Genomic DNA, 576,716 nt, shown 5'->3' on the forward strand with positions numbered 1-576,716 from the left:
TTCTATTAGCTGCTGTATACATTTCTATTCCTTTACATAGTTATAATTTCTTTCTTAATGCTTTTAACACTTTCCACATTATTTTACAACTTTGGCCTTACGTAAAATTTTACATAAGACTAAGCTGGTAAAAAATTGTTACATTTATTGGCTACAATACAGCATACAGTCAGCAGCTACTTTTATTTTACAATTGCCACTGCCTACTCTTGCCCAAATGAACAAATACTTGTCAGAGTTCAACTTCTTCTTCTTTCTTGTTGACAGAACAAAGGACTTATCTGGAACTAAAGTACCATATAACACCTTAGCTAATATGCATAGTCTCTGTTATACTCCACATCTTCCAGGCTAGAACGTCTGCATCAGGAAAAGCTTCAAGGCCACCGTAGTCTGCATGGTTACCTCACACAACAGCAAGAGTCAACCATGTACTACCTCCAAACACAGCATAAACTTCACAGGTGAACTGCAGTCTCAGTCCTTGAAACACTTTTGGACCTACAATAAGCTGCTGCTAATTGAAATGCCTAGCGAGATCAGTGTCTATGGCTTTCAAAGCCTTGTACACAGGCACCATGCGCTGCCAACAGCAAAAATAACAACTTTGCCCCCCCTCCCCTCCCCCCGTCTGTGGTGAACCAAACGCGGCCCTCATTTTCAAACAAACAGAATCTGGATTCAACTGACAACACTATCTCATGCCATTACTGTCCCAGTGACATCAATCCATACTCCGTTGCTGCCTAGTATGTTTCTGCACATTTCGCAAAGGTAGACGGAGAAGTGGATGAGACACAAGTAATCCATGTCATAATAAACAACAACGGACTTTCACCTCTGATAGTGTACACTGTGTTCCATTGTTGCGTCAGACCTGAGAGGATGCAGATTTGTCCTGCAATGCCATTTGGATAAGGTGTCAATCTTCTCGGGTGGTGATCTGGATTGTGCAACCTGACCCATCTCATCATGTTATATGGTCTTCCATGAACTATTCTGCACACACCTGTTGCACTGCCAAAACACTTCGTCCCACAGGAGCAGAAATTTCCCCAATGGATGCATCACATTCTGTCATGCCAATAATGCACCCTCTTTCAAACTCACTGATTTGACGGTACAGTTCACACATACATCTTCAAGGCATCCTGCACATCTACTCATGTCATACTGATCCATTACCTTTGGTTTACAGTGACAATGAGAGTCACAGGCATGGTTTACCAGTAGGTGGTGTTTGCCACGATACTGATGTTGACCTAGACATGGTTCAAATATTTTATTTTATTTGTCTGTTCTTTTGGACATATCAATGTCTGATGCACATGAAACAGCCACCATGGACTAGGATTATGTGTGTGTGTGTTGTCTACTTTAGAAGAAGGTCTTTTTGGCTGAAAGCTCAGTCGTTTAGCAGTATTTTCGTTATGATGTCTACCATTCAACATCTCCACTATATGGTGAGTAGCAATATATCCTTTTCATAATTTTGTCAAACATATAAATTTCTTTTACATAGTACATATATACATTTTACACATAGCATGGAAAGACATGTAACTGTCAAATGATAAAAATTTCTACTGACTATAAAACAAATAACATAACTGATAAAAATTTGAGAACTCTCAGGTTTTCAAGTCTCCACCAGTGCAGTCCCCAACAATCAGTCTTTCCTTCTCATCCTGTCCGATAAGTCTCCCTTGACTCAGGGTTCTGGGTCACTTTTCCAAACTGTCTCCTTTTTCTTAAGCCTCTCCAGTTCTTTTACTTCACGCCTCTTCCTTCCCCTTCAACTCTTCAACCAGAAGAAGGAGCTGCTAACTCCAAAACCTTCCGCAAGTTAAACCTTACATCCAATTGTATCATGTTGTCAATTATCTGTTCAGTACCTTTATCATAGATTGCCAAGCAACACCTAAACTTTCCTTCAGTTATTTTTTTTTAAGTTTGCACCATAACATGTTACTAGCAGCAGTAACATCACACACACCTTTCCATATTCCACCTTGTAAGTTTGTGAAACATTACTGAGGCCAAAATTCTCCAAAAAAACCTACCACAGGCAAAGTCTTATTATTGTGAACCTTTGTTGATATTAAAAGTACAGTCATTAATTGCCTTAAACACATTTTCAATATACAGGTCTGCTTTTATTTTGCATTTATTTCTGATTATTCTTTCCATGATAAATTTGTAACTATAATCTGATGTTTCGCTGTAGTCCACTACTGGTAAGCTTATGAATGGTGCAGCTGTGTCAACACAAGTCTCCTATACAATGACAACACTCTTGTTTCTCTCAGTTAAGTCTTCCTCTTCAACAACAGGACTAACTTTACTACTGATTTTATTTACTATGCTATCTGAAGAACTTTTTACTTCTCTAAGTCAGTTGCTTATTGTTCACTATCTTTTGTATTTCATATTTCACTGTAGATTCAACCCCGCCCCATTCTAGATTCCATGTACTCTCATTTAGAGCCTAAATGTTCACTACTGAATTTCATTATGGATTCCAGTTCAGGTTCCAAAGAGTCATTATTGTATTTTATTTCAGGTTTCATGTTATATTCCATTTCCTCTAGTTTGTCTAAAATTATTCTCAACAAACGGTCCTGATCTGGTTTTCTTTCCACTTGTCAATGGTTTGAATCTTGTTTCCTATCTCATTACCCATTACCCATCCCCCCCCCCCCCCCCAAACCTCTTCCCCGCACTGTCTGGTCAACTATTTGCATTTATCTTTAAAGCACCACAAATTGCCTGTACTATTCATACATTATCTTAGTTCACATAAGTGTTTCACTGTAATAAAACCACACTTACTGTGACATTATGGAAATTCAAAGATGCAATAATGACAATATTATGAAGCAGGTAGATAGCTACTTACCAGATAAAGGAGATGCCAAGTCGCATACAGGCAAACAAAAAGACTACTATACATGAAGCTTTCATCCGAAAGGCCTTCTTCTACCACAGAAAACACATACATATTCATGCAAGACGACTTCTTTTTTACTTGGAAGCTACCTATAGTCATTAGTTTCTGCCACTGCTTCAACACTGGTGAAAATGCAACACAGCATTATTGCCAAATAAATGTGTAGTGTGTGTAGCCACTATTTTATGGGCTGATTATTTTCAATGTACAATGCCACCAATTCCCATGCTTTCAGCATTTCTTTTATTGTGCCAGAAGATTTCTGCTTTGGTGTTACCGCCTCCTCCTCCTCCTTCTCCTCCTCCTACTCCCTACCCCTACTCCTACCCCTACTCCTACCCCTACTCCTACCCCTACTCCTACCCCTACTCCTACTCCTACTCCTACTCTGAAGAACTCCCCTCCACAACTTCTGCTGTGAAATACACAACACCAAAGCTCTTCCATGGTTATTTCTTTGTTGTGATCTTCCATAAGTTCATCAATATCATTTTCATCCACTTCTAGTCCCAAGCTCTTACTCAAAGACACTCTCTCATTGACTGCAGGCTCCACAGGTACTGATTCAAATGCCTCAGAGTCATTTTTGACAACACACACTGGCGAAAGCTTCTTCCAATCAGAAGTAAGAGTTCTCTTGGTAACCTCTTACCATGCATTTTCCATCATCTTGATGCATGCAACAGTGCTGAAATGATATTTCCAAAACTCTCTGAGAGTGACACTGGTAGCTTCAGTCAACTCAAAGCAATGCTTGAAGAGTGCTTTAATATAGAGCTTCTTAAAGTTAGAAACAATCTGCACAGAAATTCGATCTTGATGAATTAAAATTCTTCAAGGAGGTGGTCTTGTAGCCCTGGAAAATGGGCATGAGCATTGTCCATAACAAGTAAGACATGGAGTGGCAGATTCATTGCAAGCACATATTTTTGGTAAAGCACTTGCCCGCAAAAGGCAAAGGTCCCGAGTTCGAGTCTCGGTCCGGCACACAGTTTTAATCTCCCAGGAAGTTTCATATCAGCACACACTCTGCTGCAGAGTGAAAATCTCACTCTGGAAACATCCCCAAGGCTGTGGCTAAGCCATGTCTTTGCAATATCCTTTCTTTCATCCACATCTACATGACTACTCTGCAATTCACATTTAAGTGCTTGGCAGAGGATTCATTGATCCACAATCATACTATCTCTCTACCATTCCACTCCCGAACAGCGCACGGAAAAAATGAACACCTAAACCTTTCTGTTCGAGCTTTGATTTCTCTTATTTTATTTTGATGATCATTCCTACCTATGTAGGTTGGGCTCAACAAAATATTTTCGCATTCGGAAGAGAAAGTTGGTGTTGAAATTTCGTAAATAGATCTCGCCGCGATGAAAAACGTCTTTGCTTTAATGACTTCCATCCCAACTCGCGTATCATATCTGCCACACTCTCTCCCCTATTACGTGACAATACAAAACAAGCTGCCCTTTTTTACACCCCTTCGATGTCCTCTGTCAATCCCGCCTGGTAAGGATCCCACACCGCGCAGCAATATTCTAACAGAGGACAAACGAGTGTAGTGTAAGCTGTCTCTTTAGTGGACTTGTTGCATCTTCTAAGTGTCCTGCCAACATTTGGCTCGCCTACCCCACAATATTATCTATGTGGTCTTTCCAACTGAAGTTGTTCATAATTTTAACACCCAGGTACTTAGTTGAATTGACAGCCTTGAGAATTGTACTATTTATCGAGTAATCGAATTCCAACGGATTTCTTTTGGAACTCATGTGGATCACCTCACACTTTTCGTTATTTAGCGTCAACTGCCACTTGCCACACCATACAGCAATCTTTTCTAAATTGCTTTGCAACTGATACTGGTCTTTGGATGACCTTACTAGACGGTAAATTACAGCGTCATCTGCGAACAACCTAAGAGAACTGCTCAGATTGTCACCCAGGTCATTTATATAGATCAGGAACAGCAGAGGTCCCAAGACGCTTCCCTGGGGAACACCTGATATCACTTCAGTTTTACTCGATGATTTGCCATCTATTACTACGAACTGCGATCTTCCTGACAGGAAATCATGAATCCAATCACACAACTGAGATGATACTCCATAGGCCCGCAGCTTGATTAGATGTCACTTGTGAGGAACGGTGTCAAAAGCTTTCTGGAAATCCAGAAATACGGAATCAACCTGAGATCCCCTGTCGATAGCGGCCATTACTTCATAAGCATAAAGAGCTAGCTGTGCTGCACAAGAACGATGTTTTCTGAAACCATGCTGATTACGTATCAATAGATCGTTCCCTTCGAGGTGATTCATAATGTTTGAATACAGTATATGCTCCAAAACCCTACTGCAAACCGATGTCAATTTTCAGGAATGCTAGTTCTGTAAGGTTCGCAGGAGAGCTTCTGTAAAGTTTGGAAGGTAGAAGACAAGGTACTGGCAGAAGTAAAGCTGTGAGGACATAGCATGAGTCATGCTTGGGTAGCTCAGTTGGTAGAGCACTTGCCCGCAAAAGGCAAAGGTCCCAAGTTCGAGTCTCGGTCCGGCACATAGTTTTAACCTGCCAGGAAGTTTCATATCTTCGCACACTTCGTTGCAGAGTGAAAATTTCATTCTGGAAATATTTTTTCACCGAAGGACCAAACACTTCATTGATCCAATCACGAAAAAGATCATGTGTCACCCAAGCCTTGTTGTTGGACTTCCAAATCATATTTAACCTGCTCTTCTGGACTTTACACTTCTTAAAGGCTCATAGAGTTTCTGAATGGTAAACAAGCAGTGGTTTAATTTTCAAGTCACCCCTTGCATTGGCACAGAACAGCAGTTTGAGAAAGTCTTTAATTGGCTTGAGACCATGCAATGCATTCTCCTTTGCTGTTATAAAGATACACTTCGGCATCTTTTTCCAGAACAGACCCATCTCATCACAATCAAAAACCTGTTGCGGCAGATAATCCGCAGAATCTATGTGCATCTTGAAATTGCTGATGAAGTTCTCTGCTGCCTTTGTGTTGGAGCTGGCTGCTTCACCATGCCTCACAGCACTGCAGATGCCAGTTCATCTCTTAAACTTCTCAAATCCCCTATGGCTTCCCTTAAACACTTCTTTGACTGTTGATGATCATGGCGTCTTCTTAACGAAGTCAGTGAAAATCATTCTTGCCTTCTCACAAATGATGTTCTAGATGATAGTGTTGCCTTGCAATCGCTTTTCATTTATCCAAATAATGAACAACCTTTGGATATTGTCCATAATACGAAACCATTGTTTAGATAATCTTGTCACTATCTTTGAAGCATCGATTTCCTTAATCTTGTCCTTATTCTTGAGGATAGTACAAATAGTTGATGTACACTGATTGTATGTGTGTGCCATATCAACAATGCTCACACCATGCTCATGTTTTTCAGTGATTTTACACTTCATTTCTGAGGTCATTAACCTTCTCTTACGGTTGTCTTCTTGCAGCTTTATCTTCGAGGACATTTCTATATAGGGTCTTAAAATTGGAACACAAGAGAACACTGTGTAAACATAAATTTAGAAAAATGCGTGATCACAAGCTTTACTAAGATGGTAGCAGAAAGAGTGCTAAACCCAGACCGCAGTATGTACTGAAAGCATTGTTCGTACGCCGTTGCTGACAATGAAAGGGGTTCATACTGTTGAACTTTTCTTCCACTGTGTGTGAACGGCTGATGACACTCCACTAAATCATCATCACTCATTATGCGAAACATCACTCATTAAGCAAGTTATTTTTTTACAATTATTATTATGAGAAAACCTTTCTCAGACGTTATGCCTGGTTAAAAATGGAAAGTGACGCAGACCTTGATCAAGCATGGCTTCCTTTTAACTGTACGGTATATGTTACATTGCATTTAGGAACTTTCAGCTAATTGAACATGTATCAATAATTACAGATTTCTGTAGTTGTATATATATGTTTGGATGTAGCTGTATTGCGTTGATGTACTGGTGGATACTGTGTGGAATGACTCCTGTAGTTGATAGTATAATTGCTACAATGTCAACTTCATCCTGATGCCACATGTCCTTGACTTTCTCAGCCAGTTTGATGTATTTTTCAATTTTTTCTCCTGTTTTCTTCTGTATATTTGTTGTATTGTGTATGGATATTTCGATTAGTTGTGTTAATTTCTTCTTTTTATTGGTGAGTATGATGTCAGGTTTGTTATGTGGTGTTGTTTTATCTGTTATAATGGTTCTGTTCCAGTATAATTTGTATTCATCATTCTCCAGTACATTTTGTGGTGCACATTTGTATGTAGGAACGTGTTGTTTTATTAGTTTACGTTGTATGGCAAGCTGTTGATGTATTATTTTTGCTACATTGTCATGTCTTCTGGGGTATTCTGTATTTGCTAGCATTGTACATCCGCTTGTGATATGGTCTACTGTTTCTATTTGTTGTTTTCAAAGTCTGCATTTATCTGCTGTGGTATTGGGATCTTTAATAATATGCTTGCTGTGATATCTGGTGTTTATTGTTGGATCCTGTATTGCAATCATGAATCCTTCCATCTCACTGTATATATTGCCTTTTCTTAGCCATGAGTTGGATGCGGCTTGATCGATGTGTGGCTGTGTTAGATGATACGGGTGCTTACCATGTAGTATTTTCTTTTTCCAATTTACTTTCTTCATATCTGTTGATGTTATGTGATCTAAAGGGTTGTAGAAGTGGTTATGAAATGCAATGGTGTAGCCGATGTATTTATATGAGTGATTGCTTTGTGTATTTTGCTAGTTTCTGCTCGTTCTATTAAGAATTTTCTTAAATTGTCTACCTGTCCATAATGTAGGTTTTTTATGTCGATAAATCCCCTTCCTCCTTCCTTTCTGCTTAATGTGAATCTTTCTGTTGCTGAATGTATGTGATGTATTCTATATTTGTGGCATTGTGATCGTGTACGTGTATTGAGTGCTTCGAGGTCTGTGTTACTCCATTTCACTACTCCAATTGAGTAGGTCAATATTGGTATAGCATAAGTATTTATAGCTTTTGTCTTGTTTCTTGCTGTCAATTCTGTTTTCAGTATTTTTGTTAGTCTTTGTCTATATTTTTCTTTTAGTTCTTCTTTAATATTTGTATTATCTATTCCTATTTTTTGTCTGTATCCTAGATATTTATAGGCATCTGTTTTTTTCCATCGCTTCTATACAGTCGCTGTGGTTATCCAATATGTAATCTTCTTGTTTAGTGTGTTTTCCCTTGACTATGCTATTTTTCTTACATTTGTCTGTTCCAAAAGCCATATTTATATCATTGCTGAATGCTTCTGTTATCTTTAGTAATTGGTTGAGTTGTTGATTTGTTGCTGCCAGTAGTTTTAGATCATCCATGTATAGCAAATGTGTGATTTTGTGTGGGTATGTTCCAGTAATATTATAGCCATAATTTGTATTATTTAGCATGTTGGATAGTGGGTTCAGAGCAAGGCAAAACCGGAAAGGACTTAATGAGTCTCCTTGGTATATTCCATGCTTAATCTGTATTGGCTGTGATGTGATATTATCTGAATTTGTTTGGATATTAAGTGTGGTTTTCCAATTTTTCATTACTATGTTTAGGAACTGTATCAATTTAGGATCTACTTTGTATATTTCCAATATCTGTAGTAACCATGAGTGGGGTACACTATCAAAAGCTTTTTGGTAATCAATGTATGCGTAGTGTAGTGACCTTTGTTTAGTTTCAGCTTGATATGTCACCTCTGTATCTATTATCAGTTGCTCTTTACATCCTCGTGCTCCTTTGCAACAGCCTTTTTGTTCTTCATTTATAATTTTGTTCTGTGTTGTATGTGTCATTAATTTCTGTGTAATGACTGAAGTTAATATTTTGTAGATTGTTGGTAGGCATGTTATGGGGCGATATTTTGCTGGGTTTGCTGTGTCTGCTTGATCTTTAGGTTTCAGATAAGTTATTCCATGTGTAAGTGTATCAGGGACTGTGTATGGGTCTGCAATGTAATTGTTAAATAATTTAGTTAGATGTGAATGTGTTGAGGTGAACTTCTTTAGCCATAAATTTGCTATTTTATCATTTCCAGGGGCTTTCCAATTGTGCGTAGAATTAATTGCTCGGGTGACTTCATGTTGCCAAATTATCACTTCAGGCATTTGTGGTATCATCTTGTATGAGTCTGTTTCTGCTTGTATCCACCGTGCATGTCTGTTATGTTGTACCGGGTTTGACCATACGTTGCTCCAGAAGTGTTCCAGTTCTGTTATATTTGGTGGATTGTCTATTTTAATGTGTGTGTTATCTATTGTCTGGTAAATTTTCTTTTGGTTTGTGTTATATTATCTGAATTTGTTTGGATATTAAGTGTGGTTTTCCAATTTTTCATTACTATGTTTAGGAACTGTATCAATTTAGGATCTACTTTGTATATTTCCAATATCTGTAGTAATTATTATTATTATTTTTATTTTTTTTTTATTTTTACAATTTTATATTACCAGATTAGGCATTCTTAATTTCAAATATTAAGCAGTCAAAGATTCTACCCTTCTTCACACAATTTTTTTTACCTACATGCAAACATAGACAAGATACTTTGCTCCAACTGGTTTCTGATACTGTATAAAAACTGTGGAATGTTTCCCACTGAATAGTATTTCAAACATCTGGTCTGTATGCTAAAGGATCCTGTGTGGTCCAGTGGAAGGATGTTTCAAAGCCACATGGATTGTATCATCTCTAAGCATCACATGTTCACTTCCCACTAGCGCCTTATGTACAAACATGCATTCTTCGCCATGAGGTTGTGGAGCTGGTGTGCGGACATGGGCAGTGTGTTGTTGTCCCACATTGCCAAATCCGTTAACTCCCTGTCATTAGGTGGTTGAACAGGGCCCATGAATTCCACTGACAGAGTGAGACTTTCATTGCATAAAATTTCTGCTAAGGATTCTTTTAATTCTACTTTGTAGAGCAATCAAATCCCTGGAAGCACATAAGGCACTTCTTCCGTCCACTGGTCATTGTGGCACATGAGTGCTTCTTTAAGGGTGTGATGCCAGCACTATGACACCATTGCTCTGGGGGTGGTAACCCATTGTCCTAAAGCATTGGGCACAACACAATTCAAAAAACGGTTGTGATTCTAATTGGCATTCTTGGTCTGTGTAGAAAAACCAAACCATGCTATCCACATTTGTAGAAATGCCTTAGCTTTACTTTCTGCTGCCACATCCACCATATCTACCTAATAGGTGCCTCAATCTGTTGCTGAGAGAATGTAACAATAGCCATTGGACCCAGGTAGTGGTCCCATGAGGTCAAGACATACCTGTTGCGAATGTCCTTTCAAATGTGTATCTGCAACATTTGGGGAACATGTGACATCTGACTTTGCTGAGCTGACAGCTTATACACATTTGTGTCCATGTTCTGCAGTCTGCTTCAATGTTAGACCAGAGAAAACGTTCTGAAACCAACTTGGTGGGTGGTCAGACTCCAGGTTGCAACATGTTACACAGACTGTCAAAAACTACTTTGCGGATTTTTTTTGGAACCGCTAGGCATAACCTGTGTTGGGAGGTATCATACCATAACTGTTCATCCATAGTGGGGAGTCTTGTCCATCTCGTTTTCACAAAAGTGCAATGATGTGTGGATTCTGCTGCTGTGCCTCAATCAGTTTTGTCATTGTCTATATTTACAACAATTGCACTAATATGTGAGAGGAAGTTGGCCACAATGTTGTTGGCTCCCTTGAGGTGCCATACATCTGATTTCAATTGTCCAATAAAGTCAAGGTGGCAGAAGAGAAGGGTACAGTCTCTTCCTGACTTGAGGATTGAGTGCACCTGACGCCAAAGATCTGTGAAAATTGTGAACCATCTTCCTCCAATGTCCTCACCAAAGTGTTTGCTTCACAGAGTGGCAACAACTCCCTGTCATACAGTGTCAGGACCATTTGCATTGTGACGATATGAGTTTCTGTAACCAGAACCGAAGTGGTTGTAGCTGACTAGCTATCATCTGATGTAAAACTGCACCAACGGCAGTTTTGTTGTCTTGTCTCTCCACAGGTGCTTGGCACTCTTTGAAAACTCATTGCTGCATCAGAGGGTTAAAGAGATACTGCTAGCATAAGCTGTTGCTACTTCCATCATAGTAATGATGCTGCTGCTGCAGGAGTGCAAGAATTCTATCAGCCATGTGGAATCTGTCTTCTCACATATCACATTCACATGAAATCACTGATGTCTGTATTTGTGGAGGCAGTTTACTTAACCATATAGTCCAAAGTGTGTCATCCAGCATGAGGATGCATCTATTAATTCACGTAAAAGCCTCCAAAACTGGGGAGACATTCTGCTGTCCTTTGTCACTAACTATTAAAGTGGAAACTTTCAAAGCACTTTTATGACATTGTGACTAGCCAGTATAGTCTCTGCAATAGCAAACCATGTCCATGTACGGTCCACTTGAAATAGAAGCAGTTTTGATAGAGAACGTCAGAGAAAATTCCTGGAAAATGTGTCCATAATGCAATAAGTCTTGTAATCTGATGGCTTTGCCATACAAAATCCCATTGATCACATGCACCACTAAAGAGAACCTGGAAATCTCGTGTAACCCAGCTATGAGGGTAATCCCAAAAGTAAGGTCTCCTATTTTTTTTATAAGTACATAGACCTGTTTATTTCTACAATGGTTTACATCAGTTTACAGCTTGAACATTTAGCTATTTTTCGAAATAATAACCATTTCTGTTGATGCAGTCTTGTAGACGCTGTGGCAGTTTTTGTATGTCCATGTCATACCAGCTCGCCTCCATGCTGTTCATAAAGTTATGAACCTCTTCTTTCACCTCGTCGTCAGAGCTGAATTGCTTTCCAACCAAATGTTCTTTTAACCTAGGGAACAGGTGAAAGTCACTGGGCACCAAGTCAGGACTATAGGGTGGGTGGGTGGGTGATTACGTTCCACTGAAACTGTTGCAGGAGAGCAACAGTTTGCCGAGTGATGTGTGGACGAGCGTTGTCATGGAGAATATGTACGCCCTTGCTCAACATTCCTCTTCTACGGTTCTGAATTGCCCGTTTGAGTTTCTTCAGAGTCTCACAGTACCTGTCAGCATTAACTGTGGTCCCAGCGATTCAGCTCCGATGACGAGTTGAAAGAAGAGGTTCATAACTTTCTGAACAGCATGGCAGCGAGTTGGTATGATATGGGCATACAAAAACTGCCACAGCATCTACAAAAATGCATCGACAGAAGTGGTGATTACGTCGAAAAATAGCTAAATGTTCAAGCTGTGAACTGATGTAAACCATTGTACAAATAAACAGGTCTATGAACTTATAAAAAAATAGGAGACCTTACTTTTGGGATTACCCTCGTAGCTGGGCTCCATATGGTTAGATAGTGGTTTGACTGCATTGTTTCCAGCGTGGAAGCAAAGACACATTTATGTGGGGCATTGTGATGCTGTGAACTTGTACAATAACCAGAACTGTCAATGTGAACACAGTCCTGTACCCTTTAAAAGGCCTGGTTTCAATTATGGTTTCCATTATGGTAGAATTAACAAACAATATGCAAGGTTGGGCATTTATAAACAGTGCGACTATTTGTGTGATAATAGAAAATGAGCTAGTGGCTGCTAAAAACAATAACAGTTATTTAGCTTTGGTCTCACTGAAGCTAAATTCTCCTTTGGCGGGTTGTCTTTGGCGGGTTGTCTATTGTGATGATCTTGCTTCCTACAAGGGGGATGGGTTGTAGTTTTCACAAATGTACAGTGAAATTTAATAATGAAGCAGGAGCTCTAGTTTCACTTCAGTTTCTTTAATGTATGTTGATTCTTTCATTTATTAACATCAGTCAAAACACTCTGCATAATTTCAATTTAAAACAGATACAGAAACCAATATTCAATGCAGTTCATCATGACTGGTTGCATCTCATTCCATTATAACTGCACAACACCAGGCTCCAACCAACTATGCTATCACACAACTACTACCAACTCACATCTGCTTGCTACACATAAAAATCAAAAACTGCAGTGATACATGAACTCTCAGTTCAGAGATACACTCATGTTCAGGAAAATCAGAACACCCTGAAAGACTAGATATAGAATGTTCATATTTGCAGGACATGTACATTAGTATGTTCTGCAGAAATGATGAATCTCGTTTCAACATGTTTCATGTTGCCTCGTATGCACAGGGTCTGCCAAGGGCCCTGATCACTTGTTTCATGCATGGTAGCATCAACACGCATAAGGTGCAAACAGCAAGCTGTGGTATAGCCATCCATGCTGCATTCACCGTGTTCCAAAGTTCAGCTGTGGCTGTTGGCCCTGGGTAACAGCGCTGCACCCGTCGTTTCACCATATCCCACACATTTTCGATTGGCGATAAGTCTGGTGATCTGGCAGGCCAGGGCGAAAGGCTGACATCCTGTGACATCAAGAAGGCATACATTCATGCAGCATGTTGTCATGTGTTGTCTTGCTGAAAAATGGCGTCTGGGGTGTTGTACAGAAAGATGGCTACAGGTTGTAGGGTGTCATTCATGTAGGTCACATTAGTCACCGTGCCCTGAACAAGCACCAATTTTGATTTATGTTTGTACCCAATGGCTCCCCACACCATAAGTCCTTGAGTTGGTGCTTTATGTCTTGTGCGAATTCAGTCACTCCGCTAACATTCCCCGTGCTGCAAACCATAATGTGGCTATAATTTTCTTACAAACAGAACCTCAATTCCGAAAACACTGTCTGATGCCATTCCTGCTCCCAGTGATAGCATTCCATACACCATTGCCATATAGCAGGTTTCTGCACATTCGTCAAAGATAGGTCAAGAAGTGGACAATGTGCACATAACCCACGCTGTAATAAAGGCCAATGGACTGTCACCCCTGTTGAGATCTGTCATCCAATGGCATTCAGATGAGGCATCAATCATCTCAGAGGGTGGTCTGGGTGGTGCGACATGACCTACCTTGTCATGTTCTATGACCTTCTGTGAACCATTCTGCACACACCCGTTGCAGTATCAAAACACGTTGTCCCACATGAACAGCAATTTCCTGGATCGAAGCATCACATTCTCTCATGCCAATAATGCACCCTCTTTCAAACTCAATAGTCCTGATCTCTTTGAGGGTGTCCACATCGAAACTGGTATCAGTGACCATGACGCTGTTGTGGCAACAATGATAACCAAAGTGCAAAGGACAACTAAAAACAAACAGAAAGATATATATGTTCAGTAAACTAGATACAAAATCATTAGAGTTGTATCTCAGTGGGGAACATGAAACTTTCAGCACAGGTCAGGACCATGTAGAGGAACTCGGGCTCAAGTTTAAAACTACATTTGACCACACAGTGGATAGATAAACGTCCAGTAAAACAGTTCATAATGGGATGGAACCTCCATGGTATACAGTCACTGTAAACAAACTTCTAAAGAAACAAATTACTGCACAATATGCGTAAAACAAAGTGTACAGCTATAGATAGAGAGATCCTGAATGAAATGCATTTGGCTATCAACAAAGCAATGGCTGGTGCCCTCAATGCCTACTTTGGGAGACTGTTGTCAGACATTTCACAAAACCAAAGAAATTTTGATCATATGTAAAGGCTGTTAGTGGCACCAAAGTTAGTGCCCAGTTCCTAGTGAATGAGACAGGAACTGAAATTGAGGATAGCAAAGCAAAAGCTGAAAAGCTCAATTCCATTTTCAAATGTTCTCTTACAAATGACAACCCAGGAGCATTACCCCAGTTTAATCCCCTTATCACTGAAAAGATGACTGAAATAAGTATTAGTACCAGTGGTGTTGAGAAACAGCTGAAGGTGTTAAAACTTATCAAAGCTCCAGGCCCCAATGGAATTCCTGTAAGATTCTATACTGAATTTGTGGCTGAGTTAGCCACTCTTCTATCTATAATCTATCATTGATCCCTTGAACAAAAAATTGTGCCCAGTTCTTGGATAAAAAATGCTGCAGAATGTGTGCAAAATGGTTCACAGAAGGCCGAAGAATACGACAAAATGGGTCAGGTCGCACCACCCAGAGATCAACACCTCATCCAAATGTCATTGCAGGACACATTTGCATCCTCCTCAGCTCTGGCGCAACAGTGGAAGAGTTTAACACATTAACACTTAGAAATAAGGGAAATACGGAAAACACCCTCACGTCACGGGTCAAAGCCGACACGTGGGATTGGACGCTTCTGTCGACCCGAAATATGTCTCATTTTATTGACCTAAGGTAAGAGTGCTGTCTGATTTTGCATTTTTATCTCTTTTTGTCTTCTGAAATTGGTTTCTGGGCAGTGCATCTATAGTAAATAAAACGTTTATTCAGCAAAAATGGGCGGTAAGAATACTGCATGAAGTAAATAGCCATGGTGGTATATCCCGTAGAAGGCTTTACAAGATGGTTAGAATTATTATACTCAGTAGCCAGCAAATTTATTCCTTTATTGTTTCTTGGATGACAGTAAACATCAGTTTTAGCTGAACCGTGATTTACACAATCTTGATACAAGACACTATTTTCATGTACATCTTGCCTCTTAGTCTAAGGTTCAGAATGGAATTACAGTATGTACTCTGATGGGAAAATATTAAACATGCTCCACTCCAACATTAAGTACGAAACTGGTAATCTCTACCACCTCAAAGGAAACTGAAGACCCAACTCATCAGCTGCTCTTTGTACAAATTACCTAAAGATCTAGACTGAAGAATTGTAAAGTTCTGTTAGCTACAATCCAAGCAGCAGTGCTCATAAACCGCCCGGATGGTAGTGTAAGCCTACTATAAATTGGACTCAATATTTACAGATACAGCTGCTCGAAATATTTTCACTGACAACTACAACTGTATCGAATATAAATATTACATTACCTATAACGGATAAATAGCAGCTGTTTTGTAAAACGGAGGCGGAAGCAAGTTTTTTTATTTATCAAGCAGTAGTTTTCTTTCTAGTTTACTTCATTAAATTTAGCCATCATATGCTTGACTTGTATTAAATGAGACGTAGTGGTATTTTAGTATTACTGCAGCAAACCTATTAAGTTTCTATGATTAGCTTGTCTTTTGCTAATGTTTACCGTAAGTCATTCCACACAACGAGGTTAGCTTCCACATTCGTTCTTGATGGAATCTACGGAAAACAACGAATGAATGAATGGATAAATATTTCCTCGATCAGTAGCGAAGTATTTGATGTAACAGTCCATTTATCTTTCTCCTTCTTTTCGCGTGCATCTAACTACGTCAATTGTCGTTGACATTGGAAATGAACATCGAGTAAAATAACTCGACATTCATGAAAAGACAGATAATATAAATATGAAGAAAATTAGAGAAAAATACGTAATGAATCTGATTCATCAGTTTATTAACATATAAATATTGCTCTAATTAAAAGCAATTATTTCTGATTAGCTGTCTATCCGACAAACCGTGAAGTAGGCAATTAAATAATCCCCAATACATTTGTCCGATAGGTCGCATATTGTCGATCATCGTGAAGGTGAGGCACGTTTTCGTTTGAGCAGCTCTGGAAAGTGGTATAGCCTTGTGTTAAGCTCTCTGACCTGCGGCTTTCAAACAGCGCTTGCGCAGAAGCCTGACGGCGTATTCCGGCTAGTTCAACTTCGATAGTTTGTGTATGTTGCAGCGATGTACTCGTGTTAGTCGTGTTTAATGCTTGAAACAGTAGCATGTTGTGTTAACTGTTTACAATGAACGAAAATGTGTTTTCGTAGTATTATATGGTAGTGACAGTGTGAATGCAGAATAATATGTGTGCGAAGACACTCGCGAAACTGAACGAAAAGCATCATTCGAATTTTGTGTAAAATGGGAGACGGTCAGAAAATAGAATTTGATTTATCTGGCGACACTGCTCCCAACAATGCTTTTAGAAGCTCGTTTGCTAGGTCATTTGCGACTGAGTACAGACGTCAGAGTAAGTCACTCGACTATGCGTATTTTGAAGCGATACCGGTAACTGAAGAAGATGAAGACAACTCTCCTTGCAGTGGACCCCGTAGTTTAACAACAGATTTAAATACGTCACAATGTAACTCCAACACAGAACAAAATAAAATTGACCTTTCTTTGCCCGTGTTCGGCTTTCATGACTCTCCATTTGTTAGGCAAGCATTCCCAACAAGAAGACACCAGCATCGTGAAGTCTTCAAGATGTGGAAGGAAAAACAGGTGAATATTGTCAATGTAGATTAATTCCTCTAGGCAATAAAGTAGGTACCAAAATATTTTGGAGTCATTGTTGTGTGTGTGGGTTGTAAAGAATGTACTGCGCGGTAAGTGGAAGGTTCTAATACCTAATCATCGTAAGAGTATTTGCGCCTGGGTATACTGTGTATTAGTTTAATACACAAGCATGTATACGGTAGCCGATAATCACGCGTCTAGTTTCCAACTTAAAAATGCTTGTAAGTTTCGTGGTAGTATGATTTGGGATTGCGTACTCTTCGGTGCTCTCATTGATTCTGTTGATATTGCGCACGCTTCGGTTCTCTCGTCGATTCTATTGCTATTGCGCGCTGCGTGTTATTTACAATAGAATAGCCCTAACAAGATTCATAAAAATGTTTTCTTTATTCTGTGTAGGACGCGCTGAAACTGGACAAGACCGAGGCTTCGAAAGATAACACAACGCAGGCAATTACGAGAGAAGCTGCGAATTCTTCCGAACAGGTCAGTATCGCTGTTTCTCTCGCATTGTCGTCTGCTGACAGCATGTTTACAATGCGTTAAACGTAGGACTAAGACGCCAGCTCACATTTAAACCGATGTAGTTACAGAGCTCGGCCGTAAATAATATTTTGGGCAGCGATGAGCATACTTTGTCTTTGAAATGACTGATAGGAATCGTACTGTTATCTGAATGAAGTTTTCTTAGGACTCCTACCTACAGTACTTGGTTTGCTGGCATAAAATTTGTCGAGTTCGTAGATCATTCTATGTATTCTGCGGTGATCAACTACGCACGAAACATCTGAATGGTAATGTTAAAGGTGACATCGCTCAGCTGTCAGATATTTTAGCTTACTCCACCAACGAACGCACTCTTTGTCGTATAAGCTCTCTTTCGCAGCCAGTGCAACACATTATGGGGACCACCGGCTACTCAGCTGTCATATTCTGCTATTTTACATAGGAGTGCCAATAACCTTAGGCCTATTGCTTTATATTTGCGTGAACGGAGCGAGTTACTGTTACCGGCTGCTCTGATTTCTCAGTGGAGAGTGAGATGTCACATGTTTTCGTATGTCGTGATTACGCTCCTTTGCATAACACTAGGCGTAGGCAGCGGCTACGCTGTTCGCAGTGGCAAATGATATCTGCATCCACATTCTGCATATAACTGTCAAGTGCATAGCAGAGAATACTTCCAATTGTACAACATGTCCGTGCTGCTTTTTTTTCCAGTTCTACTGAATTGTAAAGCACGGGATGTAGTAATGCTTTTGCCGCTGTTAGTAGCCTGTCCGATATTTCAAGAATGAATCGTTCACTTCCTAGAAGATTAAATCAGTGTGTTGGATCGGGGCTTGGATTTCGCGGGCAGTTCTCTCACCAACTGAGCTACATAGGCACGTCAATGAACCGTCCTCACAGCCTCACTTCTGTTACACTTCTCTACTTCCTAAACTCCATCCTGTAGGGGCTTGTACGACTAACTCTAGAAAGATGGGCTACTGTGATGAATTAGCTTAGCCAGCTACAGTAGAGTTCTTCAGTAAAGGCTGGGCTTCAGGTTCGAATTCTGCCCCGCCACGAAGTTTTAATCTGCTAAGAATCGGTTTTCAATTTTTCATCTGCTTTGTCTTCACGGTCCGGGCTCGAAATCTGGCCCGCCACAAAGTTTTAATTTGTTAGGAAAATTTTGCCTAGTTTGCTTCCTAGTCAGTCCGAGAAGAAATGATACGTGGCAGGTGCTGTTTATTCCAACATTCCTCTCTCAATATTATTTCTCGTGTACCATTCTGATTAGAAGGAAACAAGGTTTCCGCATTGTCCCCCTTTTCGTCAGACATTTCAATAAAGTTGAGTCAGGGTTTGTCAATTGTTGAGTCTAAGAAAATTTTCGAAGACGGCACCGCGTAGTGGTTTACACTGTCATATTTCGTTGCCAAGATACATTATCGTCCACATTATATTTCTGAATTAGAATATGAACCGTAAAACACAGCAGTGACAGCGCTGGTGGCTGGGGAGACCCGATGAAGGAAGGATAGATCTGTAATTAGCGAGTTCCGTAGTAAACAGCGGTGGAAACACGCTGAGCAGTTCTTGTCTCAGTCTTCACAAAAAGTGATGTATTTTGATATGGCTATCTCGAGCGCTGCTTGGAGAATTTGAGTCGTTCTTAACTATTCTTATCGTGTTGCGCAGAGTCGAATGCAGTTTCTGCTTTTCTGAGCGCGATTTGTGATTTTGATTGGAATGACGCGTCGGTGTAGTACAGAATCATCCTTTAGAGAGGAAACTTGTGATGCTTTCGTTCTTAGTAACTTGTCTCCATAGTGCCTGCAAGATAGCTCAATGTATTCGGCCAGGGAACTGGCCACCTGCAATAAATTTGGCCGTGGTGGTTCCGCAGCCTTGTGCGGCTGCGATGTATTCGGAGGTATCCAGTTCGAATGCTGATGTGGAAGAAATTTTGTACGTATGTGTTCGGCAGTAAGCAGATGAGCGATAACGTCCTACAGTTCCATACTTTGCACTTGTTTGCTAGGCTAAATACCAAGCCTCTCCGCAGTCTTTTATCTAGCGTGAGGGCGTGTAATACTGTTGTTGGTGATCCATCTGTCAGTTGTTTACTTCTAGGCGAGCCACCTCCTTGGTGCTATTAGGGAAATTGGTCATACGTCAGCTCCGTGTATGGAACGTGCCCATAGTCATCTCAAAACTGGAAACGTTGACTACGTTGTTTTTGACAATTCAGAGTATGCAGTAGTTTAATTTGTACCCTGGCACGAAGTTACATAGACAGGTTCCGAGATAAAACAAATTTCCACGTACACACCATACTGAAGGGAGAAAACGAGGATACCCAGAGGTAGTATGCCATAAGAATCTTTTTGGCAATACAGTAAGAACCGCCGTTGGTGCAAGTTTAAGATACTCGCAGTTCACTCCATATTAGTTACAATAATCACATACATTATGTACATTTTTCCATGTGTCATGGCATTATACTTCTGTGAAGAAAATTTTGACACCTGGTAAACCAATACCAAGCTTCTGAAGAAGACGGGTTGCTTGGGTAGCTCAGTCGGTAGAGCAATTGCCCGCGAAAGGCAAAGGTCCCGAGTTTGAGTCTCGGTCTGGCACACAGTTTTAATCTGCCAGCGAGTTTCATATCAGCGCACACTCCGCTGCAGAGTGAAAATCTCATTCTGGAGGTATACTGATATTTTTGACGCGCTAACCGCTCAAATGCTATCTACTCGAAACGCTTGCATCAGGCTGCGAGTTCTTCATTAATCAGACTATTTTAGCTACGGAGCTCATAATTTAGAATAATTTTTATTTTCTATATGCGAAATATCAGGCTGGGCTTCAGGATGTGAGAGGATACCAGTTCCGGCACTGACCTTGAAAAGTACGACAGTCTTGGTTGAAATCAACAACTTAATTTTGTTGTATTGCTGGGGCAGTAGTGTCCCTCTATAGAATTTTTTTTATTATGTACCGAAGTATGCCTACATTAACTGATTCGATAAATGGGGAAGACAGTAAAGTTGCAATATCTCAGTTCACGTAACACCATCATTCCCCCGCCGTTTTTTTTCTTTTTTTTTTTTTTAAGAAGAAAAAAAGCAAATGTGCCGAAAGACATTGCGTAATGTAGCTCATGTGTAGAGTTGTCGTTAGTAACATCCTTTCCATATCTGATAAATGTTTCTTTTTAAGTCACTAAAATCGCGAAGTAAATTCTGAAATGTACTGCGTAATAGTTATCTAGGATGACCGTTCCTAATTACGTACTTAAACCATATCCTGAAGTATGACATTTATCATGGAGGAGAGAAAGGGAGAACAGGAGACGAATGTCAGATTTCGTCTCCGTCAACGTAAGTATTACTTTATTGTTATCACCTGAGGACAGGTAAGGTGAAACTGTTTTCATAGCAGCGGAAATGTTGGGTTGTTTGGGGGAAGAGACCAAACTGCGAGGTCATCGGTCTCATCGGATTAGGAAAGGACAGGGAAGGAAGTCGGCCGTGCCCTTTCAAAGGAACCATCCCGGCGTTTGCCTGGAGCGATTTAGGGAACTCACGGAAAACCTAAATCAGGACGGCCGGACGCGGGATTGAACCGTCGTCCTCCCGAATGAGAGTCCAGTGTGCTTCGATGTTGAAGGGAAAAGTACGTTTTGTTTTAATAGGTACACGAGAAATGTAACCATGCTGGAGACGCTGCTTGTTCTTTAAAATACATAGCATTGCGAGTGAAATGACTTGGGGAAATGCCTCGGACACAATTCTGAGCTGCACGACAGTGCAGTCGTTGACGCAGTAAAATTTAGTCGTGGCAGCAGAAAGCAGCCGTAAAACGAAGTATGAATTGCTAGGTTTCTATTTTAAAAGGAACAACTTGGTTTGCAGATTAGGGAGGAAGAACGACAGAGTAGCGTAAATCAGTCGTTTCCCGTATGTCGAAAATTATTTTCGTAGTTTGGTTATTTGTTAATTATATATCGTTTCAGTAGTTACGAAGAAAAGTCGAAGTTTTGTCGGAGCTGTCTTCAGAGACTGTTTAATCTTTCAGTAACGCCTTTCACTACTCTAGAGCATACCGCATTGCCTCTGTCAATCAGATGGTAGGGTGCTACCGTCAACGACGTGTGCAGAGACTCTTGCCGTCACCGAGCCAGCTGGCTCTCGCATTTGGGAGAAGCAGTGTTCAAATCCCCGTCCTGATTTAGATTTTCTTAGGTCTCGGTAAATCGATAAAGGCGAATGCCGGGATGATTTCTTTGAAAAGAATAGGTCTTGAACCTTTCCCCATCTTCGCCATCTACCGGACTTTAAAGCTTAATCTTCCTCCCGTACTTCGCTTGCAATAACGATCCATTCTGAATGTGTTTTTCGATTGCTGTCATACTTGCGTAATTTCGTGATATTTCGACTCACAATCAGAGAATAAATTGGTGTTCCTAGTACATAGGTTAGTACAGGTCATTGGATGATGACATAGTTAGATTATTCCATATATTATGTGGTTTGGTTGCAAAGCCAGTTGTGACACGACGGTAATTCGAAGGTGTGAGCAACGCGGACCAACGTAATAAAAAAATTCCTTTGGTATTAACGTCATAACTGTAACTCATTTATGAGTTTGAAGATAAGGATATATTTAGCGCCCTTTGAAAAGGGAATTTTTATTTCACTTATGGGGTCTCATTGGAATGTCTGGAGATCTGGTCTTTCTTGCCGCTATACTACTGTCCTCAGTCACCAAAAAGATCTATGGAGTTTCAAACTGGCTTTCGATGTCTCAGCGTGTTCCTTATGTTGATCACAGTTCAAATATTTCGGAGCCCATTTCGCTGAAAGCTTGTGCATGTCTAGGATTGTGTTGATAATGAAACCATCACGCTCCTGGGAGACGTTCAGATCTCAGCTGTCATTTTTGTGGATATTCGTCAGTCCTGAAGAATCAGCTCATGGACAGCGTTCGATGTTGCAGTGTCCGTTGCAGTTTCAGGGTGATAATTGCGCGGCTCGTGTTCAGCAATGAAATGGCCAGTCATGAAACGAGGTTATCAGTTTTCTCAGGACTGTAGGAAGCATACTCTTCTCTGTTTGTAATATTTAAGTGTGAGTGTCGCTTGTAGATTTTCCCTGAAGAAACAAAAACTTCAATACGGCCTGTAACTCCAGTGACCAGAAACTTGACTGTGGCTCTTCCATCTCGGCTATTATTTGCAACAGAACAAATTTTATGAATATTGAACACTTAATGTTTACACAATTACATGTTAAGATTTCTAACTTTAAAATTAGACCTAATTTACTTTTTTATTTCAACCATAAGGCAAGAAAGCCAGGAACTTTTCAGCACCACTTTGTAGTCATCTTCCTCTTCTCTGACCTTCATCCTCCAGTACCAGGATACTTACGTCATTTACAAATGGTTCAAATGGCTCTGAGCACTATGGGACTCAACTGCTGAGGTCATTAGTCCCCTAGAACTTAGAACTAGTTAAACCTAACTAACCTAAGGACATCACAAACATCCATGCCCGAGGCAGGATTCGAACCTGCGACAGTAGCGGTCTTGCGGTTCCAGACTGCAGCGCCTTTAACCGCACGGCCACTTCGGCCGGCGTCATTTACACTGACTGCTCTAAAACCATTGGTGGGAAGGGAAATGCTTTTACAACTCCCTCCGACTATGAACAATATTCGTTGCCAGTAACATACTGTGTTACTATGGCGGAGCTGACAACCATTAGCAGAGCCCTACATTGAACAAGCCTTCCTTGACCGCACTCTCATTTGCAGTGACACAGTGAGCTGTTGATCCCTGTGTCCTGTGATATCTGCTATTCATGACCTTCCCTCTGACATTTGTGCTGCCTGCTTAGTTGTCTTCCTGTGGGTACCATGTCGTGTGGGTATCTCAAGGAATGAGCTGGCTGACCATTTAGCTGGAGAAGCGATTACTCGCCCTATATTCGCTGTGACGACGCCTGACCTATTAAGGGGAACCCTACAATTCTGCACCCGACAACGGAGGTCGAGAAATTCGCATCCTGTACTGTCGCAAAGTCGTCTGAGCCTTTGGTTTAGACGTTCCACTCTGCTCCAAACCAGAATACCGCGATCAACCCTGGGTACGATGCTACACACACACCTTAGCCTGGATCCTGCATGCGTTGCTAGTTGCCTTCACCAAATCACCCAGCAGCCGAAAGGAGCCGAGGTTAGCCTCAGAACTCGAGCGCCAGGTATCATTCGTGTCGACATATGCCACTACATACAGCCGGTTGCACCCAGTGCGCTCGATAGCCCCCGGCAGGGCCGCCTCCACATCACGGATGAGAACTCCCGGCAAAGATACCGAATGCACGCTGGAATTATTTTCCGCCTTTCCTGCTATCTCCCTGAGGGGCTCCATCACCCGCCTAACATTATAGTTCCCAATGAAAAGCATACCCACCCTCTGTACTTGGTCCGGACTGGGCAGGAAAATAGACTGCTGGCCCAACAGGAAAGACATCCAGTGCTGTCTCAGAGTTACCATCAACACTGGTAGCAGCTCCTACTTGTTGCTAAGACGCAGGGAGCCAGCCACACGGCCTGCTCCCTCTTTCGCCTTCTGCCCAGTGACTCGCGAACCCACCACTGTCTGCCACCTACTCTGGAGTGAGGTCGGACCGGTCAGATGTTGCGTATGCATTTCGGAAATGTTTTTGTTCGTTGACAGTCTATTAGTGTTACTGTAAGTACTTACATAGTGCTTCTGAAATTTTGGTTAATGGAACACTTGTAAGTGGTGCGAGGGAGAGCCACACTATATGAAATTAAAAGATGCTTAAGTGCAGCTGTGCGAGCGGTATGTCTTATTAAACATTTGAACAGGTCTGAGCATTAGCTAGAAGCTTGTCGACGGTAGCCAACACAGCTTCCAGCTGTTTACGGACCACAGCCAAGTCTCCTCGTGTGCGTTCACAAGCATAGTTCCTAGCCATATCGTACTGTGTATAAAATTGATATGTCTCAAATGGCGCTACTGAGTTTGAGATGTATACAAAATATACCGAAGGGGAATAAAGTAACACTAAAAATTACTGTGTAGGTCACGCGTGAAGGTTATAATGCACAGATAGTACTGGGAACAGAAAGCTGGTTGGAACCAGACGTCAATGACAACGAAATCCTAAGTTAAGATTGGAATGTTCATTGTAAGGATAGGTTAGTCACCAGTGGTGACTTTACACGTAATATTATCTCTTTCGAAGTTAAAAACTACAATAATGCTTCTAGTTGTTTCACAAATTCAAAATTACCAGACGGAGTTATGTACATCGTTATTACTGGTATGAACCTCCCATGAATTTCTATTTCTACGGCACAAACTTGAAATGCTAATAACTGCAAAATCTATAAATGCCATTGTTTTTCTGTTTATGTTTCTTCTTAACATAAATGACAATCCCGGATTCAATTTTACATTTCAGAGAGGTTTGTTCTCCCCAAATAACGTAGAGTTCTAACTGTACGCGACAATAGCGAAATTAATAATAATAATCTACATAGATACTCCGCAAGCCACCTTAAGGTGCGTGGTGGAGGGTACCCTGTACAACTACTTGTCATTTCCCCTCCTGTTCACTCGCAAATAGGGCGAGGGAAAAGCGATTGTCTGTACGCCCCCGTATGAGCCCTAATTTCTCGTGTCTTCGCGGCCTTTCCACGCGATGTATATTGCTGGCAGCAGAATAGTTCGGGAGTCAGCTTCAAATGCCGATTCTCTAAATTTCCATAAAAGTATTTCCTGACAAGGATGTCGCCTTCTCTCCAGGGATTCCCATTGGAGTTCCCGAAACATCTCCGTAACACTCGCGTTTTGTTCGAACATACCGGTAACAAACCTAGCAGCCCTCCTCTGAATTCCTTCGATGTCTTCCTTCAGTCCGACCTGGTTCGGATCCCAAACACTCGAGCAGTAAACACAACAAATTTTAGAGAAGAGGAATGATCCACAGGTAGGGAGCAATGTCGTCAAGCCGCGAGCGATTCATCAGACTGCGTGGGAATGCCCAGCGATGGATCTGTGGGCAGTTTCTGATATATATATATATATATATATATATATATATATATATATATATATATATATATATATATATATATATATATATATATATATATATATATATATACAGGATGGACCAAAGTCCGGAAACACCCTCATAAAATTCAAATGGAGTAGCAAACAAGGAAACAGAGTCCCTACACACGAGGAACGGGAAGGGGGAAACTTTATAGGCTGTGCCACCAGCATGGCGGCCATCTTGAAAGCCGCCATCTTGGATTCAACTCCAAAATTTCATATGGGAATGTGGTCATGTGACATATCAAACAGATAGAGAATTTCACCAGAAAAACAATGCCGTTCTTATTTTAAACATAGCTTTATTCATTCTCGGGTTATAGCCAGTTACATGTGGCAGCAGTGGGACACTAGGCAGCATGTGTGTTATGTGCCGAAGAGACATTATGCCGATGTTACACAGTCCCGAGAGACCACCAGCATTCATAGGAATGGCTCGATATGTTTTCCATTATGTTGGACTGTTAATGCTATCCTCTGAACCCATTCCTGATGAACTTCGACCAACACATCAGGCTGAATTTGACCACACGCATCAACAATGCGCTGCTTTAGATGATGCAAATCCCGTATTTTCACAGAATAAACCAGTGCTTTGACATGAACCCAAAGATAAAAATCCAAAGGAGTCAAATCTGGTGAACGTGGTGGCCACTCCACCTTTGAGGGAACTGCACATCCAGGTATGCTCGCACATTGTGCTCATAATGTGGTGGGTCTCCATCATGCTGGAAGAATTCCGGAAATGTCCCGTCCTCCGTTAACAACGAGGGAAACACTTCTTCATCCAATAACCTCAGACAACCGTTGGCTGTTAGCGTACCATCAATAAAAAGAAAGGTCCAACGACTTTGGTACCCCACACACCACACCAGACCATCACTTTTTATGTGTCGACCGTTTTGGAAGCATCAGTCCAGTGCGAATTTGTGTCGGACCAGTATCTGTGATTCTGCTTGTTCACTTCACCATTGATAAAGAAATTGGCTTCATCACTGAACAGCACCTGATAGGGGAAACGTGGGTTAACTGCAGCTGCTGTGTCACCCATTATGCGAACTGTACCCGACGCTCCGGGTCATCCTCGTTCAGGTGTTGGAGCAGCTGAATTTTGTACGGGTGCCATTTGTGCTGTGATAAAATTCGCAGTATGGAGGTACGGCTAACCCCACATTCTTGTGACAGGCGACGAGTACTCCGTTGCGGACTCTTGCTAAATGATGCCACCACGCTCACTGTTGTTGCTTCATCGGTGGCGGATTTTGGTCTTCCAGCCTTAGGTTTATCTGCGACAGAACCTGTTGCTCGGAATTTCGTCAAAAGCTTGGCAACTGTGCTGTGAGTGATGGGCTGTCTGGTTGAGCGATGACTGTTAAAATCTTCAGCAGTGACCTGTGTGCTTCTTTAACCTGATATTAAGATGGTTTCAATGCGTTCTTCGTGTGTTAAGGACATTTTGTAACCTGTAAATAAGGAAACAATGATTAAAACGTTAGCATGAGTAAATGATACCTAACAGTTAAACACATGTAACATATCAGGCATGGGATAGTCACTTTGCACCGTTTCAGACTCCATTTTATGACTTCTCAGTACGTAATACTCACGCTGCCGAGCATCCCACTGCTGTCGCAAGTAATTGGCTATAACCCGAGAATGAATAAAGCTATGCTTAAAATAACAACGGCATTGTTGTTCTGGTGAAATTCTCTATCTGTTTGATATGTCACATGACCACATTCCCATTTGAAATTTTGGAGTTGAATCCAAGATGGCCGCCATGCTGGTGGCATAAGCTATAAAGTTTCCCCCTTCCCGTTCCTCGTGTGTACGGACTCTGTTTCCTTGTTCGCTACTCCATTTGGATTTTATCAGGGTGTTTCCGGACTTTTGCACCACCATATATATTCCTGAAAGTTTGGCCGTACCTTTTTGTAACACCCTATATATATATATATATATATATATATATATACTTTCAGGAAACATTCCTCACACACAAAGAAAGAAAATATGTTATGTGGACATGTGTCCGGAAACGCTTACTTTCCATGTTAGAGCTCATTTTATTACTTCTCTTCAAATCACATTAATCATGGAATGGAAACACACAGCAACAGAACGTACCAGGACTTCAAACACTTCGTTACAGGAAATGTTCAAAATTCCTCCGTTAGCGAGGATACATGCATCCAGCCTCCGTCGCATCGAATCCCTGATGCGCTGATGCAGCCCTGGAGAATGGCGTATTGTATCACAGCCGTCCACAATACGAGCACGAAGAGTCTCTACATTTGGTACCGGGGTTGCGTAGACAAGAGCTTTCAAATGCCCCCATAAATGAAAGTCAAGAGGGTTGAGGTCAGGAGAGCGTGGAGGCCATGGAATTGGTCCGCCTCTACCAATCCATCGGTCACCGAATCTGTTGTTGATAAGCGTACGAACACCTCGACTGAAATGTGCAGGAGCTCCATCGTGCATGAACCACATGTTGTGTCGTACTTGTAAAGGCACATGTTCTAGCAGCACAGATGATTGAAGCGATTTCATAAATTCACTGTAGCTCCATTCATTGACATATGGTCACGACACACTACAGATACGTAGAAAAACTCATAAAGTTTTGTTCGGCTGAAGCCGCACTTCAGGTTTCTGCTGTCAGAGCGCTCGAGAGCGCAGTGAGACAAAATGGCGACAGGACCCGAGAAAGCGTATGTCGTGCTTGAAATGCACTTACATCAGTCTGTCATAACAGTGCAACGACACTTCAGGACGAAGTTCAACAAAGATCCACCAACTGCTAACTCCATTCGGCGATGGTATGCGCAGTTTAAAGCTTCTGGAAGCCTCTGTAAGGGGAAATCAACGGTTCGGCCTGCAGTGAGCGAAGAAACGGTTGAACGCGTGCGGACAAGTTTCACGCGTAGCCCGCGGAAAATTGGCTCATGCCAGAACTGGAGACCGACAGCGCCGACTTCATCTTTCAACAGGATGGTGCTCCACCGCACTTCCATCATGATGTTCGGCATTTCTTAAGCAGGAGATTGGAAAACCGATGTTAACCCCATGCGATTTCTTTCTGTGGGGTTATGTGAAAGATTCAGTGTTTAAACCTCCTCTACCAAGAAACGTGCCAGAACTGTGAGCTCGCATCAACGATGCTTTCGAACTCATTGATGGGGACATGCTGCGCCGAGTGTGGAAGGAACTTGATTATCGGCTTGATGTCTGCCGAATCACTAAAGGGGCACGTATCGAACATTTGTGAATGCCTAAAAAAACTTTTGAGTTTTTGTATGTGTGTGCAAAGCATTGTGAAAATATCTCAAATAATAAAGTTATTGTAGAGCTGTGAAATCGCTTCAATCATTTGTAGTAACCCTGTAAATATATTCAGCACTAACCACGAGCAGCAGCCATAACAACAGTACTTTACTATGTATACTTCTCTTAAATCATTCTGATCTACTTATGTTTTATGTTTTAAGCTTGGTGTTTTAGCCATTTATTTTTAATAATTGTTTTGTTTTTGTAATTTAACCCTTGTTCATGCGCCTCTCTTAACCTTCCGTCTAGCTCTGCGTCCTTCCGGTGCTCTAGTCTTGGGGGAGGGGGAGAGGTGTAGCGGTTTGCACGCCCTGTCGCATCTATTGTTAGTTTTCTTTGTAGAACTGCAGTTCCGTTAGAGCTGCCGGCGCCCCTGGATATTTAATGAAGCGGGACAGCTTCACTCGCGCATTCATGAGGCTCCCAGCGACGTCATTGTTAGCTGCGTGCTCCCTGAAATCGTGATGATCTCTGCCGCAGCAGAACAATCACTCTTTGTTCGCCGCAAACGTCTCCATCGTTTACAAAGGGTTTGTGCCTCACGTTGCTGTCTTCAGGATAGCTTATTTGGAGGCAGAACCTGTGCTAACTTTGCGTTTATCCGACGTCTGCTACAACAGCAATTGCACTCCGTAGGCCTACATTTGGATGGCAGTGTGATCTTAGCTCCTATTACCTCCCTAATCGTCTTCAGAACGTATATTATTGTTGATTTTTTTTCTTTTCTACCCAGCACCATGGTGACAGTGCTCGCTGATTACAAAGCTAGCGTAATAATTATGTAGCTACCGCCTCAAGGTGGACCAGGACAGGGGTTATTCATGTCTCAGTCGAATGAAAATCCTGAATACACCTGTACGGACAATCTAAAATGCAACCATCTTGTAAAATTCCGATAGCTCTAACTGTTGTGGCCAACCTGATACTGAGACAGAAACCAATTCATCTTAGATACCTAGAAGATCCCCATCATTCATTTTATTTCCATATGTAGACGCTGTTTTGGAAGTCCTATTAAACTACAGCATCATTCAGAGTAACACAAAAAATTAACAATCTGTAGGTCGGATAGTACAGACGATACCGCCCTCGTCACAGGAATGAAGCTGAAAAAGTAAGTAAAAATGAAAGAAAGAAATTAAATTGCCATTACTTCTCAGACATCTAAATGGGTAAGTTGTGTGGTGCAAATGTTTGTAGGTACATTTCGTCTTCATTTGATTTCGGCCATTTGGGGACAACGCAAAATAACTCATCGAATTACTTCTGCAACGTTTTGTTTTCATATTCGCTTTCCAATAGCATTTCGATCTTCCAGTATTTTTTTTCTTTTTCAGCTTTTTTTGTGAATACTAGACCGCAAATTGAAAAATCCCAAGTTCAATCCATAGCGGTCTCTTTTCGAATAAGTATCTCTTCTTTCGTTTCTGGTAATTTAAGACGAGAAATGCCCAGTTGCATAGTGGTTTGGAGTCCATATTATCCTGTAGGTTTGCCTATAATTTTCTGCGTAACTCTGTACTAAATATGGAGGAAGGCAAGTCCATACACCCTCCGATAGGACTTGCGAGACTAGAACTCCTGGAAGATAGGATCTTGCGGAGACATGGCTTAGCCGTAGCCTGGTAGCCTGGTGGATGTTTCCGGAATGAAATTTTCACTCTGCAGTAGTGTGCGCTGGCATGAATCTTCCTGGCAGATTCCTGTGGTGTACTGGGACTCGATTTTTCGTGGACAAATGCTCTACCGACTCAGCTACCTAAACAGACTCACGACAACTTTGAGATTCATTCTGTAAACATCTCCTATGTCTCCATCATGTCCTGTCTTTCAGGAGTACTAATCTCGCAAGTTTCGTAGGAGAACTTCTGTGAAGTCTGGAAGGAGACGAGGTACTGGCGGAAGTAAGGACGGGTCGCGAATCGTGCTTCGGTAACTCAGTCGGTAGAGCACTTGACCGTGAAAGGGGCAGGTTCCGATTTCGAGTCTCGGTCCGGCACACAGCTTTAATCCGTCAGGACGTTTCATTTCTGTCATGTCTGTTCATTCCTTGTACCCATAAGTTGCTATTTTCAGCCTGACAAGATTTATTTGGTAGGTCTACTGTTGTCTATCGTCATTGCGTTTGCCCTTTTTTCGGTGTCGCAAAGGAAATCGATGACGTAAATACACTGAAGTGCCTAGTATGTATTGAGAACACTTTTATGTTATCTGTAGTCATTTTGTATCAACTTCATTTCGCCCTCTTACACGTTTTAAATTTTTGCCTAATCCATTATTTTGTGCAGTTTCGTGTAAGTGTTGAAATCAAATTTTTTATCGCCATCTTATTGTTTATGCGTCTCCTACAATGGCAAGGAAAATTTTCTCTCCACAACGATATTTTTAGCGAAACTTTATCAGGTTAACTTGTGAAAGATCGGCTTGCCTAAGCAAGCATGTAATTCCCACTTGTACGACCCAGAAAATCTTTTTAAATTAAGATTAATAGCCGCTCCAGGCTCCCTAGACCGTCGCCCGTCCTTGAATAAACTTATTCTGCGAAAACATTTTCTATTTTCAAAGTTCCATGTTTTTGCACACGCCTGCGCGAAAACCGCATTGCTCTCGTAGCTGTACTTTTGTAGTTTTTATTGTTGATTGTTTTGCCGGATCTAATACTTGGAGATTCATTTTCATAGCATACTGAATGCATTGCAGAGTTCAAATTAATTCTTGGTTGAATGACATTTGCGTTTTAGCAATGGGATTTAGGTTAATTAATTCAGTGCCAAAGGAAACAACGAAAACATATTGAATTCACAGAGAAATTTTTGTTACAGAATAAAATGGAAGCGTTGTGTACATGGTTTCCAAAAAATGTCAAAAGTTGAGGTTTTATGTGAAATAAACATGTCACCGACTGGGAGGAGGAAGGGGAGTTCGGTATCGAGGAGGGACATATTTGACAAGGATAGATGGAGAAGTCTGTCACTGAACCAGGTGATGTGTTTTGGCCTTGGACGGGAGACGTAAATCACCTAAGTTTCCTCTGCGAGATCAGTCTCTAGCGTCCCTTAGTAGTGACAAAGAGCTCTTCAGAGAGATGTTCGAACTCGTCCTGCTTTACTGCCAACTTGTTTTGGTAGCGAGGTATCTTATCTTCTTCGAAAAGCCATCTACCAAGTTAAGGTATGCTAGCCCGAGCTTACTGCGAAACACTTAGTAGACTTGATTAATGACTGACTGAAACTACTGAATTAGTCGGTGGTGTGCCGTAAAGGAGACAGATTTAAACTTAGTTAACTCATCGTTATTTAGCCTTTTCTTTGGTCTTTCCAAGACAATATATGGATGATTCTGTCACCAGGGTAATGCCTGAATATTTCTTCAGGCTTTTTCAACGGGGTAGGGATTTCTTTATAGTCACCATACCAATCCACGTTTCTAGCATTTGTACACTTAGATAAAGCTTTTGACAATGTTGGCTGGAATACTGTCTTTCAAATTCTGAGGGCGGCAGGGGTAAAATATAGGGAGCGAAAGGCTATTGACAATTTGTACAGAAACCAGATGGGAGTTATAAGAGTCGAGGGACATGAAAGGGAAGCAGTGGTTGGGAAAGGAGTGATGCAGGGTTGTAGCCTCTCCCCGATTTTATTCAATCTGTATATTGAGCAAGCAGTGAAGGAAATGAAAAATTCGGAGTAGGTATTAAAATCCACTGAGAAGAAATAAAAACTTGAGGTTCGCTGATGAAATTGTAATTCTGTCGGGGACAGCAAAGGACTTGGAAGAGCAGTTGAACGGAATGGACAGTGTCTTGAAAGGAGGGTATAAGATGAACATCAACAAAAGCAAAACGAGGATAATGGAATGTAGTGGAATTAAGTCGGGTGAAGCTGAAGGTATTAGATTAGGAAATGAGACACTGAAAGTAGTAAATGAGTTTTGCTATTTGGGGAGCAAAATAACTTATGATGGTCGAAGTAGAGAGGATATAAAATGTAGACTGGCAAAGGCAAGGAGAGTGTTTCTGAAGAAGAGAAATTTGTTAACATCGAGTATAGATTTTAGTGTTAGGAAGTCGTCTCTGAAAGTATTTGTATGGAGTGTAGCCATGTATGGAAGTGAAACGTGGACGATAAATAGTTTGGACAAGAAGAGAATAGAAGCTTTCGAAATGTGGTGCTACAGAAGTATGCTGAAGATTAAATGGGTAGATCACACAACTAATGAGGAGGTATTGAATAGAATTGGGGAGAAGAGGAGCTTGTGGCACAACTTGACTAGAAGAAGGGATCGGTTGGTAGGACATGTTCTGAGACATCGAGGGATCACCAATTTAGTATTGGAGGCCAGCGTGGAGGGTAAAAATCGTAGAGGAAAACCAAAAGATGAATAACCTAAACAGATACAGAAGGATGTAAGTTGCAGTAGGTACTGGGAGATGAAGAAGCTTGCACAGGATAGAGTAGCATTGGGAGCTGCATCAAACCAGTCTCAGGACTGAAGACCACAACAACAACAACAACAACAACAACCAATCCACCCATTGCCGTCGAGGGGGTGTTAGACATTAACAACAACCACAGCATCAGAAACAATTGGGAGGACGAATTTCGTTGGATAATAGTTTTACTGTAAAGCGTATTTTAGTACGAGTGCTAACTATTCAATTTTGGTGTTCTAAAGGCAGTAAGGGAGATCCTGCCTACTATTGACCACAAACTGCCAAAACCTGAGTGACGCATACCCACCGTTTTCGTTTTTTCCTGACGCATTCTCGTTTCCGCCGGCGGCGTTGCCGAGGCGTGTCGTCGGATAAGGCTCTATCTGCCTGCGGGCAGGGGAGGGCACTTCCCGCAGTCGTCTGCCGGCGGCAGGTGGAGAATTGTTAACGAGCCGAGCCGCTGTCTCCGCCACGTGGGCTCTGCACGCACGGTGCGTCGTCGTCGTCGAGTGCGATTCGAGAGAAAAGCCATTGTTCCTGCCAGTTTTGTGTGGATGCTGCCCTTGTGATGTTATTGGAACAGTACGAAGCTGCGGGGAGTGGCAGAATAGACTTCTTAGATTTGAAGGATAACAAAACGCATCATCATTATTTAAGACTGATTATGCCTTTCAGCGTTCGGTCTGGAGCATAGTCCCCCTTATAAAATTCCTCCATGATCCCCTATTCAGTGCTAACATTGATGTTAGCCTATTACTTCAAAATCATTCTTAACCGAATCCAGGTACCTTCTCCTCGGTTTGCCCCGACTCCTCCTACCCTCTACTGCTGAACCCATTAGTCTCTTGGGTAACCTTCCTTCTCCCATGCGTGTAACACGCCCCCACCAGCTAAGCCTGTTCGCCCTGACTGCTACATCTATAGAGTTCATTCCCAGTTTTTCTTTGATTTCCTCATTGTGGACACCCTCCTGCCATTGTTCCCATCTACTAGTACCTGCAATCACCCTAGCTACTTTCATATCCGTAACCTCAACCTTGTTGATAAGGTAACCTGAATCCACCCAGCTTTCGCTCCCATACAACAAAGCTGGTCGAAAGATTGAACGGTGCACAGATAACTTAGTCTTGGTACTGACTTCCTTCTTGCAGAAGAGAGTAGATCGTAGCTGAGCGCTCACTGCATTAGCTTTGCTACACCTCGCTTCCAGTTCTTTCACTATGTTGCCATCCTGTGAGAATATGCATCCTAAGTACTTGAAACCGTCCACCTGTTCTAACTTTGTTCCTCCTATTTGGCGCTCAATCCGTTTATATCTCTTTCCCACTGACATTACTTTTGTTTTGGAGATGCTAATCTTCATACCATAGTCCTTACATTTCTGATCTAGCTCTGAAATATTACTTTGCAAACTTTCAATCGAATCTGCCATCACAACTAAGTCATCTGCATATGCGAGACTGCTTATTTTGTGTTCACATATCTTAATCTCACCCAGCCAGTTTATTGTTTTCAACATATGATACATAAACAATATGAACAACAGTGGAGACAGGTTGCAGCCTTGTCTTACGCCTAAAACTACTCTGAACCATGAACTCAATTTACCGTCAACTTTAACTGCTGCCTGACTGTAAAGACCTTTAATTGCTTGCAAAAGTTTGCCTCCTATTCCATAATCTCGTAGAACAGACAATAACTTCCTTCTAGGAACCCGGTCATATGCCTTTTCTAGATCTATAAAGCATAGATACAATTCCCTGTTCCACTCGCAACTCTTCTCCATTATTTGCCGTAAGCTAAAGATCTGGTCCTGACAACCTCTAAGAGGCCTAAACCCACTCTGATTTTCATCCAATTTGTCCTCAACTTAAACTCGCACTTCCTTTCAACAATACCCGAGAAGATTTTACCCACAACGCTGATTAAAGAGATATCTCTGTAGTTGTTACAATCTTTTCTGTTTCCATTTTTAAAGATTGGTGTGATTACTGCTTGATAAAACGCAACAAGAGCTAAAAAAACTTTTGGGCTAAGCACATGAACTCATTGGACAAAGAATTAACAATGATCACTACATTACTTTCACACTCGGCATATCACTGTGTAGTGTATGGCGGAGAGTACTTCGAACAAATGCAGTATGGTCCAAAATAGTATCCCCCACATACAAATTTTACTTTGCATTTCATTGGTTTGCGTTTTCTTTTAAGTAAAAATTGTACAGAACATAATACTACATCGTCTCGTCCTCTGCTTTTTACGATTTACATAAACGATCTGGTAGATGGTATTGACAGCGGCCTTAGACTGTTTGCCGTTGGTGTTGTAGTCTACAGGAAAGTAGTATCACACGAAAGTTGTGAACAAATCGTTGAAGATTTGCTGAAAATAAATGCGTGGTGTAATGACTGGCAGTTATCTCCCAATATTAGTAAGTGTAATCTACTGCGTATAACAAGGCGAAAATCCCCATTAATATATGAGTACAAAATAAATGATCAGTCTTTGGAAGCGGTAACCTCAGTCAAGTATCTGGGTGTGACTGTTCGAAATGATCTCAAATGGAATGATCAGATTACACAAGTAACGGGTAAGGCGAACTCTAGATTGCGGTTTATTGGTAGAATCCTGAAGATATGCAGTCCTTCAACAAAGGAAATGGCTTACAATACGTTAGTTCGTCCAGTCTTAGTGTATTGTTCGTTTGTATGGGTACCTTACCAGTTGGGTCTGATTCAAGAGATTGAGAAGGTCCAAAGAAGAGCGGCAAGATTCGTGATTGGTACATTTAGCCATCGCGAGAGCGTTACAAATCTCATAGAAAGTTTGAACTGGGACACACTTGCAGATAGACGACGCGCTAAACAGAAGGGGCTGCTCTCTAAATTCCGAAAACCAATCTTAACCGAGGATGTAGAGCATATATTATTACCACTAACTTTCAAATCGCGTAATGATCATCATTCAAAAATAAGAGCTCGTACTGAGGCGTTCAGACAGTCGTTTTTACCTCGCGCGATCCGCGAGTGTAACGGGGGGGGGGGGGGGGAATATGACTTTGGCGCGAATTGTGCCCTCCGCCACACACCGCTTGGTGGCTAGCGGAGTATATATGTAGATGTAGATCGTTTCGATCCAATTTCATCGTACCAGACGTGAACAATTTTCTCAATTAACGCCCTTCCACTGGTACAATAATATTTACATAGTTGTTTTAGACGTCCCACAAAGGCTCAAAGGAATTCATCTCTGGAGAATTTGGGTGGATCTGCATAGCACTCCTGGACAATGTTGACATGGAGACTGTTAGCACTGTCGTCTTGAAAAATGAATGGCCCAAGGTTTCCTTCACCGAAATGATGACTTAAAGTATTAGCTAATTTGTAAGGATATCACAGTATTTTAATCCTGTAATTGAAACTACGCAACTTTAATGCTGCGCACTCCTTTAGAACGTACTGCTCCCCACAGCATTGCACTTTGACTGAACTACTTCGTGTCAGTGACACAATTTTTCTTCAGCTCCTCTCCTGGCTCCATCCACAGTTTCAAACCACTGTCATTGACATACACATTAAACTTCTTCTCATCCGAAAAAAAATCACTCTTTCAATCCTCGGATGTTTGGTGTTGATGCACATCGCGATATGTTCTTATTTCTTGAACATGCTGCTTTTTTTTAGTTAGGCTTTCTTTGCAGGTGTTTTATTCGTACGGTTGAGGTAAGACAGGCGTCTTAACACTGTCTGATGGGAAGTTGAGATCACAAACTCCTGCTCAAACTTAAAAGCAATGTGCCTTGAACTCGGTTTTCTGTGTTGCTTTTCTATCATTTTCAATGCTGTGCTCAATCCGGGACAGCAGATTTACCTCCGATCACATTTGTACCTTAAACTTGACTTTAAAGTTTCAGCGTGTTTCTTTAATACAGTTTCCACAGTTTTGTGGTCAACTGATAATTTCCTAGCAACTTGCCTATTCGAGAGTGCTTCAGCTTTGAATCCCAAATTCATCCCTTGATCCCTTGGGGAAATGTCTTTTCTCTTTCCCATAATCTGTAAAGCCAAATATTTGTATAACTAACTGCGGAAACAGAAAGGTATTGTCATATATGCTGTCATAGCAAAACAAATAAATAAACTCTCTGAGTACTTAATGAATTTTTTTTACACAATTTTTCATGAATTCACACAGTTCACGTAGCAAACAGACACAAAAGTGGAGGGAAGACAAAGTAGAGAAACTTCCAGCTAGGTAAGTGCCATCTAGTACAAATCATTGTAACTGATATAGATTTCATTCATCGCCAAATCAAATAAAAATTGCCTTTTTATGTATATGTACCGTAATTGTTCAGCAATTACTCGAGCATTAGTTGGTATGGGATTTTTCTTACTATTCCATGTGCGTATTGAACGGGAGAAGAAAGGCTTTCTGTATACTTCTGTAAGCACCCTAATCTCTCCTGTATTATTCCCGTGATCGCTAAGCGAGCGAGATATACGACGGTGACAACATAATGGTCGCGCGCTTTTCTTCGAAAACAAGTTCTTAAAGTTCCCCAGTTGGGATCCGCGGAAACTGCTTCCTCTTCCAAGGATTCCTATTAAGTTCCCTGACCATTTCTCTCACACACTCGTGCGGGCTATACCGATCTGTTACGATCCCAGCAGCGCGTTTCTGAATTGAGATGCCTGTGTCACGTCTACTTGATAACGGCTCACATTGCTGAAATAGTATTCTAGAATTGGCCGCATTAGCATATCTTATCGGATTTGTTTTGCAGGTGCGTCGCACTTTCCCAGAATCCTTCCAACAAATCTTAGGCTTCCATTCCTCTTCGCTAATACTGGTTTTACTTGATGGTCCTATTTCATGTAGACTCTTGTGTTACACCTAAATATTTAACACGTTCTTACGACTTTCGTCATTAATCTTGAAATCAAATACTATTGAGTTACTTCTCTTAGCTGTAGGCGCTATCTTACATGTGTCCATATTTAAAGAGTTGCCACTCATTACATTAAATGAAAATATTGTAAAAATATTTCTACTATTTCTTACTGTCTTTCAACGACTACACTTTCCTGAACACAATAACGTCAGTGAGAAATGTTAGTGATACTGATCCTGTCTGATAAATCATTTGTTTATTGAAAATATTAGAGGTCCTTTTACTCTTCCTTGTGGGACAACGATGTTACTTCTGTTTCTGTACTGGGTGCTATTAGTCATATATTCCTCGAGCCAATTACGTATTCGCAAAGATACTCGTGTATCTTGGGCAGCAGCCGACCAGTAACACACTACCCCCTCCCAGTTCTTTAAAGAATCGAACTCCCGTGTATAAAACAGCTTCAGACTTCGGTTTACTTTACAGACGAGGTAATACACCAAATATTTGACGTTAAGCGTGTAAGGGAGAAAAAGTGTGTAGTAGGATTTTGAAATTACGTTTGAAGTCTGTCTGCAAGTAGCTAAGTGATCCCATTATCAAACAATGGACGAGTATAGTGCGGTTAACTTTTGCTCCATTTTAGCAAAAGCTGGATTTTTAAAAAATCTCAACATTTGACGTTATATCTCCCGAACCATGTCATACAATGATACCATTGTACAGGTATCTTCAGTACTACATGTGGACACTGTCTGAAAAATGCGTTGTGAATAGAATTAGTATTAAAGAATAAATAAATTGAAACATCATTCTGGTGTGGCAGCTCTACTGCATGAACAGCGAAAATATATTAAGTGATAAACTTTTTTCCTTTCATCGTTTTGTGGGTGGTGCCAGCGAGAAAAAGTTTCGTAAAAATTTGAAACTGTACGTAAAGTTCGTTGCGAGTCTTTAAGTAATCTTATTCTCAAATACTGGATGAATATAATGTGGGTATTTAGGGTGGTGAGCTGCGCTGCCTCCAGACGGAACACACTTAATAATTTCTCTCACTGTGTTGAACTTGTCAGATGAGGTTATATCTCCTGACAAGAAGATTATGTCAACAAATTAAATTTTTGAATTCAGCCATTATTTGTATGAAATATTGAAAATCAAATTTTTGTAGTCCCTGGAAATTGTTGGATAGACAACCAGCAACTGGTATGATTTCGTGTACTGTATCCTGGGATAGCCGAATTGTAGTGTAGATAATGCGGTACTGTGTCGAGCGTCTTTCAGAAATGTAGGAAGACGGACTTCCATCTGTTGTTTGTAATACGTGTGTGAATTAAGCAACATGCGATTCACACGAGTGTTTATTCCTGTAACCGTGCTGATACTTTTATGAAGCTTGTTTTCTCCGGGAATGTCATGATAATGTTAGAGATTAGAATATGCTCTAGGATCCTGCAACAGGATCAAAGCTAATAGATATTTCAAGGACTTGCTGGATTTAGGGAATAAAATAGAACGATCAGAAATCGCCTGTATCGTTAAACCTCACTGACGTAAGTCACAGGAACGAGACGGTGAGTGACTTCCGGTTAGCGAAAGGACATCTTGTGAAGGGCGCAACAGATTTCTTATGTGTATCGCCAGTCTAACATATGTGCCAGACCAGATTATTCGGGTCTACAAGGAAACCACGCCAGAAAAGCTGTTGAAAGAAAGTTTCGAAAAAACTGAAGGCGCTGTCCAGAATATACCACGTCATGCGGACATTAAGCGCCAAAGTTGTACAGTAGAGACCGATGGAGGTGGTGTAGTGATAGTCACTGGACTCGCATTCAACGATCATGCTACTAAAATTACGCAAATATTTACTACGTGGCTTTTGTGGATCGTGGAATGGGAATTCCAGTGTAATTATCACAGTAAGGAGCCAACCGTTTTTCATGCCCCCTCCCCTCTAATCTTTATAGACACATCAAAAAAAGTTTTGCATCACCCCGGTTCCCAGAACTCCTGAAGTAGATATTGACTGCGGATATTGTATCACAGACACAGTGCCTCTGACTGTTCAGAGATGTCACTAAACCCGTCCAAAGATGTAAACAACCATGCATGAGCAGTGCCTATTAGACGGAAGGGGTCCGACAACCGATCAGTTCCAGTCATTCCACCAGGAAGCTACACGCCTCGTGTTGTCTGTAGTTCAACCATGCCTAGACGGTCAATACCGCGGTTCGATCGTCCCAGGAAGGGCTCTCAACAACGGAAGTCTTGAGACGTCTCGCAGTGAACCAAAGCGATGTCCGGGCATGGAGGACATACAAGAGACAGGAAGTGTCGATGACATGTCTTGCTCAGGTCGCCCAAGGTCTACTACCGCAGTGGATGACCGCTACCTATGGATTGTGGCTCGGAAGAACCTGACAGCAACGCCACCATGTTGAATAATGCTTGTCGTGCAGCCACAGAACGTCGTGTTAGGACTCAGACTGTGCACAATTGGCTGTATGATGCGCAACTTCACTCCCGACGTCCATGGCGAGGTCCATCTTTGCAACCACGACACCATGCAGCGTGGTACAGATGGGACCAACAACATGCCGAAGGGACCGCTCAGGATTGAAATCACGTTCTGTTCATCGATGAGTGTCGCATATGCCTTCAATCAATCGCCGGAGTCGTGTCTGGAGGCAACCCGGTTAGGCTGAACGCCTTAGACACGCTGTCGAGCGAGTGCAGCAAGATGGAGCTTCCTTGCTGTTTTGGGGTGGCATTCTGTGAGGTCGACGTACGCCGCTGGTGGTTATGGAAGGCACCGTAACGGCTGTACGATACGTGAATGCCATCCTCCGACCGATAGTGCAACCATATCGGCAGCATAATGGCGAGGAATTCATCTTCATGGACGACAATTCGCGCCCACTTCGTGCACATTTTGAAAATGACTTCCTTCAGGATAATATCATCGCTAGACTAGAGTGGTCAGAATGTTCTCCAGACGTGTTACCTATCGAACATGCCTGGGATAGATTGAAAAGGGCTGTTTAGTGGACGACGTGACCCACCAAACACTCTGAGGGATCTACGCCGAATCGCCGTTGAGCAGTGGGACAGTCTGGACCACTAGTGCCTTGATGAACTTGGGGATAGTATGCCACGCCGAATACAGGCATGCATCAGTGCAAGGGAACATGCTACTTGGTATTAGAAGTACCGGTGTGTACAGCAATTTGGACCACCACCTCTGAAGCTCTCGCTGTTTCGTGATACCAAATGCAATGTGTGGTTTTCATGAGCAATAAACAGGGTGACAATGATGTTTATGTTGATCTCATTCAAATTTTCTGTACAGGTTCCGGACCTCTCGGAATCGAGGTAATGCAAAACTTTTTTTGATGTGGGTACATCCATTTAGAGATTGTGTTGCCTTTCTGATGACCTTGTCGTCGACGTGGGATTATATCCAAATCACCCTCTGTCTCCTATACCAAGAGACCCGTGGTCCCTCCTGGATAACGTGATCCCAGAAACGCTCGAACTGCACATAAATGAATGTAGGAAACTTTGTTTGCTGTATCTACATCTATACTCTGCAAAACTGTGAAGTGCATGCCAGAGGGGCGTTTCATATTACCTCTGTTAGGATTTTTCCCATTGTTACACGTATGCAGCGCCGGAAGACTGATCGGTGAAATGCCCCTGTGCTCGGTGTAACGAGTCTACTTCTGTCTTTACAGTCCGTACGGAAGTCGTACTTTCTTTCGTGGAATATGTGGCGTCTGTGTTTGTTAATTCAGACGTTTTCAGCATTTACCTTTGGTTCCGGCAGTAATCACACATACTCATCTTCTCTGTACACTTTCAATATCGCCCGTTACTTTCATTTGATGTAAGTCGCACTAGTGTTTGGTAAGCAATTTTCTTTGTACACTAACTGCATTTTCCCAGTATCGTATGAATGAGTCGAAGTCTACCACCTACTTTATCTACAGTTGGTCGTGTACGGTAACCCATTCCACATATTCCACAAAATTATAGGCCAGTTTCCTTAACATCGGATTGCTGCAGAATTCTAGAACATATTCAGAGTTCGAATATATAAATTACGTAGGGACTGAAAAGCTTACGTACACAAATCACCACGGTTTTAGAAAGCATCGCACGTGTGAAGCTCACCTTGACCTTTCCTCACTGCGAAACTATTTATGAAGGGTACCAGACAGATAACATATTTCTAGATTTCCAGAAAGCATTTGACACAGTTCCCCATTACAGGCTGTTAACGAAGGTACGAGCATGTGAAATAAGTTTACAGATACGGGAGTGGGCCAAAGACTTCTTCAACAGTTGAACGCAGCGTGTTGTCCTCAACGACGTGTGTTCATCAGAGACGGAGGGTATCGCGAGGAGTGCTGCAGGAAAGTGTTATAGGATCGCCGTTATTCTCTGTATATATAAATGACCTGAGACCAGGACATTTAGCAATCTACGTCTATTTGCCGATGATGCTGTGGTTTACGGTGAGGTGTCGAAGTTGAGAGACTGTAGAAGTAAACAAGATGATTTAGACAAAATTTCTAGGTTGTGTGATGAATGGCAACTAGCTGTAAATGTAGAAAAATGTACGTTAATGCAGATGAGGAGGAAAAACAAACCCATAATGTTAGAGTACAGCATTAGTTGTGTGCTGCTTGACACAGTCAGGTCGTTTAAATCTGTAGGCGTAACGTTGCAAAGCGATATGAAGTGGAAAGAACATGCGAGGATTGCGGTAGGGAAGGCGAATGGTGAGGACCACGAAGAAATTAGGGTTCATACGGAGTCGTATAGGGTGTCGTTTTTTCCTGGATCTGTTTGCGAGTGGAACAGGAAAGGAAACGACTAGCAGTAGTTCAGAGTACCCTCTGCCACGCGGAATGTGTGTGTAGATGTAGAAATTCCCATTGTTACTGATATTTGTATCAGTTGAACATCTAATTGATATTGTAGTGATAGGACACTAAGATTTTTTGCTTTTTGTGAAGTGCCCAATTATACATTTCAAGATATTTGAAGCAAGTTGCCAATCTGTGCAGCACTTGGAAACCATAAGAAGATGTGACTAGATATTTGTTCAGTTTTTTCAGGTAGTACGAGGCGTGTCTCTTTTAAATATGTACCGTTTTGAAATTTAAAAAAAGACGTGCTAAGATATCTCAATAATTTTATTTTTACATGAAAGCCTGTACCTTAATCTACTTTTCTACATAATTTCCGTCAGTATTGAGGCACCTGTCATAACGTTATACCAGTTTTTGAATGCCCTCCTCATAGAAGTCTGTCGCCTGACTTGTTAACCCGCCGGCCGCGGTCGCCGTGCGGTTCTAGGCGCTGCAGTCCGGAGCCGCGGGACTGCTACGGTCGCAGGTTCGAATCCTGCCTCGGGCATGGATGTGTGTGATGACCTTAGGTTAGTTAGGTTTAAGTAGTTCTAAGTTCTGGGGGACTGATCACCTAAGATGTTAAGTCCCATAGTGCTCAGAGCCATTTGAACCAATTTGAACTTGTTAACCACTGCATCGCCCCTGTGTTGACTTCGTCTTCGGCTTGAAGCCGCTGACCGCCCAGGTGTTTCTTCAAGTGCAGGAACAGATGATAGTCACATATCGGGGCTGTACGGAGGTTGATCTAGAGTTTCCCGTCGAAAAGATGTGATGAGATCTTTGATCTGATTCGCCACATGCGGACGTGCATTGTCTTGCAGCAAAACGGTGTCCTTGCTCAACTTCCATGGACTGTTGTTCTGATTCTGGTGTGACGTAGGCCACCCATGTTTTATCGACCATAACAATTTGGCTTAAGAAATCATCACCGTTGTTGTGGCTCCGCTCAAGGAAAGTCAATGCACTGTCTAAACATTTAGTTTTGTGCACATCCGTCAACATTTCCGGTACCCAACGTGCGCACATTTTTCGGTAATTCAAGTGCTCGGTCACAATGCCATACGAAACACTACGAGAAACATTACGAAAGTCATCCCGCAAGGAGGAAATCGTAAAGCGTCTTTTTTCTCTCACCTTATTGTCCACTTCCTGCACCAAACTTAAGTTAACGACCGAAGGACGCCCACTCCGTTGTTCATCAGGCACATTTGTGCGGCCATCTTTAAATGCTCTCACCCACTTTCTTACCATTCCATCACTCATAATGTTTTCTTCTTAAACTGCACAGATCTCACGATGAATATCGATCGCTTTTAGGCCTTTAGCACTAAGAAATCTTATAACCTGCCCGTACTTCGCAGTCGGCGGGACTCATGATTATCGGAGGCATCTTAAACAGTACACTACGTAAACAAGGAAGAATTAGACTGTAATGGCGTCGGTGCGTAGATTAAGGTACAGGCTTTCATGTAAAAATAAAATTGAGATATCTTAGCACGTCTTTTTCTTTTAATTTCAAAACGGTACTTACTTAAAAAACACGCCTCGTACTATACTACAGATAAATCATGTTCAAGAAATGGAAGGTAAGTGGTGATGTTGCATGCTTGCTAAAAAATATACATACAGCCTGAGCGGCAAGGGTCCCAACACTTTCCTGGGGCACGCTTCGAGCTACTTGTACATCTGTCGATGACTCTCCATCCAAGATAAGTGTGACCTCGACGCCAAGATGTGCTCACTGCAGTCGCAAACTTCGTTTGGTACCGCACATGCTCGTACTTTAGAACAGTTCCAGGGATAAAGAGTCAAACAATTGTCAGAAATCGAAAAAATACTGCAATTACATGACCACCCTGATCAATGATTTCAAGGGTGTCGTGGGAGAAATCCACAAGGTTGGTATCCATTGACCGAAGTTTCCGGCAGTCATGCTTGTCGGTGTGTTTGATGGTATTGTGCTCGAGATACGTCGTTATGTTGCAGAATTCGAACTTGCGTCCTGTTTATAAGACTTTGCCGTGTGCGGTATTATTAGGCTGTATTATTTGTTCGCGTCGAAATCACACGAGCAGTGGCTGGCACAGAGCCTGCGCCAGAGTGGGCAGGTTGTTGGCGGCGGAAATGCCGGAGAGGCGAGGCCAAGCGCCCCTGCTGGTGCGCCACGGCGTACCGCGCAGCATTTACGTCCGCGGCGAAATCCAGGCAGCGGCATCAGCACGCTGGTCCGGTTCCCGGCTGTGCTGCCATTGCCTGCCGCGCCCATTTGCAAGCTCTAGAGGAAGGCGGAGTTCAAATACTCAACTCAGAAGGCTACTACGATGAGTCAGTAAGATTGCAGTTACGTATTCACTCTCTATCGTTGGCAACGAAGGATAACTCGGACAAGTTTTTTAAGGCGACCTGCTCGTCAAAAACGACCAAAAATTTTAAAAATATTTCTGCTCTATAGAAAAATCATTTCAAGCCGATTACAAAAATGTATAGTTTATGGACGTTTTCATTTAGTATTTGTTTATAAATTCATGTTGAACGTAATGTTGCACAGAGAGCTCTTTGTCATTTTAAAGTGCCTCAGAATACGTGACGTATTCTTTTTCTTTCTTTATTCAGTTTTTAAACCGGGTTCATACAAGCAACAAAAGTGTCGCCACAGCTAGTGGCATACTGTAGTGGCAATCCATTGCATGAGTGGATGCCCAGTGTTTAGTGGCGCAACTTAAGTCCAGCTGGGTTGTACTTCGTTGTGCCACTTTCCTTCCACCACTGCTCCCTGGTGGCAGTATTTCGAAACACAAGCATTCTCTCGCAGTTACGGTAGAGTAATTGCTGCTACACTCCATTCGATTTCAGTATGCTTTCATTTTATTACTGAAAAAAGTGAAAACAATGGTCTACAAGTACATTTTCGCAGCTTCTGAAACTACAAGAACAGCAACTTATTTTTTGATTTTCTTTGTAGGTGTGTGTGTGTGTGTGTGTGTGTGTGTGTGTGTGTGTGTGTGTGTGAGATGGGGGGGAGGGGGGTGGCGGCGGCAGTATTTACAAACCAATGACATATTCCATAGCCTTAGAAGATTTTTGAATGAATAAATAAACTTAATATATGTAACCAAAAAAATGAGTCGTATAAACTCCATCATTTGTGGGATAGAGCATGGTATCACGTGTGGATTTATGCAGGAAGTCGCTCCCGTTTGTGATGTGGCAGTTGTTAAACAAAAAATTAATTATTTGAAATGCCTATGAAAACGAATACAGTAAGATTCTAAATTCGTGGAAGAGTGAGATGTCTGCAAGCTGTTCGATAGTTTGCTGTTGCAGGCGCATTTTCGTCTCTGAGTGTTATTTCTTTTATGCATGTGTTTGTGGCCCCTGATTTATCCCTTTGCAAAATCTGTTGTTCTAGCCAACATTTGGGGTTCTTCTTCCTTGTATATAACTCTTGTCACAGCTCTAATGCCACAACATGCACTGTAGCATTCATACCTGCCCATCTGGTTTCAATTGACACCACATTGAAAGTTGTGCAGCTATGTAGAATTTGTTGCGTCCTGCTTGGATGGTAGCTGATGGATCTACAGAAAGCCACAAGCTGTGGCGCCACATTAGTTGCGCATGTGAAACAGGCTTTAGATATTGATTGTAAACATTGGTGAATTCTAGGTGGCTCTCACTACGAGAACCTCAGTACAGGTGTATGTAGTAGGCTGTGGAGTAGCTGGACCAAAGATACTGTTTTATGTTTGTTTACTTCTTGCTGCTTTATTTCAGTGTGTGTGTTTACTGTGTTAGAAACGCCGACAATAAAGAAATTTAATACAAAATGGAAGTTTTTAGGCGACCAGTTCAAAGCAGTGTTGAATAGTACACACAGTTTGGGTCAACAATCATCTACAGAAATTGAATGTACAGGGATACAATACATTCATAAGCATTCCTTGCTGCTATGGAGGCAATAGAGCCTAATAAAGGAATCTGACAAATACAAACCTTATCATATCTCTCCATGGTCTGTCATAGAATCTCAAAGAAAGCTTCAATAGATGAATAGGGGAGCAGATACCTAAAACTGTTTGTCAGGCAGATGGTGTTGAAGATAGATGCAATGGATTTAGTAATAAACTTCCAATGACGGCACTCTGTACTACCTGGATTGAGAACACTGATGTAGACGCATAGAACTTCATTGTGTTGTAGCATAGGGAGTATCCATCAGTCTATAGATGATTTTTTTTTCTTCTGCTTATAAACCTAACACCATTGACTGTAACAGTATCTAAAACAGAACATTTCAATACTTCGTGAGATAAACTGTACATAACAAAAAAATTCTTGCCTTCACATAAAGCAAGAATCTTGCAGTCTCCCTTGCGGTATTGCTTTTCCAAATGGTAACAGAAAATTATGACTGCCTTATTAAATTAAAATTGTGAAGGATGCTTTTCTGTGGATATCTTTGAAATTAACAAGAATTTGCAATACACTTCATGAAATTCGTACTCACTCACCTCATACCCCTCTCAGTTATATAACTGGACCACATGCAATATTTAGAAATGTAGATTATTGGTTCCAAGTACTGTATTTGGCCTTAGACTAAGAAGTAAATGCCTTTCCACATTTTGATGTGTTTCCATTTAAGGAATACTTACGAAGTTCATTTGTAAATTTATTAGTTGTGGCATATTTGAGCAAGCGATGTCAAATTGCAGCAGGGGGCATCTGCATTCTTTTAGTCGTAGTTGCAGATATCATGGTATTAGCATTGGCATGTGCATGGGTCGTCGGCTGCGGATGCCCATTGTTCGGAGTGTTCGCTGCACTGTGTTTTCAGACATACTTGTACTCTGCGCAGCATTAGACAGATGTTAGTTCCGCCAAAAGTCGCACCTGTCCTGTTTTACCAGTCTGCCCAGTCTAAGACATCCGACATCTATAATGAGGGGTGGCCACCCAGCCCCATGACGTCGGGACAGGATCCACCTTGGTTTTGCCATGTGTTGAAGACACTCACCACATCACTCCTCAAACACCTTTTAATTTTTTTTTTGTGGGATCTTACATTTAAAACCTCTCTCACACCGGGCTGATTTAGCTTCACTGATCAGGATAGTAAAAACATGCGTATGTTAAGGGAATTTTCATTCACAAAGCAGCCTTATCACATTCACACAGTTCAATACTGTTCTATCCTGATTAAATTGAGCTTAACTTAAATTCCATAAGGCAGTGAAGCAATTTCGAAGTCTCGGTGCGACGAAAATTGTCAGTCGATCTCCTGGAAACATTTGTAATAATTATTAACTTTCGGTGATCACATGGGGAAGACCGGAGATCTGCTGGTAAGACCGTGTTAGCCTGTTTATTTGAAATCACTGGGTATCTTGAGCATACAAAACGGCAGGTTCGTCCAGTGTAAATCAGACGTTCCCCACTGATCCCGTGTAACACAGCGTAGTAAGCAGACACTGTCAATAATAATCAGTTAAATAATACGCGAACACACTTACTTTAGTTTAGTTCATGTATTAAATTCCTTCTCATACAGAATCTCATCAAGATGGCGACTAGCTCAACAATACATACATATACATCCTCCTTCTTTCACGACTAATCCGGCAAGAAGTTCCTTCATTCTTTTCATAAGAGAAAACATAGATAGCAGAGCAGCTATTCCATGGAGTAAATGGACGCTCCAAGGAATAATTGGGCTTGAAACTACTTTGCATTGATAATCGGTAAGATAAGAAGAGATATTTCGAGATATGTACTGAGTTATATAATTTATAAAATTTCTGAAAATATCGCGGAGAGACCGCTGCCAGAGACATTACAACCTGACAAGTCGTGCCATTTCCAGAATGCTCATGCTGGGCCCCTGCGCCATCACAATCTGCCCTTAGTCATACTCAGATAGACCACGGCTTCCCCATTCTACACGAGGACAGCATACTCACTCACACTGCATGCACTATCGACTAGCAGTCCTTCCTTCGCCAGTTGACGCATTTATCGACTGGATAGGTTTGTATCGATAGCAGTTCAGTGGTCAAATTGTTCTGGCTGAACAGTGTAGATTCCCAAACAGTGGCCCCCTTCACCCATTCACATGTGAGAAGGTTGTGGGGATGGCGATTGTACGGTGGTACAGAAAGACATGGCTGCAGGCGACCCTAGAGTCTACTCTATAGATCAGAGGTGGAGGCAAAGACAGAGGCTCTAGCTGAAAATGTGACTGGAGTTTGAGATGGAGCTGTTTGTGGTGGTGGGTCACTAGCACAGCCGCAATGTCAAACAGCTTGATATCTGCAGTGAATTACTAAGTCCTCTTTGGTCCATCCCTAATACCAGCCGAGCACGCGTGCCTAGACAAGAGCCCCACGTGTAGGCAGGCCTGTATGCAGGATGGTCATACTGCATGTGACACAGGAGTTGTAACAGGGTCTCGACACCTGCATCTGTGTAGGTTTTCCATTGGGCTGACCCTGTTGAAAGGGGCAGACCAATTATCACGAGGAATCTGCACAAGGCACTATTCGTCGATGCAAGACCTTCCACTTCTGAGTCTTGCAGGTGCAGACAATCCACGAAGCCTCCACCTTGGAGATGGGGTGAACAGGGTTGGTTGTCAGATTGTCGTGCGCTTGTGGTGACAGAAGGCCGTGAACTGAACCAATGTAAATTGGAATCTATTTTCAGACACCAGGGTGCAAGGGTCCCTCTCAGTAATATAAACATTCACAGTGGTTTGATACAGTCTTCTGTTAGTTAGTTAGTTTGTTTGTTTCTTTCTTTCTTTCTTTCACTGGTGCCATGTTCCGCGCTGACGCAGGGTCGGCATTGTTAGGAACGGATTTGGCAAGGTTAGTGGAAAGGGGTGGCCAGGTGCCCTTTCTGCCGCCATCTTTTTCCCCCTGGGACGGAATTAGTGTACCACTGTTGTCTGCGTCGAGTGTAAGTCATGGAAAAGTGCGAACGTGTTCAGGTGTCTGCAAGTCGTGTAACTGAGGCGGAATATGGGGACCAGCCCAGTATTCACCTATCGGGATGTGGTAAACCGCCTAAAAACCACATCCAGGCTGGCCGGCACACTAGCCCTCGTTGTTAATCCGCTGGGCAGATTCGATCATAGGCCGGCGCACCCACCCGAGTCCAGGAAGCAGTGCGTTCGCGTGCTCAGCTATCCTGGCAGGTTCTGTTTGTTTCTGTATTTAATGAATCTATTCATTTCAGCATACCTGATATGTGTAATGACCCCAATAGTCAGTTTAGCACACACTGCCAGAAACAGAAAAAGATAGGAAACCATCAAGGACTGTATTGTATCACCAGAGTAAAATAGGTATATACTAAGGGCTTGTAGTGTTAGTGATGTACTGTTTGCGACCATTGTCGATCATATGACACTCATGAGGCCTGTATATGCGCCCTCTGTTTTGACTCTGTTGAGTTTAGAGGTGAACTGTGTTCACAACATTTTATTATATGGTAGAAAAATGACACGCCGTCGAGTACATGTTCCTGTTGAACAACTTTTCACTTGAATACGACTGTATTGTGGGCATGGAGGAAGCTTAATTGACATATCAAAGGACTGCTTCATGTGTTGAGCTATGTGTACCTACTACAGTAGTACAAGTTTATATGCCAACTAGCTCTGCAGATGACGAAGAAATTGAAGAAATGTATGATGAAATAAAAGAAATTATTCAGATTGTGAAGGGAGACGAAAATTTAATAGTCATGGGTGACTGGAATTCGAGTGTAGGAAAAGGGAGAGAAGGAAACATAGTAGGTGAATATGGATTGGGGGACAGAAATGAAAGAGGAAGCCGCCTGGTAGAATTTTGCACAGAGCACAACATAATCATAACTAACACTTGGTTTAAGAATCATGAAAGAAGGTTGTATACATGGAAGAACCCTGGAGATACTAAAAGGTATCAGATAGATTATACAATGGTAAGACAGAGATTTAGGAACCAGGTTTTAAATTGTAAGACATTTCCAGGGGCAGATGTGGACTCTGACCACAATCTATTGGTTATGACTTGTAGATTAAAACTGAAGAAACTGCAAAAAGGTGGGAATTTAAGGAGATGGGACCTGGATAAACTGAAAGAACCAGAGATTGTACAGAGATTCAGGGAGAGCATAAGGGAGCAATTGACAGGAATGGGGGAAATAAATACAGTAGATGAAGAATGGGTAGCTTTGAGGGATGAAGTAGTGAAGGCAGCAGAGGATCAAGTAGGTAAAAAGACGAGGGCTAGTAGAAATCCTTGGGTAACAGAAGAAATATTGAATTTAATTGATGAAAGGAGAAAATATAAAAATGCAGTAAGTGAAACAGGCAAAAAGGAATACAAACGTCTCAAAAATGAGATCGTCAGGAAGTGCAAAATGGCTAAGCAGGGATGGCTAGAGGACAAATGTAAGGATGTAGAGGCCTATCTCACTAGGGGTAAGATAGATACCGCCTACAGGAAAATTAAAGAGACCTTTGGAGATAAGAGAACGACTTGTATGAATATCAAGAGCTCAGATGGAAACCCAGTTCTAAGCAAAGAAGGGAAAGCAGAAAGGTGGAAGGAGTATATAGAGGGTCTATACAAGGGAGATGTACTTGAGGACAATATTATGGAAATGGAAGAGGATGTAGATGAAGATGAAATGGGAGATATGATACTGCGTGAAGAGTTTGACAGAGCAATGAAAGACCTGCGTCGAAACAAGGCCCCCGGAGTAGACAATATTCCATTGGAACTACTGACGGCCGTGGGAGAGCCAGTCCTGACAAAACTCTACCATCTGGTGAGCAAGATGTATGAAACAGGCGAAATACCCTCAGACTTCAAGAAGAATATAATAATTCCAATCCCGAAGAAAGCAGGTGTTGACAGATGTGAAAATTACCGAACTATCAGTTTAATAAGTCACAGCTGCAAAATACTAACACGAATTCTTTACAGACGAATGGAAAAACTAGTAGAAGCCAACCTCGGGGAAGATCAGTTTGGATTCCGTAGAAACACTGGAACACGTGAGGCAATACTGACCTTACGACTTATCTTAGAAGAAAGATTAAGGAAAGGCAAACCTACGTTTCTAGCATTTGTAGACTTAGAGAAAGCTTTTGACAATGTTGACTGGAATACTCTCTTTCAAATTCTAAAGGTGGCAGGGGTAAAATACAGGGAGCGAAAGGCTATTTACAATTTGTACAGAAACCAGATGGCAGTTATAAGAGTCGAGGGACATGAAAGGGAAGCAGTGGTTGGGAAGGGAGTAAGACAGGGTTGTAGCCTCTCCCCGATGTTGTTCAATCTGTATATTGAGCAAGCAGTAAAGGAAACAAAAGAAAAATTCGGAGTAGGTATTAAAATTCAGGGAGAAGAAATAAAAACTTTGAGGTTCGCCGATGACATTGTAATTCTGTCAGAGACAGCAAAGGACTTGGAAGAGCAGTTGAATGGAATGGACAGTGTCTTGAAAGGAGGATATAAGATGAACATCAACAAAAGCAAAACAAGGATAATGGAATGTAGTGTAATTAAGTCGGGTGATGCTGAGGGAATTAGATTAGGAAATGAGGCACTTAAAGTAGTAAAGGAGTTTTGCTATTTGGGGAGCAAAATAACTGATGATGGTCGACGTAGAGAGGATATAAAATGTAGGCTGGCAATGGCAAGGAAAGCGTTTCTGAAGAAGAGAAATTTGTTAACATCCAGTATTGATTTAAGTGTCAGGAAGTCATTTCTGAAAGTATTCGTATGGAGTGTAGCCATGTATGGAAGTGAAACATGGACGATAAATAGTTTGGACAAGAAGAGAATAGAAGCTTTCGAAATGTGGTGCTACAGAAGAATGCTGAAGATTAGATGGGTAGATCACATAACTAATGAGGAAGTATTGAATAGGATTGGGGAGAAGAGAAGTTTGTGGCACAACTTGACCAGAAGAAGGGATCGGTTGGTAGGACATGTTCTGAGGCATCAAGGGATCACCAATTTAGTATTGGAGGGCAGCGTGGAGGGTAAAAATCGTAGAGGGAGACCAAGAGATGAATACACTAAGCAGATTCAGAAGGATGTAGGTTGCAGTAGGTACTGGGAGATGAAAAAGCTTGCACAGGATAGAGTAGCATGGAGAGCTGCATCAAACCAGTCTCAGGACTGAAGACCACAACAACAATGGTGCTCTGTTGTCTTCAGTGATGTGAGAAGATTCTGCTTGTATGTGAATGATGGAAGTACACACGTATGGTAAGGGGCCTGTTTTGGAGTGCATTCACCCACAACACACAGGTCACACCCGAGGCTCATGGTGTTCAGGGCATCAGTTAGAACTTTCGGTCACGTTTGGTGTCTGTCGAGTGTAAAGTAAACATTGCGCCCAGCATTGCACAGGTTGTTGTCCCCGCATGCTACTACCATTTGTTTGACAAGGTGATGTGATCTTTCAGCAGGACAATGCACGTCCACATGCGGCTACTGCCATGTAACGTGCTTTTCATGGTGTGAAACTGCCCTAGCCATCCAGATCAGAACTCTCGCCAGTTGTACACGAAGGGGAATTGATGAAGCATGAACTTACTGGTTCTCGAGAGGCTGTGAGAACCATTACCGAGTTAAAAGAGAAAGTGCGAGATCCGTGGGATAACCTGGCTTAGGATGTATGGTACACTTACATGAGAGAATGCACGCCTGCGTTGTCATATACAGGGTGAGTCACCTAACTTACCGCTGGATATATTTTGTAAACCACATCAAATACTGACGAATCGACTCCACAGACCGAACGTGAGCAGAGGGGCTAGTGTAATTGGTTAATACAAACCATAAAAAAATGCACGGAAGTATGTTTTTTAACACAAACCTACGTTTTTTTTTTAAATGGAACCCCGTTAGTTTTGTTAGCACATCTGAACATATAAACAAATACGTAATCAGTGTCATTTGTTGCATTGTAAAATGTTAATTACATCCGGAGATATTGTAACCTAAAGTTGACGCTTGAGTACCACTCCTCGGCTGTTCGATCGTGTGTATCGGAGAGCACCGAATTACGTAGGGATCCAAAGGGAACGGTGATGGACCTTAGGTACAGAAGAGACTGGAACAGCACATTACGTCCACATGCTAACACCTTTTTATTGGTCTTTCTCACTGACGCATATGTACATTACCGTGAGGGGTGAGGTACACGTTCGACGGGCGTTTCATAGGACGTGGAGGACGCATAAATTGGCCAGCCCGTTCTCCTGATCTTACACCTCTGGACTTCTTTCTGTGGGGTAAATTAAAGGAGAATGTGTACCGTGATGTGCCTACAACCCCAGAGGATATAAACAACATATTGTGGCAGCCTGCGGGGATATTAAACCAGATGTACTGCGGCGTGTACGACATTCATTACGCCAGAGATTGCAATTGTGTGCAGCAAATGATGGCCACCACATTGAACACCTATTGGCCTGACATGTCGGGACACACTCTATTCCACTCCGTAATTGAAAACGGAAACCACGTGTGTACGTGTACCTCACCCCTCATGGTAATGTACATGTGCGTCAGTGAAAAAGACCAATAAAAAAGTGTTAGCATGTGGACGTAATGTGCTGTTCCAGTCTCTTCTGTACCTAAGGTCCATCACCGTTCCCTCTAGATCCCTACGTAATTCGGTGCTCTCCGATACACACGATCGAACAGCGGAGAAGTGGTACTCAAGCGTCAACTTTAGGTTACAATATCTCCGGATGTAATTAACATTTTACAATGCAACAAATGACACTGATTACGTATTTGTTTATATGTTCAGATGTGCTAACAAAACTAACGGGGTTCCATTTTTAAAAAAAACGTAGGTTTGTGTTAAAAAACATACTTCCGTGCATTTTTTTATGGTTTGTATTAACCAATTACACTAGCCCCTCTCCTCCCGTTCGGTCTGTGGAATCGATTTGTCAGTATTTGATGTGGTTTACGAAATATATCCAGCGGTAACGTTATGTGACTCACCCTATATATATATATAGTCACCTAACGTTACCGCTGGATATATTTCGTAAACCACATCAAATACTGACAAATCGATTATATATATATATATATATATATATATATATATATATATATATGACAGAGAGAGAGAGAGAGAGAGAGGGGGGGGGGGCAATATTTATTTATGCGACTGTTTGGGCACCCTTTGCTGTGAGGTGTTTTTAATTTGATCATCATATACTCCTACAGTGGTGAACTACATGTCACTTCTGTTGTCAGTAATAGGACCTTGGTTGGTTGTTTTGGGGGAAGAGACCAAACTACGAGGTCATCGGTCTCATCGGATTAGGGAAGGACGGGGAAGGAATTCGGCCGTGCCCTTTCAAAGGAACCATCCCGGCATTTGCCTGGAGCGATATTGTTTTTCCGGAAATGCAGGTGGGCAAGTAACGGAGGAGGATGATTTCTGACCGGGTTGCTCAGGTAACTGCAACTGAACATCTAGTTTAGGTAGAGATCACTGTGTCGTGCTGATTTAATCTGTGGCACATGCGCATCTTACTCAGCAGTCAGCTTTGAATCGTCTGGTTTTGGCATGTTGGCGTATAATTTAGCGCTCTTGGACGTTGGTAGTTGGGCACTGAATCACTTTGAAGATGGCTATAAACTGCTGACATATCCCAAGAGGAAGTTGTGATATCACGCATGGATAGCCTAAACATCTAAAAATGTTGCAGTATTCTGTCCCTCTGGAAAACTAAAAGACTCGCAGGCCATACAGCAGTATGGGCGTGTGCCATGGGAGAGATCTCACAAGGGGACCACAGCTACTCGCAGTCACGTTTCGTACAAATTGATGGTGTACGCAGGGTTTGGTCATAAATGAAAGTGACGGAAGTGGGAAATCCAGACTGGCGAGAGTTCAGGAAAAAAACAAAAAAATTGGATCGGTTCGGGCGAGGCATGAGCCGTTTATGTTAGCACTCTTTCCAGGAAGCGGTTGGTGCAACGGGAAGAATAAGGACGGTAATACGAGGGTTGTGGGTTCGAATCCCTATGTGGGAACTTTATAGTTAAACCGAAAAAACGCGTAATATATTGTATGTATATTTTCTTAAAAGCCGTGAAAAGGGAAGGCAAAGGAAAATTCGATATTGCAAATAAATCTCCAAAAAAGGATTGTGCTCGCAGAGTCCACGAGGACTCTGCAAATAACTCTCCAACAAGAGACTGTAATTAATGCGTACAGGACTCCGTACGACGTTAGTTTCATACCGTATCTAGAGCAGTACTCGGAAGCTGCACGTGAACAGCAGGTTGCTGGTGCATAGGCCAGTGGGGCTAGAGCTGATTAGCTTTCGACCGAGTAACGTGAATTTTTCGAGAATATTGTTTTTCTGTTGAAACTTGAAAACAACAATGTATTTGTAAAAATGTGGCTTTTTAACGTGTGCAAGGTACGAGAAAATTACTGCTTCCCCTGCGTCTACGATGAGTGTCACTGCATCAAGAGTAAATCAACAGTAAAATCAGAAAAGTCTCCAATTTTGTATACAAAGTCCTTGTCAATTTCCAATTTTTCTTTGCCTTTGCTTTTCATGCCTTTTATGGAAATATTAATAACTACAGTATATTGAACATTAATTCCGTTTATTAGCTGTTTAAGTAACGTAAAAACTGAAAATACTTTCCACATAGGGACTAGAATCCACGATACACGGATTACTATTGTTGCAACCGCTGCCTGGAAACTTCGCAAACGTAAATATCTCATACCTCGCCTGCTCCGTGACAAAAATCCTACTTACTTCTAAACGCTTTGCTACCTGGAGCTTCCATTTCTGTCACTTTAATTTCTGGCCTAGCCGTTCATATATCATAAATTTGGATGAAATAGATTATGTCGAGTATGCGCGGTCCCTTTCACTGCAGGGTCGCAGAATTGTGATGGCGACGAGAATTAGGAAAGGCGAAAGAAACTGAGAGAGGCTAACAGGTACGAGGAGGAGGAGGGGCTGCAGCGACAGTTCAATAAGGCATATCTCTCGCTGGACCGGAGGCACTTGCCTCTTCTTAGTACACCACTGGCCATTAAAATTGCTGCACCAAGAAGAAATGCAGATGATAAACGGGTATTCATTGGACAAATATATTATACTTGAAGTGACATGTGACTACATTTTCAAGCAATATGGGTGCATAGATCCTGAGAAATCAGTACCCAGAACAACCACCTCTCGCCGTAATAACAGCCTTGATACACCTAGGCATTGATTCAAACAGAGCTTGGATGGCGTGTACAGGTACAGCTGCCCATGCAGATTCAACACGATACCACAGTTCATCAAGAGTAGTGACTGGCGTATTGTGACGAGCCAGTTGCTCGGCCACCATTGACCAGACGTTTTCAATTGGTGAGAGATCTGGAGAATGTGCTGGCCAGGGCAGCAGTCGAACATTTTCTGTATCCAGAAAGGCCCGTACAGGACCTGCAACATGCGGTCGTGCATTATCCTGCTGAAATGTAGGGTTTCGCAGGGATCGAATGAAGGGTAGAGCCACGGGTCGTAACACATCTGAAATGTAACGTCCACTGTTCAAAGTGCCGCCAGTGCGAACAAGAGGTGACAGATGTGTAACCAATGGCACCCCATGCCATCACGCCGGGTGATACGCCAGTATGGCGATGACGAATACACGCTTCCAATGTGCGTTCACCGCGATGTCGCCAAACACGGATGCGACCATCAGGATGGTTTAAACAGAACCTGGATTCAACTGAAAAAATAGCGTTTTGCCATTCGTGCACCCAGGTTCGTCGTTGAGTACACCATCGCAGGCGCTCCTGTCTGTGATGCAGCGTCAAGGGTAACTGCCGCCATGGTCTCCGAGCTAATAGTCCATGGTGCTGCAAACGTCGTCGAACTGTTCGTGCAGATGGTTGTTGTCTTGCAAACTTCCCCATCTGTTGACTCAGGAATCCAGACGTGGCTGCACGGTCCGTTACAGCCATGCGGATAAGATGCCTGCCATTTCGACTGCTAGCGATACGAGGCCGTTGGGATTCAGTAAGGCGTTCCGTATTACCCTCCTGAGCCAACCGAATCCATATTCTGCTAACATTCATTGGATCTCGACCAACGCGAGCAGCAATGTCGCGATACGATAAACCGCAATCGCGATAGGTTACAATCCGACCTTTATCAAAATCGGAAACGTGATGGTACACATTTCTCCTCCTTACACGAGGCATCACAACGTTTCACCAGGCAACACCGGTCAGCTGCTCTTTGTGTATGAGAAATCGGTTGTTCCTCATGTCAGCACGTTGTAGGTGTCGCCACCGGCGCCTACCTTGTGTGAATGATCTGAAAAGCTAATCATTTGCATATCACAGCATCTTCCTCTTGTCGGTTAAATTTCGCGTCTGTAGCATATCTTCGTGGTGTAGCAATTTTATTGGCCACTAGTGTAGATGAAGCAACTCTTCTTGTACCAAATGAACCAAGGAAATTACAGTTTAGAGAGTATGTCTCTCATTTGTTAATTTGTCACGTGTTCGCGTTGATAGGAAATGCAACAGTGAACAAAAGGAATAGTGTGACTGTTGCGAGCGATGTGATCGCGCTGTGTTTTTTCCATGCTCTGAATCAACACACAAAACAATAAGGTTTTGCAGGTTCGTGAAGATCTCAATCAACTAATAAACAGTCTAAGTGGCAGTGGGTGTTCAACAGAAAAGGGGTGTGTGTGTGTGTGTGTGTGTGTGTGTGTGTGTGTGTGTGGCGAAGGGGGGGGGGGAGTAATACCGTGAAGTTACTGTAGTGCTACCAGTTACTACGAACACACGATTTTTTGTTTTATTATTGCCCCTGTAGTATGGTTGTTGCTGAGCATACAAAAGACACAGTGATGGGCTCTCACGCTTGGTTTTCGATTTCGGCTGCCAAGACTCATGTCGTTCACTTCTGTCACTGTCATACCACCCATCCACGCTCAGAGCTTTACCTAGACAACCAGTTACTTCTTGTAGTTGAGACATATCGCTTTCTGGGACTAATCTTCGGTTCTTGGCTGAAGTGGCTTCACCACTTTCGCTAACTTAATTGCTTGTGACAGCTAAATACACTTCGCTGCCTCAGTAACACAAGCTGGGGAGCATATCTCTTTATACCTTTTTGTCTCTGTACAAAGCCCTGATTCAGTTCCGACTTGATTATGGGAGTCTTGCATATGGTTCAGCATCACCTTCAGTAGTGCGGATACTGGACCTCATTCATCATTGTGGGGTCCATCCAACTTGAGACAGGAGCCTTCTGAACTAGCCCGTGAAGAGCCTAGCAATCGAGGCTGGAGTTCCTCCATTACCTATCAGGCGCCAACATAAACTGCTGAATTGTGCTATACACTTTCGTAGCTTCCCTGAACATCCTAACTATCCTGTCCTTTTCCCTGGAAGGGAGCTCCACCTCCCACAGCAGGGACGCAGAACTGCATTTACAGTTGCTGCTGCACTCCAGTGTCTCCGTTCGGAACTGTAACTTCCTCCACTGCCGACTCCGGCCAGGAAGACATTTCATCTGCCTCATGGCTTGTGCCCTGACTTCAGATTTACCTCGAACTCTCCTTTTGTCTAAAAGATTCCGTTGACACCACGATTTTTCACTGCCTGTTGGTTACTGCAGACGATTGTTGGGATTGTGTTCATACTTCTCCAGCCGAACTGGTGACGAGACCCCGAGTCTTGACCCTCTCCAACCAGCGAGCCCAGAAGCACTTTGGCAGCTGATAGCACACTCTAGCAACATCGGATGCTAATTTTGTGTCTGGACGTGCAGAACGTAAAGCGGTATAATTTACAGAAGGGGAAGCCTAAATGACGGTGAGAGGAGAGGCGCCGCACATCATCAATTAGCGTAAGTGGCGAGCGCATGTAAATTACGGCCGGCGATCGGGCACGGCCTGCCGCCGGCTGGTTCGCCGCCCGCCCACCTGGCGGCACTTCCGGCGCGTAATTATCCCGCAAGGTCACTGGCCGGACAGCGGACAGGAAGACGCCGCCGGCTTTGTTCCCCGCGGCTGTCTCCGCACGCTCCAGTGGCCACGCCGCTGCCGCCAGACCCGGTCCACGCGAGGGTCCGAGGGGCGACACGCGTGCAGTGTAACTGGGCCCGTTTCTGCCAGCGGAGTGACCGGTGGAAGTCGGATGCCTTCGTGCCGGCACGGATTGTATCGGTCTGTCGTCGTCAGCTTCAGAGGAAACAACCAAAAAACCCATCCTCCCCCAATTCGTTAAAGAATCAAACACACATGTATGAAACAGCTTCAAACGTTACTTACTTCACAAAAGGGTTCGTGACGTATTCATGTGAGAAAAACTCCATAAAAGGTTTGAAACTACGCCTGAACTTCGTTGAAGTCACTCATTATCAAATAATGGATGTGTATAGTCCGGGTAATTTGTGTTCATTATAAGCGGAAGCTAGTTTTTCAGGCAACGCAATGTTTGGCATCTTTCCTGAACTACATGCCGTACACTTGTAAACTACTGGCCATTAAAATTGCTACACCAAGAAGAAATGTAGATGATAAACGGGTATTCATTGGACAAATGTATTATACTAGAACTGACGTGATTATATTTTCACGCAATTTGGGTGCATAGATACTGAGAAATCAGAACACAGAACAACCACCTCTGGCCGTAATAACGGCCTTGATACGCCTGGGCATTGAGTCAAACAGAGCCTGGATTGCGTGTACAGGTACAGCTGCCCATGCAGCTTCAACACGATACCACACTTCATCAAGAGTAGTGACTGGCGTATTGTGACGAGCCAGTTGCTCGGCCACCATTGACCAGACGTTTTCAATTGGTGAGAGATCTGGAGAATGTGCTGGCCAGGGCAGCAGTCGAACATTACTGTATCCAGAAAGGCCCGTACAGGACCTGCAACATGCGGTCGTGCATTATCCTGCTGAAATGTAGGGTTTCGCCAGGATCGAATGAAGGGTAGAGCCACGGGTCGTAACACATCTGAAATGTAACGTCCACTGTTCAAAGTGCCGTCAATGCAAGCAAGAGGTGACCGAGACGTGTAACCAATGGCACCACATACCATCAAGCCGGGTGATACCCCAGTATGGGGATGACGAATACACGCTTCCAATGTACGTTCACCGCGACGTCGCCAAACACGGATGCTACCATCATGATGCTGTAAACAGAACCTGTATTCATCCGAAAAAATGAGGTTTTGCCATTCAAGGTTCGTCGTTGAGTACACCATCGCAGGCGCTCCTGTCTGTGATGCAGCGTCAAGGGTAACCGCAGCCATGGTCTCCGAGCTGATAGTCCATGGTGCTGCAAACGTCGTCGAACTGTTCGTGCAGATGGTTGTTGTCTTGCAATCGTCCCCATCTGTTGAATCAGGGATGGAGACGTGGCTGCACGATCCGTTACAGCCATGCGGATAAGATGCCTGTAATCTCGACTGCTAGTGATACAAGGCCGTTGGGATCCAGCACGGCGTTCCGTGTTACCCTCCTGAACCCACCGAATCCATATTCTGCTAACAGTCATTGGATCTCGACCAACGCGAGCAGCAGTGTCGCGATACGATAAACCGCAATCGCTATAGGCTACAATCCGACCTTTATCAAAGTCGGAAAATCATGGTACGCACTTCTCCTCTTTACACGAGGCATTACAAGAACGTTTCACCAGGCAACGCCGGTTAACTGCTGTTTGTGTATGAGAAATCGGTTGGAAACTTGCCTCAAGACAGCACGTTTGTAGGTGTCGCCACCGGCGCCAACCTTGTGTGAATGCTCTGAAAAGCTAATCATTTGCATATCACAGCATCTTCTTCCTGTCGGTTAAATTTCGCGTCTGTAGCACGTCGTCTTCGTGGTGTAGCAATTTTAATGTCCAGTAGCGTATAATTTTGCAGCCATATTCAGTGGCATACGCTGATACTCTATGGAAAGTGTGTTGGGAATATAATTAGCTATAAATAAATAATAAATTAAAGCATCATGTTTGATGGCACTGACTGTATGAGCAGTGAAAATCTGAACCCGAACGGTGAAAAGGTAACCAGATATGTGCCTGACCTAGCATATGAGGTTTTGCCGCAGTTTTAGTGTAAGAAGACAAAATTACTGAAGACAACACAGTGTATAAAGTTTAACAAACCGTGTATGGCCAACAACGAAAAAGCTCATTTCTGGTAATGTCATGTATACATGTTGAAGAATTTTAAAGTATGACGTGGGTTGAAGCAAAATCTTTTGGTCCCCCAGGGGGCTCGTCATTCTTTGGTGGGTACATACTTGGCTACCTTGGAGCCCCAGCCTTTGCAGCACTTCTTCCTCTTTCTGTGCTGCGAATCTACTATCTCTTACCTTTGGCTTTCCGTCAGATGGTCCTTCTGATGCAGACCCTTTGTGGTCTTGGCTCTCAATTTTGGTTTCCTGTTTCACTCTTGGCGATATCTTCACTTTTCATTAACGATCGTGTAGTGTACATTATTAGGTTTGATCTTTTATCTTTTCCAAATTTTACAGAAGTGCGTGTCGTCCAGGGAAGGTCACCCACCGTGGTATATGCTCTCCTCTGTGCCCTTCCACCCTGACACACTTCCATCCTGTTGTTGTACATCCAAACCCCAGCATAGTATTCATCCTGTTATGGGGGTGTTGTAAAGTTCCCGCATGATGGTAGTCCCCTCACCATACAGGGATTGCACTTTCGTTACCTGTGCTGTACACTCTCCATGTACGCCATGGAGTATGTGCCCGTCATGACTGGGGCATGGGGACCCCTGGTAATGGATCACTGGCCAGGTAGCCACTGCTGTGGCTGGGTGTCGCCCATGGGAACAGCCCCTGTTCAGAGTGGGTGGCACAATGGCAGTTAGTTCATGAAGCAAATTCTCCCACTGATGGACATAAGGCCCATGTTCTCTCTACATGGAAAGGCCTTGTATGATGCCGACACATTCCCTTCCCTGGCCACACTGGGAGGAACGCAGGACTGACAACAATGAGAAAAGTTCTCCCCCCCGTTACCTGGTCTGCATCAGGACTGATGGGGACATCTTTTTGGTCACAAAGCCTTTATTGTGGACAAATACAGGGAAGCTGCAGCCATCTCTAAGATGAAGAGTGTTTCCCTCCTGATTAAAACTTCATCTCCTACCCATTCACAGGTACTGCTCTCTTGCTAAAAGTTGGGTGATATTCCTGTGACTGTGACTCCCCACAAGAGTCTCAATGTGGTCCAGGCCATCATCTTCCACTGTGAGCTTTTGAAATCAGATGATGAGCTGCAGGCCAACTTAGAGTAATGTGTTGTGCAGTTCATCTGTCGTGTCCGTATGGAACCGAGTTGCTACCAGGGCCTTCATCTTGGCTTTCAAGGGTGATATGTTGCCTGAGAAGATCGAGGTGATGGTCTACTTATAAACACTATGTTCCTCCTCCTATGAGATGCTCCAGGTGTATTTAGTTGGGACATATGTCTTCCTGTGGCACCACCACCCCTGCCTGCTGTGATTGTGGACATCCTCTGCACATGAATGTTCGTTGTGTCCCTCCCCCCAATCTGTGTAAACTGTGGTGAGCTGCATTCTCCCTGTTCGCCAGATTGCTCCATTTTTAAGTGTGAAAAGAAAATCCAAGAGAATAAGACTCTGGACAAGCCCACACATCAAGAGGCCAGAAAACAGGCGAGCATCTTAATCCCGTACAAATGACTCAATCTTATGCTACAGCCACAGAGTTGTTGCCTTCTCTGTCGATGGTGTTTTCCACTTTAGCGCTTTCTATATGAGCCCTCAGAGCTGCCCTCTAATACAGCCCCCCCCCCCCCCTCAGGCAGTTGGGGGCCCTTCTGGTCCTTCCACAGCACCCACTTTAGGAGCATTGATTCCCCACATGCTGGGGACACCTGTCCACATCCCCAAGCTGGAGGTACTGGTCCTCCTCTGGGTTCTCTAGCCGGGAAGAGGTCCCTTGGGACTCATCCTTCCAGGGTTCCTGCTGGTCCACAGCCAGAGGCCAACCAGTGGCTGAAGGAACCACAGACTGCTGTTACCATACTTCTCATTCTTCCTCTGTCCCTGTAACCAATAAAGGGATACCCTCTCAGTCCTTGTCTTCAAAGTAGGACAAGAAAGAGAAAAAGAAGCCTTGTGAAGGAAACTCTAGTGACAGCAAATGATCCTGGATCCTAACCTGCACTCCCTCCCCTCCCTGGTCACTTCACGCCCCCACAGTATTCAGACAGTATGATCCTCCAGTGGAATTGTAAAGGATTTTTTCACCACCTGGTTGACTTACAGCAGCTTTTAAGCACTTACCCTGCATTCTGTTCTGCCATCCAGGAAATGTGGTTTCCAGCAACTTGGACCCCTGCCCTTCATGGCTACCGAGGTTATTTTAAGAATCATACCAGCTATGAGATGACATGGAGTTTGTACATATGTACATCGATACACCATTGGAGGCTGTGGTTGCTTTGGTAAGGGCACACCAGGATTTTACCATCGGTGATGTTCATCTACCTCCTGATGATGTGATGTCACAGGATGTACTGTCTGCATTACTCTCTGTTGTCCCCCCCCCCCCCACCTTTCTTAGCCTTGAGTGACTTCAACACCTATAATATTTTGTGGGCTGGAACAATGATTATGCTGTGGTGAAGACATAGGAGCTCTACTGGCACAACTCGATCTCTGCCTCTTGAAATCTGGTGTCCCCACAAACCTCAGTGTGGCACACACAAGTTATTCAGCCATTGATCTCGCCTGCTGTCTTCTACCACCTATCCACTGCAGGGTCCATGATGATCTGTGTGGTAGTAACCACTTCCCGATCTTTCTGTCCCTTCCTCAGCATTGCTCCCTCTAACCCCGGCCAGGATGGGTTCTCCGTAATGCTGACTGGGATGGTTTCACCTCTGCTGTCGTCCTTAGCTCCCCACCACAAGGCAATATCGATGTGGCTGTTCAGCATACAATTGCAGCAAATCTTCCGGCAGCCAACCAAGCCATCCCCTCTTCCTCGGGATCCCTCCCCCCACCACGCTATTGGAAGACTGTACTGTGGTGGATCCCAGAGATCACTGTGGCCATTAGAGATAGCAGGTGGGCTCTCTAATACTGTACGGAGTATCCTTCACTGGAGCATCTCATCGACTTCAGACAGCTCTGTCTGTGTCCACAATTTCATGAAACGCCGAAAGCAAGAACCCAAGGAACAGTATGTTTCCACCATTGGCTCACATGCCTCTCCATCACAGGTATGGGCAAAGATCAGACAACTCTATGTCTTCCAGTCCCCTGCAGTTGTACCAAGTATTTCCTTAGATTGTGCCATTTACACCAATCCAGACACTGTCACCGAACATTTTGCTGAGCATTGTGGTTATGCATCTGTGTCTGAGAACTAACATCCTGCCTTTCAGCTCATCAAACAGTGGGAAGGGCGAATGCACTTGTGTTTTACTACCCACCAACTGGAGCCGTATAATGCTGTATTCAGTGAATACGAACTTTCTAGTGCCCTGATACAGCCCACGGCAAGACTACATCCACAACCAAATGCTGAAACGTCTCAATGGATTGCCTGCATCACATCCTTGACCTCTTTAATAAGATCTGGAACGAGGGTGAGTTCCCATCTTACTGGCGAGAAAGCGCGATAGTTCAGGTACTGAAACAATCTATGAAGCCCGTAGACATGGACAGTTATCGCCCAAACAGTCTTAAAAAAGACATTCTCTTTAAGTTGCTCGAATGCATGGTGAGCAAGCGGCTATGTTGGCTCCTTCAGTCTTGGGTCCTTCACGGCTGCATCTCAGGGTGATTTTCGCAAAGGGTGCTCCACTGCTGATAATTTGGTTCACCTGGAGCCCACCATCTGCACGGCCTTTGCACGTTGTCAGCATCTTATTTGCTGTCTTTTTCGACCTACAGAAGCCTCATGATGTAACAGGGCATCATCACGTCCTTATTTTGCAGGGGTGGTGTTTGAGGTTCACTGCCGATTCTTGTCAAGAGCTTCCTGTTGCACAGTACATTTCAGGTTCAAGTGCACATTTCACTCAGTCCCCCCCCCCCCTCCCCCTTCCCCTACCTGGTAACGTATTCCATGTCCGAACCTTCTGTAACAGCCTACAATGGGGCAAAGTGTCTAACTATTTCCGGAAATTTATAAATATGGAATCTGCCTGTTGCCCTTCATCGTAACAATATTGACATATGTATAAAAAAAATTGGAAGATTTTTAAGTCGTGAGGAGGACTGGAGCTTGCAGACTCTGAAGAGAACTCAGCTTCTGCTGCTGAGAGGTAGGTAGGTAGAGAGGTGGAGGGGGATGGGGGAGAGAGAGAGAGAGAGAGAGAGAGAGAGAGAGAGAGAGAGAGAGAGAGAGAGAGGGGGGGGGGTTAGGTAAATAATCCCTAAATAAAGGCCCTGCTACCGCGCAAACAATACAGACGTAGCGTAATCCAAACAGTAATATGAGGTGTTAATTACCAGCCAGCGTAGCGACAGGGCCGTGATGTCGGGAGCCGCCTCAGGATTTGGTAGCGGCGATACGGAGGCTCCGCCGTCCGTCAGCGCAGCGCTGCTGATGGTATCGGGTGGGCGTGAACGCCCCCTTGACCCTGATCCGACGCCCGCGGCAGGGCGACATTATCGACAGGTATCAGGGCGGCCGAGCCGGCTGCCAGCGCCTACTTGAGCAGGACGCGTCGAGTGACGCGAAGTGTACTGACACAAAGTATCCTCCGAATTGACAACTGGTTCATATGTACTTTCAGTCTTGCGCCTCTTTCATCTTCTTAACAAGTACTTATTTATTGTACGAGCTCAGTGTTGTCCTGTACAGTTGACTACAAAACCTACTATACTGAAAAAAAAAGGCTAGAATCACTATGGGACTTAACATCTGAGGTCGTCAGTCCCCTAGACTTACAAGGGAACCTCCCCATCGCACCCCCCTCAGATTTAGTTATACGTTGGCACAGTGGATAGGCCTTGAAAAACTGAACACAGATCAATCGAGAAAACAGGAAGAAGTTGTGTGGAACTACGGAAAAATAAGCCGAATAAACAGAGTAGTCCATGCGAAGATAGGCAACATCAAGTATAACATGAGCTCAAGAGCGCCGTGGTCCCGTGGTTAGCGTGAGCAGCTGCGGATCGAGAGGTCCTTGGTTCAAGTCTCCCCTCGACTGGAAAGATTTTCTTTATTTTCGCGAAGTTATGATCTGTCCATTCGTTCATTGACGTCTCTGTTCACTGTAATAAGTTTAGTGTCTGTGTTTTGCGACCGCATCGCAAAACAGTGCGATTAGTAGACGAAAGGACGTGCCTCTTCAGTGGGAACCGAAAACATTTGATCGCAAGGTCATAGGTCAACCGATTCCTCCACAGGAAAACACGTCTGATATATTCTATACGACACTGGTGACATCATGTGCGTCACATGACACGAATATGTTGTCGACCCACCTAACTTGTACACTTGGCGAATGGGTAAAAAGGGTCTTCTACGTTGCGCGATTTAGGTTTTCTTGTGGATGTGATAATTACTCCCAAAAATGTGATGAAAACATAAGAGTTTTTCACATTAACTGCAACAAATGAATCCAACAGTTCCACAGTCGCACGCTTTTCCCTGTGCTCTCTCAAAACATATGTTTTTAACGATTTCAATTTTTTCCGTGTGTAGACCGTCGAATCCTGCATATGTCCAAGCAAATCTGAACATGTCCTGGAATTTTGGAGAGCGAAGTTGATTATGTGTGAGTGCCTGAACTTTGATAATTGTCTGAAAGTAAAAAATTAAACTCCCTGCTTGAAGGAAGACTTGAACCAAGGACCTCTCGTTCCGCAGTAGCTCACGCTAACCACGGGACCATGGCACTCCTGAGCTCAGAGTATCCTTGATGTTGCCTATCTTGCGCATAGACTACTCAGTTTGTATATTTTGCTTATTTTTTTCATAGTTCCACACAATTTCTTCCTGTTTTCTCGATTGATCTGTGTTCAGTTTTTCGAGGCCTATCCACTGTGCCAACTTATAACTAAATCTGAGGGGGTGCGATGAGGAGGTTCCCTTGTTAGAACTACTTAAACCTAACCAACCTAAGGACATCACGCACATCCATGCCCAAGGCAGATTTCGAACCTGCGACCGTAGCAGCAGCGCGGTTCCGGATCGAAGCGCCTAGAACCACTCGTCCACAGCTGCCGGCTTATTATACTGAAATGACTCTTTGTACTCTAGGCGTTGCGGTTGCAACTACATCACAATTGCTTTAAAATTGCTCACCCGGCTCCTATCTTCCTTTGTGATATCAGTTATAATCGTGCAGCATTTTCTTAATTCATTTAGAACGGTTGTACATAACTATTGCTACAGTACGGAAGATTTCGTGCAATGTCAGACTCATCGGGTCTGATAGTGTACTTTTTCTCAAACTCAAAATAGCGTCTGTCATTTATGGCATCCATTACATTTTCTGGAATGAGTCTGCGAGGCATGTATTTCACATAGTCAATATCACTTTTTATCGGCTCCACGACACTTTTCTTAACGTGAAACAAAAGGTGCTAATGAAACTGTTTTTGTGTGCTTAACTGGCCAATATTTTCAGTCGCCAGATTAAAGAGGATTTGGCGAAGCGCTGGATGTTCGGGTCTGGTAGATCTTGTTAAACATAATTACTATATTTTCAAGTAAAGGCCCCTCGATAGATCAGTTACGATGCGCAGTACATAAGTACCCCAAGCTTCACTCTTAAAATGAACGACACTGTGAATCTTATATTGAGAAATTCACGAGGAGAGTTCTACGAAGGTGCAGCCTATTAAACAGATAAGCGTGATCATCCTAAAGAGCTGGTACCCTCCGTGATATGTAAAACATCACACTGAGGAACTTCACAAGTTGAAAGAATAGCTTCTAATACACAAGTTTGTTGCAGCAAGTTATCTTATTAAGTTCCTTCAGTCTATTTAAATTATAAACATCGTAACAATATGTCGAAGTAAAATAATTTCTACCGGCCGGGGTGGCCGAGCGGTTCTAGGCGCTACAGTCTGGAACCGCGCGACCGCTACGGTCGCAGGTTTGAATCCTGCCTCGGGCATGGATGTGTGTGATGTCCTCAGGTTAGTTAGGTTTAAGTAGTTCCAAGATCTAGGGGACTGATGACCTCAGATGTTAAGTCCCATAGTGCTCAGAGCCATTCTGAAAATTTCTTTATCTCTAAAAATGACGAATAGCCAAAAGCCCACACACGAAAGCTAGTAATTGACCACTTCTTTCTTTATGATTTGTCACGTACATGAATATTTCAAACAGTTAAAGGAACAGTAAATGTAAGCCTACGTTTGGGGTACTCGCTATAAATAAACCGTTAACGGGCGTGGAGAACTAATTCATCGTGGTCATTTATTGCTAACGCTGCTTTAGCTAGGAAATGACAGTATTGCTTTAGGTTTACCTACACAAACTGGAGGACTGTATAGACGACTCAACCTGTTAAGGACGGACTTAGTCAGACGCAGTGCCCTGCTGGGCAACTCTGCTCACCGCCCTAGACTGTGGAGAACCTGGTCAGAAAATGCCTCTAGCAGAAATATCCTATAATGCTCAGACTTAATAGATGCCTCATATTCAGCGCTCAGATGGTTACAACTACCTCCAGAAAATTAGTGATTTAATCTTCCAGATTACTCTGATCAGCCAGAATGTTACGACCAGCGACCCACTACTACATAAACCCATCCAGGCGATAGCAGTGTCACGTGACGAGGAATGACTGCTAATGAGACACACGCACGGTGCATGTAGTGTTGGTGAGCGTGCTGTCCGTGTGTAGAATGGGGAACACGCACAGACTATCTAAGTTTGACAGAGGGCAGATTCTGATGGCCCGGAGGCTCGGCACGAGCATTTTGGAAACTACACAATTTGTCGGGAGTTCGAGGAGTACTGTGGCGAGTGTCTTCAACACGTGGCGAAACCAGGGTGAAGCCGTGTCCAGAGGTCGTTGGAATGGGTGGCCACCCCTCACTACAGATGTCGGACATCGTAGTCTGGGAAGACTGGCAATACAGGTTTGGTGGCTAACTGTATCGCAACTATCATCAGACTTTAATGTTGGGCAGGTACGAGTGAGTCAACGCACAGTGCATTGTACACTCCTAACGATAGAGCTCCGCAGCCGCCGGCCCACGTATATGCCAGTGTTAACACAACATGGGCAACTACGACTGAAATGGACACGTGGCCATCATCACTGGACGTCAACGCAGTTACAGAGCGTTGCATGGTCTGATAAATCCCGGTAACTTCTTTGTCACGCCTGTGGGAAGACGCGAATCCGTCGTCTTCTAGCGGAACAGTTCTGCGGGACAAAGACAAGCTGGCGGCGGCTCCAGTATGCTCTGGGAAACATTCACATGGGCATCCACGGGTCCAATGGGGCGCGTGTAAGGCACCATGACGGCCAAGGAGTGTCGTACACTGTCTGCAGACTACGCACACCCCTTCATGACGATAATGATTCTGGATGCAGTGACATTTTTCCAAAAGATAAAGCGCCGTGTCAGAAGGCCAGGTGTGTGATGGGGTGGTTAGAGGAACACCGTGGCGAGTTCCAATTGATGTGCTTTCCGCCATTCCTCGCCATATCTGAACCCGAACGAATACATCTGGGATGTGATTGGATGTATCGTCAGAGCTCGTCACCCCCCTCCCAGGAATTTACTGGAATTAGGTGACTTGTGTGTGCAGATGTGGTGCCAACTCCCTCCAGTTACCTACCAAGGTCTCATTGCTTCCATGCCATGACGCGTGGCCGCTGTCATCCTTGCCGAAGATGGACATAACGTTATGGCAGATCAGTGTACAGGGTGGCGCACGAAATGTTACCATTTTGTTTTTGAATATAAACTTTATTGTCAATACAATCTGAAAGGAACATACACTACAATGAAGAGCCGTCCATGGAGATTTGTTCCAACTCAGCACATGCTCAATATGTCCACCATTTCGTTTCCTAACTTCCTTCAAACGAACACTGAAGTTAGTGATTACCCTACGGCACATGTCTTCCGTAATTTCACTGAAAGCTCGAAGAATAAGTCTTCTGAACTCCATTAAATCACGTGGACGTTTCGGGAAAATTTTTTCCTTTAGGTACCCCCAAAGAAAAAAGTCACATGGATTGAGGTCTGGACTATTGGGGAGATAAATTTGTCCGTCATTGAAGCGACCTGGAAACCTGAGTGAAATGATCCGCATGTCGAAACGCTCGTGTAAAAACTCCACAGTGTTTGCAGTATGTGGCCTTGCTCCATCTTGCATGAACCACTACGTGTTGAAGGGCAAGGCAGTAGCAAGAAGCTGTGGAATGAAGCTATTGCGAAGCATGCTCAAATAACGCTCGCTGTTCAGTTTCTTCAAAGAAAAAGGGTCCAATAAGTCCGTGATTGGAAACAACTGCCCACGCTGTAATCCTAGGAGCGTAATGTTGTCGTTCATGAAGCACTTGTGGGTTTTCAGTGGCCCAAAAGCGTACATTTTGTTTGTCAACCACACCGTCTAAATGAAAATGCGCCTCGTCTGAAAACCAAACGACGTTAAGAGTTTCTTCCCTATCCTCCGCCCGCTGAGCAAACAGTAGTCTCTGCTGCTTGTGTTCTTCAGTGAGCTTCTGTGCGCAGGTATGGGTGCTGTGTATGGGTACATATGGAGGTCACTTTTAAGAATGCATTGAACGGAGCGTCTGGATATTCCCAGTTGCAATGCTGCCTTTCTACACGATTAATACTGTTCCTTCCTGTACAAATTTATCGTACAACCTGTGGATGGTCTTCTTGCAAGGGACCCATCTTGTGTTAAACTGTTGACGAAAACGCCTCTGAGTCACAACAAGGCTTTTCGTTTCATGAAAAAGTAACACAATTGCCCATCGTTGCTGTGTCGTTAGTCTTCCATTGTCAGACATTGCTGCTTACTAGTCTCCTAGCGGCAGTATCATGAATTACACTTCATTTCGTAACTCATTTGTTTTTCCAAGCTCTGCTGGTACTGCTGTAGACATCCCAGAGGGATATCTAATGTGCGTCGTAAATTGTGAAAGAAACAATTGGTAACACATTTCTTGCGCCACCCTGTATATATCTTTATTTTTTAATTTCGCAAATACCTGCGGATAGATCACCTGCACAGCAAGAGTGGGGTGGGGGATTTTTTCAGAGTGCACTTCTTCTGACTGTGTTATTTACATGGTACGAGAGCGTTACAGAAATGCTTGGAAAGGTGTTTATAAGACTACCGATTATAATTTAGTTGTTCACGATCTTCAAAGAAGTTTTTAAGACTGCGCTCTTCACTCTCACGTGCCCATTATATTATAAGTTTAGGTTGAGGAGTCGATAATTTAAGTCCAGTCATTCCACCAAATGTCAGTGCTTGCAGCCAGTGTCTGCGGAACAGATGAGCTTGAATCGCGTTGTTATGATAACATTGGAGGAGCTGCGTAGATCATCTCCTCGCTGATGAGAATTCATCCCAGGTGGCGCAGATTTCGTGGTCGTGCGTTGCCATCGTTCCTAATTCGCTTACTATTCCAACGCTTTCAGACTTGTGTACCTGGTGTCGAGTTGGATCTAGCAGCAAAGTTACAGTTGGGAAGTCATCCGTCAAGCAGAGTGATCATTCGCACTCTTAACTCCTTCGTTCTCATCGATTTTGGTCTGATACCTCAGTTTCTCGATGAGGACATTAGAGTACTTATACATCTTTCAGAAATTTCCCATGTGTGCGCCTTACAGGTTCATTTCTGTCTAGGAGGATGCTATGGGGTGGAACTATGACCACATGTGATGTACTTCGAACAACTGACATGTCTGTACTACTTGAGCATTCCCGGTGCGTTTTGCATCGTAATGCCATTTTCACAGTAACGAGTCGATTAACATATGCTTATTCTTTTTTATCCTTCTTGTCATGCAATTTAATGTTAGCTATCAATGACTTCTCGTTCTACACTCCCGCAATGTGTTCTTGTAAGAATGCCTGTGCAGGTGTGAGGACACGTTGGCAATTACACAGCCGTAGCTACTGTAGGCTGCAAGTCACTACTCATTCCATGTCCCATGTTTTTAACTCATTATTAAAAGCGTTACTTAAGTAATAGCTGATGCAACAGGAAGATACTCTTCTAATTTAGCCTCCCTAAAACTAACAAAATCGTGTGAGATACTCTCACGAAGATGCAAATGAAATAACGAGAGACCACACAGGATGCCGTTATTGCTGCAAAAGTTCCCATAAGCACTTGAGTGAAGGCTCGCTCGTGAAAGTTAATTTGGCGAATTCACAAAGCTGTGTGGGGGACCAGTGTAAGCACGCTTTCATTTCCAAGATGCGTAATGTCTCTGCATTGTGCCTCTCGTTGCGCCAGGGAAGCCACGGTAGCGTCCAGGTCTGCGCAATGGTAGCCGACATCAAAACACTGCGCTGGGAAAAGTTGGCTCTGGCATCGGAGCTGAGTAATTCCTAGCAACGCGGCGGAGGACCTGCAACCTACTAGCACGAGGCTTCTATGGAAACTCTGTGGAACTGCCATTTGCTAAGTTAAGAGCTGAAACTGTCACATTTCTGGTCTGATTATCTAAAGGAGAAACAGACAACTCCGACTTTCTGCCGGAGTACAGAAGAGATAATTAAAAGAGTACCAAATCACTGATTTCATGAAATCTTAGGTCGGGGTCGTTTTTAGTGAGGCATGCTATTTACATAGCTGTCTGCATAAGTTAGGAGAGCTGCGGACTGAGGCAGGTGGCACAGAATCATGTCTCTGGAAAGAAACGTTGAGGAAGTGGTTTAACATCCCGTCCTCGTGGTCCATATCGTTAGAGACAGAGCACTAGCTCAGGATGACAAGGCAGTGGGAAGTGACGTTCTGTAAGACCAATTTTCGCATTCGCGTAGCCGTTAGGATTGTACAGACACCGAATAAAACTAAAATTAGGACGGCTCCTCCTTAAACAAGCCCCGTGTCATAAGCACTGCACCATCTTAGTTAGGGCGCAACTTTTAAGCGAAGTGTGTGCGACATCAGATTTTAAAACTTAGTACTCAGAAAACTTCCAGCATGCTGAAGTAATTGCAGGGCAGTAACTTCTGTGAACCAATACAACGGAAAAACAGGCAAAACTGCAGATTTCACTTTGTCATCAAGTGAATGGAAGTGAAATTTGCAACTTTGGCTGTTTTTCCTTTATATTGATATTAATGCTCAGAGTGTTGTGGTTGTGGTTGTGGTTGTGGTGGTGGTGGTTTGCACAACTTCTACAACCCACACCCATTTCAACCTGCTTTCGCCACCCAAGCCTTCGTCACACGCAACAATTTTTACCTCCCACTTTTCCCTCTATTGCCAAATTGACGATTCTGTGATGCCTCACAATATGTCATATCAACCGAACCCTCCTTTTAGTCAAGTTGTGCCGAAGACTTACTTGTTTCCTCGTGTCGATTTAGTACCTCCTCATCACTTGGCTGATCTGCACATTAAATCGTAAACATTCTTCTGTAGCACCACATTTCAAAAGCTTTGTTCCTCTTCTTCTGTCTGGACTGTTCATCGCCCATGTTTCTTTTCTGTACAGGGCTTTATTCCTGACAAATAACTTTCAGGAAATATTTCACATTTAAATTTATATTAGATATCAAAAAATTTCTCTTTCAGAAACTCTTGGACTGCTATTGATAGTACGCGTTTTACGACAATCCCTATTTCACCTATCGTCCACCTCCATAGCTGAGTCTCCATAGGTTGAGTCCAATTTCAACATACAATTATAGCTGGTGGTGACTTCAATTTATTCTCGATATATTGACGAAAAGACATGTTTAAATCGGGAGGTGCACATAAAACATCAACCGAAATAGTGCTAAATGCATTCTCTTAACATTATTTTGAGCAGTGAGTTCAGGAGCCTTTTTGAATAGTAAACGGTTGTGAAAATATACTTGACCTCTTTGCAACAAATAATCGTGAGCCAATAACGAGCATCAAACGGATGATGATGATGATGATGATGATGATGATGATGGTTTGATTTGTGGGACGCTCAGCTGCACTGTCATCAGTGCCCGTACAAAGTCCCAATTTTTTTCACAGTCCACTGTCACGAATGATGAGGATGATGATGATGAAATGATGACAACAGAAACACCCAGTCCCCGGGCAAAGAGAAATCTCCGGCCTAGCCTGGGATCGAACCTGGGACCCTGTGATCCAGATGTAGCAACGCTAGCCATTTTCATTTTGTTCGGTATTGTTCGTTGCGTTTGGTCTGGGCGGACGTCACAAGACATCCGTTAAAGTTGATCGTTGATTCCTTTACTTAGTCTTTTTTATTACAGAGGACGAGCAGCCCTCTGACCGAACACGCTGAGCTACCGTGCCGGCACCACTAGACCACGAGCTGCGCACAGCATCAAACGGATACAAGGATTAGTGAACACAAGGTTGTCGCGGTGATACTGAATACCGTAACTCCCAAATCCTCCAAAAATAAACGAAAAATACATCTGTTCAAAAAATCTGATAAAAATTCGCTTGGCGCTTTCCTGAGAGACAATCTCCACTTCTTCCAAATTAACAATGTAAGTGTATACCAGCTTCCGCGACAGCTATGGAAATACTGTCGATGACAGTGCGGCTAAAGCAGAGTTACTAAACACAGCCTTCCGAAATGCCTTCACCAGAGAAGATGAAGCAAATATTCCAGAATTCGAATCAAGAATAGCTGCCAACAAGAGTAACTTTTGAAGTAGATATCCTCGGAGTAGTAAAGACAGAGAGAGAGAGAGAGAGAGAGAGAGAGAGAGAGAGAGAGAGAGAGAGATTCCTCTCTATGTTCGCATCCACGCTCACATCTCCCCAGATAAAAGTGTCAGAGAGATTCATGAGGTGTGGTGTGTCTGGCAGGCTGAGCGCAGTGTGGGCGTGGAAGAGGAGTGCGGATAATGGCAGCGGAGTCCATTAGGTGGTCCCGCGCCGTCACAGTTCAGGAAGCCCGGCTTGTGCACACCTGCCGCCTGGCGTGCATCCTGCTCACGGGACGCTTACGGTCGCGGTGTCCGCGGGGAACGCGGAGAGCTGCGGAACACACGGCATAACGACAGAGGCTCTACTATTACACAGTAGCGATTCCATACTAACAGTCTTTAACGAAAGTCACTCTAATTCTGGTGTACAGAATATCGAATTTGTCTTTCTCCAATTTTCGATAAGGATGACTCGCTGCGCTAGTTGTCGGTCGATTGGGACGTGACTAAACTTGGCTCATGTCACTTCACGGAACTTAGTGCAACAGATTAATTTATTTAATACAAATGCCCCCTAGTAATATACACTACTGGCCATTACAATTGCTACACCACGAAGATAAAGTGCTACAGACGCGAAATTTAACCGACAGGAAGAAGATGCTGTGATATGCAAATGATTAGCTTTTCAGAGCATTCACACAAGGTTGGCGCCGGTGGCGACACCTACAACGTGCTGACATGAGGAAAGTTTCCCAACGATTTCTCATACACAAACAGCAGTTGACCGGGATTGCCTGGTGACACGTTGTTGTGATGCCTCGTGTACGGAGGAGAAATGCGTACTATCACGTTTCCGACTTTGATAAAGGTCGGATTGTAGCCTATCGCGATTGCGGTTTATCGTATCGCGAAACTGCTGCTCGCGTTGGTCGAGATCCAATGACTGTTAGCAGAATATGGAATCGTTGGGTTTAGGAGGGAAATACGGAAAGCCGTGCTGGATCCCAACGGCCTCGTATCACTAGCAGTCGAGATGACAGGCATCTTATCCGCATAGCTGTAACGGATCGTGCAGCCACGTCTCGATCCCTGAGTCAACAGATGGGGACGTTTGCACTGACAAACATCTGCACGAACAGTTCGACGACGTTTGAAACAGCATGGACTATCAGCTCGGAGACCATGGCTGTGGTTACCCTTGACGCTGCATCACAGACAGGAGCGCCTGCGATGGTGTACTCAACGACGAACCTGGGTGCACGAATGGCAAAACGTCATTTTTTCGGATGAATCCAGGTTCTGTTTACAGCATCATGATGGTCGCATCCGTGTTTGGCGACATCGCGGTGAACGCACATTGAAAGCGTGTATTCGTCATCCCCATACTGGCGTATCACCTGGCGTGATGGTATGGGCTGCCAGTGGTTACACGTCTCGGTCACCTCTTGTTCGCATTGACGGCACTTTGAACAGTGGAGGTTACATTTCAGATTTGTTACGACCCGTGGCTCTACCCTTCATTCGATCCTGGCGAAACCCTACATTTCAGCAGGATAATGCACGACCGCATGTTTCAGGTCCTGTAAGGGCCTTTTGGATACAGAAAATGTTCGACTGCTGCCCTGGCCAGCACATTCTCCAGATCTCTCACCAATTGAAAACGTCTGGTCAATGGTGGCCGAGCAACTGGCTCGTCACAATACGCCAGTCACTACTCTTGATGAAGTGTGGTATCGTGTTGAAGCTGCATGGGCAGCTGTACCTGTACACGCAATCCAGGCTCTGTTTGACTCAATGCCCAGGCGTATCAAGGCCATTATTACGGGCAGAGGTGGTTGTTCTGGGTACTGATTTCTCAGGATCTATGCACCCAAATTGCGTGAAAATGTAACACATGTCAGTTGTAGTATAATATATTTGTCCAATGAATACCCGTTTAACATCTGCATTTCTTCTTGGTGTATCAATTTTAATGATCAGTAGTGTATTTAATTAGTGGGAAGGAGGACGTCTGATTACCAAATGAAAGAAGATTCCGTATCTAATTTATTACAAATGGTGGTTAGAACACATATACAAGACTTTTAACCATGTAATCTGAAAATCAGAAAATAAAAGCACAGCTTTCAAATGATTATTGAACAGAGTTACACTTCAGTCTTGGCAAAGACCGAAAAAAAGGGCTTAGCGAGTTTATCTGCTCATAAACCATCTGTAAAGTTACAAACTCGAGTACTTGTCCAGTGATTTCGTAACTACGCCGACAGATTGGTTATTTAGTGCATGCATACCGCTTCAAGAAATAAGCTGATTGTGCGCTCAAAATCTTCATGAAATAACAATGTCCGAAATTATTGTTCAGTACTCACATCGCGGCTGTCGATAACTTCTGAGTCTCCTCACTCTTTTACGCAAGGCCACGTCATAACGTACTCTGCCCTTAGTGGAGCAGATCCGCTTCTAAGTATTGCCGGCGGAGAGTCAGTTGTAAGTTCTCCGTGAAGAAGTGTTCTAGTCGGTGGTCGGAGATGAAATGATTTCAGCGGACAGAGGAGTAATAGACGCTGTTTCGTTTTTCAAACCAACTCTCCCTTCCGTTTCTGAGTTTGCAATGTTAACCTGCGGAAGGACTCAGTTCTGAACAAGTCTTCCGGACGTCCCGACTCTATCTAGGCAACCCACTAGCTCCACCTTTTGGACTTCCTGCAAGCCGGTGCTAGGCTCCACCCCTCTGCTGAATTGTTACTGTTAACCAGTGAAGAATCTCTTTCTAAAATTGCGACTAACTGGCTGCACTGTTCCATGTCAACACCTGCGCCTCGTGGTTTCTCATCCTTTCTCAGGGGCTCGGCACCTCACACCACTTACTTCTGGGAAGGATGGTACAATTGGAAAATAAAGTTCCTTTGTGAAGCAGTTCAGCCTTACTCCGCCGCTCCACTAACCTCATAGTCATTCAAACTGAAGTGGTCTTCCACTACGTAATCTGACCTACTGGGAAGACACCGGGCTGTACTTAATGCGAAAATCACCATGGCGAATGCTGTAGGCCCTACCGCGGACGCTACGCGAAACTCTGGCTTATATATATATATATATATATATATATATATATATATATATATATATATACTCGGCGGCAACGGATCTTCCGGTACCTGCCCCAACGGCGGGCGCTCTTATATGCATATCGGGAGCTCGCCCAACTGCGGTAAACAAAGTCTTCAGGTGGGATTCTCTCCTCGTGAAACTTACCGAAGACCTACGTGCGACTACAGTGTATAGATACGGAAAATGAAGATGTTAATTGACATCTAATCTCCGAAATCACTTAATAACGCTTTCTGTAAACGTGAGCATAAATCAACTGTCTTCAGTCAAACTCAAACCAGATGAATCAAAGAACATTCTGCCAGTAAAAATGAGATGTGTCAGTCCAGAAATTGACTGCCACAATCACCCTACACGGTATCAACTTCATCATACCACATTACTAGTTCCTTCAGCACCTGAACGAAGTCGTGTAGTAGAAAGACACCTTGCGTTTGAAGGGATTGACGTTCGATTCCTTGTATGGTCATCCAGATTTATTCTCATTGGGTCGCTTAAAGGCACTCCCATTTCCTTGCCACATCCTTGTCCATTCCAAGCATGTGCATCGTCTTCTTCGACCCCTTCGTAGGCGGGGCATTAAACTCTGTCCATATGAAGATATTAGACCACTTAACGAATAGACATGTAATTGTATCTAGAATAATAATAATTATTTTAATAAACGTAACAAGAACAGTTGTCCTCGACGATAAAAATTTATTTCGCAAAATGCTATTATTGAAGCTTCTACATTAGAATATTCCTAGACTAAGCCGATTGTAAGATTTCAGATACCTTGTGGCAACTATTGCCTTACAGCAAGCTCTTCCTTGATTTCGCGGTGGGCTGTTTACTCTCACGACAGTGTGATGTCGCGTCTTTCGTGCTTGGTAACGGTGGAGTGGATAGTTAAATGAAACTGGACAGGCGAATCTGAAGAAATATTGGTACAGCTCGGATGGGTTTTCATTTAATGGCCTTCGGAATAGCCCCAGTAGTTAGTCTTCACGTAATTTATCAAGGTATACATGTATTGTAGCGACTTCACAGCGGTAAGGTAGAGGATGGGGGGCGGGATATTTTGATCATCCGTAAAAAGAAACTGCGTATTAAAAGTTGTTTTAAGAGTAGTGTCCTAACATTTTTCGTTCACCAGTATCAGGTCTGCAGCACGCTCTCTTAAGTACAATTTTTCGTCATAGTGTTGCAGTTGGAGTGTTCTCCATATTTTCCTAGAGATTAGCGTGATTTGCCGAGACGCTGTGCAGCTCGACGACGACGACTCAGGGAAAGTGGTTAGTGTTCCGTCCCAGCTACTGCCTAATAGCTAGTGTGAGTAGTCTTGCAGTCGTCCGCTTTTTTCACGCTTGTGAGTTTCAGAGAAAGTAAAGAGTTCTGCGTAAAAGTAGTCAAAGCGTTAAGTTTGTCGCGATAGAGCAGGGATAACAATAGGTTGCCGCAGTGGATTATATCCAGAGTTTGCACGATGATTTGTGTCTATTTGGTCGTCAGATGATATGCGCCAACCTGTTGACAAGATAGTAGTAGTTTCGTAGCATTCATTTCTTAAACAAGCTGTTCTCGTGAAGAGTATAGATATTTGCAGCGATAGTAGAGAACAAATGTGTCATTTGAGATAAGGAACCTTGATATGGAACGACTGAGTCGAAAGTTATAAGCGTAAAAGGAAAATATCAGATTTACTGTTAGTCTCCTGAGAGTTGTAAATATCAAGCTTAAAACGTTTTTATGATTATTTTATTTATCTTCACAACTTGAGCAAGATGCTACATCATTCACAATACTTCTGACGCCCCTCACCCCTTTCCCAGCAACTATGAGGACAGAACATCGTCATAGCCGTTAGAAAAATGGCAGCGTTGTTCGAACAATGTCATACGCAACGACAATTCTTGCCATATTTTCTTTAGTGTTGACAGGTGCTTCGTGCAAAAAAAAGTTTTCAAATGACCGCACGCGTAGTAGTTTCATTTGTCACATACGAGACACGACGTGGCCACAAAACAGGACCACATCTTCGTATCCTACTTTCAGGGAGCCTCTGACGCAAGTGTTCAGAAACAAGATGAGCGGAGTGAACTGGCGCTGCGTGTTGGAACTACTTATATAGTACTGAAGAGCCAAGGAAACTCTTACACCTGTCTAGTTTCGTATAGGACCCCGCGAGCACGCAGAAGCGACACAACACGACGTGGCATGGAATCGACTCATGTCTGAAGGAGTGCTGACTCTATGAATCCTGCAGGGCTGTCCATAGATACCTAAGAGTAAGAGGGGGTGGAGATCTTTTCTGAACAGCACTTTGCAAGGATCGCAGATAAGCTCAATAATGTTCATGTCTGGGGAATTCGGTGCCCAGGGGAAGTGTTCAAACTCAGAAGAGTGTTCCTGGATCCACTCTGTAGCAAAATGGTTCAAATGACTCTGAGCACTATGGGACTCAACTTCTGAGGTCATCAGTCCCCTAGAACTTAGAGCTACTTAAATCTAACTAACCTAAGGACATCACACACATCCTTGCCCGAGGCAGGATTCGAACCTGCGACCGTAGCGGCCGCGCGGTTCAGACTGAAGCGCCTAGAACCGCTCGGCCACCACGGCCGGCCACTCTGTAGCAATTTTGGGCGTGTGAGGTGTTGCATTGTTCTGCTGGAATTACCAAAGTCCATAGGAATGCACAATGCACATGAATGGATGCAGGTGATCAGCCGGGATGCTTACGCACGTGTCACCTGTCAGAGTCGTATCTAGACGTATCAGGGGTCTGATATCACTCCAACTGCACACGCCCCACACCATTGCAGGGCCTCCACCAGTTTGAACAGTCCCCTGTTGACATGCAGGGTCCATGGATTCATGAGATTGACTCCATACCCGTCCACGTCCATTCGCTCGATACAATTTTAAACGAGACTCGTCCGACCAGGCAAAATGTTTCCATTCATCAACAGTCCAATATTGGTGTTAACGGGCCCAGGCGAGGCGTAAAGCTTTGTGTCGTCCAGTCATCAAGGTACACGAGTGGGCCTTCGGCTCCGAAAGTCCATATCAGTGATGTCTCGTTAAATGGTTCCCACGCTGACACTTTTTGATGGCCCACCATTAAAATCTGCAGCAATTTGTGGAAGGGTTGCATTTCTGTCACGTTGAACGATTCTCTTCAGTCGTCGTTGGTCCCGTTCTTGCAGGATCTTTATCCGGCCGCAACGATGTCGGAGATTTGATGTTTTACCGGATTCCTGATATTCACAGATGGTCGTACGGGAAAATCCCCATTTCATCGCTACTTCGGAGATGCTGTGTCCCATCACTCGTGTGCAGACTATAACACCACGATGATAGTCACTTAAATCTTGATAACCTGCCATTGTAGCAGCAGTAACCGATCTAACAACTGTGCCAGACACTTGTTGTCTTATATAGGTGTTGTCGACCGCAGTGCAGTATTCTGCCTGTTTGTATCTCTTTGTATTTGAATACACGTGCCTGTAACAGTTTCTTTGGCGCTTAGTGTATGTGCACAAAGATAAAGTTCTCTGTCTTCCAAAAACGTGGGGAATACGCGTCTCAAATACACTACATTACATCCGGGTGCCATGCACACAAGTTCAATGCTTTCCTGTTTTGGTGGCTGTTCACAAGTGTCTGAGAAATCACAAAGGCCTGTAACATGACTTTGCGACTACTGGACGTTTTTTCTTTGACGAAACAAGCTTCAGCAGATAAAACGGCACACACTGGACAATAACGATGGACCACACAGCGCTGCAACACTCAAGCCAGTGGCCCAAGACGAGGTGAAGTGTGAAACTGTGAAGCTAGGAGGAGTTAAAAATGGCAATTTTTGGGAATATTAACGGTGTAGTCGCTGTCGGCGAAGAATTTTTTACACAGAAATAAGCGCCACGTCCATTTTACATGCTGCTGATAGTACGGATGGAAGTTTTGCGTGACATAGCGCGTAGTCCCACTCGTAAAAATAGGAGATTAGAGTTTAACGTCCCGTCGACAACGAAGTCATTAGAGGAGGAGCACCAGCTCAGATTAGGGAAGGAAATCGGCCGAGCCCTTTTTTAGAGAGACCATTCTGGCTTTTGACCTAACCGATTTAGCACGCCCACCCTCGGTCGCTCCCAGAATCCATACAATCATTCGAGATATGCGACGCTAGACAACTTACACGACACATTGTCAACAGACTTACTCAGAAAGGAACCTCTACCCTGCTACACCATTAATCGCCGTCTCGGTTTGACCCGCGAGTCTGGGCTAAAACGTTTGCTGCTCCTATTCTCTGCCCCGTAGCAGTCTCAAGTACTTCTTGACTCCCAGATACGACCTGCAGATTGGAAAATGTGCACTGCTATCAGTTGTTTCATAGTCTCCTTCAGCTGTCACGAAGCATCTTCTTTCAATAACACCCACCATGAGTGAAGTGGATAGCAGTTCAAACTTCAAAAGGCACACAAAACCCCTCCCGTAAGATATGCACAGAAAATAACGTACTTTGCTGGGTACAGTTAGATCCCGCCAAGTACGTCCATTCTATTCATAATCAAGTTCCAGTACTTGGTGCGAAACTCAGACTAATTATTTTCGCACGCATTAAGATGCAAAATTTTCCTATAAAATCGGAAGTGCCTAATCGGCGCTCAAGACCTGCGCACGGTAACTCCATTGCTTCTTGCACCATCGGACTAACTCCATCGATCACTGAGGATCTCTCTCCTTGAACGTCATATACGCCAAACACTACCACCACCACCACCGTCCCTACAGGTTCCTCAACCCTATTACACCCTAAAGGCTGCCAGCCGATTCCTCTATTTCGTGAGCTCCAAGCAGCTCCTTGACATTTTCGTAACATTACACCTTCCAGCCGAACAACCCCAGGAGCGGACAGCGGGCATTTCATATGCCATTTCTTAGTAGAACTTCTGGGAGATGCAACTTCCCACCAAGACTTTGGAAAAGCGTCTTTTCAGTAGGTGCTGGAGATGATGATTCCTTTGTTGGGCGCTCAACTGCTCGGTCATCAGCGCCCGTACAAAGTCCCAATTCTTACACATTCTTTCACAATTCAGTCTAGCCGCTGTCACGGATGATGATGATGATGATGATGATGATGATGATGATGATGATAACACAAACACCCAATCCCTGGGCAGAGAAAATCCCCAACCCGGCCGGGAATCGAACCCGGGACCCCGTGATCCAGAGGCAGCTACGCTAGCCACTAGACAGCGAGCTGCGGGCAAGTACTGGAGAAACACGTGTCTTCATGGGAGAGTTGTCAAACCTTAAGCCAGTTCAGTAGGCCAGCCACAACTGGAATTACAATAAGTCTGACCTATATTTCCTAGGATGAAGAAAAATATCACCCCCCCCCCCCCCTCTCCACCAAGCTACTAGAAACCGATTCTGGCGGCACGTGGGAACCAGAGTTAGGTTCTAGATGGGAAGAAGGGATTACAGCTTTTCTCTCGCCAGCCTCCCCTCCCCCCCCCCTCCATAAAATATAACTGCTGCTAGATTCCATGTGGCGCAGATACCTAGGATTTTAGTAACAGTGGATATGTCATATGTTTTAATGATATTATAATAATTTGTTGAAATCAGTGCATAGTACAGCGGTGTTCCTTCCTTGAGGTCGGGTTCATGACTCCCGTGAACATCGCTCCTCCTGCCGCCGTCTCCTGCCCCTCCAAGGCTAAACCTGCCTGGCGTTGAATAGTGAAGGAAGAGCCCTCAGGGTCGGCCAAGAATAGATTAAGTCACCATTAAATTTTTTACCTCATTGGAAAAAGGAAATTCCGCCACAAAAAATTACAGAGAGCTTCGTATTGCTGTAGAAATTAACTACCTGCTTAGTACCAGCAAAACATCATGCATAGAAGTGGAAAGAGGAACTCTTATTTGCTTACCTGTAGCAATTACTAATTTGGCACTTACTTGAGTGATCATTTAGCCGAATATCGTCTAAAAGCATTCCACGATAGCAGTGCGTAACTGATTATCTACATTTATTTATTTCTCGACGTAAACTTGGCGCGATGCAATGGCAATTTGCCTGTTCAGCCATAAAAAAAAGTGCGGACTCTATAACATGACAGTGGGCCCTGAGAGTAAACAAACGTGAATTTAAACTGCCCATAGGGAAAGGGGATCTTGGAGGGAACAGGCCCTGCCTTCCTCTCGCAGGGGTTGCAGTCTACACCCCTGATTTCAGCGCAATCTGAACTGCCACTTTGTTTTCGGGATCGCCGATTTCTTCTGGTGTCGTGAAAGTCGTAATCAAACTCTATGACACACTGGGATTAGTCTGTTCACTTATTTCAAAATAAGAAAATGAGCAACCTAAATGCGAAGCAAAGCGGAGTACACGAAGCATTTGGTAGGGGCTACAACGCGGTTGCTCTGCTTAGGCTGACAGGATCGTGTACGTGTTAGTTCAGGCCCGACCTCCTTACGCAGCCACAGTTCAAAACAACCGCTACTGTTCCTACTAGATCACGATATTACTGGACTTGGTCTCCCATGGCCGTCGTCGGAAACATGCGGTGACGTTACAGTAAACACGTTCAGTGATGACTAAGGAGAACAGATCTCATTGCGAACGATTCAAGTCAGTTGTGCATATACTATCAACTAGTTCAATGTGTCCTCGTGAAATATCACGTTAAAAACTAACGGTAAGCCGACCGAAGCACCCTCACTCCCAGGTGGAATAATATTGTGGTCGACTAATACGTTGAGGTAAAAACTGCCGTGTTGTTGTTGTTGTTGTTGTTGTTGGCAAACTCGCGCGCACACCGCCTGGGGCGCTCGTGGCGTTGTTTCCGGCGCCCGCTCGTGCTGTGCCGTGTGGCAAGGCTTCCGTTCGCGCTCTGCTGACCCGGCACCTAACTTTCACACGCTGGGAGACGAGGGGAGAGCGTGCAGCCGCCTCGCCGTTTCACCCCCGCACTGATGGATGAAATCATTTCGCTCTCTGCTGTACACACAGCGCAGCGAACGCAAAATCCTTGTGGTCGCTCACTTTACTCCACCAGACGATGACTAACAAAACGAGATCCACCTGATCATTTACTTCAAAACAAAAATTGACAGAAGCAGTAAATCTGTGACTCTTTTTGTCATCAGAGCATTGTTGCACTTCGTAACGCTGTGTTGTGGCTTTCCCGGAATCTAGGTACTCACGAAACACATTGGACGCGATGGGACGGGAAAGACTGAGTATCCGCATGACGTCTGAGACACTGCTTTATGCATCGGCTCCCCACGATCTGCTCGCTATCAGGGTCTCGAATGTTGTTAACGTAGAGCATTCTTGAGCTTCTTGAATTTGACTACACAGTTGGTCGATGCTCACACAAATTTTATTCATTGGCTCTTTAATTATTTTCAGTAGCTCATAATATTTTTGGTGATGGCTGCGTCAGAAAGAATGGGTGAGCATCTCCTGCTAGAGGACTTGAACGTTAACCGTTCACTCATGCCACATTCTGACACAGCCGTTACCCGAACCATTACGGGCTACTGATAGAGGTAGTCAAAGTACCCTCCGCCGCACACCGTCAGGTGGCTTGCGGAGTATGGATGTAGATGTAGAAATGACTGAAGCGTTCAAACTGATGTATTCAATAAACAAAATTTGTTTGAGCATTGATCACCATGCACTGACGCACATTGCTTGCAAAAATCGCACTATTTTCAGTGTAAAGTCATTCGTAATGTAAACACTCGCATATTTTAAGTCAGAAAATATCAGAATTGCGTTGTCACAGGGGAGATTTTTACCAAATAGCTTATAAACATAATAAGAAGAAACTCTTCCCCTAATACATACGACAGCGCTCCCGAGCACCTCCTAGCGGCTCCATCAGGAAACGAAAACCGGGAGTGTACAGTATGATAGATTAAGCAGGCTACCGCGAAAATCATACTTACATGTCTTTATTTTTCGGGAACCTGAAGAAAGATTTCGGATTGTTTTGCTGTTTGTAGTTACTACAGCCGTATATAGCATATATCCTCCCTTTTCCAACCATGTCGTAGTTCTATAATTAAATCAGCTGCTCACTCCCGGTTTTAGTTTCCAGCTGGAGCCGCTAAGACGTACCAGGAAGAGCTATCGCACGTTTTAGGGGGAGAGTTTCCACTATTTGTAAGTAATTTGGTAAAAATCTCCCCTTTGCCAACGCAATTCTGATATTTTCTGACTTAAAATATGCACGTGTTTACATTATGAAGGACTTTTCATAGAAAAGAGTGATTTTTTCAACAGTGTGCGTTAGTGCATGGTGATTAATGCTCAAATTAATTTTTTTTATTGGATACACCAGTTTGAACGCTTTTATCGTTTTCAGTAGCTCGTAATGCTTCTCGGCTGATGGCTTCGTCAGAACGTAGCACGAATGAAAATGTCAATGGTCAAGTCCTCTAGTAGGAGATGCTCACCTTATTATGTTATACTTTTTGACGCAGCCATCAGCCGATAAACTTCGTTGTCATCAAATGCGCTGGCCTATAGTCTTGCCTGTTTTGCTCTCGAATGTGTTTGCTGGCGAACAGTAAAAGATAATAATTCAGTCAGTGACATGCTGACGTTTCCATTAATCTTGTCGAGGAGAGTATTCTATCAAAGCATCTAAAAATGTGATCTGATGGAGCTGTGTGTGTACTGCTGTATGGCCTAAAGAAAGAGAAAGTACAGGTTGGCCAGAAAGCCTGTTTACGCAAGCTATGTTTGAGTGCAACTTTAATATTAATTACTTGGCCAAATCGTTCGTATGTGCAACACTATTAACCCGCAATGCTTGATAAGGCTAGAGCTGCCTGTCATCGTTCGTTAGTTCATTGATAATCATTGCCCGGAATGCTTGTAGGCCCAAGACCATTTTCACGTGGAGTTGCACTGTACTAATTTTAATTCTAAGCTATGCATCACGCTTTCTGGCCGCACTGTAGGATGAATGCGTCACCTATGCACTAGTTTCAGCACATGTTTCCCTTCTGGATTACAGACGTCCATGGCGAGGGCATCCAAAACACTTCCCAGGCGATAAGCTTTCTTGCCCCACGTGATCGAAATCTCACGGCTTGATGCTCCTTTCTGAACCATTCGTGGAACCTATCCTACTCCCGTGTCTTATTTTCGTTGTTGTGCTTCCGTTCATGGACCTGCACACTTGTCACTAAGCGCTGCTCGAAAATGAAGTATCTGCTATCTACGATTGTACTACAACACGGAAAGGCCAACAATGAGCTGACCAACGTACGGTTTTTATTCTTCCCCCCGGGCAGTCACGTAACAGTTACGCGGCAATAATGTAGGTGCATGCGTGGTGCACTGGTGTCATATCAGTGATTACGATGAGCATTCAAATCTCAAAACATCATACAATATAGACCTACCATAATATATGTTAACACTTGTTTAGTTCAGGTGTAAATGGACTGTCTGGCCATCCGTAGTACAATTATATTTTTCGAGGACATGCAGCTCTACTATATGATTTGATGATGACGGCTTCCTCCATGGGAAAATACTCCAAAGGTGAAGTAGTTTGCCATTTGGATCTTCGAAAGGGACTTACAAGGGGAGAATAATGTAAAAAAAAAAGACGTTCTGTGGATTGGTTAGAGTAGTTTTACAAAGAAATTGATAAGTATACTGTGAATCAGTAAATAGTTGTGGCAGGAACAGGATTTCTGGTCAGGAGAGAGGGTTGAGTGCGTGGAAGAAGCCTGGAGACGCTGCTGATTTCGGATAGATAATGTCGAGATATAGAAACCGAATTATAAACTGCATCAGTTTGTCGTTAGCAGTGGTGGACTCCGGCCATAATCTATTTGTTTTGAGCTGTGACTTAAAAATGTAGATACTACGGAAAGGTAGGAAAATAAGCCACTGGGAGCTGATTAAGTTGAGACAACCAGATGTTTGAAAGGGAGCATTAGACGACGACAGACTGAAACAGGCAGGTGAATTGATAGTGATGAGAGATAAAACACTGAGGACAGCAGAGCGACAAAATGTGTGAAATCTTATGGGACTTAACTTCTAAGGTCATCAGTCCTTTAGCTTACACACTACTTAACCTCCAGTATCCTAAGGACAAACACAGACACCCATGCCCGAGGAAGGACTCGAACCTCCGCCGGGACCAGCCGCACAGTTCATGACTGCAGCGCCTTAGACCGCTCGGCTAATCCCGCGCGGCGCAGAGCGACATCCATGCAAAAAGATAAACGTGTCCAATCACTTTGCGACTACCTGTCAAAAGCGCTGACCACTCAGAGACGTGCAGGGAGTGTGTCAGTGAGGTTATGGAAGGTACCGTCAGGGATGTGGAGTCGTGCCGAATCGAGTGCCGTGGTCAGCTGCGCTAGGTTTCTTGGTTGATGATCCATAGCGCGAACAGTCCTATCGAGCTGGTGAGTTTGGTTGCCATGGTAGTACGGTAAACTCATTCTCGTGCTCTTAGAACCACAGATGTGCGATACTTTCCATTGACTTAAGGTAGATACCATCGTGCCGAGGAAAAACAAACTGCATGTGTGGTTGGATACAGTCTCCAAGGATGGGTGCTTACTTGCGTTGATCCATTGTACCTTCCAGAATGACATCACTCAGGGAATGACACGAAAACGTTCCCCAGACCATAACGCCCACTCCCCCTGCATGGACTCTTCCGACAATTGTTGCAGGATCTTTGTACTCGGACATTTCATGCCGTACACGCCTACAGCCATCTAACCTACAGAACATGAAATAGGATTCATCTGAAAAGGAAACCTCTCACCACTCAATGGACGTCCAGCTGCGCTACAGACGAGCACATTTCAGCGTTCGTCACAGATGAATTGCAGTCAGCGTGGGTGCTTCAACCAAGCGTCCGCTGTAGAGGCGCATACGTAGCAACGTTCGTTGAGGAGACACACTTGGTAGCACCTTGGTTTAGCTGCCAGTTGCATATCTATTCACCCGTACACATTTCCGCAGCCGTCGTCCACTCATGCCATCTATGCTCGTGGTGCACCACACTTACCTTGGTACCAGTTTTGTATGGCCCGTTTTGCCTTGCACGGTGTGCTTCAACCACGACGGCACAGGAACAATCAACACACTTGGCTGTTTCGAAAATGCTTCCACCCTTAGCTGGAGACCAATGATTTGGACTTATGGACGTCAGATAAATCGTGCGCATTACGACAAAGACTGCGCTGTTGTCCGTGTCTCCTAGTGTGATTTGTATACCCTCCTCAGCTAGTGATGGTACCGTTTTCAGTGCCATGGTTATTCGACGTTGGCGTCGAACATACATGGTGGTCAAATTAATGTTGAAACTTCCTGGCAGATTAAAACTGTGTGCCGGACCGAGACACGAACTCTGGACCTTTGCTTTTCACGGGCAAGTGTTCTACCAACTGAGCTACCCAAGCACGACTCACGACCCGTCCTCACAGCTTTAAATCCGCCATTACCTCGTCTGGAAGGTAGGAGACGAGGTACTGGCGGAATTAGAGCTGTGAGGACGGGTCGTGAGTCGTGCTTGGGTATCTCAGTTGGTAGAACACTTGCCCGTGAAAAGCAAAGGTCCCTATTTCGAGTCTCGGTCCGGCACACAGTTTTAATCTGCCAGGAAGTTTCATATCAGCGCACACTCCGCTTCATAGTGAAAATTTCATTCTGGGCACATAAATGTTACTGGACCGTGAAAAACACTGCAAAAGAAATACAGAATGCTATAAAAACTTTCTTTTCTAGAAAGAATCAAAATGGTTGCAGGTGAAATATTTTAACTAATATGAACTTAAATGTTAGGGAGTGTTTTGTGATAGTATTTTGCTGAACTGCAACCATTGACGGAAGTAAAATGTGGGCGATAACCAAAATAGACAAGAAGAGAATAAAAGCTTTTGAAACGTTGGCTACAGAAGAGTGCTTAAGATTAGGTGTGTTGGTAGAGTAACAAACGAAGAGGTTCGGATTCGAATCGGGGCAGCATCAGCTTTATGGCACAAAGTTGGCTAAAATACGGGATAGGTTGACACTACACACATCTCCATCTACGTCTACATCTACGCGATTACTCTGCTATTCACAATACAGTGTCTGGCAGAGGCTTCAACGAACCACCTTCATGCTGTCTCTCTACCGTTCCACTCTCGAACGGCACGCGGGAAAAACGAGCACTTAGATTTTTCCGTGCGAGCCCTGATTTCTCTTATTTTATCGTAATGATCATTTCTCCCTATGTAGGTGGGTGCCAACAGAATGTGTACGCAATCGGAGGAGAAAACTGGTGATCGAAATTTCATGAGAAGATCCCGTCGCAGCGAAAAACGCCTTTGTTTTAATGATTGCCACTCCAATTCACGTATCATGTCTGTGACACTATACCCCCTATTTCGCGATAATACAAAATGAGCTGCCCTTCTTTGTACTTTTTCGATGTCATCCGTCAGTCTCACCTGATGCGGATCCAACACTGCACAGCAGTACTTCAGAATTGGGCGGGCAAGCGTAGTGTAAGCAGTCTCATTGGTAGACCTATTGCACTTTCTAAGTGTTCTGCCAATGAATCGCAGTCTTTGGTTTGCTCTACCCACAATATTATCTATGCGATCGTTCCAATTTAGGTTATTTGTAATAGTAATCCCTAATTATTTAGTTGAATTTACAGCCGTCATATTTGTGTGACTTATCGCGTAATCGAAATTTAGCTGATTACTTTTAGTACTCACGTGAATAAATTCGCACTTTTCTTTATTCAGGGTCAATTGCCACTTTACGCATCATACAGATATCTTATCTAAATCAGTTTACAAGTCGTTTTGATCATCTGATGACTTTACAAGACGGTAAATGACAGCATCATCTGCAAACAATCTAAGACGGCTACTCAGACTGTCTCCTATGCCGTTAATATAGATCAGGAACAATAGAGGGCCTATAACACTTCCTTGGAGAACGCCGGATATTACTTCTGTTTTACTCGATGACTTTCCGTCTATTACTACGAACTGTGACCTTTCTGACAGGACCTCACGAATCCAGTCGCACAACTGAGGCGATACTTCATAGGCACGCAGTTTGGTAGAAGACGCTTGAGAGGAACGGTGTCGAAAGCCTTCTGGAAATCTAAAAATATGGGATCAATTTGACATCCCCTGTCGATAGCACTTACTACTTCATGAGTATAAAGAGCTAGTTGTGTTTCACAAGAACGGTATTTTCTGAATCCGTGCTGACTATATGTCAATAAAACGTTTTCCTCGAGGTACTTCATAATGTTCGAGTACAGTATATGTTCTAAAACCCTACTTCAAATCGACGTTAGTGATATAGGTTAATTTGCTAATGATGGGTACCGGTACAGTAAAATTGGAGGGAGCTGAGGTTAAGTTGAAGCGTGAGATTGAGGTTGTACAGTTGTAAGCTGGTTCTTGTAGGTGTAAGTTGAATTAGCTTTGCAGAAATGGGGACACTTGTGCAGGAGCGATTAGCGTGGAGATCTGCAGCAAACCAGTCTTCGAACTGATGACTTCTAGAAGCACCACCTGTAATTTGCTGTCAGTAGCGACATGAAATAAGCTGCATCAGGCGCAGTTGACCTTGAGTGCGAAAGTGTGATACATCTTAAGATAATAAGTTGTAGAGTCGCTTGTTCATGACAGTATAGCGACAGAAAATTAGCATGCGAGATATTTATGGCGATTGCTGTTTGTAAATTAAACACAAAAGGAATTGGCCGAATACAGCATGCATGTTATCCCATATCTACTTTAGATTCACCATCAAAGATGTAATCCGTATCGGACGGTCAACGCTTTGTCACTGGTGGTACCAAGTTAGACAGGGACAAAAGTTAACGTTACTGGTTCTTGAACCCAGTTTCCAGGTGCGATTTGTGACAAATATTTCGGATACATCCTGAGATTTCTGCATTGTTTAATGAACAGTTTCTTCGGATAGCGACAGTGTTCTCGGAGGTGTGCCTTGTACGATTGGTGTGGAGTAGGCTATTTACTGGCAGAGTGACCACTGTTTCCTTTTTCTTTTCTAACTCTAGTACTCGGCACGCTACGCTACACTGCACAAGCGCTTGTCAACCTTTCGCACACTGCGGATACTTATTACACACTACGCAGAGGAAAGAAAACACGTGTGTACGTCTGTATACCAGTATGTTCTGCGAAAATACTTCGAAGTTAATAAACAAGCTTACATATTCTGAGTGTATCGTTGTAGTCCCTAAAACCCATTTTGAACTTTTGCTGCAGAACGTGTTTTTCGTTGGTCACTGTTTCAAAATTCAGAATAGTTTGATAGCATTTCAGAGGCAGTACCGCATTTTTAATGATGTATTGTATGCGTGCTTAATAATATGAGAAAAAGAGAGAGAGAGACATTCAGTAAATCTAATATCCAGATTTCTGCTCAAATTGTTAAAGTAAAAGCTGTAAAACTGTATCTGTATTGTATTGCCAATTACATTAGTGATAGAAAAACAAACTGTTTTATTTTTCAGGTAATATTGGACGTTGCGCCCTTGTCCGTTCATGGCTTCAAAATGAAACTATATGCTCTTTGGTAAGTTTTAGCGCTTATCGTTCTGCTTTTATATTTTTTTAATACGATTTCCCGTTACCATTTTCTATTGCAAGTATTTCCTGAGAAAAGCGACTACCTGGCGACCCATTAACAATTTAATCTAGAGCGATTCTCCTGTTCGTTTTAATTTTAAACTCTTGTTCTATCTAATTCGCAAACAAAAGACGATCGAGTGGAAAGAGTTGATAATTCAGTGGCTGTCTTCGATACTTAACGCACGATCTTAAGACTTCTCTGGAGTTTAAACTGCTCCTTTAATTAACACGGACTGATTTACTAACTAAAGCAACATTTCAAGGCCTATTTAGAAATGCTAATAAATTTTAATGGCGGGAGGAACGTGCTAAGTAATGGGAACATCTACAGGCTTGGAGATACGCCGTAGCATCCGAAACACGTTTTGAATTTAAAAGCAGATTTCAGAGGTAGCAATAATTTTCCTCCAGTAGCTGTTAAAGTGCGTTATTTATGTGGTACATGAAAATTTAATTTGCACAGAAAAATGTTGTTTTCTAAAATAAGACAGGGCCGAGATTCCTGGCTTTTGCTTAATGACTAGTTCTAACCGGGTCCTGGGCATTATGTCATGAATTAAAATAGGGGACTGTGCATCCTTAATTCTTACAACTGAAGAAAGGTGCAGCAAAGCTGATGTAGTCTTAAGTGAAAAGAAAAAGCTTGCAGGAGCCAAATAGCGTGACTATGGTGGATGTTGGATCTGGGTGATACGCTATGAAGATAGTGGGCGACCTACAGCGGGCGGCCAGTGATTGGCAGCGTTTTCTTGCTAAAGGAACTTTTCGACTAATTATTTTCTTACACACCTCATTAATGACTGAAGGTCCCGTCACTGTATCGAACTTAACTCATCACTCTGTCGCGTTCTCGACTGATTCAATCATTGAAATGTGGCAAAGGTTTGTCACCTCCTTTCTCGTTGAATATAACCTGTCATGGGGAATGAACGATCAAGTTTCGCAACAATTTGAACAGAAAGTGGCTCATTAAATATCCACTTGTCCTGTCCATTAATTCCTTGACTTTCTCCCACGTCTTGTTACGCTGTTTCATAAACATAGCATTCAGAATACAGCAAACCAGTCAGCAGCATCCATAATCAAGAAGTGTCTACAGAAACTGAACACATTGGCACGACTGAAACAAATTCTGCATCTGTTGGTACATTTATCTTGTTTCAAGTATCCACTGTCATTTAACATAATTGTTTTTTCCAATATGTACGACCCTGAGTGCTCCTCTCGTACTCTTGTCCTCAAATTTGGCTATTTGGAGCCGCTGCATTGTTTTGTGAAGTCCCTGTCGAACTTACCTTGCTTAGAGAATCCTAGGTGTGTAGAAAACTTTAAAATGTGTTGTTGAAAGAAGATCCTAAATTCAAATGCGCAGTGCAGCGGCAGCTTCTACATTTGAACGGGGGCGCATTGTGGGCGTGCGGGAAGCTGGATGGGCGTATCGAATGGTTGCTGCACATGTTAGGCATAATTTATTGGATGTGCTAGGCATAGTTTATCGGTTATGTTTCGCTGCTTTCAGCAATGGTCTGTGGAACATTTTCACATCTGTAGACGATGTTCTGGACGTCCGCGAAGTACATCTACATCCATACTCCGCAAGCCACCTGACGGTGTGTGGCGGAGGGTACCTTCAGTACCTCTATCGGTTCCCCCTTCTATTCCAGTCTCGTATTGTTCGTGGAAAGAAGGATTGTCGGTATGCCTCTGTGTGGGCTCTAATCTCTCTGATTTTATCCTCATGGTCTCTTCGCGAGATATAAGTAGGAGGGAGCAATATACTGCTTGACTCTTCGGTGAAGGTATGTTCTCGAAACTTTGACAAAAGCCCGTACCGAGCTACTGAGCGTCTCTCCTGCAGAGTCTTCCACTGGAGTTTATCTATCATCTCCGTAACGCTTTCGCGATTACTAAATGATCCTGTAACGAAGCGCGCTGCTCTCCGTTGGATCTTCTCTATGTCTTGTATCAACCCTATCTGGTACGGATCCCACACTGCTGAGCAGTATTCAAGCATGGGCGAACAAGCGTACTGTAACCTACTTCCTTTGTTTTCGGATTGCATTTCCTTAGGATTCTTCCAATGAATCTCAGTCTGGCATCTGCTTTACCGACAATCAACATTATATGATCATTCCATTTTAAATCACTCCTAATGCGTACTCCTAGATAATTTATGGTATTAACTGCTTCCAGTTGCTGACCTGCTATTTTGTAGCTAAATGATAAAGGATCTATCTTTCTGTGTATTCGCAGCAATTTACACTTGTCTACATTGAGATTCAGTTGCCATTCCCTGCACCATGCGTCAATTCGCTGCAGATCCTCCTGCATTTCAGTACAATTTTCCATTGTTACAACCTCTCGATACACCACAGCATCATCTGCAAAAAGCCTCAGTGAACTTCCGATGTCATCCACCAGGTCATTTATGTATATTGTGAATAGCAACGGTCCTATGACACTCCCCTGCGGCACACCTGAAATTACTCTTACTTCGGAAGACTTCTCTCTATTGAGAATGACATGCTGCGTCCTGTTATCTAGGAACTCCTCAATCCAATCACACAATTGGTCTGATAGTCCATATGCTCTTACTTTGTTCTTCAAACGACTGTGGGGAACTGTATCGAACGCCTTGCGGAAGTCAAGAAACACGGCATCTACCTGTGAACCCGTGTCTATGGCCCTCTGAGTCTCGTTGACGAATAGCGCGAGCTGGGTTTCACACGTTCGTCTTTTTCGAAACCCATGCTAATTCCTACAGACTAGATTTCTAGTCTCCAGAAAAGTCATTATACTCGAACACAATACGTGTTCCAAAATTCTACAACTGATCGACGTTAGAGATATAGGTCTATAGTTCTGCACATCTGTTCGACGTCCCTTCTTGAAAACGGGGATGACCTGTGCCCTTTTCCAATCCTTTGGAACGCTACGCTCTTCTAGAGACCTAAGGTACACCGCTGCAAGAAGGGGGGCAAGTTCCTTCGCGTACTCTGTGTAAAATTGAACTGGTATCCCATCAGGTCCAGAGGCCTTTCCTCTTTTGAGCGATTTTAATTGTTTCTCTATCCCTCTGTCGTCTATTTCGATATCTATCATTTTGTCATCTGTGCGACAATCTAGAGAAGGAACTACAGTGCAATCTTCCTCTGTGAAACAACTTTGGAAAAGACATTTAGTATTTCGGCCTTTAGCCTGTCATCATCTGTTTCAGAACCATTTTGGTCACAGGCGCACATCAAAGTCGACGCGTTGTGGGAACAGCTGTGACCGAACGATCATTATTCAGAAGAAACCTGGGCGCATGTTACACGTGATGTGTCACCAAGAATCTTCGGTGCCGGCCGGTGTGGCCGAGCGGGTCTAAGCGCTTCAGTCTGGAACCGCGCGACCACTACGGTCGCAAGTTCGAATCCTGCTTCGGGCATGCATGTGTGTGATGTCCTTAGGTTAGTTAGGTTTAAGTAGTTCTAACTTCTAGGGGACTGATGACCTCAGATGGTAAGTCCCATAGTGCTCAGGCCATTTGAATCTTCGGTAACCGCCTGCTTGGAAGAGGACTAACTTCACGTGTGATTCTCGCCAGGCTACCGCTTACATCGACGCCGACAAGCATGGCTGCTCAGGTGTCGTGAAAAAGTGGACTAGAGAGTAGAGTGCCGCTCATTGGTCGTCAGTGACGACAGTAGCTTCTGTCTGTATGTGTGTGATGGATGTACACGAGCGCGGCCTAGGCCTGGTGAAGGACCTGTTAGGAGTATTAGTATGGTTTGGATCTTTTAGCTAACTGTATGTTTTAAGAGCGTCGACTTCGACAAAGCGTTATAGACGGAACACGAACAAGAGTTAGTCCAGAAGAGGAAATGGGCGACTGATTTCGTCAAGGAATCATCTCGATGTTTTTTTGGTAACTGAGGGACGACGTAAAGGGACTTGAAAGACGCTTTTTCTGTGAAGAAACGTCCTTGTAACCGTGGCGACTTGCATTTAAACTATGTTGGCATTGGATCTTACGATTGCATAACCATACTACCACCACCACCACAAGGCAATATTCAAACAAAGTCAGAGAAATAAATATAGGGAACAATGAAACAATACTGCTTATTCCAAATGAACATAGACTTCTTTCACTTGAACCTGTGTCCCACAGTTTGCGCAGGGTCAGCACTGTTACAATCGGATTTGGCACGGTTAATTCGAAGGGGTGGCCGGATGCCCTTCCTGCCGCCACCCTGTACAACCCACCCTCCCCCCACCCTCCTGGGATGGAATCAGTGTACCCCAGCTGTCTGCGTCTAGTGTAAGTCGTGAAATGGTGCTAACGTGTTTCAAATATATGCGAGTCTGGACGTGGGGACCAGCCCAGTATTCACCTAGTCGGATGTGGAAAACCGCCTAAAACCCACATGCAGGCTGGTCGTCACACCGGCCCTCGCTGTTAATCCGCCAGGCTGATTCGATCCGAGGCTGGCGCGCCTACCCGAGTTTAGGAAGCAGCGCATTAGCGGTTTCGGCTAACCTGGCGGGTCCGAATCAACATAGACTATCACATGTTAAACAGTTAGCCATAGGTTTCATAGCAACTGACACTGAACACTGTTTGATCTGCTGATGGCAATAGCCGATAAGTCTTAACTAAATGAAAATATGTTAACCACTCTAGACAGCTTTATTCGAAACTCGCTTAGGGAATTTATTTTCTTTGTTAGTAAATTCCTGCTCGGTTAACAGTTCACTCGGAAGAATATCGAGTATTCCTACGATATTTAATAGTAACGAAATGTGTTTTTGAATACGTAAAAGATAGGAATGGCTGAGTCTTATGGAAGAGCAAAACTCCGTGCAAAAACCTGTGCCAACACAAATAATTGCTGGAGGAAGGAGGCATGGTTTCTCAGCCGCTTCGTAGAAATTTAACCTCTTGAAATTTGTTGCTAAAAGCCTAGCAGGCGTAACTGGGAAAGATACGCACAAGATCTGTCGTGTGTCCGTCGTGGTTAGCGCCCACCGCAGCCGCACAGTGCGGACGCTAATCACGACTGGCGTACATACCGAGAGGCTGCCCGACGGCTGACAGTTCCCGCCAAAATGCTGTGATGTGGAGCCCTTGCGCTGACTGGCTCGACAGCAAGTTATGTGTTACCAAATATAATAATTTTATACACCTGAAGATAGGATTTTTAACATCCAAAAAAGGTCGAGGTTTCAATAAATAACTAGTAAAACTGAAGCGGCTCTCTGTAAAATAACCAATCATAGGAAAGATATGCATAAAAACATTGCTTTGGGAGCGACAGAATAACATTAGTCCATACGCCACGTACCTAAAAGTAACTGTAGATCTCAGCGTACATACGTCCACTGTTTATGTATCCAATTGTTTATGAGGGAACAGTTTCTTTAACAAATATGCTTATAACACTGGGCAATTTGCTTCGAATTTAAAAGAAGATCTTGAACGGAAGAGCGAAACTAGAAAAGAATTGTAGCAACAGGGGACAAGAAAGAAAAATATATTACGGGTTCCTGTGTGCACTATGTTAAGATGGTTTTCTGGTCTAGAGGTTTCAAAAAAAATTTTTTTGTACATTTTGACAGCATAAAAGGATTTTCTTGAGAAATTGTTCCTTATACCTTAAAATCACGTTATTTTTTATGCTAGGGCGCACGCGCCCACTCTAGCCACCCTCAGCACTTGGACTGTTTGCGACTCCGATCGATATCTCTTTCTCTGTAATATTCTCGATCGAAGGAAATCTCGATGTCGGTGTTGTACTTGCTCACCAGATGTTGCAAGTATATGCTTTCGACGAATGCGAGATGAAAAAAGCTGTTATGACGACTCTCTATCACAGGAGTTCAACGAATGACAATCCACAGCACGATAACTCTTCTGAAAAGTGGTATAAAAGGAAGCAACCTGAGACGAACGGGACACAAGGTAGTTTTGATCGTAAGCCACCACTGATGATTGAAGTTACTGAAGCTACTGCTGATGTGTACTAATATCTGACTGACAATGAGGAGAAATGCCTCGGAGCCTATACGCAGAACAACGAAACACTGCGTTCATGAATTTGGACGTAAGCTGCAAAACACGAGTGTAAAAGCCGTGCGAATTGCTAACAGTAGGTCGTGCAACTTTTTAATGACAGATTTAAGGGTGTCCTGCGTAACATGAAAGCCATGAGAGTCGTTATCGGTACCATGGTTTGCCCATTCGCCACGAAGCGGCACGAGAAACGCTCATTCCACAGCAGCGTCGAGGCTATAATTGCGGCTGGAGACACTCGCGCTTTAGAAAATGAGATCTTTGAAAAAGAGGAAGGTTTGTTGTATGGCCCAGGAACAACAAATCAATGTTAAGTTTAAAATTTTTCAAGTGATGCACAAAAATTGAACTCTAAACTCTATATTCGTATTTCTCGTGACGACGTTTTTTAAACAGATTCGCTTGATTAAAAAAAATGCTTGATAAAAATGGACGCCATTTTGGCTTTAATAAAATAGACTTGCAATTTTGGCGGGAACTTGAGAAAACAGTAAATTTTTCATGTTGTTGTGGCCTTCAGTCCTGAGACTGGTTTGATGCAGCTCTCCATGCTACCCTATCCTGTGCAAGCTTCTTCATCTCCCAATACTTACTGCAACGTACATCCTTCTGAATCAGCTTAGTGTATTCATCTCTTGGTCTCCCTCTACGATTTTTACCCTCCACGCTGTCATCCAATGCTAAATTTGTGATCCTTGATGACTCAGAACAAGTCCTGCCAACTGGTCCCGTCTTCTAGTCAAGTTGTGCCACAAACTCCTCTTCTCCCCAGTTCTATTTAATACCTCCTCATTAATTCTATTTAATACCTCCTCATTAGTTATGTGATCTACCCATCTAATCTTCAGGATTCTTCTGTAGCACCACATTTCGAAAGCTTCTATTCTCTTCTTGTCCAAACTATTTACCGTCCATGTTTCACTTCCATACACACTCCATACAAATACTTTCAGAAACGACTTCCTGACACTTAAATCTACACTCGATGTTAACAAATTTCTCTTCTTCAGAAAAGCTTTCCTTGCCATTGCCAGTCTACATTTTATATCCTCTCTACTTCGACCATCATCAGTTATTTTGCTCCCCAAATAGCAAAACTCCTTTACTACTTTTAGTGTCTCATTTCCTAAGGTAATTCCCTCACCCGACTTAATTCGACTACATTCCATTATCCTTGTTTTGCTATTGTTGACGTTCATCTTATATTCTCCTTTCAAGACACTGTCCATTCCGTTCAGCTGCTCTTGCACGTCCTTTGCTGTCTCTGACAGAATTACAATGTCATCGGCGAACCTCAAAGTATTTATTTCTTCTCCATGGATTTTAATACCTACTCCGAATTTTTCTTTCGTTTCCTTTACCGCTTGCTCAATTTTTCTTTCGTTTCCTTTACCGCTTGCTCAATATACAGATTGAATAACATCGGGGAGAGGCTACAACCCTGTCTCACTCACTTCCCAACCACTGCTTCCCTTTCATGCCCCCCGACTCTTATAACTGCCATCTGGTTTCTGTACAAATTGTAAATAAAGAAAAAAATTTGAAAGAGTATTCCAGTCAACATTGTCAAAGGCTTTCTCTAAGTCTACAAATGCTAGAAACGTATTTTTGCCTTTCCTTAATCTTTCTTCTAAGATAAGTCGTATGGTCAGTATTGCCTTACGTGTTCCAATATTTCTACGGAATCCAAACTGATCTTCCTCGAGGTCGGCTTCTACCAGTTTTTCTATTCGTCTGTAAAGAATTCGCGTTAGTATTTTGCAGCTGTGACTTATTAAACTGATAGTACGGTAATTTTCACATCTGTCAACACCTGGTTTCTTTGGGATTGGAATTACTATATTCTTCTTGAAGTCTGAGGGTATTTCGCCTCTCTCATACATCTTGCTCACCAGTTGATAGAGAGTTTTGTCAGGACTGACTCTCCCAAGGCCGTCAGTACTATAGAATGTTGTCTACTCCCGGCGCCTTCTTTCGACTTAGGTCTTTCAGTGCTCTGTCAAACTCTTCACGCAGTATCATATCTTCCATTTCATCTTCACATACATCCTCTCCCATTTCCATAATATTGTCCTCAAGTACATCGCTCTTGTATAGACCCTCCATATACTCCTTCCACCTTTCTGCTTTCCCTTCTTTGCTTAGAACATTTTTCATAATATTCATTATTATTTACATTTCAAGGGAACAAAGTAGATGCCGTCATGTGGGCATAAAAGTGGGCCTCGCCATTTCACAACAGTGAGTTCTAGCTCCTGACGATGACGAAGGAGGTAGTCATCGAAAGCTTGGGATTTTATCCGAATTTGAGGCCGCCATTTGAAATGCAGTTCAGGAAATTTTAGTTAAGAGAATTAAAATCTGATAATTTACGTCTCTTTAGTTTTATTCTAGACCTATACTTCACCCTCAATCGCGCGAACCGTTTAGCTGCGCAATCCACGCGGAAGTACTTTGTCCGCCATCGGTTTTAAGATTTGTGTTTTTGTTCGTTAATAACGTTTTGTACGAAAAGTTTATTTTTTTGCAGAAGGAAGACGAGCATGACATAAAATAAGACTGTGAAACCTCCTTAACTTGAAATAAAAGCTTTGCCAGCTTTCGCACCACCCTTTGTTGCGGCGTAAAGTCAGGCGCCGGCACGCCGGGCGGGAACGTAGAGCAGAGAGGGCTGTGAAGAAGACGCCAGCCAATAGTATGCTGACCGACCACTCTTTAGGACGACAACGCGATAGGAGCAGCCTCTAGGCGAAGAGAACATAAGCGCTGCGCCGCCTGGCCGCACCCCAGCTGAAGACTGGTCGTTCTACGAGCTATTTAGCAGCGACTTAGGAACTGTATTGTTTCCCTTGTACGAGGGTCACTCCGAAAGAAATGCACACTATTTTTTTTAAATCCATCTTTTATTCTACCTGTTTGAAAGTTTTACAGAGTGTAGATACATCCTTTAGGAACAATATTTTCATTTCTCCACATAATTTCCATCTCTCTCAACTGCCTTACGCCACCTTGGAATCAGCACCTGTATACCCGCACGCTAAAATTCTGGACCAACCTGTAGAAGCCACTGTTTGGCAGCGTGCACAAGGGAGTCATCATCTTTAAACATTGTTCCACGGAGAGGGCCTTTCAGTTTCCCGAAGAGATGATAGTCACATGGAGCCAGCTCAGGACTGCTTCCATGGTTTTTTGACTGGCGTGTGGCCGTGCATTGTCGTGCAACAGCAAAACATCCTGCTTTTGCCGATGTGGTCGAACACGACTCAGTCGAGCTTGAAGTTTCTTCAGTGTCCTCATATGCATCAGAATTTATGGTGGTTCCACTTGGCATGATGTTCACAAGCAAGAGTCCTTCGGAATCGAAAAACACACTTTTCCAGCAGAAGGTGTGGTTTTGAATTTTTTTTTTTTCTTGGGTGAATTTGCATGATGCCACTCCATTGACTACCTCTTCGTCTCTGGTGAAAAATGACGGAGCCATGTTTCATCACCTGTCACAATTCTTCCAAGAAATTCATCTCCACCATTCTGGTACTGTTCCAAAAATTTGCTACATACCCTTTTCCTTGTTTCTTCGTGAGCCACTGTCATCATCCTGGGAACCCACCCGCCACAAACCTTTTTTAACGCCAACACTTTCAGTATTCTGCAAACACTTCCTTCCCCTATCCTAACGTAACGTGACAATTCGTTCACTGTGATGCGTCTGTCAGCAGTCACCAGTTCGTTAACTCTCTGCTCATCGTCCGGAATGTGTGCGGTACGAGGCCAGCCGCTGCGAGGATAATCCTCAATATTGCTGTGCGCGCTTTCATCACGTTAGCTGCTTGCCCATCGACTAACTGTACTGCGATCGACAGCAGCATCTCCATACACCTTTTTCAACCTCTTGTGGATGTTTCCCACTGTCTCGTTTTCACAGCACAGGAATTCTATGACAGCAAGTTGCTTCTGACGAACGTCAAGTGTAGCAGCCATCTTGAAGACTTGCTGTGACGGCGCCACTCACGGGAACAGGTTGAAAACAAGCGGGAAGGATGTATCTACACACTGTGAAACTTTAACACATGCAGAATGAAAACTGTATTTTTACAAAAATAGTGTGCATTACTTTTGGAGTGACCCTCGTATTAGGCATTGTCTATACTGACTAGATTTTCTTATTGTGTCTGTCGCCCGTTGCTTGCGACACATCATAGTAAATTCTCATAGTTAAGTATTGTTATTTATCTTACTGTGATAAAAATTCTTTAATACTATTTGCTAGAATTGTCTAGCGATCCGAGAAGCAGGTTTCCTAGGCACCCCATTTGCCGCATTTGACGAGTAGGTAGGACTCAACACTTCACAGTTCACACGCGTGCTCAGAGGGCGCTTCTGACGCTACACACCCCGTATCGTTCTGCTTGTACCAATCGTGCCCGTGAGAAAGTGTACTTCAGAGTGCAGCTGTATGTCTCGTAGCATTTGGGAGCTCTGTTCGCAATTCAGCAAGTAGTGGAGGCGTACCGCCCGCTGTTGCGCTGTGCTCCGTGGAACCGCGTGGCGAGACAACCGCGGAGGGAAAGTGCGCCTTTAACCGTGTCCTTAGGAACAGAGTTGGCTCTTTATCGTATGACGGGCTTGTGGTCGGCTGCCTGTTGGAGTCGGTTTGTGGCCACCGCCTCCTGCATGACCGACAACGATTTATCTCGCTTGTTTCTCCGCGCGGAGGACTCGCAGCTATTATGTGGTCATTCTTCGAAGACTATTTCGGATGTTAGATGAGTCACAACGATCACAAACTTCTGCCGAACATCTGAGTGTTTCCCATCAGATTTAGCAACCAGTGCGGTATACTTAGCAACACTTTGATCTTAAAATGGCTGACATCGAAATATGGGTCCAAGAAATAGAAAAGCAACTGAAATCACTCAACAGAAGAAAGTCCACTGGACCTGACGGGATACCAATTCGATTCTACACAGAGTACGCGAAAGAACTTGCCCCATTCTAACAGCCGTGTACAGCAAGTCTCTAGAGGAACGCAAGGTTCCAAATGATTGGAAAAGAACACAGGTAGTCCCAGTCTTCAAGAAGGGTCGTCGAACAGATGCGCAAAACTATAGACCTATATCTCTGACATCGTTCTATTGTAGAATTTTAGAACATGTTTTTTGCCCGCGCATCATGTCATTTCTGGAAACCCAGAATATACTCTGTAGGAATCAACATGGATTCCGAAAACAGCGATCGTGTGAGACCCAACTCGCTTTATTTGTTCATGAGACCCACAAAATATTAGACACAGGCTCCCAGGTAGATGCCATTTTCCTTGATTTCCGGAAGGCATTCGATACAGTTCCGCACTGTCGCCTGACAAAGTAAGAGCCTACGGAATATCAGACCAGCTGTGTGGCTGGATTGAAGAGTTTTTAGCAAACAGAACACAGCATGTTGTTCTCAATGGAGAGACATCTACAGACGTTAAAGTAACCTCTGGCGTGCCACAGGGGAGTGTTATGGGACCATTGCTTTTCACAATATATATAAATGACCTAGTAGATAGTGTCGGAAGTTCCATGCGGCTTTTCGCGGATGTTGCTGTAGTATACAGAGAAATTGCAGCATTAGAAAATTGTAGCGAAATGCAGGAAGATCTGCAGCGGATAGGCACTTGGTGCAGGGAGTGGCAACTGACCCTTAACATAGACAAATGTAATGTATTGCGAATACATAGAAAGAAGGATCCTTTATTGTATGATTATATGATAGCGGAACAAACACTGGTAGCAGTTACTTCTGTAAAATATCTGGGAGTATGCGTGCGGAACGATTTGAAGTGGAATGATCATATAAAATTAATTGTTGGTAAGGCGGGTACCAGGTTGAGATTCATTGGGAGAGTCCTTAGAAAATGTAGTCCATCAACAAAGGAGATGGCTTACAAAACACTCGTTCGACCTATACTTGAGTATTGCTCATCAGTGTGGGATCCGTACCAGATCGGGTTGACGGAGGAGATAGAGAAGATCCAAAGAAGAGCGGCGCGTTTCGTCACAGGGTTATTTGGTAACCGTGATAGCGTTACTGAGATGTTTAACAAACTCAAGTGGCAGACTCTGCAAGAGAGGCGCTCTGCATCGCGGTGTAGCTTGCTCGCCAGGTTTCGAGAGGGTGCGTTTCTGGATGAGGTATCGAATATATTGCTTCCCCCTACTTATACCTCCCGAGGAGATCACGAATGTAAAATTAGAGGGATTAGAGCGCGCACAGAGGCTTTCAGACAGTCGTTCTTCCCGCGAACCATACGCGACTGGAATAGGAAAGGGAGATAATGACAGTGGCACGTAAAGTGCCCTCCGCCACACACCGTTGGGTGGCTTGCGGAGTATAAATGTAGATGTACATGGAACGTCGGAGCCTTTCTTTTCGCACCAACGCTTCTGAACCCTACAACGCTCCATTCAGTGAGTGGGAATTTCAGAGTGCCCTTGCCGCTTGCCCTGATACCGCTCCCGGGCCAGATCGCATCCACTGTCAGATGCTGAAACACCTTTCAGTGGACTGCAAGCGACGCCTCCTCGACCTTTACAACCGTCTCTGGGTCGAGGGTGAGTTTCCGTCGCAATGGCGGGAAAGTATTGTCATCCCCATTTTGAAACCTGGAAAGAACCCTCTGGAGGTGGACAGCTACCGTCCCATTAGTCTCACCAACGTTCTTTGCAAGTTGCTTGAACGGATGGTGAGCCGGCGCTTAAATTGGGTGCTGGAGTCTCGGGGCCTTCTGGCTCCGTCTCAGGGTGGGTTCCGTAAAGGCCGCTCCGCCACCGACAATCTTGTGAGCCTTGAGTCGGCCATCTGTACAGCCTTTGCCCGCCGTCAGCACCTGGTCGCTGCCTTTTTCGACATGCGGAAGGCGTACGATACGACATGGCGTCATCACATCCTTTCTACGCTTCATGGATGGGGTCTTCGGGGCCCTCTGCCGATCTTTATCAGAATTTTTCTGTCGTATCGTACCTTCCGCGTGCAAGTCGCGGCCTCGTATAGTTCCTCCCTCGTCCAGGAGAACGGGGTACCCCAGGGCTCTGTCCTCAGTGTCTGCCTGTTTTTAATTGCAATAAACGGTCTCGCTGCGGCAGTAGGAAATTCTGTCTCCGCTTCCCTGTATGCTGACGACTTCTGTCTTTACTATAGTTCTATTAGCATTGCAGCAGTTGAACGTCAGCTACAGGGCGTAATCTGCAAGGCGCAGTCTTGGGCTGTAGCGCGTGGTTTTCAGTTTTCGGCTGCCAAGACCCGCGTTATGCATTTCTGCCGGCGCCGAACGGTCCATCCTGAGCCGCGGCTTTATCTTGCCGACGAACTTCTTGCTGTGGTGGAGACCCACAGGTTTTTGGGTGTCCTTTTTGATGCCCGGTTGACTTGGCTGCCTCATATCCGGCAGCTTAAACAAGCGTGTTGGCGGCATCTCAACGCCCTGCGTTGTTTGAGCCACACCCGCTGGGGCGCCGACCGATCTACCCTGTTGCGGCTCTACCAGGCGTTAATCCAGTCTCGCCTGGATTATGGGTGCCTAGCTTATGGCTCAGCATCCCCATCTGCGTTGCGGGTGCTGGACCCAATTCTCCACAGCAGGATACGCCTTGCCACTGGTGCTTTCCGCACCAGCCCTGTGGACAGCGTCCTAGTGGAGGCAGGTGTACCTCCACTGCGGTTCCGACGCCAACGTTTGCTGGCCGCTTATGCTGCCCATGTTTTTAGCTTGCCCGGGCATCCAAATTATCGTGTCCTGTTCCCGCAGTCAGTCGTCCATCTGCCAGACCGTCGGCCCCGGTCGGGTTGTCCGATCGCCGTACGCATCAAGGAGCTTCTCTGCGGGCTTGGGTTTTTCCCAGTTCCACCTCCTTTCCGGGCGCCTCTGCGTACACCCCCGTGGTGTGTTCCTCGCCCTTGCCTTCGGCTCGACTTGGCACAGGGCTCGAAGGACTCGGTCCCTCCAGAGGCCTTCCGCCGCCGCTTTTATTCCATCCTGGCCACGTATCAGGGCTCTGGAATTGTTTACACCGACGGAATATCAGACCAGCTGTGTGGCTGGATTGAAGAGTTTTTAGCAAACAGAACACAGCATGTTGTTCTCAATGGAGAGACATCTACAGACGTTAAAGTAACATCTGGCGTGCCACAGGGGAGTGTTATGGGCCCATTGCTTTTCACAATATATATAAATGACCTAGTAGATAGTGTAGGAAGTTTCATGCGGCTTTTCGCGGATGATACTGTAGTATACAGAGAAGTTGCAGCATTAGAAAATTGCAGCGAAATACAGGAAGATCTGCAGCGGATAGGCACTTGGTGCAGGGAGTGGCAACTGACCCTTAACATAGACAAATGTAATGTATTGCGAATACATAGAAAGAAGGATCCTTTATTGTGTGATTATATGATAGCGGAACAAACACTGGTAGCAGTTACTTCTGTAAAATATCTGGGAGTATGCGTGCGGAACGATTTGAAGTGGAATGATCATAGAAAATTAATTGTTGGTAAGGCGGGTGCCAGGTTGAGATTCATTAGGAGAGTCCTTAGAAAATGTAGTCCATCAACAAAGGAGGTGGCTTACAAAACACTCGTTCGACCTAGAGTTGAGAATTGCTCATCAGTGTGGTATCCGTACAAGGTCGGGTTGACAGATGAGATAGAGCAGATCCAAAGAAGAGCGGCGCGTTTTGTCACAGGGTTATTTGGTAAGCGTGATAGCGTTACAGAGATGTTTAGCAAACTCAAGTGGCAGACTCTGCAAGAGAGGCGCTCTGCATCGCAGTGTAGCTCGCTGTCCAGGTTTCGAGAGGGTGCGTTTATACCTCCCGAGGAGATCACGAATGTAAAATTAGATATTCGAGCGCGCACGGAGGCTTTCCGACAGTGTTATTCCCGCGAACCATACGCGACTGGAACAGGAAAGGGAGGTAAGGACAGTGGCACGTAAAGTGCCCTCCGCCACACACCGTTGGGTGGCTTGCGGAGTATAAATGTAGATGTAGATGTAATACATTCAGTGATCTCTTACCTCTTTCCATGAAACAGATAGAAGGCAGTTTCTTTCGAAGCACCAATTACCCTCCTGGATCCTGTAATTAACACTCCCCTACGTGTCTTTTTCCAGTTCTGTTTATATGAAGAGTACTTGCGCGTCGATTTTCATGGCGAATGTCTTCTGATGTAATTTTCTATTATACTGGCCATGAGCAACCTCAACGAGTGTTACATTCAGTAGCGTTGACAACAGCAGTGTCAGCTGTTTCAGCTCACGTGGTTAAACCAAATACTCCATATTCTGAAGTAAGAGATTAACATAGTCTCCCATCTTAAAGTTCTCTCAATTTATTTCATATACGAATTCTGCAGCCACCGTGATACACGGCTGCGTGCTATACTGCAATAAATGTTATCTCATAATAACTTTCTACATTACACTACTACACACGCTATGGTTTATAGGTACGGTAACCCGAAGACAGTGCTTATTTTTTTCATAGTTCCACACAACTTTTCTGTTTTCTCGATTGATCTGTGTTCAGTTTTTCAAGGCCTATCCACTGTGCCAACTTATAACTAAATCTGAGGGGGGTGCGATGGGGAGGTTCCCTTGTGAGAACAGAAGAAAAAGATAGGAGGCATTACTTTTCAGCACGCCTTCGTATAACGATAAAGATCACCCTATCACTTCGCGCCTCTGTGCATTGTGTTTGCGAGTTAGAAAACTCGCTTTGCTTTGACACCTTACTGTTCAAAATGAATACTGCCATTAAAAATGGCTGTAACTATTTAACGCATTGCGATGCGTCGAGAAGAATTACATGGACTGTGAAAGAGTTATTTTTCCATACTTCTAGGTGTTCCGAAGAGGGTGATTCAGGAGATTGCACACAAATTTTAGGAGCTGTTAGAAAATTTCTAAATACAGCTACTTCGAAATAGGAATTTACTGTCTTGGAAGTAATCCTGAGCCAGTGAAAGCTTTGGAATTTCAGGAACCGCAAGAACAATCAGCGCACACCATCAGCAAAGATAAAGTACTGTTTACCCAACAATGTTGTACATTACAGAAGGTGTTCAAAAGTGGCAACCATCACATTCAATACAGGCATTACATCTTCGTAGAAATATATGGCGCATTCTGCCAAATACAGGGCTATTACAAATGATTGAAGCGATTTCATAAATTCACTGTAGCTCCATTCATTGACATATGGTCGCGACACACTACAGATACGTAGAAAAACTCATAAAGTTTTGTTCGGCTGAAGCCGCACTTCAGGTTTCTGCCGTCAGAGCGCTCGAGAGCGCAGTGAGACAAAATGGCGACAGGAGCCGAGAAAGCGTATGTCGTGCTTGAAATGCACTCACATCAGTCAGTCATAACAGTGCAACGACACTTCAGAACGAAGTTCAACAAAGATCCACCAACTGCTAACTCCATTCGGCGATGGTATGCGCAGTTTAAAGCTTCTGGAATCTTGATGTCTCTGTAAGGGGAAATCAACGGGTCGGCCTGCAGTGAGCGAAGAAACGGTTGAACGCGTGCGGGCAAGTTTCACGCATAGCCCGCGGAAAATTGGCTCATGCCAGAACTGGAGACCGACAGCGCCGACTTCATCTTTCAACAGGATGGTGCTCCACCGCACTTCCATCATGATGTTCGGCATTTCTTAAACAGGAGATTGGAAAACCGATGGATCGGTCGTGGTGGAGATCATGATCAGCAGTTCATGTCATGGCCTCCACGCTCTCTCGACTTAACCTCATGCGATTTCTTTCTGTGGGGTTATGTGAAAGATTCAGTGTTTAAACCTCCTCTACCAAGAAACGTGCCAGAACTGCGAGCTCGCATCAACGATGCTTTCGAACTCATTGATGGGGAAATGCTGCGCCGAGTGTGGGAGGAACTTGATTATCGGCTTGATGTCTGCCGAATCACTAAAGGGGCACATATCGAACATTTGTGAATGCCTAAAAAAACTTTTTGAGTTTTTGTATGTGTGTGCAAAGCATTTTGAAAATATCTCAAATAATAAAGTTATTACAGAGCTGTGAAATCGCTTCAATCATTTGTAATAACCCTGTACATCGTGCATAGCACGAACCTGATCAGACGCTGCAGGTATACTAGTGAGCAGTGTTAGTTTGTCGGGAACTGGTGTCACATACACGAGGCTTATGATATGCCCCCCCCCCCACACACACAAATAACAACAACAAAAATCAATATCCATCACACCAAGAAAGTGAGGAGCCCAAGCAATTGCAGCTGCCCTTCAGATTTAACATCTGGGATATGTGGCATTACTTCCACAGGAACGTGTGCAGATGCTCCGTCTAGTTGTATCGTACCTTACGGACGCTAAAACACTACATTATCTTTAGTGAACTTGGGGCATACGTGCATTGAATATTCTTGTTGTTTTCGACAAGCCAGGGCTTTCAGCGGCTGAGGATTGCTTTCACGGTAGTGAGTTCCTGTTCCAAATTGGTTGCATTTAGACTCCTCTAACAGCTCCTTAAATTTGTGCGCAACCTCCTGAATCATCCTGTGGCTCCCTTCGTCACTCGGGCGTCATCTTAGCGGTAATTTATTTCATGCCAAACATCCTGAAGCAAATGTGGATTCACCGACGCTGTTGCATTAGAAATGCGAATTTTGAGTTTTGGAATTATTTTTGGCAAAGTAGTCTTATACACCGGGTGTTTCATAAAAACTACATAAAGAGGCATCCATATGTGTCGGTCCGGGGATCCAGGTATCCAAGAGCAGAACACATCGTGTTCATATCCAGTATCATCGATCCAGATATCCTGTTTGCGTTAACTACAGATTCCATCTGCGAGCGTTGTTGGCATCTGAAGGTGCTTAATTGTGTCGCTGATATGAAATCTTCTCTAGTTCGACGGTTGTTAAACTGTAACATGCAAAATGCCTCCGGCATGGTGTCCGTAATTTTCACTCATGGCACGGAACTTTTGATATGGAGCTTTCCACTTAACCATCTCCGCACATACCCCAGGTTTCGACACACTGGGCTTGCGAAACGATCAAAATTTTGAAATTTATTTTACATTGTTTGCAATTCTTATCGACGTAACCGTGTACGTGGACTAATTACAGTCGTTTCTAATTGGTATATTCATTTTAAATTGCTCGGTACAATTACTCAGCTCGCAGTAGTTTACCGGGAATAAACATGTCGACTGTTTATTACGGTACCTTGCTTAACAATGAACGGCGGAATCGTTTCCCCCCCCTCCCCCCCCAGGGGGTCCACAACTCTTTTATGAATACGTGCGTAGCGAACACGGGACCCCGAGCTAATGTGGCCCTCCTTCCTTTCCGGGCTGCATACCTTCTTTTTCCGCATTCTTCCCTATCCCCCATCTTGGCCCCGCCTCCCCTCCCCTCACCACTGGCTCTTTCCTTCCCATTCTCCCCCTCTGGGAGTATGGTTTGTGGCTACGTCCGGAGACGGACGCTCGTAAATGTAACACATTCTTCGCCTTCTCTGCTAGCATGTCTTCATCCTTCCTTTGTCCTTCTCTTTCCTTACCTCTTCTCTTTACCCTTTTCTCCGCTGCGGCGTTTGAGACCTCTCTTCTTTCCTTTCCCTTTCTTTTTTTTCCCCTTTCACTTTCTTCCTCCCTGTGCGTGTCTGAAGGCTGACCCACGCATTTTCATGCGTAGCTGGTGACAGGGTAACGCGTAATTCCCCGCCCCGGGTAGACAGGTAGGACACGTACGTACCCCCTGGTAACGGCCAGGCCCAGGGAGGGGTGATTACCCGAGCTGATACCTTCAGAAAGTGCCGATTGGTCCCTCCGTCCATTTCTCGGGAGGTGTGACCTGAGGTGTGAACAATCACCTAAGGCGGGAGTGCCCTCAGAGAGGGCCCCCACAAGGGAGGAGCCCGCCATCGGAGACGCCGGTAATCATGGGGGATTCTTCCGCAATGGTTTCCTCTTCTTTCACTATGTCTGCTCACAAGCGTAAGTTCACTGAGTCTCAGCCACAGACAGTTCTTCCATTGTTGCCACAGTTCCTTGTTGTTTCTCGGTCTGACGAAGGTCACGACTTCTCCACGGTCAACCCTTTCATTATTCAGAAAGGTGTCGACGCAATTGCAGGTCCTGTAAAGTCTTGTTCCAGATTACGGAATGGCACCCTGTTGTTAGAAACAGTCAGTGCCCTCCAGGCACAAAAATTGCTGCGTACCCTGTCCGGGTGGAAGTGCACCGCACTTTAAATTCCTCACGTGGAGTCGTTTGTACACGCTCCCTCGACGGATTGTCTGACGAGGAAATTAAACACTACCTGTCTGACCAGGGCGTAACGGCTGTTCATAGTTATGAAAAGGGTTGACACAAACATCGTTCCAACCCGTACTGTCTTCTTGACATTTGACAGAGTTCAGTTCCCATCGAAAATAGAAGCGGGCTATGAGATAATTTCCGTTCGCCCCTACATCCCAAACCCTACGCGTTGCTATTGGTGCCAGCGGTTCAATCACACCAGCCAGTCCTGTTCCAATCCGGCCAAATGTGTTACGTGTGGCAAGGATGCCCATGAGGGTGCTTGTCCACCTCCATCCCCTTGTTGCATCCAACTGTATGGGTGACCACGCTGCTTCCTCTCGAGATTGCCCCATTTTTAAAGACGAAAAGCTCATTCAGGAAATCAGAGTGAAGGAAAAGGTGTCGACCTTTGCTGCTCGAAAATTATTCGCCAGTGGAAAGCCCACTGTACCTCAGACAGGAAAATACAGCACTGTCCTTGCCTCTCCTCGGCCAACAAAGGAGGACTTGTGACCTTACCTGTAGTGCCACGGTCGTTAGATCGGCCAGTGCAAAGATCGCCCGTTCAACCACCCCACTTTCGCCTGCTCAATCTATGGCTCAACCTTCATCGGGTTCTGCTAAATCTCGATCCCAAAAGTCAGACACCCGGACTTCCAAAAAATAGCATACTCGTGAAGATTTTTTACGTACCCCAACTTCACAACCATCTGTTCCTCCTTCATCTAAACATCATGTTTCCAAGAAGGCTAATAAGAAACCCAGTTCCTCTCCTTCTCCGCCACGGCGTGTCTCATCTACAGCGCCATCTGGCGGTAACCGCCTTCGGCCGTCTTCTGTGTCGCCGAGGCGCACTGCTGGCGACCGATGAACCAGCCGATCGCTGGTGGCAGGAGCTGCTACTGAACAACCTATGGACCAGGATCTTCTGCCTTCGGCTGAGTGCCGTTCCACGCTGTAGGTCGCTGAGCTCTGAGCAGTCGGTGAGTTGATGGCAACCTTGGTCACATTCTTCCATTTTCTGTCCACCCCATGTCCATTATCCATTGGAATATCCGCGGAATTCGAGCCAATCGGGATGAAATGACGATCCTCTTACGATCCTACTAGCCGGTCATCTTCTGTCTTCAGGAAACAAAGCTGCGTCCCCACGACCGCTTTGTCTTCCCCCATTTTCAGTCAGTCCGATTTGATCTCCCCTCTGTTGAAGGCACTCCAGCAAATGGAGGACTCATGATTCTTCTCCATAATACTCTCCATTATCACCCAATCCCCTTAAACACTTCCTTCCAAGCAGTCGCTGTCTGTCTTTCCCTTTCTGGATACACCTTCTCTCTTTGTATTGTATACATTCCATCGTCCACATCAATGGCACAAGCTGATCTCCTTCATCTTCTTGGTCAGCTTCCACCCCCCTATTTGCTGGTTGGGGACTTAAATGCCCACCACCCGCTTTGGGGATCTCCACATCCTTGTCTGCGTGGCTCACTATTGCTAGACGTCTTCCATCAAGCGGATCTTGTTTGCCTCAACACTGGGGACCCTATTTTTTTTGTCTGCCTCCACGACAAATTTCTCTCATTTGGACCTATCGGTCGGTACTGTTCCGCTAGCTCGGCGCTTCGAATGGTTCGCCCTTGCTGATACACACTCGAGTGACCACTTTCCATGTGTTCTTCGATTACAGCCACAACTGCCATATATGCGCCCGAGACGCTGGAAGTTTGCCCAAGCCGATTGGACACTTTTTTCGTCTCTAGCTACATTCGATGACCGTCACTTTCCTAGCGTCGACGATGAGCTCACTCATATTACAGACGTTAGTCTTACAGCTGCGGAACGTTCAATACCTCGCACCTCCGAATTGCCCCGGCGCCCCCCAGTTCCTTGGTAGAACGAGGCATGCCGTGACGCAATACGTGAGCAGCGACGTGCTCTTCGCGTTTTCAGACACCATCCTACATTGGCCAACTGTATCCGCTATAAGCAGTTCCGTGCGCGGTGTCGTCGCGTCATCCGCGATAGCAAGAAGGCAAGCTGGGACTTCTTTACTAGCTCATTTAACACCTTCACTCCCTCCTCGGAAGTTTGGAGTCGGATTCGACGGTTCTCAGGCGCGCCTAGTTTCTCCCCGGTCTCTGGGCTCACTGTCACGCATGATACATTAGTGGACACCGTCGCAATTTCTAACTCATTGGATCAACACTTTGCTGAGATTTCGAGTTCTTCAAATTACCCGCCACCGTTTCTCCCGAAGAAACGTGCAGCGGAAGTGCGACCTCTTGCTTTCTCCTCTCAAAATCGCGAAAGCTACAATACTGTTTTCTCCATGCGGGAACTCCAACATGCACTCTCCTCTTCTCGCTCCTCCGCCCCAGGACCGGATGGTATCCACATCCAAACGTTGCTGCATTTATCATACCATAGTCTGCGTTACCTCCTTCGCCTTTATAATCGAATTTGGACCGACAGTGCTTTTACCAGACGATGGCGGGAAGCTATCGTCGTTCCTGTTCCGAAACGTGGAAAGGACAAACATCTACCCTCTAGCTATCGCCCCATTTCTCTCATGAGTAATGTATGTAAGGTTTTGGAGCGTATGGTGATTTGCCGTTTAGCTTGGTGGCTGGAGTCCCGCAGTCTTTTAACACCTGCCCAATGCGGTTTCCGAAAGCATCGTTCTGCAGTTGACCATCTTGTTGCTCTCTCCACTTATATCATGAACAATTTTCTCCGGAAACGCCGAACAGTAGCAATATTTTTGGATCTAGAGAGAGCATACGATACCTGTTGGAGGACAGGCATCCTCCGCACACTGTTCTCTTGGGGCTTTCGCGGTCGGTTGCCCCTTTTTCTTCGCGAATTTATGGCAGAGCGCACATTTAAAGTGCGGGTGAACACTACTCTCTCCCGTACTTTCTCCCAAGAAAACGTTGTACCCAGGGCTCCGTGCTAAGTGTTGTACTGTTTGCCATTCCCATAAATCCAATTATGGATTGTCTACTTCCTGATGTCTCGGGCTCCCTCTTTTTGGACGATTTTGCTATCTACTACAGCTCTCAACGGACCAGCCTTCTTGAACGACGTCTTCAAGGCTGTCTAGATCGTCTCCACTCTTCGAGCATCGAAACAGGCTTCCGCTTTTCTCCCAGTAAGACCGTTTGTGTTAATTTTTGGCGTCGTACGGAGTTTCTTCCACCTTCCTTACATCTAGGACCTGTCAACCTTCCGCTTTCGGACGTCGCTAAATTCTTGGGTCTCATGTTTGACAGAAAACTATGCTGGTCCTCCCACGTTTCCTATCTTTCGGCTCGCTGTCTGCGATCCCTCAACACCCTCGGTTTCCTGAATGGTACCTCCTGCGGAGCGGACCGAGTGGTCCTTCTCCTCCTCTACCGCGCCTTAGTGCGCTCGAAATTGGACTATGGAAGCATAGTTTACTCCTCTGCTCGGCCGTCTATTCTCGACTCTATCCACCACCGTGGATTACATTTAGTGTCTGGAGCTTTTCACACCAGCCCTGTGGAAAGCCTTTATGCTGAGACTGCTGAACCTCCGCTGTCCAATCGGCGAGCTGTCCTTCTAAGTCGTTATGCTAACCATTCGTCTTCCATGCCTGCTAATCCGGCCCATGACATTTTTTTCGACGCCTCCTTGGATTTAGGGTATGCAGGCCGCCCTTCCTCCCTACTACCACCGAGAGTCCGCTTCCGTCAACTGCTCCATTCTCTTTCCTTCCGCTTTCCTAAAACTTTCTTGACAACTTGGGGTACAGCACCGCCTTGGCTCCGTCCCCGGACCTGCCTGCTCCGTGACCTTTGTCAGTTTCCCAAGGATGGTACCCCTTCACTTGTTTATCGTCGGGCATTTTCTGCTCTATGTGCACAAATGAAGGAAGCCACATTTATTTACACTGACGGCTCAAAAACAGCGTTTAGTGTAGGGAGTGCCTATATTGTTGGCGACACCCCAAATCGATTTCGGCCTCCCGACCCGTGTTCGGTTTCTACTGCGGAGCTTTACGCTGTTCTCCAGGCTGTCCAATACATCCGTCGTCATCAGCGGATACAGTATGTTATCTGTTCAGATTCTCTCAGCTCTCTCCTGAGTATCCAAGCTCTCTACCCTGTCCACCCCCTGGTCCATATTCAGGACTGCCTCCACATGCTCCACTTGGGGGCGTCTCGGTGACGTTCCTCTGGATCCCAGGACACGTTGGTATCTGTGGTAATGAGGCGGCCGATATAGCGGCCAAGGCTGCAGTCTCTCTTCTTTGGCCAGCTATTCGCACGATTCCCTTCGCCGATCTACGGAGTGTTTTATGTCGTCATGTTGTTCTTTTATGGCATGCACATTGTTTGACACTTCCCCATAATAAATTGCGGGGCGTGAAAGCTTTTCCCTGTACTTGGACCTCTTCCTCCCGAACGCGTCGTCGGGAGGAGGTAATTTTAACTAGACTCCGGATAGGGCACTGTCTTTTTAGCCACCGACATCTTTTAAGCGGCGATCCTCCCCCATTTTGTCCCCACTGCTCTCAGCTGTGGACGGTAAGACACCTTTTACTTGAGTGCCCCTATTTTACTCCGTTACGCGCTCGTCTACAGCTGTCGCCTGAAATATCGTCCATTGTAGCAGATGACACGCGCTCAGCCGATCGCGTTCTCGAGTTTATTAGTGCCAGTGAGATGACGTCAGTCATTTGAAGCTCTTTTTGGGGACAACCAACCCCTTTCTGTAGTGGATTTTTAAGCCTTCCTTCTGCTTTTAGTTTCTCCAATTTTTTGAGTTTCGTTCCCATTGCTGCTGGTTCCCATTTTCGTTTTTTACCTTTTCATAAGTCACAGACAGGGCGCTAATGACCTTAGCAGTTTTGCGCCCAAAAACTAAAACAAAAAAAAACAAAAAATAAAAAGGAATCGTTTCCACTGGTTGCGTGTACGCTGCCGCAATTTCTCTGTTATTCACAGCTGACCCTAATACATACATCACGTGCAGTTTAGATCCTAGCATAGCGTTCAGTCTCTAAAAACATCTCGGAGCTGCAAATTTACATTTCTCTATGGTTAACTAGAATTCCTGTACACCGTAACAATCAAATTCCTGCGGGTAATATAAGTTCCACATTTTGCAGTAAGCTATCTTAATTTTTGCTGTTTGTTTGTACAGTTTGAAATCTCTGACAGTTACGGAAGACCATCTTCAGATATTGACATGGTATCGAATCACTGATTATAACAGATCAAACATACGTTTATTACTGGTGAATGCAGCTGAACGTAAAGACTCCCATTTGACAAGATGAACACCACACATTTCCTAGCGGTTTGAATATACAGGACATGATTAAAATAGTTCTTAAGAGTTCACTGACGTTACTTGCCAGCCATTTATACAAGTATTTCAGGACGAGATATAAAACAATACTACACCAATTTCTTACAGAACTTCGTTTCATTCGTTTTCTATGTTTGAAAGATGAGACAGTGTGTCATACCTTAATGTCGCCGTCATCGGGACTTAAAACACAAAGGAAAAAGGAAAAAAGTCTTACACCTTGTAAATGGAAGGTGTGTAGGACCTCTGTCGGAGTAAAACGGACACTCACGTATCCTCAGTGCCAGATTACGAGGGACATGCTGCGCAGTGTGTGGGAGGAACTTGATTATCGGCTTGATGTCCGCCCCTTTGCACATATCGAACATTTGTGAATGCCTAAAAAAACTTTTTGAGTTTTTGTATGTGTGTGCAAAGCATTTTGAAAATATCTCAAATAATAAAGTTATTATAGAGCTGTGAAATCGCTTCAATCATTTGTAATAACCTTGTACATCGTGCATAGCATGAACCTGATCAGACGCTGCAGGTATACTAGTGAGCAGTGTTAGTTTGTCGGGAACTGGTGTCACATACACGAGGCTTATGATATGCCCCTCCCCCCCCCCCCCCCACACACACACAAATAACAACAACAACAAAAATCAATATCCATCACATCAAGAAAGTGAGGAGCCCAAGCAATTGCAGCTGCCCTTCAGATTTAACATCTGGGATATGTGGCATTGAGTATGTCACGTACTTCCACAGGAACGTGTGCAGATGTTCTGTCTAGTTGTATCGTACCGTACGGACGCTAAAACACTACATTATCTTTAGTGAACTTGGGGCATACATGCATTGAATATTCTTGAAACTTCCTGGCAGATTAAAACTGTGTGCCCGACCGAGACTCGAACTCGGGACCTTTGCCTTTCGCGGGCAAGTGCTCTACCATCTGAGCTACCGAAGCACGACTCACGCCCGGTACTCACAGCTTTACTTCTGCCAGTACCTCGTCTCCTACCTTCCAAACTTTACAGAAGCTCTTCTGCGCGAATTTTGAGTTTTGGAATTATTTGTGGCAAAGTAGTCTTATACACCGGGTGTTTCACAAAAACTCCATAAAGAGGCATTCATATGTGTCGGGTCCGGGGATCCAGGTATCCAAGAGCAGAACACATCGTGTTCATATCCAGTATCATCGATCCAAATATCCTGTTTGCGTTAACTACAGATTCCATCTGCGAGCGTTGTTGGCATCTGAAGGTGCTTAATTGTGTCGCTGATATGAAATCTTCTCTAGTTCGACGGTTGTTAAACTGTAACATGCAAAATGCCTCCGGCATGGTGTCCGTAATTTTCACTCATGGCACGGAACTTTTGATATGGAGCTTTCCACTTAACCATCTCCGCACATACCCCAGGTTTCGACACACTGGGCTTGCGAAACGATCAAAATTTTGAAATTTATTTTACATTGTTTGCAATTCTTATCGACGTAACCGTGTACGTGGACTAATTACAGTCGTTTCTAATTGGTATATTCATTTTAAATTGCTCGGTACAATTACTCAGCTCGCAGTAGTTTACCGGGAATAAACATGTCGACTGTTTATTACGGTACCTTGCTTAACAATGAACGGCGGAATCGTTTCCCCCCCCTCCCCCCCCAGGGGGTCCACAACTCTTTTATGAATACGTGCGTAGCGAACACGGGACCCCGAGCTAATGTGGCCCTCCTTCCTTTCCGGGCTGCATACCTTCTTTTTCTGCATTCTTCCCTATCCCCCATCTTGGCCCCGCCTCCCCTCCCCTCACCACTGGCTCTTTCCTTCCCATTCTCCCCCTCTGGGAGTATGGTTTGTGGCTACGTCCGGAGACGGACGCTCGTAAATGTAACACATTCTTCGCCTTCTCTGCTAGCATGTCTTCATCCTTCCTTTGTCCTTCTCTTTCCTTACCTCTTCTCTTTACCCTTTTCTCCGCTGCGGCGTTTGAGACCTCTCTTCTTTCCTTTCCCTTTCTTTTTTTTCCCCTTTCACTTTCTTCCTCCCTGTGCGTGTCTGAAGGCTGACCCACGCATTTTCATGCGTAGCTGGTGACAGGGTAACGCGTAATTCCCCGCCCCGGGTAGACAGGTAGGACACGTACGTACCCCCTGGTAACGGCCAGGCCCAGGGAGGGGTGATTACCCGAGCTGATACCTTCAGAAAGTGCCGATTGGTCCCTCCGTCCATTTCTCGGGAGGTGTGACCTGAGGTGTGAACAATCACCTAAGGCGGGAGTGCCCTCAGAGAGGGCCCCCACAAGGGAGGAGCCCGCCATCGGAGACGCCGGTAATCATGGGGGATTCTTCCGCAATGGTTTCCTCTTCTTTCACTATGTCTGCTCACAAGCGTAAGTTCACTGAGTCTCAGCCACAGACAGTTCTTCCATTGTTGCCACAGTTCCTTGTTGTTTCTCGGTCTGACGAAGGTCACGACTTCTCCACGGTCAACCCTTTCATTATTCAGAAAGGTGTCGACGCAATTGCAGGTCCTGTAAAGTCTTGTTCCAGATTACGGAATGGCACCCTGTTGTTAGAAACAGTCAGTGCCCTCCAGGCACAAAAATTGCTGCGTACCCTGTCCGGGTGGAAGTGCACCGCACTTTAAATTCCTCACGTGGAGTCGTTTGTACACGCTCCCTCGACGGATTGTCTGACGAGGAAATTAAACACTACCTGTCTGACCAGGGCGTAACGGCTGTTCATAGTTATGAAAAGGGTTGACACAAACATCGTTCCAACCCGTACTGTCTTCTTGACATTTGACAGAGTTCAGTTCCCATCGAAAATAGAAGCGGGCTATGAGATAATTTCCGTTCGCCCCTACATCCCAAACCCTACGCGTTGCTATTGGTGCCAGCGGTTCAATCACACCAGCCAGTCCTGTTCCAATCCGGCCAAATGTGTTACGTGTGGCAAGGATGCCCATGAGGGTGCTTGTCCACCTCCATCCCCTTGTTGCATCCAACTGTATGGGTGACCACGCTGCTTCCTCTCGAGATTGCCCCATTTTTAAAGACGAAAAGCTCATTCAGGAAATCAGAGTGAAGGAAAAGGTGTCGACCTTTGCTGCTCGAAAATTATTCGCCAGTGGAAAGCCCACTGTACCTCAGACAGGAAAATACAGCACTGTCCTTGCCTCTCCTCGGCCAACAAAGGAGGACTTGTGACCTTACCTGTAGTGCCACGGTCGTTAGATCGGCCAGTGCAAAGATCGCCCGTTCAACCACCCCACTTTCGCCTGCTCAATCTATGGCTCAACCTTCATCGGGTTCTGCTAAATCTCGATCCCAAAAGTCAGACACCCGGACTTCCAAAAAATAGCATACTCGTGAAGATTTTTTACGTACCCCAACTTCACAACCATCTGTTCCTCCTTCATCTAAACATCATGTTTCCAAGAAGGCTAATAAGAAACCCAGTTCCTCTCCTTCTCCGCCACGGCGTGTCTCATCTACAGCGCCATCTGGCGGTAACCGCCTTCGGCCGTCTTCTGTGTCGCCGAGGCGCACTGCTGGCGACCGATGAACCAGCCGATCGCTGGTGGCAGGAGCTGCTACTGAACAACCTATGGACCAGGATCTTCTGCCTTCGGCTGAGTGCCGTTCCACGCTGTAGGTCGCTGAGCTCTGAGCAGTCGGTGAGTTGATGGCAACCTTGGTCACATTCTTCCATTTTCTGTCCACCCCATGTCCATTATCCATTGGAATATCCGCGGAATTCGAGCCAATCGGGATGAAATGACGATCCTCTTACGATCCTACTAGCCGGTCATCTTCTGTCTTCAGGAAACAAAGCTGCGTCCCCACGACCGCTTTGTCTTCCCCCATTTTCAGTCAGTCCGATTTGATCTCCCCTCTGTTGAAGGCACTCCAGCAAATGGAGGACTCATGATTCTTCTCCATAATACTCTCCATTATCACCCAATCCCCTTAAACACTTCCTTCCAAGCAGTCGCTGTCTGTCTTTCCCTTTCTGGATACACCTTCTCTCTTTGTATTGTATACATTCCATCGTCCACATCAATGGCACAAGCTGATCTCCTTCATCTTCTTGGTCAGCTTCCACCCCCCTATTTGCTGGTTGGGGACTTAAATGCCCACCACCCGCTTTGGGGATCTCCACATCCTTGTCTGCGTGGCTCACTATTGCTAGACGTCTTCCATCAAGCGGATCTTGTTTGCCTCAACACTGGGGACCCTATTTTTTTTGTCTGCCTCCACGACAAATTTCTCTCATTTGGACCTATCGGTCGGTACTGTTCCGCTAGCTCGGCGCTTCGAATGGTTCGCCCTTGCTGATACACACTCGAGTGACCACTTTCCATGTGTTCTTCGATTACAGCCACAACTGCCATATATGCGCCCGAGACGCTGGAAGTTTGCCCAAGCCGATTGGACACTTTTTTCGTCTCTAGCTACATTCGATGACCGTCACTTTCCTAGCGTCGACGATGAGCTCACTCATATTACAGACGTTAGTCTTACAGCTGCGGAACGTTCAATACCTCAAACCTCCGAATTGCCCCGGCGCCCACCAGTTTCTTGGTAGAACGAGGCATGCCGTGACGCAATACGTGAGCGGCGACGTGCTCTTCGCGTTTTCAGACACCATCCTACATTGGCCAACTGTATCCGCTATAAGCAGTTCCGTGCGCGGTGTCGTCGCGTCATCCGCGATAGCAAGAAGGCAAGCTGGGACTTCTTTACTAGCTCATTTAACACCTTCGCTCCCTCCTCGGAAGTTTGGAGTCGGATTCGACGGTTATCAGGCGCGCCTAGTTTCTCCCCGGTCTCTGGGCTCACTGTCATGCATGATACATTAGTGGACACCGTCGCAATTTCTAACTCATTGGATTAACACTTTGCTGAGATTTCGAGCTCTTCAAATTACCCGCCACCGTTTCTCCCGAAGAAACGTGCAGCGGAAGTGCGACCACTTGCTTTCTCCTCTCAAAATCGCGAAAGCTACAATACTGTTTTCTCCATGCGGGAACTCCAACATGCACTCTCCTCTTCTCGCTCCTCCGCCCCAGGACCGGATGGTATCCACATCCAAATGTTGCTGCATTTATCATACCATAGTCTGCGTTACCTCCTTCGCCTTTATAATCGAATTAGGACCGACAGTACTTTTCCCAGACGATGGCGGGAAGCTATCGTCGTTCCTGTTCCGAAACCTGGAAAGGACAAACATCTCCCCTCTAGCAGTCGCCCCATTTCTCTCACGAGTAGTGTATGTAAGGTTTTGGAGCGTATGGTGAATTGCCGTTTAGCTTGGTGGCTGGAGTCCCGCAGTCTTTTAACACCTGCCCAATGCGGTTTCCGAAAGCATCGTTCTGCAGTTGACCATCTTGTTGCTCTCTCCACTTATATCATGAACAATTTTCTCCGGAAACGCCGAACAGTAGCAATATTTTTTGATCTAGGGAGAGCATACGATACCTGTTGGAGGGCAGGCATCCTCCGCACACTGTTCTCTTGGGGCTTTCGCGGTCGGTTGCCCCTTTTTCTTCGCGAATTTATGGCTGAGCGCACATTTAAAGTGCGGGTGAACACTACTCTCTCCCGTACTTTCTCCCAAGAAAACGTTGTACCCAGGGCTCCGTGCTAAGTGTTGTACTGTTTGCCATTGCCATAAGTCCAATTATGGATTGTTTACTTCCTGATGTCTGGTGCTCCCTCTTTTTGGACGATTTTGCGATCTACTACAGCTCTCAACGGACCAGCCTTCTTGAACGACGTCTTCAAGGCTGTCTCGATCGCCTCCACTCTTGGAGCATCGAAACAAGCTTTCGCTTTCCTCCCAGTAAGACCGTTTGTGTTAATTTTTGGCGTCGTACGGAGTTTCTTCCACCTTCCTTACATCTAGGACCTGTCAACCTTCCGCTTTCGGACGTCGCTAAATTCTTGGGTCTTATGTTTGACAGAAAACTGTGCTGTTCCTCCCACGTTTCCTATCTTTCGGCTCGCTGTCTGCGATCCCTCAACACCCTCCGTTTCCTAAATGGTACCTCCTGGGGAGCGGACCGAGTGGTCCTTCTCCGCCTCTATCGCGCCTTAGTGCGCTCGAAATTGGACTATGGAAGCATAGTTTACTCCTCTGCTCGGCCGTCTATTCTTCGGCGTCTCGACTCTATCCACCACCGTGGATTACGTTTAGTGTCTGGAGCTTTTTACACCAGCCGTGTGGAAAGCCTTTATGCTGAGACTGCTGAACCTCCGCTGTCCAATCGGCGAGCTGTCCTTCTAAGTCGTTATGCTAACCATTCGTCTTCCATGCCTGCTAATCCGGCCCATGACATTTTTTTCGACGCCTCCTTGGATTTAAGGTATGCAGGCCGCCCTTCCTCCCTACTACCACCGAGAGTCCGCTTCCGTCAACTGCTCCATTCTCTTTCCTTCCGCTTTCCTAAAACTTTCTTGACAACTTGGGGTACAGCACCGCCTTGGCTCCGTCCCCGGACCTGCCTGCTCCGTGACCTTTGTCAGTTTCCCAAGGATGGTACCCCTTCACTTGTTTATCGTCGGGCATTTTCTGCTCTATGTGCACAAATGAAGGAAGCCACATTTATTTACACTGACGGCTCAAAAACAGGGTTTAGTGTAGGGAGTGCCTATATTGTTGGCGACACCCCAAATCGATTTCGGCTTCTCGACCAGTGTTCGGTTTATACTGCGGAGCTTTACGCTGTTCGCCAGGCTGTCCAATACATCCGTCGTCATCAGCGGATTCAGTATGTGATCTGTTCAGATTCTCTCAGCTCTCCCCTCAGTTTCAAGCTCTCTACCCTGTCCACCCCCCTGGTCCATACTCAGGACTGCCTCCACATACTCCACTTGGGGGGCGTCTCGGTGACGTTCCTCTGGATCCCAGGACACGTTGGTATCTGTGGTAATGAGGCGGCCGATATAGCGGCCAAGGCAGCAGTCTCTCTTCTTTGGCCAGCTATTCGCACGATTCCCTTCGCCGATCGACGGAGTGTTTTATGTCGTCATGTTGTTCTTTTATAGCATGCACATTGGTCGACACTTCCCCATAATAAATTGCGGGACGTGAAAGCTCTTCCCTGTACTTGGACCTCTTCCTCCCGAACGCGTCGTCGGGAGGAGGTAATTTTAATTGACTCCGGATAGGGCACTGTCTTTTTAGCCACCGACGTCTTTTAAGCGGCGATCCTCCCCCATTTTGTCCCCACTGCTCTCAGCTGTGGACGGTAAGACACCTTTTACTTGAGTGCCCCTATTTTACTCCGTTACGCGCCCGTCTACAGCTGTCGCCTGAAATATCGTCCATTTTAGCAGATGACACGCGCTCAGCCGATCGCGTTCTCGAGTTTATTAGTGCCAGTGAGATGACGTCAGTCATTTGAAGCTCTTTTTGGGGACAACCAACCCCTTTCTGTAGTGGATTTTTAAGCCTTCCTTCTGCTTTTAGTTTCTCCAATTTTTTGAGTTTCGTTCCCATTGCTGCTGGTTTCCATTTTCGTTTTTTACCTTTTCATAAGTCACAGACCGGGCGCTAATGACCTTAGCAGTTTTGCGCCCAAAAACCAAAACAAAAAAAAAAAAAATGAAAAGGAATCGTTTCCACTGGTTGTGTGTACGCTGCCGCAATTTCTCTGTTATTCACAGCTGACCCTAATACATATATCACGTGCAGTTTAGATCCTAGCATAGCGTTCAGTCTCTAAAAACATCTCGGAGCTGCAAATATACATTTCTCTATGATTAACTAGAATTCCTGTACACCGTAACAATCAAATTCCTGCGGGTAATATAAGTTCCACATTTTGCAGTAAGCTATCTTAATTTTTGCTGTTTGTTTGTACAGTTTGAAATCTCTGACAGTTACGTAAGACCATCTTCAGATATTGACATGGTATCGAATCACTGATTATAACAGATCAAACATACGTTTATTACTGGTGAATGCAGCTGAACGTAAATACTCCCATTTGACAAGATGAACACCACACATTTCCTAGCGGTTTGAATATACAGGACATGATTAAAATAGTTCTTAAGAGTTCACTGACGTTACTTGCCAGCCATTTATACAAGTATTTCAGGACGAGATATAAAACAATACTACACCAATTTCTTACAGAACTTCGTTTCATTCGTTTTCTATGTTTGAAAGATGAGACAGTGTGTCATACCTTAATGTCGCCGTCATCGGGACTTAAAATACAAAGAAAAAAGGAAAAAAAGTCTTACGCCTTGTAAATTGAAGGTGTGTAGGACCTCTGTCGGAGTAAAACGGACTCTCACGTATCCTCAGTGCCAGATTACGAGGCTTTTGCCGCTCAATAAAGACGACCAATCGCCCGGCAAATAACAGCAATGTTTCGACCGCAACAGGATTCCAGGCCGAAATTGAGTGATTAACTCGCGAAACGACACCCGTGACGGAATTCGTCGGTCGGGCCACGGAGACAGTACTCTGGAACAAGGCATACTTTTTCAGTAATGCGATATCCGTCTGAAATTCGTGGTTCGTGCAGATGAACACCTGAGGTTTTTGACTATCACCGTGTTTTTGTTTATGGGTCACGTTCGATGTCATTTTATAGGTTGGGACGTTGGTGTTTAAATCACTCCTACCTTAATGGCCCACTCCGTATTCTCCAAGAATGCTTTGACCGACCGAAGGGCAATGAAGAGTTTTAAAAGTTACAGGATCCTGAACTGACGATTTTGGTATGCGAAACCAATGGATGGAATTTGTTTTAGATGTTATGGAGTCTAGAGGAGCAACGGGTGAGAGACAGGTGTTTGTGAGCTACGTGTGTTTCTTGTGAACCTTTGGTTGCGGTACCTTGAACAGCAGCTACACAGCCTTGTGTGTTACTCCAAAGTGCAGTTAAAGTGCATAATTGGGTGTCTAAGATGCGGTATTACTCGTTACTGGAGTTTTCAAATATACATTTCAGTGCACAGCACACTAGGGTGTGGCACCCAGGAAGCCTACTGGTTGCACAAAGGAAAGTCTCACAATATGTCATCAGCATTGGAAGAAATTTATCTCCGTTGATAGAAACGTAAGAGGCACTTGAGTCCTTAAAGTGGCAGGGGCTGGCAAAGGTTCTCTACATAGAATAAATTTATGGAAAATGGTACTGGCTACTGTAAAAAATTCATCAATAAGCCTCAATAAACTTGTTCGTGAAATGAAATGCACACTTCGAACAAAACATTGCGGAGAGTTGTAATGGCGGGGCAATTATAGCCGTATCGTAGGGAGTTGTAGAAGCGATGAGGCCAACGTGAACCCAGAGTTCAGTCACAGTAGATTATTAGCGCAATGCCGGACTCATGCAGTTAGTGTCCTTCACGCATGGAGTTTCTGTCAATGGTGAAGGTCTTTCAAACTGCCTCGATAACCGTTTCTGGAATGATAAAAATCCATACGCCACGTTTATTTCAACTGCTGACAATGATTCACTCTTAGCTAGGGAATGGTGTTGTAAATCGTGTACGTTATTTGAGGTTCACCAGAAAAGAGTTGGCACAGTTTAGAGACAATATCTCGCTGTCGACAAGCGCGACAAGGTTGTGATTTAAAAAAAAAAAATGGAAATGAACGTTTGGCGTCATTGGCCGGGAGGCTCCTTGCGGGGCAGGTCCGGCCGCCTTGGTGCAGGTCTTATTACGTTCGACGCCACATTGGGCGACCTGAGCTCCGGATGGGGATGAAATGATGATGAAGACAGCATAACACCCAGTCCCTGAGCGGAGAAAATTCCAGCCGGGAATCGAACCCAGGCCCGTAGGACAGCAATCCCTCACGCTGACCACTCAGCCGTCGGGGTGGACTGTGATTTCAAAACAACCGTGGGATGTCCCACTTCGGTAGTAACTTAATATCAGTGGGATTGGGAGAGGAATTCCGCCTATGAGTACCTGAATAACAATGCACAAAATGGCTCAAATGGCTCTGAGTACTATGGGACTTAACTTCTGAGGTCATCAGTCCCCTAGAACTTAGAGCTACTTAAATCTAACTAATCTAAGGACATCACACACATCCATGCCCGAGGCAGGATTCGAACCTGCGATCGTAGCCGTCGCGCGGTTCCAGACTGTATCACCAGAACCGCTCAGCCACATCGGCCGGCAATAACAAATGCCCTCATTGTTTTTTTTTACTGTGAGTGTGATAGCGTAGTAGCCTGCCCCCGATGTTATTCGATCAGCTCATTGAACTAGCAGTAAAGGAAACGATGAAAAATTTGAAAATTAGAATTACAGTTCATGGAGAAAAAATAAAAACTTAGCGATTTGCTGATGACAAAGGAATTCACAGAGCAGCTGAACAGAATGTGTAGTGTATTGAAAACAGTGTATAATATATCAACAAAAGTAAAAAAAAAGTGTTATGGAATACAGTCGTTTTAAATCATATGATGCTGATGCAATTAGATTAGGAAATGAAACACGAAAAGTAATTATCTTCAGCTATCTGGGTAGCAAAGTAACTGACAAGTAGCAAAATAAAAATAAATATGAAACGCAGACTGCAATAGCAAGAATAGCATTTCTGAAAGAGAAGTTTGCACTGATCGTTCCGTTGGTTCTTTATCGAATATTTTATACATTACGAATAAAAGCACATAGGACAGAGGTGTAATATTGTACAATATTTATTATTTGATAGTGCAAACAGATTTTCAGCCATGACGAGGTACCTGATGATGGCGTAACAACCGAAAAATCGTTTGTAAAATAAAATTATTTTATATTGTAGAATATTACATCTGTGTCGTGTGGGTTTTCATTCACAAAGAGAGATTTAACAAAAAGAGTAATGCTAACATCAGAAAAAAACTGAGAGTGGAAACCTTAATTGAGCTGATTAAGGAATACAGCAACAAGTGGAAGGACCAAGTCGCAAGAATGGAAGACGGCAGAATACCCTAATTAACGACGAATTATAAGCCAGTGGGGAGAAGGTCTTTAGGAAGACCGAGAAAAGATGTAAAGATCAATAATTTCAACCAAGATGACGTGACATGCAAATGCCTAACACATGGAGGAGGAGGAGGAGGAGGAGGAGGGAGGAGGAGGGAGGAGGAAGAAGAAGAAGAAAGGTAGTGAATCGAATGAGGTAAAAAAGAAATTTGTCATGAATTCACTAAAAGACGGGATTGGTTGATATATGAATAGCGTCGGAAGCGCCACGAGACTGTTGGGGAGTGACTCCATTGTATATTGAGAAGTCACAACGCCATAAAACTGTACCGAAAGACTGGAGGAGCATATGGGTGGGCTATCAGACCACTTGTGTGATTGGATTGAAGAGTTCCTAGATAACGGAACGCAGCATGTCATTCTCAATGGAGAGAAGCCTTCCAAAGTAAGAGTTATTTCAGGTGTGCTGCAGGGGTGTCTCGTAGGATCGTTGCTATTCACAGTATACATAAATGACCTTGTGGATAACATCGAAGGTTCACTGAGGCTTTTTGCGGATGATGCTGTAGTATATCGAGAGGTTGTAACAATGGAAAATTGTACTCAAATGCAGGAGGATCTGAAGCGAATTGACGCATGGTGCAGGGAATGGCAATTGAATCTCAATGTAGACAAGTGTAATGTGCTGCGAATACATAAAAAGAAAGATCCTTTATCATTTAGCTACAATATAACAGGTCAGTAACTGGTAGCAGTTAATTTCATAAATTATCTGGGAGTAGGCATTAGGAGTGATTTTAAATGGAATGAGCATACAAAGTTGATCGTCGGTAAAGCAGATGCCAGACTGAGATTCATTGGAAGATTCCTAAGGAAATGCAATCCGAAAACAAAGGAAGTAGGTTACAGTACTCTTGTTCGCCCACTGCTTGAATATTGCTCACCAGTGTGGGATCCGTACCAGATAGGGTTGATAGAAGAGAGAGAGAAGATCCAACGGAGAGCAGCGCGCTTCGTTACAGGATCATTTAGTAATCGCGAAAGCGTTACGGAGATGATAGATAAACTCCAGTGGAAGACTCTGCAGGAGAGACGCTCAGTAGCTCAGTACGGGCTTTTGTTAAAGTTTCGAGAACATACCTTCACCGAAGAGTCAAGCAGTATATTGCTCCCTCCTACGTATATCTCGCGAAGAGACCATGATAAAATCGGAGAGATTAGAGCTCACACAGAGGCATACCAACAGTCCTTCTTTCCACGAACAATACGAGACTGGAAGAGAAGGGAGAAACGATAGAGGTACCCAAGGTACCCTCCGCCACACACCGTCAGGTAGCTTGCGGAGTACGGATGTAGATGTAGAAGACATGCTGGTGATTGACGATTGGTGCATGGATTGACAGCTGATCCGACATCTTGCGCCACACAGGCGAGGAAGACTGTTTACACGATTGGTGAGCTAACTCTTGGAACATTCACAAACGTAAAATATCTGAGTATCGTATGCGTCTGTAGTTACCTAAAATAGAACGAAAACATGAAACTAGTTCTAAGGAAAGATAATAACAGAATGAGAGATTCATCGGGAGAATTCTGAGGAAATACCATTACGCACGAAACAATAGCTTATAAAACCTTCGTTAAACCGATAGCAGAGGTGTGCTAATCAGTCTGGGACCTTCTTTCTTAATTTTTCCTCAACTGGTTCGTTCAGCAAAAGCGAGATTTTCACAGAGATGAATATGTTTTGTTCTTGTAATTCCAATGGCGTGCGTTTCAAGAGAAGTTGAGCAACACTTGTGAGGTAACGGGCGAGTTGCGACGCCCTACAAATATTATGTTTGGAGTTGGGGCGGCCGCACAGGACGCTCGTCAAAGCTGGGGCCCCGGCAGCAAACACGTGGTGACAAACGTTAGCCGGACGAGAGGGGTAGCCCCAGCGCGTGGTCCAGCCGCGTGGCTGCGAATTCCGCTGTGACGAGGACGGTGCTTTGTGTCGATGAAGGAGATCTCTATGCCGGGAGTGCCAAAGATGGCGGATTTTGTGAAACCATCATGGCAGACATTTCACAGTTCGTATAGAAATTAATAGTAGCCAGATGAATCATGATACCTCAAAAAGAAACATGTACATTACTATTATTTGCACGACGATTCTGATGGTGTAATCAGATTTTCAATATCTTTATTAGTTTGAAGTTTAGTATCTGACGGTAAATTATACAAGTAACACCCAGCAACGAATTTCCAAAATATAAACGCTTCATCCGATTTTGTCGATCGCCCTGTATTTAGAAAGCTATTAGTGTAAACCCAGATTGGTATGAATTACAGACATGTAACTTACATAGTACATGAGTTATTGGAGGTCAAAGTGGCCGGTTACTATCGATCGCGTCAGGCCATAAGTACTCCACAGTGACGCGAGAAAACGGTGGCTGCGTGCTTATAAATATATTGATTCGTCTATGTCTTTGTTAATATCCGATATATGCTATTCATGAAGAAGCTGGTCAATTACTTACTGTGTTTTAGAAAGCAGAGTGACATTAGGCTCCTGGCCTACCTTTTGCATCTTTTCTTTTGATATATGTTTATTTGATTTGTTTATGTATTTAGTAATGTGTGTTAGAGCGTGTTTATGGTCCAGCCGTAGGAATATTTATTTAATTTCAAGTATTTAAATGTAATTCCAGTATTTCGTATATATTTCATAATGTTGTGAATGTGCATTGGTTTGAAGACATGGCGCGAGCGCTCTAGCCAATCACAGCGCTCGTGAATGGGGAGACTGGATGGAAGTGGGAGAAGAGCATCGTTTCGAGAGAGGACACGGGGCAGTTCTGGACGGTACGGCACAGGACACGGGGGTGAGTGCTGGACGCGGACAGTACACCGCGACGGGCGCACAGTCGGCGGAAAGACTTGGACAGTGGAGCAGTTTGCGCGTGGTCGCAGAGGATAGAAATATTTCGTAGTACCGACATGAGCTCTTGTGTGATTTCCGTGGCTTCTGCAGTGAAGACGTAGAGTGCGTTTAGAAGTGAATATCTCGCGAGCTATGTTGTTCATAACTAATTACGTGCCGTAGGAACCTATTGTTTCCCTGTTATTCATCTTATATTTCATTTAATTGCTGCACCATTGACACTAATAAGTGTTTTGCAGAAATATACCGCATTCTCAAAAGTACTTCTACTATTCTACTCACCATTTAAAGTCGTTAACATTGAACCTGCAGATCTTATTTAATTGCAATCTTTCATTTATATATGTCTACAATACGTTCTGAATTCGCACTTGCCGAGTGATGGGAACCTTCGACAATTCGATTCATGTGTCTTTTCATATTGTAGACTCAGCAGTATTAGACTTGCAATGCGGCAACTACGTATCCCAGCCCCTAGACAACGAAACCAGCCAAAACGTTTAATATTGCAACTCTGAGTCGGAGGGTGCGTAGTTATTTGAAAGTCCGCACACTCTACGTCCTCCGTGATACGTCTGGAAGGACCGTAACGAAAATTACTGCTTATACCCAGGCTTATAGACAGCTGCTCGCAGACCATTTGCAAATGGAGTAGGAAAGGGAGAGATTATAGTAATGTTAAAGTACGCTCGACGATGCACAGTAAAGCGGCATGCCGAGTATTATAGCGACCCGTCGTGAGTGAGGCTACTGTGGTGTAAAGGTGGAGTGGCGTGCTGTGGAGATGGTGGTGCTGGCCAGGGATGGCTAGGAAAACTCAGCTGCAATATATCAGACATTTTATGTGGTCTCGAGCTACAGTGTTGAAGTGCTGCGATGGTCCCGGGTATTCCCTCCGCAGGCGCGTGCTCTACCAGCGGTGTCGCTGACGTCGGAAGGTTGCAGCAGCGGGATTGCCATCTCACGTCTGCGCCCTGCTCTGCTGAACACGCAAAGAGTACGCGAAGGAACTTGCCCCCCTTCTTTTAGCGGTGTACCTTAGGTCTCTAGAAGAGCGTAGCGTTCCAAAGGATTGGAAAAGGGCACAGGTCATCCCCGTTTTCAAGAAGGGACGTCGAACAGATGTGCAGAACTATAGACCTATATTTCTAACGTCGATCAGTTGTAGAATTTCGGAACACGTATTGTGTTTGAGTATAATGACTTTTCTGGAGACTAGAAATCTAGTCTGTAGGAATCAGCATGGGTTTCGAAAAAGACGGTCATGTGAAACCCAGCTCGCGCTATTCGTCCACGAGACTCAGAGGGCCATAGACACGGGTTCACAGGTAGATGCCGTGTTTCTTGACTTCCGCAAGGCGTTCGATACAGTTCCCCACAGTCGTTTGATGAACAAAGTAATAGCATATGGACTATCAGACCAATTGTGTGATTGGATTGAAGAGTTCCTAGATAACAGAACGTAGCATGTCATTCTCAATGGAGAGAAGTCTTCCGATGTAAGAGTGATTTAAGGTGTGTCGCAGGGGAGTGTAGTAGGACCGTTGCTATTCACAATATACATAAATGACCTTGTGGATGACATCGGAAGTTCACTGAGGCTTTTGCGGATGATGCTGTGATATGTCGAGAGGTTGTAACAATGGAAAATTGTACTCAAATGCAGGAGGATCTTCAACGAATTGACGCATGGTGCAGGGAATGGCAATTGAATCTCAATGTAGACAAGTGTAATGTGTTGCGAATACATAGAAAGAAAGACCCTTTATCATTTAGCTACAATATAGCAGGTCAACAACTGGCAGCAGTTAATTCCATAACTTATCTGGGAGTAGGCATTAGGAGTGATTTAAAATGGAATGATCATATAAAGTTGATCGTCGGTGAAGCAGATTCCAGACTGAGATTCATTGGAAGAATCCTAAGGAAATGCAATCCGAAAACAAAGTAAGTAGATTGCAGTACGCTTGTTCACCCACTGCTTGAATACTGCTCACTGGTGTGGGATCCGTACCAGGTAAGGTTGATAGAAGAGATAGAGAAGATCCAACGGAGAGCAGCGCGCTTCGTTACAGGATCATTTAGTAATCGCGGAAGCGTTACGGAGATGATAGATAAACTCCAGTGGAAGACTCAGCAGGAGAGACGCTCAGTAGCTCAGTACGAGCTTTTGTTGAAGTTTCTAGAACATACCTTCACCGAAGAGTCAAGCAGTATATTGCTCCCTGCTACGTATATTTTGCGAAGAGACAATGAGGATTAAATTAGAGCCCACACAGAGGCATACCGACAATTTTTCTTTCCACAAACGAGACTGGAAGAGAAGAGAGAAACGATACAGGTACTCAAAGTACCCCCCTCAACACACCGTCAGGTGGCTTGCAGAGTATGGATGTAGAACACTGTTTATCCCAGTCAACAGCGCGTGCCTGAGTTAGCACCGAGTGGTCCGCTAGATTCTCGTAGACACCCACTGCTACTCGTTTAGAAGCTCGCCTGATGTGGATGGATGGTGGCTATAGTGCCCTGGCTGCGAACCTCCGCCTTCCGTGGCAGCATTTAGACTGCTGCTGTGGAGCCTGGGGTGACTCGTCGGTCGTTCGTTCTACATCGGCAATTGTGGACTGGTCTGGTGGAGTTGGCTGCCCAGACCGCCATCGGCTGCTGGTTTGCCCGTAGTGTGATGCAGACTTACTTGGACCCAATGTCCCGGAGGGTGCTGCCAGAAAGCGCATAACTGCGCTAGAATCAAAGCGTATTTTTAGTGGTTAATAGCACACTTGTTGTGTGGATGCATTACTTCCAGGCATGTTGCAGATGAACACCTTTGTGTGTCAGTGATGTGGATATACTCTACGGGCTTCTTCGTTGTTACATGCCCTTTTTGCAATGTCACGATGATATCGCGGCCCAGCCTGGCTGATGGCTGCAATGAAGCTGCTTCTCCCCCAGCAACGTCCAAAATTTGCGATGGCGTTATAGTATGGATGCCTGTACCAAAATGACATCTGATATACAATATCAACCACATTGTGTGGAATGTCTGATTGACGTGACATTTTCGGTGTGTTTACCATCTTGGATAAAATGAAACACATGTCTATATCATTTGTCTGTCATTTTATGAATGTTTGGTTTTTGTAAATCTTTGTATTGTGACACAATAACTGGTCTTACAGCGTAATACGCAGTGCGCTGCGCTAGCTTGGGACACAAGAAAGTGAGCCAGACCAGGATCATGACCGTGGATGGCGCACCAGGCAGCCTGAGTGAGAATTTTAATGGGTTTCTGACAGTCATTTTGGCAAATTCTGGGCTAGTCTTTAATTACCGCATCAGAAAATAAGAGAAACGAACAGTTACAAGGCACTCACACACAGAACGTAGTTTAAACAGTGTACAGTCAGCTAACGCACTTAGTTTCCCTCGCTCAGGTAACTGGCGGCGGCGGCGGCGGCGGCGGCGACAGGAAGGGCACCTGGCAGTAGAGTTTAAGTTTGCCAAAACCTTGGGTACAGCAGGCCCCGTAAAGGACAGGATTAATGCGAAGTAAGATAAGGCTGTACTATGATATACTGCACTGGTGACCAAAATTAAAGCAACAAACGTTGCGTTTATTTTGCCTCAAAACAGTATAAACAGATCATAATAAAGTAGAAACAATGTAAAGAATACAGAATGTCATCATCTGCAACATGCGTGACCGTAGACGAAAACGTTCTTCGTTTGTTTCCATCTTGACTGATTTGCTCACACATTCTGACAACTGATTAATGTGCTGAGTATGGGGTATGACCATTTCTGGCACCAACACAGGCCTGACAACGACGGGACGTGCTGTGAATGATATCAGTCTCATCTTGAGGCAATAAAGCCCATTGGTCCTGCAGAGCTGTTCACAAGTTTTGGAGAGTTGTTGGTGGATGCCTGCGTGATTCAACCCGTCTCGCTAGTGCATCCCAGACATGCTCTATGTGATTCAAGTCTGGAGAGCGAGCAGGCCACTTCATGAATGCAGTATCTTCCGTTTCCAAAAAAACATCAACCACTAGTGTTCTGTGAGGTCGAGCATTATCGCCTATCAATACGAAGTCTGGGCCCACAGCACCTTGCAATAATAGCGCACGAGATCCGAAGATCTCACGGTACCTGACACCAGTTAAATCTTGCTGATTCACCCGTACAATTTCATGAAGAGATGTTAGAGAGGTCAACATGGTCAGCATAATCCCTGCCCACACCATTAAGGGATCCTCCTCCGATATCGGTCTCTTTCCACAATGTTTGAGTCCAGTGATCGTTTCCCACGTGCCCTCCAGATGCGAATCCTTTGACAGTCAATCTTCAGACCAAATTAGGACTCATCTGTGAAAAGAACATTGGCCCACCGTTCGACTGTCCAGGTGGCATGTTAACGGCTCCACTCTAGACGTTCCTTTCTGTGATGTCACGCCAGAGGCAAACACAGCAGGTCTCCAAAAATAAAGGCCTCTGTGCTTGAACCTTCTGTACACTGTTTGCCTCGATACCACGCGTCCAGGGGATGCTGTAAGGTCAGATACCAGTTGCAGTGCAATACTAAGGCGGTACCGTCATGCCCTTACAACCAAATAACGGTCTACTCTTTCTGATGTCACACGTGCTCGGGCCTGACCTGGTCTCCGGTCTCTCGGTCTCTCTAAACTGTCGCGTCATTCGAGAAACAACAGAACGATTCACATTAAGCCATCGGGCCACATCAGTCTACGACTCTCCTTCTTCCATTCTTCCTACGGCTCTCCATAGCAGGTCTCCTGGCGTCTTCTCTGTGTCATACTGTACCGTCTGTCACTGTGTACGCAGCGATTGTGCATGTGGGACTACCCTGCAAACACTGCCTCGCGTGATAGGTGCCCTGACGGCATTGCTGGCGTGGTTGCCCGTTGCTCGGAATGCCATCTTGCCTGCGATTGTAACGACATCTATTGACCGTTTTGTATTATTATATCGTGAATTAGACGCATGCTGGGGAAATAGCAGATTGTTGCTTTAATTTGGACACCAGTGAAGGTTGGAACAGCAAAATACCATGTAATTTCGAAGGAAAACTTATGAGGAATGATGCAGTAAAGAATGGGGTAGATAAGCAATCATAACACTGCAAGATTCTTTAAAAGTATTGACTCGATTTCACAACGCTGTCTTGTATATTATTGAAAACAGGAACTTGAAGAGATAAGATTTCATTTAGACGGAGGGACTACAGTATCGCCTGATTTGACGAGCATATATCTGTAATATGCACACACGTGCAACCTGCAGTGTTTTTTTCCTTCAAAATCAGAGTTTCTATTTACGTTTCACAAATCTTCAGTGCATCCTCCACTGGATGTACAACAAACAGGCAACCGGTTTTCAGACTTCCCATGCTTTCGCGAGCGTGACTAGAGTCATTGCTGTAACTATGCGGCGTCACAGTTCGCCCAGACTTATGTGAAGCTATCAAGTACATTCGTAAAATATTCCTAAGGACGGAAATTTATAACGAAGAAAAAGTTACTTAACTTGCAGTTGGCGTCAGCGTCTAGGCGTTCCCTCCAGTTCATAAGCTCAATGAAAATAAAAATTGGTCCTGGGTGTTATTTCAGAAATTACTGACGCGTTATTTTTCATTTTTACATATCTTCTTTTTATTTCCACTTCTTGCAATTTTCAGTAGAGGTAAAATCGCAATATCGAAAAACATTATGCGTGGTTCTACTGTTCTGTGCGCTTCATAGCGAAGAGTCTTGTGCACTCAACTTCAATACGACCGAAATACCAGTGACACTTTAGGCGCCAGATTTCCAGTCTACATCAAATACACATGATTTGTTCGCATCCTGAACATTCGACGGAAAATATTATGGAAATACGAAAAATATTTGCGGAAGTTAAAGAATATGTCAGATGTTTTTAAAAATACAGATTTTATCCAAGTCATAAACTCGTTATGGGTTGGTAAACTAATCTAAACGAAGTGACATTTCTCACAAGTGATGTTGCACTGGTTTTATAAAACAAAATTAAAAACAAGGTTTTATTTTATATATTGTACTGAGAGTTATAGGAAAACTAGTTTTCATAGGATAACTCTGTAGCGTTTAAAAATGTTGATAAATACTTGATTAACTTTAAGCTAGGCAGAGATTCGCCAGTGCTAAAACATTGTGTATGTTTCCAAAAATATGAATCATGTACTACATATCCGAAAATAGCTATAGCCATGGCTGATGATAGGTAGTATCGTAAGTTTCAGTAATCTGAGAAAGTTACGTAAGATCGTATTTCCTTACAGAGGGAAGGCACATAGGCGGAGCCTTTCACAAAGCCCCTTAAAAGAAGTCACTTACCACGAGATCAGCCGTGCAGTGCATGATCCGTACGCCCCTTATGGCGTAGCCATTGCTGAGCTCGGTGGTAAATGCAGGTTTCAGCGCGCCGTGTACTCGCTGTTGTGGAAAAAGACAGCTGAGGGAGCTAGCTGCTCCAAGGAGACCCCTACTGGCCGCCGTCAAATGACGTGACAACTTAAGCCTAACTAAAAGATGATCTGTTAGTTCCAGTGCCTAATTCATCCCACGTTTCTGTCTTCATCTGCGTAGAAGATATAGCCCTGTGAACCAGGACGAATCTTTTTTGAAATTCTCTGTATTATCCTAATAGTTTCTGTCCCCCCTTTTATTGTCCTTTACCATTTTCCCATAGCACTTACTTTCCTAACTTCTGTGTGGTAACAGTGCTCCTCGTGTAAATTGCAACGTGATGGCCGCATACCTGCCAAGGGGCTGCCCTGGGAGAAGAATAAAATCTGTGCGTTGATCGGTTCATTAATGGCCTTCCCTGTCTGAGGAAGGACGATGGCAGATGCCGGCTACTTCACTTTGGAGGAGCGCTTAGCAACAAGTGTAGGGGTCCATGAAAGAAATCACGGGCAGGCTACACGTGGTGGATAGGTTTAGTCAACAGTCCAGTTAGGAGCTGCCAAGCTGTCAGACTTGCATCGTGTGGGAGAAGAAAGCTCTTAGCCACGGAAGTGTTTTGGACGCCACCCACTCTGATCCTCCAACCCGAATGGAAACACGTGCTGAAGCTAGTGCGTTAGTGATGCGTTCACCCGTCAAATCTATCAGGGAGCGTGCTGCAGAACTTGGTATTAAAAGGAGCGCGATACACTCCACATGAATATGGACTTGAGCCTGCCAGGATTGCGGTTCGACCGTTAATGAACTGTCCGTCCCCGGTAGCTGAGTGGTCAGCGCGACAGAATGTCAATCCCAAGGGCCCGGGTTCGATTCCCGGCTGGGTCGGAGATTTTCTCCGCTCAGGGACTGGTTGTTGTTTTGTCCTAATCATCATCATTTCATTCCCATTGACGCGCAAGTCGCCGAAGTGGCGTCAAATCGAAAGACTTGCACCCGGCGAACGGTCTACCCGACGGGAGGCCTTAGCCAACGACATTATTATTATTATTAGTAATGAACTGGAAGATGACCTAAAGTTGAAAGTACTCTTCAGTTCCCAAGAATCCTACAAGCATTGTTAGTAGCCAATGGTATAGTAATGTACACAATACTGTGTTTCTCAACAAGCGCCAAGTCAGATATAGCTATCTCGCTGCTAATTTAGTGCTTTTGGCAAATAGGATGCCAGGGTAAGACCAAAGCACGGTTTAAGTATCTTTTCGCGTACTGCATAGCAGGATATGGAATGTTCAGACTACAAATGTATGTCACTATGTGACAGTAACACCCAAATCTAGTTATGATGTTCTCGTGTTCTGTCTAGATGACACAGACTTACACAAATATACAATTCTGTATTCCCTCTGAAACTATTCTCATTGGACATCCAAAAGAACAGTTGATTGTTACGTTAGATAAATAGTCATTATTATTGATTGAACTGTGAATATCCCAAATGTCTAAAGACGGGTATTTATCAGTTATTAATGTATTACCAGTAGAACTTTTATGGCATTCTACCTCTGTTTATCCTATGTTAAGTTTTGGTCTTCCTTAAGCGCTTCGTATGTCAAGAATTTGTTTTATGTTGGAATCTGTCCTTTGTTAAGCCTATACAACTTCGTACCAAGGTACGAATTTAAGTAAAGTACACCGGCAGGTGTGGCCGAGCGGTTCTAGGCGCTTCAGTCTGGAACCACGCGACCGCTACGGTCTCAGGTTCGAATCCTGCCTCGGGCATGAATGTGTGTGATGTCCTTAGGTTAGTTAGGTTTAAGTAGTTCTAAGTTCTAGGGGAATGATCACCTAAGATGTTAAGTCCCATAGTGCTCAGAGCCATTTTTGAACTAAAGTACACTCTACATTATCAAGATGAAGTTGTGTTGTCTTGTGATGGGTGTATGAGCGCGTCCCTGAAACTAGTGAATAATAATATTATTAATTAATAATGATGATAATAATAATAATAATAATAATAATAATAATAATAATAATAATAATAGTAAACATGACTTACACCGTTTGAGGCGTATTAAGCGGTGCAGCGATACTGGTGGTAGGTTTTTCATCAGATAGCTGTGTGATTAAAGTTACGTTGAAATAATTGCACTTGTAATGGGGCTTTCGGCCACCATATACATCACTTCCCGAAATAAAAAATGTTTACTCTTTTTCCAAGTGTCCCATTACCCATGCTCACATACGCGTAATAATCACGCGCCTCACTTCGTTAAGATCTTCATCACAAAGCTTGAGCGTTTGCTTGCAGCACGTTTAGAATGGAGGGAGTCACAACGTGGGAAGTCTTACTAGACGCTTTTACTGCCCTGTTACTCTCTCTCTTGCAATAGCTGTGTCGAAGCGGGTAGGTTTTCTGCAGAGGCATTGCGTGAGTGAGGTTGTAAAGTTACTCGTCGATCTAAACTGTCCATTGTTCTCTGCGACGTCTGTGCTATTAGTGACGCAATGCACCCAGATGAAGCGTCTGCTATGTGGGATCTGCATTAGACGCTTCCGTTGGTTCTCTAAGAGTATTTCTGTTGTTCTTATTTTCATGCCCCATTCATGTCTTAAACTCAGTTGAAATTACCAAAGTGAGTTTCTTTCCTCTGTGCCTTTTAATAGCGGGACATAGTTACTATCCATGATTTCGTTGTCAGACGTAAGGTGACTACGCCACATAGCTACGGGTGGTAACAGTACATACCGTCAGAAACTGGCCATTTTCGATGTCGGGTTTAGTTGCAGCTATGCATGTTATGCTACACGTATCATTCTCCTTGCTCTGATCGTGTATTTTTCTTTTTTGTTGCCTGTCTGTTGACCCTGCCTAGCTTTAGGTGGTACAACTACACTTTTTGTTTGAAAATCACTCCATGGGTACAACAAAGTGTTAGTTTCATTCTTACAATGTAGCCATCTGACAAATTCGTTTGAAATATAGTTTTTTAGGGAAAAATGGTCTGTATAAAGTCCGTTACACACTGAAGCGCCAAAGAAAATGGTATAGGCATGCGTATTCAAATACAGAGATAAGTAAACAGGCAGAAAATGGCGGTGCGGGCGGCAACGCCTATCTAAGACTAGTGTCTGGCAGTTGTTAGATCGCTTACTGCTGCTACAATGGCAGGTTATCTACATTTAAGAGTGTTTGAACGTGGTGTTATTGTCGGCGCACGAGCTATGGGACACAGCATCACCGAGGTAGCGATGAAGGGGGAATCTTCCCGTACGACTATTTCACGAATGTACCGTGAATATCAGGAATCCAGTAAAACATCAAATCTTCGACGTCGATGCGGTTGAAAAAAGATCTTGCAAGAATGGGACCAAAGTGAAGAGAATCGTTCAATGTGACAGAAGTGCAAACCTTCCGCAAATTGCTACAGATTTCAGTGGGGGCCATCAACAAGTGTCAGCGTGAGAACTATTCAAGGAGACATCATTGATATGGGTTTCGGAGCCGAAGGCCCACTCGTGTACCTTGATGACTGGACGACACAAAGCTTTACGCCTCGCCTGGGCCGTTAACACCAATATTGGACTGTTGATGATTGGAAACATGTTGCCTGATCGGACGAGTCTCGTTTCAAATTGTATCGAGAGGATGGACGTGTACGGGTATGGAGACAACCTCATGAATCCATGGACCCTGCATGTCAACAGGGGACTGTTCAAACTGGTGGAGGCCCTGCAATGGTGTGGGGCGTGTGCAGTTGGAGTGATACGAGAGCCTTGATACGTCTAGATACGACTCTGACAGGTGACACGTGCGTAAGCATCCCGGCTGATCATATGCATTGTGCATTCCTACGGCCTTGGGCAATTCCAGCAGGACAGTGCGACACCTCAAAGGCCGAGAATTGCTACAGAGTGGCTCCATGAACACTCTACTGAGTTTGAACACTTCCCATGGCCACCAAATTCCCCAGACACGAACGTTATTGAGCTTATCTGCGATGCCATGCAATGTGCTGTTCAGAAAAGATCTCCACCCCCTCTAACTCTTACGTATTTATGGACAGCCCTGCAGGATTCATAGTTTCAGCACTCCTTCAGACATGAGTCGATTCCATGCCACGTCGTGTTGTGCCACTTCTGCGTGCTCGCGGGGTACTGCACGAAATTTGACAGGGGTACCAGTTTCCTTGGTTCTTCCGTTTATATAGTTTGATGAGAGTTCAAAGTTGTGCAAAAAGAGTCAACTTGCTTTAAATGTTGAGAAATGTAAAATTGTGTACTTCATAACCTGTGATTAAAATGTCAGTGAATCACAGTTGGAATCAACATCTGCTACAAATAAATGGATATAAAAGTTTGAAGTGGAACACATACGTCGGTTGTAGGTATAGCAGGTGTCACACTTAGTGATTGGATACTAGGAAAACTCAAGTCTACAAGGGAGATTGCTTCGTCCTATTTGTATTCAACTAGTAAACTTTATCAACATTGTAGGACGGGTCGCATGAATGTTTGATAAGTGTCCTTGATGACTGCGCGACACAAAGCTTTATGCCTCGCCTGGGCCCGTCAACACCGACATTGGACTGTTGGTGACTGGACACATGTTGCCTGGTCGGACGAGTATCGTTTCAAATTGTATCGAGCGGATGGACGTGCATGGGTATGGAAACAACCTCATGAATCCATGGACCCTGCATGTCAGCGGGGGACTGTTCAAACTAGTGGAGGCTCTGTAATGGTTTGGGGTATGTGCAGCTGGAGTGATACGGGAGCCCTGATACGTCTAGATACGACTCTGACACGTGACATGTACTTAAGCATCATGGCTGATAACCTGCATCCATTCATGTCCTTTGTACGTTACTGCGATAGACTTGGCCATTTCCAGCAGAACAATGCGACACCCCACCCATCCAGCATTGCTACAGAGTGGTTCCAGAAACACTCTTCTGAATTTAAACACTTTCGCTGGGCACCAACCCCCCCCCCCCCCTCCCAAGACATGAACATTATTGAGCATATCTGTTATTCCTTGCAACGCGCTGTTCAAAAGAAATCAACACTCTCGTCCTCTTGCGGATACATGGACAGCCCTACAGGATTAGTGGTGTCAGTTCCCTCCAGCATTACTGCAGACATTAGTTGAGTCCATGGCACGTCGTGTTACGGCACTTCTGCGTTCTCGCGTGGGCCCTATACGATATTAGGCAAGTGTACAGGTGTACCAGTTTCTTTGGCTCTTCAGTGTATTTGGCAAGCTACTTATTTTTGTGGCAGCTGCTTTTTTATGATCTATTTTTCGTGCTAAGTGACCTTACTTACTGCGTTTTCAGACGGTAAGTAACTGCTTGTGAAGTCGCGCGCAGACTGGGCGAATGGGGTTCTGCTTTTCCACCGCCTAGAACTAGTAAACCCCCCTTTCCCACACCGATGAATCTTTAAAAAAAACTTCCATATAGATAACAGCTTCAAACAGACTGATTACTTTAGAAAGGAGTTAATGTGTTAAATAATCGATGTTATGCAAATAAAACCTTTATGGTTGAAGACGCAAAATCCTACTTACGTTGGGTTTGTTAGTTTCTGGTTTGTCTCCACAAACTACTGAAAAAGTCAAAACCAAAACTGTGTTGCGAATCGAATAGAGATAGTAGAAAAGAAATAATACGTCATAATATCATGCGTGATGCTGAAGTTTTAGAGCATGAACAGTGAAAATGTACTAAGGATTTTTTTGGGGGGTGGGGGGTGGGAGAGGGGGTTACCTCAGCGAGGAAAAGTTTCGGAAAGGCTTGAAATTATGTGAAAGGTTTGTTGTATTCTCAAATACTATACGAATATATTCTGGATAATTTTCACAATGTGAGTTGCACTGCCTCAAGATTTATACATAGTTTCTAACTGAAATACTTGTCTTACTGAGTTGAACCTTTAACGTAAAACCATACCTGTTAATGAATAGACTGTTACAGTATTTTAAATGTTTAAATTCAGCCGATAACTGTGTGGCATACTGAAAATTAATTTTTTACGAACTTCCAGCATGCTGGAATAGCTGTGGGTCAGCAATTTCTGTTAAATTTTTGTTGCCCCTGGAAGTAGTTAGATAGGCAACATGTGCAGTAATGTAGATATTAATCTGGTTGGAGGCGTCTGATCGAATGTACCTGCAATGAATTCATATTTTAATTTGATGTTTTCTCAAGCGTAATTGAACAAAATAAATCTCTCGATTGTAACTCCAGTTTGTGGTTTCATTTATATCTGTGCTCAGCAAGCCACGTGACGGTGTGTGGCTGAGGATACTTCGACTCAGAACCACACCAAAGCATAGTAATAGGGTGTAAAACGGAATTCGTGACTAAACTGAGGATTGTTTATTAGGAGGTAGTAGGATGTTACATAAACAGACGCAGAAAGTGCGTTGGGATCCTGTTAATGTAGTATATTAACGACATGATAAACAACATTAAAGGGAACTTCAGAGTTCTGCAGACGATGCTGTTGTTTATAATAAAGTACTGTCGGAGAAAATTTGTATAAAATCTAGTCAGATTTGATGAGAGTTTAAAGTTGTGCAAAAAGAGTCAATGTGCTTTAAATGTTCATAAATGTAAAATTGTGTACTTCATAACCTATGATTAAAATATCAATGAATCACACTTGGAATCAACATCTGCTACAGATAAACGGATGTAAGAGTTTATAGTGGAACACTCATGTACGTCGGTCGTAGGTACAGCAGGTGTCACACTTAGAGATTGGATACTAGGAAAACTCAAGTCTACAAGGGAGATTCCTTATCAGACATTCGTGCGACCCGTCCTACAACGTTGATAAAGTCTATTGAGTCAATACAAATAGGACGAACAGGATATATTGAACGCATACAAAGAAGGGGAGCACGAATTGTTATACATTTGACTCACTGGAGAGCGTCGAGAAAATACTGATGGACTTTAAGTGGCAGGAACTAAACAATGACGCGCAAGTCTGGTTACAAGAGTTTCGAGAACAAGTATTGTACGTCTACGTCTCTATCCCGGAGCTACTGTGAAGTGGTTTCTTGCATACTGCAGACCCTTGATCATACATGCCGGCAAAGTTTCCTGGTTACCCTGATCCAAGGAAGACTAAACTTTTGATCACTGAATGCTGGAAATTTAGAACATACGAATCGTGTCTGTCTGTGTCTACATATGTGAAGTCCATAGCAGAGGATACTTCATATTATACGACGTTTGTACGACCTAAGAGGGTATCATAACGTCCCATTCGCGCATGGAATAAGGGAAGAACGGGGGCTTAAATGCGCATGTGGACGCTATGATTAATCTTGTCTTCTCAGTCCCTACTTAGATGGTTGTAATGTATTCCTAGATTCCTCACCCAACGCTGGTACCCGAAACATTTTAAACAGGTTTTCGTGGCGTATGTATTCAAAGGTCTGCCAATTCAGAATGGAGCAATGTTGAAGAATCTGAGAATACGTCCTGCCCTTCTTTGTATGCGTAAAATGTCTCCAGGTATATTTGGTATGGGTCGTGAATGTGGACTAGTCATTGGATGTCACCTGAGTAACAAATACATCAGGGGCATTTCAGTCCTCATAAAGCTACCCGAGTGGACCGTTAGTGATGTGACTGTGAAGCGGAAATGCAAAGGCAACAGCTAAATGAGGACCGGGCAGACCTCGTGTACTGCAGGGTGGGAACGGTCGAGCATTGCGGAAGGTGATTATAAAAAAACTAATAATAATAATAATAATAATAATAATAATAATAATAATAATAATAATAAACCCCGTGGAGGCCCGGGAAAAGAATAGGCCTCCGGTATGTTCTGCCAGTCGTAAAAGGCGACGAAAAGAACAAACCACTAATAGGGCTAACCCCCCTTTTAGTGTGATTACTTGGTTCAGGACAGAACTAAAGAAGCCTCGGACAAGTGCCGTCATGGTCGGGGACGACGCTTGAACCCTATGCCCGCCCACAATGGTAACGACACTGCTAGCCAACTGGAAAATGATTTAAAACCAAATAGAGGTGTTTTGCAGGATATGCTTCCTGCAACCACCCTAGAAGGAAAACAAAGACAGAGGATGAGATGGTCAGATGGTTAACCGACACCTCATGTTCTGTTATTACCAAGCAACAAACCTAGGAACCAACACAACTGGATACAGATCACAAGTATACACAACATTTATTACCAGATACCCAGAATTAAAATTTTTAACAGAACAACGACTAGCTGATCAGATCCGTGTGATAATAAAAAATAACAGGATACCCCAGTCAGAATTAGAAAACATCAAACAACAAGTACAACAAATACTGGAACAAAATAATGTGCAATCAGTAGAAGAAGAAAATACAGTAATGGACTCAAACATCCCAGAGCAAACAAACAAAGACCAACACGTATCGATTAAACAATCAGAGGAAAATGAAATCTTAAGACAGCCACCAGAACAAGCACAAATAGAACACGAAGTGACACACATGTTAGATATAGAAGATAAATTTCAGCTGACATATATAGAATACAAAGACACAAATACAGACATTAGACCATTCTTGCATAGACCGCCAAATAACCCACAAGTCGAAACAACAATAAAGACTATCAACACAATCATACACAACAAAATAAATGAAAACACAACTATGGAAGAGTTACAACTACTGGTTTATATAGGAGCACTCACTACACTAAATATACACACTAGGCAGAGATCAGAACAAACCAACACACATAAGAAACCCACAAAACCAGCATGGCAACACAGGCTACAGATCAGAATAGAAAAACTGAGAAAAGACATCGGACAGCTAACACAATTTATAAGAAATGAAATATCAGACAAAAAACGAAAAAGGTTAGGTAAAATCTCACAACAAGAAGCAATAGAGCAATTACATGAAAAAAAGCAGAAATTGCAAGCATTGGCCAAACGACTTAGAAGATACAAAAAAAGTGAAAATAGAAGGAAACAAAACCAAACATTCAACACAAACCAAAAGAGATTTTACCAGACAATAGATAACACACACATTAAAATAGACAATCCACCAAACATAAGAGACATGGAACACTTCTGGAGCAACATATGGTCAAACCCGGTACAACATAACAGGCATGCACGGTGGATACAAGCAGAAACAGACACATACAAGATGATACCACAAATGCCTGAAGTGATAATTTTGCAACATGAAGTCACCCGAGCAATTAATTCTACACACAATTGGAAAGCCCCTGGAAATGATAAAATAGCAAATTACTGGCTAAAGAAGTTCACCTCAACGCATTCACATCTAACTAAATTATTTAACAGTTACATTGCAGACCCATACACAGTCCCTGATACGCTTACACAAGGAATAACTTATCTGAAACCTAAAGATCAAGCAGACACAGCAAACCCAGCTAAATATCGCCCCATAACATGCCTACCAACAATATACAAAATATTAACTTCAGTCATCACACAGAAATTAATGACACATACAACACAGAACAAAATTATAAATGAAGAACAAAAAGGCTGCTGCAAAGGAGCACGAGGATGTAAAGAGCAACTGATAATAGATACAGAGGTGACATATCAAGCTAAAACTAAACAAAGGTCCCTACACTACGCATACATTGATTACCAAAAAGCCTTTGATAGTGTACCCCACTCATGGTTACTACAGATATTGGAAATAAACAAAGTAGATCCTAAATTGATACAGTTTCTAAACATAGTAATGAAAAACTGGAAAACCACACTTAATATCCAAACAAATTCAGATAACATCACATCACAGCCAATACAGATTAAGCGTGGAATATACCAAGGAGACTCATTAAGTCCTTTCTGGTTCTGTCTTGCTCTGAACCCACTATCCAACATGCTAAATAATACAAATTATGGATACAATATTACTGGAACATACCCACACAAAATCACACATTTGCTATACATGGATGATCTAAAACTACTGGCAGCAACAAATCAACAACTCAACCAATTACTAAAGATAACAGAAGTATTCAGCAATGATATAAATATGGCTTTTGGAACAGACAAATGTAAGAAAAATAGCATAGTCAAGGGAAAACACACTAAACAAGAAGATTACATATTGGATAACCACAGCGACTGCATAGAAGCGATGGAAAAAACAGATACCTATAAATATCTAGGATACAGACAAAAAATAGGAATAGATTATACAAATATTAAAGAAGAACTAAAAGAAAAATATAGACAAAGACTAACAAAAATACTGAAAACAGAATTGACAGCAAGAAACAAGACAAAAGCTATAAATACTTATGCTATACCAGTATTGACCTACTCATTTGGAGTAGTGAAATGGAGTGACACAGACCTAGAAGCACTCAATACACTTACACGATCACAATGCCACAAATATAGAATACATCACATACATTCAGCAACAGAAAGATTCACATTAAGCAGAAAGGAAGGTGGAAGGGGATTTATAGATATAAAAAACCTACATTATGGACATGTAGACAATTTAAGAAAATTCTTTCTAGAATGAGCAGAAACTAGCAAAATACACAAAGCAATCACTCATATAAATACATCAGCTACACCATTGCAATTTCATAACCACTTCTACAACCCTTTAGATCACATAACATCAACAGATACAAAGAAAGTAAATTGGAAAAAGAAAACACTACATGGCAAGCACCCGTATCATCTAACACAGCCACACATAGATCAAGACGCATCCAACACATGGCTAAGAAAAGGCAATATATACAGTGAGACGGAAGGATTCATGATTGCAATACAGGATCAAACAATAAACACCAGATATTACAGCAAGCATATTATTAAAGATCCCAATACCACAACAGATAAATGCAGACTTTGCAAACAACAAATAGAAACAGTAGATCACACCACAAGTGGATGTACAATACTAGCAAATACAGAATACCCCAGAAGACATGACAATGTAGCAAAAATAATACATCAACAACTTGCCATAAAACATAAACTAATAAAACAACACGTTCCCACATACAAGTACACACCACAAAATGTACTGGAGAATGATGAATACAAATTATACTGGAACAGAACGATTATAACAGATAAAACAACACCACATAACAAACCTGACATCATACTCACCAATAAAAAGAAGAAATTAACACAACTAATTGAAATATCCATACCCAACACAACAAATATACAGAAGAAAACAGGAGAAAAAATTGAAAAATACATCCAACTGGCTGAGGAAATCAAGGACATGTGGCATCAGGATAAAGTCAACATTATACCAATTTTACTATCAACTACAGGAGTCATACCTCACAATATCCACCAGTACATCAATGCAATACAGCTACATCCAAACATATATATACAACTACAAAAATCTGTAATTATTGATACATGTTCAATTACCTGAAAATTCCTAAATGCAATATAACATATACCATACAGTTACAAGGAAGTCACGCTTGACCGAGGTCCGCGTCACGTTCCATTTTTAACCAGACTTAAGTCTGAGGAAAAAAAAGATGATAATAATAATAATAATAATAATAATAATAATAATAATAATAATAATAATAATAATAAACCCCGTGGAGGCCCGGGAAAAGAATAGGCCTCCAGTATGTTCTGCCAGTCGTAACAGGCGACGAAAAGAACAAACCACTAATAGGGCTAACCCCACTTTTAGTGTGATTAGTTGGTTCAGGACAGAACTAAAGAAGCCTCGGACAAGCGCCGTCATGGTCGGGGACGACGTTTGAACCCTATGCCCGCCCACAATGGTAACGACACTGCTAGCCAACTGGAAAATAATTTAAATCCAAATAGAGGTGTTTTGCAGGATATGCTTCCTGCAACCACCCTAGAAGGAAAACAAAGACAGAGGATGAGATGGTCAGATGGTTAACCGACACCTCATGTTCTGTTATTACCAAGCAACAAACCTAGGAACCAACACAACTGGATACAGATCACAAGTATACACAACATTTATTACCAGATACCCGGAATTAAAATTTTTAACAGAACAACGACTAGCTGATCAGATCCGTGTAATAATCAAAAATAACAGGATACCCCAGTCAGAATTAGAAAAGATCAAACATCAAGTACAACAAATACTGGAACAAAATAATGTGCAATCAGAAGAAGAAGAAAATACAGTAATGGACTCAAACATCCCAGAGCAAACAAACAAAGAACAACACGCATCAATTAAACAATCAGAGGAAAACGAAATCTTAAGACAGCCACCAGAACAAGCACAAATAGAACTCGAAGTAACACACATGTTAGATATAGAAGAAAAATTTCAGCTGACATATATATAGAATACAAAGACACAAATACAGACATTAGAACATTCTCGCATAGACCGCCAAATAACCCACAAGTCGAAACAACAATAATAACTATCAACACAATCATACACAACTATGGAAGAGTTACAACTACTGGTTCATATAGGAGCACTCACTACACTTAATATACACACTAGGCAGAGATCAGAACCAACCAACACACAGAAGAAACCCACAAAACCAGCATGGCAACACAGGCTACAGATCAGAATAGAAAAACTGAGAAAAGACATCGGACAGCTAACACAATTTATAAGAAATGAAATGTCAGAAAAAAACGAAAAAGGTTAGGTAAAATCTCACAACAAGAAGCGATAGAGCAATTAGATGAAAAGAAGCAGAAATTACAAGCATTGGCCAAACGACTTAGAAGATACAAAAAAAGTGAAAATAGAAGGAAACAAAACCAAACATTCAACACAAACCAAAAGAAATTTTACCAGACAATAGATAACACACACATTAAAATAGACAATCCACCAAAAATAACAGACATGGAACACTTCTGGAGCAACATATGGTCAAACACGGTACAACATAGCAGGCATTCACGGTGGATACAAGCAGATACAGAAACATACAAGATGATACCACAAATGCCTGAAGTGATAATTTTACAACATGAAGTCACCCAAACAATTAATTCTACTCACAATTGGAAAGCCCCTGGAAATGATAAAATAGCAAATTTCTGGCTAAAGTAGTTCACCTCAACACATTCACATCTAACTAAATTATTTAACAGTCACATTGCAGACCCATACACATTCCCTGATACACTTACACATGGAATAACTTATCTGAAACCTAAAGTTCTAGCAGACACAGCAAACCCAGCTAAATATCGCCTCCATAACATGCCTACCAACAATCTACAAAATATTAACTTCAGTCATCACACAGAAATTAATGACACATACAACACAGAACAAAATTATAAATGAAGAACAAAAAGGCTGCTGCAAAGGAGCACGAGGATGTAAAGAGCAACTGATAATAGATACAGAGGTGACATATCAAGCTGAAACTAAACAATGGTCACTACACTACGCATACATTGATTACCAAAAAGCTTTTGATAGTGTACCCCACTCATGGTTACTACAAATATTGGAAATATACGAAGTAGATCCTAAATTGATTCTGTTCTTAAACATAGTAATGAAAAATTGGAAAACCACACTTTCAGATAATATCACATCACAGCCAATATAAATTACGCGTGGAATATACCAAGGAGACTCATTAAGTCCTTTCTGGTTCTGCCTTGCTCTGAACCCACTATCCAAAATGCTAAATAATACAAATTATGGATACAGTATTACTGGAACATACCAACACAAAATCACACATTTGCTATACATGGATGATCTAAAACTACTGGCAGCAACAAATCAACAACTCAACCAATTATTAAAGATAACAGAAGTATTCAGCAATGATATAAATATGGCTTTTGGAACAGACAAATGTATGAAAAATAGCATAGTCAAGGGAAAACACACTAAACAAGACGATTACATATTGGATAACCACAGCGACTGCATAGAAGCGATGGAAAAAACAGATGCCTATAAATATCTAGGATACAGACAAAAAATAGGAATAGATTATACAAATATTAAAGAAGAACTAAAAGAAAAAATATAGACAAAGACTAACAAAAATACTGGATACAGAATTGACAGCAAGAAACAAGACAAAAGCTATAAATACTTATGCTATACCAATATTGACCTACTCATTTGGAGTAGTGAAATGGAGTAACACAGACCTAGAAGCACTCTATACACTTACACGATCACAATGCCACAAATATAGAATACATCACATACATTCAGCAACTGAAAGATTCATATTAAGCAGAACGGAAGGAGGAAGGGGGGGATTTATCGACATAAAAAAACCTACATTATGGACAGGTAGACAATTTAAGAAAATTATTTCTAGAACGAGCAGAAACTAGCAAAATACACAAAGCAATCACTCATATAAATACATCGGCTACACCACTGCAATTTCATAACCACTTCTACAACCCTTTAGATCACATAACATCAACAGATACAAAGAAAGTAAATTGGAAAAAGAAAACACTACATGGCAAGCACCCGTATCATCTAACACAGCCACACATCGATCAAGACGCATCCAACACATGGCTAAGAAAAGGCAATATATACAGTGAGACGGAAGGATTCATGATTGCAATACAGGATCAAACAATAAACACCAGATTTTACAGCAAGCAAAGCCACACCGGCCGGCTTATTTATGCAATTCCGTTTTTCTCCATTTCTAAATTCTGTTGGTTTGCCCGTTTTTCCGCGCATGCCTTCAATTCAAGCCTTATTGAAGGCGAGCAGTGGACATAGCCCGTATGTCAGCCAATAAGTTTCCGGATGCTTTTGATCAGTAAGTGCGCATCCCTGTGTACGCATCACAGTGCCTTACCCTTTCCTCATGATCTATACGCACTGATGCCGGCTTATTTGTCGGACAGTCTTGTACGAATAGAGATTCACTAAATTTAACTATCAGGGTAGCGCGAGAGGTGAGTTGTCTTTCTTCTAAAGATTTCCATGTAAGCATTTCCTTTATACTTTCATACGAGCTATAGTGAGGTGACAAGAATCTTGGGATAGCGATATGCACATACACAGGCGCTGGCATAGCTGTACTTTGTACTCAGGTGCTTCATGTGAAAAGGTTTCCGACTTGATTGGCCGCACGACTGCGTTAAATAACCGCAGAAATCAATGTTGGACGTACAACGAACGTATCCGTTACGATAGTACGATGAAATTTGGCGTTAATGGGCTAATGCAGCAGACGACCGACGCGAATGCCTTTGCTAACAGCACTATATCGCCTGCAGCGCCTCTTCCGGACTCTTGACCATATCGGTTGGACCCCTGACGACTGCAAAACTGTGGCCTGGTCAGATGGGTCCTCATTTTAGTTGGTGAGAGCTGAGGTTTTGAGTGTGGCGCAGACCCCACGAAGCCATGAATCCAGATTGTTAATAAGGCACTATGCAAGTTGGTAGTGGCTCCATAAGGGTATGGGCTGTGCTTACATGGAATGGACTGGGTTCTCTGGTCCAAATGGACGGATTGTTGACCATTTGCAGCTATTCGTGGACTTCATCTTCCCAAACGATGTAATTTTTATGGTTGAAAATGCGCCTTGTCACCGGGCCAAAATTGTTCGCGATCCGTTTGAAGAACATTCTGGACGATCAGAACGAATAATTTGGCCGCCCAGATAGCTCGACATGAGTGCCATCGAACATTTATGGGACGTAATCGAGAGGTCAGTTCGTGCACAAAATCCTTCACTGGCAACTCTTTCACAATTATGTCCGGCTGAAGAAGCTGCATGGCTCAATATTTCTGCAGGGGACTTCGAGGTTGACTCCATGCGACGTCGGGTCGCTGCAGTACGCCGGGCAAAAGGAGGTCCGACACGATATTACGAGGTGGTTGTTGTTGTTGTTGTGTTCTTCAGTCCTGAGACTGGTTTGATGCAGTTCTCCATGCTACCCTATCCTGTGCAAGCTTCTTCATCTCCCAGTACTTACTGCAACCTACATCCTTCTGAATCTGCTTAGTGCATTCATCTCTTGGTCTCCCTCTACGATTTTTACCCTCCACCCTGCCCTCCAATGCTAAATTTCTGATCCCTTGATGCCTCAGAACATGTCCTACCAACCGGTCCCTTCTTGCCAAGTTGTGCCACAAACTCCTCTTTCCCCCATTCTATTCAATACCACCTCATTAGTCATGTGATCTACCCATCTATTCTTCAGCATTCTTCTGTAGCACCGCGTTTCGATAGCTTCTATTCTCTTCTTGTCCAAACTATTTATCGTCCATGTTTCACTTCCGTACATGGCTACACTCCATACAAATACTTACAGAAACGACTTCCTCACACTTAAATCTATACTTAATGTTAACAAATTTCTCTTCTTCAGAAACGCTTTCCTTGCCATTGCCAGTCTACATTTTATATCTTCTCTACTTCTACCATCATCATTTATTTTGCTCTCCAAACAAATAGCAAAACTCTTTTACTACTTTCCCATTTCCTTATCTAATTCCCTCAGCATCACCCAACTTAATTCGACCACATTCCATTATCCTCGTTTTGCTTTTGTTGATGTTCATCTTATATCCTCCCTTCAAGACTCTGTCCATTCCGTTCAACTTCTCTTCCAAGTCCTTTGCTGTTTCTGACAGAATTACAATGTCATCGGCAAACTTCAAAGTTTTTATTTCTTCTCCATGGATTTTAATACCTACTCCGAATTTTTCTTTTGTTTCCTTTACTGCTTGCTCAGTATACAGATTGAATAACATCGGGGAGAGGCTACAACCCTGTCTTACTCCCTTCCCAACCACTGCTTCCCTTTCATGTTCCTCAACTCTTACAACTGCCATCTGGTTTCTGTACAAATTATAAATAGCCTTTCGCTCCCTGTATTTTACCCCTGCCACCTTCAGAATTTGAAAGAGAGTATTCCAGTCAGCATTGTTAAAAGCTTTTTCTAAGTCTACAAATGCTACAAACATAGGTTTGCCTTCCATAATCTTTCTTCTAAGATAAGTCGTAGGGTTAGTATTGCCTCACTTGTTCCAATGTTTCTACGGAATCCAAACTGATCTTCCCCGAGGTCGGCTTCTACCAGTTTGTCCATTCGTCTGTAAAGAATTCGCGTTAGTATTTTGCAGCCGTGACTTACTAAACTGATAGTTCGGTAATTTTCACATCTGTCAACACCTGCTTTATTTGGGATTGGAGTTGTTATATTCTTCTTGAAGTCTGAGGGTACTTCGCCTGTTTGATAGATCTTGCTCACCAGATGGTAGAGTTTTGTCAGGACGGGCTTTCCCAAGGCTGTCAGTAGTTCTAATGGAATGTTGTCTACTTCCGGGGCCTTGTTTCGACTCAGGTCTTTCAGTGCTCTGTCAAACTCTTCACGCAGTATCATATCCCCCATTTCATCTTCATCTACGTCCTCCTCCATTTCCATAATATTGTCCTCAAGTACATCGCCCTTGTATAGACCCTCTATATACTCCTTCCACCTCTCTGCTTTCCCTTCTTTGCTTACAACTGGGATTCCATCTGAGCTCTTGATATTCATACAAGTGGTTCTCTTTTCTCCAAAGATCTCTTTAATTTTCCTGTAGGCAGTATCTATCTTACCCCTAGAGATAAGCATCTACATCCTTACATTTGTCCTCTAGCCATCCCTGCTTAGCCATTTTTCACTTCCTGTCGATCTCATATTTGAGACGTTTCTATTCCTTTTTGCCTGCTTTATTTACTGCATTTTTGTATTGTCTCCTTTCATCAATTAAATTCCATATTTCTTCTGTTACCCAAGGATTTCTACTAGCCCTCGTCTTTTTACCTACTTGATCCTCTGCTGCCTTCACTATTTCATCTCTCAAAGCTACCCATTCTTCTACTGTATTTCTTTCCCCCTCTCTTGTCTATCGTTCCCTAATGCTCTCCCTGTAACTCTCTACAACCTCTGGTTCTGTCAGTTTATCCAGGTCCCATCTCCTTAAATTCCCACCATTTTGCAGTTTCTTCAGTTTTAATTTACAGTTCATAACCAATAGATTGTGGTCAGAGTCCACATCTGCCCCTGGAAATGTCTTAAAATTTAAAACTTGGTTCCTAAATCTAATTACGAGGTATCCCGTTACTTTTGTCACCTCAGTGTGTATCAACCTGCTACGGTCGTAGTAGCGCGTCTCTGAATTCGTTAGATGGTTACTGTCTTGGATGCTAGATGAGAACGCCAAATACTTTCTAAAAAATTTCAGGAATTAGCCATGCTAACAAGTTCTACACGATTCCATTTAAATAAACACTGCACGTCGCTGGTACCGTTCACCCAAATCGAAATCTATTCGCCTTCACTAATATTGGTTATGCGTCATCGTCAGGTTTCATACCGCTCCTTAGTGCTGCCGCCAACCACTTGCACGCTGAGAGGTGCTCTGGATGCAGTGAGATCGGCTGGCGTTTGCCGGGCTGAACGCGGCTCCGGGCTGTTGTGTCCCGGAGGAGCCCTCGCGTGACGTCCCGCGGTCGCCGCGCAGCAAAAACGGCGCCAGCCCCGGAGCGGAGACGCGCTCGCTAGCCGCCCCGGCAGTCGTTACCCCTTCCGGTCGCCGCTTCTCACGCTCAGCGCTTCCCACTTAATTGGATGTCCCATCTCAACGACTGCTCTGACAGCTGGCTTAAGAGCTCAGGGCACACGGAGTTCACAGAAGTTCGCGCAACAAGTTCCGCAAAGGCAACGTGAAAGTAAATCCCCATAGTGTCAGAAGTTCCCTGCGGCTTTTCGCGGATGATGCTGTAGTATACAGAGAAGTTGCAGCATTAGAAAATTGTTGCGAAATGCAGGAAAATCTGCAGCGGATACACTTGGTGCAGGGAGTGGCAACCGACCCTTAACATAGACAAATGTAATGTATTGCGAATACATAGAAAGAAGGATCCTTTATTGTATGATTATATGATAGCGGAACAAACACTGGTAGCAGTTACTTCTGTAAAATATCTGGGAGTATGCGTGCGGAACGATTTGAAGTGGAATGATCACATAAAATTAATTGTTGGTAAGGCGGGTACCAGGTTGAGATTCATTGGGAGAGTCCTTAGAAAATGCAGTCCATCAACAAAGGAGGTGGCTTACAAAACACTCGTTCGACCTATACTTGAGTATTGCTCATCAGTGTGGGATCCGTACCAGATCGGGTTGACGGGGGAGATAGAGAAGATCGAAAGAAGAGCGGCGCGTTTCGTCACAGGGTTATTTGGTAACCGTGATAGCGTTACGGAGATGTTTAGCAAACTCAAGTGGCAGACTCTGCAAGAGAGGCGCTCTGCATCTCGGTGTAGCTTGCTGTCCAGGTTACTAGAGGGTTCATTTCTGGATGAGGTATCGAATATATTGCTTCCCCCTACTTATACCTCCCGAGGAGATCACGAATGTAAAATTAGAGAGATTCGAGCGCGCACGGAGGCTTTCCGGCAGTCGTTCTTCCCGCGAACCATACGCGACTGGAACAGGAAAGGGAAGTAATGACAGTGGCACGTAAAGTGCCCTCCGCCACACACCGTTGGGTGGCTTGCGGAGTATAAATGTAGATGTAGTGCTCGTAAGCTGTTAACCTAAGTTAAGAAACTTGGTGCATCTCGTGCCGATTAAAATGGCGTGCTAAAAATGTCGGTACGAAAGTAGTAAGGGTGGATTACAGAATCAGAAAAAATGATTGGTATACAACAACTTGAATTTCAGCAGGAGGCGGGTCGGAATTTCAGTACTAGGGAAGCCTGCGAATGTTACCGACGTGGACAAATACTCGACTACTTGAGGGTCATACCGATTAGTGTCCTCTTCAGTTATGCGTGAGTGTATGTGTTCTTGGCAGTTGTAAGGTGCACGTAGCGAAAACAGTCAAAATGCATCTCAAAGCATTGGCAGTAAAAAGTTAGGCACATTATCGAGCAAACGCTGTCAGCAAACAAAGAACTTACGATCTGGAAGTAAGGGCACATGCCTGACACCCTTGTTTCATCTAATCGTTGCTGATTCTCTCTCGAGTTGGTTACACTCAGATTATCTGGTTCTAGTGCACTCTAGCGAGACATTATCAAACTTACCCTACCTTTACAGTGGACAGAGATGTCAGTTCCATGAACAAAAAACGCAAAACATTAATATTGAATGTTGATTGACTATGATCGCCCCCCCCCCCCCCCACCTAAACGCCTGCTACTGGTATTTTAAGGTCCAGCCTTAACATTAATTAGCACCTGTTCGAAACCATCACCGGATATCAATTGTTTTAAAAAAATGTATTATTATTTAAAATCGCGTACAAAATATTGGAAGCAGTATTTGGCCTGTAATGTGGCAACTACGTATCCCAGCCCCTAGACAACGAGACCAGCCAAAACCTTTAATATTGCAACGTTGAATCGGATGGTGCGTAGTTATTCGAAAGCCCGCAAGTATGATACTCGTCTAACGTTTAGTTTCACATGACTTACGAAAGGAGTAGAAAGGCGGGCATGTGGGAAGGCAGGAAGCACTACTACGGTGTCTCTCCTAAGAGTCATCAGGCGCGTGTTCTCTGTTATTCGGCAGATATTTGCAGTTTCGTTTCTGCGTCGTGTAGCTAGCGTCAGCCAAAAGTAGTACTGCTCACCACGCACAGTGTCGACGGAAAGTGTCGATTTTTTTCCCGCTACAAACAAAATTATTTTTAAAAGCGGAATTTTAGGTGGCCATTCGATAGAGCGGTCCCAGATTACTCTATTGCGATAATTGATTTACCGGGACGTTTTAACAGGTACAGTTAAACACGAGGAATGACGAGTACTCCAGCAGCGATAGCACTGCGCTGACCCTCACTGGCTGCAACTACCAAGCATGCAGCGCTACTGAGTCGCTACTGGGCTGCTGTCTGTTCTTCGTATTTTACTGTCCCTGTTGATACACAGTGATAAAACAAACATCGCATTGCTCTGAGACTGCTCTATGGAATGACTACGTAAAATCCCGGTTCAAAAATAAATTTATTTGTAACTGGAAACAAACCAACGCTTTCTGTCGACACAGTGTCACAGAAAAGACAGGATGAGCAGTATATGTTTGGGCTGACTCCAGCTACAAAATGCGAAAACGAAATTGCAAATATCTGTTGAAACATTAGAGAAAATGCTACTGACAACTCTCGTACATATATAACTTCTAAACCGTCAAAACTAATTATATATGTAAGTTTTGGCGGTTTCGGAGTTATATTTTATTTTTGTAGCAGACTTCAAGCTTAATAGTTGTTACGAATTAAATACTGTCGAGATTGCACAAAAAATGCGGTACACACAAAGCGCAATATTTCAGTTAGTTCAGTTGTTTTGGAGATCTGACGTCATAAGTTCCATGCTGTTTCCTGGACGGGAAGATTGCATCCATTGCGGAAGTTTATCGTAACTTTGGCCCTACTTGAAATTAAGAACAGTTATTTGACATGTGTACACAAACACACACACACACACACACACACACACACACACACACACACACGAGTTCCAGAATTTTTACATGAATTTTATAGGAAACAGAGACTTTAACGCTTTCTTCTATAGCTGCAGTGTGTGCAGGGCTGTGGTGTCTGCCTCAAAACATTACTTGTCGAACCAGCATCGCAACTTTCCGACCGCAAACGTCAGAGGTCAACTGTTGTAAATCATACTGTAGTGTGCGAACCTGCGTTCAGTTGTCTGTCTGCTGTCGTAATGCAGCAGCGCTGCTCAGTCACTCGCTGCTGAGGTACTGGTTCTTCTTCTGTTTACACGTCATCAAACCGGATGTCGCTTTAGACTCATTTCGGACCACTCGTATCACAAGAGCATGTGAATCCTACTTTAAAAAAATATTATGTTTGCAGTGACAAACAAACCGACGTTTCCCGTCGACAAAGGCTGCCGCTTGAACGTGTTAAACACTACTTATTTGGTGTGTCTTTCTACACATTGGAAAACCTGAGTTGCAAATCTCTCTCAAAGTACCAGAGACTATGAGCATAGCGATCGGTAGAAGAGACGAGTGGCGTAACTAGTGTGTGTGTGTGTGTGGAGGAGGGGTTACCTAAGTCGCTCCAGGCAAATGGCAGGGTGGTTAGTTTGACGAGAGCTGTAATCTTCCTTCCTTCCTATCTTTCTTTTTTGTGTAGCAACCAGGGCGCGTGCCCTGGGCACCATTACCGTGTGGGCGCAGTGTTATGATGGCCAAAGAAATATGAGGGAGGGCGGAAGAAAACAAGAATTACAGAATGTAATCGAGGGTACTAAAATCAGAATTGGACGGGAAATACGTAAAAACCATTCGGATTGCACTCTTGCGATCAACAGGGACTTGTTTCTCTTTCCCAGCCACCGGATTTTGTTTGTTCTTGATTGTTATGACCTTATTAGATCTGCAATGAACCAATGAAAAAAAATCACGTGGCTCTAAGCAATGTGACATACGATTTTGCGAAAACAAACACATACACAACGCGCGTGCGTGCGGAGACGGGGGGGGGGGGAGAGAGAGAGAGAGAGAGAGAGAGAGAGAGAGAGAGAGAGAGAGAGAGAGAGAGAGAGATAGTAAAAGCAAAGTATCCGATCCGAGCATCTATCAGCTGTTATTAATGTGGGATGTATCCAGCCTTTGCCTTACTGGCGGCTTAGTCTCCCTGGCGTCACTTTCAGTGAGGCTCCTGGATGCCTGAAGAGAAATGGCATGACCATTCTTGCCCAAGAGCTGAAAGCAGAGAAGGTAATGTTACTGGATGCTGCGGTCTGGAGCGAAGTTCCGTTCTAACTCATCTCAAAGGTATTCCCTTAAGCTTAGGTAGGTACTCTGAACAGGCCAGACCCTTTCAGGAACGTTATTGCCTCAAAAATGCTGCTGCATGTCAGGGTGTATTGTCGTTCTGATACAAACAATCCGAACCGTTCCTCAACTAATGCAGTACACAGTGCTGTAAAAAATGTGTTAATATCTCTCCATATTTAGCTTTTAGATAAGTGAAATAAGAGGATTGCGTGATAACCACGAAAAACACCCCCATACCCTAACACCACTTCGGCCGTAATTCACTGTAGGCGTTGCACATGACGACAGGAAAAGTTTTACATGCATCTGCCAAACCCAAACCCTTCCGTAGCATTGATAATGGGTATAGCGTGGGTCATCACTCAAAAGCAAGGGATTTCAGTCATACACGGTGCAGTAGCGTAGCTATCTACACCATTTCAAGTGTCGCTTAGCACCGGCCATAGAAATATCCGTCTTATGAAGAGCCGCTCGAGAACTGTACCGCGTTCTTTTTAACCCCTTACGCACATTCGCTGTGCTAGGTGGACTGCTGGTGGCACTCTGTAACTCGAGAGATTCCTTCCGCTGGTGTTATGTTATTTTACAACTGCCCTTCGCATTGGTCGCGGTTCCTGTACATCAGTGGCATGTTTCGTCTTGGTTTAGTTGTGGGTGTTCTTTCGCTTTTCACTTCACATACCCTTAAGCAACAATCGACTTGGAAATCTTTAGAAGAGTAGAAATGTCCCTGATGGATTTGTTACTCAGGTCACTTGCAGTGACTGTTCCACATTCGAGGTCTTTGAGCTCTCCTGACCGACCCAGCCTTCCGTTAACCGCTTCTCAATTGAAACTTCCTGGCAGGTTAAAACTGTATGCCCGACCAAGACTCGAACTCGGGACCTTTGCCTTTCGCGGGCAAGTGCTCTACCATCTGAGCTACTGAAGCACGACTCACGCCCGGTACTCACAGCTTTACTTCTGTCAGTACCTCGTCTCCTACCTTCCAAACTTTACAGAAGCTCTCCGGACATGCTTTACAGTGCTGTTCACAACATTTTTCCTCGACTACAGCTATTGTTGAGGAATGATGGTGGACATATTGAGCATTTCCTGTAAAGATCATCATCTTTGCTTTGTCTTACTTCGTTATGCTAATTATTGCTATTCTGATCAGATGAATCGTCATCTGTCGGACATTTTTTGAACGTTTGTATTTTTTGGTTCTAATAAAACCACATGTCATTCCAAGCATGTGTGTCAATTTGTACCTCTCTATCTACATTATTCCGTGATTTATTCAGTTTTCAAATTTATACTGACTTTTTGACCACCCGGTACTTCGTGGTATTATCCAAACGAAAATCCATATGTACGTGGTGGTATTATCCAGCCGAAAAGCATACGACTTACAGTAGTGTAATTATTAGTCTGAAAATGAAACTGATGCATTGTTGTTCAGTACAGTCCGCAGTCACCAATAGAAATATCTGCTCTTATACCATTACGAAACGTATAAACCACACGCCGTGCAGAGCAGGTCCCTTCATAGCAGCGAGAGGGGCAAAATTTGGTTGTGATAGGATCTTCAACCGAGCAAATTTTCAGGTTGTAACATCATCTTCGGCAAAACGTGAATGCCAGTACTTTTTGGTATGGCAGTCGTCGAAACTAGAGTATGAGGAAACGAGAGTTTAGATTTTAGTGGCGATGAATAAGCAGCGTTGCATGTCGGAGCGGGGACGCGTAGAGGGGAAGGATGGGCCGGAGCCGTGTGGATACAGGCGTGACGGTCGCGCCGGCGGTCCCGGCGAGGACGGGGGCAGTCTGCGGAACCAGTAGGCCCGCATTGTCCGCCGCTGCAATGAGCCGGCCGTTTCTTGCACCCTGCTCTCTCCTATCCTGTCCAGTCCCGCCCCGCTCTGCCGTTTACAACCTGACTGCGCTCGCCTGCCCGCTTTTGGTAACCTCAGTGCGCCACACTGTCGGGTAAAAACTTCCACTTGCGGCCTTGGCGGCTGTGGCCGTGCCTTACCCCGACGGCGGCGCGCCTTTGAGTTGAAACTTATTGTGACAAGTCCTCTGCGGCTGCTTCACCGCCGAGAAATACGTGCGCTGCGGCAGTCGGCATTTGCATCGAATGACTATTCTCGCATCTCGGCAGTCCAGACACGAATTCCTTCAGCTATTAATCATTTTGATTCGGATGTCGTCGTGAGTAGATCTTCATGGTGGCACGCTGTGATCTTTGAGCAGACGGCAGTTACCAAGTTAGCAACGCGGAACTCATCGAATTGTGTTAGCATCACCTGACCCCCTCCCCCCTCCGCTTGTGTCAAGTATCTAGAAATCAACCGAGATGGCAGTCCATCAGTTAGCAAGGGCATCACTGGATCCTCCCTATGTTTGCTAAAATGTTACCACGTTTATCACTAATTTTTTTCATAAAATCTGTCATTACACAGTGTGTTTTGAAGGCATCTAATTGCGAGGGTCCAGGTAGATGTAGTGCACCTGTCTTTATCTTAGTCAAGGATGTACAGGTTAATGCGGAATACAGATCACTGTGCGATATATTATTTATCTCGGTTCTGGAAAGCTAAAACTTGAAAGGGGGCTATAAATGTGGGGGTGGGCCAATTTCTTGCATTCTCACGTACTTGACTCCTAGCCGGCCGTAGTGGCCGAGCGGTTCTAGGCGCTAGAGTCTGGAACCGCGCGACCGCTACAGTCGCATGTTCGAATCCTGCCGTGGACATGGATGTGTGTGATGTCCTTAAGTTAGTGAGGTTTAAGTAGTTCCAAGTTCTAGGGGACTGATGACCTCAGCAGTCGAGTCCCATAGTGCTCAGAGCCATTTGAACCAACTTAAGGGGCTCCGGAACGCCCTATACTTGCAATGTTAAAATAACGCTTATAAATTACATCTTTCCTCACAAAGTATTTGAGGTAGGAAGTTGAACTTTTTACAGATTATTTATTGGAATATAGGCTACAACTTAACACAGGGATTTTACAAAATTTTAGTTCAGTTATTAAAGATGATTTTTTTTAATTGTAATGAAAATTCACAACATTTTTTTGCAATTTTTTATTTATATATTCAAAAATATACAGTTTTTTGGAAAAAGGCTGTGTTAAATTATGCAAAAGGTACTGTGTAACATTTACTGAAAGTTTGAAACAAATATGTTTGGAAGATCCTTAGAAAACATGTAATTAGTATGAGAAAATAAAAGTTTTGGGAATCGAGCGACAAAGATTGGATTAACTTTTTAGTGCATTCCAGGTCCATAGGATGGATTATCTTCATCCTCTGCAAACTCCTCCTCCAGCTTCCTCTTGTTCCTCCTCCTGTTTACTCTTGCTTGTATTTCTAGACTCTTTACAGCCCTGTCTGCAGCCCGAAGGCGTTCCTTATCTAAAGCAAGCATCGCTCGTACCATGTTAGAACCTATCTTCATTCCCATATTTCTAAATACCTTGCACCTTACAATGTTGCCATCATTGAAAGTCGCAACAGCATCATACACACCAAAGTGAAGTGTTTTTATTCCAACAAATACAGTCTTGGGGATTCTCGACCATATAACACTATTTACACTTTCATTGGGGTTTTGAGTTTTTCCGTGAATACGCTTTTTCAACAGTTCAGGTGCTGCTAAGTCTCTGAAAATAGGTTTTATCACCTCCATTATTGCATGAGGCAGACTATGCTTATGAGTGCACACTTCACCAGTTAGGAATCATTTGTTATATTTACACCAACTGTCTTCTTCTTTGGGACACAAGCTATGTTGGGGATTTTCATCGGTTGAAGAAGTATGAAAAAAGAAGAGCCCAAACAGCCTTCTTCATTTCGTCGACATTTTGTGTATTTTACCTAATAGCCATTCCATAATAGTTCTGTATTTTGTCAATTACACTGTCAGTTAACCTTCCCTTCCCATCCAACCCTTTACCATCACTGAATTTTTGTTTTTTGTACGAAGCTTTCAGTCGTCGAAGTCTTGTTCCCATTCGCTTCTGTACGTGTCCAATACACTCACATTTCTGCACTACAACATCATCACCAAAGGGCTTCAGTCCTTGAACATGTTTGAAACTTTTAGAATCATCGTCACCAAGCTAATTAACATATCGCACAGCGCCACAATGAGTCACGCCTATGTAGAACACATTTAAAAAAAAATTTAAAAATAGTTGTAGTCTTCGGAATTGAATAAATTATATAGCTATTAAAAGGTAATAGTCTGCAGATTCAGAAAACGCAAAAAAGTAAAAATTGAACTTTTCAAGATTTTGAGCCTTTCCGGAGCCCCTTAACTCCTAGCCTTCTGAAATACTACATTCAGCAATCATATCAACAGACCAAGCTTAAATAGAGGATTTCAATTTCAATTTTGAAACTTGGCTGTGATGACAGAAAAATTGGAAGCACTTTTATACTGAGGCAAAAACATTCAAAAAATATGGCCAGAGGTAGCAAACACATTGGAACTATTTATGTTGGGGGGTGGGGTGGGGTAGGGTGGGGGGGTTGGGGAAGGGGCCTCCAGGGTGAGTTGTCGTGAGTTGTTCATCATTAAATATCTTTTTTCATAAAATCTCTCATTATGCAGGCTGGTTTGAAGACGTGCAATAGCGATGGTCCACGTAGATGTAGTGCACAACCTATCCTAACTGGTCAGGCAGGTACTCGAGAATCTACAGGTTAACATGGAATATAGATCACTGTGACATGTATTATTTACCTCGTTTTCGGAAAAGTAGAGTCTGAAAGGGGCTATAAATGTGGAATGTGGGGATGGGGGAATTTCTGGGAATCTCATGTACTGAATTCCTAGCCACCTGAAATACCACATTCGGCAATCGGAATTATCAGACCAAGCTTAAATATAAGATTTTAAGTTGAATTTTGAATCTTGGCTGTGAACGCATAAAAATTGAAAGTCTTTCTATATTGGGGCAAAAACATTCAAAAGACATCGCCACAGCTTGCAAATATATTGGAGCTGTTTATGAGAGCGTAGGATGGACGGGAATGTCCAGGGCGAGAATTGTTAGACATGGATCTTAATTCGTTGTAGCAGAGTACCGAAACAAGAGCCACAGTTCTTGTAGCTTATGCAGCGTTGAAGTGCACGCAAAGAGATTGCGAAAAAGCAGGTCACTAATGTGTTCTGCAGAATAGTAAAGCAGTCTGTAGCCCAAAACAGCTTCGATAAGTACATGTTAATCTGACATCGGTCTGTTAGTTTCTATGAATAGTTTACCAAATGCTCCATATTTAGCAGTTACATACAACCACTCGCTCACAGAAAGATCCGTACCTAACACTGGAAAATTGCTCAAGTCACACCAATACCCAAAAAGGGAAGTAGGAATAATCCGCTGAATTACAGGCCTATATCACTAACGTAAATTTGCAGTAGGGCTTTAGAATATATACTGTATTCGAACATTATGAAGTACCTCGAAGAAAACGATTTATTGACACATAGTCAGCACGGTTCTTGTGAAACACAACTAGCTTTTTATACTCATGAAGTAATGAGTGCTATCGACAGGGGATGTCAAACTGATTCCATATTTTTGGATTTCCAGAAGGCTTCCGACACCGTTCCTCACAAGCGTCTAACCAAACTGCGTGCCTACGAAGTATCGCCTCAGTTGTGCGACTGGATTCGTGATTTCCTGTCAGAAAGGTCATAGTAATAGACGGAAAGTCATCGAGTAAAACAGAAGTAATATTCGGCGTTCCACAAGGAAGTGTTATAGGCCCTCTATTGTTCCTGATCTATATTAACGACATAGGAGACAGTCTGAGTAGCCGTCTTAGATAGTTTGCAGATGATGCTGTCATTTACCGTCTTGTAAAGTCATCATATGATCAAAACGACTTGCAAAATGATTTAGATAAGATATCTGTATGATGCGTAAAGTGGCAATTGACCCTGAATAAAGAAAAGTGCGAATTTATTCGCGTGAGTACTAAAAGAAATCAGCTAAATTTCGATTACGCGATAAGACACACAAATCTGAAGGCTATTAATTAAACTAAATACTTAGGGATTACAATTACAAATAACCTAAATTGGAACGATCACATAGATAATATTGTGGGTAGAGCAAACCAAAGACTGCGATTCATTGGCAGAACACTTAGAAGGTGCAACAGGTCTACTAAAGAGACTGCTTACACCACGCTTGTCCGCCCTATTCTGCAGTATTGCTGTGCGGTGTGGGATCCGCATCAGTTGGGACTGACGGATGACATCGAAAAAGTACAAAGAAGGGCAGCTCATTTTGTATTATCGCGAAATAGGGGAGATAGTGCCACAGACATGATACGTGAATTGGAGTGGCAGTCATTAAAACAAAGGCGTTTTTCGTTGCAACGGAATCTTCTCATGAAATTTCAATCACCAGTTTTCTCCTCCGATTGCGTCAACATTCAGTTGGCACCCACCTACATAGGGAGAAATGATCATCACGATTAAATAAGAGTATCAGGGCTCGCACAGAAAAAATTATGTGCTCGTTTTTCCCGCGTGCCGTTCGAGAGTGGAACGGTAGAGAGACAGCTTGAAGGTGGTTCATTGAAGCCTCTGCCGGGCACTGTATTGTGAATAGCAGAGTAATCACGTAGATGTAGAATGTATAGCCGTTATCCTGTCCTTCAGAACTACTTAGAATGTCGATCAGTACAACTCATGTGGTAAACTAAGATCGTTAAGTTTCCTTCCGTTGAAATGTTACGTAAGATGTATGGGTCGCGAACGTGTAGGATTTTTCTGTTCTTTAACACTTTTCTTCTACTAAGGTACACTTTGGCTTGCTTTAATTCCATTTTTTGTGTAAGATGCAATACACAGAATTCATCGGCGCTTTCAGTATTGTCTAAGACTGCTCCATCAGCCCCGTACGACCGCTTGCAAATCGACGGGACAGTCTACGTTGTTTTGCCATCCTCGTCTCACATGGGGTACAGTGCAAAGCTATATTGTGCTAGCTTAGTGAATCTCGTGCAAGACTGCTATTTCCCTTATACTACAGGACAGTTCATATTTTAATCTGTACTTAGTAGTGTAGTCATGTATGGAAGTGAGACATGGACTATAAATAGTTTAGACAAGAAGAGAATACAAGCTTTTGATATGTGGTGCTACAGAAGACTGCTGAAGATTAGGCGGGTGGATCACATAACTATTGAGGGGGTACTGAGAGAATTGAGGAGAAAAGAAATTTGTGACACAGCCTTACTAGAAGAAGAGACCGGTAGACAGGACTCATTCTGAGATACACGGGCTCACCAGGTTCGTATAGGAGGGAAGTGTTGGGGGTAAAAAACGTGGAGGGCGACAAAGAGAAGAGTACAGTAAGCAGATGCCGGGGGATGTAGGCTGCATTAGTTATTCGGAGATGAAGACGCTTGCACAGGACGGAGTAGCATGGAGAGCTGCATCAAACAGCCTTCGAACTGAAGACCACAATAACATAACGTGTTAATGGTTATTATTCAGAGATAATAGTTGCCAATTTGTACGAGATTGAAAAAACTGCTGATCACTTCTTTGTAGCAGTGGGTGTCTTCCGCCATTAACTGTACGCACGAGAACAAGGACACTTCCGTGATACAAGGGGACCCTCCATAGTGTAAATCACAGATTTTGATGCACTTCAAATATGTTGTAGAGGCACTTATCCTAAGTACCTGGCTATCCGGTTTTTTAGCGACGGACCTTGGGTTTTGAGAAAATCGATTTTGAAGTTCATTACGCTCTTTGTATATCCTTAACGTTACAAAGATTTCGAGGAAGTCAGCGTAGTGCAGTGGTAAAGATTCACGGCTACTGCGATGGAGGTACCGTGTTCGAATGCTGGTCGTGTACTTTTTTTCCAAAATCGACCGAATTTTTCAATTTTATTTCAAAGAATATCAATAAACAGTTTAAGGTCTGCGAAATTATAAAGATATATTCAGTTATTATTTTTTTCAAATATTCATTGCGTTTGTGGTTCGCATCATATTCTCGCAATTCATCTTCTTCGTTGAAATCTATCAACTCATCATCAATAATAATCTGTCTTTCGACCTAGAGATCCTGTATCGCCAATTGCAACGGAATTGACAGAGGTCATGCTAGGCGGTGTATTCGTTACGAGATTCAAATCGCGGAGTAGATTTTCGGCGTATTTAATGGCATTTGTGATTTCGCCTTTTGATTCTTCGTTCAACTCCTCTACTTGTGGATCTTCTTCTGGCTACACTGCTGCAGAAACACTTGGTTCTTCCATTTCACAGAATTTTTCTAACACACGCCACTAGAGACGGTTTGCGAGCCACTGACGCTGTAGTTAGATGAGAACGTAAAGGAATGCAACTCGCATCCTCATTGGCCTAGGAGCTGTGGTTCCCGTTACGGCTAACGCTATTCACGGGAGAGGGGAAGATAATGGGCGGAGATCGATTTCAGGTAATACAAGAAGTGACCGTTGTACGAACATTTGGAACTCCAACTGCGAACCACAAACAGAATGAATATTTGAGAAAATTAATAACTGAATACATCTTTATAATGTCGCACACCTTACACTGTTTGTTGATATTCTTTGAAATAAAACTGAAAAATTCGTTCGATTTTGAAGAAAAAAAAAGTAGACTAACAGGATTCGAACACGGAACCTCCAGCGCGGTAGCCGTGAACCTTTACCGCTGCGCTACGCTGACCAGCTCGAAAGTTTTGTAACGTTATGGGTATACAAAGCCCGCAACGAACTTCAAAATCGATTTTCTCAAAAACCAAGGCCCGTTGCTAAAAAATTGGATAGCCAGGTACTCAGGTTAAGTGCCACAAACATATTTGAAACGTATCAAAATCCGTGATTTACAGTATGGAGGGTCCCCTTGTCAGTGTGCGCTCTAGCATTTTAAAAATCTGCTTTCATCTGAGGCTGCAGTCTTCTATAGGTCGATCCCATCTTCTAGCTTCTCGGGGAAGATATTACCAACTGCAGTGCTTGGTTCAAAACACAAATTGACCGTGTATTCTACTTGCCTTCTTGCGATCCGCAGTAAAATTTTGTCCTGTGCTCTGCTTAAGTGTTAAATTTACACCCTTTAGATTTTTAACCATTTAATAATTTCATTATTCCCCCCCCCCCCCCCACTACTCTTTCCAGAACGTGCCTTTCGGGCTATGTTCGAATTTTAGAGTCGTCCATTTCTCCGTTCCTGTAACTCTCGTTTCTCCAGTCCGTTCTAACCATAAAACTAATCACCACTGGAAGCTAACAGAACAACTTAATCGATTCTCTGTTCTACACTGAGAGATAGTGTTTATATTACTGCCGGCCGGAGTGGCTGAGCTGTTCTAGGCGCCACAGTCTGGAGCCGCGCGACCGCTACGGTCGCAGGTTCGAATCCTGCCTCGGGCATGGATGTGTGTGATGTCCTTAGGTTAGTTAGGTTTAAATAGTTCTAAGTTCTAGGGGACTGATGACCTCAGAAGTTAAGTCCCATAGGGCTCACAGCCATTTTTTGTGTATATTACTGAACGGGTAACCTGGCGCATGGTGCACATTACTGATTGCATGTTGCCTATCTAAAGGTTTTCAGAGGCAACAAAAATTTGACTTGCAATATTTCGAATAATTGTTGACCGAATTTAAAGGGCTGTCATAATTAAGAGGTATAATCTTCTGTAAGAGGCTTAAGACAATATGACAAATATTAAAGTCAGAAACTGTTTATATTGCTTGCGAGGCAACGTAACTCACTGCACGCAAACACCCAGACTATATTCTTACAGTATTTGATATGAGAGCACTTGACGACTTCCAGAAAAACTTAACTTTCAAATCTTCACAAAACGTTTAATCGCTGACACCAACCACAAAATGATGGAGCAAAATTTATCGCTTATGATATTTTCGCTGAGGAAGACTTCAGTATCGGGGATGACTTCTTAGTTCATTGCTTCTTTAGTACTAACCCTATTCGCAACATGTGTTGGAGACAGTATCCACGTATACCACTGAAGATACCTTGCACAAGTATAAGATTGTACGACACGTAGGAGGAGATACAGAGATGCGTCGAAAAACTAGCTTTCGCCTAGAAAGCAGCGATTATTATCGAGACTATAGTAATCCAGCTTTTGATAACGAGAGCTCTTACTGACTTGCAGCACAGTTTAAACATAATCTGAAATTATTTCTGAACTTTTTCAGGCTTACTTGCTTACCATAAAAATTTAAGACATTTGTAAAGTAATAAGACGTTTGAAACGGCTTTTTTACATGGGAGTTTGGTCCTTCGGAGAATTGGGGGCGCTGGTTTCCTAATTGTTACTAAAAGATACCGCTTCTTGGCCGCTCTTCGGTTGTTTGTATGCGTTACAGCGACAACTATGCGGGCTGGTACTTAGTGGCCAAAACAGATCGCGCCCATTGGCGGTCGTGTGCAGGGCAGTGGAGCAGCGTGGAGCCTTCTTTCTGCTATGCAGGCGTCACGCGCTGACAGACCAGCCAGCGTGCCACGCTTGTGTATTGTTCCAATGCCGAGGCGTATCTCCACAGCGAGCCAATCTGACAATGGGATGAGTGTGTCCGCGCGGAAGCTGGCGCAACGCTTACGTGTGTGTGTGTGTGTGTGTGTGTGTGTGTGTGTGTGTGTGTAGGGGGGCGGGGAAGGGTGGGGATATGTTTCCATCAACTGCGTCGCCTGCCATTGGCCAACGACGCGGAAGCCGGCCTGCAGTCGGTTCGGCAGCGGAGCGCGTCGCAATTTCCTGGCCGAGATGAGCCGCGCCGAGTGCGTCGCCAGATTGCTGGACCACCTTTCTGGGCGGCGAGGTGGCCTATCGATCGCTCTGGAGGGCGCTTGCCGCCGCCTCCGGGCTGCCCTCGCTGCGACACACGCCGCCCGAGCAGCTGTAGCCGCAAGGCCGCCCTCGCACGGGACGCGTTTCTCGACTTGAAACACTCCAAAACTTGTTCGGCCCACGCTCAGAAAGAAGCTGATACATCGCGCTGAACGCACTCTTCGACTTCATTTGCGGCTGCATCGTTCCACAACTTGTAAGCAGCTCCCCAATTATTCACTTCCTGCGTATAATTCTCATTCTCTCCCCAACGTAGCGTCAGAAGTGCGCCAAGGAAGTGTGAGAGCAACGCTGTTCCTTTATGTACGTGACGGACACGGTGGGCAGCAGTCGGCGACTGTTTGCTGACGACACTGTGGCATGTGAGGTGTCGTCGTTGACTTACTGTGGGAGGATACAAATTTCCTGTTGGTGTGATTAATAGCAGCTTCCTTTAAATGGGGAAAATGTAACTTAATGCAGATGAATAGGAAAAACAACCCTACAGTATTCCAGTACAGCATTAGTAGTGTGTTTCTCGATAGTGTCGTTGAACGTTCGGGGGCGTAACGTGGTACAGCAATATGAAATGGTATGACGATGTGAGGATTGCAGTTGTTGTTGTGGTCTTCAGTCCTGAGACTGGTTTGATGCAGCTCTCCATGCTACTCTATCTTGTGCACGCTTCTTCATCTCCCAGTACCTACTGCAACCTACATCCTTCTGAATCTGCTTAGTGTATTCATCTCTTGGTCGCGCTCTACGATTTTTACCCTCCACGCTGCCCTCCAATACTAAATTGGTGATCCCTTGATGCCTCAGAACATGTCCTACCAACCAGTCCTTTCTTCTTGTCAAGTTGTGCCACAAACTTCTCCCCAATCCTATTCAATACCTCCTCATTAGTTATGTGATCTACCCATCTAATCTTCAGCATTCTTCTGTAGCACCACACTTCGAAAGCTTCTATTCTCTTCTTGTCTAAACTATTTATCGTCCGTGTTTCACGCCATACAAATACTTTCAGAAACGACTTCCTGACGCTTAAATCTATACTCGATGTAAACAAATTTCTCCTTCAGAAACGCTTTCCTTGCCATTGCCAGTCTACATTTTATATCCTCTCTACTTCGACCATCATCAATTATTTTGCTCCCCAAATAGCAAAACTCCTGTACTAATTTAAGCGTCTCATTTCCTAATCTAATTCCCTCAGCATCACCCGACTTAATTCGATTACATTCCATTATCCTCGTTTTGCTTTTGTTGATGTTCATCTTATATTCTCCTTTCAAGACACTCCATTCCGTTCAACTGCTCTTCCAAGTCCTTTGCTGTCTCTGACAGAATTACAATGTCATCGACGAACCTTAAAGTTTTTATTTGTTCTGCATGGGTTTTAATACCTACTCCGAATTTTTCTTTTATTTCCTTCACTGCTTGCTCAATATACAGATTGAATAACATCAGGGAGGGACCCTGTCTCACTCCCTTCCCAACCACTGCTTCCCTTTCATGACTCTCGACTCTTATAACCGTCATCTGGTTTCTGTACAAATTGTAAATAGCCTTTCGCTCCTTGTATTTTACCCCTGCAACCTTCAGAATTTGAAAGGGAGTATTCCAGTCAACATTGTCAAAAGCTTTCTCTAAGTCCACAAATGCTAGAAACGTAGGTTTGCCTTTTCTTAATCTAGCTTCTTAAATAAGTCGTAGGGTCAGTATTGCCTCACGTGTTCCCATATTTCTACGGAATCCAAACTGATCTTCCCCGAGGTCGGCTTCTACTAGTTTTTCCATTCCTCTGTAAAGAATTCGCGTTAGTATTTTGCAGCTGTGACTTATTAAACTGATAGTTCGGTAATTTTCACATCTGTCAACACCTGCTTTCTTTGGGATTGGAATTATTATATTCTTCTTTAAGTCTGAGGGTATTTCGCCTGTTTCATACGTCTTGCTCACCAGATGGTAGAGTTTTGTCAGGACTGGCTCTCCCAAGGCCGTCAGTAGTTCCAATGGAATGTTGTCTACTCCGGGGGCCTTGTTTCGACTCAGGTCTTTCAGTGCTCTGTCAAACTCTTCACGCAGTATCATATCTCCCATTTCATCTTCATCTACATCCTCTTCCATTTCCATAATATTGTCCTCAAGTACATCGACCTTGTATAGACCCTCTATGTATTCCTTCCACCTTTCTGCTTTCCCTTCTTTCCTTAGAACTGGGTTTCCATCTGAGCTCTTGATGTTCATACAAGTGGTTCTCTTATCTCCATTGGTCTCTTTAATTTTCCTGTAGGCAGTATCTATGTTACCCCTAGTGAGATAAGCCTCTATATCCTTACATTTGTCCTCTAGCCATCCCTGCTTAGCAATTTTGCACTTCCTGTCGATCTCATTTTTGAGACGTTTGTATTCCTTTTTGCCTGCTTCATTTACTGCATTTTTATATTTTCTCCTTTCATCAATTAAATTCAGTTTTTCTTCTGGCACCCAAGGATTTCTACTAGCCCTCGTCTTTTTACCTACTTGATCCTCTGCTGCCTTCACTACTTCATCCCTCAGAGCTACCCATTCATCTTCTACTGTATTTCTTTCCCCCATTCCTGTCAAGTGTTCCCTTATGCTCTCCCTGAATCCCTGTACAACCTCTGGTTTAGTCAGTTTATCCAGGTCCCATCTCCTTAAATTCCCACATTTTTGCAGTTTCTTCAGTTTTAATCTACAGTTCATAACCAATAGATTGTGGTCAGAGTCCACGTCTGCCCCTGGAAATGTCTTACAATTTAAAACCTGGTTCCTAAATCTCCGGCTTACCATTATATAATCTGATACCTTCTAGTATCTCCAGGATTCTACCATGTATACAACCTTCTTTTATGATTGCAGTAGGGAAGACGAATGGTCGACTTCGGTTTATTGGGAGAATTTTGAGTAAGTGGTGTTCGTCTGCGAAGGAGACAGCTTGTTGGAAGCTAGTGCAATCTGTTCTTGAGTACTGCTCGAGTGTTTGCGATGCGCATTACTTCATATTAAAAGAAGACATCGAAGCAAATTCAAAGGTGGGCTCCTAGATTTTGTACCAGTAGTTTCGACCAAACCGCAGGTGTTAACGGAGGTGCTTTGAGAACTGAGAAAATTTAGAGAACCGCAAGTTGAAGCTGACTGCAAAACGACTCTACTGCCGCCAATGTACATTCCACATAACAGCTACGAAGATAATACAAATTAATGCTCGTTTGGAAGCATATTGACAGTCGTCTTTCACCTTCGTCTGTTTGCGAGTGGAACAGGAAAGGAAATGACGTAGTCGTACGGCGTGTCCTCATCCACGCACCGTTGGTGGCTTGCGCAGTATGTGTATACAGGGTGTTACAAAAAGGTACGGCCAAACTTTCAGGAAACATTCCTCTCACACAAATAAAGAAAGATGTTATGTGGAGATGTGTCCATGTTAGAGCTCATTTTAGTTTCAACAGTATGTACTGTACTTCCTCGATTCACCACCATGATTTCATACGCGATACTCTACCTGTGCTGCTAGAACATGTGCCTTTACAAGTACCACACAACATGTGGTTCATGCACGATGGAGCTCCTGCACATTTCAGTCGAAGTGTTCGTACGCTTCTCAACAACAGATTCGGTGACCGATGGATTGGTAGAGGCGGACGAATTCCATGGCCCCCATGCTCTCCTGACCTCAACGCTCTTGACTTTCATTTATGGGGGCATTTGAAAGCTCTTGTCTACGCAACCCCGGTACCAAATGTAGAGACTCTTCGTGCTCGTATTGTGGACGGCTGTGATACAATACGCCATTCTCCAGGGCTACATCAGCGCATGCCATTCTCCAGGGCTGCATCAGCGCATCAGGGATTCTATGCGACAGAGGGTGGATGCATGTATCCTCGCTAACGGAGGACATTTTGAACATTTCCTGTAACAAAGTGTTCGAAGTCACGCTGGTACGTTCTGTTGCTGTGTGTTTCCATTCCATGATTAATGTGATTTGAAGAGAAGTTGTAACCTCCCCCTCACTTACCGACCTTAATGACAGTGAAAGATGAAACCGCGTGTACCTAATGGGAGTTTTGGAAAAGCAATCGTCACCGAAGTTAAGCTGTCGGTAAAGAGGGAGGAAAGGGTTACATCTAAATGAAAGGAAATGTGCTAATGAAACTGGTGGAAATTAATTTTGAAAAGGGGTAAAGTTAATAAGGAAAGTAAATGTGCAGCCGTTACGTTAACAATTAACTAGCGGTAATTAGGTATTTGAGATTTGGGGGAAATCACGGTCGCCAGTCCTAAGGACAATTACTATAGTAACTGAAAAAGAAAGGTTATTACACATATAATTAGCACTAGAAGCGTGTCAACTGAAGGTTGACACGTGTAGTGTGAAAACTGAAAGTTTGTCAGAAGTAATAAATTTCGCTACACCCTGACTTAATTTAGCAAAGAATTAATAAAACCGGAAAATCGAAAGTTAATTTAGTGACTGAAGTTAATAGTGAGCTTTCTTTCTGAAGCACATCGAAATTCAGTAAAATACGGTTAGTCTTGGACTACCTCAACAATCATTTCAAAAAACTACTTGAATCTACGCAATTTGGAAATAAGAGATTTAACTTTGAACTTGAATTAAATGATTCTGAACAATTAACAATAGTAAAATTTAGTACGTACCAAGCTGAGCTGCAGTCACAGGTAAGCTAAAATACGATAACAAAACTCGCACTCTTAATTTGTGCTTGTGTAATCTGAATATTGTAGCCAGCTAACTGAACTTTGAAATTAAAGCAGTGAAATAGAATTAGCTGTATTACTTTAGTGCTGGCGTTTAAATTTCAACGACACTCGGGTTCATTTCGGAAAAGGAAGGGACCCTGCTTGGTAATGCAATTGGGACAATGAGCAACAAAGGTTCATGCTAAGTTGCTGTTATTATAGTTACGAAAATGGTACAGTTTGAAAAGCTGAGGTCTGCCATACAGTTCTAAAACTTTACTTGCTTCCAGTCTTCCTTGATGGTTGATTGAAGGTTTGAAGCCGTCGATCGAGGAGGTGGCGACAGTCACTCATTGTCGGCCGTCGCTGTTGCAGAAGCTGGATGTTGGCGCGCCTTCTTCTCGACACGGTCACCAGACGAAACGGGCTCTTGATGTGCGCTAGTTAATGTTTCCCGTCCGCGACACCATGTCAGAAACTATCATCGCAAGTCGAGCGCAATTACATGCTGCCAAACCCCGAAAGCGCGGCAACTCGCGGGAGCGTCACACACACACCTGCTCCAGTCGCTACTCCCGCCAGACCCCTTCCCTCAGCCCGCGCTCCACGCGGCAGAGTTAACACTACCAAATATCCTACACACTTTGATTCTTCACACGACCTATCGACGTAATCGTTCGATAGCAGTTTTCCCTAGGCAAGACCCAGCGTAAAAATACAAATAATATTTACGAAACAAACCAATTATACATCGATATAAATGCATAAATATACAAATAGTAAAACAATTACAATATACAAAGAGACAGAAATGTCATATCTTGAGGTAACAAAGCAAGGAAAAAAATAGTACAATAGATGGAAATAGGAGGATATGCATTTCCGGCGTTACAAAGTAATAAAATGAGCTCTAACATGGAAAGTAAGCGTTTCCGGACACATGTCCACATAATATATTTTCTTTCTTTGTGTATGAGGAATGTTTCCTGAAAGTTGGGCCGTACCTTTTTGTAACACCTTGTAGATGCAGATGTAGAACGTGCGGCCTGCCTAGGAAGCGAGCAAACAAACTTTGACGGTAAAATCGTCAAACAGGAAACATGGACTGCGTTTGTTTTATCGGTTCAGCATCACTTCCAAGCAACATCTATCGCGAGCCGGCCGCGGTGGTCTAGCGGTTCTAGGCGCTCAGTCCGGAGCCGCGCGACTGCTACGGTCGCAGGTTCGAATCCTGCCTCGGGCATGGATGTGTGATGTCCTTAGGTTAGTTAGGTTTAAGTAGTTCTAAGTTCTAACCATAGATGTTAAGTCCCATAGTGCTCAGAGCCATCTATCGCGACAGTTAATTTCCCTAGAGACCCTTTGCCACTAACATACTAACAGCCGTACACGTAATACAAATCGTGCAGTAGACCTGTCACCAGCCTGAAGCTTGACACGAACACCACTGTGCGTTATTAGGCACCGTCTTATTGGTGGTGGTACGCTGTTGCCTGCTTCGTCCGTTGAACTGACTTACCGAGCTTACAGTTCAACGTGGAATACGAACCAACGTGAAGCTTAGCACTCTTCACAATAATAACCACTGCCAAAGGTGAAAGAAGTGACAAGTGACAGATAGAAATCCTAGGACTGACCAGGAATCGAACCCGTTGCTTTTGATGTGTAGTCAATTTTTTTCGCTTGTTTATTTTCTGTTTCTTAGTCGTTTTTCGTTAACGATTTCGAATTCTATCGATCAAAAGTATTGTCAGATTTTTGATTTTTTGCCCAGGCCCCTGACCGAACACTGAATTACTAGCATTGAGCCACCTCTACGCACCATATTAGACGACGAACGCGCCAGTCAGTGTTGCCTATTGCCAAGGGGTTCTCTCTCTCTCTACACACACACACACACACACACACACACACACACACACACACACACACACACATATATATATATATATATATATATATATATATATATATATATGGTAAACTGACTTAAGAACTGATACAGGTGTGACTAGGGCCTCCCGCCGGGTACACCGTTCCTCGGATGCAAGTCTTTCGATTTGACGCCACTTCGGTGACCTGCGCGTCGATGGGGATGAGATGATGATGATTAGGACAACACAACACCCTGTCCCTGAGCGGAGAAACTCTCCGACCCAGCCAGGACTCGAACCCGGGCCCTTAGGATTGACATTCTGTCGCGCTGACCACTCAGCTACCGGGGGCGGACACTGATACAGGTGAAAGCACATATCTCACAAGCGGCTGTTGTCAGCTGTATCTGGCGCGCAAACCACAAGTTTGTTTACAAAAATTCGCGCGCCTGAAATAACTATGCCATTTGTTGTCGAAGATGAGACGAGAAAATAGCGAGAAAGAATCTCGGCACGTTGATGAACGGTTTCCAGAACACACTTCAGAGAGCTGATCACGACTGGTCGCGCGGTTTGAGGCGCCGTGTGATGGATGCCGCGGCCGCTCCCGCCGGAGGTTCGAGTCCTCCCTCGGGCGTGTGTGTGTGTGTGTGTGTGTGTGTGTGTGTGTTGTTCTTAGCATAAGTTCGTTTAAATAGTGTGTAAGTCCAGGGACCGATGAGCTTAGCAGTTTGTTCCCTTTGAAATTAACACACGTTTGAACATTTTTTGATCACGACAGTGGCGGAGGAATCTGCCGTTTGTAGGTAAGGAAAAGGTGCCCCTTCCTCCGCCTCCCTCCCCACCACTCGATGACGTAGTTGACTGCAGACGCGCCGCACACAGACGTCAGCAAAGCAGCCGAAGGCTGACTCCACCACATTCTGCCGCCGATGTGAGAGAGGCGCAGCCCCTGGCAGCCTGCCTGCCTCATGGTCGCAGCAAACCACGACGTGAAGGACGCTGTTTAAACGATGGTACCCAGCATGGACGAATTGGAAGGTCGCAGGTTCGAATCCTATCTCGGCCATGGATGTGTGTGATGTCCTTAGGTTAGGTTTAAGTAGCTCTAAGTTCTAGGGGACAGATGACCTCAGATGGTAAGTCCCATAGTGCTCAGAGCCATTTGAATCATTTGAAGGCTCTCAGGAATAGGTCAACAGCGACAGAGACACGAGTCAGCCTGTAGTCCAAGCTCGAACATGCGACCCACCAGGGAGGTAGTCGCCAGTGGTAAATAATACCTAGCGGTAGAGCCAGTGGTGCGGGGGCGACAAATTGTCTGCATATTGTACGGAGCTCCGGCGGACACTTACAGCTACCAGACACAGAATCCATGGAATCTGATTGGATTATTCATCCGGTACTACAGTGGTGTTCGCCTCGAAATTAACAGCACATGTAGATGGTTCTGTTCGACATCATGTACACACCTCAATAAGGCTGCATTCAGAAAGCGTCGCTGACCATCTGAGAACATGTGGGAACATCTGAGAAAGAGGGTCTGATTTGGGACCCATTGATCAGTAGATCTCCAATAGTAGCACCCTTATCTCGGAAAGGGCAACAGACGGTAGTAGAAATGTCTTGCCGTTGGGTTGCGATGACTTCTTTTGTTCTTATTTCCTTGTTTCTTCAGTTCCGGTCTTCAAAAGTGTGCCAGTTCACTTCTGGTAAGAGTGATTTGTCAGGAATCTGCTTTGTAGAGTGATAGCATTTCCCTAGTATTCTACCAATAAACCAAACTCAGCCACGGTTTTAGCCATGACCGAGCCTATGTTGTCGTTCCATTCCATGTCCCTACAAACCCGGATGATTCTAAGAGTTAACGGAGTCCAGTTATAACTGAGTGACATTATAGTCATAAGATATTATGCATTTTTTCACGAAATGCACGGTGTTACATTTCTGAGCTTTACAGCAAGTTACAATTCTGTGCATCACTTTGAGATCCTCTCAAGATGCAGCTTCTTTCAGACATTACTTCAGTACAGACAACTGCCTCAGCTACAAAAAAAAAAAAAGTCTGAGGTTAGTATTGACATTGCCTGCAAGGTCATTAATGTACAACTTGAAAAGCAAGGGTCCAATCGCACTTCCTCGGAGCACACCTGAAGTTAGTTCTACGTCTGACAAAGACTCTTCATCCGAGATAACTTGCTGTATCCTCCCTGCCACGAAATTCTCAGTCAAGTCACAAATTTTGCTTGATGCCCCATACGATCGTTCTTTTGATAATAAGCGTAGGCATAGGTACTGAGTCAAATGCTTATTGGAACTAGAGAAATACTGCATTTGCCTGACTGCGTTGATCAGTGACTTTCAGTATGCCATGTGAGAAAAGTGCTAGTCAGGTTTCTTAGGATCGATGATTTGAAGACATCGTGAAGGAATATGGTATCTCTCAGTTCTACTGCCAATGTAGAAAGCGATTGTGCTTTTCATTGGCCACGTTCCTCTCCGAGCGTCTGATTCTACCTTTCTCTCTTGGGAATGTCTCGTAGTGTGAAAATTCATCTTCCAACGGATATGGGCGACAATGACATTAGTTCGTACTTAAGGCGTAATTTGTACCTACCGTGGCCTCTTCTCAAAGTGCACTCGCTAAGTGATAGCTTTACACCATTTAATTACTTTTAGCAAGAATCATTCATTATCTTACAAAATTTTATTTAATATCTTTGTGCAGTACTTAGTAGATTCGGGTGAAGTCGTTTGGAGGAAGGAGTTGTGAATGGAAAAAATATATTCTGTAGGACGTAAATTTTGTATTTGCTGACACTTATTCGGAAAGTGAGCGTACTGTTTAATCGTGAAATTTCCACGCAACAAGACACTTGTGAATTTAGCAAAGAACGAGAGATACCTGAGGAATGTATTCAACAGTTGGCATCAATGCACTCTCGTCAGCGAAAAAGATGAAACAGAAAACTGAAAATTTAAGTGATCTGCTTGTTCTCAGTTATTCCCTACAATGTGCATAATGTTCGTCATTTGGGAATTAAATGCACTTAGAACTGGCAAAATGTGTACACGACTGGAAAAAGCACACGTGAATCCTTTTAGAAGGGTAAAAGAATGGACACACACAATTACAAATGGTTCAAATGGCTCTGAGCACTATGGGACATAACTTCTGAGGTCATCAGTCCCCTAGAACTTAGAACTACTTAAACCTAATTAACCTAAGGACACCACACACATCGATACTCGAGGCAGGATTCGAACCTGCGACCGTAGCGGTCGCGCGGTTCCAGACTGTAGCGCCTAGAACCAAACGGTCACCACGGCCGGCACACACAATTACAGACCAATATCCTTAACTTCGATTTGCTGTAGAATTCTTGAAAACATTGTGAGTTATATGTTAATAAATTTCCTTGAAACAGAAAAGCTTCTGTCTGCAAGTCACCACGTATTTAGAAAGCACCGTTCGTGCGCAACTCAGCTTGCCCTTTCCGCACATGACATATTGCGAACTATGGGTAAAAGGCAGCAGGCAGGTTCCTTATTTCTAGATTTCCGGAAAGCGTGTGACACGGTGCCTTATTGCAGGCTGCTATGCCCCATTGCAGACTGTTAACGAATGTACAAGCATCTGGAATAGTGTCCCAGACAAGTGAGTGGCATGAAGACTTCTTAAGTAATACATACCAGTATTCTGTCATGTTGTCCATGACCGTGAGTGTTCATCAGAGGCCAATCGTATCATCAGGAGTGCCCCAGGGAAGTATGATAGGAGTGCTATTTTCTACATAGATAAATGATTTGGCGGTCAAGGTGGGCAGCAATCTGCGATTGTGTGCTGATGATGCTGTGATGTCCTGGAAGCTTGACATAGTCACGTCGTTTAAATATCTGAGCGTAAAGTTGCAGAGCGATATGAAATGGAACGAGCGTATAAGGACGGTAGCAGGGAAGGCGATGGTCGAAGTATGTTTATTGGGAAAATTGTAGGGAAGTGCAGATCTATAAAGGAAACAGCGTATAGAACATTAACAAAACCTATATTTGAGTGTTTCGTGCGCGCGTTTGTGGGTGGGACCCCTCAAGGTCGGATTAAAAAACATGTCCAAGCAATTCAGAGGTAAGCTGCTAGATTTGTTACCGCTAGGCGCGATCAGCAGGAGAGTATTACGGAGTTGGTTCGTGAACTCAAGTGGGAATCTCTGGAGAGAAGACGACACTTCTCGGAGAACAACATCGAGAAAATTTAGAGAAACAGCGTCTGAAGTTTACTGCTGACCGGTTCTACTGCCGCCAAGGTACATATCAAGCAAGGACCGCGCAGGTAAGAGAAATTAGGGCTCCTGCTGAGACATAAAGAAAGTCTTTCCTCCCTTTCTCTACTTGCGAGTGGAACAAGAAAGGAAATCGCTAGTAGTGCTACAAGGTAACCTCCGCCTTGCACCGAACGATGGCTTGCGAAGTGTGTGTGTAGATGTACGAGGTGCATTCAAGTTCTAAGGCTTCCGATTTTTTTCTAATTAACTACTCACCCGAAATCGATGAAACTGGCGTTACCTCTCGACGTAATTGCCCTGCAGACGTACACATTTTTCACAACGCTGACGCCATGATTCCATGGCAGCGGCGAAGGCTTCTTTAGGAGTCGGTTTTGACCACTGGAAAATCGCTGAGGCAATAGCAGCACGGCTGGTGAATGGGCGGCCACGGAGAGTGTCATTCATTGTTGGAAAAAGCCAAAAGTCACTAGGAGCCATGTCAGGTGAGTAGGGAGCATGAGGAATCACTTCAAAGTTGTTATCACGAAGAAACTGTTGCGTAACGTTAGCTCGATGTGCGTGTGCGTTGTCTTGGTGAAACAGCACACGCGCAGCCCTTCCCGGACGTTTTTGTTGCAGTGCAGGAAGGAATTTGTTCTTCAAAACATTTTCGTAGGATGCACCTGTTACCGTAGTGCCCTTTGGAACGCAATGGGTAAGGATTACGCCCTCGCTGTCCCAGAACATGGACACCATCATTTTTTCAGTACTGGCGGTTACCCGAAATTTTTTTGGTGTCGGTGAATGTGTGTGCTTCCATTGAGCTGACTGGCGCTTTGTTTCTGGATTGAAAAATGGCATCCACGTCTCATCCATTGTCACAACCGACGAAAAGAAAGTCCCATTCATGCTGTCGTTGCGTGTCAACATTGCTTGGCAACATGCCACACGGGCAGCCATGTGGTCGTCCATCAGCATTCGTGGCACCCACCTGGATGACACTTTTCGCATTTTCAGGTCGTCATGCAGGATTCTGTGCACAGAACCCACAGAAATGCCAACTCTGGAGGCGATCTGTTCAACAGTCATTCGGCGATCTCCCAAAACAATTCTCCCCCTTCCTCGATCATGTCGTCAGATCGGCTTGTGCGAGCCCGAGGTTGTTTCGGTTTGTTGTCACACGATGTTCTGCCTTCATTAAACTGTCGCACCCACGAACGCACTTTCGACACATCCATAACTCCATCACCACATGTCTCCTTCAACTGTCGATGAATTTCAATTGGTTTCACACCACGCACATTCAGAAAACGAATGATTGCACGCTGTTAAAGTAAGGAAAACGTCGCCATTTTAAGTATTTAAAACAGTTCTCATTCTCGCCGCTGGCGGTAAAATTCCATCTGCCGTACGGTGCTGCCATCTCTGGGACGTATTGACAATGAACGCGGCCTTATTTTAAAACAATGCGCATGTTTTTATCTCTTTCCGGTCCGGAGAAAAAAAATCGGAGGCCTTAGAACTTGAATGCACCTCGTAGATGCAGATGCATACTGTCGTGCGAAGTGAGCATCGCAGGCCTCTGCGATGATGTGGAAACGTGTTGACGCCTCCCTCTGGTCCTTCATAAGCTCAGTTTGCTTCCCCCACACCATAGCCTCGGATAGCTTCCGTAATCTGGAAATGGTTGCAAAGCTGCTGGCGTGTCCGCTTCGTTCGCGATACGGGTCTCTGCTCCACAGGCCGGCCCGGCGTACCTTCCGGAAGCTGAGTGAAAGCCTTTCATTCAGCTCGCCCGGGCTTCGGCTGAGTGATTTCCTGAACGGTTTTCTCGTAGAGTGCTGATGCAGCATGTTTGACAGACTCTGAAGGAACGCCCAGCTCACGTGAAAAAACATTTCGCCTGCTCTCGGTCAGGAATCATACTCGTTGACGGTCGGAGGCTGTGCCAAGGCATCCAGGCGCTTTTCGTGGAATATAGAAAAGAAGATTCTCTCGTGTTCGTACTGAGCCCGTGTTTTTAAAGAAGCAATAGAAATTCACAGCTCGACTAATGTGCTAGACAGGCACAGCACGGCATCGGACCAGCGCTGGTTATATGACAATCACCGCGATCACAAAGAAGAACTGTTTGTCGTACAACGGCTGAAGCTGCGGTGACGACATACACATTGACAAAGGCGAGGGTGGGCTCACTTCAGCGCGGACACACAGAAGCAGACGGCTGCCAAAACAGGGCGGTGGAGCGGCCGACGGCAACACACAGGACGTGCGGTTCTGGCGCTGCAGTCCGGAACCGCGGGACTGCTACGGTCGCAGGTTCGACTCCTGCCTCGGGCATGGGTGTGTGTGATGTCCTTAGGTTAGTTAGGTTTAAGTAGTTCTGAGTTCTAGGGGACTTATGACGTAAGATGTTGAGTCCCATAGTGCTCAGAGCCATTTGAACCATTTGAAGCCAACACACAGGATGACTGCCAGCCTCTGAGAGTGCGTCGAAGCTGTTGGTTCATTGCCAGACAGGTGCCCTAGCTGTCTTTCTCTCCACCGATCAGGATATCTGCGCTATTGGTCACGGAGTAGGAGGAGATACGTGTTTAACGTCCCGTAAACAAATCATTAGAGTCGGAGCACAAGCACGGATTAGGGAAATATGGGTAAGGAAATCGACCATACACTTTCAAAGGAACCATCCTGGCATTTGATTGAGGTGAGTCATGGAATCTGGAAGGCTGGACGCGGGTGTGAACCGTCGTTCTCACGAATGCGAGTCCAGTGTTATTGATCACCGAATTTAACGTGTTTACGCCTGCGCAGTTTCTTCTCAGATTGGCGTAAATTGGAGGCTTCGGTCACAGTCCCAGCCGTGTGTTCGCCGCACCTGAAGATATTGGTTAATTGCGCTGACGAAATATTATGGAAATTTCACGGTGACATCCGACGTCTCGCCCGAGAACCGTGTTTTTTTTTTTTTTTTTTTTTTTTTTTACAAGAGGATTTTAGGAAAAAGTTTACTCGTTTGTGAAGGATGACTCTATTCAGTGAAAGGCAGGAGCATATCAGCGAGGTTTGTGGTACATCGGACGTATTTTCCGTACGGTAACAGAATGATGTACGGAACATCGGCGTTATATCCACTGGGTAAATCTATTGTGACAGAGTGTTGTAGACTGAGAAGCCATGCTATGGACTTCATGAATAGCCGAACTTTGACATGTTTCATCCTTGCGGGTTTCACTTTCCAGGGAAAGCGAAGATCCAAGGACCTCGACCCAGTTGCAGATTGGCTCTCTATCGCTTCCAGTGGCAACAAAAATTGGTTTTCAGTATTTCGCGTGATTATGAGCTGAAATTAAAAATTTTAAATGCTGTCGTACTCTAATCGTTAAGGGGTATAATCTCAAAAATGTAACATACTAATATAAGTATTACAGTTAAATACATCGTGTCTTAAGGCAGCGTAACTCGTAGCACGCAAATACGCGGGCTTCATTGAAACATTAATGAGAGCACTTAATGATCTGCAACAAACTTTTAACACAATTTCAAAACTTTTCGAACCACGTATACCATACAATGCACCAGCAAAATTGTATCATTCTGCGACTCACAGTTCAGGACGAGGGTCACGACAAACAGAGGCAATGGAGCGTACGTCACAGCACATGACAGCAGGTCTTAAGAGAACCAGCAGCCTTCTACGACGGTGGGAGAGTAATAGTTTCAGACTAGCCTAATAATTCTTCACTGTGCATTTAAATGCATGCAAGTTCTCGCTAGCACACGACAAAATTAAGACCTTCAGTCGGGATCTTTTCAAGTAAATAATAATTTCCCGCTGGTCCTGCACGCAGCCGTGCGTCCCAGAGATGTGGCGGACAAGCATGCTAGTGTGATGTTCCAATTTCTTTGCACGGCCCGTATATCTCGTTGTTGCCGGTTCAGGAGATACGACGGCATTAAAAGTCATACGCGTGAAAATCTTGCTTTTGCTTAATATGGAACGCAAATTACCCAGACCACATGTATAAAGTGTTTCATAATGAGAGCACTTAGCACCTTCCAAGAAACTTTTAAACATAATAATTGCCCAAATGGTTCAAATGGCTCTGAGCACTATGGGACTTAACATCTGAGGTCATCAGTCCTCTAGAACTTAGGACTACTTAAACCTAACTAACTTAAGGACATCACACACATCCATGCCCGAGGCAGGATTCGGACCTGCGACCGTAGCGGTCGTGCGGTTTCACACTGAAGCGCCTAGAACCGCACGGCCACTACGGCCGGCGATAATTGCAATATAATTGGAAACCTATTCTAAGCTCTTTTTCGCTTATGTCCTTAAGGTCAGATATGTAACACATTAATTTATTTGTAAAGTAATCTGACGTTTGAAGCTGTTTTATACATGGGAGATCCATTTTTTAAAAGAATCGTAGGTTTATTAGTTGATATACGTTTGACCAATAATTTAATGCTGTTCATGGTTTGAAAATTTAAAAAAATGTGGAATCGGACACTAGAAGCAATTAGCTCTGATACACAACGGTACTGTCCCCCTATCGACCAGAGTTTGTGAAATTCCGTTCGTGACAAACGGATTACCGCAGCTTATGTATCTGCTGTCCATACGGAAGTCCTTCCACTATGATTTGTCGTGTACTCACACGCACTTGGCTTGCCTGTCGCTGCGTAAAGTGAACGGGGTGCGCTTTAACGTCAGTAGTCATAGCGCGCCGAACATGGTTTACAGCCTAAATATTACCAGTGGGTGCAGTCTTTTTACATTTGAAATCCTGTAATTTTATCTCACTTCTTCTGTTACAGTAGTACAGATCTGAAGTACAGATAGCGTACTTTACAAAGTTATAGTCGTGTTAAAGAGCAACTGTATACCTTTACAAAGTAACTGAATTTTTTTTTCCTATTCTGTGATTTGACTGTAGTTATCTAGATGACTTGTATGTTGTATAGGATGGCTTTAGATATTTTTTGTACTAATAAGTCTGCAAAATTACTGTGAAACTGTGGGAAAAAAATGAATCTGCTAGTGGAGATAGGTGATTGGTTACCTTATTTTGTTACGACACAATCAAAAAGTGTTTCAAAATTCGTTGATCGACATCCACGGTAAACTGTAGGTACTGTTACAGTTGGTTGAGTAAGTCAGCTCAAAAGTAGGAGGAAGCGAACGGCACCCCATTGTCAATAGAATCATGACTAGCAAAGCACTGTTGCGTTCAAACCGACTCTAGGGTCTATGACAGCTTATCGAACTTACAGAAGCAGTCAGTGGGTGACATGTAAAATTATTTCGAACAAAGAAATGGTCTTGTGCCTGTTTGTAAATTACACGAGCGGTGAAGTATGTAAAATCTGTCAAATGCCGTGAGTCAGGCCCCAGCTCTCAACTTATACATGTCTACAGAGCGGCAAGTTAAGTGTTTCTTTTCCTGTATTGTACTCGTGGTATCTTTCTTAAATTTCGTGCGTATTTTTCTGTTTAAGAGGTGTAAGATCGCATTTTGTCAGTGTAAATTCAGGCAGTCTGTAGCGCTGATTTCATTTCTTGTAAACAGCCAGCTACATAGTTCACTGAGGCATCAGCGTCCATAGGTAACACATCAGGAGGGTAGCAAGTTGCGTATCTAGAATTCTGTCTGCTTTTATACGTTACTTCTTCAGTTACTCTTCGTAGTGTGCAGCCGTGTGCCTACGCAGGAGGAGCTGGCCGCAGTTTATAAACAGCTGAGTGCGTTTCTGGCTACGATCAGTCGCCTTCATACTGCTATCTCGGGGTTTAGCGGTGGCGGAGAATCTGGCGCGTCGCACGGGACACCTCAGGTGTCGCCCACGGACTCTGCTACCGGGGCACCTCTTAGTGTTCACGACGCAATAGATGCGCCCTCACAGCAGAGTGAGTGGCCGGGGTGGTAATGCGTTCGCGTCGCGCAAGGTGGAGAGCCAGTATGGGGACCGGTCGTTTGGTTTCACCCATTCACCCTGTGAGTGGACGGGTGGCCACTGCCTTAGGCAGCGTATGACGAGTCACACGGGGGGGGGGGGGGGGGGTTACTAGTTATTGGGAGCTTCAAGGTTAGGCACGCTATGGAGCCAGATAACGTTCAGGGCCTGGGAAGAAAGCCAATGTACACTCGGTATCAGAGATACGGAGGCAGCCATGCCTGCGGATATCGAGCATGCAGGATGCAATCGCCTGCAAGTTGAAAATAAATCAGTCGCGGGGGTCTGGATGAATTCGCAATTCGGTTTTACAAGGAGTATTGTACGGCATTGCCACCCTTACGTAGCTTGTACTTATCACGAAGTCCCAAGCGACTGGAAAACAGCTGAGGTGATCCTGTATATAAGAAGAGCAAAAGAACAGACCCTGAAAACTACAGAGCAATATGCCTAACTTCGGTTTGCAGCAGAAACATTGAACACATTCTCAGTTCGAATATAATACATTTTCTTGAGATCGAGAATCTTGTGTCCACGAATTAGGGATTATAGAAAGCATCGCGTGTGCGAAACTGAGCTTGCCCTTTTCTCTCATGATATACTGCGGACTATGGATGAAGAGCAACAGGCAGATTCCATATTTCTAGATTTGCGGAAATCGTTTGAAACGGTGCCACTTTGCAGGATGTTGTCGAAGGTAAGAACGTATGGAAAAAGTTCACAGGTATGTGAGTGGCTCGAAAACTTCTTAAGTTCCAGAACCAAGTACGTTTCACGACGGTGAGTGTTCGTCAGAGACAAGGAGTGACCCAGAGAAGTGTGATAGTACTGTTGTTATTTTCTGTATACATAAATGATTTGGCGGACTGTGTTGGCAGCAGCAATCTGCTGTTGTTTGCTGATGATGATGCTGTGGTGTACGGTAAGGTGCCGAAGCTGAGTGATTGTAGGAGGATACAAGATGACTTAGACAAAGTTTGTAGTTGTTGGAGTGAATGGCAGCTAGCTCTAAATGTAGAAAAATGTAAGTTGATATGGATGAGTAGGAAAAGCAACCCCATAATATTCTAATACAGCATTAGTAGTGTCTTTGACAGAGTCATGTTGTAATGTTGCAAAGCGAAATGAAATGGAACGAGCATATGAGGTTGTGGTAGGGAAGGTGAATGATTTACTTCAATTGGGAGAATTTTAGGACAGTGTGGTTCTTCCTCAAAGGAGACCGCATATAGGGCGCTAGTGCGGCCTGTTCTCGAGTACTGCTAGACTGTTTGGGATCTACACCAGGTCGGATTAAAGAAGACATCCAAGCAATTCAGAGGCAGGCTGCTAGATTTGTTACCGGTAAGTTGGCACAACACGTAAGTTTTCCAGAGGTTCTTTGGGAACCCAAATGGGAATCCGTAGACGGAAGGCGACGTTCATTTTGAGGAACAATATTGTGAAACTATATGTAAATAGAAGGTGGAGGGGGGGGGGGGGGAAGAAAGGAAAGGGAGGGGATCACTGCTGTAAGCTACATCGGGACATTATACGGAGTCGTATGAAAATGTGTACCGGACCGGGATTCGAACCTGGGATCTCCTGCTTACTAGGTAGGTGCGTTAACGGCTGCGCCATCCGGGACACAGCGTTGCCGCAACTGCGCGGAGTATCTCGGCTCGCCTCACGGCCGATTGAGACTCCCATAGCCGGCCAGTGTGGCCGAGCGGCTCTTGGCGCTTCAGTCTGGAATCGCGCGACCCCTTCGGTCGCAGGTTCGAATCCTGCCTCGGGCATGGATGTGTGTGATGTCCTTAGGTTAGTTAGGTTTAAGTAGTTACAAGTTCTAGGGGACTGATGACCTCAGATGTTCAGTCCCATAGTGCTCAGAGTCAGACTCCCATCGAGCGCCACCTTTCCGAAGTCCCTGTCCATTTCCTCCATGTTCGCTACTCTGAAGTTCCCATAGGAGGTCGGACGTATTTGTACATCCGCACTGAAGGTGACGGATCACTTGCCCAGCTAGGCATATTAATTATATGAATGTGTGGTGTCATTTCGAACACTATGCATTCATATAACTATTGAGAAAATTTAGAGAACAGACATTTGAAGCCGACTTCTGGACGATTCCACTGCCGCCAACATACACTGCACATGAGGACCACGAAGATAAGAAACAAGAAATTAGGGCCCATAAGGAGGCATATAGACAGATGTTTTTACCCCCTCGCTGTATTTGCGAATAAAGCAGGAAAGGAGGAGGAGATAAGTGTTTAACGTCCCGTCGACAACGAGGTCATTAGAGACTGAGCACAAGCTCTGACTTGGGAAGGATAGGAGAAGGAAATCGGCCGTGCCCTTTGAAAGGAACCATCCCGGAATTTGCTTGAAACGATTTAGGGAAATCGCGGAAAACCTAAATCAGAATGGCCGGAGACGGGTGTGAATGGTCGTCCCCTCGAATGCGAGTCCAGTGTGCTAACCATTGCGCCACCTCACTCGGTCAAGCAGGAAAGGAAATGACTAGTCGTGGTCCGAGGTACACTCTGCCACGCACGGTACCTTGGATTGCAGAGTTTCTACGTAGCTGCAGTTACGGAAAAACCACGAGAAACCATAACTCCAATTGACGATCACTTCAGTATTCCCTGAAGCCCGACCGCCGTATGTCGCAACTCCCCCTCTGTGAACTGGGCCTCGGGCAGAGTGCACGCCCTAGAAGCGCGCCTGGTGCAACGAGACGGGCGATAGTGATGTGAGCGAAGTGTACACCAATTAGTTGGGGCTGGGGGCGCGTGGGCGCAGGCGGCAGGCGGGGGCTGACTTCCGCTTCCGGCGCTGCCGCCACCCCTCTGCTCTGCGGTGCGCAGGCACCGGGGAGCGCCATGTAGCTCCGTGTAGCTCCGGGATTTGATTAGTTAGCCGCGCGTCTTCATTTTCTCTCGTTCCTTACTTTTTTCCGTGCTTTGACTGAACACAACATTTAAATTTTTTGAGTGACTTAGTGTTGCTACAACTTAATTTTATTTTATTTTCGTATTATCGTACTGTTTAGCCCCTTAGGCCGCTTCCAAGTAGCCTATCAGTTAAAAATGTCTTTCGTAAAAATAGTATTAGATCTTCAGTCCATCATTTTCTGTTAAAGTTAAAAACTACAACTGAAGAGAACATAAGCTACGCTAGTTGTAGTATCTTACTGGAACGTTTCTTAGCTCTTTACATATGTAATGGTTAGTATTGCCCAATTAGCTGTTGTTGTGAAGAACATTGCGTGTTTAGTAAATCAATAACTATAAGAAATATGTTTGACAAGGCCGCGTGCAGACTCGTGATTGGGAGGTGTCTCTGTGCTAGGTTCCTATTTCTGCTAGGAGCGCAGGGTAAAAAGTATCTGTTTCATGCCGGACCACCTTCCTTTTGTATAGCATTTCGAACGTCTGTAGTACTGTAGCTCTGTTACAGTATATGAAGCTGGGGTTGAATAACGAACCCAGGCAAATTGTACAAATCAATAAATTTTTATAGCAAAAGATATCAACGTCTGAAAAAATGCTCAGCCAATGGAACAGTTTGTATGTCCACCGTTCGAATTTTTTGTGCAAATACGTGCCAAAAAACACATTTTTCTTAGAGGTATTTGAAGTGCGCCACACTTATACTTAAAACTTGTAGGACTTCGTTCAAACTTAACACTACGGTAGGTAAATGGATAAAGTCAAGACGAACTTTTATATCCAATAATCTTAATTCATTGTCTAGATACGATAGTTTAAAGTCTGCGTAAATCTATCACGTAAAATTCATTCTTAGGTGAACTGATTACAGCGTAACGGTTGAAAGTGATTCAGATAAATAAAAAATTCTTTCTAACGATAAAACTGAAAGCGCTTTCCAAAAACCTAGCTTAATTACTATTTTGCTTGCAAAAATCGTTTTTATGAGTATTTTTATGCGCCGCTTACATGTTTCAAACTTGTGCGAATCGGGTCAAATGTTGTAACAAAGTAGACAAATACATATATCAGTGATACACCTGTTCCTTTCTGAAATCTTCATCCTTTCCACGTTATAAGCGCCATTGTTCGAAAGACTGGTAGCATAAAATTTGGGACCCTCGAGGTAGCGGGATCGAATCCCGGTGAAACCACAAATTTTTTAGTCTTTCTGTAACCTTTCACCTATCAATGACGTAATGATTCTCCATGAATGACATGTGGCTGCGATTACACGTTAAAATGGTGATCCCCTTTCCCTGGTAGGGTTGCTGAGGTAGGTTACACACATGCAAGCCGCCTAAGTGGCGTTCACTTGAAAGACTAGCAGTAGGCCAAGTTATTACCAGAATGAAGAATGCTCTTATTATAGCACAAAAAATGCGAATATGTCCATGGCAGAGTTAGGGATCTAAAAGAAAGGAGCTAGCTTTCCGACTTATCTGGCAGTTTCAAAGACGTTTAAATCGAAACATGCTGCCATATTCACGCGTTTTTGCTATTCAACACTAGTTCCACAGCGCAGTGAGCTCTCGTATCTCAAAGATGTTGACACACCTGCAACTTGCAATTTATAAACTGAAGTCCCTGATCCTGTGCCCAAAATCCAGAAGATCCGTTAGCCATAGTAAACAATATATAATCATATGGTTGAAGAACATACATGTCATAGTTAAAAAAGTTTTTGTGGAGGGATAAAATGTTGGGGGTATGGGTCTCTTCCTTGGGGGAGGGGGAGTGGGGTGGAATGACATTATGATGTATTATGTATCATGTTATATTACTTGACATGGTGCACTATGTTATTACATGCCATTACATGACTTAGTGTAAAAAAAAAAAAAAAAAAAAAAAAACGCGAATGTGTCAAGATGTTTTGATGTAAATATCTCTGAAGTTGCCAAATACTGTAAGTCGAAAAACTAATTTCCTTCTTTTACGTCCCTAACTCTGCCCAGGACGTATTCGACTTTTGTGTGCTGTGATAAGAGCATTCTTCATTCTCGTAGTAATTTGGCCTGCTGTCAAGTCTTTCAAGTGGACGCCACCTCGGCGGCTTACGTTTCTCTAACCTACCTCAGCAATCCTACCAGGGGAAGGGGACCACCACTTTAACGTGGAAGCTTAACCACATTGAGAGACAGACTAAAATACTTCTGTGGTTTGATAAGGATTCTATCCCACTACCTCGAGTTTTCCAGGCACGCGCCTTACCATTACACACAAAACCTCACACTTAACGAAGCGATACAAACGTATCACATGTGTCTAATAGCGTGCATAGGAGCAGTCGCTAACTTTAATAGCATTTCATGTATAGTAATGTAGAATCTACTTGTTAACATAAAATAATAAAATGTTGTTTTACGTCTACATATTGAAACCGCAACATATCGGTTATGGTGCAGGGAACGTTGTTTGCCGTATCTCGGTGAGACCGTAAATCATCTGGATTATCGAAGATGTAGGTAGTCTAGAAATCCATGCAAAATTGTGACACTGGTTCGTTCATAATAATCTTGTACATTTTCTAGGCACTGGCCAGGTCTGTTTGGAACATATGAAGGGCTTATTTCAATAGTGGTACAAGTCCATTTTTGTTCATTGTGAGATACAGAGTCCTAAAGTTAAAGGAGTGCTGCAAAATCTGCAGTTGAGATACCAGAAATATTCAAGCATATGGCTTCTTGCTAGAGATGAACCTTTCTTCCTGTTTGTTTGGACCGTTAATGTCAGAAGCATTATAGACAGAAAGTGGAGGTAATGGACTTGCACCGCTATTGAAATAAGCCCTGCATATGCCACTCCATCTTCTTTTGACATCTGTGAAACGCCGAAAATATACGCTTTGAAGAGAATAGAAGCTTTCGAAATGTGGTGCTACAGAAGAATGCTGAATATTAGATGGGTAGATCACATAACTAATGAGGAGGTATTGAATAGAATTGAGGAGAAGAGGAGTTTGTGGCACAACTTGACAAGAAGAAGGGACTTGTTGGTGGGACATGTTCTGAGGCATCAAGGGATCACAAATTTAGCATTGGAGGACAGCGTAGAGGGTAAAAATCGTAGAGGGAGACCAAGAGATGAATACACTAAGCAGATTCAGAAGGATGTAGGCTGCAGTAGGTACTGGGAGATGAAGAAGCTTGCACAGGATAGAGTAGCATGTAGAGCTGCATCAAATCAGTCTCAGGACTGAAGACAACAACAACAACAACAACAACAAAGGCAGGAATTATACATTATCATCACATAAATTTGGAGTATATGTTTAAGAAGTTAAGTTTTTCACAGTAAAATAATAACTTCCTTTTGAGCCAGATCCGTACGTCGTTTACGTGCAGCACGATCACAAGGCAGTTTGCCAGCGCCAGAGCTTCATTAGCTGATCCATCATCGCTCTCGTTATCGTTGTGCTGTCAGCAAACTGCAGTAAATTCGTCCTCAGAAACTGTACTTTTTTTTTTTCTTTTCAGCCAATCATCTATGTCACTGACACCTATGTCCGATCATCCAAGAATGATTGCAAATGCTTGAACGAACTCTGACGGGTCTGCAGTGTCAGCAGTACAGATACTCAAGTAGATGTGATGGAAATCCACGGAGGCGAACCCGCCCAACTGGGATACAGACGGAAATGTCCCATTTTGTTGTGTTCGCGCAGTTCCTATTCGCTCATGTGTAGCGGGCTGCCTGCGTCGCAATACTTAGGGCGTGTACTGCATGTTGACTTTCGTAACTTAGGCACCAGCTATCTCGACGTTCTCCAGGGCAGTGGTCAACAGTACTAACCAGTGGAGTAACCTATTTGTGCAAACGAATTGTCTCCAGATGGCAGAGCGACTCTGATGGCACGTCGCTGTTGGTGGCTAGCTCTATACAGCAACGATGTGGGCAGAAAGTAGTTTGGTGGTTTTGGGATCCTGGGATCATATACAACGCGGTTTAGAATCCTCGTCCGGCACAAATTTCCACTGTCGTCGTACCATTATACAGCCGATGGTAGCCCATATTCCGAACTGCGAATACATGTCATGTATTTCATAACGCCTGTAGTCGCCGTAGGGCCTATTCCTTCGGACATGCACATATGTATTATTTAGTACAGATGAAATTCCAGAATATTGCGTAGAAGGCAACGGGGAAAACAGTTACCATGTAACAAAGCTCTCTAGCACAAATAGCCAAAATATATTTGCGGTGGTGCACCTCATTAGCAGAGCTTACCAGATGATGATAAATCTTAATAGAAAAAAGTAGCATCTTAGGTTACTCATAGCCATTGCTGTTACTTGGATAACGAATAACATTTCGCAATCAGGCACTTACTACTTGTTAACAATTTCACCCAACTTTGTATTTGCATCAAAAGGGGGTAAATTTGTGAGAGAGTGCTAGCTTATTTCTCGAGGTCATCTGTCATTCATTGTTCTACACTTCGCTCACTGAAGCTCTAGCTCTTCGTAGAAAAGCGGTATGTGAGTCCAAAATGATTAAATTTCTCACTAGTGTCGCTTAATTAGTCAAAACTTTAGCATTTTTCCTTACAGTCCTAAAGCTCCGTTACCCGATAGCCAACAGAAAAGGACTAGTTACCGTTTCTGGAATAATGTTCGGCAGTTCCTGTATGTAGGAGTGGTACACAACCGAATGAGTATTATTTCTGCTGTATAAATGCTTGAGGGGAGTGAGCGCTGGTCTGGAATCTCAGAATCCCTGCTCTTTCGATTTGGTACTTGCAGTTTGGATACCTCATAAGAAGTTGTCAGCTCCGTTGTTAGAGCAGGTAAGTCCGGCGGAAATATAAAATTTGCGTTGGTTTCGGCAGTCCGGTGCTCGTAAACGCCACTGTTTTTCGTTTCACGAGGCATTAATACATATGGACCTGACGCTTCTCCATTTGGAGAGGTAGTTTGCTAAGATATTGTTCGTAAAGACGAGGAATAATGAGACTTTCGGCTGAAAAACGGTACGTTATCAGCATCACTGTAGTTCCTAGGCACATATGATTCTGGTGCTTCAAGAACTTGTAAAAATCGCAACGAGTGGGCGATGGCATCTGAGTCAGGTAATATTTTGAGGTAAAACACACGTCGCTTAGTTTTGAATATTAGTTGAGAGCTTGCCTTCGGTAATCTGCGCTCGTTTTAATAAGAATTTTGCACCGATAGTGAGATGCGGACGCCGTATATGAGGCAGCTGCACCCGTGCTCTGAAAGCAGAAATTCACTTGGAATTCAGTCTGCAGTATGGTGCTTAAATGGTCGAGACTTCTTTTTAAATTACTTGTAAATAAAGTACCTTAATTCAGTACGAGTTCTATATTTCCAGTGGTACCAACCCGCAGGATGGTCCGCAGCTCGTGGTCGTGCGGTATCGTTCTCGCTTCCCGCGCCCGGGTTCCCGGGTTCGATTCCCGGCGGGGTCAGGGATTTTCTCTGCCTCGTGATGACTGGGTGTTGTGTGATGTCCTTAGGTTGGTTAGGTTTAAGTAGTTCTAAGTTGTAGGGGACTGATGACCTTAGATGTTAAGTCCCATAGTGCTCAGAGCCATTTGAACCCGCAGGATGGGAACTGCAGACGGGAGTCCGATTGCGGCATTCACGCGCGCAAGTGACCTTCACGTTGAAGAGAACTAAAAGAACCCGTTGAAGGCTCTACATCTTTTTATCCCACCGCCGCACCCGCTGTTCGATAAATTAAATTACCAGCCACATCAGTTTCATTTATTAGACCATTTCTCTTAGCTGTCGGCCTTGCTCAGAACTCTGATACTTCGTATTAGATGCTACCGCACGATTCTGGAGATGATCATTAGTAAAATACTGGCTACGTCGGGCGATGAGATAAAGATCACTACAGCGGTCACCTCGGCAGCTGCTTCCTTCCCTCGGAGTTAATAACTCAATCCGTAAATGCAATAGCTTCATTTTCCTGAAAATTGCGATGATATGGAGTCTAGTCTCTATGAAACTATTGATATGAAAATGGGGTTAAAGGTATGCATTAAAACTTAACGTACTTCGCGTATATTCAAGATATTATCAAATTAAATTATATTCTGTGGTGATACTCTTAAAGATTCGACAAAAGCGTCCCATAAATAACAATTATCCCTTAGACAATGTTTTAACGAATTGTCTGTTTTAACTATAATACTTTCTCCCGTGTAATTTGTATCAACTAATCCATTAGACTTCAGAAGGAGTAATGACATCCATAATAAAAATACCAGAAGAAGAAGAAGAAGAAGAAGAAGAAAACGACCTTCATAACTGGTCAATACAACTGACGTTAGTTGAGGAAAGGATGAGTAATGTTGATATGAAAAGTAAGGTAAAAAAGTTACTTTTGGACTACTTCTTCTATTCAATAGTAGAATTGTTAGGCAGGAACTTGCTGCTTGTTTAGTGCAAAAGTTTTACGTACTTATTTTGGTCGGTTATCTAAATATTTTCTGTTATATGAATACATATATAAATAGACAGCACGCAGTCATATGTTAATATCAGTTATGTCGTTCTTCCGTAAACTGACTCGTTCCACGTGTTTACGGTATATCGTGCAAAGTCTCCCATGGAACAAGCAGTTAGCTCCCCTTAATAGGTATTGTTGTTTGAATTGGAACTGGTGGAAAGTACCTGAATATCACATTCTGCACCATGTTGTGAGAGTGCGATACAGATCGTGAATGATTTTTACTGTTTTTTGATGGTTTCGTTGGATAAGAAATTGTGATCTAACGCTGTTAGAATAAAGAAGTAACAATTGTTTGAGTAGACCTATAGTGACTGGTCTCATACAGTAAGAGAACTATTGTGTGTCCATAATTTTTTTTAGTGAATATTGAATGCTATTAAATTTCGCCGACCGCTGCCGAAACAAAGTTTCCCGGTTATGTAAGATTTGTCAGGCTGTTACAGTTGCAAAGAGCCCCACCAGTGGCTAGCGCGAGAGATATAAATCTGTAACGTATCAACAATGATGGTTACGTCGAGTGCCATCTGAAATCTTGACACAGTTATTGTGTTGCCAGTAGCTTTCAGCCCCACAGTCATGCGCACTGCTGGAAAACAATATTGCGTAACTAGTATGGGTCATAATGCACGCATTTGACGTAGCAAGTATTCCCGCTGAACGGTCGTGTTCTGAGTTTGTGTTAGAAGCGTGCTGATGACTGCACAGTGCCTTCCCATTTCTGCAGGCATCTGCAGACTGAAACTTCAGTGTCACATACACTGCGTGACGCTGATCTGTGGAGAATTTAACTGTCGAGATATCTCGTCGCTGCTCTGTAGAACAATTTTATATACCGGGTGATCAAAAAGTCAGTATAAATTTGAAAACATAATAAACCACGGAATAATGTAGATAGAGAGGTAAAAATTGACACACATGCTTGGAATGTCCTGGGGTTTTATTAGAACCAGCATCTCTAGGGATGGTGAAAGACAACATCCGACGCCAATGCCTCACCATAACTCCGGACATGCTTTACAGTGCTGTTCACAACATTATTCCTCGACTACAGCTATTGTTGAGGAATGATGGTGGACATATTGAGCATTTCCTGTAAAGAACATCATCTTTGCTTCGTCTTACTTCGTTATGCTAATTATTGCTATTCTGATCAGATGAAGCGCCATCTGTCGGACATTTTTTGAACGTTTGTAGTTTTTTGGTTCTAACAAAACCCCATGTCATTCCAAGCATGTGTGTCAATTTGTACCTCTCTATCTACATTATTCCATGATTTATTCAGTTTTCAAGTTTATACTCGCAACATTATTCCTCAAATGGCTCTGAGCACTATGGGACTCAACTGCTGTGGTCATAAGTCCCCTAGAACTTAGAACTACTTAAACCTAACTAACCTAAGGACATCACACACAGACATGCCCGAGGCAGGATTCGAACCTGCGACCGTAGCAGTCGCACGGTTCCGGACTGCGCGCCTAGAACCGCGAGACCACCGCGGCCGGCCAACATTATTCCTAGACTACAGCTGTTGTTGAGGAATGATGGTGGACATATTGAACATTTCCAGTAAAGAACGTCATCTTTGCTTTGTCTTACTTCGTTATGCTAATTACTTTTGATGCTAATTAATACTTTTTGATCACCCGGTAGAATGAAACACGCTGAAGTTAGTATTCACTGTCAATTTACTTACGCAACGTACTTGTATAGTTAAAAAGAAAGGTCTGCCGTCGCCAGAGAGACAATTTGAATGAACTAACAGAACAAATGCTGACTAAATACTACCGCGTGGATTCACCGAAAAAGGCGAAAATTACAGACAGAATTATACGGTAAGACATTACACGTTGCGCTTACTATAATTACCGGTCATAAAAATGTCGCGTAAACTGAGCAGCATAGTTTCTCAGATTCTTAACTCTTCTTCCTAAAAACGTGCTTTTTCTATCTCTGGTTGACTAGTATTCTTCAAAATTTGTTTAGGTTGGCACAAAGAGATTTTCCTGTTATCACCAAGAATTTAGGCAAAGGCTTCTTGCCTTATTTCTGTATTAGCTTATCATTACTAGCTGAAACTATATTTCATTTTGGTTCGTTACAATGTCTGTGTTGATACAGTGTCTGTATCTTCACACTAAAATGTCCTTCAGACAGGAAGATAGATTTGCTTTAACGTCCCGTCGACATCGAGGTCATTAAGAGACAGCACAAGCTTGGATTGTGTAATAATGGGGAAGGAAATCAGCCGTCTCCTTACAAAGGGACCATCCTGGAATTTGCCTGGAGCGATTTAGGGAAATCAAAGTAAAACCTCAATCTGGATGGCCGGACGCGTCATCCTCCCGAATGAGAGTCCAGTGTGCTAGTCAACGCGCCACCTCGCTCGGTACGTAAACAAGAAGAGCTTCATCACAGATCCAAGAGAAGTGAAAATCTAGTTGACGAACAAAAGGTGAACGAAGCGAAAAATAGCATAAGGAGAGCAATGAGGGAAGCGTTCAGTGACTTTGAAAGTAAAATTCTGTCAAGCTATGTGAGTAAAAATGAGGTTTTGGTCTCCTGTAAAATCAATAAGCAGTTTGAAATCATCCAATCGTGCGTTAAGTTACCACAGTGGCACTCAAACAGAAGATAACAGAGAGAAGGCCGAAGTACTGAATTCGGTCTTCCGAAACTGTTTCAGCGCGGAAGATCGTTAACACCGTTAACACGGTCCCTCCTTTCGATCACCGAATGAATATCGAAATGGAGAATATTGAGATAACCGATGTCTGAACAGAGAAGCTGCTGCAGTCGCTTAGTAAAAAGGCGTAAGGACCAGATCAGATACGTATAAGTCTCGACAAATATTAGCGGAAGAACTTACCCCCTTCTAGTAGCAGTTTATCGCAGATAGCTAGAGCAGTGAACGGTACCTTTTTGAGTCGTCTGTCTTCTGGCTGTTTTGATGCGACCCGCCACGAGTTCATCTCTTGTGTAAACCTCTTCATCTCAGAGCAGCGCTTGCAACCTACTTCCTCAATTATTTACTGGATGTATTCCAATCTCTGTCCATTTTTTACCCTCTACAGCTCTGTCTAGTAGCATGGAACTTATTCCCTGGTGTCTTAACACATGTCTATCATCCTGTTCGGTTAGGTTAGGTTATTGTCAGTATTTTCCACAAATTCCTTCTCCGATTCTGCGCAGAATCGCCTCATTATTATCATTCCTTTCAACGTTAGTCTTTAGCACCACGTCTCAGATACTTACGTTCTCATCTGTTGTGGTGTTCCCACAGTCCATGTTTCACTACTATACAATGCTGTGTTCCAAACATACATTCTCAGAAATTTCTTCCTCAAATTAGAGCCTATGTTTGATACTAGCGGATTTGTGTTGGCCAGGAATGCCGTGTTTGCCAGTTCTAGTCTGCTTTTGATGTCCTCGTTACTCCGTCTGTTATGAGTTATTTTGCTGCCTAGGTAGCAGAATTCCTTAACTTCAGCAACTTCGTAACGCTTTCTCAGGTCGATATATCCTATGAATGTGTCTTGATTTTTCTTTAGTCTTACTTCGATTATCAACCGCAACGTGAGAACAGCCTCTCTTGTGCCTTTACCTTTCCTGAAGCCAACTTACCTTCACCTAACAAATCTTCAATATTATTTCCCTTTGTTCAGCATATTATTCTTGTCAGCAACTTCGATACATGAGCTGTTAAGCTGATTGTGCGATAATTCTCGCTCTTATCTCTTGTTATAATCGAAAGTGTGTGGATGATGTTCTTCCAAAAGTCTGAAGGTATATCTCCAGACTCTTACATTCTACACATCAACATGAATAGTGTTTCTGTTGCCATTTTCCCCAATGATTTTAGAAATTTCAATGGAATGTTATCAATCCCAAATACCTTACCTGATTTTAAGTGTTCCAAAGCTCTTTTAAATTCTAATACTGGATCTCCCGCCTCTTCTGTATCGACTCCTGTTTCTCCTTCCATCACATCAGAAATGTCTTCCCCAACATAGAGATCAAGGTACTCTTTTCACCTGTTCGCTCTCTCCTCTGCATTCAAAAGTGGAATTATCCGTGCACTCGTAATGTTACCACCCTTGCTTTTAATCACCCTGTTTTCATCTTCATGTATGCTGAGTGAGTCCTTCCGGCAATCATTCCTTTTTCAATTTCTTCACATTTTTCATCCGGCCATTTCGCGTTAGCTTCCGTGCACTTCCTATTTATTTCGTTCCTAAGCGACTTGTTTTTCCTGTATTCCTGAGTTTCCCTGAACATTTTTGTACTTTCTTCTTTTATCGATCAACAGAATTATTTCTTTTTTTACGTATAGTTCCTTCACAGTTACCTTCTTTGTACCTATGTTTTCTTTTCCAGCTTCTGTGAGTACCCGATTTAGAGATGTCCAGTTCTCTTCAACTGAACTGTCTACTGAATTATTCCTTATCGTTGTATCTATTGCCTCAGAGAACTTAAAGCGTATGTCCTCACTCCGTAGAACTTTTTTATTACACTTTATTGCATACTGATTTTGCTGACTAGTCTCTTAAACTTCAGCTTACTCTTTATCACTACTAATTTGTGGTCTGAGTCTGTATCTGCTCCTGGATACTCCTAACAATCTACTACCTGATCTCGGAATCTCTGTTTGACGGTGATGTAAACTAACTCTAATCGTCCCGTATCTCCCGACCTTTTCCAAGTATACTTCTTTCTCTTGTGAGTCTTGAACAGAGTATTTATTACAGAACTCAATTAGTCCTCATTTCTCATTCCTATTACCAAGATCATATTCTCTCGTAACCCTTTGTTCTGCTCCTTCCCGTACAACCACATTCCAATCCCCCATGACTATTAGATTTTCATCTCACTGTACGTACTGCATTACGCTTTCAGTGTCTTTATACACTTTCTCCAAATCTTCATCTTAAGCGTGCGACGTCGGCGTGTGTACCTGAACTATCGTTGGTGGTGTTGGTTTGCTGTCGATTCTGATAACAATCACCATATCACTGAACTGTTCACTCTATACCCTACCTTCCTATTCATAACGAATCCTACTCCCGTTATACCATTTTCTGCTGCTGCTGCTATTGCCCTATATACATCTCACCAGAAATCCTTGTCTTCTTTCCATTTCCTTTCACTGACGCCAAATGTATCTACATTGAGCCTTTGCATTTCCTTTTCCAGATTTCCTACCTTCCCTACCACGTTCAAGCTTCTGACATTCCACGTCCCGACCCATAGAACGTTATCCTTTTGTTGGTTATTCAATATTTTCGTCGTGGTCTCTTCCTCTTGGTAGTTCCTTCCCGGACATCGGAATGTTGGACTGTTCTCGAATCTTTCGCCAAAGGAGAGATCACACACGACACTTTCTGAACTAGAAGCCACGTGTCCTATGGTTATACAATATGTGTCGTTAACGCAGTGGTTTCCATTGCCTTCTGCATTCTCATGCCGTTTGATCGTAGCTGATTCTTCGGCCTTACAGGGGAAGTTACTCACCCCAACGGCACGAGAGTTCTGTGAACCTCTGTCTATTCCACCGCCCTCGTGGTCGTTGCTAGACTGAGGGTGACTTCTTATGCCGTAAGTCTACCGCCGCCAATGCTGATGATTTCTATTCGAAACTCAAGTGGTGGCTGGATTCTAACACGGGATCGAAGACGATTTCATTACTAATCAAAGGCGCTATGTCCCCTTTTTTATCTAACTTTATTCGTTACTGTACGTTGAATGTAGTCGTTGCGAACACCACACGACACCCGTTTATCGTTGATCCATTAGCTCAGTTTGTATTTTTTTTATTACCGAACACACTAAGCTACCGTACCGGTACGCCTAGCCCACGGGTTTCTGCATGCATGTTTGAAGGACATTGTATTGAGATGGTACAGACCCTGTATAAACACAGAGATTGTAGCCATCCTTTATCCATGCATCGGCGGTCTAAAATAACGATGTAATAAGTGTTTCCCTCTGCAGAAATCACGAAATTTGCGAGCGTAGGTGTTGTGGACTCCGTGACATGTGGAAGTTCGGATCGGTTCTGGAGGCGTGCTCGGGTTGCCGAACTAGTTGATGCGACCGCTCCCGATAAGCGGGAAATCCGGTTTCGAATCCCGGTCTGCCACAAAGTCTCATGTGTCGGAGACAGCTGAAGTCAATCTGGATTCCCAGAATGTGAATCAACTTCGTAATATTTAATTTTTATTGGCATGTGCAATACGCTATACATAGAAGCAATAGTTGTGTACTCACTGTATTTCTCTATGTAATTAGTGTATGAATTAGCTTACACAGGAAAATGACAATCGAGACGTGATTCCGGGAAAAACAGAATCAAATGCAAAAAAGAAAGTTGTACGAACTAAACAGATCACCACTACCAAAATTACGAAAGCGAGACACTGTTGTTGCCGTTTACACAGTCCGACCGGCGTGCTGCGTCTCTGTAAACAGTCTGCTTATAATATCGACCTAGTGTTATCTACTTCAGTAAGCTCACTTGTTAAATGTGTATTTGACAGACACACGTGCTGCGGGGTTTTTGCTGAGTCAGTGTTCATTTTGGGATCACAGAACAAACTCTGACTTCCCGATATGGTCCTCTGATTGGATTGTAGCACTTCCATAGCCGTAGAGGCGAAACGTCCCTCTCTCGCGGTGTCTCTGACGTGGTCCTGCAGAAGTCTTCATTGTTCCGCATGTACACTACTGCCCATTAAAACTGCTACACCAAGAAGAAATGCAGATTATGAACGGGTATTCATTGGACAAATATATTATACTAGAACCGACATGTGATTACATTTACACGCAATTTTGGTGCATAGATTCTGAGAAATCAGTACCCGGGACAACCACCTCTGGCCTTAATAACGGCCTTGATATGCCTGGGCATTGAGTCAAGCAGAGCTTGGATTGCGTGTACAGGTACAGCTGCCCATGCAGCTTCAACACGATACCACAGTTAAAGAGTAGTGACTGGCGTACTGTAACGAGCCAATTGCTCGGGCACCATTGACCAGACGTTTTCAGTTGGTGAGGGATCTGGAGAATGTGCTGGCCAGGGCAACAGTCGAACATTTACTGTATTCAGAAAGGCCCGTACAGGACCTGCAACATGCGGTCGTGCATTATTCTGCTGAAATGCAGGGTTTCGCAGGGATCGAATCAAGAGTAGAGCCACGGCAGGCATCGAATCAAGGGTAGAGCCACGGGTCGTAACACATCTGAAATGTAACGTCCACTGTTCAAAGTGCCGTCAATGCGAACAACAGGTGACAGAGACGTGTAACTAATGGCACCACATACCATCAAGCCGGTTGATACGCCAGTATGGCGATGACGAATACACGCTTCCAATTTGCGTTCACCGCGATCTCGCCAAACATGAATGCGACCATCATGATGCTGTAAACAGAACCGGGATTCATCCGAAATAATGACGTTTTGCCATTCGTGCACCCAGGTTCGTTGTTGAGTACACCCTCGCAGGCGCTCCTGTCTGTGATGCAGCATCAAGGGTAACCGCAGTCATGGTCTCCGAGCTGATAGTCCATGCTGTTGCAAACGTCGTCGGACTGTTCGTGCAGATGGTTGTTGTGTTGCAAACGTCCCCATCTGTTGACTCAGGGGTAGAGACGTGGCCGCACGATCCGTTACAGCCATGCGGATAAGATGCCTGTCCTCTCGACTGCTAGTGATACGAGGCCGTTGGGATCCAGCACGGCGTTCCGTACTACCCTCCTGAACCCACCGATTCCATATTCTGCTAACATTCATTGGATCTCGACCAACGCGAGCAGCAACGTCGTGATACGATGAACCGCAATCGTGATGGGTTACAATCCGAGCTTTATCAAAGTCGGACACGTGATGGTACGCATTTCTCCTCCTTACACGAGGCATCACAACAACGTTTCACCAGGCAACGCCGGTGAACTGCTGTTTGTGTATGAGAAATCGGTTGGAAACTCTCCTCATTTCAGCACGTTGTAGGGGTCGCCACCGGCGCCAACCTTGTGTGAATGCTCTGAAAAGCTAATCATTTGCATATCACAGCATTTCTTCCTGTAGGTTAAATGTCGCGTCTGTAGCACGTCCTCTTCGTGGTGTAGCAATTTTAATGACCAGTAGTGTATTATAAAGGGGTCGCGTTGGCCTGTGGTATTATTACAGCAGGTGTTGTGCTGACTGATGTCTTCGACCATGGCAGTGAAGGTGTCATCTCCACGTTACCCTGTCACTGCTTATGCCTTAACAGATAGAATTGCAGTTACTTACGAAATATACTATTCGCTACATGATCAATGTCAGACTATTTTTTGCTTTCCGACAGGTGCTTGCTGCGGCTCACCTGAGTGGCTCTATTGTGCTGGCATGTGGACGCGTCCTTGTTAAATGGTGTAGTATGTTCCGTCGCCTAGCGTTTTATTCAATGCTTATTCGCCCTACGGACATTATGGTTTTAAGTATGAAGGTGGAGCCTTCTGCTTTCTTCGCCGTGTTGTTTACCATATTTTAATGTTTATATGCACCTGCCGATGTGGCAGTAAGCCAGGACGCCGGTAGTGTCTTCATAAAACTGGTTCAAAATACAGCTGTTTCGGAGTTACTGTTATAAAAATGTGCTACCACAGCTGCGGATGCACCGACCACAGATACGTTTGTAACGGTTGTACCAGCTTACTGCCGTGTATGTTAAAATTATTTACTGGTCGTTATCATTCGACGTAAAACTTTTGGGTGATGACGCAGCCTCACACACTCGTGTGCAAAAACACTTCCAGACTGAATTGCCCTGGCGTAGCGGGAACGTGAGGAAGCAAAGCAAGTACACAGGGTGTCAAGTGTCTTCCGTCAGACTGAAACAGGTGATAGTGGGTCCACAACCGAATATATTGAGATGAGTAACCAATGGTCGGGAATGCTTGTTTATTGTGTTATAGACCTAATCAGGGTTCACCACATAACAACGTAGCTCATTGTAATTGTTCAAAGCAACGACTGCCAGTCTCATTGTATGCACTGTAACTACGCATGCAGGTCTGTCGCACTCTCGCAAAGATCCCGGGCGTGTGTTGCACACTGGAAGAGGCAGCAGGGACAGCGCACGTCTCTGACCACCATACATACAAACATACACTACTTAGTTCCACGTTAACTGGTTTTCCTGCGAGGTGTGCTGCCACAGTTCTTGGTGACTGTACCCATTGTTGTGCGCCAAAACATGTGATTTCGCACGACGGCGCACCAGCCAGTTTCGATGCTAATGTCCGCGAACACACAAACAACATGTACCCTCCGTTGGGTTGGGATGGGAGGTCATGTCACGTGACCAGCGCGATCGCCGGACTTTTTCCTCTGGGGCTACGGTGGGATGTTGCATGAGAACCTCTTACAAATGGATGAAGTTGCTCTTGCTAGGGTCCAAGCTGCCTGTCTCCTTGTACAACAGACTCCTAGGATCTTTGAGAGATGAGGCAGAACTTAAGGCGCCGTTGCCATGCATGAACTGAAACTGGTGGTCACGCAATAGTTACTATAAGCGACGTTGTTGTTGTGGGGTGTATGTTGTATATGTCCATAACACAGTAAATATGCATTTCCGACCATTGGTTCCAGGATCTCAACATAATTGGTTGTGTACCCAGAATGACTTCTTTACACAAAACATCCATGAAAGGAGATGTAAAATACAGAACAAAACAGTGCCGACGAATTAATTTCAAACAAACAAATAAAGTTAAAATCTTCTGGGTTATTAGGCCGCGTCATGTTTCTTCTAAAATTATCGACGTTTCGACCCCTCTGCTGGGACTTTCCTCAGGATATTCTGGTGTCCACTACTGCTAGAATAATGTCAGAGACGAGTGTCGCGTCCTGTTATAAAGGGGGAGTTTTCACGCGTTCGTGCTAGCGAAGTGATAGTATTGGTTAAAATTCATATGGCTACCATTGGTGGGCCATAGTCATAGGCTAATATTCCCGCTCTGATGCAGAAGAAGAAGCGTTGTTAGCTAATCTCCTGTGGATACCATTCGCGGCTCATAGTCAATGGATAAAAAGGCACTATTCCACACTTACGCTGGAGAAGGGTTATTGGTTGAAATTCCTGCTACCGCTTTGGTTGGCCGCGGTGTGTGAGCAGCATAAACAACGCGCTGCAAGTCACCTCGGCGGACAAAATTTTGGGTAAGCATTCCCCCTCTCTTGCTCTGTCCGTTTCGAATCTAGCCAATGATGACGACCAACCAATAGCGGTAGCAGGAATTTCAACCAATAACCCTTCTCCAGCGGAAGTGTGGAATAGTGCCTTTCTATCCACTGACGATGGGCCGCCTGTGGTATCCACAGGAGATTAGCTAACAGCGCCCCTTCTTATGCATCAGAGCGGGAGTATTAGCCTATGACTGTGGCCCACCAATGGTAGCCATATGAATTTTACACAATACTATCACTACTAAACAATATTATCACTATATTCCCCCCCCCCCCGTTAACCATACCCTTGCGTGCCTCAGCGATACAGATAGCTGTACCGTAGGTGCAACCACAAAGGAGGGGTATCTGTTGAGAGGCCAGACAAACGCGTGGTTCCTGAAGAGGGGCAGCAGCCTTTTCAGTAGTTGCAGGGGCAACAGTCTGGATGATTGACTGATCTGGTCTTGTAACACTAACCAAAACGGCCTTGCTGTGCTGGTACTGCGAACGGCTGAAAGCAAGGGGAAACTACGGCTGTAATTTTTCCCCAGGGCATGCAGCTTTACTGTATGATTAAATGATGATGGCGTGCTCTTGGGTAAAATATTCCGGAGGTAAAATAGTCCCCCATTCGGATCTCCGGGCGGGGACTACTCAGGAGGACGTCGTTATCAGGAGAAAGAAAACTGGCATTCTACGGATCGGAGCGTGGAATGTCGGATCCCTTAATCGTGCAGGTAGGTTAGAAAATTTAAAAAGGGAAATGGATAGGTTAAAGTTAGATACAGTGGGAATTAGTGAAGTTCGGTGGCAGGAGGAACAAGACTTTTGGTCAGGTGAATACAGGGTTATAAATACAAAATCAAATAGGGGTAATGCAGGAGTAGGTTTAATAATGAATAAAGCAATAGGAATGTGGGTAAGCTACTACAAACAGCATAGTGAACGCATTGTTGTGGCCAAGATAGACACGAAGCCCACGCCTACAACATTAGTACAAGTCTATGTGCCTACTAGCTCTGCAGATGACAAAGAAATTGAAGAAATGTATGATGAGATAAAAGAAATTATTCAGATTGTGAAGGGAGACGAAAATTTAATAGTCATGGGTGACTGGAATTCGATAGTAGAAAAAGGAAGAGAAGGAAACGTAGTAGGTGAATATGGATTGGGGTTAAGAAATGAAAGAGGAAGCTGCCTGGTGGAATTTTGCACAGAGCGTAAGTTAATCACAGCTAACACTTGGTTCAAGAATCATAAAAGAAGGTTGTATACATGGAAGAAACCTGGAGATACTAAAAGGTTTGAGATAGATTATATAATGGCAAGACAGAGATTTAGGAACTAGGTTTTAAATTTTAAGACACTTCCAGGGGCAGATGTGGACTCTGACCACAATCTATTGGTTATGGACTGTAGATTAAAACTAAAGAAACTTCAAGGAGGTGGGAATTTAAGAAGATGGGATCTGGATAAACTGAAAGAAAGAGAGGTTGTACAGGGTTTCAGTAAGAGCATAAGGGAGCAATTGACAATAATGGTGGAAAGAAATACAGTAGAAGAAGAATGGGTAGCTTTGAGGGATGAAGTAGTGAAGGCAGCAGAGGATCAAGTAGGTAAAAAGACGAGGGCTAGTAGAAATCCTTGGGTGCCAGAAGAAAAACTGAATTTAATTGACGAAAGGAGAAACATAAAAATGCAGTAAATGAAGCAGAAAAAAAGGAATGCATACGTCTCAAAAATGAGATCGACAGGAAGTGCAAAACGGCTAAGCAGGCATGGCTAGAGGACAAATGTAAGGATGTAGAGGCTTGTCTCACTAGGGGTAAGACAGATACTGCCTACAGGAAAATTAAAGAGACCTTTGGAGAAAAGAGAACCACTTGTATGAATATCAAGAGCTCAGATGGAAACCCAGTTCTAAGGAAAGAAGGGAAAGCCGAAAGGTGGAAGGTGTATATAGAGGGTCTATACAAGGGAGATGTACTTGAGGGCAATGTTATAGATATGGAAGGATGTAGATGAAGATGAAATGGGAGATATCATACTGCGTGAAGAGTTTGATAGAGCCCTGAAAGACCTAAGTCGAAACAAGGCCCCGGGAGTAGATAACATTCCCTTAGAACTACTGACAGCCTTGGGAGAGCTAGTCCTGACAAAACTCTACCATCTGGTGAGCAAAATGTATGAGACAGGCGAAATACCCTCAGACTTCAAGAAGGATATGATAATCCCAATCCCAAAGAAAGCAGATGTTGACAGATGTGAAAATTATCGATCTGTCAGTTAGTAAGTCACAGCTGCAAAATACTAACGCGAATTCTTTACAGACGAATGGAAAAACTGGTAGAAGCCGACCTCGGGGAAGATCAGTTTGGATTCCGTAGAAATATGGGAGCACGTGAGGCAATACTGCCTGTACGACTTATTTTAGAAGGTAGAATAAGAAAAGGCAAACCTACGTTTCTAGTATTTGTAGACTTAGAGAAAGCGTTTGACAATGTTGACTGGAATACTCTCTTTCAAATTCTGAAGGTGGCAGGTGTAAAATACAGGGAGGGAATGGCTATTTACAATTTGTACAGAAACCAGATGGCAGTTATAAGAGTCGAGGGACATGAAAGGGAAGCAGTGGTTGGGAAGGGAGTGAGACAGGGTTGTAGCCTCTCCCCGATGTTATTCAATCTGTATATTGAGCAAGCAGTAAAGGAAACAAAAGAAAAATTCGGAGTGGGTATTAAAATCCATGGAGAAGAAATAAAAACGTTGAGGTTCGCCGATGACATTGTAATTCTGTCAGAAACGGCAAAGGACTTGGAAGAGCAGTTGAACGGAATGGATAGTGTCTTGAAAGGAGGATATAAGATGAACATCAACAACAGCAAAACGGAGATACTGGAATGTAGTCGAATTAAGTCGGGTGCTGCAGAGCGAATTAGATTGGGAAATGAGAGACTTAAAGCAGTAAAGGAGTTTTGCTATTTGGGAGCAAAATAACTGATGATGGTCGAAGTAGAGAGGATATAAAATGTAGACTGGCAATAGCAAGGAAAGCGTTTCTGAAGCAGAGAAATTTGTTAACATAAAGTATAGATTTAAGTGTGAGGAAGTCGTTTCTGAAAGTATTTGTATGGAAGTGAAACATGGGCGATAAATAGTTTGGACAAGAAGAGAATAGAAGCTTTCGAAATGTGGTGCTACAGAAGAATGCTGAAGATTAGATGGGTAGATCACATAACTAATGAGGAGGTATTGAATAGGATTGGGGAGAAGAGAAGTTTGTGGCAGAACTTGACAAGAAGAAGGGACCGGTTGGTAGGACATGTTCTGAGGCATCAAGGGATCACAAATTTAGCATGGGAGGGCAGCGTGGAGGGTAAAAATCGTAGAGGGAGGCCAAGAGATGAATACACTAAGTAGATTCAGAAGGATGTAGGTTGCAGTAGGTATTGGGAGATGAAGCAGCTTGCGCGGGATAGAGTAGCATGGAGAGCTGCATCAAACCAGTCTCAGGACTGAAGACCACAACAACAACAACATCACTTCTCCAGCACGATCGCGTGAAAACTCCGCCTTTGATAAGAGGACGCGTCACTCGTCTCTGACAGTGTAATAGCAGTAGTGGACACCAGAAGATCCTGAGGAAGGTCCCAGCAGAGGGCTCGAAACGTCGATCATTTAGAAGAAACATGACGCGGCCTAATAACCCAGAAGATTTTAAATTCAGTCACAACGGCCACGAGAGCCTACAGACTTACATAAAACAAACAAATACATAGACGCAAGAAAACTGGAATGTAACTAAGATTATAACAAGAACCAGAATAAAATGCGAAACAACTCCAACGTAAACAAAACTGAATGTGAAAGAATTAGAGAAAAGCTAGACGCAAGAAAAGTTTTGCAACCCAATATGGTAAAAATAAACAAAAATAAAGGTAGGATAAGGAAGAATGCAAAATAAATAAAATAAAGCCTTCAGCCAGTGGCCCGATGGAGTTAAAAAATCTTTCAGCAGACCTCCCAATAAACCTACGAAGAGAAACCCCATTTTTTTAAAACTGGGAACCATTCTTGCGACGATATGGGCTGCAAAAGGGAAAATCCATTGATACGCGATTCTGACTGAGGACTGTTTGCTAGGGTCCACCGCATGGGAGTATCATCTCGGAAACGGCATAACGGGTCGGCTGTTCGTCTTCTACCGTCTGGAGCATCCATGAAAAGTCTTGAAAGAGGCGAAACCAGAAGTAGGTGACGAGGTTTCGGACGGGTCTCGTTACAGAAGGTGGAGGTCGGAGGCTTGCCTGCTCTGTAAAGCAGGATAGGAGGCCGGCGCCCTCTTGCAGATCTGCCCACAGAGTACAGCGCTGGCGCAGGGGCAACTTTTCTGAGCCCATTGTTCAGCGCACGTTGTTGAACATGGCGGCTCCGCTGAAGACGATCCCTACATGTTCCCCTGTTCACCCACCGACGTCGACAACTGCTATTGCAATGCGATTGGATTCAAGACTTTCTTGCAGATAGAACTCAACACGTCGCTCTTAACGGAACAAAATCGACAGATGTAAAGGTAATTTCCGGAGTATCACAGAAAGTGTGACAGGACCGTTGCTGTTTACAACATATATAAATGATCTAGTAGAGAGCGTCTGTGCTCTTTAAGGCTATTCGCAGATGATGCAGTTGTCTATAGCAAAGTAGCAACCCCAGAAGCTAGTAATAACATGCAGAACGACCTGCAGAGAACTGATGAATGGTGCATGTTCTGGCAGTTGACCCTGAACTTAAATAAATGTAACATACTACGCATACGTAGGAAGAGAAATCCACTACTGTATAGATACACTATAGATGACGAAACAGCTGGGGACAGCGGCTGTTGTAAAATATCTAGGCGTAACTATCCAGAGCGCTCTTAAGTGGAATGACCACATAAAACAGATAGTGGAAAAAGCAGATACCAAACTCAGATTCATCGGAAGAATTTTAAGGAAATGTAACTCAACCACGGAAGAAGTGGCTTATAAGGCGCTTGTTCGTACGATTCTTGAGTATTGTTCATCTGTCTGGGATCCCTATCAGGTAGGACTGATAGAGGAGACAGAGAAGATCCAACGCGGAGCGGTGCGTTTCGTCACGGGATCGTTTAGCTGGGGAGAGAGCATTATTTAGATGCTAAACAAACTCGACTGGCAGACGTTACAAGAGAGGCGTTGTGCATCACGGAGAGATTTACTATTGAAATTTCAGGAAGAGACGGACAACACATTACTTCCGCCCACATACATCTCGTGTGTTGACCAGGAGAAAATTCGAGAAATTAGAGCCAATATATAGGCTTACCGACAATATTCTTTGCACGCACTAATTCGCGAGTGGAACAGGGTTGGACGGATCAGATAGTGGTACCGAGAGTGCCCTCCACCACGCACCATTGGGTGGCTTGCGGAGTATGATGGAGACGAGATCATCGGGAATGGCCTGGAAACGTGTCGCCAGGGCGGATAAATCACGTTCCCTGTTAGACCACGCCGATGGTCGAGTTCATACGCCGTTATCCAGGTGAACGGCCGCTCCAAACGCACTGCGCCACTGACGCAGGCCGGCGGGGGCAGTATAGTTCATGGGAGACGTTCACCTATGCTTCAACAGCAAGTGTGGTAGTCTTCGAAGAACATGAACGGTGACATTATTGTAGGCCATTTGCATCTTTTCATCTTTGGTGTTTTCACCGACGGTGATGGCATCTTGGAGAAGAGTAATGGACCGCATTCCAAGGCCAGAAATGTGCCACAGTGGTTTTTGGAGGACGATAGTGAACTCGCATAGATGTCTTGGTCACCAAATTCGTCGTATGAGTCCGATGGAACGCATCTGATACGCTTTTAGGCGGTAGTCCGGCGCCCACAAACCATCTCCTCGAATAAACTGGAAGTGTGCGTACAAGGACGTGTCGTACGTATGGAACGCACAATCACTGCGATAATGCATTCCACAAATGGACCAACACGGTACTAAGCAACTGGTCGCAATGTTTCAGCTAATCAGTTTCTACCAGCTTCAGGAACATCAGGAAACCGCATGTATTTGTACATACATACTCTGCAAACCACCATACGCTGCGTGGAGAGGGTAACCTGTACCAGTAATAGTCGTTTCCTTTTTGTTCCACTCGCAGATAGAGCGAGGGAAAAACGACTATATGCCTCCACGTGAGCCCAGATTTCGCGTATCTTACCTTGTTGCTCCTTCCGCGAAATTTATGTTGGCGGTAGTAGAATCGTTTTGCGGTCATTTTCAAATACCGGTTCTTCGAAAAGAACGTCACCTTCCCTCCAGGGATTCCCGTTTGAGTTCCATCTCCTTAACACTTGCGTGTTGTTCGAACGCACCGGTAACAAATATAGCAACCCGCTTCCGAATTGCTGCTGTCTCTTCCTGTAAACCGACGAGATGCGGATCCGAAACACTCATAGATGCACTAGCGTCCTATATATGGTCTCCTACACAAAATGGTTCAAATGGCTCTGAGCACTATGGGACTCAACATCTTAGGTCATAAGTCCCCTAGAACTTAGAACTACTTAAACCTAACTAACCTAAGGACAACACACACACCCATGCCCGGGGCAGGATTCGAACCTGCGACCGTAGCAGTCCTGCGGTTCCGGACTGCAGCGTCAGAACCGCTAGACCACCGCGGCCGACGTCTCCTACACGAATGAACATATTCCTAAAATTCTCCCAATAAATCGAAGTCGATCATTCACCTTGCGTACCACAATCCTCACATTCTCATTCCATTTGATATGCGACGTGTGAGGAAACGGGCGAGTCGTCGCGCCCTGAAAGTATTCTAACAGGGGAACCTCCCCATCGCACCCCCCTTAGTTATAAGTTGGCACAGTGGATAGTCCTTGAAAAACTGATTACAGATCAATCGAGAAAACAGGAAGAACTTGTGTGAAACTATGAAAAAAATATACAAACTGAGTAGTCCATGTGCAAGATAGGCAACATCAAGGAACGTGCGCGCTCAGGAGAGCCGTGGTCCCGTGGTTAGCGTGAGCAACTGCGGAACGAGAGGTCCTTAATTCAAGTCTTCCCTCGAGTGAAAAGTTTAATTTTTTATTTTCAGACAATTATTATCTGTCCGTCCGTCCGATGCGAGCTAACTGCGTCGTAGTATGGGGACGCTACACCTAAACAAACATCGAAAGGTAGAAGAATCTTTTTACCCATTCGCCACGTGTACAAGTTAGGTGGGTCGACAACATATTCCCGTCATGTGACGCACATGCCGTCACCAGTGTCGCATAGAACATATCAGACGTGTTTTCCTGTGGAAGAATCGGTTGACCTACGATCTTGCGATCAAATGTTTTCGGTTCCCATTGAGAGGCACGTCCTTTCGTCTACTAATCGCACGGTTTTGCGGTGCGGTCGCAAAACACAGACACTAAACTTATTACAGTGAACAGAGACGTCAATGAACGAACGGACAGATCATAACTTTGCGAAAATAAAGAAAGTAAAATTTTCACTCGAGGGAAGACTTGAACCAAGGACCTGTCGTTCCGCAGCTGCTCACGATAACCACGGGACCACGGCTCTCCTGAGCTCATGCTCTCCTTGATGTTGGCTATCTTGCACATGGACTTCTCAGTTTGTATGCTTTGCTTATTTTTTTCGTAGTTCCACACAACTTGTTCCTGTTTTCTAGATTGATCTGTGTTCAGTTTTTCAAGGCCTATCCACTGTGCCAACTTATAACTAAATCTGAGGGGGGTGCGATGGGGAGGTTCCCTTGTAAGTTCGGCGGAGGCAGTGGCCGCACTGGCCGCTTGGCGGGTGCGGGGCGCTCCGCAGGCCGACCACGTGGTGCCAAACACTGGCTCGAGCAAGAGGGGTCCAGCGTCGCGTGGCCGGGAATTCCGTGTTGACACTGTGACGAGGACGGTGCTTTGTGTCGATGAAGGAGATTTCTATGCCGGGAGTGCCAAAGATGGCGGACTTTGTGAAACCTTAATGGCAGGCCGGCCGCGGTGGCCGTGCGGTTCTGGTGCTGCAGTCCGGAACCGCGGGACTGCTACGGTCGCAGGTTCGACTCCTGCCTCGGGCATGGGTGTGTGTGATGTCCTTAGGTTAGTTAGGTTTAAGTAGTTCTAAGTTCTAGGGGACTTACGACCTAAGATGTTGAGTCCCATAGTGCTCAGAGCCATTTGAACCATTTTGAACCTTAATGGCAGACATTTCACAGTTCGTATAGAAATTAACAGTAGCCAGATGAATCATGATACCTCAAAAAGAAACATGTAAATTACTATTATTTGCACGACCATTCTGATGGTGTAATCAGATTTTCAATATCTTTATTAGTTAAAAGTTTAGTATCTGACGGTAAATTATACAAGAAACACCCAGCAACGAATTTCCAAAATATAAACGCTTCATCCGATTTTGTCGATCGCCGTGTATTTAAAAAGCTATTAGTGTGAACCTAAATTGTTATGAATTACAGGCATGTAACTGAGTTATTGGAGGTCCAAGTTGCCGATTACTATCGATCGCGTCAGGCCATAAGTACTCCGCACTGACACGAAGAAACGGTAGCAACATGCTTATAAATATATTTATTCGTCTATGTCTTTGTTTTTATCCGAGATATACTATTAATGAAGAAATTGGTTAAATATTTACTGTGCTTTAGAAAGCACAGAGACGTTAGGCTACCTTCTATTTCTATTCCTTTGATATATGTTTACTTGATTTGTTTATGTATATGATGATGCGTGTCTGTGGTCCAGCCGTAGGAATATTTATTTAATTTCAAGTTATTTAAATGTAAATGCAGTATTTCGTATGTGTTTTAATATGTTTGTGAGTGTACGTTGACATGGAGAAGCACTCTAGCCAATCACAGCGCTCGTTACTAAGAGAGACGTATGGAGGCCGGGGTGGAGCATAGTTTCCGGAGAGGACACTCCGAGTTTTTTGAACAGGGCGGCGCGAGGGACGGTCGCACACGACGGGAAGTTCTGGACGGTACGGCACAAGACACAGGAGTCCGGGACGCGACGGCGCGGTGGACGCAGAGTCGCCGAAAGACTTGGAGTGGAGCAGTTTGCGCACGATCGCGAGAGATATAGTTCGGAGTGCTCACTTGAGTGCTTGTAAGCTTCTGCAGTGAAGACGAAGTACGCGTTTGGAAGTGAATATCTCGCGACCTATTTTGTTGTTCATAATTAATTACGTGAAGTAGGAATCCATTGTTTCCCTGTTATTCAACTTGCATTTTATTTAATTACTGGATCGACACAAATAAGTGTTTTGCAGAAATATGCCGCATTCTGAAAAGTACTTCTACTATCGTACTCGTCATTTAAACCCGTTAAGATAGTACCTGCAAATTTTAATTGCAATCTTTCATTTATAAATTTGTATGTTACATTCATAATTCGCAATGGCCGAGTGATAGAAACCTTCGTCAATTCGATTCATGTGTGTATCCTTATCGTATACTGTAGACTCTGCAGTATATGGCCTGTAATGCGGCAACTACGTATCCTAGCCCCTAGACAACGAAACCAGCCAAAACTTTTAATATTGCACCTCTTGAGTCTATAGGTGCGTAGTTTTGGGCCACCCTCATCACCTCACCTCGTTTCATTTAATTAATATTTGAAAGCCCGCAAACGTTACGCCCAGATATTTAAACGACGTGACAGTGTCAAATCAAGTCCGCCGCTCGTGGTCTCGCGGTAGCGTTCTCGCTTCCCGAGCACGGGGTCCCGGGTTCGATTCCCGGCGGGGTCAGGGATTTTCACCTGCCTCGAGATGACTGGGTGTTTGTGTTGTACTCATCATTTCATCATCATCCAGGAAAGTGGCGAAATTGGACTGAGCAAAAGATTGGGTAATTGTAAGGGCGCTGATAACCACGCAGTTGAGCGCCCCACAAACCAAACGTCATCATCAGTGTCAAATCAATACACTACTAATGCTGTATCCGAAGATTACGGGTTTTGCCGGCCGGTGTGGCCGAGCGGTTATAGGCACTTCAGTCTGGACCGCGCGACCGCTACCGTCCCCGGTTCGAATCCTGCCTCGGGTATGGATGTGTGTGATGTCCTTAGGTTAGTTAGGTTTAAGTAGTTCTAAGTTCTAGGGGACTGATGACCCATAGTGCTCAGAGCCATTTGAACCATTACGGGTTTTATTTTCCTACTCATCCGCATTGACTTACAATTATTATTATTATTATTATTATTATTATTATTATTATTATTATTTTACATTTAGCGCCACCTGCCGTTCATCATACCAACTAGAAATTTTGTCTGATTCATCCTGGACCGTCCTACAGTAGCTCAACTTCGACACCGTATCATACACTACAGCGTCATCAGCTAACAACCACAGGTTCATGCCACCCTGTCCGCCAGATCATTTGTGTGTACAGACAATAGTAATGGTCGTTTCACACTGCCCTGGGACACTCCTAACGATACTGTTGCTGAGGAAGATACCAGTAGACTGGGCAAAAGTTAGTTTGTGGAAGTAGTTGAAGAGCGATACGATGCCCCCTAATCAGCAGAAAGTTTTACGTTCCTCATTGCATTCTTTCTTTTGGATGTGGTCAGAAGGCCTTTGTAGAATTCGAAAAAGAATGAATGGGAACTAGTGCCGAGTGAGTGTTTTTTTTCTGACCCATGCTCGTAGGTAAAGCAGTGCTCGCTTCATAGAGTTGGCCGGATTCGATTCTAACCAAACACACAGCTTTTCACACTGTTAAACGCAACGAATACTCCTCCAAAGAATAAGTGATTTAATTTAAAGGCGTTAGTGCTTAGTGACTGAAGAACACGTACGAGATTGCTGCCTTTACCTTAAAAGTAACAGCAGACTTAGAATACGGATCACGCTTTTAAAGTGTAATCAGTGAAAACGAGAAAAACTAAAACTGTTTCCGTTTGAGAGAATAAAAGTAACGGAGTAGCACTGCCACCGGAACAGCGAATCGCAACCGAAACACTTAACCGGACTGGAGTAAAGGAATACTTTTATTCACATCTGTTCTTCACTGAAGCCGTGGCTCATCATTTTCTGCTACTGACGTATAGCTGTTTAATTTAGCGTTTGACACGTTTAAATTGTGTTTGGCAGGCTCCTAATTACCTGTAGTTAATGAACTATGTGATGTAATAACGCAGAAGGCGGACGATTGCTTGCTCCACGTGTTTTGCAACAGATGCGTAACGTGTTTTAGCGTATTATTGAGCAACTACAAAACTGAAAGAAAGGCTGAGCCAAAAAACCGTTTTTTCTTGTGCAGTAATCTGACGTCATTTAGCAACCTGACGTTAAAGGTCAGTGAGGCAAGAAGTACTCAGGCGTTTCGAGAAATCTCTACTTGAAGTAGTGGTTTTCGTTGTTGAATTAAAGTACTGAATTGCGTTTTTCAAGGCTAGTGAACCCGAAACGAATTTCGTTAAAGTGTGTGAAATTATTCGCAGAGATTATTACGGGAAATTGCCGACTATAGAGTCCGCTTCATTCGCACTTGCGAAATGATGGACACAAGCAGGTCGAGTGTCTATTAAGCGGAGCACGCCGAGATGGCAGGAGATCTGGCAGCTCGGCAACAGCATCGGTTACAGCGGGGGCGGTCGATGGACCGCAGCGGCCGAGGAGAAAGTCGCCTCCTGGTCTAACCTTTCCTGCCCTGCCACTGCTCTGTACAGATTTATACCTCAGAGGTTACAAAATTTCTCCATCGTTCTTCACACTCAAACTTTTCCTTTCAGCGAATGCTGGAACCTGTTGCTTGCAGAGCACACTGGGAAGTTAGATCGTGGTTGAGATCGACGGTGTATGATATCATAATGTGGAAACCAAGGTATCGATTAGCTGACGGGTGTATAATGGTAGCAGGTGGCGCATGGGCTAAACGTTGACTATTCTTTTGCGTAATGTTACTCAGTAATAGTTTACTACAAACATAAGATACTGTGAAGCGTTTGGTTTGTCAGAATACATATGAAAGCAAATAATATTTCGTTTCCCAGTAGAGTTGGAAGACTAAAAAGTGATACCGCTATGAAACATAAGCGAATTGGTGCCCTTTCAGTATTTATTTGTTGAAAAATTAGGAATTTATTGAAAAAGGTAGTTCATACACTTTTATAAAAATACGTCCAGGAATTTATGAAATAATGATTACTTTCTCTTTCTTTTTCTTCCTTATGATACGAATTTCTAATTTCTTTTTGTACGCGGCCTTTGCCGGCCCCGGTGGCCGTGCGGTTCTAGGCGCTCCAGTCCGGAGCCGCGCTGCTGCTACGGTCGCAGGTTCGAATCCTGCCTCGGGCATGGGTGTGTGTGATGCCCTTAGGTTAGTTAGGTTTAAGTAGTTCTAAGTTCTAGGGGACTGATGACCACAGCAGTTGAGTCCCATAGTGCTCAGAGCCATTTGAGCCATTTACGCGGCCTTTAGTCACGTGGAGTCTGTCAGAAATACTCTGTTTGTGGGAAATACTCTGTTGGAAAATGAAAAATGTACTACTGAAGATGTGACATAAAAACGTAGTTTCTGCATGAGACACCGTAAAGGACAGTAAAGATTATGGTACAAAGTGCTACGCTGTCGACGAAACCATGCAGCCCATAACGGTGTTGGACTTCATAAAACTCTGATCGTTATTTCGATTATCGCACTACATTAGTAAATACTGTAGACAAATTAGATAAACTTGCCACTCTTCGAATTTCAGCGATACACTATCGCGGATCCTTCAGCGTGTTGGTATCAGCTGTAAATACGTGCTGGTGGCGGTGCGTTTCACAAGATAATTGACGTGTAGCACAAGATCAGAAGAGCAGCGGTCGTTGATCGCCTAGCTACTTCTGCACAAATTAGGTCCATGTCGTACCACAGTTCAGGAGAAAAGTTAACTGTCGTAATGGAAGACGTGACTGGAGCTATGAATGGGATAAACGTATGTTCAGTCATTTGGCCTAGTTAGAACTGAACCATTTCGGACGTTCACGCCTACATGGAGTGGGTATCCAAAGATGCGTGGTCGGTATTCAGAGATATGATAGGAACGATCATTCGAAGCACAAAGGTCTAGTTAACATGGGCTCTCAAATGCATAGCTTAAGAGATATGAGCAATCTTTTAGGTGGAAGAGATGTGCATCACAGTATCGAAGCTGAACAAATGCTCATAACTGTTCGGTATGCTCTTACGAGGCACTATTTACTGGATAATTGTTTCTTGTCTTGGTCAATATTACCATCTCGCAAAATATGGGAAGCAGAGAGACTGCAGTGGAATACATTAGTTTCACAGTATCGGAGTCGTAGTAGTACTCATAGTTCTAAAGATCTGCAGTTCAGAGCCCTTGTTTACTAGACTTTCTTTTGCTTCGGATGATAGTTCCTCTCATATCCCTGAATATAGACCATTCCTCCTGAGCACCCGATATGTATTCCGCATGCTGCTTTTCGGTGCACAGAGGTAGGTACTTCGTACCAATATTGTCTATTTTCTGCCCTGTTAAATTCACGTGCTGAGACGGAGAAAAACTAGTCTGTATGCTTTAGAACGCGCCCTAGTCTCTCCTCTCTTATTCTCGCGGTCCCTTTCAGTGACGTGCCGTGGTGCCAGTATAAGAATCGCAGTCTTGATCGAATACTAAGCCCTCTAAATTAGCACAACTGTGTTTAGTGAGAACTACGCCGTTTTCCTTTCACGGATTCCCCGACCACTTGCTACGCTCCCATAAGGCCTATACTGACCCGTTTCCAGCGCATCAGTGCGTCTTTGAAGTCGTTCGATATATGCGATCATGCCCATTCGGTAAATCTGCAATTAGTTGCACTAGAGTCTCTTATTCCATTTCCTTCATAGATACGTTGCATTTTTCCAGAACTGTTTTACGGCTAATAACATTCGCTTCCGTAAGGTTGATTTTTGCGTGTTCGTCTTATTTCCTACCGCTTATTAGTACTATGTGGGAATACTTAAACGATACTGCTTTCTCAAGATGTTTACCGCTAATCTGGTTATCGGGCGCTGTCGGATTCTTTCTCCTTGTTACTAGTATTATCTTGCATTGATATACATTTTAAGATAGCTGCTATTCATGAGCCCAAATCGAAATTTCGTCCACATCGTACTACGTTTCGTTGTGATAGTTCGACGGTACTTCGCTGTAGACATTGCATCCTCATCGAACAATATGTTGTTCGTATCTGAAGCATAGTTTATCTGTACTGAAAACATTGGAGGTTGTGTTATGTCTCCTTGGAGAATCAAACCCGGAAACTTCACGACGCTAGCGATTAGACTACGGAGGCGACCGACGAGAGTAGTCTTGTTCAAAGCACTTCTCGCGTTATTAAGATTGGATTTCTCTGGTATTGATCAAATTCCGTAGCCAGGACGGTCATCAGACTTGTCCACTACCAAGAATGAATACAAGATGATGGGGCAGCTTCCGGCCTGGCCATCGTGAATGGAATTATAACCTGACAGATTACGACAATACGTGGCAATAAACTCACCGGACAAAATATTAATCCCCCCCCCCCCTTGCCCTTCGTCCCTATAAAACAGCACGTTGGTCGCTTTCGAGTGCTGTAGATGGGCAGCTACCAGGTGGTCATTTGACCTTCCACCGCTGACCCAAGTGATCAGTTGTTTGTATGTAAGATTAGTCGACGTGGAGTTATCGTATTACGACGTGCCCACGACCACACCGTGAGTAGTGCTACCCGATTTGTTGGTGTCTCAACGCGGACTGTCCAAAACAGTGGTCGTCAAACTGCTACCCGAACGAAGTATTCGTGTAGACGGCAGTTCTCAGCGGTATTTTACAATAATGTGCATCTAGCAGTTAACGGCAGAGTCCCAAAGCTTCAAATAACGTTAAGGACTTCTTAAGAATGTAGTTTTTTACTCAGTAACAAATAAGACTCGGAGACAATATTTTATAGTGTGCTTAATTTTCGTTGACGTTCGTAAATTCGGCCGTGAGCTAAGTAAAGTTGGCTACTTACCCAAGGGGTAGAGGGTTAAATAGTGCGGCTACTACAAAGTTAGAAAATGTGAGAGGAGGAATGCTTGATTGCTTGGCTTTCAGTACTGACACCTCACGGGTGTGCGCGACTCACACCGATCGGCTGCTGTAGTACAAATTTTTACACGTAAATAACATGAATTTGTGAACGCGCATTATAGAGACGGACCTCTTCAAATGCGGTGCTTATTTGCAGCAAGTAAACATTTGGTAAGCATTTGTGATCGTGTCTCATAATGCATTTAACTGTAAATAAAGTTACTGTTTTTAGTGAACTAATCGTCCGCTAACACAGACAGCCCAACAGCACTTCTTGAGATAGTTGAAGTGTAAAACCTTAGGGTGGCTGATAGTGGCAGCAATCTGAAACAGAGAGATCAGTCGACACGAAGTGTTGCGAATTGCGCCGACTTTTAACGACCGGTGCTTGGGGGTCTGCGGCCAACTTATTGTGCCCTTACTCTAGCTTACCTGTTCGGGTCTCCTAACATTGTAATTTATGTAGGTTACCAACCAAAAATACGATCGATATATATGCGAGACGAGGTGCAGTCCCACAATGTCAGTATTGGCTCTTAAGCAAAGAAGTTTGATGAGTACTGAATCTAAAGAATCTACAATAATTGATGTACCATTCCGACATCTCAATCATGGTCTCTGTGAACATTTTCAGGACTTGACTGTAGGAAACTAGGCCAGATAGCGAGACGCTTTGCTGAAGTTAATTTCTTAATAGGTGCTTTACATCATTCTGATCATATACGGTGTATAGTCTAAATAATATGTGAATAAAATTTCTGCTATGAATTGATGGTATTACTTCTCCATACCCCATGTCTGTTTGTGTGAGTCGTCATGATAAGCAGAATTAAACCAGGAGTAGGCTGTTAGCAATAACGGGAGAGTAGTGCGACAACTTGGCAAAGGCCAGAAAAAGTTTGTGTACATTGTTTCCTCCTCTTTGAAGGTGTTCCTTCATTTCGTTGCAAGTATTCGTATTCAACTACCCTTTTAATGATAGGTAGGAAACCGGCCGGAGTGGTCGTGCGGTTCTAGGCGCTACAGTCTGGAACCGAGCGACCGCTACGGTCGCAGGTTCGAATCCTGCCTCGGGCATGGCTGTGTGTGATGTCCTTAGGTTAGTTAGGTTTAATTAGTTCTAAGTCCTAGGCGACTGATGACCTCAGGAGTTAAGTCGCATAGTGCTCAGAGCCATTTGATAGGTAGGAATCCTTACTACTCACATAATTTTCAACCTCAAAGAGCTCATTTGTAACAGTATAGAGGAGGAAATCACATAAGTTCGCTACAGCGGCAAATACGCAATTCTGAGAATAAGTTATGGGAAAGAGTGCACAATAACACATCTGAAGCTACCTCTAGGAAACGTGAGTTATATTTACACTCCTGGAAATTGAAATAAGAACACCGTGAATTCATTGTCCCAGGAAGGGGAAACTTTATTGACACATTCCTGGGGTCAGATACATCACATGATCACACTGACAGAACCACAGGCACATAGACACAGGCAACAGAGCATGCACAATATCGGCACTAGTACAGTGTATATCCACCTTTCGCAGCAATGCAGGCTGCTATTCTCCCATGGAGACGATCGTAGAGATGCTGGATGTAGTCCTGTGGAACGGCTTGCCATGCCATTTCCACCTGGCGCCTCAGTTGGACCAGCGTTTGTGCTGGACGTGCAGACCGCGTGAGACGACGCTTCATCCAGTCCCAAACATGCTCAATGGGGGACAGATCCGGAGATCTTGCTGGCCAGGGTAGTTGACTTACACCTTCTAGAGCACGTTGGGTGGCACGGGATACATGCGGACGTGCATTGTCCTGTTGGAACAGCAAGTTCCCTTGCCGGTCTAGGAATGGTAGAACGATGGGTTCGATGACGGTTTGGATGTACCGTGCACTATTCAGTGTCCCCTCGACGATCACCAGTGGTGTACGGCCAGTATAGGAGATCGCTCCCCACACGATGATGCCGGGTGTTGGCCCTGTGTGCCTCGGTCGTATGCAGTCCTGATTGTGGCGCTCACCTGCACGGCGCCAAACACGCATACGACCATCATTGGCACCAAGGCAGAAGCGACTCTCATCGCTGAAGACGACACGTCTCCATTCGTCCCTCCATTCACGCCTGTCGCGACACCACTGGAGGCGGGCTGCACGATGTTGGGGCGTGAGCGTAAGACGGCCTAACGGTGTGCAGGACCGTAGCCCAGCTTCATGGAGACGGTTGCGAATGGTCCTCGCCGATACCCCAGGAGCAACAGTGTCCCTAATTTGCTGGGAAGTGGCGGTGCGGTCCCCTACGGCACTGCGTAGGATCCTACGGTCTTGGCGTGCATCCGTGCGTCGCTGCGGTCCGGTCCCAGGTCGACGGGCACGTGCACCTTCCGCCGACCACTGGCGGCAACATCGATGTACTGTGGAGACCTCACGCCCCACGTGTTGAGCAATTCGGCGGTACGTCCACCCGGCCTCCCGCATGCCCACTATACGCCCTCGCTCAAAGTCCGTCAACTGCACATACGGTTCACGTACACGCTGTCGCGGCATGCTACCAGTGTTAAAGACTGCGATGGAGCTCCGTATGCCACGGCAAACTGGCTGACACTGACGGCGGCGGTGCACAAATGCTGCGCAGCTAGCGCCATTCGACGGCCAACACCGCGGTTCCTGGTGTGTCCGCTGTGCCGTGCGTGTGATCATTGCTTGTACAGCCCTCTCGCAGTGTCCGGAGCAAGTATGGTGGGTCTGACACACCGGTGTCAATGTGTTCTTTTTTCCATTTCCAGGAGTGTATTTGTTGCAAGTGCATCCCAAAAAAAATTTCTTGAAATAGTAAATTTCTGTTCAGATTTCATTCTGCGTAAATAGTTGATGCTGTCAGAGCGCATACAGCAGTATCTCTTATGTACATAATTTAATTCTCTCTCTCTCTCTCTCTCTCTCTAGTTTGTTTGTTTATCTGCTTCTTGCTGTCTCCTCCCCCTCCACTCTTGTCCTGCTACTTCTTTCTGGGCTCTTCGACGGCAGGAAATTACTCTGAACATCCTCAACAAATTAAATGCCAGACTGCTTCCCAAATCCTCCAGGGCCTTCCAGCTCGGTCCCGGAAGACATCCCAATTGACGAGTCCCTAGTGATCAGACTGCACCTAGGGCGCTGTCTGCTTACGCATAGCTTCACGCATGGGGATTAGATGTACGAAGTAGTGTAGGTCCCATATTATAGAATGCCCTTTTCATACATAAATGGGAAAATATTAATTTAAATGGACCTCTTACCTCACTTACAGCGGATTCACCAGATTCCTCAATGTAGTCTTCTCTGTTTAATCTCTTATGAAAGAGATGTAAATTTTACGAAATTTCGTCCGCATATTTCAGTGAATGGCAGCTATTTTTAATTTCAATTCCATTCTTCTCAAACTACTTGAGTTAAAGCGCTGAAAAATTTGTGGGGTCCTAAATACCTTTATTGACATAATGTGCTCTTCTGTCCAACTGCAAGAAAAATTTAACGCGCTCGCGCGGTTTGTGTGTGTGTGGGGGGGGGGGGGGGGAGGGGGGTATTAGTTACCTGCGGTGCCTCTCGAATGCCCTTTGTGAACACTGTCTTTAGCCTAAGACCTGAGTTGTGTATGTTGTGGATCCGGGCTGAGCTGCACATTGCGGCGAGTGAGATGGCCCGGGGCCTCAGGGCCGGCTGGAGTGGGAGTGTCGCAATGCGACCGCCCAGCTTTCTCCTGACTCAGCCTCAGCCTCGGACAGCGATATGCACCGGCGCCGCCTCGTGCTGCGGTCTGCCAGCAGAGCCAGCGAGCTATTCCTGGAGTCCCGAGCCCAGCAGCTCTGCAACTCTCCCCCTCCCCCTCCTCCCCCTCCCTCCTCCCGTCTGGTCTTCTTCAAGGGCGCCGACAGTGTACTAAGTAACTTAGTGGCCGAGAGAACTGGATTCCTAATCACACGTTGTGTGCAAAAGACATTGGTCCGGGTTCGAGTACCGGTCAGCAACACACTTGCTGTTTGGCTGTTTGGCAGTGTGCTAAAGTAACTGGCACATGGGGAAGGTCATCTGTGCAAATGAAGTATCTGTCAGGGGGCAGTCTATTTTGCTTTCTCGTCGGTTCTCCAAGTGCTGAGTGAACGTCTGATTGGTTTCCATACATACAAAAATGACCTATTTTTTCCACGAATGATGTTCCGTCTCTAATAATCACGGGATCTACTGGTTGTCAAACATGTCTTTTAGTAAATCTGTAAGTTGCCCGGTCGTTCGATTATTTTATAAACTGTTCATTGGATCATCATCACTTTTAGCAGCTGCTTGGTGCCTTGTTGATTGTGAATCAGACAGTTTCTAGACATCTTTTCGGAATTCGTATTTCCGAGGTACACACAACAGTATAATCGCCATATGGCTATTTGACTGGCTTGCTGACGCGTCATCTCAGTCTACATCTACATCTACATCCATACTTTGCAAGCCACCTGACGGTGTGTGGCGGAGGGTACCTTGGAGTACCTCTATCGGTTCTCCCTTCTATTCCAGTCTCGTATTGTTTGTGGAAAAAAGGATTGTCGGTATGCCTCTGAGTGGGCTCTAATCTCTCTGATTTTATCCTCATGGTCTCTTCGCGAGATATACGTAGGAGGAAGCAATATACTGCTTGACTCTTCGGTGAAGGTATGTTCTCGAAACTTTGACAAAAGCCCGTACCGAGCTACTGAGCGGCTTTCCTGCAAAGTCTTCCACTGGAGTTTATCTATCATCTCCGTAACGCTTTCGCGATTACTAAATGATCCTGTAACGAAGCGCGCTGCTCTCCGTTGGATCTTCTCTATATCTTCTATCAACCCTATCTGGTACGGATCACACACTGCTGAGCAGTATTCAAGCAGCGGGCGAACAAGCGTACTGTAACCTACTTCCTTTGTTTTCGGATTGCATTTCCGTAGGATTCTTCCAATGATCGGCTTTACCGACGATCAACATTATATGATCATTCCATTTTAAATCACTCCTAATGCGTACTCCCAGATAATTTATGGTATTAACTGCTTCCAGTTGCTGACCTATTTTGTAGCTAAATGATAAAGGATCTATCTTTCTGTGTATTCGCAGCACATTACACTTGTCTACATTGAGATTCAATTGCCATTCCCTGCACCATGCGTCAATTCGCTGCAGATCCTCCTGCATTTCAGTACAATTTTCCATTGTTACAACCTCTCGATACACCACAGCATCATCTGCAAAAAGCCTCAGTGAACTTCCGATGTCATCCACCAGGTCATTTATGTATATTGTGAATCGCAACGGTCCTATGACACTCCCCTGCGGCACACCTGAAATCACTCTTACTTCGGAAGACTTCTCTCCATTGAGAATGACATGCTGCGTCCTGTTATCTAGGAACTCCTCAATCCAATCACACAATTGGTCTGATAGTCCATATGCTCTTACTTTGTTCATTAAACGACCGTGGGGAACTGTATCGATGCAACTCACTCGGTTAACTTCTTACGATGAAAAGGTATCTTGAAATTAAATAGTTTATGAATAACACTGGGTTTATTGTGTCTGTAGTGCATGTGAATGTCCCGACGTCGATCTGCAATCGACTCACGGTACATGCACACGCCCACTATTTACATTTTTACTTGAGTAATGTTAGCCATCGCCCCCTTACACTTCCGTTCGGTCGCCGTGAGGACAAATAAACTGTTGCTTATTGCACGTTCTCTCTCTCTCTCTCTCTCTCTCTCTCTCTCTCTCTCTCTCTCTCTCTCTCACACACACACACACACACACACACACACACACACACACACACACACACAATGTTCCCTGGCGTGTGCTGCTAAATCATTTAAGTTTGTGAATGTGATAATATACTCTGAATTTCTATAACTCTACACAGTAGCCCGTCAACATAATTAGCGCTACACATGACAAGTAGCCCGGCCGTTGGTACTTACTGCTACGCTTTGGGAAGCTGTTGCGGATCGCCAGTTAATACATAAATAATTCGTGCCTATATTTGCAGTAACGCTTGGCGATCTCGCAAGCTAACTGTCGATGCACATTATCTGCAAGCACCTAACCTCACCCTGCTTTTTAACAGAGGGGGCTTCCCCATGTCACCTGTGGTCCTAGGGTTCAGCAGAGATTGGTAATGGTAAGATTCGATACATCGTAGCGATACAGATATGCGGAAGTCTTTAAGCAATTTTTGCTTTATTATCGTTAGATTTTGTGCCTTCAATGTAATGTAGCACGTTAGTAATCTCTAGTTTGCATGATAACCATGTAACGTAGCACTACAGGGCTTTGCCACATTTTCTAACTGATGAGTGTGATAACATAAATGCAGCGCGCGCGCATACACACACACACACACACACACACACACACACACACACACACACACACCTGCTGCTTCGCACTCAAACAGCTCCTCAGATGGCATCACGAAGCCAAGTGCACCCCGATTTTCAGTCCTCCCACCGAGGAAAAATCCCTAGCAGTGTCGGGAATCGAACACGAGTCCTGAAAGTGGCGGTCACATACGCTGACTGCTCAGCTACAGCGGCAGACCCCAAATATACACTACTTAAGAACAAGCACCATAATATTAAGGTTAAATGCATTGAAGGGCGACGCTGTTTTCTGTGACTGTAAAACATGATATGGCTACCGTATCGAAATTGGTCTAACAACCACAAGGTTAAATAATTAAACCCACCAAAGGTGTGTGATAAATGTTTGTAAAACTTGCGTAATATGGCATGTAAGTTCCGAAAAGAATACTAAATAGTCATGGACCACATGCACTCTATAGGTAATTAAAAGATTGTATATATTAAGATTATGTGATTCGTTTATGAGCATAGTAACCGAAGATAACTTATAAAAGTGCAAATAAGAAAGAACATGAACCAAATCTTCGTGAAAGCTCTATCGTACCAGATGATCTAAAGATTTGTCATTCCGACCGTGGAACACACAGAATAAGCAAACAACGATAGTATGCAAAAATTCTGGAGTATTTCATATGTAGTCACACAGATGCCGACTAGTTGCAGGCAGTGATGAAACGAACGAGAAGGAAAGCCACAAAGCAGTACCTTTGTGGACGATAGTACTGACGATCTACAGTTCTCATGCCACAGTGTAAATAATTATAACACGGGATTTCCGTCTCTGAGTAGAGCGACCATTGTATAAAGGCGCAACAACCGATGAACAACTGCGTCCATTATAGATGGTAAATCGTCCTGCTTGTAACACACAGTGATATACCGATTCTGGGGAGTGGACGGACGGACGGAGGGTGGGAGAGAGAGAGAGAGAGAGAGAGAGAGAGAGAGAGAGAGAGAGAGAGAGAGATGCGAGGGGGCATGTCCTACTCTGTGCTCTCGCGTACGGACCATCCAGAAAGTCCATTCTCAGATAGAACCGGGAAGACAAAAACTAATGCAGACATTGAGCACTTCTAATTGCACCGAACAATCGTAACGCAAAATAAGATTGTAGGGTGTAGCTAAGGAAAATCTTTAATACTACAGGTGGCGTAAAACTTCGATGTGATTGAATATGCATTTTGCTTTCTTCGAATTCGGTGTCTCTGTCAAATACGTAGCATTGAGTCTTTTGTTTCCGGGCAGTGTGTGAGTATCGAGTCTGCAAGTGCTAAGTATACAGGTGATGTGGTAAGCGTGGTAAAATACCAAGAAAGAAAGCGTTTGTTTGGTAAACAGCTCGCCGTATTTCTCGACATAGTCACTTTTGAGGGATATAGACGTGGTCCAGCGAACGTCCAGCTTTTTCATCCCATCGGGAAAACAAGTTCTGTCAAAATCTGCAAAACATTCATAGACTGCAACTATTACTTCCCCATTTGATGAAAATTTCTTCACAGCAAACCAAGGTTTCAATTTAAAAAACAGGAAGAAATCACCTTGGGCTAAGTCTGTGGAATAGGGTGGATGAGGAACCAATTCACGCGCTCTCGCCATTGATATCGCTGATGTGTGGGATGGTGCATTATCCTGGTGAAAGAGCACTTTTTTGCGTGCTAATCTTGATCTTTTAGTCAACGCAAGTTTCAGATGATTCAACAACGAAGCATAATATGATCCAGTTATGATTTTGTCTTTCTCCAATTGAACTGTGAAGATTATTCTTTGTCAAAGTAAAAAAAAAAGAGAAAAAAAGAGAAAAGAACAGTGGTCATAGACTTACCTTCTTCAGTGCACTTTCACCAGGATTTTTGGCCGCCGTTTTGACTGTCCTGTGTAATGATAGATCCAGGTTTCGTCAGTAGTCACAAATCGGCGAAAAAATTCTTGCGGATTGCGCTTAAACGTCGCCAGTCATCGCGTTGAAATGTTTTTGCAGGATGTGCTTTTGGTCGACTATGAACAGTTGCGTCACCCGCCTTTCACACAACTTCTACATAGCCAATACTTCTTGCAGAATGTTATTCACTCGCTCATTTAAGATACCTAAAGTTTCAGCAATATTACGAAATGTTATACAGCTGCCTTGCATGAGCATATCACGGGTTTTGTCAGTGGTTTCCTTTGTGGTGATCTCAATTGGACGGCCGGGGCGAACTTCCTAATCGGTGATTGTCCGACCACTTTTTAATTCATTAATCCAAAATTAAAAGGTCTTCATTGATGGTGCAGAGTACGCGTGGACTTCATCCAGTTCTGTTTCGTGCGGCAATGAAAATGTTTAATAGCGGCACGAATCTCTGTTTTCTCCATTTTCAAACACAGTCGACAGATTGACCAATTCAGACTACTCTCAACAATGAACTGTATGCTGAACATTGTTAAAATTATTTATACTACGCTTGGATAATCAAGCTTACCAAGCATGAAGGCTCAATAAAGATGTTACATTCTTTCATACCTACAAAACCACCATCGCACAATATCAGTTCCTTAGTTTTCATTGGATCCTTTAGGGAGTGGTTTGTGGTTTCTTTTTGCACCTTGCAGAAAGGCATTGCGAAGGCTCACTTCTGGGACGCAGCAGACTTGCTTGGCAATGTGTGGCTTGCTGCGGCTGCAGATTCCTTCGGCGATGTCGCTGGGACCTCCAGCCCAACTAGGCGCTCGGATTGCTCGTGTCACGTTGCAACATCCCGTCTGTCCTACTAAACGAATAATGAAGCCACCAGCGGAGCAGTCTCCACTTAGGGAAAAAAGGGGAGGGTGTCAAAGTAATTTTCTGGAACCAATTTACTTCGCGGTTTACGGAGAATGCGAAGAAATTGAACATTGCAGACTGCCGACTTATCGGTTAACTAGAAGTTGTCTAATACGGAATCCAAACTCATATTTTTCTGCACCTAGGATGAAAATAACCAGTTTTTCTTCTTCTGAGATCTAAAATGTAATATTTGTTATAATTGTTTTGCATGTTATATTTTCTACTTTGGAAGCGGAGAATAAGTAGTGTCAGTATCATTTCTCCCGCTTCGTATTACATTCACGGATGGTGTGCATGAAGAATTTCCCGTACCCTTTCGTATTAGCCCAGATTTATCCTAGCGTATCATAAATTACTGTCGTGGGCATTACGTTGGGTATATACTTGAAGATTTGATATTGTTCTTCATCCACTTTGAAACGTGGGCTCCTGGAATCTTGTAGGTCTCCTCAGTGCGTAGTTCATTTATTGTAACGTCTCCCATCGCGCATAGTTGAAAATGTCAGCATCGCCCTTTCGCTAATTAAAGGAACCCGTGACGAATGTTGTCAAACACAGCCGATTTCGAATGTTCAAATGGTTCAAATAGCTCTGAGCACTATGGGACTTAACATCGGAGGTCATTAGTCCCCTAGAACTTAGAACTACTTAAACCTAACTAACCTAAGGACATGACACACATCCATGCCCGAAGCAGGATTCGAACCTGCGACCGTAGCGGTCACGCGGTTCCAGACTGAAGCGCCTATAACCGCACGGCCACACCGGCCGACTAACTTTCGAATGTAGAATCTTTTACGTTGTTAGGTCGCGTCATGATCCTCTTTTCTTTTAAACGATAGCCGCGAGGGGTTAGCCAAGCGGTCTAAAGCGCTGCACTCATGGACTGTGCGGCTGGTCCCGGCGGAGGTTCGAATCTTCCCTCGGGCATGTGTGTGTGTGTGTGTGTGTGTGTGTGTGTGTGTGTGTGTGTGTGTGTCCTTAGGATAATTTAGGTTAAGTAGTGCGTAAGCTTAGGGACTGATGACCTTAGCTGTTAAGTCCCATAAGATTTCACACACATTTTAAACGATAGACGTTTCAACCTTTCTGCTAGAATCTTCTTCACGATCTTCCGGTGTTCACGGTTAACTGTTCCTGCATATAAAGCGCGATTATGGTTTACAACATAATAAGCTTGTTCGAAAGGAGATGTTTATGTAACTTTAAAATGACAACGAATCCCTCTCTCTATTCGTTCCCGTATATATCTAAGGAAGAGACAGGGTCAAAAGTTGTTCACACAGCGTTTCGGAGTATGGTATGTAGAATCACTCTTATACCGTTACTGTTTCTCTTGTAGCGCAAATGTTACTGCGGAATTGCGCATGTAATCTATTGGATCAAAGACTCGTTTCGACTGTGAGAGACACATTATCTCTGACTCGTGATATAAAAATTTGGATTTAACATGGAACATTACGTGTACTATGGACTTACTTCTGATTTAGTAACTGGGGCGAGTAGGACTGCTGCGGAACTGTAATTAGCGGTCTTTGTTGTAAGCTGCAATTTTGAATATGTAATGTAATTTGGTTATTTACGATAATATTCATCTCAGACAAGAGGATGCTGTATCCTGAAATGTAGCTATGAAGATCATTCATAGAAAAATGTGATTTCATAAATGGAAAAGGTACGTTTAATTCTTTGGTTATTTTAACTTCTCACTCTCAACATTTTTTGGTGTGTCGTAAATCGTAGGAAACTTTGTATCCTGGGTATCTATAAAGCCTACACCATAGTAGTTTATGCTCTATTTTGAGAGATTAATTTCTGCACTTCCATGGAAGTTAATACACAACTCAGACACAGATTCCCATACTGCGGAGTGATTACGTCATAACGCCCAAGAGGGCCTCCCCACGGTTTACGATTGTGCCTCTGACTTTTTTAAGAATTTTCAGAGTCGACGATCGCCAGAATTCTGCAGAGCCACAGAAATGTTGTTCCAGGTGCTGACTGGCATCGAGAGGCAGACAAAGTACGATAATGCACTGTAACTGTCTAATCGTATTGTTTTAGAGACATGATAATTCAGATAGGAGTAAAATTTATAACTAGAAGTGTGGGAGATATTCGTGTTAAAACAGTTAAGTAGCTATTAATGATTTGGCTTATGTAGTAATGTATTGGAATGTGGCTCGGTTTAGAGTTTCGAGCGTCTTCAAACGCCGAAGAAAAATTTAATTAGTGTGTGTCATGATGTACAGACAGCGCTCCTGATAGCACTGAAGTCAAGTCATATCGCATGGAGGTGTTATGTAGCTGTTGTCTGATTGGGAAGCCTTTTCTTATTAAAAAACAATAGCACCTTACATTCGCGAAGACAGAGCACTGTGCGTTAAAGTGTACCTGTATCGAGCAGGGGTAATATAGTGTCGTATGTAGTTAGTTATGATGATGATTATTATTATTATTATTATTATTATTATTATTATTATCATCATTGACTTTTTTTTCTCAGACTTAAGTCTGGTTAAAAATGGAACGTGACGCGGACCTCGGTTAAGCGTGACTTCCTTGTAACTGTATGGTATATGTTATATTGCATTTAGGAACTTTCGGGTAATTGAACATGTATCAATAATTACAGATTTTTGTAGTTGTATATATATGTTTGGATGTAGCTGTATTGCATTGATGTACTGGTGAATATTGTGAGGTATGACTCCTGTAGTTGATAGTATAATTGGGATAATGTCGACTTTATCCTGATGCCACATGTCCTTGACTTCCTCAGCCAGTTGGATGTATTTTTCAATTTTTTCTCCTGTTTTCTTCTGTATATTTGTTGTGTTGGGTATGGATATTTCAATTAGTTGTGTTAATTTCTTCTTTTTATTGGTGAGTATGATGTCAGGTTTGTTATGTGGTGTTGTTTTATCTGTTATAATCATTCTGTTCCAGTATAATTTGTATTCATCATTCTCCAGTACATTTTGTGGTGTGTACTTGTATGTGGGAACGTGTTGTTTTATTAGTTTATGTTTTATGGCAAGTTGTTGATGTATTATTTTTGCTACATTGTCATGTCTTCTGGGGTACTCTGTATATGCTAGTATTGTACATCCGCTTGTGATGTGATCTACTGTTTCTATTTGTTGTTTGCAAAGTCTGCATTTATCTGTTGTGGTATTGGGATCTTTAATAATATGCTTGCTGTAATATCTGGTGTTTATTGTTTGATCCTGTATTGCGATCATGAATCCTTCCGTCTCACTGTATATATTGCCGTTTCTTAGCCATGTGTTGGAAGCGTCTTGATCGATGTGTGGCTGTGTTATTATTATTATTATTATTATTATTATTATGAAGATGAGTATGATGATGCCGCTGGCCCGGGCACCAGACATCTCGTTTTCCTTACTCAGGACAATCAAGACACAATATTTGTGCCAATAATCGATTGAAAGACAGCCCCCAAAGTCAGTTGCCATTGTCTGTAACTGGACGGAGTTCTTTTGGTTACTGGTAGAACACTAACCAATTAAAAGGTGAGCAGCAGCGTTTAAACAGTTCCTTCGTTATGTGGAATTGAAGATGTTGTTACATACGATGGTCTCTGTTAATTACACGATACATAGTACAGAGAACAGTATGGGAACGGAAACTCCTCCGTCAGACCAGAAAGGGAAAAAAGGTTATTGGAATCAAGATAATTTTTAAGAAAATATAATGAAAGGGTAACTGCGTAAGGAAGAGAGAGGCTCCTCGTGCCTTTAGGTTATAGGTGACGTCACGGACGTAACCGTGGTTACAGGAAATTTTTAGATCCATGGGTACGCCTTGGAACCGAATGAAACAAGGAAGCGATAAAGACAATGTACGCCCATTTGTTGTTCGCCTAGAACAAACTCTAGGAGGCCTATTGGCTCAAGAAACACATCGCCCGATAATCATGTTAGGTGTTCGATTTACACTCCTCTGATACGAGGGGACTTGCTTGTTCCTGTCATTGTGCCCACCTTGGACATCGTCCAGAGGCAAGTGCGCGTCCTGGAAGCTGCTCCTAGAGCAGGATGGAAAGTGTCTGGAAGTGTTGCTCATGTAAGTAGTAATTAAACGAAAGGATTTTCACAGGGTGCTTAAATGTCCATGAAAAGTCGTTACGAATTGGCGGTAGATCTCAAAATATACTCTTAAGACAAAACAGAACGACGCACCAAGAAAGAACTTTTGAATGGGACGGAAATCTGTAAATGTGATTTACATATACAGCCAAACGAATGATTAAAATTCCTGAAAAAGTGGATGATTTATTCAAGAGACAGAGCTTCACAAAGTTTTTTCATGTCCTCCTGAGAGATGTCCTGCCAAATTATGTCCAGTTAGCGCTTTAGATCCTCAAAATCCCGATCTGGTTGGAGGGCCTTGCCCATAATGCTCCAAACGTTCTCATTCGAGGAGAGATCCGGCGACCTTGCTGGCCAAGGTATGGATTGGCAAGCCGAATAACAGCTTTCTTAAGGCGCAGAGATGAACTAAGGCGTTACTGACACGCTCAATACGTGAAGCTCTTTCTCTAGAGTAAATTGCCCAGTTTTTCTGAAATTTTAATAATTTGCTTGTTTGTATATGTACATCTCACATACCGATTTCCGTCCCAATCGGATAATTGTGTGTGTGTGTGTGTGTGTGTGTGTGTGTGTGTGTGTGTGTGTGTGTGTGTTTGTTTGTTTTAAAAGCTGCGTTAAGACCCAGGGTATGCGGGTATTTCATGCCCTCGAGACCCAATTTGCTAGTACGGGATGTGTGATAAATGTCATGTGAGGCCCAGCATTACCGACCGACCGCCGTGTCATCCTCACCGACAGGCGTAATTGGATGTGGATGTGAAAGTGCGTGTAGTCAGCTCACCGCTCTTCTGGCCATTGTCAGTTTCGTGGACGGAGCCGCTACTTCTCAATCAAGCAGCTTCTCAAATGGCCTCAAAGAGCTGAGTGCGCCACGCTTGTCAAGAGCACTCTGTTGTCCCGGACGCTCATCCATCCAAGTGCTAGCCAAGCCGGAAAGTGCTTAATTTCAGTGATGTGACGGGAACCGGTGTTGTCATTGCGGCAAGTCCGTTGGCTCTGGTGAGAACCAGTTTCGCAAATTGTTCGGACATTACACAAACGTCCAATGTAGTTTATCATCTAATGGCACTTGAGCTCAGCTGTGTTCAATGAATGAATGTTTGAGTTTCAAAAAAGGCACCTTGGAATGATGCTGAATATCGACCCTCATGTTTAGAAACTAAATTATTTCAACCTTAAAAGTAGAGAAAACAGGTATATCGGATACTGAATGTTCACAGCCGCTCGTACTTGCAACGATGCAACAGCGGCGTTTAATAAAGTTGTAAAAAATTAATAACGTAATTCTAAACCGAATCGGAAACCGATATTTGCGTTTGGACCTTACGTAGGATGCTAGTTTCTCCAGGTTAGTCGTAGGGTGTGTGGGAAGCTTTATAGTAGGCTCGCTGTTAATTAAAATACGGTACTAACTGACTAAAAGAAGAAAGAAGGATAAATTAGACGCAGCCTGCCTGGAATGTGAAGGGTCCCATCATCATGTTCAATTTAAATGATGTACAGAAACAGAGCTTCACTAAATTTTGATCCCATGACAGGGATTTCGTTGGTGCTCTTCAGATTACGAATGAAGTATGTGTGTGTCTTACCGGATTACGTGGGATCCCGTGAGCCAAAGATGCTTGGTCATGGAATGAGTAAGTACATTGTTTTTAGAGTGCTCATTAGAAAATTTATAAACAAGAGAACCAAAGAATTGACAGATCACAATAAATAGAGAATATACGAGTAAATAACATATTAAACAAAAAATTAACACCTACTGTGACGGACTCTTTTACAGAATTGGAATACTGTGCCACAAGGAAGTTTTTCTACTAATACTTCAGTCTTTCAATTCTGCTGCGAGCCTATTGAAAATGATCTGCTTAATAGTGCACATTTTCTGTACAGCGCTTAAGGAAGTGTTGTCAAAGTGCAAATCGACTTTGTGTTGTATTTACTGAAGGAATAAGGCAATTTTGTCAACAATGCGTCACATGATGGAGTGTATGTACAAGGATTGCAAGGTTAGAATTCTGAGACACACGAATAACGACCTACACGAAGTCCGCAAACTGACACCGCAGATCTGTCTGCCCGCCCTTACTTATGGTGACTGCACAGAGATGTCCCAAAATGTGATACTATTGAAAGTAATAGTGAAAGTAAGCAAACCTTCGCTTATTGGTGTCACAGTGTAGATTATACGGAGGACAGCAGCATGCAGTTTCAGCAAAAGATCTTTAACGTGATAGTTAGTGCGAAATTTTTCTTCTGCCCTGTGGCCTAAGGATTAAAAATGGTTGACCTCACTGATTATTTTATCGTTTTGGAACAAGGAAATTTCACTTTCACAAGGTTCTGTGTTCGAAGCTGTATGCTTTGCATTTCGTTGTAGTTGAGCATTAATTTGGTCCCAAAATACCACGTTCTGTTGTTAACAAATATCCTATTACCTAATCGTTTAATTAAATGCCACGGCTTTTAAAATAACGCTTGTCATCTGCAGAGATAAATGTTTTGAATAATTCGTCACCTGTAGTGGTATGTCAGTGATATACACTGACAAAGAAATTGAAGCACCCAGAAGACATGGTACGGATGTCAGTGTAACTTAGTACGCGTACACATAATCGACTTATATGTAAACGATTAGAGCTGCAGCTATCTGTGACAGGTAGAACAGCCATCAAAGTCCATTAGTCTTGTTCATATTGAGCTTATCTGGTCTGGTACGGTACATATGGGGGCGTTATCAACATAAGATGTTGATTGATGACTGTAAAGGACACGGAGACGCCGCGTACTCCTGTGAGACAGCGTTATCAGGGCATGAGTGAGTTAGAAAGAGTCCTCATTGTGGGTCTACATTTCTCTGGCTGCTCGAATCTTTCTACATCAGTTTTTTCAGATGTGACAGTGGCTTGATGTTGGACTGCATGGCATACTCGTCTTCATGCTTTCGATGGAGCATTTCTTACCACTATCATGCAGGGGCGCCTTACTGTGCGCCAAGAACGTCGTAACCAGTTCACACCTGCGCCTATCATTCGAGAGCAAGTGATGGATTCCCAAGAACATCCTCTGTCACGCTGCACCATTGGTCGGAGATTAGCAGCAGCTATACTAGGGAATTGCCTTCCTATGCGTAGGGTGCTGTTCACACAACACAGTGGTGCCGTGATCGGGAAACATGGACTGCTGATGAGTGACGTCGCATTGTGTTAATTAGTGGTGCTGTACTACTCCTCTTGACGTCCGCCCCCGGTAGCTGAGTGGTCATGTGAACTCCATTTTCGATTATGCGATTCAGAACATGAAGAAACAAGAGACAATTTGATCTTTGAAAAACAAATACGATCAAATGACGAACATCACCATCTGGTTTAGACTTGGATTTTTTTCTAAAATGGCAAGGAACCTGTAATTAATTTTAATTTGTTTTATTACTTTTAAATGTCAGTTGAAAATTATGTACTACTGTGGAACGTTATGACATATATATATATATAAGTGGTCAGCGCGACAGACTGTCAATCCTAAGGGCCCGGGTTCGATTCCCGGCGGGGTCGGAGATTTTCTCCGCTCCGGGACTGGGTGTTGTGTTGTCCTAATCATCATCATTTCATCCTCATCGACGAGCAGGTCGCCGAAGTGGCGTCAACTCGAAAGACCTGCACCAGGCGAACGGTGTACCCGACGGGAGGCCCTAGCCACACGACATTTCATTACTCCTCTTGACCAACGTCGGAGTGTGCAGGGGCGACCTGTGGAGAGGTCCCCTTCTTCGAATGGTTTGGAGAGCCACAGCGGTGCTACTCCTGATGCCACAGTGTGAGGAGCCGTCAGATATGACTTCAATTTATTTTATTTATTTATTTATTTACACGTCAAGTTCCGTAGAACCAAATTGAGGAACAAACCCCCAAGGTCATGGAACTTGTCAGTACAAGAAATTACAACATAAAAGTAATAACAGATAAAAATAAATGTTCATGAACCCGAAAAAAGGCAGTCCATAAGTTTAAGTAAACGCAATCAACAATACAACAAGAATCAGCTTAATTTTTCAAGGAACTCCTCGACAGAATAGGAGGAGTGCCTCACGTGGAAACTCTTCAGTTTTGATTGGAAAGCGCGTGGATTACTGCTAAGATTTTTGAATTCGAGCGGTAGCTTATTGGAAATGGATGCAGCAGTACACTGCACACCTTTCTGCACAAGAGTTAAGGAAGTTCGATCCAAATGCAGATTTGATTTCTGCCGAGTATTACCCGAGTGAAAGCTGCTTATTCTTGGGAATAAGCTAATATTGTTAACAAGAAACGACATTAAGGAATATATATATTGAGAGGCCAATGTCAAAATACCCAGACTCGTGAACAGGCGTCGACAAGAGGTTCGTGAATTTAGACCACTTATTGCCCGAACCGCACGTTCCTGAGCCAAAAATATCCTTCTAGAATGGGAAGAGTTGCCCCAAAATACACTCCTGGAAATGGAAAAAAGAACACATTGACACCGGTGTGTCAGACCCACCATACTTGCTCCAGACACTGTGAGAGGGCTGTACAAGCAATGATCACACGCACGGCACAGCGGACACACCAGGAACCGCGGTGTTGGCCGTCGAATGGCGGTAGCTGCGCAGCATTTGTGCAACGCCGCCGTCAGTGTCAGCCAGTTTGCCGTGGCATACGGAGCTCCATCGCAATCTTTAACACTGGTAGCATGCCGCGACAGTGTGGACGTGAACCGTATGTGCAGTTGACGGACTTTGAGCGAGGGCGTATAGTGGGCATGCGGGAGGCCGGGTGGACGTACTGCCGAATTGCTCAACACGTGGGGCGTGAGGTCTCCACAGTACATCGATGTTGTCGCCAGTGGTCGGCGGAAGGTGCACGTGCCCGTCGACCTGGGACCGGACCGCAGCGACGCCCGGATGTACGCCAAGACCGTAGGATCCTACGCAGTGCCGTAGGGGACCGCACCGCCACTTCCCAGCAAATTAGGGACACTGTTGCTCCTGGGGTATCGGCGAGGACCATTCGCAACCGTCTCCATGAAGCTGGGCTACGGTCCCGCACACCGTTGGGCCGTCTTCCGCTCACGCCCCAACATCGTGCAGCTCGCCTCCAGTGGTGTAGCGACAGGCGTGAATGGAGGGACGAATGGAGACGTGTCGTCTTCAGCGATGAGAGTCGCTTCTGCCTTGGTGCCAATGATGGTCGTATGCGTGTTTGGCGCCGTGCAGGTGAGCGCCACAATCAGGACTGCATACGACCGAGGCACACAGGGCCAACACCCGGCATCATGGTGTGGGGAGCGATCTCCTACACTGGCCGTACACCACTGGAGATCGTCGAGGGGACACTGAATAGTGCACGGTACATCCAAACCGTCATCGAACCCATCGTTCTACCATTCCTAGACCGGCAAGGGAACTTGCTGTTCCAACAGGACAATGCACGTCCGCATGTATCCCGTGCCACCCAACGTGCTCTAGAAGGTGTAAGTCAACTACCCTGGCCAGCAAGATCTCCGGATCTGTCCCCCATTGAGCATGTTTGGGACTGGATGAAGCGTCGTCTCACGCGGTCTGCACGTCCAGCACGAACGCTGGTCCAACTGAGGCGCCAGGTGGAAATGGCATGGCAAGCCGTTCCACAGGACTACATCCAGCATCTCTACGATCGTCTCCATGGGAGAATAGCAGCCTGCATTGCTGCGAAAGGTGGATATACACTGTACTAGTGCCGACGTTGTGCATGCTCTGTTCCCGGTGTCTATGTGCCTGTAGTTCTGTCAGTGTGATCATGTGATGTATCTGACCCCAGGAATGTGTCAATAAAGTTTCCCCTTCCTGGGACAATGAATTCACGGTGTTCTTATTTCAATTTCCAGGAGTGTATAATGCAATACGACATAAGCTAATGAAAATAAGCAAGGTAGACTAATTTTCGTGTCGAACGATCACTCACTTCAGATACCGTTCGAATAGTAAAAATGGCAGCATTAAGTCTTTGAACAAGATCCTGAACATGGGCTTTCCACGATAGTTTACTATCTACCTGAACACTTAGAAATTTGAACTGTTAAAGTTTCACTAGTCATACGCCCATTATGTGAAATTAAAACGTCAGGTTTTATTGAATTGTTTGTTAGAAATTGTAAAAACTGGGTCGTACTGTGATTTAGCGATAGTTTATTTTCTAAAAGCCATGAACTTAAGCCATCAACTGCTCTATTTGAAACCGAAGGTAGTGTTGCACCAACATCCGTTACTACCAAGCTAGTGTCATCAGCAAACAGAAATGTTTTAGAGTTATTCCTAATACTAGAAGGCATATCATTATGTAAATAAGGAACAGGAGTGGCCCCCCACACTGATTCCTGGGGCACCCCCCACTCTTACCCGTACCCCTCTCAGATGCCACATCACAGCCATCCTCAACATTTTGAATAATGACCTTCTGCTGTTTGTTGCTGAAGTAAGAGGTGAACCAATTGTGAGTTACTCCCCGTGTGCAGTAATGGTCTAACTTCTGGAGCAATATTTTGTGATCAACACAATCAAACGCCTAAGTTAAAACAAAAAATATGCCGTAGCGTTCGAAACCTTTTGTTAAACCTATCCAGTACCTCCGAGAGAAAAGAGAAAATGGTATTTTCAGTGGTTAAACGACTTCTAAAGCCGAACTGTGCATTTGATACATTTCAACTCACGACTGGTTGTGACTGAAGGAACTGACCCCAATGTTACGTCATTGACACCTGTGTTCTCATATGTTCCCTCTCATGCAACAGTACTTAGGTGTTTGGGTTCCAATAGGAGAATGCTCGTGACAAGGGCACGTATCTCTGTGGCCTGTCTGCACGATGGTAAGGTAGTCTCGTGGTCACATAGTTGATGGATATGTCCCTGATAAAACATCTGTGGGAATAAATCCGACGTAAACTCCGTCCAAACTTCAGTATCCAGGTATGAAGGACCAGTCACAAAATTTGTAGACCAGCTTGCCTCAGGAGAAGACAAAATGTTTTTGTGACGCCATTCCCAACCGAATCAGAGCACGACATGCATCCAGGTCAGAAGAGATGTGCTAAGTACTGACAAGTTCTTTGTAAATTTCTTCGAATTTATCGTCACTGGAATAACATCGCATACTTTCTCGACCTAAAAAGTTTCATTTCCTGCTCCTCCACTTCTCATTGCATCATTTTCTTTCTTTTTTTTTTTCAGACATTGTGTGTCAAGAAAATCAACCGGGAACAGAACCCGTGGAGCACTCACTTCCTGTGACTACTGTCACATTTAAATCTGTTTCACGTCTGTTGACGCTGTAGGACAACCTTATGCTTCCTAATTTCCAAATTTGACGTGATCCATAATGTCTCAACTTGTGGAGAAGTGTTGCGTGGTCCACAGAATCAAATTCTTTTATTAATAATTGAAAATATATACCGTGTGCTTACAATTAAAGGACTGCCACTCGCGGAGGTCCAATGTGTGCTGTAATTATCGCTTGCCAGTGGAACTAAGTGGATATGCTAATGCGTTACTGCGGAACCAATTTACGCTGGAAAACAAAAAATAGTTCCAGTGTGGGCACTAGGTGGAAATCTGGTGCTGTAAGTTCAAGAAAGACGCGTAGAAATGTTTCCATACGTAATGCATAAGGATCGGGACTTGGGCAGAATAGGTCTTCTTTGAAGAAAATACGCCCAGTCTGGTGTACCGTGACATCTGCGCGTTATCGCGTTATGTGATTCTTGTTTAGGGAGAGCGCAACTGTGCGGAAACCACTGTTTTAATGCAAGATGGGCAACACCTCATGTCGCTTGCCCAGTAAATGATCTGCTTAATGCGCCCTTCCATGAACGCATAATCTCCAGAGGCTTTTTCGATGCATGGCCTGCAAGATGACCTGATCTGAACCCGTGTGACTCTTGGCGCAAGGAACGGTTTTACCACATGAATTGCTGCTCGCAACTATTGATCACGTCGATTTACGCACGCAGTGTCTCGTCGACTCCTCCGGTGCTCATATTGAACAAATTTTGTAAGCTGCGGTTATTAGTAAAATCAACATTATGCCTTTCTCATTTGTTTGGCCGTTTCTGCTGACGTCCTAATCTCTAACTATTACATATGGAAACATTTATAAGTACACTACTGGCCATTAAAATTGCTACACCACGAAGATGACGTGGTACAGACGCGAAATTTAACCTACAGGAAGAAATGCTGTGATATGCAAATGATTAGCTTTTCAGAGCATTCACACAAGGTTGGCGCCGGTGGCGACACCTACAATGTGCTGATATGAGGAAAGTTTCCAACCGATTTCTCATACACAAACAGCAGTTGACCGGCGTTGCCTGGCGAAACGTTGTTGTGGTACCTCCTGTAAGGAGGAGGAATGCGTACCATCACGTTTCCGACTTTGATAAAGGTCGGATTGTAGCCTATCGCGATTGCAGTTTATCGTATCGCGACATTGCTGCTCGCGTTGGTCGAGATCCAACGACTGTTAGCAGGATATGGGATCGGTGCGTTCAGGAGGGTAATACGGAACGCAGTGCTGGATCCCAACGGCCTCGTATCACTAGCAATCTAGATGACAGGCATCTTATCCGCATGGCTGTAGCGGATCGTGCAGCCACGTCTCGATCCTTGAGTCAGCAGATGGGGACGTTTGGAAGACGACAACCATCTGCACGAACAGTTCGACGACTTTTGCTGCAGCATGGACTATCAGCTCGGAGACCATGGCTGCGGTTACCCTTGACCCTGCATCACAGATAGGAGCGCCTGCGATGGTGTACTCAACGTCGAACCTGGGTGCACGAATGGCAAAACGTAATTTTTTCGGATGAATCCAGGTTCTGTTTACAGCATCATGATGGTCATATCCGTGTTTGGCGACATCGCTGTGAACGCACATTGGAAGCGTGTATTCGTCGTCGCCATACTGGCGTATCACCCGGCGTGATGGTATGGGGTGCCATTGGTTACACGTCTCTGTCACCTCTTGTTCGCATTGACGGCACTCTGAACAGTGGACGTTACATTTCAGAGGTGTTACGACCCGTGGCTCTACCCTTCATTCGATCCCTGCGAAACCCTACATTTCAGCAGGATAATGCACGACCGCATGTTACAGGTCCTGTACGGGCGTTTCTGGATACATAAAATGTTCGATTGCTGCCCTGGCCAGCACATTCTCCAGATCTCTCACCAATTGAAAACGTCTGGTCAATGGTGGCCGAGCAACTGGCTCGTCACGATACGCCGGCCACTACTCTTGATAATCTGTGGTATCGTGTAGAAGCTGCGTGCCAGCTGTACCTGTACACGCCATCCAAACTCTGTTTGACTCCATGCCCAGGCGTATCAAGGCCGTTATTACGGTCAGAGGTGGTTGTTCTGGGTACGATTTCTCAGGATCTATGCACCCAAATTGCGTGAAAATGTAATCACATGTCAGTTCTAGTGTAATATATTTGTCCAATGAATACTCGTTTATCATCTGTATTTCTTCTTGGTGTTGCAATTTTAATGGCCAGTAGTGTATCTTTCTTGCATTCTCAGTGGCAGATTTGCACCTAGGAGGTGTACAAATCCAGCACTAGTCGGTTCCGTATTAACGCATGAGAATGTCGGAAAGTATCGCTGGCATCCGTTAATTACGGCCCATACTGGACCTCTGTGGTGAGCTGCACTTTAATTACAACCACCCGGTACCACACAACGTCTACTATCTATTGTTCGGAAGCAGAACTGTACCGGGAGAAACCTCAGGCGGTTAGTGAGTATGTTAGCTGCTGTTGTAGTTAGAATTTTAATCTGGTACACGGGAATAAAAATTGCGGATATTCATTCCACTGAGTAGTTTCACTTACGTGAAGTATTTCACTTGCACGACTGCCGTTAATTGTTACGCACATATGTACAAGTAGAATTCTGTGAGGTACAAGCGACAACGTAAAGGTTCCGTAACTGGTAATACATGAGACCCGTTGAGCTTGTGAAACGAACTTGGCAGCAAAACCTTGTAGTTTGGCCACGTAGGAATTTCGCTGTAACGCCAGAGGGTTTGGAAATACGGCGGACGGCTTTAGAAGATATCCGGGAGCGCAGGAGTCGCCGGCTTTTGCGGCAGCTCGGCCCGGCCGCCCACGCCGCCGGCGCCGCGTGTTGACTCTGGAGATAAACGGACCGCAGCGGGAGGAGAACGGCTCCGCGTCCGCGCATTCCTCTTGCGCGCCGGCCGCGGGGAGGTGCTCCCTAATCGAACCGGTTCCGCAGTCGTGATTGGGCAGCTGCTTATTTCCAGTTCGGCGCGTATTGTTCGCCGTGCAGGAATGCGCGCCGCGGAGACATTCCATAACTCACGCACGCTGTCATCTCCGCCCCGTCGTTAATGCACGCCCGCTCGCCTGCTGGCCGCCCTGGACCCACAGAGCAGACGAGGTGCTGGAATCGCAGAGGCTGAAGACTGACCAAAAGACTGGAAATGGAGCCTTTTTGTCACAAGCAAACTTAGCGTACCTCGAGGTATTGTGATGCTGTCGCTGACGCTCATTGCACACGAGTGGGGTCGCCAAGTTTTTTCACCTCGAAAAAAATAAAAAATAAATAAATAAAAATAATACATAAATTTAAAAAAATAAAATAAAATCTTCTGACGTGGAACTTCGTGGATGTGTGAATCCATGTCTGCGTAATAACCGAACACATATTCCACAACAATGGATGACTTGCCGGAGACGTTGGTTGTAGACGTCTCCCTTTTGGCTTTTCAGGAAACGTCCCAACTCAAATATCACTTCTGTGTCTACATCATTACTCTGCAGTTCATACTTAACTTTGTGCAGTGTGTTCGTAGAATCACTTTCAGGCTAATTATCGACCGTTCCACTCTCGAATTGCACGTGGGAAAAAGTACCACCTAAATCCTCACGTGCGAGTTCTGATTTCTTTTGTTTTATTGCGATGGTCAATACTTCCTATTTAAGTCGCAGTCAACAAAATACAGAACTGGCCATTAAAATTGCTTCACCAGGAAGAAATGCAGATGATAAACGGGTATTCATTGGACAAATATATTATACTAGAACTCACATGTGATTACATTTTCACGCAATTTGGGTGCATAGATCCTGAGGAATCAGTACCCAGAACAAATACTTCTGGCCGTAATAACGGCCTTGATACGCCTGGGCATTCAGTCAGAGCGAGCTTGGGTGGCGTGTACAGGTACAGCTGCCCATGCAGCTTCAACACGATACCACAGTTTATCAAGAGTAGCGACTGGCGTATTGTGACGAACCAGTTGCTTGGCCACCATTGACCAGACGTTTTCATTTAGTGAGAGATCTGGAGAATGCGCTGGCCAGGGCAGCAGTAGAAAATTTTCTGTATCCAGAAAGGCCCGTACAGGACCTGCAACATGCGGTCGTGCATTATCCTGCTGAAATGTAGGGTTTCGCAGGGACCGAATGAAGGGTAGAGCCACGGGTCGTAACACATCTGAAATGTAACGTCCACTGTTCAAAGTGCCGTCAATGTGAACAAGAGGTGACACAGACGTGTAACCAATGGCACCCCATACCATCACGCCGGATGATACGCCAGTATGGCGATGACGAATACACGCTTCCAATGTGCGTTCACCGCGATGTCGCCAAACACTGATGCGACCATCATGATACTGTAAACAGAACCTGTATTCATCCGAAAAAATGACGTTTTGCCATTCGTGCACCCAGGTTCGACGTTGAGTACACCATCGCAGGCGCTCCTGTTTGTGAAGCACTGTCAAGGGTAATCGCAGCCATGGTCTCCGAGCTGATAGTCCATGCTGCCGCGAACGTCGTCGAACTGTTCGTGCAGATGGTTGTTGTGTTGCAAACGTTCCCATCTATTGACTCAGGGATCGAGACGTGGCTGCACGATCCGTTACAGCCATGCGAATAAGATGCCTGTCATCTCGACTGCTAGTGATACGAGGCCGTTGGGATCCAGCATGGCGTTCGGTATTACTCTTCTGAACCCACCGATTCCATATTCTGCTAACAGTCATTGGATCTCGACCAACGTGAGCAGCAGTGTTGAGATACGATAAACCGCAATCGCGATAGGCTACAATCCGAGCTAATCATTTACATATCACAGCATCTTCTTCTTGTCTGTTAAATTTCGCGTCTGTTGCACGTCATCTTCGTGGTGTAGCAATTTTAATGGCCAGTAGTGTATTTTAGCATTTGGAGGACAAAGTTCATCGAAATTTCGTTAAAGAATCTCGCCATAACGCAAAACTCCTTTCTTTTAATGATTGCCACCCCAACCCGCTTTTCATGTCCGTGAAACTATTGTTTCGCAATAATACAAAACGAGTTGCCGCTCTTCAAACTTCTTTGACGCCCTCCGTCAATTGTATGTGGTATGGACCTCATACGGCGCAGAGTACAGACAAGCCTGTTGTAGACAGTCTCTTTAGTATACTTGACTTCTGCCAATAAAACGCACTCTTCGGTTTCCGTTCTCCACAAAATTTTCTCATAATTGTGATCCGTAGGTTTTTGCTCATTCCACAACGTTTAAATTTATGCTATTTATCGTGCAAGTAAAGTGAAACAGAATTTTTGTTACTCATCTGGAGGATTTGATTATTTCTGTTGTCCAGGGACAACTCTCACGTCTTAAACCATGGAGGTGGAAAAAAATGGAAATGAAGTCCCATGCGTAGGGGAACGATGCGGGAGACCCGCACCGCCTTACTAGGCAAGGTGGTTTGCCGTTGCCTTCCTCCGACCGTAATGGGGATGAATGATGATGATGAAGACGACACAACAACACCAACTCATCTCGAGGCAGGAAAAATCCCTGACCCCGCCGGGAATCGAACCCGGGACCTCGGTAAGCGAGAACGCTACCGCGAGACCACGAGGGGCTGGAGGTATGTTGACGAATGGTGAAATAGTCACTTTGAAGCTAACAGCGATCCAAAGTTTGACAGTACATAAAACCCACAAGATCGCAAGTATTTGGGATCATAGACTGTTGTGGTTTTTACATTTATATATATATCATTTTGCAATTAGTTTCCATCTTTTGATGACTTGACTAAATGGTAAACGATAGCATCACTTGCAAACACATCTGAGGTGTACTTGTTTTTAGAAATTAGTCTCTCGTTATCCGAGGAAAGATGAAGAATTTACTGGTTGCCATGTCAGGAGAAAATGGGGGAAGGGTGGCGCAAAATTTGATGCCCCAAAGCAGCAGCCTGCATTTCTTCGCGACAACGCTTTACAGCTCATTTGTCACAGTACAGAAACATGTCTGTGGGCGGCTTCGTGCGACGTTTCGTCCTGTGTCTCCCGTAATGTCGTCAGTAGGTTTCGGTAGCATACATACGTGACAGTCTGCACTTAGGAACTCAGTATGTTAGTAATACACTCAGCGTCAAATTGCCCAATAACGGTTGTGTCTAAGACTTTTTTGGCGGTCATGAATCCACAAGTTTACACTTTTTTTTTACTTTTTTTCAGCTTTGTCTCAAATTCGTGGATAATGATAAGGCGGCTTTCGTCAAGTTGAAAATGTACTCCGAGATGTTGAAAACACTGATTCTTGACCGATTTACACTTTTTCCACTACCACTTCGATTGTCATGCGCCGTTCTTGATAACCAGGGCCATCATTTCTCTTGAGAATTGCAACGAATTGACGCATGGTGCAGGGAATGGCAATTGAATCTCAATGTAGACAAGTGTAATGTGCTGCGAATACACAGAAAGATAGATCCTTTATCATTTAGCTACAAAATAGGTCAGCAACTGGAAGCAGTTAATACCATAAATTATCTGGGAGTACGCATTAGGAGTGATTTAAAATGGAATGATCATATAATGTTGATCGTCGGTAAAGCAGATGCCAGACTGAGATTCATTGGAAGAATCCTAAGGAAATGCAATCCGAAAACAAAGGAAGTAGGTTACAGTACGCTTGTTCGCCCACTGCTTGAATACTGCTCAGCAGTGTGGGATCCGTACCAGATAGGGTTGATAGAAGAGAGAGAGAAGATCCAACGGAGAGCAGCGCGCTTCGTTACAGGATCATTCAGTAATCGCGAAAGCGTTACGGAGATGATAAACTCCAGTGGAAGACTCTGCAGGAGAGACGCTCAGTAGCTCGGTACGGGCTTTTGTCAAAGTTTCGAGAACATACCTTCACCGATGAGTCAAGCAGTATATTGCTCCCTCCTACGTATATCTCGCGAAGAGACCATGAGGATAAAATCAGAGAGATTAGAGCCCACACAGAGGCATACCGACAATCCTTCTTTCCACGAACAATACAAGACTGGAATAGAAGGGAGAACCGATAGAGGTACTCAAGGTACCCTCCGCCACACACCGTCAGGTGGCTTGCGGAGTATGGATGTAGATGTAGAGAGACCACCGCTTCTTCCCAGAGAGATGATCTCACGCTTCGTTGTTTGTCATTCACACTTGTTCAACCGCAATGGAAACTACTGTGTTATGTGACGGTCTATTGTTACTGTACACTTCCACTTGTTTATCATTAAATGCATATTTCGGCGTGGTTACCATCTGCAGGTTATGTAAAGTGGACTTGATATCCACATGACATTGTTTCAGTTGCTGTCCCGGTATTGTATAAGTTTGCTTCTTTGATGTTGTCGCTGTAATAGATGTTAAACTATTGCTCGAGAAGTTATTTGTGTAGTTAGCGAAGTATGAAAATATATTTCGTAATGCCGTTTCGTGACAGCTGTATTGGCCGTAGTAGTAAATAATCAATCAAAGCAGCGTCTTGGTCTCATAAAATAATATATAACTTTAACTTGGATTGCTGCGGCTTTTCGCGGATGATGCTGTAGTATACAGAGAAGTTGCAGCATTAGAAAATTGCAGCGAAGTGCAGGAAGATTTGCAGCGGACAGGCACTTGGTGCAGGGGGTGGGAACTGATACTTCACATAGACAAATGTAATATATTGCGAATACATAGAAAGAAGGATCCTTTATTGTATGATTACATGATAGCGGAACAAACACTGGTAGCAGTTACTTCTGTAAAATATCTGGGAGTATGCGTAAGGAACGATTTGAAGTGGAATGATCATATAAAATTAATTGTTGGTTAGGCGGGTGCCAGGTTGAGAATCATTGGGAGAGTCCTTAGAAAATGTAGTCCATCAACAAAGGAGGTGGCTTACAAAACACTCCTTAGACTTATACTTGAGTATTGCTCATCAGTGTGGGATCCGTACCAGGTCGGGTTGACAGAGGGTATAGAGAAAATCCAAAGAAGAGCGGCGCGATTCGTCACAAGGTTATTTGGTAAGCGTGATAGCGTTACGGAGATGTTTAGCAAACTCAAGTTGCAGACTCTGCAAGAGAGGCGCTCTGCATCACGGTGTAGCTTGCTGTCCAGGTTTCGAGAGGGTGCGTTTCTGGATGAGGTATGGAATATATTGCTTCCCCCTACTTACGCCTCCCGAGGAGATTACGAGTGTAAAATTAAGAGATTCGAGCGTGCAAGGAGGCTATCCGGCAGTCGTTCTTCCCGCGAACCATACGCGACTGGAACAGGAAAGGGAGGTGATGACAGTGGCACGTGAAGTGCCCTCCGCCACACACCGTTGGGTTGCTTGCGGAGTATAAATGTAGATGTAGATGTCACAGCCTTGTTGCCACTCAAGTACAGAAAAGGAATCAGCGCTAAATACTCTGTGGGCAGTGCTGTTTTCTTTTGATTCCAAAAACCTATTTTCCCTTTCTGGTCTGACGGAGGAGTTTCCGTTCCCATACTGTTCTCTGTACTATGTATCGTGTAATTAACAGAGACCATCGTATGTAACAACATCTTCAATTCCACCTAACGAAGGAACTGTTTAAATGCTGCTGTTCACCTTTTAATTGGTTAGTGTTCTACCAGTAACCAAAAGAACTCCGTCCAGTTACAGACAATGGCAACTGACTTTGGCGGCTCTTTTTCAATCGATTATTGGCACCCAGAAACTAACTTCAAATTAATTACGTTAATTTATTTTTTCGAAGCGATTATTAAGACCTTTTTAGCTACTCTTGTACATGCAGTAACAGTATGCTAACAACAAACGTGGAAGTGCCGTGAGGAGGAACAAACTGAGAACGGGAATCCATGTGCGGGAATATCCAGCGACGCTGTAGTGTGTGTAAATGGTAGGGGCCGGTGTGTGACACTAGATCACGATTTCAGCAGGTAATTCATGAACTGACGCACCCCATGGCCGTACTTCTCTCAACTGCTATGTTTACAAGCAAGACGACATGTAAAGTACGGACATCAAATGAAGAAAACTGATCTTCGCTGACGAGTCTGCATGCTAGCCCGGAAGAGTAGCTTGTGGATATGTGTTGTTTTGGTTTGCCATATAGCCAGTACTATATTTCTTTACCATCAGACCACTTCGCATAGAAGAAAGGTGGATGAAGGTTTAACGTCTCTTTGACAATGAGGTCAGTAGAGACTGAGCACACGCTCGAATTGTTTGAAGAATGGGTAAGGAAATCGACCGTGCCCCTTCAAAGGGACGATCCCGGCATTTTCCTGGACTGATAGAGGGAAATAACGGAAAACCTGGATGTCAGGTCGCGGATCTTAAGCGTCGCCTTCGGGAATTCGAGTCCCGTGTGCTAACCACTTGAGGACAACCTCGCTCCGTGCGCTCGTGTAGCGCAGTGCGTGGTGCGCTAGTTTGTGAGACACGGAGGTGAGCCAGGCCGGGATCGAGTACGCGCTATGGATTAATGAGTGTTGTTTTCAGGCATTTTTCAAACGCTCGTTTAGACGCTCCTTGGGTTGCACCCATTATGAGGAAAAGTTTACAGATAGTGTGTGCCGGTAGTGACAGCAGTTTTAAACGATACTTGTTTATACTTAAGAAACCTATTTGGTTCAAAATGGTTCAAATGGCTCTGAGCACTATGGGACTCAACATCTTAGGTCATAAGTCCCCTAGAACTTAGAACTACTTAAACCTAACTAACCTAAGGACATCACACACACCCATTCCCGAGGCAGGATTCGAACCTGCGACGGTAGCAGTCCCGCGGTTCCGGACTGCAGCGCCAGAACCGCTAGACCACCGCGGCCGGCACTTATTTGGAGAATGTCTTCTATTTGCAGTGTATGAGTGAAGTAAGGAAGCTTGTAATTTAATTCGTAGTGGATATATGTGTAGACTCATCAGTAAATTAGTTGTACGGCAGTGGATTTCTTTTCCTATCAATGCGCAATATGTTCATTTACTTACGTACAGGGTCATAGTAGCTGACCCTTTCTGGTCTTTGGGTAGGATGCCGCTAGAGATGATGTTGCTAGATACAGTATCGTCTATTTGCGTTTATCTGAATAGTGATATCCTCGTTTCTGAAAAAAACAGTAAAAATCATTTACGAAATATTACTGTATTGGAAACCAGTAGATAAGGCTCTAGACCAATTAATTATCTGCTGGAATTGAATTCAAACCTCCTGGAGGCGACTAGGTTTTTAAGAAAGTTGGCGGCGATTTATTTCCAGTAACGAAAAGCTATAGATATTAATGTCTATACGTAAAATCTGTTAGTTGCTTGAACAGCGAAACATTATAGGTATAGAAAAAGAAATAGTTTTTAACGAGCCACACTGTTCAGATTTCAACTGGGTTACATGTAACGAAAAGTGCGAGAGAGAGTTGCAATATTACCCCGAGCTAGGAATTTAGGAGTGGTTTTTGTTTTTTTTTATTTTTTTATGCATCTAGCCTGCATGCTGTAGTCGCATGGTGTTCTTTTTGAAATTTTTGCCATATAATTCCCTTTGTTCCCGATTCAGTTCGGTATTTCTCCATTACTGGCATCCTCCGCAGCGCCACATTTCTAAAGCTTCGCGTCTTTTTTTTTCTGTACTGAACTTTTTAGTATTACGTGAAGTTCATCTTCTCTTTGTCACACGCCGTTCTACTATATTGCAATTAGGCGTCCAAGATTTCCGAAACGTCTAGGTGAAAAGTAAAATTGAAGCTAAGGAAAATATTTCATATTTTGTGGATGTTCTCAGGAGTTCGAGCAACGTCCGTTACATTGCGCTGGTTGTATTTTAACGTAGTATTCGTGGGACGCGAACACGGCATGCGCCAGTTAGAACGGACGCCGCAAATGTGTGTCTCATTAGCCTCCTTGCACGCGATCCCAGTGGACGTGCCTCCGGAAGAATTTCTTCTCCCACGCAGACAACGAGAGCCTTAATTAATACGTTTTTACGGGGTACTATTACCTCTTCGCCAACAAATCTTTTTCGGTACGCGCGCGAATGTTTTGAGGATGCTTTTGTTTTCATGAGAACAGATACGCGCTTCCGGATTCCGTATTATAAAGCTTTCGTCATAGGTTTGCCGTGCGACCGGGGAATCTGGGAGTTTTCCCCAGCATCATTTTCGCATTCCGTAACATTGTGTATTTTCAGACAACACTGATTCGCACATATTTCCCCAGAGTAACAAATCTGTCATTCCTGTGTTCTTGGAAACGGGCGTTGGGAACAGATGTGGGTATCCCGGATTGCCATCGAGAATGCAGTGTAGTATGGAAGGTTTGCCGTTACGTTCCACCAAGATGTCGTAAAAATTGAGGTCGGTATCTGTGTCGCGTGGATGCCTGCGACGAAGGCTTCTACAGTGTAGTTCTTGTTGGGCTAGTCTAATATGGCGCGAGCGTGGAGTCTGTAGAGTCGCGTACTCGATTCCCTTTCACAGAACGGAATCTTTCAGTCTGTCTTTACGCTAGTCTCCACATCGCAGTATTTCGAATTGCACATTAAACTCTAGGTGCCAATTCCCTGATTAGATCAATGGAGTAGGTTGAGGCGGCGCCTGACCCTGAAGTAGAATGCAATTGAAGGAATTTGGGGGCAGGCCCTCTTGAGGGACTCCAGACCAGACATACCATACGAACTAATTTTCTGTTTTGGAGTAATCGACGGGAGAGACTGAAACCGGTACTGGCGCGTAACATTCTCCTCTCGAAGAGCATACAGCCAAGCTTAATGTCCTCATGAGACGAGCGGACCACCATCAACAGTGTCACTTCTCTTCAACTCCCCCAGACAATGGGAAGAGTTTTAGAATTTCGAATCGGGCCTTGGCACAAGGCTGGTGATACGGAACTGCACACCAATACCCGTCTTCCGCGTGAGGGCCAAACACGAGCGATGGAAAAATTTTTCCGCCACAAGACTTCGAACCGGCTACCTTCCAGTTTAGAGCCACTGCAGAGACAAGTGTTAGCGATCTCTGCTGCTTTCATTCGTACTTGGTTCACAGGTTTTTGGGTTTAGAGTCGAGTGTAAAGAGAAAACGATAACCAGACAGCATACCCAAAAACTCGTACACCATCAATTTTGCCGAGAACTCAACTATCGTATCCATCATTTGTACTTACCACCTTTTGGCACTTTACGTCGATTGTCCTAATAAAGCGGTCTTATCATCCAAGTGAATATATTTTTTTTGTCTCCAGAAACTACTGGAACGCGCATTTGAAAGGTAGTTTTAGCATTATCCGAAGTATGATACATCTACATCATACGCCTCAAGCTACCTAATGTTGTATGGCGGCGGTTACTTCCCGTACCAATAACTAACCCCCCCCCCCCCCCCCATTATTCTTCCATCCGCGAAGAGCACGTAAGAAGAATAGTTGTCGGTAAGCCTCTACATTAGCTCTAATGTCTTGAATTGTCTCGTCGTGGTCATTTCGCTAAATATAGGTAGAAGGCAGTAACATGATACTAACTCGTCTCGAAAAGTGCTGTCTTGAAATTTCTCCGTGATGCGAAACGCCTCTCTTATAACGTCTGATACTGGGGTTTGTTGAGCATCTCTGTAACGCTGTCGCGCCATTCTTGGTCGAACTCTGTCTTCAGCCACTCACCACTCACCACTCGCCTCTGCGCCCCCCCCCCCACCTCCCCATCCTTATCTGTGCTACCTGGTAAGGATCTCTGATTGACAAAAAACGCTCAAGAATCGCAAGAATCGATCGAACAAGCGCCTCGTAAGCCACTTCCTTCGTGGATGAGCTACATTTCTGTAATATTCTTCTTATGAATCTATCGGGTGTCTCTCTTTCGTACTGTTTGTTATATGTGGTGATTCTACTTAGGGTGGCCATGGATAGTTACTCCTAGATATTTTACAGTAGATGCTTTCTCCTCCTGTGTATGAGCTATATGTTCATTTATTTACGTATAGGGTCAAGGCCACTGTAGGTTCAAAAAAATGGTTCAAATGGCTCTGAGCACTATGGGACTTAATTTCAGAGGTCATCAGTCCCCTATAACTTAGAACTACTTAAACCTAACTAACCTAAGGACATCACACACATCCATGCCCGAGGCAGGATTCGAACCTGCGACCGTAGCAGTCGCGCCACTGTAGGTCATTCTGCGAATCGGTACTATCTTCTGGGATTGTTTCTTTCTTGTAGGTAACCGTACCATCTGCGAACGGTCTTAAAGAGCTTCTGAGGCTTTCTGCAAGATCATTTATGTACGTTGCAAACTGTAACGGTCCTCCCACTTCCATAACGCACTCCGGAAATTACCTTTACATCTGCCGATTTTGTTTCTTTAAGAGCGACTTGCTGAGTTCTGATGCAAGGAGGTCTTGCATCTAGTTGCAAATCTGCTCCGATAATCGGTAAGCTCGTACTAAACGGCAGTGCGGGACGGTGTCAGATGCCTTTCTGAAGTCAAGGAACACGGCGTCAACCTCAGCGCCGTTGTCTACAGCACTATGGATCCGAAAACGAACAGACCGAGCTGACTTTCTGTTTGGGAAATCCATATTGATTTTTAGAGAGATGATTTTCGTTCTCCAAAAGTCATAATTTTAGTGCACGAAATATGTTCCATAATTCACGATGTAGGCCTTATAATTATACACTTCCGTCTTACCACCATTCTTGAAAACTAGAATGACCTGTGTTTTTTAGTCACTAGGTACCTTTATCCGTGGTCTAGGGATAGCGTCTTTGATTAGTAATGAAAACATCCTCAATCCCAGGTTCGAATCCCGCCACCGCTTAAATTTTGGAAAATAATCAGCATCATACTGGTGATATACCATCAGACGTCCGGGAAAAAAAAAACACCTTCCACGCAATTCCGAAGATATCAAGAGCTGAGAAGTGCAAGAATTATCTCACAATCAGCTCATGCATCAAAGTTGAACGTCAACCTGCAGTATAAATCACCTGGCGACGGCTGTTTCCGATATGCTTTTAACTCCACAAAGACGCTCCGTTACAAATACACGGAAGTGTCCCGATGCAAATAGCGGGGACAATTTCCGCTCTTTCGTCTATGAACAAAAACGCAGCGCTGGAATGTGGCGAGGGGCGCGGCTGGAAGTAATGCTATAGGCGTTCAGCGAGCGTAAGCTGCAGACAATAGCATTCCATCTGTCCTTTGTCTGTTGCCGCGGCGCCAGGTAAATTACTGTACGGAACTGACCAGCGCGTACCCAAAGCCCGGCAGCGGGAGGAATTTCGAATACTCGATTAGTAGCAGCCAATCTGTCTCTAATGCCAACAACGTTACTACTAGAGAGCATCCTACACTATCATCATATTACAATAAAAACCAGCAGCTCAAGGAGGTAACATCACATTTTTCAGAGTTGCATTTTCCTTTATTTGTTCCGCTTTCGGAAAGAAAGACAATTGGTATAAGCTCGAATTCCTGTAATGTTCCCGTCATTGAGGTTGGACGAGGCGTGTGTTGAAGGAAGTACAGTAATTTACTTCTTCACCCATCTTGCAACGTCCAGACTAGTAATTTTTGTGACCGATTAGCGAAGTTGTGATCAAACAGTATCACATGTTTTCCCTAATTTACGATATTTACATTACATTTGACAGTGTAACTCAGCTGCCCGTTTGCGCCGAACGCTGATCAGCCGCATGTCTTCTTCCAGTTCAGATTCTGAAATAATGTCTGTACAGAGTCTGAGATTCATTCATTCATTCATTCAAGATTATTTTATTGGCAGTAGACCTTGCTTTTTTCGGAGTAATCATGTTAGGTTCCAGCATAGATGTCACCGATCTATCTCCTAGTGGTATATGGATAGTAGTGACCGCCGCCTATTTTCGACGTCAGTGTGCAATAACCACTCACGAACGGTAGGAGGCTGCACTAACAATGGGAAATCATCGGATAGCGATATGCACATATTCACAAGGCGGTAGTATCACGTACACAAGGAATAGGAGGGCAGTGCATTGGCGGAGCTACCATTTGTACTGTGGTGATTCATGTGAAAAGGTTTCCGACGTGATCACGGCCCCACGACGGGAATTAACAGACTTTGAAAGCGGAATGATAACTGGAGCTACATCAAGGGATATTCCATTTCGGAAATCATTTGGGAATTCAATATTCCGAGATCTACAGGTCAAGATTGTGCCGAGGATATCAAATTTCAGCCAATACTGTCGCCAAGGACAGAGCAGTGGCCGACGGCCTTCACTTCACGACTAGGTCCAGCGGCGTCTGGATAGAGTTGTCATTGCTAACAGAGAAGCAACACTGCGTGAAATAACCGCTCAAATCAATGTGGGATGTACAACGAACGCATTGGCAAGGACAGGGCGACAAAATTTGGAGTTAATGAGCTATGGCAGCAGATGACCGACGCGAGTGCCTTTGCTAATGGCACGACATGACCTGCAGCGGTTCTCATCGGCTCGTGACCATATCTGTTGGACCATAGACGACTGGAAACCATGGCCTGGTCAGAGGAGTCCCCATTTCAGTTGATAAGAACTGATGGTAGGGTGCGAGTGTGGCGCAGACTTCACGAAGCAGTAGACCCAAGTTATCAACAAGGCACTGTCCAAGCTGGCTCCATAATGCTGTTGACTGTCTTTACAGGGTGTTTCAAAAATAACCGGTATATTTGAAACGGCAATAAAAACTAAACGAGCAGCGATAGAAATACACCGTTTGTTGCAATATGCTTGGGACAACAGTACATTTTCAGGCAGACAAACTTTCGAAATTACAGTAGTTACAATTGTCAACAACAGATGGCGCTGCGGTCTGGGAAACTCTATAGTACGATATTTTCCACATATCCACCATGCGTAGCAATAATATGGCGTAGTCTCTGAATGAAATTACCCGAAACCTTTGACAACGTGTCTGACGGAATGGCTTCACATGCAGATGAGATGTACTGCTTCAGCTGTTCAATTGTTTCTGGATTCTGGCGGTACACCTGGTCTTTCAAGTGTCCCCACAGAAAGAAGTCACAGGGGTTCCTGTCTGGCGAATAGGGAGACCAATCCACGCCGCCTCCTGTATGTTTCGGATAGCCCAAAGCAATCACACGATCATCGAAATATTCATTCAGGAAATTAAAGACGTCGGCCGTGCGATGTGGCCGGGCACCATCTTGCATAAATCACGAGGTGTTCGCAGTGTCGTCTAAGGCAGTTTGTACCGCCACAAATTCACGAAGAATGTCCAGATAGCGTGATGCAGTAATCGTTTCGGATCTGAAAAATGGGCCAATGATTCCTTTGGAAGAAATGGCGGCCCAGACCAGTACTTTTTGAGGATGCAGGGACGATGGGACTGCAAATGGGGCTTTTCGGTTCCCCATATTCGCCAGTTCTGTTTATTGACGAAGCCGTCCAGGTAAAAATAAGCTTCGTCAGTAAACCAAATGCTGCCCACATGCATATCGCCGTCATCACTCCTGTGCACTATATCGTTAGCGAATGTCTCTCGTGCAGCAATGGTAGCGGCGCTGAGGGGTTGCTGCGTTTGAATTTTGTATGGATAGAGGTGTAAACTCTGGCGCATGAGACGATACTCGGACGTTGGCGTCATTTGGACCGCAGCTGCAACACGGCGAACGGAAACCCGAGGCCGCTGTTGGATCACCTGCTGCACTAGCTGCGCGTTGCCCTCTGTGGTTGCCGTATGCGGTCGCCCTACCTTTCCAGCACGTTCATCCGTCACGTTCCCAGTCCGTTGAAATTTTTCAAACAGATCCTTTATTGTATCGCTTTTCGGTCCTTTGGTTACATTAAACCTCCGCTGAAAACTTCGTCTTGTTGCAACAACACTGTGTTCTAGGCGGTGGAATTCCAACACCAGAAAGATCCTCTGTTCTAAGGAATAAACCATGTTGTCTACAGCACACTTGCACGTTGTGAACAGCACACGCTTACAGCAGAAAGACGACGTACAGAATGGCGCACCCACAGACTGCGTTGTCTTCTATCTCTTTCACATCACTTGCAGCGCCATCTGTTGTTGAAAATTGTAACTACTGTAATTTCGAAAGTTTGTCCGCCTGAAAATGTACTGTTGTCCCAAGCATATTGCAACAAACGGTGTATTTCTATCGCTGCTCGTTTAGTTTTTATTGCCGTTTCAAATATACCGGTCATTTTTGAAACACCCTGTATATGGAATGGGCTTGATCTTCTGGTCCACGTCAACCGATGATTGACTGGAGATGGCTATGTTTGGTTACTTTGAGACAACTTGCAGGCATTCACGTAGTTCTTGTTCCCAAAAAACGATGAAATTTTTATAGATGTCAGTGCGCCATTTCACCAGTCCACAGTATCCGCGATTGGTTTCAAGAATATTCTGGAACATTCGAGTGAATGATTTTGCTACCCAGATCGACCGACATGAATCCTATCGTACATTTATAAGACATAATCGAGATGTCAGTTCGCGCATGAAGTCATGCATCGGCAATTCTTTCGTAATTATGGACGGCTGTAGAAACAGCATCTTGGTCAGTATTTCCGGAGGGGATTCCCAGCGACTTGAATCCATGCCACGTCGAGTTGTTGCACTACGCCGGGCAAAAGGAGGTCCGACACGATATTAGGCGGTAACCCGTGACCTCAGTGTAAATAGCATGTCCCCGAGTGACGGCCAAAAGGCTTGATCATTCTCTTTCAGGCCAAGTGTAGAATCATTTCCGAAACGGCTAAGTTTGTGAGCTAGTCGCGCGCCGTCTGGGTTCAAGTACGAATACCGTTCACGGCAAATCGGCGCTATCCAAAACCGGCGCCGTAGGAACTGCGGTGGGCCACAGGCAGTAGAAGACAGGGGTGAACGTATACTGTATGTGTATAGGCGAAGACAGGTGCAGCTATTGCGCAGGTGACCGCCCATGTGAACAAAGTAGCTCGCAACAGTGTCTTCTCAACGAGCTTTCAGCTAATGTTTCTGCGTATGCGTCTCCATAGCAGGCGCTGGTTCATGCATCCTTGTTGACTGCTGATGGAAGTTTCACGCCACTACCGGACGTTGACGTCCACTGAGTGGCGACAGGTTGCCTTCTAGATGAATCCCGCTTTATGCTCCATCGGACAGGTGGCAGTTGTGTACGGCGTGTAATCTCAGAAAGCAAACACGCTGCAACAATCTTCGGAAGGCTCAGGCCGGAGAAAGGAGCGTTATGGTCTGGGGAAAGTCTTTTTAGGATTCCTTCGATGATCTTGTCATTCTGGAATGCACAATGGATGAACATAAATAAAGGGGACCGTGTCCACCACTACATGCAGTTTGTTCATTCTCAGCACGATAGCATGTACCACCAGGATGATGCAGTGTGTCACACAGCTCGCAGTGTGCGTGCGTCGTTCGAAGGGCACCAGGACGAATGTGCTGTACTGCCTGGTCACAAAATTGCCCAGATTCAGACCCATTCGGGCGTCTGTGGGACTACCAAGAGCGACCTGTTCGCGCCATAAATCCTCAACCGAGAATCCTGGCGCAGCTGACTACGGCTCAGAAGTCGGCATGGCTCGTCATCCCTGTCGGCATCTTCCAGAACCTGACTGTCTCCCTTCCTGCACATCTCTCAGCGGTCCGCTCTGCAAAAGGTGGTTTTTCAGGTTTTGACAGTCGATCACATTAATGCGATTGTCCAGTCACACTACTGACGACTCTTTAAAAAATACTTAATGAGGCATCCGGAATACAGCTCAAGACATACCGTGATAAGTATTTAATTTGCCAATCGGAAATTCGTATCTGTCTCATATTCATCCTTTCTCTCTGTCCAGTACTTACAATCAGTTCTACAAGGAAGTGTACGCCGTTATCTGTATGAAATCTACATCTACATTTATACTCCGTAAGCTACCCAATGGTGTGTGGCGGAGGGCACTTTACGTGCCGCTGTCATTACCCCCCTTTCCTGTTCCAGTCGCGTATGGTTCGCGGGAAGAACGAATCTCAACATGGCACCCATCTTACCAACAATTAATTTTATATGATCATTCCACTTCTAATCGTTCCGTACACATACTCCCAGATATTTTACAGAAGTAATTGCTACCAGTGTTTGTTCTGCTATCATATAATCAGACAATACAGGGCCCTTCTTTCTATGAATTCGCAATACATTACATTTGTCTATGTTAAGGGTCAGTTGCCACTCCCTGCACCAAGTGCCTATCCGCTGCAGATCTTCCTGCATTTCGCTGAAATTTTCTAATGCTGCAACTTCTCTGCATAGTACAGCATAATCCGCGAAAAGCCGCATGGAATTTCTGACACTATCTACTAGACACTATTGTAAATATGTTTACATGAAAATATATGTTATTACTAATTGCACAATTACCTAATAGTGAATCCAACCGCCGCCCTTATCGATTACAAAAAAAAAAATGGCTCTGAGCACTATGGGACTTAACATCTATGGTCATCAGTCCCCTAGAACTTAGAACTACTTAAACCTGACTAACCTAAGGACATCACACAACACCCAGTCATCACGAGGCAGAGTTATCGATTACAGCTTGGCACCTTCTTGGCTAGCGTTTCCCGAGATTTCCTGCTTGTTCTCACTGCAACGATCTCCATATCTTCCAGTTTTTACATGACAGCCGTTTCAAAGTATATATTGCCTTTTCTTTAAGGTTCATCTTAATATACGACCAAAGATTTCCGATCGGATTTGCATTGCAGGCCAATCCATCGTGGACATCCCATTGTCTGGTTTCCACGCTGTTTAGAGACGCCTGCGATGTTTCGAATTTTCATCCTCGTGAAGCACACAGTTTGCCACCTTCGAACCAAATAGCTTCCTAACGGACCTCAGAAGGCATGTTTGATGAATACTGCAGTGTTTTGCACTGCCTCGTGACTGTATTCTGAACTCATTTTAAACTGCAACCGACAAAACAAAACATTCAACTCTCACATTGTTTATCTTTACGCCGTGCAAAAGCGCACTGAGTGCAGATTCAAGACCACTACCAGAAACGTCACTGTGGACGGTACATTTAAAGTTATCGCGTACACATTCTTGTGGAACTGACTGTACGTACTACACAAATGCCTGAGGGACGTAACAGAAAAAAATGCTACAGCCGGGCGTTTTGTGGTTAAAAAAACACTAACATTAAGACTGTCACAAATTATTGATGCAGAAAAGAGGAACAGATTTATTGTGACAGTTTCATACTGCAGCTGACAGACAATGTCCAAGCACCGAACATGGCGCGTAGCACCACAGGAAGACATCGTACACTTCGGTGTAAGACATAATAGATTCCCTAAATACCGATTTCTGTGGTGCTAATATCCGTTAATGGTGCTTGTACTGACCCTGTTCCGGTATCCCTCCAGCACGCATATTTTGAGAAGGCGCACAGACCACTCACTTGTAGCTAAGAGTTTGTTACGTATGATGTCAATTGTGGTTTTCATTTCCGATCATTAGCTCCTGACCTGAAAGTATTCAGTTTATGATCCTCTATCACCAGAATAATTTTGCACAAAATATTTTAATTTTTATGATCGACAGTGTTTTGTACATCGCTTTTGTCTTCTATCGTCTGATTCTCCATATATCCTCAAATTTTCATTTGCATGTTACGTTTAAGATTTTCAGCGTTTTGTCATAAATATTATTCCAAAAGCAACTTCTAAGTGATACCAAACATACTATTAACATTTCACCTTTATATGTTCTCTTACTTGTGGCAAATTCATTCTTTATTTTCGCACAGAAAGTGAAACTTCTAGCTTTAATTATTAATACTCTGTGAAACACCCTTACGCCACGCACAGAGAATATCTTGTATAGTAAATATGCAGATGTAGCAACACTCAGAGTATCGATGTCACCATTCGACATGAGAATTACGCTCTTTGTCTCCTTTATTAATTAATATCGATTAATGGAGTACTGAACTACACTCCATAACTTCAGGATAAACGAAAGAAACGAACGTAAGAAACACTGAATCCGTTTAGGAACATAGTATGCACGATTCTATGCTAACATATCTAAAGCAGACTTTTAAAATATAACTAGCGTTTGTCAACAACGTTTTCTTTTCGTCGTATTCTTAGAGGTGGAAGAAACTTGTCCGGCGCTACTATTAAACTGCTTGCAAAAAATAGGTACTTCACATTTTTTCGAAGTATGTGTTAGCTGTGTTTGCATACGGCTGTACTACTGGATCGATACTGCACAGCGGAGACAGAGGAAGTGAGAGTAAACATTCATGCAGGGCTATAAACTGGTACCTATTTCTCTCTGGGTACCGGCCACGCCTCTTTGCCTGCCCTCTGCTCTTAATAAATTCTGCCAGCGATGATTTACGCCTCGGTGTGATAATTTACGTCTAGCCGTGACTGCAGCCGCTGCGACGGTGTGTGCTGCATAAACAGAGTTTCCGCAATGCAGAACTTAAGCTGACACTTAATATAAACAGTCCTGACATTCAAAATGTCGCAACCATCACGGTTGTATGAATCTGGTGTGCAACTGATGTTCATGACCTTTAACCGGTGGACGATATCTTGCAGTTCTTAATGTACTCAGCTGATTATCTAGCGAGTAGAATTATGACACAGAAAGAAATTACGGAGACATTATAAGGCAAACGTTAACGTTACCCGAGCAAAGTATTACAGGAAGTGGGCAGATACTTGTTAGAAATTTTTATTGCAGTACAGTAGCGCTGTAGAATTCATGAAGTTAAAGTGTTTAAGGCGTGTCATGGGTTGCGTTTGCGTCACAGGACATTAGGAACACCCATGTGAATTATCTTCAAGAAAATTTAGAGCCGCATTTGTTATTCGGAGCCTCACAGTGCTTTACTAGGAATGAATGTAGTGGCAGTGGTTTGCTCTCCACGCATTCTTTCCTGAAAATGCGGATATTTTAGAATTTACAGAAAGAGGGCGGCAGGGGTGTAGCTTTCAGTGCTATGCGTAACATGGATCACAGTATTCGGAAGTTAATTGTGTAAAATTCATGTTAGTGTGCTTCGGTGGGTTAGTGTGCTTCGGTGGCGATTTCTTCCTATATTCAGACAATTTTACATATGATAAATATGAATTCTGTGGAGAATACCGAGCAGTTATATTTTCACCGACTGCGATGTCGTATGGTTACATGTACCCTGATAATAAAGTGAATCTAGCTTAAGCAGAAAAACCGTCACTACTGTATTCCAGCGATAGCTACAGCTTTCGTAATTGGATTTTTTTCAGAATACGTGCTAGATTTTCATTTACTTAGGTACATCGATCAAGTTATATACAAGACGGTTACTAACAACATCCATTGTGCTTTATTTGACATAATTTCCATTTGGAAGTAGTATTTTTTATTGCTTCATTGTTCATTCATACGTTAGTATTTCTTGCATCTGAAGCAGTCCCTTTGAGAAAGAAGACACATCATCGTCCAGTTATAATTTTATTATTCTCCCTTTAATAGTTTACTCGAAAACGTGGGACTAGTTGAAGGTGGCATCGGATATAGCGTAAAGCTTACTGCATTGATTTACGAGAAAAAGCAGGGAGAAGAAGTCTTGATCCAACCCCGGATGAAATGTACAGTCTGGCCTAATGAACCTTTGATCTGGTCCAGTGTAGTATCTAGATAAGTGACAGGCAAGTTCCTCGACAATTCGCATGTGATCATGACATCATGACTTTGACTTGAATCGTACGGTAAATGTAATTTTGTGTGTGTGTGTGTGTGTGTGTGTGTGTGTGTGTGTGTGTGTGAGAGAGAGAGAGAGAGAGAGAGAGAGAGAGAGAGAGAGAGAGAGAGAGAGAGAGAGAATAGTGTCATGTATGAGGCTTTTAAATTCATGTTTTCTTCGCTTTTATGCCACCAGCTCGTTCGGTTAAATGTCATATTAAAACCTATGAGCACTTGCGTGAGAAAAAGTCGCTTCGCAAAATGGTTAGCTGTAGATCTCTGATAAACTGTTTTGGATACACTTATTACGATGTCATTGGAAGGCAGGAGTATGCCACCTACAACAAAACTACGGCTAGTGCACTACTTCTGAGTTCCAGTCGTCGAGTTCTTTATTTTATAGGCTTTCGATACGTCATCGAGGACTGCCTTTTTCGTAGTTATCGATGTCGTTTGGTTTATTTCACAGTGAACGACGTTTATAAGAGACCAGTGGTTTCTTGATTCTTTAATGGATGTAACTCCGATGTATAAAACAGCTTCGAACGCCAAATTACTTTACAAATGAGTTAGTGTGTTAAATATTTGACGTTAATCATCTAAGAGAGGAGTATTAAAAGGTTTGAAATTATGGTAAAAGTTCGTTGGGAATAAGTAACATCTGTCATTCTCAAATAATGGATGAACAAAGTTCGGGTATTTGCGTGCCGTCAGTTACTCATTTTCGATACACACTGTTAGTATCTGTAATACTTGTCTTATTGTGTTAAACTTTTAACATAAGAATATACCTCCTAATGAGTACATTATGACAGCATTCTGAATTCTTAAATATGGTCAATAAATCCACGAAAAACTGAAAATTTTTGTTGTTTCTAGACGCCATTAGATAAGCAACCAGCAGCTGGTATCGGGTTCCTAGATTGTCGCATAGTAATATAGATTCTCCAGTAGAGCGAAGAGAAAAATAGCTCCCAAACTTCGTCATAACAGCTGATGACTGACTAGCTGTTAATAGATCATAACATTCAGTTGCATTATGTTGACTGTCTTCAGGTTGCCAATGCTAGAAAGCATCTTACCTCTTTAAAGAACTCTTAGACATACATACAAAATGTATATAAATGTTAATGTCTACATGAGACAACCAGATCGCAGTACTAGGTTTCACTTTGTGCTAGTCTTTCAGAATACCCTTAAAAGAATGGAATGGACAGTTACCCACAGCATGTCTTATTGTGTCTCTCTCCGCACCAAAGTGCGGAAATCTCACAATAACCGCACTTTTTAAAGCCAGAGCAACATCTCACTTGTTCCGTTAAGATGCAGTTGAGTCTCAACCATTCGCGATGGTAGGTCGAACCCTCCAACCTCCTTCGTTGTGTTTTGAATTAGCTGACATAGTGCGGGAGGATTTTCTTTCCCACGTTCTAACCACTTATCAGTAGCATCGAAAACACCTCTAACCCAAAGATCGACCTAAAGTGGCTTGCGTGATTTCGGAGATGTAGCTGATAGAGTTTGGAAAGCGCTGTGTAGGACAGTGGCAGTAATGGTTAATGGTCCTCATGCCCTCATCAAGATGTGCATCTATCTTATTTTTGCATACACAATAGTAGACAGATATTGAATAGCTAGCTGAAAATACAAGTTAAATTGCTGTTATGCATTGCGCGCATGTATTTGCACCCGAATTGTTTCCGGGTATTTTGTAGAGGGGATTTACACGACTGGCCATTAAAATTGTTACACCACGATGATGACGTGCTACAGACGCGAAATTTAACCGACAGGAAGAAGATGATGTGATATGCAAATGATTACCTTTTCAGAGCATTCACAAAAGGTTAGCGCCGGTAGCGACACCTACAACGTGCTGCCATGAGGAATTTTTTCCAACCGGCTTCTCATACACAAACAGCAGTTGACCGGCGTTGCCTGGTGAAACGTTGTTATGCCCCGTGTAAGGAGGAGAAATGCGTACCATCACGTTTCCGACTTTTATCAAGGTCGGATTGTAGCCTATCGCGATTGCGGTTTATCATATCGCGACACTGCTGCTCGCGTTGGTCGAGATGCAATGACTGTTAGCAGAATATGGAATCGGTGGGTTCAGGAGGGTAATACGGAACGCCGTTCTGGATCCCAACGGCCTCGTATCACTAGCAGTCGAGATGACAGGCATCTTATCCACATGGCTGTAACGGGTCGTGCAGCCACGTCTCGATCCCTGAGTCAACAGATGGGGGCGTTCGGAAGACAACAACCATCTGCACGAACAGTTCGACGACGTTTGCAGCAGCATGGACTATCAGCTCGGTGACCGTGACTGCGGTTACCCTTGACGCTGCATCACACACAGGAGCGCCTGCGATGGTGTACTCAACGACGATCCTGGGTGCACGAATGGCAAAACGTCATTTTTTCGAATGAATACAGGTTCTGTTTACAACATCGTGATGGTCGCATCCGTGTTTGGCGCCATCGCGGTGAACGCACATTGGAAGCGTGTATCCGTCATCGCCGTACTAGCGTATCACTTGCATGATGGTATGGGGTGCCTTTGGTTACACGTCTTGGTCACCTATTGTTCGCGCTGACGGCATTTTGAACAGTGGACGTTACATTTCAGATGTGTTACGACCCGTGGCTCTACCCTTCATTCGATCCCTGCGAAACCCTACATTGCAGCAGGGTAATGCACGACTGCATGTTGCAGGTCCTGTACGGACCTTTCTGGATCGAGAAAATGTTCGATTGCTGCCCTGGAGAGCACATTCTTCAGATCTCTCATCAATTGAAAACGTCTGGTCAATGGCGGGCGAGCAACTGGCTCGTCACAATACGCCATTCACTACTCTTGATGAATTGTAGTATCGTGTTGAAGCTGCAGGGACAGCTGTACCTGTACACTCCATCCAAGCTCTGTTTGATTGAATGCTCAGGCGTATCAAGACCGTTATTACGGCCAGAGGTGGTTGTTCTGGTACTGATTTCTCTGGATCTATGTACCCAAATTGCGTGAAAATGTAATCACATGTCAGTTCTAGTATAATATATTTGTCCAATTAATACCCATTTATCAACTGCATTTCTTCTTGGTGTAGCAATTTTAATGGCCAGTAGTGTAGTTTTGCGCCGAGCGGCTTCGTCAGATTCCTGCAGTGCAACTTAAATGACGTTCTCCGATCGACGTTGACACGCAACTATTTAGGGAAGTAATTACGAGATCTTTGTTTTCATCAAATAGTATATGTAGCTTCTTGTGCGTCCTTTTACTTACTTTTGCAGATGGAACACTCCGACCCCTGTTGAACTTGGGTTTCACTAGAGTCTCCATTTGCAAAAAGTATTCATTCATATGACTGGTTCACCAAAGAGTGTTTTCTGACAGTGTTGCGTATCTTTGTTGTGACATGCGTATTATTTATTATAATTACCATTTGCGAAGCCGTCGATGTTGATGTGAGAAATACCCTTTATTAGCGGTTATCAAACCATCTCCTTCACCGCAAGTATTCAAATGCAATACAACCAGTACATTTGCAAATAGCCATAACAATCAATCGTAGGTAACATGTACAGACTTTTTTTTTTGTCATCAGAACCAGAACAACTTCTGGCGCTGCCGACAAGAAACTTTAGTCATAAGTTGTATAAATGTAACTTATGATTGCCGGGTTTGGTTGTTTGTTAGTGTACTGCTGTTCAACACGTAGAATGAAGACGACAGTTCGGTAACAGACTCTGCGCCCGAAATTTGTTAGTGCTGATAAAGCATGTTTCTCATTGCAGTATCTACGGCTTTGCAAATAGTAGTTTTAATAAAGCTAAATATGTTGCTGACCCCCCTTTTCGTACATCATGGTTCAAATGGCTCTGAGCACTATGGGACTTAACATCGGAGGTCATCAGCCCCCTAGAACTTAGAACTACTTAAACCTAACTAATCTAAGGACATCACACACATCCATGACCGAGGCAGGATTCGAACCTGCGACCGTACGGTCACGCGGTTCCAGACTGAAGCGCCTAGAACCCCTCGGCCACTCCGGCCGGCTCCTGCATCATGCTGGAGGTTCATAAGCATTGGATTTTATCATTAGTAACTGGTATGTAGTGGACATAAAAATCAAACAGAAAGGGAACCAGGACTGATCCTTCAGGCAGCCCATTGTTCAGGGTTCTCCAGCTACTAATACTTCTATTTAGAAGAAATGACAAACGTCTGTCAGACACAGTACATAAGGTCTTTCATACGAAAGATGCACTTACGCGACTGGACTACAATTTATGTCCCAGAAAATTACAGTGTGATTTTTCCTCAGAGTTAGCTCGAAAAATATTTATTATTTGCACTCGACTATTCAAAAGTCTTTAAAGGCGGTTGTAATACAGTTTTTAAAGTGGCCAAACTAATTGCATGAACTAGTCATACAAGCGAAGCACGTGTCTAGTCATCGTCGGGGTGACTAAGAATGAAGCCAACGTCAGAAGTGTAATGGGCACCGCCAGGGTACACAAAAGCCGAGATAACAAGGTATCGCCCGCAAACTGACTGGTTCGCCGTTACAGGGGTTGACGCCGCGAGTGAGTCGGCCACCCGTGACTACGATAGCGCCTATCGCAGCGCCGGGCCGGCCTGGCGTGTAATCTTCCCACGCTGTTATCCCCTTTTCTGCCTATTGTCAAAGCGCGCCGCGCTCAAACCTCGTTCCCAGCACTCTCTGCTGAGTCGTCCCCTATTCACACGGAGTCTCATCCTCCCCCGTCCTGCAAAGACTGCCTGCCACTCACCATCTGAAGAATCTGTCTTTCCAACTAAAAATTCATTTTAACCACCACTCACGGTTCAGTTTGTATCAAGCAGGGATATGAAGTTCTCTTGGTAGATAAAGTGATAAACAAAAAACCACTTTATGATAGAAATTAGAAAGAAATGTACAAAAGCATTTCTTTGGTGTATTTTAACGGTCGTCAGTACTTGATAGAGGGGACAAGAAACGAATGGAAATGAAGTCAGAAAACAATCCTAAAGAAAGTTGTAAAACAAAATTTTCTGTAGTTTACGTGGCCATTTCTAACAAATTTACTTAGCTGCGCCATATAATTGTTGAAGGTGTCTTGAAGCTTGTCTTGCCTCTTTACTTGGCCTCGTTCCTTCGATATCTTAATTTTTCTCTAATTCCATCTACATTTCTTTTCTCTGTGCTGTCATTTCTGCTTCTCTTTCAGTGTCTAATATCTTAACGCGCACTATTTTTTTTCTAGCGCCATCTTTTCAGTTCTTTTAATTGAACCAAAAACGTTTCTGATGCGTACGTGCGCTCTATCCGAATTACAATCTCGGCAAGGAAATCGTTTCTGAAGAAGAGAAATTTGTTAACATCGAGTATAGATTTTAGTGTCAGGAAGTCGTCTCTGTAAGTATTTGTATGGAATGTAGCCATGTATGGAAGTGAAACTTGGACGATAAATAGTTTGGACAAGAAGAGAATAGAAGCTTTCGAAATCTGGTGCTACAGAAGTATGCTGAAGATTAAATGGGTAGATCACACAACTAATGAGGAGGTATTGAATAGAATTGGGAAGAAGAGGAGCTTGTGGCACAACTTGGACTAGAAGAAGGAATCGGTTGGTAGGACATGTTGAGACATCGAGGGATCACCAATTTAGTATTGGAGGGCAGCGTGGAGGGTAAAAATCGCAGAGGGAGACCAAGGGATGAATACACTAAACAGATTCATATGGATGTAGGTTGCAGTAGGTACTGGGAGATGGAGAAGCTTGCACAGGATAGAGTAGCATGGAGAGCTGCATCAAACCAGTCTCAGGACTGAAGACCATAACAACCGTTTCGGACCTCCTGACCGGCATAGTGCAGCAACTCGACGTAGCGTCGACTCAAGTCATTGGAAGGCCCCTGCAGAAATATTAAGCCAAGATGCTACCTTTATAGCCCTCCATGATTTCGAAAGAGTTTCCGGTGCAGGATTTGGCGCACGAACTGGTCTCTCGACTATGTCCCATAAAAGTTCGACGGGGTTCATGTCGGACGACCTGGGTAGCCACATCATTCGCTCCAGTTGTCCAGAATGTTCTTCAAACCAACCACGGACATTTGTGGCCCGGTGACAAGCCGCATCGTCATCAATAAAAATTTCATCGTTCTTTGGGAATATGAAGTCCCTGTATGGCTGCAAATGAACTCCAAGTAGCCGAACATAACCATTTACAGTTAACAGTCGGTTCAGTCCATTCTATGTAAACATAGCAGCTATCCTCCACAGCGCCTTGTTGTCAATTTGGGTCCATAGCTCCATAGGACCTGCGCCACACTCTAACGCTGCCATCAGCTCTTACTAACTGAAATCGGGGCTCATCTGACAAGGCCACGGTTTACCAGTGGTCTAGGATCCAACCGATGTGGTCACAAGCCCAGGAGAGGCGCTGAGGCCATGGCTCATTAACGCCAAATCTTACCGCACTGTGCTAACGGATACGTTGATTTCTGCGGTTATTTCACGCAGTGTTGTTTGTCTTTTAGCACTGTCAACTCCATGAAAACACTTCTTCTCTAGGTCGTTAACTGAAAGTTGTTGGCCACTGCGTTGTCTGTAGTGAGACGTAATGTATGAAATTTGGTGTTCCTTGCACATTCTTGACACTGTGGATCTCGGAACATTGAATTCCTTAAAGATTTCCGAAATGGAATGCCCCAGGCATCTAGCTCCAACTGCTATTCCTAGTTCAGTCTGTTAATTCGCGTCGTGCGGCTGTAATCACGTCGGAAACTTTTCCACATGAATCAAGTAAGTACAAATGATAGCCCTGTCAATGCACTGCCCTGTTATACCTTATGTACGCGCTACTACCGTCATCCGTAAACATGCATATCGCTATCCCATGACTTTTGTCACCTCAGCGATTTCCGAACATTAATTTTTTTGTTCTAAAATAGTTTTAAAAAGGAATTGAAAACTCAATCGTTCGTAGCCTTGATCGTGTCAAAAATAATTGTTTTTCTTCCATAACGCCGTTTGATGTGTCTCAGGAATTTACAAACGTCAGTTTTTCCATACTCTGATAGCGTAGTTTTCTTAGTTACAACCTTACTTCCCTCAAAGAGCTATCTGTCGTCCTCTATTTTATGCTTTTTAAACTGGGTCCGCCCGGAATAAGGAAGAAGGTAGGCCATACATACCGGTACGGAAAGCAATGCGAGACAAACCTAGAAACGAGTGACTGGAACGAAAGAGGCCTGTGCGGATCGAAAACGGGTAACTTTTAGGGCCTAGACGAACCGCCGCAGAAGATTTTTTTTTTTTCGTGCTCTATGACTTCGTCTTCTGCAATAACAAATCAGTTTCGTGATTACCACATTTCTAGCCATTGGTATTTCGCCTTTGTATTCGATCCTGCCTGTTCTTTTCTCTATTCTGTGGCCACTTTACAAGATTAGGAGTGGTCTGTCGCTTTCTCTGTTTAATCTCAATTGCTTTTGTTATTATACCCGTGAATTGTAACTTGATGTTACTTTTCGTGTTCTGTAATGTTCCTTGTGGAAGTTATATTCGTACCTACTAGTTATTAGATTGTAAATGAACAGTGTGTACAGCATTATCTTCCAGAAAAGGGATAGCAGAAAGTGGTCTAGTGTAGAAATGTCAAAATGTATCTAGGATTGGGATTAAATTAAAACAAAATAACAGAAACTGTTGACGAATTTTGCTGAAAGTTTTACAGCAAAGTAGTCTTCCATTCTGTACTTGCAACCAGCCGTCGCCTGCTTCCATAGGTTTAAGCAATGCGTTTGTTGCAAAATGCGTCTTCTCAGTGGCAACAGAATAGAACAGCAAAGCACTTCTGCTTAGTTCGCCATTGAATTGAAAATGGCACTTATCTTCCTCCAGTATCTGTGACACGAATACATCACTCTGGGAGGACGTAGCATTGTGAGCGCTGTTTCCTCTTGCTGCAGGAATACGTCAAGGCTTTTTCGCCGAATGCTATTGTTTCTAATGACGGCTGAATGTAATCTTACAAAACGCTGAATGTGAAGAACGAGTTAGACAGAAATTGCTGCTCTTCTGTTAAATACTGGATGAAGTCTCTCTCTCTCTCTCTCTCTCTCTCTCTCTCTCTCTCGACTGCGCGCGCTCGCACACAAAACATATATCTGGTAGCTTGTTGTATTCCTGTCTTATGCCTAATATAAATAACACGTAAGGTACAATCATATTCTGCCTGTGTGAACAAGCATTTAATTTCAATATCTTACATCTACAGCACTACATTCACAAGCACTCTATCTGATGACGTATTTCACGGTACCGGTATTCCATATAGTGACATTTGTCACGTATTTAGGTTCTTGGCACCAAGTGCATGCGACTAAGTGTTTTTATAGTTGTAAATTGTAATTACAGTATATTTTATATAAAACTGGCTGAGTATCCGCTCTTCCCCGTGTATGTATATATTCCGATCTTCTATTAATCCATCCCCCCCCCCCCATCCCTTCTTCTGTGTCTGTTCATTTCCTCCTCTTTCCTTTCTTGTCTTTCTCCTTCCTCATTCTGTTCCTCCGCCCTCTGTTCTTTTCCTCCCTCTGTCCATCTCCCCCCTCTGTTCTTTTCCTCCCTCTGTCCATCTCCCTCCACCACCACCATCCCTCTCTCCCTCCCTCCCTCCATGTGATCAACCTCACTTCAGTAGGAGGCCGATGGTTCTTCGCCCCACTGTATTTCTTTCCAGACTGCAGCTAATAATGTGTATCAGATTTGGCTGAAATCGTTCCAGGGATTAAGGATGAGCTCTTTCACCCGTGGCTTTGCTCGCGTACGCACATGTCAGATATATTTCACATATCTTTATCATATTTCACCCGTGTTTGGCCACATATTTACGTGCACCTCTAGCGAATTTCGCCCTGAAGTTTCATTTTGACGCAGTTCAGTGTTTGACGTATCTCCTGAAATGTCTGTCGTACAGTGATAGGATTTTTGTAGGTATGTCCAGTGGTATATGTGAGTAATGTTCGCGAAATTTTTGTGTGAGTAGAGTTCGTAGTCAATAAGCAATGCATGATGTGGCAGTTTTACTACATGAACAGCGAAGATGTAGTGAGCAATAAACTTTCTTTCTTTCATCCTTTTGTGAAGGTTGGCAGCGAGAAAAATTTTCGTAACGGTTTGAAATTATGTGTAAACATTGTTGTAGGTCAGTAATTGATATCATTCTCAAATATTGGATGACTGAAGAGTATTGGCATGTCGTGGGCCACGCTGTTTTTCAACCCTGATCCCCGTCCCTTTCGTATCTAGGCGAGTCTTACACCACAGCGATTCTTTGGAGACAATTAGTGATATGTGTACCAAGTTTGGTCGAAATCGGTCCAGTGGCTTAGGAGATGTGGAATATACGTACATACATACCTCGATAAGTTCAAATGTTCAAATGTGTGTGAAATCTTATGGGACTTAACTGCTAAGGTCATCAGTCCATAAGCTTACACACTACTTAACCTAAATTATCCTAAAGACAAACACACACACCCATGCCCGAGGGAGGACTCGAACCTCCGCCGGGACACTTCGATAAGTCTACACGTCCATTTTTATAGTATACATAGATACAGCATTCAGAGTCAGTGCTGCCTGCAATTTCTAGTGGTCCAAATATTGCATATATATTTCCTGTTAGAAGTATTAGCTCCGTTGCATTAGGATATCAGTAGTTCCAGCTGATTTTTTTCGCAAGTCGTGCCATATTTGATATCGATACTTAATTTCGAGTAAACACCGCCTTGTTAGGTGAGATTTGGCCCCTTAGTAAATAAATGATGGCAGAAAACCACAATTTCGGTTCATAAAGAAGAAATCATAGAAGTATTGAGGACGTAGCACGAACTGTTGCTAATTGTTGAGCTGGCGACAAGCTACAGCGTTTTGAACTTATTGCTGTCAATTATGCGGCACACTACATTCAAATGATGCTGTAAAAAAATTCTAAGTCAGTGAGGCCAAGGTGGATTTATTCGCAGCAGGGAATCATTCCGATGCAGCGGTTTCACTCGATTCGGATATGGCTGATTGAGTAGCGATGGTGGATGAAATTACAATCGCAGAAGCCTGATCGGGTTGTGGAGAGGGGGAGTTGGCGCCGTATATTTCCTGATCGGTAAACTAGTTGTCAGGGCTGGATTAAATTCGAAACTTCGCTGCCAGGCAGTGGGGAGTGAGGTCGTTGAGCTCGGCGACCTCAGGGACAAATACGTTCTGTGTCGGTGATGGGTTCCAGCCTCCCGTCCGTCAGATTTTCCTACTCTCTCGATATCCTTACAACTGGAAACTGCATTGCGAGATAACATCTCACAGAAAGCCGACGTAGATCATGACAGTGTCTTGTGATAACAATGTTAGGGATGACTCATTGTTTATTTTGTCGGTAATAGACTTTCTGCTTTCAGGGGCCAATCGTTTCATCTTCAGTGACGTTAAGCCGAAATAGGAATGTGCTTTAGACTACAATGCAAGTATTTTGGTGTGATTAGTGTTCGTGACTTGAACCTCAGGGGCGTCAGCTGTTTTATTAATGGTACTCCATTTCTAAATTACACAGTTCACGGCAAGTTGAAAAAGAGAGTTAGAGAGAGGGTGATACGTGCGTATACAAACCCCTTCCCTTGAAAATTTTTCTCCTTCGGACTTCCTCTCTGTTACCACAGATGACGTGTCACTGATTTCACTTGTACTAAGACTGCAGTACACTCGAGGTGCCTATTGCTTCTATCGACCTTGAGTGGAATGCATAAGTTCTAATTAATGTCCACAAACCTGCAGTCTTGGTAGTTATACCCTGCACAGAAACGAGCACGTTGGTCATGAATCCGTTATCTTGGGGCTGTAATAAACTCTTAGCGAGGAACAAATATTTTAGAAATAATTAAATTATTAATTTTATTACCAGAACACCAGAAACTGCACAAGAACATTCATCTTCAGTCACAAATAATTTCCATTCCTCAACCACTTCGCCTGCCATTTAGGCACGATCCGAAGATCTCCGGAGTGCTTCGTCTGCCTTTTCGTTTAGCAGTTGTTTATTATTCTGTAGGTTATTAATACTTGCGAGGTAATGGAATGATCGCGTGCTATTTAGAGATGCCTTAATTTGAAACGCAAGTCTAATATTAATGCAGTGTATAATATTAATAACAGAAGATTATCATTTTGATAATGGCAGTAGCCAGTCGCGGAGAAGGACAACAATATAGACGGACTTTCTCACGATATCCGTACCAAACAAACCGCCTGTCATAGGTACCTCACACCACATTACGCCATCTTGCCACTGCTGCCTTCTCAGCTGCTTTAAGAAGCGCTTTTTGTACCTGAATATGATGGCTGCAAAGCCTGAAATACACTACTGGCCATTAAAATTGCTACACCAAGAAGAAATGCAGATGATAAATGGGTATTCATTGGACAAATATATTATACTATCACTGACATGTGATTACATTTTCACGCAATTTGGGTGCATAGATCCTGAGAAATCAGTACCCAGAACAACCACCTCTGGCCGTAATAACGGCCTTGATACGCCTGGGCATTGAGTCAAACAGAGCTTGGATGGCGTGTACAGATACAGTTGCCCATGCAGCTTCAATACGATACCACAGTTCATCAAGAGCAGTGAATGGCGTATTGTGACGAGCCATTTGCTCGGCCACCATTGACCAGACGTTTTCAGTTGGTGAGAGATCTGGGGAATATGCTCGCCAGGGCAGCAGTCGAACATTTTCTGTATCCAGAAAGGCCCGTACAGGACCTGCAACATGCGGTCGTGCATTATCCTGCTGAAATGTAGGGTTTCGCAGGGATCGAATTAAGGGTAGAGCCACGGGTCGTAACACATCTAAAATGTAACGTCCACTGTTCAAAGTGCCGTCAATGCGAACAAGAGGTGACCGAGACGTGTAACCACTGGCACCCCATACCATCACGCCGGGTGATACGCCAGTATGGCGATGACGAATACACGATTCCAGTGTGCGTTCACCGCGATGTCGCCAAACACTGATGCTACCATCATTATGCTGTAATCAGAACCTGGATTCATCCGAAAAATGAGGTTTTGCCATTCGTGCACCTAGGTTCGTCGCTGAGTAGGTTACATCATCGCAGGCGCTCCTGTCTGTGATGCAGCGTCAAGGGTAACGGCAACCATGGTGTCCGAGCTGATAGTCCATGCTGCTGCAAACGTCGTCGAACTGTTGGTGCAGATGGTTGTTGTCTTGCAAACGCCCCTGTCTGTTGACTCAGTGATCGAGACGTGGCTGCACGATCCGTTAAGCCATGCGCGTAAGATGCCTGTCATCTCGACTGCTAGTGATAAGAGTCCGTTGGGATCCTGCACTGCGTTCGGTATTACCCTCCTGAACCCACCGATTCCATATTCTGCTAATAGTCATTGAATATCGACCAACGCGAGCAGCAGTGATACGATAAGCCGCAGTAGCGGTAGGCTAAAATCCTACCTTTATCAAAGTCGGAAACGTGATGGTACGCATTTCTCCTCCGTACACGAGGCATCACAACAACGTTTCACCAGGCAACGCCGGTCAACTGCTGTTTGTGTATGAGAAATCGGTTAGAAACTTTCCTCATGTCAGCACGTTGTAGGTGTCGCCACCGGCGCCAACCTTGTGTGAATGCTCTGAAAAGCTAATCATTTGCATATCACAGCATCTTCTTCCTGTCGGTTAAATTTCGCGTCTGTTGCACGTCATCCTCGTGGTGTAGCAATTTTAATGGGCAGTAGTGTATTATTAATTTACTCTTCAGAAGTGCTTGAGGCCGCCGTCCAACTCATCCGAAGCACAGAAATACGAACGTAATAAAGAAAATAACCACATCGAAAATCAGTAAGGCTGCCATAAGTTTAGAATATTAGAGCTTTTCTCTCTCTCTCTCTCTCTCTCTCTCTCTCTCTCTCTCTCCACCTAGTATGAAGGGCCAAGCAGTCACTAATCGAAATTTCACGTCTGCCTATAGTTGGCTCATTTACTTCAGTGTTTCGTTTGAGCTGGACTGCCACAATCACGTCCGCAGATGAGATTATGAAATTTCGAGATTGATCATGTGAATGAACTACAATGAAGAAAGTAGCTGAGCGGCTTATCCAATAAAATCAGTAACCTTTATTATTAGAGACCACAGTTGATAAAAGGGCTCGACATTGCAGTGAGACTCTTCGTTTTACATCTCGTTTCACCAGTTGAGTCATCACTTCTTACTCTGATGTAGGAAGAGTGACACAACCGACTTATCACCTGTGGTGGACATCGACAAATTTGTACCCTGCACTTAGGTGTTATCTCGCTCCTTTTTAGGACGATTAAGATGTTTTCGATATTTAGCGTGGAACCGTTGAACTTCTGTACACCTAAAGATTATGTAAACTTGCAGTGGTAATCCTCATAACAAAAGCTGATAGTTCTGTGAGAATATCCGCGTTCCTGTTGGATGAAGGCTGCTGGGACACAGCGCGTGGCCTTGCGGTAGTGTAGCCTTGCATTGGCGATGGGATATCTGAGCGTGCTGCTGGATGTGTCTGAACTTATCTGGGACAGCTAGCTGCCTCTTCAGTTTCGTTGCCCGTGCGTCTGTAAAGCTAATCTATTTGCAAATTCCGCATTAGAGCGTTTTGAGCCGACGCTGATATCTCTATTCGCTATAAATGTCAATGGCTGTTGTCTTACAACAGTTTGATGTTGAAGCCAGCTCGAAATGGTTACAGACAGATGTATCCAGTCTAGATCATCTTGACTGTCTTGGTTCCCTCCTTTCATATTAGGCTAGAATCTACAGGGTGACAGTTATTGAACTATATGGAAATTACAGACTACGGCATGCACACACTATACTCAGCATGTAAACTTCACTCACTACAGATATTCGGATGTAGGTTATTACATGTTCGATATGCCTACCATCATGGGCGATTACGTGTCGCAGACAAATAGCGAAATTCTGCATGGCCCACTGAAGTGTCGGAACACCGGTGCTTCGATGACCACCTGAACGGCTGTTTTCAGCACAGCAGTGGTTTTGAGGTTATTGCGATATACCTTTCCTTTAATCCAGCCCCACAAAAAAGGCGTCGCAAATGTTAATATCCGTACAATATGGCGACCAATCGAGCCCCATGCCAGTGGCTTCTGGGTACCCCAGAGCCAGAATGCGGTCCCCCAAGTGTTCCTCCAGGACATCCTCCTTCGATGGGGCTCGAGCTGCGTCTTGCATGAACCACATCATGACGAAATCAGGGTTACTTCAGATAAGGGGGATGAAATCATCTTCCAAGACCTTCACGTACCAGTTGGTAGTCACCGTACCATGAAAGAATGTCGCACCGTTTGTTCTGTGACCTGACATTGGATATCACACACTCACCCGTTGAGGGCGAAGAGACCTCTCGATCGCGAAATGCGGATTCTCAGTCGCCCACATTACTCAGTTTCGCTTCCTGACCAACCCATCCAAATGACAATGGGCTTCGTCGCTAAACCAAACCATACATGCGCATACTTATTTCCATCACGCCCCGCGGCCAGCTGTGCAGTTTGAATGCCGTAACGCAAATCGTTCAGAAGTTATGACCATTTTATTTCATGTAGTTCAATAATTGTCACCCTGTAAATACCTTTTAGTGGTAGGACTTAACCACTTGTAAAATCCGTTATGGGTAGTGTCGTAAATTATTTTCTCGCTATCTTACAATCTTACTGTTGTGTTGTGAAAGAGTACATATATAATTGCATTTCAGGAACAGTGGCTGGCTTGATGCCGTAAACACAGATAGATGGTAGGAAACGAGAACATAAAAATGTTACACCTTTTGTGCCTGCAGTATTCCGTGTAAGGAACTGCAGTTGAGAAAATTTTATAGCACGACTCAGAATGCAGCTAGTGACTGTTTATTATATCGTTCAGGATGCAGCCGTTACACGATGTACAGCTGCATTCGTGGCGCGACAGATCGCGGGCACGCAAACAGGCGGGCATTCGCCCCCTCCCCCTCGTCCTCCCTCCCCCTCCTCCCCTCCCCCCACACTCACACTGGGAGAGAGAGAGAGAGAGAGAGAGAGAGAGAGAGAGAGAGAGAGAGAGAGAGAGAGAGAGAGAGAGAACAGGCGGACGGAGGGAGGTTACATTCAGACGGTTATTTGTGGAGGACCAGCAAATACCTTGCCCGTGAGACGAGCCACCAGAATTTAGGTGTTTTATCTGTTTTGTTTTGTATTGGAGGCAGTCATTCTCAGCTATCCAGAGCTGTGACTAACCGGTGGGAAAATATTTGCTCAGCCTGCCGCAGCATTACGGCAAACGGACAGAAAGCTCTTCTCCTTGCATGTATAACGGACAACGTTGCTTCTCCGGATTTGTGTGAGTATGAGCGGTCACCGAACCCTCCGTACCTCTCCAGATATTTCGAAAGCTTGTAGATCCTCTCGTCGACGAGCGAATTATCTAATTCCTAAAGTAAATATTTTAACTGAGATGCAGCGGTGGATTTCTGCCAGCATTTCAGCAAAGATAGAAACCTCTTCCCTCTTTGTATCTCGAGCAGCGGTGCAATATTGTCAGTTTTCGACCGAGATTGTCGTGTTCATCAGATTCTGACGTTAGACGAACTAGATGCTACGACACGAGAATTATTTTCTAACACGCGCTTTGTAAACCTACCTTACTTCTCGTCTGACGTTTCATATTCAGATATCTAAATGACATCTTACTCGAGGCCCGCGAGAAAGAGGCCGTGGAACATGGTAACAGCACCTGACACTTTAAGTCTTGCCAGCGTCCGTCTCCGGCGGGAAGCGAGTAATTATTTCGGACGAATTTAGTAACTCTTGATTGCGTGTTTAACTGCATTCAAGTTCTCGATAGCACATGACAAACGTAAGACCTTCAGGGGGTTCCTTTTCAATTAAATATTAATTTCCAGTGGCCCCTGCACGGAGTCGAGCGTTCACGCACTGTGGCGGACAAGCCACCTAGCGTGACGTCACAAGTTCGTTGCAGGGCCTGTATATCACGTTGGCCTCGATCTTACTGGATTGACGTTACGCGTGGGGAGTAAGGGGAGCGGAGGAGGATTGCTGCTGATTCTTACTGTCGGCAGCAAACTCTGTTTTACAGTAGCTGTTAAGAAACGTGCTGCATCATACTTCTACATATCAACAGTGATACTTTTGGTCACATACTGCCGGAGTTTCAAATATGTCTTTAAATCACACCAGTTACCACTCTTTAGATTGCAGTTGAACATATATGTTACCATGGTCGGTGTAGTCATTGGATCCAGACAGCCATCGAGTGGTCTATGACAGTGCTCTCTTATTCAAGAGCTCAGATCACCGGCTGACATATCTGATTTTATATTTCCCATGCGTCTCTGAAGAACTTGAGGCAATGAATTAACATGGACCAAATGAGCAAAGAGGCAATGCGTACTGACAAAATCAGTCACTATGAACTACTAGCATCATGTCTCACACACAGGTAGGGAAGAAGAATGAACCACATTATCGCAATAAGAGGACGACTCTATGCTCAGAAACACCCATGTACACCACTTAAGCACTGGTCTAAAGTGCTCCAGGATGTTCACAGTCTCTACAGCAAGGTTCAGTGGTAGAACCATCCGCACAGAAAACTGGCTGCACTATGTGACTGCTGCAATTAAGATGAAGAGACCCACTTGTTCGTCCAGTGTACAACCAGCAAAGATAAAACGGATGAGCTGCTGACAAACTTGGTGTACAGTCAACCTGTTAAAGTATTCAAATGTTTGTTCAGTAAGTGACAATCCCCTAGTTTATTATCGAAACACAAATGCTTATTTAATTGTTCTGATTAACATTCTATTGTGTAAGCGTGTAAGATTATTCACGATTTGATAAAGTATCATGTGTAATTATTATAATAGTGTTTTGTATGACGACTTACTGCCGGCCGGATTGGCCGAGCGGTTCTAGGCGCTTCAGTCTGGAACCGCGCGACCGCTACGGTCGCAGGTTCGAATCCTGCCTCGGACATGGATGTGGGTGATGTCCTTAGGTTAGTTAGGTTTAAGTAGTTCTAAGTCTAGGGGACTGACGACCTCAGATGTTACGTCCCATAGTGCTCAGAGCCATTTTGAGGACTTACTGTTAGCTATAGGCGTATTTACAGCTATTAAGACGCTACTCAAGAATTCACGACAATCAAAGTAATAAAAAATGTAATACATACATTTAAGCGTTAGCATCCCTTAGCGATATCCTTCTAATTTTCCATTCCGAACGACCTCACATTCGGAAGTAGGTTAACTACCTTTTCTTCTTCGACGGCACCTGTGTGGTGATCAGATCCAGCATTTGTTCCATGGTAAAGATAAAATGCTGTAACAGCATTTTTATTGAAATTATAGGAAATTTATTTCATTCGTTTTGTTTGTGTTTTAAAGCTTTGCTAATGTTGCTGTAGTTGTGTACTAGTATCATTATTAGGAGTAATAGTTTTTGATTTGAGGTTAGTCTCGTGATAACTCAGTGGTTGCGTAGTTTCCGGAAACACAGAGACACTCTCAACACACACGATCTGTCGTTGCGTAACGGTTGAGAAAAGTAGACGTTTTATGTGCGTTAAGCTCAGCTCGGTACGAGACGAGGGACATAAAGACGTATTCGAGAGCTACTTTCTTTTCTGAATTTCAGGCGGTTCTTTTGTAGCTGCACGCTGAAGACTATGGACTTAACTTCAAAATACGTTGGATTCTGTGTAACCATCCTGATGTCAGGAAAGAGTCTTGTTTCAAATAACATATCCGAAGCTGATCGTCAGAACAGCACTGGGTGCAAAAACAAGCTTAACCCAGTGGAAGCGATTTATCAAGAAACTCTTATTCTGGATACCGTAACCGAAGTAAATCATATAGCGTGCTTTCATGCAGCAGAAATTGCAACAGAAACGTTAAGCAAAGGCAAATGAGGTATATCATAAATAAGAAATTAGGAATGCTGTGTGTTTGGACTGTGGTTGTAATTTGTAAAGACGCTCAAAATTACTCATAGCAAATAATGTGTAGACGAACGAACGCGCGCGCTTGTGTGTGTGTGTGTGTGTGTGTGTGTGTGTGTGTGAGATCAACCAAAATGTTTTCCGTTAATTTAACAGCGCACGTCTACATGACTCATGCTTATTGACAAAACTTTCTCCTTTGTTATCCAATCGATACACTCCTGCGATTGCTTCCAAGGCTGTGTAAACATGTTGCGAGTCAGCGAGTCCAGCTTGAAATATATTTACACCAACTGAATAATCCTCCTTGACACTGTCTAAACTACATAAAAAATATGGGCCGTAAAAATGCTCCGTCAGAAATTTTTGTTGTTGACCATTCTCGCTCGAGTTAAGATTCGGCTACAGCTCACTATCATCTTGGACTACCATAGAGCCTATATATCTATGGAGTGACTTTCTACGCATAGCCAGCCGCTGTGGAAGAGCGATTCTAGGCGCTTCAGTCCGGAACCGCGCTGCTGCTACGGTCGCAGGTTCGAATCCTACCTCCGGCATGGATGTGTGTGATATTCTTAGGTTAGTTAGGTTTAATTAGGGGACTGATGACCTCAGATGTTAAGTCCCATCGTGCTTAGAGCCATTTGAAACATTTTCTACGCATATTATTACCATCAAACCGAGATAGTCGCGTGACGCTGCTTGTCTACAATTTGCGGCGGTAATAGCGAAACTTTATTACACGTATTCGCCTTGTTTTATGTACGTTTATGCACGTATGAGTTTCAGTAACAATTGTGGTGCAGTAAAGTCGTTGCTGCGGATGTAAAGAGAAGTATGTGAAAGGAAAATTTTTTGTAGGGACGTACAACAAACGTGCACTTGTCATACTGATAGGAGGCACTTCATATTTTGAACAATATCGAGACACAGTATTATGAAGTGTTGTTTTGTAGACATACTTTCTGCGATTTTGTGGCACAATAGACATATGTTTGCAAGTGTATTTGAGAAAACTGTCAGTCAGTGGATACGTATTGGTGCTACGTTCAAATGCAGATAAAATTTGTACGTGACCGTCTGATTAATTTCCTCCAATTTAAGCAGGTTCTCAAACCCTGGTGAATCTAATTGTAAGTATTTCTGCATTAGACACTTTACTAAACAGTGTCGCTGTAACGTAATTAATTAGAACAGATCCTGCAATACGAATCAGTGCAATAGAAAACTTCTTTTATTAGCCTACTCCAAAATTCTATTATTGACTTTGTATTTTCTATTTTTCGTGCATAATGTGTGGTTTTACTTTTCAGACAAGATTATGAAAAAATGTTATAGATATTGTACTTGTCTATAAAAAGAAGGGTGAAGGTAGAAAAATTGAAAATAATAATGGACAAGCAGGTGGTGCAAATCGCTTACCGTATTTACTATAACAGTTTCATAGTTCAAAATTCGTTGTTTTTTTCGTGTCACTTCGGCACCGTCTACAGTATCATTGTATTGTAATTAATTAGAACAGAGATTCGGAGATATGGATAAGCGCAATAGGAAACGAAAAAAAAGTTAGCTGCACTTCTTATCCTGTTGCGGAGGCGAACCTGAGTACGGCGAAAAAGCACAATACCACTGCTCTTTACATCTTTAACCCATCTTCATTTCCTTGTATCAAATTGATAAGATGTCTGTAAAACGCTTATACAAAGTTTCACGGAGCTTATGAAGGTGATCTACCTGTAGGAGCGAAGTAATGACACTCAAAGAATACGCTAAGAGCTATAGGGCTAAAATGCGCCGTCCCAGAATCACGTGACTTGAGTTGCAGGGTATGTTGCGGACCGAATTCTCGTTTTGCGCTTCGGAATGCTCACTCCATAGACATTTATACCTTATGTGAACTACTTACAGTTAGAGTAAATGCACAGTTCAAACAAGCGTTTTTTTTCTCGGGATGCTTTACGTTTGGCGTCAGTTTTATATGATTTTTTTTGTAATTTAGATATATCTTTTGGCGTTCTGATAAATAATTGTTCCGTATCTTTTGTAGATCCTTTAATTACGTGATTGGTTGTCTTGGCCATGTAATCTCTCTGATAAATACTTTGTTTCTTCATTTCCTTTGCGTTAACCTGAAACCGAGCGGGGTGGCGCAGTGGTTAGACACTGGATTCGCATTCGGGAGGACGACGGTTCAATCCCGCGTCCGGCCATCCTGATTTAGGTTTTCCGTGATTTCCCTAAATCACTCAACGCAAATGCCGGGATGGTTCCTCTGAAAGGACACGGCCGACTTCCTTCCCAATACTTCCCTAATCCGATGAGACCGATGACCACGCTGTCTGGTCTCCTTCCCCAAACCAACCAACCAACCAACCAACCAGCCATTAACCTGACAGTGATTCAGTCTGTGTACTGTATTCAGAGTGACGTTTGTGAGTGTTTGGGGAGAGGTAGGAATTTGCATGCATGCCTATTTTCACTGTTATGCGAGGCGAAAATGGGGAACCTGCATGCTTTGGTCTTTGACCTGTACAGAAGTGGACAACTGTCAAAAAAACCTTGTCCACTTTTGGACAGTATACCATATTAGGAACCTTTACTTCCGCAGTGTGACGATATAGTCTGGAACTAGTCTCGCAAGGTAGCGCACTGCACGTTAAGCTGTAAGACTCAGTCCAAAATTTCGACCATTCTTTTAAATATTATTCTTTTTGAATAAGAGGTGTCTTGATATGAATTTATTATGATAAAATATCATAATAGGAGAAACATTCTATGGAACGATGATACGTTTCGCACTAGCAGGCTACAACTTACTCAACCATACTGTTTGATTATTTTTCAACAGAATATTTTAACGTTAGTAAGTTATGCTGTCATTTACTACTCTTTCCTCGAATGTGTGTCTAACTTCCTGGTCATTTCTCTCTAGTAACATGTATTTTTCTTTTACAGGTATGTACCTTGGTGGACGTATCTTCACGGAACGGTGACCGTACCTCTAAGGTACGTCGAACTTCCATTCTTCAGACACATTGGTAGTATCTTCACGTAGTAACGGTGATGAAACCTACAAAATACAATTTTTCCGGAAGTGCGAAGAACAGCGTCTGGGAGAGTCAGAAAAGGGTAATTAATGAAGTAAAGATGGAGCATAGCATGAAATCTGTCAATAGTGGTCGACTGAAAAGTATTAGAAAAACTTTACCATACATATTTCAACAGCTTCTTTCGTTCAGTGTTAGAAGTGATGTATTTCTCGTGTGAAACATCCTACATCGATATTAAGGTTTTACAAAGGGCCACATCATGAAGCTATTGAGATGTGACATTACTATTGTTTTAAAATTTTCAATTTTTGTTGATGAAAAAAATAGCTGCTCAGTAGCTGGGAAAATTGTAAATTTGACGTGAAAAATTTCATAGCATGATTTTGACGATTTTCGAGAATGCCTAAATTAGCAACGATACCTCGAATTGCTTCATTGAACTTTTGGTGTTCTCCTTCGGAAATACTGTTTACGTTGGGTATGCAAAATTTCGACGTGGCTGTTCTTCCGTCGGTCACGAATTCTGCGAAGATTGGCCAAAATCAGTGGTTTCGAAAAAAGGGTACCGTGAGTTGTAGATGTCTATAGCCATACCGAAGACTGCAGCTCATTTGCTTTTTCTTGAACGTTTAGCTGTGAGAAAGTTCTGTTCCCAACGAATTCTACAGCTGCTGTCTGTTAGTGTAAAGAAATGCTCAAAAAATTAGACCGGGGAAAAACGAAATCGGTTTATATAATCAACATAGGGGACGAATCTTGGATACATTCGTACGAGCTGGAAAGTAAGCAGCAGTAAGCTGTTTGGTTGTTCCGATTTGAAGTGACACCAACGAAAGTGGTTCGTTCCAAGAAAATGGTTTCCAGTCCAAGCAAATATACAAGAAATGTCGCGAACATTGCTTTATAGCAGGAGTCACCAAACTAGGGCCCGCGATGTCAGTTAGTCCGACCCTCTGACGGAACTTCAGTTCTCTTGGTGAAACGTATGGATCACGAGACGACGTGGTAGAATTTTTTATTTAATATTATGTCTAGAGTACTAAGAGATCTTCAACGTGCGGAGATCTCCTGGGTGCTTTGTAACTTTGTTTACTATGTTCTGTTTTACGTTATTATATCTAGATGCTGTAAGTAAGTATGATTAGATCGGCTCTCGCCATTTTGTCAGTTATCTGGACCACTGTGAAAATAGTTAGGTGACCCTTACTTTAGAGCAGGGGTATCCAAAATACCGTTACGACCCGCGCGGAGCATCCGGCCCGCGAAGGGATTTAATCCGGCCCGCGCTCGAGCGAAAGATTTTTAAAGTAGCGCGTGATTCTTCCCGCTCGTTTAACTGTAAGAGAGAGACCGCTAGGAGCATTGCACCGCTCAAAGCGCGCCAGAATCGCCTTCCCTTGTTCGCTAATAACAAAGACGCCAGTAGGAGCGCTTTGTCTGCAGCTGACTGACTTCTTGGCTGTTTTTGCTGTGTTGTCATTTGAAGTTTTCTTTCATTCGAGTATGTTTGCAACATGTCTGTTGAAACTAAAAAGAGTAAAATGAATGCTGACTTTCGTATGTTCAGAAGAACGTGCGCCGCGAAGTATTTCGTTAAGGAGAAAAGACAACAATTAAACCAGTGTGTTAATAAACTGAATACAAAGTATTAATGTTCCACAACAATATTTTATATTTCGTTATGAATCGGCTTTCGGCTTCTTAAGCCATCGTCATTTAACTTATTACTGAACGGATAGTCCACACAGCTTCAGCGAGAATTCATAGCTGTACGAAGATGTGTGGCATCGATAAAAATACAAACATAATGTAGTACCGATAAAAATACAAACATAATGTAGTACCCAAAGAGACTATGGACAACAAATAAATCTTGTATTACAATGTATTCAAGTATTAAAACTACGTGGATTTATAAGCCAAAAATGTTCTAAAAGTGAGTAATGGACAGGCTACTATGCCATATGGAAAAAAAATGGTGAATGTGACCAACAGACCGAATAAAGGGAGGGGGAGAAAGAACCCTATGGAATGTGGGTGTGGAACAGTTATAACAAGCTTATTATCTGATGGTGACAGAAATAACTGGCTGCTACTTTCGTAAAGGTGAGTAATGGATCTTTGTTTGGTCATTTACGCTTCGTTCTCATTTAGATAAACAAAAAATTGGCAAGGTTAGGAAATTTTTTTGAGACAATGAAAAGACATAAAAAGGTTCAGTTTGGGAGCTATGATTGATCGCACTTTGTACTTTATTTTAGATTTTCAGTGCAAAAACAAAAAATGGCGCCCGTAATTATGGTTCGATCAAGGGCCTGCGTGTTCGAAGTACGGAGACTGCGTGCGGTGTAGCCCCTGAGGAGGTACCTGAAATCAAAAATGGATTGAATCAGCCGATACTACATTAAATTAACGTCAGCTTTTATCTAACAACGATTAAATACCGGTAAATTTAACGATATTATGCTAACTCGAACTTTGCGTTCAATTTTGGGGGATTTGTTTCACTCTTCATGGCCAAGAAGAATCACTGATTATAAGCCAATAACTTTGTTATGTGCCGACTCAACAATAATGACGCGCATAATAGGCGCAAAACAACAAGAGAGACTTCCAGAGATCATCTGGCCTGGCCAAACGTTTAGTTTTTCCAACAGTAAGATCATTGATGGTCTTTGCTCTCAGAGGACACGACCTGCTTCTCATGGATGTACCAAACCGGAACAATAGTATTAGTGAACATTGACCTAGAAAATGCCTTTGACAAAGTCAGTCACCAATATCGAAGGAAAGTGTTGCATCGCTAAAACTTCCCATAGGCCACAATAGATCTGTTACTACCAGACCGGAATCAAATGGTCCCCTGAATACAAATAAACGTCCAGTTCACGACGGAATTCTTAATTCAGCACTCAGTCCGGCAGGGATGCCTGTTATCCATGATGTTTTTATAATTTCCTCGGATACAGTTATCCGCTTCTTCACCAACCAAATCTCGGGAATAAATATAGATACACAAAGATTACGCGTTAATGCTTTTGCCGATAATAATTGTGATTCTTCAATTTCTCCAGGCGTATTTCATGGTGAAGTAAATCTCGGGTGAACATCCTGGTGTGAGTGTACAAAGGACACAATATTTCGGCAATCGACCTTGTTGCCATCATCAGGTGTGCTAATGTACACCAGCACACCTGATGATGGCAACCATATTGTGTCCTTTGTACACTCACACCAGGCTGTTCACCCAAGATTTATTTCGTCAATATAGTAACTGCGCTCGTGCAGCATCAAAACTTTCGGAAGATACACTGTGTGATCAAAAGTATCCGGATACCCCAAAAACATACGTTTTTCACATTAGGTGCATTGCGCTGCCACCTACTGCCAGGTACTCCATTTCAGCGACTCGGTAGTCATCAGACATCGTGAGAGAGCAAACGGGGCGCTCCGCGGAACTCACGGACTTCGAACGTGGTCAGGTGATTGGGTGTCACTTGTGTCATACGTCTGTACGCGAGATTTCCACACTCCTAAACATCCCTAGGTCCACTGTTTCCGATGTGACAGTGAAGTGGAAATGTGAAGGGACACGTACAGCACAAAAGCGTACAGGTGGATCTCGTCTGTTGACTGACAGATACCACAGACAGTTGAAGATGGTCGTAATGTGTAATAGGCAGACATCTATCCAGACCATCACACAGGAATTCCAAATTGCATCAGAATCCACTGCAAGTACTATGACAGTTAGGTGGGAGGTGAGAAAACTTGGATTCCATGGTCGAGCCGCTGCTCATAAGCAACACATCACGCCCGTAAAGGCCAAACGACGCCTCATATTGTGTAAGGAGCGTAAACATTGGACGATTTAACAGTGGAAAAACGTTGTGTGGAGTGACGAATCACGGTACACAATGTGGCGATACTATGGCAGGCTGTGAGTATAGCGAATGCCCGGTGAACGTCATCTGCCAGTATGCGTAGTGCCAACAGTAAAATTCGGAGGCGGTGGTGTTATGGTGTGGTCTTGTATTTTATGGAGGGGGCTTGCACCCCTTGTTGTTTTGCGTGGCACTATCACAGCACAGGTCTACATTGATGTTTTCAGCACCTTCTTGCTTCCCACTGTTGAAGGGAATTCGGGGATGGCGAGTCTATAACTGGATTCAAACAAAGGGAGAAAATTGTCAGAAACAACTGGAAAAAGGAAAAATTCGGCTCCTTTATACACTTCTGTAAAAATAAGATGTTTAAAGTAGGTAAACAGCAGACAATTACTTTTTAAAGGAAATCTCGAGTTTTTGTAGAAGTATAGCTTAGTTCCCTTTTTCAAATGCATTCAGAACTTAATGGTATGTGGCAATTTAATTCGTGGCATTTTAGAAGAATTAAGGAGCTAGTTTTGATTCGAGGGAAAATTAAAGTTTTTAGTTGGATTTAAAGAAAAAGAATTTAGCTACTGAAAAAGAATTGAATACAGCTGAAGGAAGCTAACCGATGGAGACATAGAGAACAAGGGAAAACAACTGAGGGTTGGATAAATTTTACACAAAAAAGGTTTTGAATCTTTATCGAAATGACTTCGATCATTATTTTAATTCAGTTGATTGGTTTAAACGTAATTTTTTGTTTCTATCCCCTTGTCACATAATTGTAATCACTATATGGACTTTGTAATTTGTTTAATTGTTTCTTTATACAGTCTTTTTCCAATTGGAATTTTTGTGAATATGAATTTAATTATATTGATGTGTTACAAATTTCGATCTGTCAGTTAAGAAACAAAAGATCAAATAATCTATTTATATTGACTGTGCAATGGTGTGAGATGTCCTTAGGTTAGTTAGGTTTAAGTAGTTCTAAGTTCTAGGGGACTGATGACCTCAGATGTTAAGTCCCATAGTGCTCAGAGGCATTTGAACCATTTTTTTGCAATGGTGTGAAAAATGTAATTTTCTTTACCAGGAGTGGAATTTTTTTTGCACGGCAATCGTCAAACAAACATTTAAAACATAACCTAAATACCTATTTCACTATGGACAAAATAACGGAGATGAAGATACAAATGGTTTATAAGTAGACGAAATTCAACGAAAGTGAGAAACAGATATGATGAACGCAGTGATGTGGACGAAAAAACAGGGTGATAAAAGAAATTAAATCGGAATTATTACAAAAAATTAATAAAGAAAACATGAACAAAGATTTGGTGTGGGAAAAGAATGACAGGAAGAAAAATGAGTGCAAGTGAAGTTTATATCATGATTAAAATTATTTGACAAAGGACTGGAAATAAACACATCAATTAACAAAACAAAAGTGATCAAGATCATTTCAGTAAAGATTTAAAAATAAAAAAAATACTCTACCTGACGAAATTTTTGCTATTTTTCGGTTATATACTTTTAAAATAAACCAGTCCCCGGTTTTAAATTATTTTTTAAATATGTTGTTAAACTGTGTCCCAGGGAGACAAACTAATAAGCTTAAGATAGAAGACTTCAATAGTGAAAGAAAAGAAAGAGAAAACTTGTTAGGCAAAGTCTCCCTACTACCTCCAGGACACGAAGCTAATATCCTATCCATTATACGACGCAACCAGTCTATGCAAGACGATTTTTTCAACGTTATTGAGAATCACACAAAATTTCTAAATTTTCGTCGATTATTCGTAAACGAGGGCTCAGCAGAATGAATATCAGCAGTGTGTGATACCTGGAATATTAACCCGTGTAGATGGTTTCAAAAAGTCGATACCACCCCTGAGGCCTTGTTAGTCATTCTGGTAGTTACATCTCTACCTGATCGACCTACATATAATTCGTCACACAGATTGCAGAAAATTCTATAAATTCCGCTCTGTTCTAAAGGTGCAATCTTATCTTTATTGTTGAACAGAAGTTGGGTAACAGTATTTAGTTTGCTGACAAGAACGTGTGAAGTCCTACCCACTATTCTTCATTGTGACATATCAGCTATCACAATGCATGTGAAACAGTTGATTGTATGGCTGAGAAAAACATCGAATTAATGTTGGTGAATAACGTAACCAGGCATAAATGCTTTATTTCAATGCCCTAACCTGTTTCTGGCGACTTTGCCCATCGTCACCTGGCTAATATTTCCAATTACGTGAATGTTTCGGTCAGCAGCATGTCGTCTGCACTTAACACTGCATAAGAATATTTAAATATTTAGAGCTACTTTATACGTTGTTTCATTAATGAAAAGGTGCTAATATACCTGCATTTCTTTAGATAAAAGTTGTAATAGTATTTGTTACCTTACGTTGAACAAATAGCCCCAGGAAGCTGTTGGATCGTGCGGTGTTTAAGGTACCAACACCATAGTGGAAAAATAAATGCTGCAGAAGTGGTTCCAGCAAGTGGACGAGAGCGTTAATTTTAAATGCGAATATTTCGAGAAACAACAAAATAATATATACCAAAAATGGATTTCCGTTTTTTAGAAAAACTGAAAAGTCACCCTTTTACGTCCTCGATTTCCGAATTTCAGACATTAACTGAAACGACTGCTTGTTTTACGCGCTGTTTCAGACGTAGTGCTAAGTGGGTTCAGTTATCTACGTTGGGTAACATCCCACAGTGAGCTAGTAGTCAATCTCTGCCTCGGTGACCGTGATTTAGTTTCCCGAATTTCCATGTTTGCCGAGGTGCGTCCTTCTACGACAGCATCCAACCTTGTCAATCGAGTCAATTCTGGTGTGGTGACTTCGAATGTAACCCACTTGGTATAACGCTGGTCCCATATTCGGATGGAGCAGCATTCGATAATTTGTCCGGCCACCCAGATTCTTCTTTAGACATCTTTATCGAATGAATGAGAACATGTCCACAAAAACAAATTTCGTTGATTACTGAAGTAAGGAAACAAATAATATCGAAAGATGGGATCTAACAGATAGAAAATATTTTAAGAGTAACATACGAAATTTAGAGGGAAAAAAATCAAGAGCTATATCAAAGAAAAAACAGAAGGAGAAAGAGGGAGCACTGAAGCGATAGGAAAGAACAAAAAAAGTGAGTTGTTTCGTGGCTCCGGTTTGTTAATACCAGACGCCGCTAGTGGTTTCCATGCTGGGAAAGGGTTCGAATCTGTCAATGTGGTGAAATTCTCGACTGCTGGTCCTTTCGAATTTTTATTACCTTCAGTCAAGTCTCAAAATGAGTGGTTTTGGATGTTGCATGTAATTGACAGGTTGTGGAAGCCATCAAACTGTACCTCTAGTGGTAGCAAAAATTGCCTCAAATATGAGCATTTTAGCTAAATGCAATATGTCGGAGTGGCTCACAAAAATACGAGTAAACCTGCATGTTGCGTACTCGTTCCGATGATGTCGTTGGCGGGCAAAGAGTTTGTTAGTAACTGAACGATGGAGGTTTCGCGCCTGTAAATACCCTAGTCGTTCGTGAAACTATAGCTATGTTGTGATATTTATGTCGCGTGATATTCCAGTGCACTGTAGCGAGACATCTATGTACTCAGCATTGGGTAGAATTGCCAATGCCAGAAACAACATATCTTTAATGTTATCAAAACATTAATATTAATGTGACAGTGGCGCATCGAAGCAGCGTGGAGGATCAGCCATTCTGTCGATTCGCCTACATTGTAAGCAGCGGAACGGGAAAATCATGTGGAGTTCTTCGCGACTCCCTTAGGAACAGCTAGCTGATTCTTGTAGAAGCTCACGAAAGCTGCACTCAGCAGAAGCCACAGCCCACATACTTCTGCTACATGGAGGCACAGCTTCAACACGTTCGGTGTCCCCCGCCCTGCAAGGCGTGGTAGCTGTTCCCTGTGTTACCACGTCTGGCGGGGCGGGGGCACCGAACGTGATAAGACTGGATACTACTCGTACCTGTTGGAAAAACATAACTTGATATCAACAGTTCACGTGAGCATCCATGGGTCCATTAGGTAGGTGATCATAATGTTCTTCCTGATGTATGTATGTATGTATGTATGTATTTATGTATGCATGTATATGTTCAATATCTCCTCCTAAACTACTGTATCAGTGGCACACACATCACCTGCTATCAGGAAAACAAGCCGTTTGGCGGTCTGAACCACCTACATCTCGGTGTGGGTGAGGGTACAAAAGCGTAACAAACTCCACGGAAATATCCAGATTATATTCATCCAGTATTTGAGAATGAGAGCACTTACCGACTTCCATCAAACGTAAAACACAATTTCAAACCCATTCTAAACTTTTCTCGCTTACATTTTTAATGTTAAATATGTAACGTACTAACTTTCAACCAGGTGTTTTTGGTACATTACTATTACTGTGGGAGTGATATTCCCCATTATCACCAGGGATCGGGATATGGATGAGGAGCGACGTAAAATTTTTAACGGCGACTTGTTGGTATTTGTTTCACGTATTCAGTTGCATTGGAACACTTATGAAAGTATGAAACGCAATTTCCCTGTTATTGTGCTTTTCAGTGTGTCAACCAGGTCGTCAGAATGGGCATCCTCTCTGGAGTCCTATGGTCTAAATCAGCAGAGAAATGTGTGTAACATACTCATATATTCAACATATCCTCCTAAGTCCGTGGATCGATAGCAGCCAAGCTTAATACACCTTATACACACTGTCTGGAAAGAAAAACCATGGAGATGAAAACCGCCAAACTCCTGTTGTGATGGGGATAGGGGTGGGGGTGACTACGGGGTGATGGACTGGGAGGGGGGGGATGAAAAGAGAGGGACAGGAGAAGGAGATGCACTAATAAATGGAAATAAGCGTATGGCGTCGTTGGCCGGGAGTCAGAGACGGGAGGTTCGGCCGTCAAGTGCAAATCTTATTGAGTGCGACGCCACATTGGGCGACTAGCGCGTCGACAATGGGGATGATATGATGATGATGACAGCACAGCACCCAGTCCCTGAAGGGTGAAAATCTCGGAGCCTGGTCCCCCGGGTGTGGCATTCCAGCGCGCTGACCATTCAGCTATCGGGGCGGACATGGGCTAACAGAAGATGAATACCCGGGCAACACCGGATTTTTTCTGAGCTAGTAATAAATAAAAATTGACGAAATCCTGAACAAGGGGACCCTGTACTAGATACGACAAATGATTATCTTAAACTGCAGCTATAAATACTGTATTCAAATACATGGTGTCGGCTGTCCGAGTGTACGAATGCTGGGGCGCGGTGTTAGCGTTGGGTGCTGCGAGAGACGCAGTGGTGTGCTTGTTGTGAAGTTGGCCAGCAGCGGCTGGACAAAGACAGGGAAGTGAAACAGGCGTCAGGTGCGTGGGGCCGCCGGAAGCGACGCCCGCAGTCTGGACCCAGACAGCCCGTCCTGTCGACTTAACTGTGGAACAGTGCTACGCTGCGTACACTGCGTATCTTGTAAGCGTGATTCACGCAGCCAGTAAACGGGTGGCCGCGATTCATCTGAAAAGAGTTAGGAAGAATTCCGTTAACAGCTGTGAAAACTGTTGTTTTATTAAACACAACTACACTACTGGCCATTGAAATTGCTACACCAAGAAGAAATGCAGATGATAAACGGATATTCATTGGACAGATATATTATGCTAGAACTGACATGTGATTACATTTTCACGCAACTGGGTGCTTAGATCCTGAGAAATCAGTACCCAGAACAACCACCTCTGGTCGTAATAACGGCCTTGATACGCCTGGGCATTGAGTCAAACAGAGCTTGGATGGCGTGTACAGGTACAGTTGCCCATGCAGCTTCAACACGATACCACAGTTCACCAAGAGTAGTGATCGGCGTATTGTGACGAACCAGTTGCTCGGTCACCATTGACCAAATGTTTTCAATTTGTGAGAGATCTGGAGAATGTGATGGCCAGGCAGCAATCGAACATTTTCTGTATCCAGAAAGGCCCGTACAGGGCCTGCAACATGGGGTCGTGCATTATCCTGTTGAAATGTAGGGCTTCGCAGGGATCGAATGAAGTGTAGTGCCACGGGTCGTAACACATCTGAAATGTAACGTCCGCTGTTCAAAGTGCCGTCAATGCGAACAAGAGGTGACAGAGACGTGTACCCAATGGCACCCCATACCGTGACGCCGGGTGATACGCCAGTATGGGATGACTAATACACGCTTCCAATGTGCGTTCACCGCGATGTCGCCAAACACGGATGCGACCATCATGATGCTGTAAACAGAACCTGTATTCATCCGAAAAATGACGTTTTGCCATTCGTGCACCTAGGTTCGTCGCTGAGTAGGCTACATCATCGCAGGCGCTCCTGTCTGTGATGCAGCGTCAAGGGTAACCGCAACCATGGTGTCCGAGCTGATAGTCCATGCTGCTGCAAACGTCGTCGAACTGTTCGTGCAGATGGTTGTTGTCTTGCAAACGTCCCCATCTGTTGACTCAGGGATCGATACGTGGCTGCACGATCCGTTACAGCGATGTGGGTAAGATGCCTGTCATCTCGACTGCTAGTGATAAGAGGCCGTTGGGATTCAGCACGGCATTCCGTATTACCCTCCTGAACCCACCGATTCCATATTCTGCTAACAGTCATTAGATCTCGACCAACGCGAGCAGCAATGTCGCGATATGATAAACCGCAATCGCGATAGGCTACACTCCGACCTTTATCAAAGTTGGAAACGTGATGGTACGCATTTCTCCTCCTTACACGAGGCATCACAACGTTTCAACAGGCAACGCCGGTCAACTGCTGTTTGTGTATGAGAAATCGGTTGGAAACTTTCCTCATATCAGCACGTTGTAGGCGTCGCCACAGGCGCCAACCTTGTGTGGATGCTCTGAAAAGCTGTTCATTTGCATATCGCAGCATCTTCTTTCTGTCGGTTAAATTTCGCGTCTGTAGCACGTCATCTTCGTGGTGTAGCAATTTTAATGGCCAATAGTGTAGTTTCGCGACCTAAAGCCGCATCATCAAGTGTAACCTACATGGTAAAATGTACAGTGAACCACATTTTGCAGATACTAAAATTAGTAAAGGTAGGTCTAAAATGCGCTCACAAGATTAAAAGATCCTAGGCATACCCATCCCTCCATATCAAAATTGACTATTCTGTGAATATTGTCAGTACTATGGCGAGCGAAAGGTAACGAAGACGTGCTCTATTCTTTAAAAATTTTCCTGAGTTTAAAAAGAAAATAAGTAAAATATTTTATTGTGAGCGGACGCTAAATGGGGTGGATTAACGCTAAAATATTGTCAGAGCTAACAAGATCAGTCGCGGCACTATGCAAATTACTATGTGGAATGTATCAGCTGACAGTGACGGAAGGGGAACTCGGTGCTGCGAGAAGTAAGATGGCCCCGCACGAATGAAATAAAGAGACAGCCGGATGGCGGAACGGAAGCTATACATGTGGACAGTGGGACGCCATTTACTCTGACAAGAGCGCTCTGTCCCCACTTTTACAAGCGAGAATAATACAGAATTTTGTTACATACTAATCCCTAATGGCATAAAAAATCAAAATTAGCCAGAATGCTATGGTGTTTTTATTCTAATTGGTTATTCAACGTGAACTGTGAATTTTCGTTTTTATATGTAAAAATTTCTACTTCCTCTGATATATTCAAAAAATGGCTTTTTTTTATGAAATATTTCCACAACCAACAGTTCAGACTGTTTGCGCACCGCCCAGAACTGGGTAGACCAGCTGGATCCGACTGGATACTCTGGTCGCCGACATCCAGGACCTAATGGTTGACCTCTGCAGCTCTGGAAAAACAGTGACCGTCATCTGGACACCGAGCCGCATAGGCATTCCGAGAAAGAAACTTGCCGACCGTCTGGCCGGCCGGTGTGGCCATGCGGTTCTAGGCGCTTCAGTCTGGAACCGCGTGACCGCTACGGTCGCAGGTTCGAATCCTGCCTCGGTAATGGATGTGTGTGATGTCCTTAGGTTAGTTAGGTTTAAGTAGTTCTAAGTAGTTCTAAGTTCTAGGGGACTGATGACCACAGATGTTAAGTCCCATAGCGCTCAGAGCCATTTGAATTTTTTGCCGACCGTCTAGCTAAAGACGCCACTTACAGGAGAACACTTGGACGATGGAATACCGGGCACAGACTTAAGATTACAACTTCGTCGCAATATTTTGAGTCTCTGGGAATTGTAAGGGCAGGCTACTACGACCCTAAACAAGTTCAGAGCAATTAAGGGGTCTACTAAGTTAGTGGGGTGTACATCTTTCCAGGCGTCTCGGAAAGATGCCGTTGTGTCGTGCCAATACGTATTGGCCACACGAGACTGACCTACGAGTTCATTCTTTGTCGGGAGGATCCTCATAACTACAACTGCGAGAGTGTACTGACAAAAGCGCATGTTCTAGTTCAGTGCGCCCTGCGGCCGATCTACTTGCCTACCAGATGCTTGCGGATAACGAGACAGCCACTGCCAATGTGTTGAATTTCGTGAGGGAAAGCCGATTTTACACTAAATTGTAATGTTCCTCCACTTTCAGTGTTGGGCGATGGTTGCGATGGGGGGGGGGGGGGGGGGGGATGAGGCTCCCCCTGCGACGGGTAACCCTCATGCGACCATAGGCTACTTTTGTCCCCCCTCACCTTCCTGTGCCTTTAGAACCTCTTGTGCACGATGCTGCCTGGATTATATAAAGTTTCTTTTACCTATCGCGTTACAACTACTGCCACGCCCTTTTTCAGTCTTTGACGTGCTTATATAGTTGGAGCCTCCAAGCCCACACTTTTTGCTTTTTTACCTTTCCGTGTTTCTCTCAGGAAATGGAGGGACTGACGACCCACAAGTTTAGTTTCTTTAAACACATAATCACAATCACCACCACACCACCACCATAACCATTTATGAAGTATTTTTAAATTTTCTGAAGGGCTGGTGATGTGCCCCTTTTCGCGTAAGTGCGCTGTTAAGGCAGATCGTGGGTAACTTAATGTGTTCCTCAAATCTTATTCCAAATGACCTACCAGTTTGCCCTTCATGTTTCTTAGAGAAATCATTGCGTGTAATGCAGTATACACACCCTACATTACATCTATTTACCACAGGTTTTCCCTTTTGCCTGAGTTTTCTGTCTAGATTCGGAAACGTAAAATAGCTGGAATAATGTTTTTAGGTTTCATACAGGTGCCAATTTTTTCGGATACTGTACCCAGATGAGGTATTCCACTAACGATGTTTTAACGTAGTGAGCATATTTCAGACAGTCCTTTATGGATTTTAATATCCGCAAAATGTGGTGACACTTTACTTCGTTACCTACCATGTTGATCTAACGATGCGGCTTTAGACCAAGAAACCGGTAATGTTTCAATAAACAACAATTTTGCCAGTTATTAACGGAATTGTACCCAATGTCATGTCTTTCCACAGCTGCGGATCCTCGGAATATAAAATAATTTCTCGTTATTTAAACAGTAACAGCAAAACGCTGTCGCGACTCGTTAGTCAGCCGCTAAAGCCTACAGTATATAGCACATCGACAGTCCCGGTAGAAATCGCTCCGTGAAGTAGTTTTTATAAATTTACGACCATGTTACATTCGACCGTCGGCCGCTCCATGTGCGACAGACCGCATGTTCGCTCAACGCTTTCGGTTTGTTTGTTTGTGTGTGTGTGTGTGTGTGTGTGTGTGTGTGTGTGTGTGTGTGTGTGTGTGTGTGTTGGGACTATTCGCCGCTGCGGCATTGAAGAGCCACCCTAAGCACGGCTGACCTCGAAAACCCGAGTTCTGTTGTGATTCCGGTACACTGTGACCCGTCGATCACCATTCATAGTAACTTGAACCCTCTGTGAGTGAAGAGTTCTGAGGAGCGTGGTAATGCATGACGCTCTCGATCATAGTTCTGTCACGGCTCGATTTCGGAAGGAGTCTCCAAAGAGAGGGTTAAAACCTGACGTCCTCGAGCCATAGGAAGTCTCGCCTCACTACCTTCTTTGGATTCTTGAGAGAGCATAGTCGTGTCTTCTAGCTGTTCTCGTATGGCACTCAGAAAAGCCTGTTTTCTACGAATTTTTGTTTGTAACCAAATCGAAATCAAAATGTAATGAGTAGGCCAAAAATTACAATGCATACTCAATAAATTAGTTTTTCCAAGCAAAGGATATAAATAAAATCTATCGAGCGAAGCAAGGCAATCGTTAAATTTGTAATAAACAATGCGAAATCAGGAAATCCATATATCCTAGCGAAGTAAACTAAGTGTTAGTTTGTATTCGTAAAGGTAAGATTGCGGCGTTTAATTCTGTCACGGACGCAAACTTCGGAAACATAATCGCCGTTTATTGGTTGTCTGGGATACTACGAAACTAACAGCCATCTATTGGTTCTTTAGTGTACTACATTATGATTATGAACCTGTAAGCTGAGAAGATGGTTGTAGATAAAACTTTAAATCATTATACTCCTATCTTTTTTGTTTGTTTTTTGATTTTGATAAAGTATCACCAATCACACGCTACCAATATACTGTATATGACGAGCAGCATTGAAGGTCATATGATCACACGGACTTATTTCGTGATCTGTACTACATACTGTTTTAATGTATAATATATCGGAACAGAATTTAGACTTTCAACAAGTCATATTACGTACGTAATGTTACGTGACGGAAAACGAAGCAGTATAAAAATGTCAGTAATTGACGAATAATCTAGGTCTTTCCAAATTCCGTAATTTTATCGTAGATAGCCGTTTTAGGTGCCAGCTCAGTCGTCATTCGTTTCTATGCACCCAGCAGTAACCTCCTACGTAGCAGATGGGTACTGTAGATTAAAGCTTTACTGGAAAAAGTGACTGATCGTTCCTTACTCTGCTTATAAGAAGTTGTCCCTGTGCCTTGCAAGAATGGGGTTTTGTAATGACGCATCAACCAATACAAATTTTATTTCTAGGACTGTTTTTAAATACTTGATATTTGGCGCATAAACAGTAGGTGAATTTCCACATGTGGCGTATAAGCAGGAGGTGGATTTCCCTACGCCAAAGAGCTGTATCTTCCCAGCGCCCTCCCAATGTTTTTAAAGAAGTTTGGGGCTGGTCCAAGGGTCAGAGGATGTTTCATGTCACTACAACAATTTTCTCAGAGTGTTGTGACGTAAGTAACAGTAGCGCGAGGTCTTGGCAAGAAGCAGCACGAAGTGGCACAGAAATTAGCAGAAGAGGGGACAGAACCAGAGCGAATGTTAATTCCCGCCGCCAAAGCCAATCACTTCTTAAACGCAGTCTTGATTTCCTTGAAGACCAAATGCTGAATACGCAACAGGCTTCCACTCAGGATAGACGGAAAGCATACAAATAGAGGCGATTGACTTAAAAGTTTTTGGAATTGCGACTTCATACATTCATTCGATGGGAGCTTTACTGCAGAACTGGTGAAAAACTAAAAAACTCTCCTGATGAACAAGATTGCCAGGTCACCTTAAAACAGGAAAGCTGGAACACTTGGCGTACAGTATCATATTTTGAGGTTGCTTAACTATCCAGATTTAGTGATGTGACAGTGTCAGGACACTCGGCTGCCTTCATGGAAAACTTCGATTCAAATCCTTCTCCAGACATTTTGTCCTAGGTTTAAGTTTTCTATGGTTTCCCTAAACCACGTGGAAGACAAAAGTTTGAATGATTCCTGTAGCATGTCAGACTTCGTCTCTGATGATCCCGTTGGTCATCAAGTAAGACTTACTTTCCTTACTCCGAAAGCGTGTAGTACGAATTATTTGTAACGTAAATTAAATAGCTTCCTGCAGAGGTCTGTTCAAAAAACCAGGCAGATTAACTAGTGCTTCTTAATGTCCTAATTCGTTAACTGAGACAGACACGTCATTTCTAGGAGTCAATACCAGCAGTAGAAACTACTCTCTGGGGAGGCTTACCACAACTCAAGAGACAAAGTGAAAAATAATAAAAATACACAAATGTCACTCAGTGATTTATATTTTTGGCAGATGAACCTGAAGATTCATTCGCACTGGCGTGAAACCTGTAGCTGCGAATAAAGTACCTTCACACAGCTATGCGGCTTTGGAAACACCTCATCATTCGTGACTTTCCTAATTCAGATTATTATTGAGTGTTATTTATTGTTATTAAGAAGCAATAAGAGCATTGTCTTAATGTAACTTAACTTTGACACAAATAGCCTATCAGTCACGAACGCAAATTTTAAATACCTTGCTAGTAGCCACAGCAGTTTAACAACTGATGGTCTACTTTATTTGATACTATCTTAATCGCGTGATATATGTAAATATGTATATGTAAATTAATTTGCCGTTAAGAAAATCGTCAAGGATTTATTTTTGGACAAGTTTCTATTTTCCATTGACTAACTTCTTTGCACATACACATGCAACCAACCAAAGTTACAGTCTCTGGCATATTTCGATGTATAAACGATTACAGTAATGAAGGCCATAATTCAGGAACACCTGAGATAACGGACCGAGTAAGGTGGTGGAGTAATCAGCACACTGGACGCGCTTTCGAGAGGATTGTGTTTCAAATATGCATTCGGCCATCCAGTTTTAGGTTCTCCGTAATTTCCCTAAATCGTTTCAGGCGCAGTGACTTTGAAAAGGCACAACTGATTTGCTTTCTTCTCTAGTGACGTAGTTGTCAACGGGGTGTTCAACACTAGGCTTGAAAACATTGAGAGTAGTTCAGGTCTTCGTTTTAGCCTCCAGACTCTACAGCTGGCTGCATCACAAGATTAGTCAGTGGATAAGAGGCAAATGAATGTACGAATAAACGAATAAATAAAGCACCAAGCTATTAGTGTTCTAGTACAGACTTTCCAACAGACAGAAATGGATAAACTAGAGCAAAAACTTCGGTTCAGTAGGTCATAAAGAATGACGGAACACACTGTGTTCATATGTACTAAAACAGCCTTACATTCTCCATTACCTCTTTCCTCACTTCCTTTTTCGCTTTCTCGTAATTTAGCAGTGCTGTATCTAGAAATAAAAAGTAGCTCTCACGCTGTCGGGAATAATGTATTGAGCGCGGACAAACAAAGGAACGATTGATTTGAACGATAGTTGAAACGTTGGTGAAAGCATTCGACAGGCTTCAATTGCCACAGCGAATTGCGTCGAGTTGTTACAGAGGAGTTCAGCGTCCTCTCGCGTAGCGGCGGGCATCTGGTTACGAAATGGCCATGAGCAGAGCAGCCCTGAGGTCGGCCGGTGAAAGGCATCAGACTGTTCGCGAACCATTGCGAGGTCACAGCCTAGGCCGCGGGCTTGATTTTAGGAGCATTCCGCTCTTCCCGCCATTAGGCGGTTCGCAGCACTGGTGGCCGTCCGTTCGACTGCATGGCGTTTGTTGAGTATTGTTACTGTGGGTGTGCGCGCACGCTACTACAAGCCCCGTTAAAATTCCAATAAAGCCGATATGAATTAGTTACTCCACTCTTCTCTTTTCTGCACAAGACCAGAAAAATGAGATAAATATGGTTGTTGTCGTCGTCGTCTTCAGTCCGGGTTGTTGTCGTCGTCGTCTTCAGTCCGGGTTGTTGTCGTCGTCGTCGTCTTCAGTCTGGGTTGTTGTCGTCGTCGTCGTCGTCGTCGTCGTCGTCTTCAGTCTGGGTTGTTGTCGTCGTCTTCAGTCCGAAGGTTGGTTAAATGCGACTCTCGACGCCAGTCTATCGGTGCAAGCTCGTCCGTTCCCGCCTAACTACTGCCACCTATATCCACTTTAATGTACTTATTTTGGACTGGCCTTGATGTGTGACTAATGTCTCAGTCCCTATCGCCAACTTCTTTCCATTACCAAATTCACCATCTCCCGATGATGCTTCAGAATGTGTCATATCAACAGATATTTTACTTCATCCAAGTTGTACCCCAAAATTTTCTCCACGATTAGTTTCTGTATCTTTTCATTAGCTACCCGATGTACGCCTCTGATCTTCTGCATTCTTCTGTAGCACGATCCATAAAAAGCTTCTATACCCTTCTTGTCTGAACTATTGAACGTCCACGGTTAATTTCCGTACAACGCTACACTGGAGACAAATACCATCAGAAAAAATGCATCGTACTTCTTATATTCGATGTTAACAAATTTCTTTTTTTCAGTCGGAAAACCTGAAAGTTATTTCTCCTCCCTTAACTTGTTGCTGTTGTTGTTATTGTGGTCTTCAGTCCAAAGACTGGTTTGATGCAGCCCTCCATGCTACTCTTATCCTGTGCCTCTTCATCTCCGAGTAATTACTGCAACCTACATCCTTCTGATTCTGCTTACTGTAATCATCGCTTGGTCTCCCTCTACGAATTTTAACACACCCCCCCCCCCCCCCCCGCTTCCCTCCAGTACTAAATTGGCGATTCCTTGATGCATCAGAATGTGTCCTACCAACCGATCCCTTCTTCCAGTCTAGTTGTGCCACAATTTTTTCTTCTCCTCATTCTATTCATTACCGCCTCATTAGTTCGTGAGCTACCCATCTAAATTTCAGCATTCTTCTGCAGCACCACATTTCAAAAGTTTCTTTTCTAAATTGTCTATCGTCGATTTTTCACTTCCGTACATGGCTACACTCCATACAAATACTTTCAGAAACGACTTCCTGACACTTAAATCTGTATTCGACGTTAACAAATTTATCTTCTTCAGAAACGCTTTTCTTGCCATTGCCAGTCTACATTTTATATCCTCCCAATTTCGAACACCATCGGTTATCTTACTTCCCAAATAGCAAAACTCATTTACTGCTTTAAGTGTGTCGTTTCCTAATGTAATTCCCTCTGCATCATCTGATTTAATACGATTACAGTTTCCCGAGTTGACAGTAGCACTCGATACTCGGTTGCACGCAGAATCTTGCAGTAATGAATTTCCCACATCTATAAGCAATATTCAAAACAGTCTAATAGAAGGATGACTTTTTCCCCGTCATAATCGTTTTGGTTGGAGAATAACGTGCAATAAACACTCACTTCATTATAGACGATAATTGTAAAATTTACACGGAACGCCCACATAGATTTGAGCTACCTATGGCTAGCATAAGTTAAAGCGGTAGGTCCAGGTTTCGAACATAGATGCAGCTCCAGGAAATTCGCGTCTGTTGGGCATGTTCTGATGGGGTGAAGTGGTTACAGGAGCAAGAATCTAAATCGCGTCCTAAATCACATCTGATGAATTGTGGGATGCTTCCTGCAACACGGCCACTGTCCATTTCTTTCCGCCGACTTTGCCCAGCTGATCCAGTATTCCGTCTCTGATGATCTCCCAACCCTTCAAACGTTCCTTCCCTAGCCTGCACCAGTCAGACGTGCCGAATGTACGCGTGGCAAGTGGCGCCTAGTAAATAAGTATAAAAGTGGTTAGCGATGAATCGTCCCCACTTTGAAAACTACGTATATTGTTGTGGTGATTAATTTGTAAAACACGTCCGCTTATTAGAAATCTGAACTTGAAAATTTTAATTTACGCAATGCATTTTCTGTTCTGTTATCATATCATTGTGATCATGATCAAGTATATTACCTCTAGATGAAATGAATGAAATGATTATATCAGTGGGGATGCAATTAGTGAACATGATGAACTTCTAGTGAAATGAATATGTAGTGACATTTTGTGCGAAAGGCAAAGTCCCTGGTTAGAGTCCGGAACACAGCTTTCATCTGCCAGAAAGTTTGAAAATAGCGCATACTCCACTGGAAAGTGAAGATTCATTCTGGATGTGTACCTCTTGCGCTACTGTTAGTGCATTGGAATGTGATTTAAACTGTTGAGTGTTGTTGGGTGGTATTGAAACAATAAATCTCAGTGAATAAAGCTTTCGGAACCTTCAAATAGTCAATTCAAGAGGCGTGAGTCTTGTTATTGTATGACGAGACAAAAATGGTTCAAATGGCTGTGAGCACTATGGGACTTAACATCTGAGGTCCACTAGACTTAGAACTACTTACACCTAACTAGTCTAAGGCAATACACTCATCCATGCCCGAGGCAGGATTCGAACCTGCGACCGTAGCAGCAGCGCGGTTACGGACTGACGCGCCCAGAACCGCTCGGCCACGGTGGCCGGCCTATGACGGGATATAATCGCCCATATATAAACAACGTAAAAAAAAAGGCCTTAAACGCTGTTGTTTCCATCGTAATCTCTTTCTTCTATTATTGTTTATCACAGAACTTACGGACGTATTTACATAGAACTGTGCAAGAAGAGACTAACTTCGTAAATGTATGTGACACTATTTTTTAGCATCTACCAGATTGGAGTCATAGTGATGAGTTTGTGGAAAAGAGCACGCGCTATACTATATACATTAAACAGCGCTAGTGATAGTACCGTTTATTCAACGAACATATTTCATAGATAAGTTCTTGTACCAATTACTGAGAAAGCAATCAGTATATACGTATCTAACCTTTCTCTTAAGCAATTTTCATCATTTCCGCAAATTACGCGAAATGCATAGTCAGATACTAGATCCCTCTCATTCTCTGATTGCCTAGTCAAAACAAAATCATATCTCAGTTTAATTTGTATATAAAGCATATAGTAGGAAAAATATGACGACACAGATAGAAACTTGAATTAAAGCACCGCCAATATGAAAGTACCGTCATTCACGAATGAATGTGAAACTGTGTGCTGCTCCTCGTGTAGAGATGCGTTCTGTTTGCCAGGCCTGCGCCCTTATCTCCAGTGCAGAGCGACACGACCCAGCACCACCGCCGAAGAGAGGGCTGGGGCGGGAGGGGGCGCTGGGAATCGCGATTAAGTTAGATGGTGGAAAAATTTTCTCTACGTTACCAGGGTTGGCGCAGGGGAGTGGGTGGTAGGGGAGGAGGGGGTGGACTAGCAGGACTGGGGGCAGGTCAGATGGCCTGTGGGTTCAGTAACAACAGCAGTGCTCACCAGTATGATGCTAGCTTGACTAGATATGTGTTAAGCAGCTCTTTCCTTCGGTTTCGCAACACCAGCCAATTTATCATGGACAAAGTGTGTCGATGTGTTGTAAAGTTGCAGTTTAAGGTGGTGCAAATGAATTTCCTTGAAATTATTTCTGATTCATACAAATTTGTCCGCATTCATACAATAGTTGAATACCATTCATCAGCTGCAGCGTCGCATTTTGCATCGCTTAAATAATTTCTCGAAACATTGACGTTACTACTCCACTCCAAACAGCGGAAGCAAGGATCCATCGCCGGCTCTAGGACTGGACTGGTGGGGTGGACGTGCCAGTATAGTAATATTATTCTTGACCAACTGATTATTATTATTATTATTATTATTATTATTATTATTATTATTATTACATTAATATGTGGTTTACAGTAAAATACCGTTCAACAACAGTCAATAGTTTCTGGATATTTTTCAGAAGATTTCCTTCCGATAGTGTCTCTTCTAATAAAGAACTTGATATATTCCTTGCTAAAAGTAATCAAATGTAATTCTACAGTCTTCCTCGAGCTACCACAGCCTGTTAGCAACTACAACATCAGTAAAAGTATCCCAAGGAACACTCCAGTTTAAAGCAGTTATTAAGCTGAAGCAGTTTTGTCTCAGTTTAACTCGCCCAAAGACATTACTCACTGGGCTAATGAATACGGTGGTGGAAGTTCGTCACAGATGCTGTTCATTAGAAACTCTCCCATTTGTACGACAGTCAGAAGAAAGACGATGTCAATCACTTGCTGTTGTCCTACTTTTTCTTTCAAACAGCAGAGCCGGTTACTTCAAAAATCTGTGAAATTGATGGTTCCGCTTCTAGGAAGCTACTCAAATGTATAATTTAAACACACTCTAATCCCAGATGTATTTTCTGCAATCTTTTACAACTTTTCTTGTATTTTTTTAATCTATAGTCGATACGGTGTGAAGGTTATTTTTCTATATGCATTGTGACTATACGCATACTGTAAAATAATCGTAAAACGTTGGTCGAACAGTTTATGTAGTGATTCATATTTCTTCCACTGACCACTTCAGTTGTTAATTTTTTGGGAGCCTTAGAAGTCGGACCAATAGACACGAATATTGCTGTATTCTGCCTCCGTACAAGCGAAAGAAGAAATCATGTTTTGGAAATGGTATTTGTTTGTTAGATTGTAGCAATGACAGAATAAATAACGAAGATAATTACTCAAACCATTTAGTATCTCCTACCCACATGATGAAATCGTAGAGGGTATCTCCTACCCACATGATGAAATCGTAGAAGATCGCCAGAAGAGTAATTAATTCTTATGCACAACCGACGTGCGATTACGGTTTGCCAAGATCAGTGGACAAGTACCATGCGAAGGGCTTTTATAGAGTGGAAACTCTAGTTGCCTAGTATCGAAACTGCCGAGCTTTAAAACAATTGTTAATTTTATCCGTAACGAATGTGAGTTGATACTGTAACACAGAAACTGTTTTGTGTGTTAAGCTCTTCAGTAAGCTTAAATATGCTATAGTACGTCTTGTTTGAAGAATACAAAAGAACAGTACTATTACTCAATAGAGTTTTCAGCTCAAAACTTCGAAGTTGTGAACATATTACGGTGCTCGGTCGAACGAATGCGTGTCCTTCGTTAACTGCTTCCGAAGGCATCTATTACACTTCACCTACGAATATAGTGGCCAAGCGGAGCTGCCTGTGCGTTGACGTGGCTAGGCGACTAGCTGCAAGCTTGACAAATGCTCACAATGAAGCACAACCATGCTTGGCAGTCTGTGCTCTAACCTTCTGCAAACATTGGAAGTGTCCAACCTGTGTGAGCTTTGATCGATGATCAGTAATGGAAGGCTGTACTAAGATAGCAACGTGCACGGACGATGTGTAGGCTTCGAAAAGCATCCAGTTGAAGGCAAATTTCGTAGTGACTCTGTCTGGCGGTATGAAGCAAATCAATCGTAAACTGTTGAGAACGTTTAGTGGAGAAAATGAAAGTATTCCTTGAAGAGCGTCAGATCTAAAGCCTACAACGATAAGGCAAAGGGGGATGACATTGCGTACAGCGAACTATTTAACAAAATACAAAGCATTTGAATCTGTCGACGATAAGAGTCAATATTGAAATAAAAGTCCTGTCACAACCAACAACAGGATGGAAAAAGATTGTAAGTTATACAGGGTGGGGCAAATAAGCGTCCCGGACTAGTGCATATGGTTGGACGCGAATGTATACATATAACCACACCCCTTGAAGCGCCCACCATTGGTACGCCCGCCATGTGATCTACACCGGTTCAGAGCGTAGTACGGACTGCGTCAGTGTGAGTGGAGCATTGCATTGGGGACGATGGTAATGACAGTGGAGCAGCGGATGTTCGTTGTGAAAAATTCCGTGACAACAAAATAGTGGAAACAGTGTGATCCCTTGTTTGCTGAGAAATTTAATGGTGCCAGTGCACCAGAAAAGAGTGCTTTTCACCGCTTAGCCCGAAAATGACGCCAGACTGATTTGTTATGAACATGTCAAAAAACATTCAGAAACGTGCCCGCACTCCAGTAAACGTGGCTGCAGTTCACCAGAAAATGTTCCAGAGTCCTGCATAATCAACCCAACCCTTGTCGCAAGAAACCAGCATATCACGTCGATCATGAGGACGAATACTCCACCTGGACCTGCAATCTGGTTGCGGCCCCAACTGGCCACCCAAGTCACCTGATCTGACAGTGTGCGATTGCTTTGTGTGGGGAGCCCTCAAGAGTAAGGTTTGGGAACAAGAAATCCATGAATGGCTGCAAGTGGTCTCCAAGTAGCAGAACATAACCATCTCCAGTCAATCGTCGGGTCAGTTATACGTCGAGTCGATGTTAGGATGTATCCCATGACCTTCAACCTCTGTGTATAATATGGCAGTGCTGTTATGTTTCTGCCCCGATTAATGTACAGGGTGGGGCAAATGTAAGTGCCCCGGAGAACAGAGTTTCAGGGGACAAAAAAAAAAAAAAAAAAGCCAGCGGAGGAAAGGAAACATGCTACTAAACAGACTGCAGCAGATGTTGAAAGTGACCATCATTCATCTTTTGGAATTTTTAGGCTCTGGTCAGCAAGTTGATGAGAGCTGATCGAAGCTGGACTGACTGCTGGAATTGCTGCAATCCCATCCGAAAAATTCTGTTGCAGTTCTTAAAGACTACGAGGGTTGCAATAGAATTTTTCGGATGAGATTACAGCAATTCCAGCAACCAAGCATATGGAAACGGTCGATAGGCAGCGGCTATACCGAAACAAGTACCCTCACAGACATCAACCATATCACACAACATTTCAAGCTCTTTTTGGGCGCATATGTGATCACGGGTCCTTTCAGAGAGACGGGGAGGCGGCGGACTGTGCGTACAGCAGATTTGGAGTACCAGTTCTACAGGATATTGAGACGAAACGTAGTACAAGCTCCAGGTAAGTGCCCCCGCCAGCATGATGTAAGCCAAAGGACGATTACGCGTATCCTGTATGACAACCGCTACTTTCCCTGTCACCCGCAATCCGACGGAGGCCACTTCGGACATCTGTTGTGACGTGCAGCTGTGTACTGTGTTCCGGGACGATCTGTTGTACATACACCGTCCATTTCTGGGCACATGTTCATAGGGACCTTCATTCCTCCATTTCCAGTCAGAAACAGTCCCTGGAGTTTGTTTTATTAATGTTCGCCCTGTATATCGAATAGCGCTTCGTGTGATTTCCTTCCCAAACCGATCATTAACTTGCACATATGACGCAGAAGCTGTCGATTTAGGCTGTTCTTTTCACCATCCTTACTATCATATTGTGTTCTGTTTACTATAGATTCCGTCGTCGACATCTTCTTTTGCTTTTAATGAGAGTATTGTTTCCCGTAAACCGTGATGTTATTGACAGCACAGCCGCCCGTCTTCTTTGCGTAATATCAGTTCTGAAAATAATTTTCCCTCTTCGTATTGGGAGGTAACTATTTGCCTTTTCCCAACAGTTGTTTCCTTCCCTTTGCGGCCTACTTTGCTGTTGCACGGCATTTACCGCGTATCAGAACCAACATGCACGACGTGCAGCATGCCTCTGAAGGCGTTCCTTGCTTCAAATGGTTCCTATTGTGTGAAGCCATCTGGTATAAAACTTCATTTACTTTTTGCAGGAGGCTAATTCAGTTAATCCTTTTGTATGTAAAGATCTACATCTACATTTATACTCCGCAAGCCACCCAACGGTGTGTGACGGAGGGCACTTTACGTGCCACTGTCATTACCTCCCTTTCCTGTTCCACTCGCGTATGGTTCGCGGGAAGAACGACTGCCGGAAAGCCTCCGTGTGCGCTCGAATCTCTCTAATTTTACATTCGTGATCTCCTCGAGAGGTACAAGTAGGTGGAAGCAATATATTCGATACCTCGTCCAGAAACGCACACTCTCGAAACCTGGACAGCAAGCTACACCCCGATGCAGAGCGCCTCTCTTGCAGAGTGTGCCACTTGAGTTTGCTAAACATCTCCGTAACCCTATCACGCTTACCAAATAACCCTGTGATGAAACGCGACGCTCTTCTTTGGATCTTCTCTATCTCCTCTGTCAACCCGAGCTGGTACGGATCCCAGATCCCACACTGATAAGCAATACTCAAGTATAGGTCGAACGAGTCTTTTGTAAGCCACCTCCTCTGTTGGTGGACTACATTTTCTAAGGACTCTCCCAATGAATCTCAACCTGACACCCGCCTTACCAACAATTAATTTTATATGATCATTTCACTTCAAATCGTTCCGTACGCATACTCCCAGATATTTTACGGAAGTAACTGCTACCAGTGTTCGTTCCGCTATCATATAATCATACAATAAAGGATCCTTCTTTCTATGTATTCGCAATACATTACATTTGTCTGTGTTAAGGGTCAGTTGCCACTCCCTGCACCAAGTGCCTATCCGCTGCAGATCTTCCTGCATTTCTCTGCAATTTTCTAATGCTGCAACGTCTCTGTATACTACAGCATCATCCGCGAAAAGGGTAGGAAGGGAGCCCCGTATTGTTAGTTTACTAAAGCTACTCTGGTCGTGATCTTAAGTTCTAATAAAGTTATTCTACTTGTCTTGTTCCAATGACTGTGTGTTACAACTGTACTGATTCATTTTAAAAAATTACCAGAATAAAATCATTATAATACAAACTAGAACTGCCGTCTCTTAACTTGGCACGAACAAAGTTCATGGCGAAATTCGCATTTTTCTATTGAATTCTGGACTTCCGCGATGACCCTTGTTCGGTCCGAACTCTTGACGGCTCGTTGCTGGGAGCTAGGACGTGTTCACTCTCCCTGTCTGGCCCCCCGCAAACCGGCCGGGTGGCGGCCTGCGAGCGCCTGTTCCAGCACCTCTTCCAGCTCGGCTCCAGCTGGCCAGGTGCGGCGCAGGTGGCCGGACACGGGCCGACTCGACTGGCCGTGCTTTGCCTCGCCTCGCTGCCCGCGCCGACAACGGGATCCCACAGCCCAGTTAACGGCCCGCCACGCCAAACTGCCACACCACTCACACTGCCATAAAGCGCCTCTCTGCCGCTTGTCTTCAGAGGAGGAAGGCACTCTGGCAAAGCTTTAGCAAGAGTGGCCGGAGGAATGTCGCTTTTAGCGTTAAATTACGCTACTGGCGAAGAGTCACTGGAACCATTACCCACCTCGCAATAGGTGGCAGTAACCGATCGAAATGAGCACATAATACAAGCTATAGGTAAAGCAGATGCGCGGCATAGATTCAGCGGAAGAATATTAAGGAAATGTGGTTAATCGGAGAAAGGAGCAAAGTATAAAGCACTTGACGTACCGCTTCTTGGGAATTACTCTCCGTCCAGGACCTTTACCAGATCCAATTAATAGAATACGCAGAGACGCTTCAAAAAAGTGCGGCATGTTTCGTGACGAGATTGTTTGTCAACTGCGAGAACGATACGGAAACGCTTAACTAACTCCACCGGCAAACGCAACAAGAGAGGCGTGATCCTATTCGGAAAAGGAAGGTTACAAAGTTTTGAGAGCGTACGTTCCGAGGAGGGTCAGGCAACACATTGCATCCTCACACACAGCTCTGCTGAAATCGTTCCACAGGGATAGTTTGAAAAAAATTACTATTCATACGCGGGGTGTATCGAAGGTCATTCTTCACGGGCACCGTTCGCGGATGAAACGGGGAAGGGTGAAATGAAGTACCGTCCACTACACACCGTAACGTGGCTTGCCTCGTACAGATGTAGATTTACCCAGCATGTCTTCTAAATGTTAGTTACCGTAAGCTAAGCAAAACATATAAAAGTAGCAACTCGGACCAAATGTTGTGCGCCGACAAAATCTAAGTATATAAAGAGTGAAATTATATAATAATGATTGTGAAGAAGATGACGAGAACGATCAACTGCAGCAGTCGTTATGTAACGACCACTGCAGGATAGCCAGCCGGTGTGGCCGAGCAGTTCTAGGCGCTTCAGTCTGTAACCGCGCGACCGCTACGGTTGCAGGTTCGAATCCTACCGCGGGCATGGATGTGTGTGATGTCCGTAGGTTAGTTAGGTTTAAGTATTTCTGAATTCTAGGGGACTGATGATGACCTCAGATGTTAAGTCGTATAGTGCTCAGAGCCATTTGAAGTGCAGGAGAAAGGCGTTTCCTAAAATTTTATTCCACAGCCATCCGTGTGGTTCTTGCTTGTCACTTACTTGTCTATCAAGGGAGATCGTCGTCTCAAGCGTTACTAGGACGTATTACTTGCTGGTGACAAACACGCTTTAAAAATCAATTTTGAACTGTTTCTCCGGCCGTTGTGGCCGAGCGGTTCTAGGCGCTTCAGTCCGGAACCGCGCTGCTGCTACGGTCGCAGGTTCGACTCCTGCCTCGGGCATGGATGTGTGTGATGTCCATAGGTTGGTTAGGTTTAAGTAGTTCTTAGTCTAGGGGACTGATGACCTCAGATCTTAAGTTCCATAGTGCTTATAGCCTTCTTTTTCTTTTCTTTTTCCTGTTTCCCAGGACAAGGTGACATTCGTGAAAGTGGCAGCCAGCTCACACATCAGTGCACCGACTGTCTGCCAAACGATTACGTATAATGTAATGTTTAAACAATGATAAGTTACCATATCGTATTATGAACTCGCTGCCATTTCATGTGTTGTAGAATACTGTCAACTGTTCCTGAAAACTGCAGTGTGTTCTAGATTGTCCCGGAGTTTTCGTTAACATTCCCGAATATTTTTGACCGTTTTGGAGTGTTCTGTAAAGGAACGGATAGGTGAGTGGCACAGCACTTTATTTCAGAACAGGCTAATGTCCAACACGTAAGTGGGTTTAAGAGCACTTACAGTTACTTGCCAGCGTGAAATTCGTTTTTTAAATGTTTTTCTAGCGCTGCTCTTGATTTTCCGAGTGATGTGGTATGTTCTTGGAAAACAAATGAAAAGAGTAAGCGAAGTTGGACTTTTCAGCTGGTTACAAGTAGAGAGAGACCGAAAATACAATACTGTGGTACACTACGTCGCGCGCTCCAAATTCAGAATGACAATAGCTATGAGATGTGCTCGGGACCGATAAACAGCGACTTTTATCATGGGAATTAGATCAGAGAACACCAAACTTTTTTTCATAGCGGGCTGGATGACTAACAAAATGACGTTCGCAGACCGCCTATAATTCTGTACAATACTAGCAAGCCAGAACGAAAGTTCTCGGAAAAAAGATAAAAAATTAAGTTCGGCATTCCGCGCTAATCATTGAGTGGCATGCAGTGCTCAAAAAGCGAGGATAACATAGATTTAGTTACTAAAAAAGCTATCAAAGAAGGCGGCGTTAGCAAAATGATACATCAAACTTAGTGTGCGCGTATCTGGATATCACAAACTAAACAGCTTAAAAAGTGGATGAGGTTTGTGAAACTCGCGCTTTGCCTTCAGGATATCATTGTTTGGTTTGGTATAGCTGGTATCTAATGGATAGAATTGGTTTCAAATGTTCATCAGTCAGCCTCGTTAGATGAGGTGAGTTCACATCATTTTTTGAAGATGTTTGCTGGCAGATATAAGTTGTTTCAAACACTGATGGCATAACAGTGGCTAATTTATTCAGTTTTGGAAACTCAGTATCAGGTAAGCTGTGCTAAAATTTTACAAATTTCCCTTCTCTGTGCTTCTCTTTCAACAAGTCATTTATTTTCAAGTCAATAAGCTCCAACTGTAGTTCAACTGCACGTCATCAGGGTTACAACCAAACGGTTTTTGGAACAGAAGAATGTCACCCTCAGTTTTGTCAAAACCTGGAAATCTGTCAAAAAAAGTGGCGAATAATTTTTCGGAAAATAAAGATTGACGTCACCGGGGATTCCAACACACTACTCTTTGAAGTAGTGGAAATGAGAAGTTTTCTCTTTCCAGTTGAACTTCAAAGAATGATAGCTTTCTCTGAAATATTTAAATGATTCTGCAGAGATAACGGACAAAGTTATCGTTTCCCTTAAGTTCAAAGTACAGTTCAGTCTTGCTGAATGTGATGTCGACGGAAAATGACAACTTTGACATCCCGGTAGGATCTGAAAACTGTGGGTCATCGCTCTTTCTCACGATGAAAACGTGTATTTAGTTTCAGAACTTCTAAGAACGAAATAGGAGCCACTTCACTGCTGTGAGATGAGGTGAGTTACAGGAAGAGTTTCTTCAAGAAAAGCCTGGAATTGTCGGTGATGGAGTGCATATCACCGTATACAGTTATCAGAAACGAGTGCTTTCAGTACACAAGAAATATCTACGGCTTCCGCACAGAATGCTAGCTGTGATATATGATGCAGTGTATGAGAAGAGCGCCCAAAACTTGCAACTCTTCCAGTTCAGTCCTGATGTTGAAGAGGCGGGGGTGGGGGGGGGGAGAAAGGAAAAGGGACTGACGGTATCGGCGGCGACGAGTGAAAATATGTGCAGGGCCAGGACCCGAACCTGGGATCTCCTGCTTACAAGGCAGTCGCGTTAACCAATGCGCCATCCAGACATAGTGTTTATCGCAAATGCGCCGACTACCTATGCTCGGTCCCCGGCCATGCCCTCTATGCTCGCTTATTTTAGGTTCCCGCTGGAGGTCGAACGTAAATGTGGACCCGTACTGAAAGTTGTGGATTCATTGCCCATTAGGCAAATCAATTATATGGGTGTGTGTTGTCTGTTCTTCCCGTTCTTTCGGACATGTCCCAAAAAATACGCACCGCACTTTCATATAACTGAATCATGATATGCTCTACCAGCCACTTCCTCACTATGGCGATGTTTGCTCCTCCATCAACTGTAACACCTCAAAGCTGATTCCATTAAAGTTTATAGTCTTGCAGAATTTTTTGCACCTCCCTGAAAATCTCTTTCCCAGTTGTTTCATTAATCCTGAAAACATGTACCAACTCTTCAGATATCTGCAAGTCCAAGCTGTCACCACGAACAGGAGGAGGTATCGACAGACTCGAGAGGCAGTAATATTCATTCAGCGCTAGAGATTACCGGGAGTAGTTCCTAGCATTCTCGCATGTCCGTAGCACTTTGTTCTCCCCAGTTTCCTGTGTTCCTTATAAAGTAACGTTCAAAATGGCAGCACTGCCGCTACACATTACGCAAATAGTTTTTTGGTCATTTGTTTCCACGAAGCAGTACTTCACTCTGCATTCTTCATTAAGAACGCTACATTCGGCGTCCGCAGTTTTTTTAATTAGTAGCCATAATGAAAGGTGAAGTAAAGGCTATCTGAAAATGAAACACACACTGAGTTACAAACATAATTAAAATCTTCGGTTGGCGGGAAATTAGCGAACATTATAATACATAAGAAAATCTAGATACAATAATTTAAAACTGGACAGAGATATTCCAGGCTCATAGCGGCCACAGGGCCTCCGCACGTGTCAAGCTCCTCTTGCATTCTAAACATAATATTTAAATTATAACGACGTATTTTTTATCAAGCTACTTAAAATACCGTCGGTGGGCCATACGAACCGACGACGCGGGCCGCGGCCCGCGGGCGTAGATGGGTGACCTCTGGATTAGATTAAAAGTACGGACTGACCTACGCTGACTATACCATAATATTTGGATTGGCCGTGAGCCTGTGCATTGTGTGCGTGTGTGCCCTGCAGCAGGCTGCGTCACCAGGAAACACGGCTGGCTGGCCGCCGCTGCTGCTGCGTCCCCCCTGCCTTTCCCCATCTCTTTCCCACGATACGCAGGCAGGTGCGAGCTTCGATAGCCAGCAGTCATTAGGGGGAATCCTTGCAGTGGCGCCTGCCTGCATGCTACTGCTGCATACACTCTCTCTCTCTCTCTCTCTCTCTCTCTGCGGTCGATTTCCGAACGGTGCAACTTCAATTTTTGTACGGATTAGTTTGCCGTCTCTTCACTGCTTAGTTTCATTCCAGATCGAAGCAAACGCGTTTCATGCCGTTGACATACAGTTTCTGCCGATGGCAATTGAGGTTTGCTTAGTTTTCCCAGAAAAGGATAAACAGAAAATGACCAGGTCTCGGGAGTAACGCCTGCAAGGAAATTCGCTTTCATCTCTGCGTCTTTAATTAAGGTGACCATCCGTCCCGTTTTCTTTTTTTTTTTTTTTTTTTTATTTTATTCGGGACAGTCTCGATTTTTGTGTGTCTGTCCCGAATTTTTTCAAAGGTAATTCGGGACACCTGTTTGCTGTTTGTCCCGAAATTAACAATCATGACCTAATTTGTCCCGAATTATACATTCATTTTACCAGTATCGGTATATTTTATTATTAGTTTTAATTATGGTGGGAAATTGTTTGACAAGAGGATAGGACAAATTGTCGAAACCGTTATCAAACTGTTTCTACTGTGCAAACACGTGTTGGCCGCAGCTCGAACAGCTAAATGGGCAGTCAGAGACCACGGCAACTGGGAAAAAGTCGCACTCGAACGCATTCGCGCGGTCGAACTCGAACAGAAGAAGGAAGAAATCTGCATATTTTCTGATAGCCATGGAAGAGGTGGACGAGGTTTTGTGGCAAACATGCAGACGAAATACAAAGTAACTCGAATAGACCAACAGTAATACACGCTCTCGTTGACTTTGGCGTCGCCAATGCAGTGTATGCTGGTCTCTAGAATACTACCATTTGTCATATCAGACTGAATTTTGTGTTACGTCGTGTTATGGTATATTACGTTTGATAACTTTAGTTGTTTTTCTTCGTCAGTAACAATACTTCTTCCCAAGAATGAGTTCAAAGAAGCGCAAGTGCTCCATCAATGAACAATTGCAGAAAGAATTTCCATTCATCAGTGACATTAGTTATTCGGACTCAAAAGGCTAAGTGAGGTGCAACACATCTGCTTCTAGTTTCTAAGTCACAGTGGACGTGGTGATATACAACAACATTTAAAAGTGACAAACATAAAAGAGCAGTCTCTGCAGCAGCGTCTAGTGCAACATTAAAGTCATTTTTTACATCAGAGAAACTTTGTGGTTAGGAGGAGAGATTAGTTCAGGGTGACCAAACGTCCCGGAAAACCGGGATTGGCCCGGTTTTCATCCCTGTGTTCCAGTGTCCCGAAAATTTGTTTTGGGACGCTCAAAAGTCCCAGAGTTCAGTTTTTAAATACACTTCGTGAAACTTTCTGAAATTTTTGGGATTTCGCTATATTAAAGGAAACAAAACACAAGAAATTAATATATTTTAGCTTATTTGTTTAAAACGTCCATTGTCCCATACTAGTAATCACAGTATCAGTATTGCTACACTCAGGCAATAATTTACTTTGAGTGGTACTTTGGACAACAAGTAGTAAGTTGTATTATTGTAACAAAGCTATGAAACCGACCGATTGTCGCGCCACTTACACACTCATTGTCAGAACGGTGTAGTAGTTGATGTTTAGTCAGACAAACTGTAATATTTTTTTTCATGTTAGTGGTATTATTGATGCAGTACTGTGAAACGCAATGCCGAAACGTGCCTGCAAGTTCAGTGACTGTTATTCCAAGGAATGGAATTTCATAAAGAAAGGTAGTTTTGATTACGAAGCAGAGCGTTCCGTATGTAACTTTTATTTGTATAAGTCATGGTGGACGTTCCGACATAGTTGATCACATCAGGTCAAAGAAACACATTAACAGATACAGTGCACCGAGCTGCAGTAAAACTCTACAAAATTATTTTGTGAATCATCAGTCAAGTGAAGAGACGAAAGTTCGAGCAGCCGAGCTTACACTAGCCTACCACATGGTAAAACATCACCAAACTTATAGACCTAGTGATTGTACTAATAAGCTTAACAGCATTATGTTTGATGATTCTTCCATTGCAAAAAAGTTTAGTTCAGCAAGAACTAAAGTGTCAGCCTTAGTGAAAGGAGTTATTGCTCCCCAGAGTGTAAAGGAAAGCCTTGAATACATCAAAAAGTCTTCTTTCTACGGGATACCCAGTGATGCCAGCAATCATAAGGCCATTAAAATATTTCAGTTTGTTGTTCAGTTTTTCGATATTAATCAGGGAATTTCGACCAAACTTCTGAAGGTGAGTTCCCTACCTAATGAAACATCTGACGAAATTTCAAGATTTTGTATGAATACTATCGAAATGTTTGATCTTGAGAAAAATAAATGTGTGGCATTTTGTGGAGACAACACCAACACAAACTTTGGTGGTTTAAAAAGACAAGGCAAATGCAATGTATTTACCAAATTAAAGGCAACATTGCATGAAAACATTGAAGGCATAGGGTGCCCTGCACATGTTTTACACAATAGCGTGCAGACATCTGCTAACAGTTTAAGCTGTGATGTTGAAACTATCGTCATGAAGGTATACTCACACTTTTACATATATACTGTTAGAACAGAGAGGCTTAAGGAGTTCTGTGATTATGTGGGAACTGAATATATGAATGTAATGTGTCACTCGAAAACTCGCTGGTTATCACTGTTTCCAGCAGTTGAAAGAGTAATCCCCCTGTTTGAACCGTTTAAAGATTTTTTCCTAAATGAAGACAAAGCCCCCAAAATATTGGTTCAGTTTTTCAGTAACCCTTTAAGTGAAGCCTACTTATGGTCCATTCAGTCAGCTTAGCACTTTGCAACATGGGATAAAGGAAATTGAGGGAAGCACAAAAAGTGTAATAGAGGTAAATGGTGTATTAAAAAGTACTCTGGAAACTGTTACTAAGAGGAGGGAACAGCAGATCATTTCTTTTAACGTTAAATCTCTCCTTAAAAGAGCAGAAGTATCAGAAGCAGCGGAAAGGAGTTTTAGAGAAGAAGTTAACAAATTCTATGACACTTGTCTAGAATATCTCAGCAAGTGGAGTGCCTGATATTTACCCTCATCGCTGGTGTTTGATTGGATGTTACTGAAGAGAGTGCCAAAATGGGAAAGTGTTGAAGAGACAGTTTCTTACTTGAAGAGTAAAGAGATTGAAATCGATGATTCCATTCTCTTTGATCAGTTCGGCATACTGACAAATTTTGTTGAAGAAAGTCTTCACAAGTGGAATGATGAAAAAAAAAAACACCATTGCAATGTCATGAGAAGTGTGTGAGTTTTTTAAAAGCTGTGACTGTCTTCAGCATTACTCTGAGTTGGTAATAATTGCAAGGTATTTATTTGCAATCCCAGCCCACAATGCCAATGTGGAAATAATATTTTCGTTCATGAATATCCAGTGGACTGATGAAAGAAACAGAATGGAGGTGGACTCTCTTCAAGCAATCCTGCAGATCCTGTACAACTACAAAGTGGATTGTGCCGAGTTTTATCACTGTGTCTCAAAGAACAAAGACATGATCAAGAAGTCTGGAGGCAGTGAAAAATACCCTTTTCTCCAAGGATAGTCAATTCCATCTAAAAGTGCTCAGTAATATTAAAGCTCATGTTAAAATTAATTGATTAAAAGTTGAATGGCTGTAAAATCTTAATACATTTCTTCATTACTGTATAAGTTTATTAGATGTCATTAATTATACAGATAGATTATATCAATCTTTTGCATCCTCTTATTAGTTATAATATTCGGGTTAACAAAATGTATCAACAAAACATTAATATTTAAAATTAAGAAACCTGGGTACATGTGGAATGAGGTGTCCATTGGCACCCGGGTGAATGTGTCCCGCATTTCACCGAAAATAATTTGGTCAACCTAGACTAGTTGCAACTGAGGGCGTTTTTGCGTATCATACAATTCAGCACAATCATAGTTTCAGATGTATGGACTGTATATCGAAGCTTCAAGAGACATTAGAGCCTAAATTTGCTTGTGCGCGTACAAAAACAGATGCAATAAGTGTGAATGTGTTAGCTCCTCATGATTTAGATATGTTGCCACGTGATTTAGAAAAAGTGACATTTAATTCACTTCTGACTTATGCATCTAATCACAAAGAGATTAAGGTCTTTCCTATCCTCGTCAGATATTTTGATTACAAAACTGTAAAAGTAAGATTATTACAATTAAAATCGTTGCCTGGGGAAACATCTACTATTGTGAGTGGCTATTTAACAGACTGCCTCAGAAAAAACAGCCTAGAAGAAAAAGTTGTTGGACTGTGTGCTGATAACACTAATTTCAATTTTGGAGGTGTTGAAAGAAAAGGTCAGAATAATGTTTTTACTAAACTACAAGTGGAACTCGGTCATAGACTGATAGGGGTTGGTTGTGCTGCTCATATACTGCATAATACTCTTCGAGCAGCCACTGATATTTTGCCTGTAGATATAGGAATGATAGTTTCCAAAATATTTCTGTATTTCAAATCATACACTGTGAGAGTTGAAACTCTGAAGGACTCTTGCAGCTTTGTTGAAACAGATTTTGCAATGATTTTGGGTTATGCTCAAACAAGATGGTTAGCACTGTTGCCTGCTGTTGAGCGAGTCATCAAAATGTTTAAACCACTAAAATAATACTTCCAATCTGAAAAAAAGTGTCCATTGTTACTTCAAAACTTCTTTCAAAACCCTTTGTCTGAGGTATGGCTATACTTTGTTCAGTCAGGCTTCATCACTTCATGAAGCAGTTAAAATTGAAGGACAGACAGTCACTATATTTGAAAGTGGCTGATTGTATTAGTAAGTTGAAAACTACATTGCAGTCCAAAATTGAAGACCAGTTCCTTCCCTTAAGAGTTAAAGCAATTCTTGAAACTCTTGAAACAGACAGAGGTTGGTCTGCTTCCAGGAGAGGTAAAGCGTTTTCATGGTGCTGTATTATTTTTCTATGAAACTGCTTTATCATACTTAAAAAAGGGGACTGGAGAAAGTTTCCAGAGTGCTACAATTGGGTTACCTTGAATCAAATACCTGTATGGGATGACATTGAAAGAACTTGTCTAGTTAGCGAAACTGTGCCATATGATCAGTCTGCAGAAAATGTAATGTATGATGAGTATGTCATTGTCAAACAGTTTGTAACCACTGAGAAAATCATTGAATGGACTGCTAACAACACTGTTCCAGGTCAAAGATGGGTTGAGATGATTTCTCATGTCAGCCAGAATCATGTGCCATTCTCAAATGTACTCAAGCTAGTGGAGTTTCTTTTCTGCCTTCCTGGCTCTAATGCTGCTACTGAAAGGTTACTTTGCCACATGAACAATATATGGACAAGTGACAAACACAGTTGGCTGTAGAAACCATGAAAGCAATGTTAGTAAGTAGAATAAATTATGATGAAACTTGTGTAGAGTTTTTTCATATGTTTTTGAAAAATACAGACTTGATGAAGAAAATTCACAGCACTGATAAAGACAGTTGCCCTGATCACACTCATTCATCTTAGAAGGTATTACTAAAATGTAAATGTGCTTTTCTTTGTAACAAATTTAATTGGTATTTTGTATTTATTACATTTAATTGAAACCTTCTTCTCATATAATAAATAAATAAATAAATAAATAAATATAGCCTGTTTGGCAAAATTTTTAGTGTGCCCTGGATTTGTGCCTAGGAAATATGTTGATGTCCCGAATTTGAGTCTAGAAAATATGGTCACCTTACTTTAATGTAATTAATTACAAGGGGTAGTCATAAAATCCATGCATATAAAAGTGGATGATGATATTTTGAAAGTCAATGACAAAGCAATCTACGTTGCTAATTACTGGGGAGGGAAGATATAATTGGTGCATCCGGACACGGAAGAAGAAGAATATAAAAGTGGATGTATGCATGTCTGTATGTATGTATGTGAGTATGTATATTCCACATCTCCTGAACCATTGGACCGATTTCAACCAAACTTACTGTCAGGTAACAATCTCTGTGGAGAGAGGAACAACCTACCTTTCATAGTCCAGAGGATATGATGTCATAAACAATGAGATGCGTTACAAACTATCACATTATGCATGACATTTAAATATATTACTTCTGTGCTACTAACACTGTTCGCAATAAATTTCGTAAACAGGATCCAGATATGGTGATAATACACCTACAGAATTGTACCATTGTATGACACCTAGATCAGGACATATGACGTCATAAACACCGAGATGCGTGAAAAACTGCCGCATAGTGCACGACGTTTAAGTTTATTGGTCTCTTGCTACTAACTCTGTTCGCAATATATTTTGCGCTCGGTATACCCACATGCCGATGAATGTACCTACAAAGTTATACAATTGTGTAACACAAAGATCAGGAGATTTGACGTCATAAACTCTGAGATGCGTGAAAAAGTACCACATCATGCATACAGTTTTAATACATTTGTTCCTTACTACTAAGACACTCCCACACTAAAGACAAAGAAGTCCCTGACGACTGGCAGCGCTTTTGGTAGCTTTCAACTGCAAAGCGCAAACGGCTGTTGACGGAAACAATAGCCTTCTATAAAATGGTACAATGTTTCTTAATTTAGATACTGTACTTTTCAAATGTGTTTACATGGAAATGAAATTTTTGGGGTGTTACACTACGAACACGCGTCACTTCTTGCTTTCATTTCTAATAGAAAATCGGAAAAATGAATACCCAGGCAGTGCCGGGTTTGTCAGCTAGTTGTAACTATAAATTCAAGTTGTTAATTATTTCATTTATTTCGGAGTAACAAGTACAGTTCTGGAACACACTGGACTCCACGCAAGACTGTACCGTAGCACGCCTTTACAACAACAACAACAAAAAAGAGAAGGGGCGTGGTCCATTCATAAAGCAGCTGTCGGACTAGTCTAGACGATTAAAGAAATGGAGATTAGCCTGACACTGCTGCAATATATCCGCTTCTGCCGAAAATCTTTATCAGTGGGCTGCACCTGTTCATTTTTGTTGCTCTAATGGCGTGGTATGGTACTCTTGCATGGAGTTCAGCATGTACCCGAACTGAGGCACGTACCTGGAGACACAAAAAAAAAATTACGTAACTCATTTTTTCGAGATAATTATTAAAACTTTAAGACAGCGGTTACGAAGCGTTGTCATAGAGCGTCTAGAACATCAATGACGCTAGTAAAACGCAAGTTTAGGTCTAGATACTTAGCTGTTTTGACACTTCAGAATTATTCTGCAAAGCTGATGTCAGTATTTCCCATATTTTACTGCCTTTGTACTATGAGCAAGAGGTAAAGGAAACATAGGGAAAATTTGGAGTAGGAATTAAAGTTCATGGAGGAGAAATAAAAACTTTGAGGTTTGCCGATGACATTGTAAATCTGACAGAGATAGTAAAAGACTTGGAAGAGCAGGTGAACGAAATTGACAGTGTCTTGAAACGAGGATGTAAGATCAACATCAATAAAAGTAAAACTTGTAGGAGAATTAAATCGGGTGATGCTGAGGGAATCACATTATGAAACGAAACATTTAGAGCAGTAGATGAGTTTTTCTATTTGGGCAGCAAAATAACTGATGACGACCGAAGGAGAGAGGATATAAAAACGCTGACTCACAATGGGAAGAAAAGCGTTCCTGAAGAAGAGAGAATACAGATCTAAGTGCTGGGAATTATTTTCCGGGAAGTATTTGTATCGGATGTAGCAGTGTATGAAAGTGAGACATGAATCAAACAGTTTGGACAGTAAGAGAATAGCACCTTTTGAAATGTTGTGCTGCAGAATACTGCTGAAGATTAGGTTGGTAGATCACGTAACTAGCGAGGAAGAAAAGAAATTTGTGGCACGACCTGTTTAAAAGAAGGGATCTAGTAATAGGACACATTCTGAGACTTCAAGGGATCACCATTTGTGTACTGGAAGAAGTGTCGGGAGAAAGATTGTAGAAGATGACAGAGATGAATACAGTAAGGAGATTCAGAAAGATGTAAGTTGCAGTTCGGAGATAAAGAGGCTTGCACAGGATGGAGTAGCATGGAGAGCTGCATCAAACCAGTCTTCAGACTGTAGACGACGACGACGACGACAATGATGATGTTGTTGTTGTTGCTCTTTATAATAAAGAAACTGACAATGGGAGATCGATGCGATTAGAACTAGTGGCTGAGAGATATTTATGTGAGACGGTTCTGAATGTTTTATCTGTAAATTGCTTTGAACAGCGAGGGAATTGAATCGTGGGGGCAACGTCGTAGATAATTTAGTAAAAGTTGCGAGGTCCAAAAACAGAAAAACCCGCGCTCGGCGGTATTCTACAATTACATATTTTTAAAGTAGTAAAATCTGTCTAAAATTGTATTTTTAAAAATTCATCAATGGGTACTTAACATAGTTTACTTGCAGACAGAATGCACTTAACAAGGATTAGCATTGACTTACTGCTATTTACATGCTGGGCGAGTTATCGAACCATTGGTGTGGAACTTCTGCAATGAGCATAGGAACCCCAAAAATTAGTCTTTAGATTCAGTACAATATAAAATTTTACTTCCGCCCTTCAACAGCACGAACGACAATGTTGAGGGTGGCCCTTAGAATTACTGCCCCGTAAATTCACGTAAACCATGTTAAGGGGCACAACCGTGTTTACTTGCGCACATAGTTCTTCACAGTTACCTGATTAGCAACAACTTTACAGGCGCTCTTACGTTCAGGAACATATTCTGGATCTTTATCTGATTGTGAGTCCTAGTTATCCACCAACTAGGATTGATACAAATCGTTCCTGAAAAGCAGTTTCCTGGCAAGAAAACCACATAGGTTACTACTGCGGGAACCATGTTTTTGCCACTTACCACTGTTCACATAATCATATCCTGATAAAATCGTTATGAGTGAGAGTCTGCCATTTCCAATTTAATCGTGGAACTGTCAACTAAGATGAGCAAAGCACATCACGTACCATAGTTTATACGCAATAACTCTGTTTCTCATCGACGGTCCTTTACCATTTTTTTTTTACAACACAGGTCTTAATTTTAAATCTGAATAGTCGTATCTGGCACTACCAAACCCACATCTCATCAACAAAGATTTTGCGTGGGATCTGTACTTCTGTCAAAACGCTTAAATACGTAACCGTATCTCCACTTTCTTGATGCACACTTGTAAAACTATTGGACACACCATTCTTGCTGTGTGCAACCACCTCTTGTTTCGGAATGCTCGACCTTCATTACATTACAGTGTTAATGCGCTAATAGTTGACTTCGGGGAACTATAGAAAAAAAAAAAACTTTCTGGCAGATTACAGTTGTGTGCTGGACCGAGACTCGAACTCGGGGCCTCTGCCTAATTCGCGCTGGTGCACCAACTGAGAAACCCCAGTACGCTTCACAATCCGTCCTCACAGCTTTACTTCTGCCATTTCATCTCGCACCTTCCAATCTCCACAGAAACTCTCCCGCGAAACTTTCTAGTCTAGCACTGCTGGTAGAAGAGAGTGCGGAGACAAGGCTTAGCTACAGCCTGGGGTATGTTTCCAGAGTGAAAATGTGATGATAGAAATATTTTCGAGACCACCTTTAATGAAACGTAATTTTTGTATAGTTGTCGTCCAATCTCAGAAATTCTCGGATCTGTCATCCGCAATACTCTTTATATGTCACTGGCTAAGTGAGGTGTCAAACTGCTACTTTTCGGTGAAAACTTAGGAGTTAAAACCTTAGTCACTCCCAGAGATTTTTTTTACTACTTCTTGCAGTTCTGGCTATGATTTATACTGTATGTCAAAGGTTTAGAGTTCCTCCACCGTTCAGAGTCCACGGCAGAATACACGTCCTACGACTTGATTCAATTTTCTCATGCCGAGGAACCGTAAGGAGCGATCTGTTTTACTTGGTAAAAACTTTCTAAAGCCAAGATCGCATAATTCTTTATTTACAAACAACCAGTGTACACAACTTTGCCTTGGCGTGAGATCCAATTCAAATTGAACACACTTATTTTTTTTTCTAAGACTTGAAGTTCAGAGCGAAGTCGGTCCGAACCGGTTGTTTGTAAATAAAGAAATATTTACGCCATCTTAGCTTTAGGAGGTTTATACCTCCTATAACTGGCTGAAGATGTATGCCGTTAGAAGGAAACTTGAAAAGAGAACGGCGTACTTGAAAAAGGCGACGAAAGCTTAGCTGAAAGTGGTAGATATTGTCGGCCGGTTGAGGTGCATACGCTTTTTTTCAGGATGGAATTGCATACTGGCGGCGGCGCCAAGGGGAACTGGTGACGAATGCTGACAAGGCGCGTCTCTGTGCACAATAGTCCGGCGCGGCGCACTTTCACAAATCAAGGAGAACCTGTGCGGGCGAGCGTGCTGCCTGGTTGGTCCTGCCCAGGGTCGCGAGTTCACATTCCGCGATATCTCTCTCTCTCTCTCTCTCTCTCTCTCTCTCTCTCTCTCTCTCTGCGCCTCCCTACGCGTGCGTGTGCGTGTGTTCGATACCAGTTACAACGCTGTTTCACTGGGGCTGCTTGACTGCGTAGCTCAACTTCTAAAACAGTGTACAGTCTTTCTGGCCATGATGCTCGCTCCATCACCCCCATCTGCAGTGCCATACTGGAGACCCCTTTCCCCGTTCGCCGTAATTATGTCTACATGTTGATTTGGTCCCCCTACCCTACGTGTTGACAATCGTGTACATAATTCTTATTACATCATACGAGCAATAGTGATTCGTAGGTTTATGTATTATTCTGACTCCGTAATGTTCGACTGTCAGTCGTTTTCGGGCTAGGGTTCCTAGTATCGTATTGATCTCCTCCGTCATCCATGTAACTTCACCTGATCGCGGAAAAACACAATAGAAGCACGACGGATAAAAAGTTAATCACCCACAGGGGACACCAGTGTAATGCCATACAATACTGCCCCTAGATCTGATAGTGATATCAATCCTACGAGGAAGAGTGGTTTAGGTAAGATATGCCGTAACCAGCTAAAATCACTCACAGATGATTACACTCCGTTCCGGACATGATTTTCAGAGCAAAAGAACATTCTCTGATAGAATTTCCAGTTTTGTATGAATAAAAAATTGGAAGGATGTTTTCTGACTAGGGACTTCCTTGTCACTACCTCCCTTTCCATAATGAGATTTTCACTCTGCAGCGGAATGTGCGCTGATATGAAACTTCCTGGCAGATTAAAACTGTGTGCCGGACCGAGACTCGAACTCGGTACCTTTGCCTTTCGCGGGCAAGTGATCTACCATCTGAGCTACCCAAGCACAACTCACACCCTGTCCTCACAGCTTTACTTCTGCCAGTGTCTCGTCTCCTACAGGTCCCGAGTTCCAGTCTCGGTCCGGCACACAGTTTTAATCTACCAGAAAGTTTCACTATCTCCCTTTCTTTGTGAGATGATCCTCGATGTGTTTTGTGTGGCACATCCGGCGCAGAGCAGACGCATAATTTCATTCATCTCGCTCAAACAGGCAAACTATTCTATGTACAGATATGGAACTGGTGTCAGTTTCTCTGGAAGAACTGTACTAAATTTCAATTTAGTTTTGTGTGTGGCAATAAATTATTAAGGCGATTACAGACGGTTTATGAAAGATACATTTTCTGACGACTTTACCGAATTTTAGACATATGGAAATCTTTCTGTTATTGAAGTTAGGTAAGCACATTATGCGAACTAAATCTTAAGAATACATCAGTTTCATCTACTCCGAACCGGAACTGTGTCAGAGTTTTTCTGTCATGAGATAATTTTAGTTAAATATGATGCATAGTGTTCCACTCGCACGTAAAGTACTTAACCACTATTCCGCGACGTTTCGTTACGAGAAACAAATAACTATTATGACTTTTGGGAAGGTATTCGCCAGCCAGATAATGTTTTTTTTGTTAACTCTGTGTAAACTTCTACAGTTCTTCACGTCGATATTTCTTCGGGCTATTCATACCTCATTTTGCCTTCCGAGCAACGTAAATTTTGTACATTTTTACTAAAAAAACCTCGGTAAAACTTAATCTCAACAGAACTTGCTCAGCACTAAGTATCCTGCAGAGATTACTTCAAAAAGCGAAGAATGTTGTCCACTTACGAGAACATTCTCTAGTATTATTCATACACAATTAGAGAATGTTCTTCGCATTAAGAACTTCCCCCATCCTTTTACTCAAACTGAGAACGTTCTCGGGTGATGTATATTTTTCGAGTCACTTTATATACGTGAAACCGAGAATGTTCTCCAAATTCCGATAGGAGATGTATGTGTGCATCCCAGAGTACAAAGCTGTTGTCATTATGAAAGATAGGAGTCTTCACAGGATACTCAGCATGAAGATTGGAACGGGCGACACTTGGTCGCCGAGACCCGTGTTCATTTAAACCTGACTGGGTGGGCCTACGTCATGGTATGAAAAACCACATCCGACCTGAACTATACCCTCCACACACTGCAGGTGAAACTTATGATTTGGCAGCCGGTGAACTTGACGCCTTGCACCTTTTGAAAAGAGGCAATATCGCGACTCGTCAGACCACATTACTGTAGTCGATTCTCTGCGAGAAGACGCCTGACAGTTGCAGTGGGCTGGGCGCAGCAGCTTCGCGCGCCTACTGCAGCCAATCACGTTATGCGATTTTTTAAACGTCTATATGTAGCCTCAGTATTGCCGGGGCTCCTACAGACGGTTATTGTTTTCGCCTGCAGCCGTTAGGGCTTCCTAGTTGAAAGCTGGCAACAGTGCTGCCAGCGGACAGAGTTCAACTTATACCGACTCGACTATAGTCTCCAGTCAGCTGCAGTCCAGTTTCTGTTTTGTTTGTCCCACTGAAGACGTGCACTTTTGGGTGCCACTGTGGGCAATGGCCGTTTCCGAGGCAACCTGTCCCCATCTCCATTGCACGCAGTTTCAATGTTCGGTAGGAAGCGGGTAGAGATGGAGCTACGTTCACTGACTGCATCAATTCCTGTAGGATTGGAAACGGATTGTCACTGACAAGGTGTGACTCTTATCCGGTTCCTGGTCGTTAGATGTTTTGATGACCGCTGTTCTTTTCCCGTGAAAAATAGCTACGAGCCTTACACAAGTTCTTGTGGACTCGTAAGACAATGTTGAAACACCAACAGATCGGACAACTTCACTCACGGTGTTGTCTTGAACACGTACAAAACACAACTGGACCATTCTCTCACGTTATCAGGTCCACCCATCGTAATGAGCTGATGCCATTCAACTGACGCGCAGAATCACACCACTTACAGCCACGAATTAATTCAGCCGGAGGTCACATGACTGTCGGATACGAATTGTAGACCATGTACAGCAATCCAAATCGATCACTGTGCTGCCCTTTTACGAGGGTAACTAGTACTTCGTCCTGTGCGCTTACGTGCCTGCCAAGCGCTTCTATTCTAAAATTGTCACACAACGTAGTGGGCAGAATGCAAACAACTTCGTGTTCAGGATAACCGCAGCTGTCAAAGTACATCTTGTTGAATTAAAACGGGGAACAGCTATGTGTAAGATCATTTATTTCAAACCACAACCAGTTTTGTAGCTTCAGCCAAATTTTCGGATGGGTATATAAATTGCGTACCCGCCGGGTTAGCCGAGAGCGCTAATGCGCTGCTTCCTGGACTCGGGTAAGCGCGCCGGCCCCGGATCGAATCCGCCCGGCGGATTAACGACACCAGTCTGGATGTCGTTTTTAGGTGGTTTTCCACATCCCCCTAGGTGAAAACCTGGCTGGTCCCCTCGTCCCGCCTCAGTTACACGGCTCGTAGGCATTTGAAACGCGTTCGCACTGTTTCACGGTTTACACTGGATGCAGACGGCTGGGGTACACTACTTCCATCCCGAGGGGAGCGGGGTGGCGACAGGAGGAGCATCCGGCCACCCCCTGAAACTAACATTGTCACTAGCCATAGTAACACCCCATACCCGGCAGTAGCTGGAGCGGGATCCGGATTCAACAACAACATATATAAATTACGTCATCTGAGACGCCAATGTGGGATAGTGGACAAACATCTCCATAAATCAATGCGCATTACTATTAGCGCTGTAAGATCAACCCAGATCTAAGTTATACAATACTACCTGAGGTGTGGAAAAAACCGAGCAGAGTGGTACAGTTGTAAGGCATTGAACACATTCGGGAAGACCGTGGTTCAAATCCATGACCGGCTGTCAGTAATTAGATTCTGCGCGATTTCCTTCAGTCGCTTAAGGAAAATGCCGGGATGGTTCCTTCTTAAACGACACGGACGATTACCTCCCCCAACCCGACCTGTGCTTTGTTTCTAACCACCTCGTCTTCGACTGGACGTTTAACCCTAATTTTCTTTCTCATCCGGAAAAATGCACTCGAAAGAGAAAAAACGAAAATCTTGTGCAATTAAGCGCTCGAAGATCTGCAGATTAACAGACTTTGATAAAATGCTAATCTCATCTCTCTCTCTCTCTCTCTCTCTCTCTCTCTCTCTCTCTCTCTCTCTCTCTCTCTCTCTCTCTCGTCCGTAGCGGTGTTTCGGCAAAAGTTGGACATGATGCCCCCCCCCCCCCGCTCTGTGACGCTGCTGGTTTGACGTACCATTTTCGGTGTGATCACAACTGTATAGAATAAGTTAGGGTGAAGCGAACACGAGATTGGCTGCCTAAGTAGGGAAAACTAACGTTGTCGAATTGCGATTGTGGTGCGAGGAAACTTAACGTCGTGGGATGCCCCAAAAGAGTGTGTGATGGTGTTTCAACAGATCTCATGGTGGCAAATGACATTTCTCTTGTTTCTAAATTTACGTGCAAACATTCAGATTATTAATTCGTACTTGTATTATGCACTTAAAATGTTGTCGCAATTTTATGCCTGTGTTCTTAACAATCGCGCTATAATCACCATATGAAAAACATCATATATACATTCTTCCATAAAAATATTATGATACACTACAACTGAGTCCCCACAAATGTATTGTTGCTTCATAAAATGCTCAGCTACGTTACTGGGAAATTTTCATTCCACATTTCAAAGATCACCACCTTTCTCTTGGCCAGTACTGAAACTGGTTTTCCTGGTACTGTCGCCAAACAATTCTTACAGAGGAAGAGAGAACCATCCAAATTAACACTTGGATTAAATTTGGACTTCCATAGCTTTTCCGCTTACAACACACGACCTGTGCCGCAAGCAGTAAGTAACCACTGTCTGGCCAGGGTTCCGGAAATAGGGAAAATTCGGGTAACGATCTGGTGGTACTGCAGACGGAAGACTAGCTGGAATTCGACATAAAGGGAGAAGAAACCGGCCGTGTCCTTTACAGAGAAAACATTCCAGCATTCGGCTTTATCAATGCAGCAAAACCGCAGGAGAAACAAATCTGTATGATGTAATGGAAATTGGAATCCTGCTCTTCTCGAGTGTGAATTGCCGGTTGAGTGTCGCAGCTTATCGATACTCCCGCAGCCGGAGCCTCGAAGATTCCTGCGGTCGCCGCGAGTGGCGCATTGAACATCGATACCAGGACGGTGTTACAAGCGGCGCTTTTCTGGGTTCTAGTTAAGATTACTTGTAGTTGCTAGCTGGTGCTGAATGTTACAGCGAGTTGTTGATAGCTTTACCGGCAAAGATTCGGACCTTTGCTTACAGCTAGCCACGACTGCCAGTTGTCAACAGTGTAGCATTTCTTCACCCACGAGCTGAGTGCAATACATTTATTTAAAGTGCTCTTGTGTCATGTAATCTTTTGCTTGCCTGTCCAGAATTCTAGGGCGACAGGTCCGACTTCCGCCCATCTTTCCTTAGTAGGGAGGAAGTAACATTCGACTCTTTGGAAGATAACGGTTACCAACCCGCAGCATAACAAGGGTGTTGACACAGAGATTGCTAATAGATTATGTTCCCTTAATCCAAGTGGCTCGATTTTCTCTAGTACACTTTAATAGTCGTGGACCTTACGTCTAGCGCGAACGAAGGTCCTCTAAGCTACCTCGGACACATGTTAGTATTCACGACCGTTAATGGTGTACTTCTGATTGTACAGCTGAATTGTTGCTTCCATTTCTGGTCAATGTTTCAACGACGACCCTGTCTTTTTCAGGTGCTGCGATTTGTGCTATTGTGAATACTCGCTGCCTGGACTCCAGTCAGACTGTCAGCTGTTGTTGGTCTCGTTATAGTTGATTGCGGGTTCAATTCCAGAGTCCCACTAGGTCCTGCGATGCTCTTTCCTTTTCCAGAGCCCCCTGAGATATTACATCAAACGCAGAATTCGTCGGCGTTTCCCAGCCCTGGATGCGATGGGCGACGAGATCTGAATGAACAGAGTGCCGGGCGCTCAAGCCTTGGTTAAAGGAAACCGTCCCTGCTTGTACTTCCTACATCTTCATTGCGATGGACTGTTTTAATTACGCTGTCCGAGTTTGCACCACGATACTAGTCTCATCCTACTTCGTTTCATGCTTATATCCGAGGCAGTGCTCAGCGACAGCTGCTTTGCTTTGTTTTAGTCGGGCATATCGCTGATGTTCCTGGCATCTCACTTCGACTATTCTGATAGTCTGCCCCATGTAAGACATACATTCGCATGGTACACGGTACACACCCAGCCTTCGCAGATTGGGAGTGTTTTTAATATTAAATAGAAGGCTTCTTATCTCTATTGACGGGAGTGAACTATACTGATTCTATGTTTTCGTAAGAGTCTACTGATCTTCCGAGTTACTGGACGAGCAAAAGATAAATAAGCGGTTCTTTACGTTTGTTTCTCTGTCTCAATCTTGACTAATTTCTCAGGCATTTTTGGTTTTGACTGGAACGGCCGCTCCGTTTGACTACCCGAACACCCATTTCTTTGGGACACTATCCGTAGGCGTTACAATGCTTCAGCAAGGCCCTCCTTATATGAAAGTGCTCGAGCTAAGTGGATCTTTAGCTACCTTCCCTGTCACTGCAACTATTGTCATCTGTCGTAAGAAAGAGCGCTGCAACTATTGTCATCTGTCGTAAGATAGAGCGTAGAAATGGGTGTGGATATACAGGTCTGTACTTCCCTAAAGAGGAGATTTCCTTGACTATTATTAATTTCCCTCATTTAGATAAACAAAAACGTTCAAATGTATGTGTGAAATCTTATGGGACTTAACTGCTAAGGTCATCAACCCCTAAGCTTACACACTACTTAACCTAAATTATCCTAAGGACAAACACAAAACCTCCGCCGGGACCTGTAAGTAAACGTTTCCTATCATAAAGGTATTGTGAATTCCTCAAAACCCCCCACCCCTTTCTAGTCCGCAATTTTGGAATACTGAGCGAGGATCCTCTTAAATCTTCAATCGCCATAGCCTATAATTTTCCTCAGTCCTGTGAATGAATGGCTAGGATGGAATCAAAGACGTTTAAATAAGTGTTTAACGATGGAAACTTCATATAACTAAGACTATGATGATAAAGTAACGATACTGCATGCCACAGATTGTAAATTTTTGTTGGCTGCCAAGAAGATAGTGCTGGCAAATTTCCCAGATAAACGAGCAGCAAGAGGAAAACTATAAGCATACGCGCAGTTGATTGTGAAACAGGTACGAGGTTGCAACGAACGTGGCGAAATGAAGAGAGCTGAAGGGAAGCAGGGGCTTGCAACAGATCGGCTTTGCGCCTTGTGTATGCTGTATAGGCAGCGCGCATAGCAGAGACGTGGTCCATGGTTGCCGACCGTCGTAGGCTGTAGACAGACCCTCCATTCATTCCTACTCTTGTAACATATCTTAAAAACATTAATAGAAACGATCAACATCTTTATCATTCGAAAATGATTTACACACATCCGTGCGATTACGCTCTGCTCGGAGATATCCGGTTCGGCTCCTGGTGGTGAAACAAAATTTTAGTGCTAGAATTTGGCAAGCAAGCAAGGAAAGAAATAGTAGCGTGCCGTTCCTGACTTTGTGCCATCCTGGATAAAATTCAAACCCCTCCGCAGTGGCTCGGGGAGTAGAATGAGAGTGTTGATGTGATTCGTCCGTACGGATGAGGACGCTAAAACGGATATATATATGACACAACTCTCATACTTAGCGAAGGAAAGGTGCCTTTGAGCGCCAAGGAAGAAATGTTTTCCAGTTGGGCATACGAATTTATTCCCCATCGTCTCCCAATCAACACTTTCATACGACATTACTTTTATACCTGGAGTGACCAACTGAATTACTGAAGGAATTAGATAATGCCTCAGCTCCGGTAGTCTTCAGAGCGGAGCACCTTCACACGCCTAAACGTCTAGTGAAAACCACCGACAGACGCTTTACTTTGGCAAAACTCGTTGCACATAGCCTCAAGTGTGCGCGTCCTCGAAGACATTTCTACAATCACATTGCTTTGTATTTCAAAACAAGGAGTACTTGGTCGAACTGGAACTATTGAGCTACGTGGTCAAGTTGTTATCCTCAGCCATTAGGACTATAATTTGATCCGTCGAGTAATATCCGATTCCTTTCAGGAAGTGCTAAATGATTCCAGCGCGAGCTCAAAACATTTTGGAAAAAAATTATCTTCACGAAGTGTCATTCGCACCGGGAAACAGTTTCATTAGATAAGCATTGTCAGGCAGAAAGCTTACAACTTGGAAAAGAGAGAGTTAGAATAACTGTTCTGTGGTAAGTTAGACGATCTGAGAACGGATAATTCAGCCTATTATTGCGTTACTCTGTGTACTGATTTCACGTGGGTATACTGGCGGGAAATATGGCCCTTACTGCTGTGAAGAAAACTGGGTTCCACCGGAAAAATAGAACACTTTCCCAGTTTTATAAAAATCGGAGAATGAAAATTAATATCGGAACTAAAATCAGAAAGCGAGTAAGTGTGTTCATTGTCAGCATCTGTTCAATATGCATACTGAAGAATTACTAGATCGCATGGAAGAAAAACAAGGCAAATTAAAGTCAGTAATGGAAAGAGAGTGCATAAGATTTGCTGACTATGTAGCGTTTGTTGCAGAGTCAGAAAAAGAAATGAACAAAATTTTGCAGGTGATGGCTATTGTACTAAAAAAAAGAAAAAAAATTGTAAGAAAATCTAAGACCGAGAGGCGTCGGCTACCAGAGCGTGGAACAACTAGCTAGCTGGAGATCGTTTTTTAACGAACGAACTTGGCGAGTGTTACTAGAAGATAAGAAGTTCCGTTTCACTCTCTCGAAAGTTTAAAGGGTGTAGTTCTTGTGTGTATCCTTGGCTTTTTTAACTTGTTACCCTGTGTTCTTTATAGAGTAGATGCTAGAAAGTACATGGAGACGCTGGGGCGAGTGATTGCGGTGCTCGTTTACCAATGCTGTGGTCGGTTTACTAGTAGGGAGTTGATTACCAGTAGTGTCTCGCTTGTCAGAGTGAGGCTGGATACCTTTATTTCGAATGAGTTATGGTGTAACCGAGCAGAGAATTAATCGAGGCCTTGCGGCAAACGTTATGCAGAGTCTGCGAAACGATACATCACGTGGTTTTTGTCGTGCACCCCACGCCGCCGAGAGTGCGTTGACTCGCCGCGGCCGCGCATGGGATTTCGTCAGATGCTACAGAATCTCCGTGGATGTGACGGGTGAGAACTGGGAAAAACGTATTGGCTGACTCATCTTCAGAAGTTAAGCTTTCGTAATTGAAATGATAAACATTTATTTACCCTACAACGCCTCTCTTGTAGCGTCTGCCACTTGGTTGAAAATCTCCATATTACGAAATGTGCCGCTCTTCGCTAGGTCTTTTCTGTCTCTTCTATTAACTCAAACTGGTAAGATTCCCAGACTGTCGAGAAATAGTCAAGAATCGAGCGATTTTGTAAGCCACTTCTTTCGTAGGTGAATTAAATTTCTGTGATAGTCTTACGTCACCTGCACGACATCTGTTTTTCATATAGTTTTTATTACGTGGTTATTATACTTTAGGCCAAAATGGTTCACATCTATGGTCATCAGTGCCCTAGAACTCAGAACTACTTAAACCTAACTAACCTAAGGACATCACACAACACCCAGTCATCACGAGGCAGAGAAAATCCCTGACCCCGCCGGGAATCGAACCCGGGCGCGGGATACTTTAGGCCATTTCGGACAGTTACTTCTGTTTTACAATGGTTATTGTGCTTTGCCGCAAATGCTGTAACAGTACTGGTTTTCTTTATTTATTTGCGTCAACTGCTAACCCCTTCGCCAATCGTTGATCCTCCGCATATTTCTGCTTTCCTCGAGATTCTTCTGGCGTTGCAGCCTTCTTATAGCCAACAGCGTCGTTTGCGAATAGCCTCGCAGAGCCTGCAACGATACCACTACATCGTTTAAATAAACAATATACTGTAACGGCTCTGTCACATATCATTGGGGTACTCCTGAAATTACATCTATCGATTCTGTCTAGCTAACAGCGACATATTGAGTGATGTCTGCAGGGGAGACCTGAATACAGTAACAAATCTGGTTTAATATTCGGTACCCTCGTATTTTGTCCAACAAACGACTGTGCGGGACGCTATCGATTGCCTTCCTGATGTACACACTGGCTCCGGTTGTGCCTCTTTGTGGCATGCACGTCGATGTACTGAGACTTGACTGAGAGTCGGATTCTGTGCGGTTCAAAACCGTTCTCTTTTACGCGGTTTCCGTAAATCGCTAGAGGCAAATGCCATATTGGTTAGCTAACTTCACCGCTGCCCCCCCCCCCCCCCCCCTTTCCTGTATCTACCGAGCGAGGCAGTGTGTCATCGCCATTATACACTAGTTTTTTACTCGTTTATTTTATTTGAATAGTTCGTTTCTCCCGATCTCGTAAGAAGACAGCTTCAGTGCAATAAATAGTGATATTAAAAAAACGCGAGTGGGATGGGTCTCCAAAAGCATTTCCCCGTTCGTCCACCGACGAAGTGGAAGCCCAGTTCAGCGATAGGTGATTAGTCGCAGCCTGATGAAGGACTAGGTAGCTAAAATGTGAGAACAAACGTTATCTACTACGCGGGAAAGGGTTACCGAATTATTGACTAAAGTCAGTAGCTATTTATAAAAGCGATCTCAAGAAAACAATATTTGCTTATTAACTATGCCACAGTAATATGCAATCATTATTATGTCGGTATTAACAAAAATAGTTGACGTTTACGATGTGAAGCAATTATTCCCGAACGTACACGAAAATGTAGGAGCGGTTATTCAAATTATTCAAAGTGTAAAATTTGCTCGGTCATAATTGCTCACTTCCGTGTATGGCCGAGCTGTGTATGATAGTAATGCACATCACAATGAGCAACGCTAGTAATAGGATACACTTCAGTGTCAACTCTCATAATATCTCTGAATGCGTGATCGGGAAATCATTTGTTTATATGCGGCACGTTGTCGCTAGTGTTTGAACTGTACGGTTGTATTGTATTGAACTGGGGACCTAGAAACGACGGAGAGGCTTCGTCCCCGCCGTAGCCCTCAGTGGTACACAATTCCACAGCAGGCTACAGCAGTCCACTCACCCCACCTCCGACCTACACCGAACCCAGGGTCATTGCGCGGTTCGGACCCCAGTGGACCCACTGGGGAACGTCTCACACCAGACGAGTGTAACCCCAAATGTTTGCGTGGTAGACTAATTATGGTGTACGCGTACGTGGAGACAGTGTTTTCACAGCAATCGCCGACACAGTGTAACTGAGGCGGAATAAGGGGAACCAGCTCGCATTCGCCGAGGCAGATGGAAATCCACCATAAAGACTATCCACAGTCTGGCTGGCGCACCGGACCTAGACACTAATGCGCCGAACGAATTCGTGACGGGGACCGGCACCCCTCCCCTCCCGGAAGGCAGTGCGTTAGACCGCACGACTAACCGGGCGGGCACTGTACGCTTACTCGCACAGGATGCGGTGCTTGATAAATGAAATCTTCCTTAGCCCAAACGTTACCAAGATCTGCCGGCTTGTTTTCACGCATAGCCTGGCCTGCAGAGGGAAACAGACTTGCGGCTGTTGGTAAGTGGCAAAAAAACTTTCGTGGAAGTGGCTAAGGATACGCAAACGATCGTCAATTCATCACATAAGTAAATATTGCACTATGTATTCCTCCTAGTTGGAGTCTTCTTCCTGCCGAAAGTAAATCTCTCTCGGTGCAGTACTGTCGCTTATGATTATTATGGAATGTCTGTGCCGCAGCCTTGCAGTTCGCACACAGCCTTACCGGCTGACGTATTTAACTTGCAGCTGCGCAGCCCACCCTGCCGCTGGGCTCCGTGCCAGGCAAGGATTAAGGCTACTGTTGCAGCATTAACGTATCGCAACATGTTCCCTGTGTATGTGATTCATAAAAACAATAAACAATAGCCGGCCGAAGTGGCCGCGCGGTTCTGGCGCTGCAGTCTGGAACCGCGGGACCGCTACGGTCGCAGGTTCGAATCCTGCCTCGGGCATGGGTGTGTGTGATGTCCTTAGGTTAGTTAGGTTTAACTAGTTCTAAGTTCTAGGGGACTAATGACCTCAGCAGTTGAGTCCCATAGTGCTCAGAGCCATTTGAACCAATAAACAATAGGCTATGACTTAAAGCTTCATTTAATACAATCTGTAAACTCTCTGAAACTATGTACGGTAAAACTCTGCGATACGCATCACAAGGGGCCAGACGAAAAGCGAAAGTTAGACAGAGCAGCAGAAAAACCTGTCGCAAACATATTTTGTCTGCGTGAAGTGTGGGTAATGTTAAAGCGTGCCGTCGAGATTTGACCGTATAAACAAGCCACAGAAGGCACGACTTAGTCAGTCTGGTAATCTCTAAATCCTTTCTATACCAGTATTCGAGGATACGGGTTCACAACCGGAGCTACCATCTGATTCATTGATATAGTGCGCATCAGCATTCATGAAGCCACCCAATCCCGACGCATGCACCGTGCGCCCCCCCCCCCCCCTCCCACACACACACACACACACACACACACACACACACAAAAACAACGTACCCGACTGCGCATTTCTCATTTTGGCGGGACTTGACAGTTTATCTACACTGCTTTATTTTCTGCACCTGTATACTCAGAAGCGCCTATAAACTCTGATATTATTTCTGGAAACTCCCATATCGATAGTGACACATTTTTTCTTGTAAAAGCTTCTGTAAGACACTAAACACGACCGGTTTCTGCTTCTTAATGGTTTTCCGTGCCAATAGAGCACAAAGCAACTCCATACATCTTCACAGCACATACTCGAGGCAAAACCACAGAGCACGAACGGATAGACACAGAAAGCTTGTTTCTAATGAGATCTGAAACAAGAACTACATAAGTTACACGTTGAATTCGATGTTTAAACGCGTTAGCATGTCCCATTTCGTCAGTCAAGCTAGAATAACAGCGAAATAACTAAAGGTAAGTAGGGGTATTTCAAGTGGTGTCAGAACTTGTGGTGTTGCTACTTTGCGCGTGCCGAACATTCGCTCGGCATTTGTTTGCTTACATTAGGGTCGAACGTAACGATAAACAAAGTACAGTTCAGTTTGAGTAGTAGCTCGCACGACGTAGTGAGCGGAGAAGAGCTATTATTTGGCTAGCAGGTTTAGCAAGCTGAAGCCCATGCAAGCTGCTAATGAGGTTTCGGCCACTTCCATTGTGTGACAGTTGAGGCACCAGCAGCAGTCGCTGAAGCCAGCCCCTCTTGCCTGTGTGGCGTCCCTTGCTGCTGAACCCTCGGCAATCAGTTGCGGCCAGAGCCCCAACGGCAGACCGCGTTGTCTCTGGACAGGCCATTAACACAGTTTGATTCGAATTCGTCATTACTGGTGGGCTTTTTACGGTCTGCTTTAATTTAAGTCATTCCCTGACTCTACATATACTCACTTCAACAAATTAATAACTTACACCTGATCGCCTCTACTGGTGCACTCGCTGCACACTCCTTATGAAGACTCAGATTCAGGCTGGACTTTCTCATGCGCCAAACCGAACGGCAGACGCCAAGTTGCTCCCATCTAGTCCCTGCCAGCGATGCTAACTCGCTGGAGCAAAAACAAAAAAAAAGATGCGTAAGGGTAGATTCCATCTGTCCAAGACAGTATCTATGTCTGTAATCTTACAGAGGCTATGATGAAAAATTCTGAGAGTGTCTACAGAGAAACTTTACAAGGAGAATGAAACCTGGTAATAGTCAAGGAAGGCAGGATTGGTTACGATTGTGGACGGGGCCGTAATCGGTTACTATTGGTTCCCTTTTGCAGTTACACACGGAAAGTGTAATTCCAGACTCAGCACTGAATAAAGATATCACACGTTATTAAAGAAAGAATAAACAACTGTGTAATTAATAGTGCTTTCAGTGCGTTACAATTTACCAAATGACCATAAAATACAGACACAGTAAATAATGTTTTAAAAACAAGCCAATGTGAACCCAATTAGAATTTTAAGACATGTAACCACAGTCACGGCTGAAGGCCTTTAACGCCAAGAACGGCAATTATAAAAAATTTTAACAAACATACTGTAAAACAGCAGTGCACTAGCAAGGTTAATTTAAAAAGACAGGCAACTGATCACCAAACGGCTGAGACAAAATGATGGGATTTTCTCTGCCTCGTGATGACTGGGTGTTGTGTGATGTCCTTAGGTTAGTTAGGTTTAAGTAGTTCTAAGTTCTAGGGGACTGATGACCATAGATGTCAAGTCCCATAGTGCTCAGAGCCATTTGAACCATTTGAACAAAGTGATGGTAAACGTGGTAGCACACGTGGTAACACCAAGAATGGCAATTATATAAAAAAAATCAAAACATACAATGAAACAGCAAATACAACAATAAAAAACAAGGACCAGTCACAGACGGTGCACCAGGAATCGACCTCTGAGTAGCTACGGCTAAAAACACTTTCGCGAGCGATGAGATAGGCAACCAAGAGTTGCATTTACTTCACAAGATGGTAACTCAGACTAGTGGCAGTCTAACGAATGACTAATGATAATCTTGCTGAGGCTACTTGATGTCCAATAGACCAAATGCAGAGATGTTAAAATACGCCAAAGCCGGAACCGGCGGCCTGGACTCCGTCTTCAGAATACTGTGCTCAGAGCGCCCGGAACGAGAAAGGAATCACTACCACCAGAGTAGAAGCATCGCCAACCAACCTACAATCAAGAAAGGTGTCAAAACTACACGCCTCACCAGACAGCAGCGGCAAGGCGAGGAAACGTACACTGCCGTTACAACACTAACCCTCAGGGCAGGTAACTGGGGCATTAGCGGCCACGAGGCAGGAAAAATACGGCTGGTTGAACTTAACAAATAGTAACAAACTGACCGCAATAAATAGTTATTAGAAGTCCAGGAAAGCTAATCAGATCCGCGTTCCCCAAGCACTCCACTCGCTGCTGTTCGCCCCGGAAACACTACGAGCAGCAACACGAACCCAAGTCACTGGAGAATCGTGAGATCTCACAATGGTGGAGGTTTCTCTACTTGAATCCAAATGCACTCAAAGCTTTCAGGATCCGGTTTACGACGAGGTCGTGCACTCTCGTGACCACAGGCCAACAATCCGGCAGTCTGTGCGCGCCGCCAGCGGTCCCGGCGTGTTCCCGGACTGCACGGACCTGGCTCCTCCTGAGTCCCCAGCCGAACTACCCACTCACACGACCTGCAAGAACAACGACGTTGCCCCAGAGATAGGGCCACAGTTACCACCTATCGATAACGCCGCTGCTTCCACTTAGCGGACAGGCAATGCTTGCGAAACCAAGTGACGCCGGCCGTGTGGCCGAGCGGTTCTAGGCGCTACAGTCTGGAACCGCGCGACCGCTACGGTCGCAGGCTCGAATCCTGCCTCGGGCATGGATGTGTGTGATGCCCTTAGGTTGGTTAGGTTTAAGTAGTTCTAAGTTCTAGGGGACTAATGACCTCAGATGTTGAGTCCCATAGTGCTCAGAGCCATTTGAACCATTTTTGAAACCAAGTGGCGCCAGTCAACACGAGACGAAGACAAACAACCGCAACGATGTCAACTAAACGATAAGGTCTGGCCTCCAACAGAGGACGGAAACCTACAAACAGCACCAACGCGAGCCGCAGCATGGCTCAGAGAACAGCTCGATTTTGATCTCGAAATTCTCTAACTTCGTTTCACGTCATACAGGAGCAGCTCTCGTACGAAGCTCGCTACATGAAAACAAACAACTTCCTGCCGCGTGTATCAGGGGGAAGATCGCAGTGTCCAGCTTTTTACACGTGGTGTCCCTCCTTCCGGCTGTTGTCCGCGTGTATACCGAACTCGCTCGCTCGGCGACGTGCTTTCTCGGGGAACAATGCTTCCCAGCCCGGCAGGGGCGGCGCGAGTTTCCCGCCGGCCCGGCATTTGCATTGGAAATCTGCGCGGAAAAACTGGCATTAGTTCTGCCAGCCACGGCTATCAGAGCTTGACGGTCGCCTATCCTCCCCTCCGCTGACCGCCTGGGCTCCCCGCAACTACGCGCTCGGGGCGAGCCTTGCTGCTATTAAGGGCACCCACCTTACCTCTGTGGGCAACAGTGGTTCTCGGTGCTCACTCACATGGCCATCAGTCCATTCTTAGGGCAACATCGTCGTAAGCCAAAGTAGCGCTTGCCTCGCCGCTTCACGATCTAGTACGCTAGTACGCGGCACAAGGTGGTTGGCATTACTAAGGAACCATTTTTCGTGTCTTATTACTGCACGACTCTTTAGCAGCCTTGAAATTTTTTGTTACGTAGAGATGAACTCCATCAAAACCGATCGATTCAGTGGCATCACCACTAGAAAATGTCGTGTGCGCGGTATAATTCGAAATGAATCTACCCACTTCGAAATCCGTCCGTTCCAGTGCATAAAATATTTCATCACCTCGTCTATCCCGAAATTGCCCAGAAATTCTGCAGTTTTTATCTGGTGGAGTCCAAGAACACGTCTGCAGTAAGCAAATCTCTCAGACTCTCAGTTTATAGGCGACGTATAGACTTTTCGCAGTTCGGCATCAGAAAACATTCATAAACTATTAAATCATGACAGATTTATTATTACTTTTATTTATTATTTAGTACGTATACATACGAACTTCACACTAGAAACTGCAGCAGCCCGTGTTTCGCATTTATTATTAGTATTATTATTGCGAAACTCAATGAATTATTAAAATGTTGCCTTCTTTTATGAACTGTTACCTGAACATCACTGAAAGCCAATACTGCACTATACTAAACCGCTCTAGCGACACCGATCATCTGATTCCACTTCTAGCTGAAGCCTCCGTCTTTACAGCGGAGCTGTTGACCATCATGGAGATCATTTACTATGGAATCAGGAGATTGATGCGAGGAAGAATGACATAGTCTATTTTCTATGGATGAATGGACATGATGCAGTGTGACCGTCATGTGACGTTCGTCATTCGTATGATGCTGGGACACAATGTTACCCTGCACTTTTACATCGAATAAACATTCTAGTTTCTGGAAGTTGTGATTAGGATAAGATCTGAAACACATAATATTGGCGTGCACAAAGTAAAAGCAAGCACAAGAAGTACTGTACAGAAAACTTGTTGCAATGGGTGCTACTCTACAGGTGCGATGTGTAAGGAGCACCGTTCGATATCGGAATATTAAGAGGCTATTAAACAGATTTTTAACTTTCTCTGCTTGACTCATGTAATGTCCTGGAGACAGCCTAGTTAGAATAATGCGTTGTACCTTTGTCAGTATTGAAACGACCCAATTGTAATTTATTATCATTTAGTTCACAAATACACTTTTGAAAGAATGAAATTTGCTTCGCGGCTGAAGGCCTCCAAACAAATGCTTTAGAATAAGTTCAATTTTGAAAAGACATGACACACAGTTAAATTTACGAATAAGATAAATCGTATACATATATGAGATCAGCATACGGAGCGGCTGAAGGCCGCCGGATTAAACCTTCAAAATTCCAATTTACTATGATGATTACTGAAGGCAGAAGGCCACAATGTTTTAAGATGCTAACTGGGCTGATGGCCCACAAGGTGCACAGAGAGAGATAAACAAACACAATAAGGTAGCTGAAGGCCGTAAACTTAAATTCTGCAAATTAAGGACATGTATGTTGCAACAATCGGTAAAACAATACATTAAGTTTAAAAATTTCCTTTTTGCAACACCAACGGCGGTAGGCCCACAATAAATTGTAAAATCTTTCAGAGGAAATTGCAATAACCTTTCTAGAACAGAAGGCGATAATGTTTGGACTTGAAGGAAACTCTGAGAACATGTTTCCAGGGCTAAAGGCCCACAACTACCCTTGCCAAATTAAAAATATAAAATACAGTTAAATTACAACAACATTAACACTGCCAAAAGGATAATTAAGAGAACGGCACTCAAGAGTCTCCAGTGGATCGGTCTTCCCTCGTTCACTTATGCGAGACAGGTGGTGAGTCCAACTACACTTAATTCGTGCGAACCTAACCAAGGGACAGTCACGGACCGACTGACCAACCGCTTGCTTGCCACGACGGAGAACACGAGAATTCAAGGCCCCCCAAAAAATTACAAGTATCACTATCCCCAAACAAACGCGTATGTGAACTGAGCTGCCAAACTACACACCATGCCGGGCAGCAACAACAGGTGAGGAAAAGGCACTGCCTAAAAACTACGTTAGCGGCCAGGGCAGGTAGCCAGAACACTAACGTCCACAAGGCAGAAAATTCCGCTGGCGCACTTGACTATGGATAATTTAATTTGATCAATTCCACCTGACTGCGGCTATCTCGAACACTTCATTCGTTGTTGCTGACAGGAAAACCACCTCCTCGCACGTTCCGACTGACTCCACGACAGATGGCAACCGGGATATATCGATACGCGCTACTAGCGCCGATGACGGTCAGGCAAAACAGCAACTCAGTAATTTGAATCAACGTGATGAGATGGAAATACGTTAAAACAGGGTGTAAAATACCAAACGGTGGGGCGGCGAGCCATGCACGGCTCACGTATTTTTAATATTTTTTTAATTTTTGTCAATAATTAAGAACTCTGTTTTGTATATGAAGACTAAAGTTATTGTGCCTTCGTGTCTTTTTAAATTAAGAACTTACCATTACAGGGAATATGTGTAGCAAAACTATGTTGAATAAGATATTCCATAAGAGACCATTGTAAGAATAGAATTTGTGGCTTATGTAATCTCGTTAGTGTATTGTACTACCCGCAAAGCTACACCACTTGCCACATTACTTTCAATTAAAGTTTTACATTAACTCTGTACAATTATAACTGTTGCTGGCTGTATGGTCAGCGTTGGCTAAATCTAAAATAAATAAATGAAAAGAAGGAAAAGAAACAGTGAAAAGAAAGTGATCTAGAGGGCGAAGAAAAGTAGAGGGTAACGGAAGAGTGAGATTGAGAAAGATAAGATACTATCTAACTACAAGTGTTAAACGCAATGGAAAAGAAGATACTAGTAATGGTAAAAAAGATGTTGAAATTAATGAGATAGTATAGTTAAGGCTAACCGGCCATTGACCTTCTTGTTCTGTGCTGGATGCACACACATTGCCCGAATTCTTTCGGGACTCGGTAAGATCGTCTGCTGCGAGTAATGAGTGTAATGGGCAGGGGCACTACGAATGTAGTGTGTGGACATTAAGTTGGGAGTATGGATCTCACAGGGAGCGTGCAAGGGGTAAATCCCTGCAGTCGCACTATCCTCTGTGCCCTCGGTGGCTCAGATGGACAGAGCGTCTGCCATGTAAGCAAGAGATCCCGGGTTCGAGTCCCCGTCGATGTATATCAACGCTTGTCGACAGCTTAGGGTTTTGACTTAATTATCAATTCATTAATGAGATAATGTTAGTCATAAGTAATGAAGTTTCATGACTGTTACTGTTCTGTCTACTCATCCAGCAGTCGGAGACAGTGACTCCGTATGGGGAGCGCTGTGTCACCTCGAGCACTCGGCATCGTACTGGGAAAACATGGCCATTTAATTCTGGCAGATGTTCGCACTGGTCTTCGTGGTTTTTGGCACGTAAGGCATCAAGGGATCACCAATTTAGTATTGGAGGGCAGCGTGAAGGGTAAAAATCGTAGGGGGAGACCAAGAGATGAATACACTAAGCAGATTCAGAAGGATGTAGGTTGCAGTAGGTACTGGGAGATGAAGATTGCACAGTATAGAGTAGCATGGAGAGCTGCATCAAACCAGTCTCAGGACTGAAGACCACAACAACAGGTCTAGCCAACCGGATGTGGATGTGCTCCTCTTGTTTATCTGGCACTGCAGACCATGACCTGGCATGCTGTCTTCCCATCTTCTGCTGGAGTAGCGCAGAAAGCGGGGACCGCTGCTACTCATCTGGAACGCCACGACAAACAGTTGCTTTGTAACGCAGGGAGTCTTTCCTTTCTCTCCGAGCCAGGTGGCGCAGGGGACCGCGATTCAAATCGGTAATCGCCCATCTCGGCTTAGATTATATGTCCTCCGAGGTTTGATGGTTACTTTATTCTCCTCTACTGTATCGGACAATTTAGACAACCTGCCTACTGTTACGCTCTCTATTTAGTACTTTGCAAGTTCTCTTAGCGAAATTTTAGAAGTGTAGTCAGGTGCTGCGATAGTTTCTGGTGAACATACGTAACGAGAGAGGCTTTTATGTCACATATCATGTTACGGTCTTGCGTTCTTGAAATTCCGAAGCTTCAGCATTCTTCGTAGCACCACATTTCAAAAGCTTCTGTTCTCCTCTTGTCTAAACCGTTTATCGTTCATCTTTCACTTCCATAAATGGCTACGCTACAGACAAATACTTTCAGTAAGGACATCCAGATACTTAAATCTATACTCGATGATAAAAAAAAAAATTCTTCACATACGCTTTTCTTGCCGTTGCCAGCCTACATTATATGACCTCCGTACTTCGAACATCGTCAGTTATTTTGCTTCCCTAATAGCAAAACTCATTCACTACTTTAAGTGCCTCATTTGCTAATCTAATTCTATCAGCATCACCTGATTTATTTCGACTACATTGTATTATTCTCGGTTTTTGCTTTTGTTGATTTTCATCTTTCATCCTCTCCTCAAGATAATGTCCATTCTGTTCAACTGCTCTTCCAAGTATTTTGCTGTCTCTGACTGAATTAAAATGTCATCGCAAACCTCAAAGTTTTTATTTCTTCTCTCTATACTTTAATTCCTGCTCGCTCAATATACAGATTAACATCGGGGATAGGCTACAACCCTGTCTCACCCCCTTCTCTACACTGCTTCCCTTTCGTGTCCCTCGACTGTTATTAACTACCACCTGGTTTCTGTACAAATTGTAAATAGCCTTTCGCTCCCTGTGTTTTAACCCTCCCACCTTTAGAATTTCAAAGAGTATTCCAGTCAACATTGTCAAAAGCTTTGTCTAAGTCTGCAAATGCTATAAACGTAGGTTTGCCTTTCCTTAACCTATCTTCTATGAGAAGTCGTAGGGTCAATTGCATCGTGTGTTCCTACATTTCTCCGGAATCCAAACCGATCTTCGCATATGTCGGCTACTACCAATTTTTCCATTCTTGTGTAAAGGATTCGTGTTAGTATTTTGCAGCTGTGACTTGTTAAACTGACAGTTCGGTAATTTTCACACATGTCAGCACCTGCTTCCTTTGGACTTGGGATTATTATATTCTTGAAGTCTGAGGGTATTTCGCCTGTATCATACATCTTGCCCCCCAGATGGAAGAGTTTTGTCATGGCCGGCTCTCCCAAGGCTATCAGTAGTCCTAACGGAATGTTATCTACTTCCAGGGCCTTGTTTCGACTTTAGTCTTCGAGTGCTTTGTTAAATTCTTCACGCAGTATCACATCTCCCTTCTCATCTTCCTGTAAGTTCTCTTCCGTTTCCATAACATTGCCAATGTAGATACCCTTTATATTCTCCTTCCGCCTTTCTGCTTTCCCTTCTTTGTTTAGAACTGGGTTTCCATCTGAGCTCTTTATATTCGTACAGGTGGTTCCCTTTTTCTCTAAAGGTCTCTAATGTTTCAGTAGGCAGTGTCTGTCTTACTCCTAGTGATATATGCTTCTACATTTGCCCTCGAGCCATTCCTGCTTAGCTGTTTTGCGCTTCCTGTCGATATCTATCTATCTATCTCTCTCTCTCTCTCTCTCTCTCTCTCCCTCTCCTAAATCATTTGTATTCCCTTTCCCGTGCTGCATTTATTGCATTTTTATATTTTCTCTTTTCATCGATTAAATTCAATATTGCATGTGTTACCCAAGGATTTCTACTAGCCCCGTCTTTTTACCTACTTGATCCTCTGCTGCCTTCAATATTTCATCTCTCAAAGCCGCCCATTCTTCTTCTACTACTTTTCCCCTGCTCTTGTCGGTCGTTCCCTAACGCTCCCTCTGAAATCCTCTACAATCTCTGGTACTTTCAGTTTATACAGATCCCATCTCCTTAGATTCCTGCCTCTTTGAAGTTTATCCAGTTTCAATCTGCAGTTCATAACCTAGAAATTGTGGTCAGAGTCCACATCTGCCCCTGTAAATGTCTTAAAATTTGAAATCTGGTTCTTAAATCTGTGCCTAAGCATTATACACTTCTGGAAATGGAAAAAAGAACACCATACTTGCTCCGGACACTGCGAGAGGGCTGTACAAGCAATGATCACACGCACGGCACAGCGGACACACCAGGAACCGCGGTGTTGGCCGTCGAATGGCGCTAGCTGCGCAGCATTTGTGCACCGCCGCCGTCAGTGTCAGCCAGTTTGCCGTGGCATACGGAGCTCCATCGCAGTCTTTAACACTGGTAGCATGTCGCGACAGCGTGGACGTGAACCGTATGTGCAGTTGACGGACTTTGAGCGAGGGCGTATAGTGGGCATGAGGGAGGCCGGGTGGACGTGCCGCCGAATTGCTCAACACGTGGGGCGTGAGGTCTCCACAGTACATCGATGTTGTCGCCAGTGGTCGGCGGAAGGTGCACGTGCCCGTCGACCTGGGACCGGACCGCAGCGACGCACGGATGCACGCCAAGACCGTAGGATCCTACGCAGTGCCGTAGGGGACCGCACCGCCACTTCCCAGCAAATTAGGGACACTGTTGCTCCTGGGGTATCGGCGAGGACCATTCGCAACCGTCTCCATGAAGCTGGGCTACGGTCCCGCACACCGTTAGGCCGTCTTCCGCTCACGCCCCAACATCGTGCAGCCCGCCTCCAGTGGTGTCGCGACAGGCGTGAATGGAGGGACGAATGGAGACGTGTCGTCTTCAGCGATGAGAGTCGCTTCTGCCTTGGTGCCAATGATGGTCGTATGCGTGTTTGGCGCCGTGCAGGTGAGCGCCACAATCAGGACTGCATACGACCGAGGCACACAGGGCCAACACCCGGCATCATGGTGTGGGGAGCGATCTCCTACACTGGCCGTACACCACTGGTGATCGTCGAGGGGACACTGAATAGTGCACGGTACATCCAAACCGTCATCGAACCCATCGTTCTACCATTCCTAGACCGCCAAGGGAACTTGTTGTTCCAACAGGACAATGCACGTCCGCATGTATCCCGTGCCACCCAACGTGCTCTAGAAGGTGTAAGTCAACTACCCTGGCCAGCAAGATCTCTGGATCTGTCCCCCATTGAGCATGTTTGGGACTGGATGAAGCGTCGTCTCACGCGGTCTGCACGTCCAGCACGAACGCTGGTCCAACTAAGGCGCCAGGTGGAAATGGCATGGCAAGCCGTTTCACAGGACTACATCCAGCATCTCTACGATCGTCTCCATGGGAGAATAGCAGCCTGCATTGCTGCGAAAGGTGGATATACACTGTACTAGTGCCGACATTGTGCATGCTCTGTTGCCTGTGTCTATGTGCCTGTGGTTCTGTCAGTGTGATCATGTGATGTATCTGACCCCAGGAATGTGTCAATAAAGTTTCCCCTTCCTGGGACAATGAATTCACGGTGTTCTTATTTCAATTTCCAGGAGTGTATTTCCTCTGCCAGTCAGATGTGGTACGGATCGTAGACAGAGGACCAATATTTAAGTATTGGTCGAACGACTGTTTTGTAAGCTAGAACCTTTGTTGATCGACTACATTTCCTGAGGATTCTTATAAGGAATCTGTCTGGCATCTGTCTTTCTCGAGATTAATTTTTTGTGGTCGTTCCAACTTCAGATTGCTCCGTACGTATATTCCTTGACATTTTATGGAAGTAACAGCTTCCAGTGACTGTTCTACAATTGTGTAATTATACAGTAAAGGGTCTTTCTGTCTACATTTTCGCAATACTTTACATCTGCTTATGTTAAGGTTCAAATGCCATTCCCTGCACCAAGTCTTCCTACACTTCACTATAATTTTCTAGCATTGCGACTTTACTATATACGACAGCTCATAGCGAAAAGCCTTGCGGAACTTCCGGCGATATATGTACGTGTGTGTGTGTGTGTGTGTGTGTGTGTGTGTGTGTGTGTGTGAAAAGTGATTTTGCTATAACACTTCCCTGGGGGACCCCCGAAGTTAGTTTTGCAACTGAGGACTCCGTTCAGAATGACGTGAAGTGTTCTGTTTGCTAGAAACTGTTTAGCTACGTTTTAAACCGTCTCTGTTCTATTATACAGGGTGTTACAAAATGGTACGGCCAAACCTTCAGGAAACATTCCTCACACACAAAGAAAGAAAATATGTTATATGGACATGTGTCCGGAAACGCTTACTTTCCATGTTAGAGCTCATTTTATTACTTCTCCTCAAATCACATTGATCATCGAATGGAAACAAACAGCAACAGAACGTAACAGCGTGACTTCAAACACTTTGTTACAGGAAATGCTCAAAATGTCCTCCGTCGCATGAAATCCCTGATGCGCTGATGCAGCCCTGGAGAATGGCGTATTGTATCACAGCCGTCCACAATACGAGCACGAAGAGAGTCTATATTTGGTACCGGGGTTGCGTAGACAAGAGCTTTCAAATGCCCCCATAAATGAAAGTCAAGAGGGTTGAGATCAGGAGAGCGTGGGGGCCATGGAATTGGTCCGCCTCTACCAATCCATAGGTAACCGAATCTGTTGTTGAGAAGCGTACGAACACTTCGACTGAAATGAGCAGGAGCTCCATCGTGCATGAACCACATGTGTCGTACTTGTAAAGGCACATGTTCTAGCAGCACAGGTAGAGTATCCCATATGAAATCATGATAACGTGCTCCATTGAGCGTAGGTGGAAGAACATGGGGCCCAATCGAGACATCACCAACAATGCCTGCCCAAACGTTCACAGAAAATCTGTGTTGATGACGTGATTGCACAATTGCTTGCGGATTCTCGTCAGCCCACTCATGTCGATTGTGAAAATTTACAATTTTATCACGTTGGAATGAAGCCTCATCCGTAAAGAGAATATTTGCACTGAAATGAGGATTGACACATTGTTGGATGAACCATTCGCAGAAGTGTACCCGTGGAGGCCAATCAGCTGCTGATAGTGCCTGCACACGCTGTACATGGTACGGAAACAACTGGTTCTCCCGTAGCACTCCCCATACAGTGACGTGGTCAGCGTTACCTTGTACAACAGGAACTTCTCTGACGCTGACATTAGGGTTATCGTCAACTGCACGAAGAATTGCCTCGTCCATTGCAGGTGTCCTCGTCGTTCTAGGTCTTCCCCAGTCGCGAGTCATAGGCTGGAATGTTCCGTGCTCCCTAAGACGCCGATCAATTGCTTCGAACATCTTCCTGTCGGGACACCTTCGTTCTGGAAATTTGTCTCGATACAAACGTACCGCGCCACGGCTATTGCCCCGTGCTAATCCATACATCAAATGGGCATCTGCCAACTCCGCATTTGTAAACATTGCACTGACTGCAAAACCACGTCCGTGATGAACTCTAACCTGTTGATGTTACGTACTGATGTGCTTGATGCTAGTACTGTAGAGCAATGAGTCGCATGTCAACACAAGCACCAAAGTCAACATTACCTTCCTTCAATTGGGCCAACTGGCGGTGAATCGAGGAAGTACAGTACATACTGACGAAACTAAAATGGCCTCTGACATGGAAATTAAGCGTTTCCGGACACATGTCCACATAACATATTTTCTTTATTTGTGTGTGAGGAATGTTTCCTGAAAGTTTGGCCGTACCTTTCTGTAACACCCTGTATGTCGTCTAATAGAAAAACCCAATTGTAAATGTCCTGCTGCAGCCGCTTGGTACTATTTCAGACAGTATTGGATAAAAATGCCCAGAAAACGTTCAAAAACCAGAACAAACAACTTGGGATCCTGTTGAGATGGCACCGGCCACATTGCCCCCTTAGTAAGGGAAAACTGGTAACTATGTAAGCTTTCAGGCTCTGAGCACTATGGGACTTGACATCTGAGGTCATCAGTCCCCTAGAACTTAGAATTACTTAAACCTAACTAACCTAAGGACATCACACACATCCATGCCCGAGGCAGGATTCGAACCTGCGACCGTAGCGGTCGCGCGGTTCCAGACTGAAGCGCCTAGAACCGCTCGGCCACACCGGCCGGCAAGCTTTCAGGAAAATGGATATTGTTCCCATGTATTTTATTATCACTTAAATATATACGATGTGATACCTTACATTAGGTAGTCTCTAATCTTTTAAGCAGCAAGCTTTTATCAATAATCATCGCTTGGTGAAAGTTCAAATTCCCTTTTAGTAGCCACTTCACCCCAGTCTCCCCTATTGCATAGTGATAGTCTAAATGGAGCGTTATTGGAGAATAAAGCTGATGTTTCACTGCTTCAGGAAACGCCAGACGTCATGGGAGAAGAACTAGATTATCGACTACGTTTTCAAGAGCTGCACCTATATAGATAGCCTTTCTTATCCTGCCTCCGCCTTATTCCAGCGGGGTTGTAGTTGCCCATTCTTCTTGTGAGCATTCGCTATTTCTCAACTCCCGTGACCTCGGCGTGGCTATGCTTATAAGCTGGCGAGCCGTGGCCGTTTACCTTCTGGCAGTAACATTCCATAAAAGAGGCGTACATGTGCCGATTGACGCAATGCGTTTCCTGCGTGAGAGATATACAGTAGCAGTATATGCTGCGTTAACTTCTCTAGAAGACAGAACTCGATGTAACGCTCGTGCGGCTGAATTCATACCTAGGAATTTAAGAAAGATACGAAAAGATACTAAGCAAATAAACCTCAGCCTCAAACACAGAAGGCGTGAAGTCTCTGTAGCCTACAACCCTCTCCGTGTTAATTGATTTGCCTAACATGGTAAGTTCCTGTACAGACTGGATGGAAGCAAAGAAGTGGTGACTCACGCAAAGCACAGCTATTTATTTACACATTTGCAGCACAGCAAACGCAAGTGTCTGCATGCCTGACCTCCCATGAAGCATTTACTGTGTCTTTTATCTTCGGAATTCTTGTCCGGTGAGATGCAAAGCCAGTATTTCTTTACAGTGTAAGTTAACATCGAAAGTATAATTCAAGAATGCACTTAAAACAATGGTTAATCGTTTGACATATTACTCAAAATCTGGTTAATCCGTCCAAGTGGTAGTTGATTAACAAAGTAAAAAATAATAGCTGATTACGGTTTACCATTTAATTATTTTCTTCTTGCTTGAAGGGGTACCAACAACGAAACAATCAGGAAATTCCATACATACGGATCGTACTAGAGCTTGGGTAGAAACTAATTCATCGCAGTTAGCCCCTTTTAATAACACACTTTCCTACTTTAGACTCGTTTTCCCGCATGAATTAAATTTTACGTGTTATACGAGGTGCATTCAAGTTCTAAGCCCTCTGATTTTTTTTCTCCGGCCTGGAAAGAGATAGAAACATTCGTATTGTTTTAAAATGAGGCCGCGTTCATTGTCAATATGTCCCAGAGATGGCAGCACCGTACGGCAGATGGAATTTTACCGCCAGCAGCGAGAATGAGAACTGTTTTAAATACTTAAAATGGCGACGTTTTCCTTACTTGAACAGCGTGCAATCATTCGTTTTCTGAATTTGCGTGGCGTGAAACCAATTGAAATTCATCGACAGTTGAAGGAGACATGTGGTGATGGAGTTATGGATGTGTCGAAAGTGCATTCGTGGGTGCGACATTTTAATGAAGGCAGAACATCGTGTGACAACAAACCGAAACAACATCGGGCTCGCACAAGCCGATCTGACGACATGATCGAGAAAGGGGAGAGAATTGTTTTGGGGGATCGCCGAAGACTGTTGAACAGATCGCCTCCAGAGTTAGCATTTCTGTGAGTTCTGTGCACACAATCCTGCATGACGACCTGAAAATGCGAAAAGTGTCATCCAGGTGGGTGCCACGAATGCTGACGGACGACCACATGGCTGCCCGTGTGGCATGTTGCCAAGCAATGTTGACGCGCAACGACAGCATGAATGGGACTTTCTTTTCGTCGGTTGTGACAATGGATGAGACGTGGATGCCATTTTTCAATCCAGAAACAAAGCGCCAGTCAGCTCAATGGAAGCACACAGATTCACCGCCACCAAAAAAATTTCGGGTAACCGCCAGTGCTGAAAAAATGATGGTGTCCATGTTCTGGGACAGCGAGGGCGTAATCCTTACCCATTGCGTTCCAAAGGGCACTACGGTAACAGGTGCATCCTACGAAAATGTCTTGAAGAACAAATTCCTTCCTGCACTGCAATAAAAACGTCCGGGAAGGGCTGCGTGCGTGCTGTTTCACCAAGACAACGCACCCGCACATCGAGCTAATGTTACGCAACAGTTTCTTCGTGATAACTTTGAAGTGATTCCTCATGCTCCCTACTCACCTGACCTGGCTCCTAGTGACTTTTGGCTTTTTCCAACGATGAAAGACACTCTCCGTGGCCGCACATTCACCAGCCGTGCTGCTATTGCCTCAGCGATTTTCCAGTGGTCAAAACAGACTCCTAAAGAAGCCTTCGCCGCTGCCATGGAATCATGGCGTCAGCGTTGTGAAAAATGTGTACGTCTGCAGGGCGATTACGTCGAGAAGTAACGCCAGTTTCATCGATGTCGGGTCAGTAGTCAATTAGAAAAAAAAAAAAAATCGGAGGCCTTAGAACTTGAATGCACCTCGTAAAACTCAATTCGGACTCATCGAAATACCGATAAAAGAACTCCTTCAAAAATGGAAGTACAGTTCGAAACTGAGTTGTTCCCTTACATTTGTGTAGAGAGGGAGAGGTAAGCGCATAGCTTCTTGTTGACCGTTAAGGACGAGAGAGACTGCAGTGACATTTCGCGTCGATGAACGATTGATTTTAAAGAAGATTCAGTGTTGGAGAAATAGTGTTCACATTGCATCGCATCTGTTACGGCATATGACTTTGACGAGGTAAGATCTTGGGACTGTCCGTTGGTCCACATAGAGAGCAAAAAACATTCCTTTTGGTAGTGCCCTGATAATCGATCCCACATGCGAAGTCGTACATGCTCTTGGATTTTCACTCACCAACATGTACAGGGTTTACTGGAAGCACTGCTTCATGGGTAGAACAGCCGTGAACATGGTCGAAAGCAAAGTCACCTACCTATGTGTAGCAGGACGGCATGTGGTAGATATATTAGCCTCCGTGCTGGACGACAACATGTGGTCAGTCATACTAGTCAGAATTTTCTTCCCGCACCAGAATACGGGCATTGTAGCCAAATGCGAGTATCGCTGCTGTCAGAAAATGAAGACAATCCTGATCGTAGCAGCACAGCTGAACAGATCCCCAGTGCAGTTCAGTAGTACGTGTTGCCTCTCCAATCTGTGGCTTTTGCACGCTATTCAGTCATCTCAACATGGCGTAAAGTGTAATTGCAATACGTGCGCGCAGCGGGGAAGTCGCCGGCTGCATAGGCAGTCTCCACAGCGACGCTGTTCGAACCTTCAGTCGCTGTCGTGAGAGAAAATACGTTGAAGATTAGTCTCGTTGTGGCCACCAGCTGATGACACCTACCCACAAATTATCGCTCATAGGTACCCACAGGAGAATACAACAAAGCTACGCAGTACCTTTCTGGAAGCAGTAGGCTATTTTCTTACGTTAAAAATACGGCTCTGTTATTGTGATTGATTATAACATTTAAATAGCATTTACGGCCAGTATTCTCACTAAATGTTATTTTCATGTAATTAAAAATAATTAAATATCAAGATTTGATCACGTGATCGAAAGCTCTACGTTATTGGTTGAGGCTGTGGTGACGTCACATGCTAGGAATAAGACGAAGCTGCTCTTGTGCTATAGGAGCGTCAGTCGATGTTACGAGGCTTTTACGTACATATACTGCAAACAGTTTAGCTATTTAGTGATGAAAAACGCAATTACAACCATTAACTGACAATAGAAAGGAATTTTGTGAACGCTGATAGAGGAAGCTTTGCGAAAGTTAACGCGTTTGTGCTCCACCCATTTCGAGCGGAGATATTGTGCTGCGTCAAAACGCATGGGTTACGTTCGCCCTTACTAGTGCTGAGCATCCTACACGGTAACTTAGTAATAACACCTGGTGTTTACTGTTAAGTATACGTTTACGATGTGTTAAGAGAAAAAAAATATGTTGTAGAAGAGCCGCGAACGTTGACGAAAAAAACAGGTGGTCAGCGCGCGCGACTTCAGCGATGCAACTACTCGCCTTCGCTGGGTCCAGAGAAGCTGCCTGAACGACGCGCAGTAGCCGGACGCTGTCGTAGAGAACAGACAGCAGCAACGAATACTTAATTAATTGTCAAAAGTTGGCGTGGCGCTGCGTGTTTGTTCCTTTTAAATAGTTCGTACGATATGACATAAAAAGTTAGTTAGTTCCCATGTAGACCTCTCACCGACTAAGTGCGTATATCGGTGTGCATCTAGGTCCGATAGTAGAACGACCCACTGCGTGGTGGAGTGAGGCACCGCAGCTGACGGTTAAGGCTTGGGAGAGGGAAAGGAGTTTTGATTGGTGGTACCAGTATTTTAATGTGGATACAGTTCGCGGAGGGAGCGTGGCTATTTAGTCTGTTAGGCCCCTGCTCATATACGTGGCTGTGACGGTTGTTTCCCCCCAACGCTGAGCAACGAAATGTACAGAGATTCGGTGGGATTTTCTGAATAGTCGCTGGCGATACTCTAGTTCTGGCGAATGTAGGTGCACGAGCTACCAATTGATTGTCGTCTTGTGGACAGTTTCAGTCGTAAAGTTTACTGTGGTAAATCGAGAGTGAGCCTGGTTAGAGAGAAGTAGATTTGTAGGTGCTGGATTGTTGGGAATCAGTGGAACCGATATCCTGTCCCTGTTGTACGATTAGTGGTCGAGACCCACCCAGAGGTAATTGGGTTGTTAGCCGTTTTATTGAAGTGGTGTGTGTGTGTGTGTGTGTGTGTGTGTGTGTGTGTGTGTGTGTGTGTCGAGAAAGTGTGGGGCGGTGGGTGGAATTATTGTTGTTATAAAATGTTTTGTTTTTCCCGGCCGATTAGCAACATATGTGGGGCGGTGGGTGGAATAATTGTTACGTAATGTTGTTCCTATTATTTGTGCTGTTGTTTGCCGTTGTCAACACTGGCTCTCTAACTACAATATTGGCAACCAGAAAGTGATTAGCAAAACGTGAAGCCTGTAATTAGAATTCCTAGTGCCCACTTCATTTCATCTGAGAAATACATTTATAGCTACAACTTATAGCTGTGAGGGATTAGGAGATTGTCTGGGATTCATAATTAAAAACCATTCCCTCTAAAATGTTCACTATATTCTGAAAGCCACAGACCAAAAAGAATCCACACAATCCAACTACCAGAGCAGTTCAGAGTCTAATGCGCTGATGGAACTATAACTGTTCAAATTAACTGTTTAAGTGAATGCTCGCCATAATTTGATGATAATGTTCATCAAACGCCACGCTAAATAATGGTAGAATGTCTGTCACACAGCGGCACGTGAAAATACGACATACGCAAACTGAAGATAGATCATTAAAGTCATCCCAGAATTAACACTTCACTCGAAAATGATTTAATGGTTACACGTATCCCGAGTAACTTATTACGGCATCCGAGGCTGTTTATAGCAATGATACCGACGCGACGCGACTCCCGGCACAGGTGCTGCGCTAATCAGTGTCTGGAGAGAACTGGGGCCTTTCCTCTCGCGCAGCGTTCTTATATATAAAGCCGCGTCTCCCGACTAGCCGCTGGGCTAGTAATGCACCACTTCAAGTTATCGAATGAATCATTGCTTCTTTTGCTGATGGCCGATGAAGCTCTCAATTTAAATGTGCAATCAGTACACAGGTAAGTAATCATAATAAAAGTCTGACGTGGCTAAGTCAAATATTTTGGGCGAGAGAATTAATTTAATTACACTACACGCAGTAGACGAGCTCTGAACTTGCCCTTTGGAGATACGCTATAGCTGTAGTTTTATAGTTATTCAGTTGAAACTTCTCACCTCTTTATGCTTATAGCGGATCTCCCTTCTACTTAAACATCCTAGCCTTATTTATTCGCCTACTTAATCTATCTTGCTTCCTTAATTTTTAAGACAAAAACCAGAAAATCATGAATTTCAACTAAAATTTTGATTTGTGAGATCCAGAATACTGTTTCTACTAAATTATTATGCAAAAGGAATCTAAATATAAATTTTTAAGTTTCTAGCTCTTTTCTGTTGCGCCAATGATTTTTACAGAAAAACATCCAAATTTCGAAAATGGTTAAAGTTATTGAACTGATATTCAACACACATTGATTTAGTATTACTCCTGACACGCTAGAAACATTTTCAGGTTATTTACTTGATTTTTAAAGTATTGCGCAACATTTATGACGTCAGAGCTAGTTACAGCTGACTAGGCTGGCACACAATGGAAAGACTGATGTGAATTTTATACTGCTTCCCTACAAGTCGTAGTGGAGCGCCTGGCGATTACTCGAAGTCTAGCTCGTACCGTAATTGCACTCTCAAGGAACAAATTGAAGACAGATCACCCTTAGGATAATTACTACTGCGGCAACCTCAACCACTGACTATCGCAGTCGGCTCGAATATCGAATAGTGAAAGACAGCAACCCTACTTTACACAACTTAGAGATCGAACGACGACACGATTACACTACTAATAGACACATTCAAACATTCTAATAAGACTTCTCTCTAATTTCAAGCAGTAATTACGAGATAGGCCAATTTAGATAACAACTCTCGTTATCAAAGCTACTGGTCGAATCCAAGCATCAAATCTCTTTAAATACATTACCTGTTTATATTATGTCGAGATAAATGCCCCAACTAGCTTGGAATTGTTCTCCCACACAACGAAATTCTCACAATGGAGTACATTATCTCTGGAAAAGACTTAACTTTTTAATTACATACAAAATTCCTATTCCACATACCGTCGTGTTATGACCAGTTTGTATTAAGACGCTTCCACCAATATCGATAAGAATTGAAATAGTTTATGCTACCACTAAATCTTTTCCCACTTAGCCCAGCGTTGTTATGTGAATAGTACGACGTCACGCACTTACAGATTTAATAATCTTTGTCCTTGGTATGATAGTTGATCTTTCCGTAATAAATTACGACAACTTCAATTCTACTTACGTTTACTTAGATACTCTTTACATCAATGAAATCGATTTAACTTTTTAGTATATCTACCCTCTGTAGGGATGTCGTTGTTCCACTCAATTTATGAACTTTTGATTCGGCAAACTTACAAATACCAGCGTATACTTGTTTTCTTTTCCCGTAACACACCACACACACACACACACACACACACACACACACACACACAAGATACTAATTACATACACGTAAGGTTTATGTTAACCCAAGAAAACTTGAATTTATTTTCTCCAGGTATTTCAATACAATTTCATTCACGTAAGTGAGCGAGTGCCATCAAAGACTACACCCCACAACACGGATATTCAGTAATAAAAAAAATTAAACAAAAACCCCAAGTGCCACAGCCACTTAAACCTAAGCTTAAGTGACAATTTTCACTAGGAGTTTAATTTCGTTGAATGACGCTATCCTTCGTTTTAACGGTAGGAGAGCATATCCTCGGAGGTAAGTTAATGTTAACTTCTCAGTGCAACATAGTTTTAATTACGTTAGTGACGACATGGTGGCAATTTGCCGGTACTGTGCAACAATATTTTACGCACGTTGTCACTCTCTGAAACATTAAAAAAGAACTTCTCAGGAGTTTTTTTGTGTAGATATATTTGTACAGTATGGTACTACATGACATTTATAATCCATTTTCCGAGACGTAAATTCCAAAACAAGGCATCACTGTGAATTATCAGTATGACAGTAGGAACAGCGAGTTAGCTAGTGACGTCACAGGCATCACATAACTCGAATGGAGCGTCTTAGCGGGCGTTCAAATTACTTAAATTTCATTTCTGGTTTTATAAAAGCATGTTAGGAACAAAAAATGGCATAATTAATCATTTAACACGCTTTCCAGAAAACAGTGAAATATCCTATACTCAGACCAGCTATGTCATTGTACTGAACAGTTTCTAGGGAACAACACGTCATGCCGGGTTCGATTCCCGGCGGGGTCAGGGATTTTCTCTGCCTCGTGATGACTGGGTGTTGTGTGATGTCCTTAGGTTAGTTAGGTTTAAGTAGTTCTAAGTTCTAGGGGACTGATGACCATAGATGTTAAGTCCCATAGTGCTCAGAACCATTTGAACACACATCATGCTAAACGGAGAGGCGTAAAACTGTCTGGCGTACTGTAAAAAAATGTTATACGACTATTAGTGTTCACAATTTACATATAAAATACCCAATGGATAAAGTTGGCTTTTCGCGGATGACACTGCTGTAAAGCCTACAGGGAAGTTGCAACGCTACAAAATGGTACAGAGATTCAGGAAAATATTTGCATCTACATCCTGCTCCGCAAGCCACCTTACGGTGTGTGGCGGAGGGTATTTGTGTATCGGTGTCACACTCTCCTCCACATTTTCTGTTCCAGTCGCATATATTTCTCGGAAAGCGCAACTGCTGGTAAGCCTGTGTATGGGCTCGAATCTCGATAATTTTATCTTCATAGTCTTTCCGAGAGATGTACATAGGAGGAAGCAATAATATTGTTTGACTCTGCTAGGAATGTACGCTTTCGGAACTGTAACAGGAGACCATAACGTAGTGGCAGGACACTTCATCTGCAGCGTCCGCCAGTGGAGTTGGCTGAGTATCTCCGTGTAAAGAAACGTGCCGCTCTTCTTCGAATCTTCTCCATGCCATCTATCAATTCTATCTAGTACGGATACCAAACTGTCTAGCATTATTCAAGTATTGGTCGGGCGCGTGCTTTGTATGCTAATTCCTTTGTTGATGGGTCATATTTCCTGAGGATTCCTTCATTGAATCTCTGTGTAGCATCTACGTTACTCGCGATTAATTTTATGTGGTCCTTTCATTTCAAATCGCTCCTTATGCGTACTCCTAGATACTTTATGCTAGTAACTGCTACCAATCACTGTTCTGCAATTTTGTAACCATACAATAATGGGCCTTTCTATGTATTCGCAATACGTTACATTAATGTCGAGGGTCAAGCGCCGATGTCCTGCAGGTTTCCCTGCATTTCGCTACAATTTTCTAGTGTTACGATTTCTCTGTATACAACAGCAATAACTGTATTCTAGTCGTGTGCTAAAGTCATGCGCACATAAGGTGGTGCGAGGACAGATTATTTTCAATGTATGACGTAACTACATTTCGTGACAGAAAAATTCTCTAACTGCTGAGAATTCTTCCGGGTTGTATGGCCATGGTGCATGGAACTCTTCAATCCCTGACGTTTCGTCCAAGGCTACGTTGGACATCTTCGGAGGTGCTCCTGGTTGTGCCGAGTCTTGCCGACTGACAAGTCGGACGTCGAAGAGCGGCCTAAATACCTTGGAAAGTGGGCGTGGGTAGGATTTCACGTGATAGCAGAGAGAAACCTTATCAAATGATAAAATATAACTATCGATCATAGTACGTCAAAGATGAAAACTTCTCATCGATTCTGTAGCGCCACTGCCCACATATCGCTGTGTTTCATGGCTTCTCCTTTTCTGTTAAAATTATCCCCATGTTTATATATTTCGATGGATGTCTTTGTTATGAGACAGACTGGTGGCAGCTTGAAACAAAGTCTTTCGGAAGGTTAGACATACTGAGATACTTGCATAAGGATTCCAATCATCATCCACAACAGAAAAAGTCTAGTGGACAGAGCTAAAAGGATTTGTACGCCGGAGTACCTGGACGCCTAGTTAAAACATCTAAAGCAGACTTTTGAGAAGAATGGGTACTCTAGTAAGGAATTCTGTAACTATCTAGAATAGCGGGCCTGATGAAGTGTTATATCGGAGAAACTGATAGCCTGTAAAATACGACGGTTGCCCAGAAAATAATGCACCGCAGTTTTTTCTTCAACAAATCATTATTGAACATAATGAGAATTACACACACGAAAGAATGGTGATTTATCTACACACCCTATTTTTCCATGTAATTCCATCCCGTTCTATGGCCTTCCTCCAGCGCGAAACACGGGAGTGTATGCCCTGTCGGTACCAATCCTTGTCTTGGCGGCGAAGTAAGTGCTTTATCGTGTGATCACCTCCTCATCGTTCGCAAAATGTCTTCCACGAATGGCATCCTTTAATGGCCCAAACAAGAGGAAGTCCGAGGGGGCTAGGTCAGGGTTGTCAGGTGTGACAGCCGTGGATGGTTACCCCGTGGAGCTCCGCCGAACCGCATTCTGATGACCTTACCCACCGCGCCTAGCGACTAACTGTTTGTGGACAGCAGATGCTCCATAGACTCTGCACAAGCGTTTGTGAATATTCCCCACAGACGCCTATAACGCACATCACCTACAGACACCATTTTGAAACAGTCCTGCAGCTACGCTATCTGTCAGAAGTAACGTAACGTTTCGCATTCGTAGCGTTGTTTTCGGGTGAGAAAAAAAAATGCGGTGCATTACTTTCTGGGCACCCTCGTAAATTGGAGAGGAACTTACAGCTGACGGCTCTTGATATTTATTACGCAGATATCGGCTGCTGTTCCGCAATCCAACACAGCAAGAATGGATGCACCTGAGTTACTTATTTTGTCTCCTCCGATGCCGAAGTAACACTGTTAGGTAATTTGCTCCTGTTTGGGTTGCCGTGGGGTAGGTATCAGTACGTCGTGCAAGACAGTACTCCCATTCACGAACAGCTTCAGACAATCTTAGTTAACGCGCGAAGAATGCGAGGGACTTCCCTGTGCGCTGTTGTAAGTATCTGGGATTCTGCGCAGGTGTAAGCGCGGTATGCACGCTGTTTCAGCCAGAAACTAGCTATGAATTGTTTATGGAGTATAGGCCGAGTCCGTCGGTGATCTCATTGTCTTGTAGGGTCCATTGGAGGACGACTCGACTGGTTGCTATGGCGAAAAGTGTACGTCACAATTTTCGCCACTCACTAGGACGTGAGTACAGAAAGGGTTTGCGCAGAGTGCGGATGGCAGGTTGGGACGGCTGTGGCCCTGAGCCGGGCCGTTGCGTCACGGGCGCGCTCGCCTATGCTAACGGCGGACGTTAATCACGGCCGGACCGTGGCGCTGCCACGGGCTTCCCACGCCGCTACCGTTAACCGCCTGCTACGCGCACCACGCTCTGTTTGAGGCCGCTCCCTGGGCCGCTGGTAACTCAGTCATTTCGCAGCGCTGCTGCTGCAGTAGTTCGCGGCCCATCCTACTGAAAGGCCTCCTAGCAAGTGATTCATCACATTCATTGATCTACTTTTTTGTGCATATATTTTACCTGACAAAGTTAGGGTTTTAAGGTCTACCTCTTCCGTATAACCAAACATCCTTATTTAGTATTTTGATGATGATGATGACGATAATGATGATGATGATATGGACGAAATAAATGATAAAAAAACAGACATTATGTCTGATGGGATAGCAGCAATCAGTGATTATACAATGTTATTTATCCGTCTTGATTGCAAAAATTTTTATTCATATGACCAGTTTCCGTTCATCCAGAACCATCTTCAGATCTGTAACGGTAATGATACTAATTTACTATTTCACGAATGCAATTTTTTTTCATCCTGTCTAATCAACATCAAATGTACCAGAACGTACCTGATATTTCGGTTACAGGAGTAACTCTTTCAAATACAGCAACTTGCCGCGACACATAAAATTGGTTGTCAGAATGCACGTCATTTATATTAATTATAACACTATTACCCACAGGTGGCGTCTGGTACATTTGTTACATTACATATGCACATACCGTATTCAGTAGATTTTTGTGATCAACTTTTGTCTCCAAAAGTACTTAATTAAAATCTGTAGATGTCAAGGTTAAAATCTACACTTATCAAAATTAAAAACACAGTGAAATTATCATTTTTATACCATCTAAAAAACAGGGCGATTTCTATACCTATGGCGCTGGTGTAGACTTGTTTTCCTCTACGGTCTGCTTCCGTGGTTCCCGCCATTTCGGTGTTATGCTGCGATTCGCTCAGTTGACTGATGTCCATCGCCGTGGGCAAGAGGGCCGCGCAGAAGGGCTCCGTCAACGACGCCAGGCGCTGCACGCATGTTCCAGCTTCTCCATCCCGCACCATCTCTCATCCCTCGGCCTGGACCTCCACACGCAACAGTTGTCATCTTAGTAAGTCGTCATAAATGCTAAAATAGGCGTTATGATTGAACTCGCTTTGCTCGTTGAGGATTAAATGCGGCTCTTTCTTTTTGTGGGTGTATGTCAATTTCTTCCAAAATGTTAAGAAACCGTCCCTTAAGAGTTCTATGCAGGATGTCTAAATTGTGTTCAGTGTTCGTGACTGAGTGCTTTGAGGCAGCCATATGCGCCCCAAAAGTTGTTTTGTTTTGAGAGTAGGTGTGCTCCCTGAATCTGGTCTCAAAGTTCCTGCCAGTCTGCCCTATATATTGTTTTTGCCAACCAATTTTATGTGACGCAGCATGTGAAAGTAGCTGGATTTGGACGGGTTACTCCGTAAATTAGTGTCATTATCGTTACAGATCTGAAGATGGTTCTGGATGAACGGAAACCGGTCATATGAATAAAAATTTTGCAATCAAGACGGATTATAAGTAAAATTGCAAAATAAAGAGCTTGGGGCGCAGCAAGTGGGGCAGCTCATAGCAGCAATTTTACTCCTTAAATAATATGATTACCTAATATAGACAGCTGTCATGGAGGCGAGCTCAGGATCTAAACACGGTTGTTCTTACTACAGAAATTTATTCGCCCAGATCACACAAAAACACACAATGGTTACCAGTTTCAGCGAAATTAAATTGCCATCTTCAGATCATTCGTACAGAAAAAATTTCTACATGGCCAATCCAGTTCGAGAACAGTTGACGAAATGGACTACCCCAGTAAAAATTTTTTTCTATCCAAGTGATCTGAAGGTGGCGATCTAAGTTCGGTGAAAATGGTAATCATTGTGTATTTTTATGTAATCTGGACGAATAAATTTCTGTAATAAATGCAACCGTGTTCTTTTCTTTTTCCCATTATACACCTAAAGCATACACCATATTAATTATAACAGCTACATTATTATTCGTGCAATATTTCACAAAACTTCCTTATTCACTGTGCAATTCATCGGTTACCGATGACAATAGTGTATGAGATTCATCTGGAAACATTTTATTTAAAGAAATATTCAAAATGAACTTAAGACCAAGTGCAATCAAATACGAGAGCGTGTTGAAAAGTAATGCCTTCGAATTCCTAATGTGAAAACTCTTAAAGATTTTTAAATAAAACAAACGTTTGTTTTCATGTCCAAATACACCAAAGCGCAAAAAAAAAAAATGGTGTAGGCACTCTATTCAAATAGAGATATGTAAACAGGCAGAATAAGGCGCTGCGATCATCAACGTCTATATAATACAGAAAGTGTCTGGCGCAGTTGTTAGATCGGTTACTGCTGCTACACTGGCAGGTTACCAAGATTTAAGCGAATTGAACGTTGTGTTACAGTCGGCGATCGAGCGATGGGACACAGCATCACCGAGTTAGCGATGAAGTGGAGATTTCCGCGTACGATCATTTCACGAGTGTACCGTGAATACCAGGAATCCTGTAAAACATCAAATATCCGACATCGCCGTGGTCGCCTATATAATGGCATTATAAACATTATCTCTCTTGGACGCCTATGTGCTACTTACAATTTTGTAAGGCCTGCACGTTATAGGCAATTATTAATATCACCATTGTTTGCCTTGATGTTGTAACCTGTATGTGTCCTAAGATCCGATGATGGCAGCTTTAGTTTCGCCGAAACCGGTAATCATGGAATAAAAAGAATTCGTGCGATCTTGGCTACCAGTTTATTGTTTTACAAGTATCTAGATCGATCCCACATGACCACAATGTGCTCCCTACAAAATACAATATTTTGTATTGTAATTACATCACATATTTTTGAAACGTTTTGAAGGTCAAAACGAATTAAAGGATCTCATTGTAGGTTGCACTTACATAGTTTATTGAAGTTTAAAATTACATTTTTAGGACTTCAGTACATTATTGTTCAGTATACTGTACTTTTTTTCGATGTTAGGTTATGAATTGCTCGTTCAAAAAACTCAGTAATCCTTGTTTGTTTCTTGTCACTCCACTCGTTTTCGAGCAGTAAGGTCCCCCGCCATAGTTTCATTAGGACGTCAGCTGGCGTTTTCTCAGTGCATTGTTCAACAAATCTGAGGGCAGCGTATAATAACAACAAAGCATGTACTGTCAGTTCTGTGTGATACTACTCCCAGTAGGTTTCTGAAAGATAAATTCGTAATATTAACTTACCTCAAGTGCTCGAAACCGTTGTCAGTAGTCACTCTGTCATCTATTTCGGGATCTGTGATCGGGTCAGCATTTAACTGCAACACTGTTCCTACAATTCCTGGCATCATAAGTTCTTGCGAATCGTTCACGACAACGCATTCATGTATTTCGCATCTGGGAATTTTTACCATACCTGTCAAGTCTTCAAAATTTTCTGATTCGACTTCTTCAAACGCATCGTATAGTTTTCTCCATCTCTTTCGAAGAGTTTCTGCTTTCACATTATCCCAGGCTTGCGCACATCAATAAATAAGGTGGTTCACATACGTTGCATTCAGCACAGTATTCATGTTTTTGTTTTGCCTGCCACTGTCTTGCAGGATGGTTCTCACACTGTAGTGCCGTTTAAAAGCTGCTGTGAAGGCCTGGTCCAGTGACTGATTTAGACTGGTAACTTTTCGGGGAAGAAAACGCACAATAATATTGTCATTTCTTAACTAACAAGGACGCGTAGATGTATTGCCAATTAATAAAATAGCTTTTTAAGCTGACCTTTTTCAGTTAAAGTGTGTTCAACTTTCGGTACGAACTGGTCACTGAACCGCTCGCAAAGAGTTCACAAGACATCTAAGAACTTTTTTGAGCCCTATACAAAACTGGTAAGTGCATTTTGGGCCACGTCCTCTAAGGTTCGAGGTTTTCCCGACTTCATTATACACAAAAGCAGACATTTCTTTTGAGGAAACTAAGGATTTTGCAGGCAGAATCTTGAAATAAACTCCAGTTTCATTGGCATTGTAAATTTGGTCCTTGGTGTAGCCTTGGTGTAATTTTCATATTCTGTTTTGAAAACATCAAGATAACTTCTTTCTATTTACATTCAACTGCTGAAAGCCGTATATGAGCCAGCCAAAGGCAGATCTTTATCTCTTGCTAAAGTCGGATGTTTTCCGTGTTTTTCTGCGAGGATTTTTCACAGCTTGCGCAAAAAATTTCGACTTTACCTATTCTGAAACACTCGCTCCGTAATTAGCAGCAACAGTTTTCAATAAACTTCCTTTGTCAACTTCATTCATAACAGGTAATTTATCACAACACCTTTCTCTTAGTCGCCATAGCAGAAAAACACACCAACGGAAAGAAACGACCACTCGAATGCGCTATTGTTGGCAGTGTAGCTTTGTTTAGACTGCCTCAAGGTCTGGCGTTCACCTTTGGTGCTAGTCGCAGTCCAGCACACTCTCGCTTCGAGTTAACTTCCGTGCAGTGCAGGTTTTTCTCAATTTTGTTTCTTTAGAATTTTCTAAAGCGTGCCGGATAACCCGTATTGCAGTTGATCCATGTTCGGTTAACCGGGATGTTACTATACAGAGAAAATAGCAGAAATAATGGCAAAGCGAAAATTTAAGATTGATCTTTAGACAGCCTACGAACAGGTTAGCTAAACAAATATTCCAGTATTTTTACAAGACAGTTAGTTAGGTGGTTTAATATTCCGTAGGCCATTGGCACGATAAATCGTAATGATGTGGAACTAGTCATTTTACATTCACATTGAAAATTAGTTTGGAAAATTGGCTACATGCTGAAAATTCATAAGCTCCTTTCCATTTGTTTTATTATTAAATACACAGGTGCAAGTTAGCAGTTCCTACTCACCACCCTTCACACGTTCTTCTCTGGAATAGGAGTTGTGAAGGAGAAACTTTTCCAGTTTGTTTTCAAATTTTACTTGGCTGTCAGTCACACTTTATATAATTGGGTAAGGTATCAGTAATTTTAGTTGCAGCATTATGCAACTCTTTTTTATGCTAACGACAGCCTTAATGTTGAGTAATGAATATCATTTTTACTTCTGGTATTGTAATTATGTACATCATAGTTCCTCTCGAACTGCAGAGGATTATTTACAACAAACTTCATGAGCCAGTAAATGTACTTTGAAGCAGTAGTCGAGACTGCCCAACTCTCTAAAACAGATGTCTACAAGATAATGGGTGAGGCCCACATATTACTATTTGAGCAATGACGACTTCCTTTCTGAAAGATGAAATGTCCCAAAACGTTACTTTATATGACGTCAATCAGTGAAAATATGGAAAACGTCAAGTTACTGATTTGTATCTCCCCAAAGCTTACAGTAATTCTAAGTGCAAATGTGGCTGAATCAATTTGTTTCGGGATTTCCAAATCCCAGTTTAAATTCTCGTCAATATACACTCCTGACAATGGAAAAAAGAACACATTGACACCGCTGTGTCAGACCCACCATACTTGCTCCGGACACTGCGAGAGGGCTGTACAAGCAATGATCACACGCACGGCACAGCGGACATACCAGGAACCGCGGTGTTGGCCGTCGAATGGCGCTAGCTGCGCAGCATTTGTGCACCGCCGCCGTCAGTGTCAGCCAGTTTGCCGTGGCATACGGAGCTCCATCGCAGTCTTTAACACTGGTAGCATGCCGCGACAGCGTGGACGTGAACCGTATGTGCAGTTGACGGACTTTGAGCGAGGGCGTATAGTGGGCATGCGGGAGGCCGGGTGGAGGTACCGCCGAATTGCTCAACACGTGGGGCGTGAGGTCTCCACAGTACATCGATGTTGTCGCCAGTGGTCGGCGGATGGTGCACGTGCCCGTCGACCTGGGACCGGACCGCAGCGACGCACGGATGCACGCCAAGACCGTAGGATCCTACGCAGTGCCGTAGGGGACCGCACCGCCACTTCCCAGCAAATTAGGGACACTGTTGCTCCTGGGGTATCGGCGAGGACCATTCGCAACCGTCTCCATGAAGCTGGGCTACGGTCCCGCACACCGTTAGGCCGTCTTCCGCTCACGCCCCAACATCGTGCAGCCCGCCTCCAGTGGTGTCGCGACAGGCGTGAATGGAGGGACGAATGGAGACGTGTCGTCTTCAGCGATGAGAGTCGCTTCTGCCTTGGTGCCAATGATGGTCGTATGCGTGTTTGGCGCCGTGCAGGTGAGCGCCACAATCAGGACTGCATACGACCGAGGCACACAGGGCCAACACCCGGCACCATGGTGTGGGGAGCGATCTCCTACACTGGCCGTACACCACTGGTGATCGTCGAGGGGACACTGAATAGTGCACGGTACATCCAAACCGTCATCGAACCCATCGTTCTACCATTCCTAGACCGGCAAGGGAACTTGCTGTTCCAACAGGACAATGCACGTCCGCATGTATCCCGTGCCACCCAACGTGCTCTAGAAGGTGTAAGTCAACTACCCTGGCCAGCAAGATCTCCGGATCTGTCCCCCATTGAGCATGTTTGGGACTGGATGAAGCGTCGTCTCACGCGGTCTGCACGTCCAGCACGAACGCTGGTCCAACTGAGGCGCCAGGTGGAAATGGCATGGCAAGCCGTTCCACAGGACTACATCCAGCATCTCTACGATCGTCTCCATGGGAGAATAGCAGCCTGCATTGCTGCGAAAGGTGGATATACACTGTACTAGTGCCGACATTGTGCATGCTCTGTTGCCTGTGTCTATGTGCCTGTGGTTCTGTCAGTGTGATCATGTGATGTATCTGATCCCAGGAATGTGTCAATAAAGTTTCCCCTTCCTGGGACAATGAATTCACGGTGTTCTTATTTCAATTTCCAGGAGTGTAGTCACCTAAGAATTTCGAAATTTTCACCGTGTATATTATTTCCTGAAAATGTGACACTTATTTTTAAAACTGACGGTGAGATTCGCAAAAAAATGTCGGTGATACTTTTAAGAACATTGTTTACCATTTCTTCTGCTGCTGTATGTACGCTTGGGTTAACTAGAACTCCAAAATGAACTAATTTTTCTTGTTGTATACTAGACAGAGGATCGTTTACATACAAAAGGCACTCAAATGAAAACCGAACGCCCACCGCAATGGGATCTTGGTTGCTTACAAAAGTAATCTCACACGCGTTAAGACGTTTGTCCCACTGAAAGACGAGACGATCAATTCGTTTCGTAGAATGGAGTCGACCGCAAACTATTCCACAACAGCACCCACTCTTGAACTTCCTCGTCCGATTGAAACTTATGTCCACGCATGTCTTTTTCCAGGTCGCCGAAGATGTAAAAATTACGCGGTGAAAGATCCGGGCTGTACGGAGGATGTTGCAGTGTTTCCCGTCCAAATCGCTGAAACATAGCCTTCATCAGGTAGGCTGTGTGGGGGCGGGCCATATCATGCAGCGGGATGATTCCGTAAGACAGCCTGAAGCGAAACGGCACAGCTAACATTGCAAATATCCCACATCTCTCCTGCCAAAGAAATCCAAAGCTGTTGACCCACCTTCCGGTAAAGTCATGACGACCTCATCCTATTTCAGGGGCCCTCTGCTTGTCGAGTTTCTCAAGCGTGGAACCACAGTCAATATGCAACGCTATGAAGATACTTTGCAGAAACTGCGATGCGACTTATTCAAAATGTCAAGGCACGTTGTCGGATGGAATCATTCTGTTGCACGGTAACGCCCGCACCCACCCTGCCAACCGGATGAAGGCCATGCTTCAGCGACATTCTGCGTGTAGCCCTGACCTTTCGCCTTGAGAATTTCACATCTCTGGTGACCTGAAGAAAGACTTGCGTGGAAGTCGGTTTCAGTCGGACGAGGAACTGCAGTAGTGGATGCAGTTGTGGATCTGTCAGTTGCCTACTTCCTTCTACGAAACAGAAATTTATCTTCTCGACTCCTAGTAAGATAAATGTCTTAACGCGTGTGGTGATTACTTCTGAAAGGGACCATTCGACAGTTGCTTTGTGGCTGGTGTTCGTTCTTCATTGGACTGCCCCACATACATTCTGAACAATAATGGACGTAAAATGGAGCCTTGGGAACCCCACAAGTGATCTATACCTAATCAGAATAATGTCACCGGACTGCATTGGTTGAATTGTCAAGTACAACTTTCTGCGTTGATTTGGTTGGATACGACATCCATTGGTTGGCTATCTCATCAATCCCATAAAATCTTCAACTGATCGAGGAGAAAAGAAATCTTTCTAAGATTAAAATTCTAAGTTTAGAAGGCGTTGTAAACTGAAGAAATAACAAAACTAAAACAACATTGACATAAGAAAGTAAAAGAAAACACAAGTAGGAGATGGAACAATACCAGAGAACACGAGTAGGAGATGGAAGAATACTAGGAAGGTAAAAAACAACAACGAAAGAAGACTAATGTAAGTTGTTAGTTTGGTTGATAAGAAGGCATAAATAACAACATAAACGAGTGTAATGATAACCTCGAAAAATGAGGCTGGGCCTATGAAATCTGCTGATGGTGTAATTCCTTTCTTTACATATTTAGCCTTCAGTGCACGACTTCTTTTTCCCAATGATGAATGACTTGGCCGAGATCTTGGTTGTTAGAGTCTGCAATATGGCTGTTCAGGAAACAAAAATGTTCAGATGTGTGTGAAATCTTATGGGACTGAACTGATGTCTTCAGTCCCTAAGCTTACACACTACTTAACCTAAATTATCCTAAGGACAAACAGAGACACCGATGCCCGAGGGAGGACTCGAACCGCCACCGGGACCAGCCGCACTGCAGCGGCTCAGACCGCTCGGCTAATCCTGCGCGGCTGTTCAGGAAACGTTCCACCTGGTCGTCATTCTCGAAATTCTACCATGCAGTAGTTTTTGCACCTCAGGGAAGTGGAAAACATCACTGGCCCCCATATCGGGTGAATACGGCGGGTGAGGCAAAATTTGAAATGCCGAACAAGCAGCACATCCGCTGTATGCTGCGCAAAATGAACTAGGGCGTCGTCGTGGAGCAGGAACGCCCCCTCGGACAGCTGGCAGCAACATGGTGTCTAGACAACCTGCCGTAATTTCGTCACATGGTAAGTTCTTCGTGTTTCTGTGACGGTGGTGAATCAAAGTTATTCCACTGCTTGCTGTGGCTCTGCGGTACACCCAGCACTCGTCCACGGTGTTAGGCGGCTAGAGAAGTCGACTGGACTGGCGTGATATAGCTGCAACATTTCCGCCACCGCCTCAGTTCGACAGGCGCTCTGAGTGCGATCAGCCGCGGATCGCAGTGGGTTTCGTCGTGTTCGAAGTATCGTTCAAATTATTGAGAACTGGTCTGTGATTGATTTTCCACTTTTTACGCGATCGCCTCTAGTGTGATTGGCCACCGGTCTTTAGAGCACCAGGGCCTCCTCTTTTGCGATTCATGGTGCTGCACACTACGAGTGTCTGCAGCGTGCCGAAGGGCGGTGCAATGTTTTCGTGCCCTTCCACCAGCTCAGCACGGGTGGTAGCAGCGTTGTTCCCATCCAAATGCGGAAAACTAATTACTGTACGATATTCCATCTTATCAACGAGCTACGCCATTTCGTTTTGCGACGCCCAGCGGCGTGCTACGGTTTTTTGACAACGGGGATTTCAGTGTGTAGAAGTGTACTTGCAAGCAAATAGAAAATTTATTTCATAACATTTTTTGTGATAATGAAACCTTCCACTGTTCTCTGTTGTTAAATTAATAAACATATATCTAACTGTAACGTCAATATTAGCATTGTAGCCAGATGCTTCTGTCGCATGGGAGAGGTAATACACTAACAACGTTAGCCGAACGGTCATTGAGGAGACACAATTGGCAGCCTATTGGTTCTGCTGGACGGTCAGTTGCTCAATAGTTGCGCGCCTGTTCGCCCGTACACTTCTGTGCAATCGTCATTCACCTTTGTCACATATGACCCCTGGTGCACCAAAGTTGCTTCGGAGCTTCTGTAGCGCCATTTTGCTATGCACGGCGGCACGGGAAAAGTTTACGAACTTATCCGTTTCGTAAATGCTTCCACCCTGGGCCCGAAAGCCGACGATCATATCGTTTTGGATGTCAGATAAATAGCTCCGTTTCTGCATTACGACGACGACTGCACTGTTATCTGCGTCTCCCCGACACAGTTTAATACCACCCCCCCCCTCCCCCACTGCTAGTGCTGCCATCTGTCGTGTGAGTGGTTACTGCACGTTCATGTCGAACATAAGAGTTGGTCACGTTAATGCGACTGGACTGTGTTTGTTGATAACGTTTGGCGCTCTGTGAGATTCTTCGCTGGCGATGTTAATGCGTGCCGGGTGTTCCGTAGTTGTCGGATGAAACTTGTACAGAGGATAGAAGATGGTCTTCATAAAAAAATTAACGTTTTTAATGCGGGGAAAAATTTAATCTCACAGTAGCAAGTCACTGTAAAATGTGGATGATTGCCAGTCTCAGGGGGCGCATAAAATTTTGCCATATCCTCTGAAAACCGTCGTACCTGTCGTCCAGTGAGACATGCCGATAGAGAAGCTTAACATGTACGTCACGAATAACAAGCTGAATTTAAAATAAGAATTCTTTCAACCACAAAAGTTGACACGCAACTCTAATGTAATTGTGTATATCAGCAGAAAAAATGGTTCAAATGGCTCTGAGCACTATGGGACTCAACATCTTAGGTCATAAGTCCCCTAGAACTTAGAACTACTTAAACCTAACTAACCTAAGGACATCACACACACCCATGCCCGAGGCAGGATTCGAACCTGCGACCGCAGCAGTCCCGCGGTATCAACAGAACACTAACGTTAATACGGGTAGTATCTCCTTCATATGATATGAAAGTAGTTACGAAAGTATTGTGCAAGCTTGAGTGATGTTGTTCCTCAGTAAAATTTCGGAAACTGGGAATATAGACGGGTATTTCCCTCTAAAACTCCAAATACGTTGTTGAAATGGCGGAAATAGATTAATTAGCGATAGCTAAATTGTAGAACAAAAGCAAACTGGTGCTTTTCATTTATGATAACTAAATTGCTTGTCATTCTGGAGGGTGCTCTGCATGATCAAATTACTATGTTAATCAGTGTAAAGGCAACTCTACAACAAGGAAATTCTTAGTACTTAATTTTCATAGAAAGCTGTGGACTGGCTGTCATTACGAAAGGTATACCAGTTGAAGTGGTTTAGTTCTGAATGCGAACGGGCAACGCGAACCGCTAAGGAACTTATATCACAACCTGTCCTCCTCGCGGTTCTTATACGGAAACCGTTGTCCTTATTCTAGTAACGTATTCAAGGCTGTTTGCTAGAGAGAGAGAGAGAGAGAGAGAGAGAGAGAGAGAGAGAAATAAAAAGTACTGCGTTTTGGGACCTATTTTATTAGTTCTTTCGCGCTGTATCGCAGTCAAAGTTCTTTTACACGCCCGCTGCTAGGATTCTCACTCTAAAGTCCACTAGTCACCTGTCACTGAATTTTACTGTTCGTGAGTCGCATTCTTGTCCTACGCAGTAGTCACGCCACTAACAAGATATCGTATCGGAGCTCTTCAATAACACTGCGTTTACTCCGTTTTAGGCCCTTCCTCCGCTTTTCTATTAAAGAAAATGGATGTAACTAAGTAAATAAAATTCTTGTGAAGGGGATGTTCCGTATAGTTCAAAGAGAACTGGATTTCAAAGAATGTTAAATTGATGGGCGATCTACTTACCATAAAATTCGCGCGAAGAGTAAGCAAAACTTACAGTAGCGTAGTATGAAGAACCAGGATCACGAAGGTCAGTCAGTTGTTCAGGACTGGGGAGTAAACTGTGCTATTTTGTGGATGTAATCCATGGCGATGTTTTGCCTCTACCTGACGCGGAGTAGTTCGTATGATCTTTTTCCAGAGGCTTCCACAGTATACCAATACATCTGTTAGCTAGAGCTCGTTGTGAACTGTGAAGAGTTTTCGCTCTGAATACACATGTCGCAAGTGTCAGAAGAGTTGGCTCTGTCTCGTAACATGACGTTCCACTCGAGGAATCCACTTGGCTCGTCACTCCGGAGCAAATAATGACCGACGCTCTTTAGAAGCTTCTGTGCGTCTTTTATCTGCCAAGTCATGTAGGCTTATGGGGATACAAACAGAGAATGCTAACAGTGTTTGACCTATCAACCGGCAGTCTGGTACAACAGCTGTTGATGGGTACTAAGGAGCAAATGTATTGATTTCAGCGTGATCAGCGATAAACATTTTTCCTGCCTGTCTTCAATACTTCCCAATTAAAACGAGGAAATAGCTTCGTTGCTGATGAATGTGGGACGGGCAACCGAATTGGAGTTTCAGAAACAACCATTTTGTTTTCATTAATAAGTATTGCTTACTTGGAGACTAAAAGTGTGGTCACTCAGTTGGAATCATGTAACAGGACCATCTGAGTCGGTTTGATGATCACAGCTGATGGTGTCACCTCATTTGTTGTCGAAGTTTCGAAAAAGTTGTAGGGGACACTTATGTTCATAGGACTTCCGTTGTGATCGATTTCGTACGAAAATAGAAGTAATAAGAAAAAAAATTGATAAATTCTATATGCGTCTGAGTTTCACAGAATTAACATCATTAAGCTGGGAAATGCTACAGTGCCTCTGAAAGCAGGCAGTGTGTTTCGTCTCTCGTATTAAGATGCAACAGAAAATTTTGGTCGCTGGTCGTAGTGGAATTTTACCGATAGTTCTGTGGGAGCGAAATTAAGCACAAAATACCCCTATCAGTAAAACTTCGCTGTGAACAGGAATGTTATATAAAAAAGCACCAGAGCAAAAAAGTCTTACGGCATTGTTGACATGAAGATAGATTTTAAAAATACTGTTTTTTCGAAAGTACCATATTCACATCGGAATAGGTCTGGCTCAGATTGTAACAGATTCACTGTTCGTGCCATAGACTCGTAGTGGGAAGATCACATTTGTAGTACGTCTCAAAAAAGCAAATACACAAAAAAGAACGGATGTACTGATTTTGCTTTCACAGATTCTAAGGCCGACCGGTGTGAAATAGCGGTTCTAGGCGCTTCGGTCTGGAACCGCGCGACCGCTACGGTCGCAGGTTCGAATCCTGCCTCGGGCATGGATGTGTGTGATGTCCTTAGTTTAGTTAGGTTTAAGTAGTTCTAAGTTCTAGGGGACTGATGACCTCAGATGTTAAGTCCCATAGTGCTCAGAGCCAGTTGAACAATTTTGAACAGATTCTAACAGAGCCGGTCATCAATGATATGTACATGTTTTGATTTACTGCAGTGCGTAAGAAAAGGCTACTGTAGCCATGTATTGTCAAAACCAGAATCAGGTTTTCAAGACTTACTTATACAAATTTTACTACAACAATCGAGCATTGCCTAAGTTAGCTGTTACATAGCATTCTACGTCTACATCATACTCCGCAGTCCATCTGACGGTGTATGGCGGTACAACGAACCGGTCCGCCTTTCCCTGTTCCACTCACGAATGGCACGTGGGAAGAATGATTCTTGGTAAGCATATGTGTTAGCTCTAATTTCCTTTCGTGATCATTCGGGAGATGTGTGTGGGAGCAAGTAATATGCTGTCCGACTCTTCCTGGAAAGTGCTGTACCAACATTTCAGTGGTAAATCTCTCTGTGATGCACAGTGCCTCTGTTGTAACGTTTGCCACTGGAGTGTGTGGAGCATCTCTGTAAAACTCTCGCGCAGACTAAACGATCCCGTGACGAAACGCGCAGCTCTTCGTTGGAACTTTCTCTCTCTCTTTGCCGAGCGAGGTGGCGCGGTGGTTAGCACACTGGACTCGCATTCGGGAGGACGACGGTTCAATCCCGTCTCCGGCCATCCTGATGTAGGTTTTCCGTGATTTTCCTAAATCGCTTCAGGCAAATGCCGGGATGGTTCCTTCGAAAGGGCACGGCCGATTTCCTTCCCTCACCCGAGCTTGCGCTCCGTCTCTGACCTCGTTGTCGACGGAACGTTAAACACCAATATCCTCCTCCTCCTCTCTCTCTCTCTTTTCCCTACCAGTCCTACCTGATAAAAGGCCACGTTCAAAGTTGGTCAAACGCGACGTGCTGCTGTATCCTCTACACACCTGAATTTTTAAGGGGGCATTTATGCTGCCATATTGCTGCACGCAAAGGCGCGCAGATGATGAAAGAAGCATGCATGACTTGGCCAGTAGCGTTTTTGACGCGCTGGATTGCGGCATGAGCTACTTCCGTTGGCGTTTTTTCTAGCCAGAGGTTGGGCAGCGGAAAAAGTAATCCGAAGGTCGTCGGTTCGAGGCCCTAAGCAGATACTTTTTTGTATTTTCAGTTTTTACATTACTTACATTGCAAATAAACAGAAATAATGCTCAGTTTATTGTATTTCTTAATGTTTTCATAAAAGGCACGAAAATGGAAGCAAATGGAAATTTGGCATTGCAAATTTCGAGGAAGGGATTGTAAGACGAACACGAAAACTTTGTATACAAAATTAGATACTTCTACAATATTATTTTACATTTTACATGTACCGTGGTGATATTCATCTTAAAAACAGGGAAGTGATAGTTTTCCTGGCATCTTGCACACGTTATAAATGCCGCATTTTTCCAATTACATGGTCATTTTGAAGTTTCTATAGAAAAACCAACTTAACTTTTCTCATCCCACAGTGCGGCAGCAAACACACTAACTCGTCGTTTCATCAGATATTGACAGCGCAATGTATTTTGGTGCAGTCTTCTCTAGAAGTGATTTCTTTTTCTCTCTCGACGAAATAGGAGCAGTTTTGAAGCTTTCTGATAAAATTATTTAGCTGACGATAAAAACAGACACTGCAGGGTTGCATTAACTGTGTGCATTTGGTAAAATCACTGCAAAACTGCACAATCGCAATCCTCCATCTTGAAAAATCTAGTCGTATGATTGTGGATTTGTTTGCCCTCCCCAACAGTGAGTTTACAGAAGAATTTTGTTCGCCTGTTCTTAAGATTTCATCACATCACGTACAATATGTTGACCGTTATCTCGGTTTATTTGTAGTGTAAGTAACGTAAATACAGAAAAAGATATTTTCAGCATAGGGACTCGATCCCACAACCCTCGGATTACCGTTCTACGGTACGCTGCTGGTAGAAGAGGGCCAAGTTCTTTGGCATACCCTATGTATGTACTTACGTAAGACTCTGTTTTTAATGAGACAATCCATCCCGTCACGTGGTCACACAGTTCAGTGGATAACAAGTGTTTTCTATCGTGGCGTGCACGGCCGTGATAGGAACCTATTCAGTGCACACTTCTTTCGTTATGGCTGATCTTGGGAATCAATCACAAAAGCAGGACAGGGCGAAATTCGTCGTCAAGAGGTAATGTAATTCTGTTTAATAACGCAATTCTGTTCAGTCGCACTTAGAGACTATTATGTGGATCACAGAATAGTGTTATATACCCTCAGTTCGTGAGTCATTGCGACGAGGTGTGGACTGTAATCCACGAAATCAGCGCAGCCTTGTATTCAAGAAGTGTGTGCGCCATTAAGTCTCTTCTCGTTACTGACCTACAGCCACTAAAAATTTCCTGTCGCCCAAATGCTACGTAACTAGTTAATGGTACAGCATTGCCTACAGTTGAATAGCGGAGACTAACCTTAAACTAGTTTTAAATAAATGTAAAGTATTGCTAATAAATAGGCGAAAAGGCCCGTTACTGTATGATCACCCGATTACCGAACAATCGGTGGAAGCATTCACATCCTTTAAATGTCAGTATGTGTGCTTAACCATTGAAAGTGGAACGACCGTATAAAACCAATCGTAGGAAGGGAGGACGTCAGACTAAGATTCAGTTGGAGAATAATCAGGAAATGTTGTCTGTCCACGAAGGAGGTAACTTACAAAATCCTCTTTCGACGGCTACCTGAATATCGCCTGTTAGTCTGGGAACCTCGTCAAACAGGGTTGATAAAAGGAAACACGCAATATCCTACGAAGATCAGGAATTTTCGTCACAGGATCGTTTAGTGAGTGCAATAGCGTTACGGAGACGTCCATCCAGTTTCAGTAGCAGAGTACAGTAGAGACGTTGGTCCTCTACATCATACTCCACAAGCCACCTACTGGTGTATGGCGGAGGGTACTTTCAGTACCACTGTCTGATTCCTCCAACCCGATATTTCAATAGTAAATCTCTCCGTGATGCACAACGCCTCTGTTGTAACGTCTGCCAGTGGAGTTTGTTTAGCATCTCTATTACGCTTTCTCGCGAGCTAAACGATCCCGTGACGAAACGCGCCATTCTTCGTTGGATCTTCTTTATCTCCTATATCAGTTCTGCCTGATATGGAGCCCAGATAGATTAACAATACTCAATAATCGGGCGTACAAGCAACTTATAACCCACTCCTTTCGTGGATGAGTTACATTTCCTCAAGATTCTTCCGATGAATCTTGAGTCTGGTGTCTGCTTTTCCCACTGTCTGTTTTATATGGTCATTCCGCGTAAGGTCGCTCTGGATAGTTACGCCTAGATATTTTACGGCAGACGCTGTCTCCAGCTGTTTGTCATCAATAGTGTCGCTGCATAGTAGTGGATTTCTTTTCCTATGAATGCTCAATATTTTACATTTGTTTACGTTCAAGATCAACTGCCAGAGCCTGCACCATTCATCCGTTCTCTGCTGGTCGTTCTGCAAATTCGTACTATCTTCTGTCGTTGCTACTTCAGTATAGACAACTGCATCATCTGCGAATAGCTTTAAAGAGCATCCGACGCTTTCCACTAGATCATTTATATTTATTGTAAACAGCAACGGTCCTATCGCTTCCCTGTGGTACTCCGGATGTTACCTTTACATCTGTCTGTCTAGTTCCGTTAAGAGCGACGTGTTGAGTTGTATCTGCAAGAGAGTCTTGAATCCAATCGCAGGTCTACTCCGATACACCGTAAGCTCGTATTTTTTTTTTTTTCATGAAACGGCAGTGCGGGACGGTGTATAATGCCTTACTGAAATCAAGGAACACGGCATCAGACTGAGCGCCGTTGTCCACAGAGCGAGCTGACTTCCACAGATCTGTTTTTGCAGAATCCATGTTGATTTTTATAGAGGAGATGTTCATTTTACAGAAACTTCATAATTCTTGAGCATAAAACATGTTCCAAAACTTCTCAATAGATTGACGTCAACGATATAGATCTGTAATTGTGTGGATCTGTCTTACGGCCTTTCTTAAAAACGGGAATGACTTGCGCTTTTTTCCAGTCGTTAGGTACCTTTCATTGTTCAAGCGATCCACAATAAATTACTGCTAGGAGGGGGGCAAGTTCTTTCGCATAATCTTTATAGAATCTTATAGGTATCTCATCTGGTCCTGAAGCCTTTTCGCTACTAAGCGATTGTAGCTGATTTTCAGATCCACGATCGGTTATCTCAATATCTGCCATTTCGATGTTCGTAGGACGTTTGAAAGGAGGGACAGTGTTATGGTCTTCCGCGGTGAAACAATTTCGGAAGACTGAATTCAGTATTTCGGCCTTCTCTCTATTATCTTCCGTTTCGGTGCTAGTGTGGTCGCTGAGGGAATGAATAGATGATTTTGACCCACTTACTGATTTTACTTGCGACCAAAATCTCTTAGCATTTTTACTCAGGTCGGTTGACGACGTCTTACTTTGTCATTGAACGCTTCTCTCATTGCTCTCCTTACGCTTATTTTCGCTTTGTTCAGTTTTTGTTTGTCAGCTAGGTTTTTTACTTATCTTGAATCTGAGATGAAGTGATCTTATTTTACGTAGCGCTTTTCAAACACAGCTATTAAACCATGGTGGATCTTTCCTATCCCTTAAAACATTACTTGGAGCAGACTTATGTAGGGCATATTGAACGATGCCTTTGATTTTTTCCCCATTTGTTCTCCGCATCTTCGTCCTCCGCTTCCTGCATGTAGTGCACGCCTGACCTATTAAAGGGAACCCTACAGTTCTGCACCCGATAGCGGAGGTCGAGATATTTGCATCCGATACCGTCGCAAAGTCGCCTGAGCCTCTGGTTAGGCCTTCCACTCTGCTCCAAACCTGAGGACTTCGATCAACCCTGGGTACGATGCTACAAATAGACAGCTTAGTCTGCATCCCGCGTGCGTTGGTAGTTGCCCTCACCAAATCAGCCAGCCGCCGAAAGGCGCCGAGGATGACCTCAGAACGAAAGCCTTTACCGTTAAAATCACGAGAGCGTATCCTCCTAGCGTAGTCAACCAATTCAGTGCTTCCTCTTACGTACATCTCGTGAAAAGACCATGAAGTTAACGTTAGAGAGATTCGAAGTCCTACGGAGGCCTGCTAATAATCTTTCTTTCTGCGCACCATTCGCCACAGGAACAGAAAAGCCAGGATGCGACAGTGGTACACAAAATATTCTTCGCCATACAGCATAGGGTGTCTTTCTGTGTACAGATGTAAATCAAAGTAATGTTACAAAAGAAAACCGCTTAGATTGCGCCCTGATACACATAGCCCAGGAATAAACTGAATCTGCTCGGTTGCAGTCTAGCAGCGGGCCCACGACGCCCCGCATATTACAGTGGAAGCAGAAAATTGCGTTCCGGAGTGCAGGAGACAATGACCCTGTGTGCCGCTAGCGGCCTCCATCCGCGAAACGGAGCCGGCAGGTACCGAAGACATCGAGACAACACGGGCGCCACAGCCGAGAGGCAGCTACCCACCTCGCCCGCACTACAACTGGGCAAATCTCCGCTGCTGCTGGGAAAGGTTTGCAGACCCTCACAGTTTGTGAGGCCACAGTCGAGGCTGCGAAGCTTCTGTTGTTACAAAATACACGTTTCGGGCCAAAAATTAGATGTAATAGAATGACGTCATTGTGAACGCTCGAATCACATCCTCCCCTCCAACCCCTTCCCCTGCCCCCCCTCCTCCCCCTCCCGGCGCGCCCCACAATACTATTCGCAGTACATTTGTGCGCCTGGAGTGAATGGATCTATTTCGGACTACTTCTGTCTCTGGTAATTTTGAGCGAAGATTGAAGAAATACTGAATCGTCTGAACAGTGCTACATACAGCGTCTTCTACCTCACCGGCAAATGTGTAAACTAGGACAGGACTTACAAAACTTACATTTTATTATTATGAGCCAAGTAACTTCTACCTAGTGCTCCATTACACTTACGCGACATAGATACGTGACAGCATTTCTGAGCATAGTCATAAAGTGTCTGTAAACTTGGTCGCGGAGCCATTAAAGAAGCGCTGTTTGAACGTCCTCGTTGTTAGAAACTGTAGTTCCTCTCGAATGTTCTCCCTCGAGTTCGCGGACATTATCCTTCGTGGTCGATGTCGATGACCTTCCTTTCGGAACAGCATTCCCCAGGTTTGCGCGGCCATGGTCAAGCTTTTACGGCTGGACACGACATTGCATTCAGCCCAGGTTGTTGTTGATGATGATGATGATGATGTCTTCAACCCGAAAACTATCCTGCGCAAACCTCTTCATCTCCGAGTAACTACTGCAACCTGCATCCTTCTGAATCTACTTAGTGTATTCATCTCTTGGTCTCCCTCTACGGTTTTTACTCCTCGCTTCCCTCCAGTACTACATTGGTGATCCCTTGAAGCCTCAGAACGTGTCCTATCAACCGATCCCTTCTTCTAGTCAAGTTGTGCCACAAATTCCCCTTCTCCCAAATTCTATTCAACACCTCATTAGTTACGTGATCTACCTATCTAATCTTCAGCATTCTTCTGTAGCACCACATTTCGAAAGCTTGTATTCTCTTCTTGTCCAAACTGTTTACTGTCCCTCTTTCCCTTCCATACGTGGCTACACTCCATACAAATATCTTCAGAAAAGACTTCTTGACTCTTCAACCTATACCCGATAATAAATTTCTCTTCTTCAGAAATGCGTTTCTTGTCATTGCCATTCTACATTTTATGTGCTCTCTGCTTTGACCGTCGTCAGTTATTTTGCTGCCCAAACAGCAAAACTCATCTAGTGCTTCGTGTCTGACTTTTGTATGTCAAGGTGACAAACCCCTTCTTAACTTTAATTTTCCTAAAATCATTATTGTTACCCGCGGATTTGTTTTTAATCTTGTTAAACATACGTGTAACATCATGTGTCCTGTATCCAATTGGGCGCGGCGGAAGAGGACTTGGCGTGGCGTTGTATACATTCTGACGTAGGGAAACCCTCGCCACCACCAATCAATACAAAGAAGAGGAAACGCACATTTTTGAAAGAATATCTACATTTTAATTATATTTTAAGTTTCTTTATAAAAATTTTTTTACATTAGTGTAAATTATTTCGGTTGATGGCCCACTCAAAAAATAAAAAAAATGTTTTATTAAAAAGTATATTCGCCATTAATATGTATGGTAAAAAAATAACATATGCACAATTCTTATAGGTAGGGGGCAATTTTTACTGTTTCCAATCAGGTTTCTCTAAAACTGCGATATAAGCTTTTAACAGATAAAAATTTACTTTAGTTATGACAGTGAACCGTTAGTTCTGTACTGAAAAGTTACTCTGTAACTGCAATATATGGTATGTTGGCATTTAAAATATCCCAAAATTTCTTGTAAACTACGATATTTCTATCAATAAATGTATCTCTCTTGTTAATTATATTTTTAACTTTGTCTTAACAGATTTGAGGATGGGCAGCTAGCCTGAAACCGGTCATTGAAAATAAAAAATAGCGATCAAAGACTGAAATGCCGTATTTTTATTTAAAGAAAGATCGCGGAAATGCCATTAAGACAATCATGTCTAGTTTTGATAAGGCGTTCTTTCACGTTTGACGTGTAGATATCAGCTTATCTGCGGTCCTAGTCTTCACTTCTTCGTAGCGTTCCTCATACAGGTAGACAAAGTTCTTCAAGGAAATACCTGTATTTCATCCTACTTTCTGTACCCTGACCTCTTTCCGTTCTGTTTGAGGTCACTGATTCCCTTGAGTTTTTCCAGTATCTCAAGATTAGCCCTAAATCGTGCAGGCAAGTACTCGTCACGTCACAACGACACCGTGTTGGCCGTGCGCCGTGCACTTCCACATGAAATTACTTTTCATTTTGCATATAGCCTAGGGACAGGAAACGAGCCAGAATTCGAGGGAATCTGCATACAAAGTCACTCTGATTCCATCTTTTGGCTGTCCTGTATATCAGATCGTATAATAATGAACGCCTTTAAAAGTGATTTGTATGTCTCGCCTCCCTAACTAAGCACTTTGGAGATCAGTAGCAGAAACTGTTTAGGATTTGCTTCTTTGTGCACCTCTGGAAATTTCTAAAATTTTAATAGATCTTGTCACCTGTGAACTGAAAAACTAATTATACATTATGCTTGCAAGTGTGAGAAAGACAATCGTCATATATATCACGTTAGCTACACGTACAAGAATATAAGGAACAGCCTCCGCGTACCTCACGATAGTGTATGGACTATCCGTATCGAAGCCAGGTTCCTGCTCCGGAAGACAGCTCGCGAGCACGAAGAGAAATTCGAACAGCTGTTAGAAGCAGAGGCCTCTGACTCGTTCAGTCAGTAAGAAGGTTTTAGCTTCGCTAGAAAGCTGTCATATTGTCAGGTCTTAACCAATCAGGTCGAATTCCGAAAGCGTGAGTCATCAATGTGCGCTGAAAGCACGTTTATTACGGATAGCTTCGCACAGATAGAACTACTTTCTGAACAGTGAGTGCTGTTAGTATACAAGCATCAAATATTCCAGAATATTCGTGAAAACACAAGGAACTGGGAGAATCTTCTAGAAAACAAATATAAGAACCGGCTACTCGCAACTACGCTAGCTGCTACTCTACATTGCATGCGCACAGCTCGCGCCAATATTGAACAGGGTAAGGAAGTAAGTTGGTCCATGTAGGAGAATTCACGTGCGGGGTCTATGAGATGAGCGCTACGTGACTCTCCACAAGCGCCACCCGTTAGACAGCTAGTGTAGTGAAACATTGTGGAATGAAAAAAGGCGGACACTGACTAGCGAAGGACAGTCCTTTAGCAGGGCGAAGATTCACTTAAAACTTCACAGTAATTACATATTTGATCTGAGGATGACGTGAAACAAAGGTCTAAATGGGTATCCAAACAAATGTAAGCAGTAACGTAGACGATGTCCATCTTTATTAATTACATTGAAAGTGGCGTGTGTTCGGAGACGTCATGTCTTCAGTTGTGTGATACATTGCGTGGACAGACATCTAATGGTCTCGCGAAGTTTCCCAATTGCAGCACTGCAATCGCTAGAGAAATTAGTGTAGTTCTATAGAACTTCCCGACCTTTCGTTACTTCTTTTCGAAATATAATTCGAAAAATCCTTGAGAGAGTAAAATGGGCTTCTGTGAAGGTGAACGACTAAATAAGTAAATAAAATAGATAATTTCAGCGTAATACACAGGCAGACGTGGCGCAGTGCAGTGGACTCGCATCGGGAGGACGGCAGTTCGCAGCCCCGTGTGACCGTCCACTTTTAGGTTGCCATTGGTTTCCTTAAGTTGCTTAACCACATATCGGGATGATTCTGTTGATAAGAACACACTGCCTATTTCCGTCCCGATTCTTCTACAATACGAGCTCGTGCTGTCTCACATGACCTCGTCTTCGGCGGACGTTCTATCCTAATATTCCTTCCTTCTGGGCTACCTACATATTCGTCCTATTAAGGGTTGAATTTAACAGCAGCTTTCAACTTTTTAACAAGTTTGTCACTATAGAAGTCGAATTCTTCCGTACGCCTCTGTTGTGTCTTTTGAGCACCCGTAGTCTCTCTCTCTCTCTCTCTCTCTCTCTCTCTCTCTCTAGTTCGTAGATGTGATTTCCTTTGATAAATAAATAAGGGTACCTGCATAGGCCAGCAGCAAGTCAGACACAGGACGGCGTGGAAAACAGAACAGACCAGGCGGGCGGCCTGGTTCCAGGTAATCTTATCCTCGCCCGGAGATACGCCGCGACCCCTAATGTTCCGTGAAACTGGAGCGCCCTGCAGGTATTGCCAGCGGGGAGCGATCTGTGACGGACTCGATAAACAGCTATCTAGGGCGGCGACCGGCGAGGCTCTGCGCCGCATGTCGGTCGAAGAGGGGGGGGGGGGGGGGGGGGGGGGGGGGGGATTAACTCGCGACTTAAACAGTGTGGAGAGGAATTCGTACCGCCGCTTAAACGTAGCTTTATTCATCATCTATCAGGCAGTCAGCACGTTACGTGATTTATTGACCTTGTGCGCAATAGCGTTACTTGATTCAACGAAAAAACTTCCTTTTTAGGTTAGAGGGTCTCAGGAAACCACAGAAAGGGCGTCCGTCTAAAAGGCGACAGGTAAAACACAGTAAGGTAGTTGTAGAAACGATCGCTATTATAGTTGTAAATTGTCTTAGCTGAACCAGAGCTCCAAGCCCTAATAGAAAGCACTGAAGCTCAAATAGTTATATGTACGGAAAGCTGAATAAAGCCGGAAATAAGTTCAGACGAATTTGTTTCAAACAACCTAACAGTGTTCAGAAAGGATAGATTAAATACAGTTGGTGGTGGAGTATTTATTACTGTCAGAAGTAGTTTACCTTCTGGTGAAATTGAAGTAGATAGTTCCTGCGAAATAGGTTGGGTAGAGGTTATACTTGACAACCGGACTAAACTATTAATTTTACGGTTTTACCGACCCCCCCCCCCCCCCCCGCCTCCGACTCAGCTCAGAAGATATAGTTGCTGAACAGTTCGAAGAAAACCTATCTCATCTCAAATAGGAAGCACACTCATACCGTTATATTCGGTGATGACTTCAGTCTACCCACGATATGCTGGAAAAATTATACGCTTAAAGCCGGCGACAGGCATAAAACGTCGTCTGAATGCTTTATCCAGAAAATTATTTGGAACAATTAGTTCATGAGCCCAATCGATGCGTAAATGGTTGCGAAAACATACTTGACCCCTTAGCAACAAATAATCCTGGACAAATAGTGAGTATCGTGACAAATACTGCGATTAGCGACCACAAGGAAGTAGCTGCTAGGCTGAATACTAGAACTCCTACAACAATCAAAATGAAATGCAAAGTACATCTATTTAAAAAAAGCTGATGAAAATGCTCTTTACGCCTTTTTAAGAGACAATCTCCACTCCTTCTGATCTGATCACGTAAGCGTAGAAAAGATATGGAATGATTTCAAAGATATAGTATCGACGGCAGTTGAGAGATACATATCACATAAATTAATAAGTGATGGTACTGATCCCCCGTGGTATACAAAACGGGTCAGATCGCTGTTGCAGAAGCAACGAAAAAAGCATGCCAAATTTAAAAGAACGCAAGATTGGCAAAGTTTTCAGGAGTTCGAAATCTAGCGCGCACTTCAAAGCGAGAGGCTTTTAATAATTTCCACAACAAAACCCTGTCTCGGAATCTGGTAGAAAACCCAAAGAGATTCTCGTGATACATAAAGCACACCAGTGACAAGACGCAATCAATACCTTCACTGCGCGATAACAACGGTGAAGTCACTGATGACAGTTCCACTAAAGTAGTTATTAAACACGGTTTCCCGAGACTCTTTCACCAAAGAAGACTAAGTAAATATTCTTGAATTCCAATCAATAACAACTGCCAAGACCATAAACATAGATGTAGATATCCTGGGTGTAGCAAAGCAACTGAAATCACTTAATGAAGGGAAGGTCTCTGGTCCAAATTGAATACCACTCAGGTTCCTTTCAGAGTATGCTGATAAAATAGCTCCATATTTACCAATTATATACAACCGCTCGCTCACAGAAAGTTCCGTGCCTGGAGACTAGAAAACTGCTCAAGTCACACCAATACCCAAAAAGGGAAATACGAGTAATCCGCTGAATTACAGGCCCATATCACTAACGTCGATTTGCAGTAGGGTTTTGGAAGATATGCTGTGTTCGAACATTATGAAGTACCTCGAAGAAAAAAATTTATTGGCACAAAGTCGGCACGAAATCAGAAAACTTGGCTCTTGTGAAACGCAACTAGCTCTTTATACTCATGAAGTAATGAGTGCTATCGACAGGGGATGTCATATTGATTCCATATTTTTAGATTTCCAGAAGGCTTTCGACACCGTTCCTCACAAGCGTCTTCTAACCAAACTGCGTGCCTATGGAATATCGCCTCAGTCGTGCGACTGGATTCGTGATTTCGTGTGAGAAAGGTCATAGTTCGTAATAATAGACGGAAAGTCATCGAGTAAAACAGAAGTAATATCCGGCGTTCCCCAAGGAAGTGTTATAGGCCCTCTGTTGTACCTGATCTATATTAACGACATAGGAGACAATCTGGGTTGCCGTCTCAGATTGTCTGTGGATGATGCTGTCATTTACAGTCTTGTAAAGTCATCAGATGACCAAAACAAATTGCAAAATGATTTAGATAAGATATCTATATGGTGCGAAAAGTGGCAATTGACATTGAATAAGGAAAAGTATGAAGTTATTCACATGAGTATTAAAAGAAATCCGCTAGATTTCGATTACGCGATAAGTCACACAAATCTTAAGGCGGTAAATTCAACTAAATACTTAGGGATTACAATTACAAATAACGTAAACTGGAACGATCACATAGATAATGTTGCGGGTAGAGCAAACCAAAGACTGCGATTCATTGGCAGAACACTTAGAAGGTGCAACAGGTTTACTAAAGAGACTGCGTACACCACCCTTGTCCGCCCTTTTCTGGAGTATTGCTGTGCAGTGTGCGATCCGCATCAGATGGGACTGACGGATGACATCGAAAAAGTTAAAAAAAGGCCGGCTCGTTTTGTACTATCGCGAAATAGGGGAGATAGTGCCACAGATATGAAACGTGAGTTGGAGTGGCATTCTTTAAAACAAAGGCGTTTTTCGTTGCGAGGGGATCTTCTCATGAAATTTCAATCACTAGTTATCTCCTCTGATTGCAAAAATATTTTTTTGGCACCCACCTACATAGGGAGAAATGATAATCACGATAAAATAAGATGAATCAGGGCTCGCTCAAAAAAATGTAAGTGCTCGTTTTTCCCGCGAGCCTTTCGACAGTGGGGGTAGAGAGACAGCTTGAAGGTGGTTCATTGAACCCTCTGCCAGACACTTTATTGTGAATAGCAGAGTAATCACGTAGATGTAGACTTAGAAAGAAACTCTCTCTTCTGTTAGCTGTAAACAGAGGGCGTTATATAAACTGTCTCTGAAAGTGATCTCACTATCGGCAAAAAAGGTGGTAAAGCTACTTAATGTGGAATAACGTGGTGACTACACATGTTTCACACTCTGTACTCGTACTTTTAAGTAAAAATAAGAGGGCTGTAACTTCGCTGTGCCTATATTCTTGGTCCGTCACTTTTAACACATAACCCTACAAGCGTTGAGAAAATATTTTACTCTTTGGACTGACAAGCGTTTTATAACTACATTCCATCATTCAAGAGAGTTCGAATCGTCGTTTAGCTAGGATAAGGCTCCCCTGGCTCAACGAAGGGTGCGGTGAGAATTTGAAGGGGTTGATATGAGGAGACAGCTGAAACGATTCATTGCAAAATCAATAGTTTTCTGGATCGCTAGTTCGTGACAGTCCCATGGTATTTTACCTGTAGTGTCGGGGTGAGAGTAGAAAGGAGTGAAATGTAAAGCACTATTCTGAAACCCTTGAAGTAATTATTTCTAGACTTGCTACACGCAAAACTTGCTGTGTGGAAAATGCTGGGGTTAAGACACGCCTAGCAAACGTAGGTGTTCGGGTGGACTTGCAAGTTAGTTATGGATTTAATTTTTTTCTTATTCCACATCAGACCGGAATAACTGGGAAATGGCTGTTTATGCGCTGGCACAGTACATTTTTCCTAGATAGTGGCAGGGAGATCCATTAATATAAATTTTGTTTACTCGCAATAAACGGCTTAAGTTTCATTTTTTTGGTATTTGCTCTCTTGGTATTGTCGTCGTACTGCTACTAGTAGGCTACAACAGTTACAGATTATGGTTACTCCGTGCTGGAAGCAGCGAGATGCTGCAGTGATCATATTATTGTTCAAATCCCACGCGAACATCATGGCACTCCCTCAATTTTCTCTGTCGTGTTGAAGATTGGATTCCAGGTCTAGAGCTGCAAAATCTTTAATATGGGGAACTAATTTTCCATGCATCAACTCGTATTCGAGAGGGCGGCGGTAGTAAATTCCGTCTGGTCATCCATGTTAGCTTCCCCCCACTTCCATAAATCTGTTGTGTCGAAAGCGTGGATCGTACCTGTGAAAGAGTACAGCTGATTTACTTACCAAATCGGAGCCTGTACTTCGTCACTAATGACCTTGTCGACGACGGAACGATAAATCCCATTGTTACTTCGTTTCTGCTTCGGCCTGTGTGGCCGCGTGGTTCTAGGCGCTTCAGTCTGGAACCGCGCGACTGCTACTGTCGCAGGTTCGAATCCTGTCTCGCGCATGGATGTATGTGATGTTCTTAGGTTTAAGTAGTTCTAAGTTCTAGGGGACTGATGACCTTAGATGTTAAGTCCCATAGCGCTCAGATCCATTTGAACTTCGTTTTTTCTTTCCTTCCTTTCAATCCGTGTTGCAGCTACTTCAGTTACTCATTTTATAACACGACCTGTTTCAAGAAGAAATTACCCAGATGGGACGGAAATCGATAGATGCAAAGTAAGACACACAAATGATTAAAATTTTTTAGGAAAATTGGATGATTTATTCATGAGCAGCAGCTTCACGAGTTGAGCAAGTCAATAATGCGTTGGTCCATCTTCAGCCTTTGATTTATATAGTTGTTGAATGTCCTCCTGAGAGATACCGTGCGAAATTTTCCAGTTGGCGCATTAGATCCTCGTAATCCCTAACTAGTTGTAGGGTTCTGCCCATAACGCTCCAGACTTTCTCAGTTGGGGAGAGCCAGCAACCTTGCTGGACAAGGTAGGATTTGGCAAGTACGAAGACATGCTGTAGAAACTCTTGCCGTGTGCGGAGGGGAATTATCTTGCTGAAATGTAAGCCCTGGATGGCCTGCCGTTAAAGGCAACAAAACAGGGCGTAGAATAACGACGTACTGCTGTGCTGTAAGGGGGCGCGAATGACAACCAAAAGGGCCAGACCACCATTCCTGTTGCCGTATGGCGGGCAACAGTCAAGATGGTGTCCAACCGCTGTCCACGGTGACTTCAGACACCTCTGCGGCCTGGAATCTTGGTAATTGGAGTAGAATTTTCTTCAGTGATGAGTCCCGCTTTGAACTGAGTCCAAATGACCAGTAAAGAAGCGTCTGGAGGCGCCCCAGATAGTGGTGGGACACCAACCTGACTTACCCGTCACACAGCCCGACTACCAGGGGTGATGGGGTGGAGTGCCATTTCATTTCATAGAAAGACCCCTTTGGTTGTAATCCGCGGAACCCTTGTAGCACAGCGGTACATCGACGATAGTCTTCGCACCGTTTAGTTGCCATTCATGGGAAGTCATCCTGGGATTACATTGTTGTTGTGGTCTTCAGTCCAGAGACTGGTTTGATGAGCTCTCCATGCTTCTCTATCCTGTGCAAGCTTCTTCATCTCCCAGTACTTACTGCAAACTACATCCTTCTGAATCTGTTTGGTGTATTCATCCCTTGGTCTCCCTCTATGATTTTTACCCTCCACGCTGCACTACAATACTAAATTGGTGATCCCTTGATGCCTCAGAATATGTCCTACCAACCGATCCCTTCTTCTAGTCAAGATTCGCGACAAATTTCTCTTCTCTCCAATTCTTTTCAGTACCTCCTCATTAGTAATGTGATCTACCCATCTAATCTTCAGCATTCTGGAATCAGCAAGATAATGCCCGCCCGCACACCACGAGAGTTTCTTACATTTTGTCTTCACCCTTGCCAAACCCTGCTTTGGCCAGCAAGATCGCCGGATCTCTCTCCGACAGAGAACGTTTGGAGCATTATGGGCAGCGTGCTCCAATCAGCTCAGGATTTTGATGATGTAACTTCCCAGTTGGGCAGAATTTAGCACGATGTTCCTCTGGAGGACTTCTAACAACTGTCTGTGCCACGCCGAATAACTGCTTGCATAAGGACCAGATGCTGACGAATGCATTATTGACTTGCTCAACATGTGAAGCTCCTCCTCGTGATTAATCTTCCAATTTTTCTGAAATTGTGATCATTTGTTTGTCTGTACGTATTCATCACATCTACCGATTTCCGTCCTATTCGTATAATTCCTTCGTGGTGCGTCGTCTTTTACATTCTGCCAAAGCAAAGGCTGCGCCCAGTCGTGGGCGAGTACGATTAAACATGTAATGCGGCGTGTACTTTAAAATGAAGTTTGATATTTCCAAACACGTCAAAACAAGTGACATATCTGTTAACAGCGAATATAACATCTCAATTTTCGATACTGATACTCGGTTTCTCTTATTTCCTTTACCACTCAAGGAGAATGATGGTATGACTGGTTAGACTTGGAGACAGCAGTCACTGACTGCAAGACGATGAACTCTTCCCTTACTTCTCATGTTCTTGTTTAAATGAGTAATCTATTCTAAGGTGAAGAGGGTGTCTCGTACGGGTAGAAATACGAACATTTGATGTAATCCGTGTTTTAACCTTCTTAAGATCTAACATTATTGTTCTAGATGCTAGTGTGAAATCTAAATGCTGTGTAAGTTGGGGGGATTCTTCTTGTTTGCCTCACCCTCAAGAGTCCAACATTAAAGCGTGCGATACCTTTCAACGTTTGACGATGCCTTTGAAACGGGGGTATAATCTGGTTCCCCCAGAAATATTTGTCGCTACGAAAGTTTCTTCTGGATTTACTGCTAAGTGGATGCGCTGCCTATGGTAGGTGCCTGTCTACAGACACATAGAAGTAAACATGGAACAAAAAGTGTCCGAAGAATTTAACTTAGCGTTGTCAGATCTATTACCCGTAACTGTGCTGTGCATGGCTGGTGAATGTCTCCACTCATATTTCAAGATCATGGGCCAAAGCTGGCACCTGCTTAAATAACCAGTCCAGCAACACTTTTCTTTTTGCGTATTGCTCTCGTAACAGTCACTACTGAACTAGGAGAACTGGCTCCAGAGAGATTGTGTTTTGTGTTAAGCGGTTCCCATAGACACAAAATGTTCAGATGTGTGTGTGTGTGTGTGTGTGTGTGTGTGTGTGTGTGTGTGTGTGTGTGTGTAGCTAAGGGTCAAAACTATGGAGGTCATCGGTCCCTAGACTTACACACTACTTCAGCTAACTAATGCTGAGAACAACACACACACACATGCCCAAGGGAGGACTCGAACCTCCGGCGGGAGAGGCCACGCAGTGTGTGACACGGGGCCTCAAATCACGCGGCCACTCCGCGCAGCCCCATCGACACAATTTAACAACAACATTGTTAGAAGAAGAGTGATATGCGTTCTTTTTTCAAGTGTACAGCGAACGCTAGCATTGTAGGCCCATCATTTCAACAGGATTTTGGAGCGAGACACCGACCAGTATTGAACGAGTCATTTATGCGTCACTTCCACTGTTCGCCTAACCTTACCGTGCATCATCTGGATACTATTCTGGTAAGTTGTCGTGAAGACGAAACCAGTGAGCAAATCTTGTAGCTGAGCCACTCGAGACGCCACATGATTTATTTTTTATTTGATTTATTGAACTGCCGATCTGAAAGACAGATAATTTACTGTGAAGTAAACGAGTAAGAATAAAGAAGTGCAAATTTTGAGTAAAGTGTTAAAAATATTGTCAGTGTAAGAGGTGACTGTGATGTTAGACGTGAGGCGAGATCTCATTCTGGTTTATTATTCGAAAATTGGACGCTGAAATGGGTATAAGAGTTGGTTTCAACTGCGTATCATTGGCTGTTTTGGATGGGGAGGGAGGGTGGGTCAGGTGGAGGAAGAGCAAGGAAGTCTCGTCGCCTCGTGGAGTGGACTCTGTACCAAGTGAAAGTTATCTAAGTAAATGAAAATATGGACTGAAGCACTCTGTTCCTGATTGTAAGCTCTGAGCTCTGATAGTAAATGAAGTGTCTCAATGAAACTTATACAGTTGTAATGTGAAGCAATTCAAACAAAAGGGAAGTCTTACATACTGTGAAAGTTAGCAATCTGACTGCAAGAATTGTGACAAGTATAAACTGTCTGAATAAAGAACTTTGACATGAAACTCACAGTATTTGGTTTTGCAAAATTGATCACAAAAACTGTGTCTGAATAACATAAGTTGGCCCTGACTGAATAAATAAAAAAAAATTAAAATATTTTCTCCTTACCTCTGTTGTGCGCAAATGTGGATAACACGTTGCATTACTGCTCTGTCTGCTACGCCGCTATGCTAAAGCTGCAAATTACTGTATCTACAGACACACTCTAGAGGTGCAATGAGTTCTCTGTTAATTGAAAATCGAACTGTTTTCCGAACACACTTGGTTGGATGATCCATTAAAAAAATTGTAAGAGAAAGGTCGGTAAGAAAATGAAATATCCAGATAAATGACAACACTAAGTTTTTTTGTATATTGTGAAAAAGTTCTCAAGGCAGATTTTGAATTTAACGAACTTCTTAACATCCAAAAACCACACTTTCCTATCTGTAAAATCTAGCAACTTTCAGTACAATAACCAAGTTAGTTAAGGGCGAACATCATTATTATCTTTACCTTATATTCCATTAGACTTTCTCCTTCACGAAAAAAATTCATTGATAAATTGAGATTATAAATCTCAGATGTAATGTTGCCATTGCTTCCTCACTCTAACACAGGTTAACATTGTCAGCTTCCTCACTCTGAACACAGCTAAACATAGTCTGCTTCAGTCTAATTAAAAAAAAAAAAACTTTTACTGACTCACTCTACCAAAGCTTAACATTGCGTCCTCGCGCAACTCAGCGATACTAGCTTAACATCTGCGATACAGCTTACAACATCGCTGCTCGCTCACAATCGATTCAGATACCAAAATTATATGTACATGACACGTATCACCAGGTAGCGTTGAACTCCGTACCTAAGCAGATGGAACACATTCAGTAAACGGACGCTGTAGCATACCGTGTAATCGAAACTGATTAATGGTATGATGGTGATTCAGCAAGTAAGGAAAAAAAGAGCTCTCGCGTGGATTAAATTCCATCTGTAGATAGAAGAGATGGTTAAAGGTTTCAGACGCCCCCGGTAGATAGAGGTAGTTTTGCCGTTGCGCTGGGTAATGGTTTTAAGATGGGAGCGTTGACGAGTACAGCGTCAGGATTAAAGTGCAAGTGTAATAAGAAAACGCCCTCTGCTGAAGTTCATCGCCACGAAAATAGCAGTGGTTCGGCTGCCTGGATTTTGAAAAGAGCCAAAACAGATGTGCGAGATGAGCAAAGTTCAGAGCGGCCAAGCACGTTCACCCCAGGTGTCAACGTGTGCCGCGTCTAAGGACAGATAGAAGACGATCGTCGGGTTCATGTGAGGCTCAGTGCACACAAACTCAAACAACTCCTTTGTTGCCGGCCGAAGTGGCCGAGCGGTTCTAGGCGCTACAGTCTGGAACCGCGCGACCGCTACGGTCGCAGGTTCGAATCCTGCCTCGGGCATGGATGTGTGTGATGTCCTTAGGTTAGTTATGTTTAAGTAGTTCTAAGTTCTAGGCGACTGATGACCACAGCAGTTAAGTCCCATAGTGCTCAGAGCCATTTGAACCATCTTCTTTGTTAGTACGGTGAATATCTTACTCAACACAATCGACTACCGTAAGGTGCGTTCCCACAAAGCGCTGTGGCAACTGTCAGATGAGAATAAAGCAAAGCGAATGCGGCATCGGGCAAAGGATGTTAGTTTCCTGTACCGTGTCGTCACATGGGACGAAAGCGAGGCCTACGAGAAAGACAGGCCGCGGCGCGTACGTCACGAAGGTAGTCCTGCGCTCCCTCACTCAACTCAGCAGGCAAACTTCGTTTCTACACCTGTTAACTCTTAATTAGGCGTGTCCGTACAAACGAAAACTGAATCTTCTACTGGAATCCGCTATTATGGAATCTTACTGTTATTAGTTCTATAATGATGGGAAGTCCATGAGCCTATTTATAATTTGCTACGGCTGTACTGGCGTACAATAAAATAAAATCGTGCTAAAATGATTATCAGTTGCATAAGGCACCACTTCCAGCATGTAATGAGTACTGTTAAGCAGAAGAGACTAAATGTTATAAACACGCTGTGATACCATTTATATCGAGTATTGATCTTAAATTTTGCTGTAGTACTGTTAATTAGTAAGACTTCCTAATAGCAGATTCAAGTGGAAGATGCAATTCTCGTTAGTACTTACACGCCCAGCTGCTAGTTAACAGGTTTAGAAACGCATTTTGCATGCTGAGTTGAGCTGAGCGAGCGAGTTCAGGACTACCTTCGTGACGTCGGCAACGCGGCCTGTCATTCTCGTGGGTCTCGAACGAAGAACAGATACGTAATTTGACACCTGATACAAAGAAAGCATTATGGAACCACCTCTAACAAGGATTTCAAAATAAAGGTATCAGCGAAGAAAGTTACGACCATTCTTTTTGAGCACGCAGGATATGTTGTTGATTGATTTTCGCACCGTTGAGAGGCTGTGTGTGTGTGTGGGGGGGCTGTTTCAGAAGAAACGACCGACATAGTTTCAAAATGAGGGGGTATTGCGCGACAACGTCCGACCGCATACGGCCTCGGTTACGGATGATTTGGCCCGGCGTTTTTGATGGAATGTATTGAAATACTTTCTATACAGCCCAGATCTCGTAGATAGTTATTTTCATCTCTTAGGACACTTAAAGAAGCACCTGGGGAAGTGGACCTTAAGTACTATCTGTTTCGGACAGATTGATTTACCGATGAAACAAATGCTTAGACAACTATGCTGATTGTATGGAAAAGTAATTTGTACCAGTACCTTACTCTTAGATTTCCTGAATCATCCTTCTGCAGAGGAGTGGTTACCATACTTCCTGAACCACCCTCGTACTAATTGCCATAAGTCACGTATCAGCAAACTGAAACTGAACGTTTATCAGTGGATACTACTGTAGAGAGCACAGTTTGGCTGCTAGGGTTGGCAGTGACAGAACAAAACACCAGCAGCTAGAAATTACATTTAAATTCGGAATTACGAATTGAAAACACCAAGGAAAAATCCGCGTACTGTACAGGATACTGAAAACTGCCATCGTATCACAAAATATAAATTCTTCCAATCAGTAGGGAACTGCACCACGTCATGTAAGTGTCCGTCTGTTTTGTTTAGTCTTCGACATGACTTCACGATGTGACAAATTTCATCAAAATAGATAAACACTGAGGCGGCGGATGAGCCGTTTACGGTGAACGTGTTTCCGTGGTCCGCCGGAAAACATCGCGTACAAGATTAGATGCAACAAGAACGAGGCTGACGCTGTAGATCTGTATCCATGCCAAGCGTGCTTAACCACAACAGGATCGGCCTGACTCGCCAATGAGGCTGCCCTGTGGACGCCAGCCCCGGGTGCCATCTTCTTCCTCTTGTCATTACGATACAACGCAAGTTCAAAATTGAAAGCGTCCACTTAGGCTTCAGCTGTGCAACCTAATGAATGACGCTCTTCAATATAGTGAGACGAGAGTCTGACAGCGTTAAAACTAGTTTAGGATCTATGGAAATAAGTTAATAGTGTTATCTACGCTGCGAGATGTTGGCCTAATAACATTTGACAAATATTTACGCAGAGTGTCGCAAGTAGCTGTAACAGCAGCTCAACTGTTAACAAGCACTTCAGGGGGAAAAAAGAGTCGTGTGAAGTTAGCACCCTTTTTTTCAGAAATGTATATTTTTTTCAGAGTTCTTGATAGATATGCCATAGTTCTAGAGTTCTTTGTACAAAATTTCAATAGTTCTGCAGAATTTAGCAAAGAAAACAACAATACTCGAAAAAATTTTCGTATCGAAAACATTCTTTGTCAATTTCCGCAAAATGTAAATCAGTACGACACTTCTGAGAACAGTTCTGAATAGAGCTCCAAGAGTTCTATCGAAAATCCCAGTAACATTTTTTTGTGCAGCTAATAGTTTACGAGATAATTGCAATTTAAGGAGAAAATCTTTCCACTTGCTGTGAAGTTGGCACCTTTTTTTTCAGAAATGTATATTTTTTTCAGAGTTCTTGATAGATATGTAATAGTTCTAGAGTTCTTTGTACAAAATTTCAATAGTTCTGCAGAATTTAGCGAAGAAAACAACAATACTCGAAAAAATTTTCGTATCGAAAACATTCTTTGTCAATTTCCGCAAAATGTAAATAAGTACGACACTTCTGAGCACAGTTCTGAATAGAGCTCCAAGAGTTCTATCGAAAATCCCAGTAACATTTATTTGTGCTGCTAATAGTTTACGAGATAATTGCAATTTAAGGAGAAAATCTTTTCACTTACTGTGAAGTTGGCACCCTTTTTTTCAGAAATGTATATTTTTTTCAGAGTTCTTGACAGATATGCCATAGTTCTAGAGTTCTTTGTACAAAATTTCAATAGTTCTGCAGAATTTAGCGAAGAAAACAACAATATTCGAAAACATTTTCGTATCGAAAACATTCATTGTCAATTTTCGCAAAAATTAAACTCGTACAACAGTTCTGAGGACGGTTCTGAACAGAAACCCAAGAGCTCTATCGAAAATCCCAATAACATTTTTCTATGGCTATAATAGTTTATGAGATAAATTGATTTAATGTGGGACACACTTTCTCTACAGAAAATATAAATATATTCGTACAACAGTTCTGATGACAGTTCTGGACGCCACGTGAAGAGTTCTATCGAAAATCCTGGTAGTATTTTTTTGTGCAGGTAATAGTTTAAGAGGAAATTGCAACATAATTAAGAACTCTATAAGAGCTCCCACTGTGAAGCTGGCACCCTTTTTTTGCAGAAATATATATTATTCTCAGAGTTCTTGATAGATAAGCCAAAGTTCTAGAGTTCTTTGTACAAAATTTCATTAGTTCTGCAGAATTTAGCGAAGAAAACAAAAATGTATAACATAGCTGATTCAGGAGCCCTTTCCTTCTGGTATAATTTCTACTGTTGCCACAATAAAACACTTGTGCATAGATTCCAACCGTATTGATCATTACAAACATATAACCAGTGACCAACGGCGCAATTATAGACAATAGGCTTTGACAAGCTGCCTTTACGAGTAGACAAATTCATTTTTCAACATTTGAAGTGGCTGCATGAGGAAACAAAACTGTTAGCGCTACTTATGATGGAAAAAGAAGATTCAAAGCAAACTGTGAAGCACAAACCAACTGAAGCATCATTGCCTTACCATGAAGAAGAAAACTGGAGAGGAAAAAATTAGAAGCTGAAGATAACAAACCCCAAAAGCAATCATATACTCGATAATTCTCAGAGCACACTGAACAATACCTTACGAAGTGAGACCCAACACGAAGATGGCAATGAGACAGAGTTAGACAAAATTTTAATAGTTTAGAATACAGATTTTCTCCTACTTCGAGCTCACTTATTATGAATGCGGAGAACAACAGTCAAGAGTGATAGCGTGTGTTTTCAGCGCTCTTCAGATAATAATTTACTGCCCAATTTGGACTCCAAAGAGATATTTCATTCCACAAAAGACTATCATGAATCATACTTCACCAGGGATGTCACTGAAATTTCATCCTGTGGTTCGAAAACAGAAGAAAACAGAGAGACCTGTAACAATAAAAAGGAGGAGAGTGCAATGCTGAAAAAGCTTCAAAATGAAATCATTGTCACATCGAGCATACAAGCTAAGAGCAAGAAAAAACTACTTAGATGGTTGCCCAAACTGTAATTCGACTAAGAAATTCATAGATATTAATTTGCCACTTTTCCTAAATGGGTCCTCAAGCAAATTCAAATCTGCTACCTACAACTTGAAGGGAACGTGCCGTTTCGATTCTTTCATGACCTTATTCATGCAAGCAATATCACTCAGTGATGATTTCAAAAGTAAAATTCAAATGGTGGGCCATCCATTTTTGGATCTGGCTTTGGATGTTTTGGACAAAAATATTATAAACTCCCAGCATTTTAAGCAGAGATTTGATATTTTATATGTGATACCGTTCCTAAAAAAAGGAGTAATCTCTCGAAAAATATTGTCTCTGAATGCAGGAATTATACGACAAAATATTAAAAGAAATCCCGATTTGCAACAAAAATACATCGTGTCTGACATGCCTAAATTCACGCTATGTGAAACGACATTATACTTCCGTTGATACGCATGTTCTTTTCAGACTAGGTTATAATTTCATGCAAGAGGCTGTAGATGCAACAAATGGAGTTCTAAAGACTATTTAAAATGCAAGAAATGTAAAGGAGGAGCAGTCGAAGAAAAGAAATTCGGATGCTACTTGATGATGGATACTAGTATAACAATTTGTCAACTAACTGAAGATCAGTTTCCTCCGAATCAAAGGAAGAAATGTGTTTTGCAAACGATCACGAAAGAAATCGTAGTCAACAATCAAGAGTACACTCTCGTTGGAGCCATTCATTCTAATATCTCCATCAAACACTACACGGCATATGTCTTTGATGGAACCTACTGGAAGCAGTACGATGACGTGTATAAAGATGTACAGAAAGTTTCAAAAGAAACGATAATTTCTCCGCACCTGTTCATGTATGTCATGACAGGAAAATTTTCAAATGGCAGCTACAAGACCGACAAGATGAAACAAGTAGTTCCTACATAGGAACTTTGCTTTATAAGGTAAGCAATTGCTAAAAGTTGGTATCTAAATATTACAAATACAGCTCTTATGTTAATTCTTAGTATCTTTGTTTCTGGTATCACAGCCTCGTGTTTTGGTTACTAGAATAAGAGCATTTTATGCCCTAAATTTCACGTATATATTTTTTGTACTTATTTTTCTTAGTTGTTTCACACCTCATAAATTCTATACTTATTTATTACTGAATTCCCTACATATGTATTTCCTTCTAGGTTTTAGTGTATTCTGAAGAAGAGCTGTTAACGGGATCTGTACATCACAGCCTGTAGTTTTTTACTGGTACTTTGAAATTTAATAATGCAAGACTGTCAATAGATTCAGGAATGAAACTTTTATCAAAGAATTGGTATATTGTGAGCTCCAGGTGAAAAAAATTGTAAATCTGTGGAATACACTGTGCAGTGAATATTGATGTTTTCTTACATACTGAAATACACGTAAATGTTATTTTAGGTTCAATGTACTTAACGCTATTCCAAATAAAAGATAAAAAACAAATTTTATTCTTTGAATTATTACATTGTTGAAACAGCAAACCAGTAATATTTACGTTTCATGTTTTGATTATTTTTAAAAAAATGTATTTTAAGAGTAAATTTTTTCTCCTAATGATTTAAGAACATAATATGAGATACTGCAGCGTAAAATACTTAATCCATTGTTGAATAATGTGGTTCAGTGTGTAGGCAAGCACTATATTATTATTCATCCATAGCTTTGTTTATGTAGCTTTAATAGTGGATGAGATACCGGTAACAGTATCTCGGTATGCAAACACGTTGACTACAGAAAACTGAAACTAAAGATTTGTATGTCATTCTCTTCTCAATGACGACATTGCAAACCATTCCTGCTCCATAAACTTGTTGATACCTTTCGTGTCCTTTTCAATTTCTTTATTTTTACTTCTTTTCTTTGTTATTCTGGCCTCCTTTTCATGCTTTCAGCAGCTTTTTTCAGTTTATGTAACATGTTGCCTGTCCGCCCATACCAGCACAATGTTCATATTGTTCCTAGTTTTGATGCCTGTTCTGCTCATTGTTTTTAATCTTTACTGCACCAGGGCGGCCAGAGTGGCCCAGCCGTTCTAGGCGCTACAGTCTGGAACCGCACGACCGCTTCGGTCGCAGGTTCGAATCCTGCCTCTGGCATGGATGAGTGTGATGTCCTTAGGTTAGTTAGGTTTACGTAGTTCTAAGTTCTAGGGGACTGATTACCTCAGAAAGTAAGTCCCATAGCACTCAGAGCCATTTGAACCATTTTTACTCCACCATTAAAACAAATTGCTACTGTTGAAACGCATTCTGATTTTGTTTTGTGGCATGTAAACATTTTTCCTGCACATACGACAGTCGACAGGTTCTTCAAAGATATTACATAAACGAGGTTCTACGGAAACTGCGGCGCCCAAATTAAACAAAATGACATTTAAGCATCAGCATGACGAGGTACTGTACATGAAGTGTATATTTTTAGAATCAGGAAGAACCAGAAGAATTTTATTACGTAAAACTGTAATTGTTTTGAGCTCTCATGTCATCCAGGACCCACTAACAGCTAAAAATATGCCCAGGACCCTCATGGATGAAAGTTAGGTGGCAACATCACCAGACGCTAGGATACATAAAAACATGTGCTGAGTGTAACGAATAAATTTGAAATTGCTATCGTTAATATTGTTGCAAACATTTGTTCTAGTTGGAAAGGAAGTGTGGAAGTTTGATGAGTTACACTACAGTGAGAGTCAAAAGTCTTTTCAATGTATAGAAATGTAAGTATATTTAAATGAATATATTGTACAAACGAACTAAGTAATTCAGTACATGACTGACAGAGGCGTTATTATGTTGAAGGAATAAAGTATTAACGTTACTAAGGAGTTCGAAATTTGTAAACAAGAACCTCGTTTATTTGGTCCTCACTAATCCGGATTTCCGGTTTATCCTGATTCATATTTCGTGTGCCTTGGTATTTTTCTCTTTTTTTCTTATAAAACGAAGATATGTAGTAGGTGAGGTACATAGGCTGCTTATCACTAGGCCGCTAATTTAGTCTAGTACTGAGTGATAAAGGAGCTCAGAGTGTTTGAATGACATTGTTTCTCAAGTATTGTACATTAATATAGCGGTGTATTGGTGTCCATCAAGTAAGTTGCATAGTAACCACGCCAACCGCACTCCACCAGAGCTCATTGTACCTCTGGTGCGCTTCTCGACATGTGTGACACCACCTGGTTAGTGGCGTGTGTGAATGTATCTGCCCTCTCAGCCATCTGTTTTGCACTGACGAGTCTTCTCTCTTTGAATCATCTAAGCGTGCACATCCCACGCTTCCACCTACAGTTACTACAGTCAGTCTTAAGAAGGTGTACCGGCATTTGTACAGTGCTGAACGTTTAGACTTTTTGTATTTAGTAGAATATATATCCGGATTTTCGGTTATCCGGATTACTTCCGGTCCCACGTAGTCCGGATAAAAGAGCTTCTTGTGTACCGCACTGCACATTGTAACATTGTTTATGTCTCACATAATTCCAAAATAAAAGTGAGAATTTACGATCCGTCCTCATAGCTGTACTTCTAGCAGTACCTCATGTCCTGCTTTCCCAATTTCGCAGAAGTTGTCCTACGAAAATTGCAGAAGTAGCACTCCTGGAAGAAAGGATATTGTGACGATGTTCCTTCGGCACAGCCTGGGGTTAGAGACCCGGCCCGGCACACAGTGTTTATCTGCCAGTAAGTTTCACACCGGCGCACATCCACTGCAGAGTGAACACACAATCTATTTCGTAATCTGTTGGCACCATAAAAATGTTATGAGGGTTTTTAAAAGAACTCTTTCGGTGCTATCCAGAACTGTCAGCAAAAGGGTTGTGCCAATTTATTATAATGTAGACCAAGTGGATCTCTCGTAAATGATATTATCTCAATAATTGTTATCCCCACAAAAAAAGTTATTACAGTTTTCGGTTGAACTCTTAGGGTCCTATTAAGAAATGCCATCAGACCTTTTTTGCGAATTTATTACTTTTACATGACAAAAGTGAGTCTCACATTAATTATCTCATATAATGTCATCGTCACGAAAAATGTTATTATAGTTTTTGGTAGAACTCTGTGGGTGCTATTTAGAACTGGCATCAGAACTATTCTACGAATTTTGTTTTCGTAGAGAAAGTGAGTATCAGATTAAAACAATTATCGTATAAACTATTATCGCCACAAAATTGTTTTTATCATTTTCAATACAACTCTTCGGGTGCTATCGAGAACTGCCAATAGAACTGTTATACAAATTTATTTTTTCCAAACTGACAAATAATTTTTTACTATACCAAAATTTTGCCCAGTTATTGTTTCCTACCCGAAATTCTGCAGAACTATTCGTGTTTTGAGCAGGGAAATCTAGAACTATTGCATACATATAAAGAACTATGAAAAAAATGTATATTTCTCGTAAAAGGGGTGCCAACTTCACGGGAAATGCTCATAAGCATTCCTTATTAATTGCAGTTACTATGTAAACAATTACTTGCACAGAATATGTTACCAGTATTTTCGATAGAGCTCTTACATTGCTATCCAGAGCTGTCATCAGAACATACGAATAGACATAAATTTTTTTAGAGTAAGTGAGCCCCACAATTAATCAATTATCTTACAAACTATTATAACCACAAAAAATGTTGTTATGATTATCGATAGAAGTCTTGGGGTGTTATCCAGAACTGTTCATCAAAACTGTTGCACGAATTAATTTTTTTCTGTGGATACAGTAGGTCTTCCATCAAAACAGTTACCGTATAAACTATCATCGCCACAAAGAGATGTTATTAGGATTTTCGATAGAGCTCTTGGTGTTCTGTTCAGAACTGTTGTACGAATTTATTTTTTTCGAAAATTGACAAAGAATGTTTTCGATACGAAAATTTTTTCGAATTTTGTTGTTTTCTTCGCAAAATTCTGCAGGACTATTCAAATTTTGTACAAAGAACTCTAGAACTATGGCCTTTCTATCAAGAACTCTGAAAAAATGTACATTTCTGAAAAAAAGGGTACCAAATTCACAGTAAGTGAAGAGGTTTCCTCCTTAAATTGCAATTATCTCGTAACCTATTAGCTGCACAAAAAACTGTTATTAGGATATTCTGTAGAACTATTGGGGTTCTGTTCAGAACTGTCCTCAGAACTGTTGTACGAATTTACTTTTCGCGAAAATTAACAAATAATGATTGCTATACGAAAATTTTTTCGAGTATTGTTGTTTTCTTCGTTAAATTCTGCAGAACTATTGAAATTTTGTACAAAGAACTCTAGAACTATAGCATATTTATCAAGAACTCTGAAAAAAATATACATTTCTGAAAAAAAGGGTGCCAACTTCACAGTATGTGAAAAGACTTTCTCCTTAAATTGCAATTATCTCGCAAACTATTAGCTGCACAAAAAAATGTTATTTGTATTTTCGATAGAACTATTGGGGCTCTGTTGAGAACTGTCCTCAGAACTGTTGTACGAATTTACGTTTTGCAAAAATCGACAAAAAATCGTTTCGATACCACAATTTTTACGAGTACTGTTGTTTTCTTCGCTAAATTCTGCAGAACTATTGAAATTTTGTACAAAGAACTCTAGAACTTTGGCTTATCTATCAAGAACTCTGAGAATAATATATATTTCTGCAAAAAAGGGTGCCAGCTTCACAGTGGGAGCTCTTATAGAGTTCTTAATTATGTTGCAATTTCCTCTTAAACTATTACCTGCACAAAAAAATACTACCAGGATTTTCGATAGAACTCTTCACGTGGCGTCCAGAACTGTCATCAGAACTGTTGTACGAATATATTTATATTTTCTGTAGAGAAAGTGTGTCCCACATTAAATCAATTTATCTCATAAACTATTATAGCCATAGAAAAATGTTATTGGGATTTTCGATAGAGCTCTTGGGTTTCTGTTCAGAACCGTCCTCAGAACTGTTGTACGAGTTTAATTTTTGCGAAAATTGACAATGAATGTTTTCGATACGAAAATGTTTTCGAATATTGTTGTTTTCTTCGCTAAATTCTGCAGAACTATTGAAATTTTGTACAAAGAACTCTAGAACTATGGCATATCTGTCAAGAACTCTGAAAAAAATATACATTTCTGAAAAAAAGGGTGCCAACTTCACAGTAAGTGAAAAGATTTTCTCCTTAAATTGCAATTATCTCGTAAACTATTAGCAGCACAAATAAATGTTACTGGGATTTTCGATAGAACTCTTGGAGCTCTATTCAGAACTGTGCTCAGAAGTGTCGTACGTATTTACATTTTGCGGAAATTGACAAAGAATGTTTTCGATACGAAAATTTTTTCGAGTATTGTTGTTTTCTTCGCTAAATTCTGCAGAACTATTGAAATTTTGTACAAAGAACTCTAGAACTATTACATATCTATCAAGAACTCTGAAAAAAATATACATTTCTGAAAAAAAGGGTGCTAACTTCACACGACTGGAAAAAAGGCCCCGTTCGAAGGTTCCGTAAAACTTAATTGCGTATATAAACAGTTCACCCAGACAGGGAATCAAGAATCTTGACACTTTTTGCCTGCTATTGACACTGATATTGGCAAGATATCGGTTCGACGAAATCAGAGTATTTCGGGGGGAAAGTTTTAATTTTTAAGATAACAAGTGACAAAAAAAATATCTTTGAGTGATGTAATTACAAAGTAATTTTTTCATTTAATTTCAGTGTTAAATCTTTCTTCTGATCAAATTTCATGATTCATGGGTGAACTGGAAGTACCCTATAGGTTTTGATGAGTGGGGTTTCGAGTATCAAAATATGACATAAATGGCTGCATCTTTCGATTTCAGCGACTTGGAGGCTTTAATTTTTTACACCGCCAACGGACCGTAGACTTTAGTAAGTGGCTTAATTTTCAACGTAATTCGTCTACCCATTCCTGAGGAAAAGGGGTTTTAACAGTCGGACGGACTCGGACAACAAAGTTGTCCTTTAAACGTTCCGTCTTTGACGATGAGGCACCGAACCCGCAAAACAAATAATGTTCACCCTTCAGTTTCACGCCATAGGTGCATATCTCATACCTTAAAGCATGCAAATAACAAAAGTTCTGCTCAACTTCCAGATGAAATAGTCCGCTTACAGATTTACATCTACGGCGCGCTGTCATCCCCCCCATGTCTCCGCCCCTTTCCTTTTCCTACTCTATTAATGATATATGGAAAGAAAGACTGTCGTTAAACCTCTGAATAGCTCCAATTTCTCTGATTCTGTCATCGTGCCATTTAGCGGCACACCACCGAGCGAGGTGGCGCAGTGGTTAGACACTGGACTCGCATTCGGGAGGACGACGGTTCAATCCCGCGTCCGGCCATCCTGATTTAGGTTTTCCGTGATTTCCCTAAATCGCTCCAGGCAAATGCCGGGATGGTTCCTTTCAAAGGGCAAGGCCGACTTCCTTCCCCATTCTTCCCTAATCCGATGAGACTGATGACCTCGCTGTCTTAGCGACACGTCTGCCGGAGGAAATTCAAATGGTTTAAATGGCTCTGAGCACAAAGACGGCGGCATCAACCTGACCGCCTTTGTCTACTGCGCTCTGGGCTGCATGGACCGATAGAACGAGCTCCGTTTTGCGATATCTCTGTTTAAGGAATTCATATTCATTTTTATAGAACAGATTTTCGTTCTCCAAAAACGTCATAAGGCTTTAGCACAAATCATGTTGCATTTACGGGGCTTCTGAACTTGCCTTCGTAGGAAACACCACCTAGATCAGCGATTCCCAACCTTTCTGAGACCATTACACCAGAGTGCAACCAGATATTAGTGAGTAAGCCCCATAACTTCACCCACGATTGTCAACATTACCGCCTAACTTTAGAATGAAAAAGAATTTTCTGTGAACACTTCCATTTTATAAAATGATAGAAGACAAATTATATTTAGTTTTTATGTGCTTTATTAAACTAAGAATTAATGGTCAAGTGAGACAATTGTTGCTGCTGAGTCCGAAGAACATCTTCTGAAGAGTGATGAACCAATTTTCAGTGCGTCACGAGTGTTAGCCGTAACTCCTTCTCAGAAAAGAAAGCAAACTATCAACGTTGACAACTGACATTTGTTACAAAACATGCTTTCTCTGCACCACTCCCCGTCCTAGCGACACTTGCTTGATTCACTCTCTGCACTCTCATTTAAAATCAACCAAAGTAAAATGTGTGTACTATACTTAGGCCTGCTGTTCGTACGTCAGTTGATAGCGACTCCGGCAGAAACTGGAAGACGTTAAGCCGCCGTTCTTTGTGCCTCATTACTGCATTTGTTATTGTTATTATTATTATTATTATTATTATTATTATTATTATAGTGTAGGTCCTACAACAGCTTAGTAGCCTTTACGTAGTTACTGTTGTGTTGTGCGGTCTATTGGTTCGTTTATTTCTAGGAGGGGAATAAAGAAGCAGTTTATTTTGTATTATGGGAACTACCTACAAGTCTGACAACGTATTTTCATTAGTTACCTGAGAATATGTGATCTATTCGTCTCCATTTTACTGTCATAGATGAAAGGCACAGAGTGTGTATGTAACGGGTGGTCTGTGCGGGGAAGATGTTGTTCATAATTTCGTTTCACAAGCTGTAATGTATGCCACATTATGTCACACTTTAATGCTAGTATTTGAAATAAAAACGAAATTATTGGCAACTTACGTAATCAGTATTACAGTCTAACTAAATACTGATAATATTGATTTTAAAAATAATTTAATGTCATGACCGGAATGCAGTTCAACCCTATTGTTTCTACTCCTCAGAAAATTACATTTTACCCTAAGGGGGGGGGTAATTACCCCCAGGTTGGGAACCACTGACCCAGTCAATGTAAATGTAGTATTTACTTTACGTGTCTGTGAAAGAAAATCTAAACTCCCTCCTTCCTAAACTCTGCAGATTTAATAGCCTTGTTATTGCACAAAAATAGAACTTTCGCTTTGCAAGCAGACTCCATCCTTCGTCACATGAGATGTTCAGTCGTCTGCGTTGCTCCACATTGACGCTGTTCACCTGAAGAGTTGCCTAACTTAACAATATTTACTTTACATTTTGCGTCTTCTGTTTGTAATCTGTTTAGTGCCCCCATGTATACTGTAGTTGCTTCTACAGTGTGATTTCCTCTTTCGGGTGCAGGTTTGTATTTTACAGTGAATTCAAAAATGGTTCAAATGACTCTGAGCACTATGGGACTTAACATCTGAGGTCATCAGTCCCCTAGAACTTAGAACTACTTAAACCTAACTAACGGAAGGACGGCACACACATCCATGCCCGAGGCAGGATTCGAACCCGCGACCCTAGCGGTCGCGCGGTTCCAGACTGAAGCGCCTAGAACCGCTCGGTCAAAAGGCCGGCGGTGCTTACACATTAAGTTCAAAAATGGCTCTGAGCACTATGGGACTCAACTTCTGAGGTCATTAGTCCCCTAGAACTTAGAACTAGTTAAACCTAACTAACCTAAGGACATCACACACATCCATGCCCGAGGCAGGATTCGAACCTGCGACCGTAGCGGTCTCGCGGTTCCAGACTGCAGCGCCTAGAACCGCACGACCACTTCGGCTGGCTTACACATTAAGTACTGTGAGTCAGTAATTTTTTTTCTTCTCTATTTCACTCGCTACTTTCTTTCTGATATTTTGTGGGGCTGTGACTGCAAGTAAATAAATTTTTGGGACCGATGTAGGCCTTAAACATCCGACGGCAATCCCGGCAGTCTCATCTAAGGCGACGTCTACTCGTTTGGAGTGACAAGGCGCCTCTCATATTGGTGCCGCATATTCTCCGGTTGCAAAACAGTCCCATTGCTGATGATCGAAGAACTTCAGCCTGCGCTCCCCATGTCGATGCATCGGTTTACGAATAATATTGTTTCTAGCTTGTACTTGTACCTTAAGCTCAATGCAGTTCTTTTTTAAAAGACACCGTACGGTCTAGTGGGACTCCCAAGTATTTTTTGTTTGTGGAAGTGGCGCAACTGTGGGTAACAGGTACGTAAAGTGCAGATACTTTCCGAAGAACATCTGTGTGAATGCTTGATTGGTTAACAAGTCACAAATTATCTCCTCCATTCACAAACTCCTATATCGAATAAGGTTTGCATGTACTTACATCTTCTATATATAATGACACTGTACATGACGTAAATCTTTATAGAATAGTTAACCTAATTGACTTTTAAATAACTCGTAGTGAATAACTGTGTGTTTGCTTATATTTACGTTTAAATTGTTGGTGTTGTTGGCTGGTTGATTTAGGGGAGGGAACCAAACAGCGAGGTCATCGGTCCCATCGGATTAGGGGGAACCACTTTCAAAGGAACTGTCCCAGTATTTACTTGAAGCGAAATGAAAATCACGCAAAAGCTAAATCTGGATGGTCGGACGCGGGTTTGAACCGTCGTCCTTCGGAATCCGAGTCCAGTGTGCTAACCACTGCGCCACATCGCTCGGTCTAGTGTTCTGTTCGGACAAAAACCTATTCACAACAGTTGATTTTTATTAACACCTTAGATTTAGATCATTTTTGTTCTACCCCATAAATATTCGTTACTAGGTTTGTTTTTTTAAGCGGAGAGGTTCGATGTTACGCAGCTTCTGTTTTCTACACCTGCTGAGTTGGATGTAAAACGTGCTGCATAAAGATACCATGTCTAGGCGTTGAAACCTAGAAAAACGGAAATATGGCACGGGAACGCCCGTAGATACAGGCCAGACAAGCGCCGCAGCCTACATTTGACGGCAGAAATGGGAAGGTAGCACACTGTATGCTATAAGCTGCGGTGACGTATGCCACACGTGGGTCGCGATCCCATTGCCACCTGCGCAGGGCAGACTTTGTAAAGACATTTGACTCGCGCAGCCGTCTGAATATTCATGACCAGACGAATAAAGATTTCTTTTATGACTGGCCCCGGCCGTTCAAGGACTCGTCCATCCCACGGCTCAGAGGTGTCGCGTTGTACGAGGTGGTAGCTCGCACGGTGGCCCCCCTTCATCTCGCTTGCAGCTTCTGTCCCTAGTTCCGTGTACTCTGCTTCCCCTTATACATAATCAGACACATTACCATCATTTTAAACTCTGAGCGAAGATGTCTGATTTCACTTGGAATAACACTGACATTACCTTCTCGTATGTTTCGGAATTCAGCAGTACTACGGTTGCATATCAGGAATTCGGTCTCCAGTTCACTCTCATGCAAGCCAGTATTGAAGAGTTACTTTTCCCCAATACCTTCATATTCTCTTCTGAGACCTCAGCGTAAAATCTTGTGACTTGCATTATTTTAAGTATGTACTTGATACAGGGAGTGGATAACAATCTGAAAACACCACAAGAACAAAACACACTGCCATGCCTAATCCGGTGTAGGGAGCACGTTGGCATAAAAAAACTTCCAAACGTTTCGGAATGGATAATACCGGTCCTGCAAGGTTTTTAAGAAAATCTTATATCATTCTTTATGCAAAATCGTGGCAAGTTTGGGTATCGGTGGTGCAGATAATCTGAAGCACGACTCACACACTAAGAAGTTTCACCGCATGCAAGATCACAAGCAGTCTGCACTGGAACGTAATGGCGCGGTTTTTTCACCACAACAAGGAAATTTCGTCAGTTGGGTAAACAAATAGCGAAAGCTAATGTAAAATGTATCTTAACGTGAACTGGCCGTCTGAAGATAAACCTGTCGATTCGAAACCGGTAACGGCGCTATTTAAATAAGTAAACGGCATTGTAAAAAGTGGGTGGTTGCTGTTATCGAAGTCATTTAGCTTAGACATAATGCACTCACGACTACACAGAACATCATTTTGACCAAGATTTATACTCGCAACGTGTAGAGGACATTTCACAGGTACCGTTCACGGTCAAATACGACAGTACCGCCAGCGGGTTTGGCCATCATCTGTGTTTATTTTCTAGCATGCATTTCTCGCGGGTTTTCCATATTTTTTGTCTAACCCATATGTTTGTTTTCGTTTATGTAGGTTATAGATGCTACGGTCGCAGGTTCGAATCCTGCCTCGGGCATGGATGTGTGTGATGTCCTTAGGTTGGTGATTGCCTGAGCTGATACCTTCTGACCATGCCGATTGGTCCCTCCGTCTGTTTCTCGGGAGGTGTGACCTGAGGTGTAAACATTCACCTAAGGCGGGAGTGCCCTCTGGAGAGGGTCCCCACAAGGAAGGAGCGCGCCATCGGAGACGCTGGCAATCATGGGGGATTCCTCCGCAATGGATTTCACTCCATCTCTCTCGACTTCTGCCCAAAAACGGAAACATGACCAGCCAACAGTGACAAAAGTCCTACCGCCTGCCCCACAGTTCCTCGTCGTTTCTCGATCTGAGGACGGAAAGGATTTTTCCTCTGTCAACCCTTTCGTTATCCAGAAGGGCGTAGATGTCATAGCCGGATCTGTCAAATCTTGTACCAAGTTGCGTAACGGTACCTTATTACTAGAAACTGAGAGCGCCTTTCAGGCACAAAAACTGCTTAAGGGCCACACTCCTGTAATCGTTCCCTGTCCGGGTGGAGGCTCACCGAACTTTGAATTCGTCTCGTGGTGTGGTCTATACTAGATCCCTCGACGGATTGACTGACGAGGAGATTCAATCTTTCCTCGCTGAGCAGGGCGTGACGGCTGTCCATAGGGTCATGAAAAAGGTCAACAATGACCTTGTACCGACCCGGACACTTTTCTTGACCTTTGATAGTGTTAAGGCGGGCTACGAGGTTATTTCTGTTCGCCCCTATGTCCCGACACCTACGCGCTGCTACCAGTGTCAGCGTTTCAATCACACTCGACAGTCTTGTTCCAATGCAGCTAAATGTGTCACTTGTGGCAGGGATGCCCATGAGGGTGACTGTCCACCTCCGTCTCCTCGTTGTGTGAACTGTCAGGGTGGCCATGCCGCATCCTCCCGCGACTGTCCTGTCTATAAGGAAGAACGCTGTATCCAAGAAATTCGGGTCAAAGAGAAAGTGTCCACCTCGGCTGCTCGCAAGCTATTGGCTAGTAGGAAGCCCACGCTGCTCCCAGCGGGGAAATACAGTACTGTCCTCGCCTCTCCTCGGACTACCAGGGAGGTGGAAACCCAGACATGCGATCTGACCTTCAGCACCACGGTCGTCCGTTCGGCCAGTGCTAAGATCGCGCGGTCGACGTCTCCTCTTCCTCCCATCACCCCACAGACACCAGCCCCTTCATCAGCTTCTGCTAAGACGAAGACCCCGAAGTCAGATGCACGGGCCTTCAAGAAGGAACCGTCGCGTGCAGACTTCCTGTGTACCTCGACCTCCCAGCCTTCGACCGGTACTTCCACCAAACGACCTTCCAAGAAGGCTCATAGGAAGCACAGTTCTCCTTCTCCGCCACGGCGCATTTCTTCTCCTGCGCCACCCAGCGGTTGCCGCCCCAGGCCGTCATCCGTTTCGCCTGGCCGCACCGCTGGTAGCCGAACATCTGGCCGTTCACCGGCGGCGGAAGCTTCCCCTTCCGGCCATCTTCCCGAGATGGCCGATGAACCTATAGACCCAATGGACGATGACTGTCCGCCTACTGATAGCGGCGGCAGTGCTCGCTCGAAGCCAGGCCCTCAGCGGCCTTCGAGGTGACCCCTTCTTTCATCTTCCTTTTCTTCTTACGATGGCACTTATTCACTGGAATATTCGCAGCATTCGCTCCAACCGAGAGGACTTGAAGTTGCTGCTCCGCTTGCACCGTCCGCTCGTCGTAGCCCTCCAGGAAACGAAGCTACGCCCATGCGACCAAATTGCCTTGGCACACTACACCTCTGTGCATTTTGACCTACCCCCTGTGGTAGGTATCCCGGCTCATGGAGGGGTTATGTTGCTGGTCCGGGATGATATTTACTACGTTCCCATCCCGTTGCACACCGGCCTGCAGGCAGTTGCCATCCGCACTACTCTCCCCACTTTTACATTTTCCATTTGTACCGTTTACACTCCATCGTCGTCTGCCGTTACCAGGGCAGACATGATGCAACTTATTGCTCTGCTACCTGCACCATTTTTGTTCACTGGAGACTTCAATGCCCACCATCCCCTTTGGGGCTCTCCAGCATCCTGCCCGAGGGGCTCCCTGTTAGCAGACCTTTTCAACCAGCTCAATCTTGTCTGCCTCAATACTGGCGCCCCTAATTTTGTTTCGGACACATCTCACACCTATTCCCATTTAGACCTCTCTATATGTACTCCCCAACTTGCACGCCGGTTTGAGTGGTATGCACTTTCTGATACATATTCGAGCGACCACTTCCCGTGTGTTATCCATCTCCTGCAGCATACCCCCTCTCCGTGCTCATCTAGTTGGACCATCTCCAAAGCAGACTGGGGGCTCTTCTCTTCCAGGGCGACCTTTCAGGATCAAACCTTCACAAGCTGCGATCGTCAGGTCGCACACCTCACGGAAGTCATTCTCACTGCTGCTGAATATTCCATCCCTCACCCTACTTCTTCTCCACGTCGCGTACCGGTCCCCTGGTGGACCGCAGCATGTAGAGACGCTTTACGTGCTCGTCGACGTGCTTTACGCACCTTTAAATGCCACCCTACAGTGGCGAATTGTATCAATTATAAACGATTACGTGCACAGTGTCGTCGTATTATTAAAGAAAGCAAGAAAGCCAGCTGGGCTGCTTTCACAAGCACCTTCAACAGTTTTACTCCTTCTTCTGTTGTCTGGGGTAGCCTGCGCCGGCTATCTGGCACTAAGGTCCACTCACCAGTTTCTGGCTTGAAGGTCGCAAATGACGTCCTTGTGGCCCCTGAGGCTGTCTCCAATGCCTTCGGCTTCTTTTTCGCAGAGGTTTCGAGCTCCGCTCATTACCACCCTGCCTTCCTCCCCCGCAAACAGGCAGAGGAGGCTAGGCCACCTAACTTCCGCTCCTCGAATCGTGAAAGTTATAATGCCCCATTCACCATGCGGGAACTCGAAAACGCACTTGGCCGATCACGGTCCTCCGCTCCAGGGCCTGATTCTATTCATATTCATCTACATCTACATCTACATCCATACTCCGCAAGCCACCTGACGGTGTGTGGCGGAGGGTACCTTCAGTACCTCTATCGGTTCTCCCTTCTATTCCAGTCTCGTATTGTTCGTGGAAAGAAGGATTGTCGGTATGCCTCTGTGTGGGCTCTAATCTCTCTGATTTTATCCTCATGGTCTCTTCGCGAGATATACGTAGGAGGGAGCAATATACTGCTTGACTCTTCGGTGAAGGTATGTTCTCGAAACTTTGACAAAAGCCCGTACCGAGCTACTGAGCGTCTCTCCTGCAGAGTCTTCCACTGGAGTTTATCTGTCATCTCCGTAACGCTTTCGCGATTACTAAATGATCCTGTAACGAAGCGCGCTGCTCTCCGTTGGATCTTCTCTATCTCTTCTGTCAACCCTGTCTGGTACGGATCCCACACTGCTGAGCAGTATTCAAGCAGTGGACGAACAAGCGTACTGTAACCTACTTCCTTTGTTTTCGGATTGCATTTCCTTAGGATTCTTCCAATGAATCTCAGTCTGGCATCTGCTTTACCGACAATCAACATTATATGATCATTCCATTTTAAATCACTCCTAATGCGTACTCCCAGATAATTTATGGTATTAACTGCTTCCAGTTGCTGACCTGCTATTTTGTAGCTAAATGATAAGGGATCTTTCCTTCTGTGTATTCGCAGCACATTACACTTGTCTACATTGAGATTCAGTTGCCATTCCCTGCACCATGCGTCAATTCGCTGCAGATCCTCATGCATTTCAGTACAATTTTCCATTGTTACAACCTCTCGATACACCACAGCATCATCTGCAAAAAGCCTCAGTGAACTTCCGATGTCATCCACCAGGTCATTTATGTATATTGTGAATAGCAACGGTCCTATGACACTCCCCTGCGGCACACCTGAAATTACTCTTACTTCGGAAGACTTCTCTCCATTGAGAATGACATGCTGCGTCCTGTTATCTAGGAACTCCTTAATCCAATCACACAATTGGTCTGATAGTCCATATGCTCTTACTTTGTTCAATAAACGACTGTGGGGAACTGTATCGAACGCCTTGCGGAAGTCAAGAAACACGACATCTACCTGTGAACCCGTGTCTATGGCCCTCTGAGTCTCGTGGACGAATAGCGCGAGCTGGGTTTCACATGACCGTCTTTTTCGAAACCCATGCTGATTCCTACAGAGTAGATTTCTAGTCTCCAGAAAAGTCATTATACTCGAACACAATACGTGTTCCAAAATTCTACAACTGATCGACGTTATTGATATAGGTCTATAGTTCTGCACATCTGTTCGACGTCCCTTCTTGAAAACGGGGATGACCTGTGCCCTTTTCCAATCCTTTGAAACGCTACGCTCTTCTAGAGACCTACGGTACACCGCTGCAAGAAGGGGGGCAAGTTCCTTCGCGTACTCTGTGTAAAATTGAACTGGTATCCCATCAGGTCCAGAGGCCTTTCCTCTTTTGAGCGATTTTAATTGTTTCTCTATCCCTCTGTCGTCTATTTCGATATCTACCATTTTGTCATCTGTGCGACAATCTAGAGAAGGAACTACAGTGCAATCTTCCTCTGTGAAACAACTTTGGAAAAAGACATTTAGTATTTCGGCCTTTAGTCTGTCATCCTGTTTCAGTACCATTTTGGTCACATAGTGTCTGGACATTTTGTTTTGATCCACCTACCGCTTTGACATAAGACCAAAATTTCTTAGGATTTTCTGCCAAGTCAGTACATAGAACTTTACTTTCGAATTCATTGAACGCCTCTCGCATAGCTCTCTTCACACTACATTTCGCTTCGCGTAATTTTTGTTTGTCTGCAAGGCTTTGGCTATGTTTATGTTTGCTGTGAAGTTCCCTTTGCTTCCGGAGCAGTTTTCTAACTCGGTTGTTGAACCACGGTGGCTCTTTTCCATCTCTTACGATCTTGCTTGGCACATACTCATGTAACGCATATTGTACGATGGTTTTGAACTTTGTCCACTGATCCTCAACACTATCAGTACTTGCGACAAAGCTTTTGTGTTGAGCCAACAGGTACTCTGAAATCTGCTTTTTGTCACTTTTTCTAAACAGAAAAATCTTCCTACCCTTTTTAATATTCCTATTTACGGCTGAAATCATGGATGCCGTAACAGCTTTATGATCGCTGATTCCCTGTTCTGCGTTAACTTTTTCAAATAGTTCGGGTCTGTTTGTCACCAGAAGGTCTAATATGTTATCGCCACGAGTCGGTTCTCTGTTTAACTGCTGAAGGTAGTTTTCAGATAAAGCACTTAAAAAAATTCACTGGATTCTTTGTCCCTGCCACCCGTTATGAACGTCTGAGTCTCCCAGTCTATATCCGGCAAATTAAAATCTCCACCCAGAACTATAACATGGTGGGGAAATCTACTTGAAATATTTTCCAAATTATCCTTCAGGTGCTCAGCCACAACAGCTGCTGAGCCAGGGGGCCTATAGAGACATCCAATTACCATGTCTGAGCCTGCTTTAACCGCGACCTTCACCCAAATCATTTCACATTTCGGATCTCCGTCAATTTCCTTCGATACTATTGCACTTCTTACCGCTATAAACACGCCTCCCCCTTCACTGTTCAGCCTGTCTCTGCGGTATACATTCCAATCTGAGTTTAGGATTTCGTTACTGTTTACGTCTGGTTTCAGCCAACTTTCTGTCCCTAGTACTATAAGGGCGTTGTGATCGTTTATTAATGAGAGCAGTTCTGGGACCTTTCTATAGACGCTCCTGCAGTTTACTATTAGCACATTAATATTGTTATTCCCTGTTGCATTTTGCCTACTCCTATCTTGCCGCGTCCCAGGAGGCGTCCTGTCAGGCCTAGGGAGGGGATTCTCTAACCTAAAAAACCCCCATGTGCACTCCACACGTACTCCGCTACCCTTGTAGCCGCTTCCGGCGTGTAGTGCACGCCTGACCTATTCAGGGGGACCCTACATTTCTCCACCCGATAGCGGAGGTCGAGAAATTTGCACCCCAGATCTCCGCAGATCTCCGTCTGAGCCTCTGGTTTAAGCCTTCCACTCGGCTCCAAACCAGAGGACCGCGATCGGTTCTGGGAACGATACTACAAATAGTTAGCTCTGATTCCACCCCGCGAGCGAGGCTTTCCGCCTTCACCAATTCCGCCAACCGCCTGTACGAACTGAGGATGACCTCTGAACCCAGACGGCAGGAGTCATTGGTGCCGACATGAGCAACAATTTGCAGTCGGGTGCACCAAGTGCTCTCTATCGCCGCCGGTAGGGCCTCCTCCACATCTCGGATGAGACCCCCCGGCAAGCAGACAGAGTGAACACTGGCCTTCTTCCCCGACCTTCTCGCTATTTCCCTAAGGGGCTCCATCACCCGCCTAACGTTGGAGCTCCCAATAACTAATAATGCTGAAGAACCTTTCTCCTGCGGGTAAAGGTTTCCTTCTTCGTACTTACAATCGCATCTGGGTTGAGGGACATGTTCCTGCATGCTGGCGCGAGTCTATTGTCCCGATTCCTAAGCCGGGGAAGGACAAGCACTTGCCTTCCAGTTATCGACCCATCTCGCTTACCAGCTGTGTCTGTAAAGTGATGGAGCGAATGGTTAACTCTCGATTGGTTTGGCTGCTCGAGTCTCGACGCCTACTTACCAATGTACAATGTGGATTTCGTAGGCGCCGCTCTGCTGTTGACGATCTGGTTACCTTGTCGACCTTCATTATGAATAACTTCTTGCGGAAGCGCCCGACCGCGGCTGTGTTCTTTGATTTGGAGAAGGCTTACGACACCTGTTGGAGGGCGGGCATTCTCCGCACCATGCATACATGGGGCCTTCGCGGTCGCCTCCCTCTTTTTATTCGTTCCTTTTTAATGGATCGACAGTTCAGGGTACGTGTGGGTTCTGTCCTGTCAGACACCTTTCGCCAGGAGAATGGGGTGCCACAGGGCTCAGTTTTGAGCGTCGCTCTCTTCGCCATAGCGATCAATCCAATAATGGATTGCCTCCCAGCTGATGTATCAGGCTCCCTTTTCGTGGACGATTTTACCATCTATTGCAGCGCACAGCGTACGTGTTTCCTGGAGCGCTGTCTTCAGCGTTCTCTTGACCGTCTTTACTCCTGGAGTGTCGCCAATGGCTTCGGTTTTTCTGCCGAGAAGACGGTCTGTATTAACTTCTGGCGCTACAAAGAGTTTCTCCCACCGTCCTTACGACTCGGTCCCGTTGCTCTCCCATTCGTGGAGACAACAAAATTTTTAGGTCTTACATTTGACAGGAAACTTAGTTGGTCTCCACATGTCATATTTGGCTGCTCGTTGTACCCGTTCTCTAAGTGTCCTCCGTGTTCTCAGTGGTATGTCGTGGGGAGCGGATCGAACCGTCCTACTTCGCCTATATCGGTCGATCGTCCGCTCCAAGCTGGATTATGGGAGCTTCGTATACTCCTCTGCACGGCCATCCATCTTACGCCGCCTCAACTCCATACAACATGGGGGTTTACGACTTGCGATCGGCGCGTTTTATACTAGTCCCGTCGAGAGTCTTCATGCTGACGCTGGTGAGTTGCCACTCACCTACCGGCGCGATATACTGCTTTGTCGGTATGCCTGTCGGCTACTGGCAATGCCCGACCACCCGTCTTATCGTTCCTTTTTTGATGACTCTCTCGACCGTCAATACGGGTTGTATGTCTCTGCCCTGCTACCCCCTGGAGTTCGCTTTCGTCGCCTCCTTCAACACCTTAATTTTTCACTCCCTGCAACCTTTCGAGTGGGCGAGAGCCACACGCCACCTTGGCTCCAGGCTCAGGTTCGCGTCCACCTTGACCTCTGCTCGCTCCCGAAGGAGGCTACCCCCGGTTCAGTCTACCACTCCGGTTTTGTCGAACTTCGTTCGAAGTTCATTAATATGACCTTCATTTATACAGATGGCTCTAAGACCAATGACGGGGTCGGGTGTTCTTTTATTGTCGGGGCACAAAGTTTCAAATACCGGCTCCATGGCCATTGTTCGGTCTTCACAGCTGAGCTCTTTGCCCTCTACCAGGCTGTTCTTTACATCTGCCGCCACCGACATTCTGCATATGTCATCTGCTCCGATTCCCTGAGCGCTATCCAGAGCCTCAGTGATCCGTACCCGGTTCACCCTTTCGTACACCGGATCCAACGCTCTCTTCAGCAGCTGGTGGACGTCGGTTCTCCGGTTAGCTTTATGTGGGTTCCTGGCCATGTCGGTATCCCTGGGAACGAAGCTGCAGATGCCGCGGCCAAGGCTGCGGTCCTCCAGCCTCGGACAGCTTCTTGTTGTGTCCCTTCGTCCGATTTTAGCAGGGTCATTTGTCGGCGCATTTTATCGCTGTGGCATGCCGATTGGGCTGCACTTACAGACAACAAGCTTCGGGCCTTGAAACCTCTTCCCGTGGCTTGGACGTCCTCCTCACGCCCTTCTCGGCGGGAGGAGGTAGTTTTGGCCCGGTTACGAATTGGACAATGCCGGTTCAGCCATCGCCATCTGCTGACGGCTGCGCCGGCACCGTTCTGTCCATGTGGGCAATTGCTGACGGTCCGCCACATTTTAACGTCCTGTCCGGATTTTAACACACTGCGTCTTGATCTTGGCCTGCCATGTACTCTAGAAGCCATTTTAGCGGATGACCCACGAGCAGCTGCTCGCGTTCTTCATTTTATCAATTTGACAACCCTCTCTACGGACGTTTGATTATGCTGTTTTCTTTTTTTAATCCTATGCCTCAGTCTGTCTTTTATCGTGTTTTCCGTTTCGTTGCTGTTTTAAACTTGTGACTCGCGGTGCATTCCTAACGTAGTCTGGGCGCTAATGACCGTTGAAGTTGTGCACCCTAAAACCACAAAAAAAAGTCCTTAAGTTAGTTAGTTTTAAGTAGTTCTAAGTTCTAGGGGACTGATGACCTCAGATGTTAAGTCCCATAGTGCTCAGAGCCATTTGAACCAATTTTGTAGGTTATAGAGTTACCTATTTGCAAACTCGCAAATGGAGGCGTACTGAAGATCTGACGTCGCAAATATTAAGCCTAGCTTACACGACGACATTGGCTTGCGCCACTCGTTGCGCAGAATGAGTTGCACGCAAATGTTTTCATATTTGACTGTAGACACGGCGAAACCAGAACACTTCAGTTTCGTCGTTTTTGTGGTTCCTGAGTCGAGTCTGAAATGCAAGTTTTGGCAGCTGCACGTCGCACTAGTTGTTGCGTGGAATCGCTGCATAAGAAAAAAAAATAGTAATAATAATAAGAAGAAACGTGTTTCGATTCGTGACTGGGTGAAGAAAAGACGTCAGCTTGGTTGCTCAGCACCCTTGCAGAAATAATTTGTAACGGAAGGCCCAAGAAGTTCTTTTATCTTATAATGTCACCAGAACTGTTACCGTTTCCTCTAAATAGAGTTAATTATGCGATAAGGAATAAAGATATTGTAATTTATGAATCACTGTCGCCAGAACTGAAATTACGTATCACATTGAATCCATTACAATCGAGAACACTCGGCGTGCTATAAGATGCAGTTTTAGTTGGTGATGACGCTTTTTCATTAACACCAATAATCATTAACAGTAATAATTATTAAAATAAACTGCAGTAATTATTCGAAGCAGGCCGCATTAAGAAGAGAATAGTTTGCAAACTACTCTCTTGAAGATAGAATTGTAGTGGCAATATTTCAAAATTCAAACATTTGTGAATGGGGAGCACTGCTGCGACGTTTTAAATAGAATTGTAGTGGCAATATTTCAAAATTCAAACATTTGTGAATGGGGAGCACTGCTGCGACGTTTTAAATAGATAATTATTGAATGAGGAATGTAGCTTCTTGATTTGTGTAGCCTTCCCTCCTGTCGAGAATATTCCTTAAAAAAAAAAACACGGCCAACTCGAATGATGGAATTTTAGTCTTGTAGACGAAAGCATTTCCACAGCTAGAATTACATTTGCTTGTATTTTTCTTTATTCAGTTCTATATGTGCTCCTAATTCAATAAATTTTGCCCTGCAGCTAGATGTTATCAAACTATCTATGTCCTAATCGGACGTGACTGTCTCAGGAGCAGCAATGTGTTGCTTATTTTTGTAATCAGCATCACTGAAATCCCACTAACACCTATGCAAAGCATAGATATCCAAAAGCGAACGTTATTCTCCGTTCCCCACTTCATATTTCAGTGTGTCTACACTCAACGAACACACACAACCTCAAAACTCGTGCAACTAGTGTCGCCAAAGATGGAACACGCCAAAACTTTAGTTTCACCGACGAGTTGCGCAAACGCGCGGCTCGCATGCGCAGTGGACGGTAGCGCAGTTGCTGCAACCTAGTGTCGACGTGTAAACTAGGCTTTACAATGTATAGATACAAGACCTCCAACTAAGATCCTATTTGTCGCAGGAGTGCGTATCCTGATATACTGTGTTATTGACAGCTTATCTAGCTTTCAGCACGACTTAGGCGATCGCTGTCTTATTATTCGTAACTTAGTAAATATTTTTTTCACAAGGAACAATCTGACTTACTTGCCCATTTAAGTTTTGTTCCTTAGTTTCATGCTGTTACCAATATTTTTGTGTGTGTTTCAGGACACACCAAACAAGATGTCCAACAGGAAGCTACAGTCGCCTAGGGCTGTGGCTGAAGCTGTTGACGTGAACGTGTTGCAGTCGAAGGTCGAGACGCTGTCTTGGCAGCTTCGTCAGGTGAGTGTGTGCAACATATACCACACCTACTGTTCTGCTCCGCGACTTGCAGATAGGTAACACCTACAGTTTCAGCAACATTGACTTATTAGGGTTTCTGTTACAATCGCATTTTGGGCTTGGGATGGCAGTTCATTTACACACGAAGTATAACTTGTTAATAAAAGCTGTAACGAATATCCTTGATTTTTTGTTAGAATTTAGGACCAAAATGAAAATAAAGGAGTTGCCACTCAAATGACAGTTGAAAATTTGTGGCAGGACAAAGACGCCAACCTGATTTTTCTACCCTGCTGCATATTCTCAGTTTTCGTCTTAGATGCGTATGACTAAGCTTCTTCAGTAAGTAATGGGGCCCACAGTAAATCTTTGATTTCGTGAAACATGAATGCGAGTAATCAACTACTCTTAGACTTTAATCCGGTACAAGATGAGACATTAAATTGTGATCCTCCTTCCGTCCTCCTTTCTTTATCAAACCAGGTAATCTAACATCATAGAAAAAAACCTAAACACCTCTACGTTTGCTTTAAGAGTAGGCCTACTATGGGAACCACCGCGCGGAGTGGCCGCGCGATTTGAGGCGCCATGTCACGGTTTACGCTGCCCCTCCCGCCGGAGGTTAGAGTCCTCCCTCGAGACATGGGTGTGTGTGTTGTTCTTAGCGTGTTAGGATAACCTAGCTTAAGTAGTATGTAACTCTAGGGACCGACGACCTCGGCAGTTTAGTCCATTAGTAATTCACACACATTTAAACATTTTACTATGGGAACTACTGTCTTGTCGGAAACAGAGTTCTGATCTTTTACATACAAATGAAGAATTAAGAAGAAAATTGTGATGTGCACTAGAACTAAGTCGGAAAACAGATTCATATAAATACTTCAGAATGACGTTAGAAATTAAGAACCGTTACAATATTGCCAAGCAAAGGATTTCTTGCTCAAACATCTTTATAAACTGACTTACAGTGGCTTAGTACCCAGCACACAAGCTCTTTGGCACTCTGTGTGTCCCACCTGGTGAGGTTGCCGGTCCAGTCTGCCTCCTGTGCCAAGACTGTAGCCTGATAGTTGCGCTAAATGAAATGTTTCACACTGGCTGCAATGTATATTACTGTCGTCTGACAGAAATGCACGCTAATTTCCTTCTGCAATCTCTGCTGCACTCCCAAAAATTCATTTCACTGATAACCTTTCTCCAACCCTGTGAGGCTACCATGCCTTCTATCTGAACTGTACTGGTCCTGAGAGAGCAACAGGGGGGAGGGAGGTGTCGTATATACACAATTTTTCATCAATCTTCTGCCTTACTTGATGCGACCTGCCACAAATTCCTCTCCTGTGCCAACTTCACCATCTCACAGTAACACTTTCAACCTACATCCTCAATTATTTGCTGTATGTATTCCAATCTCTGCCTTCCTCTGCAGTTTTTGTCCTCTACAGCTGCCTCTAGTACCCTGAAACTCATTCTCTGATGCGTTGTCTCCTATCATCTTGTCCCTTCTCCATGTCCGTGTTTCCCACATATTCCTTTCCTCTCTGATTCTGTGCAGAACCTCCTTATTCCTTCTCAGTCCGCCTAATTCTCAACATTCGCCTGCAGCACCACATGTCAAATACTTCGATTCCCTTCTGTTCCGGTTTTCCCCGCAGTCAATGTTTCACTACCATACAATAGTGTACGCCAAACGTACATTCTCAGAAATTTCTTCCTCAGTTTAAGGCCTATATTTGATACTAACATTGATTTCTCTTGGCCAGGAATGCCCTTTTTGCCAGTGCTAGTTTGCTATTGATGTCCTACTTGCTCTGCCCGTCACTGGTTTTTTGTTGCCTAGTTAGTAGAATTCCTTAACTTCATCTACTTCATGGCCATCATATTTCTAGCTGTTCTCGTTTCTGCCACTTCTCATAACTATAGTCTTTCTTCGATTTACTCTCCGTCCCTATTCTGTACTCATTAGATTAATTCCATTCAGCATATTTTGTAATTTTCCATTCAGCGTATCTTGTAATATTTCTTCACTTTCACTCGGGATAGCAATGTCACCAGCGAAGCGTATCATTGATATCCTTTCACCTTGAATTTTAATTCCACTCCTGAACCTTCATTTTATTTCTGTCATTGCTTCTTCGATGTACAGTTTGAATAATAGAGGGGAAAGACTACATCCCAGCCTTTACACCCTTTTTAATCGGAGCTCTTCATTGTTGGCTGTCCACGCATTCTGTTCCCTCTTGGGTCAGATGTTATGTCGCCAGACTCATACATTCTACACACCAACGTGAATAGTTGTGTTGCTGCCACTTCCCCCAATGATTTTAGAAATTCTGATGGAATGTTATCTACCCCTTCTGCCTCATTTGATCTTAAGTCTTCCAAAACTCATTTAAATTCTGATTCTAATACTGGATCCTGTATCTCTTCTAAATGGACTCCTGTTTTTCTTCTACTGCGTCAGACAAGTCTTTCTTCTCATAGAGGCCTTCTATCTACTCTCTCGACCTGTCCGCTCTCTCCACTGCAGTTAACAGTGGAATTCCTGTTGCACCCTTTATATTACCACCCTTGGTTTTAATGTGACCGAAAGCTGTTTAGACTTTCCTCTATGGAGTCTATCCTTCCAACAATACATGGTTATTACAAATGATTGAAGCGATTTCACAGCTCTACAATAACTTTATTATTTGAGATATTTTCACAATGCTTTGCACACACATACAAAAACTCAGTTTTTTTAGGCATTCACAAATGTTCGATATGGGCCCCTTTAGTGATTCGGCAGACATCAAGCTGATAATCAAGTTCCTCCCACACTCGGCGCAGCATGTCCCCATCGTTGATGCGAGCTAGCAGTTCTGGCACGTTTAAACACTGAATCTTTCACATAACCCCACAGAAAGAAATCGCATGGGGTTAAGTTGGGAGAGCGTGGAGACCATGACATGAATTGCTGATTATGATCTCCACCACGACCGATCCATCGGTTTTCCAATCTCCTGTTTAAGAAATGCCGAACATCATGATGGAAGTGCGGTGGGGCACCATCCTGTTGAAAGATGAAGTCGGCGCTGTCGGTCTCCAGTTCTGGCATGAGCCAATTTTCTGCGGGCTACGCGTGAAACTTGCCCGCACGTGTTCAACCGTTTCTTCGCTCACAGCAGGCCGACCCGTTGATTTCCCCTTCAAGAGGCATCCAGAAGCTTTAAACTGCGCATACCATCGCCGAATGGAGTTTTAGCAGTTAGTGGATCTTTGTTGAACTTCGTCCTGAAGTGTCGTTGCACTGTTATGACTGACTGATGTGAGTGCATTTCAAGCACGACATACGCTTTCTCGGCTCCTGTCGCCATTTTGTCTCACTGCGCTCTCGAGCGCTCTGGCGGCAGAAACCTGAAGTGCAGCTTCAGCCGAACAAAACTTTGAGTTTTTCTACGTATCTGTAGTGTGTAGTGACCATATGTCAATGAATGGAGCTACAGTGAATTTATGAAATCGCTTCAATCATTTGTAATAGCCCTGTATTTTCTTTATCGATTGCTTCACATTTTTCGTGGAGCCAATTTCGTTTTAGCTTCCCTGCACACCTTATTTATTTCATTCCTCACCGAATTGTATTTCTGTACTCCTGAGTTTCTCGGGACATTTTTGTACTTCGTCCTTTCATTGATCAACTGAACTATTTCTTGTTACCCATGGTTTCATCGCAGTTACTTCTTCGTACCTCCGTTTTCCTTTCCAACTTCTGTGATGGCCCTTTATAGAGATGTCCACTCCTCTTCAACTGTACTGCCTACTGAGCTGTTCCTTATTGCTGTATCTATGGTCTTAGAGAACTTAAAGCATTGCTTGTTATCACTTAGTACTTTCCATATCCCACTTCTTTGCGTATTGATTCTTCCTGATTAATGTCTTAAACTTCAGTCTACTCTTCATCACTACTACATTGTGATCTGAGTCTGTATCTGCTCCAGGGTACGCCTTACAATCCAATATCTGATTTCGAAATATCTGTCTGACCACAATGTAATTTAACTGAAATCTTCCCGTATCACCCGGCCCTTTCCAAGTATACCTCCTCTGCTTGTGATTCTTGAACAGAGTATTCGCTATCACTAGCTGAAATTTGTTACAGAACTCAATTAGTCTTTCTCTCTCTCATTCCTTGTCCCAAGCCCATATTCGTCAGTAACCTTTTCTTCTACTCCTTCCCCTACAGTTGCATTCCAGGCCCCCCCATGGCTATTAAATTTTCATCTCCCTTTTACGTACTGTGTTACCCTTTCAGTATCCTCATATACTTTCTCTTTCTCTATCTCTTCATCTTCAACTTGCGACGTCAGCATGTGTACCTGAACTACTGTTGTTGGTGTTGGTTTGCTGTCAATTCTGATAAGAACAACCCTATCACTGAACTGTTCACAGTAACACACGCCTTGCTCTACCTTCCTGTTCATGACGAATGCAGTTATACCATTTTCTGCTGCTGTTGATATTACCCTATACTCATCTTATCAGAAATCCTTATCTTCTTTCCATTTAACTTCTCTGACCCCTACTATAACTAGATTGAGCCTTTGCATTTTCCATTTCAGATTTTCTAGTTTCCTTACCACGTTCAAACTTCTGACATTCCACTACCTGACTCGTAGAACGTTATCCTTCTGTTGATTGTTCAGTCTCTCATGGTCACCTCCCTCTTGGCAGTCCCCTGCCAGAGATCTGAATGAGGGCTGTTCTGGAATCTTTTTGCCAATGGAGAGATCATCATGAAACTTTGTCAATCACAGACCGCATGTCCTGTGGAAACATTTTGTGTCTCTTTAATGCAGTGACTTCCATTGCCTTCTGCATCTTCATGATAACTGCTGATTAGTCCACCTTTAAGGGCAGTTTCCCACCCCAAGGACAAGAGAGTGCCCTGAACCTCTGTCTGCTCCTCCCCCCTCTTTGTGAAGATCTTTGACGGAATGAGGATGGCCTCTTATGCTGGAAGTCTTCAGCCACCAATGCTGATCATTAATCGAAATTGATACAGTGATGTGTTTCGAACATGGGACCAAAGACGCTTTAACTACTAATCAAAGACGCCTCCCCCTAGACCAAGGGTGTGGGTTGTACACTCCTGGAAATTGAAATAAGAACACCGTGAATTCATTGTCCCAGGAAGGGGAAACTTTATTGACACATTCCTGGGGTCAGATACATCACATGATCACACTGACAGAACCACAGGCACATAGACACAGGCAACAGAGCATGCACAATGTCGGCACTAGTACAGTGTATATCCACCTTTCGCAGCAATGCAGGCTGCTATTCTCCCATGGAGACGATCGTAGAGATGCTGGATGTAGTCCTGTGGAACGGCTTGCTATGCCATTTCCACCTGGCGCCTCAGTTGGACCAGCGTTCGTGCTGGACGTGCAGACCACGTGAGACGACGCTTCATCCAGTCCCAAACATGCTCAATGGGGGACAGATCCGGAGATCTTGCTGGCCAGGGTAGTTGACTTACACCTTCTAGAGCACGTTGGGTGGCACTGGATACATGCGGACGTGCATTGTCCTGTTGGAGCAGCAAGTTCCCCTGACGGTCTAGGAATGGTAGAACGATGGGTTCGATGACGGTTTGGATGTACCGTGCACTATTCAGTGTCCCCTCGACGATCACCAGTGGTGTACGGCCAGTGTAGGAGATCGCTCCCCACACCATGATGCCGGGTGTTGGCCCTGTGTGCCTCGGTCGTATGCAGTCCTGATTGTGGCGCTCACCTGCACGGCGCCAAACACGCATACGACCATCATTGGCACCAAGGCAGAAGCGACTCTCATCGCTGAAGAGGACACGTCTCCATTCGTACCTCCATTCACGCCTGTCGCGACACCACGGGAGGCGGGCTGCACGATGTTGGGGCGTGAGCGGAAGACGGCCTAACGGTGTGCGGGACCGTAGCCCAGCTTCATGGAGACGGTTGCGAATGGTCCTCGCCGATACCCCAGGAGCAACAGTGTCCCTAATTTGCTGGGAAGTGGCGGTGCGGTCCCCTACGGCACTGCGTAGGATCCTACGGTCTTGGCGTGCATCCGTGCGTCGCTGCGGTCCGGTCCCAGGTCGACGGGCACGTGCACCTTCCGCCGACCACTGGCGACAACATCGATGTACTGTGGAGACCTCACGCCCCACGTGTTGAGCAATTCGGCGGTACGTCCACCCGGCCTCCCGCATGCCCACTATACGCCCTCGCTCAAAGTCCGTCAACTGCACATACGGTTCACGTCCACGCTGTCGCGGCATGCTACCAGTGTTAAAGACTGCGATGGAGTTCCGTATGCCACGGCAAACTGGCTGACACTGACGGCGGCGGTGCACAAATGCTGCGCAGCTAGCGCCATTCGACGGCCAACACCGCGGTTCCTGGTGTGTCCGCTGTGCCGTGCGTGTGATCATTGCTTGTACAGCCCTCTCGCAGTGTCCGGAGCAAGTATGGTGGGTCTGACACACCGGTGTCAATGTGTTCTTTTTTCCATTTCCAGGAGTGTATATTGGTACTAAGAGGAAAACACTGACCTCTGTGTGAACCTCATTGGAAACAACTCTCACCCGCCTCCTCCCCGTTTTCTGCTATTTGAGGATTTTAATGAGGGTACAAGGATGTCTGGTAGGGCCTCTTCAACTTTTCTAGTCCTGTCTTACTCAGTTGCATGTAATATTACGGTATATTGATGATTTTTACTTTATGGACCGTCTGACAGCAACTGAATGAAACACAATTGTAGTACCTTATGCATTTCGCCTTTATTTTCTGCAAGGCATCTTCAGTGGCCTGGAATGTGTACATATGTTTGCTATTTAACTTACATTTTGGTCACTGTACCTACAGGTTATAAATAGTTCTGGTCGTTGGTAATTCCTATTAAGTAATAATATTTTGAACAGCCCTTGCAGGCTGTGTGGATGATTTCCTACATATTACGCTCCTGTTGCATTTTTGGTGTTGTTCTTCTTATAAATGCCAATTTTTTTTCCCCCCACAATTCACGGAACTATGAACTGAACACTTGTTTCGATGAAATGTTTTGATTTGTGTTGTCGACTGTCAGATGTTATTGCTAAAGATCGAATGTTACTGTCAAACTTTCGAGTGTAATTATTGCGGATGTTATTGCAAAAGATCAAATGTTATTGCCAAACTTTCGAGTGTAATTGTTGAAGTATCTGTGGAGCGCGCGCGTGATTTTTGTGTGTGTGTGTGTGTGTGTGTGTGTGTGTGTGTGTGTGTGTGTGTGTGTGTGTGTTTTTATAGGATGGTGGTTGTGGTGTTTAAAATGTTCTGCAAATGTGGAATGCTTTGTTTCGTACTTCCAACACTAGATAAGTTCTTTGTATCGTGTTTCAAAATTCCTGCATGTCATGCCTACGTATACTGCATCACAACTTTGACATTTCAAGTTTATATATTCCTGATTGTTGGAGTTTGTCCCTGTTGGTAGCTGGTTGGCTTAGGTGTGATTGGATGGTTTTCCTAGACTTGTATGCTATTTGGAAGCCCTGTCTCTTTTTGCAACTCTGTGTGTTAGTTTATGTGTGTAGGTCATGGTGTACAATCTGTTTCTTTCCTGTATGGTGTTGTCATTGTGTGTGTGTTGAATGTGTTCGTAAGTTTTCAGCTTGTGAGTTCTCTTGTACTCTAGAAATGTTGTGTTTGTTTTGTATTTGTGTTTTTATTTTTTGGTTGAGCCTGTGTACTATGTGTGTGTCATGCTTGGTTCCTAGCTGTGTGTATGATTGTACTCATTTCTTTTTCATATTTTCTTTTGTTGAGTGGGATTCTGTGTAATCTATCTAACATATGTACTATTGCTGCAAGTTTCTGCCTGTGAGGATGGTTAGACATGGAATTTATTATTGTGTCTGTGGCTGTTGGTTTTCTAAAGATGTTGGTTGTATGTTTGCGGTTTTCTTTTTTTTATTGTAATGTCAAGAAAATTTAATTGATTTTCTGTTTCAAGTGTGAAGTTTTTGTTCTGATGAGCTTTGTTGACTTCCGAATGGACTTTATCTATTTTTTCACTTGACTCATCTACCAGACAAATAATGTCATCCACATATCTGTACCAATATGTCATTCTGAAACTTCCATTAGCGGATATCTTTTCAAATATACGATTTTCTAGATGACTGATGAAAATGTTCGCTAATGTTCCTGATATGGGGGATACCATGGGAAGTCCATCACTTTGTAGATAATCTTTATTTTCAATCTGAATATAGTTTTGTTCAGTTGTCAGTCTGAGCATATTTGTTATTTCTTTTATTGCTTTTGTGGTGAGTTTGCTGTGGGATGAGAGATTTTGTTCTATGATTTCTATTGTTTCTGTGATAGGGATTGAGGTGTACATATTTTCTATGTCAAATGAAATCAGTGATGCAGTGTGTGGTACCTGTATGTTCTGTATGTGTTGTGTTAGGTTTCCTGTGTTTATCACTGTTCTGTTGTTTTCTACTTTATAGAGTTTTGTAACTAACTTTTGGAGGTATTTGGCGCTTGGCGGTTTTTCTGTCTTATGTAGTACTTGTGTTTGTCTGTGAGTGTGTGCTCAATGTTTAAGGCGCTGCAGTCATGGACTGTGCGGCTGGCCCCGCGGAAGTTCGAGTCCTCCCTCGGGCGTGCGTGTGTGTGTGTGTGTGTGTGTGTGTGTGTGTGTGTGTGTGTGTGTTAAGTCCCGTAAGATTTCACACACATTTGAACATTTCAACGTTTTGTTCAATGTTTTTCAGTGTTCATTTCACGTTTGCCTGGAATAGTGTAGTTGGATCTCACTTCAGTTTTTGTATGGCATTTGTCTTTATGTATTTTTTGGTTTTCGTGATGTATCGCTCTTTATCCATGAGTACTGTTAAATTTCCCTTGTCTGCTCTTGTTATTAATATATTATTGTTTGTTACCTTTTCTTTAAACCTTTTCATAGTGGCTGCTTCTGTTTGGTTGTTTTTATTATGTGCCTGCTGTGTTGGAGCATCATTTTTTTTTTCCTTCCCTTCTTCAAATACAGGTTTAATTTCATTTAGTTCTGCTTTTGATTTCGACTTCTGTGCCACTGGAAAAAAAGCCACACGCATCTGTGCCACTGGAAAAAAAAGCCACACGCATACACAAACAGATCACAGATACTTCAGTAATTACACTCGAAAGTTTGGAAATAACATTCGATCTTTAACAATAACAGTCGACAATACAAACCAAAACATTGCATCAAAACAATTGTTCAGTCCATAGTGTTCTGAAATGTGGGGCAAAAACCGCAAATTGGCATTTATAAGAAGAATAACAACACCAAAAATGCAACAGGAGCGTAATATGTAGGAAATCGTCCTTGCAACCTGTAAGGGCTGTTCAAAATATTACTACTTAATAGAAAATATCAACCACCAGATCTCATTAGGTACAGTGACCAAATTGCAAATTAAATAGCAAACATCTGTACATATTCCAGGCCACTGAAGATGCCTTGCAGAAAATAAAGACGATATGCGTATCGCAGTAAAATTGTGTTTCATTCAGTTGCTGTCAGATGGCCCATAAAGTAAAAATTATCAATGTACCGTAATGTGTCTGGTAGGGGCTTTCTTTTTGGCCAGATTTCCTCCGATATTGACTACGGTCACCTCATTGATGGTACTCCTAATTAGTGCCACCCACTACACCTTTTTAGCTGTTGACATTGTGATCTCTTCCTTCAGTCTCTTGGCTTCATTACAGTAAACTCCACTCGATGACCTTTGTGACATAGACCACTTTCTGGTAATCCCGGTCCTCTAAAAGGGCCAACTGGCAATTGCATTGTTTTGCCATTAACTTCGTCCCACTCCATCAGATTGCATGGACAATGTTGTGGGAGATGTCTCTAACATGATCATCTGCGCCCCCCTTCACTTGTGGTCGCTACCATGGTGGACCAGAGACAGTGCAACAGTGATACAGGACCATCGAAGGGTCCTGCAATGTCTCGAGCAACATTGACGACACATCACCCTCATCAACTTTTAGTAGCTTTGTGCAAATGCTTGCTATCTAATTAAATGCAGTCAGAATGAATGCTGGATATGCGGTCTTGCCCACTCTTCACTAATAGCGTGTCTACAGGGTGCAGCGTTCTCGGAATGCTGTACGAGGTGCATTCAAGTTCTAAGGCCTCCGATTTTTTTTCTAATTAACTACTCACCCGAAATCGATGAAACTGGCGTTACTTCTCGACGTAATCGCCCTGCAGACGTACACATTTTTCACAACGCTGACGCCATGATTCCATGGCAGCGGCGAAGGCTTCTTTAGGAGTCTATTTTGACCACTGGAAAATCGCTGAGGCAATAGCAGCACGGCTGGTGAATGTGCGGCCACGGAGAGTGTCTTTCATTGTTGGAAAAAGCCAAAAGTCACTAGGAGCCAGGTCAGGTGAGTAGGGAGCATGAGGAATCACTTCAAAGTTATCACGAAGAAACTGTTGCGTAACGTTAGCTCGATGTGTGGGTGCGTTGTCTTGGTGAAACAGCACACGCGCAGCCCTTCCTGGACGTTTTTGTTGCAGTGCAGGAAGGAATTTGTTCTTAAAAACATTTTCGTAGCATGCACCTGTTACCGTAGTGCCCTTTGGAACGCAATGGGTAAGGATTACGCCCTCGCTGTCCCAGAACTATGGACACCATCATTTTTTCAGCACTGGCGATTATCCGAAATTTTTTTGGTGGCGGTGAATCTGTGTGCTTCCATTGAGCTGACTGGCGCTTTGTTTCTGGATTGAAAAATGGCATCCACGTCTCATCCATTGTCACAACCGACGAAAAGAAAGTTCCATTCGTGCTGTCGTTGCGCGTCAACATTGCTTGGCAACATCCCACAGGGGCAGCCGTGTGGTTGTCCGTCAGCATTCGTGGCACCCATCTGGATGACACTTTTCGCATTTTCAGGTCGTCATGCAGGATTGTGTGCACAGAACCCACAGAAATGCCAACTCTGGAGGCGATCTGTTCAAAAGTCATTCGTCAATCCCCCAAAACAATTCTCTCCACTTTCTCGATCGTGTCAGACCGGCTTGTGCAAGCCCGAGGTTGTTTCGGTTTGTTGTCACACGATGTTCTGCCTTCATTAAACTGTCGAACCCACGAACGCACTTTCGACATACCCATAACTCCATCACCACATGTCTCCTTCAACTGTCGATGAATTTCAATCGGTTTCACACCACGCAAATTCAGAAAACGAATGATTGCACGCTGCTGTTCAAGTAAGGAGAACGTCGCCATTTTAAGTATTTAAAACAGTTCTCATTCTCGGCGCTGGCGGTAAAAATCCATCTGCCTTACGGTGCTGCCATCTCTGGGATGTATTGACAATGAACGCGGCCTCATTTTAAAACAATGCGCATGTTTCTATCTCTTTCCAGTCCGGAGAAAAAAAATCTGAGGCCTTAGAACGTGAATGCACCTCGTACAACAATTTCAAACAAATGACATTAGTAGTTTTATTTCCAGAAAAGCAAATTGACAGTACTTAACTTTACTATAACAAATGTCGCTAGCGAGTGAGGACATGAAAACAGTACAGTTCTTGGTATTAACAGAGTCCAAGGAAACACTTGATACGGACAGTGTAGCACTGATCCCATTGCAGACTTGGGTTGATCATGTGCAGCTGAGGCTAGCAGGAGCTGTGTTTATATGCAGCTGATGTAGGTGGTGCGGTCTGATTCTGCGCACCATTGGCGCACGTTTCTTCTTTGCCTTTTCTGGTCTTTCGTTTTGTTTCTTCGTTCCAGCGTTTGTGGTTACTCCAGAACACTGGGATCACTGTCTCCTGCTTTGGGATGTAGTCTATCCATCCTAGGTGTGAGCCAAGGATGGTGGCGTTTCTACCTATGCGTCATTTCTTGCTTAGCATCTCGGGACCTACTTTGCTACAGTGACAGCATTCTCTTCTTACCTTGCTATCTTTAGAATGCACAAAAGACAAGTTGAAGACACCCGTTATCATTTACCTCAGTGACCCTGAATTATATAGATGAACCTTTTATCGACTGGAAACTGGTTCAGGCTCTAGACTCGTCACCTGACATGACCCCAGACCGTGATTCAATTCATAATGAGGTGATGCAACATCTGAATGCTAGTCACAGAGCCGGCCGGGGTGGCCGAGCGGTTATAGGCGCTGCAGTCTGGAACCGCGCGACCGCTACGGTCGCATATTCGAATCCTGCCTCGGGCATGGATGTGTGTGATGTCCTTAGGTTAGTTAGGTTTAAGTAGTTCTAAGTTCTAGGGGACTGATGACCTTAGAAGTTAAGTCCCATAGTGCTCAGGGCCAGTATGCTACTCACAGACTCAACCTAATCAAGGTGTTCAGCTGTATTTGCCTAGAGAGGTTTTTTTTCCCACTATGGTGGCAGGGGGGGGATGGGGGGGGGGGTTGTTATTGCCATAATTCCAATCCTCAAACCTGAAAAAGAAAATGCAGTATCCATAAACAGCCACCAACCGATTAGCCTCATTATTATGTTCTGCAAGCAGCTTGAAAGGATGGTAATCCAATGATTATGCTGAGTTCGTAAATCATAGAACGTTGTCCCTTTATCACTGTGGTGTTTGGGAGGAACAACCCACAGCCAATCATTTGGTTAGTTTGGAAACAGTAGTTTGACAGGTTTCTCCTAAATGCTAAGATCTCATTGTAGTTCTTGTTTGGCCAATATAAGATATGCACCACTGCTTGGCACCATTACATTTTACTTATCCTCCATGACGGGGGCTTCTAAGACTTCCTACCAATTTGTATTCATCAGTTTTTCCGCTCTCATTTTTATGGGTTATTTCACACGTCACTCAGCTCCCCGTTGGTCCAAAAGAATGATGTCTCATAGGCCTCCATGCTATATCTTGCTCTTCCTTTATTGCCATCAATGGGCTTGTGACCCCTGTCAAACCAGTGGTTTCCCCTCCCCCCCCCCCCCCATCTCCCCTCCCCTGAGTTGTATATTGATGAATTTTCATTTGGCATAGTTTCCAATCTGTAGCAGCCCTTGTCTTAAGTTTATCTCCAGTGGGCCATCCAAAGAACATCCATTTTGATTCTTTCACATGGTTTCCAGTTCTCTCCCATGAAGAAACAGGTTGTGCATTTCTTCCATTGTGTCACAGCTCATCCAGACTCACAACTCTACTGGTGTACCAAGCATTGGATGCCTCAATGTTTGGAACTCCTCTTCAGTAAAAAGGTTACATGGCTGCCCACTATTCCTCAGCTTAAGACTAAATGCATGCAAAAGCTTAACACTCTGCTTCTTCACCCACACATCTTTTGGGTGTGAGTTGCGCTACTCCACTCAGTATTTTCCAAGCCCTGATCTCATACCAGTTGGGTTGCGATTGCCAGGTTTATGGCTCAGTGGTACCTTCACATCGTCATGGAGTAAGACTGGCCAGTGGTACCTTCTGGACAAATTGTGTAGGTAGTCTCCTTGCTGAAGTGGGGATCTTATCTTTTTTATCTTACAGTGACAACTCTTGCATTCTTACACAATCATATGACAATTTCCAAATAATCCAACTTGTTGAAGTCTCTTTGCGTATAGGTGTGTTGACTCCTGGCACTCTCCTTTCTTGGTGGTGGTGGTGATGGTGGTGGTTCACAATTTGAATGCATATCGTGATCCTCTACTGGGACCTCCGCGTAGCCCAATTAGAATTTGCTCCCCATTATTCCATTCCTGTGCACTCTTTCATTATTAGTACCTGGACCACATATTAGGACCAATATATTTCAAGGACTTGAAGTTTTATATGCCTGCACAAGTTTTTGACAAATAAAAAGCATAAAACAAGTACTCCTTGTATATTATTCTATCCAAAAGCACTCTTCCTCTCATGTCATCACGCAAAACAATTTGACATTGGTTATTAGGTAATTTTACAATTTACTTGCATTTCTCAAACCACAATGATTATAAACCAAATGTGTCTTACACTAAATGCAATTACTTCATCTCGTGGTAACAAATATGATGGCCTAGGGTCATCTTACAGCTGTTCACTCTTTTTTATATATGCTTGACATTATAAAGTTAGGTAGTGATCTAGATTACTCGAGAAACAGAAGTACAAATTCAAACAGCCAAGATCGCCATTGTACAGCACTTATTGTGGTGACCGGTTTCAGCAAGTTAAATTGCCATCATCAGATCTGTAAAGCATAGATCAATGTATTAAAGCACAATGGAATCAGATGTAAAGGGGCTTAATAAAATTTTACATAAACATGGTGGAATGTAACATATATTGTGCAATACATTTCACTGAATCTTGATCAACTGCTTCTTATACTGTGTATCATAGAACCATACTTCACGAACACGAGAACAACAATATATCAGCAAGTCAAGCATGAAATAAGTATTACATAAAACAACTTATGTATTGCACTGATTATATGAAATTATGTTTGTCCAGTAACAGAATGAAGACTGAGACTCTCAAGTAAATGTCCAAGATGTTTACTTGATACTCTGTCTTAATTCTGAAAATGTACTAACATTAGCTCAGTGCAATATGTACAGTGTTTCATGTAATAGTAATTTTATGCTTGACTTGCTGATATATGATTGTTCTCGTGTTCATGAAGTATTATTCTTTGATATGACATGATATAATGTGCATTTGATAAAGATACAGTGAAACAACTCCAGAAGGCATGTCATATTACGTGATATATTCCATGTTTATGTAAAACTGTGTTATGCTACAATCGTATTATACCCCTTCATATCTGATCCCAGTGTGCTTGAAAGAGTTGATCTATGCTTTACAGCTCTGATGATGGCAATGTAATTTACTGAGACTGTTCATAACAATCAGTGTTGTACAATTGCAATCTTGGCTGTTTGAAGCTGTACTTCTGTTTCTACATAATTATTTTTTTTATTAGTCATTCTTGCATCTAATGCTACTTGGATAATCTTTATCACAAAATTGTACTCACATTCATCTACATCATCTACACCGATGCTCTGCAAACCATACTTAAGTGCCTGGCAAAGGGTTCATAGAGTCACCTTCACAATAATTCTCTATTATTCCAGTCTCCAACAGCACATAGAAAAAACTGACACCTGTATCTTTCAGACTTCCCTTATTTTATTACAATCATCATTTCTCCCTACTCAGTGTCAACAAAATATTTTCATATTTGGAGGAGAAAATTGGTGACTGAAATTTCATCAGAAGTTTCAGCTGCAGTGAAAAGGCCTTTGTTTTAATGATGTCCATCCAAAACCCTATATCACGTCAGTGACAGTCTCTCCCTATTTCTCTATTTCTGTGCTCTTCTTTGAACTTTCTTGATGTACTCTTTTAATCGGACTCCACAGCACCCAGCAGTAGTCTAAAGAGGACGGACAAGTGTAGTGTAGGCAGTCTCTTTAGTATATCTGTTGCATCTTCTAAGTGTTCTGCCAATAAAATGGAGTCTTTGATTCACACTCCCCACAACATTTTCTGTGTGTTCTTTCCAATTTAAGTTGTTTGTTATTGTAATTCGTAGGTATTTAGTTGAATTTATGGTATTTAGAATTGACTGATTTATAATGTAACTGGAGTTTGGATAAAATCTTTCAAAGCATTTACAAACACATGAAATATTAACCAAAAGCAATTGTGTCTAAAAATTTGTTGCTTGGTCCACACAAAGTGACTTTCAGCGAGAACTGCTTAAGAATAAAAGGTCAGAATACACATTCATTCCCACAATTGTTCCATTAAATGATAATGGGCAAAGTGAGGCTCAACTGGAGATAAGGGTTAACAACATCTGTGTGATATATCTGGTACCAAGTGATTAACAGGTGAGGATTAAAAATAAGGCACTTAACATTTGACACTTCCTGAATAGCAGCAAATAAATTTCCATTTCCAAGTTCATTTAACTAAAGAAGAAAAACATTATGTAGCAGTATGCTTCTTAATGCATAATGAAAGTGTGACCTTGTTATATATTATTAAATTATTATTATCATTAACACATGTTATTAATCGTATTTGGTTATCTGCAGGCAGAACAGAGTCGCCAGATGTACAAGCAAGTTATGGATCAAGTAGCAAAATTCTTAAAACGTGCTCATATTAGTCTGGATGCTATACAGAATAAAATGGATAGCAACATGACATGCAGGTTAGTTACTTTGTACATTTAGAATTAGAAATTCTTATATTCCACTATCAATAAAACTGTGCTATTAATGCTGTTTGGTATCATTGACCTAAAGCTTTCTCAGTCATTTTTACTTTTTGTATGCTACTGTAATACAGTATGTGCTGTCTAGAATAAATTATTGCATGAGATAAAATATTTACAATGACTCAGCTGAAATATTCCAGTATGCATTTAGATATGCATTGTTACGAAACTTTATGGTGTGTTTGCCTATTGGCCTGAATTTTTATATGGGCATCTCAAACATGGATATGATGTGGATTGAAATGTTGTAACATACACATTGCTAATAAATGAAAGGCACCAGTTTGCTTTTGTTCTAAAATATTACTTTTATTGTTAACCTATTTTCAGCTTACAAGGCCATCTTCATACATTTACTGAATACATAAGGAACTGTAGTGACATTGATAACTGTCTCTTCTTTTAATTGTTTTGTGTATCCCTCTCCATGTTTCATACCTCCTGATGTAGTGTTGTCTAGTACTAATTTTATTTTATTAGTTTGTTTATTAATAGGAACTGTTATGTAGGCATGCTATTCCTATTTTGTGTTAAAGGTTTTCCTGTCTACTCCATTGTTATTTATGTACTGTTCAATTTTTACTTTTTCATTGCATTACCACCACACTGGCAAAGATGTTGCTTACTGTATGTTTCTACTTCAGTCTAGACATTTTACTTCTCTTCCAATGTTGTTTGCAAACATTGTAACTTCTTTGGTGATAATACTCAGTAGATGTCTGAAGATGGACTTGTAAGCCGAAAACCAGTTAACAGGAAAAGTAATATTGTAGAACAAAAGCAAACTGGTGCTTTCCATTTATTATAATGTTGTTCTACCAAGAACCGACGGAAGATTCTGTTAACATGATACACATTTCTGTATTTATGGGCCTGAATACTGGTGCTTAAATCACTGTCAGTGTTGCAAAATTTTAACAATGAATGAGCATTTCCAGCAGAAATGACAGAAGTTTGGAAACTTTTATTCAAGTATACCTGCCTGACTAGACAGTTGTGGGCATGTTTCACCTAGTGACAAGAAAAAATAATTCTGTTTTCTGTTAGCCAATACTGACTATTGATATGTCATTTACTTGCTATGCCAAATATGTTATTCTGTTTCTTGCATGCTTTTTTTTTAGGTAAAGTTGTGTATCATACCTGCTCCTGAGGAATCATAGATGTGATTACTTAATAGGTAATACTAGTCAAGTTTGTAAAACACAAACAAAATTTAAAAAGTGGAAAACTTGTCATATGTCAATGTTGGTGGAAATTGCTTCACCCAGAATGAGTAACTCAAATTGGTGAAAACTTGGAAGCTGTCTAGAACAGTGAACCAGTAGAAAGCAATTAATATTGCAGGAATGTAATGTAAACTTAGGTTTGAAACTGCTCTCTTTGGTGTGACCAGAAATTTTAGTGTTGTGCCAGGCTTAGACAGGGAAAAGCTTTCAACTGAAAAGGAGACCTGGAATTAAATACCTGTGTGCCATATCAATGCCACAGAGTGCAATATCATTGTAAGAGACAAATCGAGGAGGGAGGGGGGGGGGGGGGTTGGGGCTACAGGAACCCCCTTCCCTTCACCCAAGAACTACACCTGATTCTTAATCTTAAGGAAAAAAAATCTTTGCAATGTAGCTTTTAGACTTGACAGTCTCGGAAATGTTCTTGTGGTTCTAGTTGATATTATAATAGATGAGTTTTGATACAGTATGGTGATAAAAAATTTCTATGAGATAAATGATATTTAGCCATCTTCAGGCACTACTATTAAGCAAATAAGTAATGCCGGTCATTGGCTTGTGTACCACAGGGTTCATTAAGTAACTAGGTGCCGTGGACTGCTATTTGTCAGGAGAACATATTACAAATACATAGTCACCACTGTCAGCACACGTTCAGAATATACACTCCAGACGAATAGCAGTCCATGGCATCTAGTTATTGTATGAAACCATAATACGTGATACATGAGCCAATGACAGGAGGTACTAATTTGGTTAATAGTAGGACCTGAATATAATTCAGCTGTAGCATTGAAACTAGTTGTCTGAATAATAAATACTTTGATAATATGGCTGTGATGTTCCTATGTCATACAGCACACTGAAGACATTCATACGCATATTGTGAACCTTGCTTTGTTATGACTATCACTGTATTTTATTTATGACAAAGGTTGTTCTCAGATTGTCTTCATTCAGTGTCATTAATGACAATAATTCCAAAGAATCTTACGAATGGTGGTTTGCTCAAACTTCATTTCATTTGTATTTGTGTCCTCCTGTTCATAATCTTTCCTCATTCACACTGTGAGCCATCAAGTTGCAACATTTTCTCTTCTCACAAATAGTTTTTCCTCACCTTATTCTTTGAATTCTTCCATATAATCAATCTACAGTGATTCTCTACTCTGTTCTTCATAACTGCTGGAAAGCAGAAATAATATTGAAGATGATAATGTGGAGAATTATAATGTACTTATTACAGTGCATCTAAAAAGGCTTTTCAAGAATTTCCTTCAAAAAAGTGGGAAGGGGGGGCAGGGGCAGATTTAGGTAGGTGGCCATTCATTTTTCACTCTAGTACAGTACCAGTGCCAACACTAGGAATGTTTTAAATATATTGCAGACATTCCTCTCCAAAATGTATTTTATGTTTGAATACACAACATATTTTTATAAATAATTATGAAGCATTTGGCCAAAAGCTTAATGTGCAACAACCATTTCATTTTGACTGACAATTCAGCATGTCATCTTTATGATGAGTAGCGATCTATCCTTCCGTAATTACTGATATTCCAGTGTGGGCTTTCAGAGTATTTATAAATTATTTTTAAGTAAAGAACATATACAATAACTGAATTTGACATATTTGTCTTAGGCAAACTTGCTTTGTAGTTGTTTGCTACTTATCAAAGCACTATTGCACAAAAATTCAGTCCCTGACAATAATCAGTAAACTAACTTTAGAACAAATACCAGTGCCTGAGATTTGCATGATGATGCAGTAAGGTTAAATTATTTCAGCTAAAGCAAAAGTCATGTAAATTTTACCAAGAGTACTCAATTAGGAATTGTCCTGTTGTACCTCATAGACTGACAGTTTCTATATGCCACTGTCTATTCAACTGTCCATTGTTTAAAAAATGTGAGTAAGTACTAGATGACTGCTGCACGGGTGTGAATTCTGTCACATAAAACAAGGCTCATGAAATTCTCATTTCTTATTCATTATTTAGTTTCATTTTCTAAGTAATAGGATGTATTAAATTGGTTTTAGTTAGCGATTTGCCCAGGTTCTCCCTGCTTGTAAAATTTAAAAACCTGGAGCAAAGTAAAAGACAGAAATAATGATAAATCTTTATTTATACTACTACTACCACAACTACTACTACTATTTTTTAGAGTGGTACACAGTTCTCAACAAAGAGAGAAGCAAATCAATTAATTGAGCAGATTCCTTCATTTTCTTCCAGAGGTTGTGCTCTGAAATATGAATACTATCCTTTCAGTATATTCTGTGGACTTACCTAAAAATTTGCATTGTAACTGACAATGCAGTGTATGCATATAAATCACCATTCTCTGTTGCAGGGTTCCACGCTCGAGAAGTGTTCACACTGTCAATGCCTCTCCTGTGAGGCATAGTCAGAGTTCAGACTTCCCACGCACCAAGAGCATTGCACAAATTGAAGGATCGCAGACTACTAACAGTGCCTTCAAAGATTTCACTTGGTATGAAAATAACACTTTTTTGTTTCTTCAAGTAACTACTTTCTCAGAAATAAAGGTTAACTTTTGTAGTTGCATACAGTGTGTCCCATTTCCTAACAGATTTAAATTTACTGAAAAGTGGGTACAGATTAAACTGATTAAAATTGAGCAATCAGTGAAATGCGTAAAGTATAAGATGGTGTAAGTATTTCTGTGACTGCTCCTTCTAGTGAAGGATGCTCACTGAAATGAAGTCTCATTCTAAGAAAATTATAGAAACAGTATCTTAATCAGTTCTGAATGTGAAGGGATAGCTATTCTGTGGAATACGGGAAGACTCACTCTGGAACATAGACGTGAGACACGAAAGCAAAGTTTTTCCTTTTTTAAGTAGTTGTCTAACGCTCTTGTGCAAGCAGTATGCTTTTTAAATTTTTTAAAATATAAATCTTGTTGAACCTGACCTAATCCATATGAGTTGGCATATTTAAGAAATAATTCTGATATAAAGGAGAATATTAAAAAATAATTATGGTCTGTTAAATATAGATGCATTGCTGTGGAGAACTTTGGTAGATTAATGCTATTTACACTTTCAGTGTGTAACTTGAGTCATGACATAAAAGGAAAAAGTTATTCAGTTTTCTAATTGAAGAACTTTATCCTTTTACACTGTGATTCAAGTTACACACTGCAAGTGTAAATTGCAGTAGTCTACAGTAGTTCACTGCATTAGTGTATCTACTGAAAATATATCATGTTAAAAGTAGTTTCACAGTAATGGAAGTGAAGATATTCAGTTTACATACCGGCAATAAATTTCTAGGATTTTGTAAGTTGAAGAGTAAGCAATAGTACCAGAAGCAGAGAGAAAGTCAAAATTGCAGTTTTTAGAGTGGTGGCATTTGAGAAACTGCCAGTGGTATCTTGACTGTCTTTCTGATTTAGACTCCAGTCAGAATTAAAGTGGTTGATGGTAGGGGCACACATTTCATGAAAGTGCCATGTGTAGTTGGACTGTGGACACTGATCAAAGCATCTTATCAGACATCACTGAGGAACACTTCAGACAGTTTTATTGTTTGAGCAAGTGCTAGTCATATAAGCACTGACTTTGTTCCAGTACTGTAATTGTACCAACCAGAAGTTATATTTGATCCTGTGCTGGCTTTAATATTGTGACAGACAATAAAGATAGCAACTACACACATCACATCTGACAAATGAGTTTACTTCACATTGTATGAGAGACCATAAAGTCACCATCTTTTGAGTATAAATAGTACAGTTTTTCTGTGAAATTCAAGAGTACTTGTCAGTTAAATTTAGCAGCACTTGTTTCAGTTACCATACTTTTAAATATTTTGTTTCAGTGATTAAACTCCATTTTATAACTTGGCATAATTTAATGTAGACTATCACTATACTTTTATGCTAGTTTATTTTCTGATAAAACATCAATTTCCTGTCAGTTATTTTCCAGAAGTGGAAATGATGCAATGTGTAACTTTGTAACACTGTCTTTTGGACTTCTGTTGCAGGAGGCGGACAAGGAAAGTTAACGACAATGCTGACGAGGTCACTCCAGCAAAGTTGGCAGAAGAAGCATTCAGATTACTTCGTATTGTCCAATCCCTAATGAATACAAATGAACCTGATCTTGCCCAATCCCTGAATGGCTCATTGCCAGGAAGCCAAAGAAGCAGCCTCACTGCATCAGATGAACTTTCGGCTTCTTTTCATAAGAGGCTTAATGTAGGTGAAGTTCCTAAGTACCCTGCACCAAGAAACTGTAGCTCCTTTCTGCACAGTGCCAGTGTAGATGATAGAAACTCACCTGATGTGTCCTCTATTCATTCTATTTCTTCCAAAATGACAGATGGGGCAGATTTTGAAGGCGGATGTTTAACTAGTGGACTTGAAGCAGGATTTGCTGGAAGTATTGCTAGTACTAAAGATACAACTACATGCAGCAACATTAGTATTTCAAAGAAACATTGCAATGGTTGTAGTAATCATATAACAGAGGCAAGCTCAGTTTCATATGAATTAGTCAATCAAGTGAAACCACAAGCTCATCAGCTTAGTGAAGATGAAAGTGGCTTTTCATCAATGAATTCTTTTCAAGATGTTGGTCTACCAATGATGCCTCCATCAAAATTGGAGGGAAGTTTTCAAGAAGTTGGACTTCCTGTTGTTGAAGAGACAGAAATTATCCATAAACACAGACGATGGAGTTCCAGCCCAGTGCAGTCAGCTTACTCAGCTCAAAGTGTGACATTCCCTTCTGAAACATTTCATGTTTTGTGGGTGTGAACTGATTATTTCAAGACAAAACAGCAGCAGTGTTCTCACAATTTCCTCATATCAGTAACAAGAAAGGCTATACTTTCCAGAAGACAGCAGATGTGGTAAACTGTACTATTACACACAACATGTTTCAAAAGTGTAGTATGAATTATGCAGCTACCACCATTGTTTCTTAAAGAAATTATAGTATTTATTCTGTCTTTGCTTAGTTTGACAAGGGGTATTGAACTGTATGAAGTAATCTTTCGAAATCACTGTGCGTCAGTGACAGTTGTGTTTTTTATTGTTTTTCTTATAAATACTTGAAACTCAGTGTATGCAGGTTTTATTATATATTACATTTTTAAGTGTCTTTCTGTAACAAAATGTAAATTGCATTTGCAGTAAAACAAAAATGAACAGTACTGTATTGATGCTTATGAACATGAATACAGATACTGTGTAGGGAATAATTACACTATTAGTGATAATTTTGATTTACATTCTGCATTATGTTTTGTATTTGTGCAAATGATTTATGTTGTAAATGTATTGAAATAACACCTTAAACTGTTTGTTTGGATATGATCTGCATTGTTCATCTGTTTTCACTTTATAAAATCATATTGCCTGCATATATATAATTTAACTTTCAAAATTTTGTGCGAACCTTAAAAAACACACATTTTCTGCCTGGGAGATAACTAAATTACTGTTGCTCATGAGTCAAACAAAAAAATATTGAACTTCAAACAACAATAGTAGTAGCTAGACTGAGGCAGATGCATGGTGTCACATTTGCAAGGCTCTTCAAATCACTTGACATTGTATGAGCATTTGAAATGTTTAACAAATATAAATTCAGTTGCCGAGTCCACTCTCCTTTCCTAATAATTCCACTGTTAAGATGTTACAAAACTTTAAAATACACAGACAGCTACAGTATGTAACTTGTTTAACATATACGTAATTCAAAAAGGTGTCAAGTTTTTGATTTGCCACATAGAAATACAGGTGACTGAATTGAAAGCTAGAAAACTGTAAAGGAACGCAAATTTATGAGAAAATAAATGAAACAGTGCTTGAAGATTAGATGTATGATATTTTTAAACAGAAAACATCACATCACCCTTTTGGATCAGGTGTGCTACATTTTCATACTGCAGAGTGTTTTATATTGCAATCATCACGTCCATAAAGAAACAGACGAGTATGTGCAGTCATTTGATGTGTAGCATTTTTTGTGTGCATGTTTTTGCACCATGATTTTGTTTCTAAATTCATATTTGGTAGGTTCTCTAAATTAAACAAGATTTGTTAATTACTGTCTAGGTTTTCTCCAGAAGTCTATGTCTTCCCTTGTCTGTGTCTATTGTAAAAAAAGTGCATTATGTTTAATACCAGACTGATCTTACACAGAAAGAAATTGACGTATTTCAGCAACAAAATATTGTTTTAGAGTTCTGTTACTAATTTCCCAATAAATGCTCATCGTGCATTGTGTAGCCCACACTTACGGTGTTACACTTAAGTGAAGTAAAGAGACAGCTTCTCTCTGCTTTGAAACACATGTTAATGTCTTTATTCTTGAATAGGCAGTAACTTTAAAAAGATGAAGTGCTTCTATTAAGTTGTGTATGAAACAAGGTCGAATTCATCTATCTTTCTTTTTTATTTGTCCAATTTCCGCTAGGTATATATTTTGTTAGTGTGTGTATCTGCACCATAGCAACATTAAAACTCTTGTTTCCTGGTAAACTCCATTGTAAAATACTAAAAGTGCAAAAAAATTAAGTATTTAGAGATGGCAAAGACAGTCACACATTCTCAATAGAAGTGATAGAATGTCCTGGTAAGCAGTTCTGCCAGAATCAGACTTTGGAATTATCAGGTTGTTTCCAGTGTGGTATGGTGCAGAATTTCTCAGTGTTATTCATTATGATACATGTGTTAAATGAAGTTCTCAGAACACATTTGAGATTACTGATACATTTGTATATATTACAAATTATTTCGTTGTAATATTTTTTTTATCGTTGTTTCTATTTCCCCCGACCTTTCTCTTGATCAGCTTCAGGATGTTTCCCAATGCTGTTGTTGTTGTTACTACTACTACTACTACTACTACTACTACTACTACTACTACTCAATGCTGAAACGCCCATCTCCTCTGTATTTCTTGGCTCTGCCATATGCCAAAACTTGCCTAACTTGGAAACTTCCCCAATGTTCGTAAAGTTTTCTGACTTTCTTGTTTCAATAGATTCCTTAACTACATTCTCCCAAAATTTTGGAGTCTACAGTGTTGATCTTCTTGCAGGAATTAACAATAGATTATGTATTAGACTTTTTGTCACATATCTTGGTGGTATATCTTTGACTTCCCAACTGTTCAGATGGTCTCTCACATTTAGGACATGCCACACACACATGGGATACAGCTTTTGTCTTAAACAGGAAACAGTTAACAAGCTGTACTATGAAAAAGAGTCAATTTCTCAGAAAATGCTTGAAAGTTAGGGAGGAATGAAATGGATCTGCAGTTGGAATGTAATTTGGTTTAGCTTCTTCTTCTTCTTCTTCCTCCTCCTTCTTCTTCTTCTTCTTCTTCTTCTTCTTCTTTTTTTTTTTTTTCCCCACACACGGGTATAACTACTGCATCCTGAGGTCTGTGGTGAAGTATGAACTTCCATAGAATCTTATTATTTGGCTTTCATTTCCTCTAATGTTAATTTTACATTGAAGGATATAACTCAGATTCAAGTTTTCCTTTAAATAGCATTTGATTACAATAAACTCCTGATGATTTTTAAAATGCTCTTCAAATTAGTTCCCAGATTTTCATAATCAGAAACCACTTGTTTCCTCCACATGTTTTCTTTAGTTTTTTCATGCCCTCCAGGTAAAAGCTTTCTGCTATTCCTGGATGGCATTTTTTGTGAGTAAGTTGTGTAAACTATTAACCACTTTGAGGACATGTATTGATGCTCAAATGCTTCAAGCTACCTATTGGTATTTTATTATTTACCAGTATGTAGTAAAATACTCTGGAAATTCTTCACAGGCTAAGCCAGCAAAATTTATATAGTCTATAAAAATGTGCTTTCAGTGATATTGTAGAAAAGGGAAGGGAAGTCCTAGAATCTTGATTTAAAAAAAATGTAATCATTGCAGTCTACTGGAAATTAGATCAGGCTGTGTATCTGTCTGTATGGACAAACAGTGATTTACAGTGCACGACGAAAGAATGTGATGTTTGGGATTTTATACTGGTGCTGCATATGATTTCATTTACTTTTGCTTACTTTGTTTGTTTTGTGTGTTTATCGTATGGACCATTTAATTAATATGATAATTACCGTATTTACTCGAATCTAAGCTGCACTCGAATCTGAGCCGCACCTGAAAAATGAGACTCGAAATAAAGGAAAAAAAAATTTCCCAAATCTAAGCCGCACCTGAAATTTGAGACTCGAAATTCAAGGGGGGAGAAAAGTTTTAGGCCACACCTCCAAATCGAAACAAAGTTGGTCCATTGTAATATGAGACACAATTTAGGTCGAATGAATGACGATACAGCTACAGTAGTTTGATTCGAGTCTTAAGCTTAGCAGTTAAGCTTTACCACGTAGCCATTGCTATGCGTCAGGCGCTCCATCCGTATTTATACTGGTACCCTTCCTTTTTCACGTGCTTTGTCTGGTTTGAATCGATTGCTTATTTTGCTTTGATCTGATAAGTGCCGTTTTCTTTGTTATAGGTTAAGTTGAAAATGCATTACTGCACTGTGTCATGCATTGTTTGTCGCATTCTGATAGTGCGTGTCTACAGCCTGCCGCGGCTCGTGGCATGGCTTGCTTTTGTGCGCGCTACCGCCGCGTACAATTAAAAAAAAAAAAGAGAGGAATCGTCTCATTAGCGAAACAATGGCAAGAGACTGCTATTTGTTGTTACTTACACTGCTGCTTTCTTTGATAATGATCAAGAAGAATCAAATAATAGACTGCGTATGATAGAACATGTTCTGAACGAGAGTTAGGCGAAAATTTTTCTCCGTTTGAAAATCTTTGCGGCCGCTTCTTTATTACATCAAATTCTGCACAGAAATTAGAGTCATCTTAGATTTAAAAATCTAGTCACTTGCCGTGCTTCATTTCTGACTGTATCACTATTAGGCATAAGCATAATACGAATATAAACATGACACGATACGTATATTCTTCAGCGTTTGCTGTTGTCTCACTCTAGTTTCGTAGTTTATTAGGCAGACAGGATTTAAATGAGATAGCAGCAAACACGAAAGAGTACATGGCAAAATGTTTATATTCGTATTATTCTTATGGTGAAGAGAATACTGTATGTGATTCAAATTTCATCAGGTTCCTATTAGCAAACATCTCTTCTCACAGATAGGAAAAAATTCAGAACGTAGAGTTGGCCATATTGACAAACATCCCAGTCTTGCCTGTCAGATTTTCGTAGTACACTGAAATTGTGCTACATTCGAAGATTAACAATACGGAATTTGTATTTACTTCGTTGGATAATGTATGAAAATGCAGTGGTCGCACCTCGCGGCGGAGAAAAAAAGCTCGTCTTCCACTTTTTTTTTAAATTTATTTACTGACGCAGAGGTTTTGGCGCCAGTATTTATCTTTGTGCCTACAAAGCCTGCCTGCGTAGCACTACATATATTCGACGGCAGAAGTTAGTTGTGGCAGCACGTACCAACATTTTTCATAACTTCCGCTTGCTTTGCACTTGATTCTAAGCCGCAGGCGGTTTTTTGGATTACGAAAACCGGAAAAAAAAGTGCGGCTTAGATTCGAGTAAATACGGTAAGTGTTCAAAGTTCCTTTTGTCTTTTTTCTTCCTTTAATTTATCTCAAACTGGTATTAACTAACCATTTATACTGGAGATATATTTTACAGCTAATGTAAAACATAAATACTATTGCCTGAATGTGTTTTTATGGAAAGAGAGGACTATTGACTTTATAGTTGTGGTGTGTGCATATTTTATGCAAAGAATTTTCTGCTTGTACAATTATTTAATTTTTCTAATTAAGTTCTTGGAAGCAGTTGTTTCACTGCCATCATTATTTTACATACATTGTCTATGAAAAATTGTTGAATTACTTTTTTTAGCCTCTGTTCGACTGCAAATTCCTTTTTTTAGCCTCTGTTCGACTGCAAATATAATTTCATTGTTTTTACAATATTGTGTGTGACGAATTTGATTAATATTTTGTGGGTTGCTGTAAATATTGCTGTAAAGACATTTTAAGGTTCCTTCACTGTGTCAATGTGTTTGTATCAATGTGTGTGTGCACAACAAATAATAAAAATAAAATAACTGAAAGTATTGAAATGGATGGAGACTTGTTTATTACCTGTTCTGGAAAATGAGAGACAGTAAATAATGCTAATCAGTTATTTGCTCTGTTGGCCTTCACAGTGTTACTTCTAGCAATGCTATTTGAGGGATTTATATAATTACATTTCAACAGAAATTTACCAACAGTGCTGAAAAAAGTTTATAAACACAGAAAACAAGCACCTTTCTCCTTTAATTTTACAGTTAGCATTCAGTACACTATACAACCATACTCACTGTACAACATATCATGAAACAAAATCAAGAAACAATAATTTATAGAATGTACATAGAATATGTACTATATATACCATTAATATTACAAAATTTTCTCTTTAGTTCACATTTTGGCATTACACGTGCACTTAAAAACCAAAACATTATGACCACTACCCATCGCAATACTGGATACCACGTGGTGGCACTGCGGTCGTGTGACACAGTAATAGAAATATGTAAGCATAGTAGACATAGACGGGGATCATCTTATCAAAGATCTGTACTGCAAATTGGGAACTCCATAAAGATAATCAACTTTGACAGAGGGAAGGTTATTATTACACAGAGTCTGTGAACAAGTATCTCGAAAACAGTGAATTACTCAAATGTTCATTTGCTACTGTAATGAGCATCTATGGAAAGAGGTAGGAGGAGAGTGAAATTATTCCTAGGCACTAAATGGTTGGACATCCATGACTCTTCACAGAACGTGGGGCTGGGAGCCTTGTCTACTCTGTAAAGTATGGCATCTCTGGTAAAATAGCACAATGATGGTGCATGCATGAGTGTTTCAGAGCACACTGTTTATCTTGCATAGTTGAACATGGAGCTCCAAAGCAGACCACACCTGTCTGTTTGCATGTTGACCCAACAATTATTACAACTGCAGTGGGCATGGACCAGTGGGATTCACCTGTTGATCAATGGAAACGTGTCTGCTCTTCAGGTTTATCACATTTTTGCTACACTAGATCAATAGTTGTCTCCACAACTGACATCATCAAGGTGAATGGTGTATTGAAACGTACCGCATGCCATTTACACAGGCTGGTGGCGGCAGTATTATGCTATGGGAAACATTCTCCTGCATTTGCATGGGACCTGTGGTACTAATAGAAGACACGTCGACAGCTGTGGACTACCTGCATCCCTTCATGCTCGATGTCTTCCCTAACTATGATGTCATCTTTCAGCAGTATCATTGTGTATGTCTTAGAGCCAGAAACATAATACAGTAGTTTGAGGAACATTATAGTTAACTTAGGTTGCTCTCCCGATGACGAAATTTGCCTGATGTAAATCTCATGGAACCCATCTGGTTCGCTATCGGGCACCATCGCCGCGTACACAAATCAGCGGCCTGTTATTTGTGTGAATTACATGACCTAGGCATAGACAACGCATGTTGCATACCTCCGTAAACCCAACAACAAAGTGTCAGATACCTGATATGCAGAATGAGTGCTGTATTTCATTCCAAACATGGATAAGACGCTATTAAGCAGCTGGTCATAATATTTTGGTTTATCTGTGTATTTAGTGCATTGGGCAACATATTGAGAATATGAAACGGCTCCAAGCTAAGTGGGCATGCTATGATAAACTTGTATATGCATGTATAAAAAATTAAAACTGTCATCAGTCTGAAGACTGGTTTGAAAACCATGGCGCTTTATTAGGCATGGTGCTGTTGGGTGTGGTACGCTGTTGCTTTCCTCTGCCCATGGAACTGTATTACCCACCCAGTTGTGTTGGGACTGACAGTTTAATGTGGACTCTGAAAATGGTACTGTACAGTATTTTTCGAATGGACAACCTACTAGACTAAAAGAGTTGTGGGGTGGTGGTTAGGGAGGGGCGTAGTTGGAGAGTAGACCTACGCATAAATACAGTAAACAAGTTCAAATTGATGTAGGCTGCAGTAGTTATTCAGTGACAAAGAGGCTTTTCCAGGATTAAAGCCATATATAGACTGAAGACCACATCAAAACCAAGCACTAGGAAATTGATTTCATCTGTTGATGGATTAGTCTTTGTATTTGGAGCATAGGAAGAATATGAAGTTTGTCTTCAGTAGAATGTTACAGGATTTAAGTTATCCTCTTACTTCTGTACATTTAATATGAAAAAAGAAAGTTGCCACATTCGTTAGAAACTGTCTTAATTTCAAGAATATTGATGTTAATAAATTTTGGTTAGAGCAGTACTTAGAAGCTTGTGCAACAGAAGTAGTATTTCATCCTTTATAATAGTAAGCATATACAGAGCACCTTCAGGAAACTTTAACCTCTTCATAAAAAGTCTGGAAGCTGCATTGCCCATATCACAGCAAAAAAACAAGGAAATAGTGGTTGCTGGTGATTTTAATGTGGATTTATTGAAAAGCTCTGTCAGTGAACAGTTACAATCAGTAACACTGTCATTCAATTTTATTTCTGCTGTGAACTTTGCAACTAGGATATGTAATTGCTCTGAGACTGCTATTGATAACTTCTTGATGGACAAATCAAAGGAAAAAAAATGTCAAATCACAAAACCAATAGCAAATCATGACATGCAGAATCTTATGTTAGATGTTGAAACTTGGCAGGATATATAATCTATTAAATCTGAGTACAGGAGGGTAATAAATTGGTCAAAAATTGAGAATTTTGGAAGTTGCTCAGACATGAACCAGATAGATGTCTACAACACTTCTGACACAAATGGAAAACGTACAGCATTTCTTAATAAAATTATTTCCTCATTTGAAAATTGTATTCCGCTAAAGGTAACTAAAATCAAACAGGTCTAAAAATAAATCACATGTTACACATTGAATACAGACACGGTGAGGGACAGAAAGAAACTGTGTCTACTGTTGAGGAACAGCTCTAATTGTATTGTGCTGTATCGTATGAGGGCCATGGTTTTTTTAGAATCTCTGATAGGCTATAAATAAAATATAAGTTTGTAGAAAACATTTATTTTATTACCAAAAGTTTTGCACACTTATGGTTACTTTTCAACATAATCACTGAAAAGATTGAGACATTTATTGTACCTGTGGACAAGCTTTACAATACCCTCTTCAAAAAATGTTGCTGCCAATGATATCAAATGGGCATTGATGTTGTTTTGAAGATCTTCGTTGGTTTGAAAGTGCCGCCCTCCGAGCCACGTCTTCAGTTCAGAGAAAAGGTGAAAGAGCGCAGGGTGCCAGGTAAGGACTGTATGGCAGATGATCAAAAATGTCCCATTAAAATTGTTCAAGGAGCCATTGGGTTGTGCCAGCAGTGTGTGGACAAGCACTGTCATGGATCAACACAATTCCTGGAGCCAGAATTCCTCTTTGTTTGTTTTGAATGGCTCTCCACAAACGTCATAAAGTTCCACTATAGGAAGCTGCATTGATAGTGGTTCCAGGATGTCTAAACTCTACAAGCAACACACCTTTCTGGTTAAAAAACACGGTAGCCATAACCTTTCTTTTGTTAAATGTTTGTTTGAATTTTTTTGTGATTTTGGATACATCCATTGTGATTGTCATTTTGTTTCCAGTGTGTCATATTGGATGCTAGTTTCAATTCCAGTAAAAATTGATTTCAAAAAGGTCTCTCCTTCATCATTATAACAGTCAAGGAAATTCAAAGCTGATGCCATTCAGTGACTTTTGTGGGTCTTCGTCATTATTTTTGGAACCCAATGAGCACAAAGTTCTTTTGCAGCCTAAATCTACTTGTACGTGATTACTCTGCTGTCCACAATAAAGTGCCTGGCAGAGGGTTCAATGAACCACCTTCAAGCTGTCTCTCTAGCATTCCACTCTTGAACGGCGCACAGGAAAACTGAGCACTAAAATTTTTCTGTGCGAGCCCTGATTACTCTTATTTTATCATGATGATCATTTGTAGGTGGGTGCCAACAAGATGTTTTTGCAATCTGAGGTGAAAACTGGTGATTGAAATTTCGTGAGAAGATGGCGTCTCAATGAAAAAGCCTTTGTTTTAACGATTGCCATTCCAGTTCACGTATCATGTCTGTGACACTATCTCCCCTACTTCGCGATAATACAAAACAAGCTGCCCTTCTCTGTACTTTTTAATTTCATCTGTCAGTCCCATCTGATGTGGATCCCACACTGCACAGCAATACTCCAGAATAAGACGGACAAGCATGGTGTAAGCAGTCTCTTTAGCAGACCTGTTGCACCTTCTAAGTGTTCTGCCAATGAATCTCAGTCTTTGGTTGGCTCCACCAAGCTTTCAAAATGTGGTACTATAGAAGAATGCTGAAGATTAGATGGGTAGAACACACAACTAATGAGGTGGTACTGAATAGGATTGGGGAGAAGAGGAGTTTTTGGCACAACTTGACTAGAAGAAGGGATCGGTTGGTAGGACATGTTCTGAGGCATCAAGGGATCACCAATTTAGTATTGGAGGGCAGTGTGGAGGGTAAAAATCATAGAGGGAGACCAAGAGATGAATACACTAAACAGATTCAGAAGGAGAGCTGCATCAAACCAGTCTCAGGACTGAAGACCACAACAACAACACAACAACAACAACAACAACAACAACAACCCACAACATTATCTATGTGATCATTCCAATTTAGGGTATTTGTAATTGTAATTCCAAATATTTAGTTGAATTTACAACCTTCAGGTTTGTGTGTCTTATCGCGTAATCAAAATTTAGTGGATTTCTTTTAGTACTCATGTAGATAACTTCACACTTTTCTTTATTAAGGGTCAATTTCCACCTTTTGCACCATACAGGTATCTTATCTAAATCATTTTGCAATTCTTTTTGGTCATCTGATGACTACAAGATGGTGAATGACACCATCATCTGCAAACTATCTAATAGGGCTACTCAGATTGTCTCCTATGTTGTGAATATAGATCAGGAACAATAGAGGGCCTATAACACTTCCTTGGGGAATACCGGATATTATTTCTGTTTTACTCAATCACTTTCCGTCTATTACTATGAACTGTGACCTTTCTGATAGGAAATCACAAATCCAGTCACACAACTGCGATGATATTCCATAGGCACGCAGTTTGGTTAGAAGACGCTTGTGAGGAATGGTTTCGAAAGCGTTCTGGAAATCTAAAAATATGGAATCAATTTGATATCCCCTGTCGATAGCACTCATTACTTCATAGGTGTGTTTCACAAGAACGATATTTTCTGAATCTGTGCTGACTACGTGTCAATAAATCGTTTTCTTTGAGGTACTTCATAATGTTCCAATACAGTATATGTTCTAAAACCCTACTGCAAATTGACATTAGTGAGATGAACCTGTAGTTCAGCGGAATACTCCTACTTCCCTTTTTGTGTATTGGTGTGACTTGAGCAATTTTCCAGTCATAAGATACGGATCTTTCTGTGAGCGAGCGGTTGTATACAATTGCTAAATATGGAGCTGTTGTATCAGCAGACTCTGAAAGGAACCCGACTGGTATATGATCTGGTCCAGAAGCCTTGCTTTTATTAAGTGATTTAAGCCGCTTTGCGACGCCAAGGATATCTACTTCTATGTTTCTCATCTTGACAGTTCCTGACTGGAATTCAGGAATATTTACTTAGTCATCTTTGGCGAAGGAGTTTCAGAAAATCGTGTTTAATAACTCTGCTTTAGTGTCACTGCCATCAATGACTTCACTATTGTTATCACACAGTGAAGGTATTGATTGCATATTGCTTTATGTATGACCAGAATCTCTTTGGGTTTTCTCCCAGAGTTCGAGACAATGTTTCATTGTGGAAATTATCGAAAGCATTTCGCACTGAAGCACATGGTTTATTTCGAACTTATGCAAAACTTTGACAGTCTTGGGGATTTTGAGCTCTTTTAAATTTGGCATGCTTTTTTCACTGCTTCTGCAACAGTGATCTGTGTGCCATGGAGGATCACTACCATCACTTATTAATTTATGTGGTATATATCTCTCAATTGCTGTCGATACTATCTCTTTGAAATCATTCCACAACGTTTCTACGCTTATATTATCAGATTAGAAGGAGTGCAGACTGTGTCTTAAAAAGGTGTCAAGAGCATTTTTATCAGCTTTTTTTAAATAGATGTACTTTGCATTTCTTTTTGATGGTTGTAGGAGGTATAGTATTCAGCCTAGCAGCTACTGCCTCGTGGTCGCTAATCCCAGTATTTGTTATGATACTCCCTATTTGTCCAGGATTATTTGTTGCTAAGACATCAAGTATACTTTCACAACCATTTATGCTTCGAGTGGGCTCATTAACTAATTGTTCAAAATAATTTTCTGACAAAGCATTCAGTACAGTGTTTGATGACTTATGGCTTCTCCCAGCTTTAAGCGTATAAATTTTCCAGCATATTGTGGGTAGATTGAAGTCATAACCAACTATAATTATATGAGTGGGGTACCTATTTGATATGAGACCCAAGTTTTCTTTGAACTGTTCAGCAACTGTATCTTCTGAGTCGGGGATCACTAAAACAATCCAATTAATAGTTTAGTCCGATTGTCAAGATAACCTCTACCCAACCTATTTCACAGGAACTATCTACTTCAATTTCAGTACAAGGCAAACTACTTCTGACAGCAACCAACTGTATTTAATCTATCCTTTCTGAACACTGTTAGATTGTTTGAAAAAAATTTCTGCTGAGCTTATTTCCGGCTTTAGCCAGCTTTCTGTACCTATAACTATTTGAGCTTCAGTGCTTTCTATTAGGGCTTGGAGCTCTGGTTCTTTCCCAACACAGCTACGACAATTTACAACTACAATACCGATTGTTTCTACAACTAACTTGCTGTGTTTTACCTGCCCCCTATTAGACAAGTGCCCTTTCTGTGGTTCCCTGAGACCCTCTAACCTAAAAAACCGCCCAGTCTCTTCCACTCAGCCACCACTACACGTGTAGCCACTTCCTGTGTGAAGTGTAAATGTTCAGTAATGATAGAGTGCATGACAGATCTTGAAACTTGCGGAATTTCCATAGACAGAGCAGTTATGGCGAACCTACGATTTTCTCTAACCATTCTGTCAACTCGTTCAGTAAGGTCGAACAGACTTGCGTCCTTGACCCCCTTCATCATGCATGTCATTTCGGCCATCTTTAAACTTTCGGCACAACACCATCAGTTATGAAGTTATCACCGTACACTCGGATCATTCTCTGATGAATTTCTGCTGCACTATTCCCTTCTGCTTGCAGAAACTGAATTACACTTCATAATTTAGACTTGGCGGGAGCAACAAGGATGGCAGCCATGTTTACGTGGCTGTAGTGCAACGCAGACTGATGCCTTGAGGTTGGAAATGGCGGAGTGCGAGAGGTGCACAGTAGTCTACAGTGCATGTCCACTTTCTGGTGCTCCTGTAGCTTCTATACTAAGTGATCAGAGGTTTGGGGAAAAAAAGGCCCTTGCATGCTTATTGATCCATTGAATCATTCCATGTACAGAAGTGTAAAACCAGAGACAAGTGACACACATGATGTGAGAACATGTATATACATAATATTAAGTAATGGAAATTCCAGACAGGCACAGTTAAAATTCTGGCCTGAGATATTGGTGTTGGCAGTCGTGTGCATGAGACGTGCTTTCCTGTGTGTATGAATAGTGTCTCTCTCTTTTACTGACAGAGGCTGTGGCCAAAAGCTTTATGTAAGTGTCTTTTTAACTGTGCTGTCAGCAAGTTAACATGTCTTCTTTATGGCAAGTAGCAATCTGTCTTTTCATACATTACTGTTATACATAATGTTGTTTTTTATAATGAACATCACACTGAAGATAAATTATGTATGTATTCATAACAATACAACAATAAGTCCAATTAATAATAATGCTGATGATGATCAAACAATGAAGGTTCATTAAAGGACAAGAGGCTATATCTAACAAAATAGTTTATTTTTGAAAGATAATCAAAATGCATAATTTAAGTAAAAGTAAAATGTCAGTCATTAGCTGCACATGGGAACCTTCATTTGGTTTACTTTACCAATTCGAAATGTTTAAAATGTCATCTTCAGAAATAAAATATCTCAAGTCATCTGTAAGCCAACATGGAAATGAACTGGATGGTATCCTTTGCTGCAGAATCCATTGAAACACATTGATAACGCCAAAAGATTCGGTATGTGTGATAAGTGGCAAACAATTAACTGTCAAATTTCACATTGTACATCATATGTGTGACAAAAGCCAGCCACCAAACTGATCATCTGTTACTGTCTGTCCCCATAGCAGTGTCATTTTGCTCCATAGTTGTGCTCAATATATAAAGCACAAGTTGGTGGTGTTTGTGAGTATGACAACATGCTTTCAACTGCTGCCAGCTGAAACATTCACTCTCTCTCTCTCTCTCTCTCTCTCTCACACACACACACACACACACACACACACACACACACACACACACACACACAGAGAGAGAGAGAGAGAGAGAGAGAGAGAGAGAGAGAGAGAGAGAGAGAGAGAGATTATTTATTAAATAGTCTAATACAAGTTGTTATGAGTAAAGGAGTTAGACTATTAAGTGATAATCCATCCATATGAAGCAAAAATTTGTATCCTGTGAGTAAGTGTGAGTACAGTATGTGATATGAGTACTATAATATAAGATTAAGGGGTACCAATAGATTTGTTTTGTCCAACCCGAGTTTGCTACATTTCAACAGAAATGTTTTGAAGGGTATGTGGTGACACTGACCTGACCTGTATGGAATCTCTGTGATGAAACAGATAGGAAGGACTTTGACAAACAGTGAAGAAGCAGTGCATAGTAGGCGATGCCATTGTATGGGCATTGGGCGTCTCTGAGGTAGTTTACGCTCATAAAGTGTTATACAGCTTACTGTACTGTGTATTTCTGGCAGTATCCTACTGAAATGTAGTTCGATATTTCCAGCATCTGCCACAGAACGTGCAACCATTTGGCATTCATGAAAATCTGGTCCAGACTATCATGTTGCAAAAATGTGGCCATCACACACCAATTCGTCCACAGTGCCGATTTCTGTTGACAACAGCTTAAGGACTGCAGTGCAGGAGGAGCAGTGTGTCAGTGGGGTAATCATGTGATTAACAACTGAATACAGTGTTCAACAGTGTGCCATTTCTGTTGATAACACTGGCCTTGTCACACCTCAACAATGCCCACCTGGACTGAACCTGTTGTTAGACTTTGAGGACACCACCACATCCAGTTCTGCCTCTGTTCAGCAATGGCCGCGAACTATGTACGATTCTCTCTTAGCATCTTCTGTGTCCTCTGCGCTGTGCATTAGATTTTAGTGACTGCCATCTGTTCCTCCACAACAAGTTGTGTCCTGCTCAGATCCAGCAGCCATGTTGCCTAACATGTCAATTGTTGTGAGCATTCAACGACCTTTCTCATCACAATGGTCGACACATATTTAAAACTAGCACCATTCAGTGCTGTGGTTAGCGACCATGGAGCATATTCTTGAGTATCTCAGGTTTTCCGACAATGCCAGCAAGTATGTGCACATCCTGTGCTACCTAGCGACACAAGCCGAAATCATCAGAGACATTGAGGCTCCCAGGTAGATGCTATTTTCCTTGACTTCCGGTAGGCGTTCGATACACTTCCGCACTGTCGCATGATAAACAAAGTAAGAGCCTACGGAATATCAGACCAGCTGTGTGGCTGGATTGAAGAATTTTTAGCAAACAGAACACAGCATGTTGTTATCAATGGGGAGACGTCTACAGACGTTAAAGTAACCTCTGGCGTGCCACAGGGGAGTGTTATGGGACCATTACTTTTCACAATATATATATATATGACCTAGTAGATAGTGTCGGAAGTTCCATGCGGCTTTTCGCGGATGATGCTGTAGTATACAGAGAAGTTGCAGCATTAGAAAATTGTAGCGAAATGCAGGAAGATCTGCAGCGGATAGGCACTTGGTGCAGGGAGAGGCAACTGACCCTTAACATAGACAAATGTAATGTATTGCGAATACATAGAAAGAAGGATCCTTTATTGTATGATTACATGATAGCGGAACAAACACTGGTAGCAGTTACTTCTGTAAAATATCTGGGAGTATGCGTGCGGAACGATTTGAAGTGGAATGATCATATAAAATTAATTGTTGGTAAGGCGGGTGCCAGGTTGAGATTCATTGGGAGAGTCCTTAGAAAATGTAGTCCATCAACAAAGGAGGTGGCTTGCAAAACACTCGTTCGACCTATACTTGAGTATTGCTCATCAGTGTGGGATCCGCACCAGATCGGGTTGACGGAGGAGATAGAGAAGATCCAAAGAAGAGCGGCGCGTTTCGTCACAGGGTTATTTGGTAACCGTGATAGCGTTACGGAGATGTTTAACAAACTCAAGTGGCAGACTCTGCAAGAGAGGCGCTCTGCATCGCGGTGTAGCTTGCTCGCCAGGTTTCGAGAGGGTGCGTTTCTGGATGAGGTATGGAATATATTGCTTCCCCCTACTTATACCTCCCGAGGAGATCACGAATGTAAAATTAGAGAGATTCGAGCGCGCACGGAGGCTTTCAGACAGTCGTTCTTCCCGCGAACCATACGCGAGTGGAACAGAAAAGGGAGGTAATGACAGTGGCACGTAAAGTGCCCTCCGCCACATACCGTTGGGTGGCTTGCGGAGTATAAATGTAGATGTAGATTATTTTGTCCCTGCCACATAGGAACAATTATGGTTCAGTGAAAGCCACTCTGTTACAGAGACATTCACGCATTAGAGAACAGCAGCTTTAGGAGACCATGTACAATCAACAACTCCAGGAGGACACAGTCTGCAACTTTGCCCCAGACTTCACTCAGTCATTGATCTATCTCTTATGCCAGACACGACACTGTAGACCCACTGGACAGTGAAGTTGTTCACTGACCAACAACAACTCGCTATTATCTCCAACGATTCAGCCCACTTAGATGATCAATTTGTACTGGCAGATTGCATGCCTTCAGTGATCCACCACTTCTGCAGGATTAATAAGTACTAGGATACAACACTTAGTTCCGCTGGAAGTACTCCTGAGCCCACCACAACCACTCACAAATAGGACGTCATACAAGGGGGGGGGGGGGGACCCAAAAGAAACCGGATTGTTGTCATAAAAAATTTATTGATGAACCTTTTTACAAAATTACTTCAGTCACCTTCAAAATACTCTCCATTACATGCGATGCACTTGTCAAGTCTCTTTTCCCACTGTTGGAAGCATGTTTGGAACTCTTCAAGTTTGATATTGTCCAGTGCCCTTTGCGAAGATGTTTTTACCGCATCCACATCCTCATAACGCTCCCCCTTTCAGCGTTTTTTTCATTCGTGGAAACAGGAAAAAGTCGCACAGGGCTAGGTCCGGCGAATACGGAGCGTGGGGAAGGACAGACCACCTCTGAGATGCCAAATAGTGGGTCACTCGTAATGTCGTGTGCACTGGAGCGCTGTGTTGCTATGATGCAGAAACCAGTCACCTGATCGCCAAAGTTCCGGGCGTTTCCTCCTCACATCCTCTCGCAGACGCCTTAAAACATCCAAGTAAAAGTGCTGGTTAACAGTCTGGTCAGGGGGTACGAATTCCCGATGCACAATTCCACGAACATCAAAAAAGACAATGATCATCGTCTTCACATTTTCGGTCTGGGAGAGTTGGGATCCTCCACTGACTTGACGCTTGCTTGGTTTCTGGGTCATACCCATAACACCAACTCTCATCCCCTGTAATGACTTTGTTCAAGAAGTTTGGATCACGTGCAATCTCTGTTTTCAAGTCCTGACACACATTCATGCGGAGGGTTTTTTGCTCCTGTGTGAGAAGACGCGGAACAAATTTAGTAGCAACACGTCTCATGTGTAAATCCTCACTCAAATTCCGCTGGCACGAGCTCCAACTGATTCCTGTCTCTGCTGAAATTTGGTCGATCGTTTGGCGACGATCCTCGTTGATCTTTTGGCGGACCTTTTCAATGTTATCCTCATTTCGAGTTGTTGAAGGGCGTCCAGAACGAGCTTGGTCTTCAACACACATCTCACCACGTTTAAAGCGCCCAAACCACTCGAAAATCTGTGTGCGGCTCATAGCATCCTCCTGGAAAGCTTCCGAAAGCATTTGGTGTGTCTCCGTTGCAGTTTTTTTTTTTAAGCAGGAAACAAAATTTCACACACGCTCTTGGTCCTTTTAAAGTTGCCATAACGACTTCGCAGAGGTAACTCGCCAACAGTCAGATAAGCACACCACCGCACTTGCACGTTCAGCTCTACATTGACGCCGTCTGCACAGCTGTTTCATGAAGGTCTCTACTAACACCATCTAGCGTGAGAACCCTGCACTACGTCTACGAGTGGCAGCGCCCTCGGAGTCCGGTTTCTTTTGGGTCCCCCCTCGTATACCATGACGGTTGGCAATGTACTATGGCTTGGTTACCAAGTCCACACTGCTTCCTGATCGATGACGTGCTGGTTTCACAGTCAATTCAGCAGAAATGCCCTAAAGTGCTGTAGCCCTGCAATTAGCCAAATACTGCCAGAGGTTCGATATACACCACTGGCCATTAAAATTGCTACACCAAGAAGAAATGCAGATGATAAACAGGTATTCATTGGACAAATATATTATACTAGAACTGACATGTGATTACATTTTCACGCAATTTGGGTGCATAGATCCTGAGAAATCAGTACCCAGAACAACCATCTCTGGCCGTAATAATGGCCTTGATACGCCTGGGTATTGAGTCAAACAGAGCTTGGATAGCGTGTACAGTTACAGCTGCCCATACAGCTTCAACATGATACCACAGTTCATCAAGAATACTGACTGGCGTATTGTGGCAAGCCAGTTGCTCGGCCACCATTGACCAGACGTTTTCAGTTGGTGAGAGATCTGGAGAATGTGCTGGCCAGGGCAGCAGTCGAACATTTTCTGTACCCAGAAAGGTTCGTACAGGACCTGCAACATGCAATTGTGCATTATCCTGCTGAAATGTAGGGTTTCGCAGGGATCGAATGAAGGATAGAGCCACGGGTCGTAACACATCTGAAATGTAACGTCCACTGTTCAAAGTGCCGTCAATGCGAACAAGAGGTGACCGAGAGGTGTAATCAATGGCACCCCATACCATCACGCCGGGTGATACGCCAGTATGGCGATGACGAATACACGCTTCCAATGTGCGTTCACCGCAATGTCGCCAAACACGGATGCGACCATCATGATGCTGTAAACCGAACCTGGATTCATCCGAAAAAATGACGCTTCGCCATTCGTGCACCCAGGTTCGTCGTTGAGTACATCTCGCAGGCGCTCCTGTTTGTGATGCAGCCTCAAGGGTAACCGCAGCCATGGTCTCCGAGCTGTTAGTCCAAGCTGCTGCAAACGTCGTCGAACTGTTCGTGCACATGGTGGTTGTCTTGCAAACGTCCCCATCTGTTGACTCAGGGATCGAGACGTGGCTGCACGATCCGTTACAGCCATGCGGGTAAGATGCCTGTCATCTCGACTGCTAGTGATACGAGGCCGCTGGAATCCAGCATGGTGTTCCGTATTACCCTCCTGAATCCACTGATTCCATATTTTGCTAACAGTCATTGGATCTCGACCAACGCGAGCAGCAATGTCGCGATACGACAAACCACAACCGCGATACTCCCATAAGGGGAAGAAGGGAAGGGAAGAGACGGTGGTGAGGGGCGGGGGGAAGAATGGGGGATGGGGAAGGATGTGGAAAAGGAAAGTATGCAGCCCGGAAAGGAAAGAGAGCCGCGCTAGCTGAGGGTCCCGTGCTCGCCACGCACTTATCCACAAAAAAGAGTTGTGGATCCCCTGGGGGAGGGGGAGAATTACGTTCGATTTGGAGGCCCATGTCTGGATTGCTGCAAAGCTCTCCGATGCTCAGGTTGTTCATCTGTTCCTTTGCCATGTTTGTGAAATCATATTGTATGGATATAGCACTGACTTGTGAAAGACAGTCTGCAATAATTTTGTCTGGGCCATGTACATGTCTGATGTCTGTGGTATACTGCAAGATAACGGCTGGCATCCATGACAGGTTTCTTATCTCACCTACTAGTGGCTTGTGATACAGCAACTTGTCAGATCTCAGTATCTTCACGGAAGTACTGGACGGTGGAATAGAATGCAAGAAGCTCCTGACTGAATGCAGACCACTTGGCCTGGAGGGTGACAGTTTCTTGGGGAAAAAATCAGAGCAGCTGACATTCACCATGGAGCACCTGTTGCATAACTGCCCCAATAGCAGAACTGGGAGTCAGTTGGGCATCAGGACTGGGGTGTGCCAAGGTGGCAGCATTTGCTAAGTGCCACTTCATGTATCAAAATGCTCCACCATCTCTAAAGTCCAATGAATTTTCTTCTTGCCCAGTCTGTCAGTGCCTGCCGAAGCATTCTTGAGAGGTGTCTGCAGCTCAGCCACAGAAGACAGGTGGTGGCAAATGAAATTTTGAGTCCTTATGAAGCAATGTAGATTGTGATACATTTGTACATTTGGGAGGGGGGGAGGAGTTGCTCACCACGGAGATGCACTCTGCTGTCAGCTTGCTCCAGAAACACTCAGCCTGTGAGCTAGGAATGTGACTCTAGTTGATGCACCTGTGATCTGGATTCATTAATAACCATACCACTGTCTTGGAGTGTGGATAAAACTAGTTCCAGATGCCTCGAATGTTCATGGTGGTTTTAGAGAAAATCAGAATGTCACCTACATATGTATCACTGAAGGGAAAAAGGAAAATACAATGATCGATGAACCGCTGCCACATGTGAGCAGCGTTCTTGAGACTATAAAACATTTGGAAGTATTCGAACAGTCTGAACAGCATGGTGATCATTGTTTTCCGTATATCATCTGGATGCACTACGAATTGAAAGTAAGCTCCTTTGCAGTCAATAACACCAAACACTGTCGTACTGGTGACAGCATGCATGAAGTCTTGGATATAAGTTATCGTGTACAGTTGTATAGTTCATCATCCAATAGTTACAGCAGATCCTGATCAAATCATCTTTCTTGGGCACAAGTTGAATGTCAGACGCCCAAGGGATGTCAGAAGGATGTACAGTCCCTGCTTGCAACAGTTCATTAATAGCCAACTTAGATGACTGTAAATCTGAGGGACACATGTACTAATGTTTGTAGTAAAGTGGTGGGCCATGGTGGGCCATTTGTGGTCGTGATACCATACATTGTCCCAGCCCAAATTGCACAAGCATGCACATAGACTCAGGAAGTGGTAAAGTTGATGATACAGTTTAGTAATGCTGCAAGCCCCACTGTATTGACCTTTAGGAGACGTTTGACATACAGAGGTCGTAGCTGGCATGGAGAGAAACATGCAGTGTGTGAGCCACAGATAGCCAGGGGCAGAGGTGGTGTGGGGCGGAATCTGGTACACTGCCTGTCATTTCCAGTTGTAGACGCTGCACTGCATGGAGTGGTTCTCAGACCAGTTACAGATCAATAGTTACATCATCAATGGAGTGCCTTAAGTTAGGTCCTCCTCCTCAGTGCAAAGTCACTAGGATTGATAGCGATAGTCAATGCAGTATTGATGTGTAGTCAGTATATCATCAATTAGATGACACACTCTCATAAAGTGTATTGAAATATGTGTCATTGACATGGTGCTGTTCGAGCAGAGTAAGAAGGCTGTGTCGATAACTGTCTCAGTGATGTGCGTGATATAAAACGTACAAGTGCACTGCACTAGTCTCACGGACCATAATTTCTGAGTTATTTCCTGAATGGAGACGTAAGGTGAGTTTGGCACGACATCGAAATGCTGAGTCCTGACAGGGAGGTGATGTATGATCCCATCTCTATCAAGAAGTATTGATTCATCGAGAGGTCCGATACAAATAGGTGCCTCTGTATGTCTAATACAAATAGATGTCCCTGCATGGGGTCCCTGTGCAGCGTATGAAAGCCACAGATGCCTTGTCTCTTCTGTGTGGGCCGGTGAACTTAACACTACTGGCCATTAAAATTGCTACAGCACGAAGATGACGTGCTACAGACGCGAAATTTAACCAACAGGAAGAAGATGCTGTGATATGCAAATGATTAGCTTTTCAGAGTATTCACACAAGGTTGGCGCGGGTGGCGAAACCTACAACGTGCTGACATTAGGAAAGTTTTCAACCGATTTCTCATACACAAACAGCAGTTGACCGGTGTTGCCTGGTGAAACGTTGTTGTGATGCCTCGTCTAAGGAGGAGAAATGCGTACCATCACGTTTCCTCTACGTCTACAATTTCTGCTCACGAGCAAAAGTTAGATGAGTGACATTCTTCCATCAGTGCCACAGTTCCTTGTTTCTTGGTCGTACGAAGGTCTAGACTCCTCCACAGTCAACCCATTCATTATGCAGAAAGGTGTCGACGCAATTGCAGGTCCTGTAAAGTCTTGTTCCAGATTACGAAATGGCACCTTGTTGTTAGAACCAGTCAGTGCCCTCCAGGCACAAAAATTGCTGCGAACTCCACTGCTACACACCTTCCCTGTCCGGGTGGAAGCACACCGCAGTTTAAATTCATGACGCGGGGTGGGTTGTACACGCTTACTCGACGGATTGTCCAACGAGGAAATTCAAAACTACCTGTCTGACCAGGGCGTAACGGCTGTACATCGAGTCATGAAAAGGGTTGACAAGGACTTGGTACCAATCCGTACTATGTTCTTGACATTTGACAGAGTTCAACTTCCATCGAACATAAAAGCGGGCTATGAGATAATTTCAGTTTGCTCTTACATCCCCAACGCTACGCGTTGCACGTTGCTATAGGTGTCAGCGGTTTAATCATACCAGCCAGTCGTGTTCCAATCCGGCCAAATGCGTTACTTGTGGCGAGGATGCCCATGAGGGTGCTTGTCTACCTCCATCCCCTCATTGCATCAACTGTCTGGGTGACCACGCTGCTTCCTCTAGAAATTGTCCAATTTTCAAAGATGAACGGCTTATTCAGGAAATCAGAGTGAAGGAAAAGGTGTCTACATTTTATGCTCGTAAGTTATTCGCCAGCCGAAAGCCCACTGTGCCTCCAGCAGGTAAATATAGCACTGTTCTTGCATCTCCAAGGCCTGCTAAGGAGGCAGCCACGCAGGCTTGTGATCTCACCTTCAGTGCCACGGTCGTCAGATCGGCCAGCGCAAAGATCTCCCGTTCAACCTCCCCACTATCACCTGCTTACTCTATGGCTCACCCTTCATCGGCTTCTGATAAATCACGAGCCCCAAAATCACACACCCGGGCTTCCAAAAAAGAGCCTACTCGCGAAGATTTTTTTACGTACCCCGACTTCACAACCATCGATTCCTCCCTCATCTCAGCGTCCTGTTTCTAAGAAGGCTCATAAAAAACCAAGTTCCTCTCCTTCTCCGCCACGGCATGTCTCATCTACAGCGCCACCTGGCGGTAACCGCCCTCGGCCGTCTTCCGTGTCGCCAAGGCGCACTGCTGGCGGCTGATCAACCGGCCGATCGCTGGTGGCAGGAGCTGCCTCCGAACCACGTATGGATCAGGATCTTCTGCCTTTGGCTGAATGCCATTCCACACTGTTGGCCACCGGCTCTCAGCAGTTGCTGAGTTGAGAGCAACCGTGGTAAGATTCTTCCCTTTTCTGTCCACCCTATGTCCATTATCCAATGGCATATCCCTGGCATTAGAGCCAATCGGGTTGAATTGTCGATCCTCTTACGATCTTACTCGTCGGTCATCTTCTGTCTTCAGGAAACAAAGCTGCGTCCCCACGATCGCTTTGTTTTCCCTCATTTCCAGTCAGTCTGGTTTGCTCTCCCCTCTGTTGATGGCACTTCAGCACATGTGGGACTCATGATTCTTCTCCATGATACTGTCCAGTATCACCCAATCGCCTTAAACAGTTCCTTCCAAGCTGTTGCTGTCCGTCTTTCCCTTTCTGGATTCACCTTCTCTATTTGTACCGTATACACTCCATCGTCCACACCGATGGCAAGAGCCGATGTCTGTCATCTCCTTGGTCAGCTCCCGCCCCCCTATTTGCTTGGTTGGGGACTTCAATATCCACCACCTGCTTCGGGGATCTCCCCGTCCTTGTCCGCGATGCTCTCTATTGATTGACATCTTCCACCAAGAGGATCTTGTTTGCCTCAACACTGGGGAACCTACAATTTTGTCTGCCTCCACGACTAATTTCTCTCATTTGGACCTTTCGGTCGGTATTGTTCCGCTAGCTCGGCGCTTTGAATGGTTCGCTCTTGCTGATACACACTCAAGTGACCATTTTCCATGTGTCCTTCGATTGCAGCCACAACTGCCATCTATGCGCCCGAGACGCTGGAAATTTGCCCAAGCCGACTAGACACTGTTTTCATCTTTAGCGACATTCGATGACCGTCACTTTCCTAGCGTAAAGCTCCGCAGTAAAAACCGAACACTGGTCGGGAAGCCGAAAGCTATTAGGGATGTCGTCAACAATATAGGCACTCCAAACAACAAATGATATTTTTGAACCGTCAGTGTAAATAAATGTGGCATCCTTCATTTGTGCGCATAGAGCAGCAAATGCCCAACGATAAACGAAAGAAGGGGTACCATCGTTGGGAAGCTGACAAAAGTCACGGAGCAGCAGGTCCGGGGGCAGAGACAAGGTGGTGCTGTATACCCAGTTGTCAAGAAAATTTTAGGAAAGGGGAAGGAAAGAGAACGTAGCAGTTGACAGAAGCGGACTCCCAGTGGAAAAGTGAGGAAGGGTGGCCTGCATACCCTAAATCAAAGGAGGCGTCGAAAAAAAGGCGAACCTGGAGCATGAGACTGGCAGTACGACACGCGGCTCTTGAGTGAAGAATGCGTGATAGCTTCGTCAAGTAACGTAAAAAAAAAAATACGGAATGTAACAGGGTTATGGAAAGGGGACATTATGGATTTTCGACTGTGACGTTTCAAAGGAATCGTTCCTATGCTCCTGGAATACAAAACCCGAATGTTTATCCGTTGATGTGAATTCCGCTACTTCCAGTTGTGGTTCTAGTAGATCAACTGCTGACTCACCTGTCTTATTAACTTTACAAAGATATACAAGGTGTTACAAAAAGTTACGACCAAACTTTCAGGAAACATTCCTCACACACAAAGAAAGAAAATATGCTATGTGGACATGTGTCCGGAAACGCTTACTTTCTATGTTAGAGCTCATTTTATTACTTCTCTTCAAATCACATTAATCATGGAATGGAAACACACAGCAACAGAACGTACCAGCGTGACTTCAAACACTTTGTTACAGGAAATGTTCAAAATGTCCTCCATTAGCGAGGATACATGCATCCACCCTCCGTCGCATGGAAACCCTGATGCGCTGATGCAGCCCTGGAGAATGGCGTATTGTATCACAGCCGTCCACAATACGAGCACGAAGAGTCTCTACATTTGGTACCGGGGTTGCGTAGACAAGAGCTTTCAAATGGCCCCATAAATGAAAGTCAAGAGGGTTGATGTCAGGAGAGCGTGGAGGCCGTGGAATTGGTCCGCCTCTACCACCGAATCTGTTGTTGAGAAGCGTACGAACACTTCGACTGAAATGTGCAGTAGCTCCATCGTACATGAACCACATGTTGTGTCGTACTTGTAAAGGCACATGATCTAGCAGCACAGGTAGAGTATCCCGTATGAAATCATGATAACGTGCTCCATTGAGCGTAGGTGGAAGAACATGGGGCCCAATCGAGACATCACCAACAATGCCTGCCCAAACGTTCACAGAAAATCTGTGTTGATGACGTGATTGCACAATTGCGTGCGGATTCTCGTCAGCCCACTCATGTTGATTGTGAAAATTTACAATTTGATCACGTTGGAATGAAGCCTCATCCGTAAAGAGAACATTTGCACTGAAATGAGGATTGACACATTGTTGGATGAACCATTCGCAGAAGTGTACCCGTGGAGGCCTATCAGCTGCTGATAGTTCCTGCACACGCTGTACATGGTACGGAAACAACTGGTTCTCCCGTAGCACTCTCCATACAGTGACGTGGTCAACGTTACCTTGTACAGCAGCAACTTCTCTGACGCTGACATTAGGATTATCGTCAACTGCACGAAGAATTGCCTCTTCCATTGCAGGTGTCCTCGTCGTTCTAGGTCTTCCCCAGTCGCGAGTCAGAGGCTGGAATGTTCCGTGCTCCCTAAGACGCCGATCAATTGCTTCGAACGTCTTCCTGTCGGGACACCTTCGTTCTGGAAATCTGTCACGATACAAACGTACCGCGCCACGGCTATTGCCCCGTGCTAATCTATACATCAAATGGGCGTCTGCCAACTCCGCATTTGTAAACATTGCACTGACTGCAAAACCACGTTCGTGATGAACACTAACCTGTTGATGCTACGTACTGATGTGCTTGATGCTAGTACTGTAGAGCAATGACTCGCATGTCAACACAAGCACCGAAGTCAACATTCCCTTCCTTCAATTGGGCCAACTGGCGGTGAATCGAGGAAGTACAGTACATACTGACGAAACTAAAATGAGCTGTAACATGGAAATTAAGCGTTTCCGGACACATGTCCACATAACATCTTTTCTTTATTTGTGTATGAGGAATGTTTCCTGAAAGTTTGGCCATACCTTTTTGTACCACCCTGTATATGGTGGGCTTGCCGCCACTGAAGTTATTGTTAAATATGACGCACATAATGGTAAAATTCTGGAGAATGCATGAGAAGGTTAATACGTGAAGTCTGGGAAGGCGATATGGTGAACATAAAATGTACGTTTAAATGGAAAATTTAAAGATTATTCATCGATGTAATATACACTGAAGCGCCAAAGAAACTGGGATAGGCATGCGTATTCAAATACAGTGATATGTAAACAGGCAGAATGCGGCGCTGCAGTCGGCAACGCCTATATAAAACAAGTGTCTGGCGCAGTTGTTAGATCGGTTACTGCTGCTACAATGCAGGTTATCAGGATTTAAGTGAGTTTTAATATGGTGTTACAGTCGGCGCACGAGCGATGGGCACAGCATCTCCGAGGTAGCGATGAAGTGGCGATTTTCCCGTACGACAATTTCACGAGTATACCGTGAATATCAGGAATAGGATAAACATCAAATCTCCGACAGCTCTGTGGCCGGAAAAGGACCGTGCAAAAACAGGACCAACGACTACTGAAGAGAATGGTTCAACGTAACAGAAGTGCAAATTGCAGCAGATTTCAATGCTGGGCCACCAGCAAGTGTCAGCGTGCAAACCATTCAACGAAACATCATCGATGTGGGCTTTCGGAGCCGAAGGTCAACTCGTGTACCATGATATCTTCACGCCTCACCTGGGCCCGTCAACAGCGACATCGGACTGTTGATGACTGGAAACACGTTGCCTGGTGGGACGAGTCTCGTATCAGATTGTATCGAGTGGATGGACGTCTACGGGTATGGAGACAAACTCATGAATCCGTGGACCCTGCATGTCAGTAGGGGACTCTTCAAGCTGGTGGAGGCCCTGTAATGGTGTGGGGCGTGTGGAGTTGGAGTGATGTGGGACCCCTGGTACGTCTAGAGGCGACTCTGACGGGTGACACGAACGTAAGCATCATGTCTGATCATCTGCATCCATTCATGTCGATTGTGCATTCCGACGGACATGGGCAATTCCATCAGGACAATGCTACACCCGACACGTCCAGAATTGCTACAGAGTGGCTCCAGGGACACTCTACTGAGTTGAAATACTTCCGCTGGTCACAAAACTCCTCAGACATGAACATTATTGAGATATTTGGGATACTTTGCAGCGTGCTATTCAGAAGAGATCTCCACCCTCTCGTACTCTTACGGATTTATGGACAGCTCTGCAGAACCCATGGTGTCAATTTCCACCAGTACTACTTCAGACATTAGTTGAGTCCATACCACGTCGTGTTGTTCCATTTCTGCGTGCTCGCGGGGCCCTACACGATATTAGGCTCGTATACCAGTTTCTTTGGCTCTTTAGTGTAGCTTTCCTTGCTTGAAAGTCAGTGGCTTAGAGTATAATATTGTCGCTTGTAGAGGTAATAGTCACAGACAATGAGCGACGCAATGACGTGCGGAGTCGTTTCTACAGAAACCACTCATGGCATTGTCGTATAGCTATAAAAGAAGAAGCGCTGGATATTTGACACTACAGCGTCGCTGGCACGGAGCTGGAAGCACGGCTCACGCTACAAGGAAGTCGAAGTGGTGGACGCACACCCAAACATGAGGAAACAGCTGCTGCTACAAGTGGCCATCCAGTCGACACACAGACGAGAGAACACTTTGTGTTGCAACCAAGTGGCTGTTCTGTCCACACACTGAAGAGAACTGCTGGTGCTATAACCAAGTGGCATCCAGTCGATACGTGGACGAGAGAACACCTCATTCTACAACCAAGTAGCTGTTCCGTCTGCAAATAGTAGAGAGAACAGCTCGTGCTACGACCCAGTGGCATTCCATCCACACATCGAAGAGAAAATAACTCATGCTAAAAGTGGCCATAATATCAGAACGTAGATAAGAGACCAGCTGGCGGTACAACCGAGCCAAGTGGCCGTCGTGTCGACAAAGAAGAGACAGAAGCCCAGGCTCCCTGAGAATATGTGCTGCGGCGTCACAGTGAGTGTTCGTCGCGGACGAGGCCTCTGTGGAGTTCCAGGGGGCGCTACCGTTGCTGATGGAGGGTACGCAGCAGCTGCAGTAATCAGAATGTTAGCATGTATTATATCAAGAATTATATGCTATAATCATCTTATGGTGCAGTTCTTCTTGTTGTCTCCGTGCTTGCTAAGAAAATGGGATGAGAAGTTCCGCCTTATGCAAGACACCTTTTAACTTTTGTTTCACCCATACATGTTTCAGCACTTTTGTGCTATCATCAGTGCGTTCTATTTTTATTTTTAACTGTAAGTTTGTTGTTAACATATTAACATTTGCGTCGTTTACAACATTATGTAAAAGTTGCATTTACAACTTAATTGGCGAAAAGTAACATACCTTACATTATGTTATTGTCCTCTTGTTTTGGTAGCTGTTATGCTACACAATATACAACACGTCATCTGCAAACAGCAAAACGTAATTCATTTTCTATTTGTTATGTATTTACGAACGGAAATAAGACTGTATCACGTTTTCTTTCTGTAAACTTACAGTTTTGAAGTTGTGGTACGTTTTCCTGTTTTGTTGGCGAAGTAAATAGGCTTACTTCTTTGCCTGTGTTCGCGTGGCAATGCAGTTTTTCGATTACTCAAAACATAGGCGGAGTTTTCGCTGCCATTACGTGTAGTTGTGGCTGTGTGGCGTTCATTTGTTTCGTAGCGTGTTCTGCTGGGTGAGGCGCGCGAGTTTGAATTGTATTTGGTGTTAGTGGTGTGTGGTTTATGTGGGTTTGCGTGTGTGTGATGAGTACTGGGGCAGAGAGAGAGAGAGAGAGAGACAGAGAGAGAGAGAGAGTGAGTGTGAGTGTGAGTGTGTGTGAGAGAGAGAGAGAGAGAGAGAGAGAGAGAGAGAGAGAGAGAGACTGAAAGAAAGAAAGAAAGAAAGAAAGAAAAGAAAGAGGATTTGTGTGTGTGTTTTCTACTTGTATAGTTCTATTGTGGCGAAGAGAGTTTTGTTGCACAGTGATGTGTATTCATTGAGTACTTTCTTTCCTTGGGCTATTGATTTTTGGATGTGGTAGTTTTCTTCTATAGTTAATTTTTTGGTATAGGCTGCTGCTAGTTTTTAGGATGTGAAGGTCAGTTGCAATAAAACTAGCTACTACTACTAACTGACTGCAATTTAAATTTATTCGACACTTTGTGAGTGGACTAAAGCTAAGAACTGAATCTTGAGTTTTCTAGTAACTGTCGTATTACGAGTGTATACAAGGGATGTATGCCGGAGACTGCACAGCAATGGAGTTTCACACATTAGTCCAAAATAGGTCAAAAGCAGTCTTTGCCACTTGGCTACCAGAAGACTGCAGAAACTGACCGACTGATAAACTATCATCTAAAGTAGCTGCTTCAGGACGCGCCACGCCACATCGCAGCTCTCTTCCGCGACACACTCCGTACTGGGAGCTCTCAAAAGGCATGGCTAAATGCCGAGATAGTGGTCATTCTATGGCAGGGCTATCCAAGGGTTGTCTAATGCTTACTCTACCGTCGCTGGTCTCTAAAATATACGAGAGACTGCTGCGGCAGTGCGGCCAAGCCAGCATGCAGTACACAAGAGTCACTCATAAAGTATTAATTAGCAACTCGAAGAAGTAAAGTAATTGCTTTTGGGTTTATTGGTAGGTACACAGTCCCCGCTCCTCTGCATCACAGTAAGCTACGAAAGGAATCAAAGCAAAATGAGACAGCCCATCTTTACTTCATTAAACCTTTCCTTCCATTTACTTTTTTAGGTGATCTGTACATTTAATTTGGTTACCTCGTTACGATTCCATTACTTCCTTTACGCAACACATTTCGATTATCGAGTCTGCAGATGAGGCCATCGGTTATTGTCTGAAAGTGATGATTCTCTGACAATACGAATTCTTGTAGAAATGGCCATATGTAAGTGGAGCCCAGCACTACTGAGCATCAGTTCGGGTTTCGGCAGCGGTATTCCATGTTATCTGAACTTCGCAGCTGGTGGACGATGCAGTGGACGCAGTGGGACTCTGTGACTTCTTACGAGTCCTCTTCCAGCACTTCTTCCTTGTTTTTGACAGCGTCTGCGTCGCCTGTGTAACACGTCTGCCTCATTGGAAGAACATTTTTCGTGAGAAGAACATTTTTCCAGTATGGCACCTCGATCAGTGCTGGCATGTATGCCGATGGCCTCGTTGCGCCATATTTTACGGTTCAATCCCGCGTCCGGCCATCCTGATTTAGGTTTTCCGTGATTTCCCTAAATCGCTCCAGGCAAATGCCGGGATGGTTCCTTTCAAAGGGCACGGCCGACTTCCTTCCCCGCCCTTCCCTAATCCGATGACACCGATGACCTCGCTGTCTGGTCTCCTTCCCCAAAACAACCAACCAACCAACCATATTTTAACTGAATGTTGTCTGCGTATTGACTTGAGGTCATTGAAAGTTTTGCCTGCAGCCTGCATTATAAGTTATGGTCGGCACTTGGAGAGCAGATTTTAATGACTGACTTGCCCCTTTCCGTTTTCTGTATTAGTAGTCAGCCAGTCACCTGTATCTGAGGAAAGATATTTAGTAGTTTATCCAAATAATCACTTCACGAACTACTATAATCAAGACTACCATAATTTTATTTAAGCCTGAGCATCCATGTTTTAGCATGTGAACGTAATGATTCATATTTTTATGTTTGTTTCGACAAACCCATTACATAACATTTTAATTAACTAAAAGGAATACTTGTATGCGTTTTAGGCTTACTTATCCAATATACACACATCAAAAAAAGTTTTGCATCACTCCGGTTCCCAGAAATCCTGAAGATAGACGTTGACTGTGGATATTGTACCATAGACACAGTTCCTTTGACTGTTCAGAGATGTCACTAAACCCGTCCAAAGATGTAAACAACCATGCGTGAGCAGCGCCGATTAGACGGAGGGGTCCGACAGCCGATCAGGTCTAATCATTCCACCAGGAAGGAGGTACACGTCTCGTGTTGCCTATAGTTCAACCATGCCTAGACGGTCAATACCGCGGCTCTATCGCGTCCGCATTGTTACTTTGTTCCAGGAACGACTCTCAACAAGGGAAGTGTCCAGGCGTCTCGGAGTGAAACAAAGCGATGCTGTTCGGACATGGAGGAGATACAGAGATATAGGAACTGTCGATGACACGCCTCGCTCAGGCCGCCCAAAGGCTACTACTGCAGTGGATGACCGCTACCTACGGATTATGGCTCGGAGGAACCCTGAAAGCAACGCCACCATGTTGCATAATGCTTTCCGTGCAGCCACAGGACGTCGTGTTACGACTCAAACTGTGCGCAATAGCTGCATGATGCGCAACTTCACTCCCGACGTCCATGGCGAGCTCCATCTTTGCAACCACGACACCATGCAGCGCGATACAAATGGGCCCAACAACATGCCGAATGGACCGCTCAGGATTGGCATCACGTTCTGTTCACCGATAAATGTCTCATATGCCTTCAACCAGACATTCGTCGGAGACGTGTTTGGAGGCAACTCGGTCAGGCTGAACGCCTTAGACACACTGTCCACCGAGTGCAGCAGGGTGGAGGCGCTCTGCTGTTTCGGGTACTGTAAGTGAATGCCATCCTCCGACCGACAGTGCAACCATATCGGCAGCGTGTTGGCGAGGCATTCGTCTTCAAGGGCGACAATTCGCGCCCTCATCGTGTACATCTTGTGAATGACTTCCTTCAGGATAACGACATCGCTCGACTAGAGCGGCCAGCATGTTCTCCAGACATAAACCCTATCGAACATGCCTGGGATAGATTGAAAAGGGCTGTTTATGGACGACGTGACCCACCAACCACTCTGAGGGATCTACGTCGAATCACCGTTGAGGAGTGGGACAATCTGGACCAACAGTGCCTTGATGAACTTGTGGATATTATGCCACGACGAATAAAGGCATGCATCAATGCAAGAGGACGTTCTTCTGGGTATTAGAGGTACCGGCGTGTATAGCAACCTGGACCACCACCTGTGAAGGTCTCGCCGTATGGTAGTACAACATGCAATGTGTGGTTTTCATGAGCAATAAAAAGGGCGGAAATGATGTTTATGTTGATCTCTATTCCAATTTTCTATACAGGTTTCGGAACTCTCGGAACCGAGGTGATGCAAAACTTTTTTTGATGTGTGTATTTTTTAACCTAATAGATTGGTGAACGAACCCGTGTTGGTACTTCTCACATGGAGAGTATGCCAATCGCGCGCTTCCACACACTGACATTACCACACATTGTCAAAAAACGACTTATTCATTTCCATGGTACTCTACCACAGCAGATTTATTTGTAAGGAAATGACTCTTCAATCACTACGTAACACAGACACATTTACATTTAGCAATATAAGATGGTGAATCGTGTCAACCGACGCCGTTTGTTGCTAACCCCAACATCAGAGTTACCAGACGATCTCGATGTCTCCTGTTTAAGTCATTGCTTGTGTCGATATTGGAGTTCGCCACCATGTTCCATGGTGTGATAGTACGCAGCGGATTCATGCAACCAGAACGGTGCTCTACTATTGGCACATCACCTGACATTGTGTCGCAGCGTAGCTACAACTCCATAGTAATGGAGCACCTTCACAATACTTCACGACTCTTATACCAGAAGTCACGGAACTGAGGGATCCATACAGTTGGATACAACATCGGCTGTAGCGCCACCCCCAAACGGGCAACCCTGTTTTATGTGACAATCAGTAGCTCATGATTGGTTGAGCTTAAGTAACATAACAAAAGTCAAGCAATGTTATACTGTACAAACGACCGAGTAAATAATATGAAAGGAAAAATGAGGGCATGCTCAAGAAGACCCTGTAACGATTGTAGGGCCTTTGCGTGTATATTCCGTGTCAGCATTTTCTCGTCATGTATGTCTCCGATATGTACAATGGGCAACTCTCTCTCTCTCTCTCTCTCTCTCTCTCCCTCCCCCCCCCCCCTCTCTCTCTCTCTCTCTCCCTCTCGCCCCCCCCCCTCTCTCTCTCTCACACACACACACACACAAGATTATGCAAAACGTGTAGTTACACAGACGGATGTGCTGCCTAAATACAAGTGTCATTATCCTGGGACGCCTTCCGAACTTCTCACTCTACTTCCAGACCGCATGGAAAGGCGTGCGGCGCTCTTACATGATACTGAAGAGGTAGATGGTCGCTCTAAAGGTGTGTACATAGTTGCCATTACTTGTCGTATTTTTCCGCTACTGGGTTGCTGTAGTACGTCTTCCCGTAGCATCGTAGAAATGGTAGAACTGTGTTCTAACACAGAATAAGAATGTACTGCAAAGGTTTTTCTGTGCAGTATTTTTAAGCTATCGGTCCGCCCCCGGTAGCTGAGTGGTCAGCGCGACAGACGGTTAATCCTAGGGGCCCGGGTTCGATTCCCGGCTGGGTCATAGATTTTCTCCGCTCAGGGACTGGGTGTTGTGTTGTCCCAACCATCATCATTTCATCCCCATTGACGCGCAAGTCGCCGAAGTGGTGTCAAATCGAAAGACTTGCACCAGGCGAGCGGTCTACCCGACGGGAGGCCCTCGTCATACACCATTATTATCATCAAACAAGTCTCATACAGCGTATAAAACGGATCAACTGCCAGCACACAGATATCGTTTTCTTATGACTACATCTACCATTGACTGGGTATGATTTCCGCTAAGAACTTGATTTCACATTTTGCAGAGCTTCATATAGAGCGCATGCCCTTACGGCATTGTGGTATCCCGAGTGTATAGCCGCACCGTGATTTTAACAGTTGCCTTCATTCCACGTCTCTACGTTTAAGGTCCGAACATTGCTACTGCTCTGTGTATCTTGCGACAACTTTAAGTCACTTGGCTTGTGCAATAAATAGTTTGTTCCAGAAGATAATCCAATTATCTTTCTCGATTTTTGTTATACCTTACTCTTTGTCATAAATGACATTTTTGTCCACACAATGAAACATATAAAACATTACAAAATTTTGTACATGGCTGCTCGTTCAGAGACCGTGAATAGTTACAATTGAAAGAAAAACAGCCCTCGGTCACTATCTTTAACGAATTAATCGGGTTTCAACACTGCTAGGAGTGTCTTCCTCAGAATTTAAATCAAAGAATGGTCTATATTTTATAACATGGTCACAGAATTATGACTAAAAACGTATGATAAAGTGTAAGTACGGAATCATCGTGAAAGACTGGCAGTACTTATGTGCCATTTATAGAATAGTAAATATGCCAAAAGGGCATTAGTCACAAAGATATTTAAGATAAAGAAAACTGTGACGGCGAGCCACTTAGGGGTGCTCGTTACTTGCATGGTACAGGTTGCAAAACGGAAGACACTAGCTAGCAACGTTGAAACCCGGTTAATTCGTTAAAAATAGTGACCGAGGGCTGTTTTTCTTTCAGTTGTATATAAAACATTCGTCATATTTCATGTGTTACATACACTGGTGTCCAAAATTAAAGAAACCGATGGAAATTTTCCAAGGTTGAGTTTATTTTTCTTCAAAACAGTATCAACGAGTGATAGTAAAGTAGAAGCAATGCAAAGAATACAAACGTAGACAACTGCAGCATGCATAACGTTAGACAAAAATGTTCTTCGTTTCTTCCAACTTAACGGATTTTCACACACATTCCGATAACTGGTTAATGTGCTCAGTGTGAGGTGTTGACCACCTTTGGCAACAATGCAGACCTGGCAACGACGGGGCATGCTGTGACTGATGTCATCAATCTCATATCGAGGGAATAACGCCCATTTTTCATGCAGAGCCGCTCCAAGTCTTGGGGAGTGGTTGGTGGATGCTGACGTGATGCAAGCCGTCTCTTTAGTGCACCTCAGACATGCTCTATGGGATTCAAATCGGGAGAGCGTGTAGGCTATGCCAAGTGAGCAATATCTTCCGTTTCCAGAAAAATATTAACCACTCGTAGCCTATGAGGTCGAGCTTTATCGTCCATCAGTACGAAGTCTGGGCCCACAGCAGCTCGCAACAACCGCAAATGAGGTCCCAATATCTCGTCACGGTACCTGACATCAGTTAAGGGGCTCCGAAAAGGCTCAAAAATCATGAAAAGTTCAATTTTTACTTTTTTGCGTTTTCTGAATCTGCAGACTATTACCTTTTAATAGATATATAATTTATTCAATTCCGAAGACTACAACTATTTTTAAATTTTTTTTGAAATGTGTTCTACATGGGCGTGACCCACTGTGGCGCTGTTAAACTGCTGTCAAATGGTGTTATTATTAACGTCCGTGTTCATCAGGTACATTTAAGTGATGTCAGATTAAGTATGTGTTGTGGCTAACCTGTGATGGTTCAGTATATATCGCTGGTGTGATTGTCGATTGTTTCATGTTTATTTACTCTGTCGTTATCTCGAAAATATTCGTAATTAATTCTGTTTCTTGAGTCTCTGTTTTGTTGAAGTATAATAATGAGTGAAAGTAAAGTTATTAGAAATCCTCTGAAGGCTTTTAAGAAAAGGTGAAATGTTGGAAAGCCAAAGGTATGTGTTATTACTGTAAATAATAACATTCTAACATGGTACGAGCGATGCTTGCTTTAGACAAGGAACGCCTTCGGGCTGCAGACAGGGCTGTAAAGAATCTAGAAATACAAGCAAGAGTAAACAAGAGGAGGAACAAGAGGAAGCTGGAGGAGGAGTTTGCAGAGGATGAAGATAATCCATCCTATGGACCTGGAATGCACTAAAAAGTTAATCCAATCTTTGTCGCCCGATTCCCAAAACTTTTATTTTCTCATACTAATTACATGTTTTCTAAGGATCTTCCAAACATATTTGTTTCAAACTTTCAGTAAATGTTACACAGTACCTTCTGCATAATTTAACACAGCCTTTTTCCAAAAAACTGTATATTTTTGAATATATAAATAAAAAATTGCAAAAAAATGTTGTGAATTTTCATTACAATTGAAAAAAAAAATCATCTTTAATAACTGAACTAAAATTTTGTAAAATCCCTGTGTTAAGTTGTAGCCCATATTCCAACTTCCTACCTCAAATACTTTGTGAGGAAAGATGTAATTTGTAAGCGTTATTTTAACATTGCAAGTATAGGGCGTTCCGAAGCCCCTTAAACCTTGCCGTTTCATGCGTAGAATTTCATGAAGAGGTGTTCGAATGGTCAACATAATAATTACCCACACTATTAGGGATCCTCCTCGAAACTGCTCTCTTTCCACAATATTTGGGCCCCGAAATCGTGTTCCATGTTCCCTCCAGATGCGAATCCATCGAGAATCACTCTCCAGACCATATCAGGACTCAGCTGTGAAAAGAACATTGGCCCACTCTTTGACCACCCAGGTGGCACGTTGACGACTCCACTCTAGACGTTTCCTTTTGTGAAGATGCGTCAGAGGTACACACGCAGCAGCTCTCCGACAGTAAAGACCAGTCTGCCGAAGCCTTCTGTACACTCTTTGCATTAGTACTACACGTCCATTGGATGATTGGCCGGCCGCGGTGGTCTCGCGGTTCTAGGCGCTCAGTCCGGAGCCGCGCAACTGCTACGGTCGCAGGTTCGAATCCTGCCTCGGGCATGGATGTGTGTGATGTCCTTAGGTTAGTTAGGTTTAAGTAGTTCTAAGTTCTAGGGGACTGATGACCACAGATGTTAAGTCCCATAGTGCTCAGAGCCATTTGAACCATTGGATGATTCGAGGTCAGATGCCAGTTGCCGTGCAGTACTAAGGCGGTACTGTTGTGCCCTTACAGCCAATTAAGGGTCTTCTCTTTCTTTTGTCAGACGTGTTCGACCCTGCCTTGGTCTTCGAGATACAGTTTCGGCCTCTATAAACTGTCGCCACATGCGATAAACAACAGAACGATTCACGTTAAGCCATCGGGCCCCATGAGTTTCCGACTCTCCTACTTCTATTCTTCCTATCGCCCTCCACTGCAGAGAGTCTGGTAGGCGTCTTGTCTCTGCCAGATTGCACCGTCTGTGACTATGTACACAGCGATTGTGGATGTGAGACTTGCCGGCAAACATTACTCTGTTTCACAGATGCCCTGACGTCAGCATTGGTTTGGTTGTCCGTGGACCAAAATTCCATTTTCCGTGCAGATCACGAACCTACGGACATCCGATGACAGTTTGTATGACTATATCGTGAATTATACACAGGGTGGAAAAACAGCGGTTTGTTGCTTCATTTTTGGACATCAATGTATTTTGCACACGACTGCGAGATATCCCTGACACTGTACGTTCCTAGTATAAATATTGGTAACAGCTAATAAAAGAAGATGGAGTCTCTTTAGGAATCTCAATCAATTCTCACGAGTGCCTATGTGAAAAAAAAACATAGTCTTTAAAAATCGCCTTACAGGTTGCACTTATCCCAAATTGTGTATTACAGAAATTTCAAGACATTGTCGGCGCTGAGTGATGAAATACATATTAAGGAAACGTTCTATCCTCGTCATATACACTCCTGGAAATGGAAAACAGAACACATTGACACCGGTGTGTCAGACCCACCATACTTGCTCCGGACACTGCGAGAGGGCTGTACAAGCAATGATCACACGCACGGCACAGCGGACACACCAGGAACCGCGGTGTTGGCCGTCGAATGGCGCTAGCTGCGCAGCATTTGTGCACCGCCGCCGTCAGTGTCAGCCAGTTTGCCGTGGCATACGGAGCTCCATCGCAGTCTTTAACACTGGTAGCATGCCGCGACAGCGTGGACGTGAACCGTATGTGCAGTTGACGGACTTTGAGCGAGGGCGTATAGTGGGCATGCGGGAGGCCGGGTGGACGTACCGCCGAATTGCTCAACACGTGGGGCGTGAGGTCTCCACAGTACATCGATGTTGTCGCCAGTGGTCGGCGGAAGGTGCACGTGCCCGTCGACCTGGGACCGGACCGCAGCGACGCACGGATGCACGCCAAGACTGTAGGATCCTACGCAGTGCCGTAGGGGACCGCACCGCCACTTCCCAGCAAATTAGGGACACTGTCGCTCCTGGGGTATCGGCGAGGACCATTCGCAACCGTCTCCATGAAGCTGGGCTACGGTCCCGCACACCGTTAGGCCGTCTTCCGCTCACGCCCCAACATCGTGCAGCCCGCCTCCAGTGGTGTCGCGACAGGCGTGAATGGAGGGACGAATGGAGACGTGTCGTCTTCAGCGATGAGAGTCGCTTCTGCCTTGGTGCCAATGATGGTCGTATGTGTGTTTGGCGCCGTGCAGGTGAGCGCCACAATCAGGACTGCATACGACCGAGGCACACAGGGCCAACACCCGGCATCATGGTGTGGGGAGCGATCTCCTACACTGGCCGTACACCACTGGTGATCGTCGAGGGGACACTGAATAATGCACGGTACATCCAAACTGTCATCGAACCCATCGTTCTACCATTCCTAGACCGGCAAGGGAACTTGCTGTTCCAACAGGACAATGCACGTCCGCAAGTATCCCGTGCCACCCAACGTGCTCTAGAATGTGTAAGTCAACTACCCTGGCCAGCAAGATCTCCGGATCTGTCCCCCATTGAGCATGTTTGGGACTGGATGAAGCGTCGTCTCACGCGGTCTGCACGTCCAGCACGAACGCTGGTCTAACTGAGGCGCCAGGTGGAAATGGCATGGCAAGCCGTTCCACAGGACTACATCCAGCATCTCTACGATCGTCTCCATGGGAGAATAGCAGCCTGCATTGCTGCGAAAGGTGGATATACACTGTACTAGTGCCGACATTGTGCATGCTCTGTTGCCTGTGTCTATGTGCCTGTGGTTCTGTCAGTGTGATCATGTGATGTATCTGACCCCAGGAATGTGTCAATAAAGTTTCCCCTTCCTGGGACAATGAATTCACGGTGTTCTTATTTCAATTTCCAGGAGTGTATGAATGGTTTTAGTAGAGAAATATTTTTTAACTAGTATTACAAAAACGGCCGTCTGAAACAAGCGTCGCTGCCGACGCTGCGATTCAAAAACAAAAAGACGCACTTGTTGCAGTTCATTTCGCGAATCTGTCGTTTTCCCACGCTATGAAAGCACGACCACCGACTTTTCGACGAGACATCTTGCGGTTCAGTTTGCGAAACCAGTATGATGTGAGGAGACGTATGATGAAGGTGTGAACCTTGTTTTTAGTGGAGATGGCTGAACTGTTATGTTAAGTGCATTTGTATCCACGATGCGAAGATTTCAGAATTCTCTAAAGTCTTATTACAAGGATAAAATTGCATCCTTTGTAGTCTAATTTTACGCGGCCTATTTGGACGATTTATTTGTCGATGTACAATGTTCCACTAACGCGAGCATACGCATTCTGAACGATGTGGTATAATAATAGTGAACGTTGGGAAACCTGAATGCACGGTGATTGTTCCATAAGTAATACTAATATTTCTTGAAACATACTCGCTCTTCTTTTCTTTCAACTGCATTAACCACATCTAGTTGGAATCCAGTGCGCTTTCTATTACCACTGCCCAAATATCATGCGTTTTTCTTCACAAAAGGAGACGTCGTTGAGTCATTCAATGGGATGATATTTTTATACAATAATTTTTACGCTAAGCCTGTGTGAGTTCCGTGCCGAATACAAAATCTTCAAAAATCGCAGGCCGGCCGGGAACGTATTCACAGATTCCTTTGCAGTCCTGGGAAGTCTGACTGTCGCTCGTTTTGGTACAGAGAAGGGACTGTTAATGCCCCAATAGACAGAAATCTAAATGGGTTTTGCCGTGATCATGCTGAACATGGAGCTAATCTGTCCATACTTACCCACTTGCAGTTCAATTATTCATTTATCAGTTGCTACAGATGTCCTTTACCGTAGAAACAACTGCAGACCATGATTCATGATTCTTATCATCATCACTATCATCGTTACAACCCGAATATAAATTTGTAGCGCTGCAAAACCCAGAATCACATTAGATTACTAAACTACTTAAAAAGAAAAAAACGAAAAGAAAGTGATGCAGAGTAGGAGAAAGGACAGAAAAGGACAGAGATCCGGAATAACAGAGAAACTTGAAACATAATGAAAAGAGATTTGCAGTAATGATAAGAAAAATATAACGAAGTTGGTAAGATAACGTTAGTCATCGGTAGTAAAAGTTCTTAGTGCTGCTGCTGTTTTGTGTACACATGATGAAGGGCAATTCGCCAATAACCGTCGTTAGCTGCCTATCCGGAATGCTGTAATGCCCACGGCACTCGCCGTCGGAGTCTGAAAACGTGGTCTCCGTTATGGTGGAAGATGTTCATACTGTTTCTCGTGTTTTTGTTTTAAGTAATGCATTACACAAATGCTGAAAGTATTTGTATGGAGTGTAGCCATGTATGGAAGTGGAACATGTACGATAAACAGTTTGACAAGAAGAGAAGAGAAACTTTTGAAATGTGGTGCTACAGAAGAATGCTGAAGATTAGTCGGTAGATCACGTAACTAATGAAGAGGTATTGAATAGAATTGGGGCGAAGAGGAGCTTGTGGCACAACTTGACTAGAAGAAGGGATCGGTTGGTAGGACATGTTCTGAGGCATTAAGGGATCACCAATTTACTACTGGAGGGCAGCATGGAGGGTAAAAACGTAGAGGGAGACCAAGAGATGAATACACTAAGTGTAAGCAGTGTCTTCCTCAGAATTTAAATCAAAGAATGGTCTATATTTTATAACATGGTCACAGAATTATGACTAAAAACGTATGATAGAGTGTAAGTACGGAATCATCGTGAAAGACTGGCAGTACTTATGTGTCATTTATAGAATAGTAAATATGCCAAAAGGGCATTAGTCACAAAGATATTTAAGATAAAGAAAACTGTGATGGCGAGCCACGGTCCAACCGATATGATCAGGAACCCTGGAGAAGCTATTAGCAAAGGCACCCGTTGGACCCTGGTCGACTGGAAAACCGTAGCGTTGTCAGATGAGTCCCGATTTCAGTCGGTAAGAGCTGATGGTTGGGTTCGAGTGTGGTGCAGACCCTACGGAGTCATGGACCCAAGTTGTCAACAAGGCACGGTGCAAATCTAACATTACAGCACTTACACCTTACGAAGACACACGGTTAATTTTAAATAGTACAGATTCAACATATTGTGAATGTGTGAAAATCACACATTGTCCAGTTAGAATAAAGACAATAAGCTGGCTTGCAAGAGCCAAAAACGGAATGCGTAATACACAAAGAAATAAATGATTACGAAATTTGGGGGTAAAAACATTACTGAAATACAGGGTGTTTCCAAAATGACCGGTATATTTGAAACGGTAATAAAAACTAAACGAGCAGCGATAGAAATACACCGTTTGTTGCAATATGCTTGGGACAACAGTACATTTTCAGGCAGACAAACTTTCGAAATTACAGTAGTTACAATCGTCAACAACAGATGGCGCTGCGGTCTGGGATACTCTATAGTACGATATTTTCCACATATCCACCATGCGTAGCAATAATATGGCGTAGTCTCTGAATGAAATTACCCGAAACCTTTGACAACGTGTCTGGCGGAATGGCTTCACATGCAGATGAGATGTACTGCTTCAGCTGTTCAATTGTTTCTGGATTCTGGCGGTACACCTGGTCTTTCAAGTGTCCCCACAGAAAGAAGTCACAGGGGTTCATGTCTGGCGAATAGGGAGGCCAATCCACGCCGCCTCCTGTATGTTTCGGATAGCCCAAAGCAATCACACGATCATCGAAATATTCATTCAGGAAATTAAAGACGTCGGCCGTGCGATGTGGCCGGGCACCATCTTGCATAAACCACGAGGTGTTCGCAGTGTCGTCTAAGGCAGTTTGTACCGCCACAAATTCACGAAGAATGTCCAGATAGCGTGATGCAGTAATCGTTTCGGATCTGAAAAATGGGCCAATGATTCCTTTGGAAGAAATGGCGGCCCAGACCAGTACTTTTTGAGGATGCAGGGACGATGGGACTGCAACATGGGGCTTTTCGGTTCCCCATATGCGCCAGTTCTGTTTATTGACAAAGCCGTCCAGGTAAAAATAAGCTTCGTCAGTAAACCAAATGCTGCCCACATGCATATCGCAGTCATCAGTCCTGTGCACTATATCGTTAGCGAATGTCTCTCGTGCAGCAATGGTAGCGGCGCTGAGGGGTTGCCGCGTTTGAATTTTGTATGGATAGAGGTGTAAACTCTGGCGCATGAGACGATACGTGGATGTTGGCGTCATTTGGACCGCAGCTGCAACACGGCGAACGGAAACCCGAGGCCGCTGTTGGATCACCTGCTGCACTAGCTGCGCGTTGCCCTCTGTGGTTGCCGTACGCGGTCGCCCTATCTTTCCAGCACGTTCATCCGTCACGTTCCCAGTCCATTGAAATTTTTCAAACAGATCCTTTATTGTATCGCTTTTCGGTCCTCTGGTTACATTAAACCTCCGTTGAAAACTTCGTCTTGTTGCAACAATACTGTGTTCTAGGCGGTGGAATTTCTTCATCAGAAAAATCCTCTGTTCTAAGGAATAAACCATGTTGTCCACAGCACACTTGCACGTTGTGAACAGCACACGCTTACAGCAGAAAGACGACGTACAGAATGGCGCACCCACAGACTGCGTTGTCTTCTATATCTTTCACATCACTTGCAGCGCCATCTGTTGTTGAAAATTGTAAGTACTGTCATTTCGGAAGTTTGTCCGCCTGAAAATGTACTGTTGTCCCAAGCATATTGCAACAAACGGTGTATTTCTATCGCTGCTCGTTTAGTTTTTATTGCCGTTTCAAATATACCGGTCATTTTTGAAACACTCTGTACGTTAAGAAATAAGGCAATGTATGGTTTATAAAATATGTAAACGACTAAAATATAAAACAGGTTTTACATATGTAAAGTAATATATCTTTATTTCTACTACAAAGTATGACAAACAAAAACAACAGCACAAGTTTAAGTGCTACAGAGATAAGATACAGTGAAAATATGCCATGCACAAGACTTTTAGAGTTTTTGGCACTTGAGGCTGTCATCATACGGATGAGACTGAGATCTTGTCCGATACCCTGCACTGCACACGCTGTTGACGCGACACACTGCCTTCCATTCAGGATCTCAGAAGTCGAGTCTCGTGGTACATTCTGGAAACATCATTTACTTCGTGTCCAACGCTGATGTTAGTCATCTTTCCTTCTCTCCGTCTCTTCTGTGCTTGATCTACAGTGGTGTTAGACACTAACGATCTTCGAGTGCTCTTCCACATTTGCAATGGCTTATGTCGCGCTTACATTAACCTGCGATCTTGCAATGTTACTCATTTACATACGTTGCGTAGAGAAATGTATTCCTGAAATTCCATTACCTTTCATTAATTATACTTGTTGTTACAATTTTTTTCCTTCAGTGTATGAGTTAGATTCTTCCAAATACCTCTTCTTCAGAAACGCTTTTCTTAATAATGCTTCTGCGTTTGTCAGTTATGTTACTATCCAAATAGCAAAACTCTCCTACTACTTTTAGTGTCTCATTACCTAAACTAATTCGCTTACTGTTACCTTGCTTTATTAGGCTAAATTCCGTTACTCTTGTTTGATTTTGTTGATGTCCATGTTGTAACTTGTTTCTAAAGCACACTCCACCCTACTGAATGATCTGTCAAGTCATTTGCCTTATCTACACCAAGTCATCAGCAAACCTGAAAGTTCTTAATTCTTCTCCCTGAACTTTAATTCCCTTTAAAATGTCTCTTTGCTTTCCTTTATCGCTTGTTCAGTGTATAAACTGAATGACATTGGTGATAGACTGAAACCACGATCACTCACTTCCGAGCTTCTGCTTCCCTTTCATGTCTTCCGACGATTATAACTCCAGTCTTCATTTTGCACAAGTTACAGATGATCTCTCGCTCACTGTGTTTATTCCTGCCATCTTTGGAAATTCAAAGAGTGGGACGAGTCAAAATCATCAAAAAGGTTTATCCAAATCTAAAACCCTATAAATGTAAGTCTGTTTTGTTGAATTTACTTTGTAACATAATTCTTATTGTAGCATCTTCCTCGAAGTCGTGTTAGTATTTTGCGACCATGACTTCTTAAACTTGTTATCAAGATTATTCACGCCTATGAGTAACTACATTATTTTGAGTTGTATTATTGCATTCTTCTTGAAGTATGAAGTTATTTTGCCCTTTAAATAGCTTGGATACCACCCGGAAAATTTTAGGCGTGATTAGTTCTCCCAAGGATCTTAATAATTCAGAGGTTAAGTCATTTACTCCATGTGCCATGTTTCCCATAAGGTGTCTCAGTGCTCCGGTAAGCTCCTTTCGAAGTATCACATGCACCATGGCACATTATATCTTGTTTATTAAACAGATATATGGCGAAACCAAAGCGGAGAATAGTTCCTACACACTTCCCAGTTTAAAGCACCATTCTGGAGAGTAATGTGGTATCAGTGCAGTTGAGATTAGCGGTTGCACATTAGTGTCTCAACTCGAGTTTGTTGTCTAGAATAACACGCAGTGTACGGAATATTTTGAGTGTCTGATACACTGGTCAGTTCTCATAGTTTTGCAGCTGTGCAGGTTTAACTTGAAACTTCTTTATTTAAATGTGTGTGTCTGTACTTAAATTGCTGAATGACTGAGAAGGTGAAACTTCTACGTTATTTGATTCTGAAACAGCTGAGTAAAACTGAACGTACTGAGCCTACTTTCCGTTTACTTTTTCGTATCATATCAACACTGACCCACAATATTCTAGCGCAACGCAATGTGACTGCCCCAAAAAAAATTACAACCTGACTTCAAATAATTAATACAAAAGAGTGGCCCTAAATAAGAAGCAATCCTGACAATAACCTATACATTTTATTAATAACTTACCTCACAAAAATCTCCATTACGCCAACTACTGCAATACAGCGAGCGTCAATACTGCCAGCTAAATAAAAGATTCTAACTATTAAAGCCACTAACTACTAATAGGCATGTGGTTAGCAAAGGAAAGATTTCGTTGCAAACCAAATGTATTTTTTACCTTAATAATGCGACATCCAGTTCAAACACGAATATAAATCGTCATTGACATCCGGTACCAAAATATATAATCATGAATAATTTTCAATCTCCAAGTCGGGTAATTCCAGATCGTTAGCCTACGCTAACACTTCAGACCTCTACCCTCCTTCAATGCTAACTTCTCACATTTAACATGCATCACTGCTGGCTGTTCACCTCCAACTGCCGAATAGTACTTCCATCACTGCTGGCGACTAACTTCCAACTGCCCAACACTACTGGCGATTAACTTCCAACAACGAGTCCAAACAGCCAAAGAGTCTCTTACAAAGAAAGCGCAGTCAGAGATCCAATGCAAAGCGCTTCACAGCGCTGCCAACACAGAAGCAGCCCACTTACAAAGTAAAGTGTTAAATAGCTATTCATCATTTACAGCTTAGATCAGCACGTTCTTCTTTTGAGTACTTTTTTTGACTTCCGGAAGGCGTTCGATACAGTTCCGCACTGTCGCCTGATAAATAAAGTAAGAGCCTACGGAATATCAGACCAGCTGTGTGGCTGGATTGAAGAGTTTTTAGCAAACAGAACACAGCATGTTGTTATCAATGGAGAGACGTCTACAGACGTTAAAGTAACCTCTAGCGTGCCACAGGGGAGTGTTATGGGACCATTGCTTTTCACAATATATATAAATGACCTAGTAGATAGTGTCCGAAGTTCCATGCGGCTTTTCGCGGATGATGCTGTAGTATACAGAGAAGTTGCAGCATTAGAAAATTGTAGCGAAATGCAGGAAGATCTGCAGCGGACAGGCACTTGGTGCAGGGAGTGGCAACTGACCCTTAACATAGACAAATGTAATGTATTGCGAATACATAGAAAGAAGGATCCTTTATTGTATGATTATATGATAGCGGAACAAACACTGGTAGCAGTTACTTCTGTAAAATATCTGGGAGTATGCGTGCGGAACGATTTGAAGTGGAATGGTCATATAAAATTTATTGTTGGTAAGGCGGGTACCAGGTTGAGATTCATTAGGAGAGTCCTTAGAAAATATAGTCCATCAACAAAGGAGGTGGCTTACAAAACACTCGTTCGACCTATACTTGAGTATTGCGCACCAGTGTGGGATCCGTACCAGATCGGGTTGACGGAGGAGATAGAGAAGATCCAAAGAAGAGCGGCGCGTTTCGTCACAGGGTTATTTGGTAACCGTTATAGCGTTACGGAGATGTTTAACAAACTCAAGTGGCAGACTCTGCAAAAGAGGCGCTCTGCATCGCGGTGTAGCTTGCTCGCCAGGTTTCGAGAGGGTGCGTTTCTGGATGAGGTATCGAATATATTGCTTCCCCCTACTTATACCTCCCGAGGAGATCACGAATGTAAAATTAGAGAGATTAGAGCGCGCACGGAGGCTTTCAGACAGTCGTTCTTCCCGCGAACCATACGCGACTGGAACAGGAAAGGGAGGTAATGACAGTGGCACGTAAAGTGCCCTCCGCCACACAACGTTGGGTGGCTTGCGGAGTATAAATGTAGATGTAGATGTACCTGTTGTTACCCGATACTTTAACATTTATTCACTTTGTTTAGTAGCTTTTATCTCATGCTACGTAATAGCCGTTAGCAACCGGTATTGTGAACCACGCAGAAAGACCATGGCCCTCTAAGCTACAGGAATAATTACTACACACTGAGGTGACAAAAGTCACGGGACACCTCCCAATGTCGTGTCGGACCTCCTTTTGTCCGGCGCAGTGCAGCAGCTCGACGTGGCGTGCACCCCACAAGTCGTTGAAAGCCCCCGACTCCACGCTGCCTCTGTAGCCGTTCATAATTGCGAAAGCGTTGCCGACGCAGGATTTTGCGCGAGAAAATGGCCTTAGATTATGTCCTAGAAATATTCGATAGGATTGATGTTGTAACGGAACATATTAAAGGCTTTACTGTACCGAAGTATGCGATACCCTCCAAATTCAACCAGTTTAACGAGTATTTATGACTATAGAAAAGTTATTGTGTATGTTAACGATGATTGCATAACATGTCTGCATAAACAGTCAACCCGTTAAATTATACTGAGTAACTGACCCACACAAAAGTTTATATCACTTGATCACTGATACAGCAAATGTCATCATGTAAAAACACTAAGTTCATCTTAAATAATTAATATGAAATACGAAAAATAGTGGCCAAATTAAGTATTTTGGATCTCCTTAAATAAAAATCACCCAGTGAAACCTATTTGTTCAATAGGAGCGGTTTCACTCAGTATTCACGAAATAAATCCTATTTTAGACGAAAACCAATGTAATTCTTAACAATTCATGTTATTTACTTATTTATGCAAATTAGAGAAGTCAATTGACAAACTTCTAAAAAAACGGCCTTTTTGTAACAAAGAATTATTCTGTCAAGCCAATAAATCTGTCTGTCATTTTAATAACATGTTAAATTATGTCACTCGATGCAAATTAATAACTTTTCTGCACAAATTATGATAACAAATGTACATGTGACTTATAAACTATATCTCTTTTTAGTAGTTCTTTGACAATGTTATAAATACGAGCAGCAAGAAGGGTCGAGAGGCAGTCGGAATGTCACTTTGGTAAAGTGTGTTTGTGTGTTATTGTTTGAGGTGGATAAACAATGCAAAGAACATGTAAAGGAAGTGCTACTTCGTGTTGTGTTATGGTCTTTGGTGGACAGTGGAATTAAGATGGCCACCAGAGTAATAAATATTTGAAGTTTACATATTTGTTGGTTTCGCTCGTTCTTTATCATCAAAAGCACATAAAAAGCACGGGACCTCATGTTTTTAACCCTAGACAACCAGATTTAGAGCCAGCATCAGCATCGAGACACAGCAGCGATCCAGCAAGTAGCAGCGATTACCACAACACAATGCATTTTAATGGCGCCAACCTAACATCAAGTGCTAACAAGCTCCGTAAATGGGAGTGAAATAGTGCGATTATAGCAATTAGCAATATCTACGACTAGGCGACCATGACAATGTCCAGCGATCTGGGTGGCAAAATCATTCGCATGAACTATACAGAATCTTCTTCAAACCAATCACGAACAAATATGGCCCGATGATATGGCGCATTTTCATTTATAAAAATTCCCTCGTTGTTTACGAACATGAATTTCATGAATGACTGTAAATGCTCTGCAACTAACCGAACATAAACATTTCCAGTCAATGATCTGTTTAGTTGGATCAGAGGAACCAATTCATTCCATGTAAACACAGCCCACACCATTATGGAGCCTCCAGCAGCTTGCACCGTGGCTTTTTGACAACTTGGGTCCATGACACCGTAGGGTCTGCACCACACTCGAACCCTACCATCAGCTCTGAAATCGGGACTCATCTGATCACGCCACGGTTTTCCAGTCGGTCAGGGTCCAACCGATATGATCAGGAACCCTGGAGAAGCTATTAGCAAAGGCACTGAGTCGGTCGTCTGCTGCCATAAGCCGTTAACGCCAAATTTCGACACACTTTCCTGACGGATACGTTCATCGTTCGTCCTAAACTGAATTCTGCGGTTATTTGGCAGTGTTGCTTGTCTGTTAGCGCTGACAACTCTACGCAAATGCCGCTGCTCACAGTAGTTAAGTGACGGCCGTCGGCCACTGCGTTGTCCGCGGTGAGAGGCAATGCCCGAAATGTGATATTCTCGGCACACTATTGACACTGTGGATCCCGGAATACTGAATTCCTCAACGATTTACGAAAATGCCCTTTACATCTAGCTCCAACTCTCATCCCGCGTTCGAAGTCTGTTAACTGCAGCCGGCCGAAGTGGCCGTGCGGTTAAAGGCGCTGCAGTCTGGAACCGCAAGACCACTACGGTCGCAGGTTCGAATCCTGCCTCGGGCATGGATGTTTGTGATGTGCTTAGGTTAGTTAGGTTTAACTAGTTCTAAGTTCTAGGGGACTAATGACCTCAGCAGTTGAGTCCCATAGTGCTCAGAGCCATTTATTTTGTTAATTGCAATCGTGCGACCAAAATCACGTCGGAAAGCTTTACACATGGATCACCTGTGTACAAATGACAGTTCCGCCAATGGACTGCCTTTTGTACCTTGTGTACGCGATACTATCGTCATCTGTATATGGGCATATCGCTATCCCATGTCTTTCGTCACCTCAATGTAATTACGAGGGGCGTTTGAAAAGTTCGTGCAAAGTGCGAGAGATGGCACCACCGGTGCGTATCGAGGTCATGTTTAGTTAGTAGCATCTTTGCAAAGAACGCACAACAAGTTTCAGCCATATTGGTCAATTTCTTTGTGTTTGGCATTCGTGTGAATCAAGGAAGTCGAGTGATTGTCAAAAGATGGACGATAAAGAATTTCGTGTGGTAATTAAACATTACTTTATGAAAGGCAAAACGCCTCAGGAGACTAACGAGAAGCTTGATAAACATTACGGTGACTCTGCACCTTCGATTAGAACAGTTTATAAGTGGTTTCAAAATTTTCGGAGTGGCCATATAGGCACAAGTAATGCTGAACGTTCTGGACGCCCTGTGGAGGTTACGACTCCAGAAATCATTGATAAAATCCATGATATGGTGATGGATGACAGATGAGTTAAGGTGCGTGAGATTGCTAGTGCTGTGGGCATCTCGAATGAACGGGTACATAATATTTTGCATAAACATTTTGACATGAGAAAGCTATCCGTAAGATGGGTTCCGCGATTGCTCACACTTGAAGTGAAGTGTGAAGTGTTGCAAGGATGGTTTGCAGCTGTTGAGGAAGAATCTGCAGAACATTAAGCATAGTTTCGTCACTGTGGATGAAACGTGGATACATTACTATACTCCTGAGACCAAACAAAACTCTAAACAATGGGTTACGAAGGGAGAATCTGCACCAAACAAGGCGAAGACCATTCCTTCGGCCAGAAAGGTTATGGTGACTGTCTTTTGGAATTCGCAAGGGATAATCTTCATCGACTATCTGGAAAAGGGTAAAGCTATTACAGGTGCATATTATTCATCATTACTGGAGCGTTTGAAAACCGAGCTGCAAGAAAAACACAGGCGATTGAACCGCACAAAAGTCCTTTTCCATCACGACAATGCACCAGCACACACCTCAGCAGTTGTGGTCGCAAAATTATTGGAAATAGGATTCACATCCCCCCTATTCTCCAGCCTTGGCTCCTTCGTTCCCCAATTTAAAGGAAATGGCTGGCGGGACAAAGAGTTTATTCAAGCTATTTTGCAGACTTGGACAATTCTTATTATTCGTAAGGGATCAACAAATTAGAACGGCGTTGGACGATGTGTGTAAGTCTAAAAGAAGACTATGTCGAAAAATAAAAAAGGTTTATCCCAAACACGTAAGTAGTTTTTATTTTTGCGCGGACTTTTCAAATGTCCCTCGTAGATGCGTTTTAATGAGTTGTTAAGGTTACTGTTACTCATATTGTTTCCATTATTTAACGGCAGAATGTGTGTACGCTTGACTGTTGGTTCTTCTGGATAACATCCTACACTGAAGTTGTACTTTTCACTCTCAATCTGTGACTAAAACGAACATATTTGTTTTCACAGCTGCTGGTGTTTGACTGTAATTAATTTAAACTGTTGAACAGTCGTTGTTATCATATCGCTGGTCGTAATTAAAACACTGTTACTTGGCACGTGCTAATAAACTTTACAGGTTTGTATTTATAACTGAAATCGGTAGATGTGATTTACATGTACAGACATACAAATGATCACAGTTTCAGAAAAATTGGATTCTTTATTCAAGGAAAGGCGCTTCAAAAATTGGGCAAGTCGGTAATGCGTTGGTCCATCTCTGACCCTTACGCAAGCAGTTATGCAGCGTGGCACTGATTGGTAGAATTGTTGGATGTTCTCCTGCGGGATATTGTATACAGTTCTGTCCGATTGACGCCTCAGATCGTCAAAATCCCGAACTGGTTGGAGGGCACTGCTCATAATGCTTGAATAGTTCTAAACTGGGGAGTAATCCGGCGATCTTGTTCGCCGAGATAGCGTTTGACAAGCACTCTCACTGTGTGCGGGCTGGCTTTATCTTACTGAAGTGCAAGTCCAGAATGGTTTACCACGAGGGGCAACGAAACGGGGCGTAGAATATCGTCGACGTACCGCTGTGCTGTAAGAGTGCCGCCAGTGGCAATCAAAGTGGTCCTGCTATGAAATTCAATGGCACCGTAGACTGTCTGTCCTGGTTGTCAGTCCGTTTGAATGCCGAGTCAGGTTGGAACCCCACCGATGTCCGGGGCGTCTCCAGACACATCTTCACCGGTCATCGGCGCTCAGTTCGAAGCGTGACTCACCACTGAAGACAGTTCTACTCCAGGCCGAAGGTGCATTTTTCGTCGACATATTAGGAAGTTATTGAGAAAGCAGAGAATTTTGCACAGTCGTTTTAAACGTAGTCACTGCCCCGCTGACAAACAAATTAAGCGAAATGAAAGCCGCTGTCAGAAGGACAATGAGAGACTCTTTTAACGAATTTGAAAGCAATATTTTATCTGCAGATTCTAAAAATAACTCCAAAAAATTTTGGTCGTACGTAAAATCTATGAACGTTACAACTAATTCAATACCTTCTCTTGCTGACAGTACGGGTAATGTAACTGATGATGATAAACAGAAAGCCGAAATTCTAAACCTAGCTCTCAAAAACCCGTTTACGCTAGAGGACTGCAGCACCATTCCCCCATTCAATTATCGAACAAACGAAAGGATGGCTGACATAGTGTTTAGTGTATCTGGGATTGTAAAACAGTTAATAACCCTAGACGCCAGAAAGGCATCTGTCCCAGACGCTATCCCCGTAAGATTTTATGTTGAGTATGCTACAAATATAGCACCAATCTTATTCGTCATCTATCAGAGATAATTGGAACGACGGAAAGTTCCACGGGACTGGAAGAAGGGCCAGGTCATAGAAATCCATAAATAGGGTAGAAAATCGGATCCACATAATTACCGGCCAATTTCACTGACATCGATTTGTTGTAAGATCATGGAACATATTTTGTGTTCAGACATAATGACCTTTCTAAACGCTGATCAAGAACGGTTTTAGAAAACAGCGCTCATGCGAGACACAGTTGGCCCTCTTTGTGCATGATATACAACAGGTTCTAGATACCGGCTCCCAGATTGATGCCATATTTCTCGACTTTCGAAAGGCGTTCGACTCAGTTCCGCACTGTCGCTTGCTCCAAAAAGTGCGCGCTTACGGTCTATCCACTGACATATGAGGTTGGATAGAAAGTTTTCTAACAGACAGGGATCAGTATGTCGTCCTGAATGGGGTAACTTCAACAGAAACAAGAGTAACTTCAGGTGTGCCCCAGGGCAGCGTAATAGGTCCTCTGCTTTTTACGATTTACATAAACGATCTGGTTGATGGTACTGACAGTGGCCTTAGACTGCTTGCCGATGATGCTGTAGTCTACAGGAAAGTAGTATCACACGAAAGTTCTGAACAAATCAATGAGGATTTGCAGAAATTAGATGCGTGTCGTAATGACTGTCAGTTATCTCTCAATATTATTAAGTGTAACCTACTGCGTATAACAAGGTGAAAATCCCCATTAATGTATGAGTACAAAATAAATGATCAGTCTTTGGAAACGGTAACATCAGCCAAGCATCTGGGTGTGACAATTCGAAATGATCTCAAATGGAATGATCAGATTACACAAGTAACGGGTAAGGCGAACTCTAGATGGCGGTTTATTGATAGAATCCTGAAGCGATGCAGTCCTTCATCAAAGGAAATAGCTTACAAGACGTTAGTTCGTCCAGTCTTAGAGTATTGTTCGTCTGTATGGGACCCTTACCAGTTGGGTCTGATTCAAGAAATTGAGAAGGTCCAAAGAAGAGCGGCAAGACTCATAACTGGTACATTTAGCCATCGCGAGAGCGTTACAAATCTCATAGAAAGCTTGAAGTGGGACACACTTGCACACAGACGACGCGCTAAACAGAAGCGGCTGCTCACTAAATTCCGAAATCCAATCTTCACCGAGGATGTAGAGCATATATTATTACCACCAACTTCCAAATCGCATAATGATCATCATTCAAAGATAAGGGAAATAAGAGCTCGTACTGAGGCGTTCAGACAGTCGTTTTCTCCTCGTGCGATCCGCGAATGGAACAGAGGGGGAGGGGGGGGGATATGATTTGGTGCGAATTGTGCCCTCCGCCACACACCGCTTGGTGGCCAGTGGAGTGTACATGTAGATGTAGATTATCAATCAATGTATGACCAATTTGCGTGGTGCGCCCTTTTTTTGGTCTTAGAGTGTATTTCAATATTTTTCGTTGGATGCGTCTGTTGTTGATATATTGGTGTAATTGTAAAAATCATACAGGCGCTGATTATTTACTAAACAAATAAATAATTGTTTGGTATTGGTGCGGTGAATTGACTAACTGATAAACGTTTTTTCTTCTTCGTACAGTAAGAGGAAAAAGTATTCACACTTTTGAATATAACTTTTATTACATTTTTTTTGATACACGGATTATTAGTAATTCGTCGCTAACGATAATTTGCGTAGATATTGTCCGACGGCGAACTACAGGATCGCTGGTAGCGCAATGTGCTGTCTCAGAAAAAGTGATTACATGAAGAATATATGGATTCATATGCCTGACTGTAGAGATACGACCACTGTTATCTAATAATAGAAATTTTAGTTACGGGTGGTAAAGCCTATACCGTGGCAAACAGTCGCTTTCTCTCTCCTACATAGTTGAGCAACCGAGGCACGATACTCTGTTAAGGCTGTTATGGACCTTACATTGCAGTATCCTTTTTGCGATTAAGTTATCCAATGTATTCAATCACAGTATCTGATCGGGGATGCAAATCGACTAGCTTTGGCGATCTATCTATGCTTCTATGTCTGGTGCAGAAATATTCAAAAATTTATTGTCAAATGAGCAGATATTACTCCTGTGGGTAACGGTCTGCATATATTTCAGAAATACCAGCGAAGTGTGTCAACAGCAAGAATCAGAATTTGATGGGATGGAAGTCAGTTATTACTCAACCCATTTACAAATCCAGTTGTTTATGTGAAAATGAGTTGGAAGTTGAGTATGCTTTTCATAAATCCGCGTAGTCGAAATTATTTGGTCAGTGGTCTCTATCGTTAATGAGTCTTTGTTTGTCGTTCTGCTTTTTTATTAGTTAGTTGCTTATTCCACATTGCAGGTGCACTCCATACGATTCCGTAAATGATTAAGTTATACACTACGGGCAATTATTCATAAGGGGGAAGACGCTGTAGTTCGAGGGAAGCGACGAAACTTGTTGAGCATCACCTCCTCAATGCCAGGTTGGTTGGTTGGTTGGTTGGTTGGGGAAGGAGACCAGACAGCGTGGTCATCGGTCTCAGTGCCAGGTACACATCCCTGCCGTCTCTAGTTTTCCTTGAAGAGAGCATTGTCGATACACCTGAAAAAAGAGAGCACACATATTAAGTATGAATGTTCATAAATGTAAATCTGTTTGCTCAATGTTAAGTTACAATTCTGAAACTTTCTTCTTCGGATGGGAAGTTACTGAAGAAGAGGTGAAAATTGCAATTAAAGGACTGAGAACCAACAAAGCCCCAGGGGAGGACGGAATAACATCAGAATGAATCAAGGAGGGAGGTGAGAGCTTACACTGAAAGATGTATAAACTGATCCAGTTATATGTAAGAAGGAGACACTGCCAGAAGAATGGAAATTGGCTATAATATGCCCAATACACAAGAAGGGAATCAAAATGGAATGAGGTAACTACAGAGGAATCAGCTTGTTGAATTTAACGTATAAGGTGCTGTCCATCATCACCCTCAGACAGTTACAACCATTCATAGAGAACACCATACAGGGGTACCAAGCTGGCTTTCGACCAAACCGATCGACAATAGATCACATTTTCAGACTAAGACAATTGTTTGAAAAACATTGGGAATATGAGAAAGATGTCTACAGCCTGTTCGTCGATTTTCAAAGTGCATATGACAGCATCCACAGGAATAGCCTATACAATGCAATGCGGAACTTCAGAATCCCCGAGAAGGTAGTGAGAATGGTGCAAGCTTGTATGGTAGGGTCAAAGGCAGCAGCCACATCAGAAACATTCGAGATTGAGACAGGCCTCAGACAAGGGGATGCTCTCTCATGTGTTCTGTTCGATGTCATCTTAGAGAAAGCAATAAAAAAGTGCAGGCAACAGGAGTGGGCTGGAGTAGAGATGGACGGTAACTTCAGTTGTCTCGCATATGCAGATGACATGGTACTATTAAGTGAATCAAAGCACGAGTTGAAAGAAATGTACCAGAAAATGGACAATAATGCACAGAAGGTAGGGCTCAAAGTGAATCGAGACAAAACAGAGTTCATGCACTTAGGAGGAAGACAAGAGCAGGTAGACTTCCTTGAGATAGATGGCAAGAGGTTCAAGAGAGTAGACCAGTTCAAATACTTGGGATCTTGGTTTACCACGGACAACAACATAAAAATGGACATCAAGGAAAGATTAGCAGTGGGAACGAAATGCATGCATTCCCTCAGAGAGACGCTTGGCTCTAAATCGATCTCAGTCAACACTAAGATGAAAATCTGCAACACAGTAATGTACGGTTCAGAAACATGGAGCGTGACTAATCGATAAAGGGAAAGACTCTTAATATTTGAAAGAAGAGTAATGAGGCAGATATGGGGACCAGTTTTAGATAACGGAGAATGGAGGAGGAGGAAAAGCGAGGAAATCTACCTTCTGATGCGACAACCAACTATCCTACAGAAGATAAAGAGCAAAAGAATACAATGGGTGGGCCGTGTAGCCCGTATGACAGGCGAAGATGGCACTAGCGGGGAAACCAAACATCAAGCGCCCCATTGGACGACCAAGGCAGCGCCGGATGGACGACCTGGCGAAGGACCTAGCAGCCCTGGGAAGTGAAGACACCTGGAGGAACCGGGCACAAAACAGGAAGGAATGGAGGCAGTTTCTGGAAGCGGCGCGTGGTCTGCAGGGCCTGTGATCGCTGAATATCTATCTATTCCTCTTCGTAACTCACGACATTTTCTATATCTTGTTTGAGGCAATGGAAACTTCCCAAATTGTCTAACATTATGTTTTTACTCAATACTGTAATCACAGAAATGTCATTCCAAACCCTCTCAACCCGTGAGGTTTCATTTCGTTTCTTCCTCGTAGTCTGGGTGCTTCACTATTTTGGTCAAACAGTGTATCTGCACACAGCCTTATGCTCTGCATTTGTTTGCACGTAAGTTACATTAACACGTGCACAAGAATTCTGCACTACACCAAGAGCTGACATTCCCAATTTCCTATTCCACATTATGAATGTTCATGCAGTAACGCTACTGTAGGGGCCATATTAGTTGTTGGTACAATTTTTTAATGTGAAGGATATAGAGCCTGTCGACTCATCCCCAGAATAACAATGCATTTATTGTACATAAAGAACCATTGCCATTTGTAGGAAAACTGCCAGAAAGTCCTACTCTCACGTAAACAAAGCGAACAAGCGTTGTCCCTGGGCGGAAAAGTGCGTGGACAGTACTTCGATTCTCATAAAATTTTCATAAGTCATTCAAAATAGTTGGCAGCGTTTGTCAATTTGCGTACCGGAATTTCGAAAGTTGCTGTTACTGGAAAAGAGGGAGGAAAGCTGATGGTTCCGAAAGGCTGCAATTAAAACGATGATAGTAATGTCTGTTACGCGTTTATTTTGCGTAAAACTCTTTTTTTGCCATTTTAGCAGAAAAAAAGTTGCTGCACAAATGAAGGTCTGAATCCTTCATTCCTCATTCACTCACAGAATTATCAACCAGAATTATTGTAGGGAATACATGCAGTGTTTACATAAATTTACTACTTTCGTTATTACTGCTCTTTGGAATTCTTGGCTTGTTCGTTATCTGGTGTAATGGGACACCCTTTTCTAACATAACCTTTTTTGTAGAACTATCCAATTCCAGGATTAATCGCGAATCTGGTATAGGTGAACATTCTCAGGCGCGCGGGATTAGCCGAGCGGTCTTAAGGCGCTGCAGTCATGGACTGTGCGGCTGGTCCCGGCAGAGGTCCGAGTCCTCCCTCGGGCATGGGTGTGCGTGTTTGTCCTCAGGATAATTTAGCTTAAGTAGTGTGTAAGCTTAGGGACTGATGACCTTAGCAGTTAAGTCCCATAAGATTTCACACACATTTGAACATTCTCAGCTGTTTCACTGAAAGAATTTCATTTGATTTTGTATGCGATGTATCATATTTCAGACTAAAACGTATAAAAGAAATCAATTTGTTACACTCTGTATGCACAGTTAAAATTACTCTTCTTTTAGAACTGTTTGAAATTACGAAATATCTGGCATACTTAAAATTCCTATTATTAATTGCACAATATAATGATAATTATTAAATTTATTTCTGGATTCATTTATAAAATAATCTTATATCTTGGTGATGATTCTTCTTTTGTCAAGAAAGTGTGTAACCTGTTTTGCTTTATAAGCTCGTTGGAACATTGTGAGTACCGCAGAATGTAGGAATAGTGAGCATGCCTCTGATGGATCAAACGTGTTTTTGATCGTGTCACAAATAATGTAATTTGTGGTGTGATAGAGCTGCAAATTGTAAAGACGATGTGATATAGAAGAATGGGATAAAATAAAAGAAAATCATAGCAACAAGTTAATAATTCATCAGTTACTTAGTCATCAGGAACCCAAAATGTTAAATCAAAATTTCAGACCCAAGAATGTACCCCTAGACGCAAGAACTGGAACCAACAACAAGAAGAGAAAATAAAGATAAGTAAAAAGATTTTTGTATATCTTACGCCTCCTGAAGCATTTGAAACTAATAAAGACACTAAGAGAAATTTAATAGTGATGTGTGGGAGAGTAAGATTACAGTGGGGGGAGAGCAGGGAAAGCCATGATGGTCAGTTCACTGGAGTATGTACGAAGCCACCTCCTCTCATGTAACCAAAGAAAGATGACATGTCTCATTGTCCTGTTGAAACATGGCGTCCCCATCAGTGTGCTCTGACGTCCCAAAAGGATGCAGATGGTCCACAGGAATGTATATTTACCGTTCACCGGTAGCCGGAGGATGGTGTCTGATTGTGACCATAACTGAGTCACCTCTTGCCTGGTCACAACCTCGCTGACACGCAGGATCCATTGCTTGTTGAGGTATACGCCGACGCCGACAATGAAAGACACTCTCCGTGGCCGCACATTCACCAGCCGTGCTGCTATTGCCTCAGCGATTTTCCAGTGGTCAAAACAGACTCCTAAAGAAGCCTTTGCCGCTGCCATGGAATCATGGCGTCAGCGATGTGAAAAATGTGTTCGTCTGCAGGGCGATTACGTCGAGAAGTAACGCCAGTTTCATCGATTTCGGGTGAGTAGTTAATTAGAAAAGAAATCGGAGGCCTTAGAACTTAAATGCACCTCGTACATGTCGCCATCATCAAGTGCACTGACGGACTGAGCTCCTGTGAACGTGCCGGTACGGAGATCCGTACGCTGTGGCTGTTGGGGGGGAACTAGGTTCGGTCACAGACGCACGTGACTGAGGGTTGTACCCTCTGCTGGGGACGAAGTTCTAGCGCTACTAGGGCGCTTCGCCTTCTTATATGGTGTGTTGATGATATGGGATACCATGATGGTTGTGGTCATTTCTTGACTATTGTGCTGTGTTTTTTTTTTATTATTACTATTTTTTTTATATTAAAGGTTGAAAGGATAGTCAGAGCGTTAGTAGAAGAAATGGGAAAACGAACGGCCCAATTGACTGGCCAGCGTGATTTTTAAGTGAAACAAGACAGGGCAGTAGAAGGGACAGTAGAAGTGTGAGGAAAATGAACGGCCCATTGGCTAGCCGGGAATTACGGTTAAATGGCAGATTAAAGGAGAGGCGGTGGAACAGTAAGAGTTAAGTGAAAGCTAAATGCCATTATCCTGGCCTCTTCTTCTTCTTGGCGGCGTCTTGATGGTGGTGGCAAACAATCTTGAGGTGGTGGAGTGGGGGGTGGGGAGAGAAAGAAGTCAGAGAGTGACAGATGAAGAAGTGGAAAAAGGAAGGGCCTGTCATGATTAGGCCGGCATTGGGGACGGTGTGGGTGAGAAGGGGGTGGCGTGCTGGGGGAGGGGGGTGAATGACATGACATGGTGGGGAGATGATCGATGATGTGAGAGTAGTTGTCATGAGATGAGGTGGCTAGTGTATGCGAAGTCATGGGGGGCGGAATAGAAGGTCAGGCCATCGAGTGGTGGCTAGTCGATGGACATGGGTGCCCAGGGAAAGGATTAAGGGATTAGGAGAGTGACGGGTTTGTTGGTAAAAGGAAGTGACTGCAGAAAGGATGCGGGTACGAAGGAGTGGCACCTCGGCCAGGATGTGGAGCTTTTGGGTAGGGAAGTCGAAGTTGAGGTGGAGGGCACGCCGAAGAGCCCGGTTCTGGATGGTTTGGAGTCAGCGGAGGTGGGTGGGGGCAGCATTGCCCCACACCACCACCGCGTATTCAAGGATGGGGCAAACAAGGGAAGTGTACAATCTAACAGCAAGGTGTGTAGGGAGTGAAGATGTTGGATTGATGAGAGGGTAGAGCAGGCCTTACGACGCACGTCATCGATGTGGGGGCGCCAGGAGAGGCACTGATCCAGGGTAACACCCAAGTACTTTGCAGTCCGAGTCCAGGGGACTGGGGTACCAAGGACCATCACCTGAGGGAGCCGAATGGGAATATGGCGTCGGCGGATGATAAGGGCTTGGGTTTTGGAGGGATTAAATGCCAGACGCCAGGTCCTAGCCCAATCGGTTAGGGAATCTGTAGCCCCCTGGAGCCGCTGTTGGAGACCTGCCACACTCCGAGAACGAGAGAAGAGTGCAGTATCGTCTGCATAGAGAGCTAAATGTACCCTCGGTGCCGAGGGCAGATCGGCTGTAAAGAGGGAGTAGAGTAGCGGTCCAAGTACGCTGCCTTGTGGTACTCCTGCCCTGATGCGTCGTCGTGTAGATTTCCCGTCAGGGATCCTAAAGTGGAAGGTGCGACCTTCCAGGTATGTGGCTATCAGCCGTACATGGGACACTGGAAAGCCGAGGGAAAATAATTTGTATAGCAGCCCTTCGTGCCAGACCGAGTCAAACGCCCTGGACACGTCGAGGAGTGTGGCCCCAAAGTACTCCCTACGTTCCATGGCGTCCAGTGCCTCTTCTACAAGGCGCAGGAGTTGGTGAGTGGTTGCGTGTCCCTGCCTGAAGCCAAACTGCTCATCAGGGAGGACTCGTTCTCGGGCAATCTGGGTGAGCAGTCGTTTAAGGTACAGCCTCTCGAACACCTTGGAGATGGCAGGCAAGAGGCTGATGGGACAGTAGCTGGCAGGGGAAAGAAGATCCTTCCCAGCCTTGGGGATGGCGACCACTTCAGCATGTTTCCAGGCAGTGGGATATTGCCTGGTTGTGAGGATGTTGAAGGTGGCTGTCAGGATGGGAATAGAAGCTGGGGGTAGCTGTTTGAGGAGTGCGTTCGTCAGCTTATCGGGGCCACCAGCTTTCTTGGATTTGAGGTACCGCAATTGCAGTTCAACCTCTTCTTCATTGACGGGGCTGATTTCATCCTCAGGGTCCTGGACGGCAAGGAGTTGGGGGAGGCGTGCCGTTACCAGGCGGATATGGTCGGGGTCAACAGGGGGCATCGACCGGGGTGAAGTTGTGCGCGTAGACATCAGCCAAGGCATTAGCCTTGGCGTCTGGTTCGGACACAAAGTCATTGCCGACCTGGAGGGGGGGGGAAATCCGTTGCTCTCGTCTCAGAAGCCTTTTTGTGAGCCGCCAAGCAGACGGGTCACTCAGGTCAATGGCAGAGATTTTGATCTCCCATGCCCGATTGCGGTGGTCTTGCACCGCAGCCTTGATTTGGCGCTGTAGTCTATTGATGAGGCATTTGGTTGCCGGGTTCCGAGTGAGCTGCCATTCTCGGATGGCCAGTTTTTCTCTGTGATGAGAGCAAGGATGTGGGGGGGGGGCGGGGAGTGGACGCAGATGGTCTGGGGGTTGATGTGGATGGTGAGGGGTCACTGCCGCTGCAGCATCTAGGGCGATGGTGGTGAGGTGTATGAGGGTGCGATCTGCGTCCGTTTGTTCGGCAGCAGGGATAGTGGGTAGGGCTGCTTCGACCCGTCACTGGTAGGACTGCCAGTCAATACCACGGATGTTCAGGCCTTCAGTCGGCGTGGTCGTGATTCCAACGAGATCGATGGGACAGATGACCGGCCGGTGGTCAGAGGCTAGAGCGATGCGGGTGGCTGCAGTGATGGCGTGGTTTCTCCATTGTCACGCTAACGTGATCGAGGAGTGTGAGGGTTGGGAGGCGGCGGTCCTGTGGCGTGTCAGGGGCGGAGACGAACAAGAGTGGGGTGGGGCGACAGGTTCGAGGGGAAATGATTCTGGATATAACTGTAGGAGTGATGTTCAATGACGTGAGGGCCTTCCTCAGGTCATCATCAGAGTACTCCATGGGAAGCCCTCTGACGACGACCCGAAGGTGGCGGGTCTTTTTAGGGGGGGGTGGAGAAACCTATATTGAGCTTGCTGAGGATGACAAGGGTCTTAGAGAGGTAAGTGGGGGACTGGACAAACAGGCGGTAATTATCATTGCCTGACCATTTTATACGGAAGGGGTATTCGGTGTGAGCAATGAGAATATCTTTGAGCCCTTTGTAGGGCCCCTTGTGTTGTATGTAGATGGGTGGGGGGGCAGGGGGGTGGCTGAGGGTGGGGGGGGGGTATTTGATTGTGGGCACCAAAAGTGGGAATCACACGGGCAGCTACATGGACTGCCCAAAAATCAAGTCGTTCAGGGCAAATCAGAAACGATTTGCAGGGCCATCGGCGGCACCATCAATGGCGGCAAATGTGTTGCTGACGGGCACATACGTAACTGACGTGGTGAATTGACGGCGGGGTGCCGTTTTACGCGGCACCTGGAAGCCTTCCGTGTCAACAATGGCTTTCTTCTTTTTAGACTGCCCGCGTTCAGCAGGCTGAGTGGCCTCAGAGTCGGAGGAGGAGGCTAACTGCCGCTTCCAACGCTCAGCGACCGGGCGCCGATGGTCGTCATCAAACTCCATCACGCTCCCGTCATCGCTGTCGTCGGCTGCGGCAGTCATGTTGGGATAGAGGAGGGCCTGCAGCCGAACACTGTCGACCTGCTGGCCCCCCTCCTCTGCGGCGTCACGGAGGGCATTTAATTGCTCTTGCAGCCCCTCATGTATATCAGCGTCGACGCAAAGTCTTCTTCAGGTGCCGGAAGCGGTTGCGGGACGCAGACGGGGTCCTGTATATCCGGCATGTCAAGGGCAGGTCTGAAGGGGGGGGGGGAAGGGGGGAGCGAGACCTAGAGCGCGGCGCACGCGGGCTTGTCCCACGTGAAGGGGGCCGTGATGCGCAAAGTTCCCTATTCCTGGGCCTAGGTGCAGCCTCATTGATGGCTGCATCAATGAAGCTGCGACCGGGAGTAGCAGGGGAGGGGCAGATGACGGTGGATGTGATGGTTGTGGTGGTGATGGTGGAGGTGCATATGATGGGCATCGGCAACGCAACTGCGTCACCGGTTGCAGCTGGCTTCGTCCGTTTAGCAGATCCAATCACGTCCGTTGCCGTGTGCGTGGTCGTCGTAGGTGGGGGGCCGGATGGGGCCGCCGACGGAGCAAGCTCCGCCGGACAGCGATCCGCCACACCCGTCGTATCGGAGCGCACGTCCTTCTCCCGCGGCATCCCAGCTCGCGATGGGTTCGGTCGCGGCGGCGGCCGATTTAAATACCCTCCGCCCGCGGCGCACTCCCTCCGCCGTCCGCGCCCCGTGCGACGGCGTCTGAGATGACGTCGGTGTGATGGCTCTGTCCGCCGTGGTCGTCACAACTATACTTTCGCTCGATTTACTCTTGATTAACCCAATCGCTGGTTCCCAAGCCTTGCTAAGATTATAGCCACAGTCACGGTTTACGAGGTCGTCATCGGTGCGAATTTTGATGGCCTCTCTAACAACGCTGTCCCAGTATCTCGACGTCTGTACCAGAATCCTCGTGCGTTCATACTCCATAGCGTGATTTTCCGACAAACAATGTTCAGCTACCGCCGACTTGTTCGGATACATCAGTCGAGTGTGCCTCTGATGTTCACGGCATCGATCCTCGACGGTACGCATCGTCTGACCAATATACGACTTGCCACATTGACACGGAATCTGGTACACGCCGGCCTTCCTCAAACCGAGGTCATCTTTGGTGCACTGTAGACCGGCAGTACACCCGTGGATATTTTGATAACCCTTTATGTTTTTCCACTTTCCAGTTCTTTAGGTGTCAGAGTACTTTTCTCTAAAATTTATCTTTGTCGTTCACTGAGATGCCGAATGATATCTGTTGAAGGTTAACTGACATACGTCTATTTTGCTGAATTTATTTGAAGTTTTCTAGAGTGTTTGTAATCTTACTTTTCAAAAAATGGTTCAAATGGCTCTGAGAACTATGGGACTTAACTTCTGAGGTCATCAGTCCCCTAGAACTCAGAAGTAGTTAAACCTAACTAACCTAAGGACATCACACACACCCATGGCCGAGGCAGGATTCGAACCTGCGACCGTAGCGACTAGAAGCGCTCGGTAACTCCGGCCGGCCCTTACTTTTCGATGTCACACGAATCATCACGAGTATGTGCGTTCATTTCATACATCCGTAGAAATTGTCTGTTATTCCAGTAACTGAAGAAAAAGTGTTCAGCACTCGCCACGTTCTTTTCGAGACAGAGACAGCTGATTCAGATGTATTTGGTGTATTTTTAATATAAAAGCCGCAATGCAGCACTCGTCCCCAAGCACACTGGTGTCGTGGCATCCAACCAGCCCACGAAGGTGGAAATAGATTTTAACCTCCTGGATAGCATAGATTACATCCTAACCTAACCTATCCTAAACTCCTTGATCCCTCCAAATGTTTACGAAGAGGATCGACACACAAACTGTCGGTCGATGTTATGGAGCGGCCTGTGTCGTTTCCGTCTGCCAACGGTTGTCTGTGCCCCTCTGAACGCGACCTTAGGGACACGAGTCTATTGTCGACTGGTGAAGCCTACCCTGTGGTTTTGTGTCAGCACCGTCTCGGTATGAATGTACTTGGCACCCCACACCGAAAATCGTGCCGATATGACTCGCAGCAGATAGACCCGTATGTCTCTGTGGAGGCGAAAAGAAGAAAGGAATCAACGTTACGGTTTTACGTTCAGTCGACATCAAGGTCATTAGAGACGGAGCACAAGCTGGCATTGTTTCAAGGATGGTGAAGGAAATCGGCTGTGCCCTTTCAAAGGACCCGGCATTTGTCTGATGCGATTTAGGGAAATCACGGAAAATCTAAATCTGGGCGTCCAGACGCGGATTTGATCCGTTCCCACCAGAAAGCCAGTTCAGTGTGCTGGCCACTGGGGCGGAGCCGGTGTGACCCGAATTCTTGTTTAATCTTCGATATGGTATCATGAATCATGCGCCCTGCACCACTTATCATTCGACTTCAGAGTCAATTAACTCGAGACGTACTGCCGTGTTGACTACACACCTGCCTGTAACAGAATGCTCAGATACCGTGATTAAAGTCGCAGCATGTGACAGCAGCTTTCGGGCGCCGTAAGGAGCACTTCTTCAAATGGGACAACATTTCTCATGACGTTTGTCAACTGAGTTTAAGTAAGTTGTTCCATCGAACAATCGTCATGGGCGTCGTCAGTTGTCCCACAACGTGTTTGGCTTCGTAGCTCGGTCGTTTCTTGTCTGTGGCTCCATACCTTAATCCTAGATTATTAAGCCCTCGTAAAATACTCTTGCAGTTGCTACCAATACGCGATTCCCGCCAATCTGTTATCGTAAGTAGAGGGTGTAAAACGGTACAGTTTGTACTTATTTTGTATGTGACATTCCACTGGACCTTGTAGTTGTAATTAAATAGTGCATAAACTGTAAATTATGACCTCCTGGAATAAAATATGGAGGAGTAACATTTACGATGGTTTAGTAACAATGTAACGTTTTCCCTCTTTAGTGTTCTACGCTTAAACTGTGTAATCGCCAAAGAAACATTTCATACGATTTGTCGAGTCACACGCAAACACAATAACTCTGATAATATCTGTATTATAATGAAATGCTGCTAGTAATGATCTTATAGTGTAATCCACAATTTGTTTCTGCAGTCGACAAAATTTGCATTAGAATTGACTTACTTTATTTTTTTGCAGTTAATTTTATTATAATTCCGTAATTGTATGTTGGCCCAAAATCCTACTGTTTGCAGTGCGAGATTATATACCAGAAATAATGTCGTAGAAAAAGTAAATATATGTTAAATTTTCAGCAGTCTTATGAAGAGCATTTCCGTCTATTACCAAGTGTGTCCTGTTTAGTGGTGCTTCATAGTGCTAAGGTAATTAACTTATAATTGTAAAGCTTTACAAGTCGCCTTTTTTAACTCAGTAAAGAAGAAAGAAGTCTCATTCACGGCCTGGCCTTTGGTTCTAGGATGTATCCACTGTCTCCTTTTATCTCTCTGAACACCAGAAAGCAGCCAACTCCATTTCATCTATTTTAACTGTAACTACGAAATGTACTGAATTATAAGTCACTGTGAGTGGTGTTGAAGAGGAATCATATGTCTGTAACCAAATACTTTTGTACAGAAGCAATCTATAGGAACAAAGCAACACCAGATAACTAGCACAATGCAGGTGTGCCGATGGAGCATGTGTGCTGGCGTAAGCTGTCACCAGCACACCGGTCGGCAAAGATGTAGCGCGAAGTTCGATAGTGGGCGACCGATCAAGCGCGCCTATCACGAGAGAGGCCAGAGACACACCGACAAGCAACACGCCGCCAACGCCCTCCCGACAGCAAGTATTTAGATTGCCTTCGGTGACCGGAGGGCCTCACTAACTCAGTCACTAACTTGCATTCCAGCTGGCGTATGTCAGTTCACATCAGCGGCTGGGAGAGTGTATAGCACCAGATCGAGACCAGCAGCGAGATTAAAGTTGGTAATAGTAAGATTACCGATACTTACTGGGCTTGTGACACAACACATGAACTCTGTTCAAGATAAGTAGCTTTCAGTTCATGTAAATAAAGAACCGTATTAATCCACGTGTGCATTTGTGTTGTAGAAAGAGAATACCGGTCACCCATAACAACATCCTCTCTCTTGCTCGCTTGGTACAAGACTCTACAGCGGCGTCAAGGATACTACAGCATGGATTATTGGTTCAGGGGTTGGCAGTTGACACTGAACGTAAGTAAATGTAGGGTACTTCAAAGAAACAGGTAAAAAAAACCACTACTGATTGGTTGCACTTTTTGCGACAAAGCCCTGGAAACAGTAACTATCATAAAATACCTGGCAGTAACCGCCCGGAGCGACCCAAAATGTAATCAGTATATAGGATAGGTGGGAGTAAAGCCCTGTGAGGGGCCATCGATTCAGGAGTTGGTCACCAGGTGGCAGCTTCGTCTTATTGTAACTCACGCTGTTCCATAAAAGTTCGTCCCGAACGGTCGCTCCAGAGGTGTGAAACTGAGGTAATTCTGTTTTCTACTGCTTACACGTAACTTGTCTAATATCTTACTTGAACACAAAATGGGAAGATCCCTGCAGATGTTTTGGGGTAAATGCTCGCAGCTCCAACAATGTGATGACATATTTTCAATGATAATTTTTGCATAAGATGACATTCGGTCCACATTACGTGAGATTCTCCTGCTTGAAGATATAATTCCGCTGTCTAAAGTAAAGACTTAGGGGAAACTTTCTGGCAAAGCATCTAATTTGTGCTTCTAACATTGAATGGAAAAAGAATGCAAGGGGAAAGAGAAAACTTGCTACTTAGAAGGAAAGGTGTGCCAAAGAAAAAAAAAAGTGTGTTATAGAAACGAGACGACGTAAGCTAGGTTTCATTACATAAAAGCCAAAAACAGAAAAGGATGCAAACAGATCAAATAACCAGCTGATTATTCTTCAGATTCAGACCTCTCACATTAGATACAGGTGTGGACTTACTAACTGGCGAATAACTATCCGAAGAAGAAGAAAAAGAAGAAGAAGAACAAGAACAAGAGCCTGGGACTTCAAAAGAGAATCAGAGGACCTAACAAAGTACATTCTTAATTACTGGGTGAGCAGACAGCTTTGCCTCGGTAACTGAACTCTTTCAGATTACCATACTAATCTTCCTTTCATGGAGAAGAAAGTATAATTTTTGTACAAGAATTTTTGAGCATGATTTTCACATTTACGAAACATTTCAGTTGAATAATATGTCGGGTAACTTGGCTAAAATACAACAATAATACAAAGAGTTATTTCAAGTGTTTTTATTGTGCAGTCAGCCTTTGTTATCCATGTTTATTTCAAGTAGCGTAAAGACCCCATTTTGTGGAGTAAAACCCTCCAGTTTTTCTTTAAGCTACATTGTAAATTTCTCTGTTGTTAATAATCAGATAGAGCTGGAAATTGGATGGGTTATAGGTAAAACCAAACCAATGGCTTCAATTTGAAATCGCCAGGAAATCTACCCACCGTTGACTACAATATTAGAAAAACTGAAAATTACGGGGATTTACCCCAGCCTACCCTATAATAAATTATAAGAAAAGCAGATGAAAGAATGAGGCTAACTGGAGGAATTTTATGGAAAAGTAACTCATCGATGAAAGAAATAATTCACTTAACACTTGTACTACATATTCTTGAGTACTGCCCTTCAATCTGGAACCATTACCATCCTGGATTAATAGAAGGGATACAGAAGATCCGACAAAAGTGGCACTATTCGTCACGGAATCGTTTAGCAGGCGCGAGAGTGTTATTGGGGTTGCTCAACAAACTCTAGTGGTAGACGCTGTAAGAGAGGGCTTATGCGTCACGAAAAGTTTACGAGAGGGTACGTTCGAAGAAGAGTGAGGCAGTATACTACTACTTCCCACATTATCATTGTTGATCTTGTGGTCTTCAGTCTGGAGTCTGGTTTGATGCAACTCTTCATGCTAGTCTATCCTGTGCAAGCCTCTTCATCTCTGCATAACTATCGCAACCTAAATACATTTGAATTTGCTTACAGTATTCAAGTATTGGTCTCCCTCTACAACGTTTACTCCCTCACTTCCATCCAGTACCAATTTAGCTGCTCCTCGATGCGTCAGGATGTTTATCAACCGATGCCTTCTTTTAATCAAGTTGTCTCATAAATTTCTTTTTCCCCAATTCGAGAGTCACCATCTCGTTTTTTATTCGATCTACCCATCAAATCTTCACCATTCGTCTACAGCACCATACTTCAGAAGCTTCAATTCTCTTCTTAGCTGAATCGCCTGTCGTCCACTTTCCACTTCCATACTCCCAAGACGAATAAGTTCAGAAAAGACTTCTTAACACTTAAATTTATATTAGAAGTTAAGAATTGCTATTGCCGGTCTGCATTTTATGCTTCTCTACTTCGGCATCATTAGTTATTTTGCTGTTTAAATAGCAAAACTCATCTGCTACTTGTGCAGCCTTTGTTTCTCCTCTAGCTATTCCTGCTTACTCATTTTGCACTTTCTGGCAATCTAATGTTTTACATGCATGCATTCCCTTCACCTGCTTCATTTGCTGCATTTTTTATTTTCTGCTTTTTGCTTTTAAGTTCAATATCTCCCTAGTTATTCAACGATTTCTACTAGACTTTGGTTTTCTAAATTCCTTTTTTACCTGTGTGATTCTCTGTTGTGTTCCATATTTCATCTCTCGAAGCTACCCACTCGTTTTGTGTTGTATTCTTATCCCCCTTTCAGTCCAAAGTTGCCTAAGTTCCCTGTAAACCTTTCAACAACTTCCGGCTCCTTTAATTTATCCAGGCACCTATACTTCATTTCCTACTTTTCTCCGGTTTCTTCAGCGTTAGTCTGCAGTTCGTAACAATTACATTAATGGCACAATTCACATCTACCGGTGGAAATGCTTTACAGTTAAAAAATTGGTTTCGAAGTCTTTTCCTCGCCATTATATAATCAATATGAAGCCTTCATGTATCTCCAGATTCCTTTCACGTATTCAGCCTGATTTCGTCATTCTTAAACCACTTATTAGAGATGATTAAAATATGTTAAATGCTAAATTCTACCAGATGGCTTCCTCTTCCGTTCCTTTTCCCCATTCTGTCTTCAACTGCTACTTTTATCTTCTTTTCCTTCTCCAGCTATCTAATTCCAGTCATCCATCACATAGTTAAATTTTCATCTTCTTTAAGCATCTGAATAATTTCCTTTGTCTCATCATACACTCTTTCAACCTCTTCGTCATGTGCAGAGCTAGTTGGCATACAACCGTCTTCTTGTGCGGTGGGTGTTGGCTTCTATTCTGTCTTGCCTATGAAAATGTATTCACTATTTTGTTGACAGCAGCTTGCCCACATTACCTCCACTTGATGTTATGTTGATAATCCTGTACTGACATGACCAGAAGTCCTATTCTTTCTGCCACCATACGTCACTAATCCACAAATTCTCACTATATTTTACTTCAGGCTATCCATTCCCATTTTTAAAATCTCCTATCGACGGTACGAGGTTAAGAGATCCAACACTCCACGATCTGACAAGTAGAATACCATTCTTGGTTTTCTTGATGCCAACACCGTCCTACGTAGTCTCTGCCCGGAGATCCAAATGGGGGATTATTTTACCCATTGGATATTTTGTCCAGGAGGATTCCATCGTCATTTAACCATACAGTAGAGCAGCACGCCCTTTGAAAAATTGCTGCCGTAGTTTCTACTTGCTTTCAGCCATTAGCAGTACCAACACAGCAAGAGCATGTTGGCTGGTGTTAAAAGGCAAATCAGCCATCATAGATACTATTGCCCATGCCACTACTGAAAAGACTGCTACGCCTCTACAGGAACTACACCTTTTCCTAGCCTTTCCACAAATACCGGGTGGTTATACACTCCTGGAAATTGAAATAAGAACACCGTGAATTCATTGTCCCAGGAAGGGGAAACTTTATTGACACATTCCTGGGGTCAGATACATCACATGATCACACTGACAGAACCACAGGCACATAGACACAGGCAACAGAGCATGCACAATGTCGGCACTAGTACAGTGTATATCCACCTTTCGCAGCAATGCAGGCTGCTATTCTCCCATGGAGACGATCGTAGAGATGCTGGATGTAGTCCTGTGGAACGGCTTGCCATGCCATTTCTACCTGGCGCCTCAGTTGGACCAGCGTTCGTGCTGGACGTGCAGACCGCGTGAGACGACGCTTCATCCAGTCCCAAACATGCTCAATGGGGGACAGATCCGGAGATCTTGCTGGCCAGGGTAGTTGACTTACACCTTCTAGAGCACGTTGGGTGGCACGGGATACATGCGGACGTGCATTGTCCAGTTGGAACAGCAAGTTCCCTTGCCGGTCTAGGAATGGTAGAACGATGGGTTCGATGACGGTTTGGATGTACCGTGCACTATTCAGTGTCCCCTCGACGATCACCAGTGGTGTACGGCCAGTGTAGGAGATCGCTCCCCACACCATGATGCCGGGTGTTGGCCCTGTGTGCCTCGGTCGTATGCAGTCCTGATTGTGGCGCTCACCTGCACGGCGCCAAACAAGCATACGACCATCATTGGCACCAAGGCAGAAGCGACTCGCATCGCTGAAGACGACACGTCTCCATTCGTCCCTCCATTCACGCCTGTCGCGACACCACTGGAGGCGGGCTGCACGATGTTGGGGCGTGAGCGGAAGACGGCCTAACGGTGTGCGGGACCGTAGCCCAGCTTCATGGAGACGGTTGCGAATGGTCCTCGCCGATACCCCAGGAGCAACAGTGTCCCTAATTTGCTGGGAAGTGGCGGTGCGGTCCCCTACGGCACTGCGTAGGATCCTACGGTCTTGGCGTGCATCCGTGCGTCGCTGCGGACCGGTCCCAGGTCGACGGGCACGTGCACCTTCCGCCGACCACTGGCGACAACATCGATGTCCTGTGGAGACCTCACGCCCCACGTGTTGAGCAATTCGGCGGTACGTCCACCCAGCCTCCCGCATGCCCACTATACCCCCTCGCTCAAAGTCCGTCAACTGCACATACGGTTCACGTCCACGCTGTCGCGGCATGCTACCAGTGTTAAAGACTGCGATGGAGCTCCGTATGCCACGGCAAACTGGCTGACACTGACGGCGGCGGTGCACAAATGCTGCGCAGCTAGCGCCATTCGACGGCCAACACCGCGGTTCCTGGTGTGTCCGCTGTGCCGTGCGTGTGATCATTGCTTGTACAGCCCTCTCGCAGTGTCCGGAGCAAGTATGGTGGGTCTGACACACCGGTGTCAATGTGTTCTTTTTTCCATTTCCAGGAGTGTAATTAAACTGCAGCAACTCGCAGAAGGCCCAGTATGGACTGTAATTATCGTATGGCAGCGAATCTTGGCAGATATTGCGTTGATGTTGCGTTTGATGCGCAACAGATTTACGCTAGTAAAAAGGTAGTTTCAATTATGGCCACCAAGTGCAAATCTGGTGCTGTAAATTCAAGATAGACGTACAGACACATTTCCTTATGTAATGGATCAGGAACGAGACTTCGGCAGAAAGGGTCAAGCGAGAGAGAAAGACATAACATTGAATTTATTATTAACTGCCGCTTACACAATTTGTTCAATATGGGCACCGGAGACTTTACGAGTTGCTGCATTCGTAAAACGACGTGTTCAACAGTTGGTCGCAGCATTTCCGCTGGAATCTGAGCAATGTGTTTCCGTATACTGGACTTCAGGTCAGGTAAAGACCGAACGTGTCCCTGGTAAACGTGTTCTTTTAAATATCGTCAGAGCACAAAAGTCACTCGATTCAGATGAGGTGATCTTGAAAGTCATGCAGCAGGAAAAACTCTGGAGATAACACGTTCGTGGAAGATTGTACAATCCTGAGAATGGAAAAAAGAACACATTGACACCGGTGTGTCAGACCCACCATACTTGCTCCGGACACTGCGAGAGGGCTGTACAAGCAATGATCACACGCACGGCACAGCGGACACACCAGGAACCGCGGTGTTGGCCGTCGAATGGCGCTAGCTGCGCAGCATTTGTGCACCGCCGCCGTCAGTGACAGCCAGTTTGCCGTGGCATACGGAGCTCCATCGCAGTCTTCAACACTGGTAGCATGCCGCGACAGCGTGGACGTGAACCGTATGTGCAGTTGACGGACTTTGGGCGAGGGCGTATAGTGGGCATGCGGGAGGGCGGGTGGACGTACCGCCGAATTGCTCAACACGTGGGGCGTGAGGTCTCCACAGTACATCGATGTTGTCGCCAGTGGTCGGCGGAAGGTGCACGTGCCCGTCGACCTGGGACCGGACCGCAGCGACGCACGGATGCACGCCAAGACCGTAGGATCCTACGCAGTGCCGTAGGGGACCGCACCGCCACTTCCCAGCAAATTAGGGACACTGTTGCTCCCGGGGTATCGGCGAGGACCATTCGCAACCGTCTCCATGAAGCTGGGCTACGGTCCCGCACACCGTTAGGCCGTCTTCCGCTCACGCCCCAACATCGTGCAGCCCGCCTCCAGTGGTGTCGCGACAGGCGTGAATGGAGGGACGAATGGAGACGTGTCGTCTTCAGCGATCAGAGTCGCTTCTGCCTTGGTGCCAATGATGGTCGTATGCGTGTTTGGCGCCGTGCAGGTGAGCGCCACAATCAGGACTGCATACGACCGAGGCATACAGGGCCAACACCCGGCATCATGGTGTGGGGAGCGATCTCCTACACTGGCCGTACACCACTGGTGATCGTCGAGGGGACACTGAATAGTGCACGGTACATCCAAACCGTCATCGAACCCATCGTTCTACCATTCCTAGACCGGCAAGGGAACTTGCTGTTCCAACAGGACAATGCACGTCCGCATGTATCCCGTGCCACCCAACGTGCTCTAGAAGGTGTAAGTCAACTACCCTGGCCAGCAAGATCTCCGGATCTGTCCCCCATTGAGCATGTTTGGGACTGGATGAAGCGTCGTCTCACGCGGTCTGCACGTCCAGCACGAACGCTGGTCCAACTGAGGCGCCAGGTGGAAATGGCATGGCAAGCCGTTCGACAGGACTACATCCAGCATCTCTACGATCGTCTCCATGGGAGAATAGCAGCCTGCATTGCTGCGAAAGGTGGATATACACTGTACTAGTGCCGACATTGTGCATGCTCTGTTGCCTGTGTCTATGTGCCTGTGGTTCTGTCAGTGTGATCATGTGATGTATCTGACCCCAGGAATGTGTCAATGAAGTTTCCCCTTCCTGGGACAATGAATTCACAGTGTTCTTATTTCAATTTCCAGGAGTGTATTAAGCAGATCTTTCACTTGGCGAGCTACATGAGGTGTTATCCCACCCTGTATGAAAACAGAAGTTTTCACACAGTTGCGCAGGAATCACGTGCTGTACAAGTAGATCTCGATTAAGTGCCGACATCATGGTATTCCTGACAGGTCCTCTGTGTGTATATTCTCTTCAAAGAAAAACGGATCGGGAATAAAGGTGCTTATGAATCCACACCACACAGTCACACACAGCAAGTGCAATGGCACAACAATTGGTTTAACAGTGCCTCAAATTCGGCTTTTTGTCTATTCACTGTACCCTGTAGTGTAAAATCTGCCACGTCACTCCACTGATTTTTGTCTGGCCACATGCCATCAACTTTGATACGTGCTGGAAACAGAAGACCCAAACTCAGAACGTTGCTGCATATTATGTGGCTTCAATTGCCGCATCTTCTGGTTCTTGAAGGGGTATCAGTGTAAAATCGACCGAAAAACCTTCCGTACTATTGACCGCTAGATTAACAATTCTCGTAACACTGCACACGCATCCAGAACACGTGATTCATGGCCAGTTAGAGCATCAGCAGTCTCGTCAATAACTTCCATCGGGGTAGGACGCCTTCCTCTTCCGGTTGCCACACCAAGCTCACCCGTTTTTTTTCGAATTTCATTATCATCTTCTTTAAACCATTTAATGAAATTGGGTCTCTCGCCAGACCTTGCAGTCGGCGATACTCTCTCAATGCAACATTTTAACTGCTACACTTCAAATAACAGTTTCATTAACAGTGCACGGTCTCTTTTCTTGACAGCCGTACTTTCGCTCACGTTGTTGTTGTGGTCTTCAGTCCTGAGACTGGTTTGATGCAGCTCTCCATGCTACTCTATCCTGTGCAAGCTTCTTCATCTCCCAGTACCTATTGCAACCTACATCCTTCTGAATCTGTTTAGTGTATTCATCTCTTGGTCTCCCTCTACGATTTTTACCCTCCACGCTGACCTCCAATGCTAACTTTGTGATCCATTGATGCCTCAGAACATGTCCTACCAACCGGTCCCTTCTTCTTGTCAATCTGTGCCACAAACCCCTCTTTTCCCCAATTCTATTCAATACCTCATTATTAATTATGTGATCTACCCATCTAACCTTCAGCATTCTTCTGTAGCCCCACATTTCGAAAGCTTCTATTCTCTTCTTGTCCAAACTATTTATCGTCCATGTTTCACTTTCATATATGGCTACACTCCATACACATACTTTCAGAAACGACTTCCTGACACTTAAATCAATACTCGATGTTAACAAATTTCTCTTCTTCAGAAACGCTTTCCATGCCATTGCCAGTCTACATTTTATATCCTCTCTACTTCGACCATCATCAGTTATTTTGCTCCCAAATAGCAAAACTCCTCTACTACTTCAAGTGTCTCATTTCCTAATCTAATTCCCTCAGCATCATCCGACTTAATTCGACTACATTCCATTATCCTCGTTTTGCGTTTGTTGACGTTCATCTTATATCCTCCTTTCAAGACACTGCTCTTGCAAGTCCTTTGCTGTCTCTGACAGAATTACAATGTCATCGGTGAAGCTCAAAGTTTTTACTTCTTCTCCATGAATTTTAATACCTACTCCGAATTTTTCTTTTGTTTCCTTTACTGCTTGCTGAATATACAGATTGAATAAAATTGGGGAGAGGCTACAACCCTGCCTCACTCCCTTCCCAACCACTGCTTCCCTTTCATGCCCCTCGACTCTTATAACTGCCATCTAGTTTCTGTACAAATTGTAAATAGCGTTTCGCTCCCTGTATTTTACCCCTGCCACCTTTAGAATGGCTCATGTTATGGCTTGTCAAATGACAGCATGGATGTCATACCATCATACAAAAAGTGTACAGCGTTACATTTGTACCTCGTGGCCACTACTGGAACTAATTATTTTTTCCAGCGTAAATCGGTTCTGCATTAACACATTACAATATCTGCCAAAGTTCGCTGCCATACGATAATTACACACCACACTGGATCTCCGTGGTTAGCAACACCTGGTAGATCTCTGCTGCGGTTGCACCTACCTTTGTGGTTGAGATACGCAAACCACCTCACCCCGGCGCAGCCCATCTTTCATTGCGGGGTCCTCCTATACAGGGTGGTCCATTGATCGCGACCGGGGCAAATATCTCACGAAACAAGCGTCAAACGAAAAAGTACAAAGAACGAAACTCGTCTAGCTTGAAGGGGGAAACCAGATTACGCTATGGTTGGCCCGCTAGATGGCGCTGCCATAGGTCAAACGGATATCAACTGCGATTTTTTTATAAATAGGAACACCCATTTTTATTACATATTCGTGTAGTACGTAAAGAAATATGAATGTTTTAGTTGGACCACTTTTTTCACTTTGTGATAGATGGCACTGTAATAGTCACAAACATATGGCTCACAATTTTAAACGTACAATTGGTAGCAGGTAGGTTTTCTAAATTAAAATACAGAACGTAGGTACATTTGAACATTTTATTTCGGTTGTTTCAATGTGATACATGTACCTCTGTGAACTTATTATTTCTGAGAACGCATGCTGTTACAGCGTGATTACCTGTAAATACCACATTAATGCAATAAACGCTCAAAATGATGTCCGTCAACCTCGGTGCATGTGGCAATACGTGTAACGACATTCCTCTCAACAGCGAGTAGTTCGCCTTCCGTAATGTTCGCACATGCATTGACAATGCGCTCACGCATGTTGTCAGGCGTTGTCGGTGGATCACGACAGAAAATATCTTTCAACTTTCCCCACAGAAAGAAATCCGGGGACGTCAGATCCGGTGAACGTGCGGGCCATGACGACCAATCCACCTGTCATGAAATATGCTTTTCATACCGCTTCAACCGCACGTGAGCTATGTGCCGGACATCCATCATGTTGGAAGTACATCGCCTTCTGTGATGCAGTGAAAGATCTTGTGGTAACATCGGTAGAACATTACGTAGGAAATCAGCATACATTGCACCATTTAGATCGCCATCGATAAAATGGGAGCCAATTATCCTTCCTCCCATATTGCCGCACAATACATTAACTCGCCAAGGTCGCTGATGTTCCTCTCGTCGCAGCCATCGTGGATTTTCCGTTGCCCAGTAGTGCATATTATGCCGGTTTACGTTATTGGTGTTGGTGAATGACGCTTCGTCGCTAAATAGAACGCGTGCAAAAAATCTGTCATCGTCCCGTAATTTCTCTTGTGTCCAGTGGCAGAACTGTACACGACGTTCAAAGTCGTCGCCATGCAATTCCTGGCGCATAGAAATATGGTACGGGTGCAATCGATGTTGATGTAGCATTCTCAGCGCCGACGTTTTTGAGATTCCCGATTCTCGCGCAGTTTGTCTGCTACTGATGTGCGGAGTAGCCGCGACAGCAGCTAAAGCACCTACTTGGGCATCATCATTTGTTGCAGGTCTTGGTTGACGTTTCACACGTGACTGAACACTTTCTGTCTCCTTAAATAACGTAACTATCCGGCAAACGGTCCGGACACTTGGATGATGTCGTCCAGGATACCGAGCAGCATATATAGCACACGCCCGTTGGGCAGTTTGATCACAATAGCGATACATCAACACTATATCGACCTTTTCCACAATTGGTAAACGTTCCATTTTAACACGAGTAATGTGTCACGAAGCAAATACCGTCCGCACTGGCGGAATGTTGCGTGATATCACGTACTTATACGTTTGCGACTATTACAGCGCCATCTATCACAAAGCGAAAAAAGTGGTCCAACTAAAACATTCATATTTCTAAACGTACTACACGAATATGTAATAAAAATGGGGGTTCCTATTTTAAAAAACGCAGTTGATATCCGTTTGCCCTATGGCAACGCCATCTAGCGGACCAAACATAGCGCCATCTGGTTACCCCCTTCAAGCTAGACGAGTTTCGTTCTTTGTAGTTTTTTCGTTTGTTGCTTATTTCGTGAGATGTTTGGCCCGGTCACTATCAATGGACCACCCTGTATACCGGGTGATCAAAAAGTCAGTATAAATTTGAAAACTGAATACATCACGGAATAATGTAGATAGAGAGGTACAAATTGACACACATCCTTGGAATGACATGGGGTTTTATTAGAACCAAAAAATACAAACGTTCAAAAAATGTCTGACAGATGGCGCTTCATCTGATCAGAATAGCAGTAGTTAGCATAACAAAGTAAGGCAAAGCAAAGATGATGTTCTTTACAGGAAATGCTCAATATGCTCACCATAATTCCTCAACAATAGCTGTAGTCGAGGAATAATGTTGTGAACAGCACTGTAAAGCATGTCCGGAGTTATGGTGAGGCATTGGCGTCGGATGTTGTCTTCCAGCATCCCTAGAGATGTCGGTCGATCACGATACACTTGCGACTTCAGGTAACCCCAGAGCCAATAATCGCACGGACTGAGGTCAGGGGACCTGGGAAGCCAAGCATAACGAAAGTGGCGGCTAAGCACACGATCATCACCAAACGACACGCGCAAGAGATCTTTCACGCGTCTAGCAATACTTCTGTTTTTGGTTCTAATAAAACTCCATGTCATTCCAAGCATGTGTGTCAATTTTTACCTCTCTATCTACATTATTCCGTGGTTTATTCAGTTTTCAAATTTATACTGACTTTTTGATCACCCGGTATGTCTCGCGAAATGATCATGATGAGAAAATTGGTGAAACTGTAGGTGATAAGGATGTTTGTCGAGGGTCTTTCTAAATAGGAAACACTTGCAAATGGAACGGGGATGGGGTGGAAGTGGTAGTGGCGTCAGAAGTACTCTCCACCACGCAACAGAAGTTGGCTTTCAGAATACAGACACAGATGCAAACTGTACTCGCGTGAAAGTGTCCTTGACGCAGCCTTCAAATCCTCCACCATCTCAGTGCCAGGCAATGAAGGGTCCCTCGTCTGGCAGAAGAAGAGTACAGCTTCGGCTGTGCGTGGTGCCGGAAGTAGCAGCGGAAGCTGGTCAGTACTCACTCGTCGCTGGTGTCGCTCCAGATCTGGCCGTGCTCGCACTTGTACAGGATGGGCCTGAGGTGTCCGCCCGTGTTGACGCAGACGTAGTAGATGTGCTTGTTCTCCGGAATGGCGCCGTTCTGGCCCACCGTCTCGCAGGCCGGCACCGGGCCCTCGGTGCAGACGCGGTCCAGCTGCGTCAGGCTGCGCACACAACACGCACACTGTTACTGAGGAGTGGGGCCACCACACTGAAAAATCTGAGCGAGGGGTGGAAATTCTAGGTCATCAGGGAACTGACCTCCACATCTCCTTATATTGACACAGAAAAGAAACTGATGGCATCTCATTACAAGATTAACGGTGACCATGTTGAGCATGTCACATGATACACTGCTGGCCATTACAATTGCTACACCACGAAGATGACGTGCTACAGACGCGAAAGTTAACCGACACGAAGAAGATGCTGTGATATGCAAATGATTAGCTTTTCAGAGTATTCACACAAAGTTGGCACCGGTGGCGACACCTACAACGTGCTGATATGAGGGAAGTTTCCAACCGATTTCTCATACACAAACGGCAGTTGACCGGCATTGCCTGGTGAAACGTTGTTGTGGTGCCTCATGTAAGGAGGAGAAATGCGTACCATTACGTTTCCGACTTTCATAAAGGTCGGATTGTGGCCTATCGCGATTGTGGTTATCGTATCGCGACATTGCTGCTCGCGTTGGTCGAGATCCAACGACTGTTAGCAGAATATGGAATCGGTGCGTTCAAGAGGGTTATACGGAACGCCGTGCTGGATCCCAACGGCCTCGTATCACTAGCAGCCGAGATGACAGGCATCTTATCCACATGGCTGTAACGCATCGTGCGGCCACGTCTCGATCCCTGAGTAAACAGATGGGGACGTTTGCAAGACAACAACCATCTGCAAGAACAGTTCGACGACGTTTGCAGCAGCATGGACTATCAGCTCGGAGACCGTGGCTGCTGTTACCCTTGAGCTGCATCACAGACAGGAGCGCCTGCGATGGTGTACTCAACGACGAACCTGGGTGCACCAATGGCAAAACGTCATTTTTTCGGATGAATCCAGGTTCTCTTTACAGCATCATGATGGAAGCATCCGTGTTTGGCGACGTCGCGGTGAACGTACATTGGAAGCGTGTATTCGTCATCGCCATATTGGCGTATCACCCGGCGTGATGGTATGGGGTGCCATTGGTTACACGTCATCCCTGTGAAACCCTACATTTCAGCAGGATAATGCAAGACCGCATGTTACGGGTCCTGTGCGGCCCTTTCTGGATACAGAAAATGTTCGACTGCTGCCCTGGCCAGACATTCTCCAGATCTCTCACCAATCGAAAACGTCTGGTCAATGGTGGCTGAGCAACTGGCTCGTCACAATACGCCAGTCACTACTCTTGATGAACTGTGGTATCGCGTTGAAGCTGCATAGGCAGCTGTACCTGTACACGCCATCCAAGCTCTGTTTGACTCAATGCCCAGGCGTATCAAGCCCATTATTACGGCCAGAGGTGGTTGTTCTAGGTACTGATTTCTCAGGATCTATGCACCGAAATTGCGCAAAATGTAATCACATGTCAGTTATAGTATAATATATTTGTCCAATGAATACCCGTTTATCATCTGCATTTCTTCTTGGTGTAGCAATTTTAATGGCCAGTAGTGTATTTAGGGCTAGTACTAAGAAGCGATATGAAGTGGGACGGTTACATAAAATGAGTGCTGGGGAAGGCGAGTGGAAGACTTAGGTTCAATGGAATAGTTTTGTGAAAATTCAGAGCATCTGTAAAGGAAATTCTACACAAGATGTTAGTGTGAGCATTTCTTTTTTTTTACAGTGTTTGGAGTATTTAAGAAGCAGGCTTGACAGATATGCAAAGAAATTCAGAGTCGCGCTGCTGGGATTACAACAGGTTGGCTAAAAATATTTGAAATAACAAAAATGTATCTGCATTGTACAAATAGAATGCTGTATTTTTTTCTTCTGATAATTTCTGGGTATGCAGCCGGATCCCGGCGACATTCTGCCACGATATTACGGCCCAGAGACGTCCGGCCATCATCAGGTGAGTACACAGCCACTGAAGAGCCCAGGTGCAGTCGCGGTATTTATGCCGAATCTCGCGCATGCGAAATGTACTGGCATCCTACAGCGCATGCGTCAGTTGTTGACATGCGCGGCACAGCCGAGTTGTACGTGCTGCCCTCGGTGGTGAAAGTAAAAAGATCATCTAGTCATTGAGTATTGAATGACGCTGTCGATTCCGCTGTGACTGTATAATTTTAATAACAGGATTTCAATTTTTATCCAGCTGAAAGCCGTTGTCACGATTTATAAGATTATCGGCAAGACGTATTTCCACTGATTCTTTGTATTAGAGAATCCCAAAATCGGGAAACCGGAGCTAAAGTTTTTGTTCCATTGTATTCCATTGAATGTCCCAAAGAAATACAGTGCTCTGCTACTGCCGATTTTGACGGTTGCCGCAGACGGGTGTATCTTTCATGTTCTGTACATCGTTCATGGACAGTTCTTGTCGTCTGGCCAATATATGTAGAGCCACATTCACAGGGAATTTTGTAGACGCCTGTTTTCTTCAGTTGTAAATCGCCTTTAACGGATCCAACCAGGGCCCGGTTCTTTGCTGGTGGACGGAAGATAACCTTGATTTTATTTTTCTTCAGTAATCTGCCTATTTTCGACGACACAATCCCGGCGTACGGAAGGAACGCAGTTGATTTATAGCTGTCATCAGCGTCCTCAGTGCGTTGCTTCTTGTTTTGACAGTTGCGCATGGCCTTCCTTATTTGGCGTGAAGTGTAGCCATTCTCTTTAAAAACCTTCCTTCTCCAAATGTTCTAATTCTGCGTGGATGTTTTCATCATACGATATTACATGCGCTCGATGTATTAAGGTACTGAGAACACCGGCTGTTTGTGCTGGGTGATGGCGGCTTGACGGCTGTGTGAGTCGGTTTCCTGTACACAGAATGTCCTAATGACCCATCATTTTTACGGCGTACTAGCACGTCTAGAAATGGTAAAGTGCCATCTTTTTCAATCTCTAACGTGAATTTGATGTTCTCATGTAATGAGTTTCAGTGATGAAGGAATTTCTCCAGTTCCTGTCTGCCATGAGACCATACAACAAAAGTATCATCCACGTACCGCCATAAGACCATAGGCTTTAAAACAGCAGACTCAAGTGCTTTCTCCTCAAAATCCTCCATAAAAAGATTAGCTCCCACAGCGGACAAAGGGCTCTCATGGCGATGTCGTCTGTTTGTTCAAAGAATTCATCATTGAATAAAAAGTACGTTGAGGAGAGTATATGTTCAAACAAGGCCGTCAGTTCTGCACTGAATAAGTTACCAATAATATGTAACGATTCCATTAAAGGCACTTTGGTAAAAAGTGAGACCACATCAAAGTTCACTATTTCAGAAGTCACACATGCTGTATTTTTACAGGTTATCATATGCTACGAAATATATGTGCTGAGCGAAATGCAATGTCATAACACTATCATTAAACAAATGCAACAAAGCAGATAAACTACAGTGTCTGCCAAAGTCTGATATATATTAGCTAAGTGCCCGGCATTGCTTGCCTATATATTATTTACTCCTGTCTTCTATTAGTCCATCTTTTCTTTCCCCTATGATCTGCGGAATGTGTTGCAAGGAAGTGATAAATTAAAACGACATACATGATGCAGCAGTTTCTTACACATCTCAGAGTTTATGACCTCACATCTCGTATCATAGGATGATATATTTTTCTAGGTGCATTCAGTGGCATATGTGGACACTTCCACGAAACGTGATATGATTAGAGTTAATAATAAAGAAATGATAAATTAAAACGTCATACATAAGCGACAGTTTTTCACACATCTCTGTACTACGTATCGCTAAATAATTCATTTTTTAGATACATTCAGCGGCTGGTGTGGATAAATGCCGCGAAAAGTCTTGGAATAGAGTTAGTAGCAACGAAGTAATAAATCCAAACGTCTTGCTTGATGCGGCAATTTTTCACGCATTTCAGCAGTTGTGACATCATATCTCCTGAAATATGCGTCGTACAATGACAGCATTTTATGATACAATTATTGGTACATGCGAATACTTTCTGTGAAATGTGTCGCGAACACAGTTAGTTCTAAAGAAGTAATAAGTTAAAACGTCGTGCTTCATGCGGCAGTTTTACTGCATGAACAGTGAAAACGTAGTAAACGATACACTTTTTTTCGTCATTTTGTGGAGGACATCATGGATAAAAAGTTCTGTAAAAGGTTTGAAATTATGTTAAAATTTTGTTACAAGTCTTTAAGTGCTCTCTTTCTCAAATAATAAATGACTGGAGTATGGGTATTCGGGCATTGTGGGCTACACTACTTTTTCACTCCCACGCCACCCCTTCGATGTGTAAGTGGTTCTTATCTTCCCAGCGATGATTCTCGGACAGTAATATGTGTACCAACTTTGGCTGAAATCGGTTTAGTGGTTTAGGAGTAGATGTGGGACATACATACATATACAGGGTTATTACAAATGATTGAAGCGATTTCACAGCTCTACAATAACATTATTATTTGAGATATTTTCACAATGCTTTGCACACACATACATGTTTTCTAAAATGATTTTCAAATGAAATTTTACGTGCCCATTCGACAGAGTGGTCAAGATTAGTTTTGTGCGATATTTGTTTTATCGGTATCTATTAATAAGGACAGTAAAACACGGAGAACAAACAGCAGTCCAACAACGACTCAGTAGCCCTGCGTGCTTGGTAGTTGCAGTTTATTGCTGGCCAGAGCAGTGCTGTCGCTGCTGACGTACTGATGATTATTCTTCGTGTTTTACTGGCCCTGTTAATACAGGGTTATTACAAATGATTGAAGCGATTTCACAGCTCTACAATAACTTTATTATTTGAGATATTTTCACAATGCTTTGCATACAGATACAAAAACTCAAAAAGTTTTTTTAGGCATTCACAAATGTTCGATATGTGCCCCTTTAGTGATTCGGCAGACATCAAGCCGATTATCAAGTTCCTCCCACATTCGGCGCAGTATGTCCCCATCATGAGTTCGAAAGCATCGTTGATTCGAGCTCGCAGTTCTGGCACGTTTCTTGGTACAGGAGGTTTAAACACTGAATCTTTCACATAACCCCACAGAAAGAAATCGCATGGGGTTAAGTCGGGAGAGCGTAGAGACCATGACATGAATTGTTGATCATGATCTCCACCACGGCCGATTCATCGGTTTTCCAATCTCCTGTTTAAGAAATGCTTCTGCTTTAGCCTTTTCCGTAAGATTTTCCAAACCGTCGGCTGTGGTACGTTTAGCTCCCTGCTTGCTTTATTCGTCGACTTCCGCGCGCTAAGCGTGAAACTTGCCCGCACGCGTTCAACCGTTTCTTCGCTCACTGCAGGCCGACCCGTTGATTTCCCCTTACAGAGGCATCCAAAAGCTTTAAACTGCGCATACCATCGCCGAATGGAGTTAGCAATTGGTGGATCTTTGTTGAACTTCGTCCTGAAGTGTAGTTGCACTGTTATGGTTGACTGATGTGAGTGCATTTCAAGCACGACATACGCTTTCTCGGCTCCTGTCGCCGTTTTGTCTCACTGCGCTCTCGAGCGCTCTGGCAGCAGAAACCTGAAGCGCGGCTTCAGCAGAACAAAACTTTATGAGTTTATCTACGTATCTGTAGTGTGTCGTGACCATATGTCAATGAATGGAGCTACAGTGAATTTATGAAATCGCTTCAATCATTTGTAATAGCCCTGTATATATATGTAAACACATCTATTTTTATGGTAAGTGCTTGTCTGATCTATGATGTCAATGGCCTATAATAATAATCAACAAAAATATATCAAAGTAATAAGACACATGCTACGAAAATGTCTCGTCTGTTCTTATTACTCTGTTTAAACTAATGAGTCTGGCTATGTGTACACGGCCTCTAACATTCTCTTGTGATCGTACATTGCATACTGTAAAACTACTAAAGGTTCCAACTTATCACCTCCTTCCACAGATCAATAGCATAAAAAAGAAATTTTCTAAGGAATCAACATAGGCATATGTATATACATTCTACACAGTGTCAAAATATACCATTATCATTTAACAGCTCCAAATAAGTAATTCAGCTGCATTGTCTGTCCCAGTTTAATAACAACCCAAAGTCACATTCCGCAACACAAATAAGATCGTCTATGTACAAACTATCTTAGATCGTCTAATGCTATAGCACTGCATTTCGAACACCACATATAATTCATTGCATTTATTAACTTGTAAAAATACAGTACTGCATTCTTACAACACACATACACTTTCGTTGTTTCCAATTTTTTGAGACAAGTTGTACAATACGACTAAAAACTTCGACATAATCTTTACCGTGTAAATTTGTAAGTTTTGTTTCGTTAGTATTAATTACGTATGTATGCTACAAACTGTTTGAATCGTTTTTATAGGTATTATTCAGCGACCATACAACATAATTTGTTTACTGGTGAACAGACAGTAATGTATAGCCTCGTGCAGACAATCATTAGTCGAATTATGAGCATTACTGACATCTGTGATATGCAGATAGTTCGACTAAATCAGTAACCATTACAGCTCGTGTGGCTCATGTATAGGAATGACGATGCCTGTGACAAAGCTGGGAAGGATAACATGGCACAGCGTGAAAAGTTCTTAAAAAAATGGTTCAAATGGCTCTGAGCACTATGGGACTTAACATCTATGGTCATCAGTCCCCGATAACTTAGAACTACTTAAACCTAACTACCCTAAGGACAGCACACAACACCCAGTCATCACGAGGCAGAGAAAATCCCTGACCCCGCCGGGAATCGAACCCGGGAACCCGGGCGTGGGAAGCGAGAACGCTACCGCACGACCACGAGCTGCGGACAAAAGTTCTTGAAACATGCTGGTCCATCTTGGGGCCATTAATATCTAGAAGGTATGACAGAATTGTAGAGGCAGACCATCCATACTGGGGGATTTGTCATTTGCATCCTTGTTGAGGTAGCCTTCACTTCGTCCCTGGTGATCAGTTCCATCAATTGGGTATTCTCTCCATTGGTATGGTGAGAGTGATGTAAGACAACACCTGATCAGTTGGTGTTGTGTTGGCAATCCCAGCACCATAGATGTTTTGGTAGTGGTCGGTGATGGCTGAGACTATTTCAGATTATTGGGTGAGAGTCTGTGCCTGTAACATGAGGAGTTTGGTTATTAGCTGTCATCGTCGACATCGGTCGTCTATCGCGATGTGATGCGTAGTAGGTTCCTCGTGGTCCAGTGAGTCTTGTAGACATGTTTTCACGAAGACCCCCCATAGAGGACGGCGGGCCATCGTTACTATGCGCCCCTTTATCTGCTGCCGCTCCTCTGGAATGTCAGGTCGGGCCCTTCAGTGACTACGTCCTGGAGGATGGCACAGTGGTAGTTAGTTGTGTATAGGCGCCATTTCGCCTGTTCCTTCCGGTATCGCATCAGGGTTTGCCGTAAGAAGGCTTCACACACTGTAACCACCTCTCTGTAGTCGTTCTGTAAGTGGGTAATCACCGTTTTTAAGTTGTGCAAGTCTCTGTTATGCGTCGTTGATATTCCGCCTCCTGGAGATGTGTGATGTTCATTTTCCATAGAGTTTGACTACGCCAGACTGGTTGTTGTGATTTGAGTGGAATCGTGCAGATGTATGCATTGTGGTCTGAGAAAACCAGCGACCACAGTTCAGCGTCTTGGACATCAGATGCTAGCTCCCAGGAGATGTAAATTCTATCAAGTCGACTTTCCGAATGTCTTGAGGCCACAGGCATTGCCACACTTCTCTTCCCATGCATCACTGAGCCGGTAGTCTCAGACAATCATGCACAGTTCTTAAGAGGTGTTAAAGTAAGGCGCCTGATCTTTCTGTTGCAAGAGACAGCCGATGTCGCGCCTGATTTTTCTGTTGCAAGACACAGTTGAAGTCGCCTCCAAATATGCATCTAGCATAACGCGCTAAGGGTGACAGAGCAATGTCTTTGGAGTAGAATGTGACTCTCTCCTGTTGGTGGGTGGATCTAGGTGGGGATAGATGTTGATAGTATATGACTTCATAGTGGAGAAGGCCGCGTCTATTGCTGTTGGGAGAATGGAGAGATCCATAACAGGAATTACTTAACAAACGTATGCAGTCACCCCTGCCAAGTCGGTCACCAGCAGAGGTGTAATGTATATATCTTGCAATGTGAGGTAGAACAGCCAGTTGTGCTTCCTGTAGGAGTGCAATGTCAACGTCGGATGCCAAGATCACGCCTCATAACGTAGATAATTTTGGGGTCGAACTGATGTGGATGTTACTGGTTGTTGCAATCCTGTATGATTGGCAGCGCAGCAAGGCGAGGTTTGGTATAATGTTGTAGGTAATTGAGGGCAAACAATGAGGTCATACAAAATCCCGTCTATCCTCCAAGGTTGTAGCCTAAGTATGTTTAGGTTGTGGCCGCCGGAGGCGCCAACGCCAATAGAGTTGGTCGAATCGCCTGCTTCAGTGTTGTAGGATTTTGACTGATGAAGAAGTGTCCAAAGGGATGGATGCATCCTCTGGTTCGATAGTCCTCTGACTTGTTGTAGGGGTTGATGTCTGTTCATTCACAGGAGTTGGGATTACATTAGTGACCTCGACTTCAGTGGACTCATGGTCATCATCCATAGGAACTGCAACCGAGGTGTCACTGGTAGGTGAGGCGTCCAGACTGAAGACAATGTGACGTCTGTGTTTATGGCGCTTGGGTGACCGCTGCTTCTATGACTGGCCTTCCACTTCGGTAGACAGGAGCGTTTCATATTGCTTCAGCACAGAGGCTGTCACTGGTACCATCATTGATATAAACTTCAAGTCGTCTAAGGGATGGCTCAAATGGCTCTGAGCACTATGGGACTTAACATCTGAGGTCATCAGTCCCCTAGAACTTAGAACTACTTGAACCTAACTAACGTAAGCGCATCACACACATCCATGCCCCAGGCAGGATTCGAACCTGCGACCGTGGCGGTCGCGCAGTTCCAGACTGAAGCGCCTAGAACCGCTCGGCCACAACAGCCGGCGTCTAAGGGATGATCGGCATTTACAAGTGGTGGTGCCGTTGGTGTCGACATGGCTGTTTCTTACTGTGGAGGCTGTGCAACAGTAGTATTGGTGGCGTCCGATAAGGGCTCCAATATAGGCGGTGGTGCGAAGTTGCAGGAGCAACGAGAGCCTTAGAGTTGCAGACAGGGACGGATGTCCGTTGTGTGAAGCGATGCTGGAGACATTCTGATCGAAGATACCCTTTCTTGGTGCATATTGAACAAGTCTGTGATTGACTGCTGTCGCATGGGAGCCGCATATCTGGAGGTAGGATGGCACATAACGACGGAGGTCTATGATTATCTAGTGGACGCCATTGAGGACCGGATATGTTCCAAATTGTGCCCACCGTTCGGCTACATTAGCCATGAACGGTGCCTTAAGGACGTCCATGACGTTGGCTGCCAGGAGTTCGAAAGGCAGTTCAAAGACCCGAATTGTTCAAATGGTTCAAATGGCTCTAAGCACTATGGGACTTAACATTTGAGGTCATCAGTCTCCTAGACTTAGAACTACTTAAACCTAACTATCCTAAGGACATCATACATATCCATGCCCGAGGCAGGATTCGAACCTGCGACCGTAGCAGCAGCGCGGCTCTGGACTGAAGTGCCTAGAACCGCTCGGTCACAGCGGCTGGCCCCGAATTGTTCGCATGCCTAATCCTGCGTGATCGATTGTCACCAGCCCTACGTTAGCCCCCTGATGTGTGTTCGGAGGGATCTTATCACAAGACGTGTCATTGGTGACTTTAACATGCACTATACTGCATGTTAAAATCACCAATGACGCGTCTTGTGATAAGATCCTTCCGAACACACAGCAGGGGGCTAACGTAGGTGCGGTGACAGTCGATCACGCTGGATTAGGCATGTGAACAATTCGGGTCTTGATAAGTGGATGCTCACTACGTCATTTTCCAGGATATTGGCTACATCACGAAGGAAGAGCTCTACCTCAAGGGCCTTTAGTCCTGCATAGTTACTGCAGAACGTGAAACAGAGTGTTGATTTACGGAATCTGTTCACCATTGCTCTGGAGTATGAGACGGCAAGCAAGTAATGACCACATAAGGTAAACAAAAGTAGCAGTGTTCTCCGCTGGTGGAGATATGGGACGACCACACTGCTCAGCTGCTAAAGCCAGACTGTGCTACTCAGCTATGGAGGCGGACGACATCCAATGAACAGTCCACATCTGAAGTCACTAAGCTCTCCTGATTGATCTATACTGCTATTACTGCTTCACTACAGCCGACACAGTAGTCCAGTACTCTCTGCCTCCTTTTGCATTGGCAGGTCCGCCTCTCGTGACATCTAGCGGTCAACTCTGATTACGTGTGGGAGTCCAGATACTGTGAAAGGTGGCTACACTGAGTCACAGCGCCAGAGATTGCGCCAAAGATTATTATTCCGCCGCCTCCACTGGGGCAGTAGTAATTCAGAGGTTGCCGTGGGCCGTACTTGTTGAGAGGATGTCTAGAGCAGTACTAGATCAGAGGATGTCGTGTGCAGTTGTTGTTCTGTTGGGCGAGACAGTAGATGCTGTTCGGTTGGTGTAATGTATAGATGGAAGATGTCGCAATGATCACAGTGTATTTTTCGTCAATATATATGGAGGTAAGAAAAAAAAATTATTTCACATTTCCTTAATGACAATGCCTCTTGGTCACAGGTTCAGTCAACAAAGCATCTGACTCGTGTTCATGTATTAGACTTGTAATTCTGGTTTCTATGTGCAATTATAGTATTTGTGGTTTTTCAATTAGTTCACTGTAAATGGTGTTTAAAATTTCTTGTCGTATTGAGGAAGAACCGTGCCAGATACATGTACGTTGAATCACACTACCACACACAGAACAGTTACACTTGTGCTTTGTTGTTTCGCAGCTTTTATAGTTGCAGGGGACTTAATTAATCAATTGTGTTAACGGAAATTTCCCTTCATTCTTTATTGTTATTTTATGCAGTCAGATTGCGTACTAATACTAGTCAGGGCCAACCGGTTACGAGACTTCGTAACCGGACACACACCTACTAAAATTATTGCGTAATAATTAAGCCCCCATGCAACTTTTGATCAGTTAATCTAGATTTCGTCCAAATGAATAAGTCCTGAACTTAGGGAAAGGGGATTACATCGTAAAATAAGTACTTGTCTAATTAAGAAACACATTCAGTTAATAGCAGGCCTGCATGCACACTCACCTGCAGTCAGTGGTGAGAGGGTCGTACGCCCAGCCCCCAGTGCAGCTGCCAGTGAGGAAGGGAGGCCGGTTGACGTCGAGGCAGAGGTGGTAGACGGTGCAGTTGTACGGGTCTGGGAGGTATCCGGTGGCGTGGCACGTGAAGCCGCTGTCCAGCGTGTGGCAGTCAGACTGTGACGGGGCAACGCACGTCATGTTGGACGCGCTACACCTGGTGCCACTGCTGCAGATCTCCACAGGCATGGTCGTGAAGCCGTCCGTGCCGCTCGAGCCATCTCCCAGGCACACCGACACCTGCGGGTCACGACCACACCGGTAAAGTGTCCTTCACATACAGGGTGAGTCACCTAACGTTACCGCTGGATATAATTCGTAAACCACATCGAATACTGACGAATCGATTCCACAGACCGAACGTGAGGAGAGGGGCTAGTGTAATTGGTTAATAAAAACCATAAAAAAATGCACGGAAGTATGTTTTTTAACACAAACCAACGTTTTTTTAAATGGAACCCCGTTAGTTTTGTTAGCACATCTGAACATACAAACAAATACGTAATCAGTGCCGTTTGTTGCATTGTAAAATGTTAATTACATCCGGAGATATTGTAACCTAAAGTTGACGCTTCAGTACCACTCCTCCGCTGTTCGATCGTGTGTATCGGAAAGCACCGAATTACGTAGGGATCCAAAGGGAACGGTGATGGACCTTAGGTACAGAAGAGACTGGAACAGCACATTACGTCCACATGCTAACACCTTTATACTGGTCTTTTTCACTGACGCACATGTACATTACCATGAGGGGTGAGGTACACGTACACACGTGGTTTCCGTTTTCAATTACGGAGTGGAATAGAGTGTGTCCCGACATGTCAGGCCAATAGATGTTCAATGTGGTGGCCAGCATTTGCTGCACACAATTGCAATCTCTGGCGTAATGAATGTCGTACACGCCGCAGTACATCTGGTGTAATGTCGCCGCAGGCTGCCACAATACGTTGTTTCATATCCTCTGGGGTTGTAGGCACATCACGGTACACATTCTCCTTTAACGGACCCCACAGAAAGAAGTCCAGAGGTGTACGATCAGGAGAACGGGCTGGCCAATTTATGCGTCCTCCACGTCCTATGAAACGACCGTCGAATGTGTACCTCACCCCTCATGGTAATGTACATGTGCGTCAGTGAAAAAGACCAGTATAAAGGTGTTAGCATGTGGACGTAATGTGCTGTTCCAGTCTCTTCTGTACTTAAGGTCCATCACCGTTCTCTTTGGATCCCTACGTAATTCGGTGCTCTCCGATACACACGATCAAACAGCGGAGGAGTGGTACTGAAGCGTCAACTTTAGGTTACAATATCTCCGGATGTAATTAACATTTTACAATGCAACAAACGGCACTGATTACGTATTTGTTTATATGTCCAGATGTGCTAACAAAACTAACGGGTAATTACTATTAAAAACAGTCTTGATCACGATTTATTTAACAAGGTGACCGGTTTCGACCACTACTGTGGTCATCTTCAGACCTACAAGATGTATACAAAGCACTAATTAGAGAGCTACATGCATTAATGAAAATACATAAAGTCATAAGGCTATAAAGCTATAAAACGTTATAGCCTTATAACTTTATGTATTTTCATTAATGCATGTAGCTCTCTAATTAGTGCTTTGTATACATCTTGTAGGTCTGAAGATGACCACAGTAGTGGTCGAAACCGGTCACCTTGTTAAATAAATCGTGATCAAGACTGTTTTTAATAGTAATTATTTACAAGACATTGATCACTGCTGTTCCCGTAATGCATTCAAAAGTAAAACTAACGGGGTTCCATTTAAAAAAACGTAAGTTTGTATTAAAAAACATACTTCCGTACATTTTTTAATGGTTTTTATTAACCAATTACACTAGCCCCTCTCCTCACGTACGGTCTGTGGAATCGATTCGTCAGTATTTGATGTGGTTTACGAAATATATCCAGCGGTAACGTTAGGTGACTCACCCTGTATACTCCGCAAACAACCTTACAAGTAGCATCTGACGAAGATCGCTGGTAAAAAAAAAGCACTCCGTCTTCAGGCCATATGTGGCCCATCGGGACCATCCGACCGCCGTGTCATCCTCAGGAGAGGATGCCGATCGGAGGGGCGAGTGGGCAGCACACCGCTCTCCCGGTCGTTAAGACGGTTTTATTTGACCGCAGCCGCTACTATTCGGTAGAGTAGCTCCTCAGTTGGCATCAAGAGGCTGAGTGCACCCAGAAAAATGGCAACAGCGCATGGCGGCCTAGATGGTCACCCATCTAAGTGCCGGCCACGCCCGACAGCGCTTAACTTCGGTGATCTCACGAGAACCGCTGTATCCACGGCGGCAAGGCCGTTGCCAAGATCGCTGCTAAAGTGAGGACATAACTTGTGCGGCACCTCTTAGGATCCATAGCAAGTACGCATCATGCAGCTGAAGTTGGACACGTCTATTCGGTGGCGGAATGCTGCGCTCCTATATGGATTCATAGCTCCAATACGAACAAGCTTGATATTGTTCTAAACGACACTATGCGAACTATCAGCGGCACAATAAAATCCACCCCTACTGCATGGCTGCTCTCCTTGAGTCATATACCAACACCGGAGTCACAGCATAAAAATCCTATTATTAGAGAGTACCACAAGATTAAGTGGGGTAGGACGTCAAACGGGCCGACTTGGAGCAGGAGAGGCATCACAGGACATTTTAATTTCCAGTGTCTATACTTTGACAAATAAATTCATAAAACTTTGTCAGCATGACCAGGAAGGATTCAGAATTCACACTCATAGCAGTGGAAGTTCGAAAACATAACGAAATAATTTTCTCTACATGTGAAATTTCATCGTTTTTTTCACTTACTAATGGCAGCATTTGTCGCTGTAGGTACACTTTTCTTCATAAGTAAGAGAGATTCTTCGATGAATTTTGCACAGCATACAAACCATACTTACTGGTGTATGAAACTATAGAATTTTCCACATCTATTAAGAACTGTAGTAAAAATTAAGGTAATTAACTATAAAATTTGTGTTTTTTCTAAACATGAAGTTTAAAATATAACAGCTCATTCGTTTTTCGATAAATTAAATAAATTCTAGAGTTTCATACACCTGTAGGTATGGTATGTATGCTGTGCAAAATTCATCGAAGAATCTGTCTAACTTATGAAGAAAAGTGTACCTATAGCAACAAAGGCAGCCATAAGTAAGTGAAAAAATGATGAAATTTCACATGTAAAGAAAATTATTTTGTTATGTTTTCGAACTTCCACTGAAATGAGTGTGAATCCTGAATCCTTCCTGGTGATGCTGACAAAGTTTTATGACTTTATTTGTAAAAGTGTAGACACTGGAAATTAAAATGTCCTGTGATGCCTCTCCCGCTCCAAGTCGGGCCCGTCTGACGTCCGACCCCCCTTAACTTGCAACCACTCATACACAACGACATAGTTGGGTGGAAGAACATTGAAGTCAAGGAGACCAGCCCTAGACACTGTTAAAGAACCGACGAACTGAAAAATCAGTGACAAAGTTTCAACATGACAGAGAAGGCAGGAAAAAAAAAACAAGCAACTGTACATATAGTGGAAGATTGATTGTCCAAACTGAGCCTCACCCACATAAGAGCACACACGACAAATAACTGATTCACAGCTGATTTCAGTGCTCATTTGTGCGCAGCCAGTATCTTAAGAAACCCATGAAATCGGACAGAAAGACGCAGATTTTAAAATTATAAATATGCAGTAATTTCATGGTTCCTAAGAGTGTACTGAGAAAAGGCAAATTTGGTATTTATGGAGTCTTGTTGAATTAGAGGAGATTGTAATAATATGAAACGTCAGCGTATTTGCAGACTGCTAATGGTATCTGGAAGCAGATTCAGTTATTGCTACATTAATGTTCTGTTTCTTCCAGCAGAGGCCGCAGAGAGCAGTATGAGATTCAAATAACTTACAGGTTTTCTGCCGGGTGACGTCGTCGAACACCGCTGATGTTTCGACAGGAGCACACCCTGTCATTCTTAAGGTACGCATTTGTGCCTGGAGAATGACAGGGTGTGCTCCTGTCGAAACATCAGCGGTGTTCGACGACGCCACCCGGCAGAAAACCCGTAAGTTATTTGAACATTCAGTTCGCCGGGAAAAGTTAAGGTCTCACACAGTATGAGATTGTTTCCGGCCGTCAGTAGACGCGTTTTGTTTCGCGAGGTTAGATTCAAATACTGTCTGCTAGCTTTATTTACAAATTAGCATACTGTTTCTACATTATGATCTAATTACAAACTTAAATCTACAGATGATAATTACAGGTACTCGAAACTCTTTATCAAAGTCTAACTTCATTGGTTAGTTTCGAAAATGGCATTGGTGGAAATATGAAACACGCTTTTCAATGTTACAACCACTCTTCTGTTTTGTAGGTGTCACCACGCCAAGAAGCAGGTTATGGTCTGAAGTAAGGGGAATGCGACAGAAATGGCGCCATGGAGATTTCATACAATAATGGCTGTCAGGGACAAAATCAAGACTCTAAAGGAAGCAGCAAATGGTTTCAATACATCAAAAGCTTTAGAAAGCTGACTAGAAAGAATATAGACGTAAAAAGTGCATCACGTGAAGAATTAGGTAGAGAATCTGTTCTTCGCCAAGAAATTATAAAGGACTTTGTTGGTTATTGCCTATTGATGAAAAATAAGTTTTGTGGATTCACTCATAACGACGTAAGATCAGCGGCATATCAACTGGCAGTAATAAATGGAATCTGCAATCCATTCAGTGACCACATGGCCGGAAGGCTTTCAGTACAAAAGCGTGAAGGAACATCGTGTGCTCCAGCTGTCGGCTTTACACGAGAAGGTGTCATTAAATGTTTTGTACTTCTGGAAATCGAATGCAATAAAACGGTTCTTCAACGTTGACGGGTCTGGTCTTAGCGTAGTGAAAAAAAAAATTCCACCTGTAATTGTCAATAAGGGAAGAAAACAGATAGAAGCCCTTACTGCTGGAAGGAGCGAGAGTCCAGCGACGATCATCACGTGCATGAGTGCAGGTAGCAGCTTAGTGCATCCGCACGCACCAGTTTGACAGACAGACTAATGAAAGCTGCGTCTCCTGGAGCTATTGGAAAATGTCGTATATCAGACTGGGTACAGTCTTATCTGTTCACTAAATTGTTAACCCACTTCACTGAACCTACAAAACCTACAGCTGAATCCCCAGCCTTGCTCATATTGGGCAGACATTATTCTCATATCAGAAATATAAAGGTCCTAATAAAACGAAAAGGTAAACATGTAACCATCCTCTGCTTGTGACATGGATTTCAGCCCCTGAAGAAGACTTCCCGGGTTTCCCAAAAGACATATTGAAGTGAAGGAATAAGACAGGCACCACGAACAGGCGGTATGGACAACGCCTCGGGTCTTTAGGATGTGGGCAGACGAATGGCGCACTCTGTACCCAACAAGCTGCGGCGTGTAAAGGAGACCACGACCGTGTGGGGTTCCTCCATGCGGGCCTCTCCCAGGGATTCCGTTATTCTCTGTAGGCTCCGCATTGGTCACTCTTATCTGACGCATGGTCATCTGCTGCGTCGAGAGGACCCCCCTCATTGTCGCTGTGGTGCAACCATGACGGTGGCCCATCTGTTGTTGGAATGTCCTCTTTTAACCGCTCTCAGGCGTGCATTTAATCTCCAGGGTGATTTATCATCTCTTTTAGGTGACAATGTCTCTCTGGCAGATCGGGTTTTAAGTTTGATTCGCGCAAGCGGCTTCTATAGGTCCATTTAATTTTATTACATCTTTTGTGCTGTATCTTTTACTTTGTTTTGTGTTGTAATTCGACTCCACCCTAATCTTTTAGGCTGGACGTTTTAACGTGTTGCAGAGTGGCTGGCTCATCCTATTATTTTCGTGATCAGCCAGCCACAGTCCTCTGCTGTGCAGTTTTAATTCCTTCTGCCTTTGTTCTCTATGTAGTTTTGTTGCTGTGCTCCGTTTTCCGTGTTGTCTTACCATTGACCATGGGGCTTTTCTTGCCCCGGAATTTTTATTTTAGTGCTTCGCCTGACTGGTGGATGGTTCCACTGTGCTCTGTGTTTTTATGAAGCAAGGGACCGATGACCTTTGCAGTTTGGTCCCTTTAATCTTTAAACCAACCAACCAACCAACCTCTGATATTGGGGAGAAGTTCGGAAAGACATACATCAGTGTCCAGAGAGGTGCAGTAGCGGTCAGTGGACTGATATGGCCCGGCATATATTCACTAATCAGAGGTGTTTTCACGGAAGCTGATTTCATTGCAGCTGAAGACGAAGAAGAACAGGTTGCTGACAGTGTTGAAGTACTCTGTAAAGATGAAGATGATGACCTACAAACTTCTGGAAGGGAAACCGTTGGCGATTCCAGGAAAGGCAATAGGGGGCGAGCGGAAGAGCAGACATCAGATCCATCAACAACTGAAGCCGATATCAAGCCACAAAACATCTCTTCATTCCCAAGTGCAAAAAAAGAAGTCGGAAAGCACTTTCGGCTACTGTCCTACCAGTCTACCCTATAGAAATGCGTTAAAGTGTTCCACAGTCAAGAAGCAAAGTGAACAGAATTTACAGCAGAAGAAGACATCAATACAGATGGCACAAAAACGATCACCAAGTGAAATGAAGATGAAAGTTCTAGCGAGGTAGAGGAAATAGAAAGGCTATCTTCTGGCAGTTCAACTCGGTCGGAACCTGTAGGGGAAAAGTTCCTGAAAACGATGATCCAGACTGCCTGATTTGTGGCGGGGCATTTAAAGAGTCAAAATCTGGAGAACTTAAGAGTTCACCGTGCCATGTGTCAGGAAAGGATATGTTGTGCAGTGGTCGTAAGAATGAAGTATTCATTTGCGGCTTTTGTTAATGAAAAACTGTTAATTGTGAATTGTAATTGTGGTTTGTAGCTCATAAAAATAACCTTACTACAAATTTACATTACAATTTGTGATTTACTGCTAGGCGAGGTCAAAATATAGCCTAATAATTTCATTAATAAAAATATTAACTTGCAATGTTAGTTTCATATTACCACCCCGCCTCAAAATGGTCATAATTTATAGCAAGTTAAAAAATCTACTGTAATTATTGAACATATTCATTTTTCATGAAAATTATTATTGATCCTTTATCATAGATATATAAAGTAACACAGTGACATGTATGTTGCAACTTCCAAAGTTTAAATTTAGTATTTTGCTTTAAACGAAAAAGTATTTGGTATTACCTCCACTACGCCCCCTCATTTCGTGCGAGCGTTACTTTCAAAAAGTAAGTTACACGCGTCTTCCAAAGTTAAGGTCATAGCGCAAATAGAATGTGCATTGTCAGAAAAAAAAACACGTTCTGCGTTTCCTGCAACGCCCTCCTGTTGCAGTACGGATGGCAGGTCCAACACAGCGTACAACTGAAATGGCGCAGCTTATGGAAAGGTAGTCCAAAGTCGAAGTACTCGGGACAACACGATTCTTGTGGGCAAAAGCCTAATAATGAAAATCACAGTGACATTAAGGCAAGAAATTGGATCAAGCGGAATGTCGCATCCAACCATAGTGTAATGTTGCCAACAATTTGACCAAGGCCGCACAGACGTTGGTGATGCTGATGACGCAGAAAGGTCACAGACGACACAATCTGGGAACTGATTCACAGCAATTACAGATTTTTCAACAATGATTACGTTCACACACAGCGGTACCTAAATGTCCAAGGAGCGGATTTCTATCGTCGAAAAACTCAAGCATTTGTAAAATGTTCCGATCAATCTTTTTTACGGAGACTTGGTGGCTGAGTTGAAAAATAGTGTCATGTTTCTGTGTCACTACGAAGTGCAGTGTAGCAGTCAATAAAAGTTACTTGGCCTGCCAAAGTAACGCTTAACTTACTTTTTGAAGTACCTTCGTAACATCGCTCACAAACGAAAATAAATAATGGGACAACAAGAAGATAAAAAACTAATCAAATTTTTGTTGTAGATGTGTATTATATAAAGCATTCACTCTGCCAGTAATAGAAACGAATATCGATATTAGTTATTTTAGAAGGAGCACTGTTTCAGTAAGGTACTCAATTCTTAATTGCCATAGCTCGCAAGAGAAAATGTACACTAAGATTTTCAATATGGTAACAAGAAACCAGTTATATATCGCATCACAGCTGGCTCTTACCTTGGAACAATTGTCAGTGCAGATGATCTGACCAGGTTCACTGCAGCCAGCGTCTCGGATTTGCTGCAGACGTTGTTTCAGTGAAGAGGCCTCCGTCAGTACTGCCTGAAACATACATCACAACTGTTGTCGAGGAATCGAAGGACTTCGAGACATTTCAGTATCAAGCTTTTGAGGAGCATACCTGCATCATCCGGCACCGAATACGTGTATTTTACAGAGCGCATGAATCAGAAAATAAACGGATTGAGCGATTTCCTCTTATGAAGGTGCACTGAATAGCAGCAGACGCACGAAGTTAAATGTACTAGGCAAGAGCTTTGATACCTGCAGCTGAGTTCAACATTGATGTTCCTCGGTGAACCGCAATCAGTATCTACATCTACATTTACATCTACATCTGCACCTACATGGATACTCCGCAAATCACTCTTAAGTGCATGGCAGAGGGTTCATCGAACCACCTTCACAATCATTTTCTATTATTCCACTCTCGAACATTGCGCGAAAAAACGAACACCTGTATCTTTCCGTGCGACCTCTGATTTCCCTTGTTTTATTATGATGATCGTTTCTCCCAATGTAAGTCGGCGTCAACAAAATATTTTCGCAATCGGAGGAGATACTTGGTGACTAAAACTTCGTGAGAAGATTCCGCCATAACGGGAAACGCCTTTGTTTTACTTATGTCCACTCCATATCCTGTGTCATATCTGTGACACTCTCTCCCCTACTTCTCGATCACAAAAAACGAGCTGATGTTCTTTCAACTTACGCCGTTAATCCTATCTGGTAAGCATCCCACGCCGTGCAGCAGTAGTCCAAAAGATGACGGATAAAGGTAGTGTAGACAGTCTCTTTAGTAGCTCTGTTGCATCTCCTGTTTTGCCAATAAATCGCAGTCTTTGGTTCGCTTTCCCCACATTTTCTATGCACTCTTTCCTATTTATGTTGTTCGCAATCGTAATTCTCAAGTATTTATTTGAATTTACGGCCTTTAGGTTTAATTGATTTATCGTGTAACCGAAGTTTATCAGATTATTTTATCACTCATGTGGATGATCTCACACTTTTCATTATTTAGGGTCAACTGCCAATTCTGATCAGACTGATATCTTATCTAAATCGTTTTGTAATTTGTTTTGATCTTTTGATGACTTTAGTAGACGATAAACGACAACATCATCTGGAAAAAAGATAAGACGGCTGTTGAGATTGTCTTCTAAGTCATTTATATAGGCAAGGAGCAGCAGAGGGCCTATAATAATAGCCTGTGGAACGCCAGAAATCACTTCTGTTTTACCCGGCGTCGCCCCGCCAATTACTACGAACTGTGACCTCTCTGACAGGAAATCACGAATCCAGTCGCATAACTGAGACGATGTTCCATAAGCACGCAATCTGACTACAAGTCGCTTGTGAGATACAGTGTCAAAAGCCTTCTGGAAATCTAGAAATACGGAATCAATTTGAAATCCGATGACAATAGCATCCAACACTTCGTGTGGATAAAGAGCTAGTTGCGTTTCACAAGAACGACGTTTTCCGAATCCGTGTTGACGGTCTGTTAGTAGACTGTTGTTTTCGAGGTAGTTCATAATGTTCGAACATATGTTTCAAAATCCTCATGCGTATCGACGTTAATGATATGGGCCTGTAATTTAGTGTATTACTCCTATTGCGTTTCTTATCAGAAGTAATTCTGCAAACAGTTACTGCGGCTTGCTCATCCAATTTTGTAACTCAGCAAGCAGCTACTCTCCCTTGAGTTGCCCGCTTAATACTCTCTTTATCCCTACATTCTGAAGTTTGAAAAATTTGCACCTCACATCATACTCTCAGTTCTATTGAGTAAAATAGTGTAACTGTGTAGATGAATGGGGCGTGAAAAGGGCAGACAGAACCTGAAAATTTAGATAAATATGCATGTTATACCTCTCTTTAAATTTTACTCTTTTTAACCGTATTCATTTCGAAGAGTCCCAGAAGGGGTTTTGATACCCACGATGTTTATCTTCCTAATTCTCCACACGCACATTCAAAAAGAAATTCTGTAGAACGTCCCTGCTAAGAATACGTATTGCGTTTTTTAGGAGCAACAAATAAATATGTTACGCAACATTCACAAAACGTCTCCCACGCCATAAGATGTCGTCAGCGTTCTAGCCTAATCGAGAATGTGTAGACAGGATGTTTCAGAGGAAAGTCCGCAAGATCTCGGAAATTTCAATGCGGTGTCACACACTTGAAGGTGGAAAGCAGTTTGCTAGCCGCTGCTGGATCGGCGTAACACTGGGCTTCGTGAAACGCACTATACAAGTTGGAGTCCCGTATGTAGCTGTGGGCTTTAATTGTGTAGATACTCTATATGCATCATAATGCTCGGTGAAATGGTTAGTTTCTAATTTAATGTGACGTGCATCTTCTGAAATCAGAGTGTACTTGAAATGTGTGACTGAAACGTCCAAACGGAACCACAAGCCGTACGTATAAGATGTTAAAGGTCGTGTTTCCTTAAGCGACGAATACAGCCTCAACTTGACAACAACTTGGCTCGGTGCACTCATTATAAACAACTTGGCATTCACGGTAGAATCAATTGTGCCTTAGCGGAGCCATCCGACAGACAGCAGCTAAGGAATTTTTTATCACTGGATCAGAATTCCTTCACTCTGATGGCTTCTAAAGACATCCGGCCTACGAAACAGAGAGGGCTGCGTAACTAGTAACAGCAGTTGTATATGAAAAGGGTTTGATAGTCTCGTTTTATGAGGGACGACAAGAATTGCATGTCCTGACCCTCACGCTCTCCAACGGCACCTGAATCATGTAGTGAAATGGTAGAACAAATGTAGAATTCCATTTAATCCACAGCAAAGCCAAGCCAGCACTCAATGATACCATTACCCTTATTTCGCCTGCCCATTTTCAGCCAACCCATTCCTCTTACTAACGTGGTTAAGTACTTAAGACTACGGAATCTAATCTGGAATACACACCATCTAAGCATCCAGGAGAGAGAACGAAACCGACCAAAACCACTAACAGTCTTACCTACCCTTATCTTCACCTATAAATTCCTCATTGTATCATCTTCATTAATGACCATGTTGCCTGGACCTCCTCCCCTCCTAAAGTTAACAGATTTCAAGAAATACATTCTAAGGAAAAAAAAGACAGGCACACAGACACACACACACACACACACACACACACACACACACAGAGAGAGAGAGAGAGAGAGAGAGAGACGCACCACGACGGAATTACACTAATGGAACGGAAATCGATAGATGTGAAATACATGTACAGGCAGACAAATGATTACAATTTCAGAAAAATAATGGACGATGTGTTCAACAGAAATAAGTTCACAAATGTCCGCCCCTGTAGCTGAGTGGTCAGCGCGACAGAATGTCAATCCTAAGGGCCCGGGTTCGATTCCCGGCTGGTTCGGAGATTTTCTCGGCTCAAGGACTGGGTGTTGTCTCATCCTAATCATCATCATTTCATCCCCATCGACGCGCAAGTCACCGAAGTGGCGTCAAATCGAAAGACTTGCACCCGGCGAACGGTCTACCCGAAGGGAGGCCCTAGTCACACGACTTTTTTTAATTCAGTTCACAAATTGAGCGTGTGAATAACACGTTGGACCTCTGGCCCTTTCGCAAGCAGTTATTCGACTTGGCACTGCTTGACAGAGTTGTTGCATGTCCTCCTGAGGGATACCGTGCTAGATTCTGTACAACTGGCGTGTTACATTGTCAGAATCTCGAGCTGGTTGTTGCGCCCTGCCCGTAATGCTCTAAAAGTTCTCATCTGGGAAGTTGGAGAGAGTTCCGGGGACTTTACTGGCACAATGTAGGGTTTGCTAAGCACGAAGACAAGCAGTAGAAACTCTCGTCGTGTGCAGGCTGGCATTGTCTTGCTGAAATGTGAGCCTAGGATGGTTTGCCACGAAGGGCAACAAAACGGGGCGTAGAATATCGCCAGAGCACCACTGTGCTGTAAGCGTGCCTTCAGATGACAACAAAAGGGGTCCTACTGTGAAAAGAACTGGCACCCCAGACCATAAATCCTGGTTGTCGGGCCGTATGGCGGCCTACAGTCAAGTTGATATCGCGTCTCCAGACACGTCTTTGCTGATCATGTAAGTAGGCTGTTTATGTTTTCTTATTGGCAACGTTACGTAGCGCTCTGTATGAAAATCACTGGCTGTGCTGTGTGCAGTCTGTGGCTAGTTTGCATTGTTGTCTGCCATTGTAGTGTTGGGCAGCGGCAGCTGGATGTGAACAGCGCGTAGCGTTGCGCAGTTGGAGGTGAGCCGCCAGCAGTGGTGGATGTGGGGAGAGAGATGGCGGAGTTTTGAAATTTGTTAGACTGGATGTCATGAACTGATATATATATATTATGACTATTAAGGTAAATACATTGTTTGTTCTATATTAAAATCTTTCATTTGCTAACTATGCCTATCAGTAGTTAGTCCCTTCAGTAGTTTGAATCTTTTATTTAGCTGGCAGTAGTGGCGCTCGCTGTATTGCAGTAGTTCCAGTAACGAAGATTTTTGTGAGGTAAGTGATTTGTGAAAGGTATAGGTTAATGTTAGTCAGGGCCATTCTTTTGTAGGGATTATTGGAAGTCAGATTGCGTTGCGCTAAAAATATTGTGTGTCAGGTTAAGCACAGTCATGTATAAATGTTCGAAGCGGACGTTTCATATGTCGACCCTTAGCCAAGGATACCTTACTGGAATCTTCTGATTTTTTCCTTGTAGTCTGTGTAATTAGTGTAGCTTTTGTTTATCGCTAGCGCGTAATTGTAGAGAAAATCTCCTTTGTAGTTGCAGTTTTTCATTGTTGTACAGTAAAACAGTTGTGGCATGCATGTAGATTTGCACCAAGTATTTAGCAGCTGCAATTAACTAGATATTATTTTCAGTGCTATGTTAATGTGTTCTCTTATTTTTGCTCTTCAAATTGTGCTTTTCTGTGTTATCGTGTGAAATATTGTCACAATAATGGCGTGTGAAAAACGTAACACTAGGCTCCAAAGTAAACTGAGAAATAATAGTGACGACGAGCGTAGCTTATCAGCATCACTGTGTAGTGAATTAACAGACATTCCAAGTAGTAATTTGGTAACTGTGCATAGGGAAATGGAGCGGGCGGCAAATAATGGTGTAGACAGTGAAACAGGTTGTGAACAGGGAAGCATTATCGATCGATCGGTCGGCAACAGCTCGCCTCAGGAATCCGAAATGACAGGACACAATTTTACAAATACTGTACATTCAGGTTTTGCGTCCTCATCGTTTTCTCAAATAAGTCAAGACACATTTTCAGCTTGTCAAAATGTGAATGTTGCCGGTGCAAATGCACTGCCGAAAAGCGTAGAGGAACAGATTCCAGACACTAATGCATTGTTATTACAGCTAATGCAACAAATGGAACAAAATCAGAGACAAACACAGCAACAGTTAGACACAATGGAACAAAATCAGAGACAAACACAACAGCAGGGGACGTTTCACAGTCAATTTGATATCGTATCTCCAGACACGTCTTTGCTGATCATTAGGGCTCAAATTTTAGTCCAGTCAATGAGATTCCAGGTCGAAGGCGTGTCTCGAGACTCTCTGGATAGCGATGGGATATCAACCTGGTTGTCGCTCGCCACAGAGCCCAAAAAAACAGGTATTCTGGTCTGGAATGCCATTTTTCATGTCAGAACTCCTTTCCTTGTCATCCGCATCATCCTTACATCACAATGGTACGTAGACGATATTCGACGCCTTGTTCTGTTGCCCTTCGTGGCAAGCCATCCTGGGTTTACAGTTCAGCAAGATAATGCCCACCCACACGGCGAGAGTTTTACGGCTTGGCTTCGTAGTTGTCAAACTCTGCCGATCAATGCCAAGAGGAATAACTTCTTGCCGCGCGGGATTAGCCGAGCGGTCTGAGGCGCTGCAGTCATAAACTGTGCGGCTGGTCCCGGCGGAGGTTCGAGTCCTCCATCGTGCATGGGTGTGTGTGTTTGTCCTCAGGATAATTTAGGTTAAGTAGTGTGTAAGCTTAGGAACTGATGACCATAGCAGTTAAGTCCCATAAGATTTCACACTCAACCGAACATTTTTTTGAATAACTTCTTGTATAAGAGCCAGAGGTGGACAAACGCGTTACTAACTTGCTCAAATTGTGAAGCTGTTATCGTTTGTTTGTCTGTACATGCCAATTTATGTCCCATTCGAATAATTCCTTTTTGGTGCGTCTTTTTTTTTTAATTTTATTTTTAATAAAGCGTTTCCCCAACATATAACGTTCGACAGATGCCTTTGCCGTAATTTCAATGACGAAGAAAATAAAACGTACAAAATGTTTTAATAGAGGCATAGTCATTTGTTTATATCAATCCGCGCGGGTAGCCGTGCGTGTAAAAGCGCCAGTTCCGGGACGGGGAGGTACTTGGCTGGTACCCAAGTCTCGCCATGCTTCAAAATTCCAAGCCATTTAGGGAAACGTTCGCACTCTTTCACTTGGATGTCATAACCGACGCAGACAGCTGGGGTGGGGGTGGGGGGTGGGGGGAGGGAGAGAGAGAGAGAGAGAGAGAGAGAGAGAGAGAGAGAGAGAGAGAGAGAAATGATGGCGGTCACCCCTTTTAAGTCTACTGTTCTGTTCAATTTTACCATACAAATCTACTGTTCGGGTCAATATGACCAGACATAAAATGCTGAAAAAACTTGAACTCACACGTATTTTTCGTACATTTGTAAGTCATCGACAGTGTTGTATTACTGTACGTTGTTAATGATCATAGCGATAATAATAATAGTAATAATAGTAATAATAATAACAATAATAACAATATTCATGCATCTAAAACAACACAAATAGGTGGGCAAACTAAAATCAAAGAAATAGAGAAACAAGAAAGGAAAATTCTCAGGAAAATTTTTGGCCCGATACAAGAGCAAGGAATCTGGAAGAAGAGACCAACATCAGAATTATATAAATACACAGACAAGATTACGGATACAATAAGGAAAAAAAGAATGCAGTTCTACGGACATATCCACAGGACGAATGAAAACAGAATTTCAAAGCGAATTCTTAAAGTCATCAAGTCAGGCAGGGGAAAAACAAAATGGATGAAAGAAGTTGAAGAGACAAGCACACATAACAGTAAACGATGCAGAAAATAGAACTGAATTCAGGAACATCATGAAAAAACATAAATTTGACACCACAACACAGAAGAGACCAGGATGCAAATGGACAGCGGAGCGAAAGAAACAACACAGTGAACACATGAAGAAAATTTGGGCTCAGAAAAAACATAAACAATCATCATAAAGGAATTCAAGTTCAAACGCTCTCTTAAATGGGAATAATCGAAAATAATAATAATAATAATAACAATATTACACAAAACTTCACTAAAATTATTCAATAAGTAATTCAATTCAGTTCAATAAGTAATGCAACACTTTTTTTTCTGAAACAGGGGTTGTTTTATTCAGCATTGAAATACACCAGGTTAATCCCCAATCTTTTAGCTACACAACACTATTTTTCAACGTAATCTCCATTCAATGCTACGGCCTTACGCCACCTTGAAATGAGGGCCTGTATGCCTGCACGGTACCATTCCACTGGTCGATGTCGGAGCCAACGTCGTACTGCATCAATAACTTCTTCATCATCCGCGTAGTGCGTCCCACGGATTGCGTCCTTCATTGGGCCAAACATATGGAAATCCGACGGTGCGAGATCGGGACTGTAGGGTGCATGAGGAAGAACAGTCCACTGAAGTTTTGTGAGCTCCTCTCGGGTGCGAAGGCTTGTGTGAGGTCTTGCGTTGTCATGAAGGAGAAGTTCGTTCTGATTTTTGTGCCTACGAACACGCTGAAGTCGTTTCTTCAATTTCTGAAGAGTAGCACAATAAACTTCAGAGCTGATCGTTTGACCAGGGGGAAGGACATCGAACAGAATAACCCCTTCAGTGTCCCAGAAGACTGTAACCATGACTTTACTGGCTGAGGGTATGGCTTTAAACTTTTTCTTGGTAGGGGAGTGGGTGTGGCGCCACTCCATCGATTGCCGTTTTGTTTCAGGTTCGAAGTGATGAACCCATGTTTCATCGCCTGTAACAATCTTTGACAAGAAATTGTCACCCTCAGCCACATGACGAGCAAGCAATTCCGCACAGATGGTTCTCCTTTGCTCTTTATGGTGTTCGGTTAGACAACGATGGACCCAGCGGGAACAAACCTTTGAATATCCCAACTGGTGAACAATTGTGACAGCACTACCAACAGAGATGTCAAGTTGAGCACTGAGTTGTTTGATGGTGATCCGTCGATCATCTCGAATGAGTGTGTTCGCACGCTCCGCCATTGCAGGAGTCACAGCTGTGCACGGCCGGCCCGCACGCGCGAGATCAGACAGTCTTGCTTGACCTTGCGGCGATGATGACACATGCATTGCCCAATGACTCACCGTGCTTTTGTCCACTGCCAGATCACCGTAGACATTTTGCAAGCGCCTATGAATATCTGAGATGCCCTGGTTTTCCGCCAAAAGAAACTCGATCACTGCCCGTTGTTTGCAACGCACATCCGTTACAGACGCCATTTTAACAGCTCCGTACAGCGCTGCCACCTGTCGGAAGTCAATGAAACTATACGAGACGAAGCGGGAATGTTTGAAAATATTCCACAAGAAATTTCAGGTTTTTTCAACCAAAATTGGCCGAGAAAAAAAATGTGTTGCATTACTTATTGAACTGCCCTCGTAGGTATATTAGGAACAACAGACATTTCCACTGTGGTATCGATAGCTACGATGCCACGGAGCAGGTACAAGTTCTCAGGTTGGCACTACGACACCGACACCGACGACAGCGCCCTCTAGTCCGCGCTGGGCAGCTCTACGAGCGCCGCTCCGGATTCAGCCTATTTTGATCTCGAGTAGACGACCAGGCAACATTGTTTCTGTTTCATAGCGGGCGAGCCGCTACAGATTATGCCTGTGTTAGCTTTGATACATCCGGCTTCGCACCTACTTACTCATCTTTACCAAAAGTTACGTATATGTCATTGACTAATATTCTCTATCAAATGTTCTTTTACGTTAAAAGCAGGACCGAGATTTTTACCTCACCTGCTCCTACTCGATTCCTACATTCGGCCTACCCTTCGGTTTACAGGAGCAGACCCACTAAAAAGTCATTCTCAACAACCGTCTGTCGTCGGCCCATATCACTTTCTTTCCTTCTTACTCACTGCAATTTGGGCAGAAGTAGGTGACGTGTGTTTAGCATACATGTGTATTACACTTTCCATACAACATGTTTGGGTTTCCTGTCGTTGCTTGAAGTACAGAACTTACAGCGTGCACGTTTAGTAGAGTTTCTTGTTGTTACTGGTTTAGCTACACCTGCCACTCCTTCAGGGTCTTAGATGTTCCTGACCATTCAAAGAATCTTCTCTTCTTGGAAAATGCTTCCTTGACGCAATGTGCTCTGCAATCAGTAATTTTCCGAGTTCCTCCAAAAATATTCTCCTTCTAGTCAATTTTATTACATTTCAGTTAGTGTCGATCGAAGTCCACAAGATATGCATTATAACCAGCAACATCAAGAATATTGTAGTAAACTATCATGGGCCATCAACTGACTTTTCGTTTGCGTGTCTATGTACCCGACAGCTGATCGAATGTGTCTAGAGTCCCTTTGGTTGAATTATAATCTACAATCATTTTTGGTTTCTTATTAGCCCTGTCACTTATTTCCCCGCCATGGTGGGGAGTGCTCGTTAGTACGACATTCTTATTTCTCTTAGGAATGTAATTGAGCACCGTTGTGTCATTTTTGAAGTAAAATGAAGAGCTGTGAACCTCCTTGTTGGTCCTATTTTGTGGAAGCTCTGGCTTATTTTTAGGTATGGTTCCTAACATTGTCAGTTTCCATTTCAGGAGCAGCTGTCCCAAATTGTATACGAAAAAAACTCACGTGTTATATTCTAACCTCGCAAATTAGAAGTAAGATCAGCAACTACTTTCATTTCCTGATTTTTTTTCTGGTGCTGCTCCAATGTCCTTTCCTGTACAAATTTGGGCTTTCAGTACATACGAAGATTTGCTGTCACACAGAGTCCATATCTTGATCCCATATTTTGACAGATTGCTTGGAATGTGCTGCTTAAACGGACAGCGGCCTCTAAATGTTACCAGTTGCTCGTCGACGATCATATTTTCCCCTGGATTATACTGTTTAGGAAGGACTTCTAACCACTTCTCCCAGTCACTGCGAATTGCGGCGAGTTTATCAGTACGTCGTCTTTCCTCTCTTGTGGATTTCTTATCAAATCGCAAGTCGCGCGACATTTTACAGAATGTTTCTAGGGATATGGTTGATCGAAATATGTTCCGCCCAGTATCCTTGTCCAACAAACTTTTTGTAGGTTCCCTATATGAGCGACGTACACCCACAAGGAATAGGAGTTCTAAGTACGCGTGAAAAAGAGAATCACCGTTGTTCGCCATTGTTTACCATATATTCGTTGCCCTCAATATTTCAGGTCTTTGTTATTTCATTCTGAAGTGCTGTAAAAAATAATACTTCAAATGAATATTTTACATCACTTATTTTGCTTCTTGCATACCTAGTGATTCCTGGGTGACGTTCGAAGCAGGTAGGCGGCAGTGTTGTGTTGGTAATTGCAACTGCCATTCTGTGTTCCCGTTTTTAGAAACAGGAGTCTGTACACTACTTTGAACAGGCTGTGGACTGTCTTCAGTGCCGTCAGAACAATCGCTTTCAGATGCAATACTGACATGATCTTCGAACTCGGAATGTGATCTTTCGTCTGTTGAGCTATTTATAAATTCTTCCAACTCAGCGTAAGTCAGTGATGTAATGACCATGACGTGACAATTAAGAACGATTACAAAAGATAGAGAACACAAACTGAGCAGAAACAATCGATAATTCGAACAGTTGAGAAGTCGTAACGACAAGTCCATTGTTGTAATGCAGAGCCTTTGATGACTTGTTGAATGTTGAAAGTAAGTACGAACAATGAAAGCAATTTCTACTACAAAATATGAGACAACCAGAAAGTACCTGACTTTAGACTATTCGTATTAATGTTGGGTCGCACTGACCTGGATATTACTTATGTAACTCTCAAGGCTTCTGACCCGATGAGTTACAATATTTTAAAACTTTTCCAACCACATACTGTCCTTCCATTTTCAGACAAAATGCCAAATTTGGTAAAGTTATTTTCATATAAGAAACGAAATTTATAACCAATTCGGGTCATTAAGCAACCCATGCCAAATCCATAAATAACCATGCCGATCCCGCATATATGTGGGACAAAGCCACAAGAAAAAGAAAAAGGACAACCTAGTCATTTTTTTACTGTTTTTTTGGGGGGGGGGTAGGGGGAGAGGGTCATGATCTATTGGACCAGCGCCTGCTCATATCCGTCACCAACCCTTCTTCCCCCCCCCCCCCCCCCCTCATTTTCTTCATTTTCTAGAACCGGAGCTGCAATCAATCCACACACCCCAACCGATTGAGCAGCGAGGTGTTCGATTGTGATCCGTCGATCACCTCTAGCGAGAAAGTCCGCGCTTTCAACATTGCAGGTGTCACATCTGTGTGCGACCAGCCGGCACGAGGGAGATTGGACAGATTTGCGCGATGGTGACAGATGCCTCGCCCAGCGGCTCACCGTGCTTTTGTTCAATTCCAGGTCTCCGTAGACTTTCTTCGAGCACCTATGAACATCTGCGATGCTCAAGTTTTCCACCAAAAGAAACTCAGTGGCTGAAACGCACTACCGTTATAGACGCCGTTTTGGAGGCTGCGTGTAGCGTGGCCACCTGTCGGAACTTATGAAACTACAGGCGCTGCAGCAGGAATATTCAACGACGTCCCACATCAAATTCCGCATTTTTTTCAATCGAAATTGGCCGAGAAACAAAATGTGTTGCATTACTTATTGAACGTCCCTCGTACTTTGCGCCCACAATCACAATATGCCTAGTTTAATCCGTATGACTTTTTTAACGTATGGGAATTTTTTAAAAATCTGTTTACGATTAAGGAAAGACTTTCGCTCCGGCTTTGTAAATTCAGTTTCATAAAACAAATACAGGCACGTTTACCTTAATTTACATAACTATCTTAGGCACTGGGCTGATTTAATTGTTAACGAAAATCATTTTGTATTTAAAAAAATTATATTAATGCTTGATGTCTTATTACACCTCCCTTGGCTGTGACCTAACTCAATTCGTTTGGTTTCGCAATTCACTTTCGCGTTTCTATTTTTGGCCTGACGCTTATTTCAATCTGTTAACAGCTCGCTTGAGGGGTTATATCTCTGTTGACGCCTTAGTTTCATTTGTCTTCAAAAGATGAGGGAGGAGGCATCTGAATGAGACTAGTATAACTATCGGTTAGCACCATATTTACAAGGAAATATCACCCACTCGACCTCGTATTTCTTGGAGAAAAAAGCCGTACATACAAGTTATCAGCCCCAGAATCGACCCTGCTCGAAAATTTGGGCCATCATTATGATATACCGGTATACAGTTACCACCTTCGGAAAGTACAGCTTTTAAAAACGCGCTCATCGTTTGTCTGTCACTCGTTCTGCCCCACTGTTCCCACTTACGGCCCGAGCAGGAAGTACTGTGCAGTCGCGTCGGTAAGAGCTTTGCAATTATAATGTCAGTGAACTCGCAAGCGGTAGTTCTGGACTGGGTCTCCAGGAGCGGTACACTGTGACGGCGAAATTGCAATGTTTGAACGTCAAAGAACAACAGCTTCTGAAGAGCGTGACTGGTAACCATCATTATAAGTGGCTATTCGACTAACGCAAGTACAGGGCAAACGAAAGCCTAAGGGGCTTATTTCTTGCTATTACTCATAGCTTAGAGCTGCACTGCAGAAACAATAGACAGCTTCACGACGCAAGACGTGCTAGATATAGAGCAAAATAGTAGACTGACGTTAACCGCTTACTTACTGGAGGATGACGATGACGAGAATGAGGTTGTCCTTTCAGCACAGTCACATTCGTCGACCAGTGCCGTTGGTACAACGTGACAGGAATGAGAAAAGGAGAAAGTAAGTGATGATGAAGCGTGTTTTCGAGATGTAATATCGTTCCATATCGCTTTGCCCCCAATCTATGACAAAGGAGTATATGAAACGAGGTTTCGCCTTTTGGAAAAGTGAAAAGAAGGGGAATCTGTTGTAACCTCTCCCTCACTTATCGACCTTAATGACAGTGAAAAATTAAACCGCGTGTACCTAATGGAAATTTGGGAAAAGCAATCGTCACCGAAGTTAAAGTCGGTAAAGAGGGAGGAAAGGGTTACATCTAAATGAAAGGAAAAATGCAAATGAAACTGGTGGAAATTAATTTTGAAAAGGGGTAAAGTTAATAAAGAAAGTAAATGTGCGGCCGTTACGTTAACAACTAACTAGCGGTAATTAGATATTTGAGATTTGGGGGGAAATTACGGTCGCCAGTCCTAAGGACAATTACTATTGTAACTGAAAAAGAAAGGTTATTACACATATAATTAGCACTAGAAGCATGGCAACTGAAGGTTGACACGTATAGTGTGAAAACTGAAAGTTTGTCAGAAGTAATAAATTTCGCTACACTCTGACTTAATTTAGCAAAAGAATTAATAAAACAGGAAAATCGAAAGTTAATTTAGTGACTGAAGTTAATAGTGAGCTTTCTTTCTGAAGCACATCGAAATTCAGTAAAATACGGTTAGTCTTGGACTACCTCAACAATCATTTCAAAAGCTACTTGAATCTACGCAATTTAGAAATAAGAGATTTAACTTTGAACTTGAATTAAATGATTCTGAACAATTAACAAAAGTAAAATTTAGTACGTACCACGCTGAGCTGCAGTCACAGGTAAGCTAAAATACGGTAACAAAACTCGCACTATTAATTTGTGCTTGTGTAATCTAAATATTGTAGCCAGCTATGAATACCTTAACTGAACTTTGAAATTAAAGCAGTGAAATAGAATGATGCTGGCGTTTGAATTTCAACGACACTAGCGTTCATTCCAGAAAAACGAAGGGACCCTGCTTGGTAATGCAATTGGGACAATGAGCAACAAAGGTTCATGCTACGTTGCTGTAATTTAGTTATGAAAATGGAACAGTTTGAAAAGCTGAGGTCTGCCATACAGTTCTAAAACCTTACGTGCTTCCAGTCTTCCTTGTTGGTTGATTGAAGGTTTGAAGCCGTCGATCGAGGAGGTGGCGACAGTCACTCATTGTCGGCCGTCGCTGTTGCAGAAGCTGGATGTTGGCGCGCCTTCTTCTCGACACGGTCACCAGGCGAAACGGGCTCTTGATGTGCGCCAGCTAATGCTTCCCGTCCGCGACACCGTGTCAGAAACTATCATAGCAAGTCGAGCGCAATTACATGCTGCCCAACCCCGAAAGCGCGGCAACTGGCGGGAGCGTCACACGACACACCTGCTCCACTGCACCACCCCAGCCAGACTCCCCCTCTGCCCGCGCTCCACGCGACAGAGTTAACACTACCAAAGATCCTAAACACTTTGGTTCTCCAAACGACCTATCGATGTATTCGTTCGATAGCATAGTTTTCCCTAGGCCAGACCCAGCGTATAAATACAAATAATATTCACAAAACAAACCAACATAAATGCATAAATGTATATATACAAACAGTAAAACAATTACAATATATAAAGAGACAGAAATGTCATATCTTCAGGTGACAAAATAAGGAAAAAAATTATAGTACAACAGATGGAAACAGGAGGATATGCATTTCCGGCGTTACACTGTCTTTCAGGACCGTCAGGAGGAACATTTGTAACACTTTCATGCCGATGTGCTCTTTGACCATTTATTATTGTATATATACTTGCTTTTATCTTTAAGTAAATTTGTATGTACACGATGTATGAATTAAGTTGTTTCTTTTGCTGCATAATCAATTATGTATATTATATAAATATCTCTGAGGGAATGTTAGGGAAACGTTAGGTTTTTGTCAACGAATAAGTATCGTTGGAATAGCGGCGTCTCTGGACGCGGGAGGATGTTACGTCAGAGCGCGCGCTACACGGAGAGAGAACTCTGGTGTGAGACTTGGTGGAGTGCGGACGCATGGATGGTGCGCACTGTACTGGAGGAGTGATTGTTTAGCGGCACGTGGCAAGTGATGAGCGTGGGCGGTGGAAATATTGGCTGCAGCAACATCAAGAACCCGCCACGCCAATATCATTGCCAATAACTCCCGTGCTCGCTAATTATCATGGAAAGGAGCCAGCAGCAGTATCGTCGTCAGCAACTTCGTCACGGCGAGAATGGACTGAAGTAAGATTGCTGCATCACAGCTTATTGTCAACTAGTTTTGTAACGGCGCTACTCAGCTTTGTGGTGTTTTGAGAGTGAATAATTATCATAGTTTAATCAAAAATGTTACCCGTGACTCTCCTAAAATCATTCACCAAGTAGGTTCCTGTCCTGTCCTATTGCTACAATAATCCGAGTACCGTTTATGAAAATATGAAAATTGCAGTGCCAGTTAATTTTGCTTATGAACTAAATGATTCAGTTAGATTAAAGATTTGAACTTAAAGCATTCAGTAATTTCAGTCTCACTAACTTTAAATTTGAACTTTAATCTGAGGCGATCTAATTGTTGCAAATAGTAAATCAACTAATCAAATTAAAATGATACCTGGCACTATGAACAAAAGCATTAACTAGAATCAATGAGTGAGTGCAAATATCAGTGATTATTGGCATTTGTTGTTAGTAAAGTTCTGGTTAACATTTTGACCTGCAGTCGTGCTAAAGTATAATAATTACCTTTTGATACAGTAATTACCAATTTCTACTTCACTGTTCAGAAGTCAATAGAGTTTCTTTTATTTTTTGCCATTTCCCAAAGTTCATTTGAAAATAGTAGACGTTACTGTGAGGTAGCGCCATAGTCAAATGGTTCAAATGGCTATGAGCACTATGGTACTTATCTTCTGAGGTCATCAGTCCCCTAGAACTTAGAACTATTTAAACCTATCAAACCTAAGGACATCACACACATCCATGCCCGAGGCAGGATTCGAACCTTCGACCGTAGCGGTCGCGCGGTTCCTGACTGTAGTGCCTAGAACCGCTCGGCCACGCCAGCCGGCAGCGCCATTGTCACTTACAACAGTAAGTAACCATTAATCTAAGTGTTACCTTGTATGTTTTCAAAATTTCAGCTCTATTAGGTAATGATACTTCGAGTGCAAACTATTTTATTTCTCGCTTTATTACGTAAATATTTCAATTGTTTTTGCTAACGTGCGTGCAGCCCTCTGTTGCTGCGCGTGTCGAGTAATTCTTGACATTGACTGTTCGGCTCATTAATTCAACACCTACCGAACAGTAATTTTGCCCAATTGGGCTGGCGACCGTATTTATTTAGCTATAATTATTTCAGTAACTCTTTATTATTTTGCTCCAATCCACGTGGTATCCCTTCTCGTTGGTACTGTACGTGAATGATAGCACAAACCTTTCGAACAACCATAACTAAATTTTACAGTAATTAAGTAGGCGGATAAGTGTCCTAGAAGGCATCTTGATGTTAACCTCCCCCTCATTTATCTACTTTATATTGAATCTTCAGAACGATAGCCTTTTCAAAATTTTATTACAATTGTTTGGGCACATGATTACACGGTCATATATTTCTAACATTGTCGATAGAAGGGAAGGGGGACGTTACACATTGAATTGTTTAAAAAAAAAGAGACCTGTACATCTGGAGCAGATACCTTGAAAACCAGGATACACATCAACAAAAGCTTTCCAAGATCAACGCGATATGTCAACACACATTTAATAACAAGATGAAGATCCACGACTGTAATGCACAGCATTGGGGCGTTCAAGCCGCAATGGAGGTTGGTCTAAGAAAGTTTAAAACGTCTGCTGCGTGGGTGCACGCTTTCAAGAAGAAATGTGGTATTGTGAAAAATAATTCACGTTAGTACAGTTAAAAAATCTGGGTAATGAGACAGCAACACTTTCTGCATGTGAAGAGTATGTCGCTAACACTAGAGCTATTAAGGAAGCGGTCAGTAGACAGAATGTGTGCAATATGGATCAGAATAGATAGAAATGGATAGAAATAACGTCCGGTCGATTTCTTGCCAAAAAAGGAAAGGAAGATATCGACATAGTCGAGCAGCCCATCCAGTAATACGACGCATAGCTACACAATAATGCTAGTGCTGTCTGCAGAAGGACATTTGCAGTAGTATCTGTTTGTAGTTTTAAAAGAGCCATCTGGAACCTTTGGGCCGCGAATCAAAGTTTGTCTTAATGCGGACGGTAATTTAGCTGTCGCCTCATCTTCTGGAAAAGTCAACGAGGCACATTTACTAAAGCGGCGATAGAAGGTGTTTTCTGAAATCGTACAAGATGACAGCAGAATTGTTTCAATCGTGGATTCATTTTCCGGCCGCAAAGCTCGTGAACGCATGAAAAGAACGGAGGAGAAGACAGAGTAGTTTCTGTATTGACGATACCACCAGGTGGAACAAGATCATGTCAGCCGCAGTATCTATTTGGCTATCGCATTCAGGGGTTCTTTCCGCTGGGTTATCGTCTCGACACGACTTCTGGGCTTAGATAAGATTTCAGCCAGCATAACAACGTCCTTCAAATGCAGTCTCTTCTTTACAGGCAGTTACGTGGACCAGTATTTCGACAAATCTTTCAGAATATTTGGTGTCATAGCGGCTACATCAGGGACCGGCCAGACGCCTTTGAACATTTACTGAATACTGTACTGACGCTACTAACATGCTTTGTTCATTGTCAACGTGCGCGGTTATCAACATATAGTTGGTGGCAGAGATCAGTTTCTTTAGAACATTTTCTGTGCTGCGATCCACAAATGCAATGTAAATGAATGAAACGAATGAGCTTGTCATTAAAGGAGTAACGTAGCGCTATTTATTAACTTTGGTGTTGTACCTTATTTTCTTTGGATTGTGAAGCTGACAGTATTAAAGTGAAGTACATCTGTTGGAGTTGCAGTGTTCTTTAACAGGAAGGCATTGGCTTTCACTTCGCTCTACTGTACTTCGCGTTCGGGCATTAAGTGTGTGCGGTGAGACGGAGCTAGTGACAAACAAAATGGTTCAAATGGCTCTTAGCACTATGGGACTCAACTGCTGAGTTCATCAGTCCCCTAGAACTTAGAACTACTTAAACCTAACTAACCCAAGGACATTACACACATCCATGCCCGAGGCAGGATTCGAACCTGCGACCGTAGCGGTCGCGCGGTTCCAGACTGTAGCGCCTAGAAGCGCTCGGCCACCTCGGTCGGCTAGTGACAAACAAGCGACGAAAGTGCGCGTTTATAGGCTATAGTTTCAGAAGGTCATAACTGTGTTCTGTCGGGAAAATGGCCAAAATTTTCGCTCCGGATCGATTGCTAGGGTTGGTAAATTGCACGTGCGTTCTTTGCTCCTGAAAATACGAGATCGAGTTGGTGATGTTTCCTTGTTAGGACGAAACAAACGCTGCCGTGAACGGTGAGAACAGTTTGTTAACATAATGCATAAAAATGTCAAAGGTTAGTGAAAGGTCACTTGATGAAAAACTTTGTACTCGGGTACATTATTAATCTTAAAATATTGCCCTTTGCCTCCACAAACTACAGAAAGAGCGTCTTGCAGTGTATTATTGTATCTGCCTCTCGACAATAAAGTCTGGTTGCTCTCTAAATAGAGAGGCTAAGCAACAGCCAGCGATAGTTTGAGAAACGATATAGCGCATTCATTACCTTCGACGAGACCCATTTGCTATAATGTGAAGTCAAAGAAGGGACTAAAATATTTTGCTCTTAAAATTTTAAAAAGGGTTTAAAAGAGTAATCGGCCGTTCTATTGATGGTGCTCTCTACTGGAGAATAGAATTCAGAGGGAACCAAGCAACAGCAGTGCGCATAGCAATACTGAGCAGAATGTATAGGAAATGTGACAAATTAATCTCATAATGCTGCATCCAAATTTTGCTTACCGAATATACGAGTAACGCCACTATAATATAATAAATCCGCTCCATGTTGCGCTACACACAGGATGCTGCTAACGGACAGTAATCTCTCCACAGCTGTTTGGTACAAAGCTTATCAACATATATCCCACAGTCTTATCTCTCAGCGAAGTCGTTTATCGCGTGGGAAGAACCGATACAAAGTTGAGAACAAACATCGAATACATTTTATTGCGCATACATAAAGAGATTACACAAGAAACACTCCATGGCCCAGCAGCCAGCTCCGTTGATGATGATGATGATGATGATGATGATGATTATGACGACGGTCATTATCATAATGGTGATGTGGTCTTTAATTCGAAGACTGGTTTGATGCGGCTTTCCACGCTTCTCTATCCTGGGCAAGTCTCTTCATCTTTGTAATACTACTACGTCCTTCATCCTCTTGAACCTGTTTATCTGTAGTCAACTCTACAATTAACCCCCCCCCCCCCGCTCTCTCTCTCTCTCTCTCTCTCTCTCTCTCTCTCTCTCTCTCTCTCTCCCTCCTTCCCTTTTATGCATGACCAAACTGCCGATTTCTTGATGCGTCGGAATGTGTTCTATCAAGGATCCCTTCTTTTCGTTATGTTGGGCCTCAAATTTCTTTATTCTCCCCGATTACGTTCAGACCCTTCTCATCAGCCAGTCTGTCTAATGTTCAACACTTTCCCGTATCACCGTATTTCATATGTGTTTATCACCTGTCTGTACCGATTATCTTCGACATTTCGCTTTCGTGCAATGCTGTATTCCAGGCAAACGTTTTCAGAAAAAGAGTGCGTAATAATTAAATTTATATTCCACATTAACAAATTTTTCTTTATCTTAAACTCTTCTCCTGCTGCGTTTTGTATCCTCTCTACTTCGGCCTTCCCCACTTACGCTGCTCCCGAAGTAGCAAAACAAATTTATTACTTTTAGTACATCATTTCCTAATCTAATTCCCTCAGCATCACTTGATTTAATTTCATTATCCTTGTTTTACTTTTGTTGATGTTCATCTTGTAATCGCATTTCGGAACACACACATTCCGCACAACGGCTCTTCGAAGTCTGTTGCCGCGTCTGACGGAATTATTGTACAAGCTGTATGTCGCAAGAGTTGTCAGACGCATTTTCTCTGGTGTTTCAGCAGATATTTGCAATTCCGTTTTTGCATTTTGTAGCTGGAGTCAACCCAGACAAATAGCGCTCATCACGTCTTTTATGCGACACACTGTCGACGGAAAGTATCGGTTTGTTTCCTGTTTCAAACTTTTTATATATATATAGAATAAAAGTCCGCTTCAGTCCCCAGTAATTTTCTTAATTTATTCCTCAACCGGTTTCGAAGCTTAAAGCTTCATCTTTAGGTGCCACGAACTGTGAAGAAGAGGAGGGGCTACTAATGTACAAGTTCAAATCCGTGTGAAATCTTATGGGACTTAACTGCTAAGGTCTTCAGTCCCTAAGCTTACAAACTACTTAACCTAAATTATCCTAAGGACAAACACACACACACACCTATGCCCGAGAGAGGACTCGAACCTCCGCCGGGACCAGCCGCACAGTCCATGACTGCAGCGCCTAAGACCGCTCGGCTAATCCCGCGCGGCAGTGTACAAGTACTATGGAACTGACATACCACAACGAAAGCTATAGTTATGGAAAGTAGTGTACTGGCATAATTATGGAAACATAAATGAAACTTCCTGGCAGATTAAAACTGTGTGCCGGACCGATACTCGAACTCGAGACATTTGCCTTTCGCGGGCAAATGCTCTACCATCTGAGTTATCCAAGCACGACTCACGACCCATCTCCACAGCTTCAGTTCTGCCAGTACCTCGTCTCGTACTTTCCAAACTACACAGAAGCTCTCCTGTGAACCTTGCAGAACTAGCACTCCTGGAAGAAAGGATAAAAAAACCGTAACATTGGGCAGAAATGAACTCAATAATAATGTAAATAAATAAGTAACGCAACTAATGCGTAGGACCCGCAACCACAGCGCCCAACTGGACAACACGACACGGAAGTGACAAGTGCAGATGGCCCAGAATCCGGATGACCGTGGTGGCGGAAGCGACTTACGTAGGACTCAGTCTATATCTACATCTACTTTTCTGGAGGCTAGAAATCTACTCTGTAGGAATCAGCATGGGTTTCGAAACACTCACACGGCATCTACCTGGGAACCCGTGTCTATGGCCCTCTGAGTCTCGTGGACGAATAGCGCGAGCTGGGTTTCACACGATCGTCTTGATCGTGTGAAACCCAGCTCGCGCTATTCGTCCACGAGACAGAGGGCCATAGACACGGGTTCTCAGGTAGATGCCGTGTTTCTTGACTTCCACAAGGCGCTCGATACAGTTCCCCACAGTCGTTTAATGAACAAAGTAAGAGCATATGGACTATCAGACCAATTGTGTGATTGAGGAGTTCCTAGATAACAGGACGCAGCATGTCATTCTCAATGAAGAGAAGTCTTTCGAAGTAACATTGATTTCAGGTGTGCCGCAAGGGAGTGTCGTAGGACTGTTGCTATTCACAATATACATAAATGACCTTGTGGATAACATCGGAAGTTCACTGAGGCTTTTTGCGGATGATGCTGTGGTATATCGAGAGGTTGTAACAATGGAAAATTGTACTGAAATGCAGGAGGATCTGCAGCGAATTGACGCATGATGCAGGGAATGGCAATTGAATCTCAGTGTAGGCAAGTGTAACGTGCTGCGAATACATAGAAAGAAAAATACTTTATCATTTAGCTACAATACAGCACGTCAGCAACTGGAAGCAGTTAATTTCATAAATTATCTGTGAGTAGGCATTAGGAGTGATTTAAAATGGAATGATCATATAAAGTTGATCGTCGGTAAAGCAGATGCCAGACTGAGATTCATTGGAAGGATCCTAAGGAAATACAATCCGAGAACAAAGGAAGTAGGTTACAGTACAGTTGTTCGCCCACTGTTTGAATATTGCTCACGAGTGTGGGATTCGTACCAGATAGGGTTGATAGAAGAGATAGAGAAAATCCAACGGAGAGCAGCGCGCTTCGTTACAGGATCATTTAGTAATCGCGAAAGCGTTACGGAGATGACAGATAAACTCAAGTGGAAGACTGCAGGAGAGACGCTCAGTAGCTCGGTACGGGCTTTTGCTGAAGTTTCGAGAACATATCTTCACCGGAGAAGTCGAATAGTATATTGCTCCCTCCTACGTATATCTCGCGAAGAGACCATGAGGTTAAAATCAGAGAGATTAGAGCCCACACAGAGGCATACCGACAATATTTCTTTCCACGAACAATACGAGACTGGAATAGAAGGGAGAACCGATAGAGGTACTCAAAGTACCCTCCGCCACATACCGTGAGGTGGCTTGCAGAGTATGGATGTAGATGTAGATGTAGATACATGGATACTCTGCAAATCACACTTAACTCTCTGGCTGAGGTTCAGCGAACCACCTTCACAATAATGCCCTATTATTCCACTGCCAAATAGCGAGAGGAAAAAATAACAACCTACCTCTTTCCGTTCGATCTCTGATTTCGCTTATTTTATAATGATGATCGTTTCTCCCTGTGTAGGTTGGCGTCAACAAAATATTTTCGCGTTCGAAGGAGACAGTTGGTGATTGAAATTTCCTGAGAAGACCCCGCAGCAACGAGAAACGCCTTTTGTTTTAAAAATGTCCACCTGAAATCCTGTATCACGTCCGTGAAACACACTCCCCTGTTTCTCGATAATACGAAACGTGCTGCTCTTCATTGAACTTTCTCGATGTAATCCGTTAATCCTGCCTGGTAATAATGCCAGACGGTGCAGCAGTACTCCAAAAAAAGGACGGATAAGCGTGGAGTAGGCAGTGTCTTTAGTAGCTCTGGTACATTTTCTAAGTGTTCCGCCAATAAATTGCAGTCTTCGGTTCACCTCCTCCAAATTTTTTCAGTGTTCTTTCCAATTTCAGTTGTTCGTGACTGTAAATCCCAGGTACTTAGTTGAATTTACGGCCTTTAGAGTCGATTGATTTATTGTGTAACTGAAGTTCAACGGATTCCTTTTAGCACTCATGTGGATGACGCCACACTTTTTATTATTTAGGATCAATTGCCAATTTTCGCACACTACAGATATCTTTCCTAAATCGTTCTGCAACTTGTTAAGATTTTCTGATGAGTTTACTAGGCGGTAAACAACAGCATTATCTGCAAACAACTTAAGACTTGTAACCTCCCCCTCACTTACCGAGCTTAATGACAGTGAAAAATGAAACCGCGTGTACCTAATGGGAGTTTTGGAAAAGCAATCGTCACCGAAGTTAACCTGTCGGTAAAGAGGGAGGAAAGGGTTACATCTAAATGAAAAGAAATGTGCTAATGAAACTGGTGGAAATTAATTTTGAAAAGGGGTAAAGTTAATAAAGAAAGTAAATGTGCAGCCGTTACGTTAACAATTAACTAGCGGTAATTAGGTATTTGAGATTTGGGGGAAATCACGGTCGCCAGTCCTAAGGACAATTACTATAGTAACTGAAAAAGAAAGGTTATTACACATATAATTAGCACTAGAAGCGTGGCAACTGAAGGTTGACATGTGTAGTGTGAAAACTGAAAGTTTGTCAGAAGTAATAAATTTCGCTACACCCTGACTTAATTTAGCAAAAGAATTAATAAAACCGGAAAATCGAAAGTTAATTTCGTGACTGAAGTTAATAGTGAGCTTTCTTTCTGAAGCACATCGAAATTCAGTAAAATACGGTTAGTCTTGGACTACCTCAACAATCATTTCAAAAGCTACTTGAATCTACGCAATTTAGAAAGAAGAGATTTAACTTTGAACTTGAATTAAATGATTCTGAACAATTAACAATAGTAAAATTTAGTACGTACCAAGCTGAGCTGCAGTCACAGGTAAGCTAAAATATGGTAACAAAACTCGCACTCTTAATTTGTGCTTGTGTAATCTGAATATTGTAGCCAGCCAACTGAACTTTGAAATTAAAGCAGTGAAATAGAATTAGCTATATTACTTTAGTGCTGGCGTTTAAATTTCAACGACACTCGGGTTCATTCCGGAAAAGGAAGGGACCCTGCTTGGTAATGCAATTGGGACAATGAGCAACAAAGGTTCATGCTAAGTTGCTGTAATTATAGTTACTAAAATGGTACAGTTTGAAATGCTGAGGTCTGCCATACAGTTCTAGAACTTTACGTGCTTCCAGTCTTCCTTGTTGGTTGATTGAAGGTTTGAAGCCGTCGATCGAGGAGGTGGCGACAGTCACTCATTGTCGGCCGTCGCTGTTGCAGAAGCTGGATGTTGGCGCGCCTTCTTCCCGACACGGTCACCAGACGAAACGGGCTCTTGATGTGCGCTAGTTAATGTTTCCCGTCCGCGACACCATGTCAGAAACTATCATCGCAAGTCGAGCGCAATTACATGCTGCCAAACCCCGAAAGCGCGGCAACTCGCGGGAGCGTCACACGACACACCTGCTCCACTCGCTACTCCAGCCACACACCTTCCGCTCAGCCCGCGCTCCACGCGGCAGAGTTAACCCTACCAAAGATCCTACACACTTTGATTCTTCACACGATCTATCGACGTAATCGTTCGATAGCAGTTTTCCCTAGGCAAGACCCAGCGTAAAAATACAAATAATATTTACGAAACAAACCAATTATACATCGACATAAATGCATAAATATACAAATAGTAAAACAATTACAATATACAAAGAGACAGAAATGTCATATCTTGAGGTAACAAAGCAAGGAAAAAAAATAGTACAATAGATGGAAATAGGAGGATATGCATTTCCGGCGTTACACGTGCCCCACATTGTCTGAGGATGTTCGTGTAACGTAAACAGACTCAGAAAATGTCCCAAAAAAGAAACAGCGGAAATGCATATGCTCAAAACATCAAAAAAATTTAGCATTCGTCTAATTAACCATAACCCAATTTTTTAGACAATAATAATTGAGTGGAGACACTCCTAATCTTATTCCACTCTGTCATCTTGCACAAAATAAAACAGGTTCACAGCATATCAAAATTCATAGAAAACATAGAAAATGGTTTAGCTATTCCAAAATCATTAAAATTCGTAACACTATAAGAAGTGGAATACTATTTGCAAAATTGATCAGAGTACATGGTCATAAAAAACAGGTATATCAAAATACGCAAACTAATAATTAATTACATAGAATACACATTTTTATGTAACCTTTTCATAATTAATATTCTCGTCATGTCCAATTAACGCTAAACAAGAAAATAATATACAGCAGATCGAAAAAAACATAAATATTGACAGCAGAATTCTTTCACATCAGCTGTCCGGGAAGAAAAACAACTCCACCTTCCGTACCCGCAAGTACAAAGAATGCCGACAGCGGCACAAGAGCCGACAGCGGCACAGAGCCGACAGCGGCTTCGCCTCGCAAGTATTGTTGCGCCCGCCTGTGCGGCACGCTTGATCTCACCTGCCTGTGTGACGGCATTTCCAGAACGTCCGTTTCACTGAATTCTTTAGGAAAAACTCACTCCCGAGTAATCTCAAGGAGTCCCTTAATACTATCACAGTGGATAACTCAACACTGTCCATCATCACACGCATGTACTAGCCTGAAACTTAAAACAGCGTCTCAGTACATCGGCAATGACTAATAAAAACACACCTTCATGAAATATTACAGAAAGTTACAAAATCATATTTACATTCCTTAATCTACTGTGACTCAGCTGAAAACTTAAACTAGCAGCTTGGATTTTTCAGATGATTACTAATCAGTTACTCTTAAATCATTTAGTCAAAATTAATTACTTATTAATTACAACTTCTTTAATGACCTCTAGGTCAGGCAAAAGCATCGTAACATGGCACATCCTTAAATCTCTATATTTACATACTGCACAAATTACCTGTTGTGTGGTATTAATCTATCCTAGGTTGGTACAATTTCAAGTCTACAATATTCCGTATACCTAATCGTTTTCCAGAGCTTGGATACTCTAAGCAATAAGCATTTGTGTGAGGTATACCAATGACTTTATATGGTCCATTATAAACAAACTTAAATTTAGAGATTTCATTGTCTATCTCGCTCGATTTCTCATGAGCTTTTACAAGTACTAAGTCTCCGATTGCAAACTTAGCAAAACGCGCTTTAGCGTCATGACGACGTATGCGAGCATCGGCTCTTAGCTTCATTATTTCTGGCAAACGATCTTTTTTCACACCAATTCTAATGTCAATCCGTGGAGGGAATTTGATTATCTCTTCCAATTCACTTTCTACACTTTTGTCAATGCCGAGATTCCTCACGTTACGGCAGTTCAAATTCATTCCTACGTCAATGTCATCCGGCCAGTTAACAATGTGTATAGGCTGGTATTGCTTATGCACACCGTCTCCTGCCTCGTCAAAACTAACTACTATCGTTTTATCTTGTGACGTACATGTCAAAGTTTTGCTTTCGCAATTAATCACTGCACGGTACTTTAATAGCCAATCTAACCCGATAATTACTTCCGTAGTTAAGTCTGGCACGACGACAAACTCTTGTTCAAATCGTGCCCCACATATCTCGAAGTTGACAAAAATCTGTTTTGTGACCGGTTTACTGGCCTTCCCAGTAGCACCGATAATTTTCACTCCTGTTACTGGCATAACTACGATGCCAGGTCTGTCTTTCAGTAACTCAAATATTTTCCCAGATACAGCACTCAATTCTGCACCGGTGTCAATCAACACGTTTAGTTGTAGGTCATGCATATTAACAGACACTACTATCTGTCTACACTTGTCCTCGGCTGTTTCTTTATTTTCCCACAGTAAATCCTCGTCTATATCCAGGTCATTCCAGAAAAAACCATCCGGCTTTGACCCTAAATCCGGCTTATCTGGCGGCTTTTTCAGTCTCTGTTCACTTACAGTTTTAATTGCAACACGTTTGTCCTGAGGCTTAGCCTGTAGCTTCGCCTCCAATACCGAAACCTTTTTCTGTAACTCGTCAACTAGTGAGTGTTGCTTTGCTATCAATTCATTAATCGTCACCTTCGTTGATTCCACTTTGGTCAGATTAATCTCATCCGCCAATCTACCTGGAGGAATGTGTCCAGTAGTTTCTGCAATTACTTCCGCTAGATCTGCGCAACCCACACTGCTATCGTCTGACCGTATAATGTCAGCTCTAACCTCATACACGTTGTAATCTATGTGCTTTTCTACCAATCGTGTCCGGCTATCACTAAAATTTTCGCAATCTTTCTCCTTAATACTCTCGCAATGTTTAAACTGGAGGTTTGCGTCGGATGGGTCGGTTACTTCTACCACTGAAACTTTCGGTAAGGTCTGCCGGTTAGGGCCAGAACTTTCCGTTACTACTTCAACATCTAACTCCTGCCGGACGAAACACGACGAATCTTGCTCGTGCTCCCCCTTAACATCAACTATTTCTAGTAAAGTCTGCCGATTAGGGCCAGAACTTTCTATCATTTCACAAACACTATCTTCCTGCGGGACGAGACGCGGAAAATCCTGCACGCGCTCCCCATAAACGCTTCTCCCATACAGACCCCTATAATCTCTTAGTTCGTCGTATAAGCGACCGAACTGCCTTAACCAGACCTCATCCCTCTCTGCATCCCCTCGCTCGATGACGGACGTTTTATCCGACATCTGATCTTCTCTCAACACTTGTGAATCATTATTAAACTCAATCTCCAGTTCCGTTGTGGGTATTACAGCTGCCACTTTATAATCGATTTCCGGAACACTACTTAAATTGTTCTCACTGACAGCGAATGTATTTTCTACTGCCGTGTATACAGCTGATCTACTACTTCTAGGCGCACTCTTTTCTCTTAACACTGGCACACTCTCCCGCCGTTGATTATTCCATACGGAATTTTCATAATGGCGACACCTGGGTTTTCTCTTGTTATTGGGCCGCCAAAATTTCTCCACGCCCGCTCGGCCCCTCACCGGCGCGGCTAATGGTTTCCCTGTCTCGTCCCAGCAGATACGCTCCCCGGATGCTGCTGAGGCGGCTGATCACACCCTCTGGCGTTATTACTATTCTGTGAAGCCCGTATCACGTTAGTATGATACTGGTTTCTGTCATTCCTGTTATTATTTGCATTGTACCGATTGTTATTACGGTCCGAACCATTATTGTTATTGCTGCGGTATGCATTATTCCCATGGTTATCATTGTTGTGGTTGCTGTGGTACTCGTTGTTGTTACCACGGCCTCTACCACTGTCGCCATTATTGCGCCAATTGTCCTCGTCCTCAACTCTTTCCAGGAAATCATTCACTGTCCTATAATTGCTTCCTACGTAGCGTTTTGTATCATCTGGAAGCTTCTTGTAGAGTTCCCAGACTATTTCGGATTCCGTGCGGCGATCACGCAAATATTCCAACTTGCGGATCCAGCCCTCACAAAACTCCTTCATCGAGCCGCGCGAATTCGCATCGAAAGGCCTCGATACGACAAATTCGCGCCAGACACTTTGCTGTTTTTGCTCTGACCAGTATTCAGCCAGAAACAAATTTTTAAACTCGTCAAAAGTCAGGTTCGTAATGTTGAGGTTTAAGCCCCAACGCTTGGCATCACCAGCCAGCACATCAATAACCGCATTAATTTTTCTCTCATTA

The 576,716-nt window shown here is 43.4% G+C and overlaps 2 protein-coding genes and 1 long non-coding RNA gene across 3 annotated transcripts; 1 reads left to right on the forward strand and 2 right to left on the reverse strand.

The window, feature by feature from the left end:
* The first annotated feature begins 16,614 nt into the window (after positions 1–16,614).
* LOC126188215 (uncharacterized) lies at positions 16,615–450,872 on the forward strand. The gene is made up of 6 exons (XM_049929768.1): positions 16,615–17,211; positions 17,626–17,712; positions 427,333–427,449; positions 443,554–443,672; positions 447,326–447,466; positions 448,987–450,872. The coding sequence occupies exons 1-6, from the start codon at positions 16,849–16,851 to the stop codon at positions 449,759–449,761; spliced, it is 1,602 nt and encodes a 533-aa protein (XP_049785725.1). The 5' UTR covers positions 16,615–16,848; the 3' UTR covers positions 449,762–450,872.
* Positions 450,873–450,987: 115 nt separating this feature from the next.
* On the reverse strand, positions 450,988–452,317 carry LOC126188216 (uncharacterized). Its single transcript, XR_007537833.1, has 2 exons — positions 451,845–452,317; positions 450,988–451,696 (listed from the first exon to the last, which is right to left on the reverse strand). It is a non-coding gene; the product is annotated as an uncharacterized LOC126188216 (long non-coding RNA).
* A 51,081-nt stretch (positions 452,318–503,398) lies between these two features.
* On the reverse strand, positions 503,399–567,123 carry LOC126188059 (uncharacterized). Its single transcript, XM_049929503.1, has 5 exons — positions 567,033–567,123; positions 547,907–548,011; positions 539,664–539,956; positions 528,281–528,463; positions 503,399–504,270 (listed from the first exon to the last, which is right to left on the reverse strand). The coding sequence occupies exons 1-5, from the start codon at positions 567,075–567,077 to the stop codon at positions 504,237–504,239; spliced, it is 660 nt and encodes a 219-aa protein (XP_049785460.1). The 5' UTR covers positions 567,078–567,123; the 3' UTR covers positions 503,399–504,236.
* Between the last annotated feature and the right edge of the window lie 9,593 nt (positions 567,124–576,716).

The sequence above is a fragment of the Schistocerca cancellata genome, chromosome 5 (assembly GCF_023864275.1).
Source record: "Schistocerca cancellata isolate TAMUIC-IGC-003103 chromosome 5, iqSchCanc2.1, whole genome shotgun sequence".
NCBI lineage: Eukaryota > Metazoa > Arthropoda > Insecta > Orthoptera > Acrididae > Schistocerca > Schistocerca cancellata.

What these genes read in the sequence shown, in the direction of transcription:
- LOC126188215 (XM_049929768.1), top strand. Translation starts at nt 16,849, where the DNA reads ATGGGAGACGGTCAGAAAATAGAATTTGATTTATCTGGCGACACTGCT. An exon ending in AGATGTGGAAGGAAAAACAG is followed by an intron (nt 17,212 to 17,625) that starts GTGAATATTGTC and finishes TATTCTGTGTAG; the next exon opens with GACGCGCTGAAACTGGACAA. An exon ending in GATAGCAACATGACATGCAG is followed by an intron (nt 443,673 to 447,325) that starts GTTAGTTACTTT and finishes TCTCTGTTGCAG; the next exon opens with GGTTCCACGCTCGAGAAGTG.
- LOC126188059 (XM_049929503.1), bottom strand. Translation starts at nt 567,077, where the DNA reads ATGGAGCGGATTTATTATATTATAGTGGCGTTACTCGTATATTCG. An exon ending in TGGCGTTACTCGTATATTCG is followed by an intron (nt 548,012 to 567,032) that starts GTAAGCAAAATT and finishes TGTATGTTTCAG; the next exon opens with GCAGTACTGACGGAGGCCTC. An exon ending in GCACTGACAATTGTTCCAAG is followed by an intron (nt 539,957 to 547,906) that starts GTAAGAGCCAGC and finishes CGTGACCCGCAG; the next exon opens with GTGTCGGTGTGCCTGGGAGA.